Here is a 537,828-nt window from a genome sequence, read left to right as displayed (position 1 = left end):
ATCATCATCAAATTGTCCAAAGACAAAACAAAAAGGGAATCTTGAAAGAGGCAAGTGAAAAGTGAGTCATCACGCACAAAGGATCCTCAAGATTTAACAACTGATTTCTCATCAGAAGCTCTGCAGGCCAGAAGGGCTTGAATGACATACTCAAGTTTTGAAAGAAAAATTCTATACTCACAAAAACTATTCAACAAAAATGAAAGAGAAATCAAGACCAGATAAACAAAAACTGAGAATCCATTGCTAGCAAATCTTCCCTACAAAAAACAGTAATGGGAGTCCTTCAGGCTAAAATAAAGGAAACTAAAATAGTAACTCAAATCCACATAAAGAAATAAAGAGCACTGGTAAAAGTAACTACAAAGGAAAATATAAAAGATAGTATAAATGCATATTTAAAACTGTTCTTCTTCTGATTTAAAAGATGCCTGCATAAAGCAATACTAATAAGTCTGTGTTGATGAATGTATAATTCAACACAATGTATAAAGATTTAATTTGTATGCCTGTGAGAGCACAAAGGACAGAAAAGAAAATGAAACTAAACAGGAGCAACGTTTACAGGAGTAAACCATTAGGAGCAAACCAGATTGTCATAAATTAAGATTTATTAAGATAAAGATAAGATAAAATAAGATAAAGATAAGATTTATTAGGATAAATTAACTAATATAAATTATGATAATTATAATGCCCACGGCAACTACTAAGAAAACAATTCAAGGGGCTCCTCGGTGGCTCAGTGGGTTAAGTGTCTGCCTTCAGCTCAGGTCATGATCCCAGGGTCCTGGAATCAAGTCCCGCATTGGGCTCCCTGCTCAGCAGGGAGTCTGCTTCTCCCTCTGCCCCTCCCCCTGCTTGTGCTCTCTGTCAAATAAATAAAGAAAATCTTTAAAAAAATTTTTTTTAAAGAAAGCAATTCAAAAATGTAGCAAAAGAAACAACAAGGTCATTAAAATGGCATACCAGAAAATATCAACTTAACAAAAAAGGAGACAATAATGGAGCAACTGGGAAACAAAAAAAGACATAAGATCTATAAAATACCGACAGCAAAATTGTAGACATAAATCCTAGTATCAGTAACTACATTAAATATGAGTGAATTAAACTCTCCAATTAAAAGGCAAACACTGGAAAAATAGATTTAAAAATACATGATCCAACTATATGATGTCTACAAGAGACACATTTTTGCATTTAAAGACACAAGCTAAATGTAAAATGATGGAAAAGGATATATCATGCAAGCCATAATAAAAAGAAAGCTATAAAACAGCTATACTAGTATCAGACAAAATAGACTTTAAAAGAAAAATTGTTGGGATGCCTGGTTGGCTCAGTCAGTTGACTGTTGGACACTTGATTTCGGCTCAGGTCATGATCTCAGGGTCATGGTACTAAGCCCCATGTCGGGCTCTGTGCTCAGTGAGGAGTCTGCTTCTCTCACTCTCTCCCTCTGCCCCTCCCCACACACATGTGCACACTCTCTCTCAAATAAATAAATCTTTATTTTTATTTTTTTTTTTAAAGATTTTATTCATTTATTCGACAGAGATAGAGACAGCCAGCGAGAGAGGGAACACAAGCAGGGGGAGTGGGAGAGGAAGAAGCAGGCTCCCAGCGGAGGAGCCTGATGTGGGGCTCGATCCCATAACGCTGGGATCATGCCCTGAGCCAAAGGCAGACGCTCAACCGCTGTGCCACCCAGGCGCCCCTCAAATAAATAAATCTTTAAAAAATACTAAATAAAAGAAAAATTGTTACAAGAGACAAAAAGGGACATTTTATAATGATAAAAATCAATCCATTAAAAAGACATAACAATTATAAACATATATGTATCTAACAAAGAGCCTCACACACATAAAGCAAAAAATGACATAACTGAAGGGAGAAATAGACAATTCATCAAAAAATAATTGGAAATTTCAATACTCCACTCAATAATTATAAAAACAACTATGCCAAAGATTAACAAGAAAATAGAAGACTTGAAAAATGGTATAAATCAACTAGACCTAACAGACATTTACAAAGCATTCCATTCAATTAATAGCAAGATACACATTCTTTTCGAGTACACATGAAACATTCTCCAAGTTAGAGCATAGGTTAAGCCTTAAAACAAGTATCAATAAGCTTAATAGAGATGAAATCATAAATATGTTCTTTGATCACAACAGAATGAAAGAAATCAATATGAAAAGGGAATTTGGGAAAATTGTAAATATGTAGAAATTAAACAACACACACCTAAATAACCAATGTATCAAAGAAAAAAATCACAAGGGAAATTAGAAAATACTTAGAGGCTAATGAAAAAAAATATCAAAAATTATGGGATGCAATGAAAGCAGTGCTCAGAGGGAAATTTATAACTGTAAATACCCACATTAAAAAAAACTTCAAATCAACAACCTGACTTTGTATCTTAGAAGCTAGATAAAGAAGAGGAAAGTAAACCCAAAGCAAGTGGAAGGAAGAAAATAATAAAGAATAGATCAGAAATAAATAAAACAAAGTATAGAAAACAATATAAAAAAATCAAACTAATGGTTGTTTGAAAAGATGAAAAAATACGAATCTATAGTAAGATGGTAAGAAAAACAGAGAGAAGACTCAGATTACTAAAATCAGAAGTGAAAGTGGGGACAGTAGTACCAACCTTACAGCAATAAAAAGTATTAGAATACTATGAACAACTGTACATCAACAAATTAGATAACCTTAGAAGAAAGGGACAAATTCCTTGAAATACACTGTGATAGTTACTTTCACATGTCAGCATGACTAAGCCATGGGGTGCCCCGATATATGATCACACATTATTCTGGGAGTTTTGGATTTTTTATTATTTTTTAAATTTTTTAAAAAAATTTTATTCTGGGAGTATTTTCTTTTTCTTTTTGAGGATTATCTTAAAATACTTTATCTATTTTGGAGAGAGAACATGAGTGGGGAGGGGCAGAAAGGGAGGGAGACGAGAGGGAGAAAGAATCTGAAGCAGACTCCACACTGAGTGCAGAGCCTCACACAGGGCTCAATTCTACCACATGAGATCATGACCTGAGCTGAAATTAAAAGTCGGATACTCAACCAACCGAACCATCCAGGCATCCCATTGAGGATGTTTTTTCGGATGAAATTAATATTTAAGCAGTGGACTGAGTAAAGTAGATTTCCTTACCTAATGGTGGGCAGGCCTCATCCAATCAATTGAAGGTCTGAATAGAATGAAAAGGCTCACCCTGCCCAAGCGAGAGAGGTCTTCCTGCCTAAAAGCCCTTGAGCTGGAACACCAGCTTTTCTCCTGCCTTCAGACTTGAACTGAAACATCAGCTATTCCTGGGTCTCAAATCTGCCAGCCTTGGGACTATAACTACATCATTGACATTCCTGGTTCTCTGGTCTTTTGACTTAAACTGGAACTAAAAAAATCAGCTCTCCTGGGTCTCTAGCTTGCCAACTCACTCTGCAGATCTTGGGATTTGCCAGCCTCCATAATTGTGTGAGCCAATTCCTTATAATAAATAATATATGTATGTGTGTATACATATATACATATATATGTATATGAATATGTATCCTATTGGTTCTGTTTTTCTGGAGAACCCTGACTAATACACACACGTTACCTAAACTGTCTAAAACAAACAAACAAAAAAAACAACCCACAGAAATCTCAAAAGACCTATAACAAGTAAAGAGATTGAATCAGTAATCAAAAACCTTCCAACAAAGAAGACATAGAGATGGCCAGCAGACACATGAAAAGATGCTCAACATCACTAATCATCAGGGAAATGCAAATTAAAACCACAATGACATATCACTTCACAACGGTCAGAATGGCTAAAAGTCAAAAACACAAGAAAAAGCAGTTGTTGGCAAGGATGTGGAGAAAAAGAAACCCTTGTTCAGCCACTGTGGAAAACAATGTGGAGGTTCCTCAAAAAATTGAAACTAGAAATACCATATGATTCAATAATTCCACTACTTGGGGGGGGAGCGATGCCTGGATGGCTCAGTTGGTTAGACGGCTGCCTTTGTCTCTGGTCATGATCCTGCAGTCTCAGGATCGAGTCCTGCATAGGGCTCCCTGCTCAGCGGGGAGTCTGCTTCTTCCTCTGACCCTCCCCCCTCTCATGCACGTGCTCTCTCTCTCTCTCTCTCAAATAAAGAAATAAAATCTTAAAAAAAAATTCCACTACTGAAAATACTAATTCAAAAATATATATGCATCCCTATGTTTACTGAAGCATTATTTACAATAGCCAAGATATGGAAGTGACCCAAGTGTCCATCCACAGATGACTGGATAAAGAAGATGTGGTATGTATATATATAATAGAATATTACTCAGCCAAAGAACATTTGCAACAACATGGATGGACCTAGAGGATATAATGCTAAGTGAAATAAGTTGGTCAGAGAAAAACAAAACTTATATGTGGAATTCTTAAAATAAAATAATTTATTATTTGAGAGAGAGAGAGCGAACACTGGGAGTGAGGGGCAGAGAGAGAGGGAGAGAGAAACTCAAGCAGACTCTGCACTGAGCGCACAGCCCAACGTGGGGCTCAATCCCACAACCCCGAGATCATGACCTGAGCTGAAACTAGGAATTGGAAATTTAACCAACTGTACCACCCAGGTGCCCCTTATATGTGGAATTTAAGAAACAAAACAAATAAACAAACAATGAGAAAGGAGATTTAAAAACACTCTTAAATATAGAGAATGAACTGGTGGTTGCCAGAGGGGAGTGGGGTGGGGAGGATGGGTGAAATAGGTGATGGGAATTAAGGATACACTTATCTTAATGAACACTGAGAAATGTACAGAATTGTTGGATCATTATATTGTACACCTGAAACTAATATAACACTGTATGTTAATTAGATGTCAATAAATAAATAACAAAAAAATAACATTAACAAACAAACAAAAACCTTCCAACAAAGAAAAGTCCTTGACCTGAAGGTTTCACCAGTGAATTCTACCAAACATTTAAAGAAGAACTAATACCAATATCAATCGTTCTTAAACTCTTTCCAAAAACTGAAAAGGGAAAACTTTCCAACTCATCCTATGAAGTCAGAATTACCCTGTTACTAAAGCCAGATAAAGAAAAGTTAGATTAGAAATAATAAAATTAGAAATTCTAAATATAAGTTTAATTCTAAATAAATTTAAATAATAAAATTAGATTAGAAAAGAAAATGAAAGCCCAACATCCCTTATGAATGTAGATGCAAAAATCCTCAACAAAATATTAGCAAATTGAACTCAACAGCACATTAAAAGAATTATTATTCTTCAAAACTAAGTGGAATTTGTTCCTAGAATGTAAGGGTAGTTCAACATAAGAGAAACAATCAAGGTAATACATGATACTAGTAGAATAAAGGGGGGAAACACATGATCATCTCAATTGATACAGAAAAAGCATTTGATAAAATCCAACCTTTTCATGATAAAAACTCAGAAAACAAGGAATATAGGGAAAATTCCTCAACATAATAATGGGTATTTATGAAAACCTACAGCTAGTATCATACTCCACAGTGAAAGACTGAAAGTATTCCCCCTAAGATAGTGAACAAGGCAAGGATGCCCACTTTAACTACTGCTATTCAACATTGTACTGCAAGTTCCAGCCAAAGTTATTAGATAACAAAAAGAAATAGAAGCATCCAAATTGGAAAAAAAAAAAAAAAGGTGATGGGGCGCCTGGGTGGCTCAGTTGTTAAGCGTCTGCCTTTCGCTCAGGGCATGATCCCCGAGTCCTGGGATCAAGCCCCGTGTCGGGCTCCCTGCTCTGCTGGGAGCCTGCTTCATCCTCTTCCACTCCCCCTGCTTGTGTTCCCTTTCTCGCTGGCTGTCTCTCTCTCTCTGTCAATGAATAAATAAAATCTTTAAAAAAAAATGAAACTATCTCTATTCACAGATCATATGATCCTATATATATAGAAAATCCCAAAGAATCCACAAGAGAGCTAGTAGAGCAAATAAATGAATTCAACTTACAGAGTACAAGATCAACACACAGCTACCCAGAGCAATCTACACGTTCAACGCCATCCCGATCAAAATACCAATGACATTTTTCAAAGAGCTAGAACAAATCAACCCTTAAATTTGTGTGGAACCAGAAAAGACCCCGAATCGCCAAGGAAATGTTGAAAAGGAAAAACAAAGCTGGGGGCATCACATTGCCTGATTTCAAGCTATACTACAAAGCTGTGATCACCAAGACAGCATGGTACTGGCACAAAAACAGACACATAGACCAATGGAACAGAAGAGAGACTCCAGAAATGGACCCTCGGCTCTATGGTCAACTAATCTTTGACAAAGCAGGAAAAAACATCCAGTGGAAAAAAGTCTCTTCAATAAATGGTGCTGGGAAAATTGGACAGCTACATGCAAAAGAATGAAACACGACCACTCTCTCACACCATACACAAAGATAAACTCCAAATGGATGAAACACCTCAATGTGAGACAGGAATCCATCAAAATCATAGAGGAGAACATAGGCTGTAACCTCTTTGACATTGGCCACAGCAACTTATTTCATGACATATCTCCAAAGGCAAGAGAAACAAAAGAAAAAATGAACTTGTGGGACTTCATCAAGATAAAAAGTTTCTGCACAGTCAAGGAAACAGTCATCAAAACAAAGAGGCAACCCACAGAATGGGAGAAGATATTTGCAAATGAAGCTACAGATAAAAGGCTGGTATCCAAGATCTACAAAGAACTTCTCAAACTCAGTACATGAGAAACAAATAATCAAATCAAAAAATCGGCAGAAGATATGAACAGACACTTTTCCAATGAAGACATACAAATGGCTAACAGACACATGAAAAAATGTTCAAAATCATTAGCCATCAGGGAAATTCAAATCAAAACCACACTAAGATACCACCTTACACCAGTTAGAATGGCAAAAATGGAAAGGCAAGAAACAACAATTGTTGGAGAGGATGTGGAGAAAGGGGATCCCTCTTACACTGTTGGTGAGAATGCAAGTTGGTACAGCCACTTTGGAAAACAGTGTGGAGGTCCCTCAAAGTTAAAAATAGAGCTACCCTATGACCCAGCAATTGCACTACTGGGTATTTACCCCAAAGATACAGACGTAGTGAAGAGAAGGGCCATATGCACCCCAATGTTCATAGCAGCATTGTCCACAATAGCTAAAGTGTGGAAGGAGCCGAGATGCCCTTCAACAGACGAATGGATTAAGAAGATGTGGTCCATATATACAATGGAATATTACTCAGGCTTCAGAAAGAACGATTACCCAACATTTGCAGCAACATGAACGGGACTGGAGGAGATTATGCTAAGTGAAATAAGTCAAGCAGAGAAATACGATTATCATACGGTTTCTCTCATTTATGGGATATAAGAAATAGCAGGGAGATTGGTAGGAGAAGGAAGGAAGAATGAAGGGGGGGTAAACAGAAGGGGGAATGAACCATGAGAGACTCTGGACTCTGGGAAACAAACTGAGGGCTTCAGAGGGGAAAGGGTTGGGGGATTGGGATAAGCCAGTGATGGGTATTAAGGAGGGCATGAATTGCATGGAGCACTGGGTGTTACACACAAACAATGAATCATGGAACACTACATCAAAAACTAATGATGTACTGTATGGTGACTAACATAACATAATAAAAAAAATCAACACACAAAAATTAGTTATGTTTCTCTATGCACCACAAATGAACAATCCAAAAAGGAAATTAAGAAAGCACTTCCATTTATGATAGTATATAAAAGTACCAAATACTCAGGAATATATCTAACCAGGGAGCTGAAGACATTGCTGAAAGAAATTAAAGAAGAGCTAAGTAAATGGAAAGACATCCCATGTTCATCGACAGGAAGACTTAACATTGTTAAGAAGTCAACATTACCCAAGTGATCTACATATTGAACACAATACCTATCAAAAGTCCAACAGCACTTTTTGCACAAATGTAAAAGCCATTCTCAAACCATATGGAATTGCACAGAAACCTGAATAGCCAAAACAATTTTGTAAAAGAAGAATAAAGTTGGACGACTCACACTTCCTTTACTTCAAAACTTAGCACAAAATTGCAATAATCAAAACAGTATGGTACTAGCAAAAGAACAGACATGTAGAGCAATAGAATAAAGAGCCTAAAAATAAACCTTCACATATATGGTTCATAGATTTTTTTATTCATATATAATTAATATACAGTGTTACATTAGCTTCAGGTGTAAAACATAAGTCAACAATTCTATACATTTCTCAGTGCTCATCAAGATTAAATGTACTCTTGGAGCACCTGGGTGGCTTAGTTGGTTGAGGGTCGGACTCTTGGTTTCAGCTCAGGTCATGATCTCATGGGTTGTTAGATCCAGCCCTTTGTCAGTAGCCAAGCTCAGCAGGGAGTCTGCTTGAGGAGTCTCCCCCTCTGTCCCTCCCATAACTTGTACACACACACATGCATCCACACTCTCTCAAATAAACAAATCTTTTTTTAAAAAGATTAAATATACTTTTAATCTCCCTAACTTATTTCACCCATCTGCCCATCCACCTCCTCTCTGGAAACGACCATTTTGTTCTCTATATTTAAGAGTCTGTTTTTTTGGCTCTTTTTTCTTTGTTCATTTGTTTTGTTTCTTAAATTCCACATATGAGTGAAATCATATAGTATTTGTCTTTCTCTGACTGACTTATTTCACTTAGGATTATACCCTCTAAATCCATCCATGCTGTTGCAATGGTTAATTGATTTTTGAAAAGGGTTCCAAGCCATTCAGTGGGGGTAAGGACAATCTTTTCAACAAAAAGTACTGAGAAAACTGGACCTTTATATTACACCATATACAAAAATTAACTCAAAATGGATCAAAGACCTAAATTTAAGAGCTAAAACTATAAAGATCTGGGGAGAAAACACTGGAGAAAAAATTCATGACATGGGATTTGGGAATAACCTCACAGATATGACACCAAAAGTAGAGGCAACAAAAGAAAAAAAAATAGATAAATTGGACTTCATAAAAATTAAGAACTTCTATGCACTATCAAAAGGAACTATCAAGAAAAGTGAAAAGAGGGACACCAGGGTGGCTTAGTCAGTTAAGCATCTGCCTTTGGTTTGGGTCATGATCCCTGGGTCCTGAGATAGAGCCCCATGTTGGGCTCTCTGCTCAGCTGGGAGCCTGCTTCTCCCTCTCCCTCTGCCTGCTGCTCTGCCTGTGTGCACTCTCTCTCTCTCTCTTTCTCTCTGTCAGATAAATAAATAAAATCTTTTTAAAAAAGTGAAAAGATGACCTATAAAATGGGAGAGAATATTTGCAAACCATGTATCTGATAAGAGATTAATATCCAGAACATATAAACAGCTCAATAACAACAACGAGAAAGCAACCCAAATTTTTAAAAATGAGAAAAGGATTGAATAAACATTTCTTCAAAGAAGATATACAAATAACCAATAAGCACATGAAAAGATGTTCAACTTCATTAGTCATGAGGGAAATGGGAAATGCAAATCAAAACCACAATGTGACTTAAGTTCTGGGTTTCCAGTTCAACATGGTGGATCAAATGTACTTGTTTATTTTCTCTCTCACCCAAAATTCCATTAAAAGCAAAGGAAAAAGAAAATTAACTATCAAGGATGACACGAATGAGGCGGGGGATACATATGAGGCATCAGCAAGCTTCTGGCAGACAGAAATCAAATGGAGGAGTGGTAGCTAACTTAGCAGAGCAGAAGTACTTACCAACTTAAGCACTTACAGAAGAGGACAGGGAAAGTGAGCCAATTCACCCCACCAACTTCAACAGACCCAGAAAGTGAGCGTGGGGCATGGGGCAAGGAATTGCAAATGATATTTGATGATTTTTGACCATGTAGGCAGACTTGACAGACTATGGGTATATACAAAAACAGGTAATGAGAAAATTGAGTTCTGGAAAAAGGAAAAAATTGTATAAAACAGGAAACATAACTAGAGTATGTTTGACACAACAGTAAGCAATATTTATATAGCCTATTTAATACAAACATTGATTTAACCAAAAAATTATAATGTAAGAATATGGAGGAAGGAAAATGGGGATGGTTGTGAGAGTCTAATCTTCATCTTCCATAGTTATAAATCAATATGATGTCTAAAATTAATAAATCAAGAAACAGTGGTAAAAGTATATTATTTAAAAATAAGGAGGTCAACAAAACAACTCAAAGTGGTTGCCTCTGGTAAGTAAGACTTGGGGTAGAAGAAAGTGGGAGAAAAGAGCCTGCTTTCTCTTAAAAGACTTAAACTACTGGGACGTATGGGTGTCTCGGTCGGTTAAGCATCCAACTCTTGATTTTGGCTCAGGTCATGATCTCAGGGTCGTTAAGACTGAGCCCTGAGTCAGGCTCTGCACTAGGCTTGTAGCCTGAGAAGAAACTTAATCTCTCTTTCTCCCTCTGCCTCTACCCGCCTACCACTTCAGCTCTCTCAAAACAAACAAACAAAAACCAAAAAAATTTAAACTACTGACTTTTAAAATAATAGGCATATATGACTCTGATTTTTTTTTTTTAAAAAACTAATTTTTAAAATAATCAAGAAAAAAGCAAACAAGAGTTTGAGAGAGATTCCATTGTAAAAATATCCAAGTAATACCATTTACATCCACGTGGATGGAACTGGAGGGTATTATGCTGAGTGAAATAAGTCAAGCAGAGAAAGACAATTATCCTGTGGTTTCACCCGTATGCGGAATATAAGAAACAGTGCAGAGGATCACAGGGGAAGGGAGGGAAAACTGAATGGGAAGTCATCAGAGAGGGAGACAAACCATGAGAAACTCTAAACTACAGGAAACAAACTGAGGGTTGCTGGAGGGAAGGTGGATGGGAGGATGGGGTAATTGGGGGATGGGGTAATTGGAGGATGGGCATTAAGGACAGCATGTGATGTGATGAGCACCAGGTGCTTTACAAAACTGATGAATTACTGAACTCTACATCAGAAACTAATGATGTACTATATGTTAGATAATTTAATTTTTAAAAATCTCCAAGTAAGCCTGAAATAATCCAATTAAAAAAATGAAGTCTATAAGATTTCCATTTCTGACATTTAGCTAGGCTAGATATTATGAAATGTCCTCCCACACTGCAAAACACCCAAATGCTGGATAAATTAGAGCAAATACACTTTTAAAATGCATTGCTGAGCTCATAAGAAGGTAAGGGAAGCTTTCAATAAACAAAAAAAAAAAAAAAAAAAGGAGGAGGAGGAGGAGGAAGGAGGAGGAGGAAAAGAAGAAAAAGACAGGAAAAGAAAAAGACAAATAAAAGAGAGAGGAGGAGGCACCTGGTTGGCTCAGACCATGGAGCATGCGACTCTTGATCTCGGAGCTGTAAATTCGAGCCCCATGTTGGGTGTAGAGAGTAAAATAATAAAATAAAATCTTAAAAAAGAGAGAGGAAGGAAAGAAAGAAGGAAGGGAGGAAGGGGAGGAGAGGAAAGAAGAAGGGAAGAAAAAATTCTAGAGCCAAAATTAGATGGAAAGCCAACACTGACACCAGGGGTGCCTAAAAATATGCCCAAACAAGAAACCTAAAGCTTTACTGGTTATCAGCCCCACTGAAGAATAGTGTTTAGATTTAACAAAGTAAGGGAGCTGAATCTAACAACAGCACATAAAGCCAAGCACCCAAAAGAGCTATATCTTGAAGATGTGAACAGAAAAATCTACATGCTGGCAACAAGAACCAACAAGAACATCAATCTGTCTCTGGTGACACTAAGAATGGGAAGGAAAGACTGATTTGAGAAATAGACAAAGTTAGCAAAACTGAGTAGAAAGAATAACAACATTAATGTTAATAATTTTCCCTAATAATTTATAATCATAGTCCTAGTCTCATGCAATCCTGGGATTTGAATTTATACCGTACTCACAGACTGAGAAATCCCAATACAAGAAACAGAAGTAGTTCCCGGCTGGTACTGTCCCCTAACACCCGGGAGAAACCAAAACAAATCATCCCAATCCAGGCTCTTGAAGATTCACAAAGCTAAAATTTAACCAAATATGATCTGCTTATAATATGCATATCAAATATACAGGAATCAGACCTCCATAAGCCAAAGTCCAGAAAAACTACAAACAGAAAAATAAGACACGCTCAGACTGCAGATACTGAAATTATAAGTACACAAAGTAAATAGATTTAAAGTGTTTTAAGGATGTTTTAACTGAAAAGACAAATCTCTATGTAGAGCAGAAGGAAGGGACATTTAGCCCAACGTGAACCTTCAGGGTAGGTTACCCAAGGAGATAATGCCTGAATTAGGACAGAAGCACATTTAAAAATTGGCCAGGTAGAAAAAAAGTGGTGAGGGCATTCCAGACAGAGAAATCAGGATCGTGATAGGCAAAGATATGAAAGCAATGAAGAGCACAGGGGGCTCAGGGGAAACTACAAACATTCCTCTATTATTAGAACAACAAATGTAAGCAGTTAATGGCAAGATAAACTAAAGAAGTACAGAGAGATATGTTAAGTGGAGGGTTCTCTATACCGTGTAGGAAATGTGGCCTCACTGAAGAATTTTAAAGAGGGTAGTACCATGCTCATTTTTATTTTAGGTAGATTGCTTTGGGAGTAGTGAGGGGAGAGGATTTAAGTTGGACAAAGCTGGAGGAATGGAGATCAGCTAGGAGGCAACTGCACAGTCTGTGAGAGAAATGATGAGAGCCTGAACTAACAGGGTGACAGTGAGAATGGGGAAGAGAGACAGATTTAAGAAACAGCAGATAAAATCAGCAAAAGTTGGAAAAAATAAAGGGGGAGCAGTATAGAATGGCTCCTGTTTCTTGCCTGGGTGATTAGGTGATACTAATTGCTTTGGGGAACACAACAGGAAGAGCAGATTGGGACAGAAGGAGAAAATTATCTAAGTTATGAAGATCATAGACCTGGGGTACCTGTGGGAAACTGAGCTTGGGGATGTTTAGCAAGCAACTGGAATTTATTAGACTGAAGCCCATAGAAGTCAGTGCTGAAATAACTAACCACATGAGTGACTACTGACTACCTAAAAGAACCTACTTTAGAGAATAACATAGTCACTAAAAATGATGGTTAGGAAGAGTTTACAGTGTGTAGAAAAGGTTTACACTAAAATATTAACTGCTTTCTTACCTTATAATAAAAACCTACATTTATTTAATCAATATAAAAATATGAATAGCAAAGTCTGAAAAGAAGTATGTCAAAACGCTATGGAAATTATTTTGAGATTGGAAGTTTATGGGATTCTTCCTTCTTTTTTTCGTATCTTCTAAATTCAGAATATAATACTATCACAATGAGAAAAATTGTTAAAAAAAACACACAGCAGTATTTCTTCCTACCTCTAGTGGGCCATAGTTAAAGTTCCTATCAAACCCAAGACCTGACACATAGTAGCCCCTCAATAAATGTAGTAAAGTACCAATACCTGGGATTTGAAGCAGATGCCTCAGATTTTCCTTCTTCTTTTTTTTTTTTTTTTTTAATTGATTTAAGTAACGTCTGCGCCCAACATGGGGCTCCAACTCTCAACCCCATCAACAGTCGCATGCTCTAACGACAAGCCAGCCAGGCGCCCCAGATCTTGCTATGTTCGAGAAGCCTTGGCCTGGCCTGTCTGCTAGAGGCCTCCCCACGGTGGGCCTCCACAGATGCGATGCCGGGTCCGCCTCTGCTCCTCAGGAGCCCGCCTCACCTCAGCCCCTGGACACTCTGCCCTCATGGGCCTGTGCTGGGCTCGCTCCCACCATTCCCACCGGCGCCGCGCGCCGCCTCACAGCTCCCTTCGTGTCTGAAACAACTTCCCCCAGGCCGGGCCCAGCCCCCTCCCTCCTGTGGATGAGTGTGAAGGAGCGAGAGTTTGAGAAACTGACCCCTCCTGGAGGAGTGGCTCCGCGAGGTCCCACGGTCCTCTGACCAGTCCAGACATTTTCAGGACACCGGGTCTATCAGGGACACTGGACAAGACCGTGTCCACGCGGCCAGGCTAGCGGGGCTGGGCTGCTGGCGGGGCCCTTACCGCGACATCCACATGCGGGAGGCGGGGAGAAGGTGAGGAAAGAGAAAGGGCGGGGACGCAGGGAAAAGGGGAGAAGGGAAGGGAGAGGAGGTGGAGGGAAAGGAAGAACGACTGGCGAGTTGGGCAGCGAAGGAGAACCTGCTGCCTGGCGATGCGGCGACGCTCAGACCCGCGGCGGGTCCTCAGCGCAGCCCCCCCACCCAGAAGCCTCACCGCTGGAGGTGGGGTAGTCCCGCGGCGGGAAGGGCCCTGCGGCGTCGGAAAAGTTCCGCCTGAATGTCGGCTGTGAGCTTAACTGCCCAGCTCACGTCTCACGCAAGCCAAGGAGGCTGACCAGACTGGAGGCGTCCAGCCTGGAGGTGAGGCCTCAAGAGGTGGCCACTAGGGAGCCTGAGGAAAGAGTTTTGAAGCCCGGGAGGAGGCCCTAGGCGGGGCCTCTCCAAGAAATCCCGCCCATCGCTCATTCTAGATCCTGAACTCGAACCAAATACTACTAAGTAGATGCTGGGGTTAAAGCAGTGGGCTCGGTAGACAAGGTCTCTGCCCTCCGATAATTAAAGCACAAGTTACAATCTGGTGTGGAAAGTGCCGGTGAGGGAGGGGAGGATAAAAGCACCCATCCTAGCCTGGGAAGGTGAAGGAAGGCCTCCCAGAGGGACACCTTTCACTGTAGCGGGAAGGAAGGAAACTGAACACAAGAGTTTTTAATCATGAAAAGTTCCCATATGATGGCTTCTGGTTCCTTTGAAATGTGGAGATCTGCCCCATCTGCTAGGAGCAGGGGCAAGAGAAGTTTAAGAAAGTGAAGAAGAATAGACTTTAAGTAGGATAGAAAAGTTTGGTTTGGGGTTGTTTTTTTTTTTTTTTAAGATTTTATTTATTCATTTGAGAGAAACAGCACAACCAGGGGGAGAGACAGAGGGAGAAGCCGACTCCCTGCTGAGCAGGGAGCCCAATGCGGGACTCATCCCATGACCCTGGAGTCATGACCTGAGCCAAAGACAGATGCTTAACCAACTGAGCCACCCAGGCATCCCTAGGACGGAAAAGTTTTTAAGGAATAAATGAAGTAAGCTCCATGAGCAGAGAGTTTTGCCTGTTTTGAATGCTGATGAATCCCAAGTACTTAGTGCCTAGCACATAGTAGGCACTTAATGGAATGCATGAATAAATGCTTTTCAAGTGATAGTGGAGCTGACCATTAGTTGTAGACTATGAATGTACAGTGACACCAACACGTATGATTTTATCCAATAGGGCTGAGCCACTTCCTAAAGGGCAGGTCTTGGCAGAGGCATAATTGGGATTTTGCCAGGTAGAAGTGATGAAAGGAAGAACTGAGAAACGTTTGGGATGTGATTAAGTGATGGACCTTGAAGTCTATCATAGAGAGGGAGGAAATGAAGGCAAGAGGTTGTTGGTGGACAAGGAGAAAGTGGAATGGATGTTCTGACAAGGTTGAAGAATTGGCATCTTTAGGACAAATCTAGAGGTTGAAGTCAGAGGGTGGGATGCCAAACTATTTCAGAGGGCATAACAGTCCCTATGATGAGGCTTCAGATATGGCCATAGCTAGACTGGAGCCGAGGTAAAGGACTCTAAGATGAAAAAGTCTAGGAATTGAGAGTCATTAAATGGGCTATCCATACAGATGTTTGGGTCTCCCATAGATTTCCCCCTCTTTAAGATGCTGCCCTCGGCTCCATCCAGCCCCTACCCCAATCTTCAGAGGATCTGCATTCACACTTCAACTTAAGCCTTAGATCCTAAAAGGGTAATGGCATGGCTGAGCCAGAAAACAGAATCGAGAAGTTAGAGAAGGCTGTAGTGGACATCTGTTTTGTTTTATTTTGTTTTGATACCGACACGCATACACTTTTCTGAAAACGGTATGTCTGTTTCCTTTGAAGGGACTACCACATCCCTGCTTCTTCAGTCTCAGTCTGTGTGCAGGTAGAGTGCGACTCTGACCTGTTAGAAGAAGCATTCTCTTTCCCTGTGAGCAGTTCAGTGAATAGTTCAGGGATGGATACATGACCAACTGGAATCCAGAGGCACAAAGTTGTCAGAATACCACCACATTTTCAGCTTCACTTGAACCTGCTATGACACAAAACCTGAGAATATAGTTAGCACAGAAGAGAGCCAAGAAATAGAAACTGAATCCTGATGACATTGAAATGAGTTCCTGGATCAACCCTACCACCTGAAGCCAGCCAGTCCTATTCCTAGACTCTTCAGTTAGAGTCAATATATTCCCATTTTGCTTACACCTGTTGGATTTTATTTACTGTTACTTATATCCAAATGATTCTTCGCAATGCAAGGGGGTTCTCAAACTCTGGCTCTGCTGTCTGGAATAGCTGTATATATATACACACACACACACATACACACACTATATATATAGTATTATAGTAATATATTATATATAATATAATACATATTATATTATATATAATATTATATAGTTAATATATATTAATACATATTAACTTCTCTGTGCCTCAGTTTCCATTTATGTGAAAAAAGATAACAATACGTACTTCAAAGAGGTGTAAAGATTAAAAAAAAAAAAGAGTTGTAGGAGCACCTGGGTGGCTCAGATGGTTAAGCATCTGTCTTTGGCTCAGGTCACCATCTCCAGGTCCTGGAATGGAGCACCACATCTGGCTCCCTGCTCAGTAGGGAGCCTGCTTCCCCCCTTCCTCTGCCTCTCCCCCTGTACCCTCTTTCTCTCAAATGAATAAATAAAATCTTTAAAAAAAAGAGATGTAAAGATTAATAGAGTATTAAAGAGTAATAAATGTTAGAGTATAAATTTGTTCCACAACACTGAGAAACAAGAAACATCATATTACTTAATTCTTCTAAGTTAAATTAAATCTGGTTCAAAAATCTCATTTAATAGTATTGGAAGACATCCAATATTAAATCATGATGTGGGGGGGCTTTTTTCCTCTTTAGCATGATATACATTGACCAACAAAACAACCCTCCCCCCCCCCAAGAAAAAACCACTTAGAAAATAACCTCTGATTTTGAGTCTATCATGGTTGCCACTGGGATGTGCATTGTATAAACGCATATGGTCCATTCAAAGGCAGGTGGCTCCATAGCATCTCTGCTAGGTATGCACACACCATTTTTGCTGCAGTTCCCAAGAATATGTGCTGGATAGTTTTGTGCCCTAAGCATTAAATCAGCTGTCCCCATTAGAAGTCCTGTTGCAGGGACGCCTGGGTGGCTCAGTGGTTAAGAGTCTGCCTTCGGCTCAGGTCATGATCCCAGGTTGAGCCCGGCATCCGGCTCCCTGCTCGGTGCGAAGCCTGCTTCTCCCTCTTCCACTCCCCCTGCTTGTGCTCCCTCTCTCACTGTGTCTCTCTGTCAAATAAATAAAATCTTAAAAAAAAAAAAAAAGTCCTGTTGCAAAAAAAAGAAAAAAGGAAAGAAAAACTTCTGCTGCTTCCCAGTGGACTTCTATACAGACCCTGTCACTCATGGAAACCATTATTATGTCTCTTTTCTCAAATTCCCGAACACACTTCTATCCTTGAGGAATTCTTCTTTCAATCATCCTCCATCTTCTCCTTCTCAAGGACACCTAGCTAAATTAAATTCCCCTCCCCACAAGAGCCTGGATAAGGTTGTAGACTGCCTGTCTTGAAACTTTGGTTTGGGACTAGAAAACAAAATCTATTACCAATTCCATGAGACAAGAAACCTAGAATTCCTGGAAGAGAGGAGGGCAAAGTTACCTTTTTATCCTACTGGATGTCTCCTTTGGCAAGGAGTAGGAGACAACAATTAAGAGCTTGGTAAATTGTCCTGACATAAATGTAAGTATGTAAGTATTCAACATTGCTTTCTCTGTTTCGCATTAGGACTCAACTTACCTTCTTCATCCAGAGGTAGCAAACTCAAATATCAGGCAGGTAATACAAATGGGCAAAAATGGACACGTATAAGAAAACAAAACCACAGGCACAATGATAAACTGCAACTAGCCTTAGCCTTGGCATTAACGATGAGAACATGGAGAGAACCATGATGAACTGAAGAGCACATGTACACTGCAAAGGGAGACACTGCTACTTAGCTCTAAATGGTCTTTACTTTATGGAAATGAGAGTCTAGTGCTCCCAGATTTTAAACTTGAAATACTGATTATTATGTACGATCTACTAGTTTTACAGTGTTGGCTACTACAGTTTTTAATGCTGGCCACATTGAGCCAAATGTTATATATCAGTACATCATTTGTAAGCCCTTTTATGGTTTCAGCTGCTACATATATGCTGCTAGCTGTCAATTTTTACATCTCCACCATAGACTGCTCTTCCAAGCTTCAGATCCAATGTATCTAATTGTCTCCTGCCCAGTTTTTCCTTGTCACAGAAACCTCACATTCAGAAGTCTAAATGGAGACCATTACCCTCCCCCAACCCTAAATTGGTTCCCAGGTCTGTGTTCTCTATCTCAGTAAAATGGCACTAATAGGGGCGCCTGGGTGGCTCAGTTGGTTAAGCATCTTCCTTCGGCTCAGGTCATGATCCCAGGGTCCTGGGGGATCGAGACCCACGTTGGGCTCCCTGCTCAGTGGGGAGCCTGCTTCTCCCTCTCCCTCTGCCACTCCCCCTGCTTGTGCTCTCGCTGGCTCTCTCTTTCTGACAAATAAATAAATAAAATATTTTTTTAAAATGTCACTAATATACACACCCATTTTCCTGAGTTAGGAACCTTAGAGTCATTCTCAACTCCCACTCTCCTCCACCTCATGCCATTGGTAATGACATCTAATCAAGTATATCTTTGGAATTCTACTTGAATTCATTATTCTCCATTCTTACCATCACTGCCTTGGTTTAGGCCTCATCTAAACTAAACTAAAGCAAGAGTTCCCTAATTAATCACTCACCTCAGTCTCTTTGCCCTCACTAGAGCCAGTGTTCTTTCCAAAACACAAACTTGATCTTGTCACTTTCCTGCTCAAAACTCTTCAATAATTTCCCATCAGCTTCAGGATAAATTTCAGTTTCTTAGACTGATGTTGAGGGGCCTTGGTGATCTTCTCTTTCTAGGTCCATCTTTTACCGCTTCCCCAATCCCTGTACATTGAAATACCTTCAATTTCCCTGATGGTACATGCTTTCTCTGCCCTCACACCTTTACACAGGCTGTTCCTCCTGCTTGAATTGTCCTTCTCTTGCTCCCTATACTTTCATTTTCTTGGCTCCTCAAACCAAGCATTAATCATCTCATCTGGGAAGCAGCCCCTGGCAAGCAACCCCCTTCCCCAGGCTAGTTAGATATCCTCCTCTGACCCTATAGTACCCCATGCATATTTCTATTTTAATTGTCTATTACTTGACTGTTTTCCCCCACTGAAATGGGACCTACTTTAGTGCAGAGACTGTCTTATTCCTATCATCTCAAGACTGAGCACAATACCTGATCCATAGTAGGCACTCAATAAATATATGTTGAATGAGTGGATGAATAAATAAATCTAGTCCAACTCATGAAACCTAAGGGAGAAACCTTTCTTGCCCGAAGTCACCTAGCTTATCAGTGACAGAGTTGAAGAACTCAAGTCTTAGTTTCAGCTCAGTGCTCTTTCTATCAGATTAAGCTGGCCTTTGATAGGGGTGGGGTGAGAAGAGAGGCATTAAATTGTTCTGGGAAGGTGGAAATTAAAGTTTGGCCCTGAAAGAAAGAGTCAATGAGGAACAGAGTGGTGGTTTTAGGACAGAGGGGCAAATGAAGAAAAATGGTCAAGCACATTTGATTTGTCATCCTTAACATAAATGCTTGCCAAAAAGATCATAAGCAGCCGAAAGTCAAATAAGACAGTTCATAACTGACATGAGATTTTAAAAGGGGGGAGGGTGGGAACAGACTCCATACATTAAAGATGGAACAAGGCTTAAAATAAGGAAGCTTAAAAGAAATAATTTTTTTAAGATTTATTTGAGAGAGAGAGAGAGCGAGCGAGCACGCACGGGCACAGGGAGAGGGGCAGAGGGAGAGGGAGACCAGCAGACTCCCAGATGAGTGCAGAGCTCCATGCGGGGCTCAATTCCTGGCCCCCATATCATTACCTGAGCTGAAACGAAGAGTCAGACACTCAATCAACTGAGCCACTCAGGTGCCCCAAAAGAAATAATTTTTTAATATAGCATATACTATGTACTATCCTAATCATATGAATTTGTTCATTTAATCTTCAAAACAACTCTATGTGGTAATATCATCCCCACTTTACAGGTGAGAAAACTGAGGCACTAGAAGATTAAGTAGTTTGAGATTTCACAGATCGGAAGTGGCAGAACTAGGATTTGAATAAAGCAGTTTGATGCTAGAGTCCATGTCCTTAATGACAATGCCTGAAGCATAATTCTGGCTTTGGCAATTGAGACAAAAGGGATCACTAAGGTTTCACTGTTACAAAGTATTAGTTGCCTGGTAGAGGCAATGTTTTGGCTTTAAATTCAGGGAAAAGGCTGTTAGGCATGTGGGGGATGGGAGTTCTTTGTTCTGTGATGCAGTGATGACCTCCAGGTAAACTGCCACTAGGCTGAGGAAAATGGAATGGCTGATACAAGGCCTGCTTGGGGCTGAAGGGGACATGGAGCTACTCTGGGGCCAGTTGACCCATGCCCTGGCCTGCAGACACTGTGGCAGCAGCTGCCTCCAGAGTCCAGGGAATCTGGTGACACTATTCTTGTTCATGGTTTGGCAGATCCGGAGGTGGTGGCAGTTTGGGAGGTGGCGACAGCTTCAACCCTGGTACTCTGGGGACATGATGCAAGGCAAGGTGGGTGACATGGTTGTGCAGCTGGGTGAATGACTCTTGATACCACATATGAGTTCAGGTAAAAAATCATTGACATGGAATGACTATAAGTCTTAAATGTGAGGCTGGATGAGTGACCACTGATACAGATTTGAAGACAGGTGGGTGATTACTGACCCTAGATGTAGTTATGGTAGGGAATGCTGATCTCCAAATATGGGCTGGGTAATGGCTCAGATGGGTAAGTGACTACTGACCACAGATGTGGGGCCAGGTGAGTAACTTCCCTCTGGATGTGGAACAGAGACTGAGGGCTTCATGACATACTTTGTGTCTCTAAAAGATTTCATGCCTGAAGTATCTTTCTCCACTCCCCAGGGCCTGCCACTTCTGTACCATGTGGCTTTCCTTGATCACCTGTGGAAGCACAAGTCAGAGGAAGAAGAAGAGGAAGAGGAAGAAGAGGAGACATCTCTGGATCCACTGAAGCCATGTTCTCTTCCCAAAGAAGCTCCCATTGGAGAGCAAGCCACCACAGCTCCATCTCAACCATCCTGTGGTTCTGAGGACCTCCACAAAGCCACAGGGACACCAAAGCAAGTACATACACAGACCCCAAGCCCTTCCAGATCCTTCCCCACCTTTCAGATCCTGACCAACCTGCCTGTGAGGCACAAAACAGAATCAGGAAGCTATCTACATCAGAGAAAAAGCCAGCTCTTCTGGGGTCTTCCTTCTCTGCACAGTGAGTCTTTGGAGGCCATCTTCCTGAGCTCAGGTGGCCCGTCTCCCCTGAAGTTGTCTGTTGGTCCTTTTGTCTTCTTCAACAAGCTTGCCTTCCTGCCTAGGTCCAATCTGCTGCTTCCCCAGTATTGCTCCCCAACCCAGCCTCCTACCCATGAAATCCATACTACAGAAGATCTGGAAGGAATGGACCTTGATCCTCAGCAACTTCCTCCTCCATCTTCCCCTTCCATCCCATCCCTACCCTTCCATCTTAAGTCCTTTCCCATGGACCACAAGGGAGTCCTATCTAGTGCTAAAGCACATATACAGTGGCTTATGCAGCAGAAAGAGGTCTCTTGGGTCTCTGAGAATCGAGCTCTGCACCTACAGCCTGAACGGCTCTCCAGACCCTCCAAGCTCTCCCCCTTATCTGAGGTCTGGTGGGATGTGCCACAGGACCCCAGCCTCCAACAACGCATTCTAGATTCTCTCTCTGCCTCTCTGCTGTATCCTTCTAGCCTTCTGGGAGTCCTGACAAGGTCTGAGGCCCCATGGAGGACTATGGGGCAAAATGAGGACCCCAAGACCTCTGAGCCTGTAATGCCAGCTCCCAGCCCAAACCTGGCCTCCCTTTCAGAACTCCAGGAAGTCAGCCCTATAGAAGGCCTGCCTGGATCTAAGGCCCTCTGGAAAACCACAAGGCAAAGAGAGTATCCTCAAATCTCTGAGCCTTCAATCCTGGTCCCTTGCCGATCTGAAGACCCCATGACAGAGATACCAGGAAGTAGCCCCCTGGGAGTTTCACCTGGATATAAAACTCAGTGGAGAACAACAGGACATAAAGAGAGTTCTCAAGCCTTTGAGACTCCAATGCCAGCTCCCTGCCAACACCCAGATGCTCTGTCAGAATGCCAGAAAATCATCCCTGAAGGAGGACTTTCTGCACCGAAGGACTTCTGGGAAACCATGAGTCACAGAGAGAGCCCTCAGACCTCTAGGTCTCCAATGCCACACTCTTGCCCTCCCCTAGGTCCCCTGCAAGAACTCCAGGGAGGAAGATCTCTGGGAGATCCATCTAGGTATAAGCCCCAGTGGGGACACAGAGAAAATTCAGGAAACCTGTGGGCCTTTAAGCCCCCAGCCCTGGACCTCAACCCAGGGCTCTATGGAACCAGCCCTGAATGTGTCCCACCAAGATCTGAGACTCCATGGAAGGGCAGGCAGAGTAGAGGAAATCTTTGGGTCTCTGCAGACCCAATTTCTTCTCCCAGGCTTCCCTCATCTCTGCGGGTGTCCCTAGAAATGAGTTCCCAGAGAATCTTGCCTGAGTCCAAAGCTTTGGAGGGGCAGAGAGAACACCTCTGGACCTCTGAGTCCCCAGCCCCTGCCCACAGCCCATCTCTAGCTTCCGCTCTAGAAATCCACAGAATCAATCCTATGGGAGGCCTCACTAGATCAGAAGCTGCATGGAGGGACGTTAAGCATTCCAGGAATTCCTGGGCTTCTGAGCCCCCATCTCTGGCCCTAAGCCCACCCCCAGCTCTTACACTGGAGCCCCTCAGAGCTAGCCCCATGGGGGTCCTGTTTGATTCTGAGACTAGATGTGGGGACATAAAAATAAGAAAGAACTCCTGGGCTTCTGAGCTCCCAGCTTGCAGCTTACACCAAGACCCACACGGAGCCAGATCCTTGGGAGCCTTGTCTGACACTGAACCTATTGGGGGGAACAACAAGCAGAAAGAAACCTGTTGTGTTTCTGGGTCCCAACTGTGGGGCCCTAGCCCATCTCCAAATTCTAAGTCAAAGTCTCACATAAGTGAGTCTCCTGGAGACCAATGTACCTATAAGCCTAAGGGGGAAGCAGTGGAATGGAGAGACAAGTGCCGGGCCAATGAGCCCCTAGCCCCAACCCCCAGCTCTCTCTCTGCTCCTCTACCAGAGCCACATATTGACCTTGAGTTTGTGTGGAGGAATGTGCAACCAAGAGGGATCCCCCAGGGCTCCAGTCTCCCAGCAGTGGATCCCCTGTGGCCAATACCCTGGCCTGCCACCTTAGCTAAAGCTCTGAAGATTGAGCCCAACCAGCCTGACCTACCCAAGAGAGAACTGTTCCCAGGGGCTAAGGCAGAGATTCCACCCTCCCAGGGAGAGGCTGTCCCAGAGGTGCCCCCCAACTCCGGGATCCAGGCCTGGCACTGGAGTAGAGAGTTGGAACTTAGGCTGAAAAAACTACAGCAGAGCCCTGCTTCCAGATCCCCTGACCCAAGTCAATCATTTGGCAGCTCCCCTACCCTGAGCTCCGCAACTCCAGCCTCCTGGAGACTCTCTTCCTGCCCCCCACAGCAGAATCATCCCTCTAATTTGTGCCCCCACTCTTCAAGCTGTCATCCCCCAAAAGTTCACAGCACAGTAGCTCAGCCTGTACAGATCTCCCACTGTTATCACTCCCACTCTTCTTCCCAGCCTTGGCCACGAGGGTCTGGGAGGGCTGAACAAGGGTCTCAGAGAGAGCAAAGAATGAAGGTGAAGATGGTAGCCCAGGTCTCATCCCAGGGGCTGTGTGCTCACATGGAGACTGGTGAGAACTGCTCAGACTTGAGCGAGCCCTCAAACCCTGAGGTTCTGGCCTCAGGCAAGAGACAGAACAAGGCTTCAGCCCTATCTTCAGCCAAAAAGAGAGAGAGCCCCAGGAAACCCAAAGCAGGAGACCACAGAAGAGGGGATCCAAGATTGGTGTCATCCACAGTTATAGGGAAGAGCCACCCAGCCAAGGTCAGAAGACCGGTGGAAGCCCCTTATTTAAGCAGACTTTCCCGAAGACCTCAGCATGAAGACCAGAGCTCTCGACACACTGCTCTCCCTCAGCAGCTTCACTCTAAGGCTGCAGGGCCCCAAATTCAGCAAGGGGCAGGGCTGGGAGCTGGCGACATCATGACCCCTGAACGCTCTAAGCACTGCCCTTGGGACCACATGGAAAAGCATTTCTCCTCCCCCACACCTCAGGTTCCCCTTACCAGGGGTCTCCAAAGAATGTTAGCCAAGTTTCTGGGTACCCATGGCCCCTGCCAACCAAAACCAGTAAGAGGAAAGGCTGGTAGTACTGGTACCCAATACCCCAAGACTTAAAGCCAAACCAGTTGTGGGGTGGGGAGACAGAGAAATCCTAATAAACTAGGTGAACTAGACAAATCCCTCTCATGTCATCTTTGGAGTCTGGGGTATTGGAAATGTCAGTTCCCTACTAATTCCTGCTATAGCTGTATTCCCTCAGGATCAGAGAAGTAGAGAGCTCAGGACTTTGCAGGTGTAACTTTTTAAACCCTTCACAGATGATCAGCATGGAGTCCACACATCCCTATTCTACAGGGGGAGGCTGTAAGGACAGAACAGAGTCCAATGCTACCCTGGAGAAAAACTTCACAGCAAGTGAACAGAAGAAAAATACATCCATTCACATGAACACAGTATGAGTCTAGGCAGCTGTTTTTGGTCCTCGGTATAGTCCCTTTCTTCACCCACTTGATCCACAAGTTCTCTACACTTCTGACCATTTCTTCTCAGCCCTGTGCTCTTTCTGAGTCAGTTCATCCATCTGCAAGACCACAAAAACAAGTGCCTTTTCATGTTTAGTGGCCATGTGGATTTCTTCTATAATTGCCTGTTCATATCCTTTACCCATTATTCTACTGTTGCCCTAACAAATTTACCACAAAACAACATAGATTTGTCAGAAGTCTGACATGAATCGTGGAGCTGAAATCAAGGTTGGCAGGGCTGCATTTGTTTCTGTAGGCACTGAGAATTCATTCCTTGTCTTTCCCAGCTTCTAGAGGCTTCCCACATTCCTTGGCTACTGACTGTCTTCCTCCATCTTCAAAGCTAGCAAAGGCAAGGCAAGTTCTTACCACATCACTCTGCTCTCTTCTGCCTCCCTCTTCACCTTTTAAGGACACCTGTAATTACATTGGATCCATCTGGATAATCTGAGATACTCTTCCTATCTTTAAGTCTAACTATCTTAAGATCAGCAATCTTAATTTCAACTGCAAAGTCTAATTCCTTTGCCATGTAAAATAATATATTCACAGGTTCCAGGAATTAGGATGTGGACCTCTTGGAAGGGCCTACCTACCACAGATATTATCCTATTATGTAGCCTGCAAATATTTTCTCCCTATCTATAGCTTAATTTCTAATTTTGTTTAAGGTGACTTTTACTGTACCAAACTTGAAAAGTTTTATGTAATTAAATTGACCAACATTTTTCTTTTGGCTTAAAAAATACTTTCTTCTGGCACTTTTACAGTTTCATATATTTGTTTAGATTGTTACGTTTTGAGTATGGTATGATGTGAGAACTACACCTCCACCTTAAAATAAGTCCACTTTTACCAATACCACTAAAAAAAATATCTTGAACTCATCCCATTAAGTGCCATATTTCAAAATATGGGTCATTTTAAAAGCATCACTATCTAGGCTTCAGATCCACATATCCAATAGCCTACTAGGTATCTCATATTCAACTTGTCCAAACCTCATTTTCCCTTTAACTTTCTCCAATTGCCCATTCCTGTTGAAGGGTATCACATCCATCCCAATACTGAAGTCAGAGCCTGTCATCCCTGACTCCTCCATTCCTCTCACTTCCTAATCTAATGTGGTCCTGTCAGTTTTACTTATGAAATGTATTGCAAATCCATCTTTACCTCTCCATCTCCACCATCACTGTCTTAGTTCAGTCATTTCTCACCAGACTGGTTGCCCTATTCTAATCCATCCTCCACATGACTACAATTCTCTGGAGGTTAACTAACCCAATCTCTTCAACAAGTGTCATAAAAGTTTGAATAAAGGAACATAACAGATGTAACCTGTGGTCCTAGACTGGATAATGGTTTGATCAAAACCTGTGAATAACAAAACCCACTGATAAAGGTCCTTAAAAGAAATTAAATTCCTTTCGTACACACACAAGAAATAAAAATAAAAAATTGTGAATGACATATTCTGATCGCTTGGGAAGCTGAATATGGTATGAGCATTAGATTTAATAGAAATTTACTAAAAGGAAAACAGAGATTGACATAAAAAAGATATAAAGCAGTATCATCTCATTTTGATTTAAAAATACCTCATGTAGACCATAAGGGTATAATGGACAAAGGCCACTTGGCCAAGTGGGACCAACTTCTTCCTGTAGCAGAATAGTATGCATGCCTCATCTGTTGTAAATGAATGTCCTATGCCATCCCTAACTTCAAAATTTTTTTTACAAGGATTGCTCTAATTAACAGCAGAGACTGTTAACAGTGAAGACTAAGTATTATAACAAAGTATATTTGTTTCAGGATATATATCTGAGATTCTATTTGTTACATAAATTTGCTTGTTCTGTCAAAGTATAATTACCAAACCCTTTCTTGAAATATGATTCAATGATTCCATGACATGTAAGCATGTGATTCCATGAACATTTTAAAGAAAGTATTAAAAGACTCTTATAAATCATTCTCATACAAAAAACAATACCACATATATAAACACACATGTACATACATGCACAGAAAGATACGAACTAAAATTATGATGATTATGATCTCTGGGAATATTAATTCAAAAAATGTGCTTACATAGGTATTTTTAAAGATTTATTTATTGTAGAGAGAGAGAGAACACAGGGAGAGGGAGAGTCTTAAGCAGACTCTGCACTGAGCGCAGAGCCTGATGCAGGGCTCCATCTCATGACCCTGAGATCACAACCTGAGCTGAAACCCGAGTCAGACGCTCAACCAACTACACCACCCCAGTACCCCATAAAATTTGCTTATATTTTTCTAAAATTCTACAATATACATTAATGCTTCTACAAAAATAAAAGGTTTTTAAAACGTGAATTGTCAGGGCACCGGGCTGGCTCAGTTGGTAGTGGGTGTAACTCTTGACCTCTGGGTGGAGAGTTTGAGGCCCACATTAGGCATGATTACTTTAAAAAAATAAAGTGAATTGTCTATACACAATGCACATATGGCTGACAATATTATGTACACTTGGAAATTGCTCGGTGAATTTTTTTTTTTTTGGTCACAGTTAAAAAAGGGGGGGAGTGAATTGTCTAGCACTGAAATCTATCACTTCCTGCCTAAATTGCCCAGAAAACCCACAGCTTTAAAATAAACTTCGCTTGGGGAGGCACCTGGGTGACTCAGTCGATGGAAGCGTCTGACTCTTAATTTTGGCTCAGGTCATGATCTCAAGGTCATGGGATCGATGCTCTGCAATCAGCAGGGAGTCTGCTTGAGTTATTCTCCCTCTCTCTCTGCCCCTCCCCCATTGCACATGTGCACACGTACACATACTCTAAAACAAATAAATCTTTAAAAAAAAAAAAGTAGCAGGAAAAATAAAATTTAAAAAAATAAATTTCACTTGGGGCACCTGGCTGGCTCAGTAAGTAGAGCATGCGACTCTTGACCTCGGTGTTTTAAGTTCAAGCCCCGTGTTGGGTGTAGAGAGTACTTAAAAGTAAAATTAAAAAAAAAAACAAACTTCACTCCTAGAATTTAAAGTTCTTCATGACATGGTTGACCTCTCCAAATACACTCCCTTGCTAGTCAACCTGATGCTTCTTAAGCATGCTCTGTATTTTCTGACTTTTGTGCCTTCTGCTTAAACTGCTCTCCCCTACTTCTACAGGTCAAGTCTCCCACCTTCCTTTAATGCCCAGCTCAGACTACCTCCAGAGCCTTCTGATTCTCCTGTCTTGGTATGGTTTCCCATTCATTGCAGCAACGTAATGTGTACCTTTTTGACAGTACTGATAGTATGGCTATCAAGCCCCTCAAAAAGAAGTTGAGGTTCCAGGAGATTGAATCCACATTCCCAATCCAGTGCTCTTTTCATTAGATAATATTCCCTCTACTCCATATATACAGTTGAGAAAAACAGAAGGTACATGCTTCTACCTCTACCTCCTCTGTCACTCTTCTGTTCCAAAACTTTATTTTAGCCCATATCTGTTTAGAGGGTCTTAGCCCAAAATTCACCACCTTCTGGCCAGGAGTGGAACTGAAGGTATTTTCCCTCTTCCCAACTACCTCCCCCCGCCCCACTCCCCCCCAAATAATCTCAAAGACAGTGCAATTCTTTTTTTGTTAATTTTAGGTAGGTTCCATGCTCACTATGGGACTTGAACTCACAATCCTGAGGCCAAGAGTTGCATGCTCCACCAAGTAAGCCAGTCAGGTGCCTCAAACACAATTCTAAAATTCTACTTGACACAAGAACATTTCATGAGTCGATGCATATCTTTTTAAGCCCTCAGTGGAAAAGAGTAACAAACCATTTAACATTTGCCTCAGTTCAGTTGAATTATTGACTGGCAGACCTGTGTTCTCACGGGCATTGTGTGACTAGACTCTCAGGGCAACTTGTAGGATCAGTATCTTGGATCCAAATATATCTTGGGGTGCCTGGGTAGTTCAGTCGGTTAAGTCTGACTCTTGATCTCAGCTCAGGTCTTGATCTCAGGGTCATGAGTTCAAGCCCTATGTTGGGCTCCATGCTGGGTGTGGAGCCACTTAAAAAAAAAAAAACACAAATACATCTTAAGATGTTAGGTTTATAGTTCCATCTTTGCTTTTGCATCTGCGGTATACTGCTGATCCCCTATAATCTGTTTCATGCCATATTCTTGGTTAGAAATCCATCTCCAAATTGTAGCGCCTATCCTATGGAAGAAGTGATTAGCTACAGTAAAATTAAAAAATCCAATTTCTTTCTGGGAACACTGGAAGGGAAAAAATGGGATGGCCTATATGACTTGCCTCTTGGTTTAGGTATGCAGGTGTCTGCAGGTGTTGACAGTTTCTCACACTGTTTTCTACAGTTTACAAAGCACTATCAACTACTTCATCTATCAGATGCCCCAAAAGAACTAAGTGCCTTGTTCAAAGCTACACTGCTATAAGCTCAAGTGCCAGAACTAGAACCGGGCCTCTCACTGTTAAGTCTGTTTCTTGGTTTTTTCCTGAAGATCTATAGAGCTCAACTGTCTTCTACAGACACACTTTGTGTGACATATAAAAGCAAAACAATCATTCCAACACAAATTTCTCATGTATCAAACAGTATGTCTACATATTTTGGAGGAAAATACCACTTGTCTTCTAACCTGTTCCTATAGCTTGATGCAGAGGCACCAACCAAATGTCTTTCCCCCAAAAGATCTTGTCTTTGGCCCACAGTGAAGTTAGGTTGCCAGCCCACAGGGATGAGCCATATGGATGACAGAATGGCAATGTTCAAAGTGGAAACAAGACTGAAGGCTAGCCATCAGGACACCTAAATGGTGGGAAAACCAGAAGAGGATGAAAGACAGAATGTGGTAGAGAAAGTATCATGGAAGATGAGGGAGAGTCAACTCCAATCTCCAATGTGCAAAAATCTCTATTTCACAGCACATGAATTCAAAATGCCCCAGTTTCATCAGTCAATATAATTATCTCGTGTCCCTGTAGATTATCTATCTTTTTAATCCATACCAGCGACTGGTACAAGTACTAGGAAGACCAATAAAAATTTGACTGGGGATTATTTTCTCTGCACCTTACTCCTCCCTGGCTAAGGCATCACAGTACTGATCCCCAAAGCACTAAGCGATTATGTTGGCACCTGCTGAACAAAAAGGATATTCTATACCTGAACATGGACAAAACTATGCAAGCAATCATCTGAAAATAGGTGAGCAGGGGAGGATGTTAAGTTTAGAAAAAAACACATCCAATACTAGAATTTTATATTAGAAAAAAACTATTTTTTTATAATACAAATTACATAAAGGGGGACATAATTATAAGTGATCCTCAACCAGAGCATGAATGTTTAGGACTTTTAGATGCATGTAAAGAACATCGACCTCAGACAGAGATTCTCTTTTTACAACCCTTAAGATTTTTGGAGGGCACCCCAATTCAGTCCTTGGTCAGGAAAAGAGAGCTCTGCAGCCTTAACCTTACCATCCACATCAAACACAACTAGAGCTCCATCAGGCAGGCTGCACCCCCTCCCCTGCAGTCCTATTCAGTGATAATACAGACATGGGGCAAAGTGGCAGTTCATACCGCTGTCAATCAGAAGGGGAAGAGGGTGCAATCTTACTTTAATTTTTCACATTTGAAGAGTGCCTTGACAGTAAGGGGTAGAACAAGGCCCTTCCCAGGAAAAGAAGCAGGCACAGGGGCCAGGACTCAGGCTCCATTTTGACCCAACGTTTATTGTCCTTTTACAACATGTCATTTTTGGTTTAGAAACTGCTTGTGATTAGTTTTCCAACATTAACTCAAAAGCATGTAAAATAAAATCAACCTACTTTCTATATAAACACCCAGCAACTGTGGCCCTTCATCCTCCTGCCCAGGTTGGGTAGAGGGAAGAAGGGAGGGCTTGGGTAGCACTGAGTGAAGTGCAGATGCTTTACTGTGGGGAGTGGTGGTGGTGCCTTGGTTCACGCCCACACACGTCTCCTGCACTGCCCCCAAATGCAACAGAAATGGCGTAGGCCCAAGGCCCAATTCCCTGTTGGTAATTCACTCTCTGCCTCCCAAATGAAAATCGCTTTTATTTTATCTCTTTTGTTTTGTATTTTTTTGCAACAGAAACCCCCTGTCCAGAGTCTGACTGTAGCTGAACTGTTCAGACTGAGGAATGGAGCAGGCCATGGGCACACCCCTGGTCCCTCCTGGGCGAGCGCCCCCACCCTCAGGGAACAAGGTCCAGCCAGGCCAGCTCGCTGCATGCTGGCCACCACCACTTAGCCATACAAGTCATCATCATTGTCTTCCGTGTACACACTGCCACCTGTGCCGCCTCCACTGCCCTGACTGGGGCCAGCTCCACCCTGATTTCCTGAAGGGAATCTGTATGCACAAAAGCAGAGACAAAAAAGAGAGTTAGGATAGGGCCTGTGTAGAATTTTCCAACTAACCCGTGAGACTCCTTAGGACTCCCCACAACCTTGGTTGTACAGTTACCCAAAACAACTTAAGTACTGCCCACTGTAACGTGATTACCTGAAGCTGCCAAAGCCCCGACTCTGCTGAAGGGTCTGAGCAAACATCTCATACTTCCGGATGTCATTGTCACTGACAGAACGGCGGGCAAAGCGCATGGCTTCCTCAAAGTGATCTCGGCGGATCTCAGGCACTGGATCATCTTCTTCTACCTCCTATAGGATTAGTAAACACAGACCACCAGGGCTAAAGTCCAGCCTGGATTCCTTCCCTGGCCCTCCTGCCCCCCGCCTTTTACTGTCTCCTCTCTCTAAGCCAACCTGAATAAGTTACAAGGCCAATCTTCCTAAAACTGAGTCACTGCCCTATTTAAAAACCAGTCAGTGCATTCTGGAAAAAGCCAAACTGTACAGACAAAATCACATTAGTGGTTGCCAAGGGCTTAGAGTGGAAAGAAGCTGACTAAAGCGGCATTAGGGAACTTTCTGGGATGACACAAATTTATCTAAACTGTGGTTAATAGCTACAGAACTTAAATACATTTGTCAAGTTGCATGGAGACAGTATACATCAAAAGGGTGAATTCTACATGTGAATTATATCTCAAAAAAGCTAAATTTTAAAAATAGTTTCTAAAAAAAAAATACAAACCAAAAATCCAAACCACCTAAATTTTAAAAAGATTAGGTAAATAACTTTCAGTGCCTACCACATTCAGATTACACCTTACCTAGTGGCCTCACTTCCAGTAACATATGCCCTCTTAAATCTACTCAGGTTTTCCCCCAATTCCCACAATCCTATTTCTTGAGCCAGTTATTTGGGCTGCTTATTTCCTTAGCCTTTATAGTCTCCCTTCATAACCCAACTCAAACTCTCTTTCTTCCACTAAGAAGCCACTCCGATTGCTGTGACTTAAGAAACTGCTCCATAGGATTAAGTATATCAATAGTTACAAAGCTTTCACAGGGGAGAGAAGGAATATCTCAGAACTCCTACAAAAAATAAAGCCTTTCATTCATTTATTTATTCATTCATGAAGTCTCTAACATGGTGCCAAGATACACTAGGAAACATGCAAGATGATACAGACTTCTGTCTTTATGAAGCTTACATACACAGCCCAAATTCTGCATTTATTTATTTTTTTTTTGAAGATTTTATTTATTTATTTGACAGAGAGAGAAAGACAGCGAGAGAGGGAACACAAGCAGGCTTCCCACTGAGCAGGGAGCCCGCTGCGGGGCTCGATCCCAGGATCATGACCTGAGCCGAAGGCAGACGCTTAATGACTGAGCCACCCAGGCGTCCCCAAATTCTGCATTTAATTTCAGGAGGTCCATGTCCCACCAAAGGACAGGCCCATAGATCCTAGGTTCTAAACCCTATTTGTTTATGTTACAATTATACTTTGATTTCCCTAACAGAGCCTCCTTCAGGCTGAGCATATAGACTACCCATCTCTTCTCAGCCTTTAAAATTCCAGACTGAAGAGATTAATACTCCGTATTCTTTTTGATGCCCAACTAACAGGGCATCTATGAGGTACTTCGAAACCCTTATACTACAGCATGGTAGAGATTGCCCCTGGCTCCCGACAACTGACACATATGGGGGAAAAGATGCAGACTCACCATGGCAGATGGGTTGGTCTGCCTCTCCCGTTCCCGCCTAATTTCACTCTCGATGGATTCACGGATGGCCAGCTTGCAAGCGCGTTGGCAAATCTCTGTCAGGTCAGCTCCAGAGAAGCCGTTAGTCATCTTAGCCAGGAACTCCAAATCCACATCCTAAAAGAAGCAATAGAGCTACCTTAGCATTTAGCCTTTCCTTCCCTGTAATACACTGATCTCTGAGCCACCCACACACTCCTAATTTCAGTTTGTGCCATCTTTCGCCACTGTTCTACTCCTGATTCTGGATTATATTAACACCTTCAAATCGTCCATCTTTCCTTTACCACCCTAACCCCAGATATCCCCAGTGGAATCTTTTCCGGGAACCAAATGCCACATTAAGCTGAGCACTCATAGAAGTCCATATCACCAATGCCCTTGCACCTGCCTTGGCAACTGGGGACTTGCGCAGGTTGGCCTTGAGGATGGCAACACGGGACTTCTCATCAGGAAGTGGGATATAGATGAGCTGATCAAGGCGGCCAGGTCGCAGGATAGCAGGATCAATGATGTCAGGCCGATTGGTAGCGCCGATAATAAACACATTCTTTTTTGTAGACATGCCATCCATTTCTGTCAGGATCTGGTTGATGACTCTGTCTGCAGCCCCGCCACCATCTCCAATGTTACCACCACGGGCCTTGGCAATTGAATCCAGCTCATCAAAGAACAGTACACAGGGGGCAGCTTGGCGGGCCTATGGGAGGGACACATGGACTCAAGCATTAACACAACTGGGTCTCTCAGACCTGAGAAGGAAAGGAAATTAAAGTGACCTTCACTGCTCCAGCTGAGCTGCCAGAACAAGATGGTTTCAATTCTCCCAAGAAAACAGCTACCTTGCTGCCAAACAAGTGAATAGGTAGCTCAGCTGCTTGTAGCTCACCTTGTCAAAGATTTCCCTGACATTGGCTTCAGACTCTCCAAACCACATGGTGAGCAGCTCAGGACCCTTGATAGAGATGAAGTTGGCCTGGCACTCATTAGCGATGGCTTTGGCCAGCAAGGTTTTCCCACAGCCAGGAGGTCCATAGAAGAGTACTCCTTTGGAGGGTGTCATGCCAAACTTGAGGAATTTGTCTGGGTGCTCCACAGGGTACTAGGAAGAAAAGAAAAGAGGATTCGACATACCTCCATAGTTTGAAACAAACCTAACCAAACAGCAGCATCCCTCCCAAACATCCCATGGTGTAAAATCAGGTTCTCTAGGGGCAGGGTCCTTCATGCCTCCAAACTGAGAACAGCAGGTTCATGAATTATGCTCTCACAATTCTTGTACTCAACTGTCAACACCCCAAGCCACCTACAACATACTGAAGCAGTGACTTACTCTGGACCAAGTTACCCTACCTGGACGAGCTCCTGAAGCTCACGTTTGACATCCTCCAGGCCCCCGATGTCCTCCCAGGTCACCTGTGGTACCTCCACCACAGTTTCCCGCAGTGCTGATGGATTGCTTTGGCTCAGGGCCCACTAAAAAGAAAAACTGGGGATGAGATTTGCCAAGGGAAAGGTCAAAATGCATGTGTGTGTACCTGAGATGAGGGTGCAGTCCTTACCCGGAAGTCATCCATAGTAACTGCGAGAGAGTTCATGACTTCAGCATCGATAGTCTCATCCTCTAAGTCAATGAGGTCCATCTTCTTGCGGATAGCTTGAAGAGCAGCCTCCGAGCACAGGGCTGCTAAGTCGGCGCCCACGTGCCCATGAGTCTCATTGGCGACCTGCAGAGAAAAGATCTACTTTCTACTCTGTCTCTAAGACCTAGCTGCCTTAGGAGGCTCAGAAACTACAGAATCCTGGCCTCTTCCCATGACTCCTATCTCTGGGTCCTCCCATTTCCCAGTACAGATACTAGCAGTTCTTTCATTGGCTGGGTTTTAAGTAGTTAAGCCTAGACATGGGGCCTGGAAATAAAGCTGACCCCAAAGTTCTGGTTTACTCTAATGTGGTGTCAACAGAGAAACATGCCAACTCCAGTTCCCTGGATTCAAACTCAGATCACTTCCTTTCCCCTGCCCAAGAATCAAAATCAGTCTCTACATCTTAAGCTTGTGTCCCTAGCCAGTTCACTTTAACTGCCTGGAAACAGATATCCTAACTCAGGGCCAGCCTTCAACATCACTCCACCTGTTCCAGGTCCACATCGTCTGCCAGCTTCATGTTCTTGGTATGGATCTGAAGAATTTCCAAGCGTCCTGTAGCATCAGGGATTCCAATATCTACCTCCCTGTCAAAGCGACCTGCAGGACAGTGTGTGAACACAGAAAGGGCTCATTTCTGGTCCAGAGGGAAGAAGGGACAGGTCTCAGGTGACCAACCGCCTCTGTCTGTCCAGGACTGTCCTGGTGTTAGCACTGAAAGTTCCATGCCCCGGGAAACCCCTCAGTCTCAGGCAAACCAGGATGGCTGGTCACCCTAGACAGGACATAGGATAAGGGAAAGGACCCCTGGGCCCTATCACTGCAAGGAGCTTCAAGAAAACCTCAAATTAGGTTACTTAAATGAAGGACAGGCATGGGATCAAAGAAGCTCAGTTAAGCTATAGTCTCCCTATGAGCAAGAACAGGGCTGAAAGAAATTTGGGGTCCTTACCAAATCGCCGAAGGGCTGGGTCAATGCTATTGGGTCTGTTTGTTGCTGCCATGACAATCACATGTGCTCTCTGCTTTAGGCCATCCATGAGGGTCAACAACTGTGATACAATACGCCGTTCCACCTCCCCGTGGGTCTGTCAGGACAGGATGTCTGGTCAGAAGTGAAGTGAGGACCTTTCAACCCCCACTATCCCCTCGGGTAAGCTCCTACTTTCTCTCTTTTGGGAGCGATGGCATCAAGCTCATCAATGAAGATGATAGCAGGAGCATTCTTCTCAGCCTCCTCAAAGGCTTTACGAAGATTACTCTCAGACTCACCAGCCAACTTGCTCATGATCTCAGGACCTGCAAGGATACAGAACAGAAACAATAACAATACAATATCCTTCCTCAATCACAAAAGAAACCAGAACTCTTATCTGCTCAGCCCAGAGACAGGTGCTGTGTGAAAATGTGATAACCTCTGCCTACTTTCTCACAGACTCTATCAGACACTATCCCAGGACAGCCACCAAACTAGGCTGGAGAGAAGCCAAGGAACTCACAACACCTATCTCACAGTCAAGCTCTAAATGGCAAGATGACAGCACATGCTCTGGGACCTCTGGTCAGAGCAGGAGAAGCAACGCACCAATTGTACCTCTATCATTTTCAAGGAGCCAGCTGCTCTCAACCAGTCTTCCCCTAAACCCTCTCAAATAAATTAGCAGACAAAATTTGAGCTCTCATTCTAACTTGCTCCCCCTAAATGTCTTCAGCCTTTCTACAATCTTTCTCAAGGGGGGACAGATCAGGGGGCACCAGAGTACAATACCTTCCCCGTGTTGCTTATCTGTTCGTAATGTACCCCAGCAGAAGATGATGAAATATACACAAGGGCATGTGTGCAAATAAACATGTCCATAAGTTCTCCAGCTCATGACACTGGATCGTGCTCAGCTCAGAGTAAGGTCCAGCCAAACATGAGGTGAACCAAGTCTCCTACCATTGATCAAGAAGAAGAAAGCTCCAGTCTCATTTGCCACAGCTCGGGCAATTAGGGTCTTCCCAGTCCCAGGAGGTCCATAGAGCAGGATTCCCCGAGGAGGCTGAGGACCAATACAGAGGATATGATTAGGTTCAGAGTCCTACCTTCTCCCAACCCCACCCACTCTAAGATGGTCTGACTGTGGCTCTATCTAGAGAGGGTGAGAATCAGAGCTTGACCCTGACATCAGTTAAGAATAAGCTCTCAGCGTTAACTGCTAGGAAAACAGTTTACTTCAGACCATACTCACTCCTCTTATTAGCAGAGAAAATAACGATCAGAAAACTGACATTTATGATTATACACTGCATAGAAGACTAAGAGCACAGAAACCACCCTAAGAAACTCTAATGTGGCTAAGTCTGAAGATCCTGGGACTACAAAAAAGCAAGAGGCCACTAGGCCAAGGGCTTGACTTTGGACAGAAAGGCCAGGACTAGCTTAGCCATCTAAGAAAGAGTATTGCCAGAGGCTCACTCATTCCAGTAATCACAACCCTCTAGGATTTATTATCCTATCGGAATGCTTTTCCTTACCACCAACCACAACTTTTCCTCTTTGAAGCTGTCTTTTCTGTGGCCTCGTCCACAGGCTGCACATGGGAAATGCCCACAAAGAAGATAAAATTATTTGCATGGTACATACTAGTGAAAGGGGTAATTTCATCTTCAGTGTGCCCCATGATATGTAAACAGTTAGGAAGTTACATTGTAGATCTGCAGTTCTCAAATGTTTTGGATTCAGGACCCTTCACATTGCAAATTTCCTGAAACTTCTACTTCTATCAGGCTGTACTATTATAGACAAGTTGGCGAACTACGATGAGATTTGTTTTTATAGGGTCCATGAGATAAAAATGGTTTTTACATTTTTAAAGGACTATTAAAAAAAAAAAAAGATATGCAGTAAAGAATGAACCTGAGTCTTCATTAATCACCAGCCGAGATTATGTCCCACAGGGCCCAGGATGCTCACCTTAACACCAATTGCCTTAAAGAGGGCAGGATGTCTGAGGGGTAGCTCTACCATCTCCTTTATCTGAGCCAGCTGTTTCCTGCAGCCACCAATGTCATCATAGCCTACTTCATTCAAGGATTCTTCCTCATCCTGAATATGGGGAGACAAAGAAAAAATGAAGGCAGGAATATTAATATCAGCAAAAATTGAGTTTCTCCGAACCCTTCTACAATCTGGTGTAGAGAAATCTGTTCTATGATTTCCTCTAAGGGGATCCTGACTCAAAGAACAACTCTAAAAATCCCAAAGCAAAGATTTCTATCACAGCCTTTCCCTTTCACACTGTCCTTAGTATTATTACTGGGAAGGGCTCCCCTAAGACCTAACGTTGGAAACTCTGGGAAACGGGAAGAAGTCTGGAGGCCATCATCGTCATTTCTACAAAAATTATTCCAACCACTTAAGATCTTTTGCCTTCAATCTAGATTTTATTTTATTTTTTTTTTTAAGATTTTATTTATCAGAGAGAGAGAGCGCATGCCTGCATGCACGCACAAGCAGGGGGAGTGGCAGGCAGAGGGAGAAGCAGGCTCCCTGCTGAGCGAGGAGCCCGATGCGGAACTTGATCCCAGAACCCTGAGATCATGACCAGAGCTGAATGCATCCCAACAATCTAGATTTTAAAAATCACTGATATCACATACTTCTAAGAAACACATAGGTCTGAAAATGAATAGTTGAGAGATTTTTCCACCTCTGGAAAGGAGCTTAGTTCCAAAGAACACCCAGCTTTATTTTATTTTTATTTTTTAGAGAGGTGGGGAGGGGCAGAGAGAGAAGGAGAGAGGAAATCTTAAGCAGGCTCCATGCCTAGCACAGAGCCCGAAGTGATGCTCGACCTCACAACCCTGAGATCATGACCTGAGTCAGAATCAAGAGTCAGACGCGTAATCAATTAAGCCACCCAGGGGCCCCATAGAGCACCCACCCAATTTTAGGAGTTATCACATGACTGTCCCACTTTGTAATCTTGAAATTGGGTACTGGTATGAAGGAGAGAACTCACCTCTCGTTTGATAGGCTCCCCTTCACAGTGGATCACTGTGTCTGGAGCAACAATGCAGTAAGGGCTGGGATCTGTCTCTACTACTTTGAACTCTACAGCACGCATTCCACCCCGGACAAGGAAAATGTCTCCTGTGAGAGCAATTAGCACAAGTGCAGTCAGAGAGGTCAAATACCAGAGCAAGTGAGAATTCCTCATCAGTACCTGGAGTCTAAAATGCCAAATTCACTAGATATTGCTCTTTTTCCCTTCCCACCTCCACTTTATTAAGCATCAGGCAAGAGGAGAAAGCTAAGCTGTGAAGAGTCCCTCTGCCATTCAAGAGGGCTTCTGGTACATCAGGTTTTGGCCTCTGGCCTGAAGCCCATAAGGTTTTGCCCATTTTGGATTGTGACACAGTCAAAAGTGCCCAAGTTCTCCTTCTGGGACAAAAGAGAAGATAGCTTACTCTACTGAAGCAGGTAGTGGGAGTAGGGAAACAGAGGGAATGGGAGGCAGGAAGAGGGAGAGAGAGTACACGTGAGCACGTGTGCAGAATATATGTGTAAGCACACATACATGAGAATGAGATAAAGACATTCCAAGGTTTACTCCCAAGTAGCTCTACAAACAACCAACCTTAACCTCAGTCCCTAGAATTATCTCTCACCTTTCCGGATGGGTCGATAAGCTTCCAGGAAGTATGGCTTAAGGTATACCTCGAAGAGATTGCCAGTGATGCCTTCCACCGTGTCATCGATGGGTAGCACATGAATACGTTTGCCGTACTTCACATCAGGGCACGGCTGGATGCTGAGGATGACAAGCAGACTCCACATTACCAACCACACTGCAGCCCCAAGCACTGGGCGTCCGAAAGGGCCTGGCACAGACAGCTGATGGCGAGTGAAAGAGAAAAGGTAGGGATGGCTTTAGGTGAAGAGAGGCAGGAGGGTAGTGTGGGAGTGAGGACAAAGGAGCAGCCAAGCAGAACTAAGACAAGTCATACTCAGGTGGGGTAGTAGCAGGACCCATTAGAAGAAGCTATTGAGGCTGCTCACTCTTTATCAGTGAGCCAAAAGGAAGACCCACTCATGTAAAGCCCCAAAATAAAGAAACAGGAGGAAGGGTCTTCAGTGAGAGATTCCAAAGATGACCCATTCTGTATCAGTAACACAGTATTACAAAGGGAGGCCTTAGTCAGACAAGTGTCAGAATCAAAGAAATAGAACTGAAAAAAAATCATCTCAGCCAGGTGATCAGAGCACCCTGACAAAGTGACTAAGCACCTCCAGGAAGAAGCCTACATGAAACCTAGAATCCACGAAACATAATCAGAAGTCTGAGATGTTCCTGGCCAGGTGACAAGTGGCTGAATAGCAGTGGCTAGTGATGACTCCCAGATGGGGAAGCCTCTTGCCTAAAGTTAAGTCCAAAATCACTCAGAGTGAAGCTATTCAGGGGTCTGACTCAAACTATGCCTCTCCTACATTAACTCAAATCCTTAAAAAAACCTATTTGGAGTCCACCTTCTATGCCCACACTTCCACCTCATTCTGGCCCCAAAACAAGCCATTATTTCAATGTAACAGTGAGATCATTTCGTAGACAAACACCCTCAAATGGCATCCTAAACCAGTGTCTAGCACGCGATAAATTATACCTCTGGCTAAATAAATAAATAAATAAATAAAGGCATCACTAAAGTTATAGAAATCCAACTTGTTCCAAGGGTCATGCAGAAGTAAATTCTGAAGTCCCAGGGAGGCAGAATCAAAACCTAAAGACAGTCCTACTGTATTAAGTCTTCCCATTCCTAGGAGGCTTCTGCTATGTGTAGCTGCCAAGAACTTCACTGGGGTCCTGTCTATAATTCAGGCTGTCTCTGGCCTCCCATCCCTGAGGGGCCAAGAACCCCACACACACCTGATGACATCCCCTAGGTGTACGCGAAGGTTGTTCCGAACAACTCTATTCATTCGAATCTTCTCATCGGAACATGTGTCATCAGAAAGCACAATGCACACAGCTTCCCGCCTCTTCTTTCCTTTCAGCAACACTGTGTCACCTCGGAACAACTGTAGCTCATCCATCTTGGGCTGAGAAAAGAAGGTTAAGGCCTTTAGGTCACTGGGCCAGGGGGTAAGCAGCAGCCCTGGAGGCTAGAATACCCAGTAAACCCCACTCTACCTGTGGTTACTGAAAAAAAAAAAAAAAATGAGGAAAGAAACCTGGGAAAAGCCCTCAGGCTAACAGCATTAAGGAAAGATTGGACCTTAGACCCAATTTACCTGAGACAAAGACACCACACTGTTGTCCTCATTGATGGCTTCATCGACAATTAACCGATTAGGACGGTTCTTCTGTTTAAGAATGGCTGTTGATAAGTCATCACCTTTCGAACTAGAAAGAGAAAATGAAGTTAGTCCCAGTACATACTCCAGTCCCAGGGGCCCCACCAGTCTTTAAAAAACTCACACTTAGGAAAGAAATAGTGGATAAATGAAGCTGTCCCTACACAAGAGAGGTGAGATAAAGGATATTCAGTCAAGGTCATATAGAGTAACATTCAACACATACAGTTCCCATTCCAGCAGCTCTTGGTATTCTGAGCACTGGCATCCTAGCTGTACAGGCCCCAAGTGATCTTGCCCCAGAGTCAGGAAACTATCACCTGAGAAGACTAAACAGAAGTAGAGGCTGAGTAACAATTAGAGAAATGACAACAGTCTTATTATGAGACAGCAATTAGGAGAAGGGGCTCTGCAGTCAGACCTGCTGGGTCTGAATCCCAACCCTGCCACTGCTTAATTGTGATCTTGGACAAGTTACTTAACCTCTCTGGATGTTGATGTCCTCATCCGTAAAGAGGCGAATACAATAATACCTACCTATCTTGGAGGATTATTGTCTTAACTGAGATAATGAATGAAAAATGCTCAACACAATGTCTGGCACATGGTATTAATGGTCACAATGATTAGCACTGCAGAACAAAGCATAAGCTCTTTCTTTGCTTAACGTTCTTGGAGAATGAAGTGAGCAAGACAACTTGCTGTAGGGCTCAGCGAGGCCCCCCAAGTCCCACCAAGCAAGCCTGGGGACAATGAAGCAAAATCATTGGCACTACCATCCTTACTGGCTAAACTAGCTGAATGCCAGAGCATTCTATACACCACAGAAATGCCAAGCATAAAGACCATGATATATGGGGAAAACAAAACAACTACACTAACAGATCTGAAACCATCAAAAAGATGCTCAAGCTCAAAAACAGCTTTACAAATCTCTGCAAAGACATGTAATTCCACCACAGTGTTGGTTCAAAAAGTCAAAACCAAGAAATGCTGAGACATGGAGCAAATCCAAATCGCTCACCCAAACCAAGGCTGCCTGAGTCTACGCTCCATTTAAAACCCCTAAATAGTTTCAATCGTATCCTAGAAAATCATTCACCTTACACCAACTTCTTACCTAGCTCATCTTCAACCTTCAGTAACTAGACTCAGTGGGCTCTCCCTCTGAAAAGCTACCTTCTCTTACTAAGGCTCAGAAAAGCCTAACATTAACCAAAACAGGGAGACCGGACAATGGAGGAAATGAAGAAATAAAAAGGAATCTTTTCCATTAATTATTCCTTCACTTAACAAATTGGCAAGTATACATTACAGGCCAGGCACCATCCTATGATCTGGAAATACATCAGTCAACAAAACAAGACAAAACAATATTCTTGTTGGATATATCTTCACAACTTACAAGAAAAAAAGATTCCTATACTCCAGAATACCAGCTAGGGAGTTGTGGGGTTTCTCCATCTTTTGGTCCTGATATACTCAACAGAAATACAAATCCCATTCATCTAACAAAATTGTAAGCTTTCTGCTGATCCTCTCACGTAGGCTGCATCTTTAATCATCACCTTAAAGCTAATTTCCCAGAGTGGAGTTTCCTCAGCCTAAACTTGTCTCCTCAACCTAAAAGTGTAGCATTCTGGGCACAATGCTGCATAGCAGGCAGACTCTTACAGAGCTTATCAACACCCTGGAGAACAAGCATGGTCAATATAGCAACTGAAGGCCATTTAAACCCATCAACTCTCCCTCTCTCCCACACATCATAATACCCTCCAAGGATGCCCACCTTCCTGTTTAATCTATGGGACTGGGGCTAGAGAAAAATAAAATGCCAGATGCCTCTAGTCATCATAGTTTGTATTTTAATCCCAAAGCTGCATTCTACGAAAACTTCCTAGCTGCCTACCATTCCTGACCCTGGCAATGGAGATGAGTAGTATGCCCTTCTCTTAAGGTAAACACCTTCACTTCCGTATCTATCTACTAAGATCAAAGGAAGTAACCTCTAAAAGAGAGCTTCAGCCTGATCGTGGGCCAACAGCAGTCCTGGAGGCTCTTTGGGGACATTCCCCATTGTCTTCTGCATGAGCCAGGCCCTTTCCAGAACTCCAATGGGCCACAGGGGACTTGAAGGGAGTTCAGGTAAGAGTCATCAAGATGACCTAGAGGTTAGAAACCATCTGTGATGCCAGGTTCCAAGAATTTTGAATTTTTATTTTTAGTCTTGAAAACAAATGACTGACTGAATAACTTAAGAGAGTAAGTATTAATAAGTAATGGTCCTTTTAAACAGACACCCAAGTAATACTTTATTTCGGTTTAGAGACTTAAAAAAAAAAAAAGGGAACACCTCAAAAAATTCTCAAGTCAGGAAAGTGATTTGCATAGAAGAGTTTCCACAGGACGGCTTTTTTTTTTTCCCCAGTATCTAATGCTCTTGATTCTAAATATAAAGGGCAGATGGGCAGAGGTGGTCAGCTTTTATCTGATGCTTTCCTGAGGGATGGAGGGCCCAAGATTTCTCAACATAGCAGTTTGGAGAAAGGAGCGTGTGTGTGTGTGTGTGTGTGTGTGTGTGTGTGTGTGTTCAGAGTTAGAGCAACTACAACCTTCTCACCACAAAGGCTGAAATCGAGGAAGGCCCGCAAATTACCAACTGAGATTCGAACTTTAGCAAAAGCCCAAAACAGAGAGAAAGGCTCCTACTCCCCACCCCCATTTCGTAACATTAAGAAAAACTGACTAAAGCTTTCCCATGCGAACAACCAACCTAAAGTACGAAGAAGGCCAGAAACGAAACGCTGGGCCCGCCCTTTCCCTAACAGCCCCTTACTACTCAGGTCGTAAGGATGTCAACCAAGGGTCAGGCCCATCCAGCTCCAAAAAAGCGGTCGTGAGCTTCCCGGAGCTCGCCAAGTCTTCCCCGCTCCGGCCTCCGCCTGTCTCCCGGCTCCCAAGGCCTTCACGTGGCCCAAAGTCCACGCCCACCGGGCCCAGATAGGGCGTCGGGCCCGCGGGGCCTGCTCCCTCCGGGGACCAAAGGCCTTCGGCAGATAGTACACCTCATCGCAGGTGGGCGCCCAAAGCCCTGGGGCTACACGCCGGCAATGTGGGCCCGCAGACCTCACAAGAACGCGACAGCGGTTCCCTGGAAGCCAATCAGGCCGGCCGGGCCTGCATGACACAGCACGATCTGGCCCAGGCCCCGACCCAGGCCCAACGCAAGCCCGGCCTAGGGGGCGCGCGGCTGCGCAGCCAGGCCCAAACCGGACCGCGGCCCCTCATCCCCCTCCTTCTTCCCCCTTCCCTCTCTCCCTCCTTCCCTGTCTCCACCTCTTAGACGCGCCCACGGCCAGGCCCGGCGGGGCCTACCCAGCGCGGCGAGTCCCCAGGTGCGCGCACCCGCAGCGGGCGGGCGGGCGCGCGCACACACTCACTCAGCTCCAGAGGCCATGGCGCGCGCCTCTCCCGGCCGGCGGCTGTGGCGGCCCGCGGGTAACGGCTACGAGGGGTGGCAGGCGACCGACTGGGCCGGGGCTCTGCTTTCCCGGACAGGGGGCGAGCAGCGGCGACAAACCCGCAGGCGGCCTCCTTCTCGCTTCCTCCTAGCGGCACCGAGGTGGTGGGCGGGCGGTATACACTGGCTGCTGATCCGGGAGGGGGCAGCGGCAGCGCCGACTCAAACGACGGCTGCAGACGCTGCGCTGAGACTGAACCGAGAAGAGCCGAATCATCGGAAGGAGAGGTGCTCTCACCTCAGCCAATCAGCGCCTGCCCTGGGGACTCCCGCCCGCCTCTCCGCGCCTCTCCCCAGCAACCCGCGGACTAGAGCCAATCAGGAAATTTGCTTGCGGCCTGGCTCCCGCCTCAAGGATGCAACACGCCTAGTAACGCCACGTCAATTGGCCGCGGCGCTACGCTTCCTCGACGGATCGGGATTCGCGACCAATCAACGAAAAGGATGGGGCCAGATCGACCGGCGAAAGAAGAGCCTTTAATCCCTGGGAGGCGGACTCTCCCACTTGGCTCCAGTTCATTGGCTCCTGATCTTATCCTGCTGAAGAACCTGGCACAATGGATTGAACCCTTGTATTAGTCTAGTCCTGTTGCAGTGATAACCTACACACCCATTTTCTTCCCAAACCCAAGGATCCACCCTAACCCCTCGCCTGGCTCCTTCCAAAACGCTGGCTCCAGCCATCGCTATTCTGAACCCTTTGACTAGCACCCCAGCTCTTAATCCACTCCACCCTATTGTTGTGGCACCCTCTGGTAACCCTAATCCCATAGGCTTTCCAGTTCCTCAGGGCTTGGAGGTACATGCTTCCTCTTACCACTGGGTATTTATATTAATGGCTAGAGGAGGGAGGGCACTCGAGTCCAAAAAGGGATCTAAAGGCAACCACAGAACACAGTAGATTCAACAAAACCCAAAGCAGCAAGAAAATTGCATGCTGAGACTTGAAGTCCTTGGGCCCCAAATTCCAGCTAGCCCTGATTAAATTTAATAAGCTGCTCTGGTATCATTATAATGATAATGACTAAATTATTTCACCCTTCACCCCCTATCCACACAGACATGGTTGACTGAGACAGTCAAATCCCAAATTTCTAGAATTTGGGATTGGGGTAAGGAGTCACTCAGAGACTCAGAGGTCTGCTTGTCCCTCCCCTTTAAGAATCAAATACCTGCCCTTGTCCTGAGAGGCCCGCCCAGACCACCTTCCAGACCCACCCCCACTCATTCTGTGACCTTGCACAGGATCCTGGGCTTTGAGACTCTGGCTTTTAGGCAACAGAAAGAACCAAAGCCACTGCAAGGATTCCTGTGGCCCTTTCTTCTACCCAGAACTCAATCTCATAAGGTAGATGATGTTGGGAGAGGGCATCTTAGATAACCAGCCCTCAACTGAATCAGACAGCTGTGAGCCTTCCCACTCAAGTATACGTAGTAGGCAAACAAGAGATAAATATGAGATTTTACTCAACACGATTAAAGGGAAAACAGGAAAAAGGTGTCATAAGAAAAGTTAATGCCTTTTTGGTGGCAACAGGGTTTCCTCTGGAACCAGAATGGCAGTAACTAGGCCAAATTTTGCAGGACTACTACCAACTTCTCCAATGCCAGACTTATATAGGAATGATTAGTTTCACCCACATTCCCCAAGAATGGTAAAGCAGAAAGCCCTCCCCACAGAGAAATGGGCCACTGAAGCCCTAGCTCAGGCTCCTTAAAATGTGGCAGCTACAGATCACAAGGCTCCGGCAGAGATGTCTGAAACTCCTCAAGAAGGGTTTCACGGTCAGGGAAACAAATCCAGCCCAAATAGGTTTCTAGGTACAGGGGGAGAGACCTGGAGAGCAAAAAGAGTGACATCTAAGGGTGAAGGACAGGCAGAAGGTTGGGCAGCCATTCCCTTTCATTCATCACCACCCCCAACAGACTCAAGGACTCCAGGATGCCAACTGCCCTCAGCCGCAAGCCCACAGGCCTCAGCCTTACCATGCAGCATTCTCCTGTGGCAACTTAGTTTGGGCCTCTAGCCTCCACCAGAGAGCAGTGGCCTCATCCCTCCGATCCATCCTCCTCAGAGTCTGAAGCAGGTGAAAGGAAGCATCCTGATGACCTGCAGCCCCACCCCAGAGTAGAAAGGCTTAGAACCTGACACAGCCTTAAGCATCATTTTATAAAAGGAGAAACTGAGGACTAGAGCAGGAAAGTATCTTTTCTACAGTCACACATGGAACCAGGAGGTAGATCATTTCCAACCATTCCTATCCCTGGGTACTGCCTGCCTAAGACAAAGGGCTCAGCTAACTCTGCTTCTCCCCAACATACTCCCAGCACAGTTATAGTCTTTTTTTTTTTTTTTTTTTAAAGATTTTATTTATTCGACAGTGATAGAGACAGCCAGCGAGAGAGGGAACACAAGCAGGGGGAGTGGGAGAGGAAGAAGCAGGCTCATAGCGGAAGAGCCTGATGTGGGGCTCGATCCCATAAGGCCGGGATCACGCCCTGAGCCGAAGGCAGACGCTTAACCGCTGTGCCACCCAGGTGCCCCACAGTTATAGTCTTTTTGTCTGAGGACATTGGGAAGACTGAGGAACTCCAGAGAGCCTTCACACACACTTGCAAATGTCTTCAAACCTGGGTATATCCCTAGGTATATATGGTACAACCCCATTCATCCCCTTCTATCTGGAACATCACTCTTCCACTGATCACCAAGTACCTCCCCCATGGGCCTCTCTGTCCTTGTGCATCTGGGCATAGCTGGTATCATGCAAATATACATACCTGGGCACATTTGCACACTGAGGAGGAAGTCCTGTAGGGCTTTGGTATCTTGGCCACTGGCCACCCACTGCAGTCCACGACTAATCAGGGCAGCTGCCCGAAGCTGTTGTAGTGCCACATCTGATACACATCCCTTCTTACCACTGGACGCAGGCCCTGGGGACCACCCCAAAGTCAAAAAGTGTGTCCCTGCTACACACTCACCGAAAACCCAAGTATTCCTCTTTCTCTTCTTATGTCTGAAGTCCCTTTTTTTTTTTTAAGTCTCCTGGTGGGCTAGGACACATGGAAAGGCAACACATTCACCACACCCACTTCCAGGAAGGAAGAGGAAAACTGAGAGTCTAGATCACCTTGTTCTTTGTCCTTAGGTGTGGCCCGGAACAGCAGCTCAAGGCACCTAAAGTGGGACACAGAACAGGGGTGAGGAGGAGTCAATCTCAGAAACTCTGGGGTGAGTCGGTAAGAATGGAGCTTATCAACTCAGGTCCCAATCAGCAAAGTACCCCTCCACACTTCCCCTAGGATCCTGGTTGGCTTCCTGGGCTCACCGGCTAAATTCACTAATTGCTTCTTTTTGGGCCCCCAGCTGCACCCAGGCTTGACCCTGAAGCAGGTAGGTGGCAGAGACCCAGGATGGGCAGTGTGGTGACTCCTTGGTTCCTTTTCTGGCATCTTCCCACAGCTGGGGCATCTTGGGAAGCAGAGATGACGTGCGGCTGAGCAGCTCCTCACAAACAGTCAAGGCATCCTGGGCTCGGCCTGCCTGGATCAGCGCTGCTGCTGCCTCTAAGAACACCTCGGGTATACAAGGGCCTGGGGGGGGCGGGGGTGGGAAGAACTGGGGTGGGAGGAGGATGCAGTGTCTTAAAGAGACATTAGCCACCATCTCCAACCTCTTCACCGCGCTCTGGTACCACACAGAGACCACCCATTGCTTGCTACCCTGGACCCTTTGCTCTGGGAACCTTCCTGGTCTGGTCTTCCAGCTTGGACAGACAGAATAGCAGAATAAAAAAGAGAAAACAGCAGTCCTGCTCTACTCCAGAGGAAACTCCAACCCTCCCACCCCATTATAGAGAATCTTGAAGACATACCCACCTTCGGCTCTGAGCCATCCAGCATCAGAGCCAGCAGGTCCAAGTAATGCTCTGCAGCATCCTCTGCCCTGAGAAGTCATAGCCCATGAGCTTCACTTTAGGCCCTTAGCAGGGTTCTCCATCACTAACAAAGGGATGCTCAAGGGCCCTGGGGAGTGGGGAGAGTGGAGTATTGGGGCTCCAATCCTAGCTCAGTATGGATCTACCCTCCTTACAGAATGGATCTGGGAGGAGATTTCAGAGTTTTAAAGTACAAGAGCTTAGTGTCTGGGTGAAGAGTCTTAAGTTCGGGTCCAGCAAAAAGGCAGGAGGTCGAGGAGTGGAAACCTATGTCCTACCACTGACTCGTCCATACAGCTGACTTGCAAGAACAGAAGCAGAGTCACACCCCAGGGAAGGCATCAGAAATGGGAAGAGGAGCGTAGATAAGCAAGGCAGTAGAACCTCACCTTCCCACCTCTAAGCATCGGCTTGCTAACAAGTACTTGGCCTGGCTCTGTGTGCCACAGTGAAGGGGTGAGGCTGGGTGAGGTCTGGGGAGTAGTAACTCTACTTCAATGAGAAGCTGGGGGGCTTCAGAACTGTGAGTGACATTCAAGGCCTAAAAGGGACAAAAAGAAAAAAACTACATCTATAATCTTTGGGAGCCCTATTTCTTTCTATTTACAATTTGATTAGTCTCCCTAACACAAGCACTTCAGCAATCTCTGTATCTTCAGTTCCTTACCTCAACCAACAGCTCCAGACTCTCCAGCTCTGCTGCTGTGTTCCCAAGTTGCCGATACAGCCTGGAGGCCTCCAGGAGTGGGGGACCCCAGGTTGATCCCCCTTTGAGGGCTGCCACCAAGTACAGCAGAGCTCTTTGTGGATTGCCCTACAGCGTTGAGAGGACACAAGCCTCAGCTACCCTCACAAAGCAGAAAGCTGTCTATAACACCCATGGTTTCCCCAACCCACCCTAGGACTGTCTTTACCATTTTACGGAGACAGGTCCCCAGAGCCGTGTACACCTGGACCAACACAGGCCGTGGGCACAGACCTGAGGCTGCTTCTTGCAGGCTGCTCAGTGCCCTGGGCAGGCTTCCTGTGATCAGCTCCTGGAGGCCTGAGGTCAATCAGGATTTAAACTTAAAGAAGCCCATAGGACAGGGGGATGATAGGGAACAAGAGTACAGAGAAGCTCCACTGAGCTGAATGGAACATGACAGGGAAAGTATGAGCCAAAAGAGCCCCTAAGAAAGGGAGTGGGGAGGACGTGAAAAGTAAGATTGTTAGCTGACCTTGGCGATAGGCAGAAGCTGTAAGAAGGACATCCCTTAAGCCCCGGGCATCCTGCAGGGTCAGTGGAGCATCTGACTCCTCAGCTGGGGGGCTCCAAGTTTTCAGAAGCAGCAGCAGATTCTCGGAGGCCTCACTCTGAGGAAAGAAGGGTGATCAGAGGCTCCAAGCCAATAACCATCTCTTCTTCTCCTATCTCAGTCTGTCCTGGCTGGACCTTGAAATTAAGGGTCCTCCTGATTCCTGTTCCCTCAATTCTAAGATATAGATAGCTGTGGGGCGAGGATAAAGGGAGGAAGAAAAACTTGGGGGCACTGATGACCCATTCTAGTGCGCCTCCTCATTCAGTATAATCCCAGAGGACACAGGGCAAGGACCATGTGCGGGTTACTGATGAGAAGACTGAAGCTGGGAGATGACTTCAGCAAGGTCAATAACAGCCCTAACCCTATGCAAGATCATTAAGCTATTTTAAAAAATACTCAAGGGGTGCTAGGGTGGCTGGGCTGGTTAAGTGACAGATTCTTGATTTGGGCTCAGATTATGATCTCAGGGTCGTGAGGTCGAGCCCCACATCCAGCTCTGTGCGTGAGACTGCTTGAGATTCTCTCCCTCTCCCTACGCCCCTCCCCCCCATGCACGCATTCCCTCTCTCTTTCTCACAAATAAATAAATAAATCTTAAAAAAACAAAAACAAAAACAACCCCCCAATGAGGGACCAACCAGAGCAAGGTCACCAAGAGTCCTGGAGATAACCCAGGTCTTCTGACCACCAACCCATCAGCCTTTTTAGCACAAAATGATGCTACTGCAGCTGGGACAGATGAGAGATAGGAAGAGACCCTTAGGTCCAGGTTACTTCCCACATTACCTGGTTGCCATTCAAGGTCTGCAGCAGGAAGGTCAAGTCCCCAAGACTGTCAGTGCTGAGCCAGAGGGCAGCCTGCAGGCCAGCCAGGAGGTGAAGGGCAGGGAGTAGCTCCAGCAGAAGGGAGGAATAACCGAGAATGGAGTCCCACAGCCCCCTGAGCCCACATTCCAGTCTGGGCCCCAGCTGCTCCTGGGTCTCCAGCACTGTAGAGAACACACACAGAGCTGACGTTGGGACCTCATCTCTGGTTTTCTCTTTCTGCAGGAGCCCAAAGGTCACAAAAGTGCTCCTGATCTGAGAAGCACCTGGAGGATAAGAGAATGGCAACTCTCTCCACAGAGGTGACAAATTTTATTGCTCCCCTTATCCCCTTTGCAAGGACTTAAACCCAGACAGTCTGGCAGGGAAATGGAAAGCAATCTCTGGCCCTCACCTCTCTCCAGACCCTGTTGGATATCCTGTGCCTGGTCCTCAGTGAAACCCTGTGCCAGGCTTGCCCTCAGGGTAATGAAATTGCAGGTAACAGTCAATTCTAACGGGAGAACAGGAACAGCGGCAGGGAGTCCTGGAGCAACACAAGCAGATCTCACAGACCACTCCCCCCAGAAAGATTCCCCAAATAAGATCCAAACTCAAAGATCCCTCACCCCCACCAAAATGGCCTCAATAAAGAATCACCATCTGCACACAGTTTGGAAAGGGCAGAAAGTTCTCCAGATTGGACCATCTCCGAAACCACTTCTTCAAAATGGGGGGGGGGGGGGCACGGCTGCTCGTGGCAGCGGGAGGGCGTGGCGTGGCGTAGCATAAAGATTCACCGGCACCAAAGAGAATTCCACTCCAGTCCTGTCCGTGGCTTAAATAGGATCCCCTGCCCCGTGAGTAATTTTCTCAACCCCAGAAATGCAGAAGAGGAACTGGTCTCTGGCTGTGTGTGGAGGAAGGTAACTGACCATCCTGAGGAGGATCCTGCTTACCCCGCAGACTATGGAGGAGTCCCCTGAACCCTTCCAGTGCATCTTGGGCCAACTGCTGTCGCCTTAGAGACAGACGCGAGTCCTGAGCCACCTAACAAACGTGGGATAAGGTATCACTGAGGATCAATCCTTATTTCTCCACTTGCAACAGTGGCAAGAGATGTCATTCTCCAGTCATTTCTGGCTCCTGATGGGGGAAGTCAAACTCAGTCCCTCCCCATCAGCTGCGGTAAATCCACCGGAAACCCTCTTTCCGATATTTTGGGATTGCAAAGCGAGGGTCCCAGCAACCGTGTTACCTTGGCCTGTCGAACTAGCTGATCATTCTTTTCCCTCCACAGGTCTAGGCAGCTGGCGTGTGGCACTGAGGAGCCCAGAGGAGTCTGGTGAGATATGGTGGCCGAGGCTGGGCCCGGACACCTGGAGGGGGCTGTTGCAGGGTAAGCCCGGCCCCGCCGCGGTCCCCATCCGAGCGGGGAAGGGTCCCTGCGCTTCCGCACCCCCCCGCAGCTCCTTTGCTCCCCTCGGGGCCCCAGTAGGGGCGACTCGCCCTTTACAGGAGAAATGGATTCTCTCCTGGACCCTGTGGCGGCTCCCACCCCCGCCTCTTCCATCTCGCCTCTGGTTGGCCCGGCGGGCAAAACTCTCGGCTGCGGTTGGTCGTCTTCAAGGGTTAGTCCCCGCGGGAAACTCGAGGAAGAAACGAGTCAGGTCCAGTTCCGAGAGGGAGGCTACGGCGGACCGGCGGACGGGGCTGTGTCTGAGTGGGGAGGTGGTATTTCTCACGGTTGGGCTTGCTAGTCCCTCGCGCAGGCCAAAACCTTGAGAAATCGATCTCGGTACCAGAAACCGTGTCCCAGCCCTTCCCGCGCAGCCACACTTCCAGGTCTGTCTAGCTTTGCCCCTCCGCATAGGGCAGGCCCGCGCAGTGCATGCTGGGAATGGTAGTACGGCCCAGATCGCCACAGAAAACCCAGCCCTGGCACAAAGTATCTCCAAAAGGAACTGAGACCAGGCCAAGGCCCTTGGTAATCCGCCCATCCTTTCTTTGCTCCCCATGGAGCACCAGCACGCTACCACATTCTGCTCAACCCCCGTGCAGTCTGACTGCTGGCAGAACGGCCCTGGGCTTGTGCAGCCTGCACTGCTCAAAGGTACCTGCCCCTTTCAACAAACGGACCCAGGAGAATTGGGATAGCCATATGCAAAAACAAAACAAAAGTGACCCTTACCATAGATAAAATAAACTCAATGTGGATAAGTTGAACTTCATTAACATTAAAAACTCTTTTGCTACAAAGGCAAGATCAAGGAAATTTAAAGTAAAAAATGGAGAAATTATTTCAGATTATGATATACCTCACAACAGACCAGTATCCACGATATGTAACTCTCAAAGCTCAATAATGAAAAGAATTTAAGCCATTTAAAGACTAACAGGAAAATATGAATAGGCATTTTACAGAAAAAAGATACATGAATGGCTAAGCAACACATAAAAAAATAATCATTAGCCATCAGGGAAATGCAAATTAAAGCCACGAGATAACCTGGCTGGCTCAGTTAGTAGACTGTGCGACTCTTGATCTTGGGGTTATAAGTTCAAGCCCCATGTTGGGTGTAGAGATTACTTAAAAAAATAAAATATTTTTTAAAAAAATCTTAAAAAAAATAATAAAACCATGAGATATCATTACACATGTACACAGAGAATGGCTACAACTTAAAAAATGCAGATAATGCCAGGGATGCCTGGCTGGCTCAGTCCGTAGGGTGTGCGACTCTTGATCTCAGGGTTGTGAGCTCTAGCTCCACATTAGGTGGATCCTACTTAAAAAAAATAAATAAACAAAAACATAGATGATACCAAATGTTGGTGAGGATGTGAAAAACCTAGAATGCTCATACATAGTGGGAAAGTAAAATGTTATAGTTACCTTGGAAAATAGTTTGGCAATTTCTTAAAAAGTAAATCATAAGCTTACCGTATGACCCAGCAATTCCACGTAGGGAATCCTCTCAAGAAAAACAAGAACATATGTCTACACCAAGATTGGTATGCAAATGCTCATAGCAGCTCCAAAAATATTCATAATAGCTAAAAATAACTAAAAACAATCCAAGTGTCCATTAGCCGATCATAGCCATACAATGGACTACGACTCAGCAATAAAAAGAGGCAAAAACTGATACATGCTTCCACATGAATGAAACTCAAAAAATTCTAAGTCAAAGAAGCCAGACCAAAAGACCACATATTCGATGATCCCATTTGTATGAAATGTCCAGAAAAGACAAATTTAGAAAAACAGAAAACAGATCAGTGGCCTACGGTGAAATTGGGGATCAATTGTAAACAAAATAGAGGGACTTTGCAGGAGTGATGAAAATTTTCTAAAACTAAATTGTGGCATTAGACAAGGTTTCTTACATATGAACACCAAAAGCACAAGCAACAAAAGAAAAATAGGATGAATTGGACTTCATCAAAATTTTAAAATTTTGTACTACAAAGAACACTATCAAGAAAATGAAAAGACTAGGGCAGCTGGCTGAGTCAGTAGAGCATGGGTCCCTTGACCTCAGCATCCAGAGTTCAAGCCCCACCTTGGGTATGGAGCCTACTTTAAAAAAAAAGGGGTGGGGGTGGGGGTGGCTTGTCAGTTAAGCATCCAACTCTTGGTTTCAGCTCAGGTCATGATCTCAGGGTCCTGGGATTGAGTCCTGCCTTGGGTTCCACGCTCAGTGTGTCTGATGGAGATGATGTCTCTCCCTCTACCCCTCCCCCCACTTGCACACACGCTCTCTCAAATAAATAAATAAATTAAAAAAAAAGAAAAGACAACCCGCAGAATGAATAAAATATTTGCAAATCATATACCTGACAAGGTACTTATATCTAGAATGTATAAATAATGCCTGTAACTAAAAAATTAGAAGAAAACCCCAGTAGTAAACAGAGAAAGGCTCTGAATGGACAGTTCTCCAAAACGCACAAGAAAAATGCTCGGAGGGGCGCCTGGGTGGCACAGCGGTTAAGCGTCTGCCTTCGGCTCAGGGCGTGATCCCGGCGTTCTGGGATCGAGCCCCACATCAGGCTCCTCTGCTATGAGCCTGCTTCTTCCTCTCCCATTCCCCCTGCTGTGTTCCCTCTCTCGCTGGCTGTCTCTATCTCCGTCAAATAAATAAATAAAATCTTAAAAAAAAAAAGAAAAATGCTCGTTATCTTTAGTCATCAAGGACATGCAAACCAAACCCATGAGATACCACTTCACACCCACTAGGATGGTTAGAATCAAAAACAAGTAATTTTAAATAAAGGCATGGATATGCAGAAATTTGTACCCGACACTAATTGAGAATATTAAGTGGTGCAGCAGCCTTGGAAAACAAACTGGCAGTTCCTCAAAAAGTTAAACATAGATGTACCATATGACCTAGCAATTCCACAATATATCACTAGGTATAAACCAAAAAGAAATGAAAACGTATGTCCAAACAAAACTTGTACATAGATGTTCATAGCAACATTACTTGTAAAAACCAAAAGGTGTAAAAAACCCAAATGGCCATAAATGGATGAATGGATAAACAAAATGTGATATAACCATGCAATGGAATATTATTTGGCCATAAAAAATAAATGAAATACTGATATGTGAGGCAACATGGATGAACCTTGAAAACACTAGGCTGAGTAAAAGAAGCCAGACAGAAAAGGACACATATTGTAGGATTCCATTTATATAAAATGTCCAGAATAGAAAATACAGTCAGAAAGCAGATTAGTGGTTGCCTAAGGTTAGGGATGGAGGTGGGGAGGTTTGGAGGGTGATAGGAAAATGTACTGAGTTTTTTTTTTGGGGGGGGTGATGAAAATGTTTCTGAAATTGTGGCACAGTCGTACAACTCTGAATTTTACCAAAAATTATGGAATTGTGCACTTTAAATGGCTGAATTTTATGTGAATTGTACCTCAATAAAGTTCTTTTAAAAAAACAATGAGTTAATGTGGAATGGGTGCTTTGATGTCAATTAAGAGGCAGGGACAGAATTTTTAATAATATATCTTTCTCCAAAAGTTTCCTGGATTTAGATCAGAAGAAAAGGAAATAGCCAATGGTTGGCAGATCAGCATTATTTCCCTTAGGCTTCAGGAAAGGAGGCTCCCTACCAAAAAAAAAAAAAAAAAAGAGGGGGTCGTACCTGACTAGGACAGGGTGAGGGACTAGAGTCTTGAAATCCTTCCCATGGGTGCTAGGGATGGAATAGGGTCTTTTCTTCTCACAGAGATACTGTGTGCTTATTAAAAGATGCTTGGGAATGGTGTCCGCCAGACTGAGAGAGGCAAAATGATTTTTTTCTAATTCATCTTTTAGTCTTAGCTGGCGCCTAACTTCTCTCAAATTATTAGCCTATTCCTGCCAGGGTTACCAATGTCCTATCCTCTAATTACCTGAACAGTATACACTTCTTATCATCTTTCTGTTTCACCTATGTAGCACTACAGACTATTAGCCATTAATTCCAACTCTTCCTTTAGCTACAGCAGGGAACACCTTTTCTTCACAATCACTGCTATGCAGCTTGTCTTCTTTCTGACAAGTAAAAGTGCTCTTCCACAATTTTACATCTGTTCTTTCAGTTTTTTCATCTCCTCCTGTCCTGGGCATTTTCAAACATCAAATCCCAGGCCTGACCCTTCTCCTCAGAGCCTCTCCCACCCTCCTTTGATGGACATTTCCATGAGAATTTCATGCCAGCACTTCAATAGGACACAGTAGTTGAGTTGGATGGACAGCACAAGAGACATGCATTAAATTTATAATTTTGGCTTCAAGTCGGGAACAATCAATGGGACAAGATGGAATGCTATGTAAGATGGGCAATTAGGTCTGATAAATAACAGCAAATGTTGGAAAACTAGGATGGCCTCCACAGAAGAGAAGGGCAAAGGGTGTTCTGGAGTGAAAGAACCCAACAGAGGAGAGAATACAGCACTGTTTGGGGTTTTAGACAATGAGTCTGTGTACTCCACAATGCCTGGGCTTGTCTTTCCAGCCGTCTCTGCTATCAGCCAAAGCATAAGAATTTAATAAAATACGTTACGTGGCAAAGAAAAATGGCACGTGGGATATCAGGAGTGATTTGGGAAGACGTAGGGGAAGTGAATTCAGACAACTTCAACCACTTCCCAAAGGTTTTCAGGTGTAGCCAAGTCTGCATAAGATGGCCGATGTTATCTGTGCCTCATGGGAGGTGAGAGTGACCCTCCCCCTAGTCCCTGTAGGACAGTGGGGACTCCCCCACCTCTCAGACACACATATTCACATTATTATTTTATTCTTCTTTGGAGGCTACCCTCCAAAGCAGGAGTGAGAGAGCAGGCCCCACTATGATTTTGAATTCTAGAATAATGAAGTCCCAGATGTCTAGCTCCTGGCTGCATGGTGTTAAGAAGTGTAGATAAGCGTCTCTTGCAGATGATCCGGTACCTATACAGGCCAGGCTAGATTGTTCTCCAGCTCTCCCCGTGGCCACAAGCCAGCATTAGCAGCCTAGGCTACCTCTGCTGGGCCAGAACTAGCTGCCTGAACCAGGAGCTCACAGCACCATCCACTCGCATCACCAAAGCTATGCCCAGGAAAAGTCCCACGCTGCTCACAATAAAGCCCACGGCTTCAAAAATGAACCTGTAAATAAAGGTGAAGAATTCGCAGGGGACACTGAGAGTAGGTCTAGAGCCTTTTCCTTGATGAAACAAAACCTGTCCACCCTGATGTTCATTCTTTCCTCCAAGCTTCACCCTCCCCAACACCAATACTTCTCAAGCAAATCCACTCACTTGGGGGCAAACACCTTCCAGACCATGAGATGCCTGCGGAGGATGGAGGCTGCCAAGGCACAGGCCAGAATCTAGGGAGGACAGGAAAGGCCAAGTTACTTGGGAAGGAGGAAACAGGTCAAAGGGAGAGTTGCCATAGGCCCCTATGAAGAATGGGAGGAGTAGGAAAATAGTGCATGTCAGTGGAAAAAAACCTGGGTGAGGAGTTAGGAGATCTAATTCTTTTCCTGGCCCCACCATGACTCACTGTGTGACCCTGGGCAAGCACTATCCATCTGTGCCGATTACACTCAGGCTCTGCCTCCCAAGTTGGGAGGCAGATGTCAGTCACACCTTCTGCCTCTGAAGGGAAGGAGGATCCTTGACCACAGCCTGGGAAAGAATCCTGGCCATCACCTCAGTTTTTCCAGTCTGTCCACTAATGGAGGAATCCCCAAATGCAACCAGCAGGGTCCAGATCTAGCTTATAGAGAGGAAACGATCCAAGACTAAGATTAAGGAGACCCAGGTTTAATTCTCAATATAGCCACTGGAGGCCATGGCCTTGGGCAACCATTTTGCTTATCTGTACTTTAGTCAAGGCTCTCTCCCAGGGTTTTGGCCAAGTATGAAAGAAAGAACGTGATGTACACACATGAGAAAAGGTCACTAACTCCTGCACCCACCTGAATACCAAGGACAAAGAGGTACTTGAGGCCCAGCTGCAGCAGCGCTGCATTGAAGTGATGAGGTGCCTCCCGGAGCCGCATCTCCATCAGTGGCTCCTCCTCTTCCTCAGGCTTGACTCTGGCTTCAGCTTCATTCCCTAGGGGCTGCCACCTCTTCCGGGGCCCTTGACTCTCACAGAGGAAGGGCCAGAGCAGAAGCAATGGGCAACCTACTGCCTCAGAGGAAGGCAGGGCTAGAATCAGTGGAGGACCTAGGGACCAGGCCACCCTGGCCCCCAACCACCCTAGTTGACTGAGGCTCCACTTAGTATTGGCCAAAGGGTGCCAAAGAGCCAGCAAAACCACATCTCCCCACTCAAATCCAGGAGCTCCCTTTCCTTCCAGAAAGTCAGAGTAAACAATGGAAGCAAGGGAGGAATGAGGTACCTGCAAAGAGGAGATGGGAGGCAAAGGTGTTGGCTCCCACCAGCAGAGCAGGCAGCCAGGTGGAGGAACCATGACCCTCTGGGAATCCCACGAAGGCTGCATGCCAATGAATGGCTGGAAAGACAGGCTGGTGGCCCATGGAGTAGAAGGTCTGCGTGGCCATGAGGGCCCAAGCAGAGACTGCCTGCCATGGCACAGTAAAAGGACCTGGGGGGAAAAAAGGACCTCTTCACAGTCACATCCACTCCCTAATTCATAGCCTACTGCTCATGGTCATATACTCCTACTACTTCAGTGCTACATACACACACACGCCCCTCACCCCAACCTCCTTACATTCAACACTCTGCTATTCTATTTCCTCTTTGGCTCTAAGCCTCCATTTTTCTAATCTGAACTGCGGTCCATCTCTTTCTCTCACATACACACAGCTCACTGTGACATTACATACTCATAGTTCACCACTCCCATTACTGGAAAATCAGGAAATGCACTCCATGAAGATGTAGCATTGCCATTAAGAAATGAGTCTTGGAGTACTCCTGTCTCCCTCCTTCATGAACCTTGCTGGCCTTGAGAGCCAGTGGCAGGGATCAATTAGCTTGGCTACATCAGGAAGACCCTCCCCAACTGTGTGAAGGATCTGAGGAGCAACACCTCCCTGAAAACAAGAGGGACCGAAGTCACATCACTACTGTCCTTGGATGAATCAAGGCTGAGAAATGTATTTACCAGGGGTGGTGATGGGTATCCCAGCAGCAAGCAGATGCAGGAGAAGGAAGCTCTGCAGAAACAAAAGCAGGAACACAAGGCTAATGCGCTCTGCATGCAATAGCAGAAGTGGGAAGGCCAAGAGGGTGAGAGCCGTGACCATAGCAGCTGAGTAGACACTCCCCAACTGGTAGGCCGCCACAGTCAGGGGGCCTTGGGATTTGGTCCTCTCTAGACGGCCCCGGAACTCCTCCTGCATATGTCGGTAGATTTGAGGTACCACATAATCCAGGTCAGCCCGAGAAGTGGGGGGGCCTGCGAAGGGAGTGAGGACAGTCCTGGGCCTTGGGGCACCCGTCGTAGCCTTCACTATCACTGTCACAGGCCTCCAGAGCAGCAGCACGAGCCCTGAAGCGGCCAACCCTGCCACAGCCCTAGGCAGCACAACTGATGCCCCAGCTACCAAGGCCCGGAGACGTGGGGGTGCTTCATCTGCCCCTGACGCCAGTGCCCAGTAGGCAGCAGTGCCCAGTACCATCAGGGGCAGCCCCCAGCGCACAAACAGCACAGAGGGCTCAGGGCTCTTGAGATTGCTATAGCGGCGAAGCCACAGGCGCACGGCAGCTAATAGGGCTACCAAAGCCCCCACACAAGCTCCATACCACAAATTCTTGGCTCGACCACCCACCACGGATGCCAAGGGACTCAGCCAGGGAGAGGAATGGCAAGCAGGTGTCTCTTCAGGGCAGCGATGAAAGAGCCCAGCTAGCCTTATACATAAAAGCAACCCGACTCCAAGTCCCAGGGCATGGGTGCCATTGCGCCGTGGTGGGCCTGTCGAAGCCGAAAAGCAAAGGCGGGGTATTGTGAGCAGCTTAGATGGCAGCAGCTTACCCTCCCAGTGAAGCTGGGCAACCAGGAGCAAGATGAGTGAGCCCAAAAGGAAGGGGGTGGCCCTGGCCTCAGCTACAACAAAGCTATCAGAGAAGAAAGCAGCAAAGCGAATGAGCAGGAATAACAGAACAGGCCCAGGGATAGGAAGCAGGGCTACCAGGGGCCTCTTGGACCCCCAGCCAGCCCAGGCTTTCCACAGAAAAGGCAGGAGTGAGCCCACTGCAGCCATGGCCCCTAGAACCACTGGATCCAGCTTCAGCCCAGTAGTTGTCAAGAGTCCAGCACACACTATGGTACCAGCCAGACCACAGGCCATGGGTGTTAGGAGGAGGGGGCGGAAGCAGAAGCCTGGGGATATTGCCCATTGGGATACCAGCAGGCAAAGAAAGCAGGCAGCAGCCATGAGAGCAGCACCCCCTGCCATGTGACCCAGAGAGAAACGAGCCCAAGACTGAATGCACATGGCCCGAACTCCCCGCAGGAACTGCTGCAGCTCAGTAATCACAGTCTGTAGTGCTGCCTCAGCCCCCTGGGGGCTCTGCAGAAGCCGCTGGTAGTCAGCAGAGGCCTTGGAGAAAAGGTTCTGCAGCCGATGAAGCTCCTTAACTTGAAGGTCCTGAGTCGCAGCTGAGTAGGTGTGAAGAAATCGGGATACCTGGCAAAAGTGGTCAGAGACCAAGGCAAGACATCAGAGATATAAACCAGGACAAAGGCAAGGATAGGTGTTACCAAAAGGGGTTTCTGGAAATCAGGGACCCCCTGTCCAGGACAGGGAGGAAAGGAGGGATAATGGAAGGAGGACATGGCTATGGAAAGTGGGATTAAGACCGAACAAATGACAATGGAGTGATCATTATGCTTCTCTTATGCCCACCCTAGGTCTGTCACCTGAAAGCCCTGCCCATCACCTACCTGCTGGGCATTGAGATGGAGAGCTGAGGCTTGGGCCAGAGCAGAGGAATGAGGCTGGGAATCTTCAATCTCTGAGAACAGCTCAGCCATCACCTCCCCGATGTTCCCAAATGGAATGGGCAGGCCCAGCAACAGGGCCAGCGTAGGCACAAGGCTGATTTGAGGAACTACCTCCGGCTCCTAGAGGAAAAGGAGAGGGGCCAATGGGTTCACCACAGAGCTGAGCTCAGGATTTGGGATGGAAGACATATGGACCTAGGTAGGAAATGAGTGGGGGATGCCCAGGGTCATGAATTTCGGGGCCTAAAATGGAGGGATCCACAAGAATGCTGTGATCATGATTTGGTTGAATACCAAGAGATGAGACAAAGCACACCCCAGGACTCACCTCTGGTGGGGCACCAGGAAAGAGGGCTTTGGGACTGTACAGAAAAAGTGCAGCCGAGATCTCTAGCTCACTGTCTCCTCCATGATCCCCAGTCACGGTCATCCCATGGTCCCCAATCACGACCAGCAGTGTGTCATTCTCCAGGCGCTCCACAAGTCCCCTGAGGGCCAAGAAATATGTCAGGAGGTAGGAATGGATAAAGATTTTCCTGGGAGACCCATTCACCCCCAGCCATAACTTCCATTAGGAGGCTCTAGACATTTGGCAAAGAGATGACCTCTTCAGTCATGACCCTACTGCCCAAAGCCACATGCTGAGTTACTCAAGATGGATGAGGCCCCTAGCTTCAGAAAAATGCCTAGAAAAGACAGAATTCAGCAAGGAAAGAGGCTCCAAGATAAACACTTTTTCTCTTGGGCCAATATATCCTAAGATTCTCAGACACAAACCCACTCCCCCAGCCAATATCCCACACTCACTGGATCACCTGGTCCATTTGGCTAAGTTTCTTGGCCATTTCAGGGTGGTGAGGGCCATACTTGTGGCCACAGTGATCCACACCCAGGAAGTGAGCAATCAGCATATCCCATTCACCACTGTCCACTGTGAAAGGAAGAACATGGAGCACAGGGGACTAAGGCCCACTCCTCAACCCCAGCCAGGCTCTGACACTATCTGAAGAGACACAATCTGAGGCCAATGCACCCATGGGAGGTTCAGAATTTGTGACCTGAAGCAGCCCTCCCCAGCTCCCAGTCTTAGTCAGGCCTGCCTCTGGTCCCATGCTCACTGGTTGGATAGAGATGTTCCAGTATGCCATTGTCCACTGTGTGCAGGTCTCTGACATTGAAGGATGGGAAGAAGAAAGCTTGGGAAAAAGCTCCAGGAAAAAGATCTTTCCAGGTATCATCTCCCATGAAGACCACACGCCTTCCTGCAGGGACATGAGAGTGGGTCACAGCCTGAGAAGGAGTCAAGGCAGAGGGAAAGAGAAGAGGAGGCCCTTTAAAAACTTTTCAGAAACCTCAACCATGCACTCAAAGGCACAGCAATTCCATCCAGCAACTCTTCATCCTTCAAAGCCTAAAATTTTCGGCCAGGAAGCTTTCCCTGATAATCATACGTTCTCTAATAACCAGATTTCTCACTCCTCTTCCTACAAAAGGCTCTGCTAGCTCTCAGTCCCTGGCTATCTCTGCAACTCTGTTTTTCCTGGGTATATGCTGCTTTTTTCAAGTCAGTGAGTGAACAGGGCATGGACCCTCTACACTCTCCTCCACACCTGTGAGGATATCAGACTCACACCTTCTCTTCTTCATTGCTCTACTGCCCCTTGCTGAGAGCTCCCCAGAAGTAAAACCAACACTCCATGCAGATTAGAAATTCCAGAAGGACAAAGCCCACACCTGCACTTATTAAATGCGGGGCCCTGGTCTCTTTCTCTTCCTCTGTCCTCCCACAGCAGCAGTTGAACACCCAAAGTTCTGGCTCTCTAGCATCTAAAGAGAAAATATGCTCAAGTATTCCTGGCTTCCAAAGGGGCCCAAACTAACCTGCGCTGGCGAGCTGTTTAATGAGATTGTCTTCCACTATGGCATGGCTGGCAAAGTTACTACCAGCATCGATAAAGGTAGGCAGTGAGCCTGTGGTGAGGGCCTTGAGGCGCTGCATGGTGGTGGTGGGGGGATCAGCCTTAGATTGGTAGAGCTTGGCATGGTGGGGCTGAATCTCCAGGATCCTTTGCAAGGAGTCCAGTTTGCCCAGGAAGGGCAGAGAGACAGGAGGCTCTCCAGGACCGTGTGAGGGCTGAGGCTGGGCAAAGTCAAATCGCAGAGCATCTATCAGCACCAACACAACCCGAGAAAATCGAGAAGCCATCCAGCAGGCCCCAGGCTTCCCTTGGCTCCCCCACGGCTGGGACCCAGGGCCTGGAAGCTCTTGGCAGCTGCTATGGTTGGTGAGTTCCAAACGGGTGAGCAGGAAGCCACTGGTGAAGAGGGCAATGCCGGCGTAGAAGAGGAAGCAGACCCAGGCCAGGAAGAGCAGCACTGAGATCTTCTGCATCCTGCTGGTAGCGGGGAGGGGAATTCATCACTGTGGGGTAAAAAACCAATGGATATTCTGGTCCCTCAATACAAAGCCCAGCTAGAATCACTTCCTCTTGGAAGCCTTCCGGAAGATAAACAGCCCCATAGCCAACCCAATGCAATGTTCCTCTCCACCAGTTATACCAGTGTTTCTGAAGATGCGGTCCGCAGACTATGGGCATCAACCTGGAGCAGCTGTTTAAAATGCTGATTTCCAGGCCCCACCCCAGATCTACTCAATCAGGATCTTTGGGGGTGGAGCATAGGGATTTGCACATGTACTCCGGGAGATTCTAATGATGAAAAGCACAGTCCACGAGGGAAGCTTATTCCTAGTGGTAGAATGCTCTCTGACAGCTCATTTCTCCACCTCTCTCCTTGCCAATCTCAACACCCCTGGGGTGGCCAGGGCTCGCAGCCGCAGGAGAACCCGGGCCGGAATGACGGCGCCGCCTGGTGGGGACCAAGAGGAGGAGTCACGCTCCGCTTCCGGATGGCCAGGATCGCCAGGAGACCGGAGTCGCGACCTACCCCACTCAGCAAAGCAGAGTCGCAGGGTCTTGAGCCTGTTGGGCCTCGCCGGGACCCACAAGTCCGGACGGCTCTGCTTCCTCTGGTGGGTACCCGGCCTTCTCCTGGGCACCCTGGCTTCGGTACTTGGCACGCTAGGCTGCGAGCTGAGGGGGATAGGTCTCTTCGGGAAAGGGAAGTAAAGAGCAGGGAGTACGAGTAGATTCTCGGAGACCCCGGCTCACCTTGAACGGCGCCCGGAAGCGCAGCGGCGACGCCTGCACACTGACACCACAGACAAGTATATGCCGGACAGAGCGGCCCGCGGGGGCCTCAGCGCCATCTGCCGGCGCCTCCGAAGAAGTTCGGCAAGGAGCGCAGGGCTGGCCACAGACGGAGAGTTTGACGAGAGGTCATATAGTTCAGCCGAATTAGGGGCAAGGAACTAAGAAGAGCTCGGGGAAGCACTGGTCATTCTTGGTTAAGACTAAGAGCTGTCCTTTTGGAATCAAACTTAGCTTGAATCCTAGCTCTGCCCCTCACTGGCATTATTGGGCATTACCTCATCCGTAAAGTGGGGATAAATAATACTTACTTTCTCCTTTTTGCTTAGCTGACACCAACTGATAGATTTTATTATTCTCCCTCTTCATGCCTTTCACTGTATCTTCCAACTTAGTAATTTAAAAAATAATCCAATTTAAAAACGGGCAAAGGTCCAGCAGCAGGCTGGCTCAGTTGCTAGAGCATGGAACTCTTGATCTTGAGGTCATGAGTTCAAGCCCCACATCCGGCATAGAGCCTACTTTAAAAAAAATAAAATAAAATAAACTTTTTAAATGGGCAAAGGAGGGGCGCCTGGTTGGCTCAGTCAGAAGAGCAGGCGACTTTTGATCTTGGGGTTGTGAGTTTGAGCCACCTTGGGGTAGAGATTACTTAAATAAAACTTGAAAACACAAACATGTCTTTTTTTTTTTTAAAGATTGTATTTATTTATTTGACAGAAAGAGAGCACAAGCAGGGGGAGCGGCAGGCAGAGGGAGAGGGAGAAGCAGGCTCCCTGCTGAGCAAGGAGCCGGAAGTGAGGCTCGATCCCAGGATTCTGGGATCATAACCCCAGTGGAAGGCAGCCGCTTAACCGACTGAGCCACCCAGGCACCCCTCACAAATGTGTTTTAAAAAAATAAAAATGGGCAAAGGATCCGAATAGACCTTTCTCCAAAGAAAATATACACATGACTGATTAACACAGGAAAAGATGCTCAACATCATTAGCCATCAGGGGAATACTAGAAATACCACTTCATACTTACTAGGATGGCTATAATAGAAAAGACAAATAACGTATTGGCATGGATGCGGAGAAATTTGAACCCTCATACACTGCTTTTGGGATTGTAAAATGGTGCTTTGGAAAACAGTCTAGCAGTTCTTCAAAAGGTTAAATATAGAGTTACCATATGCCCCAGCAATTTCACTCCTAGACATATATCCAAGAGAAATGAAAAGCATATGTCCACACAGAAACTTGCACATAACAGTTCATAGCAGCGAAACAACCCAAATTGCCTTCACTGATAGATAAACAAAATATAGTATATCATACAATAGAATATTGTTCAGCCATAAAAAGGAATAAAGTACTGCTACATTCTATTACATGGATGAAACTTATTGAGGGAAAGAAGCCAATCACAAAATAGTATTTTATATTATTCCATTTACATGAATACATAAAGCTACAGAGACAGTTAAGTTAGTGATTTCCTAGGACAGGAGAAAGAGAAGAGTGACTGGAATGGGTACAGGGTTTTGGTGGTGGGGTAGGGATGGAGGAGAGATGATGAAAATGTTCTAAAATTGTGATGATTGCACAACTCTGAATATAAGTTACTGAATTTACACTTTATAATGGGTGAATTGTATGTGAATTACATCTCAGGAAAGCTACTATGTTTTTTAAAATATTGTATTTATTTATTTGAGAGACAGAGATAGAGCACGAGCGGGGAGGAGACGGAGAAGCAGGCTCCCCACAGGGCTCAATGCAGGGCTTGATGTAGGGCTCGATGCAGGCCTCAATCCCAGGACCCTAGGATCATGACCTGAGCCAAAGGCAACATCTGACTGACTGAGACGCCCAGGTGCCTCTCAGTAAAGTTACTATTAAAAAAAAACAAAAAAACAAAAAAGCCTCTCCACTGGTTCACATTTCACAGTAAAGCCCAAGTTCTTGCAGTAATCCTACAGGGCCCTACAAGTCTATACACCAGCTCTGGCTTCTGCCTCTGACTTATCTAGCTGCCACTTCTTCGCTTAACTATTCCAGCTATTGCATCGTTCCTTCACTCTTCCAGTTACACTGGCCTCAAGGCCATAGCATTTAGAATCTCCCGTCAGCTTTACTCCCAAGGTACCCAAACGGGTCTTCCTCTCATCTCCATATCTAGCTCAAATGTAACATCCAGAGGCTTCCTGGAACGCTGACTTAATGTTACAGATTACAGCCTCCTCCCCAATTCCCCACCTCTCTTCCTTTCTTCTATAGCACAACTCACCAGCATGTGAAATACTAAACGTCTTATTATATGTCCCTTCCAAATAGAACTTAAAACTCATTGAGGGGTACCTGGCTCAGTGGGTGAGTATGTGACTTGATCTCGCAGTTTTAAGTTTGAGCCCCAAGTTGCGTGTAGACATCACTTAAAAATTGAATCTTAAAAAAATAAAAATAAAATCTTAAAGGAAAAAAAAAACCCTTAAACTCATTGAGAGCAGGGAATTTAGTTCATTATTATATCTTTAGTGCCTGGCATGTATTTGGGGTTCAACAGTTATCAAATGGATACATGAGTAAGTTCTAATTCAGACATATGTTGAAAAATGTCATCCCTCCACCACCATCCCGATGTCTCCTTACTTTCAGGCCTCATCACCTGCTCCAGGATAGTTGAGGCTGCCTTCTTTACTGTCCTTTAGCCTCCTATCTCTCCTTCAAATACCCTGTCCACTTCGTACCAGGACAGCTGTATCTAAAATACTAATAGGACTACCTTCATCTTCCTAAGAATTCATGGCAAGGGGAAAAAAAAACCCTTCATTGATCCCTCCTTACCCTAAGGCTGAAGTCCAAATTCTTCAGTACTCTATCTCCCTGTGCTGTAGGCCTTGCCATACAGTTACACACTCTAACATCCCACCCTTCAGCCTTAGCAAACTCTGAATGTTCCAACTTCTCTGGAACAGTGGGCCTTTGCATATTCTAGTCCCAAACCTTCTAACCTGGTGAAGGCATTAATTTTTCCAACCTGAGCTCAACGGCAGAGTTGGCAGCTTTATTGCCCACACCAGAACTTTCTTCCATCATAGCACTTACCACTTTGTCTGTTTTCCCTGCCCAACCTGAGTCTGTGAAAGCAGAACCACTGGGTCTAAACTGGTTTTGTAACCTACGTCTAGCACTGAGCTTGGCACACGGTAGACATCATGACATTTTTGACGGAGTACTATCCTGCCAGGGTAGTTTTAAGCATTCAACAGTACTATCCTGCCAGGGTAGTTCTGTTTCCCATAAAAAATCCCCCCAGGGGTGCCTGCTAGATGGCTCAGTTGGTGGAGCAGGTGACTTTTTTTTTTTTAACCTTTTATTTGAGAGAGAGAACAGGCGCGCTAACGCAAGCAGGGGGAGGGACAGAAGGAGAAGGAGAAGCAGACACCCTGCTGAGCAGGGAGCCCAATGCAGAGCTCCATCCCAGGACCCTGGGATCATGAACTGAGCTGAAGGCAGACGCTTGAAAGACTGAGCCATCCAGGTGCCTCGAGCAGGTGACTTTTTATCTTGGGGCTGTGAGTTCAAGTCCCACATTGGCCATAGAGGTTACTTAAAACCAATCCCCCCAAATACCTGCTCAAATTCATGTCCCCATACTTAGTAGAAGGGGGAACTACACTCCCCTGCTGGCAGTTCAGCAGACCTGGGGCTTAATCCTTCCACCCTATCCCAAAGCTTCTCCTGAAGACAGAAAGGATGATTTTATTTACACGAGGTTTATTCTTACTCTTGGAGGAATCAGCTTCCCAGACCCGAGAGGACTGGAGGATGGAAGTAGACATCCAAGAAAAACACTGGTGACTTTCCCAACTTCATTCCCCAATCAAAGAGGACAGTTTCTGGTTTGCCACCGGCAAGTTTATTACATGATTAAAGTTCAAATAAAAAAATAATAACAAAATCTTGGCAGGGAAGCTAGAGCCAGAGTCTGGGAGTGCTGTTTCCCTGTCCCCAGTCTCCCTGGCCAAGCCCAGCTCCATTAACTCAGTTTGACTCGATCAAATTCCTCATCAAGACTTGCATCTGAGCCCTGGACATCTCTGCTGCTCCCACTGGAGACGGAGTCCTGGGCCCCTGGCACTGGGGCTTTGGTGAGGGCCCCATACACACCCATGGCCTAAGAAGAGGGACAGAGAAAGAGCCATGAGGACACATGGCAGAAGACACAGCCCAACCTACCAATGACTAAAAAGAAAGTGGGGCTGGGCCCAATAAGGTTGTTTTTCCTCTCTCTCTCTCAAGACTCAAACTTTAGAGTTGATTCTAGGAATCTTATAAACTATTAGAACAGGGTCACCCTCAGAATACCAGTACAGATATCTGCCAAAAAAAGAGACGTCTCAAGAACTCCCCTATCTCCGGGGGGGGGGGGGAGTGTCTCATTCTTAGAGATTTATTCTCTACAGAGACTAACAGGAGGTCTAGGTCTCACTCTGAAGGCCTCTATGGTGTATAAGTTGTGACAGTGGTGGTGGGGTCTCAGTTTCTGGCACTGGTGTTCTGTGCTGGGTCCTCAGGGCACTCTAACCTGAGCCACCATACTGGTGACGTCACCGGGGTTGGAGGGCAGCAGGATAGTGTTGGAGTCCTTGGCCAGCTTGGAGAACGCACTGACATACTGCTCAGCCACCGTCAGTGAGGCTGCCGCATCTCCATTCTGTGGCCACGGAAGGGAAAAAAATCACAGATCACAGACTTGGAGAAGGGGGTGGGGGCAGGGGGTAGATAGAGGGGACGGGAGTAAAAAGAAGTCAGATTCCTGGAAAAAGGATCAGATCACAATGCAGATCACAATACAAGAGATCATGTAATCTGGCTCAACGGAACCCACAAAGGCAGGAACTTCTCCCAAGAATAGATGAGAAAACCTCTTCCACTGTCAACTCCTGTCCCTGACTCCCACCCAGGGGCCTCTCACATGTTGTGTCAGAGCTGCAGCCAAGATCCGAATAGCTTCAGCCTTAGCTTTGGCCTTGGCCAGAACTGCACTGGCCTCTCCTGGAAGAAAAGAGACAAAGCTTTACTCATGAGGTCAGGGTATCTTAAAGCTCCTGTCGCAGCACCGACCCTCAAAGATCCATGCCCTGCTCCTCCCTCAGCCTCTACCCTCTGTGGACCTGCTGCCTGATTGATTTGTTCAGCCTTTTCCGCCTCGGAGGCCAGGATCTGTGCCTGCTTCTTCCCCTCTGCCACGTTGATGGCTGACTCTCGGGTCCCCTCAGACTCTAGAACTGTGGCCCGTTTCCGCCTCTCTGCCTCCACCTAGAAGCCCCCAACAAGCCCCATCAACAAGAAGCCAGAGTAAACTCTTACACAGACCTGCAACTGTACCCGTCATGATAGGGAAGGGAGTCCAGGTCCCCATGAGACTGGAGCATCCTGAAGTCCTCTTCCCTATCCCTCCCTGGCCCCCACCTGCATCTGCATGGACTCTTTCACCCGGGGTGGTACGTGGATATCCTTGATCTCATAACGGAGGCAGCGAATGCCCCAGCAGTCAGCAGCCTGATTGATGGCATCCACAATGCTAGCATTCAGGGACTCCCGCTCCTGGAAAAAGAGAGGTATAAATTCCATGGCTTCAACCCATTCATCAAGGGTCTAAGCTGAGAAGTGCCTCTGATTGATTCGTCTTGACCCCCAGAAAGGACTGAGAGTGCAAGGTGTGTGTCTTCCAAAACTAACCTTGGCCCAGATCTCCTTACCCGGAAGACTTTGTCCAGAGAGAGTTTGCCAAGCTCTGATCTCATGGTTGTCTGAGCTAGCTGTGTGACAGCATACTCAGGGTCCTCCACACCATAGCTTGCCTGAAAAGGGCATGGGTAGTGTAATAAGCTTGAGTGCAGAATTTTAGTGGGAAAAGCAACTCAGAAGCTGAATAAATCAAGTAGCAGATACCTTGTAAGGGTCCATGATTCGTAGATAAAGGACTCCATCGATCTGCAGAGTTACATTGTCTACAAGTACAGCAGTGGGAGAGAAAAGGAAGAAAATTAGGCTTCTAATTTCCAATCAACTCTTTCTTCTGAGCTCTGGATCTCCTGCAACCACATCGTAATGGCCTCAGAGCACCCGTGTCACCCTAGACCCCTCACCGAGAGTCACAGCCGACTGCTCAGGCACGTTGATGACAATTTCCTTGAGACTCTGCACGTATCGGATCCGGTCTAACACAGGGATGAGGATGTTCAAGCCCTGGGAAGAGGAGTCATGGGTCCTCAGAAGAATGAGGATTTTAAGGTTAGGATCCAAGCTAGGCCTGGAGTGGGTATGGAATCAACATGTGGAACATTCCAAGTAAAGCAGAAAGCTGGGGGTGTCAATGGTAGGAAAGCCCAAGAGGATAGGAATACAAGGCTGCACATCTGAATGGAGGGGAGAGTGAAGGGAATAGGAACCAGCAGAGTAGAAGACAGGTGAAGCTGAGAGAGTGCACAGGGGAGATACCCAAGAACGGGGCCTGTGGGATGCTAAAGCGAATAGGAAAAGATGGTAACAGGGGTATAAGTATAAAGTTCAGCAGCCTGGGGCCTGCTAGGTCTGGCTGGGGGAGTTGGAAGCCAAAGGTGGATGCAGGATCGAAGGAGATCCCACCGCATTCGACCATGTCATGAGGGAATTCGGCATCAGGCTGGCCCTGAGTGGGCAGAAGAGGTTCTCACAGGCTCCAGGATCCGATGGAATCGGCCCATTCGCTCCACCACCCAGGCCTCCTGCTGCGGCACAAACAGTACCACGGTGTTTCGGGGCAATCCAGAGGAGGCGCGACGCGGAGCACGGCCAGAAGCCTCTACGGAGCCCTGAAGAGAAGACAAGGATTAGCTGAGACACCAGCCGGCGGCGCACCCCGCCCCTGTCGGCGCCTATCCAGGGGGTATCTCCCCAACCCGCGACCCTAAAGAGTCCTCGGAGAGGAACTCACGTGGGTACCATGACCTCTAACCCCAGTTCTCTCACCAAACTTAGAATCCCACTTCTTCCCAGGTAAGGACCCAGGTGATCTCTGGCCTGACCCTTGGAGAAGGTTCCCCCGCACTCACCCTCAGCAAAAGGGCCCCAGTCCCCCGCGCCGCGCGCGCCAGCATTTCCCACGGCCGAAGGACCTCCGGAACCAACGAGACGAGGAGCAGAGAGGTCGCTCTAGAAACCCGGACCAGAGCCTTTCCTCCTGTATTTCCACTCCCCCAGACGTACTTCCGGCCGCCTGCTCCCCGCCCCCAACCTCAGCCAATCAGCGTTACTTGGCTGAAGTGTGTATCAAAAGGTTTCCTTGGATATGCAGACCTAGAGAAGGCCCGAGGCTGGAACTTGTTCTGGTTCTCGTTGATGGAGCCTGAGATCCCGGACATGGTGACTAAGGAAGCTATTTTCCACGTGCAACTGGCCCAGAAACACCTCCCACCGAGTTCTTTACCTCCATCCGAGACTCAGTTTACCCTTCCGAGCATATAAAACGCCCCTGTCACCGTAACGACCGGGAGATTTCGAGCTCTTTGCCACGGTTGCCATAGTGACATTGTCAGGTAGTCCTGCTGCGTTGTACGCAGCCCTCCCACTACGGACTGACCCCATTCCCGTTGCCATGGTGACTGGGCCTAACAATGCCTAGTGATTGGACTGAGATTTCCCGTTCCCCTCTTTTCCCAAAGCACCATAGCTTTTTCTACCTCTTTCGACCTCTTCCCAGTCAAAGTCTATAAGGCCTAGTCCCATTGCAGAGTCCAGCACACAGCCCCTACATTCAGCCTTCTCTGGATCATGTCACTCTGCACACATCCCTGGCACATCTTTTAAGAGACTTGCATAATCACTCTCATTTTACATTTCAGGGCACTTAAGTTCAAGAGGGGCTAAAATCAGTTAACAATAGAACCAATATAGGAATGCAGGCCTACATTCAGAGAATTCAGCTTTTGTGGCTGAACCTTCCCCACCACCCCAACCCATTTATCTGGAAAGAGCAAGACCAGATCCTAAGAATCATTAAGGGCCTTGCCTAAGATTTCATGGCCTTAGGCCTCAGGCCTCCTCTTTGGGAGAACAGGCAGAGTCTGAGCTCCAGTTAGGCCCTCCATCCCCATTTCCATACACTCCCCAACAGAAAAACTAGGGTTTAGCTCAAGTTTCCAAACAAGAATTTATTCTTTCTTCTGTTTTTTTTTTTTTTCTTGAAAAAAGTACCAGGTACAGTTTTTTCTTTTTTTCCTTTTTTTTCTTTTTGTTCAAGTTTCAAGCAATTGCTTGTTCCCCTCAGCCCAGCCCCAGGAGTTAGAGCTAAGGCTGGGTCAGAGTCTGGTGTGGGGAGTGGGACAGGTGGGAATCACATGACTGAGTGTGAGGGGTGCCCCTCACCCCAGCTGAGGTAGGTGGGTCAGAGTCTGGCCAGGTGAGAGGAGACACCTCGGTCCTTGGCCCTGACTCTGCCCCCTGAACACCTTCCTCAGTCAGGACCCCAAAGCAAGGAGACACAGGAAGGAGGAGAAGGACAAGTGGAATCTGGAGACTTAGAAGTGGGGGGGGGAGTTAACCAGTGTGTGTGTATGCATGCAATCTCTCTTTCTCACACACACCACACAAATATAAGCTTGTATGTGCAAACACGTGTGCACATACATACACACACACACACGCACACACACAAAGTTGGCTTTCAGAGAAGGGTCAGAGGGTAGGGGAAGTGAAAGGTATAGGGAAGGACAGGGGAAGCTGAGTCTTTGGCTAGTGACTCAGTCCTTCTGGGATAACCTCTCTGCCCTCAGCTGAGGAAAAACAGTTCTTCCCCAACCCCCACATCAGCTTCTTCAACTCCTGAGCTTGGAGCAATATCTGAGAGTGGGAATGGAGGAGGGGCAATGCCAATTATCAGGTTTGGGAGGTTACCAAGGCAATCCAATTTGAATAAATTATAAATTAAAAATAAATAAAATAATAAGTGGCCCCTGCCCAGGACAGGGAGGCAACGCTGGCATAACTTGCCTGGGAACTTGGGACAACCTCAGGGTAGCTCCGGTGTCTTCCCACTACCTAAGCTGGCCTGGGAAGTCCAAGGGGGTAGGGAGGCACGTGGAGTACCCAGAGTAGAGCAGAGTGTGGTAAGGATCAGAAGCTTTAAACACCCAAATAATCAATTTGGGCATGAGCATGGTGAGGGCTTTAATTCAAGCCTGAAGGGTCTTTCGCCACCTTTCCACGTATTTGCTCTGTCCAGGATGGAGCAGGATGGGCTGGTACTTGGCCCACATGGGTTCAGGGCACTGACAATCAGGGCAAAGGTGAATAACGTGGATTGTGAGGGGACTCAGTCACTGCCTGCAGTTCGTAGGGGAGCCCTGTGTCCAGTTCCAGGCTCCGGCGGGAAAAAAGCAGGCGGATGTCTCCATGCAGGCTTAAGCGGCCTGAGCGGGAGCTCCGGAACCTGGGGGAGGACAGTGTGATCAAAGAAAGAATCCAGACAGTAGAGAAGCCAGGAGGGATCTTATTCGGGGAAGAGACAACCTGGGGTGGGGAAAATCCTTTCCCTGGGCCTTCCTAACCGCCCTGGGGCCCTGTCCTTACCTGAGGTGCAGCAAGTAGCAGAGGAGGCGGCAGGTGGGGCTAGCATTTCCCTCCTCGCCCACGGGCACCAGAAAGAGGCGATGGCGCAGGAAGGTCATATGGGCAGCAGGCATGTCCGAGAAGTCAAAAGTCACGAGGAACATCTTCACCACAGTCTGGTTGGGGTTAAATAAGGTCTGGGGGTAGGACAGAACAAAGTTGGTAGGGTCTAGGGGCTGTTTTCCTCTCCCTACTCCCACTCCCCCTCAGGGAAAACTTACCACTTGGATGGTGCCCACCTTGGGCACGCTGTAACCCTTCCTCCCCAGGGGGTTCAGGTCCACGACACCCTAGGAAGACCATAGAGCCATCAGCTAAGGTGGGGTCTTTGAATACTCTTCCATCTCCTTAATCTTTCACTCTGGGCCTGGCCCATGCCCCACACAAGAGTTCTCCCCACCTGGCCCTGAACCCTCTCCTTAGGGGAGAATACCTAAAGAATCCCTCCTGCCACCAACCCCTCATCCTCCTCACAAGCTAACTTAGAGCTGAGGTCAGGTCATACCAGGAAGGGGGCCGGGGCATTTTGCTCAGAAACATCAAAGAAGGTGACAGTGACAGGCAGCGTGACATGCTGGGGGCAGTAGGATCCACTAGCTCCAATCTCTGCCGTGAAGCCCTCAATGTGGCCAGATGGTGCAAAGCGTCCTCGCAGCAATGATTCCTGGGGTGGAGATGGGGAAAGCATATTATGAGACAGACGCCGGCTGCTTTCTTTACCCATCCAAGCCACATTCCACCATCTCACTTCCCCCAAGGCCCCCAATCACAGAATCCAAGGGGAACTACCTCAAAGTTGCCCAACAGGGTACGGCTGACGGCAGGGGTAGGAACAGGGGAGGCACTGGGGGGGCTCAGCAGGCCTGGCCCCTTCCGGAGGCTTCGAAGGGAGCTCCTGGTAGGGGAGGGGACACACAGTGTGTTGGCTTAAAGCATTCTGGTATGCTTACTCATGTCCTTGGGCTCACCCTTTGCCACTATCTAGGGCTCCTGCCCTGGGGTCCCCTATCCTGATGTTGGAAAAAGAATTACAGACTTTTGCCCCATCTGAAGGGACAGAGCAATGGGAGAAGCTGATCACTCACAGCTTCAGGCGACGGGCACCTTTCAGCCTCCGCCCCATGGGACTGCAGTCTGTTGGGTCCTATGGAGAGGAAAGATTACAAAAAGAGATTGGGTGAAGGTCAAGTATGTTTGTGAGCAGGAGCTCATTACAAGCTCACATAGGAATATCCACACACACCCCCGCCCCCCAGCCCAGGCCTTCACCTTTTCCCACACACATATCTACTTAAGAATAGACCATCTCCTCTCCTGGCTTACCAGCACAGGCTCCTTGGGCCCAGGCAGCAGATGGCTCCAGAAGGGTGTGGCTTTGGCATCAGAACTGTTGGCAGCAGGAGGGTGGCCCACGGTTCCCCGGCGCCTCCGAGGGGCTGGCCCCTCATCCTCAGAGCTGACATCCAGGGCTTCTCCAGCAGGAAGCAGCCTTCGCTTGGTGGGGCAGGGGCCTGGAGGTCCAGGGCCAGGGGGTGTGTGCTCGGGACTATGCCCATTGGCAGTGCCAGGGGACTCCCTAGGCCAAGGGCTGCCCCCGTTGCCCACCCCAGCCACTGGGCTCTTACCCCCTATTTGTGCAAGACTGTGCAAATCAGTGTCAAATGTGTGCAGCTGACCCAGAGGGGCTGGCCCTGGGGAATCCCCCAGGGACCCCTGTCCCCCTGGATCTGGGGAAGCCCAGTCTCTGGTGTGCAAACTATTGCAGGAAGCATTTGATGGGGGACAGGGGGGACTCTGGGCCCCTGAAGTCCAAGGCGAGGTGGAGCTACCTCCCTGTTCCACAACGCAGAGGCCATGATGGCAGAAATGCTGGCTGGTCACACCCAGTCCCAGCCCCAGTCCCTCTGGGCCTAATAGCCTCACAGTAGATGGTTCTTCAGGGGGTAGTCCCTCTCTGGACCCCAGCCCAGGGCCTCTCTTCAGCTCCCTGGGAACCTCAGTGGGCGGGGCCGGCCGTTTCAGGGCCCTATGAGGCTCGGAGGCACCAGCTGGAGGGGAAAAGATGGATACCTGGTAAACCCCAGGGGATGTCGCCCCCCCTGCTGGGCTGTAGCCCATGAGCAGGCCACCCTGGAGGGCCCCCTGCCTGACTGCAGGCTGCGAAGGGCCAGCCTCTGGTTCTGAGGATGGAGACGGCTCCGCCTGCACGTGGCGCATGAAGCCCCCCCTTGGGTCAGGGGGGCCCCCCCACACAGCCTTTATGCTGGGCCTGGGCTGGGGGGCCTGGGGACATCTGTGCAAGAGAAGAGAAGAAAAGGTGGTCAGAGGAATCAATGAGTCTTCTCCCTTCCACCTGAGTTTCAGATCCTCCCCCAGCCTGAAGAGGTAGCCTTATGGAGCTCCTGGGGGTGAAGGTGTCCAAATCCCCAGAAAGATTAATGGAATATTAATCCCATTAATAACAGAGACCAGTCCAAGAACTTCTAAGAGGGTACCATGATTACTTCGGGTTTCTTACTGGACCTGCTTCCCCTCCCTTTCCCTAGCACTCACCCCGATGAAGAGGCCTTAAGCCTAGCTGTGTGTTCCCTCTTCCTGACTGATGCCTTGCTCTCCTAGCTTGCAGTCTGGTCCATTCCCGCTGCACTGGCAAGGTGACTGCCACCATTCCGTGCAGCTCCTGGGCTCAGCCGGACCCTGAGGAAAGAAGAACAGACATAAGCCAGGATCCCTGGAGCCGGTGGTAAGGCTCCTCTCCAAATGTGGGTTACCAGAGTACCCTCCAGGATATCCTTCTTCCATATGAAAAGCTCTTCAGAAACGGATGGCACGGTCTTGGGATCCAGCGCCCAGAGGGCAGAGCTGGGCTACCTAAGGAGTCAGAGAGAGGCAGGTCTCCGTTCAATGTAATAATGATGTGAGAAGTAAGTTGTGGCAGGATGACCAGTTATCAGGGCCATGAGCAAAGGGGCTTTTTGCCCTGAATGTGAGGGGGGATGCAACACCCCAGGATCCAAGCGATCATGCCTCCCGAGAGTTGGTCAGGATAAGAATTCAGCCCTCCTAGTCAGGGCCACCGAGCTGTATAACTCCTTCCCATAAGTCTATCTCCAAAGGGATAGTGCTACCCCAAATCCCTAAGGGCAGAGGTCTTGCAGAAACTCACACCCCACTAGCATTCCTCAGAGTATACAAACCTCAGGTCAGCTCAAAGGTAGCCCTTTGGACTTAAACTCCCAATTGCCCCCAGCAGTCTATCCCTTTAACAGGCCGCAACAAATCTAATCAAAAACAAGTGGGGGGGATGGAAGAGGCACTGCCAGAAGGCACTTTCCAGGACCTACCCTCCCCCTAGGCCCTGCACACTAGAGATAAGGCAGGGGCAGTCAGACAGCTGGAAGCAACTAGGACTACCTCTCCACTTCGCCACAACATGTTCCACAAACAAAAACCCAAACCACTGTTTTTCTGCCAGGGCACAAGATGGTCTTTACTGACTAGTTCACCCCCAGGAACCCACACTGGGTGAGGGCAATGTCAAATTAAAGGCCATCTTCCTTTTTGTGGAAGGAAATACTGCCTCCAGAATCAAGCTTCTCTTTTGAGCAGTAGCCTGTGCTGCCTGCCATCCACAATGTCTTTTCCCCTTCAAGGAATGTCCCCTGTAGGTCTACCTAAGCCCTGTCCTTCCTCCTTGGCTAGCCCAAATGCCATTCCCTCCAGAAAGCCTATTCTGGCCACCCTAAACCATAAATCTCTCCCTCTCTCCTCTGAGACTCCACCTAAGGCAGTCTCACTATCTACTGTACCCCAGTGACAGTTTTGCTTGCTCTTGTAGGTAAGACATCTCCTAGACAGGAGTGCCTGGGTGGCCCAGTCAGTTAAGCGGCTGACTTGGTTTCCGCTCAGGTCGTGATCTCAGTGTCATGAGATGGAGCCCGTCTGTGGGCTCCACACTCAATGTGTAGTCCGCTCGAGATTCTCTCTCCCTCTCCCTCTGCCCCTCCCACCTGTGCTCTCTCGATCTCTAAAATAAATAAATAAATCTTAAAAATAAAAAATAAAAGAAATCTCCTAGACAGACCACGGGGTTCTTGAGAATAGGTCTGTGCTCTGTCCCTCCACCAAACTCCAAGTATAGGGATTAAGCACATAGCAGCATACTTTAAAAAGCAGAACGGAAGCCCCAGAGATCTCAGCATTGTTCCTGGCAATGCAGAGAAAAACTCCCAGAATGAGAGAAGCAGAGAGATTACTTGTATAGACAGGGTCAGCAACAAAAGAGGTGGAAGTGGGGGGCAGGGAGAAAGGGAGAGAGTTGCACCCCAGAGACTGAAAAGCTTTCCTACACCAAGTTCCCATCATTGCACCCAACCCTACCATATTTCACCACGTTCTCAGTAGAAGTGAGACCACTAAGAAAATTCTGGTTCCCTGTGGTGGCTCGGGTACCTGGAAAGGGCAGAACTCCAATGACAGCACTGTAAGAGGTACAACCTGTATTCATCTCTACCCCTCCTTTCCTCTACCCAAGCCATACAGATTCAGAAAGGGCCTTTCCCTTAGCACTTCACCCCCTGGTCATCCAAGTTGGCCTCTTCAGTCCTTGCCTTGGGGAAGCCAGATGATGACATGATTCCCTACTTGACCCCAGCATGCCTGGCATCTGCTCATTCTCCCAAAGCCCTCTCAGTTCCTGCTTTCTCAATGAGAAGCTCTAAGACTCACTTCCCTGCTACCCAGCCTGTCTGGCTCTAGACCATGGCTTCAAGCTGACTCATGGGGCAGGACTGTGGAGGAGGGGGGCAGGGTAGGGCAAACCTCACTCTGTGCAGGGGGTGGGCAGCAGCTGGCATCAAACAGCTGTGCCAGGCTCTGGCTGGCAAGGACTACAGTTCCCAACATGCCCAGCGAGCAAGGCCAGCAAAAACAACAAGTCCCAGAATACCATGGTTCTGTACCTCAGACACCTGCTAGGCCTGGGAGGTGGGGTAGGTGGGTGTTGGTATAGGTACAAGCTACCAGGCTCACTCTCCCCTTCCCTTCAGTATTAAAGATATCCATTTCTACACTGATCAAGGAGGGTGACAGGAAGGAGAATTCCTCTCCATGTGCTTTCTACCCTCATCCTGTTCAGAGAGAACTGCCAGCTGCTCTGCATTTTGTCCCTATACATGTCCACACAAGCTAGGGCAGCTACTCCCATGGACCACCACTGTGAGTACGAAGGTCAACCTCTGGTCTCTCACCAACCCCTTGACCACTGGCCTAAAACCTCTACCCTCAGTGGAGAAGGAGCAGATGTCAGCACCTCCTCCAAACTGAGCCCGGCAGACTCACCCCTTCTCCTGGACTCTGTTCTGGACGATTCCCCCACCCCCTGCTTAGTCTCCCAGGTCCATTCTCACCCCTTTCCTCCCCAGAGCCTGGGACAGGCCCCATTCCCTACTGGAGCTTCGGAGATTTGCTCTTTCCCCCTAGCACACACTCACCCCGCTCTTAAATTGGCTCCGCCGCGGCGGCCGCTGCTCCGGGCCCTTCCGTCCCGTCCCGGTCCCTCCCCTCGAATCCCGGGTCCTCCCCGCCACGGGCCCCCAACCCAGACAAAGGGTGGCTCAGGCAGAGCCCTGCTTTGCTAGGCTGTTCTCTGTTCAGCTTCGTGCAACACTAGCGGGCTCTGGAGCCCGCAGCCCCCCAACCGCTGCCGCACCCCTCCCCGCGACTGTCCCTCCCCTTGGCCGCCCCGGCTCCGCGCTGCCGACTCCGCTGCCCCTCTGACTCACAGGCCATTTCCTACCAGCTGATGGGGCCGCCCGCCCCGCCCAATGCCCCAACACCCCCGCCGCTGCGAACGCGGCCGCCACGCCCCCTAAGACCACGCCCTCCATGGGCAGCTATCATGCTGATTGGCCCAGAGGAGTCCAGCCTCTCCACGACCTCAAGAGTGAGGCACGCCCCCTCCAAGAGACGCACGCCCATTGGTCCAAAAGGGGGCAGGCCTACCCGGGACCACCCCGCCCATCCCTTAACCCTTCAGCTGCCGGAATCCAAAGGAGCTCCCTGCCCTGCCATTTAACCCTTTCAAAGGCTTAGGCCTCCTACTTCTCACCTCCGCCCTTCCTCTTCCGACGGTGTTTAATAGGACGCCCTAGGGCTTTCATAGACACGGTTCGACAATCTCCAAAGTCAGCCTGCTCTTCCCACACCAAACCCCAAATATCCCCACTCCCATTCATCTCTCCCTTCCTTGCAAACCAGAGCTTCAGAGACCAGAGGACTGTTGAAATCTAGAAAGCTTCCTTCATGTCAGAGCAGATGAAATAGTCCAGTAGTGGGACCTTATCTCCTTCCATCGAGAAATGGTATTCTTTCTTTCCTTACTCTACATTGACGCTCTTTTGCTTTCATTAGAGGGCCCCCAAGGACTCCTGAGATAGGGATATATATATATATATATATATTTTTTTTTAAAGATTTTATTTATTTATGTGACAGACAGCCAGCGAGAGAGGGAACACAGCAGGGGGAGTGGGAGAGGAAGAAGCAGGCTCCTAGCAGAGGAGCCCGATGTGGGACTCGATCCCGGAACGCCGGGATCACGCCCTGAGCCGAAGGCAGACGCTTTAACGACTGCGCCACCCAGGCGCCCCGAGATAGGGATATATTTTAATTCAGGGACCTACACACCCCTTTTGGTTTCTCTGAACTAACTACCATTCTGAGATCAGGCTGTTTCATCCCTTCTACCGGTACTCTCTCTTCATAGGAGACAGAGCACCCAGAGGAAGTGGGATAGGAAGGCTTCTGCCTTTAGTGGGGGAGATGTGCCCAACTCTTGCGATGAAGCTCACTCCCATGACTCACAGCTCCCTCGAAACTCTCCACCCTCCCCCTGAGTCACTGGGCTCCAGGCTCAGGCCAGAATGTGCCAAATTAAGTGGCAGCAGAATCAGCATTCTTAATTCCTGTCCTCCTATTCTTTAAATGACCAGGATGGAAACCTCTGCAAGGATGGGGCATTAAAAGATACTTTTTAGAGGGGCTGCTTTAGGGGCAAGCTAAGAAAATACGTAGCCCTGACTACCTTTCCCTCTGCACTTGTTGACAAGTCAGTTTCCAAACTTAGGAAGCTTTTTCCGTCAGTCTTCCAGAGAAGCAAGCAAATACCAGAGTCAAAAGAGGAAAGACTCAGGACACTAGCCTGGATCAGTCAGCAGAACATGGGACTCTTGATCTTGGGGTTGTGAGTTCAAACCCCACGCTGGGTGTAGGGATTACTTAAAAATAAAATCTTAAATCAACAACAACAAAAAACAAAGAGGGAAGACTCGAACTAACTGGAGAACTGGCTGTGCCTCCAGAAGAGGGGGAGTCCATTCTTCCATAGTTCAGAGCCCACAGAAGGCCCAAGGTCCTTGTTTCTACCTTGCCTGTGCTGCAGGCCCCAAAGGCCCTGAGGTTGTCAGTAGACAGTAAAAAAAGGCTCCCCTCCCCCTACTTCCTCCTTGTGCCCTAGACTTAGAAAGAAAAAGTAAGTAACCTTTCCCCTAAGCTCCCTTCTCCTCACCTCAGACCAGGAGAAAAACCCTGAAAAAAAATCCAGTTGCCATGGACTGACTTGTTCATTGGTTCCCTAATGGCAAGGAACAGGACTCAGGCAATTTTCAAAATCCTGAACAAAATGGCAGAGTACCAAATTAAGAACCTACTTGCCTTAGTAAAAGTTTACTAGGAAGACAAATAGACACAGAACACTATAGGAAATTAACAGTCCCTTGGTGATGCCACAGAACAAGCAGTAAGTTCTGTTTTACTGCCACTAACATAGGCCCAGGCCTTAGTTACTTGCAAAGGTCAGGGGGGCAATAGTTCAGTGGGAAGGATCAAAGATGTTCTAGGCCTCCAGGTGCCCTAGGAAAGCAGCATGGTGCAATCAAGATGCCTTACCTAGCTGCCCCAAACTCTTACCCTCCTTTTTTTTTTTTTTTTTTTTTTTTTTTTACAGCAGTTATCACCACCTGGCCTCCTCTGCCACACACACACACACACACAATTTCTTTCTCCCCGTGTTAGAATGGAAGCTCTGTGAGAGCAGCAATGTTGCTTTGTTCACGCTAGTATTCCCAGAATCAATATCAGTGCCTGGCACATAATAAGCACTCAATAAACATTGGCTGAAAGAAATGATGAGCCCTGGACTGAGTGAACAGCAATCAGAAGACCTGGGTCCTAATTCCTGCTCTTTCACTATGAGACCTAGAGAAAGTCACAGTCTCTGGCTGTAAAGTTTCAACTCTTTAAGGTGAGGGGTTTGTATAGATGTCGGCCACTGAGGGCCTCTGCAACTCTGGCCTTATATTGCTATGATTCTAATAGCTATTGTTCACGCAAATCCATTTTCAGAGAATGGTCCCAAATGTCTGAACGCCCTCCTCCATATAGTGAAGCAGAGAGGCTATATACTCCAGCCTCAGCACAGCAAACTGATGCCCTTTCTCTTCACGCCCCACCCACTCACACAAATGCCTCAGTCCTGAGGAAGCTGGAGTGTTTGCCCTAGGCCTGCCTCTCTGAGAGACAGTCTGGGAAGCTGTGTTGCCATAGCAATCAGCTCCTCCTCAAAAGCCTTCAGCCTGCCCTCCCTTACCCCACCCTACCCCACGGCTTTGTCTAGTCTCAGCACCCCCTCCCTCCCCAGCCAGTCACAGCTAGAAGGAGGTTGGCTAGGGGCCCCTTTCAGTAACACTGTCACACTCATCCAGCCCCTGTGTGGAAGGCAGGCCTTTTTTCACCCTCTCCCAGCTAGCCCAGGGGCAAATAGGACTTTGGTACTATATCAAGGCCCCTCAGGGAACTTGAGGAGCTCCTTGGAGGACTAGGCCCTAGTCCCTTTCTGACCATCCGCTTCCAAGCCAGGAGTGTGGGAGCCATTCTCTCTTCCTCTTCCAGCTGAGGCTGGATCATACCCTTTCTGGAGTTCAGCCTGCCATAGTAGCCTATCTCTCAAAATATACATCAAAGACTCAGTAATTTTCACCCTTCCTACAGAAGCCCATTTTTTAGGATCCTAGGGTTCCCCACTGGGGAGAAGGAAAAGGGTGGGAAAAATAAGTCTGTGGCAAGTGGTAAAAAAACTACCAGTCACTTGTGGGGGCTGTTGGGAGAGATCTTGGTAGGAGTAGGGTGAGGTCTGGGCCTTGCTGTTGGTAACTAGGGTCTGTGGCCATTGAGCACAAAGTTCCGGGCAGGGTACAGCTCCTAAACCGGCAAGTCCCAGGCCAGGCCCCAGGGCGAGGAAGGAAGTGGGAAATGAGCACACCCAGAGCATAGGGCAGGGCAAAGTGGGGGAGGGGGAAGACAGGGACCAAGGCAAGCTTCTGGGAGGAACAGGAACTAGAATGGGGGTTAACAGGAACACCAGCTGGGGTAAGAAACTCCAGTCTCAGCCAGACAGATCCAAAGCCAGACTAAGGAGACAGCCACAGAAGACCTAGTAGCACGTGGGGCCTGATCTTCCCTAAGAGTGGTCAGACCTGAAGGTGTTATTAGGAGCCAAGGAGCCAGGAGCACTACGGACTGGCTTCTTTAACCCACCAATTCCATCATGCCATTCCTAGAACACAGTACACAAGCCTCTTTCTGAGTTTCTATAAAGCCCCAAGTCTTTCTCAAAGGACTAGGGGTTCTTCCCCCCTCAGTTGGGGCCTACAACCCTTTCCCCTCACACAGTGCCCACAACCCCATCCCTTCTTTCTGTACACAGTCCCTCTGTCCCTCCATCTCTCCCACACTCTGGACCACCAGCTCTTCTCCATCATACAGCACCTGCTTCCCCCAAAGCAACTTCAGATCCCCTCCCCCTCAAGTATAGCCAGCCTCCAACCCTCCACATCAGACAGAGACCTAGCCCCCTCACACGGTACCTCTAGCCTGCGCAAAGCACTCCCGTCTCTCCCCCACAAGGGCCCCTGGAGAATGCACCTGCTTACCCACACGTTGAGCCCCCAAGTCCTCCCCCAACTCTGTCTTCCTCCCCCCCACAGCAGTCCTCAGATTCTCTCCTACTCTAACGTGCCCCCCACCTCCTCATGTTTGCCCAAGCGCACCCCCATCCTAGTCCCTTCTTTCACGCGCACCCCACCCCACACCTGTAGTTCCGTGAGTCCCGTTGCACCTGAGGAGGTAGTGGGTTGGGGCAGTTACAGAAAGGCCCTAGCAGCAGCCTCGGCCTGCAAACCTCATCCCTTCTGTCCGAGCCCCGCCCCCGCAACGCCGAGGCCCACCCCCTCCCTTGTCCCACCTCCCACCTTCTCGGGGTTCGTCCCCTTTCCTAGTTTCTTTAATTCCTTTGGCTCCTCCCCTGTAACACAGGCCCCGCCCCTATGACTCCGCCCCTTCTCGTCTTCTCTGCGTTTCCCAGGGAACATCCGCTTGTCCCTAACCTCTTCCCTGATCCCCACCCTTTTCTGGTCTCTCCGCCTTTCGCTGGGACCCGCCCCTCGGATTCCAGCCTGGCAGAACCCAGACCAGCCCCTCTTCCACCGCGAGCCCGGGTCGGTCTCAGAGACTCTCCTACCCCCACCCCTTCTCCCGCTCGCCTCACCCGGGCGCTAGCGCTTCAGCCCGGATCCGCTGGCTCTGATTGGCGGCGGCGGCCCCAATGGATGGCGGAGGAGACAAAGTGATGGCCGCAGGTTGCCTCAGGTCCCACCCGGCCACGTGCGGCTTCTGTGATGACAGGTCTAGAGGGGCGGGGCTTTGGCCCGCAGGGTGCGGGCCTAGGCTGACCGGATTGGGCTGGGGGTGGGGGAGACGAAGCTGGCATCAAAGCGCTAGCCTGAGGGCACGGAGCCTGACTGGGGCTCTCCAGGGCTTTCGAGTTAGTGTGAGCTGCCTGCGGAACTTGAGTCTTTTTCTGGAGATGTGTGGGTTAGCGCGCGCATTTGCCTTAATGGGGAGGTCTGTGGGGTTTGCAAGGTAGTGCAAGGAGTCTCAGGGGTATGTGAAGATGGGAGAATCTGGATGGTGGGGTTTCAAGTCTGTGAGGTTGAGCAAGTGCCTGCAGCCTACGCTGTGCGGGAGAATCTCAGTTCTGGGAGATGGGCAGTAACAATCAGATCTGTACCTGTGGAAGGTGGTTCAGCAAAGAGTTCTGTGAATTTTAGGAGCCTAAGTGTTAATACGAAGTTAGAAGAGTCTGCAGTAGCCGGAGAGAAGTAGGGCCTTTGCTTTGTACAAGTGTCAAGTGACTATGTGACAGTTACATATGTTCTTAGTTTAATTAGCGCTTGAGTCTTCTCTCCAATTTACGCTCGCCCTGCTATCCCGAGATATAGCAGGGGGAAGTCCTGCTGGTAGCTGGTAAGCTACCTGTAGATGGCAAGCTACCTGTAGATGGCAGCACAGGACCCTTGCAGAACTGAAGGGGCTCGGCCTCTCCGTAGAGCTGGTGGTATCGATTGTGGGTCAAACCTGACGAAGTTCTCTGAAAGTCGCAGATTCTTTAAGTTTCTGGGACTTTCTGTGAGTAGTTAACTTAAGTTGGTTTACTGAACACCAATTGCATGCAAAGAAAAAAAAAGTTTTTTCTCTATCCTCAAGGAACTTGTTTAGGTCGTCGTACAAATACCTAGATAATCCTACAGACAGTGAAGTTGGAAGGGTTTTGGGTAGTGGAAAAAGTATAGGGTTTGTAGTCATTTGTGTTGGCCTCTGAATTTTGGGTATTGGGTATTTCCTAGCTGTATGAATTTGGCTAAATTACTTGACTTTAAAAAATGAACTTAATTTTAGAACAATTTTAGATTTTAGAAAATTTATGAAGGTAACTCAGATTTTCCATATACCCCACCCAATTTCCCTTCTTGTTAACATTTAAATTAGTACGGTTCATCTGTTACAATTAATTAACCAATATTGATACATTATCATTAACTAAAGCCCATACCTTATTTAGATTTCCTTGGTTTTTCCTTATGCTCTTTTTCTGTTCCAGGATCCCATCCAGGGTAGCAATTGCATTTAGTTACCATGTCTCCTTAAACTTCTCTTGGCTGTGACATTTTCTCAGACTTCCTTGTTTTTGAAGACCTTGATGGTTTTACCATCAGATATTTTATAGAATGTCTTTCAGTGGTATTTGTCTGATGTGTTTCTCATGATTAGGCTGAGGTTATGGGTTCGGGGAAGAAAGACTCCTGAGTTAAAGTGTCAGGTTCACCTGACAGCTGTCCCATCCAAAGCCCCTGATCAGTAGGAAGTACTTATGATTGGTCCTCACCCTTTTTCCCTAAGAGCAGTTAGGGTTACCTCTTCAGAGGGAGTAATGATGAAGGATAGTTGGAAGGCAGGCAAGCAGGAACAAGGCACACCTCCCCCGCCCCAAGAGGAAAACCATCCTTAAAAGGATTTTACACGACCCTGGAAGGAGCCCTCCACCCTTTGCCATGTGATAGATAGATGACAAAAACCTGATTGGATGACAGGTGCAGGGAGGGTTAATCAGATTAAAACAGCCCGCCAACAAGACCATAAAAACCTCTAGACTTAGAAATTCTGGTGGATACACAAAAATAAACTCCAAATGGATGAAAGACCTCAATGTGAGACAGGAATCTATCAAAATTCTAGAGGAGAACATAGGCAACAACCTCTACGACATCGGCCAAAGCAACCTTTTTCATGACACATCCCCAAAGGCAAGAGAAACAAAAGATAAAATGAATTTATGGGACTTCATCAAGATTAAAAGTTTCTGCACAGCCAAGGAAACAGTCAGAAAAACTAAGAGGCAGCCCACGGAATGGGAGAATATATTTGCAAATGACACTACAGATAAAGGACTGGTATCCAAGATCTACAAAGAACTTCTCAAACTCAATACACGAGAAACAAATAAACAAATCAAAAAATGGGCAGAAGATATGAACAGACACTTTTCCAATGAAGACATACAAATGGCTAACAGACACATGAAAAAATGTTCAAAATCATTAGCCATCAAGGAAATTCAAATCAAAACCACACTGAGATACCACCTTACGCCAGTTAGAATGGCAAAAATAGACAAGGCAAGAAACAACAATTGTTGGAGAGGATGTGGAGAAAGGGGATCCCTCCTACATTGTTGGTGGGAATGCAGGTTGGTACAGCCACTCTGGAAAACAGTGTGGAGGTCCCTTAAAAAGTTAAAAATTGAGCTACCCTATGATCCAGCCATTGCACTACTGGGTATTTACCCCAAAGATACAGACGTAGTGAAGAGAAGGGCCATATGCACCCCAATGTTCATAGCAGCAATGTCCACAATAGCTAAATCGTGGAAGGAGCCGAGATGCCCTTCTACAGATGACTGGATTAAGAAGTTGTGGTCCATATATACAATGGAATATTACTCAGCTATCAGAAAGAACGAGTTCTCAACATTTGCTACAACATGGACAGCACTGGAGGAGATAATGCTAAGTGAAATAAGTCAAGCAGAGAAAGACAACTATCATATGATTTCTCTCATCTATGGAACATAAGAACTAGGATGATCAGTAGGGGAAGAAAGGGATAAAGAAAGGGGGGGTAATCAGAAGGGGGCATGAAACATGAGAGACTATGGACTATGAGAAACAAACTGAGGACTCCAGAGGGGAGGGGGGTGGGGGAATGGGATAGACCGGTGATGGGTAGTAAGGAGGGCACGTATTGCATGGTGCACTGGGTGTTATACACAACTAATGAATCATCGAGCCTTACATCGGAAACCGGGGATGTACTGTATGGTGACTAACATAATATAATAAAAAATCATTAAAAAAAAATAAAATAAAATAAAAATAAAATTAAAAAAAAAAAAAAAAGAAATTCTGGTGGCAACCCTCTCAGGTCCCCTCCTTCCTCGGGAGTTTTGTACTATAACTTTGCTATCACTCAATAAATCTTGCTTTGCTGCCCACCAAAAAAAAAAAAAAAGTGCCAGTTTCATCACATCATATCATATCAATCTATGTGTGTGTGTATGTGGTATATTTATATACACAATACTGGCATTATACTGTTTATTCATATTACAGGTTTTTATTTTAAATCAATGGCTCTTAAACATTCTCTGAATATACTACAAGATTTTAAAAAATTTCTTTATGAGGGGCCCTTGGATGGTTCAGTTGGTAGAGCATGTGACTCTTGATCTCAGGGTCAGGAATTCGAGCCCAATGTTGGGTGTAGAGGTTATATTAAAAAAATAATAATAAAATTAAAGAAAATAAATAAAAAAGATTTCTTTATGAAATATTTTATTTGTTTTTTAAAGATTTTATTTATTTATTCGACAGAGAGAGAGACAGCCAGCGAGAGAGGGAACACAAGCAGGGGGAGTGGGAGAGGAAGAAGCAGACTCATAGCGGAGGAGCCTGATGTGGGGCTTGATCCCATAACGCCGGGATCACGCCCTGAGCCGAAGGCAGACGCTTAACCGCTGTGCCACCCAGGCGCCCCCTTTATGAAATATTTTAGACACAGAGAAAGTTATAAAGAATACTATAACAAACATCCACATTCTTCTCACAGAGCGTTATCAAATCTTGGTATTTTACCACATTTGCTTCGAATTCTCTCTTAAGGAAATTAATATTTCAGGTAAGTTGAGCTTTTATATACTCCTTCCTAATCTCATTCCATTCTCTAGCTTGCTCCTCATCTTCTCTCCCCAGAAGTAACCACTATTCCAAACTGGTATTTATTTTTCCTCTACATTTAAAAAAAATAAATTTATTGACTGATGTACATGTATTTCTATTGGCTATATACTTAGAAGTAGAACTGCTGAGTAATAGGGCGTGTATATGTTCAGCTTCAGTAGATATTGCCAATATTTTTTTTCCAAAGAGATTGTAGCAGTTCACATTCCCACAATACATGAGAAATCTAGTTTCTCCACTTTCTGGCCAACTCTTGATGTTGTCAGTCTTTTTAATTTTAGCTATTCTAGTGTATTTACAGTGGTATCTCACTGTGGCCTTAGTTTGCATTTCTCTGATATCCAGTAAATTTGGGCACCTTTTTGTATGTCTCTTGGTTATCTTTCGTGACTTGCCTGGTCAAGTCCTTAGCCTATTTTTCTATTTGGTTGTCTTTTTTCTATTTGTAGGAGCTCTTTGTATATTCTGGATATGATTCTTTTGTTAGAGAAATCTATTGCAAATATCTTTTCCCAGTCTGCAGCTTGCATTTTTATTTTCTAAGTGGTGTTTTTCAATGAACAGAAGTTCTTAACTTTAATAGAGTCCAATTTATTTCATTGTTTGTGAATAATGCATTTTTTGCCTATTTAGGAAGTTTTTGCCCAGCAGTGCTTCCAGCCCACGGAGCCTGTACCTGTGCTTTAATAAAAAACCACCTTAAAAAGAAAAAGAAGTCTTTGCCTATCCCAAGGTAATGAATATATTCTCTTATGTCATTGTCTAGAAGCTTTATTATTTTACCTTTTATAAGTCATCTGCAATAGATTTTGTGTATGGTGTGAGGTAGGAGACAAGATTCATTTTCCCCCCATATGGTTATAGAATTAATCCAGTACTTTTTGTTGAAAACATTGTCAAAGTACAATTTCCAAAAAGTTAAAAGCAAGATTCTTATAGGAATACAGAATGAAAACCTGACAGAGATTCATTTAACTCATTATTGAGGGGATAAGGAGGATGGTAAAGCATGTTCAATGAGTGTTCAAGGAAATTAGGTATTGTATTAAAGTTGTGGTGGGGTGATATGTTTATATATATGCATACATGTGCACATACATGTGTATGTATATATACATGTGTTTTTATATATATGCATATCTATGCATACACACACGTACACATAGATAGGGATAGAGACAGAGAAATTTTATTATAAGGAATTGGCTCACGGGATTATGGAGGCTAACAAGTCCCAAGATCTTTAGCTGGCAATCTGGAGACCCAGAGAGGTGATGGTATAGTTCCAGTCCCAGTCCAAAGGCCTGATAAAAAAGCTGACAGCGTGGTTCCAGCCTGAAAGCCAGCAGGCTCAAGACCCAGGAAGAGCTGATGTTTCAGCCTGAGTCTAAAGGCAGGATAAAGGACCAATGTCCCAGTTCAGAGAACTGGCCAGTCAGAGAGAAATTTTCTCTCTCTCTCTCTCTTTTAAAGATTTTATTTTTAAATAATCTCTACACTCAACATGGAGCTCAAACTCACAACCCTGAGATCAAGACTCTCTACAGACTAAGCCAGCCAGGCACTTGGAGAAATTTTCTCCTACTCAGCCTTTTTGATCTAGTGAGGGCTTCAGCTGATTGGATGAGGCCCACCCACAGTAGGAAGAGCAATCTGCTTTACTCAGTCTATTCAAATATTAATCTCATCCAGAAACATCCACCCAGAATAATGTTTGACCAAATATTTGGGCACCTTGTGGCCCAGTCAAGTGGACACATAAAATTAACCATCACAGGGGCGCCTGGGTGGCGCAGTCATTAAGCGTCTGCCTTTGGCTCAGGGCGTGATCCCAGTGTTCTGGGATCGAGCCCCACATCAGGCTTCTCTGGTAGGAGCCTGCTTCTTCCTCTTCCAGTCCCCTGCTTGTGTTCCCTCTCTCGCTGGCTGTCTCTCTCTGTCAAATTAATAAATAAAATCTTAAAAAAAAAATTAACCATCACAGGTATTTATAGGCATTTGAAAAAAGAATGTTAGATAAAAGTTAGTTAAAACTGGTTAATGTCTACAGGATAATAACACCATAACATTTTCTTTTCTTTTTCCCTTCCTCCCTTCCTCCCTTCCTTCCTTCCTTCCTTCCTTCCTTCCTTCCTTCCTTCCTTCCTTCCTTTTTTTTTAGATTTATTTATTTATTTTACAGAGAGAGAGAGTGCATGCAAGCATAAGTGGGAGGAGGGGCAGGGAGAGGGAGAGAGAGGGAAAGAAGCGGACTCCCTACTGAGCATGGAGCCCAATGTGGGGCTCAATTTCGTGACCCTGAGATCCAGACCTGAGCCAAAATCAAGACTTGGATGCTTAACTGGCTGAGCCACCCAGGCGCCCCTCCTATTTTTTTTTTTTTTTTAAAGATTTTATTTATTTATTCGACAGAGAGAGAGACAGCCAGCTAGAGAGGGAACACAAGCAGGGGGAGTGGGAGAGGAAGAAGCAGGCTCCCAGCGGAGGAGCCTGATGTGAGGCTCGATCCCAGAATGCCAGGATCACGCCCTGAGCCGAACGCAGAAGCTTAATGGCTTAATGACTGAGCCACCCAGGCGCCCTCTCTTTTTCTTTATTTCAGTAATCTCTCCACCCGACTTAGGGCTCAACCTCACAACCGACCTCGAGATCAAGAGCTGCATGCTCTTCTGACTGAGCCATCCAGGTTCCCCTATAACCTTTTCTACTAATCAGAAATCCTTTACATCATTACCAGTCAAAAATATGTAAGTTAACACATGACTTCACAGAGTTTTAGCCTTTAATCAATAATAAATAGAGAACGAGTTAAGCCCAAGTATATTGCCTTCAGAGTTCATCTTTGGCTAGCCCTACTTCCTTTTCTTTGCAGCATTTCCAAGTTGTGGATGATTTTTGTCAACAAAATAATTTTTACTTCCACTGCTCTACATTGTCTCTTTTTTCATAAAACAAGTGTTCATCACAAGTGTTCTTCATTGCTATAATTTTGTAATAAATTTTGATATCTGGTAGTCCATGTCTTCCAACTTTAAGATTGTAAGGTTATATTAACTATTCTTGGCCATTCCATTTTCATATAATTTTTTTTAAAGTAAACTCTACACCCAGTGTGGGGCCAAACTCATGACCCTGAGATCAAGGGCTATATGCTTTACAGACTGAGCCAGCCAGGCACCCCCCTGTATAAATTTTAAGATCAGCTTATCACTTTGTGTACACTCATACACACACAAACCTACCTACTAGGATTTTCATTAGGATTGTGTTAAATCTATAGACAAAACATTTAGATTGTTTCTAGTTTTTTGCTGCTACAAATAAATTAACTTTCCTTTATTTAATAAAGAGGTTATAGAACTTTATGGGAATCCTTTCACTTTAGGCCCAAAGGAAAAATAATAATTTAGTGACTCTTTTTTTTTTTTAAAGATTTTATTTATTTATTCGACAGAGATAGAGAAAGCCAGCGAGAGAGGGAACACAAGCAGGGGGAGTGGGAGAGGAAGAAGCAGGCTCACAGCAGAGGAGCCCGATGTGGGACTCGATGCCACAACGCCAGGATCACGCCCTGAGCCGAAGGCAGACGCTTAACCGCTGTGCCACCCAGGTGCCCCATAATTTAGTGACTCTAAGCACACTGATCTTTTAAAACAAATATTGAGGGTGATTTTATTTTGCCAAGAGGAATTTGTGGGTCAACAAGTTGAATATATATTTTAACATATTTTAGTGATTTTAACTTTTTACATGTTGAGTTTGAGGTACTAGAATAGTCTTCAGGTAGAAATCTAGCAGGTTATTGGATGTATGGGTCTGTAGCTGATGAGAACAGTCTGAACTAAAGATACAGATTTGGAATCTATTGACATATATAGATAGCAGATATCTGTGAGCAAGGTTAGAGTTTGTGAAGGAAAAAAATGGGCTCTACACGGAGACTTGGGGCTCTACTTCATGTCTATATTAACTAATTTGAGGAGGAAAATGAGCCTCAGTAACAGTAGATTAAGGAGCAAGGGCGCCCCAGATCTTGTGTGTATATGTGTTGGGAGTGTGGGCAGGCCTTGCTCTGTGCCATAGAGCTTTTCATGGTTCCTTGACCGCTGGGCAGGGCTATGTTAGTTCTGAGTTCCTTTTCTCTACCACATCTCCCACTAATCCCCCAACTCCCAAACCTTATTTTTTTTCCTGGCCCTTTGTGTGTTTTGGATCTTGGAAACAGTAACTCTCCTCTTTTTGCCAGTAGGGTTGACTTCCTCTAGTCACCTGGATTCAACCATCTGTCCAGGTTCATAGAGATAGGAATTGATCTCCAGCAGCCCAGGACCAGGCAAGAGAGGCACAGCATAGCAGCAGTGAGAGCTGGGGAGAGCACCCAGTGGGCCATGGGCAAGTTAGCTTCCAAACAGTTTAATAATGAGGTCCTGAACAACAAGTGCTAGCAGCAGCATGGCATCCCCCCACACTGAGGAGGCTTAGCATTATGCAGAAGTCCTGGCCAGCCCAAGGATGCTCAAGCCCAGCCCAGAGTCCAGTCATGGCCAGTTCGGAGAGAACCTGGCATGGGCCTCCTATGATCAGACAGGAAAGGAGATGGCCAATAGATGGTACAGTGAAATCAAGAAGTACAACTTCCAGCAGCCTGACTTCACCTCCAGGACTGGACACTTCATAGCCATGGTATGGAAGATGGGAATGGGGAAGGCACCTGCAAGTGAGGGGTCTTCCTTCATGGTGGCCCGATACTTGCCAGCAGGGAATGTCGTCAACTATGCTACTTTGAAGAAAATGTCTTGCCTCCAAAGAAGACATTCATTAAATGTAATGGGAAGATGGCTGACTTAAGGTGGATACGAAGTGCCTAGAACAATAAAAACTCAACTGTGTGTGTCCCTGTGGGTGTATGTGCTTGTATTTGTGATGCATGTGAGTGTGTCTTGCACACACACTTGGATATACAGTTCTGCATGAACTTTTCTTTTCTTTTTTTTTTTTAGAAAGAGAGAGAGTGCAGGTATGGGGGTGGGGGATAGAGGGGCAGAGGCAGAGGGAGAATCTTCAGCAGGCTCCACACCTAGCACCAAAGCCTGACGCAGGGCTCCATCTTATGACCCTGAGATCATGACCTGAGCCAAAATCAAGAGTCAGATGCTTAACAGACTGAACTACCCAGGCACCCCTGCATAAACTTATTCTTATCAAAGGAAGGAGCAGATAAAGCCTTTACTGGTTACCTAGACCACAATTATTTGGACTTTGGGGGAAAATCAATTTTAAAATTTTTTGTTATTTTTTAAGCAAATTTCTTTTGTACATTTCTTAAAATATCCATCTTTGGATTTTTTGTATTCTAATGTTTGTGATGCTTAGAAGTGAAGTTCATTTTATGTGATCATGCATTGTAGTCTACTTTTGGTAGATTTAAGAATTTAAAATTTAAGAATGTCTTTTTTTCCTTAAAGATTTTATTTTTAGGGGCACCTGGCTGGCTCAGTTGGAAGAGCACATGACTTTTTTTTTTTTAAAGATTTTATTTATTTATTTATTTGAGAAAGAAAGAGAGAGAGAGTGAGCATGAGCAGGGAGAGAGGGACAAGCAGACTCCTGGCTGAGCAGGGAGCCTGGCATGGGACTTGATCCCGGGATCCCAGGATCCCAGGATCATGACCTAAGCCAAAGAAAGATGCTTAACCGGCTGAGTCACCCAGGCGCCCCAGCACATGACCCTTGATCTCAGAGTTGTGAGGTCAAGCCCCACGTTGGGTGTAGAGATTAACAAAATAAAAAACCAAAGCAAATTATTTTAAGTAGTTTTCCTTGGCTCCTGATGAGTCCACAGTTGTCAGGACTGTTCAGTTGTTTTTTGACAAGTCAATGCTGAATTTGAAGTGACTGAAGAATTAGCCTCGATGAATAGTCTGCTTGAAACAATTACAGGTGAAAATGTTTTCAAGGAAGTTGAGAAAACACTAATTCAGCACAACCTGAAGTGGAATCTGCTAAACTGTGTCACAACCAACGGTGGCAAAAATATATGTGGAGGGGCACCTGGTTGGCACAGCGGTTGGGCGTCTGCCTTCGGCTCAGGGCGTGATCCCGGCATTGTGGGATCGAGCCCCACATCAGGCTCCTCCGCTATGAGCCTGCTTCTTCCTCTCCCACTCCCCCTGCTTGTGTTCCCTCTCTCGCTGGCTGTCTCTATCCTGTCGAATAAATAAATAAAATCTTTAAAAAATATATATATATATGTGGAGCAGAAAAAAGGCTTAGTTCAACAAAGTTACAAACCTTGTGAAAATGTAATGTATTTAAAGTGTATGGTTATTCATGGGGCGCCTGGGTGGCTCAGTTGGTTGAGCATCCGACTCTTGGTTTCTGCGCAAGCCATGATCTCATGGGTTGTGAAATCCAGCCACATTGGGCTCCGTGCTCAGTGGGGAGTCTGCTTGAAGATTCTATCCTTCTGCCCCTCCCCCATGCTTTAAAAAAAGATTTTTAAAAGATTTTTTAAAAGAATTTTTAAATTTATTTGACACAGAGAGAGAGAGAGCACAGCAAGGGGAGCGGCAGGCAGAAGGAGAGGGGGAAGCAGGCTCTCTGCTGAGCAGGGACTCAATCCCAGGATCCTGGGCCAAAGGCAGGCGCTCACCAACCAAGTCAACCAGGCACCCCCTCAATTACTTTAAAAATAAATAAAAACTTCACTTAAAAAATTAAGCAACTATCAAGAGGAGACTCTAATAGAATTCTGTAAATGCTTTCTAAGCAATGAATACTCTTAATGGAATCACTTGTTCATGGACTAATAGCAGTATTTAACAGTAGTTATCTGTGAGAAAAGACAGATGAGATTCATAAAATCTCATTACAGATCAACCTTAAAGTTGGACATCTGCAATTGATTCTAATAATACTTGAACCCCAACTAAGCAAAATGCATATTCCCCAAAAGAATTTCATCCTTCTCATTAGTAGACCTATTGTACCAAAAACTTGTATTCAATTATCATTGGTTTATTTTGAATGTTACTAATTTAAAAATTGTGGAAATTTGTTTTCTCTCTTGTTGTACAAGTATCTATACAACAGCCTCAATTTTACTTTTTTTGGCCTAAAACCTAAGTATTTACTGAATAGTCCTTTACAGAAGAAGTTTGCTGGTCTCTGCTCTAGACAGTGCCGAGTGCTAAAACTGCAAGAACACCCACTAATTTCTTTTGCTTGTTTGCAAATCTTAGATAATTTTTTCCAATAGTGAAAAACACACATCCCTTCCCTCATGAAGGTTATATATTTGCTAAGTTAACCATGCCCACCACCGCACTTATTAAGTACTTAAACAATTCTGAAACCTCCAGGTATATATGCAAACAACCCACTTCTTCCTCCTAACCATGATTATAGCACTTTTCACAGTCTGTTTATCCCCAGACTGTGCGTTCTTTGAAGGAATGTCTTATTCCTCTTTGTATCTGTAGCACGATGTGTGGTACTTGGTAGATGCTCAATAAATTTTTCTCAAATGCATTAACACCTACATCTCTCGGATGGCCTCCTTCTCAGATATTTATCCATTTGTATAAGATTACAGTGTTACTCATAAACAGATATTAAGTAAATACTTGATAGGAATGAATAAATTGATTTATTGGAATTCATTATTCATTCTGATTTTCAGATTTCACTACTTAGATAATCCTGCACAAATATCTTATTGCACAGGTTTTCCCCATTTATTTGAATTATTTTCATGGAATATATTCCCACAGGGGAATTTTATTCATTTGGCAGTATTTACTAAGTTCCAAATATGCCAGGCTAGGGGTTCCTGGCTGGCTTAGTCAGTGGAGCATATGACTCTTGATCTTGGGGTCATGAGTTTGAGCCCCATGTTGGGTGTAGAGATTACTTAAAAATAAAATCTCTAAAAAAACAAAACAAAAAGCAAACAAACAAACCCAAGTTGCCAGGCTAAGCCATGGATTTTAAGCACGGGAGTAACATTTCTACTCTAGGTTTGCTGCTTTGGAATTTATGACTTCTTTGACTCTTCTGTGCTCCTTCTCATGAACCTCCACCCCATTCCTTCATTCTCCCTTTATTTATTTATTTTTTAAGATTTTATTTATATATTTGACACAGAGAGAGACAGCCAGCGAGAGAGGGAACACAAGCAGGGGGAGTGGGAGAGGAAGAAGCAGGCTCCCAGCAGAGCAGGGAGCCCGATGTGGGGTTCGATCCCAGGACTCTGGGATCAGGTCCTGAGGGAAACGCAGAGGCTTAACGACTGAGCCACCCAGGTACCCCTTCATTCTCCCTTTAAAACATCTAGTCACCTCTGTACAAATTGAAGATGAGTTCAATTTGTGCTAGACTATTTTCCATATTGCAATAGTATATTGCTGATTGAAATCTGTCCTAATCACTTTGACTGATGTCCAGTTTTTTTGTCTTTGACAATAACCAAGGCTTAAAACATTCACATTCATTCATTCATTCATTCATTCATGTATTCAACGAGTCAACAAATCTTTTTTGGGTACCATTACCTGGTATTGTGTTATGTGTTAGGGATAAAGATATAGAAGACAGGTCCTTTGTTGTTGAGGAGCTCTGAGTCTAAAGAAAGGATAGATATGCAATTACTTTTCAATAAGATAAGATCTATAATGAAACAATATACAGGTGGTTTACTTCTTTTCTTGTTTTCCCTCTTTTACCATTCCTTTTCTGTCTCCTTTTCCTACTCCTTAAAAGTAGGTATGCTCTATAAATGACCTTTGTTCCTTTCTGATTCTATGTTGTCTCCTGGTAACCATAGGGCTCCAACTCTCAAATTCTGCAGCTTACTCTTAAATACCTGTACAGTTTCAATGTTTCCATTTCTTGATTTGTTCATGCAACTTATTCTCTGTATATGAAATACCCTTTCTTCCATATTTGCATGTTCAGTGCTATCCATACTTTGAGATCCATCTCCTCCACAGGCTGCTTCTCTCTCCTGAAGCCTAGCTTGATTCCTTTCATAGCTTCTGCTGAATTCCTCCAGTACTTAAGAGGCAATATAGCCATGTGGCTAACTGAGCTCTGGTGAAAGATACAGTTGGGTTTGCATTCTAGTTTTGCTTTATTTTCTTCATCCAAAAAATGGGGATTAAAATAGTTATATCTTTATTGATTGGAAGCTCTATCTCTAGTTTGGGCTGCTTTCTTAGGGTTCAAGTCCACATCATCTGTCCAATGGGTACATATGCAAGAATATGCCTGACAATCTCAAACTTAATGTATATGTCCAAAAGGAAACATCTTTCTCCCAAACGTGTGCATCCTTGGTTATCTATCTATCTATCTATCTATCTATCTATCAGTAAACTGTAGCATTATCCTTCCAGTCAACCTGACTTTAAAACTCTCTCTCCCTCTAATGCTACCAAAGAATGGATATTCTTATTCTCTACTATATTCATAGTCATTGTGAGCCAAGTTCTATCACATTAGTTCTTTTTTTTTTTTTTTTAAGATTTTATTTATTTGTTTGACAGAGAAGCCAGCGAGAGAGGGAACAGAAGCAGGGGGAGTGGGAGAGGAAGAAGCAGGCTCCCAGCGGAGGAGCCTGATGAGGGGCTCGATCCCAGAATGCTGGGATCACGCCCTGAGCCGGAGGTAGACGCTTAACGACTGAGCCACCCAGGCGCCCCTATCACATTAGTTCTTAACACTGAGAAGTGTTAAAGGGATTGTCCTTTTTCTTCCCCCTCAGTTCCATATTTACTGCCCAGTTTAATTTCTTGTTCTTTCACAGATCTTTTCTATCACCTTGTAAATTTTTATGGATAGTAAATGTGCTTTGTTTACTTTTGCATCCTCTCATTAAGACTGACCTAAAAGATACTTAATACATATTTGTTAATTAGTTATTTATATTAAATTTCTCTTTAGGCATTGGGAGATATTTCCAAAGAGATAGGGCACTTGCAGGAAGAGTAAATTTTTAACGGCCTTGGAGCATGGCTTGAAGATAATCGTATCGTTGGTAGAGGGCTCCCCTGCATCAGGGTTCTAAACTGGACCCCTTTTTCCCTGCCCGAGGGCTCCCAAAAAAGGCAGCATCAGAGCCAAACCCAGGTATTTTGGTCTTAACCACTTGAGATTCTTGGGTTCTCTTCATTACCTACTTTCCTTGATCCCGCCCACCTTCCTTCTCATTTCCTGGATTTCAGAGTCCTAGCTCTCAGCTACCTGCCAACTAAACCTTAAGTATGAATTCCTTTCAAATGCTGAAGAACTTTCAAGTACTGTACTGGAAAAACTAGTGAAGACTGTGGAGCATGGAGGATTGGTTTTCTATCCCTGTTTGAGTTGCTTCTGAAAATACATTTATCTTGCTGATCAGTATAAGTGGTGCTGGTCAAGTGCCTAGAGAACAGAAGACATTATTGCCATTTTCCTCTGAACTTTTTTTTTTTTTTTAAGATTTTGTTTATTTGTGAGAGAGAGAGAGAAAGCAGGAGCAGGGGGAAAGGCAGAGGGAGAGGGGGAAGCAGACTCCCCACCAAGCAGGGAGCCCGACGTGGCGCTCAATCCTAGGACCCTGGGATCATGACCTGAGCCGAAGGCAGATACTGAACAAACTGAGCCACCCAGGCGCCCCTCCTCTGAACTTCTAACTGGGAAACTGGGATGCATTAGAACCTTCAGATAGTGGCTCTTGTTCTGCTGACCTTCCCTTTACTTCCCAGCTACATTCCTCTCTTCATGTCCACAATTTAAGTAACAACAAACACATATTTGTCATTTTTTTATGTACTAGGTAATTTAAACGCAGTTCCTCATTTAAACTTCAAAACCATCTTATGAAGTAGTTACTATTATTATTCTTTGGGAAATTGAGGCCATGTAGCTTGCCCAAGGTCAAAGTATCAGAGGTAGAACTCAAATCCAGGTGTGGTAGGCAGATTTCTAGGATGGTTCCCCAATGATGGTTGCCCCAGTGAGGCAGCTCCTGGTGGTATTCATGTCCTTGTGTATTCCCCTTCCCTTGAATGTGCCTTGCTTCTGATGCATAGAATACAGCAAAAATGAGGGGATATCACTTCCATGATTAGGTTAAAAAAGATTGTGACTTCCACTTTATTGCCTTCTCAGCTTGCATGCTTTGATAAAAGTAAGCAGCCATGCTGGAAAGGCTCAATGACAAGGAACTGAGACCAGCCAATAGCCAATGAGGAACTGAGTTTTCAAGCCAACTTGAGTCCTGCCCACAATTATGTGAGTGAGCTTGGAAGTGGATCCTTTTGCAGTCAAGCTGGCACTTTGATAGCAGTCTGTAAAAAACCCTGAACCAGAGGATCCAATCAAGCCATACTCAGATTCCTGATCCACAGAAACTGTGAGATAATAAATGTTGTTTTAAGTCACTAAGTTTTGGAGTTATTTATTACATGACAATAGGTAATACACCAGGTGGATCTGATTGGCTTCAAAGTTCATGCTCTCCTCATTTTATAAAGGACAACAGCTGGGCTAAGTAGTTAAGTAGCCCCATCCTCCAGCAGTCCAGTGGATGCCCATTATTTTTAGGGTCAGCATCTCTGTTGGCTATGCTGGCTCAGTTTCTCTGGTCAAAATCTTCCTCAGAGTATTGCTCCAAATTTGGATGAACACTGGAAGGATCAAGTCTTCTTCATTGCATTTGCTCTTGCTTGCTATTGCATTTAGAGTGTTACTCTCTTATAGCAACTATTCCAGTGAAAGAAATCATTTGATAGCTAGGTTTACTTTTGGAGGGCAAAGACCCTGTTAGATTGACAGACCCTCCCTGGGTCTGGCAGGCAGATTTCCACAGTGCCAAGAGCTTGCAAAAGCTGAAACCTGAACTGGGCTAATGAAGCCTTCATTAGAGGAGATCCTCTAATGGTGCTCAGCCCTGGCATCACATTAAAATCACCTGGGGAGCTTTTAAAACACAGGATTCCCGAGCTTTACCCCAAACCAATCAAATTAGAATTGCAGTGTGGAAGGGGTGTTGGATCTGTTCATTATACCATGTGTCTTCCTGTGTTCTGGTCTGGTCTTTCTCACTTCCTTACATGTTCCTTTGTCATCTTACCAGAAGTCCTAGCTTGAAATACCTATCTTCCCTCTATCCTTCATTCGGTAAATATTTACGGACTGATTTCTATATAACGGGTATTATTACAGCCATTGGGGATACAATGGCGTGCAAGGGAAAAAAGGTCTAGATAAGAACTGAAGTCTCCAAACATTTTACTTTATTTATGCTCACTCAATTATTTTCCTTTTTTTTTCTTTTGCTGTAGTTGCTAATTAAAACATGCTTGCCTTGTGCTACGATCTTGTTAAATTATTACAGGTAGGGGCTCCTGTCAGTTGTAATGGATAGACTAAGAATTCGGATGGAAATTCTTCAATGAAAAGAATCTTCTTGTGTGGGAGGAGCAGAGGGCTTCAGTTACCTCCTCACATCGGTGAGGCGAAGCCCCGCCCACTCGGCGACAAGACTTTTTAGTGGGCGGAGCTGCCTAAATTCTTGCACTTTAGGAGAGGAAGGAAACCCCGCCTCTTACGTGCTTATGGGAGGCGGGGTCGGTGGACTGGGCGTGAGTTGATTGGCTGGGAGGCGGAGCGCCACGGGTTGGCTCTTTCCAGGCGCTTGTCGGGATCCCCGTGGAGCGAAAGGAGGGGGTAGTCCCGGTAGCTCCTACCTCCCAGAGATGGCGCCGCTGTGCCGCGCCCAGTCTCCTGTCTGCCCGCCCGTACTCACAGCTACTGGAAGCCCAGTCAGACGGTGAGAATTGAGCGAGTCCGAGGGAGCGGCGGGACGCTGCCTGCCACGGGGACCATGAGGAGCGGTCAGACCTGTGGGGCCGATAGCGTGAGCAGCCGCGGCACCTGCTGAGAGGAAAGAGGGTGCGGCGGCGCGGCTGGGGTGCGGCGGAGGCTCGCCGGTGCCTCGGCCATGTCGCTGCTCTGTGTACGCGGTGAGTGTGTGGACCGGGGGGGGGGGGGAAGGGGACGGGGTCGCCGAGGGGTCCCCACACGCTTCTAGTGGGTGGGGGTTACCACCTTTTCCAAACTTCACTTCCCGTCCGTGCCTCGGGGGGCGATTATATTAACTCATTTATAAACATTTAAAGAGGTTCTTTCCACTCTTTCTTTTTCCTCACTCTCCTGTGAGGGACTGTTAACCTCTCCATTTCGGTGGCCATGTGACAGAGTTGTTGGCTGGCAGGCCCAGATCCTATTAAACAGTGACTGGGGCTATTCTCTAGTGAGAGTGGACTAGCTAGGAAACCGCGAATAGTTGGTGTCAACAGTGGGCAGTCTCCCTTTCTTTTCTTCCTTTTCCCTGCACCGTGAAACTGCAGGCGGATTAGTAGAAGGTTCTTTTTATCGCTGTTTGAACGCGATGTGGTACAGCTGTCACATCCCTTCTTCCAGTGTATCTCTTGGCTTGCACCCTCTGTTACTGGTCTCGTTCCCTGCTTCCCTGTAGTGTAGGCTAAGATATTCTAATATTCGACTTGGGAAGGTGTGTTGTCTTCTCTCGTTTTGGAGCAGGTCATAAGTCGTATGACCTATATATATAGATAAGTAGATCTATATATATAGATTTTTTTTTTTTTTTACCTTCTATTACAGTAGCTAAAGGGCCTTTATTGCTTTTTCACTGAGGACACTCGACCCATCTAAGAAGATATTTTAAGGCAAGAGCTTTGGGGTTTAAGATGAGGCAGGGTGCATGGATTAAGCTCTGTGGGGTAGAGACTGTTTCTTACTGGTTTTTGTATTGTTGGTGCCCGACACAGAAGCTAAGTACTGGCTTTGAATAAATGCATGCGAGTACTGTGATTTTTGAGATTATCTGATTAGAAAAAGCAGGGTTTGGATTACCCATTGAATTTGATCTTGGAAAATTTAAGTTACAGCCTATCAATAAGATGTAGGAGAAGGCGACTTGATGGTGAGAGAGAGAATTTATCTTCAAGGGCCTTTTCCTGGTACCCTTCACTGGATAGTTAGAGTTCATGTTTCTTTTGGCTTTGTGGATTAGAAGCATTGTTATTTGTGATCTCTCTGATGGGTGTTTCCCCCAGCTGCTGGCAAAGGGGACTGTTTTGCTCTGTTCTCTTCCGCTGTTTTGTTAAATCTCCATTAACCCAAAATGGATTTGACTATTTCCAGGTTTTACGAGACAATCTTTTTTCTTCATGGTTGATTTTTTCATTAATGAGAATTTTGCTTTGCTTTTAGTAAGGCATTTTCTCTTAGCAGCTGGGAATCTATTTATTCCTTTAGATCCCTGCTGTTGAGTAAAAGGATTTGGGAGGTTGGGTTTTGCAGCGTCCCTTGGACAATTTAAATCTCTACTGCTATACCGTATTACAGCGCTGGTCCTTATGAAAGACTCTGTAGGCAGCAGCACTATTAAACCAGAATTTCCTACTTAATTGCATTTAAATAACTTAAGAGTAGGAGCTGCCGCTGTTCTAATATTGGGCAACTTTCCTTGTCTAGAAATTCTGCTGTTTAGCTAACCTCTTTCCCTTTTCACGTTATGTTAGTGGAATCTCTCTTTTTTTGAACCTGGGGGACGGGAAACCAGCAGACCATTGTCTTTTGAATGGAGATCCTGAAGATTATTAATTACTGAAACAAACAGGTACCTCGTACAGAGGTATTCATATTAAATGGCAGAGTATCCATTCTGGGGAAACTTACAGAAATGGATCAAAATAAATCTTTCTAAAATGATATTACTGCATTATATTTTGGCAGTTAGGAATGTTCATGTTATGAAAGAAACCTGTGTAATGATATTATATACCTCAGTATCAGTTCATCTTGGAGTAGAATTGAATTAGAAATTTTTTCCCTGTAGTCAAAGTTCAAACAGTAGTAGAAACTGATGTAGAAATTGGCATACTGGCATTTAATCATCCCCAGACATCTAAAGAAGTCAGTTTCAGGTGCCCCTCGCTGGGTATAGAGATTACTTAAAAAAAAAAAAAAAAAAAAAAAAAAACTAAAACAAACTTCATTTCAGAGGACAGAACTGGGACAAGTTGACCAGTGATTGAAAATTGTAAGAAACTGTATCTCTCCTGAGAAATACAAAATTACGAAAGGCACAGTGTCACTGAAAATCACTAGAAGACGGGTACCTGGGTGGGTCAGTCAGTTAGGCATCTACCTTAGGCTCAGGTCATGATCCCAGGGTCCTGGGATTGAGTCCTGCACTGGGCTCCCTGCTGAGTGGGGAGTCAGCTTCTCCCTCTGCCCCTCCCCCCAACTTGTGCTTGTGTGAGTGTTCTCTCTCTCAAAAATAAATAAATCTTAAAAAAAAAAAAAGTCAGTTTCTTGATCTAACCCTTTAATCATGCCTTATTGCCTACAAGTTAAGGTCTCTCAATAGTCTGACTCCAGCCCTCCTTTTTGGCCTGATATTCTTGCCTATCCTTATACAGATATTTAGCTGTAGCACTAACTCTGCTCATTTCTGCCTCTGCATCCCTGTTCTGCATTTGTATCCCCTGAAATATTCTTTTTTGAATTTTCTGTTTATCAAAAATTTATTCTTCCTTTCCCAGTTTAGTCTATTTTTTTTGTTGCAAAGTTCCTGAGTTCCTGTCCTCAGTGATCTTTTTCTCCTTTACACTCTTAAACTTCAGACTCCTTTAAATGTAAATTACTTATGGTCTGAACAGTACCACTAATTTGGCAATGAATGGTATACTGCCGGGCAACTTTTCTGCTGCTGTTTATGGTGACCCAGACAAAATGAGAGTGGTTAGATCAGATCTGGAATTTTGTGTTCATTCGGGGTATTTGATTCTAAGAGGGACACTGAAAAAGTAGAATTTCTTCAGAGGAGAATCATGAGAACAATGAAGGGTGTAGAAAACATTTGAAGAATTGAGAGGTTTAGTTTTGAGGCGATTTAAGAGGGAAAGGATCGTAACAGATGAAAAGTGTTTTAAAAAACTTCATTGCAGGGGTGCCTGGCTGGCTCAGTCAATGGAGCATTCGACTCTTGATCTCTGGATTGTGAGTTTGAGCCCCATGTTGGATGTAGAGATTACTTAAAAAACAAAAACAAAATTTCATTCCAGAGGGTGGATCTGGGACAAGTTGACCAGTGATTGAAAATTATAAGAAACTCTACATCTGAAACTAATGATGTACTATATGTTGGCTATTTGAATTTAAATTTAAAAAATTATAAGAAATGATTTTAGTTTAAGGAAGAATGTTAGAATTGTTTTTAACAATTTTAACTCTACATCTGAAACTAATGATGTACTATATGTTGGCTATTTGAATTTAAATTTTAAAAAATGTAAAAAATTTAAAAAATTATAAGAAATGATTTTAGTTTAAGGAAGAATGTTAGAATTGTTTTTAACAAAGGGAATGGACTACTTAGGAGGTTTTTTTTTTTTTAAAGGACATTTTAAGCAGAAACTGAATGAGTGCTAAGGGTGTTCTAAAAGAGATGTCGACATTGAGTGGGAGGTTAGACTTGATGAATTTTAAGAAACCGCCCTTTCATAGAATTCACTTAGTCTTTCTTTAAAAATTTGGCACAACTTTCCTCATACTAATATCTTTTTGCTTCCATAGGGTCTAGTACCACATGAGCAACTTGAGTAAACTAAATCAAGGATTTTCTTTAACTTTTGGGGTTTTGGTATTAGTCACTAGTTTTTCCAAACAAATTATAAGCATTTTGAGAATTGAGTCTTTCCATATTTATTTTTTCTTTTTTTAAAAGATTTTATTTATGTATTTGAGAGAGAGGGGCCACGAGTTGGGGGGGAAGCAGAGGGAGAAGGAGAAGCAGACTCCCTGCTGAGCAGGGAGCCCCTCTGGGGCTCAATCCCAGGACTCTGACTTCATGACTGGAGCTGAGAGCAGATGCTTAACTGACTGAGCCACCTAGGCACCCCTAAATCATTCTTTTTAATAGCTGTAGAGAATTCCATGTGTAATTCCATACACATTTATAAGCATATGTAATTTAACCAGTTTCATATTGATGGACAGTCATAGTTTTTTTCATTTTGCTATTACAACAATGTTACCATGAACATCCTTGTGGATTTGTTATGTTTGGAGATCTCCAATCAGCTTTCCACCCGGACTTTGTGTGTGGTTTGCTCATTGCTGTTTTCTTGGCATAATTACACTCAGCTGGATCCATTAGCAAATCAAATGCCTCCGCATTTTCTCAGATCAGCATCCTCTATAGAGGCAGGTCCTTACCAGTAGGAAATATTTTATGCCTATCAAGAAGCCCAAAGACCTCAACTTTTGTAAGTTTGCCCTATGATTTCCGCGTACTCTTCTTTTTAAAAAATCTTCTTTGTATTACTTAAAAATTATTTTCCATATTGATACATGCACCCAGTGTTCACAGCAGGATTATTTACAATAGCCAAATTATGGAAACAGCCCAAGTGTCCATTGATTGATGAGTAGATAAAAAAGATGTGGTGTGTACACACACACACACACACACACACACACACACACACACACACAGAGTAGGATATTACTCAGCCATAGAAAAGAGTGAAATCTTGGCGTTTGCAACAACGTGGATGGAGCTAAAGAGTATTATGCTAAGCAGAATAAGTCAGAGAAAGACAAATACCATATGATTTCACTCAAATATGGAATTTAAGAAACAAAACAAATGAACAAAGGGGGAAAAAAAAGAGAGGCAAACCAAGAAGTAGACTTTCAACTATAGAGAACAAATGGCTACCAGAATAGAGGTAGGTGGGTGGGTGGGCGAGTAATATAGGTGATGGGATTAAGGAGTTGCATTTAATGGATGAGCACTGGGTGATGTATGGAAATGCTAAATCACTATATTGTCCACCTGAAACTAATATTACACTGTAACTAGAATTTAACTAAAAAAATACATTTCCAAAACTTTTTTTGCAAAATTATTTTCCATATTGAACATTAATTACTTGTGTTTTAAGACAGTGTCACTAGTGATGAGAACTATACCAAGTCATTTATGTTGACTTGCCCTTAGAAAAGCTTATATTTATCATCATTTATTAGTTACCTAATTAACTGAAAGAATACTGGGAAACTCCTAGAAAGTGAATCCTGGGGGTACCTGGGTGGTTCAGTCCGTTAAGCATCTGCCTCTGGCTCAGGTCATGATCTCGGAGTTCTGTGTTAACCTCCAGCATTGGGTTCCCTGTGGGGAGCCTGCTTCTCCCTCTCCCCTCTGCTGGTGCTCACTCGCACGCGCTCTCTCGCTCTATCAAAAAAAAACCCAAAACTTAAAAAGAAAGTGAATTCTCATGGACATTCAGGACACATATTGATTGTAGGTCAATTCTAGGCTGGGGAGACCTCAGATACATTTTGGTTTACTGCCATGGTGGAAAGCAGGAATAGTAATGATTTTCTTCCTTCCTTCCTTCCTTCCTTCCTTCCTTCCTTCCTTCCTTCCTTTTTTTTTTTTTTTTTTTTAAGATTTTATCTATTTTTTAAGTATTCTCTATACCCAACATGGGGCTCAAACTCACAACCCTGAGGATCAAGAGTTGCACTCCACCAACTGAGCCAGCCAGGTGCCCCAGAATAGTAATGATTTTAGAATTTTCAGTCCTAAGAACAGATTAGTGAAGTATTTTCTTCACATCTTATTTTTTCCCTAGTATTTTCATCTGCCTCTGCTAACTCTTGCTGTTGGGTTTCTATCACATCATGGTTTGAATAGTTAGTTCCTGCCCTTAAAAGCAGAGTTGCTGCTGGGTTCCTTTCACTTAGCTATGGCATCAGGAAGTTGATTCTGCCTTGTCTGAGCGTGGCAGCAGTGAAAGGGGAAAGAACCAATTTCCTCTGCTATGGATAGCTGTTGTCATGAATTGTTCTCTTCCTAAAAAGCAGTACCTTCTGTAACTTCTTAGTTTCTAAAAGTGGGGTTTCTGGAAGTTGTACTTTTTAGGCCAATAAGCTGAGTTTTTACCTTATTTTGCCTGTGCTATGTATTTCAGACTTTGGTATGTGAATTTGTTTAAAGTTTGGGCTGTGTATCATTAGTAAATATTTGTTGAGTACCTTCTCTCTGCCTGTTTATGATACATATCTATATAGTAGATAAGAGCCCAAGGAATCTAGATGGGTTTTAAAACATCTCCTTTCTTCTCTCTTCCTGTAAGCAGCTTGAGATGGTCTCTGAAAATGGTTTGCTATTTCCTTGAACAAGAAAATCCTACAAAATCACGCAAATCAGGAGGTTCAAAGCTTCGTGTTCAGTTTAAGTACACATGTGAAACTGCCCAGGCCATCAAGGATATGCATATCTGAAAAGCCACCAAGTACCTGAAGGATCACTTTACTGAAGCATTGTGTGCCATTCCGTTGCTAGAATGGAGTTGGTAGGTATGCCCAGGCCAAACAGTGGGGCCGGACACAGGGTTGGTGGCCCCAAAAAAGTGCTGAATTTTTACTGCTCATGCTTAAAAATGAGGAGAGTAATGCTGAATTTAAGGGTTTAGATGTAGATCCTCTGGTCATTGAGCACATCCAGGTGAACAAAGCCCATGAGATACAGAACTTACAGAGCTCATGGTTGGGTTAACCCATACGTGAACTCTCCCTGCCAAATTGAGGTGATTCTTACTGAAAAGAGAAGATTGTTCCTAAAGCGGAAGAGGAGGTTGCACAAAAGAAAAAGATACCCCTAAAGAAACAAAAATGTATGGTCCAGGAGTAAGTCATAAAATAAATGCAAATAAAAGTTAAACGACAAAACAAAAATCTCCTTTCTTAGATAAATCCCAAATTAGGACTATTAGGTCTGACCTAGGATAAGCCGAATAAGTTAAGTTCTTACTGGAGTGGGATGATGCCGCACTATTTTTTTCTAACGTTCAAAGCAAGATTCTTAAAGTTTGGGGAATGTTTTATACAGTCTAGTGGACTGTCTTTATGAAAAATCAGGGAAGATTGCTATTTGTGTATCAAACATTTTTAAATTGATTTATAGTATATGTACAGAAAAGCACACAGATCTTAAGTTTATGTCTCACTGAATTATCACAAAGTGAACATACTCACATGTCAATTACTTTGGTCAAGAAGTAGAACACTGCTAACACTTCAGAAGCCCATCTTAGTATTCCTGTCAATCATTATTTCCTCCCACTTTCCCAAAGCTAACATTATCTGATTCTAACACCAGAGTAGTTTAGCTTGTTTTTTTTTTTAAATAAGCTTAACTTTTAAAAATAATATTATATTTTTAAGTAATCTCTACACCCAACGTGGGACTCATACTCGCAACCCCGAGATCAAGAGTTGCATGCTCTCTGGACTGAGCCAGCCAGGTGCCCCAATAAACTTCATTTTTTAAGAGCAGTTTTAGTTTCATAGCAAAATTGAGTATACAGTTTTGCTTGTTTTTGAATTTAAAAAAAAAATCAAAATATAGGGGCACCTGGCTGGCTGGCTCAGTTGGTAGGGCATGCCCCCTCTTGATATGGGGTTGTGAGTTCAAGCCCCACATTGGGTGTGTTTACTTAAAAATAAAATCCTTAAAAAAATTAAGATATAATTGACGATGAACTTAATAAAAGGAATTATACAGTATTTCTTTCTGACTGGCTGCTTTTGCCTAACATGCTTGTCAGATGTTTCCACTTGATGCATGGCTGTGGTTCATTGATTTTTTTTTTTTTTTTTTTTTTTAGTTGCTGTATACTATCTCATTATATGAATATACCACAGTTTATTTATCTTTGGATATTTTTTCCCCATCTTACCATTTTATATCTTTTGGTCCTACCTTGTATGTATTTCTGTTGGGTATATATATGGTGTATGTGTATCTGGGATTAAAATTTCTGGGTCGTAAGTTATGGTTATGTTCAACTGTAGTTGATAACATAGAACAGTTTTCCAAAATCTACCAATTTACTCTCCTAGTAACTGTTTTTCTAATATTCATTTTTTAAAAGATTTTATTTATTTATTTGAGAGAGAGCATGAGTGGGGGAGGAGCAGAGGGAGAGGGACAAGCAGACTCTCTGCTGAGCAGGGAGCCCCACTCAGGGCTTGATCCCAGGACCCTGAGATCATGACTGAGCCAGACATTTAACTGACTGAGCCACCCAGGTGCCCCTCTGATATTCATTTTTTAAAAAAGAGAATTGAGGGGCATTTGGGTGGCTCAGTCGGTAGAGTGGCCAACTCTTGATTTTGGCTCAGATCATGATCTCAGAGTGGTGAGATCAGGCCCCACTGCAGGCCCTGCTCTGAGGGGAGTCTACTTAAGATTCTTTCCCTCTCCCTCTGCCCCTTCCCCCCTGCTTGTGTATGAGTGTGCTTGCTCTTTCTCTCAAATAAATCTTAAAAAAAAAAAAAAATTGAATGGCCCTTAATTCTCAGCATTTGGCCAGGTTATCAAACCATTTCACAGGCATTAATACATAATTTTTACATGTTAATCCTGCAGGCTTGATAATGTGTGTGTGTGTGTGTGTGTGTGTGTGTGTGTATATATATATATATTATATATATATTGTATATATATTATATAAAATATATATATTATATATGTTTTAATGACCTGAAGAGATCTATTATATTTGAGATGATGTCTCACATTTAAGACTAAAGTTTGTGGCATTTCATTGAAAGAAATACTGAGTTAATGCTTATAATGTTGAATAAAGATAACAGCCTAGTCCCTGAACTTACTGGCATTATGTACTTTATTTATTTATTTATTTATTTATTTATTTATTTTTTAAAGATTTTATTTATTTATTCGACAGGATAGAGACAGCCAGCGAGAGAGGGAACACAGCAGGGGGAGTGGGAGAGGAAGAAGCAGGCTCATAGTAGAGGAGCCTGATGTGGGGCTCGATCTCATAACGCCGGGATCACGCCCTGAGCCGAAGGCAGACGCTTAACCGCTGTGCCACCCAGGCGCCCCGGCATTATGTACTTTAAAAAAGAAATACCATCATTCAAGTATTTATCAGCTTGGTATATGCCAGGCACCATTGGGCATACCGAGAATATAGAGGTAGGGGAACTAGGTAAATGTGGTCTGTGCCATCACAGAGCTTACAGACATTATTACAGGCTTAATGAAGACCACTTGAAAATATGGGAAAGTGCTAAAGTAAAACAGCACAAAGGACAAAACCCAAAAATGTTAAAATCCCATCCCTCAATATTACTGTTAATATTTTGTTTGTTTTTTAAACTTACTGTGGAGAATTTAAAATACATTAAAGTAGGTAGAACAGTGTAATGAACCTACAGGTTCCTGTCACCCAGCTTCAACATTTATCAGCTCTCATTTTTTTTAATAACCCCATCCAGTCTCCCTTCTTTCTCTATTTGAAGCAAATCCATACACCATCATTTCATCTGTAAACATTTCAGTATGTATCTTCAAAAGATAAGGATTAACCCCCCCCAAAACCAGTATCACATTTTAGAAAATTCCTTAATTCCACCAAATATCCAGTGTTTGAATTTATAGTTTGTTCATAAATATTACAATTTTTTTCTTTTTTACAGTTTGAGTGTTTGAATCAGGACCGCAATAAGGTCTACACATTGCTTTTGGTTGATAGTTCTTTTGGGCCTCTTAATCTTTAGGTTTCATCTCCATCTCTCCTACTCTTTTTTTCTTTGCAACTTCTTTGTTGAAGAAACTGGATCATTTGTCTTGTCTCCCAGTCTGGATTTTGCTGATTGTATCTTTATGGCATAGTTTAACATGTTCTTGAGTCTTAAACTATATATATATATATATATATTTCCAGGCGCCTGTGTGGCTCAGTTGTTAAGTGTCTGCCTTGGGCTTAGGTCATGATCCCAGGGTCCTGGGATTGAGCCCCACGTTGGGTTCCCTGCTCAGCAGGGAGCCTGCCTCACCCTCTCCTTCTGCCACTCCCCCTGCTTGTGCTGGCTCCCCACCCCACCCCGTCAAATAAATAAATAAATACATAAAAAATATTTTTAAAAAACCACCTATATATATATTTCCTATAATGTTGATGTTAGAATTAGAGACTTGAGCATACTGCTTTTTGTTTGTTTTGTTTTGTTAAAGCTACTTCATGAGTAATGTTGGGTTCTTCATTGGAAGGCTCAGAATGGCTGGTTGTCTCTCCCTTTTTTTTTTTTTTTTTTTTTGGTTGGTGTTGTTGGTGCCTGTTGATGCTTAATGTCTAGCAGATTCATTATGGGCTGCAAAATGGTGATAATCTAATCTAATAATTCTTTCATTTGTTAGCTGGAATATTTCAATAAAGAGAAACTTCCCCACATATTTTCAAAGATTTATTTATTTTAGGGTGCGCAGGCAGGGGGAGGGGTAGAGGGAGGGGGGAGAGAGAGAGAAACAGACTCCCTACTGAGCATGGAGCCTGTCTTAGGGCTTGATCCCACAACTTTGAGTTCATGACCTGAGCCTAAATCAAGAGTTGGGCACTCAACTGACTGAGCCACCCAGGTTCCCTGAGAAACTTCCTCAGATTTACTATTTAGCTACACAGTGGGTTTTTACAGGAAAGTCAGGATAAATGCTTGGTTCTTTCCTTTTATTTATTTAATTTTCAAAATAGTGATTTGGTCTCAGCATTCTCTAACAGTGACTAATTAGTTGCTATTGTCTTCAGTACTATTATGAAGTCATAGATTTAAGCGTATTTCAGCCTATGTGGTTATTATTGATATACAAATTGTTCGTCTTTGCCACTAGCAGCTTCTTACTGTTCATGTTTTGATGTGTATCCTTTTAGACACTCTCCCCATACTGTTTGGCCACTCTACCCACCCCTTTTTTCTTGAGATCAATTTTCACATGCATTTTCTCATGTCAGTAATTTTTTATAAAATTTTTTATCTAGTAATAATGTCAGACTGCTAGAAAAGTTGCAAAAGTAAAAATGATACAAAGAACAGTTGCTTGGTGGTAAGTTTCAGACAACATTGCTCTCTATCCCCTAAATACTTCATTGTATATTTCCTAAGAATAAAGATGGTCATTGACATAACCACAGTAATCTTTCAGTAAATTTAGCAATGATACAATAATTTTTATTTTTTATTATTTTTTAATAATATTTTTTATTATGTTAGTCACCATACATGATACAATAATTTTATTTAATCTGCCAGTTATATTCATTTTTGTCAGATGTCCCAGTTGTCAAATGTCCATTATAACATTTTTCTTTTCCAGGATAGGATCCAGTCTCAGAGTTGGCTTTCCATTTAGTGGTCATGTCTTTTTAGCCTCCTTCAATACAGAACATTTCCATAGCCTTAAAACAATTTTTTTTTTTTTTGGTAACATTGGCCCCCTTTTTTTTTTTTAAAGGATACAATCCCCTCTCCTCTCCTTTTTTAGTGGAATGTTCATCATTTTTGGTTTGTCTGATGTTAAGCATCCTGAATTGGAGTACTACTTAGTTGATGTTGTGTCCTTCTCAGGGTATCAACATCAGAAAACACATTGTGTCTCTCTTTGGTGAAATAAATTTTGATTACCTGGTTAAATATTGTTTGACTTTTGGCTCCCTGTAACTTATAAGCATCTTGTAGGACATACTTAATAACATTGAAATATTCTGCATAATAGGAGTGTTATAAGGACTAAATAGAACAGGGGCTGCTGGCTGGATCAGTCAGTAGAGCATGTGACTCTTGATCTCAGGGTCATGGTGTTCAAGCCCTAGCCTACTAAAAAAAAAAAAAAAAAATTAAGAGGGGGTACCTGGGTGGCTCAGTTGGTTAAGCATCTGCCTTCGACTCAGGTCATGATCCCAGCGTCCAGGGATTGAGTCCCTGCTGAGTGGGGAGCCTGCTGCTCCTCTGACCTCCTCTTGTGCTTTCTCTCTCTAATAAATGAATCTTAAAAAAAAATTAAAGACTAAGTAGAACATTATTTGTCCAAGTGGCTGAGACAGTGTCATGCATGTGGGTTTGTTAAATTTGAATCTGCCTGACATAATGAAAATACTGCTTTAGTGTATTTATTAATCTGGTGACAGTGTGTAAACTGGATTAAGTGGGGGAGAAATTAAAGGCACTTAAATCATAGCAGGAGTAATTTAGATTGAATGTAAATTAAAATTTCTTGATGAGATTTGAACTGTTGCAGAAAAGCAGTGAAATTCATTTTTCTAGGTCTCTTAAAAATAAGTCCTGTTTCCTTCTGTGTGGAATATTTAGGTGTAGCTGCTCTGGATGAGGAAAGCTAGATAAACAGCTTTGCATTTCCTGCTTTAAGATTCTTTGTGATTACAGAGAAATGGAATAATTGCGTATGGTAGAATTTTGTGTTCAGTTTAGCAAGGAAATTATTTCATTTTTCTATTTATCTTCAGTAAAAATAGAATGTTCATTCTCATGTTATCTCCAAAAGCAACTATCCACTGATCATGTGATAGAGGCCCATGGCATCAAAAGAAAAGAGTCATGAGGGCTTTTTTGTGTTAGTGAACCCCACAGTGATAAAAAAATGTGGTCAAAATATGACAGGAACAGGTTTGTGTTAGTGTGTATGTATATACTGTTTTCTTCTAAAGAATATTATAAATAGGGAAAAGCAGTTCTGAGTCATTAGGAAATACCGATTTCCAAGAAAAGCCTGTTTTGTTTTCTGGTGCTGTTTTTGCGGCTTCTATTTCTGTGCCGTAAGTACTTATTTGGGACTGGAGAGCAGAGAGGCCTTTGGATTGTGTTGGGCTGTTAATTTTTTATTGGAGGTGTTTGCTTTATTAATTTTTTAAAAAAATATTTTAGAGTGAAAGAGCTCGAGTGGAGGGGAGGGGCAGAGGGAGATTCCACCCTGCCCCACATGGAGTGGGGTGGGGCTGGGTGGGGCCAAGCCCAGGTGGGGCAGGGCGGGGGGAGGGGGCGAGGTGGGCCCTTCTCCCCCGTGGGGGAGGGTGGGGACTGGCCAAGCCCAGGTGGGGCAGGGTGGGGACTGGCGGGGGAGTGGGGGGGGGGGCGGGGGGGGTGGGAAGGAGTGGGGCCCCGAGTCGGGGCTCGATTTCACCGTCCTGAGATCACAACCTGAGCCAAATGCCGGAGATACTGAGCCATCCAGGCATCCCGGCTTTATTAATTTTTATAGTGTTTTATTGTGAGTGATGTTGAAAAGAAAGACGCTAGAGGACAGTGAGTGAGGAAGGTCTGCATAGAAGCTAAGGAGGGACTAGGTTAAGGACTAAGCTAAGGTTGGACAGTGGCAAGATAATTGCTTTTATATGTGATTAAGGGGGGATAAAAATGATTTAATCAAAGGGCTAGTCACTTAGGTGATTTCTATTCAGACTTGTAGGGCTTTCATGTACAAAAGAATAAAGGAAATCTGCTTGCTAAGGAGAGGGGATAAATGATACAGATATAGGCATCTATGTACATACACCTCATTTCAGTCATCCACACCCATGATCACATCATAAAGCATGCCACTCCTTGGAATGGTGCTCTGCTTTTGGATCTTAAATTTCTTCACCTATCTGATCGTATTCTCCAGTCTGTCTTTCTAGCTTTTAGTCTCACTGTGTTTTTATGACTGTAATATAGGGTAGATATTAAAAAGCTTTGGTTTTAGATGGACCTGAGTTGGTGAATGTACATCTCTACCGCTTATGAGTTGTGTGCCCTTACATATGTTACTGTCACTGAGTCTTAATTTCCACATCTTTAATATTCATATATCTATTTCAGAAGTATTAAATTCCTATTCTTTTTTTCTTTGCTTGTTTTTTCACTAAGCTGTAGGCGGGACATGGGGCTTGAACTCATGATCTGGAGATTAAGAGTTACATGCTCTGCGGACTGAGCCAGCCAGGTTCTCCTTAAGTCCCTGTTCTTAATGGAGTTTCATTCTATTAAGGGAAGATACAGAAATAAAATAAATGAATAATTAAGCCTAAATAAGTGAAGAAAGTAAGGTAAGGGACTGAGAGTGATCTGAATGGAAGAATTATTTGAAATAGAATTGTCCAGGAATCCCTCATCAGGGTGGTGGCATCTGAGCTGAGACCTGAATGATGAGACGAAATTATCAGTCAGAGATCTGAGGTAAGTTTTTTAAGCAGAGGGAATTTGAGGGGAAGGAGGAAAAAAGGATTATTGGAAGTTAGGGTGACAGGTAGGCAGAGACTAAATCATACAAGGTTCTGTAGTTTGTACCAAAGAGTTGGATTTTTTATTTTAAGATTTATTTATTTGAGAGAGAGAGAGATAAAGCATGAGAAGGGGGGGAAGAGAGAGAAGCAGGCTCCCCACTGACCGAGTTGTTGGATGTGGGGGCTCAATCCCAGGACCCCAGGATCATGAACTGAGCCAAAGGCAGATGCTTAACCGACTGAACCACCCACGTGCCCCAAGAGTTTGATGTTACTCCAAACAGCATTGGACGTAACTGAATGGCTTTAAGCAAGATCAGTGCTTTGATTTATGTTTTACAAGTGGTAAGTTTGTGGTGAGTAAACTGGGATGGGAAGCCATGGCTAGCAACACTGGAAGCAGGGGCCCTCTTGGAGCATTCAGGTAAGAGATGGATAGTGACTTGGACTAGGGTGGTAGTACTAGAGATGGTGCAAATATCTATAGCAAAGCGTTGCTGAGGTAATTATTGTAACAATGATTAGCACTCTCCCAGGCCTAAAATGAGTGCTTATTTTACTACAAAAATAGTATTAATGGTTCTCATTCAGCTTTATGCCATCTATTCATCTAAGTTACGAAGCTGAAGTCATCCTAGATTTCTCATTCGAGGAAGAAAATACAGAGAGGAAAAAAAATTGGTAGATTCAGTTGAGTTCGTGGTGTCTGTAGAGTAAGTTACGTATAAGATATGTTGAGATGAAAGTATCAATAATCTCCTTGCAAGATGACCTTTGAAAATAATACCTGAAAATGTAGATCTATAGCTTGAGAAGTCTTGTTAGAGATAAATACTTGGGAGTTGTAGGTATTTGGTAGTATAAAGCCATTAGCTTGAATAAAATTGCCTATCTGTATAGAGGATAAAAGAGGAGAAAAATGAGCTAATGCTGTAACTAAAGGAATGGGCAAAAGAAAGGTTGATAGGTGATGAGAACTGCAGGAAAATGGAGAATGCTGTGTCTGTGCCTGAAGTCTGGAGTAGAGGGAATTTCAGGAAGGGACGATTGGATGATAGAGATGAATGATACTGGTTGAGAATAAACAAACCAAGGTCACTGGATTTGAAAACTAGAGCAGTTTCAGCATCATATTACAGTGGTTCCAGGAGTATCTGGGAAGTGAAGTGGTATTAGCTACTGTAGGCTCCTCATTCACAAGAATTACAATAAAGAGAAGGGTTGAGTGCGTCTTGAGAGGATACTTGGATGTTTGGAGCCTGAGGGGGAAAGTCAGGATGAGAAGGGGGTAAAGGAGACATGATGAATGATTTCCCTATAAAGTAGGATGCAAGGTTATCAGCTGAAAATGAGGTGGTGGGGATGGTTTAGCAAGTGTGAGTGGAGTGCTAAAGGTTTCATTTACTCATTCTTTCAGCATCTATTGTGCCAGGTACTTGGGGCACAGTTGTGATTAAAAAATAAAACAGGGGCACCTGGGTGGCTCAGTCAGTTAAGCATCTGTCTTTGGCTCAGGTGGTGATTCCAGAGTCCTGGGATCGAGGTCTGCATCGGCCTCCCTTCTCCGAGGAGAGCCTGTTTCCTCCCTCTCCCTCTGCCTGCTCCTGCTCCCCCTGCTTGTGCTCTCTCTGTGTCAAATAAATCAAATCTTAAAAAAAAAAAAAAAAAAGTGTTCAAAACAAAACCCTTCTTGGAAGTTATACTGATTAGTGAGGCAGCTAGACATTAAGCAAGAAGAATCATATCGATTAAAATAAAATTATAACTAGAGAAAAATACAACTGTTATTTGTACTACAGATGTGAGAATGTGAGTACATAATGTAATGAGAACATATGATAGGAAAAGTTACCTACTCAGTTCAGAGAAGCCTTACCTAATGAAGTGAAGATTGAATTCAGATCTGGAGGAAGAGGAAGCCTTACTCTGGGAAGGGAAGGAAAAGAATATTCTAGGCAGAGGAAATAGTGTGTACAAAGTCCTTGTGGTGAGGATGAGGAGCTGAAAGAAGGCAGTATTGCTGGTGTGCAGAGAGGAAGAGAAAACATGGGTCAAAATGAGGTTAGAGAGGGGTACCTGGTTGACTCAGTCAGTAGAGCATGTGACTCTTGATCTCAGGGACATGAGTTCAAGCCTCATGTTGGGCATGGACCCTACTTAAAAGAAAAAAAAATGAGGCCCCAACTATGGGGCCCTTGTACATCACATTAGAGTGGAAATTGAACGGGAATGAGATTGAGGGAGGGGCAAAAGTTTATAAACGGAAAGCATGGGATTTGTAATTAGATTTGAGTTCGAGTTCTTTTTTCTATCACTGAAAACTTTCGGTACGCCTCTTGACTATTAAGTTACAGTTTATTTGATTTTTTTAAAAGATTTTATTTATTTATTAGAGGGAGTGCACGAGAGAGGATAAGCTGGGGGAGAGGCAGTTGAAGAGGGAGAGGCAGACTCCCCACTAATCAGGGAGCCCAATGCGGGACTTGATCCCAAGATCCTGGGATCATGATCTGAGCCAAAGACAGGTGTTTAACCGACTGAGCCGCTCAGGCACCCCTACAATTTATTTATTTTTATTTTATTACTATTTTTTAAGATTTTATTTGATAGGGAGAGAGCAAGCACAAGCAAGGGGAATGGCAGGCAGGGGAGAAGCAGGCTTCCTGCGGAGCAAGGAGCCCCAAGTGGGGCTTGATCCCAGGATCCTGGGATCATGACCTGAGCCTAAGGCAGCAACCCAACTGAGCCACCCAGGTGCCCCAATTTATTTTATTTTTAAAGAGTTTATTTGAGAGCAAGAGAGCACACATGAGCAGGGTGGAGGGGCAGAGGGAGGAGGAGACTCCCTGCTGAGTAGGGAGCCCTATGTGGGGCTCCATCCCAGTACCCCGGGTCATGACCGAGCTGAAGGCTTAACCAACTGAGCCACCCGGGGCCCCTATTAAGTTACAATTTAAAATGAAGTGTTATTCTCTGTTCAGTGTACTTCACTGAGTTGAGAATTAAACTCTAAATAAGATCATATGTGGGAAAGTCCCTTATAAGTTATAATAACTTTTACTTTTGGATAGTCCTTTTTTTCTCCATAGAGGCTTAAGTATTCTGAAATTTAAAAACAGAGAGGATGTGATCAGTTCCATCAACATTTATTGAACACTTAACTATGGGTGAGGCATTGAACTAGTCACCCTGGGTATGTAAAAGTGAGTAAGAAATGGGCCTGAAGAAACAGCCAAGATGGGGAGATAGCCGTGTATACAACTAAATACATTGCAAGATACAGTTTGGTAATTTCTAAAACAGAAGTGCAAAATAAAATGGGATGTAGAAATGGAGTGATCGATTCCATCTGAGAGACAGGAAAGGCCTCAGCTAGGGGAGGAAGTAGAGGAAGGAGGTAAATAAAAGTGGAGTCAGGTTTTTCATTGTGGTGTCATTAATTGGAATATGAAACAGAAGGAATAATAGCTTCTGGGGAGATGATGATTTTGGTTTTGGACAAGTTAAATTTGAGGGGCTTGCAGTCCATGTTTTACAGTTGGAAACGTGACTAGGGAGATCATGGTTAGAGGTATAGATTTGGTCTGTTCTTTGTGGATCTGTTGGGTGGAGAAATGGTGGCAGGGTAAACATTTACTTATTATATACTATGTTTCATTGACTATAAAAAGCCAGAGATTGTAAGACACACCATTATTTTATGTACCATTAAGAAAGAAATATGATTGATTGAACTACAACACATCTTTGACTTTTTTTGCTTCAGTTTTTTTTTTTTTAAGTTGAAGTGTAGTTGACACACAATGATGTATTAGTTTCAGGTGTACAACATAGTGATTCAACAATTCTATGCTTGTTTATCACAAGTGTAGTTACCATCTGCACCATACAGTGCTATTACAATACCATTGACTATATTACCTATGTTGTTGTGCCTTTCATCCTTGTGACTTATTCATTCTATAACTGAAAGCCTATACCTCCCACTCTCCTTCATCTCCTTCACCCCTTTTCCCCATCCTACCTCCTTCTCTTCCCACCAGTTTGTTCTCTGTAGTTAAAGGTCTGTTTCTGTTTTTTGTTGTTGTTTGTAATTTCTTTTAAAGATTCCACATATACATGAAATCATATGGTTTTTAGTTTTCTCTGACTTATTTCATTTAGCATAATGCCCTCAGGTCCATACATCTTGTCACAAAGAGCAAAGTCTCATTCTTTTTTTATGGCTGAGTAATATTCCATTGTGTATATATACACCACATCTTCTTTATCCATTCATCTATTTGTGGACACTTGGGTTGCTTCCACATCTTGGCTATTGTAAATACTGCTGCAGTAAACATAGGGATGCATATATCTTTTTGAATTAGTGTTTTTGTTTTCTTTGGGTAAATACCCAGTAGCGGAATTACTGGGTCAATATGGTATTTCTATTTTTAATGTTTTATGGAACCTATATATTGTTCTCCACAATGATTGTACCAGTTTACATTTCCATCAGCAGTGCAGGAGGGTTCCTTCTTCACATCCTTTCCAACACTTATTATTTCTTGTCTTCTTCATAGTAGCCATTCCGACTGGTTTGAGGTGATATTGCATCATTTTTGACTTGCATTTCCCTGATGATTAGTTGAGCATCTTTTCATATGTGTGTTGGTATCTGTGTGTCATCTTTGGTGGAAAAAAACCCTACATAATTGATTTTAAGACACATTTCGATTTCAGTTGTTAAATGAGAAAATATCCCACCATCTTAGAATCAATGAAATACTGAAGCTAACATTTAATGAGGCTTTTTCTCTTTGCCAGGCTGTCTTCCAATAAGCAGGTAAGCATTAATAATTTAATTCTAAGGGTGCCTGGGTGGCTTAGTCATTACTCGTCTGCCTTCGGCTCTGGTTGTGATCCCAGGGTTCTGGGATCAAGCTCTGCATCGGGCTCCCTGCTCAGTGGGAGGCCTGCTTCTCCCTCTCCTCCTGCTTGTGTTCCCTCTCTTGCTGTCTCTTTCTCTCTGTCAAATAAATAAATAAAAATCTTAAAAAAATAATTCTAATTATCTTGTTTATTTTCATTTTACATATGAGGGCACTGGGCTCATGGAAGTTACTACTTTAACATACTGTAAAGCTGAATTTAGATATTTTAGCCTTAGTCTAAACTAAAAATTAATAATACAGGATAGTGCTTTGGAACATGGAAAACATCTTTATAAATAATGTTTAGGGGAAGATAACTTGGTGCACTGTTGGCTATGATTCAGAGTGTCACTATAGCTGTGGTTTCTGTTTGCTTAGGATGTATTCAGGGGCAGTATAATAACAGGTGTTTTATAGATTGGAGAGTTCATTATGGCTGCTGTACTGTAATAGTGTTCACAACTTAAATTCCTTTTATTCTTGGGATGACGTGGTATAATGGAAAATCCAGGATTTTGAATTCAGGAGAACACTGTTTTGAGTCTCACTGGGTAGTGACTAAAATTTTATCTATTAGTCTTTTAACTTCATTCAGAATCATCCGTCAAAGGGGAAAGATAATACCTGTATCAGTCTTTCTGGATTGGAGTGAGGGTCAAATTGACAGATAAAGAAGTACTATGTAGTTTTAAAAAAGACTCAGATAGTGCAGAGTGGTAGGTATAATTATTCTGAAAAGTTTAGGAGCTGGAAACTATTCATAAAGCCTGACCTAAGGGGCACATAGGTGGCTCAATCGGTTAAGCCACTGACTCTTGGTTTTGGCTTAGGTCACAATCTCGGGGTTGTGGGATTGAACCTCCATGGGGTTCCCTGCTCAGCGGGGAGTCTGCTTGAGGTTCTTTCTCCCTCTCCCTCTGCTGTTCCCCCGGCTCCCATGTGTGCACTCTTGATTCTCTCTAAAATAAATAAAATGTTAAAAAAAAAAAAAAGGCCTGACCTAAGATATAAGAAATACTTGGGAATGAATTGGGCTTCCACTGAAATACAGCCGCCTTTCATGTGAAATGAGAAAGGTAATCATTATATTGGGACATTCTATACCAAGACAACTCAGGAGATAAAATTGTAGACTTTCCTACTTGTTTAGGTTTGGCAAAGTGCTGGTTTGCTGGCCTTAGGCAAATGATACTGGTCTGGAATATACCTAGTTAAGAGAACTGTCATGTTGGTAGATGCATTATATCTGTCTATCTATCTATGAAAGTTTTTGTTGCTGCCAATCCAATAGTTTATTCAAGAGACTAAGTGCTCTCTGTGAAGTTTTCATATGCCTGTTTTCAGCTGAAGCATAAAGCTGCCTTAGAGAATACACATTAAGGCTTTATTGTGTATACCATATTGTGTTACTTACAAAGATAAACACATGTGGTTCATCCTCCCAACTAGTTTGCACTCTAAAAGAGAAGACAAATATGAGAATATGCCTGACAGAGAACAGAATGTAAGTGACATTATAGAGGAACAACTGAACTAGAACAGATTTCATCTGGGGAGTGATAAGGGAATGCTCTTTGGTGACAGTTATTTTTTCTCATATGGGCAATATATGTGCACTTCAGAAATTTTGGGAAATACATCATCAAGAGAAAAATAAAAATAATAATTCCACTGGTCTTCTGCGTAGGGTGTGTGTATATATAAACTTTTTTACATAAAATTGTATCCTACTTTATGTACAACTTATCCTGATTTCTTTTTCCTGGTGGAATATTATCATATAGATTAGAATTTGATGGGACTTCTCTAGGTTATATCTTTACTTTTTGGAAATTGGAAAGGATTTTTAGAATCTAGTAAGCTAAAACTCTAGTAAGCTAAAATGTACCACTGTGATGATTTATTGAAGTTATGAGAACAGTTTATAAGCTATTTGAGAAAGTATATGAAAAATAAACAAAATTGACAAGGGCATGTATTAATTGCTGTATCAATAAATCTAATTTGCTCACCGTTAAGAGATCACTGTAATGAAATAAACCACAATAAATCACTGAAATGAAATAAGGTACCAGTATTTGATATTTGGGGATTGTGCCAAACAAGTCTTTGTGGTGTCAGTATCTGTTGCTTTGGTTGGAATGATCCAGCCATTTCTAGCAGTACTGTAGTCGAGAGTCACTTAAAACCTCTAGGCTTTCAGGGCAATAACAGGTGTTTCTTCTTGTGATCTGTGAATGCTATTTTACAATGTCCAGAAAACTTGCTTTCTATATTTCTTGAGATCTGGGTCAATATATGCTTTGTTGCAACTAGAGAAGGGAGGTAAGCTATTAAAAATCACTAAACAAAAGATTAGTAAAATAAATAAAATCCTTGTCGAGGGGTACCTGGCTGGCTCAGTTGGTGGAGCATGAAATTCTTGATCTCGGGGTTGTGGATTCAAGCACCACATTGGGTATAGAGATTACTTAAAAATAAAAACTTAAAAAAAATCCTTGTCAATAAATTTCTGGTTATATTTCTAATTATATCTCAAGGACAAAGTCCCAGAAGTTGGGATTATTAGACCTCAATGAATGAGTGGTTTTTAAGGTTCTTTATACAGTTTGTCAGATTACTCCATAGAAAGAAAAGGAATTTGTTTTATGTACTACTTCATATCAATTTATATTTTCATGAGTTGTGTGTAAGGGTGCTCATCTCATCAAACCCTGACCAGCATCCAGTCTTCTGTCTCTATTATTAATACTTTATTTTTGTTTTGCTGTAAATTTCATGAATTTTTCTAAATGTATTTTGTACATGTATGAAGTTAAATAAATTTTCATGTTAGAGTGGAAATTCATTTATCTTCTTTGTGAATCACCTATTGGTGCCTTTTGCCTGTTTTTTAAAATTAGTGTTTTATATTGATTTGTAAGAGCTCTTTGTATATTATCATTATTGGTATTTTGATATGTTAATAATTAGTATGTTAATGATAATTTGTATATAGTACTTGCAAATAACATTTCCATTTTGTAGTTTGCCTTTGGATTTTATTTATAATGTTTACACAGCATCAACATTTCAAGGTATTAACCCAATCTAAAAATTAAAAAAAAAAACAACACACACACACACACGCAGACACACACACACTTTGATTACTTGAGTTCTAGCTTGTAGCTAGTTTGAGGTATCTTAAACAGGACCAGGGAACCTTTTACAGGATAAGTAATGTTCAATAAACATGTGATTTGATTTAGGGGGCGCCTGGGTGGCACAGCGGTTAAGCGTCTGCCTTCGGCTCAGGGCGTGATCCCGGCGTTATGGGATCGAGCCCCACATCAGGCTCCTCCGCTATGAGCCTGCTTCTTCCTCTCCTACTCCCCCTGCTTGTGTTCCCTCTCTCGCTGGCTGTCTCTATCTACGTCGAATAAATAAATAAAATCTTTAAAAAAAAATGTGATTTGATTTAATATATGTATCAACAGTTATCCTGTGGGCTTCTCTGTAGGATAATTACTGGATTTTATTTTATTATTTTATTTTTCAAGATTTTATTTATTTATTTGATAGAGAGCACGATCAGTGGGGAAGAGCAGAGGGAGAGGAAGAAGCAGGCTCCCGGCTGAACAGGGAGCCCAATGTGGGGCTCCATCCCAGGACCCTGGGATCATGACCTGAGCCGAAGGCAAACACTTAACTGACTGAGCCACCCAGGTGCTCCTATTTTATTTTATTTTTAAAGATTTTATTTATCTATTTGACAACAAGCACAGGTAGGGAGAGCAACAGGCAGGAGAGGGAGAAGCAGGCTCCCTGCTGAGCGGGGTGCCAGATGCGGGGCTCCATCCCAGGGCCCTGGGATCATGACCTGAGCCAAAGGCAGACGCCCAATGACTGAGCCACCCAGGCACCCCTAATTACTGGATTTTAATAAAGACCAAGAAATAATTAGGAGTTATGAACAAGATAAGGTATATTACTATAATGGTTTTAGTTATTGAAATTATAACATTAAGCTGAGTGAATTAAATAATGTACTGATTTTTCTTTATATTCCATTATAGCCTGTAAGACAGCTGCCTAATGAAGGAATTAGGTGGATAAATGGCTAGACTGACCTTGTGCAGTCCATATATAACTAAGCTTGAATTATTTCTGATAAATAGTAACCATAGAAATCTGATTGTATGTTAGTGTAAACTCTATTCCATCTAAGGTTTATTTATTTAGAAAACATTTAAAAAGGTATATTTGAGCACTTTTATGTGCTCAGTTATAACCCAGACTGTGTTTACTTTAGAATTAGTCATTGGCTTTGTTAGTTGAAGTTTGACGTAAGTACTTGTTTGTCTTTTGGTTTGAGAAGACGCTTATAGGTAGTAAATCTTGTTGATTCTTGCAGGAATTTTTTTTCAAGGACTGGGTAGCATATTTATGTATTCTTCATTAGTATTCTGTTTAAGTTATGATAAATAGCTATGAAGTAGAGGCTTAGCAGTGATATTTTTAAGACTTTTCCAGAAATGTGTATGAACGAAATCATAGGTATATTACTTGTTTGCAAGTTTGATTTTTTTATTACTCTGTATCACCATATTTTTACGAAATTTATTTTTCTTTGCCTTGGTTTTGTGGGCATAAATTGAAGCTTTAGCTGTTTATTTGGTGTGATTTTGGCTTTAATACGGCAGGGAGAAAGCTGTGGGCTACAAGAAGTATAGGCTTTCGAATCTGGGTTTGAATTTCGGATATCACTGTTTTAAGTGTGAGACCTTGGACAAGTTACTTAACATCACCATTTCAGTTATTTGTAAAGTGGAAATTATGTACTCTATAGCAGTGTTTTTTCAAACTGTAGGCCTGATTCATTAGTTCTGAAATCAGTTTAGCAGGTGAAAGAAGAAAAAGATACCGGAAAAAAAAGAGCTGCATTTAATCAGGGAAAATATTGTTTCGTGAGACTTTTGTTTCATAATATGCGTACATATATAATGGGTATGTGGGTAAGCAGATGGGAACTTTGTTGCATTATAAGATATGTTTCTTACCATAGGCAGGGTTAAAAAAAGTTTAAAAAATATTTTCCTATGAAGTCATTGGGATTAAGTGCCTAACGTAGATAGGCACTGAAATAAAGATGGCCTCGAAGAAATCGTTTTGGATATTTTGGCTTTCTTGTATTTTGTTGTGTTTATACAGATTTGGTCTTTGTTCCAAGAGCTATAAAATAACAAACTGGATTGTTACTTCAAATTTAGAAAATTACTTGACACAGAAAGGTTTTGGGAAAGTATTGTTTTGGGAACTCATACATGGTAGGTGGGAGTGTAATTTTATATGACTACTTGGAGGGCAATTTGGCAATGCCTAGTAAAGCTGAAGATATGTGTGTGCTACAGCCTAGTGATTTCAATTCTTGTGGTTGTGTCAAGGGAGACATGCAGGAGGATTGTTTGTAATGGCAAGAACTTAAAAGTCCCATGGTAGAAGTTTGGATAAATGTGGTATGTTCATCAAATGAAATGCTAAACTTAACTAAGTTAAATGAATACACAAAGCTTTCTTTATCAATAATGATCAATCTCAAATCAAAATGGGTAGAAAAGCAAGTTGCAGACAGATACAGTATGACACCATCTTTTTTTTTTTTTTTTATTTAAAGATTCATCTATTTGAGAGAGTGGGAGAGAGCGTGCATGAGTGGGAGGAGCAGAGGGAGAGGGAGAGAGAATCCGAAGCAGACTTAACACTGAGCATGAAGCCCAATAAGGTGCTTGATCCCACAGCCCTGAAACCATGACCAGAGCTGAAACGAAGAGTTGGATGTCCAACCAACTGTGCCACCCAGGTGCCCCAACACCATATATTTAACACTTAAAATCATTCAAAAACAGTACCATATATTGTTTATGGATACAAATATAAAAATAAAAATTTGGACTGGGATGATACATGTTAGTGTCAGGATAATGGATACTTAAAGGGAGGGAAGTAATGGGATTAAGTCGGGATTTTCATTGTATCTGTAATAAATCTTGGAGAGAAAAAAGATCTGAATCAAATATGGCAAAATAATGGTCTGGCCTGTCTGGCTGTTAGGTACATGGGTGGTCATACTCTTTTTTGTTTTTCCCTGTATGTTTTAAATATTGAAATAAAACATACATTTCCTTAAAAAGTTCAGTGCCCAATTCATGACACTTATAAAACACTCAGTGGTATCTATTAAAAATAGCACATTGTTTTATGGTATAGAGAATAATGAATTTTCTTTTTTTGAAAACCTGATTTTTTTTTTTGATGTGTAATGTTCCATGATTCATTATTTGCGTATAACACCCAGTGCTCCATGCAATATGTGCCCTCCTTAATACCCATCACCGGCCTATTCCAGTCCCCCCCTCCCCGAAGCCCTCAGTTTGTTTCCCAGAGTCCATAGTCTCTCATGGTTCAGTAATGAATTTTCTATGAATGAGGACTTAACCTACTTAGGTGATCTTCCAGGCTTTCCAGTAAGCTTGCTTGCTTGCTTCTTTCTCTCTTTTCTCTCTTTTTTTCTTTTTTTCTCTCTTTCTTTCTTCTTTCAAGATTATTTGAGAAAGAGAGCGTATGTGCGCACACATATGAGAGTGCACAAGTGGGGGGAGGGACAGAGGGAGAGGGAAAGCAGACTCCCTGGGGGCTCTATCCCAGGACCCTGGGATCATGATCTGAGCCGAAGGCAAATGCTTAACCGACTGAGCCACCCAGGTGCCCCTCCACTAAGATTTCAGTTCAATGTAGACATAGGTGAAAATACATCAAGTAGAATTATTGGATGTATTTCCATGATAAGGAACCAAAGCTTCAACCTAGACATTTTTCTTTGTATGAATCTATCTCCTTCTTATGCATGTTATTTGCCCATTGCTCTACAAGCATGAGTCACGGTATTTGTGATTACCCTTAAGAGGCCCCTGTAGTTTTTCAGATAGACTTTTGTTAATGTTATGCTTCATGTCTTAGCTTGGCTCCTGCCCTTACTATGTTACGTATGTCCTTTGCTGAATCATCATAAGCAATTTCTTGAGGATCCTGGTTAACTAGTTGTAGTACTTACTCAAAGATCTGTTGTACCAAGCATTGTAAGGCTATATTATAGATTCCCAGTATGTTCTGGTCCAGTGCTGTCGGATAGAAGTTTCTGCAATGATGAACATGTTCTACGTCGGTGCTCTTTCAGTATGGTGGCTGCTAGTCACATGAAGCTATCCAGCTTTTGCAGTGTGGCTAGACTGACCTAGGGACTGAATCTTTAGTTTTATTTAATTTTGGTTAATTTAAATATCCATTTGGGGTTGCTGGCTACCATACTGGAAAGTGCAGCTCTAGTCTTGAATATTAGGTTTGGGGTGTCTGGCTGGTTCAGTCGGTAGAGCATGCAACTCTTGATCTTGGGGTTATAAATTTGAGTCCCATGTTGGGTGTAGAGATTACTTTAAAAATAAAATCTTAAAAAAAATAAAAGTGCTAGGTTTGATTACTAGCACATTAGTGAATTTCCTGAACCTGTTTTCCTGTGTGTGAAGGGGGACTAATAATTCTCGCTTAACCACCTCTGGGGATCCTAGGGAAAAGTTAAAGGACAGCCTATTGAGAAAAGACCAGTCATATGGGATATTAAACTGTACTTTTTATTTGACTGCAATTTTACTTCTAGGACTTTATCCTAAGAAAGTAAAATTTTTTTATATCCATGATTTTCTGTGAAAATAGTCATCCAAGGTTATTTATAATTGTATTAATTTTCTAGGGTCACTAACAAAGTACCACAAACCATGGGTGGCTTAACCAACAGACATTTGTCTCACAGTTGTGGAGGCTTGAAGTCCAAGATAAGGGTGTCTGCAGGGTACTTCTGAGGGTTGTGAGAGAATCAATTTCATGCCTTTCTCCTAGCTTCTGCTGGCTTTCTGGCAATCAGTGGTGTTCCTTGGCTTGTAGAAGCATCTCTGCCTTATCTTCATGTGGTATTCTCCTTGTATACATGTGTCTGTGTCCAAATTCCCCTTTTTATGAGGATATCAGTCATAATGGATTAGGGTCTACCCTGAAGACTTCATCTTCACTAGTTATAGCTGCAGTGATCCTATTTCCAAATAAGGTCACATTCTGAATTCCTTGGGGTGAGGACTTCAATATTTGAGTTTTAGGGGAACACAATTCACCTCATAATGTTAATATCTGATAATTGAAAGCAAGGTAAAAGTCCTGAAAGAAAGAACAATATAAATACCGTTTATGCAGCTCTCTTAGCTTGGGCTGATACAACAAAATACCATAGACTGGGTGGCTTAAACAACAGACATTTATATTTCTCAATTATGGAGGCTTGGAAGTCCAAGATCAAGTTACTATCATGGTTGAGTTCTTGGTGAAAGCCATCATCTTGGTTTGCAGGTGGCTGCTTTCATACTGTGTCCTCACATAGTAGAGAGGAAGAGAGCTAGCTTTTTGGTCTGCCCTTATAAGGATACTAATCCCGTTATGAGGACCCTACCCTCATGACCTCATACGAATTTTGAGGGGACACATTCAGTCCCTAACAGCTAATAAAAATCAGGTTATAAATGAATATCTAATAACATGGAGAAATGTTTCATAAAACATTTTTAATGGGGAAAAACAGATTGTAAAACCAGTTACGTACAGTAAGTTCCAAACTAGCTAGGTAAAACAAAAATAATATATATTGATAAAAGACTAAAAATATATACGTACTAATGTTAAAATGATTAACGTGGTAGAATTGTGGAAAATGTTGATCTTTTTTGATGTTTTCAATGACTATATACCAGTTTCATAATAGAAAAAACCATAATACATTTCTAGGAGTGGAATTGCTAGGTTAAAAGCAAAACATTTGAACTTTACAGTTTTTTTAGTAATCTCTACACCCAGCTAGGGCTCAAATTCATGACCCCAAGATCGAGTCACATGCTCTTTGGACTGAGCCAGCCAGACACCCTAGAATTTGAACTTTTTATTTTGAGATTTTTATTTTAGAGAGAGAGTTCACAAGAGAGTATGCGAGCAGGGGAAGGAGGGGGGAGAGAGAGAGAACTGAGCACGTGGAACCCAGTGTGGGGCTCGATCCCATGAGATCATGACCAGAGCCGAAATCATGGGTCAGATGCTTAACTGAGCCACCCAGGCACCCCTCCAAGCTGGTTTTTCAGTGTTGAGTGTATGCTAGTTATTCCTCCTTTTGAGGATATTTTCCTAAGTTCTTATCATTTTACTCCTTCTTTTTGTGTTCCTTTGTCTGGAACATTTCTGTGCTCTCCATCTAGATTTTTTTTTTTTTTTTTTTTTTTTACTGTATTGGGGATCTAAGAAAGACACATCCAGTAGATTATTCAGGTTAATAAACACTCTTTATTCTAAACCAGGGCATCTGCCTTGATCCTTTATCTGCTTTCCTTCTCCAGTGAGCCAAGTAGGGATCTGAGGAAATCTCAGTATTCACAGGTCCAAGCCTAAGTACCTACTGGATTCTTTTTTTTCTGGCCCTAACACTGCTTATATCCCTTGGGCCACAGGGGTTTTCTAAAGAGAAGGCATTATTGGTGTCGTGTCAAAAGAGTACAGAAATGAGAAAATTACTACTTTCTGGTCTCGTAATTTTGTAATTCTTTTAGTCTGCTTACTTAGATTCAGAGAAGCAGTATCAGTCATCAGATTGCAGGAATGAGGCCAACAGACACGTGGAAAGATGCTCATCATCACTTATCAGGGAAATGCGAATCAAAACCACAATGAGATATCACCTCACTCCTGTCAGAATGGCTAAACTCAAAAACACAGCAGGTGTTGGCAAGGATGTGGGGAAAAAAAGGAACCTTCTTAAACTGTTGCTGGGAATGCAAACTGGTGCAGCCATTATGGAGGACAGTATGGAAGTTTCTCAAGTAGTTAAAAATAGAACTACTCCATGATTCAGCAGTTGCACTACTGGGTATTTACCCAAAGAATACAGAAACACTAATTCAAAAGGATACATGCACCTCATGTTTATAGCAGTATTATTTACAGTAGCCAAGATATGGAAATAACCCGTGTCCTTTAATAGATGAATGGATAAAGAAGATGTGGTGTATATATATAGATATACATGGAATGGAATATTATTCAGCCATAAAAAATGAAATCTTAACTTTTGCAACAACGCAGATGGAACTAGAGAGTATAATGTGAAGTGAAAGAAGTCAGTCAGAGAAAGACAAATACCATGTAGTTCCACTTATATGTGAAATTTAAGAAACAAAGGACCAAAGGGGGAAAAAACAAGAGATAAACCAAGCAACAGACTCTTAAGTATAGAGGACAAACTAATGGTTACCAGAGGGAGGTGGTGGGAGGATGGGTGAAATAGGTGGTGGGGATTAAGGAGTACACTTGTTGTGATGAGCACTGGGTGATGTATGAAAGTGTTGAATCACTATATTGTACACATGAAACTAATATAACACTGTATATTAAAAACTAAATTAAAAACTAAATTATTAATTAAAATTAATTAATTACTAAAATTAAATTAAATTAAATTAAAAACTAAAAAAAAATTAAAAGGGGCACCTGGGTGGCTCTGTTTGTTAAGCTTCTGCCTTCAGCTCAGGTCATGATCTCAGGGGCCTGCAACTGAGCTCCACATTGGACTCTCTGCTCAGGGGGGAATCTGCTTCTCCCTCTTACTCTCTCTTTGTGCTCCCCTCCAAATAAATAAAATCTTCAAAGAAATAAAAGGAAAAATATAAGAAATTGTACAAATGAATTGAACACCTGAAAATATGAAATGGAAGGAGATAAGGAACTCAGTTCAGGTTGGGAAGTTAAATTTAAGATGGGTCTAGCAAACAGTTCAGGACTGAATTGATATATCAGGTCCTTTGCTGTTTTTTTATATATATATATATATATATATAACAGATTTATTTATTTTAGAGCGTCCGAATGGAGGGGGTGGTGGGGGGCAGAGGGAGAGAGAAAATCTCAAGCAGACTCCCTCCTGGGCACGGAGCCTGAGGCGGGGCTTGATCTCACAACCCTGAGGTCATGACATGAGCCAAAATCAAGAGCCACCCAGGCACCCCCCTTTGCTGTTCTTTTTTAAAGATTTTTTTTGTTGGGTTTCAAAAAAGAAAGTTGACTACTGGAACCCTTTGTGGGCCTGGATGCTAATTAAATTTTTGGTTTGATATTGGAACTGGAGAAAGAATGTCCTTCATTCAGCTCTGATGGTTAGAGTCAAACGGAATCTGGGCATCAATAGCACACTGTCTACTGCAGTCATTGCCTTACTAGATTCTGAGACCCTTGAGGGCAGAGACAATATTGTTATCTTTCTTATTCTGTTATGTGGCACATTGCCTGACAGTAGGCATTCAATATTGAAGCAATGAAAAAATGAAGACTGAAAATGGAAAAACATCTGTGTATCAGAGACTGTTAATGCTCATCTGTTCTGCCTTGGCTCCAGAAGAAGCAAATTCAAAATCCTTCACAGAATTTATTTTCCCAGATCTTTCTTTACCATCTCTGCCTCTACTACATTAATGCAAGTCACTATTGTCTCTTGTTTGGACTACTGAAATAGCTTTCTAATGTATCTTCTTTCTTCCATTTATGCCTTTTTTTTTTTTAAAGATTTTATTTATTTGAGAGAGAGTGTGTGTGAGTGAGAAAGCACAAGCAGGGGGAGTAGCAGAGGGAGAGGGAGAAGCAGACTCCCCACTGAGCAGGGAGCCCAATGTGGGGCTTGATCTCAGGACCCTGGGATCATGACCTGAGCCTAAGGCAGCCACTTAACTGACTGAGCCACCCAGGTGCCCCCCATTTGTGCTTTTTTGAGGTACATTCTCCGAACAGCAGTCAGAGCTATCTTCTAAAAATGTAAATCAGATCTTGTCACCTGGTTACCCTGGTCTTCCAGTGGCTTCACAGTACATATTTCTCATTTAAAAAATCTGTTCTATTTCCTGAATTAGGAGAGCTGACATTCTGATACTGAAGGATTCTTTTATAAAGTGTTTGTATTTCCCATCTCCTTCCTCCCACCACCGAAAATATACCTGGAAAAACAACATTAGCAGGCAGAAAAGCTTCAAAAGAGAGTAACAAGTACATTTTAAGAATCAAGATCCAATTAAAACATGAATGTGAAGGTTCTTCTACCTCTCTAACCACCTCATCCAGTTCCTCGGAAAGGCTCTCTAATGTGTATACACATGGCATGCACTGACTGAGCCTTTCTCTAGGTCTGAAGGAAAAAATAATTACTAAATTCCTTAAGCCTCTTCCACTCAAAATGAAGGAATCTAACAAGGATACCTATCCATACTATCCAGGCCATGAGAGTGGCAGTCTACCATATTGATTCTCTTGAAGTCAGATTGCTTGAATTTGAGTCCCAGCTCTATTACTGTGTAACCTTGGGCAAGTTGTTTAAACCCCTCTAAGACCCAGTTTCCTTATATGTAACATGGAAATAATACTGCTGCTTATCTGAAAGTTTCTGTAGGGATTAAGAGAGCGTTTAAGAGATTAAGTACAGTAGTGTGGTTTCAAAAATGTTAGTTGTAGTTATTGTTTTTACAGGTCTATTACCACTATAATCCTACCTCATCGCAAGGAAGTGTTGTGTTTGTTTCCGTTATAGCTTTTGTGTTGTAACTTTCTATTTCTACATTTATTTTCCCGTAGAGTTCAAGAGGCTCATTTTAAAATTTGTATTCCATGGTGCCTAGTATACTTAACACGCCATCTATATTTGGGTTAATCTGAATGAAGACTAATGTTTGAGTTCCTCTCAATTAGTGGACTTTTGTACAGTGTACACAGACTTAAAAGTATGGATAAAACAAGCTTGAATATTGTCTCCCAAGATCTAGTGGGGAAGAAAGGGATAATTCCTTTGCTAAATATGAAAATTGAGAGTTATATTTTTTTGCTATATACCGACATCAACGAAGGATGGGTAGAATCTTTTGACAGCATTTGGCTCCCCAAAGAACCTGAGCCCTTCAACCACCAGTTCCATTGTCTCTAGCTGTCCCAATAAAATGGCCATTGGTCCTTTTGTTTTATGGAGCCAACTAGATGTGGTCTTGACTCTTTAATATGTCCAGGCATTCAGGGGCTGGGCACAGATAATCCCTTGCTTCTTAAAAACTATGGAAGTAAAAAGCCAATTATATATTTGTATTTTATATGTAGCATTAACACCTAAACTCAAAACTGCTTTATTATAACTAGATTGCTTCAACCAATTTTATATGTAAGGCCCATAGATTTCTAATTATGTTAGGGAATTGTTAGTTGGGTTACTAAAGAAAGTCTTGTGGCAAAAAGATATTTATGTTATTTGGAAGAGTGTTATAAGTTCCAAAAAAGAAATTGTTTCAGGAACTTCTTACCAAGTTTACACTCAACGAATTTTAGAGAAATAATATGATGGAAAAAAAAAAAAGAATCCTGTCCTTAAGGAGATTTTGCTCATTATTGGAGTTAAGATTTTGATATAAATAACAGCTAAGCAGGGGGAGAAATAGAAAGCAAGAGGTACATAAAAACTGCTGTGGGAATTTAGAACAAGGAGACAGTATTTTTGACTAATAGTATTTGGGGGAAAAATTGGGAAGTTTAGTAGGAGAGATAATATTCGTATTTGGTGTTGAAAAAAGGAATATTTTGAACATGTGGAAATGAAATATTGTGAATGTCCTTATTAAGGACAGGAGTCATAATAATATGTAATCTTCTTGGCTATTATTATTATTTTTTTTAAAGATTTTATTTATTTATGTGACAGAGAGACAGCCAGCGAGAGAGGGAACACAGCAGGGGAGTGGGAGAGGAAGAAGCAGGCTCCTAGCGGAGGAGCCTGATGTGGGACTCGATCCCGGAAGGCCAGAGTCACGCCCTGAGCCGAAGGCAGACGCTTTAACGACTGCGCTACCCAGGAGCCCCTTGGCTATTATTTTTTAAAAAGATTTATTTTAGAGTGAGAGAGAACACGCATGCAGGGGGGAGGAGCAGAAGAAGAGGGAGAAGGAGAGAATCCCAAGCAGACTCCCCGCTGAGCACATAGCCCAGTGTGGGGGCTTGATTTCACAACCCTGAGATCTCGACCGGAGCCTCCATCAAGAGTCAGATGCTCAACCAACTGAGCCACTCAGGCGCCCCCTTCTTGGCCATTTTTGATAACAATATGAGTAGTCATCATAATAGCTGCATTTATTGACTGCCTATTCTATGCCAGAATCTGTTCTAAGTGCTTGACATTTATTAACTCAAATTTCACATACCTGTTATCTTTATTTTAAAGGAAATGAGACATGAGGCTCAGACAAGATTAAGTAATTAACTTACTGAAGATCACACAGTAATAAATGGAAGTAGCTTGGGTTCCAACCTCTGTAGTCAGATTCTAGGACCAACTACAACTGACTATTAAGCTAGATGTTCTCTCGTTCTCTCTCTCTCTCTCTTTCTCTCTCTCTCTTTTTAAAGATTTTATTTATTAGAGAGCAGGGCAGGAGCAGAGGGAGAGGGACAGCCGACTCTGCGCTGAGTGCACAGCCCGATGCAGGGCTCGATCTCAGGACCCTGAGGTAATGACCTGAGCTGAAACCAAGAGTCAGACACTCAACCGACTGAGCACCCCAGGTGCCCCTAGATACTTTTTCTTTATAATCTTTTTTCCTGCCTTTTTCTTTCTTGCTAGGTGTTTATTTTTCTTTTACATTTTTATCAAAGTTATATGTGCATATTATTTTTTTAAATAAAGATTTTATTTATTTACTTGACAGAGACGGCCAACAAGAGAGGGAACACAAGCAGGGGGAGTGGGAGAGAAAGAAGCAGGCTCCCAGCAGAGGAGCCTGATGCGGGGCTCGATCCCCGGACTCTGGGATCACGCCCTGAGCCGAAGGCAGACGCTTAACGACTGCGCCACCCAGGCGCCCCTATATGTGCATATAATTTAAACAGCCAATCAGTAAACATTGTAAATATATATCAGTCCCTCCCTCCTGCCCCTTCCCATTAGAAGTTTAAGTTTAGTCCTTGCTACTGCAAGCAAGATATTGGAGGAGAAGCTGTGTATTTGCTCCACTCTCCCCTTGAGATCATTACTGCTTGCTTTCCTTATGCTGTACTTTACCTTGGGGTGTAGGGTGGCTGGCATTCAGTGCATCTCCAGTTCTATAAGGAGATGCCAGCCGTGAGTTGTAGCAGTTGCTCAGTGACCCCAGTCTTTGGCTTTCCTGTCAAGAACTTCATCACCTTTTTCTTCTTAGCTTCATCTCTGTCCAAGTTCTCACTGCCTAGGTACAGGCTGCTGTCCTCTCTAACTTGGGATTCTGCAACAGCCTTCTTACTGGTCAACTTGCCTTCCTCCAGTTTATTCTCTACACTGCAGCCAGAATAAAATTTCCGAAATGTAAATCTGATCAGGACATTACTCTGCTTAAAATCCCTCAGATTCCTAGCCTCATTTACAAGGCCCTTCCTGGCTGTCCCTGGCCTTCTCCTCAACTTTTGCCATTTTCTGCCCTCACTCTTTAAGTTCTGATTATAATCAAACTACTAGTGATTCCTCAAATGTGCTTCCCTCCCCCGCCCGCCTATGATGATACATGTAGAAGTAAAGGTATGAAGATAACTGTCAAATGTGCAGCCTAACTTCATGAAAACCAGCAAAGCCACACAACTAGGTTTCCTAGGAAGAACAGGAATCAGTCCCTCTGAGTAGAGAGAACTTACAGTTTGGGAACTAAAAGGTTGTTCAGGAATGAATGCAATTCTAATAAATAGGCTATCTTGTTACCCCTTTAGCCTCAGGAATTTGTCAATATGGAGCAGAGACATAGTATTTTGTTCTTCTCCTTGATTTCCCCCTCCCCCCTAATTTGGCCTTACTCCCAACTCTGGGACTTGTGTCTGTGAGTTATATTTCTTTCCCCTAAGTAAGTTGCTGATTGATTTGGTCAGTCGCTGTGCCTTATGAATGTTTACTTTTGGCACAGTTTTTTCTTGAGGACATTTATTGAGCTGCTGTGTAGCCTACTGATTGACTGCCTTTGGGCCTGAGAATCACCCTTGATATAATCGAAAGAGGACAGGATGATGGGTTTACGTTGTGGGCACAAGTACTTAAAAATGTGAAGAATTGCACTGGGCTGCTTTCCTTAGCTCAGGGCTAATGATAAGTTATTTATTTCAATGAGGCACCTAGAGCATAATGGACTCCTTTTTCATATGTGAATAGTAACTGTCTGGGTGTAAAGTTCCTGGCTTGTAATATTTTGTCATTAGAAGCTGTAGATAGATGGTGCTTTTTTTCTTTTTTAAGATTTTATTTTTAAGATTGGTCGGTGGAGCATGCGACTCTTGATCTCAGGGTTGTAGGTTTGAGCCTCGGGGTTGGGTGTAGATATTACTTAAAAAAAAATTAAAAAAAAGCTTTTCTCATGTTTACCTCCATATGCTTATCTCGCTGAGCTTCCTTTTTATTTTTATCTGCCCCTTATCAAGCTTCCTTAGTATTTTAGTCTTTTGTTTTACCTTTTCTCTTTTGCCTCTGTGACTCCATTAAAAAAAAAAATTTAAAACCTGTGAAATACCACCTAAAATCTTTTTTTTGCAATCCATAATTTCAAAAGTATTTCTTTACCTTTGAATGTTATGTTCTTACATTGTTTTAGAATCATTTCATGGTCTTTTTTTTTTTTTTTAATGGTCTTCTTAGAAAGAGTTTAAATGGGGGCATCTGGGTGGCTCAGTTGGTTAAGTGTCCGACTCTTGATATCGGCTCAGGTCATGGTCTCACGGGTCATGAGATGGAGCCTCTCAATGCGCTCTGTGCTGGGCTTGGAGCTTGCTTAAAATTCTGTCTCTCCCTTTCTCTCTACCTCTCCCTCTCTAAAAACAAACAAAACCAGTTTAAGTGTTTTTTTTTTCTTTCCAAGAATAATGAGATTTTCATTCATATGTGGCTTTCCCGTCATCCTCCTATCCCCCAAAAAACAGTGTGAGTGACCATTTCTTAGATGACGTCACTTCCATTTCCTCTCAGATTTTAACATCAGATCCTCATTGCCAGTTAAGTGATGCAGCAACCTCAAGGGAATGAGGAGGGTGCCTTGGCTGCAAGGTAATCTTTTAGGGGAAGCTTATCTTTGTGTAGGATTTTGTTTTTGGGAAAGTTGCTATGTCAGGTTCACCTCTGATGTGACCACCCTGCTGCCTTTATGGGTCTGCTTAGCTACACTAGAAAATGGTTTGCCACTTGTGCAACTAACTCTCATGTCCCAGGCTTTCCAGTACAATTACTCTCAAATTCTGCCAGGTTGATCTCCAGGTGCTTACCTCACCGAGAGAGGGTCCCTCCTATTGCTTTAATAAGAATGTTCCTCTAACCCCAAGACCCTCTTTGGGCTCCTGTCCACAACTCTTCTCAAATCCTGCGAGTTTGCTACTTCCATGTTCGTGATATGTGTCAGGAATTCCAAAAGCTTTAGACATTTTGTATCCTTCCCTAATTTCAAGCTTTCCCCTGTTTTGTGTGTCTGCTTATTTCAGTAAGAATTTATCAGGTGATTTATCAGGGCCGAGCAGGAGTCATACTTGCATTCTCAGTCTGTGGTCCCAAGAAGTCCTACAAAGTATCTTCTATAAAGAAACTTCTTCTTCTTTTTTTTTTAAGATTTTATTTATTTATTTGACAGAGAGGAAGAGAGCATGGGTGCACATGCGCACAAGCTGGGGGAGCGGCAGGCAGAGGGAGAAGAGGGCTTCCCGATGAGCAGGGAGCCCAATGCAGGACTTGATCCTAGGACCCTGGGATCATGACCTGAGCCTAAGGCAGATGCTTAACCAGCTGAGCCACCCAGGTGCCCCAGAAATTTCATTTTTTAACGAAGGGAGATCATCTTTTATTTAAGGACCAAATCTTCCTTTTTCTTTCTTTCTTTCTTTCTTTCTTTCTTTCTTTCTTTCTTTCTTTCTTTCTTTCTTTCCTTCCTTCCTTCCTTCCTTCCTTCCTTCCTTCCTTCCTTCCTTCCTTCCTTCTTTCTTTCTTTCTTTCTTTCTTTCTTTCTTTCTTTCTTTCTTTCTTTCTTTCTTTCTTTCTTTTATTCAAAGATTTTATTTATTTGTCAGAGAGAGCAAGCACAAGCAGGAAGGAGCGGCAGGCAGAGGGAGAAGCAGGCTCCCTGCGATGCAGAACTCCATCCCAGGACCCTGGGATCATGACCTGAGCTGAAGGCAGATGCTTAACCAACTGAGCCACCCAGGTGTCCCTTAAGGACCAAATTTCATTTTCCCTCATAAAAATGAATAGCTTAAGACAGTGTAAAAAAAATAATTTGTAAACGTGTGGTATATGGGAGAAAGATTTAATACATATCATGGTACTTAAAACATGATTATTTTAGGCAACCATTAAAAATGATAGTTTTAAAGACTAAATAAGAAAAAATATTTGCTCTCACTTTGAGAGGAAAATGATTTTTCACTGTATGGTTTTCTTTTTAGAGTATTCAACTTTGCTAGTTACTCATAAAGGAGGGGAAAGGAAAAAGGACATCTTGTTAGCCAGTCATAACAGCTGAGTCTGGGGTGCCTGGGTGGCTCAGTCGTTGGGCGTCCTCAGGGCTTGATCCCAGGGACCTGGGATCGAGCCCCGCATCGGGCTACCCGCTTAGCGGGAGGCCTGCTTCTTCCTCTCCCACTCCCCCTGCTTGTGTTCCCGCTCTCGCTGGCTGTCTCTAGAGCTCTCTGTCAAATAAATAAATAAAATCTTAAAAAAAAAAAATAACAGCTGAGTCAGCTCCTGTGATCAGTTGACTGACAGAGGTCACAGTAGTGCAATTTTATGTCCAAATATTTGACAAATGTAAAAGTATAATACAACAAAATATGCAAATTAATAATTGCAGGTATATATATATTATGTACTATGCCAGATTGAAAACAGCAGTGGGATTTATGATTCTTTTAAAATGTTAACTTTTAATAAAAAGGAAATGGTGGTTATTTGAGAGTTGACACACTTCTTTAATGTTAGACTCTAAAGCAGGAGGGTTACAAATAGGGAGCTCTAGTGCTGCAAGGCTTTAGAAATTGTTTCTTGAGTAAGATAGGCTTGAACAAGGCAGGTTAGCCATTCCCTATGTCTGAGGAACCAGGTCACTGGATGCAGAGTCAGTGTGAATAGGATTATTTCCTGTAATCTCAAGGGTGCCAGTTGTAGATTTGATTCTTCAGCAAGGTCAGAGAAACTCAAGAGCTCAAGTTAACGGTTTGAGGGATAGGCACAGTATGTCTTATCTTATTTCTGCTTTTTATTTATAAGGAGCCTGGGGCTAAATGTTTTTCCTGTGGATTCTTTCTTTAGTTCTGACTAACAGGGTTTCTATGTTTGCTGAAGTATTAAAGAACCTAAGTGTTCAGTTGTGACTTTTTCTTAATACATAATAGTGTGGAATTAGATGATAACAGGGGATTGGAGCCCTTCCAGTTTTGTCTGTGAGAATACTACTTTTAAAGTAGTTTCATAATTAGGTAGATAATCAGGTTTGTTTATCAGTCTGGGTTGTTTTTTTTTTAACAATTTGAGTAAATAATTGATAGTGTAAAGCCATATAATGTTTTATTTTAAATACATATTTAATGTTTTTCCAACTTTAAGCCTTTCAGACCTCCAAATTAATACCTGTTTGTTTTAATACGTGAACAATAAGATATGTAAGGATTTAAAAACTTGATCACCTCACATCTATCCCTATCTCATTTCCTGAGGTAACAGCCCACATGTTGTGTATCTTTCTATATCTGTTTTCTTATTTATAACAAATAAACAAGCTTATATACGCATATATTAGTTTTTTTGTTTCCTTTTTTAAATAACAGCTTTTTTTGAGATAATTCACATACCGTACAATTCATCCACTTTAAATTTATAATTCACTGGTTTTTAGTATATTCAGAGTTGTGCAACCATCAGTGCAATCAGTTCTAGAACATGATCACCCCAAAAGAGACCCTTACCCATTAGCAGTTACTCTGCTTTTTCCCCCAACCTCTCTAGCCTTAGGCAACTGCTTATCTGCTTTTTCTCTTCATAGAATTACTTTTCTGGACATTTTATATAATTGGAATTATACAATATAATTGTCTTTTGTGGCTGGTTTCTTTCACTTAGATTAATGTTTTTGAAGTTTATTCAAGTTTTAGCTTTCATCAGTACTTTTATCCCTTTTACGGCTGAATAAGATTCCATTGTTTGGATATACCACATTCTGTTATCCATTCATCTGTTAATAAATATTTGGATTATTTCTGCTTTCGAGTTATTATGAGTAATGCTGCTAAGAACATTCATGTACAGTTTTTATGTATTTCATTCTTTTAATATTCTGTATGGCTATATCACATTTTATTCATTTATTAGTTCATGGACATTTGGGTTGGATACTATGAATATTGCTTGATATGATGAATAATACTGCTATAAACATTTGTATACATGTTTCAGTGTGGGCATATGTTTTCATTTTTCCTGAATATATACCTGAGAGTGGAATCGTTTGTAGGAGCCAAATGGTAGCTTTGTGAACTGTGAAATGTTTTTTAAAGTGTCTGTACCATTGTACATTTCCAACAGTGAATGTGGAATCCAATTTCTCCACATCCAAGCTAACATTTATTAGGGTATTTTTTTATTTTACCCATTCCAGTGGATGTGAAATCGTATCTCATTTGTGAATACTAATTTTGATTTACATTTTTGTTTTGTTTTCTTATACATTTCCCTAATAACTAATGATGTTGAACATCTTTCATATGTTTATTGGTCATTTATATATCTTCTTTGGAAAAGTATTCAAATTCTTTGCACATTTTTAAATCAGGTTATTTTTATTAAGTTGTAGGAGTTCTTCGTATATTCTAGATACAAAACCCTTGTATATGCTTTGCAAGTATTTTCTCCCAGTCTCTGGTTTTATTTTCACTTTCTTAATAGTGTCCTTTGACATGAAAAGTTAAGTGTGCAGTTCAATTTATTTTTCTTTTGTTGCTTGTGTTTTTGGTGTTTTATATAAGAAACCATCACCTAATTTAAAGTCACAAAGATTTATGTCTGTGTTTTCTAAGAGTTTTCATAGTTTGAGCTCTTACATTTAGGTCTTTGATCTATTTTGAGTTAATTTTTATATATGGTGTGAGGTTTTTGGTTTGCTTTTACAAAACAATTACATGAAGTGTATTATATATTTTTACTTGATAATACATCCTGGATATCTCTTCTGGTCATTTATAACTTTATGTATTTTTAACAGTCTATGAATAAAAGAAGGTGTTACTTTTCTAATTTGTAAATTTCCCGTTCTGGAGCGCTGATACCTGTGAGTCTACCTGCAGTCACCTTTGCCTGCTGAGTATTGATCCAGACTCTGTTAAAAACCAAATTGAGCCCACTTGCTTTCAGGCTGTACTTTGATTTCCATTTTAATGTATCCATCTGTTTTGAGATCAACTAAAACATTGGTATTTATATAGTTAAATGCTACTGGGGAGGCACAATCTAAGACATATTTGCCCTTTCGTATAAACCATTCATACTTGTTAGACTATCACTCTGATTATTTCAAGGGAATATTTTTGTTGCTTTGTGTTAGATAATCAACAAGTGCCAACACGGAGATGATACAGGTATTAGAATCATCTGACAAGGATTTTAAAACTGCCATCATAAAAATGCTTCAGTCATCAATTACAAATGCACTTGAAATAAATGAATAGCTGAAAATCTCAGGAAAGAAATGGAAGATCTAAAGAAGAACCAAGTGGAAATTTTAGAACTAAAAAATACAATAACCAAAAAAACCCCCTCAATGGATGAGCCCAATGGCAGAATGAAGAGAGCAAAGATTCAGTGAACTTGAAGATAGGGTAATAGAAATTGTGCTGTTTGAGTAAGAGAGAGAAAATAGACTGAAAAAGAAAATGAAGAGAACCTCAGAGACCTGTGGGATTACTGGAAAAGATCTGATATTCATGTCATCAGAATTTCAGGAGAGGAAAAAGAGGTTGGGGATGAAAAAGTATTCAAAGAAATAATGGCTGATAGCTTTTCAAATTTGGCAAAAAGCATAAATTTACAGATTTAAGAAGCTGAACAAACTTTAAACATGCTAGAAGAAATCCACACCAAGACACATCATAATTAAACTGGTAAATTAAAGACAAAAATATTGAAAGCAGCAGAAGAGAAATTTATAGAGACAGTAAAAACAATTTAAATGACAGTGGATTTCTCATCAGAAACCACGGAGACCGGAAGGAAGTGGCACAACACTTTTCAAATGCAAAAAGAAAAAGCTGAAAATTCCATATCCAGTTAAAATATCTTTGAAGAATGAAGATGTTCTTAGATGAAGAAAGTTATTCCAACAGTTAGGAAATGATAAAAGAAGAAATCTTGGGGTGCCTGGGTGGCTCAGTCGTTAAGTGTCTGCCTTCGGCTCAAGTCATGATTCCAGCGTTCTGGGATCGAGCCCCGCATCGGGCTCCCTGCTCGGCGGGAAGCCCGCTTTGCCCACTCCCACTCCCCCTGCTTGTGTTCCTTCTCTCGCTGCCTCTCTCTCTGTCAAACAAATACATAAAAAAAATCTTTAAAAAAAAAAAAAAAGAACTCTTAGAACATCAGGAAGAAAGAACAATGGAAAGAGAAAAATATGGGTAAATAAAATAGGCTTCTTGAGTTTCTGAATTATGTTCAATAATTGAAATATTGTCCTATATGGTTCTCATTTTTGTAGTGGAATTATTTAAGATGATTATATTACAAGTGGAGGAATGGTAAGGTTACTTAAAGGTAATGTAGCAGCTTCTATACTTGAACTGGTAAAATGTTGACAACCTTAGACTATGATGTTATATATGTAAAATGTAATACTAAGAGATACCACTAAAAAAATCTGTACAAAGTGATACATTAAAATATACTACAAATAAATAAAAATGGAATTCCCCCCAAAATGTTTAAGTAACCCACAGGAAGGCAAGAAAAAGAAAACAGAAAAAAAGCCTGAGAACAAACAGAAAACAAAAAAAAATGACAGACTTAAGCCCTAACAGTTTAAGAATTACATTAATGTAAATGACCTAAGTATGTAAGAGTTTGGCAGAGTGGATATAAAAACATAACTATAGGGCACCTGGGTGGCTCAGTCAGTGAAGTGTCTGCCTTCGGCTCAGGTCATGATCCCAGGTTCCTGGGATCGAGTCCCACATGGGGTTCCCTGCTCAGCGGGGAGCCTGCTTCTCCCTCTTCCTCTGCCTGCTGCTCCCCCTGCTCTGCGTGCTCTCTCTCTTTCTCTCTGTCAGATAAAAACAAACAAACAAACAAACAAAAAAAACCCCCATAACTACATATTAATATAAAGAACAACTTGGATAGACATGAGGGTCATTATCCTGAGTGGAAAAAGGCAATCTCAAAAGACCACTTTCTATATGAATCTATTTATGTAGTGTTCTTGAAATGACAAAATTATGCAGATGGGGAATAGATAAGTGGTTTCCGGGGGTTAGAGATGAAGGGAGGGGGGTAAGCATGACTATAAAGTAGTATCATGAGGGAGATCTTGTGATGATGAATAGAATAATATTTATTTTTTTTTTGTGATAGAATATTTCTATATCTTGATTGCAGTGGTAGTCGTGTAGATCTACATATGTGATAAATACCATAGAACAACATATATACACATTATGTTAATTTCCTGGTTCTGATATTGTACTATCATGATGTAAGATTATATAAGATTTCTGGAACAGTTAACTATTGGGGGAAACTGGGTGAAGGGTACATTGGACCCCTCTATTGTTACAACTCTGTAAATCTACAGTTATTTCAAAATAAAAGTTAATCCTGTAGTAAACATTGTACTCAATATTGAAACATTAAAAAATATTTATGTGTATATAGACACACACACACACACACACACAAACATGTATGAAGGAATATCACTTAGCCATAAAAAGGTTGAGATCTTGCCATTTGCAACAACATGAATAGACCTAAAGAGTATTATGCTAAGTGAAATAAGTAAGAGAAAGACAAATACCATATGATTTTACTTGTACGAGGAATCTAAAAAATAAATTAACAGAATGCAGAAACAGACTCATAAATACAGAGAACAAGTTGAGGGTTGCTAGTTGTGGGGGGTGGGGTGGGGGGTTGGGCTAAATGGGTGAAGAGGAGTGGGTGGGAGATAGAGGCTTCCAGTTATGGAATGAATAAATTATAGGCATGAAAGATAAAGCATAGGGAATATAGTCAATGGTATTGTAATATCATTGTATGATGACAGATGGTAGCTACACTTGTGAACATATGGACTTGTTGAATCACTGTTGTACACCTGAAACTAAAGTAACTGTGCAAATTATACTTCAATAAAACATTTAAGTACAAGGAGTTAATATTTAAAAAATTCGCTCTTGGACGCCTGGGTGGCTCAGGCAGTTAGGTGTCTGCCTTCAGCTCAGGTAGTGATCCCAAGGTCCTGGGATCGAATCCTGCATCAGGCTCCTTGCTCGGCAGGGATCCTGCTTCTCCCTCTGCGTGCTGCTCCCCCTGCTTGTGCTCTCTCTCTCTCTGACAAATAAATAAAATCTTTAAAAAAAATTCCTGCTTAAAATCAATTCAAGGATGCCAGCTTTTATTACTTACATTCAATAGTTTAGAAGTCCTAACCTATGCCATAAGATCAGAAAAAGAATGAAAAGATTTTAGGTTTGAAAAGAAAGAAGAAAAAATAGATGATGTGATTTTCTATAAAGGAAACTAGAGAATCTACGCCTAAAAGAAGAGTAACAGAATTATTGGATTTAAGATAGTTTTCAAAAGTTACCTGCATTTCTATGTAGTACAAATATCATTGTCAATAGTGAAAAAAAGTGCTGTAGTGAAATCTAGCAAAAGATGTATGGGACCAAATTAAATTAATTTCGTAGGAAATTAAAAACCAACACATTAAAGAAGGGTTAAATAAATAGACATGCTGTTTTCAAGTATAAGAAACCCAAAAATTTCTGTGCCACCCTTAAGCAGAAACCTAAATATTTTTAAAATGTAAAGTTTCCTCATTTGATTTATAGATGTTAAATGTAGTTCTGATCAGTCTTAACACTGATTTTGGGAACTTGCCATTTGATTCTAAAATTTATAGATGTTTGGTTATCTGAAAACCTGTTTATGTAATAGCGACATTAAAAAATTAATGGAGAAAAACCTTATGTCAAGAGATGCAAAAAAAAAAAGTAAGCAAAACACTAAAGAACTAGGCAGATTTTAGCAACTATCAAGATTTTAAAAATAACATTATAGTTATATATAGAGAGACTTAAATATACATACATATTGTGACAAGTAAAGAGAAGGAAAAAATAGGACGTAGATCAAATTTAATATAGTATTCTAAGATTTAAAATAATGATAGCTGAAGCAATCTTTGTTACTTTCTAGGTATAAGTATCCAAATTCCAGAATAAATCGTTAAAACTAGGTCACGAAGACTTCTGAGGATTTTATTTTTCAAGTAACACCAGTGCAATTTGAATTTTCAAGTGAATTACTGTGCTGTTGCTTTTCCTAAAATATGCATGTCATGAAAACATTTTAATTTACAAAAATAGGAGTTAATTTAAAAATGGGAACTGAAATGAATGCTTTTTACATTTCAATATCCTTTCACATCAATTCTTTTATCTCCCCCTCCCTCCTTTTACCCAGAAACTGAATATACAAAAACCTTCATTTTCCAGAGCAAACATAATATTCACTTTCTATCTGAAAACCCCGAGGGCTAAGATACTACTTTTTTGTTGTTGTCTAAGGGCCCACAGATGAGCAATGTCAGAGCCAGGACTTGAATCGAGGTTTGCTTCCTTGTCCTGTGTTTTTCCCGAATAACTGCAATGATTTCCTAGCATTAGCAGCTGCTATTTTTGTTCTACTTCTGTAGGATTAATGTAATATTTCAGGAGTTATCATTGAAATGTTGGGAAACGCATTTTAGGTGCTGTACCTTCATGACAAATACTTAGAAAAGCATGTTCCTATGATTATGATTTTCTCAAGGGCTTATGTTTATTATTCCTAGGGCTGGAGTAGACCCTGAATTAGCAATGATTCCATCCAATTCCAAAGAGATACTTGCAAACGCCATGGAGTAAACACCATGTAATTAGCCCATTTTAATAGAGCAAATAAACATAAGACTAATCAATAACAGTAGACTTTTGCAAATATAAAATAGGAAAAATCTAATGAGAGTGGGAACATTGGTAACTTGAGCAAAAAGCAGTTTTATTAGCAGATCATCTTAAGCTGTGTGAATTTCCCCTTGATATGCACACTGTTTTATGGATAGATGTACATTTTTCTGGAGAGCATACCTGTAGCTTTTGTTAAATTATCAAAGGAGTCTAACTTTTAAAAGGTTAAGAATTTACAGTAATACACAACGGGAGAGAGGGGAGTTGGCACAGTTTCAGGGAGGAGTAAGTGATAATAAAAAAGGAAGAGAGGGACTATACCTAGGAAAAATGGAAAAGTGAACAAAATGTATCTACTTCATTTCTGGACTTTCTGGTATCCTTGTGCTGTCTTTTCAAAGGAGAGTTAGAATTTTTTTTTTTTTTTTAGATTTATTCTTAAATAGGAAAAGCTCTGGATTTAAGATACTGTAATTCCTTTGTTTTAGCCCTGTGTCTAACTAGCCCCAAATACCTGTACCCAAACTCTTGGAGATTTTGTGGGGCTAATGGACTTTGCCTATCTTTTGAATGTTGGGAAACACTCAGATTTTAGGTGCTGTTACCTTCATGACAAACATGTAGAAAAACATGCTCCTCTGACTATGATTTTTTTCATGCCTTTTTAATGCTGTTTCTTTTCTTATGTCTCTTTTCTTATCTATATTTTACCCATTTCCTTAGTCCATTTCCTTAGTCCCACTTCTGTTTGATGAAGTCTTTGATATTATCCCACCCTCCTCATCGGTCCTTTCTTTGAGGCCCTTTCATCCAAACACTGCATTTTGGTTTCTAGATTCACAGTGAATTATAGGATTGGATCTTTCCTCTGTGTGCTTGCATTTTTTCCCCCCCAACTTCCTTAGGATAGAGACTATGGGTTTTTTTTGTTCTTTCTCTTCCTTCTGCTGCTGCTGTGGCAGCTGGTGAAATGGAAAGAACTAGATTTATAGTCAGAAGACATAAATCCTTTATCAAACTCTGTTACTTATTATCCATGTGATATTGCCAACAGATTCTTAATCTGACCCAGCCACAGAAACTCTCTGAGCTTGACTTTTGCTAATCTGTAAAGTGGAGATAAAGAGGAAAATTAGCATAAGCTCCCAACGCCTTTTTTTTTTTTTTAAAGATTTTATTTATTTATTTGACAGAGACCGTGAGAGGGAACACAAGCAGGGGGAGTGGGAGTGGCAGAAGCAGGCCTCCTGATGGGCAGGGAGCCCTATTTGATGCGGGGCTTGATCCCAGGACCCCGGGATCATGACCTGAGCTGAAGGCAGACACTTAATGACTGAGTCACTCAGACACCCCCAGCTGCCAACATCTATTAACAGGAATGGTCCATTGTGGTGCTCTAACACCCTGGAAACTTACTGTTGTCCTTTAGAACTCTACTGTTTTAGACATTCACACCCTTCTACTGGAATACCAACTTCTCTGCAACTTTCTCTAACCAACCTTGCATCTTTGTTTCACTCCCTCAAAATTAAAGTTAGGAGCCTGTGATTACTGCATCTAGGTCTGCTACCTTTGGCTTCTGCAGTGTGTTTTAGGTCCTGCCTTCTCTCTCAGGATTCCTTCAGAAGAGGAAGAGTGTCTTGATACTAAGGAGCCCAAAAGACAAATAGCTACCTCATCCATTTAATTCCGTTTTTAGACAGTTTTTTCCTTGCTTAACACCATTGTTTTAATTTGTAATTCCCTAATGACATATGATGTTGAACATCTTTTCGTGAAGTTACTTGCTATCTGTATATCTTCATGGGTAGTCTTTTAATGTCTTTTGCTCATTTTAAAATCAGGTAGTGTGTTTTCCTACTGATGGTTTTTAGGAGTTGTGTATTTTGGATAACAGTCCTATATGAGATGTGTTTTTTGCAAATACCTTTTCCCAGTCTGTGGCTTATCTTCTATCCTTTTGACGTGGCCTTTCATAGAGCAGTTTTTAATTTACTGAAGTCCAGCTTATCAGTACTTCTTTTGTGACTTGTGCCTTTGTGTTGTGTCTAAAAAGTCCTAATCATATCCAAGGTCATCTAAGTTTTCTTCTGTTATCTTCTAGGAATTTCATAATTTTGTGTTTTACATTTAGATCTATGATCTATTTTGAGTTAATTTTTGTGAAGGTCTGTCTCTAGATTTTTTTTTCCGCCATGTACATGTCCATTATAGCACCATTTGTTGAAAAGGCTGTTGTTGCTCCATTGTATTGCCTTTGCTCCTTTGTCGAATATTAGTTGACTAGGTGCCTGGTTGGCTCAGTTGGTGGATGGAGCATGTGTCTCTCAGGGTTCTAAGTTTGAGACCCACATTGGATGTAGAGGTTACTTAAAAATAAAATCTTAAATTAGTTGACTATTATTTATGTGAGTCTATTTCTGGCTCTCTGTTCTGTTCCATTTGATCTATTTGTCTGTTCTTTTCACTAAAACCGTACTGTCTTGATTACTATTAGTTTTATAGTAAGTCTCCAAAGTTGGGTAGTATTGGTCTTGAACTTCAGCATAGAGTTGGCTATTGTGGGTCTTTTGCTTTTCCATATAAACTATCCATGAGATAGCTTGCTGGGATTTTTTTTTTTTTTAAATAAAGTGTCTTCATTTACTTTATTTTGAAAGTAGCAAGCTAATGAATGAAGGCATAAGTGACATTTAAAAAACTTTTTAAGAAAGATTTTATTTATTAGTCTGAAAGAGGGAGAGAGTGAGCACAAGCAGGGGAGGGGCAGAGGCAGAGGGAGAAGTAGACTCCCTGCTGAACAGAGAGCCCGATGTGGGACTCAGTCCTAGGACCCTGGAATCTTTTTTTTTTTTTAAGATTTTATTTATTTATTTGGGAGAAAGAGCAAGAGAGAGAGCATGAGCTGGGGAGAGGCAGAAGGAGAAGGTGAGGCAGACTCCCTGCCGAGCAGGAAGCCTGATGTGGGGCTTGATCCAGGACCCTGGGATCATGACCTGAGCCGAAGGCAGATGCTTAACTGACTGAGCCACCCAGGTGTCCCGATAAGTGATATTTTAAAGGTTAGCAGACTATGATTGTCAAAATCTTGTTTAATTACATAGTTATAGTTCATCACATGATAATACAAATATAAGTGAATCATATAATATTATAGTGCTAACAATATTAAATAACTCATGGGTAAAAACCATCAGTTTAGGTGTTCAGAATCTCAATCATGCAAGGTTGTGGTGAAAAGTAGTATTTTTGAACTGCTTTTTTTTTTAAGTAATGAAGGAAATTTTAATATTAACTTGCTGGGAGTTTCATTAGGATTGTATTGAATCTCTAGGTCAAGTTGGAAAGAACTGACATCTTGACGATATTGAGTCTTCCTATCCATGAGCATGGATTATTCCTCTAATTCTTTCATTTCTTTCATCAGAGTTTTGTAGTTTTCCTCATCTAGGTCCTCATCTAGATCTTGTACTTAATTTTTTAGATTTATACCTAAGTATTTAATTCTTTTGTGCTAATGTAAGTGATAAGTATTAAAAAAAAATTTTTTTTTTTGTTTTTAAGTAAGCTCTGCACCCAATGTGGGGCTTGAACTCATGACCCCTAGATCAACAGTCACATTCTTTACCAACTAAGCCAGCCAGGTGCCCCCCTTTCTATAGTTTTAAATGTGGGTTCTTGATTTCTTAATATTGAGTTTTGAGATTTCTTCTTATAGTCCTTTATCAGTCTTATCATGCATGTTTTGCAAATATTTTCTCCTGAACTTGCCTTTTTTTTTTTTTAATGTTTTATTCATTTACTTACTTAGAGAGAGATAGAGCTTGTGTGCAAGCCAGGGGAGGGGAAGGAGAGAGAGAATCCTAAGCACTTCCAAGCGGACTGCACGCTGAGTGTGGAGCCTGTGGAGCCGGATGCAGGGCTTGATCCCATGACCCCTAGATCATGACCCGAGCTGAAATCAAGAGTCAGAAATTTAACCTATTGAGCCACCCCGGTGCTCCAGACTTGCCTTTTTAGCAGTGTCTTGATGAATGCTTGTTTTAAATTCTAGTCTAGTCTATCCATTTTTTTCTTTTAAAGTAAATGATTTTGTACTCAATTTAAGAAATCTTTGCCTAGCCAAAGATCACTAAGATTTTCTGTTTTCTCCTAGATATTTTATAGTTTTAGCTCATACTTAGTTCTATTCATGATTCATTTCAAGTTTTGCATGTGGTGTGAAGTAAAGATAATATATTTATATTTTTCATATATATTTCAATTTTCAATTGATCTATGTCTATTTTTATGCCAGTGCTACACTATCTTGATTACTGTAGCTTTATAGTAAGTCTTAGATTAAATGAAACTATTAAAGAATAATTGGGAAGAGTGATTGATGTGAGACTACAAGGGACAGTCCAGTGGGAGACATACTTTGATTCAGTAAACTAGATTTTAGCATTAAGTGTTGCCTGAAAACAGAGAGGGTCTTGTAAAAACGTACTGGATGTGTTAGGGCTTGGATGTCAGCTAAGGTGAAGCTTTCAGTTGTAATGTATGACAAGGAGAGTGGCAGATCTGTACCCTCAAGTATTCTTTTCAGTCATTGTTTTGGGATTTCCTTTTATTCTCCCCCTACCCCTGCACACTTAGTCCTAATCTTCATTGATGGGAAAGTATTTGGTGTTTACTGGAATTTAGCAGTTCTCTTGCAACTTTGTTGTCTTCAACCTTTCCTAGAAGCTGGCATTGCTGCAGTCCTAGTGTGGGATTCTTTCTTTTGCAGTTCTTTTTTTTTTTTTTTTAAGATTTTATTTATTTAACAGAGAGAGAGACAGCCAGCGAGAGAGGGAACACAAGCAGGGGAGTGGGAGAGGAAAACGCAGGCTCCCAGCAGAGGAGCCTGATGTGGGGCTCGATCCCATAACGCCGGGATCACGCCCTGAGCCGAAGGCAGACGCTTAACGACTGAGCCACCCAGGCGCCCCTCTTTTGCAGTTCTGCACTGATGTTTTGTAAATAGCTCTTTGTGGTCATTTGGATAGGAGCTTCTCTTGTTACCTTGTTTATTCCCAGCAAGAAATTACTTCTCCTCCTTGTTTAAAATCTGTTGTCTAAATCTGGCCTGTTGAGCTCTTCTTTTGACATGAATGAAATGCAGGGAGTTTCAATGATGCGCTTTAAATGAGAAACATGTATAACTTAAACCTTAGATATGTGACATGAAACTGGTTGCCTGCCATAGGAGTAATTTAGTTTCCTCTACCTCATTGTCAAGAGGCTGTAAGAGATTTCTACATTGAGGATGAGATTAGATTGGATGATTTGTAAGGTTGCTTCTAACTCTCTGCCTTCAAGCTTTGGTCAGAGGTCCCAACATCTTTTCTCTTAGACTTAGAGTTACAAATCTAGTTCTAACTCTAACCTTGGCATATAGTAGATGCTTAAGAAATGTTGGTTTAGCTAATGAATTTGCAAAAATTCTTCATGGTGTCATCTTTTTTTTTTTCTTGCAGTTAAAAGAGCAAAATTCCAGGGTTCACCAGGTAAGGCCAGCCTTTAATTATTATGTCTTTTCCCTTCATACTTGCTGTGATTTAAAATCAATCTTTAAAAAAAATCAATCTTTTAAACAGTCATTAATTTCATTTAATTCATTGACTAAATAAATTCACAAAATTTATTAAATTATTAAAAATCAATATGGGGAAATGTTGGTCAAGGGGTGCAAAATTTCAGTAATGCAAGATGAACAATTTCCGGAGAATTAATGTACAACATGTTCATAATTAGTACTGTATACTTGGAATTTGCTAAGAGGGTAGATCTTAAGCTGTCACTGTGCACATACACACACTTGAAAAGAAAATGGTAATTATGTGAGTTGTGATGAATATATTAATTAGCTTGATTATGGTGGTTATTTCACAATGTGTATCAAATCAAGTTGTAAACCTTAAATGCATACAACTTTAAATTGTCAATTATACCTCAGTAAAGCTGGAAAAAAATCAATGGTGTTGTAAAACATTAAAGAAATCTATCTAGTGAAAACTTAAAGTCCCCTTACCTCTTGGCCAACTCAATTCTACTTCTCCCCAGTAACTATTTAGAGGTTTATATATACCTTCTCAGATTTCTTCTGTGTATATGCATGTATAAACAAATAGATTAACCTTGTTCAACCTGCTTTTATTCCAACAACACATCACTTTGAGTGTGTGTATACATATATCTGGTTCTTCTTTCTCTTTTTATTTATTTATTTAAAGTTAACTTTAGGGGCTCCTGGGTGGCACAGTTGGTTAAGGGTCCGACTCTTGGTTTGGGCTCAGGTTGTGATCTCAGTGTCATGAGATTGAGCCCCATCCACATCAGGCTCCATGCTCAGTGCAGTCTGCTTGGGCTTCTCCCTGCTCTCCCTTTGCTCCTCCCCACTGTGCGTATGTGCGTGCTTTCTCTCTCTAAATAAATAAATACGTAAATCTTAAAAAAAAAAAAAGTTAACTTTGTGCTCAGTGTGAGGTTTGAACTCATGACCCTGAGATCAGGAGTTGCATGCTCTACCAACTGAGCCAGGCAGGCGCCCCTCTGTTTCTTTCTTTTTAAATGTACAGAATTTTGTTTTAAATTTGTACCCTAGGTTCCTGATTGATGAATATTTAAGTTGTTTCCGTTTTCTACTATTATAAGCAATACATGTTTTTATGCATTTATTATTGTCTGCTTTTGCAAATATATCTATACAGTAGAATCCAGAAATAGAGAATTGCTGGAACAAAGGTATGCATTTTAAAAATATTTGATAGCTGCTGCCACATTGCACTTCTGAAAGTTTTGAGGAGATTATACTTAAGCTAAAAGTATATGAGTGTTTATCCAAATCCTTACCAATATTAGGTAGTATGAAACTTTTTAATCTTTGCCCATCAGAAGGTGAAAATAGTATTTACTTGTTTCAATACACATTTTCTTAATTGTGAATTTCAAGTTACAGAGACTTATTCTGGTTACTGCTGGGGAAAAGGGAAGGTACTGGGGATTAATGGGGAAAAAATGAATCTGATTGGGAACCCATGGGATGCTGAAAAAACCAAACCTTGGGTACAACAGGAACTAAAACAGTTACTGAGCCTATTGTTCTCTCCACTAGCTAGGTCTCTCTTCTTTCTGAGAATCGGTTTTGTTTTCCTTTCTCTTCTAGCTGGCTTTCTGTGCTTACCTGGTTTGTACACAGCCCATGATGGCTGCTCCAGTGGCATATATATGCTTCTCTGAGCTTCAGCACCAACCATCAGTTGTGTCACTATTTCTTTGTTTTCCCTATTTAAGATCTTTTGAGAGGGAATTGGATTGGCTTCTGTGTTTTTGGCCATTTCATGGATTGGCTGCTCTTGGGTGGCATCTAAACCTGGTCTGGTCAGCTGTGGTTGGATGTGGGCCTTGGAATACAAAATCATGATAGGAAACATAGCTCAGTGGTGTATTACACTGCTACGGATATGGATGGGGATTCTCTCATGTGGGTAGGCTTGTATTTTCATATATCTTAGGTATAATTCTGGCAAACTTTCCATGTCTAAGTATAAAACTATCTAATTTTTTTTAATGATTTCATAGGACTTAAGAGTAGTCCTAATAGTTAAAATGGCTATGATTTATTGAGTACTTGCTATATAAGGGCATTGCCTAAATACTTTCACAAATGTTTTATTATCACAACAAACTTAGAAGATTGTATTATTCTCACTTTTATTTAAATTTTTTTGGGGGGAGGAGGGACAGAGGGAGAGGGAGAGAGAATCTTAAGCAGGCTCTATGACCAGTGCAGAGCCCAACGCGGGGCTCAATAGTACAACTCTGAGATCATGACCTGAGACGCAATCAGAGTTGAGCCACCCAGGCACCCCTAAAAAATTTTTTTATATGAGTATAGTTGACATACAGTGTTCTAGTTTTAGGTGTACAACATAGTGATTCTACAAGTTTATACATTTTGCTGTGTTACCACAAGTGTAGCTACCATCTTTCACCATACAGTAGTATCACAATATCATTGACCATATTCCTTTTGCCTTTTATTCCTGTGACTTAATCATTCCATAACTGGAAGCCTCTATCTGCCACTCCCCATTTTACCCTTCCCCACCCCTCTGGCAACCAACAGTTTGTTCTCTGTATTTATAGGTCTGATTCTGCCTTTTTTTTTTTTTTAAGATTTTATTTATTTATGGGGGGGGAGGGAGAGAGCAAGTGAGGGGAGGGGCAGAGGGAGAAGCAGACTCCCTGCTGAGCGGGGAGCCCAACAAAGGACTCGATCCCAGGACCCTGAGATCATGACCTGAGCCGAAGGCAGATGCTTAACTGACTGAGCCACCCAGGTGCCGCATGATTCTGCTTTTTGTAAAACTGCATCATTTTTAACAATGCTTAAGAGAAGATTTACCTTCTGCTAGAGGTGCATGTCGGGGCCTATTTTCTCACACCCCTAACATTAGGTAATCATTTTAAGCAATCTTTATCTATTTGATGAATCAAAATGATAGTCTTTTTTTTTTTTTTAAAGATTTTATTTATTTATTTGACAGAGATAGAGACAGCCAGCAAGGGAGGGAACACAAGCAGGGGGAGTGGGAGAGGAAGAAGCAGGCTCATAGTGGAGGAGCCTGATGTGGGGCTCAATCCCAGAACGCCGGGATCACGCCCTGAGCCGAAGGCAGACGCTTAACCGCTGTGCCACCCAGGCGCCCCGATAGTCTTTTTTTCATTTTATAATGTTAAGATTAATTTCTTACATAGAAAAGTGAATTCTCAGTTCAGTGCTTCTAATCATGGTTCATGTGAATGTAGTAGGGGGAATGAAAAACGTGCTGTGTTTAAGCAGTAGTACTCAATTTATATTCTCAGGTTACAGAATCTTCTTTTCCCAACTCTGTGATAATATTCCTTTTTTTTTTTTTTTTTAAGATTTATTTATTTGAGGGGTGCCTGGGTGGCTCAGTCAGTTAAGCCACCAACTCTTGGTTTTGGCTGGGGTCATGATCTTGGGGTCCTGGGATCAAGCCCCGTGTTGGGCTCTGTGCTCAGCATGGAGTGTGTTCGAAATTCTCTCTCTCTCTCTGGCCCTCCTGCTTGTGCTCTCTTTCTCTCTCTCAAATCAATCAATCAATCTTAAAAAAAAAAAGATTTGAGAGAGAGAGTGACCACACAGAGGGGGAGGGGCAGAGAGAGAGAGGGAGAGAGAATCCCAAGCGGACTCCTGCTGAGTGGGGAGCCTGTGGGTGGAGAGGGGGGCTCAATTTGACCTGCTGAAATCAAGAGTAGGATGCTCAACAGACTGAGCCACCCAGGTGCCCCAATATTGCTTTTATGTAAGTTGTGGTTTAGGCCAGCCTGAATAGATCAAGCTCGGAATCCCTTTCCTTTATGAGGATTTTTTCTCAATTTTTGTCCCTGTCAACAGCTAGAGGTAACCCTTTCCTCTCCTGCAATCCTTTACCATTTTTTCTCTTTCTGTTATGGTACTCATTTCTTTATTTTGTTAATTCATGTATCTTATCTTTTCTACTAGATCAATTAGATTTGTTTTCTTCAAAGTGAAGATAGGCTATAAAATCAATTCAGTTGGTTATGATTAATGTTTTAATAGTTTAAATAAATTAGAACAGGAAATATCAATGTATCACATCCTGTATTTCATGAAGCTTTTGTTTTCATTTGTGTGTATGTGTGTCTATAGGGTCAAATATGTATTTCTAAAATTTGAAAAACTATTATAGCTTATGCTTTTGAGAATAGGATGTGTTTTATAATTTTTTTTTACAGCTCTGTATGCGTAGAATGATGCCATATAGTACAATATATAGTTTTGTTTTTTCTTCAACATATGATACTTTACTTTGGGTTTCTCAGTTCAAAAGACTTTGTGAGATTGAGTAACAATCTGAGTACTAAGTATTGCATCTTCATTTTGCATTTTTTTGCATTTTTTTAAAAGATAAATTTAATACATATGTGACCCTGAAAGTGCAGAATGTGAAGAGCACAACTGTAGCAGTTCGTGGTGATCAGCCTTCTTGGGAACAAGATTTTATGTTGTAAGTACTTTGCAGCAGCAGCTGCCTACAATATTCTTTATGAAAACTACAGAGTTACAGAAACAAGTGAGGGGTAGGGAGGGGTGAAGTACATCTGCAGTTTTGTTCTCTCCTGGATTTGTAATTGATTCTACATTATGTGAAATATGAATGCAAGTAAACTCCCAGTTCATTTACGTGGTAAATATACTGCCTAGTCAGATTTTCCCAGTGGTCAGAATTAGTATATAGTACAATGTATTTAGCATGATATTAAATATAATTTAAATCTTCAATTCTCAGAAGGCTCCTTGAAGGAATGTGTTATGTGGGCTCGTGTGTGTGTGTGTGTGTGTGTGTGTGTGTGTGTGTGTGTGTAGAGAGAGAGTGTATGTGTGTGTGTATAAGCAGGTTACCTGCTATAGAAGATGAGGATTTCTGTGCTTAAAATCCTTTTGCTTTATGGAGTGAAATGTCCTACCTTCTTCTAATTCATAAAAATGAGTAACCATTAGAATTTCTTACATATGACATAAAACGTAGTATATTATTGTAAGCTCTGGCTTTAAAAATTTGACACTTTCTTTTTTTCCTCTAAAATTTCAGGCTTTTTTTTTTTCTGCTCTAGAAAAGGGGAGAAAATGTAGAATGTCATTTTGAAGGGCTATACAAATCATTGAGCTTCTCTGAGTGTCATTTACTTTACCTGTAAAGATCTATCTTTCTTACACGGTTATGCTTGTTTTCTGGAAAGTTAGGCAGGAGGGTCAAACAAGAAAATGTATTAAAATTGCTGTGAGTTTTGAAGTGGAAGTGAAATTGCTTTACAAGTTTTGTAGTGCATCTCAGAGGCGATAGGGATGATTATTTTCATGTAGATACATTTCAATCCTTCGGGCTTTTAATATATTGCTGCTTATAGTACCATTTAGGAAACTAGATTACAAATAGTTTAAAGATAAGATTATGAGTGGCTGGGCTAATAAGACAGTAGCAGAAGGGATAGAAAAGGATGGAAAGAAGGTGTTAAGGAGGTAGACTTGTCTTGCATGATTGGGTAGGTATCATGTTACTCATTAGGATAGGGGACAATATAAGATCAGTTATGGACAAGGTTATATTTGAGGTTCTTACAGGACTAGTAGGAAGAGGGGTACAGAAGATAGTTAGGAACTTGAATCTGGCACTCGGGAAAGAAGTCAGGGTTAGAGAACTATTTTGGTCAGTTGGAGCTGTAGGCGTAGATGAGGAGGCTTAGGGAGATGGTGAGTAAATTGAGAACAGGGCCTGGGGTAAAGCCTGGAAGGGCACCAGCATTTAAAGTGGGACAGAGTGGGCTAAAAAGGAATGAACAAACAGAAGGAAAAGCAGGAAGCTGAGAGAAAACTGGGGCTTCAGGGAGAAAGAGGGCCATTGTTGTCACGTTTCTCACTGGTTGCCTCTCTCTCAAGATTGTAAACCTCATTCATTCCCTTTCTCAGTTACAGTGACATGAGAGTGAAACTATGTGTTTCTTTCTCTATACCTGTACTGGGCATAGTTGGCTATGAGTAGTTTATTCAGGTCTCTTCCCATGGTTATTTGGCATATAAAATCCAGCAATCCTACTTCCTCTGACTTCCAATTGGCAGTAATAATCACTTACTGTTATAACTGTTCCCGTTGTGTGAAACCTAGCGATCTTCTGTAGCCTCTTATCAGCATAATTAGCTTTATTCTTATGTGTTTATTTTCCAATTTCCCATAGCACTTCCTCTTTAAACCCTTCTGTGATAGGTGTGAATTTATTTTCATCTCCCACCTTGAGATGCTGTGTGAATTTTGCTCTCTCCTCTGTTATACATGGATTTTATTAGCTACATTTTCCTCTTTTCTGCTCTTACTCCTTATTCCTCCTACCCTGTTCTTTTGTTACTGGCAGCTCCATTGCTGGTCTCTTGTCTCCCTTTCTTCTTTTTCCTTCTTCCTAATGTATTATGTGGTGATATCTAATACTCATTTTTGTATTTTTCATTATTTATCTTTAGTATTTCTGTATCTTATTTCCAGGACTTGATTATTCATTTAAGGGTAAGCAGAGCATCTTTAGTTACTGTGAATTTGCCTAGCCCCAATCTTGTATATGTATATGCACATATACTATTGATTAATTAATAGAGAAAAAAAAAGTCTCCCCAGAGCTTTGGGGATGAGGCCTAACCAGAGCTCTCAGACTTCTATTAAGTTGGGTCTGCTGAACACAGATGAGATAAGAAGCTTCTTGTAGGAGATATCCTCATTGAGTTTTATTCCCCTTTTCTATCCAAGTCAGGCTGTAAAGACCTCTGGCTATTTCTTTCATCTATTGGCTTGAGATATTGCTTAGGACTTGCTTTAGGAACATTATGTATGTATCCCCAAGCAATTTTTCTTTTCCAGATTCAAAAGATTTGGGGTTGTCAGATGTCTTTTCCAAGCCTAATTGATTAATTAGGCTAAAAGACACTGTGTGACAAAAGCTTAGTTTCCCCACACTGTGAACACCTTAACTTACTGGCTGGGTTTAGTTACCTATTTTGTGGCTTTGAACAGCTCTCAATATAGCCTAGAAAGTTTTAGAGATAGGAATTAGGTCCTATATTGTGTGTCTTGCTCAAAGTACCAAACCGTACATATTATATGTGCTGAGGAAACATTAAATGAACAAATGAACTCAGTACATTCTCTGTTCTAGTGTATTTATATAAAAGGGGTGAATTTTCTTTGCTTCACTTGTTTTCAGCACACTTGATGAGAAGTCTATGGCTGTAATACCACATCCTAAACTGTGAATCTGAGAACATGTATTTTTTTTTTAAAGATTATTTATTTATTTGAGAGAGAGCATAAGCAGGCAGAGGGACAGAGAGAGAGGGAGAGGCACTCCCCACTGAGCAAGGAGCCCGATGCAGGGCTTGATCCCAGGACCCTGGGATCATGACCTGGGCCGAAGGTAGACACTCAATTGACTGAGCCACCCAGGTGCCTGAGAACATGTATCTTAATAGAACAGAGAAGCCAAGCTTTCTCTAAAGTGTGAACTTGAAACTTCATGTGATGAATAGTTGTTGTCTCCCTGAGAATACCTTTCTGCTTTTTCTGCTAGAACTGGCCTTTTTTCCATCTTTCTTTCATTTCCTTTCAAATAACTCTGTATTTCAATAAATGCTTTCTAGAGGATGTTTTTAGCATAATATAAGTGTTTGCTTGTTCCACTTTAAGACTATAATTACATTTGAGTTGGCCCTTCCAAGCTGATAGTCTACCATGTGTGATGCTGTTTTTGCTTAGTGGTTATGTGGCTCTTTCTGGAGTGATTTCTTTTCAAAAATATTTTTCCTAATTGTTACTACAGGAAAATCATTGTGTTCATCACTATCCTCTGACAAACTTGTGTTTCTAAGTGACAGTGTCTATTTTAACTGGGTTCTCCAGGGGCTGAGTAGAGTGAACTGGCATACTCTAGTGTCCCTTTCCTGCCTCTGACCACAAGTTCCTATCAGACTTAGATCTTCTCAGGGGCCCTTTTACTTCTGCTTGGACTCCCTTTGATAAATCTTGTAAAGAAGCCTTGCCTTTTTCTAAGTTTCCTATATATAGTTTATAATTCTAAGTTGAGGACAGTGTTACTATTAATAATAAAACATATAAAACTGTTTAGTAAGGGTAGAGATTGTAGACTTGCAAGCCTGGAAGTAATGCCCTCATTACTTACCCCCATTTTTTTGTGAAAATGCATTAATCTAACCATGTTTTTAGTTCCAGAGGAGAGGGGATGGATGGACAAAGGCATTTTTATATGGATACTTACATCATTTTCTAGGAACCTAAAGAATGGTTGTAGCATTCTGGGACATTTTGATTTTCCCTGACAATAGGATCCTGGTGAGAAAATATTCAAGGTTTAGCCAAACAGGAGATGCAGATGTAAGAGATGTATATATCATATTATTTGGCTTTCTTTTTTTTTTTTAATTTATTTTTTTAGTAATGTCTACACCCAGCATGGGGCTCAAACTCAAAACCCTGATATCAAGAGTCACATGTTCTTCCTACTGAGCCCGCCTGGCACCCCTTTCTGGCTTTCTTTAAAGGGTTTTCTTCTTTCCTTCAGTGAGATTAGTCGCCTGGACCTGGGTCTAAGTGTGGAGGTATGGAACAAAGGACTGATCTGGGACACCATGGTGGGGACCGTGTGGATTGCACTGAAGACTGTTCGTCAGTCGGATGAGGTCAGTCAATGCATTGCCCATTTGGAGGTACAGTTCTAGCCTGTGCTTGTCCCCATCCTAGCTCCTTTCAGCTAATATTCACCATGCATCTCAGATTGCTCTGTCCCCCTTTCTAATTAGTGAGCATGCAACCAGCCTATTCCTAACCTCACACAGAGGTTCAATGGATTTTGAGTCTTGTCTTCTCTCTGCATTAGGACTGAACTCAGAGGTGCCAGAACATCTCTTTAGCCATATCAGGTAGATAGCCCCTCTGAGTACTGTGTGTGTGGGAGAGGGAGAGAGGGATCAGAGGGAGAAGGAGAGAAGAGGGGGAGTAGGTGTGTGTATGTGATCTAGGATACCTGTGGTTTCTGCATTCCCCTCTAAGATGCTATCTGGGAGAGGTCCCATTAAACTTCCTCAGCCTAGATCCCGTCTCCGGTTTATTTCTTTGTCACCAATTCCCAAGGAACTGGTTTCAGTCTTCCATCTTCCACATATAATCCTAACAGAATTTAAGGAATTACCATGGGTGGCAGTGTTATTCACCCTGTCTCTATACATTATTTCCAATAGTGGTTTTCTACTACATTTTCCTAGATTAAAACATAACTCAGCATCATTTCCTCATAGACACTCACTTTGAACTTGGAAAAAATGTATTATATTCCTGTTTGGCTTTAACATTGACTGTGTTTTCTCTGGGAGTAGGGATAGTGCAGGTGTGCCTCTCTTCCTAAGTTCTTTTAGTTCTGGCTGCCTCTACTTTCCCAGGCAGATGGGCAGTTCATTTTTATTGTGGCTCCAGTTCAGGTCTACTTTAAGTAGCAATGTTAGCAGCTCTTTACTGATTAGAAGTAGTAACGCATATTAAGTGACACAGTCATTAAAAAATGAGCAGATTAAATATTGATCTATAGAGATGTTTGGTTTTTGAGTTTGGTACTACAGAATTCTATGTTCAGTGGGCTTGCAGATTGCTGAGCACGGTGAAAGCTGCTCTTCCACCAGAGAGGGAGAACAGAAGCCACATAGCAGAGGCAGGTGGTGACAATGGTGTATTTGCCTCATCAGGTTATGAGTGGTCCCCAGGAGCTCTCCAACAATGACATTCAGAATAAAACACCAGCTCTTAAGATAGGGGGAGGGGAGTCATGAAGAAATAAAGTTTAATCTTAGATCTCTGTTTTCTAGGAAGGGCCCGGGGAGTGGTCCACGTTGGAGGCAGAGACATTGATGAAAGATGATGAGATCTGTGGAACTAAAAACCCAACTCCTCATAAGATTTTGCTTGATACAAGATTTGAGTTGCCTTTTGGTGAGTCTATTGAATTAGACTTTAAAGACCTTTTAACACTTTTTACCATATTGTTAATAACTGTTTGCTAGTCTCATCACTTTTTTTTTTTTTTTTTTGTCTTGTCAGCTATCTGCTTTGAGGGCATTCTGTCTTCTACCCTAGTCCCTATAACACCTAGCCCAGGAATGGTGCAGACTGTAGAATGGTACTCATTAAAGAATCCACACTTAAGTGCATTCTCTTCAAGTCAATAGGTTTCTCTGACTGCTTCAGTGACTTAGGAAATGCTTGTTAGAAAACTGTGATTTATTCTTTTGATAATTTAACATTCATTGTCTTGAAGTGAATGTATACCTGTGATTTGTCAATTTAAACATTGTCGTAGCATTAATAAATAGAAAAGTATTTAAAAAATACTTTTTAATTCAGAGAAAGACAAACACCATATGATTTCACTAATGTGGAATTTCAGAAACAAAGTAGATGAACATAGGGGAAGGGAAGGAAAAATAAGATAAAAGCAGAGAGGGAGGCAAACTGTAAGAGACTCTCTTTTTTTTTTTTTTCCTTCTTTTTTTTTTCTTTCCTGTAAGAGACTCTTAACTCTAGAAAACAAACTGAGGATTGCTGGAAGGATGGTGGGTGGGGAGATGGGGTAATTGGGTGATGGGTGTTAAGGAGGGCACTCGATACAATGAGCACTGGGTGTTATATGCAACTGATGAATCACTAAATTCTATCCCTGAAACTAATAATACACTATATGTTAACTAAATTGAATTTAAATTAAAAAACTTTTAAAAAATAATTTTAAAAACAAAAAATACATGTTCATGGCAAAAATAGGTTTTTTGTATATATATAGTTTTGCTAAAGAGTGGATCTGTGGAGCTCCTCACACTGTCAGTCCATCCCTCATTGCATTTTATTTTACTTATTTATTTTTATTTTTAAGTAGGCTTCATGCCCAACATGGGGCTTGAATTCACGACTCTGAGATCAAGAGTCGAATGCTCCACCAACTGAGCTAGCTAGCCCCCCGCAAAGGCATTTTAAAAAGACATTCCTCTCTTTCAACACTGCATCACTTATATCATGTCATTGGTGGCAGTATACATTTCTATCTAGATTTTGAGTTTCATGAGGGCTCCTGTGTACTTCATTTTGGTATCTTTAGAGTTTGCTTGGCACATAATAGGTGTCTGATAAATGATTTTTTGAATAAATGTTAAGGTAAAACCTCAGATAAGTGAAGTCTGTTTTTGATATGAGTTAACGTGAGTGTGCTAAGCTTGTGCCTCTGTGATAACCAAATTTGGGGTACAGTTTTAAAAGGCTTACTAAAGGGAGGCGCCTGGGTGGCTCGGTCAGTTAAGCCTTTGACTCTTGATTTCAGCTCAGGTCATGATCTCAGGGTCATGATATTGAGCCCCAAGTGGGGCTCCCTGCTCAGTGGGGAGTCTACTTCTCTCTCTGTCCCTCTGCCCCTCCTCCCGCTCACATGCATGCGTGTTCTCTCTCTCTCAAATAAATAAATATTTTAAAAAAACTAAAAATAAAAGGCTTAATAAAGGGTCCTTCTGAGGGAAGAATTTCAGCTTACAGTGTGCCATATTTTGGCAATGGAATTTTCTTTTGGATAATTCAGAAACCTGTGAAATATTCTATTCAGTTATATACCATTATCTTTAAAAAATAGTAACTTTTTTTATTATGTTGAAAGTTCAGAAAATATAGGTATGCAAAAAGAACATTAAAATTTCTTATGATCTCATCAACTAGGGATGTTTTTTGCATGTCGATGTTTCTTTTATTTTCAAAAAATTTTTTAAAAATATTTATTTACTTATTTGTTTGTTTATTTATTTATTTATTTGAAAGAGAGAGTGTGGGAAGAGGGGCAGAGGGAGAGGGAGAGGGAGAGGGAGAATGTCAAGCAGACTCGGTGCTGAGTGTGGAGCACAACAAGGGGCTCGATCTCGTGACCCTGAGATCATGACCTGAGCCGAAACCAAGAGTTGGATGCTTAACCGACTGAGCTACCCAGGTGCCCCAAGATTTCATTCCTTTGATGGCTGAGTAATATTCCATTGTATATATATATTGTATATATATACCACATCTTATTTATCCATACAATGAAGTTTTCTGTTTCTGCAAAGAAACGTTGAAATTTTGATAGCAATTGCATTCAATATATAGATCACACTGGGTAGTGTTGACATTTTAACAATATTAAGTCTTCTGATCCAATGGGAATAATAGTATATTATTTTGTTTCTTGTGAAGATTGAAGATCAAGTTCATGGCAAGATCCAAGCCCACCAGTAAAATTAGTCCATCACTTTCTAACTTTGATTATTGGATGGAATAAAGGATTACTGGCCTGTGATTAAAATAATAACCTAGTAATGTAGTTTCTTCTTTCTCATGGTAGATATCCCAGAGGAGGAAGCCAGATATTGGACCTACAAACTGGAACAAGTCAATGTCTTGGGAGCTGACAGTGAGGTAGGAACTGCCTTATTTCCAATACAGAAAGATAGGGAAAATTTCTTTCTAGGACACTATAGTTTGCTACTTTTTCTATTTTTCTCATTGTACCCCATAAATGGCTGAGTTGGTATTTAATCTGGCTCTAGACTCTTGAGTGAGAGCTTATACTAGGGAAACTGTCCTCTTGTTACACAGATGAGCAGAAGGCATTTCTTCTGCTAATTCCCAGATTTTTGGATATACAATTGACCCTTGAACAGCAGGAATTTGAACTGTGTGGGTCTACTTGTATGCAGATTTTTTTTTAAGATTTTTATTTATTTATTTGTCAGAGAGAAAGAGAGGGAAAGAGAGAGGAGCACAAGCATGGGGAGCAGCCGGCAGAGGGAGTAGCAGGCTCCCTGCTGAGCAAGGAGTCCAACGTGGGACTCGATCCCAGGACCCTGAGATCATGACCTGAGCCAAAATCAAGAGTCAGCCACTTAACTGACTGAGCCGCCCAGGCGCCCCACCCTCTTGTTGTTTTTAATAGCTTTATTGAAATAGAGTTCACATACCATATAGTTCACACACTTAAAGTGTACAATCTAGTATATTTAGAGTTGTACATCCTTAGAACATTTTCATTATCCCATAAAGAAATCCTGTGCCCATAGCCATCATATGCTTAATTCCCTCACCTTCCAAGTCCTAGGCAAACACTGATCTACCTTCTGTCTCTATACATTGGCTTATTTCGGACATTTCGTATAATGGAATTATACACTATGTGGTTCTTATGATTGTCTTCTTTCACTTACCATAATATTTTCAAAGTTTCTTCTTTGTTGTGGCATGCATGACTACTTCATTCTTTTTCATTGCCAAATAATATTCCATTGTATGGTTACACTGCATTTCATCCATTTATCAGTTGGTGCATAATCCAGTTGTTCCCACTTTCTGGCTGTTACAGATAATGTTGCTATTAACATTGATGTACAAATTTTTTGTGTGGACATAAGTTTTCTCTTGGGTATACACCCAGAAATGGAATTGTTGGATCAGATGGTAACTATGTTTAACTGTTTTAGAAATGCTAGACTTTTTTTCCATAGTGGCTGTACCATTTTACATACCCACCGGCAGTGTATAAGGGTTCTATTTTCTCCACATCCTTCCTAACACTTGTTGAATATAGCCATCCTATTGAGTGTGAAGTGATAACTCATTGTGATTATCACTTTATTTGAAAATTTTATTATTGAAATTTTCTACCATGAAAAATATATAGAATTACTCTTCCTTCTTTTCTACTGGAGTATTTTAAGACCAATCCCAGACATCATCATGTCCCACCCATAAATATGTAAATACATTAGTATACATCTTTATTAGATAATGCCTTAAAAAAAAATCCCACATGCCTTTAACACATCACATTTAACAATTCCTTCCTTCCTTCCTTCCTTCCTTCCTTCCTTCCTTCCTTCCTACCTTTTTCCTTTTCTTTTCTTTTTTTTTTGAGAGAGAACATGAAGTGGAGGAGGGGGAAGGGCAGAGGGAGAGAGAGAATCTCCAGCAGACTCCACGCCCAGTCCAGAGCCCAACGTGGGGCTCCATCCCAGGACTCTGAGATCATGACCTGGGCCAAAATCAAGAGTCAGATGCTTAACCGACTGAGCCACACGTGCCCCAACAATAATTTCTTAATGTCATTTAATACTTACTTCAGATTTCCTTTATTGTCTCAAAGATGTATTTTCACAGTTGATTTGTTCAATTCAGGATCCAAACAACGTGTTCATATTTGGTTATTATGTCTCTTAAATCATTTTTACTCTGTAACTGTTTCCCCTTCCCCCATTTGTTTTATAGAGCTCTACATACTCTGGATCTGGCTGATTATATCCCCAAGGTTTCATTTACCATTTTCCTCTATCTCTGTTTCTTCCTTTAAACTGAAAATTGTAGGGGCACCTGGGTGACTCAGTCAGATAAGCATCTGCCTTCAGCTCAGGTCATGATCCCAGTGTCCTGGGATCAAGCCTCACATTGGGCTCTCCGCTCAGCTGGGAGCCTGCTTCTCCCTCTCCCTCTGCCTGCCGCTCTGCCTACTTGTGCTCTCTCTCTGTCAAATAAATAAATAAAATCTTAAAAAAAAAAAACTAACTGAAAATTGTATCTGATAGTTTGAGGATTAGACTGAGACTTAGATTGAAGTTTTGTTTTGTTTTTTGTTTTTTTTTGTAGGGAGATAGTGTCTTATCTCACTTTTAGTGATGTTAAAATTCAACAGTGGAATGAAGTGGGGGTAAACAGAAGGGGGAATGAACCATGAGAGACTGTGGACTCTGGGAAACAAACTGAGGGCTTCAGAGGGGGTGGGGGATTGGGATAGGCTGGTGATGGGTATTAAGGAGGGCACATATTGCATGGTGCACTGGGTGTTAATATGCAAATAATGAATCATGGAACATTATCAAAAACTAAGGATATACTGTATGGTGACTAACATAACATAATAAAAAATTATTATTAAAAAAATTCAACAGTGGAGATACATGTATTACTTGCAGGTACTTTCACAATAAACATCATCCATGCGAAAAAAGTTCAACAGTAGATCAGGGAATTCAACTGGTGTCAGCCAGTTTTATCCATAATAAAGCCTTCCCACCAGACTTTCCCACCTGGTTTTAGTAGCAATAATTGTTATTTCGTAGGGCTTGCAAAATGTTGATTTTCTAATTATATTACTCCTCCAACCTTTGTTTACTATGATTTGTCTATGAAGAAGAACTTTCTCTTTTACAAACTCTTTGATTCACTTGTAATAGTCTGTTCAAGAAAAATAGTTTTTTTGTCAATTTTCAAAGTAATAGGCAACTTCTCAAGGCAACAAATGCATTTTCCTTTTTTTAGTGGTGTATCACTATGAATTTATGGATTTTTTTTTTAAAGATTTTATTTTATTATTTATTTGACAGAGATAGAGACAGCCAGCGAGAGAGGGAACACAAGCAGGGGAGTGGGAGAGGAAGAAGCAGGCTCATAGCAGAGGAGCCTGATGTGGGGCTCGATCCCATAACACTGGGATCACGCCCTGAGCTGAAGGCAGACGCTTAACCGCTGTGCCACCCAGGCGCCCCTGAATTTATGGATTTTGATACTGATTTGTTTCAATCCATTGCAGTCATTATTCTTTTTGATACTAAAATCATCTCATCTTGGTTAGTGGGATCTTCTTCAAGCTGGATTGTGTATGCTTTTTCTTTTTTCTTGTTTTTATCATGTAAAAATTTTAAGGAGACATAAAAGTAGAGGGAATAATAAAATGAAACCTATGCACTTATTCCCAAGTGATTCAGTAATTATCAAGATCTTGTCTTATTTGGCTGCAAAATCATTTAAAGAACACAATGTAGAGTCTTATCTTTTTATTATCTGGTATGTTTGTAACAGTTCCCATACACAGGAACCCCTTGGGTCAGAAGCACTGAGTCAGGATTGGGTTAGGGATCTACCATTTGATAGAGTTGGATTGTACCCCCATTTATTTTTCCTAACTCATGGGCAATTAGGTTTCCACTATTACAAATGTATGCTTCAGTGAACATCTTTGAGTCTATTTCTCTATGTTTATGTATGAGGGATTCTCTGGATATGTACCCAGAAAGTAGAATTGCTTGGTAGTGGGATATATTCTGTTCAGTCTTACTAGATATTGATAAATTGTTCTCCAAAATAATTGTATCAATTTATATTCCATTTTCCTGCTTCTCTGTATACTTGCTGATACTTGATATTACCAGATTAAAAATGTTTGCTAAGTAATGGGTTTATTTTTTATTTTTTTTAAAGATTTTATTTATTTATTTGACAGAGAGACAGCCAGTGAGAGAGGGAACACAGGCAGGGGGAGTGGGAGAGGAAGAAGCAGGCTTCCAGCGGAGGAACCTGATGTGGGGCTTGATCCCAGGACTCCGGGATCACGCCCTGAGCCAAAGGCAGACGCCTAACGACTGAGCCACCCAGGCGCCCCTAATTAATGGGTTTAGACCATTGTTTTTTAAATTTGTATTTCTCTGTTTTTGGTGACATCCATTCATTCACAAATAACTTACCAAACACTAAACACTAGGCATTGTTTTAGATGCTTGGTAAACATCAGAGGTTAAACAAAGATCCCTGTTCTCATACAACAAATAGGAGGATAGAGACAATAAGCAGGAAATGAAATAAATATAAGTGTTCAAGTATGAGAAGGGCTATAGGGGGGAAACCTGTTTTCTCCATGTAGGTTTTGCATTTCTTTTGTTAGATATTTATTTCTAATCATGGTTTTTTAAAAAATTACATTTTCTGGGGTGCCTGGGTGGCGCAGTCGTTAAGCATCTGCCTTCAGCTCAGAGCGTGATCCTGGCGTTACGGGATCAAGCCCCACATCAGGCTCCTCCGCTATGAGCCTGCTTCTTCCTCTCCCACTCCTCCTGCTTGTGTTCCCTCTCTCACTGGCTTTCTCTATCTCTGTCAAATAAGTAAATAGAATCTTAAAAAAAAATTACATTTTCTAATAGTTCATTGCTGTTATAAGGCAATGCTTTGGTGCTCATTTTTATTATTAGTATTATTAGTATTATTATTTTTAAAGATTTTATTTATTTATGTGACAGAGAGACAGCCAGTGAGAGAGGAAACACAGCAGGGGGAGTGGGAGAGGAAGAAGCAGGCTCATAGCGGAGGAGCCCGATGTGGGACTCGATCCAGGTATGCCGGGATCACGCCCTGGGCCGAAGGCAGACTCTTTAACGACTGCGCCACCCAGGCGCCCCTCATTTTTATTATTGATCTTATTCAGCAACTTTTAAAATTTTATTTTAATTCCAGGTTAATTAACACAACATTATATTAGTTTCAGGTGTACAATATAGTGCTTGAACAATTCTGTGTATGACTCTGTGCTCATCAGGATACGTGTACTCTTAATCCCCTTCACTTAGTTTATCCCTCCCCCTCCACCTGTCCTCTGGTAACCATCAGTTTGTTCTCTGTATTTAAGAGTCTGCTTTTTTTGTTTCTCTCTTTTTTTGTTGTTGTTCATATGTTTCTTAAATTCCACATTTGAGTGAAATCATATGGTATATGTCTTTTTTTGACTTATCATTATACTTAGCATTATACTCTCTAGATCCATCCATGTAGTTGCAAATGGCAAGATTTCGTTCTTTTTTGTGGCTGATTAATATTCTGTTGTGTATATATACACCACATCTTCTTTCTCCGTTCATCTGTCAGTGGACACTTGGGTTACTTCCATAATTTGGCTATTGTAAATAATGCTGCTATAAACATAAGGGTTCATATATCCTTTTGAATTAGTGTTTTCACACTTTTTGGGTAAATACCCAATAGCGGAATTACTGGATCATATGGTAGTTCTATTTTTAACTTTTTGGGGAACCTCTGTACTCTTTTCCAGAGTGGCTACACAGTTTGCATTCCACCAACAGTGCCCGAGGGTTTCTTTTTCTCCACATCCTTGCCAACACTTGTTTCTTGTGTTTTCGATTTTAGCCATTCTGATAGGTGTGAAGTGACATCTCATTGTGGTTTTGATTTGCATTTCCCTGATGATAAGTGATGTTGAGCATCTTTTCATGTGTCTGTTGACCATCTGAATATCTTCTTTGAAGAAATGTCTGTTCATGTCTTCTCCCTGTTTTTTAATTGGGTTATTTTTTTGGTGTTGAGTTGTAGAGGTTCTTTATATGTTTTGCATACTAACCTCTTATTGGATATGTCATTTGCAAATATCTTCTATTCAGTAGGTTTTCTTTTTGTTGATTCTTTCCTTTGCTGTGCAGAAGCGCTTTATTTTTAATTTTTTTTTAAAGATTTTATTTTTTTGTCAGAGAGAGAGAGTGTGCGCCAACACAAACAGGGGGAATGGTAGGCAGAGGGGGAAGCAGGCTCCCTGCTGAGCAAGGGCCTGATGTGGGACTCGATCCCAGGACCCTGGGATCATGATCTGAGCTGAAGGCAGGTGCTTAACCGACTGAGCCACCCAGGCATCCTGAAGCTTTTTATTTTTAAAAAATATTTAATTTTTTAAGGTAAGTTCTTTGAACTCATGACCCTGAGATCAAGAGCCACATGCTCTACCAACTGAGCCAGCCAGGTGCCCCAGAAGCTTTTTATTTTGATGTAGTCCCAGTAGTTTATTTTTTCTGGAATTCTTAATAGTTTTACTAGTTTAGAGATTCTCTTAGATTTTTTAATGTAACTAGTTTCTGCATATTTGAATAATAACAGTTTTTAGTCTCTTTTCAATCCTTATGCTTTATTTTTTTTAAGCATTTGAATTTTTATACATATATTTTTAGTGACAGACTTCATTTTTTACAGCAATTGTGGATTTATAGAAATACCGAACAGGGGCACCTGGGTGGCTCAGTTGGTTAAGCATCTGCCTTCGGCTCAAGTTGTGATCTCAGGGTCCTGGGATCGAGCACCCATTAGGCTCCCTGCTCGGCGGGGAGCCTGCTTCTCTTTCTCCCACTCCCCCTGCTTGTGCTCTCTCTCTGTCAAATGAATAAACAAAATCTTAAAAAAAAAAGAGAGAGAAAAAAATACTGAACAGATGTTACAGGGTTTCCTTATTACCTCTTCCTTACCCCCTCCCTATAGTTGTCCCTCTTATTAACATCATACATTAGTATGATACATTTGTTACAATTAATGAGGAAATATTGATATGTTATTATGAATTTAAAAGTTAATGTTTTATTATATTTATTTTATTAACTACAAATAAAATGAAAACTACAACTACAAATAAAATGAAAAAGTCATGGTTTTTTCAAGTTTCCTTAGTTTTTACTTCATGCCTTTTTTCTGTCTCAGGATCTCATCCAGGACATTGTGTTACATTCAATTGTCATCTCTTGGCGGGTCACTTTCACTTTTTTTGCTTGTTTTTGATGCTTCCTTATTTTAAATAATTAATTGCATAAAACATTCAGTGTAATTTTTAATACTTGGAGTGAAAGTGGGAACCTTTTTTTTTTTTTCCTGCCCATAAGGGGAATACTTCTTAAGTCCTAAAGTATGATGTTTGCTATAGATTTTGATAGGTACTTTATCAGATTAACGAAATTCTATTTTCTTGTCTAAGAATTTTTGTCATGAAAAAAGGAATTTTATCAAGGCTTTCTGTGTCCATTAGACCACAAAGTTTTTCTTTAATCTGTGTATTGTGGTGAATTACATTAACAGATTTTCTGATATTGAACTATCCTTGCATTTAAAGACCAACTGGTCATGTTATATGGCTGTTTATATACCAATATACATGTATATGCATGCATATACATATCTTTTTACATATTAACATTACAACACTTATATATCACAGATAAATAATATGTGATGGATTTGGCTTAGTAATCTATTTAGGATTTTTCCATTTATATTCATGATGAGATTGGATATAATTATCTAGGACTATTTTTTTCCTCTGGGTTTTGTGTGTGTGTGTGTGTGTGTGTGTCTGTATGGTTTTTTGTTTGTTTGCTTTAATGAAGTAAACTCTACCCCCAATGTGGGGCTCGAACTCACGGCCCTGAGATCAAGAGTATGTTCTACTGACTGAGCCAGCTAGGTGCCCCTCTCTTTTTTTTTTTTTGGTACGTATGTATGATAGATTTTTCCTTAGCTCTCTTGATATTGTTAATTAGGCTTTAGTTGGTTTTCATCTTTCTGCTTTGGGCCTGGAGGATAAACATGAAATGTGTTTTCTGAAAATATCTACTCTAGTCTCTCTTTTCTTTTTGAAAATATTTTATTTATTTATTGTTACAGAGGGAGAGCACAAGTGGGGAGAGGCAGGCAGAGGGAGAAGTAGGCTCCCCTCTGAGCAGGGAGCTCGATCCCAGGACTCCAGGATCATGACCCGAGCTGAAGGCAGATGCTTAACTGAGCCACCCAGGCATCCCTCTACTCTTGTCTCTTAAATCTGAATTCTTCTAGTTTAATATTTAAAGTTATAGAATTTTGGGGGCGCCTGGGTGGCACAGCGGTTAAGCGTCTGCCTTCGGCTCAGGGCGTGATCCCGGCGTTGTGGGATCGAGCCCCACATCAGGCTCCTCCGCTATGAGCCTGCTTCTTCCTCTCCCACTCCCCCTGACTGTGTTCCCTCTCTCTCTGGCTGTCTCTATCTCTGTCGAATAAATAAATAAAATCTTTAAAAAAAAAAAAAAGTTATAGAATTTTGGGGGTTCCTGGCTGGCTCAGTTGGTAGAGGGTGTGACTGAATCTCAGGGTTGTGAGTTCAAGCCCCATGTTGGGTGTGGAGCCTACTTAAAAACAATTAAAAATTAAATTTACAGAATTTTCTCATGGTTAGATCTGTATACTGCCTACAAAAATCATCATTTGTAATGGTTATTATTTATAACCAAGTCTGTTTTTTACTTTGGAGTGGTGGGTTGCTTAACCTTCAAGAACTTTTTGAGCATTTTTATGATTGGCAGATTCACTATTACTATTGTTTAAGTTGTGCTTGACTTATTATTCCCTATTGGAATTAGTGATTAGCAGTATCTCCCTCTGATATTTGTATCATAATTTATTGTTTGTAAAGTCCTTCACATATAAAAGTATATTTACGTACAAAAAGTGTTTTGTATTTTGTATTCAACTACTTGAAATGCCCTTTACCATTAGTACTCCTATGTAACTTGCCATAAACTTTAGTCTGGATTATTGCAGTAATTAGTATTTCCCTCTTGTTCCCTATAGTTCACCTCACACAGCAGCCAGAAAGACTTTTAAAGTGTAATCAAGTCATATCCCTTTTGTGTTTAAAGTTATAAATGCTTCCCAGTACACTAGAATAAAATCCAAACTCCTTACCATGATATACAAACTCTATCAAGGCCTTTGTACATAATGGGTACTCAAGAACTATCTGCTGAGTGACTCACTCATAGGCAGTGTTAGAGAGCTCTGTCTTGCCCAGTACATCAGAGCGTAGTAATAAGTGGGTGAGTCAGGATGAGAACTCCAGACCTCATATTTACAAATTGCTGGACCATATTATGTCTTTTGAATCCTCCAATAGGCTCTGATCAAACTATTCTGTTTTTCAGACTGTGTACCTGTGTTAACATATTTTTGCCTTTCTCTTCTTGTTTTGTCTTTATAAATCTTGGCCATCCTCAAGACTTGCATTTAGTTCTTCCTTTTATAAACTTTTTTTTTTTTTAATGGCTTCAGTAATTGTTTTTGTTTTTTTTGGTTGTGATGGTGGTGTTGGGTTGGGGAGGCTAAAATATAAGTGGGAAGGGGACTCTAGTAGGTGTTAGATGTTGCATTACATGCTTAAGTAAGTAATTTCACTTTTCACATGACCTTGTGAGGGAAGAAGCACTATTATGTTTTAAAGATGAGAAGACTCTATTTCAGAGAGGTTTTTAATTTCATCACCCAAATGGGGAAATCTGTATGTTATCCATAAGAAAACTCAGAGGACTGGGTTTCCTAAGCTCTCCAAGGCTTCTCGAAGCCTTCTACAGCTGCCTGGCAGAGCTGGTACATACCCAGGTGCCCTTGGTCAAAACAGTGTCTGTGCTATCCTGCTTTAGCCTATTATATTGGGCAAGGGCCATATTTCATAGTCTGGCCTATATGTCAGGCTCATACAGGGCAATCAGCAGGATGACTTGTTTCTGTTCAATAAAAATTTAGCTCTAGTCAAACACTAAACCTTTTTGCAAGTAGCTGTGATTCGTTTTTTCCCCTGTATTTGGGCCTCTTATCTGTGTTTTTTTTTTTTTTTTCTTTCTTTCTTTCTCCTTTCTGCTTTCAGTATTCTAGTCAAGAAGAAAGCCGGAGGAAGCCATTACCCACTGCTGCCGCCCAGTGTTGTAAGTGAGAAACTTATCTTTGAATGTCATTAATCACAGCGTTCTGTTAATTCTCCAAACACGGGTTTTTTTTTAGTTGGGGAGGGTGGAGATGTGAACAAAAGATGTTCTGGAAGCACACCTATTCAGGCCCGTATCTCCAGTGGTTATCTAATCATTAGCTTTAGGAAGAGTTCTTTTGGTTTTGTGTGGCTGTAGGCAGGGCAATGGTGGTCATCTTTTATCTCCATTTGCAAGCTTTTACCATGGAGGAATGATTTTTCCTATTTTATCCTGTTTACCTGTTACTATTCTTTAACGCTCAGTTTAAATGTCAGCACCCCTGGGAAATCTTCTTGCTGTTGACTCCTTCCCCCATGTCTAGTTTAGGTGTCTCTCTTCTGCTTCCATAGTACCCTATGCATACATTCATCATATAACCCATTATATATTGTAATCTATGTATATTTCTTTGACAAGAACACAAAGTTTTTATAGGCATAGACATTCTTCTATTTTATATTTCTAGATTCTTTCTCAATACCTGATACATAGTATAGTAAGCCTCAATAAAGTTTGATAAATGACTGAGTGAGAAAATTTGTCATTTCTCTTGAGATTAATTTATCCAGACTACAAAGATTCATTCTTCAAATGAGCCATGTATTGTTGGTATAGTTTTGCCTTTTCAGTTTCTCTCAAAATAGCCTGAGGACACACTGAAGAACTGACTTGGAGTCTATTGTCTTTCACTTTTTCAACCTCTGTGTGTGTGTTTGTGTGCGTGTGTGTTTTGTGCTTTTGTGTTACTATAGTTTTTCTCAACCAAATGCCAAACTCTTAACAAATGCTGGTTGAAAGTGGTTGTTTTAGTAGTTATTATAGCAATAGTGGTAATAATAAGAACCATAGTAACTAACACATTTTGAGGTCTTACAGTATGCCAAATGCTATCAGAACTAAAATGTACTAAATTTTATTTAATCATCACAATAACCCTAAGACATAGTTTTTTACTGTTGTCCCATTTTTCAGATGAGGAAACTGAGGGATAAAGAGATTGAGTAATTTGCCATAAATCACATAGGTAGTAGGTGGTGAAGTAAATATTCTAACACAGACAACATGACTCCATAACCTATGCTTGGAACCATTACAACCTTCGTAGTGTTTCTGAGAAGGAAAACCTCTGTTCGTGGTTGATAAATCTACTGGTTGTCTTCCATTTTATAGGCTACTTTCCTGATAAAGTAAGACCAATGGGAGAGCTCAACATTTTTCTTTTTTCACATGACTTATTGCTAACTTTTTTTTTCCATATAGGACTTCAAATTTATCAAACATTTAGGGTCATAGGAGACCAGAAGAATCTGCATTGAAAACCAGGTTGTGAATTAAAGTTTATAGGTTCTTTCCAGAACTCATTGTAATGAGCTAATTTTGACCTTTTAAATCTTAAAAAAAAAAAAAAAAATGTTTTTTTGGGAGAGTGATGGGGAGGGGCAGAGGGGGAGAGAGAGAGAGAATCTTAAGCAGGCTCCATGGCCAGCACAGAGCCAGCGTGGGGCTTGATCTCACAACTCTGAGATCATGACCTAAGCCGAAATCAAGAGTCAGTTGCTTAACTGACAGAGCTACCTAGGTTCCACTGACCTTTTCCAGTCTTTTAAACCTTTCTCCAGGACTGCTAATGAGATGTGAAATGGAGTGATTGAGATTTCACTTCCCATTCTTCCCTGCGTGCATTTGATGAAGTGCAGTTAAAGTGATGAGAGATCAAATGCCAAGAGAGCGGGTGGAAATAAAAGGCCATAAATAATTAGTAGGTTTGGGATGCCTGGGTGGCTCAGTTGGTTAAGTGTCTGACTTCGGTTCAGGTCCTGATCCCAGGATCCTGGGATCAGGTCCTGCATCAGGCTCCTTGCTCAGTGGGGAGTCTGCTTCTCCTTCTGCCTACTGCTCCCCTGGCTTGTGCTTGCTCCCTCTCTCTGACAAATAAAAAATAAATAAAATCTTTAAAAAAATCAACAAGTTTAATAATTTTCATAAGTTTGTTGGCTAATTTATTTTTGAATAGAAGGTGAATAGATGGTTCTTATCTTTTGATTATTCCCTCATATGTTTTTATTTTGAAAAATTTAAAACAGAAAAGTTGAAAGCACAGTATAATGAGCACCCATTTACCCTTTACTAGATTCAGTGGTAAACATTTTGCCACATTTGCTCTCACTTGTCTCCTCCTCTTTCTTGCATCTTTCTTTTTTCTTTCTTTCTTTTCTTTCTTTTTTAAGATTTTATGTATTTATTTTACAGAGAGAGAGAGTACAAGCAGGGGGAACGGCAGGCGGAGGGAGAGGGAGAAGCAGGCTCCCCGCTGAGCAAGTAGCCTGATGTGGGGCTTGGTCCCAGGACCCTGAGATCATGACCTGAGCCAAATGCAGGCACTTAACCGACTGAGCCACCCAGGCGCCCCCTCTATCTCTTTTTCTGTATATACATACACAAAAATATACATGTTTTCTGAATCATTTGGATATAATCTTCAGACTTCATGACACATCAGCATGTATCTTCTTAGAGTTAGGATAGTCTACATAACCAAACTACCATAATCAGAATTGAGAAATTTAACACTGATACAGTACTATTCTTTAATATTAGTGCATATTAAGAATTCCCCATTTGTCCCCCAAATATTCTTATAGCTCTTTTTTTCCCCACTGTATGATCCCGTTAGGGATCGCACATTTTATTTGGTTGTCCTGATTTTTAAATATACTTTAATAATCATAAAAAAAAATCCTTGCCTTTCTGGTCATTTAGGACAGTGGTATATATTTTTTCCAATTAGAAAATAATTTGATTCAGCAGTTGAATTTTTGGGAGTTTATTATAAATAATCAAAAAGCAGATAAAGATTTGTGTATAAAGATGTTGATTATAGAGTATTTAAATAACAAAGTTTAAAAATGACTATAGTTGGGGCGCCTGGCTGGCACAGCCGTTAAGCGTCTGCCTTCGGCTCAGGGCGTGATCCCGGCGTTGTGGGATCGAGCCCCACGTCAGGCTCCTCCGCTATGAGCCTGCTTCTTCCTCTCCCACTCTCCCTGCTTATGTTCCCTTTCTCGCTGGCTGTCTCTATCTCTGTCAAATAAATAAATAAAATCTTTAAAAAAAATGACTATAGTTAATAGTAAATGATAATAATCAGAAGATTGAGTATTATGCATTAATTTAAAATTATGCTTAAATAATAAAAGGGACATTTTTATGAAACTTTAAAGGGGCCCCTGGGTGGGTCAGTTGGTTAAGCATCAGACTCTGGATTTCAGTTCATGTCATGATCTCAGGGTAGTGAGATCAAGCCTGCTTGGGATTCTCTCCCTCTGTTCCTCCCCCCTCACCCACTCTGTCTTTCTCCCTCTAAAAATAAAATAAAATAAAATCTTAAAAAAAAAAAAAAAGAAACTTAAGTTAAAAAGTATATAGAACTGGGGCGCCTGGCTGGCTTAGTCAGAGAAACGTGTGACTCTCGATCTTGGGGTTGTAAATTCAAGCCCCATGTTGGGTGTAGAGATTATTTAAAAATAAAATCTTTTGAAAAGTATATAAAACTTTCTATATATGTGTGTATATATGCCAGTTTCAACTAAAAGGGCAAAGAAAGAGGGAGGAAATGAAGGCTATTGGACTTCTTGGATTCTACAGGATCAGACCATGGTGTTATTTGGCTGTGAACGTGTGCTTTTCTTGAAGAAAGGGAAGAATGACTTGGAAGGTAATTCAGAGAATATCAGGGCTGCCACCCCCAGCTCAGGCCCAGTGGGCAATGCTGTTTCCTTCTGTTTCAGAGGGAGGCCACTGAAGACAGCCATGGGGGCAGGGCCATCCTGGAGAGCTGTGGGGGAAATGCTGCCATCCCATTGGGTCTGGAAGGTGGGACATCAACCAAAGAGAATTATTCTACAGCCTTAAGATCTAATATAATTTGCCTTGCTGGGTTTTGGACTTGCTTGGGACTCATCAGCTCTTCCTTATTTCCCTTTTTTTTCTTGTAGAATGGGAGTCTACTCTCTTATGCATGTCCCTCCCACCATTGTATTTTGGGAGCACATAACTTGTTTGGTTTCACAGGTTCCCAGCTGGAGAGGAATTCTGCCTCAGGATGAATCATACCTGGAGTCTCACTCATGCCTAATTGCTATTTAAGTGAGACTTTGGGCTTTAGACTTTAGGGTTGATCTGGATTTAAGACTTGTGGGACTGATGGGATGGAAAAAATGTATTTTGCAAGTGATAAAGACAAGAATTTTGAGGGGGCCAGAGGTGAAATGCTGTGGGCTGAATTGTGTTCCCCAAAAATTCATATGTTGAAGCCTTAACCCCTACTGTGATTGATTTGGAGAGAGAACCTGTGAGGAGGTATTAAAGTTTAAATGAGGTCATGGGGGGCCCTAATCTAATAAGACTGTTACCCCTTTAAAAAGAGGAAGAGACACCAGAGCTATCTCTACCATGTGAGGACACAGCAAGAAGGCTGCCATTTGCAAGGTAGGAGAGCTCTCACTAGAAATTGAACCCTGCCAGAACTTGATCTTTGACTTTTCAGCCTCCGGTAACTGTGAGAAAATAAATTTCTGCTGTTTAAGCAGTCACTCTATGGCATTTTATTATGGCAGCCCAAGCAGATTATTACAAGTATATAAATGTATTTATATAATTAGGGAGAAAATATCTGGAAATAGAAGTGCCAAAATATTAATCAAATTTATCTCTGGTATGTGGGATTGACATTTTTTTGGTTCTTCCAATTTTAATCTAAAAGAAATCAATAAGTAGTTCCAAATGAAATTCCAGCAGGTTATTTTGAAGGACTTAAAAACTTGTAACCTTTATATGGTATTACCTATTTTTTCCTCTTGTTTTAATTCAGTATAATTAACATAGAGTATTATATTAGTTTCAGGTATACAGTATAGTGATTCAACAATTCTATACATTACTCATTGCTCATCGTGATAGCTGTACTCTTAATCCTCTTCAGCTCTTTCACCTATTCCCCCACCCACCTCCCCTCTCTGGTAACCACCAGTTTGTTCGCTATATTTAAGAGTCTGTTTTGTTTGTCTTTTTTTCTTTGTTCATTTTGTTTCTTAAGTTCCACATATGAGTGAAATAATACGCTATTTGTCTTTCTCTGACTTATTTCACTTAGAATTATCCTCTAGATCCATCCATGTTATTGCAAATGGCAAGATTTCATTCTTCTTTATGGCTGAGTAATATCCCATTATGTATGCCACATCTTTATCCACTCACCTATGGCATTATGACTTTTTAACCCCCTTTTTGCATTTTACATTTTCTAAATACTTAACGATGTACTACTTTTTTTTTTAAGTAATCTCTACACCCACTGTGGGGCTCGAGCTCATGATCCTGAGATCAAAGGTCACATGCTCTACTGACTGAGCCAGCCAGGCATTCCCAACAATGTACTACTTTAAATAGCTAAAGCTTAAGAAGATTAATGGAATAATTGAGTCCTTGTTCTAGATCTGGGTTTGCTGCTATCTCTCTGAGTGACTTTGGAAGTCTTCTTACTGTCTACTTCAGTTTCTTGATGTATAAAAGGGGAGAGTTAGTCTAAATGGTCTCCAGGTTTCTTTTCCTTTTTTTTTTTTTTGGCTGGGGCGAGGTGGTGAACAGCAGGGGTGACAACATTTTTAATTCCTGTGGGTGAGGTAAACACGGGGACTTGGGCCGGGCTAGTGTTGGTCTCCAACACCTAGCCAGGGGGTACAGCAGGCCCCTTGGGGAGGCCTCAGTAGCTGTCATCAGCTCAGGTGACCTCATAGTTAGGGTACAAGGATTTTTTATTTTTTTTAAGATTTTATTTATTTACTTGACAGAGAGAGACAGCCAGCGAGAGAGGGAACACAAGCAGGGGGAGTGGGAGAGGAAGAAGCAGGCTCCCAGTGGAGCAGGGAGCCTGATGTGGGGCTCGATCCCAGGACCCTGGGATCATGCCCTGAGCCGAAGGCAGGCGCTTAACGACTGAGCCACCCAGGCGTCCCAAGGGTACATGGTTTTGATCTTCTTAGTGGAGATGGAGTGTTGGGCACGACCATAACCCATGGAATAGTCACACACATGGATCTTTTTTGTCCTGTCCATGGTGGGATATGGGCCCACTTCCCAGGCACTCACAACTATAGCCCTTCCTCTGCATCTTGCCCGATACTTTGTCATAGATGGCATCTTTGCCGTGAGAATCCATGTCCACATCAGCAATTTGGGTGAGGTCCAGCATGGCGATGTTGCCCAAATCCCGGCCTGCCCCTACAGACTGTGTTCTCTGGGTTTCTTTAATCTGTCATTATCACATGACCCTATAACTTCCTAGTCCTGAGATACCTTCACAGGGGTGGTCCCTCCATTCCCTTTTTTTTAGAGTTAGTCATCTGCAGTTACTTGTGAGATGCCTTCAAAATGTTTTCACAAATGACTGGACTGCTCCTCTAAAGAAGCCCTTACTCTTAGCTTTGATTTGAAGATTTCTTTGACCCCAATTGTTTGGATATACTCTTTTTTTTTTTTTTTTTTTTTAAAGAGAGGGAATGAGAGGGAGAGTGCACGGGGGGGTGGGGAGGGGCAGAGGGAGAGGAAGAGAGAGAATATTAAGCAGGCTCCACACCTAGGACAGAGCCTGATGTGGGGCTTGATCTCACAACCCTGAGATCATGGCCTGAGCTGAAATCAAGAGTCTGTTGCTTAACTGACTGAACCACCCAGGCATCCCTCATGAATTCTTTTTTTAACTCAGTGCTTTATAATATAGTTCTGTTACTGTCTTTGCTCAAATTGTCCCAAATTTGGCCTATGGGACTCCCTTTAAACCAGATCCTGTGTCCTTTTCACATGGCCCCATCATTCTTTAATACTTCCTTCCTTTCCTGGTGCTAGATGTTCCAGTCTCATCTTGTCCTTTCACTGCCTCAGTCTTAGAATAAGTCACTTCTCCAATGAGCCCTGGTTCATTTTAGTGGGGAATGGTATTTAGAAATCAAGATCTTGGAACTGGTCATACTCATTGCTACTGGAGTACTATTGCTTTTTGGCTTTTTGAATGGACAGAGCTAGGAAAACATACATACGTACCTAACTCATATGTTCATACTGTTATTACCAATTAACACTCTCACCACAGGGTTTTTCCTCACCTTCTGCCATTCCATATTTATATGTTCCTTTTTCTCTCATTGAGAACCCTTGTTCTCAAGAATACCAAATTATGTACTCATTTGTTCTATCCTATAATGTGCACAAGCAAATTTGAGGATTAATGTGCCAATGCTATTACTAACAACAAGCCTACTAATTAAAGTTCAAGGTTTTTGAAAGTTTTTTACCTTAGGATGTAACTCATGTAGGATTACAAAACTGTCACACCTAAAACTTTAACAGAATTTCATAGTGGTTTCTGATATCTACTCTCTATACAAAATTCTCTAATTTTCCCAAAAATATTTTTGCCCTTTTTGTCCTAATTTAGGATCCAACTAAGGTTCACTCATTGCATTTGTATGTGGTGTGAGTTAAGGGCCTAAGATCATCTTTTTGCTTATGGATATCCAATTGTACCAGCATCATTTGTTAAGAAAGCTGTTATTTTTTCCCTCATTGAATTGCCTTTATATCTTTACGTCTTTGTTTGAAATCATTCTCCTTACCAGCACAATAGCCCATTACTTTTGTTCCAGGACTTTTTAGTAGATTTGATTTTATAGAGTCACATAAAAGAGAGGGAATATACTTTTTTTTCCTAAAGATTATTTATTTGACAGAGAACAAGTGAGCATGCACAAACCCTGTGCCACCCAGGCGCCCCCGCACCATATATTTAACACTTAAAATCATTCAAAAACAGTACCATATATTGTTTATGAATACAAATATAAAAGTAACAATTTGGACTGGGATGATACATGTTAGTGTCAGGATAATGGATACTTAAAGGGAGGGAAGTAATGGGATTAAGTCGGGATTTTCATTGTATCTGTGAGAAATCTTGGAGAGAAAAAAGATCTGAATCAAATATGGCAAGATAATGGTCTGGGCTGTCCGGCTGTTAGGTACATGGGTGGTCATAATCTTTTTTGTTTTTCCCTGTATGTTTTAAATATTGAAATAAAACATACATTTCCTTAAAAAGTTTAGTGCCCAATTCATGACACTTATAAAAACACTCAGTGGTATCTATTAAAAATAGCACATTGTTTTATGGTGTAGAGAATAATGAATTTTTTACAAATGAGGGAGAGGTCACTTAACTTACTTAGGTGATCTTCCAGGCTTTCCGGTAAGATTTCTTTCTTTCTTCCTTATTTTAAAGATTATATTTATTTATTTGACAGAGAGAAAGAGCACAAGTAGGCAGAGTGGCAGACAGAGGGAGAGGAAGAAGCAGGCTCCTCGTTGAGCAGGGAGCCTGAAGCGGGGCTTTATCGATGCTTAACCAACTGAGCCACCCAGGTGCCCTGGAAATACAGTTTTAATAGTGGCTCTCAGGTGTAGGGTTGTAGGAAAGTTTTATTTTTTTCTTTATACTCTTTTATACTTTGCAGTTTTTCTCCAAATGCATTTTGTGTATGACAATTTTTAAAAAAGCATGAATATTAGAAAATGGTCCCAGGCCTGACAGTGTCGAGGCAGGTCATGTAGATTTACTTTTTCAGTTTGGATTTGAGACTTAATTGAACAATAGTTGGTTGTTGAGGTTGACACAGTTTAGTTTAATAATAACTAGTGATTCCTTGATTGAGAGTTCTAAGTAGTTCTTAAAGTTTCAGTGTCTCTTTTATTGGTGATGTCCCTAAGGTCTCTCCTAATCAATTACTATGTCTGAAATAAAAAGGTTTTGGGGTTTATGTTATTTCTATTTGTAATATGGCCTTGGAGATAGCTTGAACTTTTGAGATACAGCCCATCATTTGTGTTTCAGAGATTTCTCTTATTGTCTGTGAAGGGTGTGTTTCACTGGTTTTGTTGTAATATTGCTTATAAATAGTGACATCAGATCATAAACCAAAATTCCCTAAGTATGAATCAGTCTTTTAAATTAGTAAAATAGGGCATAACTCAACATATTGTTTAACATTTTTCTTAAAGTATGAATCAGTTCAGAAGAGTTGGTTGTGAGTCACATACATGAATAATATTAGTGACCAAACACTGAGAAGTATTGTCAGTAATACACAGGTTGGCTACCAAGTTGTGACATCTTATTTGGTCACCACTAACTTCAAAAGGATCTTTTTTGCCAACATACCCAAAAGAGATATGTTCGTGTAAAATGACTTACCCCACCTTTTCAACTCTTCTTGTTTTATTTCCCGGTGATCCATAATGCTGATATTGTTGGTTCTTTGATAGGAAGCTGGAGATGTTCAGTGCTTCCCACCGATGGGACTAAGCCATCAGGCCTGACACGCAGTATCCCTCGTCTGTACTACATTCAAACAGTCCTCTAATATTCTGCTATTATTCTTGGTTTCCATCTAAAAATGTCCACTGTCATGCTATGACTTATTTCTAATATTATTTCTTTTTTTTTTTTTAAAGATTTTTTAATTTATTTATTCGACAGAGAGAGACAGCCAGTGAGAGAGGGAACACAAGCAGGGGGTGTGGGAGAGGAAGAAGCAGGCCCATAGAGGAAGAGCCCGATGTGGGGCTCGATCCCACAACGCCGGGATCACGCCCCGAGCCGAAGGCAGACGCCTAACCGCTGTGCCACCCAGGCGCCCCTCTAATATTATTTCTAATATACCTTCTTGGGGAGGCAGAGAAATGGTCCATTCTATACATATAACCAGTTATTCCCCATCTGGAAGATTAGATTCCAGTGTACTATACAGATGATAGTATAATTCCTTGACCAAAATCAACCAAACACAAAATCTGGGCTAATACTGCCAATGCTGCTCTTAATCCCATTTCTCCCCCTACCATAAAAAAATTAACTTTAAGCTAGTGGGGTATTCTGGTTGCCTCCCAGTTGGGGCCAGGACTTGTTTTTCCAGTCACGTGATGGTGCATTCTAGTAGGCAGGAAATTTTATCTGTTTCTGATTCAGGATTTCTTTCTTCCATTCTGGACCCACCCCATACCAGAAGGAGTGGACCCCCTTAGCAAGTATGTACTGCATCAGGGTATGATCATATGGAGTAGACCATGAGACTGTTGTCACTCCTACATTCTATACCAGAGGACACCAACTTGAGAGGACCTTGCACTTCATTACTGTCAGACCAAACCACCTTGCACAGCTCCAGATAAAAAGGAAGCTTGGCTGGCATCAGATCCTGTGTCCTGTTCTCCAGTAATTTTTTCTTTTCTGTATTACTATTTCCAGATGACAGTAGCCACCTACCTATCAGGAGATCTAACTCCTTTTTTTTTTTTTTTTTAAATGATTTTTTATTATATTATGTTAGTCACCATACAGTACATCCCCGGTTGCCGATGTAAGGCTCGATGATTCATTAGTTGTGTATAACACCCAGTGCACCATGCAATACGTGCCCTCCTTATTACCCATCACCGGTCTATCCCATTCCCCCACCCCCCTCCCCTCTGAAGTCCTCAGTTTATTTCTCATAGTCCATAGTCTCTCATGTTTCATTCCCCCTTCTGATTACCCCCCCTTTCTTTATCCCTTTCTTCCCCTACCGATCATCCTAGTTCTTATGTTCCATAGATGAGAGAAATCATATGATAGTTGTCTTTCTCTGCTTGACTTATTTCACTTAGCATTATCTCCTCCAGTGCTGTCCATGTTGTAGCAAATGTTGAGAACTCGTTCTTTCTGATAGCTGAGTAATATTCCATTGTATATATGGACCACAACTTCTTAATCCAGTCATCTGTTGAAGGGCATCTCGGTTCCTTCCACAATTTAGCTATTGTGGACATTGCTGCTATGAACATTGGGGTGCATATGGCCCTTCTCTTCACTACGTCTGTATCTTTGGGGTAAATACCCAGTAGTGCAATGGCTGGGTCATAGGGTAGCTCAATTTTTAACTTTTTAAGGGACCTCCACACTGTTTTCCAGAGTGGCTGTACCAACTTGCATTCCCACCAACAATGTAGGAGGGATCCCCTTTCTCCACATCCTCTCCAACAATTGTTGTTTCTTGCCTTGTCTATTTTTGCCATTCTAACTGGCGTAAGGTGGTATCTCAGTGTGGTTTTGATTTGAATTTCCTTGATGGCTAATGATTTTGAACATTTTTTCATGTGTCTGTTAGCCATTTGTATGTCTTCATTGGAAAAGTGTCTGTTCATATCTTCTGCCCATTTTTTGATTTGTTTATTTGTTTCTCGTGTATTGAGTTTGAGAAGTTCTTTGTAGATCTTGGATACCAGTCCTTTATCTGTAGTGTCATTTGCAAATATATTCTCCCATTCCGTGGGCTGCCTCTTAGTTTTTCTGACTGTTTCCTTGGCTGTGCAGAAACTTTTAATCTTGATGAAGTCCCATAAATTCATTTTATCTTTTGTTTCTCTTGCCTTTGGGGATGTGTCATGAAAAAGTTTGCTTTGGCCGATGTCGTAGAGGTTGTTGCCTATGTTCTCCTCTAGAATTTTGATGGATTCCTGTCTCACATCGAGGTCTTTCATCCATTTGGAGTTTATTTTTGTGTATAGTGTGAGATAGTGGTCAAGTTTCATTCTCTTGCATGTAGCTGTCCAATTTTCCCAGCACCATTTATTGAAGAGACTGTCTTTTTCCCACTGGATGTTTTTTCCTGCTTTATCAAATATTAGTTGCCCAAAGAGCCGAGGGTCCATTTCTGGGCTCTCTATTCTGTTCCATTGGTCTATGTGTCTGTTTTTGTGCCAGTACCATGCTGTCTTTGTGATCACAGCTTTGTAGTACAGCTCGAAATCCGGCATTGTGATGCCCCCAGCTTTGTTTTTCCTTTTCAACAGTTCCTTGGAGATTCGGGGCCTTTTCTGTTTCCATACAAATTTAAGGACTGTTTGTTCCAGTTCTTTGAAAAATGTCCTTGGTATTTTGATCGGGATAGCATTGAAAGTGTAGATTGCTCTGGGTAGCATGGACATTTTAACTATGTTAATTCTTCCGATCCATGAGCATGGAATATCTTTCCATCTTTTTATGTCTTCCTCAATGTCTTTTAAGAGTGATTTATAGTTTCTAGAATATAGGTCCTTTACGTCTCTGGTTAAGTTAATTCCAAGGTAACGTATGGTTTTTGGTGCTATTGTAAATGGGATGGATTCCCTAATTTCTCTTTCTTTGGTCTCGTTATTCGTGTATAGAAATGCAACTGATTTCTGAGCATTTATTTTGTATCCCGCCACGTTACTGAATTGCTCTATAACTTCTAATAGTTTGGGAGTGACTTCTTTTGGGTTTTCCATATAGAGTATCATGTCATCTGCAAAGAGAGACATTTTGACTTCTTCTTTGCCAATTTGAATACCTTTGATCCCTTTTTGTCGTCTGATTGCTGTTGCAAGGACTTCTAATACTATGTTGAATAATAGTGGCGAGAGTGGGCATCCTTGTCGAGTTCCTGATCTTAAGGGAAAGGCTTCCAGCTTTTCCCCATTGAGAATAATATTTGCAGTAGGCTTTTCATAGATGGCTTTTATGAGATTGAGAAATGTACCTTCTATTCCTACACTCTGAAGGGTTTTAATCAGGAAAGGATGCTGTATTTTGTCAAATGCTTTTTCGGCATCGATTGAGAGGATCATATGGTTCCTGAGTCTTTTCTTGTTGATATGATGTATCACGCTGATTGATTTGCGAATATTGAACCACGCTTGCATCCCAGGTATGAATCCCACTTGATCGTGATGGATAATCCTTTTAATGTACTGTTGGATTCTATTAGCAAGTATCTTGTTGAGGATTTTGGCGTCCATATTCATTAGGGAAATCGGTCTGTAATTCTCCTTTTTGAGGGGGTCTTTGCCTGGTTTGGGGATCAAGGTAATATTGGCCTCATAGAATGAGTTTGGTAGCTTTCCTTCTGTTTCTATTTTTTCAAATAGCTTTAGGACAATAGGTATTATTTCTTCTTTGAATGTTTGGTAGAATTCCCCAGGAAAACCGTCCGGGCCTGGAGTTTTGTTATTTGGAAGGTTGTTTATCACTGACTCAATTTCTTCATAATTAATTGGCCTGTTTAAGGAATCAATTTCTTCCTGTTTCAATCTTGGTAGTTTATAGGTTTCCAGGAAGGATTCCATCTCTTCCAGATTGCTTAGTTTATTGGCATATAGCTGTTGATAAAAATTTCTAATAATCCTTCCAATTTCAATGGTGCTCGTCGTGACCTCTCCTTTTTCATTCATAATTTTAATAATCTGGGCCCTTTCTCTTTTCTTTTGGATAAGTCTTGCCAGTGGTCTGTCAATTTTATTGATTCTCTCAAAGAACCAGCTTCTAGTCCTGTTGATCTGCTCTACTGTACTTCTGGTTTCTGCTTGATTGATTTCAGCTCTAATTTTGGTCAACTGCTTCCTCGTGCGTGGATTAGGCCTGTCCCTCTGTTGCTGTTCCAGCTTCTTGAGGTGAGAATATAAAAACTGCATTTTAGATTTTTCTATTCTTTTGAGTGAGGCTTGGATGGCTATGTATTTCCCCCTTAGGACTGCCTTTGCAGTATCCCATAGGTTTTGGACTGTTGTATTTTCATTCTCATTGGTCTCCATAAATTGTTTAATTTGATTTTTGATTTCCTGGTTTATCGAGTCATTCCTGAGCAGGATGGTTCTTAGTCTCCAAGTGTTTGAGTTTCTTCCAAATTTTTCCTTGTGGTTGAGTTCCAATTTCAGAGCGTTGTGGTCTGAGAATATGCAGGGGATAATTTCAATCTTTTGGTATCGGCTGAGACCTGTTTTGTGTCCCAGAACATGGTCTATTCTTGAAAATGTTCCATGGGCATTAGAATAGAATGAGTATTCTTTGGTTCTGGGGTGTAGTGTTCTATATATATCTATGAGGTCCAACTCGTCAAGTATGGCATTCAAAGCCTTTGATTCTTTGCTTAGTTTTTGCCAGGGTGTTCTGTCTATTTCTGATAGTGGAGTGTTGAGGTCCCCTACTATTAATGTATTTTTATTTATATGTCTCTTTATTCTGGTTAAGAGTTGGCTTGTGTATCTTGCTGCTCCCCTGTTGGGGGCATATATATTTATAATTGTCATATCCACTTGTTGAATACTTCCCTTAAGAATAATATAGTGCCCTTCTGCATCTCTAACTATAGTCTGTAGTTTAAAATCCAATTTATCTGATATGAGAATTGCTACCCCAGCTTTCTTTTGAGGTCCATTTGCGTGAAAGATGGTACTCCATCCCCTTACTCTCAGTCTGAATGCATCTTTGGGTTTGAAATGAGTCTCTTGTAGACAGCAAATGGATGGGTCATTTCTTTTTATCCAATCTGCAACCCTGTGGCGTTTTATGGGATGGTTCAAACCATTTACATTAAGACTGATTACTGAGAGATATGATTTTAATGTTGCCATGTTGCCAGTAAAGTCTTTGTTTGTATTGGCTGTGACTTTCTGTTCTGTATCACTCTTGGGGCCTTTTTACTTTTATAGAACCCCCCGTAATATCTCCTGTAGGGCTGGTTTCGTGGTTACAAAATTGGTTAGTGACTGGCGATTCTGAAATGTCTTTATTTCTCCATCAATTCTGAATGACAGCCTTGCTGGGTAAAGGATCCTTGGCTGCATGTTTTTCTCTGAAAGAGCTTTAAATATGCTCCCCCAACCCTTTCTCTCATTCCAGGTCTGTGTAGACAGGTCTGACGTAATTCTGATGCTTTTGCCTTGGTACGTGAGAAATTTCTTTGCCCTGGCCGCTTTCAATACTGTATCCTTGCATCTAATATTTGCGAATTGCACTATGACGTGACGTGGCGTAGGTTTGTCATGGTTGAGCTTGGGAGGGGTCCTCTCTGCCTCTTGGACACGAATGTTTGTTTCCCTTGCTAGATTAGGGAAGTTTTCAGCTACAATTTGTTCAAATATCTCTTCTAGACCTCTGTTTTACTCCACCCCCTCGGGGATGCCGATGATTCTAACATTGGATCGTTTCATTGAGTCAGTAATCTCCCGTAACCTACATTCGTGGGCGTGGATTTTTTTAAGACCATCTTCTATTTTCATTTTTTCCTCTATTAACCCATCCTCCAATTCACTAACCCGTTCCTCTGCTTCTGCGACCCTGGCCGTCAGAGCCTCTAGTTTTGCCTGCATTTGGCTCATAGAATTTTTAATTTCTGTCAGATTCGCTCTCATTTCTGTTCTTAGGGATTCTATATTCTCAGTAACCTTTTCGTTAATAGTTTTTTCAATTCTACTCATCATTTTGACCATCGTTACTCTGAATTCCATTTCTGATAATTTGGTTACATCCATATCCATTATTTCTGTGGCAGAGGCCACAGAATCACTGTCTTTTCTTTGCTGGGGGGGGCTTCTCCTTCTTGTCATTCTGATGAAGAGAGGTTGCGGGGTTTCCAGAGCCCAAATTATTGACTGGGTCCCAGGCCGTGCCCCTTGTTTTATAGGGATCTTAGGGATGTGGGCTTCTTCTTTAAAGATTTTATTTATTTATTTATGTGGCAGCCAACCAGCGAGAGAGGGAACACAAGCAGGGGAGTGGGAGAGGAAGAAGCAGGCTCCCAGCGGAGGAGCCTGATGCAGGGCTCAATCCCAGAACGCCAGGATCACGCCCTGAGCCGAAGGCAGACGCTTAGCGACTGAGCCACCCAGGCGCCACTTTCCCCTTCTCATTTCTAAAATCTCAGAACTCATATTCTTTCTTTGCCATCTTTCTTCCACCATTTACCACTTTTATTTGTACTCTGGCTTTTGCATTAAAGTATCCTAATCATGTTGGCGTTCCCTAGATAGCTGATTCTTGGTTACCTTGAACCTAGGACCCCCTCGTTGCCCTTTTATTATTATTTTTTAAAGGAACCTCATGTATTAATTTCATTTTTATATCAAAAGATACAGTGTATGCTATGAAAAACAATATTTTTTCTCTACCCTATCCTTTAGCCATTCAGTTTCTGCCTTGAGGCAGCCACTATTGCCATTTATTGTGGATTTCTCTAGAAAGAGTTTATGCATTCACAAACATAAATAATATACTTAAAGCCCCCCTCACAAGTGGTAGTATGCTTTGCACAATGTTAACATGCCTTGCTTTTTTTTTTCACTTAATATATTTAATATACACTACATGTAGGGAACCAGTCCCTATTAATGGGCATTTTAAAAATTGAGATGGAATTAATTTACATAAAACTAACCATTTTATTTTTTAAGATTTTATTTATTTAGAGAGATTGAGAGCACAAGCAGGGAGAGGGGCAGAGGGAGAGGGAGAAGCAGATTCCCCGCTGAGCAGGGAGCCCAATGCAGGGCTTGATCCCAGGATCCTGGGATCATGACCTGAGACAAAGGCAGACTCTTAACTGACGGAGCCACCCAGGAGCCAGGGAAGTACATTTATTTTAGAGTTAATTTGGGCACCTGTCTTCCTGAGGTGGCTGAGGAAGAAGCAGATGGTTAAGAATGTTATGTAGTTTCTTCAGGAAGGCTTTCCAGAAGACATGAGTTTAGAGATGGCTTTTGAAGAAGCTAATTGGAATGTATTGATTTAAGAGAAAGACATTCATAGTAGGATAAAAGAAAAGTATGAAGGGAGAATTCAAAAGACAGACCACTCCACTCCCTTAGTCCTGGCCAATAACTGGCTGGAACATCTTCCCTGGGTAGTGGGAGTAAAGGATCAGTCAGCTCATGGTTTTGCAACATTTATTCCAGGGCTAGGACTCTCAGAGTCAGGAAAATATACTGGTTGTAGACTCCACAGAGTGTACAGGGAGTCTTATTTTAGTAATAGGGCAGTGCAGTGAGTCTGGGACTTCTGTCAGTAAGAGTGGGTGATGAGTTTTACCCTGTACATGTGGTATCTGTATAAGCAGTTGATAGTGATGATGATTATGGGTGTTGGCAAACTAACAAAGAAAAGAGAGAAATTGTAACAATATGGTTTGCCTGATAAAAATAATGTTAATTGTAGTCTTCTGACTCATTTATTTCTATCCTGTCTTTTTCAAAAAGAATTTGAGGTGGCTAATTGTAGTTATTACATCAACTTATTATCATTTCTGTTCAATTACTATGGCACACAATTATGTATGTTAAAAATGTCAGATTAATGTAATAAAGTTTGAGGGGTGCCTGCCTGGATCAGTTGGTGGAACAAGTGACTATTGGTCTTGGGGTTGTGAGTTTGAGCCCCACGTTGGGTGTAGAGATTACTTAAAAAATAGAATCTTAAAAAAAAAATAAAGTTTCATTTGATGACGGCACTTAACTGCCTAACTTGGGCACAGGATTTGTTGTATATATAGAACAGTCTGTTATTCCCATAAAAACATGGTCATCTTTGGTTTGTTATTATTTGTTTAATTGGTTTGGGGTGGTAAGAAATGAATTTGATTAGTAAAACATGATTAACAAATACTGTAGAGATCAACAATTATTAGAATTATTCATTGCACAAGTAATTATTAGACACCTCTTCCTCATAACAAGAACCATGCTAGGCACTGGGGGTATAAAGATGAAAGTCCTTGACCTTAGTGAGCTCAGGTCCAGAGAGGAAAAGAAGTTTACTACCATGTGATTAAGTGAATAGTAGAGGAAGAAAACTTAATCCAATTTTTAGATGGTTAGGAAAGTCTTCCAAGAGAAAATGATATTTAAATTAAAAAGAATTTAAAAGTCAACAAAAATCCATAGGTTACATTATAGTTCACTCTTTGCATTGTATGTTCTCTGGGTTCTGGCAAATGTATTCACCCTAGTAATATGACACAGAATAGTTTCTCTTCCCTAAAATTTCCCTGTGCCCTACCTATTCATCCTTCCTTTCTCCAAAACCTCTGGCATAAATTGAGTTTTGAAAGATGAGTAGGAGTCAGTCAAGTAAAGGAGAAAAGAGTTTATGGTACTAGGACACTAACATGAAAAAGCATGATTTATAAGCATGTTGAAAATTCTGGATGACTTGAGGGCAGGGGATAAATGTGGGGCAGGGTCAGGGATGAGGTGTAGAGTCTTCATATGATGCTGGGTTTGAAAGCCAAAGCAAGCTATTTATATTTTATCTTGAAGATAGTGAGGAACTTTGGAAGGCTTCAGGGGAATGAAATAATCAGATCGTGGTAATTGTAATGATATACCCAGTTTGTTTGATGCATCAAAAAAATCTATTGTAGAATGTAACACAGATACACAACTTCATAAAACAAATGTTTAATGAATTCATATAAGATAGGGAAAAAATAACCTTTGTCAGGCACCCTAGAAAGCTCTCCACATGCCCCTTCCCAATCCTGATCTCCTTCTCTCTAAAAGTAACTACCAACCTTTATGACAATGACTTCCTTGCTTTATGTTTTATCACTCTAGTGTGCATCACTAAACATTAGAATATATTTTTGCCTATTTTATCTTTTTTTTTTTTTTAAGATTTTATTTATTTATTCGACAGAGATAGAGACAGCCAGTGAGAGAGGGAACACAAGCAGGGGGAGTGGGAGAGGAGGAAGTAGGCCCATAGCAGAAGAGCCTGATGTGGGGCTCGATCCCGGAACGCCGGGATCACGCCCTGAGCCGAAGGCAGACGCTTAACCGCTGTGCCACCCAGGCGCCCCTTATTTTATCTTTTTGATATAATTCTTTTTTAATCTGTAGGTTCCTCCTCCATCTCTTAATTTTCCTTGCAATTTTTTATTGAGGCAATGAAGCCATTTAACTACATGTCTTTGTTTGATTCACAGTTTCCCATATTGTGAATTTTGCTCTCTATATTCCCATAGCATAATTTACGTTTTCTGTCCTTTCTATTTTTTTATAAATTGGTGTTGCACCAGAAGATTGATGAAATTCAAACTCTATGTATTCCAGTTGAAATGTATAACTTAACACTCCTCCCCTATTGGTAGATATTTGGATTTTTCCCAAATTTTTGCTACTAAAATGGTGCTATAGTGAGCAACTTTGTATAAATATGTTTTTTATAAATATGCAAATGAATCTCCCCTTCCTTATTATATATTCTTTTACGTATTTTTATGTACCTTTCCTTCATAGTACTTAGTATGTATGATTATTTGATTAATATTTTTCTTCTCTAGGCTATAAATTTCGTAAGTAAGGAAAATGCTTATTTGTGTATTCCTAGTGCCTTTGTTCAATAATATTAGTTGAATTAATGGATTTATATTAAGCAGAATTACTGAGTTAAGGAATATACACATTTTAAGTTTTGTTAGATATTGTCAAATTACGCTCTAGAAAGATTGTATCTGTATTTGTACTGCTGATACTGATTTTCTCACATCCAGCCACACTGCCCCGTTTGCCCTCTCCTCCCCTTTTCCCTCTAGCTCTTGATCCTTTCCTTCTACAAACATTTTTTTTGAAGTTTATTTATTTTTAGTCATCTCTGTACCCACTGTTATGTTCAAACTCGTGACCCCAAGATCCAGAGTTGGGTGCTCTTCTGACTGAGCCAGCCAAGTGCCTTACAAACATTTTTTGATACGTTCTTGGTTCTGTTCTAGGTGCTTGGAATATACCAGGAAGCAAAACACACCAAGATCCTGGGTGGGAGGAAGCAGACAGTAAATATAATGAATAAGGAAATTATATAGGAATTTAGAGAGTAGATCAATAAAAGAGTAGATGGTGAAGGGCAGTTGAGAATGCTGGAATTGAAATTGGGTTGTAATTATAAATAAGGTAGTTAGTGTTTAAGCCACAGTGAGAAGATGACTTTGAGTAAAACTTGGAGGTGAGGAAATTAGTGATGTGGCTCTCCGGGGAAAGTGGAAATAGCTGGTTCAAAAGCTAGTTGAGGGGCACGTGGGTGGCTCAGTAGGTTAAGCGTCCAACTCTTGATCTCAGCTCAGGTCTTGATGTATGGTTGTGAGTTCAAGCCCTGCATTGGGCTTCACGCTGGTTGTGGAACCTACTTTAAAAAAAAAAAAAAAAGGCTAGTTGAATGACTGAAAAGGGGTAGGAAGAGGTCTGCTGGATGTAGGTCTATTCTGTTTCTTCGTTTGTGTGCTGGTTACATGAGTGTGTTCACAGTATTCATTAAACAATACACTTATGATTTGTGTACTTCTCTGATCTTATACTTCAATAGAGCTTCTATATTAAAAATAAGGAGTGGATTTTGAACATTTCGAAATTGTTCAGTAGTACTTACCCAGTTGTTCATGGGTATTTTCCTTTGACTTATTAATGTGATGAATTCATTAATCAGTTTCTATTAATAAATCATCTTTGTTTTCCTGTAGGATACCCTATTTGATTATGGTAAATTATTATTTTACTATAATGTTATGTTAAATTTGCTTGTATTTTAATACATATTCACAAAGAAGGTTGGTTAATGGTTTTTTTTTTCTTATGTTAAGTTTGAAGTACATTTTATTACAGATTTTTTTGAAAACTATTTTCAATGGAAGGAAAAGTTCCATGGTACTTATTTAATCTGTCTTGAAAGGGAGAAGGGAATAATTTCTAATGGTTGACTTTATTGTCCTTAGTGAGGTACCCAGTAAGTACTATAATTTAGTAATAATAGCTGAGTCCTGACATTGCTGAGACAGATGGCTGTTCACTTGAAGTCAAATATCCTGTCATTTCATTATCTTGGAAAAATTGACCAACACTGGACTATTAATTGGTGATGTAACAGTTGCCTGGGGGTGTTTTGCTTGGTAATTATAGACCTTATTTTTTAATGTGACTATTTCTGATTTCTTACATTTTCCACTAGAAACAAGAACAAGACGCCTGTGAGTATGTTGCTGTAGCCTAGTCAACAGGGATAAGTGAAGAAGCTTTGCCTTCTATGAAAGAGGATTCATTTTTTTTTTAAAGATTTTATTTTTATTTATTTGACAGAGAGAGAGAGACAGCCAGCGAGAGAGGGAACACAAGCAGGGGGAGTGGGAGAGGAAGAAGCAGGCCCATAGCGGAGGAGCCTGATATGGGGCTCGATCCCATAACGCCGGGATCACGCCCTGAGCCGAAGGCAGACGCTTAACCGCTGTGCCACCCAGGCGCCCCGAAAGAGGATTCATTTTTAATTGGGTCCTGGACCTGCTAGAATTTATTCACTTACCTGTATGCTCGCATTGAACTGGTCTTTGAGCTTAATAGGATAGTGCGTCTGGCTGCCTCTTCTTCCATCAGTGCAGGAGGACTATGCTTTTGACTGAGAGACTGGCTTTTTTCATATAGGAAATTCTACAGTTGCATTTTTCAAATTGCAATTTAAAATAGTTGGCATGAGAGTCCCCAGCTTCTTACTGAAAAGGCAGATTCCAACAACAACAACAAATATAGATTCTTAAGCCATTTCAGGGGTTTTGAATTAGAATCTCTGGGAGTAGGGTCTAGGTATCTGCATTTTATAACATGAGTATCAATTATTTTTTAAATGTGTTGTTTGTATTTATTTATTTATTTATTTGAGAGAGAGAGAGAGTGAGCGCATGAATGGGGTGGAGGAGAGGGAGAGAGAGAATCCCAAGCAGACTCCACGCCCAGCATGGACCCTGAGGCAGGGCTCAATTCGCAACCCCAAGATCCATGACCTGGGCCAAAATCGAGAGTTGAACACTCAACTGACTGAGCCCCCCAGGCACCCCATTTTGTTATGTTTTGTTTTTAAAGATTTTATTTTCAAGGTGGATCTTCAGGCTACAACCCCCAAGATCAAGAGTTACATGTTCCACAGACTGAGCCATCCACGTGTACTGTCGAATAATTTTTATTAAAATTTAAAGACCCTTATGAAATTGAGGAATGTTCCCTCTGTCCCTACACTCTGGAGGGTTTTAATCTGGAAAAGAAGCTGTATTTTGTCAGATGCTTTTTCTGCATCAATTGAGAGGATCATATGGTTCTTGTCTTTTCTTTTATTAATGTGTCTGTGCTGCCCAGAGCAATCTATACTTTCAATGCCATCCCGATCAAAATACCATTGGCATTTTTCAAAGAGCTGGAACAAACAATCCTAAAATTTGTATGGAACCAGAAAAGACCCTGAATCACCAAGGAAATGTTGAAAAAGAAAAACAAAGCTGGGGGGCATCACATTGTCTGATTTCATGCTGTAAGCTGTGATCACCAAGACAGCATGGTACTGGCACAAAAACAGGCACATGGATGAATGGAACAGAATAGAGAGCCCAGATATGGACCCTCAACTCTATGGTCAACTAATCTTCGACAAAGCAGGAAAAAATATCCAATGGAAAAAAGACAGTTTCTTCAATAAATGGTGTTGCGAAAATTGGACAGCTATATACAGAGGAATGAAACTCGACCATTCTCTTACACCATACACAAAGATTAAATGGATGAAAGACCTCGATGTGAGACAGGAATCCATCAAAATCATAGAGGAGAACATAGGCAGTAACCTCTTTGACATCGGCCATAGCAACTTCTTTCATGACACATCTCCAAAGGCAAGGGAAACAAAAGCAAAAATGAACTTTTGGGACTTCATCAAGATAAAAAGCTTCTGCACAGCAAAGGAAACAGTCAACAAAACAAAGAGGCAACACACGGAATGGGAGAAGATATTTGCAAATGACATTACAGATAAAGGGCTGCTATCCAAGATCTACAAAGAACTTCTCAAACTCAACACCCAAAAAACAAATAATCAAGTCAAAAAATGGGCAGAAGACATAAACAGACACTTCTCCAAAGAAGACGTATGAATGGCTAACAGACACATGAGAAAACGTTCAATATCATTAGCCATCAGGGAAATTCAAATCAAAACCACATTGAGATACCACCTTACACCAGTTAGAATGGCAACAACAAATGTTGGAGAGGATGTGGAGAAAGGGGAACCCTCTTACACTGTTGATGGGAATGCAAGTTGGTACAGCCACTTTGGAAAACAGTGTGGAGGCCCCTCAAGAAGTTAAAAATAGAGCTACCCTATGACCCAGCAATTGCACTACTGGGTGTTTACCCCAGAGATACAGATGTAGTGAAAAGAAGGAACATATGCACCCCAATGTTCCTAGCAGCAATGTCGACAGTAGCCAAACTGTGGAGGGAGCCGAGATGCCCTTCAACAGACGAATGGATAAAGAAGATGTGGTCCATATATATAATGGAATATTACTCAGCCATCAGAAAGGATGAATACCCACCATTTACATCAACGTGGATGGAACTGGAGGGGATTATGCTAAGTGAAATAAGTCAAGCAGAGAAAGACAATTATCATATGCTTTCACTTATTTGTGGAACATAAGTAATAGCACGGAGAACATTAGGGGAAAGAAGGGAAAACTGAAGAGAAGGGAATCAGAGAGGGGGACAAACCATGAGAGATTATGGACACCAGGAAACAATCTGAGGGTTTCAGAGGGGAGGGGGGTGATGGGTATTAAGGAGGACACGTATTGCAGGGAGCACTGGGTGTTATACGCAAACAATGAATCATGGAACACTACATCAAAAACTAATCATGTGCTTCATGGTGACTAACATAACACAATAAAAAGACTCATAAAAACTATTAAAGTTTAAAGACCCTGCTTTGATTAAGAGGAACCTACTTTTTTTTTTATGATTTTATTTATTTATTAGAGAGCGCATGTGCACACACGAGATGGGGGAGGGAGAAGCAGGCTCTGCTGAGTGGGGGAGCCTGATGTGGGTTCAATCCTGGGACTCTGGGATTATGACCTGAGCTGAAGGCGGACACTTAACTGACTGAGCCACCCAGGTACCAAGAGGAACCTGCTTTTATGCAGTTGTTTCTCCTTCAGTATAGGATTTCTGTGCCAACCATTAGGAGGAATATAAAGGAAGTATAAAACTTAAATCTTACACTCTAGGAATTTACAACCTAGGCTAGGGATGGATGGATTGGACAAAGGCAAGCGATAAGAGAAGTTCTAAAGTAGGGTTTTTTTATTTTAATTTTTTTATTTTAATTTTTTTTAAACTTCTGAATTTTTTTTTTAAGAAGAAAAAAGTTTGTTTGTTTGTTTGTTTGTTTTAAAATCAACTTTATTGAGGGGTGCCTGGGTGGCTCAGTCAGTTAAGCATCTGCCTTCAACTCAGGTCATGATCCCAGGGTCCTGGGATTAAGCCCCACATCGGGCTCCTGGCTCAGCAGGGAGTCTGCTTCTCCCTCTCTTTCTACCCCTCTCCCCCTACTTGTGTACGCACTCTCTCATTCACTCTCTCTCAAATAAATAAAATCTTTAAAAAATTTAAAAATCAACGTTATTGAGATATATTTATAAAAAACACCCGTTTGAAGTGTCCAGTTCGGTTAGTTTTGATAGATGTATATACCAGTGAAACTACCACCACCATCAAGATGCAGAACATTTCTGTTACCTCTAAATGTTTTCTCATGCCCTTTGTAGTTCATCCTCCTCCCCACTCCTGGCTCGAGACAACCACTGATAGGTTTTCTGTCACTGTGGATTAAATTTGGTTTCCTAGAGTTTTGTATAAATGGGACCATATCCTATATACTCTTTTGTATCTAGCTTCCTTTACTCAGCTTAAGGATTTTGAAATTCATCCATTTCGTTGTGTTTATCAGTAAATCATTTCTTTTTATTACTGAGTAGTATTCTATTATGGATATACCACATTTTGTTTATCAACTCACCTGTTGATAGGCACTTGGGTTGTTTCTCGTTATTATGAATAATAAGAACATTGGCATGATTGTATGCTTTCATTTCTCTTAGTTAAATACCTGGAAGTGGAATGGCTGGATCACATGGGTAGATGTGTGTTTAACACTTTAAGAAATGGGGAGATGGTTTTTGTTTTGATAAGATTGTACTAGAGCCATTGAGCATTGTTTAAGGAAAAATGTTTAAAAGGCACTTAAGAATGAGTACCAACCAAATAAGGGAGAATAGGGAACATTTACTGAGTAATTATCATTTGTCTAGCACATGGAGTTAAATGCTACATACATGATTTTCAATATGCAAATTTGAGAAGTAAGTGGTATTACTCTTCATTTTTTATAGATGGTGAATGCAAGGGCAGAAAAGTTAACCCACCTAAGGTCATACAGCTACTAAGTGATGGCTTTGAACCTAGGTTTATCTGGTTCCAAAACTCAAAACCACTTCCATTACACCAACAAGCTGTGGAAATGAAGGACATTCCAGCTTCAGAAGTTGAAGGACAAATAGGGGAAATCAGGCTCATTCCTCTATCTCTCAAGTGTGGCAAGCATTGGAACTGTGACAATGCCTGTATAGGTATTGTTTGCCAATAATGACTTTGTTTTGGGTGAGTGGTTGACAGTATGATTTGATATTTATTTGGTATCAGATTATAGAGGACTTGAAAGCCAGGAAGATAGATATACTCTTTTATACATAGTGAGAGGTTATAAATTATTAAAAGGTCAATGATGTGATTAGAAGCTGGATTTAGGAAAATTAGTTGCCGTCTGCTCAGTAGATTGAATGGGACAGAGATTAGAAGGCCATAAGTTCAGCCAAAATCTGTAATAATTCAGGCATGAGGTAATGAGTTCCTCGATAAGGACTGTGAAACCTAGGAAGAGGGACAGTAGGAAGGAGACTTGAGTGGAATTAACTATTAAGCTTGTTGACAAATTGGATATGGGAGATAAAGTAGAGAGGAATTTTGAAATGGTCTTATGGTTTCTGGTTTTGAAGTGTTGGGAGTTCAGTGGTTTTGGGCTTAAGGTACACTTGGTAAAGCTAATCTGCATGGAGCTCATAACATTGTAAATACAATGTCCTTGCCAGTGGAGGCTCTAGTTTTCTAGACTGCCTGACTCTCAGCATCAGGTGCCACTGAGCTACAGGGTAATTGGTTATTCACTTGTTAAATATGTGAACTGAAGAGATTTGAGGCTCTAGGGAAGTGGGAAACATTAGCATGCTCATTATAATTGTCAGTTTGACACACATTTTGTATGTGTGAATGCCCAATTTGTTGCTGGTTCTGTAAGAAGCTCTTGTGTACTCAGTTTTTTCTGTAACACATTTGGCCATTGTTCCTTGCTTGCTTTTTTTGGGGCATCTGTGATAAGCAATGTCTACCACCTTGCTCACATTCAGTGTTTTACTGTATGAATTGTGGAATCTTTTGATGTCTCCTTATTGCATTGTATGTGCTTCCATTTGCTGCTTTTTTGGGGGGGGGTGCATATTTGTTATTTTTAAAAATTTTATTTTTTCTTGTTATGATATGTTAGTCACCATACAGTATATCATTAGCTTTTGATGTAGTGTTCCATGATTCATTGTTTGCATATAATACCCAGTGCTCCCTGCAATATGTGCCCTCCTTAATACCCTTCACTGGGCTAGCCCCCCCCCCAAAACCCTCAGTTTGTTTCTCGGAGTCCATAGTCTCTCATGGTTCATCTCCCCCTCTGTTTTCCCTCCCTTCATTTTTCCCTTCCTTCTCCTAATGATCTCCCTGCTAGTCCTATGTTCCACAAATAAGTGAAACTATATGATAATTGTCTTTCTCTGCTTGACTTATTTCACTTAGCATAATCCCCTCCAGTTCCATCCACATTGATGCAAATGGTGGGTATTCATCCTTTCTGATGGCTGAGTAATATTCCATTGTATATATGGACCACATCTTCTTTATCCATTCGTCTGTTGAAGGGCATCTCGGCTCCCTCCACAGTTTGGCTACTGTCGACATTGCTGCTAGGAACATTGGGGTGCATATGTTCCTTCTTTTCACTACGTCTGTTATCTCTGGGGTAAACACCCAGTAGTGCAATTGCTGGGTCATAGGGTAGCTCTATTTTTAACTTTTTAAGGGACCTCCACACTGTTTTCCAAAGTGGCTGTACCAACTTGCATTCCCACCAACAGTGTAAGAGGGTTCCCCTTTCTCCACATCCTCTCCAACATTTGTTGTTTCCTGCCTTGTTAATTTTTGCCATTCTAACTGGTGTAAGGTTGTATCTCAATGTGGTTTTGATTTGAATTTCCCCGATGGCTAATGATATTGAACATTTTCTCATGTGTCTGTTAGCCATTCATACGTCTTCTTTGGAGAAGTGTCTGTTTATGTCTTCTGCCCATTTTTTGACTTGATTATTTGTTTTTTGGGTGTTGAGTTTGAGAAGTTCTTTGTAGATCTTGGATAGCGGCCCTTTATCTGTAATGTCATTTGCAAATATCTTCTCCCATTCCGTGTGTTGCCTCTTTGTTTTGTTGACTGTTTCCTTTGCTGTGCAGAAGCTTTTTATCTTGATGAAGTCCCAAAAGTTCATTTTTGCTTTTGTTTCCCTTGCCTTTGAAAGAAGTTGCTGTGGCCGATGTCAAAGAGGTTACTGCCTATGTTCTCCTCTATGATTTTGATGGATTCCTGTCTCACATCGAGGTCTTTCATCCATTTAGAATTTATCTTTGTGTATGGTGTAAGAGAATGGTCAAGTTTCATTCCTCTGTATATAGCTGTCCAATTTTCGCAACACCATTTATTGAAGAAACTGTCTTTTTTCCATTGGATATTTTTTCCTGCTTTGTCGAAGATTAGTTGACCATAGAGTTGAGGGTCCATATCTGGGCTCTCTATTCTGTTCTATGTGCCTGTTTTTGTGCGAGTACCATGCTGTCTTGGTGATCACAGCTTTGTAGTATAGTTTGAAACCCTTCAGAGTGTAGGGATAGAGGGTACATTCCTCAATTTCATAAAAACCATCTATGAAAAGCCCACAGCGAATATCATTCTCAATGGGGAAAAGCTGAGAGCCTTTCCCTTAAGATCAGGAACACGACAAGATGCCCACTCTGGTCATTATTGTTCAACATAGCACTAGAAGTCCTAGCAACAGTAAAAAAGAATAAAGGTATTCAGATTGACAAAGAAGAAGTCAAACTGTCTCTCTTCACAGATGACATGATATGTAGAAAACCTGAAAGACTCCACCCCCAAAATACTAGAACTCATACAGCAATTCAGTAATGTGGCAGGATATAAAATCAATGCACAGCAGTCAGTTGCATTTCTATACACTAACAATGAGACTGAAAAAAGAGAAATTAGGGAATCAATTCCATTTACAATAACACCAAAAACCACAAGATACCTTGGAATAAACCTAACCAAAGGGTTAAATGATCTATACTCTAGAAACTACAGAACTCTGATGAAAGACATTGAAGAAGACACAAAAAGATGGGAAAACATTCCATGCTCATGGATCGGAAGAAAAAACATAGTTAAAATGTCTATGCTACCCAGAGCAATCTATACTTTCAGTGCCATCCCGATCAAACTACCCATGCCATTTTTCAAAGTGCTGGAACAAACAATCCTAAAATTTGTGTGGAACCAGAAAAGACCCTGAATCACCAAGGAAATGTTGAAAAAGAAAAATAAAGCTGGGAGCATCATGTTGCCTGATTCCATTTGCTTCTTAACAGTCTATACTCCAACTTTGATTCATTAAAATTTCTATTGAAGTTTTTAGTAACCTTTTTATTTCTAAATCCAGTAGGCCTTTTTCAGTTTTATTTTGTTTGACTACGCTGCAGCACTTAACACTTACTAACCGCTGCCTCCTTGAAACGTTGGTTTTTTTTCTGATTCAGAGACCACACTACCATGGTTTTCTTGGTTTCTTCCCAGGCTTCTTCATGGACTCTTCCTTTTTTTTTTTTTTTTAAGTCAGATTTATTAAGGTACAACTTATATACAGTAAAATTCTCCCTTTTAGTGTACAGTCCTATGAGTTTTGACAAACACATGAGTTTTTTAACCACGACCATAGTTAAGATATAGAGCAGTTCCATCAACCCTAAAAGTTTTCTAGACCCTTTTGTAGTCAACCTCTCCCACTCCCGGCCCATGAAAACCCTAATTTGTTTTCTGTCCCTATGGTGTTGTCTTTTCCAGAAAGTCATGGAAGTAGAATCATATTGTATGTAGCTTTTTGAATCTGGCTTGTTTCACTAATCATATTGCATTCGAGATTCATCTCTGTGTGTCTGTTCATTCCTTTTTATTCCTGAATGGCAGTCTACTATATGGATATATGGTTTGTTTATTCAGCAGATGGACGTTTATGTTTACAGTTATTAGTATGAATTAAGCAACTGTGAGCATTCATGTTTAGGATTTTATGTGAACATGTTTTTATTTTTCTTGGGTAAATACATATGAGAGGGATTGCTGAGTTTTATGGTTTTATATATAACTTAATAAGAAATGCCCAGTTTATTTTCCAAAGTGCCCTACCACTTTGCATTCTCACAAAAAGGAGAGAGAGACAGAGTGGGGGCGGAGGGGCAGAGGTAGAAGGAGAGAGAGAATCCGAAACAGACTCCCTGCTGATGGTGGAGGCTGATGCAGGGCGCGAGCTCAGGACCCTTAGAACATGACCTGAGCTGAAATCAAGCGTTGGCCGCTTAACCGACTGAGCCACCCAGGCACACCTGCCTCATTGTTTTTTCTTACTTGCATTGTAATTTTTATCCATTAATTTACAAATATTTGTCGAGTTGCTATTTTGTGCCAAGTACTGTTTAGGCACTAAGGATACAGCAAGGAACAAAGCAGAAAAATCTCTGTCTTCATGGCAGCTTTTATTCTGAAAACTTACAACTCCACTTATCTTTCCTCAGCTCCACAAACATATATCCAGCTGTCTTCTCAGACATATCATTTGAAATACCTCATAGATACCGCAAAGCCAGTAATCTAACACTGAATTCATCATTTCCTGCAATCTGCCCCTCTCGTATTTCTCTTCTTAATGAATGATGTCATATCCACTTAGGAGCTCAAGCTAAAAACCTAGGCAATATTATTTAGGCTTTATTCTCCTCACCTCCCGCATTTAATTACTTATTAAACCCTATTGATTTTACCTCACGAATGTATCTCTCAACTCCCTCTGCCACTTTCCTAGTTCAGACCATCATTAGGTGAGTGCAGTAACTTCCTTACCAGCCTCCCTGACACCAGTCTGCAGTCCATCTACCCTACAAACTTTTGGCCACACTGTACCACCATTCTCTTTCTAAAATGACAAATCTGATTCTTCTCTCCCATGCTTAATACCATATGATTTCACTCATATGTGGAATTTAAGAAACAAAACAAATGAACAAAGGAAAAATAAAGAGATAGCCTAAAAAACAAACTTAAAAGATTTTATTTGAGAGCAAGTAAGAGAGCACAAGTGGAGGGGGGGCAGAGGGAGAAGCAGACTCCCCACTGAGCAGGGAGCCCTATGTGGGCCTCGATCCCAGGACCCCGGGATCATGACCTGAGCCAAAGTCAGACTCGTAACTGACTGAGCCACCTAGGCACTACTAAAAAACAGACTCTTAACTATAGAGAACAAAGAGGTGATTACCAGAGGGAAGATGGGGGGGGATGGGTGAAATAAGTGAAGGGTATTAAAAGTACACTTACTGTGATGAGCACTGAGTAATGTATAGAATTATTGAATCACTATATTCTATACCTGAAGCCAATACAACATTGTATGTTTACTGTACTGGAATTAAAAAACAAAAAGAAAAACCGGATGGCTCTGCATTAACCTCCAGATAATTCCAAATTCCTAACATTACTAAATTTCTAAACGTTGCTTGGCACCTCCTTTGATTAGTTTCTTTAATAATCCTGCAGTGTCCTATACAGATGTGGTAGAACTATTTTAAGTTCGCTGAATGTGCTTCTGCATGTATAATTTACATTTCCTGGAACATCTCTCAACCCCTTTATTGGTACTTATGCCTAGCAAAACCTAACTATCCTCAGTAATTGTCCTACTGGCTAGTGAGATGTTTTCGTGTGTTTTTGAAGTGGGGAAGGAAACTTGCTTAATTAAACTGGTGTTGTTTCTCTTATAATGGTACCACATTGAAGTGAAAATAGGGAACTGGTTGGTCAGAGAACATAACTATTATTTTCATGGCTTAGGATTGGACCTAGTAGATGGCATCAAATCATTTGATTTAATCATATAATAGATATGTATTGAGCACCTACTATGTACAAGAAACTGCTGTGCAGTGCTGTGGTGCATTCAAGGGGAGGCAGTGTCCAGCAATGAGAGGCTCCTTTGGGTCGAGAGTTTCAGTGAGAATTGTCACTTGCTAGGTTAATAGGCATGTTCTGAAGTTCTCGGGGATTCTCTCTCTCTCTCTCTCTCTTTTTTAAAGAAGCAAGGTAATTACCGTCTCAGAGTTGTTATGGCAACCATGATGTAATCTAGGAGAATTTTCTTTTAAACACTTTCTCTCCCTATGGTTAGAAAGTTAGATAAATTATTAAAATTTAAAAAATGGCACAGTAAGCTAACATATTCTTTCTGAGGGATGAGGAGAAGAGATGGAGGTAGTAGGAAAAAGGTAAGTATAGGAAGAAAACTGACTCTCAGTATATAGTTACATTAAGTGGACTGTGACTGATTAGTAGTCCTATATCTCCAGGATTGGGAGTTAGCTCAGGTAATGAAACCAGCTTCTGTTGGCATCATTTAGTGCTTCCAGAATTTTGAGTCTTAACCGCAAATTTTCAAGGGAACTGCACCCTCAGAACTCTGAGGACTTTCTAACCCAAACATAGACAATCCCTCAGCAGATACTAGGGCTGTCAATGTGTGGATCTTCCTGTTACCTATTTATTAGGAACCGATAAGGCAAGCAAAACCTTGGCAACATGACAAAACAACAAGAAATACCAATTGTTTGCCCTGTTCCAGGGACCTGTACTAGGTACTTTACATGCATTTTCTCTTACAATCCTTCGGTAACCAATGAGATTCATAATATTCTTATATTACAGTTGAAGAAATATCTATAATAACTTTTTTAAGACCATATGGCTAGTAGTGGCAGAGCTAGAAGAACTTAGCTTTGGCTTGAGTATTCATATTCTTAATTACGAACCTAAATTATTCCTTGTTTCTTGGGATAAAGACCTATTTTTAGTGATTGTGTGTGTGTGTGTGTGTGTGTGTGTGTGTGTGTGTGTGTGTGTGACATTGCTTCAAATTCAGTTTTGGGTATGGAATAGAATTTAAATATAATTAACATTGAATTTTTTATTTTGAAAAATGAGTAGAAATTTTTTGTTCAGTTTTCTCTCATCTTTCAAAGCTTCTGTATTTTAATGGATTTTATTAAATTTTGTAGGCAGTTGAAAAAATGATTCTCTCTGAGCAGAAGGCTACAGTGTTTTATTACCTATTGGAAGATTAGATGTTAATGCCATTCTTTGGCCTTTTAATTTTCAGTAGAGAGCATCAAAGTTAGACATCATCACTCCCAGACAAGGGAATCACTCTCTTTTCCACTGTATGGTCTGAGATTCTCATGGAAATACTATGGTAGGCTCAGGTTTGGTGAACAAAGAGACAGGAAGGATTTCTTAGAGAGAGGTTGAATTTTTGTCATTTTGAATAAGGAAGAGTATATTAGCTCTTAAATGATGATGTTCTGGGACCTAGGCCAGAAGGAGTTTTAAAAGAGTATAAAAGCAGGGGCACCTGGCTGGCTATCAGAGGAGTGTGTGACTCTTGATCTCAGGGTCATGAGTTCGGGCCCCACGTTGGGTGTAGAAATTACTTAAATAAATAAAACTTTTTGTTTATTTTTATTTTTGTTTTATTTTTTTAAAGATTTTATTTATCCGAGAGTGAGCGAAAGAGAGCACAAGCTGGAGGAGGGGCAGAGGGAGAGGGAGAAGCAGACTCCCCGCTGAGCAGGGAGTCTGACAGGGGGCTCAATTCCAGGACCCTGGGATCATGACCTGAGCTGAAGGCAGTTGCTCAACCGACTGAGCCACCCAGGTGCCCCTAAATAAAACTTAAAAAAAGAGTGTAGAAGCGGTTTTTTGTTATTCTCTATACAGTGAATTAGAGCAAGGGTATTTTGTAGATTTGTCTCATGCTTGACAGAAGGCAGAAGGCTCTTTACGTGTTATGTAAAATTAATGTGATACAAGTAGGGCAGGTTCAAGCAAGGTAAGGTGTATAATCATTGGTGGGATGGGGAAATGGTCTTTGAATTATTCCTAAAATTGTCTCTGTCACTCTTCTTTTTTGCTACCATTTGCGGTTTTCTTAGGTCACTGGACCTATTTGGGCTGGGGAGAGCAGCAGAGTACGTAAGAAATTGAATTCCTTATACTTTTCTTGATTTTACCCTTTAACACACTCCCTCTGAACTATGAAGCTGGATGTTCATGCATACAAGTGTATATAATTCCACTCCCGTCTCCTCCCCTACTTAAATCTCAAAGACCATTACATGCAGTGGAATGTTATCCCCTTTCTTGCTGGGTTTTTTGAAGACTCTGTGTGTGTGTGTGTGTGTGTGTGTGTGTGTGTGTGTGTGTGAGAGAGAGAGAGAGAGAGAGAGAGAGATTGAGAGAGGGAAATTTCAAACCAAAGTCCCAGTTATAATCTTGACACTATCTCTAGATTTTTTCCTTCCCAGAGATAAGTAATATCATCAACACCTAGTGTAGGAAACCCTCTCCCTTGTTCTCTTGGCTAAGGAGTGCAGTGACTAGAAGAAGTTTCCTTCTGGAAATTTACTTTTGTGAACGAGAGACTGAGGACATGGTTTGACTTTGCTTGAAGCAGCCCAGGTAGGCTAGAGGGCATCTTCATTCTAGAACTTTGAGAGTGGGCAGTTAGTTCTTTCCAGCAAGATCCACAGCCTTAGGCTGATATTATTGGCTGTGTTACACATCTTACAGGGTGTTTGGTTGAGTCCCAGTGCTTAGGTATCCACCAGGTGCTAAGAAGGACCAAATTTTTTTGTTCCGTCACTGGAATTTCTTATAAATATGTACTTTCTGTGATTTGAATCCTTAGTGTTTCCACTAGGGAATTGCTCAAAGGCAGCCTAAGAGAAGTGAGATAATTTAAGGTTTTCAAAGAAAAAAGTAACTAAGCTATGAAAAAAATATGGTTTGAATTCTCTTTCCTTTTTTCTCAGGCTGATAAATTTCTACCTGTATTCTGGATTTAAAGACAGGGATTCAATCCAGGAGCACCACATAACCAGAAAGCCTCATTGTTCAGTATTTCATTCAGTATTGTTTGAGTGCCTGCTCTGTACCTGGGCCCATTTCTGCCCTGGATTAGATTACTCTCCCCAGGTTTATTTTCTATCATTCCCTTCCATGTCCTTTTATGTACCTGCCAAATGAGCTACAAAGTGTTTCTCAAAAATATATATAGGCTTTCTCACTTTTGGGCTTTTTTCATGCCATTGTTTTTATCCAGATTTTAGGAGGTATTTCCCCTCCCCCTCTGAACTTCACCTGTTGAAAACCTACCAGTCTTTCAAAGTTGTCTCCTTCATAAAGCTTTCCCTGCTCACCCTAACAGGAAGTGACCTTACCTTCAACTCGTATAGCATTTGGGTTGTACTGTTCTCATGATATTTACTTCCTTGTATTTGTATCCATATTTTCTCTCTCCTATTAGACTGATTATATACTCTGAATCTTCTGTGTTGTTTAGCCTTGTACTTAAAGGCACTCAGTAAATACTTGAATGAGTTAATTTTCCCAGCCTTTTAGTTTTCCAGGGGCTTTTCAATTTTTGCCCTCAACCTAGCCCACAAGTCCTCCTTAGGCTAAGTAACCAAACCTACACTTAGGTTCTTTTTCTCAGTGAAGCCAGGAGTTTTCTGTTTCAGCTGCAGTGGTGTGGAGTACAGTAGCGCCAGCAAGGAATTGTCGCTGCCACACTGAAAGCACAATTCTTTCATTCAAGGCTTTTCTTAATTTCCCTTGTTAGTTTCTAATCAGCCTTGGTGGTGCCAGGAGGTTCTTTCTCGGGAGATCAGGGATGATGTCAGGGTTGAAACTCTGGTCTTTGCCCTCATCTGCCTTTTTTCTGTTCTTTGTCTCACCTCACTTTTTTGTATTTCCTTTTTCCTGTCCCCTCCTACTTATCATATTCTCTTCTACTTCTAACCTCTTCTTTCCATAAGCACTCTGTTTCTTAATATTTGCCTTTTATTACTTTATTATAGAATTGTCAGCTTTTAGGAAAGTTTTGGAGTATTCGTCCCCTTAGCCTAGCAAAATAAAAAAGGAGAGCATTATTTAGGAGTAATAGGTCAGATGCAGTGGAAAAGTAAGGGTCTGTCCAACATAGTTTCTGGCTCTGCATTGGGGTCGCCTAACTCTGGCTGAGCTACTCTCTCCTGGGCTCATAATCAGTGGAATTGTCTATTGCTGCTCCCTCTTTAGTTCTCTGTGTTATATGTTAATACTTCTGCTGGAGTTTAAGTAGACTTTTGGCTTTGTCTCCTTTGTTGCCCCTGCCCTCTCATCTGTATGCATGAAAAATCCATCTGACTTCTTCACACTGTCTCCTTTTGTGGGTTCAGAAAGAATTAAGTCTGAAAGACATACTGGTTTTTGTCCCTTGATCCTTTCTTTCTAGTGTTCAGAATAACAAATGCATCAAGATCTGAAACCAATGCCCCTGAAGTCTTTTTTTCCCCCTAATATGTGAGCAGAATGCTTTCTGAGCAGAATGCTTTGCATCCCCTATTGTTTGACTAGTACCCTTCCTGACCACTTGAAGGTTAGTCTCTCTCTCTTTTTAATACTCTTATGTATTTTTTTTTTAAGATTTTGTTTATTTCAGAGAGAGAGAGAGAGAAAGAGAGCACGAGCAGGAGGTGGGAGAAGCAGACTCCTGAGCAGGGAGCCCGATGATGTGGGGTTTGATCCCAGGACCCTGGGATCATGATCTGAGCCAAAGGGCAGACTCTTAACCTACTGAGACACCCAGGTGCCCCTAGCCTCTTATTCTTCCTCTCCTGAGGCTCTGATCACTCTCCTTGTCTTATGTTCACATATTGCCTTAAACTCAAAAGGGAAAAACTCATGAGATCGTCTACCCACACTCCCCGCTATACCCACAGTGTTGTCTAGAACCTAGTGTTCAAATATTCTTCGTTGCTTGTAAAAGCCACATGTTTGTGCCCCCTTGTCTTTTAGTGGAATTATTATCTACCAGGTAGTCTGATGTGCAAGCCAAGGTGTCATTTTCCCTTTACCTTCCATTTGTCCCCATGTTTTATCATTTATCTGGATTTCTTTTTCTAGTTCATCCATTCTTTTCCATTTTCACTGTGTGGATGCAGGTTCTTAATCTCCTGCTTGAGTGATTGCGAAAGCCTAATCTTATGGTCTTCAGAAGGCTCTCACTGCCTACATAACTACCAAGATTTTTTTTTTTTTAAGATTTTACTTATTTATTTGACAGAGAGAGACAGCCAGTGAGAGAGGGAACACAAGCAGGGGGAGTGGGAGAGGAAGAAGCAGGCTCCTAGCGGAGAAGCCTAATGTGGGGCTCAATCCCGGAACGCTGGGATCACGCCCTGAGCCGAAGGCAGACCCTTAACGACTGCACTACCCAGGCGCCCCATAACTACCAAGATTTTTTTAAAAAAAATTACTAATATGAGGAGTTCATCATCTGCTAAAAGTATCTCAATTTTGGGATAATGGATGTTCCTTTTCCTCACTAAGCCAAATAGGAAATTGGCAAGATAGGACATCGGGACCTTGTTAATTATACACATATGGGGTTGGTATCAGAAATGGCTTCTCTATAAAATAAACCACAAAGTGCTATTAGGTTGAGCTCCCTTTCGAAGTACAATGTTAAATATTTTTATTTTTGTTTGGAGCAGGATTTATAACCATGGCCATTTTAGTTAACATCAAGAATAAAACTAGCCAGTCAGGTGCTGGCCTGAAAAGCAGAAATAATTCTATGAAATTATAGTCACTCTTGTTAGATAAACTTGGCGGCATTGTCAGCAAGATCCTATTGGTAGTGCTTATGTTTTCCTCTTCTCCTTCAGCGCAGACTTTGGATGGAAATTCTGAGCCCCAGGGTGGAGGTGCTTGATAGGATTGTTAGGAAAACCTGTTGTTGCAGTGAGACAATGAGACTGCTACTGTTCTGGGACACCTTCCTGGCTCAGTCAGTGGAGCATGTGACTCTTGATCTTGAGGTCATGAGTTCCAGCCCCACAATGGGTGTAGAGCTTACTTAAAAAATATTCCAAATAAAATTTGACATAGTACTTTAAAAAAGACTGCTACTATTCTTAGTAGTATCTAGAACTTTTGGTTCTTCAGAGCCTTGGCTTTTCCCTTCCTGATTATTTGACCACTTTCTGATGTTGGACCTGCTTAATTGGTTCAGCCATGTATTTTTAAAGTCTAAAAACAGCAAGAAATGAAAAGTTCTCTTCTGCCCATCTGAAAACAGTAGAGGAATAGAATCTATGACATTTAAAAGCAGATTTTCACCAGAGTTATGATAGCTAGAGAATCAGAATTCCAGAGAATTCTGCACTGGGAAAATACAATTTGGAACTCCTCTAAGAATCAACACTAAAATGAAAGCAAGGGTCTTGTTTCATTTAATAAGGAAAGAAACTTGTGAGTATTAACTGATACAGTTTTGCTCAAGGGTTTGAGGTCACTTGGCTCACATGCAGCTCAGCTTCCTCCTGTTCTCAAGGTCTAGGTTTGTGGCTACTTAAGTTAGAAGCAGAAAAAACTCTAAAGAACTAAATAAAGCTGGGATGCTTTGATTGACTGTGTTTATTCCACAGCTTTTGAAGATCCTGATAGTGCCGTTGATGACCGAGATAGTGACTATCGCAGTGAGACCAGCAATAGCATCCCACCTCCTTACCATACGACTTCCCAGCCCAACGCTTCTGTGCACCAGTTCCCTGTGCCAGTGCGACTGCCACAGCAGCTGCTACTTCAGGGCAATTCCCGAGATTCCTGCAATGACTCTATGCAAAGTTATGATCTTGATTATCCAGAGCGGCGGGCCCTCAGGTGGGTATTAGAAACAAAGCACTTTCTCTTCCTGGTATGTAGTTTCCAAGATGCAACTGACAGTATTTGGATGCTTTAAGTTGAGGTGGTACTGGAATTTTAACAGTATGATAGACCAGGCTACAGCCATTTTGTATAGATTCCCAGTCTTCTTTTTTCTCTTCTGTACATTTCTGTCATTAATATTTCTCTTTATGATCAGTGATTCTCAACTGGTGAGAGCAGGCAAACTTGGGGTGGTTGACTGAAAAAAACCAGCTCATGCCTCTGCCCAGACCAGTGATGCTGATACACTGTTCACCACAATTAAAAAAAAGAAAATCACAGATGTTAAATGTTTGGGTCATCCTTCCTACCTAAATATTTCCCTGGGAACTTCAGATGATCTCTTCATAGCAGATTCAGTACTTTTGCTGTAATTTTAGAAAAATTTTAAATATATAAAACATTGACATGGTTAAAAAAGTGTTAAGGTACAATATAGCATTACAGCGAAGAATGTCCCACCCGCACCTGTCCTCCTCCACTCTCTCCCCTTCCTATCTCCTAGTTCTCACACCACCCTTGTTTGTTTCTTATGTGCCCTTCCATAGACTACTGTCATATAATTTATGAGAATAAAAACAAATATATACATATATGCTCCTCTTTCTTGCCCCACTTTAAAAAATAATTCAAACAAAACTTGGAAAAATATTACATTAACACCCATATTCATGTTGCCTAGATTCATCAGTTGTGTTAACATTCTGGCACATTTACTTTTTATTTCATTCTCTCTTAGATTGTGTCATTATTCTGTTTCCCCAACATTTTATCCATTGATTTTAGCAACCATTGATGATCCTTGCTTGAATCAATTATTGGTTGGAGGTTAATACTTGAAAAACCATTCCAGTTTAGCTCATACTTTTGGTTGCTAAAATTCACCATACCATAACATGATATCATTTCTTTTTGCTCATTTTACCAAACTGGTGAATATCTATCCTGACCCTCAGATGGTTGCCTACCTGTTAGACAACATCCTGTCTCAGTTTACTATCATCTCTGAAAATATTTTCAATGAATTTTTCCACATATCAACCATCACATAGAATTTTTACTGTTCATAATCTGATTCTAAAGAAGAAACATGCCAGGAATCCTACTGTAGTTGGTCTCTACTCCTTGCTGGTTTATTAGCTGAATATTTGTATTTTTTATTTATTTGATTTTAGTTGTTTATATTGTCCTGCTTTAAGGGAAAAAAAAATAGCAAAAAACCCACTACTTTTGGCTCTCTTTTCCCTCTGTATTTATAAGCATTAGATGTATAGGCCAGCAGTAAGAGTGGCACATCAACCTAAATGACTACATACTCTTCTAGAGCACTGCATTTTACCCAATTATTACCCTATTACTATTTTGGTGATTTTCTGGGCTACTGCTATAATAATACTTAGAAGGGCATTAGTGATACACTTTTTTTTTTTTTTAAGATTTTTATTTATTTATTTGACAGAGAGAGACAGCCAGCGAGAGAGGGAACACAAGTAGGGGGAGTGGGAGAGGAAGAAGCAGGCTCATAGCGGAGGAGCCTGATGTGGGGCTCAATCCCAGAACGCTGGGATCACGCCCTGAGCCGAAGGCAGATGCTTAACGACTGCACCACCCAGGTGCCCCAGTGATACACTTTAAAGTGTAAATTTTTTGCTAAAAAATTTTTAATTGATCCCATATAAATTTGATTTTACTGTATCAGTATATGAAATGAGGTTAAAGAGTGAGTATTTTTTCATCTCCAGCAGAGGAAAAAATTACAATTATTTATTTATTTGAAAGAGAGCGTGTGAACAAGAGAGAGCACGAGGTGGGGAGGGGTAGATGGAGAGGAAGAAGTAGACTCCCCACTGAGCAGGGAGCCTGAAGCGGGGCTCCATCCCAAGATCCTGGGATCATGACTTGAGCCAAAGGCAGACACTTAACCTACAGACCCACACAGGCACCCCAAAAATTACATGATTTTTAAGTAACCTTTTATCATTGACATTCTTAACTTAAATTTTGAAATGATTTATCCTTCAAAAAGTTTTGAAGATATTTTATCACTAGCATTGATTTTTAAACTTCTCTCTTTACTGTAGGTACCAAGTTGTTGGAGATGGTCTAAGTCCTTAAGTTACACAGTGTTTTAGGAAGAACATTTAAAATCCTAAGGGAACAAACATGTTCTTAGTATCTGCTGGTAAATTAGAAGTGTGAATATAAATAGCTTCATTCACTACAACAATGGCTATCTATTCATTTAAGTTGAAGTATAAAGAGTTCTAGGCTAGAGTTAGTTTAGTTTGAGTTTTTGAAGATACTGGACAATAATGAAATTGCATGTAAAAAAATAGATTGGATTTCTTTGCCCAACCAAATGGGCTTTTGCCTAATGAATCCAGAATAACTGGAAACTTACATAAATTATGTAAAAATACATAATTTGAGGTTTGACAGTAGAGTTGGACTTTGTTAGATATATTGTCAAAGTGTCTGTAGTGTTGAGAGGGGTCAAAAGAATATCTCTTGAAGTTTATTATCAATATCTCTTCAAGTCTCTCTGGAAGACTTTTAGTGACTAAGTGACCAGTATGATCTTGTTTCTGTTTCCTAAATAAATACAATTGGCTGTTAAATCTGTACAAGAACATACTGAGCTGATAAGCTCCTAGTCTGCAGGTCCTCTGTATACCCCTACTTGAGTACATAGGAAGCAAACAGTTTCTAATCTTACTGAAAGAAAGGTCAGGTATCTTATGGTATTTATTGACTTAAGTTGGAATGTAGCTTCTAGTGTTAAAATCAGTATAGGGAAAGATATTCATTTCACTGTGATCCTCAATGCATATATAGCTTTTAGGTTTGACAAATTATAATGCTTTAAATAATTGTTCTTGTCGGTACTGTAACAAGGTTTGACTTCTGATAGTCAAAGATTATTTTTATTATGTATATATATTTTTCTTTTTAAAGATTTATCTATTGATGAGAGAGAGAGAGGGGAAGAGAATCTCAAGCAGATCTGTGCTGAGCTCAGAGCCCAACTTGGGGCTCAATCTCATGACTCTGAGATCATGACCTGAGCCAAAATCAAGAGTTGGATGCTTAACCAACTAAGCCACCCATCTACCCCTGTATTTTTTTCTTTTTTTTGAAGAAATATGTTTGACCATATTCTTGGCTATACTGCGTCAAATAATAACTTTCAGCAAGTTAACAGCTTGACTTTTCGGACCCAATTAAACCTAGTTAATCAACAAATTTAGGTTTCTTGAAATCCCTTGAATATTTAATAGTTCTAAGCTTGGGCATTGCAAATACATTCTAAATATTGAGGAAACATGTTCATTTTGATTGTTTCTTTCTTAGAAAATAAAAGGATCCTAAAAAGCTCCTGGTAGCAAGTACCTACGGTTATTACTATAGCTATTCTTTTTCTGATGTGGAAAAACTATTTGACTAAGTTGCTTTAATACTGATTTAAGAACATACAGATTTCTTTATCATATTTTTTCAGTCTGAATGGTTTTTATCATATTGACAATTTTATTTTAATTTTCTCATTTAATTGACAAATTTATTTTAATTTAGAACGTGCACTAAATTTTATGTTTCTTCCTTTTCCCTGTTTCTTCTCTTTTCTTTGCCTTACTATTCCTCCAATTTTATCCCTTTACATCAGACAAGGTTTGCAGGCCAAAAATGACAAAATTAGGATTATTTCAGCTTTCTCTGATGTTGACTATGAAGAGCAAGAAAGTATGTATGAGGAGATAGAGGGGAAAGTATCACAAGAGTTTCTAGAAAGCAGTAACATAAACTTAAAGGAAGCAGAAGTAAAAGAAATTAGAACTCTTTCAAAAACTGATAAATATTACAGCCAACAAGAACAACCGAAGTATAAGAATTGGAAAAAGATACCATCTCAGGGTCAAGAATCTGAATATTCTACTGCCTTTAATCTTGACCTTAAGTTTGAAACATCTGTGTTCTCCAGATATCCTCAAAAATACGATACAATAGATAGGAGAAGGAAAAACAAACCCTTACACCATCATTTTGGAGACAGTGAAACAAGACAGTATGGTGATAGATCAGGAACTAAGACTAACTTCAAAAGTACATATCCTAACACTGAAAATTGTAATATTTGCGACATTGAAAAGGAGAAACAAAATTATCCAATTTTGCGCCCTTACAGAAATGGTTTTGTGGTTAAGAGTGGCATGTGGACCACTAAGTTGCAAAATCATGATTATGATCTTTCTGGTTGTTTTAAGAACTGTGAAAAGTCATCTGGCTTAAACCAGCATGTCACTAATTCCACTCCATTAGATATTCTTGAAGATTCTACTAGCAGTACTTCTGATGAACTTCTGAGTTCTCCTCTTACTGATAAACAGGAAGGTTTACTGTCACCAACAAGTCATCCATCCAATGTCCATCATATTGAAGGCTTACCTGAAGAATATCATGTAACAAGTCCAGCATTCTCATTACCAAGGGTGAATTGTGATGCAAACACACTTGGAGATCTATCTAGGTGCCCCATGGAAGAGATGTCCCTTTCCTCTTTTGAGGAACCCAAGAAGGACTATGTTGATACAATGGATGAGCTTCAGTGTTTGGTAGAAACAGTGTCAGAATATTTGGCAGAGAAGGAAGAAGAGATTAATAGATTTGGTTCCCTTTCAAAAACTAAAACATCACTTAAACACAACAGTACTGTTGATAATGCAGAACAGAGAATGCTTGGGGATCAATTACCACCTTCAGCCATTATCAAGAATGACAAGGACAAGGCCGTCTCTTTCCCTGAGCTGAATGGAGTGAAATGTGCTGTTGGTTCTTTGTTCAGTTCACTCACAGAAAAAGTGGGTTCAGGCACAAAGCATCTAACAACCTCTGTGGAAAAGCTGGTTTCTTTAGTTCCAGAGAAAACAGAAACTCTTAATCAAATAGAGACAATTAATTCAGGATCTAAACCCAGCGCCAAGTCAGTACTGGGGAAGGATCTTTCCATGCAGTCTCCATTATCCTCTCAAGTAGTTGATAATAAGGATTTTGGCAGAAATGACAAAACCTCTGAAAATGAGCACACAGGTAGTAAAACTGGAAATTTAAGCTCACAGGATGTAACAGAGACTATTGGAAGGGACTCCACTCCACAGAGTCAGAGTTCAGTTATAAAGTCTGTTTTTAGCATGCTAAATCCATTAAAGATCTTTTCAGAAAAGGATGAAACCAAAAAGGATGATGTCCGGAACAAGCCAACAAGAAAGGAAAACTTTATTGCGTGTAGATCAGAGTCAAATCAAAGGGAAGACACTCTTGGCAATAACAGTAGTATCATCACTTTAGATAGGAATGATGGAGAAACTACAAGCTCAGCCCAAATGCCCACAAATGAGGATTTGTTGTTGTCTTCCCAAGTGGCCAATGAATCTTCAAACTTAGGCGATTCTGCAAATAAAAAAGATGATATTGAGAGTCTCTTGGAAAGAAAACCCTGTACAGATCTGTCTCTGTTACCAGATCAATCAAAAATATGTGCTAAAGACACTCCAGGACAACCTTGTATAACTGGCAGGAGAACTGCAAATGAAGAGTCTTCTTCAAAGCCATTAGAGGGGGACAAAGTTACTAGTGATGATGATTTTCTTGAGCCACTCAGAAAATCATTTAGCCAGTTTTTGCTCACTTCACCTGAGACCTGTTCAAAGGAAACTTTATCAGAATCTATGAAAATTCACCAGTTGGAGGAGGATGGGTGGGAGGGGGACCCTAAGAAAGATGGACATTCCTTTTCCTTTAGAGGAAAACTACATATTCCATTTTTCAGAGTTCTTAGTCATTCTGAAAAGCAGCAGGATTTAAGAGAGAAAGGAAGCATTTTTCCTTTGTTTAAACTTCCTTTCAGTGACAGCTGTGTCACTGTCAGTGACCAGAGTTTTCCTGACTCAGCAGTAACCATTGATGAAGAGATCCAAAGAAACTGCCATGAAAATGCCAAACTTAGTTTAGTAAAATCTAGTTCAGTTCCAAATATTCATAATAATTTAGGGAAATTTGATGATACAGAAACATTTAATAAAAATGACCAAATAAATTGTCCTGAAGATGACACACTTAAAATAAAGTCTAATTCAGCTCCAGTTATTAATAATGATCTTGGGGAATTTGGGAATATAGAGAAATTAAATTCAAGTGACAATAAAGCAGTAGATAACTGTCAGAGAGATACCTCAGCCATCCTTGGAGTTGTGTCCAAAGAATATATTCCTTCAGATACTTCAGAAGAAAGTAAGACTCTTACACAAATGGCATCTTTAACAGTATCAGACTGTTCATTAGCATTTACTTCTACCATTTCAAAATCCACCTTGGTTAATGAAATTAATGAAGACAGACTTGTAGATAAATATTCCAAGAAAAGAACCCAAGGAGGCATCCTTTCTGGTCTGTTTAACAGGTTTTCTTCTCTTGAAAATTTGTCTAGTCAACAAGAATTAAATTTGAAGAGTGATAATTCTCATAAGAATAATACCCCAGGCTTACTCTCTGGAATATTTAACCTGATATCCAATAACAGTGTGACTGATTGTAAACCAGATGAAGCAAAGTCCATGTCTTTAGGCAACATAAAAAGTTTGAATGGAAATAAACATTTATCCTTGGATGAGATCCCTGTTACTTCATGTATGACTTCTGAAAACCAGAAGAACCATGTTGAAAAGGAAGAAACATCTGGCTTCATAAAAAGCTTTTTATCTTTACCTAAAGAAGATATACCATTATCTGATGCTTGGGTTGATAATCGTCATTGCCCTCCTACATGGAAAAACCAGCAAAAAGAAAAGAATTGCCCCTCTTCTGAGAACAGGGTATTTCATTGTGCTCCAGGTGCTCAGCAGGGCCTCTTAGAGAAATCCTTGACTGAGAGGCTGACACCACACCATGTTCTTAAGGCGAAAATACATGAAAATTCAAACAAGTTAAATCCGCCTATGTTAAATACTAACATTCTTAATATATCAAACCACTATCAGGCTTTAGAAGAGATGAATAATCCTTTCTGTTATGAATGGAACTCTGATATAAAAGATTTCTCCAAAAATTCCAGAAAACTTCAGCCAGTTTATTTTATGTTGAATCAAAGTACATTCCCATCAGGTGATATTTTCTTGTGGCCTGACTCAGAAAATTCAGCAATAAATTTTTGCCAAAAGGATCAAAATGCAAATGTCTTGGAGCGGAAAACAAATCCGAACAGTGTCATTTGGCATGATTTACCATATGAATCATTGGACCAATTAGCATTTAATGTAGATAACTTATTAAGAAGTGATACGTGGGCAGCTCACTCATTATACGGAAATTCTTATTTTCCAATTAATGAGACTAAGAGTTCACTAGAAGAATTGCCCATTGACTTAAGTTGTTCATCAGGTTATGAGAAGACTACATATTCCATACTTGATCAAGAATTATTAAGAATGGATGAAAACTTTGTTTTTTCAAGTGTTGGTTATGAATACCAGGAATGGTTGTCATGTCTTGAAAGCGGAGTGTGGTGGCCATCAGAAGATGGAGATTATGGATATTATGTGTTCCATGATGGTCAGTATATGTATTATCTCCTCACTGATTCAACTGGGCAGTATGCATATTTATTCATACCTGATTGTTCTTATCAAGAGGATTTGAATTGTTTACAGACAAATGATCTGTCAAGTATTATGTTGGATGACAGCATTATTTCTGCCTATAGTTTTAAGGAAGATGAATTATTCTGGTGTGTTGAAGAGGAACCAATTGATGACCCTCTTGATTTATCTGTAGTTTTGCCAAGAAGTGAGGGACCAGTGTATCTAAATTTAGAAACTTTTTCACAAGTACTTGAAGAGTCAAGTTGTGACCAAAAGGATCAACCTTTAGATTTTTCAGGCTATAATCTTCAGAAATTTAAAGGAAATTTTGGATCTTATGAAGAAAGGGTGTGTGGTTCTGAAGACTTTGAGTATATATTGGATCTCAGAAATAAGTCCCAAACTATTGGAAATCGCAACTTAAATAAAAATCATTTTATAGAAGGAGATAAGAACCTGTCTCTAGCAAAGGATTCATCAGTTTACTCTTCTGGTTTACATTGGGTTCAGTCTTCTGAAGAAGCTACCTCTTTGGTTCATCCTGAAAATATGACTAACAGTCCACAGCAAACAGGAGAAATGTCATTGAACAACGTGACTTCATTATTTTCTGCTTTAGTTGGAAATACTTTGTATTTTGTTGAGAATGAATCCTTAGAGTCTTTGGTCATGAAGAAAATGGATCAGCATTCAGACTTAGCAGAGCTCACAAATGATGGTCTTCAGTCATTAATCTTGAATAAACAATTAGAGAGCAACTCCCAAGATAAAGAAGAAAGTCTTCTCAAGAAGGGTTTAGAAAGACAAATAGTATCCAATGTTCAGCAACCAGAATTTACTGAAAGAATGAAGCAGGAATTCCCTTTAAATAAAAGTTTTCGTGCGAAAAAACAAAGTTTGTTAAAATCTGTTATCCAGGTAAGCCAAACAACTGCTCAGGCTAAATCAGGTGTAGAAGATAATGAAATCATTACGGTTGACTCTGTTTCAGTTCCTCTTGCATCACAGTTTAGTAGGGATGAACCTAAGAACTGTGAGCTTCCTCCGGACCAGTCTTCCAAAGAGTCTGAGAGAACATTATTTAAAAGTGCATTGAAACTCTTTGGTCGGGGAGAAGACTCTTCAGTAAGTACCGTATCAAATGGAAAACAGGCATCTGGATTTTTGAACCTCTTTAAAACCCAGGTGAATAAAGAAGGACCACCAAATTTAGAAAAGAATGGTGATAAAAATAGAAAGATACCTTCTCAGCAAAAGAATGAATCTCCTGGTGTCTCAAGTTTTTTTGGTACCATTGGGGATTTATTTAAAACCAATGCATCTTCTATACAGACAACTGAAAATATGTCTGTTTCTTCATTGGTTGATAAGGATGAAGTCAAACCAAGTCCTGATCCTGCACAGCTAATTAGCCAGGATGTTGGGAACTTTTCTGCTACACCAGTTGCCTCTAAAAGGAAGGTTCGAATTAGGAGTCTGAACAAGCAGATTACTATTGATGACAGTGGGCTAAAAGAACCATTGACTAGGGATATACAGAGTAATAATTTGACTGAAAAAGAGGTACCTTTCAGAGACCACCTAATCCAGCAATCACCAAATCAGTCTTTCTCAGCAAATTGTCTTGAAGAGTATTCCAGAGATTCTTCAATAGAAACTAGTGGTGTGTCTACAGTGACAGAAGTTTCAAGAAGTAATAAATTATCTTTTGATATTCCAAGCCTGAGAAATTCAAAGGAACAAGATCATTTTTCCAACCCACACTGGAGTTTTTCAACTCCCACAACCTCTCCATCTCAACCAGAGTTGCCCACCAAAAAGAGTATATTTTCTTTCCTGACTGGATCTGAAAAATCTGAGAACAGAGCCTCTGCTACTCTACCAAGAACCAAATCTCAAGCAGAAGGGCTATTTACACTTCCTTCCTTTTTTTCTACTACTAACTCAAGCAGCAAGAAGAATGTCTCTCATAATAGCTCTTTTAGTTTCTTCAACTTATCCTTTTTGGATGGAAAGCAGCAGACTCCTGAGGAAAAACACAGCCTTTCAACTGTTGCTCCAGTGACTTCCCAGCCCTGTAAGAAACCAAGTGTTTTTGTAGACATAGGTGGCACAATGACTGGAGAAGGTTCCAGTGGCAATAGAGATAGCATGGTCCAGCAGGTAGTTCATGAAGAGCAAATGGCTCCTGGTGTTTCCATTAGCAACACCATTGAGGTTACTTCCCTTACAGGTGAGCTCAATGTAGAGAAGGACTATCAGGGAAAACTAGATTCTAGTAATGGACTAGGGACATCTTTAGCAGATTTCCAGATGAATCAGTTGCAAAATGACGTAGTTCCTCATTCACCAGAATTTCAGGCACAGACTGAAACACTGCTCATTGGTCCAGAGACCCTTGGGGTAGCTCCTTATGAAGAAGAGCCTTTCGTACAGGAAGCCTTCCCTAGTGGCTCATTGGCCAAGTCTTTTTCACATGATAGTCATTTGACTGAAAGGCTCAACAATTCAGACACTTGTACTAACCACCACCAAAATGAAAGATTTACTAGTGACCCCTTAAACTTGCCATTAGAAAAGGCCCCTGATGATGTCTTAACACAGATCCTGGAGCCAACCTCTCCCTCTGTGGAGCCAGGGTGTACAAGGCACCGCCAGAGCCAAGAGGCAGATAAAGAGGAAGACAAATCAATGTTGGGCTCTTCAGTAGAGGTGCTTTCAGGATTTACTGGTGACCCCTTAAACTTGCCATTAGAAAAGGCCCCTGATGATGTCTTAACACAGATCCCGGAGCCAACCTCTCCCTCTGTGGAGCCAGGGTGTACAAGGCACCTCCAGAGCCAAGAGGCAGATAAAGAGGAAGACAAATCAATGTTGGGCTCTTCAGTAGAGGTGCTTTCAGGATTTGTGACAAAAGTGAAATCTTTCTCTGGGTGCTTAATTGAACCTCCCAAAACTTTCTCTGGACTTTTCTCCCCTCCTAAACCACCAAAGAAAAACTCCTTTTTCTCTCTTTCTTCTGGTACATCATCTCAGTCCCTCAAAGGTGAGTTACTTGGAATTTTTAAAAGTCCCAAACCAGAGACATACAAACAAGAATCACCTATCCCAGCTACTGCATGGCCTCAAAATGGTAGTTGTAGAGATACTGTGGAATCAGTACCTCCAGAAAATTTGTGGAGAGAAGCTTCCTCTCCAGCACTCAATTCAGAATCTACTCTCAGTGACTGTACAGTGACTGTAGTTAGTGCAAAGTCAGACTCAGAGACCCTGACAGATGATACTAAACTAACAACTGAAATGGAAAACAATAATATTCCTGACCATATTCTAGAACCCCAAGATTCTGAAACAATTGGGGCTGTACCTTCTGTTTCAGGGGACGATACTGGGCAAGGAGTATTGTCTCTGAGTGATGAAGGAGACATGGGATTGTTGCAGGGCACAGACACAGAGGCATCATTGGAAGCAGAGCATATTCCATTGCCATCACATTTGGATTCAGATCCTACCTGTATTGCCAAAGAGTTTCCTCCTCCGGTTCAGCCACCTATTCCTCTTGAAGCAAAGCCAGCTATGCAGTCTGCCTCTGCAAACCAAGACTTGGAACTACAGGCAACCAGTTCACTGGAAACCAGTACTCCACTGTTCAGTGAGGCAAGTGTTGGCCAGAGTGCCACACCAGAAACCCAAGGATACCTTTCTCACCCTGTGCTGGAGGAACCTGCGCTTTGTGCCAAAGAAAGTTATGGGAAACTTGATACCCAGAAAGATCTATCTGCAGTCGCCCAGGAAACAGAGCAGCCAAGATCTCATTTTGAGATCCCAAACATGACCAATTGGCCAAAACTCCATTTCCCATCCTCTGTCACTGACTCTGGGAAACCACTGAGCTCTTTCTTTTCCCCATCTCCTTCCTCTGGCGATAGAGCAGCAGAGCCTGTTTTAATGGTCAGTTTTAAAAAGTTGTCAACTCTATTTGAGGGAGGTAGTGAGGGGAAAGGGAGTATAATGGCAAGTGATCTAAAACTAAGGTTTGGAAAGAAGCTGGATCTTTCATTCACATGGCCAAAAGAGAACAAAGGGGGCCCTGAACAAACACCTGCAGAATCCTCTTCTCCAGCTTTGGTTATCAACAGTGCTCAGGACTTTAATGCTAGGGAGGCTGACAAAGCTTTAGAGTCTTCTCAAATGTCTGAGGCTAGTGCTGAGCCAGCTGCTCAACCCTCTGGGACCTCTGAGCAGCAGGAGACCAGGCCAAGTACATGTGCTCATGAGCTTTCGGGGCCTGGAGAAATGGAAGACCAGCAGGAAGTTTCAGCATCAGGAGAACAGTGGGGTTCCAAAGGCAAGCTTTCTAGCTCCACCTATCCTTCAGGAAGTCATAAGGAAGAACACAGCACTGTCACCGAGGTACTTCACCAGCCGGAAACACAAAAGGAGGAGGTGATGCCTGCTAGCACTGACTCTCTTTCAAATGTACAGCAGCCAGTTACTCTCCATGGCATCAAGGAACCAAAGACCAACAAAAGGTTGTTCTCAACCTAAGCATCATAAATGATTTTAAGGAATTGACCATTTATGATGCAGTGACTTAGTTGTAGTTTAATGGTAGCCTGCTTTTAATTTTTCCTATGTCTTTCCTAACATCTGAGCTTCATGTTAACTAGGGGTTAAGTTACAAGAAATAATGTGTGGGTCTTTTCATCCTCTCCCCTCTCTCTAGTGCCAAATGTAATTCATTTATTGGGGTAAGAACTTACTGCTAAAAGAAAGGCTGAGCCCTGGGATTTACTCACTCTGGTTTGCTGTGCCTTGTGTAAAGCAGAATGGAGAATGGAGGGCAGGAAGAGGCAGAAAGTAGTAGTGTGGCATGTATTAATTACAACCACATGCTAGGCTAGGATGCTTCCTTGGGCCTTCAGCACTTATATCTGTACTAGCTGGGAAGAGATCTACTGTGCTTTGCTTGTCCAAGTCTTCTAAGATGCTTTCTCCAGTGGCAATGAGGTTATTAAGTAAAATGCAAGATGCAAAGGTTGAGATAATTTATATTCTATATCCTATTCCACATGGATTTGCATAGCTTCTTCCAGTCTTTGCCTTTTCATACCCTTAAGACTGGTGTCTGGTAAGTGCTTTGAGTAAAGTGTCATAGGAGCTTAAGGCTGTCATTTGCTGTAGTTCTTTATTCTGGAGCGTTGTACAGGGTCCATGTGGAAAAAAGATCCTGTTATTTTCCCTAAGAAGAAGCACCATATATAGTACAGCTTAAGAATGCTCCCCAAACCTGTCCAAAGGGGCTGGTTTTAGAGATGGTGTGTGTGTGTGTACATGTGTGTTAGGAACTGTCCACCACAGTGACCTGGTACCTGTCCTGCTGCCATGGGACAAAGGATCAGAAATTAGCCTGAAAAGACCAGGTAATCAGGAGGAACTGTAGGGAATATATCCCTGGGAAACAAAATAACGATTTATCTTCATTTAGCCAAGGGTAAACATAAGCCCTTTAGTTAAAGGCTTGACTCTGTGGCAAGGAAATTCTTTGTCCTTTTGCATGGAGGCTTTCTAGCAGGTTACTGGAAGTGAAAGGGGGGCCCCTGACTTAGGATGGAACTATCCATATGAGCTGGGATAGATCTTATAGATCATCACCTGAAACCTCTATCTGAAGTAGAACTTACTGCCTTAAATTCAGTATACGGCTCAAGGGAGTAACTTGTGGCTGCTGCTCTTCTTTCTAATCATGATTCACTGCCACTTTCTCTGCTATAGGTGCTGTCTATCGTAGCAGGGGAACAAATTTCCTTTCTGGGTATGGAAATTCAGGTATTGAGAAAGGGTTGGGCTGGCCGCTCTTCAATTATAGAAATGCATTAGTATGGCCCTGACCCAGATCCTGCAGTTGGATTTTGTCCACTTTATCCCAAACAAGCCATGTCCTGAGAGCAGCTCAGTTACAGGTACGCAAGTTCATCTTTGGGACATTCCCTATGCTGCCAGGGGTATCACTGTAACGTTCATGTTGATGAGACCATTCCCCAGAGGAATTTTTTTGGTCATAGATTTCATATCCTAATGGTTTCCATTACCTCATCATGCAGATAGCTGAGAGGTAATTGAAGGAACATCTCTAACCTCCTTTGCTCATCCTAAGGAACAGACATTCAAGTTTAAAATTGTAGAGGAAGAAAAGGGGACATCAATTTAGTAAATAATAGAAAAGGGGAGTAGAGTTCCTCCATTTTACTTTATGAAAATTAGAAAACTTTAATCACAGCCACTGGACAAGTTTCTTTAGAAGTCTGAGTAAAGAATATTAGGTGTAAACAGAGGCTACTTTTATATTTAATAATTCTTAATAATTAAGGTTAAGCCCCTACTTATAAAAATCACTTTAAGGTAAAGTATGCTTCAAAGTCTGTCACAGGTTGAGGTTAAATGCTATTAGAGAACCCAGCATATTGTATGGTTTTTCCTTTGTGCTTCTGCTGATTAGAAACTAGTTCTTCTAGATTGTGAAGTTTGGTCCTATCTTCCCAGGAGCCTCCTATTTGTGATTCTTGCCACTGAAAAAATCATTATTTCTGAATTTATCCATTACTTTTGTCCTGGTCCCTAGTTTGCATGTATGTACTCATCTGTCTTCCTCTCATTCTCACAGCCCCACCAGCAGTAGTAGGTATGGCTCCTCCTGTAATGTGAGTCAAGGAAGCTCTCAGTTGAGTGAACTAGACCAGTGTCACGAACAAGATGATGACCATCGGGAGAGGGACTCGATTCATTCATGCCACAGCTCTGGCAGCTTCTCCAGAGACGGCCAAGTGGGTTTTGGAGAACAAGAGAAAGCCATGGAGGTGACAAGTGAAGAAGAGAAGGGGAGAGCATGTGAACCCAGGGAGAGGAAAGAAGATGACACAATCCATCCTCCCCCAGATCTGGTGCTACACAAAGACCACATCCTAGGCCCCCAGGAGAGGTAGGTGATGGATGCCTTGAGGAGTTCATGTGGTTTCCTCAGTACCTGCCTGTGGTATTTCTGGGTGCAAGTGCTTTTCATTTGTTTCCCTGCAGGTTGGTATGGTAATGATCCAGGATACTGAGGTTTAGCTCTTTGCTGCTTCCTTTGATTTTTGGTATAATTCCCTAAATATTTTGAGGATCTCTGAAGAACACTTGGGTTCTTTGTAGTTAGCTGCATTGTACCAGGCCTTCTTGAATCTGTAGTTATTGGCCTACTAATTGACATATATATGGTAGCCTCTAAGTCTGGAACTGATCCAAGTCCTACAGCTTACTTCATTAAAAGGAGCTGCTTTGGATGAAATAGGCTTCCCAGCCTATTAAAGTTTAAACTTCTTATGTGAACGTTGTTTTGTTTTGTTTTGTTTTTTTTCCTGGTTGAGAAAACCAGGACAGAGTTAAGAAAGAATTAGTCTGAAAGCCAGATCTCACTCACCCTTCTGCTTTCCCAGGGTCTAGCTGTGTGTCTGGAATTAATTGGTACCCATAAGAAGAAAAATTTTAAACTTGTCTTTTTAACAGTCTCATTATAAAGCTTAGTACAATATTTGAGTGTTATTGTTATTGAGCTGAATTGGTCAGTAGATTTGCTGATAGGTTGGGTCAGAGTGTGATTTTTCAGTCTTGGCACTACTGACATTTGGGACCAGATAACTGTTATGAGGAGCTGTTGTGGGCATTGGGGAATGTATGGTGGCATCCCTGGCCTCTGTACTACATGCCAATAGCAACCATCAGTTGTGACAGCCAGAAATGTCTCCAGATGTTGTCAGATTTCCCATGGGGGGCAAAACTGCCCCCAGTTGAAAACCACTGGGTTAGAGTGATAAGGGCTAGGTATGACTTGGATTCTCGAATTTCAAGGTCTAAAGATAAAGCCGCTCACCACAAGGTCAGAGCCGTGAGTGCAGTTATAAGTGGTAAAAGTTTGAAGAATTGTTGGTGTATCTACTCCAACACTGAAGATATAAACTTATTTTCTTTTCTCCTTACTTTTTCCTGATTTTTAGTCATCTCTGGTAGCTCATCTAAAAGATAAGACATCCAAGAGGTGTGGTTGATGACTGACTGAAAAATGGCTCTTTGTAGACCTTAGAATGGCAGTTGCTATTGTCTGGGTAAAGTTCTTGGTAGAGCAGCAGAAGTGCCCAGCACGAGTATTTGTCCTTCTGTACTGGCTGTGTCCTTTCAGATCCTAGTTCTGCAAGTGAAGTCCGGTTCTGCCTTGGTCAGCGGTGCCCACAATGTCTTAAAACAGTTGATCCACTTAGATGGCATCAGAGCTTGGCCTATATTTCAGATATCTAGATGGTGGATGGTTGTTTGCTGCCTTGGCATTAGACCTCAGTGGGAGAGAGGAGAAGCATTGTCACCAAGTATTCCATAGTTAAGAATCTAGATGATGAATTTGTTCTAATACAGCATGGTGTTTCTGTCCCGAAACTCCTTTGTTAGTTACATTTATTGTTGTTTCATTGAGGGGTGTCCCTCAGGCTGCTCAAGGAACAAGACCATGGTAGGAAAAGGACTGTGCTTTTTTCCTTAGCATTTGTGTTGTAGTCTAGGAATTGGTAAGCCTTCCAAAATTCTTAGTGGAGCAGGAAGAGTTTGCAGGAACAAAATTCTGCCGTAAGGTTGGATGATATGTAGAACACCCAGGGAAGACTGGTGGTCTTGAGAGGTAGGGTGCAAGGATTAGTCCACATGTCTGTGTAGTTTTTGTGCTAACATTGACTCAGGGCCCTTGCCATTGCTTTTACTGGAATACTGAAACCTAACTGTCCCAGTGAGTTGGCTCATTGGGTGAGTGAAAAATGGGGAAAGAAGAGAGGGAATGGATAAAAAGCTAAAAGGAGCTGTCATTTTAGAGAGGATTTTTTTCCCACTTGGCTATTTAAGACTATGCTGTTTAGTGGCCTGACTCATGAAATAAGTCTAGGCATGACTACAAACCATTTTACTTTAGATATTTGGCAGTTTGCCTTGAGTGGTCACCCTGTGGCCTGGGCTATTTTTAAGAAACATTCTTTTCTTTGTTACAAGTTTTCCTGAGGAGAATGCTTCTTCGCCATTTACCCAAGCCAGAGCACACTGGATCCGAGCAGTTACCAAGGTTCGACTCCGGCTGCAGGAGGTAGGAAATCTGTTTTTCTAGTACTAGTTGGGACAGTTTTTCCTTTGAAATTTGGAGACATATGGTGCTGAAGAAGCAGTCAGTGATTAGTCATCTTCTTATAGTGTGCTTCTGGGAATGCATGACAAGTAAGCTAGAGCTTTAAGGGATGGGAGGTGGCTGTTGGCTTCCTTCTATGCTGATTAATGGAAATCAAATAGATCTAGTGGGCTGAGAGCCCCAAGGTTAAGTTAAATGCTATTTTCAGTACCATTGTCACTTTGAGGCCATTTTATTTTGAGCTTAGGACAGGGAACCACACAAGGCCTCATACAGTCAGTTGTTGTCTCCCTTGGCTACCCAGTTTTCAAGGCCACTAGCTGGCCTATTAGAGAGGGCCTTTGTGATGTATACAGAAAGGATGTCTTTAAATGACGAGTGGCTGTCAGTAGTATAATACCTGGCAGATATTAAAAATGCAAGCATGCTCACATGTGTAAACACACTTGAAAAATAATCTGTTTTGGGGGTGCCTGGGTGGCTCAGTCGGTTAGGCGACTGCCTTCGGCTCAGGTCATGATCCGGGGGTCCTGGGATCAAGCCCCGCATCTGGCTCCCTGCTGAGCCTGCTTCTCCCTCTCCCTCTGCCTGCTGCGCCCCCTACTTGTGCTCTCTCTCTGGGTCAAATAAGTAAAATCTTAAAAAAAAAATTATTTTGAAACAAGTTCAGATGTAGGGAAAAGTTGCCAAAATAGCAATATAAAGAACTCTTAAATCTTTCTTGCCAAGATACCCCGATTGTTGACATTACCATAGTTGCTCCTTCACCCTCCATCCATTATGATTAATCTTTTTCTGAACCATTTCAACTTTCTGAAAAAGTTGAAGAGATGATTTGTGTCACTACTAAATAGTCCTATTTATATTTCCCAAAAAACCAAGGCTACCCTCCTATATAACTACAGTGTACCTATCCATAGGAGGAAATCAACAATGGCAGCACCATCATCAAAATGCCATATAAATTTTGCCAGCTGTCCCAACAATGTCTCTTTTCTTTCCTGGTCCAGGATACAATCCAGGCTGACATGTAGCATTTAGTAGTCATCTCTCTTTAGTCTCCTTTTATCAGGAACAGTTCTTCAGTTTTATCTTGGACAGATGGTACAGACCTTTTATTTCATAGCATGTTCTTCATTTGGGGTCCATCCAATGTTTCCTCATGTTCAGACTCAGGCCATGCTTTCTTGGCAAGAATTACACAAAAATGATGCTGGGCTCTTCTTAGTGAAATTGTATCAGAAAGTACATGTGTCAACGGGTGCTAACCCTTCTTAATATTAATCTCAATCACCTAGTTAAATGTTTATTGGCCAGGTTTCCAACCTGTCAAGGCACCTTTTTTTTCCTTTTGTAATTGATGTAACTGCTAAGTGTTTTGTGTACTCTTGAGACTATGCCAATATCTTATTCCTCATTGCATCTCTGCCTATGAGCTAAACATTCATTGATGACTCCTGTTTAAATCTACCATCACTAAGGCCATATGCACCCCAATGTTCATAGCAGCTCTGTCCACAATAGCTAAATCGTGGAAGGAGCCGAGATGCCCTTCAACAGATGACTGGATTAAGAAGTTGTGGTCCATATATACAATGAAATATTATTCAGCTATCAAAAAAGAATGATTTCTCAACATTTGCTGCAACATGGATGGCACTGGAGGAGATAATGCTAAGTGAAATAAGTCAAGCAGAGAAAGACAATTATCATATGGTTTCTCTCATCTATGGAACATAAGAACTAGGAAGATCGATAGGAGAAGAAAGAAATAAAGAAAGGGGGGGTAATAAGAAGGGGGAATGAAGCATGAGAGACTATGGACTCTGAGAAACAAACTGAGGGCTTCAGAGGGGAGGGCGGTGGGGGAATGGGATAGGCTGGTGATGGGTAGTAAGGAGGGCACGTATTGCATGGTGCACTGGGTGTTATATGCAACTAATGAATCATCGAACTTTACATCAAAAACCGGGGATGTACTGTATGGTGACTAACATAATATAATAAAATAATTAAATAAACAAATAAATCTACCATCACGAATGGTGGCTGCCAAATGGTAACTTTCTATTTCCATTATACTTTCTACATTCATTAGTTGGCATTCTACTATAAGGAAGAGATTTCCCTTTTCTCCCATCAATTTATTTATATCACTGTGGACTCATGGATACTTAATTTATAATATAATGTATTACATTTTACAGTTATAATCATTATTATCATTTATTTTGTTGCTCATATTGTTCTAGCTTCTTACAAGCACTGCTAATTTGACCCTTCAGAGAGAAGATAATGCTTTAATAATGATTGAAAGGTAGCTGCTTTGAATACAGATGTTTGAAAATGCTTTCTTTCGTGTGTGTGTGTTCTTTTTTTTTTTATCAGAAACAATGACTGTTACCTATAAAAACCCATAACTGCATGTTCTGAAATCTTGGAAAGAAGCTATTAACATATTTAAAAATATTTCTAATGAAAATTTTCAGTGAGGTTTGAACTTATTTGTTAAAAATATTTCTATCTGGTAAGATATCAGAGAAAATGAGAACTTAATTAGCCAAATTTCAATAAAATCTGTGAATAATTGCTATATAGGAACCAATTGCACATCTTTCATTTGACTGATATATCTGTATCTTTTTGACAGCTTTGAAAACCAAATATTGAAATAATTGATAGTGGAACCAGACCTTCAAATAATTCTATATCAAAATGTTAAACCAAGATTTAAAAAATAATGAGGCATATTGTATCACATTGCTTTCACTAAAAATATTATTACTGCTTGTACTTTTAGTGACAGCAAAAAATATTTTTATCATTATCTTAAATGATTGTTTCTTTATGCTTTTTACATTTTTATAATGTAATGAATGTATTAATACAGTTATACATGTATATAGGTTTTAGATTTGGAGTCTGTTGATCTAGATTGACATGAGGTAAACATTTAAAGTGAACATTTATGGAGTCAGTGTTATAATACTAACTTTTTATTTCTAATTTTCCATAAGTAAGGGTCTTATAATTCTTATAAAGGAAAGTAAAACAAATAACATCCACATAAAAGTTCTGAATGAGAAAAACAAGAATGTATTGGAGCAGGCACAGTTTGTTATGATTTTTTTCTTTTTAAGAGGCAATTCAGAATCTCTCAAAAAGAATAGCTAAAAACAGTTGCTGAAGCTTGGAATCATTTAGGGAAAAGCGTGGTTTATTTAAGAGTAACTAAGAACCATTGCTACTTAATTGAATAAGAGAACAATAGTAAATAGATTCTTAACACAGGTAATGTAACTGGAAGCTGAGTAGATGTGGCCAAGAGGATAAAGATAAGCCAGAGTTTAATGAAGAGTGTCAGAACAGTTTCAGATAGAGGTAGAAGTATACTATTTATACTTAACATGAGATTTGCTTGACTTATTGAGGTTGTGACAGTAGGAAGTTAAGTACAGCACCCCAATTTTTTTTTCCTGAGTAATTGGAGATTCCACCTAGTCACCCTTTAATGCTCTGTCCAAGGTAATAATTGTTAGTTTTATTTATTTATTTATTTATTTATCTAGTTATTTATTTATTTATTTAAATAATTTTTTTATTATGTTAGTCACCATACAGTACATCCTCGGTTTTTGATGTAAAGTTCGATGATTCATTAGTTGCGTATAACACCCAGTGCACCATGCGATATGTGCCCTCCCTACCACCCATCACCAGCCTATCCCATTCCCCCACCGCCCTCCCCTCTGAAGCCCTCAGTTTGTTTCTCAGAGTCCATAGTCTCTCATGCTTCATTCCCCCTTCTTGTTACCCCCCCTTTCTTTATCCCTTTCTTCTCCTATCGATCTTCCTAGTTCTTATGTTCCATAGATGAGAGAAACCATATGATAATTGTCTTTCTCTGCTTGACTTATTTCACTTAGCATTATCTCCTCCAGTGCCATCCATGTTGCAGCAAATGTTGAGAAATCATTCTTTTTTGATAGCTGAATAATATTTCATTGTATATATGGACCACAACTTCTTAATCCAGTCATCTGTTGAAGGGCATCTCGGCTCCTTCCACGATTTAGCTATTGTGGACAGAGCTGCTATGAACATTGGGGTGCATATGGCCCTTCTCTTCACTACATCTGTATCTTTGGGGTAAATACCCAGTAGTGCAATTGCTGGATCATAGGGTAGCTCAATTTTTAACTTTTTAAGGGACATCCACACTGTTTTCCAAAGTGGCTGTACCAACTTGCATTCCCACCAACAATGTAGGAGGGATCCCCTTTCTCCACATCCTCTCCAACAATGTTTCTTGCCTTGTCAGTTTTTGCCATTCTAACTGGCGTAAGGTGGTATCTTAGTGTGGTTTTGATTTGAATTTCCCTGATGGCTAATGATTTTGAACATTTTTTCATGTGTCTGTTAGCCATTTGTATGTCTTCATTGAAAAAGTGTCTGTTCGTATCTTCTGCCCATTTTATGATTTGTTTATTTGTTTCTCGTGTATTGAGTTTGAGAAGTTCTTTGTAGATCTTGGATACCAGTCTTTTATCTGTAGTATCATTTGTTAGTTTCTTATTATTCTAGAATTGCTTTGTGCAAGTGCAAGAAAATATGAATATATATTGTAACCCCCTCACTTTTTAAAAAAAATGAAATTGGTATACATACTGAGAACATCTTGTTTTTTCATTTGGAGATCCTTCCATATTAGCTCTAAGAGAATTTTTTCTCAATAACTACAGATATTTTGCTGTATGAAGGTCCTGTAAGTATTTAACTAGTGTTCTGTTGATATTAATTTGATTCATTTGGTTATTTCCAGTCATTTACTATAACAAACCATGTTGTAATTGAGCACCTTTTACATATGTCATTTTGCAAGTATATTTGAGGGGATATGTATTTGTAAATTCGATAAATATTGCTACATTGCCCTCCATTTGTCAGGAGCTTAAAACAGTAAAGGTTTATTTTGCTCATGCTGCTTGTCATCCTGCATGTCAAGGAGTTCTGCTTTAAGTTGTCTTGTCTCTGCAGTCCAGGCTGGTGGAACAGCCTGCATCTAGGACATTGTCAGTATGAGTGGTAGAGGGAAAGAAAAGATAAATGAAAGAGAACATAGCAAATTGCACTCTGGTTCTTAAAACTCCCACCCAGAAGATACGATATGTCCCTTTTGCTCACATTTCCCTGTCTAAAGCAAATCATATAACCGTATTTAACCTCAAGTGAACAGTACAGTATACCTTGAAAGGGAAAGAGAAGGATATTTGGGAGCAGCTTTGATGACTACCCCAAAGGGTATCTGCCTTCCACAGATACTGTACCAATTTATACTCCTACTAGTAATGTCATGAAGGTATTTTTTTTCTTCCCAAATCCACCAATAGAGTGATTTGTTCAAATTTTTGGATTTTTGATAGTCTGCTAGGCAATGTTGTCTCAGTAGAATTTAAGTTTGTGTGTCTTAGTACAGTTAAGGATGTTTTCATACAAGTAAAGGCTATTAGTATTTACTATTTTGTGAACAGTCTATTCATATTCTTTGCCTGTTTTTTTTTTTTCTATTGAATTTTTTGTTCCCAGGAGCTTTTATTGTTTTAGGGAAATTAACCCTTGCCTGTGATATGAGTTCCCATATTTTTTTCTCAGTGTATCATTGTGAGAAAGTTTTTTAACCTTAATGAGCCACATTTTCCTAATCCACAAGATGGGGAGAATAATAGTACCTTTTTTTCTTTTTTAGTATTTTAAATTATCTAGTAAAATTATGATTTAAAAAAGAGGAAATCAGAAAAAAAATACTTCAGTGACTCTACATTGCCTTCATGATAAAATAAAACCTTCATAAGCTGTCTAGCTCAGTGTGACTCCCAGTGTGGTCCATGGACCAGCCCAGCCCAGGAAGTGTTTGTTTCTACTCTTTGATGAAATAAGTACTAAAATTGAAATAAGTACTCCAATGAGCATTTAGAGGCATTTTGGATTGCTGTAATACCATGCACACGATAATATCCTTGTCTTGCTGAACAGGGTTTAGACAAAAAAAATATCAGTCCATGACATGTTGGAATAAAAAAACCAGATCCTCTACAAAAAGAATTGGAAAAGCACTGATACAGATCTTATATGCCTTTCTGGTCTTACCTCTTTGTGCTATTCTGTTTAGTCAGCACTTCCAGCATACAAAACTATGTGTTTTTCAAAATCTCAGAGACTTTGCTCTTGCTGTTTGCCATGAATGGAATACTCTTTCTCTTTCTCCACTTAGCTAAACTTTTATTCACATTTAAAATCCAATCAGGTGTCAGTTTTGGGGGTTAAGTTTCCAGACTTTGTGGAATACTTTTTCTAGACTGACATTTACTGTGATGTAATGGAGTTACTTGTTTACTCTTTGATCTAACTTTCCTGTGTACTTGTAAGATCCTTAATTGCTGGGGCTATGCTTTTTATTGCTGGTGTTCTAAAGCCCGGTATAGAACCTGGCAGAGTGTTTAGCTAAGCTTTTATGGATGCTTACCTAGCCAAAAAAATCTGTCAGCATTTTAACAGAAGTCTCCATATGCCTCTTTATCTCTTAATTAATTCTATTTTAAATTTTTTCCAGGGTCTAGTAACTATAAAATGTTAGCTATTAGCATTAGCTATGTTTTCTTATATAATTTTTATGTATATTAAATGTAAAGTTACTCAATTTAGACCATACTATGTGTGCATTTAAAATTTTTCTCACTTAGATTATTTTCGTGAGCTTTATTCTGGGTTATTAAGTATTTTTTGAAAACATGATTTCATGATTACTATTAGATTAATAATATTCCATTATGTTGATGTTCCATAAGAACTTATATTTCTTTATAATTTATAAATAATGCTATGATGAGCATCATTGTGCATGAATCTGTTTTTGATTTTGATTATTTAACTTAGCTTTCTCAAAGTAGAGTCAAATAAATTACTGAGTTAAAGAGTATATACCTTTTAAAGGCTTCTGATAAACTTCTTCATGTGTTTTCAGAAAGGTTATTCCAATTTGTACTTTCAGTATTTGAATGTGCCACACCAGCACTGAGTATTATCATCTTAGAAAATGTTTGCCAATTTGGCAGAAGAACGGTATCTCCTTGTTTTAATTTGCATTTCTTTGATTGTGATTTGAATATTTCCCATAAATTTATGGGATATTCATACTTCTTCAGCTGATAACTGCATTCTATAAACTTTGAGGAGCTAACATAGGAACCTAGCCATCCTTATGCCGTTCCTATAAGCAGCTTGAGGGGAGAGATCATATAGGTCATCTCTGTATCTGGGCTGGCTAAGAGTACCTGGCCATATGTACTTAATAAGTGTTTGATGACATTGCAGTAATGTTAGTAGTGTGGGTGGAATGGATATGATTCTGTACCTTATTTGGCTTAGCTGCAGAAAAATCTGGGGGAGGAGGTGAGACTTTTAGCTCTAGAAACAGAGACTGCGGTGGCAGCAGGTGGGTGGGTGTTCCAGGTGGAAGGGACAGTGAAGGAGAAGACATGGAGGTAGGCCGTGAGGAAGTCTTGACAGAAGCTCTTGGGTTGCTAAAGAAAGCTGAAGAAAGACTTATTTAGTAAGCAGAGATGGAACTGAGCAAATAGACTAGAAGGCCTGTGTTTAAATGGAGCAATCCCATGAGATCCAAGGTTGTAGCTGGTCAGCCTGTGAGATGGATCAGCATTTTCTCCAGGAAGATCATAAAGACAGAATGATTAGACTCTCCCACAAAGTACTGTTCTGTTCTTGTGACTTTTTCCCTAGCAGAGACTTCCTTCTCATGCTATTATTGAAGCCCTGAAAAAGGTAATCTCCTTGGGGAAAGATGATGTTCAAGTAGAGCACCTTTAAGGACCCCATCTCTTAGACTTAGTTGCACCAGGAAAGCGTTCTTTGTATAATCTTAAACTCCAGGATTTTGCTGTGATCACGGCTGCCTGTCTTAACTTTCACTGCTTCAACACTCTTTGCCCTCACTGAGGCCCCCAGTTATCCCTCCTTTTCCTCACAATCTGTCAGCACTCTCCCTAACCATCACTACTCTAACAATTAAAAAAATAATGTTTTAAATAGGTAATAAGTGTAAAAATAGAAAATTACACAAAAACGTAAACTTATACATGTATAATGCAATATTTTCCTCCTACTTCAAACTTCCAGCCCTCTAGTCCCTGTCTCCCCTATCTCTTAGTTACCTGTGTTTTGTGAATCAGTCCACAGGTAATCTGTGCATTTACAAGCATGTGTGTGCACATGCATGCGTGTGTATATTACATACCTTGTCCTTCACCTTTTTAAATTGAATGTTATATCTTGGAGATTTTTCCTTATTAGTCTAAATAGAGCTACTGCATTTCTTTTAATAGCTACCTAATATTTCTCTTGGTGGATGTATTATAATCTATATACTCTGTCCTCTCTTGATGGATTTTTAAGTTGTTTCTAACTCGTGCTACTACTTAACACTGTTGAAATGCAAGTCCTGTAGTAAGCCTGAATACGTGCAGACCTCTTTCAACCACAGCTTTTAGCATCTTTATTCAAACTTCGTGGTAATCCCTACCCAAGACCAGGCCCTACTACTGCTTCATAAACTAGAGAAAGCTCTCTTAGATGAGGGCTCTAGCTGTTGCTCCAACAGGCCCCTTCTGCCCTTTGCAAACTGGAGTTCTTACTGATATCTGAGACCGGAATCAATACAGTCTCTACTGACTAAAACCTGGCTGTTTGCTAAAGCCCTTTTTTAAAAGTAAATTCTACCCTCAACGTGGGGCTTGAACTCAGGTCCCTGAGATCAAGAGTCGCATGCTCTACGGACTGAGTCAGCCAGGCGCCCGCTAAAGCCCTTTCTAAAGGGGGGTTATGCTTTTTTATGTCCCATTACTGGGTCAGGAGTGAGGCTTAGTTTTCTCAGTCTCTCTCTACCACTTCCAGGCCATTACTAGATATTTGCATAACCTATTCTCATACTCACTTTTTTTATTGCAGTTAGGTCCCAACTGTTCTATAACTCCTCATTCAATGAAAACTTTATTACCTACATCGCAGTTTTCCTTTTGATCTCACCTACTGCCGCCATCATCATCATAACCATATTTATTAGATATTCCTATTTTTTAAAAAGATTTTATTTATTTATTTATTTATCAGAGAGAGAGAATGAGAGAGCACAGTAAGAGGGAGCAGCAGGCAGAGGAAGAAGCAGGCTCCCCATGGAGCAAGGAGCCCAATGCGGGACTCAATCCCAGGACCCTGAGATCATGACCTGAGCTGAAGGCAGACGCTTAACTGATTGAGTCACCCAGGCATCCCTGGATATTACTATTACTATAAGTACTTTACATGCATTATCCAAATGAATCCCTCACAGTAATTTTACAAATCAGGCTTTGTTATTTGGCCCATTTTATACATTAAGAAACTGAGGTTTAGATAGAAACTTGATCAGGGTCATTTAGCTGGTAAGAGAACTGCATTCAAGTCTAGATCTATTTAACTCTAGAGCCTATATTTTTAACACTGTTTTCCACCATATTACCACAGTCTTAGAACTCTGTTTTTCAGCGTGTGGAAAACTCTGTTCCACAAGACTCCAGTTTCTACAACTGTCAGTAGGTTCTCTATTATGTGATAGAGAGTTCCATGGTCAACGAAATTTGGGAAACAATGGGTTCCAGTAGAGTGTAACACCAACAGATTACTCTATTGTAGGCTTGTTATGATTCTTTAAGAGGAGGACATAATGTACACAGTGTTATGGCAAACTTATTTGACCATGAAACTCTGTTTTGGAGAAGCATTCTGTAGGACTCGTTTTCCAAGGAATACATTTGAAGAAAGTCTGTCTCAGTTGATTTCATTATCATTTATTAAAACTGCATTTGTGGGCATCATCAGTGAGCTCACAGCTACCTAGTTTAGTGGTTGCTTTCAAATCTTAATGGACCTCTCTGCAGTATTTGACACTCTGAACACTCCTGTTTTGACATTTAAGAAACCATCCCCACTGTCACTCTTCTCTGATCTCTCTTTAGGCTCCTTTTTCTGTTTCTCTTTTCTTACTTCTTAAATGTTGGTCTTTTGGGGGTTCTTTGCTCAATCTTCTTTTTATACAACTCCCCTACATTATTTCTGTGAAATCTCATTCATTACATCAGTTACTACTTGTATGTGGATTGCTTTTCTATCTCTGTATCTAGCCCAGATCTGTCCCCTGAACTCTGGGCTCATATTTCTAACTACTTCTTGTATATTCACTAGTCCCATCAGCATCTAAAATCCAACACATTTAACCGAAGACATCATCTCTCAAAACCTGTTTTGTGTCCTGTATTTTGTTTCCACAATCCCCAAACCAACCCTGAACCCACTAAATGTGATTGGGCTCTTAAAAAGTAGAAAAAGGTAAGCCATGCCTTTTGTAATGTGGGAGAATTAGGAGCAGGAGTTTCACTTACCTTTAAAGGGAAGGAAGGGTAGGTAGCTGTCTTGTCGTACACAGTAGATACTCCATAAATATCTGTTGACAGGATGAATGCAAAGGATGTAGAGTAGGGAAGCTAGTCCTTTTTCATTCTGGGGAATTGTTTTGTGGAGAGGAATGAGGAAGGTTCTCCTGTCTAAAAAGTGCTTAAAAATTCACTTTGGGTTGAGGAATTTTATAATTGTCGAATTTCATCTTTCCAGTCACCTATGACTATGGCTTCTTCCTATCTTACTACAAAGCTGGCTTCCATCTCCTTTCACTGTTTCTAAGGTGAAACAGAGACAAATATACTGTGCTCTGTGTACTCTTCCAGTCCTCTCATCTAGCCCTTCGTCCATACCATTTCCCCTTAGTGGACTGAAAAAGGAAAAGGAATCCTGTTTCTATTTTTTTTTAAGTAACATAATTTTTTATTGAGATATATTTCATAAAACCTAAAATTTACCATTTTAAAGTATATTATTCAGTGTGTTTTAGTAACATATCTTTTTATTGAGATATATTTCATATAACCTAAAATTCACCATTTTAAAGTATATTATTCAGTGTGTTTTAGTATATTCACTTAGGTTGTACAGCCATCACCATCATCTAATTCCAGAACATTTCCATCACTCCAGAGGAAACGCCATTCCCATTAATAAGTCACTCCTCATTCCCTGCTTTGCTCTAGCCTCTGGCAGCCATTAATTTACTTTCTGTCTCTATGGATTTGTCTGTTCTGGACATGTCATATAAATGAAATCATACAATATGTGGCCTGTTGTATCTGGCTTCTTTCACTTAACATAATGTTTTTAAGGTTAATCTGTGTTGCAGCGTCTATCAGTACTTCATTCCTTTATGTGGCTGAGTAATATTCCATTCCCTGGATATACCACATTTTGTTTATCCATTCATCTGTGGTTGGACGTTTGGATTGCTTTCATCTTTTGGCTATTATGATTAACGCTGCTGTGAACATTCATGTACATTTTTTTGTGTGGATGTAGGTTTTCAGTTCTCTTGAGTATATACATAGGGATGGAATTGCTAGGTCATGTGGTAACTGCATTTAACCTTTTGAGAAACTGTCAGGCTGTTTTCCAAATAGGTTGTACCATTTTACATTCCCGTAAACAATGTATGAGAGTTCCGGTTTCTTCACATCCTTACCAATACTTGTTAATCTTTTTGTTATAGCCATCCTAGTGCATGTGAAGTGGTATCTCATGGTGATTCTGATTCGCATCTCCCTAGTGACTAATAATCTTAAGCATCTTTTCACATGCTTATTGTCCATTTGTGTATCTTCTTTGAAGAAATGTCTATTCCAATCCTCTGCCCATTTTTACATTGGGTTATTTGTCTTTTTATTGTTGAGTTGTGAGATTTCTCAGCTTTCTGAATTGAAGTCCCTTATCAAATATTATGATTTGCAAATATTATCTCCCAGCCCTGTTCCTTTTAAACTTCTATGGACCTTTCTTGAATTTGTCACATTCTGCCTTAATTGTTCCCTAACCTGCAACTTTTCTTTCTCCTCTTTGTCTTGCCTGTCTATGGAGAAATTGGCAACATCAACTGAGCCCCTGAAATAATAAGAAGCTGGTTTTTTTTTTACAGAGTTTTGAAGTAGCTTGCCCAGTTGGTCAGTAACAAAAGCATGCTCTTGAGCTGCCAATTTTCCCTACAGCCTGACTATGACAATCCTCCTTTTCTATTCTTCTAATACACAAATCTCATTCAGTCCTTAGAATTCATCTGCTTTGGTAAAAACTAAAATCTTAGGTAGAATGAAATTCCAAAGATGAAGCTGAGTGGGTGATAATAATGGTATCCTTAAGAAGTTAAAATTTATTCTTTTACACATGAACACAGGCCCTCTACCTTTCCCACCCCCATCTACACTGAACAGAACAGGAGTACCCAGAAAGGACACACATGGTTCTCCTGCCCATGTTCTGTTAGGAAGCAGGCCAGAACAGAGAAGGAAGCTGAGACTAGCCTAGTTCTCTTCCTCTAAAGCGACCAGCCAGTATGTTTCTTCTATTCCATTCCAAAGTCTCCCCAGAGGAAAGGAAAACACCAGGGTACCTGGCTTCTGACTCTGTCTTGTCTCCTTTTTTCTTCTGCCTTTTAAATCCATAATACCCCTAAAACCCTGATTTCACCTTTTCTTACTGTTATGGGCTGAGCTGTGCACTGCCCCCCCATATGCTGAAATCTTAGTACCCAGTATCTCAGGATGTGATTGTATGTGGACAGAGGGCCTTTAAAGAGGTAATTATGGTAAATTGAAGTCATGTGGATGGTCTCATGTCCAATCTGAACGGTGTTCTTGTAAAAAGAGATGATGGTGCACTGGGTGTTATATGCAAGTAATGAATCATGGAACTTTACATTAAAAACTAGGGATGTACCATATGGTGACTAACATAATATAATAAAAAAATATTATTAAATAAAAAATAACTAACCAAACACATTCAATCTCTAGGTGAGAAAAAAAGAAAGTAGGAATCCAAATCTAGGAGCATTTGGAAAATAGGAGACTAAAACAAATGAGAGACGTTAGTGACAAGGAATAGATTCAGTTGTTGAAACAATATAATAAAGGACAAAAGGATGCAAATCCTATGTAATTACTGAAAATGGGGAAGGATGTGGAAGGCTCTTAATATTTTTTTTGAGGTGGGGACAGTAGACATTTATTTTTAAACCTTATTTCCTACCCCCTCTATATAGAAAAGAATTATGGTCTACTTATAATACCCCTTTTTTTTTTTTAAGATTTTATTTATTTATTTGACAGCCTGCGAGAGAGGGAACACAAGCAGGGGGAGTGGGAGAGGAAGAAGCAGGCTCCCAACGGAGCAGGGAGCCCAATGCAGGGCTTGATCCCAGGACCCTGGGATCATGCCCTGAGCCGAAGGCAGATGCTTAACGACTGAGCCACCCAGGTGCCCCAAAGGTCCCAAATTTTTTAAAAATGTAAGTGCTCAGTAATAGGGGTCTGGTTAAATTGGTTATAGTAAATTCATGTAAGGAAATATTCTACAGTCATTTCAAATTGTAACGTACATAGAATGTTAAAAGTGATATTAAATTTTTTAAGGTTAAAATACAGTAAATATAGTAGGCTCCTATTATTTGCATTTTTATGAGTATGTGGAAAATGGGATGAAATCTTACAAAATATTAGAGGTAGTTTTCTTATGCTTGTGTGATTAAAATAGGCCGGTGATGGGTATTAAGGAGGGCACATATTGCATGGTGCACTGGGTGTTATATGCAAATAATGAATCATGGAACATTGCATCAAAAACCGGGGATGTACTGTATGGTGACTAATATAACAAAATAAAAATTATTTTAAAAAATAGTTTTCTTTATTTTTATTTAGATAAAAATATTCTGTGTTTTTTCTAAGTTAACATGTATTCATTGTAAGATTGGAATTGAAAATAAAAAGTGCTGGGGGGAAAAAAGAGATTAGGACACAGATGGAAGAGCCTGTGAAGACAGAAAGTACATGGCCTTCTGAGGCAAAAGAGAGAGGCCTCAGAAGAAACCAACCTTGTTGACACCTTGATCTTGGGACTTCGAGCCTTCAGTATTGTAAGGAAATAAATTTCTGTTGCTTAAACCACTGAGTCTATAATATTATGTTATGGCAACCCTAGCAAACTAATACACCTTCAAGGCAGAAGGGGAAAGAAGATGATAGAAGAGGCTTCTATGTGTGTCACCTGTGAGTCTCTGTTTCCTGAGGTCTAGTTGGTGGGAAATGTGGTCGCCAGGCTGGTATATGGAGACCCCATTCAAGATATACAATGCCTTTTGTATCTGTTTACTATTATCCCTCTTAATACTAAAATGTGGGGCTAAACTGGAAATAGAATTGGGTCCTTGCAGTAGCTCAATCTTAAAATCTGAGAGAACTGTTTTCTATTTCTCAGTCTATTTCTCAGTCCCCTCAACTGTAAAGTTAAGGATAGCTGTCCTCTCTTACAGAGTTCTGGCATTGTTTAAGTGTAGAGCTCTAGAAATAATTGCTTTAGAGTTACCAACAGGCCTCCTATTACCAAAATTGTTGGTTTTCAGGGCTCACACATGACCTTCCTAGCCTAGGACTAAGTGACCTGCCAGAGGTGTTGCTGCCCACAGCTGGAGCCTTTGCTACCAAGTGGGAACACAGAGAAACTGCTTCTGATGGCTAAAGCAGCAAAGAGCCAGTGCCATAGGATTTCAGGTTTTTATAGGGATCTAGACTCCTTGGTAGCACGGGGTTCCTGGGGTAACTATAAGGATCACTCAAAGGAGACTATCTATCTAGTATACTAGATAGTATACTGGGACCCGGGAGGAAGAAGTCAGTGGAATGCCTTACCCTGAGGAATCTAGGGGACGTAGACAAAGGCTGCCGTGGGCACTGGTGGTAACATTTTCCAAGAGCTGTTTTTGTGTGCTTGCCAGGAGAAATGCTTAACATTTCTCAGGGCTTTTTTCCCCCTGAAATGTTCTGGATGTGTTTATGGCCTGGATCTGGATGTTTATCAGTGGTTGGTCTTCTGTAAACCTTAGATCTGGGTCTAGGCTATGTCTGAACCTTGTGAATTGTAAGATGTCACATCTGTGCCTGGAATTTGGGGCAGCTTTTTTGAAGGGGTGAAGTTTGGCTCTGGTTTCTGAGGTGCATATCAAAACATCTCTGAGGAATGCCATGATACCATTAACTTGCCTAGAGTCAGAGGAGGGTATCAGGTACTGGTAGCAGGCTTAGCTTCAGCTGACAGTATTTTCTGGGCATAAAATCAGTAAAGAGGGGTACGTAGTAAACTCTTATGTAACTAGTCTGATCAATACCTCTGTATAAAATTATAAATTACTTGTTTCCAGATAACAAAGCAGCTCATCTTGCTTTCTGTTACTTTCTCTGACTCTTGATGCTTGTTTGATCATCCAACCAATGGGAACATTTGATGATACTCTCTGGGAAGGAACTCTTCCTCTGAGAGAGAAAATCCTGTTGCCAAAGTTATGCGAATGGAAGCAGCTGATAAAATAAAAGGAAGCAACTGATTATTCCATTTTAAATCTAGACAGCCAATAAGTGGGTACCACTGGGTGTGTTGGGGCTATTTTAAGACATTGTCTTATCATTTAGGAGTTTATAGGCCAGAGGGGAGATAGATAATTAAGTTAAATATTTTCATTTTTCCCCAGATACTTTCCTCAGTCTTTATTGTCATTTTTCTCTGCAGCATTCCAGTGTGTGTTTTGGAACTGCCTGTTTGTAACTTCCTATTTTTGTGACTTCCATTATTCTAGATTTTCCCATTCTCTTTCTTCCTTTCTTACCTTTCCTATCTCCTTTCCTGCCTGTCTCTTTCTACAGTTTTCCCCTTGGGCATTTTTTTTTTTTTTCGCCTCAGATCTGCCTCTACTCAGCCTCTAATCCAGAATCCTTAATTGAGCAACTACTATATGTCTAGTACTGTGCTTGATCCTGGCTTTTGTGCTAGGCAGCCAGTTGACTTCCAGCTAGCCTTTCTAAGCAAATAATTCCCAAATCTATACTTCTAACCCTCCTTTTTCCCTTAGGTTCTATCCTTACAGTCTAGTTATCTAGTAGTTATTTTCACCACACTTTCTCAATGTTTGACATTTCTCTCCTGGGCCTATTCCTATTCTTTGTTCTCTGTTTGTATTAAAATCACCATCATTCTGCTACTCACCCACTCAAAATCATGGTGTCATTCTTCCTTCTCTCTTGCCTCCCACATTGGATCATTTGCCAGACCTTGCTCTTTTTCTCTCCATGATTTCTTTTATGAGTCTCTTCTCTGTTCCCTTTTGTGATCAGGTCCTCTCTGCTGCTTTGTCTATAGTGTTAGCCTTCCAAAGGTTTCCTTGCTTTTATTTATTTGTCTTGGACTACATTGTTTATACCACTGCCAGCATTGTCTTCCTGAAACAGAGCACTAGTCATGACTACCACTTATGCTCAGGGCTCAAATTAGATGTCACGTCCTTTGAAGCCTTCCTCAGAGTCCCCGGGTAATTAGATACTAATTTTTCTATTTTCCTATAGTATTTCATATACAGTCAATTTTGATGTTTATCATATTATCCTGGAAATGTGTGAGCATTTGACCCCAATATTATGTATTTCTTGAAAGAATATATGCTGTATGATTCTTTTTATGTTAAATTCAGAAACAGATTGAAGTAATCTGTGGTGTCAGATTGTAGAGTAGTGATTACCTTTGCGGGGGGGGGGGCGTTGGTAGTGACTAGATATGAGCACAAGGGGGCTTCTGGAATTCAGATGATGTTTTGTTCTTGATTGGGATTCTGTTTATATTGACATACTTTTGATGTGCACTTTTCTATGTGTTATAATTCAGTAAGAAGTTTATATAAAAGCTAAATAAAAATAGCATGGAGATACAGAATAGGGACTGTTTAACTTTATATCTCTAAAGCGTGGCACCCAGCAAGCTCTTAACATATATCTGAGAGTGAATGAATGAATGAGTGAAGGTTTCTCCTTGAAAGAAAGAGTGAGAGCGAGAGAGAGAGGAAGGAAGGAAGGAAAGTTAATTTTTCTTTCCATTAGTAGTTAAATTATAATCTCAGCTTTTTAGCTTGACATTCATAACCACTCATGACTTAGCCCAACCTATTTTTCCAACTTTTGTGAACCCAGAGGGCCATATTGTATAGTTGGAAGATGTTGGGCCTTGGAATGAGCCAGAGCCAGAGTTTGAAATATGGCTCATCTACTTATTACCTGTGTACCCTTAGGCTTAGACAAGTTACCTTGCCTCTTAGAAACTTAGTTATTTCATCTCTTAATTGGATATGGTTTGCCTCAGCAGATGGATATGGAGAAAATAAGGTAATACATGTAGAGCAGGGCCTTGCATGTTGTTGGTATTCACTAAACACTCATTTCCTTTCTTTTTCAACAACATATCTTCCTTTTTGTCCTTTTCATATCTTTGCTTATCTTGTTTCCTCTGCCCTAATGCCTTTTCTTCTGTTCAGTTTCCACGTATCCAAATATTATTCATCCTTTAGGATTGAGCTCAGATATCACCTCTTTCACAGAGCCTTCCTGATTCTCATCCAAACCAGAACCTTGAAAGCTGAAAATATTTTCCTCTCTCAAATTCTCCTACATTTTATCTGTGTCTCTTAAGATAAATATTAGTGACTCACTCTAACCTTTAAAGAGTTGCTGAAGGCTGCCCTCTCAGTCCAGGCCCAAAGAATAGGTGCTTTAATTTGGGCTGTAATGCTGGAGGCAGGAACTCTACCAGTTGGAATAAACTCAGGGGCCTGAAAAGGCAGGTTGAGAAAACCGCTTTGGGCCTTTAATATTATATGTCTAATCCCCTCTTGCACTGGGAGAAAATCAGATGTCTAGTCAAGAATGTGACCCAGGGGGGCGCCTGGGTGGCACAGCGGTTAAGCGTCTGCCTTCGGCTCAGGGCGTGATCCTGGCGATCTGGGATCGAGCCCCACATCAGACTCTTCTGCTATGAGCCTGCTTCTTCCTCTCCCACTCCCCCTGCTTGTGTTCCCTCTCCGCTGGCTGTCTCTATCTCTGTCGAATAAATAAATAAAATCTTTAAAAAAAAAAAAAAAAAAGAATGTGACCCAGGAGCAAGGGGTCAAGTTGCAAACTGCTCGACCTGTATTTTGAATTGTTCTTTAAAGATGTCTTTATAGCCCAGCCTGGCTTATCAAGGTAAGCGGTATGTGGGAGTTTAGTCTGAAGTCTTAGGAATTAAGAGTGGATATTCACCTGTAATATCTTCTCTGCTTAATATGCCTTGGGAGCCTAGTACACATAGGCAGAAAACAGAGTTCAAAGATTTAGAGATCCTATTCCTGGCCACTTATTTTGTTGTTACTTCTGCTTTCTACTTGCATTTTCCATATCCATATCCATATATATGCTTAAACTCCTTTCCTAGATTGCACTTGAGGTCAGGAACTCATTACAGTTCCTAGTATAGCTCTAATACTTAATAGACAGTAAAGTTTTGCTTAAAACTATGAAATGTTACAAGGCAATGTAAGTAATTGGTTGCAAAAGAAGTGATTAACACTTGTAACAGAAAATTGGGGGAGCAAAGCCTTTGAGTTAAGGTGGTCAGAAAAGTCAGAGGAGGGGCGCCTGGGTGGCTCAGTTGGTTAAGTGTCTGCCTTCGGCTCAGATCATGATCCCAGGGTCCTGGGATCAAGCCCGGAGTCGAGCTTCCTGTCCAGCTGGGAACCTTTTCCTTCCTCTCCCTCTGCCCCCTCCATTCGTGCTCCCTCTCTTGCTCTCTCTCTCTCTCAAATAAATAAATAAATAAATAAAATCTAAAAAAAAAAAAAAAAAAAAAAGCCAGAGGAATTCCCAGAGGGTACTAAGTCAGCAGTTGTTATTAGGTATCAGGAAATGTCCAAGAAATAAAATAATGTGAGCTTAGAAAGATAAAAATCAAGGGGTAACTTGTTTTCTGTGTTTATAAACATATGGGTTATAAGGAGATCCATGGCTCCTTATAAGTAACATTCTTTCTGTAAACAATGCAGTGAGGTTTACCAGCATTCCAAAAGAGGCACATCCTGAAGTACAGTCATAATGTATAAAATAAGACTTCTTGAAGCACTAAAGGGAAGAGGTAAACTGTAACAAATAATTTTCCCTTATTCCTTATGCTTCTGCTTCCCTTTGCTGGTTGGCATCTTCAAGCATGCTAGGGAAATGTGTTTATTTGGTCCATACCTGAGGACTTTCGAACATAAATAGACAATGATGACAAATTAGGGAGGACGTTCTAGATGCCCTTGGAGCATCCTGGAGCATTTCTTGTGACAGGTGAGATCAAAACTGTTGACTGGTTTCTTCTCCTTAAAACACTTCTTGGCTTTTGTGATGTCTTTCCCTCCAAGTCCTTTTCTTATATCTGACAGCTCCATCTTTGTTTCCTATACAGCATTTTTCCTTATCTGCTTGCCCTTTAAAACTTGGTGGTTCCTAGGGCTCTGTTTTCCACCTCTTTTTCTATACCCTAGGTAATCTCACCTATGGCTTTACTCATAAACTGATGAGTCCCAAATTGCTATCTCTACCACAGTCTTCTTTCATGAGTTCCATACTTATATATCCAGCTGCCTGTGGATCTTGTTTCCAGAATTTTCATCAGCACCACATGCAGCATGTTCAAACTGTACTCATTGTCTTTTCTTTCTCCTCCACCTCATCTCCTGTACATCCTTTCAGTAAATGGCACTACCAGTCACCCAAGCACAAAATCTAATACTCCTCTCCCTCGAAATATATAGTATGGATATAATAATGCCCATGCCATAATATTTCCCTGTTAGGTTATGACCTACCTAATGACAAGGATCATATCTTTTCATCATGCCTGGTACAACACCTAGGTACTTAATAAGTATTCATTTATTACTTACTTAAAAATTTTTTTGGAAGAATTGTACTAGTAATTCTCAAAGGTACTGTATTCGTCTGCCATAACAAAGTACAACAGACTGGGTGGCTTAAACAGCAGAAGTATATTGTCTTGTAATTCTAGATGCTAGAAGTCCAAGATCAAGGTGTCAGCAGGGTTAATTCCTTCTAAGGGCTATAAAATTCCTCTAACAAATTGTCAAAAATGAATTGGGAGGAGGATACACTAGGGAGGATGAATATTTGCTGTAACTCAAGTGGGAAATAATGAAGCCTAGAGTAAGGGTTGTAGAGAAGGGGACAGATTTTATAGATAGGAAAGTACAATATATTAGACTTGGTGACATGTGATAGGTGGACAAAGGGTTTTGCAGGGGATTCTGTCACTGGATGGAGAATTAGAATATAGAGATTTTAAAGGTCTTGTGTCTGAACAGAGGTCATCTCCCTGGTGTGATTGGTATGGGTGAGCCGGCAATGTAGGACTCCAGTGCCACTGCCACCAACAGGCTTTCCCTTGGTATTCCTTGCTTTGCAGGGTAAGTCTAGCTCTGTCTCTTGACTCATTTAGTTGAGTTCTTCCCTTCCTCCCCACAATGCTTCCCTGTTATTTGTCAGAGATCGTTAAGAGATTTGTCTCAAGTCTTCTCTTCCCTTTGAACGTTAACTAGCTTTTTATAATTCAGTGCTTCATACCAGATATTTTTTAATATATGGAGAATCCTATAGGAAAACCCCTCGTCTTTGAGGTCCCTTCATTGATTCCCAAGACACTTGGGATTCGTATGCTAGCTAAGGATGTATTTTTTTTATATCAGATATTTTTTATTATATTAGTCACCATACAGTACTTCATTAGTTTTTGATATAGTGTTCCATGATTCATTATTTGCATATAACACCCAGTGCTCATTGCAGTACGTGCCCTCCTAAGAACATATTTTGAAAAGCTTATGGAAGCAGGGTCCTATACACAGAGAATTCTCCAGATTTGGTTTTACCCTAAGGTATATCTCAGAACAAGCACAAAGAACTGAAGGAGATATTTGATCAATATTTAGCCAGTTAGAATATAGTCTCCTTATAGTACAAAGGGTTCATTTCCCCATGAAATTTCAAATTTTGGATTCCTGTTAGAGAATCGTCCGCATATGGCCCTTTGGCTTCCTTGGGGTATAGAGATTGAGGCAGGGCCAATGTACTTTGTAGGTTAGACTGGGATGTATATAAGTAGATACTAGTTCAGGACCAGCCTTAATTCTAAATCTGGGAGCTGTAACTTTTGAACAGGTGTATGTGAGAGGACAGTAGACATGCAGACTACTTTGATTATGAATTTTTAATCATTTGGTCCTGGAATGGAAATGGGGCCATAGCCTTTGGAGGTACAGGCTGAAAACCTAACTGTTTAGCCTGGTAGTCCTGAGGAGTTTTTCCCTCTTTACGTTTTTGCTAATCAAGGATGGTGCTTGACCTGATTGTAGGACTGAAATTTGTCAGCAACTCGTGACTCCTTAAGCCTGCCTTGCACTTTGTCAGGTCTGATTTAGTCTGTGTAGCAGCTATGTCTCTGTATATCAGTAAAATCAGCACATCTCTGGCAGGCTCATCACGTCCCTAGGGTGGCATGTTCCTGAGGGAAGAAGGAGAATCACCTCCCATTGCCCATCATTCTCTGCTGCATGCAATTTCTGAGCAGTTTATGGAGGGCATAATTCTAGGAGAAAAAAAGAATTTTCTCAGCCATCAGAACAAACTATTTTCCTCACGGAACAGATCCTACTTGTGTGACCCATGTCAGCCTCTCATGTTGCTTCTGGCTTCATTTACTGGTAGAGAAGAAAAAGAGTCACAGACTTATTCTGATGTATGTCAGACTTAGGCTCCACCTATCCTTTGTGTCCTTGTATGTGATTGTCAACACTGGGAGATGAGGTAGGCACCTGCTGGTCCTGACCCCGCCATTTTCTGGCAATGACACCTGAAAAGGCAGGCCAGGTTTGGATCACGCCTATTCTTTGCTTTTCGACCAGTCATATATGGCCCGAGGGAGACTTAGATGGTTTGTATAAAAGGGGAGAATTGTGGTTGGTGAGCCCCTCCTCCAGTATCCCTGTGACTCCACTCAGATGCTTTAACCGAGGATGAATTTTTTTGTGCCAGGTGGTCTTCTGACTAACCCACCCATTCGGTTCCTCTTTAGAGCTCCTGCAGTTCTGAACCTTCCCACAACTCTGCGTGAGTGTCAGTGTCTCATGTTGAATTTCCATCTTGACTCATCTATCTCTAGGCGAAGATCCTTGCAAAGATTTAAATTGGGAACCAGACCTTGAGAATGTCTGTTCAGAGCATTTCACAGCTTCTGGATAAATGCCTTTCCTTCTTAACCCAATCTGTTTTTCCAATTCTGCCCAGCTAGCTCTTGAAAAGCCCTGCTTTGAGGAAGCTTCCCAACTGAGGTGGGTGCTTATGCTATTTCCTACCTCTAAAAAGCACCCCCATCCTTTTAGCCTGCCTAGGATTCCCAAGAGCTGAATCCACTGTGACAAGAAGGCTGCATTGTTACTCATACGGCTCAGGAAACAGAAATTGTGTGTCTATCCCAAAAGGCTGGTCCACAGAAGGGGTCTAACTGTCCTTTGGTCATATGATATCTGGCAGACCATGGGCCCTGTTGAATAGTAGAAGGAGCCTGCTTTTTTTTTTTTTTTTTTTTTTTCTTTAACGAGAGCTTGTACTGACAGCTGTTTACCACTTTCCCACTTATTCTCCGTGCTTTTGCTGAAACATGGGAAAGGTGGAAAGATACAAAGGTAATTTATGGTCAGAGCCATCTGAACTCACTTGTGAAGTTTAAAGACCATAACTAGAGATTGCAGATTTGTTGTGCCTCATGTTGTAAACATATCTTCTCCTGTCTGAGCCTTGATTTTTCTGGAAAACCCAAGTTGATTAGAAGATGGGCTGAATGTGTTTGAGTAGGCAAATGAATAAGACAGGGTCACATTAACCTCAGGTATAACCTCTAAAGCCTCAGCCAGGTCCTGGAGCCACTGGTGGATGAGGCAGGAAGAAGTAGGTTTTTTAGTCAGTGTCCTAGCTCTGAAGATCATTCCTACTCTTGAGAGTTTGAGCTTCTCAGAATAGGAAGCCCAGCCCCAAACCTGATAATGACAGCCACTTCTCTGGGCTCTTTATGAGTGGGAGGGAATTCTGATTTAATCAGTCTTCCCTGTATTTCTTGTTTTAAACCCTTTACCTCTTTCTTCTGGCTGAAATTCGGGAAGCTCCTCAGTAAATTGGCTCTGACTTCCACTGAAATTTGACACTTTTCAAGTGATTTTTTTTTTCTGTATTTAGATGTGGTTATAGTTGCGCTGTCAGTCCTTATCTCTTCTGTCATCCAGCCAGCTCCCAACTGGGTGAGGAGGTATTTGCTCTGCTGTTAGTGTTGGCTGCATAATAAGGTGGATGGTTAAGAAATGGGTTGTTTAATGTCTCTTGGAATCTAAATTTTCTTCCTGGGTTGAGGGGGAAGCAATGTTATTGGAAAAAGGCAGTAGGGAGGCAAATGTTGGCTCTGGAATCAACACTTTCTCCTCAGGATCTTGGAGAAGCCAAGGAAATCATTCTTTATTTAAAAGCTTATTTTATCTTCCATAGAGGGCTGCCTATTCTTCAGTGACAGTTTCTAGGGTGGCCCCCATAGATTAACTTCCTGATTTCTGGCTAACAAGGCCATGTTTTATTGTGGATTGTCATGATGAATGTTGCAGGGCAGCAGAAGTAGCAAGGTTTGAGAGCCTGGCTTGGACATGCTGGCTGAACCAAACTTGTCCAGCTTCCTTTGGCCTAAAGAAGAGAAGGACCTTTTCTCATTTAATCAGGCTCAGAGGAGGTAGAATAGGAATGGCTTCACTGGATTGTTACTGGTTAATTGGAGCCCTATACCGAGAAGAGTTCTGAGGTTCTTTGGACTCAAACAGTGTTTTTCCTGTCCTGTGAGTGCAGAGTGGAAAGGGGTATTGTATAGTTGATGTATTTGGCATTTTATGCTCCATGGCTTCAAGGGTTCCTGGCTTATGTTTGGCATTATGTTGCAGTGAACAACTTGCGTGCCCTTTGAAGAGAAGGACATTCAATTTCCTGATGAGTCCTAAGTAGAATTGTTGAGTTATTAGGATTTAGGGCCATGTGAGAGCCACCTGACTAGCAACTCTCCATAGAGATGGGGCTGCCATTGGCAAAGAGGGACTGCAACATTTGGGATCATGAAACCAGGGCCTTGAATCTTAAACCAGATCTCTTGGTCAATGTGATTTCACTTTAGTCTATTTAGTTTCTAATTCTGGATCCCAAAACAATCTGTGGTCCAGACTTCTGCAGTAAAAGGTCTACCTTAGCCCACCAAGCTTCCTCTACTTCTTCCTAATCATTGCCTTGGCATAGCCTAAGGGAGTTCTTGTTTTCTGTTTGGTTCTTTTGCTGTGGCTGTTCAGGAAGAACTGGACTAGGTATCTACTGTGAGAACATAGCGCTATTTGATGTTAACTGAACTTGGGTGCTTCACCTGTTTTCCAGCTTTGCCAAATGCAGAAAACAGATTATATATAACAAAAACAAAAACCCCAAAACAACCAACTAAGCAAAAAAATGTACAGTTTGTTTCAGTAGAAGGCAAGACTCCCTTTGTATTGTGCTCTGGCAGTTTCTTGCTCTGCTCTGTCTTCTCTCTGAAACTGGGAGCTCCTCAAAGTATGGGTCTTTGGTCTTATGTCTCTTTATATCCTATAGCCCAGACATGAGAGAGATAGATAGGCAGGGGAAAAGAAAGGAGGGGGGAGAAGAATGAGAGGAAGAAATGGGGGAGGGGAGAGAGTAAGATCTATATTTAGTGAGAAGGAGAGACACTCACCAAGGGTGTGTGAGTGAGCTTGCTGGCGAGGTTTGTGTGTGCGTGAGTGTTCTGGGAAAGGGGGTGTGTGCGCCAGGAACGTGTGAGGAGGGCTGGTGCCCTATGGGAGGTTGCAGGCAGGAAGCAGCTGGAGAGGAGGAGGAGCAGCAGCAGGAGCAGTAGCTGCCCTGCTTTCTGTCTCAGTCTCAAATCCTGGAATCGATTGGGTTAGAATTCCACATCCAGTTGAAGTTTGGCTGCTATTGCCTTCAGCAGGCCGGTCATCAGAGTCCCCCTCAGCAGACGTGTGGACCAGATTGGATTCCTAGATTTGTAGCGAGCGAGACTCCTGCCCAGCCTTTCACTGAGGGGATTTCTCTGCTGGGCATTGTTCCTATCATCAACTTTGCACCGTGGAGCCAGCCAGCTGGTGCAACTGAGAATAATAGCTCCTTGGCTCTGTTTGTCCGTTGGGCAAGCGGCCATGCTGTGGCTTAGAAAGTTCATCCTGTGGCTTTTCTGTCAAACCAAGGAGTGCTCCTGAACGGATTTCCTCTTAAAGACAGCACTTGCATTCTAAAACTTGAGAATGTGTGGTTTTAATGTCTTTTTTTTCCTTTTCATTTCCTTAACTCTTATTTTGCTTGCAGCAGCAAGGTAAGTGGCATCGAGTGTATGACTGACTCTGAACGACAAGCAGGGACAAAAGCAAAGCATTTGTGGGTGGAATACAGAGTAGCTACATTAATTACATAACTGCTTGAGCCAACTTGCTGGTGGGGGTCATTAGAATGAGTGAAAAATAGCATACTCAGCACTGAGGGTACAATCTTCACGTGCATGTGTTTATATGCTGATAATTTGACCATCGGTTCTTCCTTGGTACTCTCCTGTATGTATATAAATAACTTAGCCACCCCTCTGAATGTGTGGATACTTATATATAAATAATCTGTTTCTCCCTCTTGATATGTCCATATGTTTATAAACTGACCATTCCTTTCCTGTGTGTACATACATAATAGAAACTCATTCAACTCATTCATTCATTTTAAATGAATATACACAAGCCATATCTTTCTCCATGTGCATACATATGTAGATATAATCTCTATCTCATGCATGTGTGTATATACTTGGGTAACTTTCCTCTTCTGGTATATGCCTGTGTATATTAACAAACTCTTCTATTTTTCTAGTGTGTGAGTGTGTGTGTATACTGTCGTTCTGTCTGATGCATTAATTCTTCCCTCTCGTGTGCATATGCCATATAGGCAGAAAAGTCATCTTGAATTTTCTCAGTCTTGAGTGTGTACACACAGGCATAATAATCTGTCCATTTGCACCATGCATGTATGATAAAAATAGCACTAACTTTATAGATCAAATACCCCCTTTTAAAAACTGGCTCTACTCAGTGACCTTGGTCAAGTCGTTTAACCTCTCTGAGCTTATTTTTCTCATTTATGAAATAAGAATAATCTTCCTTCCTGCCTCATAGGGTTATGATGATAAAATATGTCATGATATAATAGAAGTCATGTAAACTGTAAAATTCTAAACAAATATAATTTTACTATCGTTACATGTTCCTGTAGTGTAAGTTGTGTAGGATACTCTTTGACTCAGCTGCATTGAGATTGTGCTCTTGTCTGAGAGGTCTCTAAGTCTTCCCTGCAAAGGGGTAGCTTCTATTGAAGTAATTAGGTTTAACCTGTAGTTTTGGTCAGAGTATTGGAAAGAAGCTACCTATTGCTACAGAGTATCTAGAAAGGGTTAGATTGAGAGAGAGGAAAGGTCTCACCCTCTGTAGTTTTGGGCCTTAATACTTTGTTCTTTGTAGACTGGAGGATTGAACCTTTCACAAAATGGAAATATGCTACCTTCAGCTAGGATCAAAGTGAGCAGGTGAAAGGATGAGTAAAAGAACAGAACATTCTGCTGTCCCTGAGATGGCAGCCTGCAATGAGCATCTGTGCCAGGTTTTGAAGGCTCTCTAGAGTATCCCCTGTCTCAGCCTTCTAGACCTGTGTGTCCAATATGGTAGCCACTGGCCACGTGTGGTAGTTGAGTATTTGGCAGGCAGGCTAGTCTCAATTGAGATGTGCTGTAGATGTAAGATATATACCAGAATTCAAGGATTCCATATGAAAAAAGAATGCAAATACATGATGAATATTTTTTATATTGATTGCATGTTGAAATGATAATATTTTAGATAAGGAATTATATAAAATATATTAAAATAAGTTTTACTATTTTTTTTACATTATGTTTCTAATTGACAGTGCTGCTCTAGACCTGTCATCTAGCACCAGGATTAGGGTAGCTCTTCTAGCTGGAAGGGCAAATGGAAGCCCCACAACAGGAGCTCTGGGGATGACAGGAACCATGGCACAGCCACTGCCACTCCCTTCTTTATTTGTCCTGCGTGAGTCCCCAGGAAAATTTAAGTGTATTTGGAGAGAAGTTTCCAACTTAGTTTTTACAATAAAAAGGGGTTGTAAGCCATTAATCTAGAAATAAACCTAGAATTCGAAGGCGTGTATTGTTATGGAAACAAAAGTGAATTCGATATTAGGAGACTTGGATTCTAATGCAGCTCTGCCATCTCTCATTTATTCTTTCCATGGCACTGAGTTCTCCCTGTGTGCCAGGTCATATGCTTGGCGTAGTAGAGCCTTGTGCTAGGCATTGGGAATTAAAAAACAAAGCACAGCTTCCAGTGTAATGGAATTCCTATCCACTGTGGGTCCTCAAGCAAGAACCTCCCATTTAGGGGTCTGCCAAAGTAAAACAGATTAACAACAAGGGCGTCATTTTAGGTCAAGGGTTTAAATTTTGGTAATAGGGCTTCTGAGAATCTAGAGTAGCTGCCCTGCCTAAAGACTTACACATTTAAAATTTAGAAAAACACTGTGATATCTAAATAAAACTCCACCATAAGCTAGATCACGATGTAGTATGAGATTCCAGGTCTAGTATTCTATAAAAGACTCTTTCAACTCCAACCTTTCTGATTTGGTGTTCTGATTCCTTTTATTCAGCAGCAAGATTTTGTTTGTTTGTTTGTTTGTTTGTTTGTTTGTTTGTTTGTTTGTTTGTTTTGAGCACCATATGTGCCAGGCACTGTTCTAGGGGCAGGGAGTATAGTAATGAGTAAAACAGAGTCCCTGCTTACATTCCAGAATAGAGACATGGTTAGAGAGATAGACCATATATTTGCTCGTTTATTACCTATCAGGTAGGTGGTAATAAGTTCTCTGAAGAAACTATAGCAGAGTAAGGAGGTAGAGAATGTGGGGGTTTTTTTGTTGGGAAGGGCTGGTATTCAGGGGCTAGCTAGATTCCTACTCACATGCCTTCTTCAGTCTACTCAGGAGAACCATTAAGTAGTAAGGAAAAAAGGTTATGATGAGTGCTTAAGAAAAAATACTGTGACATTTGTTAAAGACAGTAAGGCAGACTTTATTCAAGGTGATTATTACATTGGGCTATTGTAGTGGGGAGAGAGATTGAACCCAACTCTGAATATAAGGAAAAGTGTGAATTTATGGCCAAGGAGCAGGTCGAGGGTCAGTGGATGGCAAATTACTAAGAGGAAATATCAAGGGTAGGGCAAAGTCTGGCTAAACTGACTTGACATGAGTTTTGCTGGAGGCAGGCCAGGTTGGTGGATAAGGAATTTGAGAGTTTTCATAAACTGATCCAGCAGGATTCTTGGTAAAAGTGAACTAAACAGAGCTCAAGGTCAGGGGCGTAGTCAGAAAGAGGACTTAGAGCAACCGGAGTCTGTATGCATATGTATTTATTTTATGGTTGGTTATATTCCTTGGTATAGTAAAGCTTGGTACTGCTGAAAGGGAGCCCTGGACAGTGTAAGAATACCCAGCCCTCATGACTGGCATCGTTTCTTCATTTCGAGGTCTTGATATGCTAACCCTCTGAAGGCTGCATCCTCCCTCATGCTACTGTATGTTACCAGAAGTTCTGTCTCCCCTTTTGGATATAATGTTTGAGGTTTTCTTTCCTTTACCCTGTCTAGCTTCTGGCCTATAAATGGGGTTCCTCCTAATGCTGATGAGGAGAGATGGCAAGTCCTAGGGCATTCTTTATCCTGTTGGTTAATCTCACTTTTCATACCATGTGACTCTGACCACTTTCTCTGACAATCTTTGTAAACATTGATTCTTTCCCAAAGATTACCATCCTAAAAGTACTCCTACCTATTGTAGCCCTAAAAATCTATTCCTCCCACCATATTAGCCATACAGCATAATTGGTAAATTGACCAGAAATTATCTGACGTCTGTAGAAGGGCTGTGGGGATGGGTGCTCAGAGTTTGTGGCTTTCTGCCATCTGGGCTTGTTTCACACAAAGTGAGAGGCTGCTTGTTATATGTACAAAGAGACCTGCCCTGTTCCCAGAGGTCCCCAGTTGTTTCCCCCCAGCCAAGATTTGGGTCAGAAGCAATTTTACAAGGAGTACTCCCATTCCTAATCACATTTACTTGATGTCAGAGAGACAAAAAGAATCAGCCATTTCAGAAAACTGAGGGTTTTTTTCCTCTTGACTTTTTTTGGTAGTCTAGTGCTGATGTAATTTAAGGGCTTACTCCCTGCTATAGTTCTCAGCTTTCCATCCTTGAAGTTTACTCCTTTGGATTGATACATGTTTTAAAATTTATTTTTATTTGTTTTTTATTTTTTTAATAATATTTTTTATTATATTATGTTAGTCACCATACAGTACATCCCTAGTTTTTGATGTAAAGTTCCATGATTCATTACTTGCATGTAACACCCAGTGCACCATGCAATACATGCCCTCCTTAATACCCATCACCAGCCTATCCCATTCCCCCACCCCCCTCCCTTCTGAAGCCCTCAGTTTGTTTCCCAGAGCCCATAGTCTCTCATGGTTCATTCCCCCTTCTGTTTGCCCCCTTCTTCTTCCCTTTCTTCTCCTACCGATCCTCCTAGTTCTTATGTTCCATAAATGAGTGAAACCATATGATAAATGTCTTTCTCTGCTTGACTTATTTTGCTTAGCATTATCTCCTCCAGTCCCATCCATGTTGTAGCAAATGTTGAGAAATCGTTCTTTTCGATGGCTGAGTAATAGTCCATTGTATATATGGACCACATCTTCTTAATCCAGTCATCTGTTGAAGGGCATCTCGGCTCCTTCCACAATTTAGCTATTGTGGACAATGCTGCTATGAACATTGGGGTGCATATGGCCCTTCTCTTCACTACATCTGTATCTTTGGGGTAAATACCCAGTAGTGCAATGGCTGGATCATAGGGTAGCTCTGTTTTTGACTTTTTAAGGGACCTCCACACTGTTTTCCAAAGTGGCTATACCAACTTGCATTCCCACCAATAATGTAAGAGGGTTCCCCTTTCTCCACATCCTCTCCAACATTTGTTGTTTCCTGCCTTGTCTATTTTTGCCATTCTGACTGGCATAAGGTGGTATCTCAATGTGGTTTTGATTTGAATTTCCCTGATGGCTAATGATTTTGAACATTTTTTCATGTGTCTGTTAGGCATTTGTATGTCTTCATTGGAAAAGTGTCTGTTCATATCTTCTGCCCATTTTTTGATTTGATTATTTGTTTCTTGTGTATTGAGTTTGAGAAGTTCTTTGTAGATCTTGGATACTAATCTTTTATCTGTAGCGTCATTTGCAAATATCTTCTCCCATTCCATGGGCTGCCTGTTAGTTTTTTTGACTGTTTCCTTGGCTGTGCAGAAGCTTTTTATCTTTTTTTTTTTTTTAATTTTATTTATTCATTCGACAGAGAGAGAGACAGCCAGTGAGAGAGGGAACACAATCAGGGGGAGTGGGAGAGGAAGAAGCAGGCTCCCAGCAGAAGAGCCTGATGTGGGGCTCGATCCCAGAACGCCGGGATCACGCCCTGAGCCGAAGGCAGACGCTTAACAACTGAGCCACCCAGGCGCCCCAGAAGCTTTTTATCTTGATGAGGTCCCACAAGTTCATTTTTTCTTTTGTTTCTCTTGCCTTTGGAGATGTGTCATGAAAAAAAGTTGCTGTGGCCGATGTCGAAGAGGTTGCTGCCTATGTTCTCCTCTAGGATTTTGATGGATTCCTGTCTCACATCGAGGTCTTTCATCCATTTGGAGTTTATCTTTGTGTATGGTGTGAGAGAGTGGTCAAGTTTCATTCTTTTGCATGTAGCTGTCCAATTTTCCCAGCACCGTTTATTGAAGAGACTGTCTTTTTTCCACTGGATGTTTTTTTCTGCTTTGTCAGAGATTAGTTGCCCAAAGAGCCGAGGGTCCATTTCTGGGTTCTCTATTCTGTTCCATTAGTCAATGTGTCTGTTTTTGTGCCAGTACCATGCTGTCTTTGTGATCACAGCTTTGTAGTATAGCTTGAAATCAGGCAACGTGATGCCCCCAGCTTTGTTTTTCCTTTTCAACACTTCCTTGGCGATTCGGGGACTTTTCTGGTTCCACACAAATTTAAGGGCTGTTTGTTCCAGTTCTTTGAAAAATGTCATTGGTATTTTGATCGGGATGGCATTGAAAGTGTAGATTGCTCTGGGTATGATCCTCTCAACTGATGCAGAAAAAGCATTTGACAAAATACAGCATTCTTTCCTGATTAAAACACTTCAGAGTATAGGGATAGAGGGTACATTCCTCAATTTCATAAAAACCATCTATGAAAAGCCTACAGCAAATATCATTCTCAATGGGGAAAAGCTGGAAGCCTTTCCCTTAGGATCAGGAACACGACAAGGATGCCCACTCTCGCCATTATTATTCAACATAGTACTAGAAGTCCTTGCAACAGCAATCAGACAACAAAAAGGGATAAAAGGTATCCAAATTGGCAAAGAAGAAGTCAAACTGTGTCTCTTGGCAGATGACATGATACTCTATGTGGAAAAGCCAAAAGACTCCACCCCCAAACTATTAGAAGTTATAGAGCAATTCAGTAATGTGGCGGGACACAAAATCAATGCTCAGAAATCAGTTGCATTTCTATACACGAACAATGAGACTGAAGAAAGAGAAATTAGGGAATCCATTCCATTTACAATAGCACCAAAAATCATACGATATGTTGGAATTAACCAGAGACGTAAAGGACCTATATTCTAGAAACTACAAATCACTCTTGAAAGACATTGAAGAAGACACAAAAAGATGGAAAAATATTCCATGCTCATGGATTGGAAGAATTAACATAGTTAAATTTTTTTGTAATTTGGTTTTTAAACCTTTATTATTATGGTGAATTTCATAAATCACTTTCCTTTTTTTAAATTTTATTTTTTATGTTTTATTTATTTTTTATTATGTTGTGTTAGTCACTACAGTACATCATTAGTTTTTGATGTAGTGTTCCATGATTCGTTATTTGCATATAACACCTAGTGCTCCATGCAATACGTGCCCTCCTCAATACCCATCACCGGGCTAACCCATCCCCCCACCCCCTTCCTATCTGAAATCCTCAGATTGTTTCCCAGAGTCCATAGTCTCCCATGGTTCGTCTCCCTCTCTGATTTCCCCCCCTTCATTTTTCCCTTCCTTTTCCTAATGTCCTCCATGCTATTCCTTATGTTCCACATGTAAGTGAAACCATATAATTATCTTTCTCTGCTTGACTTATTTCACTTAGCATAATCCCCTCCAGTTCCATCCATGTTGATGCAAATGATGGGTATTCATCCTCTCTGATGGCTGAGTAATATTCCATTGTATATATGGACCACATCTTCTTTATCCATTCATCTATTGAAGGGCATCTCAGCTCCTTCCACAGTTTGGCTACTGTGGACATTGCTGCTAGGAACATTGGGGTGCATGTGCCCCTTCTTTTCACTACATCTGTATCTTTGGGGTAAACACCCAGTAGTACAATTGCTGGGTCATAGGGTAGCTCTATTTTTAACTTTTTGAGGGGCCTCCACACTGTTTTCCAAAGTGGCTGTACCAACTTGCATTCCCACCAACAGTGTAAGAGGATTCCCCTTTCTCCACATCCTCTCCAACATTTGTTGTTTCCTGCCTTGTTAATTTTTGCCATTCTAACTGGTGTAAGGTGGTATCTCAATGTGGTTTTGATTTGAATTTCCCTGATGGCTAATGATATTGAACGTTTTCTCATGTGTCTGTTAGCCATTCATACGTCTTCTTTGGAGAAGTGTCTGTTTATGTCTTCTGCCCATTTTTTGACTTGATTATTTGTTTTTTGGGTGTTGAGTTTGAGAAGTTCTTTGTAGATCTTGGATAGCGGCCCTTTATCTGTAATGTCATTTGCAAATATCTTCTCCCATTCTGTGGGTTGCCTCTTTGTTTTGTTGACTCTTTCCTTTGTTGTGCAGAACCTTTTATAAAAGCTCATTTTTGCTTTTGTTTCCCTTGCCTTTGAAAGAAGTTGCTATGGCTGATGTCGAAGAGGTTACTGCCTATGTTCTCCTCTATGATTTTGATGGATTCCTGTCTCACATGAGGTCTTTCATCCATTTAGAGTTTATCTTTGTGTATGGTGTAAGAGAATGGTCGAGTTTCATTCCTCTGTCCAATTTTTGCAACACCATTTATTGAAGAGACTGTCTTTTTTCCACTGCATATTTTTTCCTGCTTTGTCGAAGATTAATTGACCATAGAGTTGAGGGTCCATATCTGGGCTCTCTATTCTGTTCCATTCATCTGTGTGTCTGTTTTTGTGCCAGTACCATGCTGTCTTGGTGATCACAGCTTTGTAATATAGCTTGAAATCAGACAATGTAATGCTCCCAGCTTTGTTTCTCTTTTTCAGCATTTCCTTGGTGATTTGGGGTCTTTTCTGGTTCCATATAAATTTTAGGATTGTTTGTTCCAGCACTTTGAAAAATGGCATGAGTAGTTTGATCGGGATGGCACTGAAAATATAGATTGTTCTGGGCAGCATAGACATGTTAACAATGTTTATTCTCCATGAGCATGGAATGTTTTTCCATCTTTTTGTGTCTTCTTCAATTTCTATCATAAGTGTTCTGTAGTTTCTAGAGTATAGATCCTTTACCTCTTTGGTTAGGTTTATTCCAAGGTATCTTATGGTTTTTGATGCTATTGTAAATGGAATCAATTCCCTAATTTCTCTTTGTACAGTTACATTGTCAGTGTATAGGAAAGCAACTGATTTCTGTGCGTTGATTTTGTATCCTGCCACATTACTGAATTGCTGTATGAGTTCTAGTAATTTGGGGGTGGAGTATTTTGGGTTTTCCACAATAAAGTATCATGTCATCTGTGAAGAGAGAGAGATTGACTTCTTCTTCGACACTTTGAATACCTTTTATTTCTTTTTGTTGTCTGATTGCTGATGCTAGGACTTCTAGTACTTTATTGAACAGTAGTGGCAAGAGTGGACATCTTTGTCATGTTCCTGATCTTAAGGGAAAAGCTCTCAGCTTTTCCCCATTTAGAATGATACTCACTGTGGGATTGATACATTTTATTTTGATATGTTCTCTTTTCAAACAGAGATGTCCCTTGAATGGACTGCCTTATTTTTCCCGGCTTTAGGCATTCCTTAGGAACAGATAGCAGAAAGGTGTGGTCATTTTTGAGAGTGTATGTATGAAATTTGGAGAGTTGACTAGAGGCTAATAGAGCAGGGCAGAATGAGAGCACTGGATACCTTGAAGGAATCCAGAGGGTCAGCATTGAGCTGGGTGGACTCCAGTGCCTCGTTATCCCATTCCAGCTCAAATATTACTTCTCTATGGCTTTCCCTGTCCTGGTTTTGCTGGGCCTCTCACTGTCTTTTCATTCCTCATCACTGTAATTAAATGCTTATTATTTATGACTTATTACAGCTTTTATTATGACATGTTTCACTTAATTTTGTGATTGTCTACATGCCTATTTCCCTCTCCAAACTTTAATATATTAGAGAGCAGGGACAGGGTTTTATATCCCTGGCACATAGCTTAGTGCCTGACAGATTAGTTGAGTTGATTTAGAGATCAAACTGTCCTCACTTTTTAGCCCTTGTTATTTCATTCCTGTGTTCAGTAGTAGCAAAGAGAGGCTAGGGAAGGAGGTGAACTTGACTTGGGCTTCCTGGCTTCTGGTATCCTATTGGGTTCTGAGCCAAGTGACTGGTTGATTCTCTGGGCATTACATTGAACTCTGTCCCTTGCTTTAAAACCTAAATATCTGGATGACTGAATGGGTTTGGTGCCTTTACGGAGCCCATATCCCCTGGAGGTGATTTTGAAGTTCACCTAGGGGTAGTGGTTACTAACTCATACGTTTTGGGGGGAGTTTTTTGTTTGTTTGATATGGAAGCAAGCTCTTTCTTTGGGGCTGGGAGAAGTTGCTATGGCAGCTCTAGTTGGAAATTTCCTATTTGTTAGTAACATGGGAAACCAGGCAGCTTTGCCTTCAGTCCTTCAGGAGGCTGTAGGAAAGGATTCTGAACACAGTGGCTGTGCCATTTGCCCCTGTATGGCTGGCCAGCCGGTGTTGAAGGCATTGTACCCTCAGAGGAGACACTTGGCAAGACTGTCCAGGCAGTTAAGCCAAGCCTATCTGGAGTATTGATCTGAAAAGCAGAGATAGGCCTGAAGTTAACCTTGCCTGCACTGAAGCAGCAGGAGAATCAGCTTCATTTTTGCTCCTGAAAAGCTGCCTTCTCTGGACCAAAGTGGGGGTGGTCTTGGAGGACCTGACAATAAGTTCTGGGCCTCACCAGCATTAGAAAGGAAAAGTTTGCCTCCTGTAGCTATTTGCCCCTTCTTCATGCTTTTAGACTGCCTGAGGGAGCATGGCAAGCCTCTTGTCACCTGAATGAAATGTTGGGAACTGAATGTTTTGCTTCTTTCTTTTTTTAATCTTAAGAAAAAACTTCTAGAAGAAGAGAGACTATGGACTCTGAGAAACAAACTGAGGGCTTCAGAGGGGAGGGGGGTGGGGGAATGGGATAGGCTGGTGATGGGTGGTGGGGAGGGCACGTATTGCATGGTGCACTGGGTGTTATACGCAACTAATGAATCATCGAACTTTACATCAAAAACCAGGGATGTACTGTATGGTGACTAACATAATAAAAAATATTATTAAAAAAAAAAAAGAATGGCACACTCCAGTGGTATGGTTCCAGGCAGTGCTGCAGACCATTAAAAGAGACTGGGAAAGATAGGGGTTTGGGGGTTGGATAGAAGTCATGGTTTACTCAAATCATACCCTTTTATAGGTGTTTACATGCTTGGCAACATTCCTGTGACTATCTTCCCCACTTTATAGATGAGGAAACTAAGGAACAGAGAGGGCAAGTATTTAATCCAAGGTCACTGATGAAGCAAGAACCAAACTTAAGTCTTTTGATTCTCAGTCTAGTAGCACTTGCTCATGGCTTTGTGTGGTTATGTGCAGACCTTCCATCTTGGTTTAGTAAGCATTCTTTCTCTTTGAGACAAATCTGAAAGGCTGATTACCAGTTCCAGCCCTTATCAGGCCAGGGACCTTGTTCAAAGCTAATACCAGGTACCAAGACCAAATTAGGTGAACCTAGACCTTTGCACAGTTGGGGCGGGGGTGGGGGAGGAAGGGAGGGGTGGCTTTGGAAATACAGGTGTGCACTTGTGGAAGGAGAGAAGGAATAATTTGACCAGTCAGTCCTAGGATTGGGGGCTTTGTTGTCTAGGCAGCTATGCACTAAGCCCAAAACCCAGCAGTTCTGGTTGTGCACATAGAGTGTCTTCTCTCTCTCTCTCCTTCTCTGACACAGATTATACTGAGTTGGCCAGATTAGAGATATGGCTGATCCTGGCCCCTTGAGACATAGGAGTAAAGCAACAATGCTTAAAAAGCAATAATTGGGCCTTGGCAGTGCCTCACAGAATGGGTAGCTTTTTTAGGTGAGGAGTTCCTAAATGAAGTGGAGTTTCTCGATGAACTACAGAGAAGAAGGGAAGACACGAACTGGGAATTAATCTCATTTCTTGGTCTCTAGTCTCTTGGTTCTTGTCCTGGTTATTTCCAGTAAAAGGGGTCAGCTTAATCTTTATCCCAAGTCTTGTGACTCACGCTTTTGATTCTTCCTAGTCAGGGAAAGCACAGTGCTTTTAACGTTTAAGGTCACAAACTATAGATGGTGGCCCTTCCTGAAAATGAATTGCTGTGGGAGCTGTCAGCTTGTGCTCTTCACAGGCAGTTTTCCCCTTTTAGGGTTAACTTGAGTTACTAGGAAAAGAAAAGGAGGCAGGAGTTTAGAAGATTTAGAAATCTAGATCAAATCTAGAAAATGGGGAAATCATCTCTGCCTGAAGAATGTGAAAGACTGCATGTCTCCCACCAACCAATTTTACCCTTCCCAGGGTAACCCAGCAAAGCCAGAAAGTATTGGCAGTCCCATGCATTCCTTGGCTCTTAGCTTTTCTGTTTGTACTTTCTACTATGCTCCTTCCCTACATTGTGCATGTTCCCAGTAAAAAGGGAATAGATACCCACCCCATATAAAGTAATAGTCATCTTTACCTCTGTAGTAGTCACTGGTAGTTTAGGATATAGGGGCAAGACTGGTGGCAGGCTAGCTTCACCTTTTTAGAGAACAGTACCCTGGAGCCCTCTGTGATATAACCAGCTCCCCACCTGTCCCATGCATTGTTCTCTCCAAGTGAGTCAGAAGGCTAGAGCAATCCTCTGTTACTCCAGGAGTGCTGAAAGATCACTTACCCTGGTGCTCTGAAAGCAGTATTAGACCAGCAGATGCACCGTGGAGGAGGAAAGCCAAACCTTTAGGCTGCACCAAGCACTTGGGGACTATTAAATGGAGTTCAGGACTCCAGGCTGTTCCTGAGTTTCCTTCATCCCCAGCTGTGAGTGCACCATATGTGTGTCTTTGGCCACATGCCCCACTAGATCCAAACATGCTTAATGCACCTGAGGCTGGACAATGATTTTTACAGGTGCCATGCTACCTTATTCTAGAACTTTAAGAAAACATTTAGAAAACATTTTTTCCCCTCCAAATTTGAAATACTTGACCTGGAGAAAAGGTGAAGGGTTGCTGTCAATATAAGGACAGGCAGGACCCAACCTTGGAGTTGCTGAGTTTTCAGCAGAACACCCAACTGGGAAAACAACCATTCCATGTTTTGTCTCTGTCTTTCACTGTGTATGTAATTTGAGCTTTGGTAGTTAAGCATCTATCTGTTCATTCCTGAATCAGACCCCAGTGTTGAATTTTGTAAAGGTTCAGTCACTCATTGACCTTACCCACCTACTTCCCAGGAGTTTGTCGTAATCTTGATGCCTTTGGGTACTTGCCCAGAACACAAGGACTTGATACGTCAATGCTCTGATGGGAAGCCAAGGAAAAAGAAGTGACTGCCTACAGCCTTGAAGGCCAGCAGTGGGAGACAGGTCAGGGTTGACTTCTACTTCTTAGAAGGTAACGTTCTTATTCCTGCCTGACAGCTTGGATTCAGATTAAAGTTATCCTGCTGCTTTCTGACCTGAGTGCACTATTTTCCTTTTTCACTAGCTGCAGGATAAGAGTCAAGCCAGGATCCAGGGGCATGTACCAGGTTTGGAGACTACACATGGGATCATTCCAGGCAGTACTGTGGGCTAAGCCCAAGGCATCAGCCAGCCATAATTGCTAGAAAAAGACTGAAAAGAGCAGGGCAGTATATTGTCTTCCAAGACAATTTCTGTTAAGCACCCTGACCAGAAAGAAGAGGAAGAAGCAGAGAATCTGTGAGACCCTGAGGGAGAAAATGAAACGATTGTTGCAAGAGTCAGAGGAAGAAATCATGGTCACCTTGGGACCCTCCTCCAGGCTTTCCCCAGATAAGTCTAAGTCAGAGACTACGTGTGGCATCAAAAGCAAGTCCTCTGGCCCTATTGAATCCTTACCAGAGGATAGCTCCCTGCTCCCTCACTGTGGGTCAACAGCCTCAGCCATTGGTGGGGATAGAGATGGGGGCCTGGCCCAGCATTGTAGCTTTGAGCAGCAGGCCGGCAGCCAGTTTCCTCTGGGCTCTACTGCCTGTGCTCTGGGATCTGGCTCTCAGGACCTCTCGTCTGTCAGCATTAGCACAAGCTGTCAAGAGCCCTCAGAAAGGAATCAAGCCAAGTCCCTTTTGTCCAGAGGCCTTCACCAGGGCTGCAGCTGTGAACAGCGAGAGCCTTTGGAGGATGTAGTAGACTATATAATCAGAGAGCTACAAGGCATCAGCCGTCTCCAAACTGAAATTGCTGAGCTGCAGCAGCACTTGAGCCAAGTCCGGGGTTCAGTGGATGAAGTGTCTAGCTGTGTAGACTCAGTTCTGAGTGAAATAGAAGGCTTGCAGGTGGGCAGCAGCTCCCTGGCCAAGGTGTGTGTGGGGGAAATGGCCCAGGAACCCCATGTGGACAGCCCCAATGAGGAAGCCATTCTGTATCTGTATGGACTTCCTGAGCAAGATGGGGAAAATACCGTGGAGCTAGTACACAGCTTCCTGGCCATGCACCTTTGTGTTAATGGCATGCAGTGCAACAGGTACATCAAAGAGGCTTACAGAGCAGGCAAAGCCCCAGCCCCCAGGCCTACTGTTGTGAAACTTGCCCATCTAGAGCATAGAGACTTCATCTTGCAGAAATCCATCCTTTTGCAGAGTGTAGGGGTCCGGATTGCCACCAAAGAAGAACCCAGCTGGCCACAGTGCTATAAGAATCCCCAAAAGGAGTCTCTGTCATTTTTGCAGCAACTCCAGGATCACAATGCAAATTCTTTAAACCGGCATGAACCACTTCTTCAGATGGAAACAGGGGACCCGGGACCCATAACAGGAGCATGTCAAATGAGGGCTCAAAATCAACACAGAGAACCTCAAACCCCTGAGCAGCAAGGCCTTTGCTTTCCACCCAAGAATAATTTCACAAAGCCAAGTGCTGTATCTAAACCAAGAGATGAAGTAAAAGGAACATCAGGAGCCTCCCAAGTTATCAGTGGCAGTTGTGGTGAGCTGACAGGGAGAGAAGCCTCTCTGTCCACCTTCCATCAATTTGAGGAGCCTTCCCCAGTGTTAATTTCAAAAGAGGAGGGTTCTGGGAAATCCCAGGTTTTCAAACAGTCCAGCCAAGGATTTGAAGCATGTAGCGTAGCAAAAAGAGAAAACAACTGCAGCAGTAAAAGTGAGGCTGGCAGCTGCCTGTCGCTGTCTGGTTTGCTGAAGACAGAGGACAAGCTTCTGGCCTGTGAAGCTGGGCTTGATATTCTGAGCTCAAAGCAACTAGAGGACCTTTTGACAGACAAGTCCAAAAGGTTTGCAACTTTGAGCTGTGACCACATGATGGAGGAAATTATCATAGGGCCTGAGACTTTCAGTGACATGGTTCATATTGACTTGAATGAAGAGGAGGAACATGCTACTCGGGTCCTTAAAGATGTCTTTGAAAAGTCATCTTGTGGTCTGGTTGGCTTGCAGGAGGATGAAGATGTAGAAATTAAGTTTTACAAAAGCAAACTGGGCCGAGCAATTCACCACTTTCGTTCAGCTCTGCAGGGCGTGTTTCAGAAGCTGGAGAATACTGGGCCCATCAGTCCCGAGGACCTGGAAAGCAATGAGAGCGGTTCTCAGTCAGAGAACAGTGATAGACTTCTTGGGACAGTGAGTTCAGAGGGTGCCCAAGATTTCTCTGTGGAGAGCCCTGGGAGTCAGGAGAGTGAGAGCTTGCTCAGCGTGGTCTCTGGTGGAGTGGGCATCTCTACACAGAGAGACCAAACCTTTCAGGATCCCAGCAACTTCTCTCTTGCTTCTAACTCCTCGCCTGTTGCATATTCATTGCCAGGTTTTGCTCTGGCTCCGTGTCTGGGAGGTGAAACATGTTCCGGGCCCGAATCTCCCAAGCAGGGAGGACTAAGCCTAGAGCAAGTGTGTGCAGAGACCATCTACCTCAACAAGTGCATCAACAATTTTAAACATGTTCTGAGAGAGAAAAGACTGAGGCAGAAAAAACTTTTGCATGAGCTAGTACAGAAGGCAAACCATGTCTCGGTAGAAGACATACACTCAGGTATTCTAAATCTGTATTTAATGGGGTCACAGCTGGCTGGATATGGCCCCCATCAGGCTAGTGGGAGGCCCAGCCTGGTGGTGAGTTTCACAAGGTGATGGGGGAGGTCCACAGCTTAAATCAGTCTAAATTACTTGAATACAGATTTTAAGCTAATTCTGTGGGAATTGGAGTGCTACAAGAGGGTTCTAAAGCAACAGGAAAAGGAGTTCCTGCCTTTAGGAAGCTTCCAGTCTATTGGGGGGTTAAAGATGACTTTAGAAACTACCTTTCCAAAGAAGGGGGAACATGTGGACAGAAGTAGTTTACAGCTGCAGGACTTTTAGGATATGCCACTGTAAAGTAGGTGGTGGTGTAGGAGGCAGGAATGGGCATATTGTTCACAGGCACTAGAGGGGCTTGCCATTTCCCCAGCAGTTAATGGGCCATAATGGGAATTTCCCTTATCCTGACCTTTCTTCTTCCCAATACTGGACTTAACACAGAACCTTATTTTCAACTCGAAGCTGTCTAGTCAAGAACCCGACTCTGCCTTTCACAGGTCATATTACTTTTCTTCCATCTCCAGCTAAAGGCTCCTCACCTAAACAGGAGAATGGAATGGTTTTGACTCTAGAAATGAGAGTACTTTTTTTCTAGGTAGCATGAAGATATGTAGTTTTAAAATTACTTCTCCTAATCAAAATTAAATTTATCCAAAGAGCATATGCTGTATTCATCCAGTTTTTAAATGTAAATGGGGTTGTCCTCCTATGCATATAACCTGATTAATGTTTCTAAGGGAGAATTAAAATTATGAAACATATTGTGTTGACAAAGGTGTGGGGGAACAGGCACTTCTGCATTGCTGGTGGGATGGGAGTGTAAATTGATATAACCTCTAAGGAAGACAATTGGCAAAATGTATCAGAATTCTATGTACCCTTTGAGCCCTAAAATCACTTCCAGGAATGTATCCTGCAGGTTTATTTTCACATGTGGAAAGGACGTATGTTCTATTTTTGAAGCATTGTTTTTAGTAGCAAAGAGTGAAAACAACCTAAATGTTAAGAAAGACTGGTTAGGGGTGCCTGGGTAGCTCAATCGATTAAGCTTCACTCTTGGTTTTGGCTCAGGTCATAATCTAATGGGTTGTGGGATGGAGCCCTGTGTCTCTGACTCCGGCCTCAGTGGGGAGTCTGCTTAAAGATTCTCTCCCCCTGCCCCTCCCCCAACTCAGGCACCGTGAGCGCGCGCGCGCTCTCTCTCTCTCTCTCTCTCTCTCTCAAATAAGTAACTCTTAAAAAAAAAAGACTGGTTAAATAATCTACTGGCACATCCTAAGAATATAATATAGTACCATATAGCTATAAAAAGAATGAGGTAGCGCTTTACTGAAATGGAGAGATATCCAAGATATATTGCCATATGAAAAAGCAAGGTGCAGAACAGTATGTATAAGATGTCTACATTTGTATAAAAAAGATAGGGGAAGAATACACAAACCGATAATGTCTGTGTCTGTTTGTATAGAATATCAAACAAACATACATAAGAGACTGATTGTTACCTGATTGCCCATGGGGAAAGGAATTGGGTGAAAAACTAAGGAGATGAAAAGTAGATTTTTTTACTGTAAACCTTTTTTATACTTTTTAGAATTTGAATAATAAATGTAATACCAAGTTATAAAATTAAGTTTAAAAATAAAAAATTAAAATCACATCATGTTCCTTTCAAATATTCCTAGAGCTACTCCTTATAGCTTATGAGAAAAGTCTAAATTCCTTCACTTGTCGTTCAGGACCACTACAGTTGGTCTCTAGTTTACAATTGCAGGCTTCTCTCCAGTTATCCCACTATACTCCACCCAAAAGAAAACTTCGCTGTCACAAATTCGCCTTGTACTGTTTGTTCTCAGCATATTCACATATACTGCTTTCTTAGCCTGAGGTGCTGTGTTCATCAAATCAGCCTAGCAGAATTCACTCAGTTCTTCAATATACAGCCAAAACATCCCCTCTTCCAGGAAGCTTTCTGTAATTCCTCAGCTGTAAGGGATTTCTTTCTCCTCTTAACTTTGCATCGCTTTTTCCTTCTCCCTGGGCATTTAGAAATATTACATTACAGCAACAATGGAAACAACAAATATCAAAGCAGTACTTCCTTACTAACTCCTTAAGCCTTGGTGGCAGTTGATGTTGGGATGAGTACCCAGCACACTTGGACTGGCTCTTCAGCTAGCAAAATTCCCCTTCTGAGCTGATATCCCAGTGGGCAATGCAGGAACTTGTGGTACCTGTGATAAGCAGGTGGTGGCAGCAGCAGTGATAATGAGACAAAGGAGGTTTTCTGAAGCATCAATAAGAAAGCAAGCCAAAGTTCTGGGTCCTAGCCAAGATCAAGTCTGGTCTGTGGGCTGTAGAGGGAGTGGTGGAATCCAGGCCTGACTCCTGCAGCATTCCACAGAGTAGGAAGAATAGAGCAAGGTAAGCACATAGGGATAGCCTTTCACCCACAACAGCCACCACCCTCAGCTGATAAACTTATTGAGTATTAGTAACAGTGGCTGCTACCACAATGAAACATTTAAGAAATCAGCTTTCTTCACTGCTTTGCTTGGGTAAGCTTACTAGTAGCTTACCATTAATTTGAGTTATTTTTTCATCCTTTTCCTTCTCTTTTGGGGGTACATAGCACTGTTTTAAGTACTGTCACATGCATTATATAAAAATTCGATTCTTTTATGTCTGTTTCTCTACCAAAGTAGCTCTTGTCAAGGCCATCGGATTACCACCATATTGCCAAACTTCTGTTCCATTTTTAGTCCTCCTCTTAGCAACTCGACATAATTGATTACGTCCTTCTTTTTATTATGACAGCTTTATTGAGTTATAATTTACATACCACAAAGTTCACCTTTAAAATCCCTTAAAAAGTGTACAATTGAGTGTTTTTTGGTAGATTCATGGAATTATGCAACCATCAACTCCAGAACATTTCTATCACCCCAAAAAGAAACCCCTTACCTGTTAGTGGTCACTCTCTAATCCCCTTTACTTCCAGCCTCTAGCAACCACTAATCTACTTTCTGTTTCTGTGGATTTGCCTGTTCTGGACATTGCATATAAATGGATTCATATGATATGTGGCCTTTTGTGACTGGCTTCGTCCATTTAGCATGTTTTTAAGGTTCAACCATGTTGTAACATGTTTCAATACTTCATTTCTTTTTGTGGTGGGATAATATTCCATTTTATGGCTATGCCATATTTTGTTTATCTGTTCATTATTTGATGGGCATTTGGTTTGTTGTTTACTACTTTTTGGCTATAATGAATAATGTTGCTATGAACATTTGTGTACAAGTTTTTGTGCAGACATATGGTTACAGTTCTCTTGGGCATGTATTAGAAGCGGAATTGCTGGGTCATATGGTAACTCTAAGTTTAACACTTTTGAGGAATTGCCAGACTGTTTTACAGTGTGGTTGTATCATTTTACATTCCAACCAGCAAGGCATAAAAGTTCTAATTTCTCCACATTCTTGCTAACACTTATTAATGTCTGTGTTTTTTTATTATACCCATCCCACTGGGTGTGAGTGGTATCTTATTGTGGTTTGATTTGCATTTCCCTAGTGGCTAATGATGTTAAGCATCTTTTCATGTGCGTATTGGCCATTTTTATATTTTCTTCGGAGAAATGTCTGTTCAAGTTGGGTTGTCTTTTTTTTGTTGACTTGTGAGAGTTCTTTGTATATTCTGGACATGTGCCTCTTATCACATATATGATTTGTAAATATTTCCCCCCAAGTTTTGTGTTGTCATTTTACTTTCTTGATGGTGTTTCTTTTTTTGAAGCATACATGTTTTATTAAAAATTTTTTTATTGTGGTAAAATATACATAATATAAAATTTATCATTTTAACCATTTTAAGTTTGTTCACACTGTTGTACAATCATCACCATCATCCAATATCCAGAACTTTTTTGTCTTCCACAACTGAAACTCTACCCATTAAACTAACTTCCCATTCTCCCCTCCCCCCAGCCATTGGCAACCACATTCTACTTTCTGCCTCTATCTGTTTGCTCTAGATACCTCATATAAGTGGAATCACACAATATTTGTCATTTTGTGACTGGCCTATTTTACTTGGTTTAATGTTTGTAATATTCTCAAGGTTCATCCATGTTGTAGCATGTGTCAGGGTTTCCTTTTTAAGCCTGAATGGGATTCCATTGTAGGTATATACACCCCATTTTGTTTATCCATTCATTTGTAGGAGGATACTTGGGTTTCTTCCACCTTTTGGCTATTGTGAATAATGCTGGTATGAACATGGGTATTTAAATACCTCTTTTGAATCCTTGCTTTCATTTCCTTTGAATATATAACCAGAAGTATAATTGCCATATTGTTTTCTACAGTGGCTGCATCATTTTGCATACCTACCAACAGTGCACAAAGGTTCTGATTTCTCTACATCCTTGCCAACAGTTGTTAGTTCTCTCTCTCTCCCTTTTACTGTAATAGCCATCATAATGGGTATGAAATAGAGTGTAAAAGTTTTAGATTTTGATGAAATTCAATTTATCCATTTTTCTTGTGTGGATTGTGGTTTTGGTTTCATAGTTAAGAAACTATTGTTGAACCCAAAGTCATAAAAATTTACTCCTGTGTTTTTTTCCTAAATGTTTTTTAGTTTTAGCTCTTTTAGGTCTATGATCCATATTGAGTTAATTTTTATATATGGAGTGAGATAGGGCTCTGACTTCATTCATATGCATATGGATATTCCACCATTTGTTGAAAAAGAATCTTTTAGTCTGTCCTTATGCCTCAGTTCCTGCTTTTTGGAACACTTTCTTCAGTTGCCTTCTAGACCACCTCTCTGTATTGGTTCTACCCCAGTACTATTGACCATTCCTTCTTAGTCATCCTTTTTTTTTTTTCTTAAGATTTTATTTATTTGTGAGAGAGAAAGAGAGCGCACACAAGCAGGGGAAGAGGCAGGCAGAGGGAGAAGCCGACTCCCTGCTGAGCAAGTAGCCTGATGTGGGACTGAATCCCAGAACCCTGGGATCATGACCTGAGCCAAAGGCAGACACTTAACCAACTGAACCACCCTGGTGTCCCTTTCTTAGCCATCTTTGCTAGTCCCTCCTCATCTTCCCAACCTTGTAGCATCCCAGAATTCAATCCTGATTTCTTCTTTTTATTCATACTCACAGGCTAAGTAACCTATTTCAATATCATGAGTTTCATAAGGAATCCCAGATTTATATCTCTGGCCGAGACATCTTCCACGGATGCCAGACTCTATCTTAACATTCTCATTTGGATGTAAATAGGCATCTCAGATTTGACATATCTGAAACCAAACTCCTGGTCCTTTTCCCCAAGACCCTACCAAACCTGCTTTTCCTATAGTCTTCCTTACCAGTATATGACACCTCCATTCTTGCAGCAGCTCAGGCCCAAATCCATAGAGTTCTTCTTGTCTTTTCCCTTTCTGTCATGGTTCACATCCAATCAGTTAGTAAATCTGCTTGCTCTACCTTTAAAAAGTAACCTAAACTCCAGTGTTTATAGCAGCAATGTCTACAATAGCCAAAATATGGAAAGAGCCCAGATGTCTATCAACAGATGGTAATGAAGATGTGATACAAATACACACACACACACTGACACACACACTAATATACTGAATATTACTCAGCCATCAAAAAGAACGAAATCTTGCCATTTGCAACGACGTGGATGAATTAGAGGGTATTATGCTAAGCAAAATAAGTCAGAGAAAGATAAATACCATATGATTTCACTCATATGTGGAATTTAAGAAACAAAACAGATGAACATACGGGAGGGCAAGGGAGGGAAAAATAAAATAAGAGGGAAACAGAGAGGGAGGCAAACCATAAGAGACTCTTAACTCTAGAATACAAATTGAGGGTTGCTGGAGGGATGGTGGGTGGGGAGATGGGGTAACTGGGTGATGGACATTAAAGAGGGCACTTGATGTAATGAGCGCTGGGTGTTAAAAGCAACTGATTAATCACTAAATTCTACCCTTGAAACTAATAATACAGTATATGTTAACTAAATTGAATTTTAATAAAGAATTTTTTAAAAAGTGACATAAACCTTACCAGTATCTCTACCTCCACCACCGTCATTCTTGTCTAAATCACATTTTTCTCTTATCCAGATGATTTCAGTAGTCTAACTGGTCTCTCTGCTTCTACCCTTGTTCTCCACAGTCCATTTTCCCCACAGCAATCAGAGTAATGCTTACAAAACATGAGTCAGGGGGCGCCTGGGTGGCACAGCGGTTGGGCGTCTGCCTTCGGCTCAGGGCGTGATCCCAGCGTTCTGGGATCGAGCCCCGCATCAGGCTCCTCCGCTATGAGCCTGCCTCTTCCTCTCCCACTCCCCCTGCTTGTGTTCCCTCTCTCGCTAGCTGTCTCTATCTCTGTCAAATAAATAAATAAAATCTTTAAAAAAAAAAAAAAAAAAACATGAGTCAGGTCATATCACTTCTCTGCTCAACAGCTTCCATTGATTTTCCATCTCAGAACGAAAGTCAAAGTGCTTATGAGCCTGTAGAGCCCGATTTGAACTGGTACTCTATTGCAAACTTGTGATAGAGAGTACCACACCATTTATGCGCTCACCTCAGGCTTTGCACCTGCTCTGTGTTCTGACTAGAATACTTTTTTCCTAGAATCTGAATAACTTCTTTACTCAGTTCCTTCAGGTCTCTGCTTAGATGTCACATTATCAATGAGGACTCCCTGATAACCTTTTATAAAACTTTAATAGTGGGGTACCTGGGTGGCTCGGTTAAGCATCTGCCTTTGGCTCAGGTCATGATCTCAGGATCCTGGGATCAAGCCCCGTGTCAGGCCCCTGCTCACCTGGGAGTCTGCTTCTCCCTCTCCCTTTGCCCCTCCTCCCACTCATGCATGTGCGCTCTCTCTTTCTCTCTCTCTCTCTCAAATAAATAAAATCTTTAAAGAAATATAATAGTGACTGTAACGTCACCACAGGGGGCATTTTCTTCCCCCCTTACCTGAATTTTGAAGCAGGGTCTCTATCACAAGTGATATGGTGTGTATATAGTTCCAGATCCTGGAACCAAATGCCTGTTTTGAATTTTGGCTTTGCCCCTTGCTGTGACTTCAGGCAACTTTCTTAACCTCTCTGATGATCTTTAGTTTAATCAACAAAAAAATGGGGATAATAATAGTATTTACCCAGTAGAGTTGTTGGGAGAAATAAATGAGCTTATTCAGGTAAAATGTCAGATACATGATATGTTCACCTAGTGTTAGCTACTATCATCGTCTTTGTTATTGTTAATCGTCAGCTCCTCCTCTAGAATAGAAGCTTCTCAAGATCAGGGAATTTGTTTCATTCTCTTTGCTTCATCACCAGCACTGAGAACAGTGCCTGGTATGCAGTAGGTTCTCTGTAGGTACTTGTCGAAGAAATGAATCCTCACTATAACTCTGGGAGGTAGCGTTCTTACCTGCTTTTTACACATAAGGAAATGCAGGCTCAAATAAGTTGAGGGCCTCAAGTCTTTTGACTCCCAAGTACAATGAGGTTAAGATTGTTTTAATAATGGGGAAGTATGTCACTTCCTTATAAAATGTATTGTCTGGAAGAGTGCAATCATTTTTAGGGATCAGGGATTTTTTTTTTTCTTGGCAGAGTGGGTGTTCTATAGATACACTGCACTTAAACTAAAAACTAAATCTGAGTGGAAAAATGTTAAGGCATTTTAGGAAGTCAGGAAGCACAAAAAGTTTGACTCTTAACAAGAAAAATGTTTTGTTGTGTTTGTCCAGTGAGTAGGACAAACTGAAGAGCTACTACAGCAGTTCCTTGGGGTCTGAAAAATGGTACGGACTCTTGGCTAGGAGACTTATGTTTTCTCTGGTGATATGCAAAACACATGTACTTAGAAGCTGTTGTTTTCTAAGTCCTGAAAGTTCAGGTTCATTTCACTATATACAAATGCTAGGACATGTGCTAAGCCGTCAGGCTACAAGGGTAAAATTATATATATATATATATATATGGAAAGCCTTGTCAGCAGATTCTTAGGCATTATGGGGAACTCTGGGAAGAATAGAAAGACACAAATTAACTTTGACATGATGTATAGAGTGTATTTTTAAAATAGTGAAGTTGGAGAGAAACCTTTCCAATGTGAATCACAGGTCAGTTAAAGTGTTCCTTGCCTAATTTTCTTTTTCAAAGAGAACAGAGTACAGTAGGGGAGTAGTGGTAGCAGAGATGTGGCCCCTTTCCAGCAAGTATCTTTTGCGTCTCATCCACATTCTTATAGCTGCACTGTTTTGGAGGATTCCTATTCCTGAGTTCACTCTTCTGTCAAGTCAGGTGACCCATTAGGCCATTAGAAATAACTGAAAAATTGGAAACTTATGGATTAGTTTCTCGATTCCCCCTTTTACTTGTTATGTAATATCAGTGAGTCTTTCAAAGGGAGGGAAAAGAAAGTGGAGGGGAGCTGATCAGCCCAGCTGAATGGACTTGCCTTAGAGAAGGAAACCTGTGGAGCTATCCATATGTGTCCTAGTAGGCACTGTAGTCTGATGAACAGGAGAAGGAATAATCTCTGGACTTTATCTTCCTCTACTGTGGCTTGCTAAGGTCCTTCTGGAAGCATCCATTTCCTTTGGAGTATTTTTCTGGATTTAATAGATAATCAGGCCTGGGGTTGCTACCATGGTTTTATCATCTAGATCATGGTGACTTCTGTTAGGCCAGTGGCCGCTTGATGCCCCCAACTGTAGCCTTTGAGCATCCTGGTCCTATCCTTAACTTCAGGCCTTAACCTGTCCTAACTTAGACTTTGGGAAAACAGGCCAGGGTTTGCTGGGCAAATGCATGGCCAAGCCTGCATTGTAAAATGGAAAGCGTTCGGTTACCAGGCCTTCGGGGGTTGAGGACTTATCCCAGATCCAGAGTGAGCACATATAGCTTCTGAGGAAGGAACTCACTTTGTGCTTAGCCAGTTCAGATAGCCTGTTGGAGTGGCCCTTGGTAACAAGTCTTGTGGCTGCTTGCAGGCCAGTTTGGAAAAGGGAAAAGGGTGACTGAAATCCCCAAGTAGACTTTGTCCTTTAGTTTGAGTAGCCAAACTGGGAATGGTCTGAACTAAAAGAAGGGGCCAGCCAATGCAGCAGGTAAGGATTCTGGAAGCTAGGCTCTGTGAACTGCCCAGCTGTTCAGAGGACCTCTTCCTTTCCTCCATGTCCCTTGAGATTTAGCTGGCATTTTCTTTGGGTTCCATGCTATGGGACTGAATCTACTAACCTTTCTGCCCTTTTTTTCTGCTCTTTCTCTCCTTGCAGAAGGAAAGCGAGGAGCCGTTCAGGTTGTGCCTCTAGCCCTTTGGGCCCTTTTTGTTGTCTGTTTTCAACCCTTCTCTCCTGAGCACGGTGTGCATGTGTGTGCACGTGTGTGTATGCGTGTGCGCATGCACACACATGTATGATCTGTGCCTCTGGGCTTTGGCTCATGCAGATAGTCTGTTTTTCCTGAAAGCAGTTTGTGGGCATGCTCCGTTCTTGTGTGCAGACATCCCTGGAGCACAGGGTGAGAATGTGTGTGCCAGCATGGTGCACATTCAATGTAGCATGTGTGTGCTTTTACTTGTACTCAGTTTGACTACCCCGAACACTAATTGCCCTCCTCTTCTACTTTGCACAGTGTTTGTCCATTTTTTGCTTGTTGCTGCAGGTTGCCATATGCTGTAAACCCTTGCTGAGCCAGCATGCATACACTTTGTATTTGGGAGCAGGAGTTTCTGTGGGCATTTTGTGCCTCTTGCCTGGGGTCCTAAGTGTGAATGTGCGTTGTGCTTCTGAGCAGGTTTCTTGGTCTCTCTGTGAGCATAAGCTTCTGTAGACGTGTGATGTGGTTCCCCCATGTCATGTGAATGCACATTATAACTAATGCTTTGTGCCTGTAAGCACTGGTTCTTGAAGACAGTGAGGGCTTGCTGTTGCCTGTGATTCCAGCCCTGGTGAATTTGAATCCTTCTTCAAATGGGTGTGCGCACATGTTTTATCACCCTGTGTGCAGGATCTATGATCACCTTGTGTTTCCCCCAGGCATAAGTTGTGTCTATGAATGTACCTGCTGTAGGTACTTTATCTAGACCTCCTCTCATCCTCAGTCCTCCTTCAGTACCCCTGTGTGCATGCTCTATGCTTTGTCTGCAGGCTTTAGCAGACCATTTGTCTCCTCTAAGCACAAGAAATGTGTATGATCTGAGCTTGTTGAACCCTGGTTCCCAGAGACCTTTTCTGACTTGTTTCCTTAAGGTTTGTGGTTTCTGGCAAACATCTAATTCTAGATAGAAAATAAAAATCTGCTCAGTACAGTGACTATTTTCAAAGGGAAGATAAGTTCTGGGTGGTAGGATTTGGGGATTTAGGGATAGGGCCACCCCTCAGAAGCAACCTCAGGTGATGTGTATCAACCACTTCTGGTTTCCTTTTGGGCTTGGCTCTCCTTTAGCCAGTATTATCCCACCCACAGAACCAGGGCAAGAGCCAGGTAAGGTGATTAAAGGTTCATGAAGGGCTGTGGGCAATGGGCAGATAGGCTTGCTTAGAATACAGATAATCTGAGAAAGGTCTTAAATCCAAAGCTCATCTTGAGCCTACTGCTGACCCTGGGTAATTCTTACCCACTTTCACATCACCCTGGCCTAAGTTTATCTATAACTTCTCCCATCTGTGGCTCTCCCAAAATTTCACCCCCTGTGCAAAGTTAAACACCTTACTTCTGCCTTCCCTCTTTGGAGCTCGTTTGTTCCAGGATAGTTAGCTGGAGCCCAGGTCTCAGGAGGCAGGAAAGTTTTAGGGGGTGGAAGGGAACAAGGAAGGGGCAGGAAGCTCCAGACCTGCTAGCACTAGGTTTATTGAGCCTAAACAGCTTTTACCATTGGTTCTCTGGAGAGCCCTGGAAGCTTTGGAACTTTGCTCTGTACACTGCTTAAAGGGTTTTTTTCTGTGGGTTTGTTTGTTTGTTTATGGAGAGACCTTTAAAAACTGTTGTCAAACTGTTTCTTCTTGAATTATTTGGTAGCTTAGTTTTCAATTTCTCATTATAGAGTTCATAACGTTCACCAGAAGATAATCTAAGTATCTAATCTACCCTGGATTCTCTTGCTATATATAGAGAGAGCTTATCAAATGTAGAGTGTCTGTGAGTTAGGGCTTCAAGGAACCTAAGCCAAGTCAAATCGCAAGATGAGATGGGAATCCAGAAAGACCAAGTCCCCGCTCTGTGACAGCAAAGCCAACTTAGGAATATAAGTAGAAGAAAACTCTATATGAAGTTGTCCTTTTGCTTAAGTGAGTGAGGCCTGGAAGCCCCAAATGGACTTTTTTTTTTTTTTTTTTTAAGCCTTGGCTTACTGTTACATATACCAGTGGATTGTGTAAGGAGGGTGTAAGTTCTGGCACCTCTCACACTCGCAGTGGACCTTAGCCTTGAGATCTCAGTGAGCTTGACTTTATATCCTTCCTGTTCACTGGGGAGAAAGGAGACAAAGTAGTGCTCATTTCAGCAACTGCTCGTTGCTCTGACTGATTGGGGCATTGGCTTAGACATCAGTCTACCACATTTTGTATGTAACCTACACTTCTCTGAGCTTCCTACTTTACTGCTTGCTCACTGCCTGACCAAAGAAAGATGGCTGTCTCCCATCTTTTCTAGTATCTAACTTTTTTCTATCTCTTTTTAAAGATTCCAGATGATGGTCACCCCTCCTTGCCCCAGTGGCTCCCGGAAGGGTAAGTGATTCCCTACAAGGTTTCCATGGATTTTATAGTCTTTCATGTGACTTCCAGATTTTCCCCGGGAAGCAGTAGAGAAAGCTCCATAAGTTGGATCCTGGGAAAGAAGAGCCTCTGCTATACAGATTGATTGGTTCTCTGGGGAGAGGAGAGAACTCTGCATTCTGGTTCCTCAGAGACAGAAGAGAGAGCTTTATAGAGTGGTTCCCCTGGAGCAGGGAAGGGAGCTTTGGGGCTTCCCTATCCTTGCCTCTAGAATTTCTGATTCATTGCATCTTAGTAATGATATACCCTTTAGGTAGAAGAAAGAAGAAGCTAGAAAAATATCTGCATTTGACACAGTTCTTTTTTATTCCATTGTTGATAGTATAGTTGATTAGATTACTCTCTGGGTTCTGTCCTGACTTCAGCTGTTGTGAGTCACCTACTTATTCCATTCCACTCTAGTCAAGACATAAGTAGCATCCCTTATGAGCTCAGTGTGTTCTGTCTGTGCTTCTTGTTTGGGAGTCTCAGACACATGTGACTGCAGCAGAGAGTCATTTTAAGTTGCTCAACTGCTGCCTGTAACTGACTGTTCTTAAGAGAGGAAAGAGTTTAAGTGCCTCCCTCACCTCCCCCTGGCACATAAACTGCCCATTATTTCTCAGGATCTTCCTTCTCTCCTTGTCCCATAAAGGCCTTCTGACATGAGAGTTCCCAGTGGATGCCTCCTCTCCCTTATGACAAGGGAAGAAATAAGTTCAGATCATAAAGTTATCTACTGTATGTTTACATGCTCCTTTCCCTTGTAATTTGTCTTTTTTAAATCAAAGGTTGGTCATTTGAATGAACTGTCCTTTTTTCTGATGTCTGAAGCTCATTTATGTTGCAAAAACCTTAAGTGGTACATACTGTAGTTTTTAGAATTAACCACAAACTTGTGGTACCAGTTGCTTTTTCTACAGCCCTTCTTCAGGACTTTAGCTTTTTTCTTCTAATGGTTGTAAAATACATACATGAAAATGGAACATATCTAAGCTATTTTTATTTTTAAATTTTACGCTATTTTTAAATGGGTCCATGCAGTGATTTTCTAAATGCCTCCCTGTTGTTGTCGTTCCTTTTCTTTAGCTTGTTCCTTCAAGCCGTCACAGGTTTAGAACTTCTCTTGGTCTGGTATTCTCATTGAAGGCAAAGTTCATTTCCTGTGTTTAGGAAGCTAGTTTATTAGAAATCAACATATCATGTTGCCTGTTGCAACTCTTGGCCTTGATCTAATTTGTGGCTCCATTTTTTGCCTATATAGCTAACTGGCAGTACTTACTCTTCTGCAACATCTCTTTTCAGACCAGTTATGGTGTACCACCCAACTACCTAACCACCTTCCCCTTCTCCTTGTTTTCATTAAGGCCAAGTACAGGAGTTCTTTTCATTGAGGCTCAGAATGACAGCTTCCAAAAGGTCAGAGAAATTTTGTAGTTATTCCTTTTATAGAATCGGCATCAAGACCCAAAGAGAGGAAGTAATTTTGGCAGAGGACATGTAATGAATTAGTAGAAGAGTTGGCGATAAAATCCAGGTTATCTCATTGTGAGAATGGTGTTCTAGGACATTCTCTTTATTGTTATTGCATATAGTTATGGAAGAAATGGCAAAGAACAACAAAATTAATAAGCATAGAAAAGGTATAAAAGTTTTAGAAATCTCCAGTTGCTCCAGCTGTAATCTTTTTTTCCTGGTCCCTGCGATGTATCCATAGGGCTAGGTCAGACTTTCAGAGTTCTTCTGTTGTTTCCTTCCCAAATGGCCTTTTTTCCCCTCTAAGTGGCCTTTTGAAAGTCTTCTATCCCACCTTCCCTGCCTCCACTCGGTTATGCAGGCTCCTCTTTCCTTTGAGACCCTTTTTCTTCAGGAGGATCGGATGGACAGAACTGGTGACTCTTTTACTCAGGATGGAGAAGGCTATCTCCTGCATGTCATTAGCAGTCTTGCTTACTTAGGCAGCAGCTCTTCTGTAGAGCCATTCCTATGGGCTTCTAGCATAGACTAGGAGACACTTATCTTTGGGGAGCAGTGTCTCTGGCCTGAGCGTAGGGAGGGGCCCTCTTAACTACCAATTTCCTCCTTGCATTATGGAGTTACAAGGGCCTTCACATAAACACAGGTGCCTTGAAGTGTTGTTATGGGATAAAAGAGCTCTTGGTTTTTGGTTAAAACTATAGAAGGAGACTTAGAAGGGCACTCTGAGAGCAGATTCCAGTGCTCATCATTCCATGGCTTTATTCCTCTTACTTTGTGTCTTCCTTACCCCTCTCAGAAACACATGGTGGAAATCAGTTCATCTTCCTCTGGGGTGAGGGTGAGCAAGGAGACTAGAACACTGAACCTGCCAGTAATAAGGCAGGACTGGAGGTCCTGACATATTTTCTTCTCTCCTCAGGCCAGCTGGAGGGCTCTATGGCATTGACAGCATGCCAGATCTACGCAGAAAGAAGCCACTGCCGCTTGTCAGTGATTTGGTGAGTGATTTTTTGCAGTCTTGGCGTATTATTAGCACTGGTAGTGGTCCATTTAGTGACAGATACTGGTCTGAAGATGTATCATCTAAAGTTTACTGAGACTTAGTGATGAGACCTTAGTTGGACCTGTTCTGCCTTACTCTTAGAGCCCCAGGTTCTTCATTAGCTAAAGCTCCTACCTGGAACTATAGCTTGGGCCCTTAAAGCTGGGCTCCAGAGTAGTTTTCTAGGTATCTTGTTCCTCTAGGTGTCTCTACAACTTTCTTTGATGATCTGGAATGGAAACTGCCTCTAGCCCTGACCTAGATCATTGAATTTAGTGTATAATGAGCATGACTGATGCTATTCCGTAGAGGTCAAGTGACAGTCTCCTCCTAAGATAGATTTTCTGGAGTATTTCTGTGTCTCTGGTACTTAACTTAATTCAGTGTCTGGCACTGAGAGGTAATGATTTTTTTTAAAAAAAGTTGTAGAATTGAATTGAAACAAGTTTAGGAGTTAAAGCTGATTTCAGGACCTCCAGAATGACTGGAAGGTCCCAACTTGGGTCATGTCTCCTGTGGCAGGATCAACTCAAGGAATTTTCCATAGCCTAGTGGATAGTGAGGGTGGAGTGGGGCCCAGACTTTCCCAAAGTCCTAGAGCTCTAAAGCTAGAAGTTCAGTAAGACTTAAACACTTTTTCTTATTACTATTTTCTGCTCCTGTTTTCTTCCCCCGACCATTCAGTGTATTTTGTTTTTTCTGTCCATACCGTTTCCCATTTCTCCTCCATTCCCTGCTCTTTTTTCCCCCACCAGTTTCTCTGTCTTTAGTTGGCTGAAAGGAATTATCCTCTGCCGTTTTCTCTTGTTTTTTTTTTTTCTTTCCTTCCTTTCTTTCCTACTGCGTGTAAGTCTCCTTTCTCTTTTTCCTCTTTCTAATGTACATCTCCTCTTACCATCAAGATGAGATTGGATAAGGATAAGTTCTGAGGTCATCTCTTCTTTATTACTTTCTCTCATTATCTTCCATCTCCTTTTTCTTCTCCTACTTTTTCTCCACCTCTACCCACCCCCTCTCTCTTGTACACCAGCTCCTCTTTGCTTAACTAGTTGGATAGCAGTGTCTTAATCATTTCCTGCTCCCGTCCTCCATCTTTTAACCTTGTCTATATTTCACTTTCTGGCATAACTCTTCCTTAGAGCAGAAGCTCTAGGCCCTGGACAGGTGGCTGGGTTGAACATAATTTTTAGTGGTTGGAGGCAGAGGGGGTTGGGATGCTGTTCCCTACATTGATTAGACTACAGGGAAGAGCCTCTCAGTTGCATCTGCAAGTGTTTTCATGCTCTTGGGGGTGGCTTTAACATCATGTTGTTCCTTTCTCTGCTGTCCTCTGCACAGGCTATGGTGAGTGTCTCCAGAGCCCTTTTCCATCCTCCGTAAGAATCCACATCTCAAACCACCTGGGCCCCTTCCAACTCTTTCTCCTGCTTAGGCTGATACTGTACCTCCTGTCTGCCCAATGTCCACTGCCTTAGGGAAATCATGTGCCTCTGCAGGGGCTGTCCCTAAAGCCTGGGCTTGGCAGATACATTAGGTTCCTCTACATGACAGCTTGGCTAGCAGAGCAGTCCCAGCTCTCAGACTTAATTCCCTGCCTTGAATGACTGAGGTTACATTGCCCGTTTCACTTGCCAAGTGTCCTGCTCATTTGGGCTGCTGGTCTCTATAACCACCTGGGATTGTGTGGGTGGGGGATGGTACCCAGGGATAAAGGATAGCATGGCATCATTCTCAGTGATGGTTCTTAAATATGACTCTGACAGTGTTTATTCTGTTCTTAATCACCTATTTCCTATTGTAATTCTAAACTTGTCATTTTCCTTTGCCTTCCTATAAAGGAGGGGTAGGAAACCTACCAATAAGGAAGGAAAGAGAAACTCTTTGGATGATAGGCACCCTGAGAGAAGTGCCATTCTGACATTGTTATAACAGTCTCGAGGGTCTTTTGTTTTAGATCTTAACTTGGGACTCTTGTTACCTGGAATCCGTGGGCAGTCCCTGTGAATGATAGTAAAATTAGAGAGAAGGTAGTAAGTCAAGTAGTCAAGTCACTATGGTCACTGAAACTCCCTTCCTAGGACTTTGCCAGCCCTTGGCAGTAGCCAAGGCTGACAGTAGGTCTTCTCTCACAGTCATTGGTCCAGTCCCGGAAGGCAGGGATTTCTTCTGCAATGGCTACACGCACCTCTCTCAAGGATGAAGAGCTGGTAAGTCACCCATGGGCTTTCATGAGTCCACTAGCCTAAAAAATTGGTTATCATCTTTATAGCCATACTAACTGAGAATTCAAGAGTGCTGGGTACACATTGTTAATGGAACGGATAAAAAGCTCTGTGTCTAAGTTTTCCACACTGGAAGAGGCAAGGGGCCAGAACAGAGGTAAGACCAAGTCTCACATTGGAGTATGTGACTAATGAACTCAGGGTTTTATGGTGGGGCTAGTACCCTCTGTTTCCTTAGAAAGCTTGAATGCTGGGAAAAGGTTCAGATGTAGCATTCAAGTCAGATCTCTCTTTGATGACCAGGAGCACATGACATTGGGGGTCTTCTTTCTTCCAGTCTTGGCTGTGGGCTGGGCCAGGCTAGAGTATCTCCTTTATTGCCAGAGGAGAGACCAGGGTCTTGATTACCCTGCAAGGATCTCAGTTCTGTTATCTCTCAGCAGAGACCTAAAGTTGTTGGTGGGTTGACGGGGTATGTGTCTTTCAGAAATCCCATGTGTATAAGAAAACCCTGCAGGCCTTAATCTACCCCATCTCGTGCACCACACCCCACAACTTTGAGGTCTGGACGGCCACTACCCCGACGTACTGCTATGAGTGTGAAGGTCTGCTCTGGGGCATTGCCCGCCAGGGCATGCGCTGCAGCGAGTGTGGAGTCAAGTGCCACGAGAAGTGCCAGGACCTGCTCAACGCCGACTGCCTGCAGCGTGAGTGCCCCTGTGGTGAGGGGTGTAGAGCAGGGGCAGCAGGGCCTCTCCAAAATAGTCTTTCAACAAAGAGCTAGGATGGCTAGACTGTCATTCCTCTGGTTTACCTCATTGTGAAGCTCTTTCTTTTTCAGAGAAAGTAAGGTCCTGAGTCAAGGAGCATTGCCTTTCCAAATAACAGGTCTTATAGCACTCTCTTAAGCACCTTTAGGAAAAAAATTTTTAAGCTTTCTGTGGCCCTCTGGGAGAACTAGATCTCTTCTAGGATTCAGATGATCCCAGAATCTGCTTGAGTAGGGTACACGCTGCAGTGACCATATTGCCCAAATGACTAGAGCATGTTTAATTGGGGGCCAAAACTAATGAGAAAGAGAGTTCTGTGAGGTTCCACGCTTCGCAGAAGAACGTCTTGAAGTATAGACCCTAGGACCCAGGAAAGGCAGCATTTTTTCCTTGCTTATAGATGCAGCTTTTAAACAATGGTGCCAGGAACAGAAGCATCAAATGGATTAGGCAGAGGCCTCAGGGAAGAGTGTGCCTGACTCCCAAGGCCCTGATTAAATATGTGATTTGTGCTGCCATCACGGAGTAGGGCAAATAGGAGCAGGAAAAGCAACAAGTTTCTGTCAAAGGAGTTGGTAGCCCTCCAAGTTCTTGCTCCTTGCTCTGCTCCTGCAGGGCTTGTACCGCTGTGGCTAGACCTCAGGAGGAGCAAGGGTTAGGGATGTAGGCAAGTATTTTCTTGCCCCTTCAGGTCTTCCAGGTGTTATTCAGAGACAAGCCATAGCAATGAAAGCTTCAAGGATTGTGGGAGGAGAGAGGAAGTTTACCTTTATACTCATAAGCACTTCATTATCCCAAGGAAAGATATGTGATGTAAATGGGGCCCAAAGAGAGGCCTCAAAGAATTGTTCCCTTAAAATGTCTTTCTGTGAAGAGCCCTAGATTGGTGCCAGTGGCATGGCTACAGCAGACATGTAGAGACAGGTAGAACAAAGTGGTGGAAGAGATGGGGGTCTGAAAAGACTGAATATGAACGCTGGTGATGACTTTGCCCAAACCCTTCATAAGGGGGTGACAAGCACAGGTGCCAGCAGACTCTTGCTTTAATTGCTGAGTCCTAGCAGCCAGGCAGACTGCATTGGCAGCTTGCTGGACACCTGAAACGCTACTCTGTAGCAAGGGTGTCTACCTTTTTCTCAAGGGCCTTCTAGAGGTCCCAGTCCAAGGAAGCAGCAGTGCATGGGATATGCTAGCTCAATGGCAAGACTGGGATGTAGCCCAGGTCATTTGTCATTTATCGGAAAATATCTTTGCCCAAGTCTTCTGTGAAGTGCAGAGTGGAAGGAAATGCCCTACTGTGGGCTCCCACCACAGAAGATCCACTTGCCATCTTTCCAGCGTTAGGACGCAGATGTTGGCCTTAATTTTTGGTCCAGGTTTTATAGAAAAGGCCTAAGCCTTTGGAGAATAGAGAGAAGTAAGAGAAGTAAGAGCCAGTCTGCAGGGCCAGTAAAAGAAGGAAGGGCCCCTTTCTGACAAGCCCATTTGGTGGAATACATCAGAGGAGTCTGTTCTGCCATAATCCTTAGGGCAGCAGGGAAAACCTGCTAGCCTCTCAGATGAGCTGTCTGGGGTCACAGCTGGGAAAGATGGCCCTCGCCATCTCTGCCAGGATAATAATGGTGCTGGTAACAATAAAAGTGACCATTTATTTGAGTTCCTACTAGGTAAGGCTTTATATATGCTAAAATAATGCTTCTTACAATCCTGGGAGTTCAGTGCAATTTTCTTAGAGGAAACTGGTTTACCCAGCTAGGAGTGGTGGAGTGAGGATTTGAACCCAACTCTGTCTCATACCAAAGGCCATACTTTTCTTACCATACTACATTATTTTCTGAGATTAAAGACATTAGAGTCCTGAGGCAGAATGTGGTGTGTGCTGTGGTGAACTCTGGGATCTGTATCATGGCTTGGAAGTTGGATGAGATTGGTGGAGTTGTCATGTGCATCCACCCACCTCCCTGATAACTGAGATAGCCATTGGTGGTATTTTGGCCTTAAACTTGAACAGTACCTCTCAACCACCACGTGGGGTAGAAGAAAGACAAGGCCAACTTCAAGTTAAGCTATACTTTTTCGTTTCTTTCTTTTTTTGATGAAAATTTCAACATATATCTAAATGAAATAGTATAATAGACCCCAATAATAATTATCAAGTTTTTGCTGCTTCAGTTCCACTAGCCAGGTATTAAACTTCAGCAAGTCCCATATTGATTAACTTTTCCCAGAGCCATCACGGTCTTAAGTTTCTTCCACTTCTCAGTGACCTCTCCCAGGCCCCATTCCTCAGCTTGACCCTTGGTCTGGTGGTTGCACTATTGGTTACTTTGCTTTCTGTCTCTGGCCATCCTTTAGGGGCTGCAGAAAAGAGTTCTAAACATGGAGCTGAGGACCGGACCCAGAACATAATCATGGCCATGAAGGACCGCATGAAGATCCGAGAGCGGAATAAGCCAGAGATCTTTGAGGTTATCCGAGATGTCTTTACTGTGAGCAAAGTTGCCCATGTGCAACAGATGAAAACAGTGAAGCAGAGTGTACTGGATGGCACCTCCAAATGGTCGGCCAAAATTACCATCACTGGTGAGTAGGCCAAAGTTTAAGAGGATGGCCTAGGCTGTGGGGAGGAACCTGGGGAAGAAGCATCCTGAGTTTGAGGGAGCAGGGGGCTAGAGAGAAAGAAGATAGAATTGAGGGAAGTGGGAGGGCCTTCCTTCTCTCCTAGACCCTGGTGCCGTCAGGTATTGGGAGAGCAAGGCCAGCACCTACAAGTGATATGAATGATAATGAAGGATTTGGTAATAATCTGATGTTATATACTTGGTTAACAGTCTCATATTACAAGAGCTAGGGGTGGGGGAAACAAGATAGGTAGGAGATCAGGGAATAGTTAAACTAGCTGGGTGGATGTGGCTGAAGCATGTATATACCAATATAGGGGTAAGTGGTCAGTTAGGCCTCTGGTGAGGAGGTGGGATTCATGGGCCAACGTTTGAGAGAAAGAGGGACTGGTGGCCCAGGACTAAGCATGGATGTGGAGGACTGAGATTAGCGTTCCCTTGCAAGGAGCAGATAGAGACTTCTCTAAGATGGAAAACATATGAGTGGTGCTGTGGAGGGCTTCTGGCTTTTGGAGCATACTTTAAAGCCTCCTCCTCTGTAACTGGGTTGCAGTGGTGTGTGCCCAGGGCCTACAAGCCAAGGACAAGACCGGATCCAGTGACCCTTATGTGACTGTGCAAGTGGGCAAAACCAAGAAGCGTACCAAGACTATTTTTGGGAACCTGAATCCTGTTTGGGAAGAGAAGTTCCATTTGTAAGTCACAGAGGGCTTTGTCTTACCTGGAACTGCATGTACATTAAATCCTATTATTCTTGGCTTAGACCCTAAGAGGGATGGGGCAGAGACACTGGAGAAAACCGATTTCTCACAGGCTTCAATTGGGCAGCAGCCATTTATTTCCTGGGTTTCTTTAATAGACTATTGTATCAGGGTTACTTTACCCAGGGCCTGTCTGGGTAGGGCTATTAAAGGAGCCCCTGGGCACTCCATACTGCTATTTCTAGTGTTAGAAGGATTTTCCTACTGCTTAGTGACAAAACCAGGAACTGACCACCCTACTGTGTACCTCTCAGCCTTGCCATCCTGCCTAGGAAGGATTAGATTCTTCTGGAGAGTTGGGAAGAAATGTCCGTGCCCTACAACTGGGTAATTCTGGCTTGAAGATAGGTATCTGGGGTTTGGAGAAGTTTCCATTTCCCTTACAAGGCTCTGCCTTTTCTCCTGCCTCAGCTTCTACCCCTACTCCTTTTCCCATGGTCTCACTTTCTTACAGACTATTTCATAAGACAGTAAGGGATGGTTGTTGAAAAACGGCAAGCTCTAGTCTAGGACATGGAGTAATGTTTGGAGAATCTAGATGCTTTGTCACACCCCTAAGGCCTAGTACCAGGACTTAGAGTCTGAATTAGCTAAGCAGGCTGGTTATGTAGAGACCTTCTTCTATTGGCTCCCTGGACAACTCATGTGGAAAGGGATTGGGGCCTAGTACAATTGGCCTCCAGTCCAGAGGCAGTAGTTACTGGGGGGAGCACCTGTATCTTTGAGAATCTGAGTGGTTCCTGCTTGAATTCTTTTTATGATTGATTCTAAATGAATTGGCTCTGTAGTCAATTTTGCCTGCTTTTATCCATTTAGCAAATATATTCTTAAACCACTATTCTGTACAAGACACTGTAGATAATATTGTGTGTCTAAAATGTATAAGACATGGGGCACCTGGCTGGGTCAGTTCGTTAAGCATCTGCCTTCAGCTCAGGTCACGATTCCAGGGTCCTGGGATTGAGCCCCATGTCTGGCTCCCTGCTTAGCAGGGAATCTGCTTCTCCCTCTCCCCCTACCCCTCCTTCTGCTTGTTCTCTCTCTATATATAATAAATAAATAAAATCCTAAAAAAATAAAATGTGTAAGACAATCCCTGCCTTCAAGAAGCTGCTTGTTGATTTGTCTATTTTTCAGTAGACCAGCAGTTATACTATAGTATTTTAATGGAATGTGCAAAGATATTATAAGAACACAGAGGGAAAAAGCAGCAAATTCTATCAAGTACAACTCTTGTATGAAGCACTAGGACCCAGTAAGCACCTTTGAGGGAAGGAGAGCATGGAGTACCTAGCCAAATTCCCTTTTCCAAAGCAAACATCGTAGAGAAAAATGACAATTCAACTGGGTTTTAAAGAATGATTGAACTTCACCAAGCACATGCTTAGATAAATGGGGAAGCTGGATGGAAAGCTAAGCAGATATGACCAGATGGACATATCATGAACATTAACACCTTTACTGACTCTGGGAAGGGAACTAGCAGTTGCTTCCTAGGGCTCTGTAGCATTTGTCCACCTGTTGGTATTGTCAGTACAGCTAGTTGCACAGGAAATCAGAATTGTTCCTAATTACTCTTCCCTCCCTCTACCCGCCTTCTTTGTGTCAAGGAAATAAGGATGAATAATGGTATGTAGAGCCACCCAGGCTTGACTAGGATAGTTTGACTCACTTGGAACTTTAGTACCACTGTTCCCTGACTCCTCTTCCTCAGCAGGGCCTCAAGTACAGTTGATGGAGCTTTGGGAGGGAATTGGAAGTATTAGGAATGGGTGCTGCTTGATTGGTCCCTAACAGAGCTTGCCTATTTCTCTCACAGTGAGTGCCACAACTCTTCTGACCGCATTAAGGTACGTGTATGGGATGAGGATGATGACATCAAGTCGAGAGTAAAGCAGCGGCTAAAGCGAGAGTCCGATGATTTCCTTGGCCAAACCATTATTGAGGTTCGGACACTGAGTGGCGAAATGGATGTCTGGTACAACTTGGGTAAGGAAACAGAACCAGAGAAACTTCCTGAGAAGGGACAGCATGATTGGAAAATCTGGGGGAAATCCTATCTACTAAAACCATCACTCAGTCCCTAAAACATTCCTCTATACAGAATGTGCCTTACCTGCAGAGAACCGATCATGAGTAGAGATGGGGGACAGAGGTATGGAAGTGGCTGGAACTCACTCTGGCTGGACATTCTTCAGATTTCAGAAGTCCCTTTAATCTTCATGTTCACCTCTTATGGCTTTAGCTCCCTATTCTCTTAATGGCATAAGAGAATTTCTACAGGGAATATTTGGGGTATTTGTAGATGATGTGGTTGCTGGAGTAAGTTCACCCTATTAGGTGAACCCTTGGGTCAGTGCCTCTTTTTCCTTGGGTTAAGCCAGGATAGGGGCTGTCTGTGTTATTTGTAGTTGCATTAGTATCAATCTCTGGTCTTCTTTTCTTCCTAGAGAAGAGGACAGATAAATCAGCTGTCTCAGGGGCTATCCGACTACAAATCAGTGTGGAGATCAAGGGGGAGGAGAAGGTAGCACCGTATCATGTGCAGTATACGTGTCTCCATGAGGTGAGCCAGCCCTTGGTAGATGGGGTGTCAGAAAGCTATGCTGGGAAGAACCCTTGACAGTGAATGGGATTACTGGATGGCTGAAGATCTGGGGCCTTTTTTTATTCCCTGTGCTACCCTGGAAAGCCCAAGTAATAGTCTCAGCCTTAGTTCTCTTTCACTAAAGTAAGAGCAGCCTACTGGGGCCACACAAGGAACTAGCAATGACTTGAAAGACAGAATTTCTTTGGAACCCTATTCACATTCTTCTGGACTTTGCCACCAGTTTTTGATTTTGTTTTTAACATGTATTTAACTCTTTCCTTTGCTCTGTCTCCTGCAGAACCTTTTCCATTACCTCACAGACATTCAGGGTAGTGGAGGAGTCCTGATCCCTGAGGCTCGAGGGGACGATGCATGGAAGGTGTACTTTGATGAGACTGCCCAAGAAATTGTGGATGAATTTGCCATGCGCTATGGCATCGAGTCCATATATCAGGCCATGACGTGAGGCTCCCCTGGGGCTTTGGGAAGTGGCTGCTAACTCTTGGGGAGGCTAATGAAGGCACACTGAGTGGGTGAACAGGTCCTTAGTGGGGTAGTATGCGGTGATTTGTTGCTTTCCTCCCTGAGCTGAGGTGAAGTGGGTCTGTGCCCCAAGGCAAAGAAAATATATGTATAAAGGGAGTATGTTTATCAGGAATTTAGGGAGAATGTATATATCTTTCTCCCCCAGAGTTCAGAGATAGGAAGAGCAAAGGGTGTAAAAGGGTATGCCAGGACAAACTTGCCCAAACATCCCAGGCCTGAGGAGATAGCGCATGTGTGCTTATGTATATGTGTGTGTGAAAGACAAGCTTTCATAGATTGGGTTGGATGTCAGAGAGGTCACTAAACTATAGGGAAAGCGTCTGTGTATGGAGTTGACCAGGACTCCTGTGCCGGAAATTTTTGCCTACTACGAGAGGAGGTATTTGTATATGGATGAGACTGCCACTAGAGCTGTGCTCGGGAAGCAGCCCCAGGTAAACAGAGGGTAACTTTTGCCCTGGATGTGCTTCATTTATTCTACAAACGTTTATCGAGTTCCTTTTATGTGCCACACATTGTGCTAGGTGCTGAGAACACAAAGATGAATAAGATGGGGCCTCCGTGCTCGGGGAACTAAGTCTAGTAGGAAAGAGAGACCCGTAAACAAACAATTGCAATATAATATGATAAGTGCTATGGTAGAAGTAATAACATGGTATTATGAGAGCATCAAAATTTTAGGGGAGGCATGTGAGGGAAACCATTAAAGAGTTGACACTTGAACTGAGTCTTGAAATACAGGAAAGGTGGAAGAGCATTTCTGGTAGGGCATGTGCTGGGGTGCTGAGATGCAGCCGACCATAGAATATTCAAGAAATTAAGAGAAGTTCATTATAGATGGAGAGAAGAAATATGATGAGGAATGAGCTTTGAGAATGGCCTTGCTATCGTTCTTACTCTGTTCATTCTCCCTGTTTGATCTCATCCAAATCTGTGACCTTAACCACTACTTCTGGGCCAGGGACTCCAGTTTCTTTTTCCAGATCATACCTTTTCCTGAATTTCAGATCCATTGTCGGCTGCTTCCTCAGTATGGCTAAATTCCACATCAATATCATCTCCACCAAATATGTGATATCTTCCTATATTTCGTATTTTAGTAAATGGAACAATTTTCTAGGCAGGTGTCCACACAAATTTAGGAGTCGACCTTAACTTTTCTTTCTTAATTATTACTGCCCCTTTAACTCCCAACATCCAAACTCTAAAACCTGGATTCTATCTCCTAAAAATGTTTTTAACCTATCACTATTGCTATAGCACAATAATAATGATAATAACAACAACTCCCTTGTGCATTTCCTTATGTCCCAGGCACTTGTCTAAGCACTTTATGAATTTTAATTCATTTAATTCTCATATTAACCCTGTGAGGGGGTATCATTATCTTTCCCATTTTACAGGTAAGAAAACAAGCATAGAGAAGCTTAAGTAATTTATCCAAAGTCATTGAGTAAATGGTGCAGCTGAGATTCAAACCCAATCTTGCTCTAGAATCATCTTCTTAACTATTTCTCTGTTCCAAAGAATGATTGCAGTAACTCTTCAGCTGCTCTTTCCATCCTCATCTCATCTCTCTCCAAGCCTTCTTTTCCAATTTATCATCAAAGGGAGCTTTGTGAAAGACTGATCTGATCACACTGAACCTTTGTGTTTAAATTTACCGTGGAATTGAGGATAAACTTTTCTGTTAACTATTCCGTGGTTACTTCTCTTCTCTTGTTTCTTGATATTCCTCTAACAAATACCTGAACAGTGGCCATAACTGAGGTTTCCCAAATGAATCAGTCTCTCATGAATACATTTGTCTTTTGCAATGCAATTTCCCTTTGCCTGCACACTTCTCCATTTGATTAATTCCTACCAATCCTTTAAGACTTGGTTCAATCAACTTTTCTTTGAGAAACTTTATTCTAATCCCTTCCAGCCCCCAACCATTCTGATTGAGGTGATCTTCTTGTATATTTCTACAGTCATTTTGCCTAGCATGCCTTGGCTTATTGACTTTCTAACACTTGCTTTCTCTAGCAGGCTATCACATCTTTGGATTCTAGCACCTAGCACAGGGCCTGGCACATGATAGGCATTCATTGAATGTATATTTGAATGAACAATTTATGAAGATCCTTGTATGCCAAGGTGACTGGAAGCTTCATACACACCAGTGAGCTCTTTTAATTACTTGGGTTTTGCTACAAGCCCTGAAGAGTCTTTGAGGCTGAGGATGCTATTTTTCAGGCACTTTGCGTGTTTGTCATCCAAGTACATGTGTCCTGGTGTGCCAGCAGTGATGAGCACCTTACTGGCCAACATCAATGCCTACTATGCCCACACAACTGCCTCCACCAATGTCTCTGCATCTGATCGCTTTGCAGCTTCCAACTTTGGGGTGAGTGTGATGTAAAAACATACCTACTCATTTGTTAGCAGTTAATAAAGTTTGATTTTTCCCAATAGGTACTATAGAGTTGTTTGATATGCCTAAAATTCAGAGAGCTGCCACTTAGATAAATGAACTTGTTTCCTTATGGGTGTGTAGACTATGCTAATAGACTCTTCCTTATTTCATTATGGATAGGTGGACTTACTAATGGACTTTCCTCAGACACGGATAAATTAAGAAAGTGGAATAGCACCACTGTGATTTCAGGGGTGCCACTGGGCTCAGGCAGAGCCTCTCTAGGCCAGGGACTTGGTTGAGTCACCATGTTCCTTAGTCCTGCAAGTCCACAAGTAGACCTTTCTTAACATTATTTTGTTTCTCTCTGACTCATACCACTCAAGTTCATATGAGACTGATGTCTAAGTGAAGATACCAGTATTTCCTGAGCCTATCCCTTTTCTAGTGTTTGGACTGTTTACCCTATCCAGGATATGCCCTTTCCTGGTTTTAAGCTACTTGAGAAGTTGAATCGTTATTCAGAATGTCATCTGACATAAGCTCAGTGTAAACCGAATGAAATATCTTTGACCAACCACAAAGATTACCTCTTTAGGAATAACGTTACTGATACTCCCTAATCTACTGGGTCTCTGAGCCCTGTTTTTTAGAAGTAACCACCTTTTCTTATTTTGATCGTCTTTCTATAGATGAATTAACATCATTGATTAAGCCACTCAAATATATGTTCCTTTATCTCATCCCATTATATATATTTACGTAAGACCTAATGATCTATCATGTAATCAGTATATGAATTCTAGGAATGCATATTATACCAACAGCCTATACGCATGTGATCCCACATTTAATTATACCTTTTCTATAAAAATCAACTATTAAAATAGTTTGGTGAGCACTGGGTGTTGTGTAAGACTGATGAATCACAGACCTATACCCCTGAAACAAATTATACATTATATGTTAATTAAAAATAATTTAAAAAATAAAAATAGTGTATGTTATTTATATTAACATTTAAAAAGTATAAACTAAGGAAAAAATTGTGGGACGTGATTTAAAGAGAAACCCTCTCAGGTCTGCTTGATCACCTTCCAAATAAATCACTGTTTTTCCCTCTTGTTACTACTGGTAGGCTGTGGCTGTTTAACTGTTAAGAGCTGCCTGAAGGTAAGTCAGGAGACCACAGACTCAGGAGCAAGTTGGAGAATGTGTTTTGAATTTCCTTTAATTTGACTAAGAGGATTTAGAGTCCCAAAGGGATGGAGATCCATGGGTCATCTCCTGTTGATTCTTATATAGAAAGAGCCGTTTCTCTTCTGGGGATGCTCTGTCCCCTTGCCAGCGTGAGGAAGATTCCCCAGTTTGAGACAGAGCTGCTAAGAAATGGGACAGGGGCCACCTATCCCAGTGCTCTGTTACATTGTTTGTTCTTCTCATGGGTGGGGATGAGATAGGATGTGTCCCTAAACCGATGTTTCCTCCTCACCCAGAGATGGTTCTCTTTCTGCTACAGTCTAGGGAACTCAGATTATTTCTCTCTTCCTATTATTTGTTTCCTACCCTCAGAAAGAGAGATTTGTGAAACTACTGGACCAGCTGCATAACTCACTGAGGATTGACCTCTCTACCTACAGGGTGAGTAAAGACATGACTGTGAGATGGAATAACAGATAATATCAAGCTCTGTCTAGAGACACCATAGTCCAATCTTGTTATAAAGATTAAAGGCAAGGAAAATTGATCCCTGTCATTGCACCTATGTACATGGCCAGTGCCACTGACGTCTGTGGTTCTCCAAACTCCAAAGAGCATTCAGTGTGTAAATAGCAGATGTGGCTGTTTTTTATAGGCAGTTGGCTTTCCAACCATACTGATGTCACTGTAACAGACTCTCTGATGACATTCTCATTAGGGGTCTCCTGAGGATAATCTCTTCCAGAAATGCCCCTTTAAAAATTAGATACTTATTTCTTTTTTGTATTTTTTCATGCTCGTTATTTTTAAGGGAAGTATGAGAATCTGGCTAAGGGGCAAGTGATTTGTAGCAGGGGTCATGTCCATCCCTAGAATGGAGGGAAGAAATAGATATACTAAGAGGGTGGGTACCAGGGACAGGGCAGGACAGGAAAATGGGCAGTTTCCCAATTCTTCCTAAGTTAGATCTTCTTAGAATGGCTTTGTTACTTGCTTTAAAGTGTTGTGAATTTCCAGAACAGGCAGTATAACCACATTAAAAAGTAAGTTTAAAAATAACCTCAAAGTCAAAAAGAAGTGGAGTTTTAATTATCTGCAATTTCAGTGTCCTCCATTTGCATGAGTAATGGAGAGTTGACTGTATATCTTATATTTGGTATGTAAGTAGCCATTTGAAGGTTTAAAAAAGCAACCCTTAAAATGGAGAGTGGCTCAACATCTCCCTTCAGCTCTCCTTGGCAGCTTCCTCCTAAAACTCATGCCAAGGGGAATGAAGTGAGGCATGGTGGGAAGGTCCTAAGGAACTCACTCCAAAGCAGTTCTGCTCAGAGCTCTGCCATCTTCTGGCTCTGGAGGGAGGGTGGAATAGCTGGCGTCCCTTGCTTTGATTACTATATATCCTTGATCTCAGTCTGGTCTGTAGTGTGGCTCCACTTATATTCCAGAATATATAGTTACATTGTAACTGTTGAAGAACTCACTGTTTAGGTGTAAGAATCTTACCCAAGAAAAATGTGTATATATAAATGTGTGTGTGTGTCTCTGTTTTCATTTGTGCAGATGCTAACACATTGCATGGGAAGTAGGGTTGCTGTAGGAAGCGTTGCTTACTGGGCGGGGGATTATTAACCCCTGCTTTTGGCAAGGGCCTGTCTGTGTCAGTAGAAAAGAGAGGGAGACCTGTAGTTTTACAGCTTTTTTGTTCAGTTCAACTGGGGAAAATCCCAGCGGGTAGCAGTAAAGGAAGCTTTTTATTTCATTGCTTTTGGCAGGGAAGGCTTTCATATTTCTTTTCCTTTCCTAAATTTGCTCAATTTGCAACAGAATAATTTCCCTGCTGGAAGCCCTGAGCGGCTTCAGGACTTAAAGTCAACAGTGGATTTGCTGACCAGCATTACTTTCTTCAGGATGAAGGTAAGACATAAACTGGGCCAGATGGTGATGGACTGGGCACCTGGCCACAGGAACATGGAGAATAAGAATCATTGGGCACAATCTGACGCTATAGTAGTCATCACCTCTAAGCCCACATTGCCGTACACCTGTTCCCTGGGTTACATCTGAGAAGACCGTGGATCAAAAGGGATGGGATGGGCGGTTCTCCCAATCAGATATTCTAGCAATTTCATCCTAATGCAAGGCCCAGGGACCCATCAAGAGATGATGGGATCTGGAGTAGTTCGAGGGGAATTCTAGGAGGAGATCCCACTCAGGTGAGCAGCACCAGAGGCCCATATTTCTTTTATTAATTGACAGGTGCAAGAACTGCAGAGCCCTCCAAGAGCCAGCCAGGTGGTAAAGGATTGTGTCAAGGCCTGTTTGAACTCCACATACGAGTATATCTTCAACAACTGCCATGACCTATACAGTCGCCAGTACCAGCTGGTAAGAGGTTCAGGATCAGGTGGGACCAACTGTCAGTGGCTCTTGGATCCCCGGTTTTCGTTTACTGTGGTTATGGTGGAAGGGAGCTCAGGACAAAGTCCTTGATGTTCTTGAGGGTGAGTAAAGTAGAGTGAGGACCTTCTAGACCATGTGAGACATTTGTGAATTGATAGGGACCATTGGACAAGATGTGACGTAACTGAATTGAGCACAAGTGGCAATAGTAAGTTTTAGTTTGGTGCTAAAGTAAGTAACCAAAATTTGGGCAGTTTTAGGGGGTGAGTAAGTGAATTCTCAGTCCATCTCAGAGTCTTTTTTCTCTCCCGAGCTTAATTTGTTCCAGGCTGGCTTCCTCTGAGATCCATAGTTGTCTGTCTGAACTACCAGCTTGTGGAAATTTAACTTTTCCCTCTGACACTTCACTCTGCACTGCATGGTCTTCTGAGATTTATTCAACCTTAGGTTGTTTCCATGTCTTGGCTCTTATGAATAATGCTACAATAAACATGGAGGTACTGATAAATCTTTGAGATAGTTATTTCATTTTCTTTGAATATATACCTAGAAGTGGGATGGCTGGATCATAGGGTAGTTTTCTTTTTAATTTTTTGAGGAACCTCCATACAGTTTTCCGTAGTGGCTCTACCAGTTTACATTTCCTGCCAGCAGTGCACCAGGATTCCCTTTTCTCCATATCCCAGACAGCATTTGTTATCTCTTACCTTTTGGAAAATACTCATTCTGACAGTTGTAAGGTGACATCTCTTTGTGGTTTTTATCTGCATTTTCCTGATGTTTAGTGATATTAAATACTTCTTCGTGTACTTGCTGGGCATTTGTTGTTGTTTGTTTGTTTGTTTGTGAGAGAAAGAGCTAAGCAGGGAACCCGATTCAGGGTTTGATCCCAGGACCCTGAGATCATGACCTGAGCCGAACTCAGACAACCGACTGAGCCATCCAGCACCCCTTGCTGCTAGACATTTGTATGTCTTCTTTGGAGAAATGTCTATTCAAGTCTTCTCCCTATTTTTTAATCAGATTTTTTTTGTTTGCTATTGAGTTATATGAGTTCCTTATATTTTGAATATTAATCCCTTACCAGATATAAAGTTGGCAAATGTTTTCTCCCATTCTGTAGGTTGCCTTTTCATTTTGTGGGTTTTTTTGTTTTTTGGGGGTTTTTTTGTGCTACAGAAACTTTTTAGTTTGATGTAGTTCCACTTATTGATTTTTGCTTTTGTTGTTCGTACTTTGGTGTCCTATCCAAAAAATCATTGCCAAGACCGTTGTCAAGGAGCTTTTTCCCTATGTTTTCTTCTGGGAGTTTTATGTTTTCAAGTCTTGTATTTAAGTCCTTAATCGATTTTGAGTTAGTTTTTGTTAGTGGTATAAGATAGGGGCCAGGTTCATTCTTTTGCATGTGAATATCCAGTTATCCCAACACCATTTATTGAAGAGACTATCCTATCCCCATTGAGTATTCTTGGCTCATAAAGACCGTTTCTTATACAGCTAGGCAAATAGCTTCCTAGATACAGTCTTCCTCCTAATAGCATTCATGAGATTAAGGGAAGTCCTTAACCCACTGAAGGTTGGACCCACTTGCATGCTAGGTCTGTGCAGTAGCTCCTGCAGAACTTGAAGGAGCTTCTCAGAGCTGAGATGTGTATCTCTGTGTGTGATGATGTAGGGGAAGTGTCAGAGGAGACTGCCAGTGGGGGGTCACATGGAACTAGACCTATTTAGTGAGGCTGGAGGGGGAAACTTACTTAGGCTGAGGAGTCACTGTACTCATAGCTACTGAGAGTATGAGGAAGCGGGGGCAGGCATCCTTATGTCTCCTAGACTGACCAAGCTTATCATATTAGTGCCCTGGAGCTGGGGAGAGAAGTTCTCTGGGATGAACTCTTTGTGTATAAGGACCTCCCAACAGTCACCCCTCTGACAGAACATGGGCAGTCTTGTGGAAGATAGTCTCTAGAAGAAGAAGAATACCTGATTCTAGAGGAAAGGGTATGGGGAGGGGAAGAGCAAGAGGAAGAATGGAAACATTGTCCATATTCTACTCTGACTCCCACTGTCTCCTCTGGAACAAGAAACAGGAACTACCTCCAGAGGAACAAGGACCCAGCATTCGGAACCTGGATTTTTGGCCCAAACTCATCACGCTCATTGTGTCCATTATAGAGGAAGATAAGAATTCCTACACGCTCGTTCTGAACCAGTGCGTATCAACCCACTTGGCCCTGTGTGGTTGGTGGTTGGTTTGTCCATCTGTCTAACAGCCTCTTTCTTTCCTATCTCTGTGTGTTTGCAGTGCCACCTCTTCCTCCTGTACGTCCGTCTGTCCCTCTGTTCTTTGTATCTTTCTGAGTAACTGTTTCTGGAGACAGGTGTGGAAACATAATGGGGGGCCCTACCCAGACTGAGCCAGCCTCCCTGGAATGAGAGGCCCCTGGGAATGGCTGCCATAGGAGTCCCAGGGGATCCAGAGACCATGTGTGTATGTGTCTGTTCACTGTGAATAAAGTGGGCTGATGCCCACCTCCTTGCACTTTCTCATCCACCTTCTTTAGCCTGGGCCTGCCTTCTAGCCTCATCCCTTCTCCTCTGGGCCTCACATCCCTGCCTTCTGGGCATCCTCTTCCCTGGGCCCACCTTGCCTGAGGGGATCCTCTGCCCCCACTTGTCCTCCCACTCGCTCCTGGGTCCCTTTCTCCAGATTGAGCCTAGTCCTGTTTCCTAGGCTTCTCCTCTCTTCAATCCGACCTCCAAGAGATTAGGCACATTATCTTTGGAATCAAATCAAATAGCTCTTGCTTTGTTCTCTGACTGTGGCTTCTTCCGTCATCCAGGTTTCCTCAGGAGTTGAATGTGGGAAAAGTCAGCGCAGAAGTGATGTGGCAGCTCTTTGCCCAAGACATGAAATATGCACTGGAGGGTAAGGGTGTGCCCAAGGCAGTGGGCTGTAGGCCCCTAGCCCAAGCACCTTGTTTGCTGTCCTTTTCCTCTCCCAACAATGACAAGTTCTGGGTGAATGATATTTTGGGAAACTAGAGGGATTCTAGGCCGACATGTCAGGAGTCCTTAGGTAGGCAGAGGTTCAGCCAAAGTAATAATGGAAATGGCTGTGTAGATGTGGAGTTCCCCTTCCAGCTTTAGAGCAAGTGCCTGTTTAAGACTTTCCCTAGCCCAAAGATCAACTCATCCCATGCTGGGTCTTCTCAAGTGGCCCCCTTCCTGGAGTATGGTCTTGTGAAGTTTAGCTTTACAGTTTTAAAGAATCATAGAACCTTAAATACACAGATAAGATTATTTTCTCTTATTAGAGACTGCCTAGCCTGGCTTTCCTTAAAAGCTGTTCTGAAAAATCCAGAAAGATACTTCTTCCCTCCCTTCTCCTATAAAGCAGTGTCACGGACAAATTATTATTCATCTTGTTCATTCAGCTTTTTCTTTTATTCATTTCCTGCTTTGGTTCACAAAGATATCGCTGTCTGCCTGTATCCAACCTTCCCACTTGTACCCTTCTGTGTTTACTTATTTAGCTGCCATTCCTGTTGTTTCTATACGTTAGTTTGTCTCCTCAGTCCGTGCAAGTGGACCTACAAGGAAAGGGAGCAGTCTGGGGCAAGGACAAATCAGAGTCTGGATCTGTTATTTTGGTGGAGTGGCAGGGAAAGTGGGTAGCCCTCACTTAAACTCTTGAGGTTTAGGAGCAGTAAGTTTTGAGGTTGAAGGAAATCTTGAAGATCTGTGTAAAGTCTGAGACAGCCAGAGACTGTACATGCACATTCTGGAATTCTCTCCCAGAGCAGTGGCTGCCTCTCGCCCACACTGGCTCAAGCTTGGGGCTGTAGTCTAGGCCTTAGCCTTTCAGGCCAGTGAGGAAGTCACCTGTTCCCTCTCCAGGTAGCACTCAGCAAGCCTAATGAGGGGGGAGTATGGTCCAAGTTCTTGAAGAATCCTAGCTCTGATGGGTTTCAGGGGGTGGGGGAAGATAAATACTTGTGAAAAGTGAATCAGTTTCACAAGAGGGATAGTATGAGGTGGGGCAGAGGTTTTCAAACAGAGGTATCTTAGGAGCTGAGTGAAAAGGAAATATCCAGGTAGGAGGAGAGGGTTGCTGGGCTCCAGGCCTTTCACCTGGTGCCAGTTAAGTCAGTTCTGCTTTTATCAATCTTATATGGGGTTCTAGGTGAGATTTCTTTTGAAAGGGGAGTTCTGCTGATGTTTACAACAAACACAAAAGGATTGAAAACTGCTTTAAGAGAAAGAAATAATGCTGACCTGGTTTCAAATCTCACTTTCACCACCTAATCAGCAGTGTGTTCTTAGCCCAATTTTTGTGAGCTCGCATTTTCATATCCGTAAAATGGGAGTGATAATAGCATCTGTGTCATTGAGCTAATGAAGTAATGTGCAACATACTTGGCATACTGCTTGGCATTTACTCGGCACTGAATAAATCTTATTAAGGACAATAAGAAACCCCACAGGCTCATGAGCAGAGATGCAGTGTGAGCAAAGTAGCTTTTTTTTTTTTTTTTTTTTTTTTTTGAGAGCAAGAGAGCGAGAGGGAGAGCTTGTGAGTGGGTGGGGAGGGGGAGGGGGGGAGAAAGAGAATCTTAAGCAGGTTCCACACCCAGTGCAGAGTCCGATGCAGGGCTCGATTTCATGACCCTGAGATCATGACCTGAGCTAAAACCAAGAGTCAGACACTTAACCAGCTGAGTCACGCAGGAGCCCTGGGAAGTAGCATTTTATTAAAATTTAAATTCAGTTAGCCAAAGTATAGTACATCATTAGTTTTTGATATAATGTTCATTGATTCGTAAGTTGAGTATATCACCCAGCATTTTTTTTTTTAATGACCCAGCATTTTTAAAAGATTTCACATCAGGGGAAAATGGGGCAGCTAGAACAAGAAGAGACTAGAAGCGGGGACTGCAGATGATGATATAGTAATTAGGGCTGAGGGGATGGGGTTAGAGCAGAGAATTGGAGAGGGAAGAATGGGTTTTGATAGGCACTGGAAGGAAGTTGTAACAGGACTTCATGACTGTCAGAATGTGGAGGGCAAGACAAGGGGAGGAGTTTGGAGACCTGGATGATAAAAGGATAGTGTTGATTCCAACTGTGAAAATGGTATCATTCACCCATTTTTTTTAAGTCAGTTTTATTGAGGTATAATTTACATACATAAAATAAAAACATTCTGAGAGTATAATCTGATGAGTTTGACAAATACACACACTTGGGTAACCACTATCCTAATTAAAATATAGAACAGAAAGCTTCTTCATGCCCATTTGCAGTAGATCCTCAGCCCATTCACTAAGTGCTTTTTAAGTATTTTCTTTATGTGAGGCACTGTGCTAGTTGTTGGAAGCCCAATGAGATGAATGAGGCATAGACCCAGCCCTTTGAGAAGCTCACACACCAGTCTAGACAACAGACATATAAATTGGCCGTTCCAGTTCAAAGTTATAAGTGCCACAAAAGGGATAAGGATAGGGTGCTAAGAGGAGAACAGTGTAATCTACACCTGGGAGGGCTTCTAGGACCTGAGAAAAGGACCTGGGAACACTTCCTGGAGGAGGTGATATACAACTGAAACCTGAAGGATGGTAGGACTTAGCTAGTGGGAAAGGAAGGTAGTAGTGATGGGAAAGGGAGACAGAACATTTTAGGTAGAGGATACAGTATGTTCAGAGATATGGGGTCTAGAAAGACATGTCATGCTTGGGGAACTGGAAGCAGTAGTTCAGTGTGACTAGCAGGTTAGAGTGTAGGGGGAAGAGATAAATAGGAGATGAAGATAGAAAAGTAGGGCAACCAGATCATAAAGGAGGTGGTAAGCCATGTTTAAGCTTTTGGACTCCAACCTAAGGCAGTTTAGAGCCACTGAACAGCAATCCCGTGTTAAGCAAGAGATTGACATGATCAGGTGTATAACGTGGAGAGGCCACTCACTGTGGCTATGGTGTGGAAAATGGTTTACAGTAGGAAAGACCAGGTTGGAGACTATTGTAGTAATCCAGGTTAAAAATGGTGGGAACAAGACCTAGGCAGATGACTGTGTAAAAGAAATGGATAGATTCCAGACAAATTTTGGAGGTGAAATTAATAGGGATTGGTGATTTTACTGGATGTAAATAAAGAGGAAGAAGGAAGACTTGAAAATGATGCTCAGCATTGAACAAGATTAGTGTGTGTACTCAGTTCAGCTTCAGCTGGAGATGTTAAATGGCAAAAGATGGGGACTAGAGTTAAATTCTGGCTAAGCAAGATGTTCCATCAAAGCCTTAGACAGACAATACCAGAACCAAAGAGAGATTTGGGGGGAGATAGCAGCAAGCTGGATAATTGAGATCATGAGGTTGAGAGAACTCTTCAAAGATGAAAGATGCATGGAAGGAGGAATGTGAAACCAGGGGCAGGAGATTTAGAGACTTGATTGCCCCTTTTGAGAGATTAACCATCCCTGTACTTCTGCCCCCAACAACAGCCTCAAGCAACTTTACTGGAGCATGACTCCATGGGACTTGTTAGAATAAAGTTTGACCAGTGTTTCAGCAGTCATCCTGTTCGTTCTGTACCACAGAAGTTAATATAGAAATTGAGGTTTGGGACCAGAGTACAGATAATGGATTGACAGAGAAAGGGAGAACTACAGAAATACAGTAACTTGAAGGTCCCTAGAAGAAAGCAGTTAGGGAGTTTTGGAGTGCTGGAGCAGTACAGCCTCCACTTCTAGTGGGTTACTAAACGGGAAGGAAGGAGAGCCCTCCTCATGGTACCTTTTTATGTCTCTAGGTTCATGGACTGGTTTAAGGATAGCAGAGTGTGGGGTGGAAGAGAACAGGCAAGCCCTGAGAAGTCTCTTTGAAGTCCCCTGAGGTGGTGCTGCCCGCCGTGCCAGGAGATGAAATTTCCTGGGACTGGGGGCCTTTTGAGGCTGAATCCCAGGCTCCCACTTCCTCCTCAAGTGTCTGTGGTACTACCTCACAAGGGCCAGCTGCCCAGATTGCATTTCTGCCTTGATGTGGAGAAGCATCACCCCCAGAAACTCTGAGTTGAGCCATAGAGGTCACAAGGACCCTGACCTTCCTTTCTCTATTGCTCAGTACTCTTCCCCATTTGCTTGCTTTTTCCATTATATTATATGTAAGCACACAGTTGGCTTTTATCATTTCAAATTAATGCTTTATCTATACAGGGGATGGATGAAGAGAACCTATGGTTGTAGCCAGTGCTCCAGGCATTCTGGGCAGGGGTGATGTTTGTCTTGGATTCTCCAGAAGGCTCTGGAGATCCAGCTAGATGACCTTTGGAGTCCATAATTAGCATCCCATTTTTTACAGCGTGATAGCCCTTTCATCTGGCTGTGTTTCCATGGTTTCCAAACTGACTATTCTTATTTGCATACTTCTTGGAGAGTTCATTTTCTCAGTGTCTCAGCTGTGTTCTGGGGCACGTCAGTTTACCTCAAGATGCTGTTACACTCTGGTTGCTTAACTGCTCTTTCTATCAGCTTGGGCCCACTTTGGTTTTCCCTGTCTCTGTGTAGTTGTCATTGACTCATTCATGCTGTGTATAGCTGTTCATCGCTGCATCTAAGCCCATCTGAGGGAATGGCCCAGCTACTAGGATGAGAGAAGTCCTAGGAAACCACCCTCCCTCTCTAGTCCTGGGCAGTCTCCCCACTAATCAACATTAGCACCCACATCCCTTTCTCCTCTTCTTGACCAGAGGCCAGTATCTCAGTTGACACTTCCAGAAGCTAGAGCAAGAAGACTATTGACCCTATCTAGGAGTTTGGCTTAGTTTCTAAAAGAAGATTTGGGCCAGGCTCTTGGAAAGCAGAGTACTGGTAGGGGAGATGGTTGTGAGAAAGTGGTTGGGAGTCACCCTTGTTCTAAGACATCTGACAGAGCTGCCTGACCAGATCTGCTGCTTTGGGAAAGCTCAGGAACCATGGCCTCTACTGCTGGGACCTGACTCAGCCTCCTTCCCCACCACTAGAGCATGAGAAAGACCGGCTGTGTAAGAGTGCTGACTACATGAACCTACACTTCAAGGTGAAGTGGCTCCACAATGAATATGTGCGAGATCTGCCTGCCCTCCAGGGACAGGTGCCTGAGTACCCAGTGTGAGTCATCATGTGGGCACTACACAGGGAAGGGAAGGGAGGGTCCCCCCTTAGGGGGTGGGCAGGACCTGTGTCTTCAGTTCAGTTTAGCAAGCCAGTCTTGAGACTGCCAGTTCTGGGCTCTGTTGTAGAAAGAGAAAAGCATCAAACCGTGCCCTATCTTTCTGAAGACCCTAGTCTGGGGGAGCTGTTAGGCACATGGCATATGCCAGCCACTGGCTCCAATCCCCAATTCTCCTGCCTGGCTGTAGGTGGTTTGAGCAGTTTGTCCTGCAATGGCTGGATGAAAATGAGGATGTGTCCCTGGAATTCCTGCGTGGGGCCCTGGAACGAGATAAGAAGGATGGGGTAAGTTGGAGGCTTGGACTGCACAGGGGTCAGGCCAGGTCTCCCAGCAATTAGCTGCTAGCAAAAGTTCCAGGGCTTTAGTTTCTTCCCTGTGGAGTTCATAAAGAGGACTTTTGAGGGCCAAAGAGCCACCCCTGCTGGGCAGAGCCCTTTTGAACCCTATACACTTGGGAAACGGTAGTGGCTGAAGATGACGATCCTGTTGTTGGCCTTCCTTAGTTCCAGCAGACATCAGAGCATGCACTCTTTTCCTGCTCTGTGGTGGACGTCTTCACACAGCTCAACCAGAGCTTCGAGATCATCCGGAAGCTGGAATGCCCAGACCCCAACATCCTTGCCCACTACATGAGGAGATTTGCTAAGGTGACCATGACCCTCCCTTCTCCCTTCCATTCGCCTTTACCATGCTCACAGCCTCATGGTAGGTCCGAGCTCAGTTCCTCTCTGTGGTGGCCTTCAGGTAAAGTCTGGCATCACCCCATTCTCATGTGCTTGTGTCTGGGGGATACTGGTGGGTTTATCTTGGTGCTGTTCTAGTTTGAGAGGGAACTTTGTCCCTTACTGTGAGATTCCCCTGTACCTCCCTGTTGTTGTTGTTCTGGGATGGGAGAGCTAAGGGTTCCCTCTCCTTTCCTTTTCTCTCTCTTTCCCCGCCCCCCCCCAGACCATCGGGAAGGTGCTGATGCAGTATGCAAACATCTTGTCAAAGAGCTTCCCAGATTACTGCACAAAGGAGAAAATGGTGAGGGTCAGGCCCTGGGACCCTAGAGAAGAGAGTGGAAGACATTTGAATCCTTGCTTTTGAGGCTATCCTCAGAGCTGAGGGTGGGGGTAATGCTCCTGACTTGATTCCCAGTAGGGCTTCTCTTGAGATTATGATACAAAATAATAAGAACTTGACTAGGAGTTCCTCTGAGCCTTCATTTGGTATTTTGTTTTCTACTAAGCTACAGCTTTACTTAATCTTTCTTTTTTAATAAAAAAAAATTTTATAAAACATTCAAAGAGTTAAAGGGGTAATACCATGAACACCTGAGGCCCACCACCCAGCTTTAAAACAGAAACATTTGCTCCTAGTCTTCATTCAAGGAGAACTGTCTGAATTGGTTCCAGATCTCAGTGCTTAGGAAGAGATGCATATAATATGTGTTGTAAATTCCCTGTGGTTTTTGGAGTAGTGTGAGAGAGGTACCTAGGCTGATAGGTCCTATCCTGAAAGGAGTCCAGACTCAACAGCTCCATCTGTCCCCAAAGCCCTGCATCCTGATGAACAACATGCAGCAACTGAGGGTCCAGCTGGAGAAAATGTTTGAGGCCATGGGAGGCAAGGAGGTAAGTCTCAGGGTGTGGGGTTGCTGCACTTTCCCTTTGTTCCTGAGCTCCCTGGCCACAGAACTCTACCCTCTCCTGACTAGGTATACACCAGCAATTTAGCTTAGGGTCTGGGCTGGTTTAAGCTGAGGGATTTAAGTAGGCACTGGGGTAAAGGCCCTTTGAGGGAGGAGTTAGGGGCACAGGAGGGGAGAAAAGTATACAAAAACCAGCTCAGCCAAGCACACTTTCCGTGGATACAGTTGGACCCTGAAGCTGCAGACAGTTTGAAGGAGCTGCAGGTGAAACTCAATACAGTTCTGGATGAGCTCAGCATGGTATTTGGAAACAGGTCAGTGGCCCCAAACACACAGCCGTAAGAGCCAGGTATGGCCCCTGGCCAATCCCAAAGCTCCTGCCCACACCCTCCATCCAGCTGCCGGTGTGTGGATCTTCCCTCTCCTGTTGGCTGTCCCTGTTGGAGCTGCACCAGGAGTATGCTGGAGTGGGACTGAATAGCTGGTGCTGCTCCAGGGACAGTGTGTGTTGGGGCAGGGGAGGGCTGCACTGCGGGCACATGTGTAGTTTTCAGGTGCGGATTGATGAGTGTGTTCGACAAATGGCTGACATCCTGGGCCAGGTGCGGGGCCCAGGGAATGCATCCCCCAACGCCAGGGCCTCAGTGGCTCAGGATGCAGACAGTGTGCTCCGGCCTCTCATGGACTTCCTGGATGGCAAGTGAGTACGGCACTCGACTGTCCTATGGGACAGGCAGGGCAGAGGCAATGAGATGGAGAAGCCCCTCAGGGAAGGGGACTCTCAAACTCTCACTCCAGTCTTACCTGTTACGTGGGCCTACAGCCTCACACTCTTTGCCACTGTGTGTGAGAAGACAGTCCTGAAGCGTGTACTGAAGGAGCTCTGGCGGGTGGTAATGAACACAATGGAAAGAATGATTGTTCTGCCCCCACTCACTGACCAAACGGTAAGGACACTCCCCTTCCACTTTCTCCTGCTGTCTCCCCTATCTTGCTTCACACTTCTTGATCGAGTTTGGAGTTCTCTGCTTTTGACCAATCCCCTCTCTGCCCAGGGCACCCAGCTGATCTTCAGTGCTGCCAAGGAGCTGAGCCATCTTTCCAAACTCAAGGTACTGTGGATGTATTGGGTCCTTCTGAGGCTGGGGGTGACAGGGTGCCAGGAGGAAGGAAATTTGAGCTTTGGAGACAGAAGAGGAAAGAGAATGAAAGGACCGTGTAGGGTGAGCTGGCAGGTGGGGGAAAGACTGTCATGACAAGCCCCAAGCTGTCCTGATGCTGTTGCTTTCTCTGGGTTTCCAGGACCACATGGTACGAGAGGAAACCCGGAGTCTCACTCCAAAGCAATGTGCCGTCCTTGACCTCGCTCTGGACACCATCAAGGTGGAGACCTCCCCCTTCTCCAGACAGTCATACTACCCTACCTCATTCACACTGCCTTATGGCCCTGGCATTCCACGCTGCCAGACTAATGTCCACTGGTCTCTTGCCACCCCACATCCAGAAGGGAGTGATTTTTTTATGTCTGTTTCTTTCTCTGCTATGTCCATATTTCTGCTTGGGAGCAACCAAAAGTTACCTCCTTTATGGTCTCAGATGACTTACCACAGACCCAGAGCACTTATTCCTGGGTTTTGAGTACAGTTCAGTTTACTTAGTTCCTTATTGCCATTCCTGATTATTTCCCAGTGGGAATTAATCTTCCAGATCCTCATACCCCAGATCTGGCAGAAATTTCCTTATTCCACTTATGTATAAATTCGTTTTGGTTTTCTACTACCCATTCCTTCATTCAACCAGGCAACATATGCACACGGCACTGTGCACTGTGAATGATACAGAGAGGATCTGATATAGTTCCTAGCTTTAAGATGCTTATAATTTGGTAAGGCTGTAATAAGGCAGGTACACATGAGCCGTGATGCAGGGCACTTGGGAGAGGTATGTCATAAGTATAATGTTCTCTGAGAGTTCAGAGGGGTAAAAGAGCACTCTGGCTACTCTCTTTGCCTGAAATGCTTCTATTCCATATTTTTGCTTGTCTGGATAGATCCATACTTCAAAGACCACATCCAGGAATGTGGCCATTCCTTACTGCTCCTATCCAAATACTCTTCACCTGAGAGATTCTGACTCTCTGTGGTATTCCTGATCTTATTGTTTATTGAAAGGCTTATTGCCCTCATCATCCTCTTTTGGCATCTTCATTGAGCTTCTGCTCAGATGTGATTTCTCTGAGGACAGTGTGGAAAGCTGCCACTCTGTAAGAGGAGGAGGCTATAGCAGGTATTCTTTTGTCTTTCAGCAATACTTCCATGCAGGAGGTAATGGGCTGAAGAAAACCTTCCTGGAGAAGAGCCCAGATCTGCAGTCCCTACGCTATGCCCTGTCTCTCTACACACAGACCACAGACACACTCATCAAAACATTTGTGCGCTCACAGACTGCCCAGGGTAAGGCCTAAGAGCTTTGGGTCCCTATCTCCGCTCCTTGATACATTTCTGCCTCTAGGGAGTCAATATCTTCCAGCCCTTAGGGAGGATCCAGGTACTTATTCAGAGAGTCTATCAAACTCAGATCTCAGGATTTCTTAAGGGACCCCAATACTCACCCCCCACACCATACCCATACCAGACAGGAAAATCACAGGGACCTGGGAAATGTGCCTGAGATTCTTTTCCCAGACATTGCCTGGCTAGTGCATGTTTATCAAGGAGTATACCCTATTAGGAAGTATCTGTCAGGAAGCCTTGAAAATGAGTGGTTGAGACACCATGAAAACTCATAGCTTTGGGAATCTTGTTGGAAGTTGTCCTGGGGAGAGAAAGCAAAAGACTACAGACTGTCTAGTGTGGATGAGGAAAAAGACTAGGAGAGGCAAACTACGGGAGCAGTTGAAGAGAAGATGTGGATCATGGGGCTCTGTGCGTAGCTGAGGTTCCAGCCTCATGGGTGATGCTAATGTATAGGGACCCAGGCGGTGGTTTTCTCCCAGTGACTTCCAGTCCTCAGAATCCCACCCTGTCTTTAGGCAGGCCTCTCTATAACAAAACACACCTACCTAGATATGGTTCAGACTCAAATTCTGCCCCTAGCCCTGGAGCAGGGCCCTCCCAGGAAAGACTTTCGGGCACATTTGTTATTTCTTCTTCCGGGGAAACCGGGTGTGATGCCTGGAGGAGTGAATCTGATGGCGGGAGCGGGAGGTTTTAGGCCTTCCTGAGCTGTGGATTCAGAGCACAGAGCTGACCTGACGGGGAAGAGGGATCTAAGCAGTTAGACTAGAGTTGATAGAAGGTGAAAAGATGCAAGGGACTTGCGGTACTGCTCCGTTTTCCACATCTGTTCTTATTTCAAGTCCAGGATGGGAAGAAGAGAGAGCCAAGAAGTTATGAGCCTTGCTCAAAGGGACAGGGAGATCTTTTATGAAGCTGTACATGGAAAGACCTGTAACATCAGGGAAGGATCTGAGTTGATCCAGAAAGGCTTTTTAGAAATTCTGAGCTTTAGGCTAGATGTAAAGATGAGGAAAGGCTGAAATGGGCACATATGTGGTAAGAGCAAGGGTGGTTACTGCAGGGAGGATCAAGTGTGTGTGTGTGTGCCTTTTGTACCCATTGCTTTATCATTTAAGGCCTAGGAAATTAGAGCTTATAACATCTCTCTTTCCTGGGCTGATGGTCTCGAATCCTTCTGTCTGTATGTTCTTTTGCTTTTCCCCATGATCTGGTTGATCTTTGACCCATGAAGTCTAATTTGGAGCATTGGGGGCGTTGACCCCAGCTCTTTGACTTCTCTCTCCACCTCATCTCTGTGCTCCTTCAAGATATGTGTAGAGTTGCTCCAAATGGCTATTATCTCCTTAGACCTCTAACTGATTCTTCTTTCTCTGTCCTGCTGCTGCTACTACTTCTTGACTTGCCTGTTCTCACTCAGTGCATGATGGGAAAGGTATTAGATTTACGGCTAATGAGGACATTCGGCCGGAAAAGGGTATGTTGTATACCTTGCATGCGTGAATCTAACATAGGCTAACACTGTTCCCTATGAACTAGAATGAGCTGCTTAGGCTGGCGATAGGGGAGCCATATGTCAAAGTTCAGAAGCTCTATCCCAAGTCTTAGAGTTGAGCAATGTATTCATACAGTCTGAGATGGAGTTGACAATAGTTCTGTCCTCAGGATTCCCCCACCCCTCCACTTGAGGACAAAGAAGTTTTATCTGGGGTGCAGGGTACCGGTATTTTCTCAAAATAGTGAGACCTCTGCTGAGGGGAGCCTACAAACTGGCCAGAGATTGGGACGGGGAAGTCGCTTGTGGAGGGATCCAGGTGTGAAAAGGACAAAGTCTGAGCAGGGCAGCCTCCCAACCAGGGGCCTCCTGGAATCTGAGGATAGGTGGGAGAGTGGAGAGTGTTGCTTTGGTGAGAAGGGACCCACATTGTTCCATTAAGACACCATGGGGTGGACATAATTCCCAAAGATACAAGGTGGCAGTACTGTCCTTCTCTCTAATATCTTTCAATGAAAAATTCTTCAGCCTAGGAGGTAAGAGAGGTTTGGGGTACCTGAGAGATTCCTGGTGCAGTTTTGGAACATTTCACCTAAGATGTTGTCAGCCTAATGTATTTTAATACACAGCTTCGTTCCTTATCCCCTTGCTTTCCCTTCTCCCATTGCTTACTTCCCCGTGTCTACTTTGAGTGATTGCTTCAGGCTTTAGGGTGTAAGGTGGTGGCCTCCTAACTCCTCAGTTTTACCTGGGGTAATTATGCCTGAAGTCTTAGAGTTCTTCAGTGAGGGATCAACTGTCCATCTGTCCTTCAGGGTCTGGTGTGGATGATCCTGTGGGAGAAGTCTCTATTCAGGTGGACTTGTTTACACATCCTGGAACTGGAGAGCACAAGGTCACAGTGAAAGGTGAGTGGCACAGACTTACAGGTCTTAGACCTTTTCTTATGCAGTGGCCTCAGTTGAAGGTAGGGGCTGCTTTATCTCAGTACTCCAACTTAGCCCTCCTCCAAAGGGAATGCCACCTGGGGGCTCAAGAACTGGGAGCACTTGGTGGGATCCCTCACAGGCTTCCCTTGTTTGGGCAGTGGTAGCTGCCAATGACCTCAAGTGGCAAACAGCGGGTATGTTCCGGCCCTTTGTGGAAGTGACCATGGTTGGCCCACACCAAAGTGACAAGAAGAGGAAGTTCACAACCAAGTCAAAGAGCAACAACTGGGCTCCCAAGTACAACGAGACATTTCACTTGTGAGTTATGGGGTAGGGAACCTGCAGGACTCTGGGATGGGGGTGAGCTGCGGGGTAAGACTTGAGAGGGGAGAGGAGGGATGGGTTGGATGATGGCTGGGGTAAATTCAGTCGAAGACTCTTTCAGCTCTGGCCTCCTCCCTTCCACCCCCGTCCCCCTGTGCTCACAGCCTCCTGGGAAATGAAGAGGGACCAGAAGCCTATGAGTTGCAAATATGTGTGAAGGATTACTGCTTTGCCCGTGAGGATCGTGTTCTGGGGCTGGCTGTGATGCCTCTGAGGGATGTGGCAGCTAAGGGCAGCTGTGCTTGCTGGTGCCCCTTGGGCCGGAAGATCCACATGGATGAGACAGGCATGACTATTCTCCGGATTCTATCTCAGAGGAGCAATGACGAAGTGGCTCGAGAGTTTGTGAAGCTCAAATCAGAGTCTCGTTCCATAGAAGAGGGGAGCTGAGCACCTAGGTTCCTGTGCCAACCAGATGGCATCAGTTCCACAAGTCAGGGCCAGTGAGAGTTACTATGTAGGGTCCTCATAGTTGAGAGGCTGACTCCTTCAGTTTAAGGAAATTAAAGGAAAAATTTGGGGTGATGAGAGTATGGCTTTTCACAGAAAGGGTCACGAATCCCTGACCAGCAGGTCTGTGGTGCTAGGAGCTTGGCTATGGGGGTTACAGCATAGGTTTTCCATAAAGGGAGAGACAGACATTTCTGAGAGTGTCAGCCATTCTTGGTAGACACTCCTTCACCCCACACCCCATCTCCATCCCTCTCTATGCCACACTTTATCCAGCTAGACCCATACATATCAACCATTAGAAGAACAAGTTTAGAGAGCCTGGAGCATGTACCTGGTTAGCTAAATGGTCAGTTGAGCCTCCAGGTGTTGCTGAGCCCTATAGTCTGGATTGGAGTATGGCCAGGGTAGGAACATACAGAATAGTATTTAGACTCTCCCTTGAGCAGGATCCACTGGTTTTGTGTGGCCCCATGAAAACAAGGCTATGAGACTGAACAAGATACCTTCTAGAAATGAGCTGTGCTAATCCTTTCCTCCATATTGTATGTCATGAGTAGAATGAGGTTCACATGATACTTCAGAGCCCTGAGCAGAATATTCTTTGGAACCCAAGCACCAGAGGCCACTTGCCCAGAAATCTCCCTCCCTTACTTCTGGAGGAAGGGGAGCAATGATGTTTCAGGGCATGAGAGGCTATTCCTTTGTGTATGTACCTGAGGCTAGTTGAAGGATCCAGGAGAGAGGGGTGTATTTTCTTCTTGATTAGGCTCTGAACAACGCCAAAAATTGTAGAAACCAGTCTAGAAGGAGTGCTCCTCACCTATGGCTACTACTGCCTTCTGGTTGTCCTCTCCTTTGCAGAAAGAATCTAGTCTTTGGCCTCACTCCCCTCCATCTAGGTCAGCTGCTGTTCCCCTCACAGATGTTCAACCCTACAGAAGGAGGTTGGACTATGATCCCTCTGTACAGGCTGGATGGAGGGGGCATCAACATTCCCTGGGAAGTCAGAGACAGACTCAGGAGGTCATATGGACTTCTCAGGCCCTTGATCAGAGATGTGACATGGTTCTTGGATATCCTTGGTAGCAGCCTCCTGGACCTCCTGAGAACTCTGTATTATCCACAACTGTACTGGCCATTACATGTAACAAGAAACTAAGCATCTTTGCTGTTGTTAATTATTGTATGTGCCATTGTTACGGGACATTTTTGCCTAGTCTATAATAAATTAACTTATAGCAGCCTTTGGGGTCTGGTAATTCTGTTAAGGTGTGGAAAGCTGTAGAAATGACTATCCTGTATAATCCTGTATAATGGTAAATTTTGTACCTGACCCTTCACTGCTCCTCCCCCCCCCCCGCCCCCTGCTGACTAGAGGTGGAACCTAAAGCAGCTCTGGATAAGGACCAAGCAGGAAAGCAGGAAATGGGCTAGCATCTTGGCCTTGGCCTTGACCTGAGACCACCAATCTAGTTAACAGAGTCATGGGACCCAAGGTATCAGCTTCCTGCAGAAGGTCCAGAAGAGTAGGAGATGTCATGTGCTAGTAAAAACTAATCCATGTTGTGAGGACAAGGTAAGCGTCTGCTGGGGAAAGGTGTGCCTCTGGGAGGGCTGAGGCTGCCCTGTACAGAACAGAGTAGGCCTAGGAGTAGAAATTGGCCTTTCATTGGGGAAAATTCAAGGAAGGAAAGCTGGAATAGAAAGTCTCCTCCTATATTGGAAGAAACAAGGTAGAAGTGAGGCCTCCTGCCACGGGAATCAGAGAAGCTGACACAGAAAGTGCTTACCTAGTTTCTTAGCCCTTGTAGGGTGGGAGCTGAGTGGGAGCACAGGACAGGGGATTAACTCCAGCCTTCCATTTCCTCATTTCCATTTGCTTGCTAAATAAATCCTTACAATTCAGTTACCCAGTCATTTTTAAACTTCCTCCTTCTTCCCCAAGCCATTTGCCTTCTATCATTTCTGCCTTAAACTTACCTGTTGAATCCATTGTCTTACCTCAGTTCCCAGTACCACAAATGGAATAGTGGCTTTTAGTTCCTCTGGTCTGGATTACAGTGATAATCACCTGCCTCGTTCTGCCCCTGCCCTCTTCACATAACTCTGGTAAGTCTCTCTCCTGTTAAAACTGTTCAGTGGCTATCTATCATAGAGACTTTGGGCTGAAATTCGAAGACCCTCCAGGACAGTGCAGACATCCCCCCACCATCCTGTAGCTATTTTAAAGCATTTACCTGTAGTTCTGACCCCCCCACACACACTGTGCATTCCTATCCCTCTGTGCCTTTGCACATTCTGTTCCCCCTTGCTGGCATGGCCTATGGGCTTTCGCATGGCCTTCTAGGTTCTGATACTTCGTGGCAACCTTTAGGACCCAACCAGCCCTGAACCCTTTCAAACTGCACTTTACATAGTTATAATTTACTTGTTTGTCTTCCCTCAAAACCGTGTGATCCACCCAAGGCAAGGTCTCAGTATTTCATCTGTGTTCCCTAGCGGCCAGCACAGAGGGCGTTCAGGTACTTAGAGCCAGGCCAACAGCTGCAGGACACCTTCGGGAAACCAAGGCGGGCAGGGGCGGTTGGCGGGCTCCTCAGAAGAGGGGCGTGGTTGGAGGTGGGCTTGTGGCTTCTAGGGAGGGGTGTGGTCAGAGGCGGGGCTCCGCGCTAGGCCCAACCCTGGGGCTCTAGGGCGCCTGCGCAAAAAGCGTTAAGATGGAGATCGCTGGAGTTGACGGCTGCAAGGCAATGGTGAGCAAGAAGCGCCCGAAGGTGGCGCCGGAGGAAAGGTTATTGCCTTCTCCCTCCCAACACCGAAGAGACTAACCGCGTACTACCTGAGATTCTTACGGTTCTGTGTACTTCCTACTAATACCTGTCTGTCCTTATACTTTCTTGTAAACTGTTCTCTCGATAGTCCCCGAGGTTATTGCCCTCTCCCCATACTTGAGTATACATAAGGATTCCCAGGCACTCCAGAGAAGATATATTTGCCCAAATACCTAGCAAAGAGGATTTTTATTCCCCACCAAACACTTCCCAAAAGCGGGGTACATTTATACAGTTACCTCCTGAAGCAGATACCCCCAAACCCCTAGCTAAGGCACATTCTATTAACTCATGGAGTTTGTCCACTTCTCCAGCAATATCCAGATTTGCTGAAAAAAAGCATAAATCTTATACCACATTTGACTTGAAAGTGGCACATTTGCTATCATTCTCTCATATGGCACAGGAGACCTACTCCATAAAAAAAAGTTAAACTCTGGCTGGTTACCCATGGCTTGCAACAGCCTTGCAAGTTTGAATTAGTAGCTATTTAAAACCAGATTTCACATTTTAAAAATGCAGACTCCCAGCTTAAAAAAAAAAAAGAAGAAGAAAAAGAAGATCTGTTAATTTTAACTCACATTCCCACAAAGCAACTGAGGTGGTTGGAACTGAGAAGCAACTGTTAATTTACTATATAGTTCATTAGACTCTGTTACTCCTTGTTTACTACAGTGGGCTTTGCTTTATTTGCCTGGCATCTGATAGGCATTTGAGTTTGTGCCCCTGATGTAGGACTTCAGTTTGGGTCATTTTTTGAGCCAACACTTTGAGCTCTTAATGGAAATTGAAATCCAAAGAAGATGACTAATATGTTTAGATTCTTTTTGGTTTCTGCAGTGTTCTGATTAGGATCAGAAATCGTTCTAGTGGCTAAAACCCAGGGTGAAATCTGTACCAAAGTCTTTGTGGTAAGAGAATTCAATCAAAACATTTATAGGTAGCTCTCTGGTGCATTTGATCTTGAAGAAAGCCAGTGTGCCCAACCCCTCTCTGGTGAGGTCAGGCCAAGGACAAGAGGTTGTTTCTCTTGAAGACGTAGTTTTATAAGGGTCTGGCTCTGGTCTGTACAGGAAGTGAGGTCTCAAAAGTGCGGTCTCCCTTGTTCCAAAACACACAGATGGTAACCTTCCTTCCTCCCTCAAGGAAATAACAGGCCTCATAATAATCAAGAATGGTGATAATCTGGGGCACCTGGGTGACTCAGTCAGTTAAACATCTGCGTTTGGCTCAGGTCATGATCTCAGGGTCCTAGGATTGATCCCCACATTGGGCTCCCTGCTCAGCAGGGAGCCTGCTTCTCCCTCTCCTTCTGCCGGACGCTCCCCCTGCTTGTCCTCTCTCTGATTCTCTCTCTCTCTGTGTCAAATAAATAAATAAAATCTTTTTTTAAAAATGGTGATAATCTGCAGGCTATATCTAATCAGAAGTGGAAGAACCTTTAATAATGGATTTTTAAAAAAGATTTATTTATTTTAGAGAACACGAGTGGGAGAGGCAGAGAGAGAGAATCTCAAGCAGACTCCACACTGAAAGCAGAGCCCTATGTGGGGCTTAATCTCATGACTCTGAGATCACGAATCTGAGCAGAAACCAGGAATCCTTTGCTTAACCAACCACCCAGGTGCCCCAATAGTGGATTTTTAAAGGGACAAAATCAGTTCTTTGAGCACAAATGTATGATCTACCTATTTATTGTGAACATTCAGACTCACTCCCTGAATGAAACTGCTATACCTAGAAGCAGAATAGCAAAGCTGAAGAAGCAACATGGAATAATGGAAATAGTATTGAAGTCAAAAAACATGAATACTGGTATCAGCTCTATAACATACTAACAAAGGGACCTTGTTTTTTAACTTCTCAGAGGCTCAGTTTCCTGCATCTGTTAAAATAGACTAATAATTCCTGCCATGTCTACTTCAGAGGGAGCAAATGGTCTCATTTAAATGTGAAAGCACTTTGAAAACTATACACTTTCTCTAGGTATATAAGGGATTATTATTATAAATGATCCTCTGAGTTCTGATTAACTACTCAGGAATTAGTCTTGCATCACAGGTTCAAAATGAGCAAATACTTGATGGGCACATCCTATGTGCCAGATAGTTATCTAGCCTAGCATTGACCAAAATAAAAATGAAATCAATTTAAGAGTGAGTCACTAGCCTATTGAGTGCTCACTAAGTACCCAGTGCAGTATCACAGCATGGTGAAGCAATAGCAGGAATCTAGATGATGGGTTTAGGTTCGCACTATTCTATAGCTGTGTAAAACTAAACCACCACATCTATAAAATAAGGAGGTTAGACAAGGTAACCTCTAAGGTTCCTTCTAAAATATATTTGCCATTAAAGATTCTAATTGCTGAAGTTCTCTACTGCTAAGAGCTTATTGCCCTGCAGGGGTGATTAGTCTGACAAAACTGAATGATAATAGAACTATAGGACAATAGAGTACTAATGTCACACTAGATACAACGTAATTGTGGTAAGAACAGTGTTTTTCTGTAGGTAGCAGAGTATTTAGAGAGGCTTCTTGGAAGACCAGGGAGTCCCAGAAGGATGGAAAACTTTGGATCAGTGGAAAGGAATTAGACTCTATTATAGATATTTGAAATTCAGTCCGAATCCTTGCAGAAAAACAGCTGGTGCATTCAAAAGGGTTTAACCGAAGAAGAGTTTAACCAAAGGGTTGTTTATAGAAGTATGATCGGTATTCACAGGAATGTTGAAACACATCAACAGTGGCAAGTTAGTAGGACTTCCAAGCCTGAGGGGAAAGGGGAAGGAGTGTTGTTACCAGAACCCACCTACAGCAACAATCTGGAAGAAGGACTGCCTGACAAGACGTATGGCCATAAAGGCTAAGCAGCTGCTATAAGCAGAAATGAAGTAAAGAAATAAATGCTCTAACCTTTCTCTCTTTTCCTGCTCTCAGGTCTCCAGCTAGTACTTTCCATTGGCAAAATCCAAACAGAAGCCTAGGGGTAAGATAGTCTGGGTGATGTAGTTCATAGAGATCAGCTTCCAATAGGGCAGAGGGAGTTGGGTGGGAGGAGACACAGCACACAGAATAACCAGCGTACAAGGGATCTAGGGAAGGAAAAGTCACCACTCTGGACTCTCGCCAAGAAAGTTTTACCTAAGTTCAAATTCAAAATCCACTTTAAGACTTAGTCTCCTTTGCTGTGAAATGGGGATAGTAATGCCTTTGTCCCAGGGTGATTGTGAGGATTCTCAGGAGAGTGGGGAGGTTCAAAACTGGAGACTCTGAGGTTAATGACAGTGGCCTGAATTTAGGTAGAAGCTTTGGGTGTAGAGGAAGTAGATGACTATTCCAAGTTAACTGTATTAATGAGGGAGAATGTACAGAACTTCATAATTAATTACAAATGGGAGAATGGAAGAGAGCATTGTCAAAGATGACTCTTAGGTTTCTGGCTTGGGCCACTAGGTGAATGGTAAGACTAGTAACATGTTCAAAGACAGGAAATACAAGAGAAAGCACAGATTTTGGGTGTGTGAGAGATGGGGAATAGAGATTATTTCAGTTTTGTAAATGTAGATTTTTTTAAATTGTGGTAAAATACACATTATGTGAAACTACTTTAACCGTATAAAAATATAACGACAATTCAGTTTAGGTTTTGTTGTAAAACCGTTGTAATACTGTTGTATTACACTGTTGTAAAACCGTCACTAATACTTATTCACACCTTTTTCATCACCCTAAATGGAAACCCCATCCATATTAAGCAGTCAGTCATTCCTTGGTATCTGTAGGTTTTGAGACATTTGTGTGACATCCAAAAACAGATGTTTAGTAGCTATTTGGATATGTAATACTGAAGCTCAAAATAAAAATTCAGACTGAAGGACATAGATTTTTGAATCATTAGCATATATATAGGGAGTTCTTAATCTGGGGCCTGTGGACTTGAGTGAAAATCTCTGTCTTGAATTGGATGTAAAATGTATATAGGTGTGTATGTTTATTTTTTTTAAAGATTTTATTTATTTATTTAAGAGAGCACACAAGGTGGGGGGGCATAGAGAGAGAAGCAGACTCACCACTGAACAGGACTCAATTCCCAGGACCTTGAGATCATGACCTGAGCTGAAGGCGGACACTTAACCAACTGAGCCACCTAGCCACCCTAGTGTGTATGTTTATTTTTAAGAGCATTAATCATATTCTCAAAGGAATTTCTTAACCTGAACAAAGGAATTTCTTAACCTGAACAAAGTTACTAATCAATGATGTATATAGGAAATGAAGCCGGTTGAGGGGGCAGGGGAAGTGGTTAAGAAAACTCAGGAGGGGCGCCTGGGTGGCTTAGTCGTTAAGCATCTGCCTTCGGCTCAGGGTGTAATCCCAGCGGTCTGGGATCAAGCCCCACATCGGGCTCCTCTGCTGGGAGCCTGCTTCTTCCTCTCCCACTCCCACTGCTTGTGTTCCCTCTCTCGCTGGCTGTCTCTCTCTCTGTTAAATAAATAAAATCTTCAAAAAAAAAAAAAAGAAAGAAAAAGAAAACTCGGGGAAAGTGAAGAGTGAGAAAAGAATGAGGATGGTGGGAACTTGGGTAACATTTAAGGTATAGAGAGGTCCAAAGGGCGTTCTCTTAAATACAAGAAATAAAATTCATGTATGCTTCAAGATAAGTAAAGGCTTTTAAAGGGCAATGTCATTTCCTAGTTGTTAGATATACCTCACTGATTGCCTTTGTCAAATACCCAAACATTCATTTCATAAACGCATTCATTTGTGCTCTTAAATAGATGGTCTAATTAAGTGATTAACCATAACTTCTTCCCGATTTAGTCTTATTTTTGGCCATTAGGTTGGTAGGTAGGGAGAGTACCATTTACAAAGTCAGTAATAGAGAATTGACTAAGTTGTCATAATTTGCAACAAGCATGTGTGCACGCCTGTGTGTATCTAGTATATTGTGGACTTTGTGATAAACCAGTAATTCTCAAAGTATGGGATCTGAACCAACAGTATCAGCATCACCTGAATTTGTAAGAAATGTAGATTGTTGGGCCCTACCACAGACTTGCTGAATCGGAAACTCATGGGACCCAGCCTTCCAGGTGATTCTGATGCAAGTTAAAGTTTGAGAACAACTGTGATAGATCATTCCTGGCCAGCTTGTTTCATTTCATAAATAAAACATGGTTTCCTGGTTCTTTCATTATCTTTTATTTGGTAAAATATGGATGGCAACATTTTGCAATGTCTGACGAGTTTCTTATGAAAAAAAGTTGACTGAACATTCTTATCTATCTGTGACCTTCTCCACCACTCTGAATTATACAAATACTATTCCCTACATGTTATTTTCCTCTTTGGTGTGTAGTACTTATCTTCAACATAAATTGCAAAGTGTCAAGTTATTAAAATGTCATGGAAAAGGAAATAATTATTTATGTGAATAGTCTTTCTTATCCATCCAGTCCTTTGTTTTGAAATCTCCTAGTCTTCTGCCTGAGTCATAGCCTTGGCTTCAGAGATTATGAAATGAACCTCACTGAACTTGCACCCTTTTTCGCTCTTCTCTACCCTTATCAAGACATTTTTCAGCTACGTGGCCTTGCCTAGAGATGCAATAGCTATATACAGATCCCTTGAGTTCCCTAACATTAGTTGCCGTAGTCAGAAAGAAAGTAGAAGCCACAGACTGAATTTGAAGAGAATTGGACTTTGTTAGCAAGGCCAATCAGGGAGTGTTTTCAGCTTCTGCTAGTCCAAGGGATAAGCCAGACAGCACAGTATTTTAGTTATTTCTGTTTTTTTAAGAAGATTATACACTAATTGAGGGCATAGATGATGTTTTATCTTTGACCATGTTTTAACTAACACATATTAGGCATAAAAACACTTGCCAAATTAGATTCACTTAATCCAGAAGTTAGAAGATAAAGAGTATAATTCTGGCTCTACTTCTAAGCCACTTTGAGTTAACTTAATTGACCTCTGTTTTCCTCATTCTGAGACAGATATAGTTTTCCCCTGCCTACTTCCCAGAATCTTTATAAGAATCTAAAAAGAGAATATATATAAAGAACTCTTTAAAAGTCCAGAGAACTCTGTAAATGTGAGGTTACATAATAATCTTGATTTATATGCCCTCTATTTTAGAGGAATAATTAGTTCCTTCTGGATTGTGGAGAGAACACAGTATAATGAGCTAGAAGTTGAGATGCTGGTTTTAATCCTGATCTCCTTTAAATTCTTTGGGTCTTAATTTTCTTTTCTCTCAAAGAACAGAGCAAATTGGTATGGTGGTTCCCACACTTGGTTATACATTGAAATCACCTGGTACTGAAAAATGCTGATGTCTGTAACCAACTAGCGTTAAGTTTGATTTAATTGGTTTGGAATGCATGCTGGGCCTTGAGAATTTTTTCTTCTCTTTTGCAGCCAAGGTTTGTTTTGTTTATTGTTTAAATCAGCAAAACCATTATTCAGATACAATCTTACACAAAATTCCAGGTTACCAGTGAAGCTTTTGCAGTCATTTTTTTAGGACTTTAAACTCTGACTGCCAATCCTTTTTTCTCATGCCCCATTTTAGAACTCCTGAGGCTTCAGAGAACACTGTTGGAAAAACACTGGAATAGACCATTTTCAAGATCCCTTCCAGCTCCAAAACAATGTTATATCCCTATGCCTTCTCACAAGATCTCTGTCCTATCTTTTTCTTAACACCAATCTGATCCAGACTGATTGTTTTACGGAGGCTAGCTTTCAATTTACCTCCTGCTGATTACACTAGCTCTTTTGCTGCAAGGTAATGAATAGTCTAAAATTTAATAGGCAAAAGGACCTCCTGGGTTTCTTGTTGCTACCCCTCCCAGAGATTCTGAGTCAGTACGTCCAGAGTGGGGACCAGGTGTCTGTATTTTCCACAAAGACTTTTCATGTTTTTGAAACAATTGGTTCATGGACCATGCTTTTGGAAATGATTGCTCTAAGAGGTTCTCAGTCACATGTAAAGAAATAAGGGATGCTGAAATGTGGGGACATAGTGGAATAGTGGAACTCTCCCGAGTTCAGTGACAGATCTACCAAAGAGGAGCATGTGGGCATTTAAGACTTTAAATTCTACTCCATGGTATTTGACCACAGTTCTCAGTTACTGCCCTGGAAATGCACTTGACAGTCATCTCTTCATCTGTGGCCAAGTTTACAAGAGAGATGACAAGAATTGTAGTCAAGAGCAGTCAGGCCAGCAGGGATTCAAATCTCTACCACTGTGACTCTGCTGCTCTCTGATTGTAGGACCCTGAGCAACCCACTTTATCTTGGGCCCAGGTTTTTCATCTGTAGGAAAGAATAATACCCTCTTTCTAGGCCCAGGTCTTAGTGAAAATTGAACAAGATGATCTTTGTAAAGTACTTAGTAAAGTGTCCAGCGCACAGTTAATTTTGATAAATAGTATTATGTCAGCGGGGCCTGAACTGATAAGAAGTTTTTGTTTTATCCTTAGGTGGTGTTTCTCTGAAATGAAATACATAAAACGTTTTATTTCAGGTAAGTGCTCAGCTTGTATCTGCTGAGCTTCTCAAGTTCAACATCTTACTTACTACTATACTGTACCATGTTCTACCCACAAGGCCAGGAAATTGGTTGCTGTGCTCTCAGAGCACTCATTAAAGGATTGTACTAAAGCCCACCAAGAAGCTTCTTATAATTTTGGATCTCCTAGAAACTTCTTAGGGGAGGACACAGACTTGACTTCCCTCTGACCTGGCTTTGAGACTATTTTTGCTGCAAAGGTGGGAGGAAAAAAATTACAAAATTGAACTTGAGGTTATCATAAAAAGTCTTTGGTTATAACCGCTGATGATACTGGTTCACATTAACTCACATAGAGAGTAATGTTTGAGTGGTTTTTTTTAAATTTAATTTAATTATTAGATTTAATTTTTTTTAAAGATTTAATTTATTTATTTGACACAGGGAGAGAGACAGCCTAGAGAAAGAACACAAGCAGGGGGAGTAGGAGAGGGAGAAGCGGGGAGCAGGGAGCTGGACTCAGGGCTCCATCCCACAACTCTGGGATCATGACCTGAGCCGAAGGCAGATGCTTAACGACTGAGCCACCTAGGCGCCCTGAGTGTTTTTTTGCAGGGCAGTGAGAGGAATGTTCTACTTAAAGACTTGAGGCAGACAGATAAGTGATTTAATTTGGAAGGTGTTAAACAGAAAGCCAAATCTGCTGTGATAACCATGGTGTAAGTATCTTTAGCAAAAGGTAAAGTGAGTGAATGTTTCTCATCTGTGTACTTTCAAAAGGAAATGGGACTAGTCCAACAGAAACTTTCACTGGGCTCATTGATTTCATTGTAATTATTGATATTATAGTAAGATGAATCACGATTTGAACATTCGACATCCTTTTTCCATGTGAGCTTAAGACAATCAAAAGGATCTTATTGAATTTGTTTCCCTTCGTATAGAGATCTAAATTAATAACTCATTTCTCCAATCCCAGACCATATACTTTGCATCCTTAGTATCACAGTTTGCCTCATTAATATCAGTCAGTTTCTGTTGTGGCTATTTTGGAGAAAGCTTAGACTTGCTACCAGTATCTGGAGCTAAACTCTCCACATAATTCCAACCAAATGACTGTTGACTATTTGAGAGGGTTCCCTCCAACAAAAGGAAAACTTTTTGTCATAGTTCTTTGTGGATATGCTTTTGAAAAATTTTAAAATGAGTAAAAGAGCTATGAGTGTGTGTGTTTGAGGAGGAGAGAAGGTGGTTTTCGGTTTAGCGAAACAAAAGCCATTCTACTTGAACTACATTTGTTGCCATAATTTTAAAAGGTGATGGGGCACCTAGCTGGCTCGATCAGTAAAGCATGAGACTCTTAATCATTGGGTCATGAGTTCAAGCCCCTGTTGGGTGTGGAGCCTTTAAAAAACAAAACAAAACAAAATATACATATATTTTGTTTGTTTTTTGTTTTTTTAGCTGAGATTTGAAGAATGGGTGGATGGATTTTAGCTAAATCAAGGAATGTGAGAGTTACATGAAAGAGAATTATCCTGAAATTGGGAAGGGAGAATTGTTAAAAGTTTCACATGATATCTTTTGTAGCTTGAACCTTTCTTTACCTTAGGTATACTCAATGTATATGTAAAATGTTATATACATTTATCTGAAAATTGACATTATTATCTGCATTGGTAGCTCTCCAAATCCCATGCTTGTGCTTATGAAGGAAGAACCTTTAGTGCTGCCATTACATTTGACTCAGTTCTGAACTGAATGTATGTATGACTCAGTTCATACTTTTCATTCTCCTTGGCCTTGTTCATGATCTCTTCTTGTCTCATGTTAGCATCAGCATATTTCTGCCTTTACAGACATATTATCTGGTTAAGATCTTGAGATATCCAGGCAGATCTGTACCCATCTTTGTCTTGCTCTCTTTGTTTTTATGGTAGTTCCCTGAACAGATTTTTAGTGCTGAGACTGTTTCCTTTTAATGTCCTTCAATATAGGTTGTTGGCATAGTGCCAAAGCATTGTTCAGTGAAACCCATTCTGAGCTTGGGGCAGAACATTTCGGTTGAGGTAAGGCTTTGATGATCTGTTTCAATCCAAGGAATAACAAGTTTTAGAATATATATAGAAAGTCTTAACTCTTTTGGGGGGATAAATAATAGAGCATTTTGAGAACTTTTTAAATTGCACAGGTTTTTACAGACAATTTAGGGGGTTCACAGAGTTTCTAAAGCTCCTCTATTGAGCCTTGGCTTAGAAAACAAAAACAAACAGGTGCCTGGCTGGCTCATTCAGTAGAGCATATGACTCTTGATCTTGGGATTGTGAATTTGAGTCCCATGCTGGGTGTAGAGATTACTAAAAAAATAAACTTAGGAAAAAAAGAAAACAAAAACAAGCAAACAAACTGATTTCAGGCAGTGGCTAAACAGTATATCCTTCAAGCAATTCTCCATAAATATGATTTCTTAATTTATATTAAACAGCGTTAAGTTCATTGTTATACCTTGAATACAGATAGTCTGTATTCTAGAATTGTGTGCTTTATTTCTCAGATCTTTCTTTAGAAGTGAGATTGGCCCAAACTGGTGGTCTTAGGAGTGAGATTGGATTCGAAAGAAAGAAAGAAAGAAAGAAAGAAAGAAAGGGAAAGACAAGAGCTCTAAGAAAAGGGGAACAAATTCAAAAGAAAGAAAGAAAGAAAGAAAGAAAGAAAGAAAGAAAGAAAGAAAGAAAGACTGACAAGAGTTCCAAGAAAAGGGGAACAAACCATAATCTGGGCAAAGGTGAATGTTGAGGGACTCAAGGAGTTCCAGGCCCAGACAAAGGTAACACTGGAGACAAAGGTCAGTGAGGAAGCTTGAGTTCAAAGCTCTAGGGAGAAGACAAAACTGGGCCTCACAGAATAAAAGAGGCAACAAGAAACACAAAAATATTGATGGAACAGTTTTAAATTTGTTTTTAAATTTTAAAAAAAGTTGAATTGGTAAAACATGTATAAGTTACCATCCTTTTTTAAAAGATTTTATTTATTTATCTGGGAGAAAGAGAGAGAGAGAGCACAAGTAGGGGGAGTGGCAGGCAGAGGGAGAGGGAGAAGCAGGCTCTCCCTGCTGAGCAGAGAGCGCGGGATCATGACCGAGCCGAAGGCAGATGCTCAACCAATTGAGCCACCCAGGCGCCCCTATAATATTACCATCTTAACCATTGTTAAGTGTACAGTTCAGTGGCATTAAGTCCATTCACACTGTTGGGCAACCATTACCACCATTCATCTTAGAACTCTTTTCATCTTATTAAACTGAAATTCTGTATCCATTAAGCACTAACTCCCCATTCCTCCAACCCCTGGTTCTTGGCATTTACCATTTTTCTTTTTGTCTCTATGAATTTGACTACTATAGGTGCCTCATATAAGTGGAATCATGTAGTATGTCTTTTTTGTGACTGGCTTATTTCACTCAAGATAATGTTCTCAATGTTCATCTGTGTTGTAGCATGTGTCGTAATATCCTTTTTAAGACTGAATATTACAGTGTATGTATATATACAACATTTTGTGTATCCATTCAGTATGTCGTTGGACATTTGGATTGCTTCTGTTCCTTGACTATTATGAATAGTACTGCCACGAACATGAGTTTACAAATACCTCTTCAAGTCCCTGCTTTCGATTCTTTTGGGTGTGTGCCTAGAAGTGAAATTGCTGGATTGTATGGTAATTCTATTTTTAATTTTTTGAGGACTCACCATACTGTTTTTCATAACAGCCGCACCATTTTACATTCCCATCAATAGTGCACAAGAGTTCTAATTTCTCCACATCTTTGACAATACTTATTATTTTTTTAATAGCAGTCATCTTAATGGATGCAGTGGAGGAGCTTTGGGATAAAAAACTTGGAAAGACACCCTGAGACTGTAGTACATTTTAAGAACTTTTTAAGACACCAGTGTATGCGGAGGGAGGTGTTAAGAGAACAGAGCAAGGGAACCTGGGTGGCTCAGTCAGTTGAGCGTCTTACTCTTAGTTTTGGCTCAAGTCATGATCCTCAGGGTTGTGGGTTCGAGCAGTCAGAGTCTGCTTGAGATTTTTTCCCTCTTCCTCCCTCCTTTGCCCCCCCAACACACACATGCGTATGCATGCTCTCTCTAAATAAATATAATCTTTTTAAAAATTTTTAAAAAATAAAAAATAAATTAAAAACCTATTGAGCTGTGCCTGGGTGGCTCAGTCAGTTGAACGACTAACTCTTGATTTCCACTCAGGTCGTGGTCTCAAAGTTGGGGGTTTGAGCCCTGCTCTCTGCAGGGAGTTTGCTTGAGATTTTCTCCCTCTGCCCTTCCCCCTGCTTGCTTGCACTCGCTTGTTCTTTGTCTCTCTCTCTCTCTCTCTCTCTCTCTCTGGAATAAATAAATCTTTAAAAAAAACTATTGATTTTTACATAGATTATATTAAGAGACTGGCGGTCTCTTAATTTTCATGAGGAGGTTATCAACTTCACGCCCAGCTTAGATGGTTATTAGTATCTGAATCTGCTCTGTGTCGGGCTGGATCTCATGACCCTGAGATCATGACCTGAGCCGAAATCAAGAGTAAGATGCTTAACTGAGTGAGCCAACCAGGCACCCCTTAACAATTTGCTTAATAGCAATTACCAATTAGAGAATATAACACAAGAAAGAGTTCATATTAGCAACAAAACCTTAAAATGTCTAAGACTAAGCATAAAAAGAAATGCACAGAACCTATATGAAGAAAACTTTATGACTATTGACGGACAAAAAGATGGCCTGAATAAATGGCAAAACAGGGCAGGTTCCTCAATGATATACAGTGGCTCCCATTTTCACTCAGAGTAAAAGCCAAGGTCCTTACCAAACAACAACAACAAAAAACCCAGGACTCTTAAATACAGAGAACAAACTGTTGGCTGCCAGAGGCGGGTGGGAGGGTGAGGGGCAAAACAGATAAAGGGGATCAAGAGTACACTTATTGTAATGAACACTGAGTGATGCATAGAATTGTTGAATCATTATATTGTACACCTGAAACTAATATAACACTGTATGTTAATTATACTTAAGTTAAAAAAAAAATGTTGAGGTCCTCACAATGGCCTTTTAGATCTTGCATATTCTGTCCCTACCTTGCCTGATCTCTCCTACCACTCTGCCCCTCACCTTGCTGCTGCAGCTATTCTGGCTTTCCTGCTTTTCCTTAAACAGTCTCTGTTCTCATTATTTCTTCTGATTGCAACACTCTTCCTCCAGGTAGGCCTTTGGCTAACTCCCTTGTCCACTTCGATTTTTTCTCAGTCTCATCTTTTCTGTAAGGCCTACATGAATTTTCAGCTCCACACCACTGCCCCATCCTCCAGAGAGTGGAGAGGGGCTGGAAATGGAGTTAATAATTGATCATGCCTACGTGAGGAAGCCTCCATAAAATTCCATGTGGGGTTCGGAGAGCTTCCACAAGGAGTTGGGTTTGCACCCCAACTCCACAACAGCAATGCTCCTGCACTCGCACCCTCTCAGACCTCACCCTATGTATCTCTTCATCTGGCTATTCATCTGTATCCTCTATCATAGCCTTTAATAAACTGAGAAATGTTTCCCTGAGTGAGTTGCTCTAGAAAATTAATTGAGCCTGAGAAGGGGGTCATTGGAACCTCTGATCCACAGCTGATTGGTCAGAAACACAAGTGATAATTTGAGCTTACGATTAATGTCTGAAATTGGGGAGTGGGGGAGTCTTGTAAGACTGTACCTTTACCTTGAGATCTGATGCTACCTTTGGGTAGATAGTGTCAGAATTGACTTAAATTATGGGATACCTGGCTGGTGTTGTCAGAGACTTGCTTATTGTAAGGACACCTCCCACCCCGCCTCATATATTTGTTGACCAAAAGTGTCAGAAGTGAAGTGTTCTGTGTGAGTAGTAAAGAAGACTCAAAGGAGAGACAGTAGGAAAGACTGGGTTTTCCCCACATAGGAAGGAAAAAAGCTGAAGTTTTTCCTTTACACACCTATCTTTGTTTAAAAAGGTTATTTGATTATCAGGGGAAAAAATATTTGGATCTATTCTTCACCAAGACTTTCACTGCTGTTGTAAAACACGTATCAAATATCACTTTCCCCATTAAACCTTTCTTGACTTCTCTGACTAGAATAACTATCTTCCCTCCGAAACATTTTGGCACTTTGTTTTCTGTCCCCTCCTCCAACTTCCCTTAAAGCAATTACCATTTGCATTATATCTATTTATACCATTAGATCTAATTCCTTTCCCTATTCACAGTCTTCATTTTCATATCTCACTGTAACATGTACATGGTAGGGTTTTGGTTTTTTGGGGGGTTTTTTGTCCCCAGCTTTGTTAAGATATAATTGACATATAACATTGTGTAAGTTTAAGATGTACAACGTGATGATTTGATGTATTTTGCAAAATGCACATAGGTACTAAGTGAATATTTAATAGACTAAAGATTAAATTAGAAAATGAAGAAAATAAGTTGTCAAGGATTCACATCATTTTTGCAACTGTGATATCCTATAACTATGATTTTGATATTAAAGTACCCCTTATCGAACTCCTTAAAATGACTATATGACTCCTATTATTGTTTCTATTGTTTTTTTTATTTTATTATTATTTTTTAAAGATTTTATTTATTTATTTGACAGATATAGAGACAGCCAGCGAGAGAGGGAACACAAGCAGGGGGAGTGGGAGAGGAAGAAGCAGGCTCATAGCGGAGGAGCCTGATGTGGGGCTCCATCCCACAACGCCGGGATCACGCCCTGAGCCGAAGGCAGACGCTTAACCGCTGTGCCACCTAGGCGCCCCTGTTTCTATTGTTTTTAATAAACTAAAAAGTGAGCTTTAATATATTTAATTTTTAGGATCTCTTCATTATTTTAGAAAAAGCTAGAAAAATTTGAGGTGTTTTATGACCAGGGTTAGAAGTTGTGGTTTAAATCCTTCTGCTAAGTTGGAGGTATCCATTCAGTTAGATCTTTCCAATAAGCCAGTTGCCAAGTTTAACTTTGGTGATAATGAGTCAGCACACTGGCATTATGTCCTTTGTGACTTAACTCTTTGCAGTCCCCATCCTGCCTTTCCCCAGACAGAAGTGATTACTGTTTCCTCTGTGCTCCAACTGAAGCTACTTCTATTATCCCACTCTTGGGTAATTACTTTTCAGTGTGTCTGTCGTCCTTTCTAAACAGTGAGCTCTTTAAGGATAGGAATTGTGTGTTGGTAATTTACACTTTCCCCACAGTTCCCGAGACTGGGATATTGTGGGTATTCAGAAAATGATAGATGTGTTAATATAAGTAAAGTATATTCTGACAAGGATTCTAGCTAAATGACTATACCAAGGACAATCTCTTCAGATGGCTCAGTGGTAAAATGTCAGTATTTGATTAATTTAACTGAGAAATGTTAACTTTGAATTTTAGGTATTCAGTGTATGGTATGGTTAATTGCCCTTAAGAACCTTTTCTTTATTTGTTGTTGTTGTCATTCTGGGTTTTTGTTTTGTTTTCTTTCAAGTAATCTCTACAGCCTGCATGGGGCTTAACTCACAGCTAGATCAAGATTTGCATGCTGTATCCATTGAGCCAGCCTGGCACCTTTAAGAGCCTTCTCTTTTTAAACCACGTTTTGTTTGGATCCCACCCATTTCCCTCTCTATCTCATTGTCTTTCATCTTTCACCTGGAGTTGTAGGAAGTAAATAGTGACTGAGAGGTCAGTTGTTACTCCACCACCATCTCTAAGAACTTGGAAATAAGGGAAATTAGACTTATGACTGAGAATTAAATTGTAACATTAACCTATATTAAGGCAAAGTTATCAAAAATCACCTTAAAAAGAAAAACTGGACAAATTAAGACTTGACTAAGTATATTTATCTAAAGAATATTCACTGAAGCCCTTTGGTTAGCAGTGGCAACATAGAAACAGGACAGTGAGAGGCATACTTTGGTTGTGCCTAACTGTCCAAGAGAGAGAATGTAGCCAACGAACTTGAGCAGTTCTATTTCCCATCTGTGGCCTGATGCTATTAAACCTTTGAAACATGCAATTTAATTTCTCTACCTCAAATTCCAAGTTCATCAAGCAACTTTCTTTCTTATTATGACTCGTTTCTTATGTGTATCTTTTTACAAGGAGAAAATGTCTGAACTTCATGCCAAAGCCAATATTATCATCATTATGATAGTTAATCTATTTCATTGCAAATAATCATCTACCATTCTGGTTTTACGTCAGCCTCTGACCCCTTTCTTTAATGTTAGCTTCAGTTGTAGGTTCTAGTTCGGTAAGGAGCCAAAACCAAGTTTCTGAGCCTAAAAACTGAAGTCCAGGATCTGGACTTCACATTGTGGAATTTTACCTCATATAATTGTCAAATGTAACCCTTTCACACCCTCCCCATTGTCAATGCCTTAATTTACCTATTTATTATATTTCCCCTGGATTACAATAATAGCATCTCAACTCATTTTCTGGCCATCAGTCAAACTACACTCAACACTGATGTATCTTTAAATCATAAGTTTCATTATGTTAACCTTTACAGTATTGAATGGCATTCTGCAATGTACTCCATTCCATGACCTTTTGTATGTTGTTCCTCAGCCCTGCCTGGAAAATTCTGACTCCCATATTCATTAAACTAACTTATATTTATGCTTTCATACTCAGCACAGGATCTGCTCCAAGAAACTTTACCTGACCCCCACAGTCAGGTTTAGATACTCCTCTTTCGCACTTCCATGACACCCCATCTTTATCTCTATCATACTATCCACTACACTATAGAGCAATTGTTTACTCATATGTCTCCCCTACTGGACAGTGAATTTCTTCATGGCAGTGATGGGGATATTGTCTGATACTTTTCTATATTCCCTAGCTCTTAGTATAATACTTGATTTTGTTAAGTGAATTTAAGAACCTCTCATAACTTTATTCATTTCATTTAAACTTCAACAAGTTTCTGCAGTCTCCTTTCATCTCTTCCAATCTGCACTTTCTTCTTGATCCTTGAACATAATTTATCCCTACCTACTTTTTTCCCCACTTTGATCTTGTCACACTCTTGCTGTTTCTTCAGAGCCATATGACCAACAAACTACCGTGTGTGTGTGTGTGCATTTCTGTCCATTAATGAATGAGATTGTCAGGTATCACTAAGTTTGTGAAATATCATTTTAATATATAATTCCTCCTATAGACTACAATATGATTGAATAAAAATAGTTTAAATAAAATGTAATTGAAAATGTAGGTAACCTCTGGCTCTTAAATGAAAATTACTCATAAATGATGCAAGTAGACAAAAAAAAAATCTTTGAGATGAAAATCCTAAGCAGTTGGCTAGGCTCACCCACTACGTATCTTTTCATATAGAATCATACATTTATTGTTAGGCTTATTCATAGATATTTAAAATTTTGTTGCTATTTAAGTGGTACTTTCTCCATTATGTTTTCTGATTATTGTAAGTATTTAGAAAGGCTATTTTGTTATAAATTTATTTAGTGACGGGGCATCTTACCCAAATCTTGTTATTTCTAGCAATTTCTAGAGTCATGGAATAGTCCTAAGATTGGAAGGGAGGGGCAGTGGAAATTTTCTTGTCCAGCCTTCTCATGTACAGATAAGACTCAGAGTAGTCCCAACAGGTTTGATTTAAATCTTAGATCTCATGAATCTCTAGTCATTGAGTTTGACAAAATATAGTAAAGAGGCAAGGGGCCAAGACTGAGACGTCTCAGGTTGGACATCTCAAATCTGCATCTTGATGTTCTCATCACCAATTCAAGCTTTACAAATTCAGAAATTCAATGTACAGCTTGTCTTAGGAGTGACCAGGTCTCATGAGATCAATTCACTCCTTTCTTTCTGGAAAGAATAATTTATCAACAAGACAGCTAAGTTGGAAGTTTAACATGGAAAATCTAATAACATCCAGGGCATTGTCTTCTCATGGCCAGCTCTACCCAGGAGAACAAATTAGAGATCCCAGAATCACAGCAAAGAGAACTGGATGTTTTTATGTGGTAGTTAAGATATAGTACTCTGAGAGTCTTTTCTGCTCTAATCATGATATTAGATAAATATTTCTTTCCAAATAACTCTGATAGGCATTATAATGAAAGAAACCTTTCCTTAGGCAATGGCTGAAACAGTGATAAATGTTTCAGTATTTTCTCTTCTAAAAACTGTCATTCCTTCAGTCTTTCCTGACCAACAAGTTAGTTTTAAAGAGTAGAGCTTCTCTTAGATTAGCTCTGTTTTAACTTCATGGCTTCCTTTCTAGAAAGGAACCCTAAGCCCCATGCTGAAATGTATTTAGGCTGAACTTTAATCTTACCAGCTTTATTTATTTATTTATTTATTTATTTATTTATACATACGTACGTACGTACGTACATACTGGGGGGGGGGGTAGTGCAGAGGAAGAGAGAGAGAGAGAATCCAAGCAGGCTCAACATTCTACACTCAGTGTGGAACATGACCCTGACATCATGACCTGAACCAAAATCAAGAGTCAGACACCCAACGGACTGAGCCACCCAGGTGCCTATCATCTCTTAAGCAGATTACTTCAGGAATATTTCCATAGATGGGTTAAACATTTATTAATGTTGCTTCTTGTTAACTGCCTTTCAAGGGCATGGTGGGCATGGTGGGTTTAAAACCTGGTTCCCAAATTTTATATATACTTTTTTTGGGTCCTATAGCTTCCCTATCAAACATAACACAGCTTCTTGAGATCAACTATAAAACGGACCACTAAGCATGACCCATCAATAGTTATTGAAATTCAGGGATTGTCTGGATTCTCTGTTAGGTTGAATTTGCTGAGGCGGCCTATAGGAATTGATAATCATGCCCACCTGCTCAATCTTTTGTCAGAACTGTTACTCTTGCTTTAGACAGCATTTGTCTGGGTGGGCCCAACTGACCAGGCTATCATGTAATTTGGAATTGTTGGACTAGAATCAAAATACGTAGAGCGAATGTCAGTAATGATATTGGAAATCTCTGAAAGATAAATTGGAGAATTGAAATCCCTAAAAGGGTTTGAGGCTGGGTAAGCTTGGAGTGGAATGCATTTAAGCAGCAAAGCTAAGATGTCCTAGATCTATGCCGAGAAACTAGCAAAGTGCTCCTAATTCATTTTATTGGCTGCTGCTCGTGCAGTAAGTAAGTGGATCAGCCAGATTTTAGGACTCAGGACCCTGAACGCCCAGTGCAGTTACCACAATTACCATATGCTGGAAGGTGAGGATCGTACTATATTAAGTAGCATACTCAAGGACTGGGTGTTTACCTCAGTGCTCACCAGCTGGGAAGAGATAAAGATAGAACCTACGCAGGCTTTTCTTCTGGCTCTTGCTTGCCTCCAGGGCTTTTAGGACTCAGGAGAAATTTAATGAATAAAGGAATTTATAAATAGAGCTGTCTGAAAATGTAGAGACCATCTTGAGAGAGTGATTTCTTCTGTACTGGAAGAATTTAAGTGAGGCAGCCAGGGTTCTAAACACAGGGAATGACTTGGATGGGAGGATGGATTAGGTATCTCCCGGTCCCTTTCTAGTTTTGAAATTCTGTAATTTCCAGGATCAGAGTAACTCTAGAGGCTATCCAAGATCCAGGGTGGCTCCCAGCACAGACATTCCTGGTGGGAGTGGAGGGTAATTCTGAAAGTATTTTTACTTGGGCTTAGTTTAATTTGGTTCACTCTGGTCATTCAGTGACTCTCCTTAGACTCAATAAAACCCCTTATGATATGAGAAAACCGCTTGACAACTCCAGTTGGCACTGTGATCCAGGGATGTTCCCAGTTTCGTCTTAAAGCCAGCATTTCCTGGGAACATAGAGAGCAGCAAGGAGCCTAATTAATACTGGAGTGACTTAAACTCCCACAGCATGTTGACCTGGTAGCATTAGGAATATTCTGCCATCTGCTATGAAGTAGAGTAATAGAGCACAGATCACTAGCAGAGACCTGACACATGGGGCACAGAAAATTCCTCACAACTTATGGTTTTGGATTTTGTAAGTCACAAACCCTCCCCACTTCATGGGTGCCACATTTGTATCTAATAAAGTAGGGCAGCTAAGGTAATTAAGCTAAGCGAATGTGTCTTTGGACTGATTTTAACTAAGAGATGTACAGATCCCAGAGCTGATTTTAAACATCACCTGGCAAAGTGTTTGTATTCTTTATAGCACTTGTCTCGATGAAGTTATCACACTAGACATCTTATAACTTGTATTTTTCAGAAAGGCTAATATTCTTGATAATTTTACCTACTGCTTGTCTTCATTCTTTTTTTTTCCAGTTCATCCAATCCCCTACATAGAAGCCAGGCTCTGTGCAAGGGCTTTAGAAGACAGAGAAATTAATTAGACATGCTCACACTAGCCAATCTGATAGAGGAGATGAAATTCAAAAAATAATTATAACAAACATTGCATCAAAAACTGGGGATGTACTGTATGGTGACTAATATAACAAAATAAAAATTATAAAAAAATAATTATAACATAAGGAAGAACAAATGATTAGGAGAATAATACCAATGAAGGAATATAGCAGTTGGGAGAGGTGGGAGGATTACTTCTGGATCAGAGAAAGGGAGAAACTACACTGGATTCATGGAATTTGAGCTTGCCCTTGTTGAAATAGCCTTTGAAGGATTTTTACTGATATAGATCAAGGGCATTACCCTTGGAAGGGACAGCGTGAATAGTGGCATAGATGCAGGAAAGTCTGGGTCGTATTTAAGGAATTGTACATAGGCCAGTTTGAATAAAGGTAAATAATGGAAAAGAAAGATGAAAGAATAGTTAGGGTTCAAATGGGAGCATCTTGAATGTGTGGCTGATAGCTGGACTTCATTCAGTAATCCATGGGGAGCCACTGTGTGTTGTGACCTGGTCAGCAAGAAGATATGATCAGTGTTCTGCTTTAGGGCAGCAGTGGATAGTTTATAAAAGTCAGAAGCAGATAACAGGATATTGAATGCAGAAGGAAAGTAAAAGGAATCTGAGATGATAGTAGTGGGATTAGAAAGGAAGTAGTAGCTTCAAGAGATCCTCAGATAGAACATATAGGACCTGGCAGTTAATCAGAGGGGGAACTGAAGGAGATTCTTAGATTTCATGAACAAGTCAGAATACTAAGACAGGAACAGATATATTAAAATGAGAGAAGGTGAGAAATATCATTTTGGAACATGATTATCTTGAGATGCTAACTAGCAGCTAAGAGGAAATGTCCAACAGTATGGGTTTGGGACTAAAGATGGTTTTAGGAGCCAGGGGTAGAGATGCAAGAGAGGATTTGATATCGTAATTCAAGGAAAGCACACACAGACAACAGGGAGGGGAACAATGCTTTGGGAAATAGTCCATGTGCAAGGCACTGTAGAAAATGCTTGATATACTTTATATAATCTTTGCAATCAAGGTGAAGCAATTATCTTCATGTGAGAGGTGAAAGACTGAAGTTCAGAGTGAATTATCTCATTACCCCAAGTTCACACATTTAATAAGTGTTGACTTCAGGGTTTAAATTTAGGTCAGCCTAACTGCTACATCACATTGCAAAGTAATCAAAGAAGTAGGGGAAGAAAAATGAGGGAAATGAATTGTCATGAGAACGGGGAAAGAAAAGGCCATATATCTTAATGAACTATATGGTGGCCATGGGATAGAGAAGACTGAAGTAAGGAGGCAAAATGTCTTCAAATGGTTCCTAGTAGCTCCAGCTTTTGTTGGGAATTTGTGCCAACGCCACATAGATGCCAGGCTTAGGTACATCAAGAAAGGCTATGTAGGGACCTTGAACTGTGCTTGGCCTAGCTGGAGGTTGAGTTCAATCTACAATTGGACATTTTAATTTACCTAAACACTTATCCCAGAAGCATCCAGATGATTTTCCAACCTTTTTAGCAGGAGAAACTACTTTTTAAAACTTAAAATATAGAAAAATATCAAATAAAAGTAGAGTTATTCAAATTGAGAGAAAGGAAGTGCCCTCTACTTCCTCCTTGCTCCTCTCTACCCTTAACCATATTTCAGCTCCTGAGAAACCAGCCAGCCTGCTTTACATAACACCATTTGAAAACCCCTGCTGTACTTTTTCTTTTTTTGAGTGAGAAGGGGTAGTAATTATTATTATAGATAAGAAAAGCTAGAAACCTGAAGATAAAAGTCATTTGCTTTAGGTACAAATAATTTAGGAATCCAGCTGAGAACAGAACAGAGGTTTCCAAACTCCCCATCAGTCAGTGTTCTTTCTGGCCCTTGACTCCAATTATAAAACAAATTTTATCTGTTTAAAAAGGAACGTAATATTTGCTTTCTAAGATTCCATTCAACTGACCTTTGTTAACCACCTATATGTGCAAAACAGTTAAGACTAAGTAAACGTTGGCTTATTTTTATAGACTAAAAGAAGAGGAAAATAAACTATCCCAAAACACACTGTACTACTTAATATGGAGCTTACTTTGTGAGACTGCAAAATTACAAGCACCAGAAGGAGATTATTTGGTCAGACCCAATTTAAATCTCTAGGCAGACAAGAAGGGTTTTTGTAGCACACAACTGCTTTATAAAACCTGCCTTATAGACGAAGCAGATAACTCCTGAGGAAGACCCCGAGTTTGAAAATAGAAGCAGTAGCTAAGAAACTATAGTATTTTGCAGATTCCTTTCCACCCATTTTGTATTTGAAGTTTATATTAATCTTTAGCTTTTTTGTTTTAAACCACCTGAAACCAAATCCAAGTTAACTGAAAAGTTATTCGAGGCCTATGAATCACCTTCGGAAGAAGCAGGTTGAAAATCCGGGTACTGAGACTCACTTCACTTTCCCTATCTAGAGGAAACAGAAGAAAAAAAAATCCACAACAAAGGAATGTGGCAAGTTCCCAAAAGCCAAGAAGCTGTTAGAAGTAGAAAACCGAAGGAAATTTAGTCCTCTAAATGGCCTCATAGACAAGTAGATGTTTCAACATCTTCCCGCCCCTCCCAGAATTTTAAAGATCCTTGTTTTGCTAAAGTGTTTTCCTGTCAAAAGTAGTTGTGATTGAAATAAGGAGATGTATCGGGGACTGTAACTGAGAAGAAAGGGAGGATGTGGAGTGCTGGTGGGTTTTGGACTGTGCTTCTTGAAAGCATTTTGGGGTAAACTTGCTTTTTAACTGTGTATGTAAACAGCTTTTGTTAGCTTTGCTGAGATTCATGTGATATGAATTGGGATGGGGGAACCTGATTTCTGGAGTAACTAGGGATTTTTGCATTGGATATAATAGCTAACTCTGGGAAACCTTAATGGAATAGTCTGAAAGCTTTCATGATCTTATATGACGGTCTGGGGGAATACGGCTCTTAGTTTTAGTCAAGGATGATGGGCACATCTGCTTCTGTGTAAGAGTCCTATCCTCAGATTCTGACCTACAGAAGTTTGTTCCTTTGTTGATGAAAAATTCGATTCTCTGAAAGACAGATTTGTTCATTAAGAGCCAATTATGACTTGTATGTATGCAGTCTATGACATTCTAGTACTGAGAGTCATCAGCTATGCTGGTGTCACAAATATGCCACTGCCAGACTTCATTGTGTTTATTACAGTTTATGTAGTTTCCAGACAGAGCTAAATATAAACTTAAAGACTTTCTCCAAACCTTCATACTTAGTAAATTTGCTAGTTTTTTTGTGTATAGTAACTGGGCGGGGTGATGCAGGATGCTGGCAGCACAGAATCACAGCTAGGGCTTGGAGGAACTTGAAGTTGGTTTGCACTATTTTGCCAATAGGAAGACTGTGAATTGGTAGATCAGTACTCCACCCCCAACCTCAAGTTTCAGTAAGTTGTCTTTATGTTATGTGATTCAGTTCAAGGTCTAGATAGTTTAGAGATTATCAGCTTAAGATGGGACCTATTATTTCTACCTTTGATTCTCATGTCTAAGTGAAAGAGTTTTAGATCCTATAACCATGTCTTTTTTTTTTTTTTTTTTTTAGAGAGAGACAGAACATGTGTGCACATGTGAAGGTGGTGGTGGGGGAGGAGCTGAGGGAGAGGGAGAAAGAGAATGTTAAGCAGGCTCCATGCTCAGCTTGGACCCCAACATAGACTTGATCCCACAACCCTGAGATCATGACCTGAGCTGAAATCAAGAGTTGGACACTTAACGGACTGAGCCACCCAGATGCCCCAAATCCTATAACCATGTCTTATAGTTAGTGCTATTCCTTGACTTCTCTTTGATGCCTCTTCTTATGACTCTAGTGTTTTTTAATCTTCTTTTTAAAATGTAATGAGCGTCCTCCCCAAATATTTAGTAATTACAAAGGGAAAAAGAGTAAGTTTGCAGTGAAGAGTTCTGGCAGACACCATCTTAACCAAGCAATCTTGGTTCATATCACCAGGAATATACATGACAGCATGTTCCCCTGATAGGATGCACTAGGAAGGGCACATCAGACAAACCTAAGTTGAAGCACACTCTACAAAACAATTGGTCAGTACCTTTCAAAAGTGTCAAGATCATGAAAGACAAAGAATCAGGAACATTCACAAGTTAAAGAAGACATACAGCTAAATGCAATGTAGGATCCTGGATTGGGTCCTGGAGCCCAAAAAAAAGGACATTAGTGGAAAGAATTAGTAAAAAATAATTTCTGTACTTCAGTTTATATTATTATATGAAGATTAATGTCTTAGTGTGTAATTGTTATGGTATATAAGATATTAACATAAGAATACAGTGTGTGAAGGGTATATGGAAATTCTCTATACTATTTTTGCAACTCTTCTGTAAGTTTAAAACTATCTCAAAATAAAATGTTTTTCTTTTAAATGTGGTGACCCAAATTGGCCTATTCTTTCAATACGGGTTATTAAAAAATTACTCTCCTGAATAAGATAGGAAGAGTATTTCATATGATTGGTATATTTTATTTTTTAGTTCTTTTGTTATTTTTTTAATTTAACTTTAATTTTTAGTTCTTTTTTTATTATGTGTTGAATAGATGTAAAGTTTATAACAAATGTGTAAGTTGTAAAGAGTAACAATAACGTGAACACAAGTGTAGCTTGAAGCTTTCAGTATGCCTTTACCATCCTCCCACCCTCTCCCTAACCTTTATCCTGAATTTTGTACTTTTCATTCTCTTGTTTCTCTTTATAGGTTTACCTTGAAAGTATGTGTCCCTAATGATAGAGTTTTGCATGGGTTTTAACTTTATGTAAGTGGAATATCATAGGTATTCTTTTGCAATTCTCCCCCTAAATATTATATTCCTGAGATTTAATCATGTTGATCTGCTTAACTGTAGTTTGTTCATTTTCACTGCTATGTAGCTTTCCATTGTATGAACATACCACAGGTTACTTCTCTATTCTAGCATTAGTAGCTCTTTTGTTGGTTCCAATTTTGCTGTTATGAAGAATGCTACCGTACACATCCTTGTATATGACATACTATGAGAGTCTCCCTAGGGTGGATACATAAAATAGACTGGCTGGATTATAGGGTAAATGCCCCATCAACTCTATAAGATAAAGCCAAATCGTTTCCAAAGTGGTTGTTCAATTTTTAATACCATCAACAGTATGTAAGTGTTCCACTGGTTCCACTTTTTCTCTAGCACGGTATTATTAGACTTAAAACTTTTTTACCAATTTAGTGGGCATGTATATTAAAATTTTAAAATGTTGCCATTTATTGATTGTCTACTTTGAATCAAGCACTATGGCAGACGTTTTCATACCTTATTTAACTTAATCCTCTCATAATTCTTCTTCTCAGTCACATAATAGAAACCAATGTTGTATTTAGTTTGTAATATGTAATTACCCCCAACTCTCTGTCTCTCTGACAAATTTATTCTTTAGTGGGTCTTTCTCCATCTCTTATCTCCCTAATTTATTTCCTGTTTCTTTTTTTAAAATCTCAGTTTAGAAGAAATTTGAGGGAAGGCTCTCTGGTTTCTGAGTAGTTAATAACTTGCCCCAGCTCACATTGTCATTAGTAGCAGACTGAAATTAAACCTGGTTCTCTAGCTCCCAATCTTTTTCTTCTCTCTTTTCATCTTTTTTTCTCTCTCTCTCTTCCCTGTTTCCTCCCACATTCCATTTCTTCCTCCCTTCCCTCACATTCTTCTCCTCTGAGATTTTTTTGTTTTTCTTTTCCTCCTCTGAGTTTAACAGCTTAAATATACTTTCCAGTTGGCTGCTATGTAATGTGATGTGTGTGCAGAGAATGTCACCAGATTGGCTGAGTTCCTGATTCTAGCTAAATAGTCATTACTCAGGTCCCTGGCTGGCCATTAAGTGCCTTATAACCATTTCACATTCCTAGCTATGCTCCTTGTGTGGATTTGGCCAGACTACCCTCTCAGAGCCACTGATGGCCCTGCAGGGGATGGAGAGAAGCCAGAACTTCAGGACATCCCATCCTTGGCTCTTCTTTCTTGGCAGCTGTAGAAACCCCAAGCCTACTGTGAAGATGTAGGCAACTAATAGTAGGACTAGGCGCCTAGAGAATGGTGATATTAGAGCTGCTAATATTGGTTAGAAAAACGTAGATTTTGTTGACAGAAGAAACAGACATTAGGTTGGGATACAAACCTTGTAGCCAACAAGCACAAATAATTTCGTTTAGCCTGCAAAATATTTTTCTTTCTTTTTCATTTGGATACTTCTATAGGAAGCATTTGATTTCCTGTTGTTTTACATCTAACTGCTGTTAACTTCCTGGCTCCTATTTGAGTTATTTGATGTAACTCTGCCTAGATTACTGAAATATGAATTTTATCCTTGATGAGGTCACTTGGGCCTCGCAGCAGAACTGGAAGATACATTGTTATTCCAAATCACAATTTTCCAGCTAGTTGTGTTGTTTTTGTTGTGTTGTTTCTGATAGCTGAACATCTCTTGGCTGGAAATATCCTTTTACTTAGACTTTACATTTCCCTAAAGATACGAATTTTTTCCCCATCTAATCCTGTTTGGGATGATTAAGATGAAAACAACTATAAAAGTTTCTAGTCTTGGCTTATCCACACTTAGTGACTTGGGAGACCTGAAAGAAATTGATTAAAATCAATATACTTTATTGGCCTTTTCTGGGTTGGGTAAAGACAAAAGAAGACAAAGAAGAGTTTTTCTGTATAGCAAACTCATGGGGTTTCATACAGTATAATTTTTAAAAGGTTAAAAAAACATGACTCATATAAATACAATGAGCAGGTATCAAATATTTAATTCATTAATTAATGAGGTAATCAGTAGTAAGTTAAGACCAGTTCAAATGAAAATGTAGGAGCTAAGTATTTACAGGAAATGTAATAAAGAAAGGTTAAGATAAGATTTCTGAATTATTCATAAAATGAATAGACTTAAAGTGCACAAGTCATAACCTTTGGAGTCATCTTTTTCACCAAACATAAATATTTGTATCTCTATGGGATAAAAATCTACAAGTTAACCCCTACCTACAGAGATATAAAATAGTCCCATCATTAGAAAATTAAAGATGTCAATCCAGAACTGCCCTAAGAGATCACCCAAAAATTCTTTTGCCTATTTCCAATGATCTGTTACAGATAATTTTTCTGACGAAGTGTAGTCATCAGCCTAGACTTGATTGCCAGAAAGTGGAATCTGTTTGCCAAGCTTTGACAATATAATTTTATGATGAGGACATATGAAATGAATTCTAAAATTTAGCATATGTATCTCAGAGGTAGATTATTTTGGATTTCAGAGAACAAGTTCCAAGTTTCTTAAGCACATGTTTCTTAAGCACATGTTTAAGTGAAATGGTATTGGCATGAGAAATTCTTATACTGAATCTTTTTATTTCCTTTACAGAAATTCCATGGAATTAGAGTCGGTACTATTCTGCAATGTCTCTAGTTGAAAGCCAAAGTGAGGACAGACAAAGTGAAGGTAGGTGAACTCAGTAAATACGTAAGTCTCTATGTCATTATTATTGCCTCTAAAAGTAAGTGTGTGTGCATGAGTACACACGCTAATGTACGTATGACAGACAAACAGACTGGCCAATCTATCAGTCAAACCACCAATCTACCAAACAGCTGACCAGGAAAGGAAATATACTTTGCGGAAGTAAATGCTTTGTCCTTACAAGTACAAGCTCCACTGTTTGGTTATCTGAGAGTTCTGATGTGAGTAGTTCCAGTCTCTTATCTTTTATACTTTTATTTCTATTTTTGTTTTATTTTGTACTTTTATTTGGAAGTTCACCAGAAAGGCCTGTTACTTTTCCTCTCCCCACCCTTCACAACTGTCTCCTGCTAAAAAGAAGTGGTCAGTGTGAAAAGAGGTTGCCAAAACAGTAAGGTCATCGTTTGCAGACTCTTTGTGGATAGAGCAAATAGATCTGGCTATGGTATTAGGGAGGATTTCCATACCATTTCCATGCTCTCCTGTGGTGAATCCAAGTACTTAAAGGGAGCTGGGGTAATCACACCCAAGCCTGACATGAGAAAAAGTTGTTTTCTGACATAAAATTTTCAAAAAGGAAGCTAGAATGTAGTTCTGTATTTAGAACTGCCTGACATGAAAAAAAATTTTTTTTTCTGACATAAAATTTTGAAAAAGTAAGCCAGAATGTGGTTCTATATTTAGGCTTCCTTTTGAGGAATGAAGAAGGTGCAGGGAATGAAATTAGGTCACTGATTTCAGGTCACACTAAACCTTCTTTACTTTCTGTCATTGTGCAGTTGTCTGATTCCTGGAGGGAGCTCATTTCAAGGGCACGTAGTTCCATAACGAAGAATTCCATCCCAAGGGCACAGGCTTTAGTTCCAGGAAGAGGAAGTCAGGGACCTCCCAACCGAGGGAAAAACCAGGGAGTCCTTTCCTACTCTCAGAACTGCTAAAGGAAAGAACGCTGGGGAAAACAAATTAACTTACCAATTTCTCCTGCATGTTATGACCAGAAAATATGGAAGAGGAGAATACTTTAGGGAGCAGTAAATTCAAGGCAAAAGAACAATGTGGCAATCATCAATAAAGACTGATTTACTTATTCAACAAATATTTATTGATCACCAAACGAATGCCAGCCACTGTGCTACAAGCTGGCAATACAGTGGCAGCAAAACTGTACAGAATCTCTGCTCTTATAGAACTTATGGTTTAGTGAAGCACAGACTTTAATTAAGTAATAACACATCAAATAATAGCACAGAGAAAGATCAAATTATATCTACAATAAGTGCTGTGAAGTAAAGATCATATGGGGGCATAGTGGTTAAGAGCATGGATTCTGGAACCATACTGTTTAGGTTTGAAACCTAGCTCTGCCACTTACTATGTTATCTTGGGAAAATCTCTTAATTTCTCTATGCTACAGTTTCTCATCTATGAAATCAGGCTAATAATAGTGCTACTTCATAAGTATGTTGTGAGGATTGAATGAAGTAATATTTGTAAAGTACTTACGACAATATCTGGTAATGGTAAACACTAGGTAAATATGTTAAAAAAATAATCTAATCTATAGGAGTTTTGATGGTTTTGTTATTGTTGTTCAGGAAGTTAATTAAGAACTTGAACATTTATAAATGGGGGTTATTTCAAAAGTCCAAAGTTTTACCAGTGAAAAATAATTGAAACCACTTTTCCTGGCCTAAACCCCTTTTAGTAGGCGAGGCCTACCTCCTACAGTAGTTATTGCTTGTGCTGTTTTGAGCACTGAGCAGTTAATACTGGTCCATCCAAGATGTTCTTTTAGCTTGAGTCAATAAAATAACAGTGGCAAACCCAGTAATCTGGCTTCTTCCCTTTTCTAGGCTATCAACCTATTCTGGTTGGAAAATTTACAGTACATAGAGTGAATATTGACTGGTTCTAGTGTCTTGCTTATCTTCCCTCTCCTTTCTGTTTTTTACCACTTTCTTAGTTCAGCCATCATTTGAAGTGTGGACTATTACAGTAATCTTTTAAGTCATCATTATATCTGCACTATGTTCCTCTGTAAATCCATCATCTTAATCTTCTGAAATTGCAGGGTTTAATAATAATTTTTTATTGTTATGTTAGTCACCATACTAAGTCACCATCCTTAGTTTTTGATGTAGCATCCATGATTCATTATTTGCGTATAACACCCAGTGCTCCATGCAATATGTGCCCTCCTTACTACCCATCATCGGCCTATCCCAATCCCCCACCCCCCTCCCCTCTGAAGCCCTCAATTTGTTTCTCAGAGTCCATAGTCTCTCGTGGTTCATTCCCCCTTCTGTTTACCCCCCCTTCATTCTTCCCTTCCTTCTCCTACCGATCTTCCTACTTCTTATGTTCCATAAGTGAGTGAAACTATACGATAATTGTCTTTCTCTGCTTGACTTATTTCGCTTAGCAGTATCTCCTCCAGTCCCGTCTATGTTGCAGCAAATGTTGAGAACTTGTTCTTTTTGATGACTGAGTAATATTCCATTGTATATATGGACCACACCTTCTTAATCCAGTCATCTGTTGAAGGGCATCTCGGCTCCTTCCACGGTTTAGCTATTGTGGACAATGCTGCTATGAACGTTGGGGTGCATATGGCCCTTCTCTTCACTACGTCTGTATCTTTGGGGTAAATACCCAGTAGTGCAATTGCTGGATCATAGGGTAGCTCCGTTTTTAACTTTTTAAGGGACCTCCACACTGTTTTTCAAAGTGGCTGTACCAACTTGCGTTCCCACAAACAATGAATGATCCATGAGAGACTATGGACTCTGGGAAGAAAACTGAGGGCTTCAAGGGGGGTGGGGGGGAATGGGATAGGCTGGTGATGGGTATTAAGGAGGGCACGCATTGCATGGTGCACTGGGTGTTATACGCAAGTAATGAATCATGGAACTTTACATCAAAAACTAGGGATGTACTGTATGGCGACTACATAATATAATTTAAAAAATATTATTATTAAAAAAATAAAATAAAAATAATAGCCTTAATGAGATATAACTTACATGCCATTAAATTACCCTTTTAAGCATACAGTTTAGTGATTTTTAAAATATATTAATGGAATTGTACCACTGTTACCTTAATTTAATTTTAGAACATTTTCATCACCCCAAAAAGAAACCCCATACCTATTAGCAGTCACTCCCAATTCCTGCCTTCTCCAGCCTCTAGCAACCACTAATTTACTTTCTATCTCTTATTGATTTGCCTATACTGGACATGACATAAATAAAATCACAAAATATCTGGCCTTTTGTGACTGGCTTCTTTCACTTAATATTTTCAAGGTTCATGTTGTGGTATGTGTCAGTATTCCATTCCTTTGTAAGGCTGAATACCATTCCAGTGTATGTATATACCACAATTTATCCATTCACCAGTTGATAGACATTTGGGTTGTTTCCACTTTGGGGCTATTATGAACAATACTGCTATAACCATTCATGTATAAGCTTTTGTGTGAACGTATTTCAATTCTTTTGAATCTACAATTCATTTTAAGTCTTACTTCTATCCTATATTGAATTGTTGCTTTACTGTTTTGAATATATCTTGTATGATTCTGCTAAATTGCCTAGCACAGTGCCTACAGAGTTTCCTCTGTTCTGGAAAGTATATATGCATACATTTATATGTAACTACCCTCAAAAAGAAGGGACACAAAGGATATACACCAATCTGTTAATGGTGCTTTCCTTGGGAAAGGGAGAAAGAGGGGAAAGGAAACTATTTTTTCTCTTTATATTTCTGATTTTAGATCTTTCACAGTTAAAATATATTTATGTGTTACTTTGGGTTATTTGAAAAATCATTAAAGGAACAATTGTAATCACAAAGGGAAAGAAGTTGGAGAAACTAAAAAGGAAAGGACAAAGAAGAAAAAGGAAAAAATAGGAAGGAGGAGGGGCATAGATACTGTGGCATTTAGAGCAGAAAATTAATCAGAGCTTTAGTAATAGAATCCTACACAATACCACATTTAAACACAAAAAATAGACAAGTATATTGCATAACTCTGTGTGAACATACTACAAACTATTGAATTATACATTTTATTTTAAATAGGTGAATTATATGGTATGTATAGGTAAATAAAGTTATTTAGAATAAAAAAGACATCTATGGGTTTTAGAGTTAGCTTCTAGAATTACGTTTCTTTAGAAAATTTAAAGCAACAATTGAACTAGTTTGTAGGAACTTTTCCTGACCTCAGTAACAGGAGCAGGGTAGCAAGATAAAATACACGATTCCCAATTAAATTTGAATCTCAATAAATGATGAATAATTTTTTAGTATAAATATGTCCCATATAAATATTTGGGACATACTTTGTTTTTGTATTTTTATTTGCTAAATCTGGCAACCCTAAACAAAGGGAATTAAGTTTTGAATCTCTTAGAGTGACATTGCTCTTTAGTATCACCAGGATTTACTGTTAGATCCAGCTTTGTGTGAATGGCATTTTGTATCTAAATGATGGCCTTTACTATAAGTTTCCCAGCCTCTCGTCTCCTATCTCAAGGAAGGTGTTATGACTGGGAAACCCTTAAAGTGATATCTAGCAGTTCAATCAAGCATGATTAATTTTACCTTTATCACATTGATAAAAAATCATTGGCTCTACTTTTCAAATGATGTCAGAAGGGCAAAGCACCACTCCCAACCTCCATCTATGTGGAGTGATTCAAATGATACTCCTGTCAGCTTCTCTCTTGAGAGGAGAGGGAAGAAACCAAAGGTCTCCAACAAGAATAGTGGGTAGGACCTTTAGTTTTGTTTTGGGGTTTTGTTTTGTTAAGATTTATTTATTTATTTTAGAGATTGAGAGAGCGCGAGTGGGGAAAGGGGCAGAGGGACAGGGACAGGGAGAGAGAGATAATTGCAAGCAAACTCCCTCCTGACCACTGAAACCAGCACAGGGCTTTGCCTCATGGCCCTGAGATCCTGACCTGAGTCAAAATCAAGAGTCAGCCTCTAACCAACGGCAGGGCCTACAGGGCCGCGCAATTGCGTAGGCAAGGCAGGCAGAGCCGGAGAAGCGCCACCAGGTCCACGGTCGGTCCATGCCGCCCACATTCCCTGGCCCCGCCCCTGCACAGTGTCCCCCACCACTGCCGCCATGGGAGTGCAGGTGGAGATCATCTCCCCCAGAGACTGGCGCACCTTCCCGAAGGGTGGCCGGACCTGCGTGGTGCGCTACACGGGGATGCTTGGAGACGGAAAGAAATTTGACTCTTCCAGGGACAGGAGCAAGCCCTTTAGGTTTATGCTAGGCAAGCAGGAGATGATCCGAGGCTGGGAAGAAAGGGTTGCCCAGATGAGTGTGGGTCAGAAAGCCAAACTGACCAGCTCCCCAGACTACATGCCTACGGTGCTACCAGGCACCCAGGCATCATCCCGCCAAATGCCACTCTCATCTTTGATGTGGAGATTCTGAAACTGGAATGACAGGAATGGCCTCCTCCCTGAGCTCTCCATTCTTGGATGTGCCATGGAGGGATGTGGCGCCTCCACATGCGCGCACGTGAATCCGTATGGAGCTTTTCCTGATGTTCCACCAACGCTCTTCGTATAAACATCGACATCGACCCTGACTGAATGTGTTCTGTCACCCGGCTTTGCTCTTTCCCTTTCTCCCGGATGTGTGTTGACATAAACTGTATGCCATAAACTCCAAATTACTCATGTTAATTTATTTTTGTTTTGGGTTGAAGGTTCAGTTTCAGTCTTTTGAATCTAGGTTTCCACTTAAGTATTAGTCAGGTATTAACAGCACAAGTAATGGGTTAACTTTAGAATAGGAATTGGTATGGGGGGTGCAAGAATCTTTATTTTTTGGATGAAATTTTAACGTATTATATATTAAACATTCTTGCTGCTGTGCTGCAAATCCATAGCAGATTTGAGGCGCTGTCGAGGCTGAGGGCTGAATTACTCTCCCAGGTGAGAGAGGTCCTTGGGTTGAATTAAAAGCCCTACCTAACCTGAAGTGGGGAGGGGGAGAGCCTTTGCCTCCACTGCCCTGCCCCAGACTCCCCTTAAACCCTATGCCTTTTGAAGGCAGATGGTTCTCACAGCGATGTTGGACACTACAGGTTATCTGTCCCCAAGCCAGCCTGGACCTCCAAAACCTTCGTGGCCTGGCTCTTTTTTTTTTTTTTTTTTTTTGTCCCCATTCTGTGGTATTTCCAACAGATATTCAGGACTTTTGTAATCTCATAGCTGTCTAAGCTCCACTTCCCAAATTTTAAGAACTTTAATCAAAAGTTTAAATTTAAGGTGCTGTTTGTAGATACTTAACACCCGACGAAAGCCCCGCCATCATGACAAACCCTTGAGTGTTGTCTTGAGAAAACGGTGCTGATCATCACAGCTGTCCTGTGTAGTGATTAGGTGAAAGAAATTATTGCTGCCTACCCCCCACCCCACCTCCCTGCACTATATATGAGTTTCAAGTTTTATTATTGCAATAAAAGTGCTTTATGCTGGCTTTTCTCAAAAAAAAAAAAAAAAAAGTCAGACACCTAACTGACTGAGCCACCCAGGAGCCCCCCCTTTAGTTTTGATCATGTCCTGAATGGTGCCAACTAACCGATCTTCTGTGGCACCCTATTAGGATTTGGTGGGTGTTTTATTTTGTTTTGTTTGCTTTTATTAATATTTTGGTTTTCAATTTGTTTTATTACCATTTTATTTTCTTTTATTACTATTTTGATTGTCCTTTGAGCGATTCTAGTCTTGTTTCTTCTCAACTTGGACAGGAGAGTTAGTGAAGTTATGGAGGTGATGAGCAGAGGTAACAGAAGAGCTATAGTAGCTCAAAAACTGGACTTTTCATGACATTCAAGACTTTAGTGAGTTTTCTCTCCAGATTCTTTTTTTTTAATTGAAAATAAATTTGATTTTATTTTTAAACTTTCAAAAAATTACAAGTACAGCACAAAGAATATCCATAATCTCCTCATCCAGATTCCTAATTGCTAGTATCTTGTCATATTTGCTTCATCTGTATATATGTGTGTGTACATACTATATATATTATATTTATATATATTTATTATATATATAATAATTAGTTGTTTTCTGAGCCTTGGAGCCTTTTTTCAGATTTTACTTATTTATTTGAGAGAGAGAGCATGAGCAGTGGTGGGGGGGGAGAAGAAGAGGGAGAAGCAGACTCCCCGCTGAGCCGAAGCCCAACTTGGGGCTTGATCCCAGGACCCTGGGATCATGACTTCAGCCAAAGGCAGATGCTTAACTGACTGAGCCAGCCAGGTGTCCCATTTTCTGAGCCTTTTGAGAACAGATTGCATCCATGATATCTCATCACCCCTAAATTACTTGAGTGTATATTTCTCCGCATCGAGGACATTTTGCTGCTTTAACTACCATATAACCCTCCAAGTTAGGAAGTCAGCATTAATATAAAACCATCATTCAATTAATAGATTCTTGTACCCCCCATGTCACCTCCATTTAAATTTCACCAACTTCTTGGGGCGCCTGGGTGGCTCAGTCAGTTGAGCTTCTGCCTTTGGCTTGGGTCGTGATCCCGGGGTCCTGGGTCAAGTCCCATATCGGGATCCCTGCTTCTCCCTCTACCCCTACCCCTGCTTGTGCTCTCAATCTCACTCTCTCTCAAATAAATGAAATATTAAAAAAAAATGTTGAGGACATGAAAGTCAGGGAAAAATAGAGAACAGCCTCCTGGAGGAGGTTGAAGAGATAACAGGAGCATGTGTTACTGGAAGGGATAGCATGCCAGAAAGGAAGAAGAGACATTGTTAAAGAAGGTGAAATTTATTTTATTTTATTTTTTTTTAAAGCTTTTATATATTTATTTGACAGAGAGACAGGCAGCAAGAGAGGAAACACAAGCAGGGAGAATGGGAAAGAAAGAAGCAGGCTCCCAGTGGAGGAGCCTGATGTGGGGCTCGGTCCCAGAACGCTGGGATCACGCCCTGAGCCGAAGGCAGACACATAACGACTGAGCCACCCAGGCGCCCCGAGAAGTTGGTGAAATTTAAATGGAGGTGACATGGGGGGTACAAGAATCTATTAATTGAATGATGGTTTTATATTAATGCTGACTTCCTAACTTGGAGGGTTATATGGTAGTTAAAGCAGCAAAATGTCCTCGATGCGGAGAAATATACACTCAAGTATTTAGGGGTGATGAGATATCATGGATGCAACCTGTTCTCAAAAGGCTCAGAAAATGGAACACCTGGGTGGCTCAGTTGGTTAAGTGTCTGCCTTTGGCTCAGGTCATGATCCCAGGGTCCTGGGATCAAGCCCCGAGTTGGCCTCCCTGCTCAGCGGGGACCCTGCTTCTCCTTTGCTTTCTTTCGCTATCTCTGTCTCTCTCTCTCTCAAATAAATAAATAAAATCTTAAAAAAGAAAGAAGGAAGGAAGGAAGGAAAGAAGAAAGGAAAGAAAGATCAATCAACAAAGAATTAGCTGAGATTTCTCTTTCAGCCCAGCTGTTCTGTGAATATGTAGATAATCCCACAAGGAGGAGGGGATTATCCTCCATTGGAGGGGTTTAGACAGAAATCTAACCACAGCTTAACAAAACATATTTTTAAACATTCACTTGTGTGCTTTTTCATTCGATGAATCTTTATTAAATCCAAGGCCTAATGCTGAACTAAGTAGTAGGATACAGAGATTTAAAGAAAAAAAAAAAGGAAAGATGGGGTCTCTACCATTACGTAGCTCTTTGTTTAGTGGGAGAAGGTGGTATTATGAATAAATATGATAAGTGAGCTAAATGTAAACCATGAAACATAGTGGTGGATAGACTAAACCTAAAACATAATGAAGTGGTGATGAGAAAACAACTGAGTTACTGTTTATTCTGCAGGACTGCAGGCCCTGGCCTTGTGGTGACTCTCTTCTATATCATTTAGGTATTCTACTTACCATTCCTTAGATGGAAATACCATTTGTTGGCCTAAATTCCAGGTATCTTAGAGATGCAGTCTGGGAAGAGGAAATAGAAATTTGTGTGTGTGTACCCAAGACTGAAAGTCATATGGTTAGCTGAATCTACTAGTAGCTATCATGTTTCAGATTATACTATTTGGCTACAAAGGGATAAATTGTGATCATTTGGAATCTAAGAAATTCCAGTATTCCTGAAGTAAACTGATGCTAACTAATCTGACCAGAAATTACAGAAATTGGCTGATTATCCTTTCTCTGGCAGCTATCCTCACTTTTTAGAAATGGGAAAATTTTAGCCACATGCATTAGGTGACTTGGGTGAAATGACCTAGGCCTGTTGATCTAGAATGACAACAAGGGGTCATTGCTGAGTTTCTCCCACTAGCACGTGGGCTTAATTGAGTTGGGAGTCTGCTGGTGTAAGGAGAGAGGGCCTGACTAATCTACTAGAGACTTGTACTCCTAAAAATCATCTCACTGCTTTTCTTGCTTAGCTGGAAAATTCCATTTGTGATTGAGTTCCCAGTATGAGCAAGGAGATATTTGCTGAGATCCTCCTAAGCTTGCTTGCCACCTGATCAACAACCTTCTTCCCTTTTTCTCCCTTCCTCTTCCTTCCTCCTCGTTACTTATTTTTCAGTGTGCCTCTTTCTCTAGTTCCCTCTTACAGAGCTCATTTTCCTTTTTAGTTTCTGCAATTTCCTTGTCTAGGCTAACCTCCAATCTTCCCTACCTTTAACCCTTAAAATCTGAGATTGGATTACATCAAGATTGCGTAAGAGCTAAGTTTTTCACCCTGGCATTCGAATCAAAATACTAAGAACACTGTTAGACAGAGGCTTCTCCTATTTTGACACTTCTACTACCATCCCACCAATGGCTTGAGTAGAGTTCCCCTCACTAGACTGTGGCTTTTGTACCCCGCCTTCTCTACTGACTAGATTAGCTTTATACATCCACAGAAGTTAGCTGGAAGTTCAAAAGGGAGCATGGGGCTCCCTGCTCAATGGGGAGTCTGCTTCTTTCTCTCCCTCTACTTGCCGTATCCCCCTCCGTCAAATAAATAAATAAATAAAACCTTAAAAAAAAAAGAATTGTTCTAAAATGATGCTTTGTATGCCTTAATTTGTTAATCCTCACAATAATCTTATGAGTAGGTATTATTATCGTTTCAATTTACAGATGAACCTCTCAGAGAGGTTAAGTAACTTCCTCAAGGCTACATAGCTGTTAAGTGGAGAACTGAGATTTGAAACCTGTCAGCCTGACTCAGTTGCTCATGTTATTAACCACTGTTGGAGGCTACCATAGCTTTAACTCTAAGTCCACTGCACATTTTATAATACCAAGTTGCCTTGCTTCACCAAGATGTCTGACCCTTTCAGTTCAATTATTCTACCACCCACAGTCCAGCTCTCATCTCAACACAGGTCCCTTTGAAACCAGGCCTTCACTCAATAGGCTGTAGATTCAACCCTTAGTTAACAAAGATGGATGCATTTTCCAGTCACTGGAGGCTGAGCTAGGTGTTTGTGCCCTTGAATTCCATAGTCAGAACCTCTTCAACTAGATTGTCTTCTAGGCTCTCCTCATCTAAGCTCGTTTCTAATGTTCTATGGTTCTAACCTCTCATCCATAATTCACATTTTGTCACTCTTGTTTCAGCCAAACAGAAATAAACTTAGAATTAACAAGTAATGGGGTAAACAGTTAGTCATCCCAATCTTTTCTCAACAGTAGTCACAAGCCCTAGCAAATTGGTGGTGTTTTTGTTGTTGTCATTGTTTTGGTGAATCTTGAATTAATCTTTTATTATCCAGTCTGAAAACTGCCTGCCTGCCTTTATTGTCTCAAACGTGACTGGCTACTTTCTTTCCTTAGGCTTGTCTTCTATCTGTCTCAGACTGAGTTTCTTCTCCTAGATGGTTGTGCCAACTGATAATTTAACCACTTTTTTCATCATTCCTGCTTTTCCTTTTTTAGAGGCATCTTCTGAAATCTGACTTTCTAGCCCTCAACTCCTCTTCCCTTCCTGTTGGATATCCTACTTTCTTTTCTCCTTTCTCTCCTTTCATGGAAGATTTGATACCAATGAGCCAGAACTAGATGAAGGTTACTCCTGTCCCCACTGTGGAGTCTCATTTTGTCTCTACCAACTCAGGATTTGAACTTTGGGATCTACCTGCTTTCTCCTTAAACTCAAAGAGGGAGGTGTGAATTAAGTTGTGCAGAGCCTGGGCTCCATGTATATCTTGGGATTGGTGGGCTTAGAGAGAATAGCCTGCTGCAACCAAATGAGTTGCTGGAAAAACCTGTTAGACCTTTAGTAAATTAAAAAATAATCAGTAATATCTAGAATTAAATTTAATAAGCATTGTAAGATTCAATAAGAAAATATTAGAACTTTATGAAGAGTTACAAAATAATATTTTTTTAATAAATGGAGAGGCTGTGCTGGTTGATTGGGTATGATTAGAGGGGCAAATGGCATGGGAGAGACTGATTTTACTTATCATTGCCTAAACTGATGAACGTAGTAGATTAGCCTACTCAGAGATTGGATCATCTCAACACTGGTAGAAATACCAACACCGCCCTAATCAGGCAGCTATCTAGGCCCCTGAAAAAGTCCCTGCACAAAAAGCATAAACCAAATACCAGCTCTAAATCCTAGATGCAGCTAAATTATCTGAGCCATGCATATTCCACTTCTTTGGATAACCTAAGCTATAATGGTTAGCTGAAGCTCTTGTATCACAAGGTTGTAAATAAGCCACTAACTATTCAAAACAAGGCACAGCAAAAGATCCTATCAGTTCCTTTTCAACTTTCCCCATCTTTATTCATGTAATCCTAGTAATCACTAGAATGAAACAATGTGAAAGAAATGCACTAGTTTGGTAGAACATACTAGAAGGTGCATAGCTGGATCATAAACCTAGCCCAAGGAAGACTCATATGTATTGCTAGCAAAGTTAACTATACAGACATGATCATAATAATGCATAAAAGAGTGGTTTCCCAGGGATACACCAACAACTCTCTATCTTCCTCACAGGGATATATAGTATGTCACTAAGTGGGAGACTAATAGTGCAAAAACGTCAACTCCATCCCACTTAATCTGTATAATCTCTCAAATCGTGGGGTAAAAGTAATTAAACATCCCAGTTTCACCTTTCCTATAATGTGTGCAGATCCCTGAACTTCCTCATAATTCTCTATTTTTGTACTGCCCAATATGTAGACTTTGGCTCCTTAGGTATTTTCTATAAGAAATTTACTCATTTATGACTTTATGATGTTTAGCAATTTTTGGCCAGAGGAAGAACAGAGATTACTGGAAGAACCATTAAAGTCCCTGCCTTATCATTGCCTTATCATCTCTTTAGCTATTTTTTAAAAGTCTATGATCTAAACAACAGGTGTTGGCAAGGATATGGAGAAAAAGGAATCCTTGTTCACTGTTGGTAGGAATGCAAACTGGTCTAGTCACTCTAGAAAACAGTATGGAGGTTCCTCAAAGTTAAAAACAGAACTACCCTGGGGCATCTAGGTGGCTCAGTCAGTTAAGTGTCCAACTCTTTTTTTTTTTAATTTTATTTAATTTTATTTTTTTAATAATTTTTATTTTGTTATATTAGTCACCATACAGTACATCCCCAGTTTTTGATGCAATGTTCCATGATTCATTATTTGCATATAACACACAGTGCACCATGCAATATGTGCCCTCCTTACTACCCATCACTGGCCTATCCTAATCCCCCATCCCCTCCCCTCTGAAGCCCTCAGTTTGTTTCCCAGAGTCCACAGTCTCTCATGGTTCATTCCCCCTCCTGCTTACCCCCCCTTCATTCTTCCCTCCCTTCTCCTACCGATCTTCCTATTTAAGTGTCCAACACTTGATCTCGGCTCAGGTTTTGATCTCAGGGTCATGAGGTCAAGCCCCACATTAGGCTCTCCGCTGGATATGGAACCTACTTTGAAAAGGGGGGAGGGGAACGCCTGGGTGGCTCAGTTGGTTGAGCAACTGCCTTCGGTTCAGGTCATGATCCTGGAGTCCCAGGATCAAGTCCTGTATTGGTCTCCCTGCTCAGCAGGGAGTCTGCTTCTCACTCTCACCCTCCCCTCTCTCATGCTCGCTCTCTCAAATAAATAAATAAAATCTTTAATAAATAAATAAGTGGGGGGGGGAATAGAACTATCCTACAATCCAGCAATTGCAGTGCTAGCTATTAACCCAAAGAATACAAAAACACCAGTCCAAAGGAATACATGCACCCCTGTGTTTATAGCAGCATTTTTTACAATAGCCAAGATATGGAAGTAGCCCAAGTGTCCATCAATTGATGAACAAATAAAGAAGATGTGGTATACATATACAATGGAATATTACTCAGCCATAAAAAATAATGAAATCTTGGCCATTTGTAATGACATGGATGGAACCAGACATACTAAACAAAATAAGTCAGAGATAGACAAATACCATATGATTTCACTCATATGTGGAATTTAAGAAACAAAACAAATGAGCAAAGGGGAAAAGAGAGAGAAACCAAGCAACAGACTCTTAAATACAGAGAACAAACTGATGGTTACCAGAGGGGAGGTGGGTGGGGGGATGGGTAAAATTGGTGAGGGGGATTAAGGAGGGCACTTGGTGTGATGAGCATTGGGTGATTTATGGAATTGTTTAATCACTGTATTGTATACCTGAAATGAATATAACACTGCATATTAACTAACTGGAATTAAAATAAAAACTATTTAAAAAGTCTGTCATCTTATTCTCCTGAGAAATGCAATGTAGTTTCCCAGACCTGACTGTTTCTCTCATGGGAGGTAGCTCTGCCTTTCAATCTTGAGGAAACTGGACAAAACAGAGTATTCTGAAGTTTACCTAGAAGAGAAAATAAACAAGAAGAGCCAAGAAAACTTTTAAAAAGAAAACTTGCTATCCTGTATTAAAAATTACATGATCTAGGGGTACCGGGGGGGCCCAGTTGGTTAAGCATCTGACTCTTGATATCGGCTCAGGTCATGATCTCAGGGTTGTGAGATCAAGCCCTGCATCGGGCTCCATGCTAGGTGTAGGCCCTGCTTAAGATCCTCCCCTCTACCCCCGTCTCTTTAAAAAAAAAAAAAAGTGGAGAGGGGGAGGTAAGATAGCCAAGGAGTAGGGGACCCTAAGTCTTGTCCTTCAAATACAGCTAGATAGTTATCAAATCATTCTGAACACCTGATAAATCAATCAGAGATCTGAGAAAAGAAATGCTGCAAGTCTACTAGTAGAAAAGAGACCACCTTTTGGAAGGTAGGAATTCCAGAGATGAATCAGGGGTGATATAGCTGAAGATATGGCAGAGAGGAGGAAGTCTGCTTACAGAGGCTACTGCAAAGTATTATAAACAATGGAGTCAAAATTGGAACTCTTAGAAGTCTGCTACAGTGAGGGATGTCCTGGCTTAAAGGTGCTTAGATGGCAAAGCAGGGCAATATCCCAGGTGTGCCAGCATGGTCTCAGGATCCCCAGGGTCAGAAGAAGAATGGGGGATGCCTGAGTGGGGCAGAGTTCCCAACATAGGAGTGGGAAGCCAGCTGAACAGCAAGCCTAGGTGCTGGCTTTCTGCTCTATGTTGCCATAAACTCTGAACTGCTGCATGGTCATGCAAACACTTCCCTGGGAGGGGTCCAGCAAAAGGCAGAAGGTAGTGAGACCCTCCTTCCTTCCCTGGGAGGAACATCCCAGGTCTGTGGCATAGGAATCCATAAAATTTGGAGTTTTGAAATTCAGTCGCATCAAATCAAACTAGATTTTAAACCAAAGATTGCAATAAGAGATGAAGAAGGACACTATATCATAATAAAAGGATCTATCCAACAAGAAGCTCAATTGTAAATATTTATGCCCCTAACTTGAGAGCAACCAAATATATAAACCAATTAATAACAAAATTAAAGAAACTCATTGATGGGGCACCTGGGTGGCTCAGTCGTTAGGCGTCTGCCTTTGGCTCAGGACCTGATCCTGGTGTTCTGGGATCAAGCCACATCAGGCTCCTCTGCTGGGAGCCTGCCTCTTCCTCTCCCACTCCCCCTGCTTGTGTTCCCTCTCTCGCTGGCTGTCTATCTCTGTCAAATAAATAAATAAATAAAATCTTTGAAAAAAAAGAAAAAAAAGAAACTCATTGATAATAATACAATAATAGTAGGGGACTTTCATAGCACTCACAGTAATGGACAGATCATCTAAGTGGAAGATCAACAAAGAAACAAGGGCTTTGAATGACACACTGAACCAGATGGACTTAACAGATATATTCAAAGCATTTCATCCTAAAGCAGCAGAATACACATTCTTCTCAAGTGACGTGGAACATTTTCCAGAATAGATCACATACTAGGTCACAAATCAGGTCTCAACCAGTACAAAAAGATTGAGGTCATACCATGCATATTTTCAGACCAAAATGCTATAAAACTTGAAGTCAACCACAAGAAAAAATTTGGAAGGATCACAAATACGTGGAGGTTAAAGAACATCCTACTAAAGAATGAATGGGTCAACCAGGAAATTAAGAATTTTAAAAATACATGGAGGGGCGCCTGGGTGGCACAGCAGTTGGGCATCTGCCTTCGGCTCAGGGCGTGATCCCGGCGTTATGGGATCGAGCCCCACATCAGGCTCCTCTGCTATGAGCCTGCTTCTTCCTCTCCCACTCCCCCTGCTTGTGTTCCCTCTCTCACTGGCTGTCTCTATCTCTGTCAAATAAATAAATAAAATCTTAAAAAAAAAATACATGGAAGCTTGGGGTGCCTGGTGGCTCAGTTAGTTAAGTATCTGCCTTCAGCTCAGGTCATGATCTCAGGGTCCTAGTATCAAGCCCCACATCAGGCTCCTTGCTCAGTGGGGAGTCTGCTTCTCCCTTTCCCTTGCCTGCTGCTCCCCCCGCTTGTGTTCTCTCTCTCTTTGTCAAATAAATAAATAAAATCTTTTTTAAAAGTTAAAAAAATTAAAATGCATGGAAGCAAATGAAAATGAAAATACAGCTATTCAAAACCTTTGGGATGCAGCAAAGGCCCTCCTAAAAGGGAAGTATATATCAATACAGGCCTTCCTCAAGAAATAAAGTCTCAAATACACAACCTAACCTTACCCCTAAAGGAGCTGGAGAAAGAACAGCAAATAAAGCCTAAATCCAGCAGGAGAGTAGAAATAATAAAGATTAGGGCAGAAATCAATGATATAGAAATAAAGAGAACAGAAGAGATCAATGAAACTAGGAGTTGGTTCTTTGAAAGAATTAATAAAATTGATAAACCCCTTGCCAGACTTATCAAACAGAAAAGAGAAGGGACCCAAATAAATAAAACCTTGAATGAAAGAGGAGAGATCACAACCAACACTGAAGAAATACAAACAATTATAAGAACATATTATGAGCAACTGTATGCCAACAAAATTAGGCAATCTGGAAGAAATGGACGCATTCCTAGAGACATATAAACTACCAAAACTGAAACAGGAGGAAGTAAAAAACCTGGACACACCCATAACCAGCAAAGAAATTGAATCAGTAATCAAAAAATCTCCCAACAAACAGAGTCCAGGGCCATATTCCCAGGGCTTCACAGAGGAATTCTACCAAACAGTTGAAGAAGAAATAATACCTATTTTTCTGAAAATATTCCGGGTGGGGGGGTAATCAGAAGGGGGAATGAAGCATGAGAGACTATGGACTCTGAAAAACAAACTGAGGGCTTCAGAGGGGAGGAGGGTGGGGGAATGGGATAGGCTGGTGGTGGGTAGTAAGGAGGGCACATATTGCATGGTGCACTGGGTGTTATACGCAACTAATGAATCATCGAACTTTACATCAAAGACCAGGGATGTACTGTATGGTGAATAACATAATATAATAAAAATATTATTATAAAAAAAAAGAATTTAAAAGCTTTAACAAAATAAAAAAAAGAAAGAAAGAAAATAGAAATGGAAAGAAAACTTCCAAACTCATTCTATGAAGCCAGCATTACCTTGATCCCAAAACCAGACAAAGGCCCCCACAAAAAGGAGAATTACAGACCAATATCCCTGATAAACATGGATGCAAAAATTCTTACCAAGATACTAACTAATAGGATCCAACAGTATATTAAAAGGATTATTCACCATGACCAAGCAGGATTTGTTCCTGGGCTACCAGGATGGTTCAACATTTGCAAATTAATCAATGTGATATACATATTAATAAAAGAAAGGACAAGAACCATATGATCTTGTCAATAGATGCAGAAAAGGCATTTGACAAAATACAGCATCCTTTCTTGATAAAAACTCTCCATTGTGCAAGAATAGAGGGAACATACCTCAACATCATAAAAGCCATATACAAAAGACCCACAGCAAATATCATTCTCAATGGAGAAAAACTGAGAGCTTTCCCCCCAATATCAGGAACATGACAGGGATGTCCACCTTCCCCACTGTTTTTCAACAAGTACGGGAAGTCATAGCCTCAGAAATCAGACAATAAAAAGAAAAGGCATCCAGCTGGGCAAAGAAGAGGTCAAATTTTCATGCTTCGCAGATGACATGATATTCTATGTAGAAAACCCAAAAGACACCACCAAAAAATTGCTAGAACTGATAAGAAATTCGGCAAAGTCACAGGATATCAAATCAATGCACAGAAGTCAGTTGCATTTCTATACACTTAACAATGAGACAGAAGAAAGTGAAATCAAGGAATCGATCCCACTTACAATTGCACCAAAAACCATAAGATACCTAGGAATACACCTAACCAAAGAGGTAAAGGATCTGTACTCTGAAAACTATAGAACACTTATGAAAGAAATTGAGGAAGATACAAAGAAATGGAAAAACTCATGGATGGGAAGAACAAATACCGTTAAAATGTCTATGCTACCCAAAGCAATCTCTACATTCAGTGCAATGCCTATCAAAATACTATCAGCATTTTTCACAGAGCTGGAACAAACAATCCTAAAATTTGTTTGGAACAAGAAAAGACCCCAAATAGCCAAAGGAATGTTGAAGGGAAAACCAAAGCTGGGGGCATCACAATTCCAGACTTCAAGGTCTATTACAAAGCTGTAATCATCAAGACAGTATGGTACTGGCACAAAAACATACACATAGATCAATGGAATAGAATGGAGAACGCAGAAATGGACCCTCAACACTATGGTCAACTAATCTTCAACAAAGCAAGAAAGAATATCCAATGGAAAAGAGATTGTCTCTTCAACAAATGGTGTTGGGAAAATTGGACAGCCACACGCAGAAGAATGAATTTCCTTACACCATACACAAAAACAGACTCAAACTGGATGAAAGACCTAAATGTGAGACAGGAATCCATCTAAATCCTAGAGGAGAACACAGGCAGCAAGCTCTCTGACCTCAGCCACAGCAACTTCTTGATAGACATATCTCCAAAGGCAAGGGGAAAAAAGCAAAAACGAACCCTTGGATCATCAGGATAAAAAACTTTTGCACAACAAAGGAAAGAGTCAACAAAACTAAAGGGCAGCCTGTGGGATGGGAGAAGATATTTGCAAATGACTTGTCAGATAAAGGGCTAATGCAAAATCTATAAAGAATTTACCAAACTCAACACCCCAAAAATTAAAAAAATCTAGTTAAGAAATGGGCAGAATGGGGGAATGGGATAGACCGGTGATGGGTAGTAAGGAGGGCACATATTGCATGGTGCACTGGGTGTTATACACAACTAATGAATCATCGAGCCTTACATCGAAAACCGGGGATGTACTGTATGGTGACTAACATAATATAATAAAAAATCATTATTAATAAAAAAAAAAAAAAAAAAAAAAAAAAAAAAAAAAGAAATGGGCAGAAGACATGAACAGACATTTCTCCAAAGAAGACATACAGATGGCCAATAGACATATGAAAAAATGCTCAACGTCAGTTGGCATCAGGGAAATACAGATCAAAACCACAATGAGATACCACCTCACACTGGTCAGAATGGCTAAAATTAACAACTCAGGAAACAAAGGATATTGGCGAGGATGTGGAGAAAGAGGAACCCTCTTACACTGTTGGTGGGAATGCAAGCTGGTGCAGCCACTCTGGAAAACAGTATGAAGTTTCCTCAAAAAGTTAAAAATAAACTAACCTCCAACCCTCCAACCCAGCAATTGCACTACTAGATATTTATCCAAAGAATTTAAATATTGTGACCCGAAAGGGCACCTGCACCCCAATGTTTATAGCAACAGTGTCCACAATAGCCAAAATATGTAAAGAGCCCAGGTGTCCATTGACAGATGAATGGATAAAGAAGATGTGGCATATACATACAATGGAATATTATGCAGCCATCAAAAAATGAAATCTTGCCATTTGCAATGACGTGGATGGAATTAGAGGGTATTATGCCAAGTGAAATTAGTCAATCAGAGAAAGACAATTATCATGTGATCTCACTGATATGTGAATTTAAGAAACAAAACAGAGGATCATAGGGGAAGAGAGGAAAAAATACAGTAAGACGAAACCAGAGAGGGAGACAAACCGTAAGAGACTCTTAATCAGGAAACAAACTGAGGGTTGCTGGAGGGGAGGAGGTGAAGGGATGGGGTCATTGGGTGATGGACATTAAGGAGGGCATATGATGTAATGAGCACTGGGTATTATATAAAACTGATGAATCATAGGCCTATACCTCTGAAACCAATAATACATTATATGTTCATTAAATGAATTTAAATTTTAAAAGTTTTAAAAAATAGAAATACATAAAAAAAGATTTTTCATAACACAATAATGGGCTCACTATTTGTAATAGTTCATAACACCTATGTGCTTTGATGTGATGGTTTTGTCATGTTTATAGTTATCAGGCTCACTCCTACTAAACTGCAGGTCCTTTGAAGTCAGGGACTGTGTCTTACTCATCTTTTTATCCCCCCACAGGATCAAATACATTGGCCTCTGTACAATAGATGACTAATAATGATTTATTGATTTAAATTTCATTAAGCCAGTTTAGGAAAAGCTGCTTTGGAAAGAACCTCAGGTACTTTAAAATAAGGTGCTGGGATTGACTAATTGGAGAGGGCTGGATTTCTGTGTTTAGCAGTAATGTTGGTACAGCTATCCTGTTGTCTGTGGAGACATAATCTAGAATTACTAGAGACATTCATGGCACAAAACTCCTCAAAAGTTTCTTGTCCTGTTGCCTCCAGAAAGCTTTAACACTTGCGGATTTCCATTTTTATTGTATTTCTTGATTCTTGGAATAGAGACAAAAATCCCATTTGTAGACATAATCCTCCTCAGTGAGAAAGCTGAAGATCTAGTGAAGTCTTTACTAGCAGCCGGCATCCCAGGCTGATCTATAGAGGGTTATCCTTCTCAACATTTCTCTCCTCTTTGCAGAACAAGTGAGATATCTGCAAGCCAACAGCAGAGAACTCAACTCTAAATTTGGATATCCTGTGAGTATCAGGCCTCTAGTTACTTCAGAAGGGGGCTGGTGTTCTCCTCTAATATTCCCCTTTGTGAGTGGGGCAGGAATTCATTGTAGATGTAGATCCTACAACGTAGGTTCTGCTTTCTTTCAAGCTCCTATACAATGACGGCTGGTATAGTGGGGGCTCAGAAACCAAAATTAATTCTAGTGACCTAGCTCAGGAGAGAATATATCTCAGATTTTGAGTTTCATATATAACTTCCAGAAAAGAGATACTGTAGCTTTTTCTTGCACAAATGAAGTCATAGTTGAACAGTTTTTTTTTCCACTTCGACGTCTGTGACAATACATACAGATCTAACAGTGGCATGGTTTTCCACTGTTTTCAATATACCTTAATTTATTTTATCAGTCTCCTATTGATGAACATTTAAAATGTGTCCATTCAGGGGTGCCTGGGTGGCTCAGTCAGTTAAACGTCCGACTTTTGGTTTTGGCTGAGGTCATGATCTTGGGGTCGTGAGATCATCTCCACATCAGGGCCGAGTCTGCTTGAGATTTTCTCTCTCCCTCTCTTTCTGCCCCTCCCCTGGCTCACACACACACATTCTCTCTCTTTCTAAAATAAATAAATAAACCTTAATAAAATAAAACAAAATGAAATAAAATGTTTCCATTCATATCCAGATGCCCCCTCCAAAAAATAGTCTCCAGTGTTTTGCTGTGATAAATGGTTCTGAATGAACACCATTAATCATGAATTTTGTCACATTTGTGTGAATATATCTTTTCTAAAAGATAATTTTGTTTTAGAGAGAGAGAAAAAGTGCAAGAGTGGGAGGAGGGGGCGGGGGGAAGGGAGAAGACTCCCTGCTGAGTGGAGAGCCCAATGCAGGGTTCTATCTCAGGCCCCCAAAGTCATGACCTGAGCAGAAACCAAGATTTGGACACTTAACAGACTGAGCTACCCAGGTGCCACTTGTGTGAATATATGAGAATTTCCTAGAAGTGAATTGGCTGGATCAAAGGGAAAACACATTAAAAATTGTGATGCATATTGCCAGACTTCCCTCTAAAAAGATTATATCTGTTTATATTTCTACCTACAGTAGAGACTGCTCATTTTTCCATACTGCTGCCAGACTAGGTATTATCAATCTTTTTCATCTTTGCCAGGCTCTAGAATGAAAAACGATATTTTGTTATTTATCTTTCCTTAATTTCAAGTGAGTTCAATAATCTTTTCATGTTAATTAACCTTCTGTATTTCTTTGTATGGAAACTACTTTTTTGCCCATTTTCTATTAGATTGTTCATTTTCACTTATTTATTAATAACTCATAAAAAGATGTATATTTAAAATTCATACTCCAGGGGCGCCTGGGTGGCTCAGTCATTGAGCATCTGCCTTCGGCTCAGGGCATGATCCTGGGGTTCTGGGATCAAGCCCCACGTCAGGCTCTTCCACTGGGAGCCTTCTTCTTCCTCTCCCACTCCCCCTGCTTGTGTTCCCTCTCTCGCTGGCTGTCTCTCTCTCTGTCAAATGAGTGAATAAAATCTTTAAAAAAAAAAAAATTCATACTCCAGCACCCATCCTTCCCCACCTCTGCTCCCTATAGGGAATTACTCTTGTTACTTTCTTGTGTATTCATCAGTGCTTCTTTGTGTAATTAGAGCAAAGCCACTTTCTTAAACTGTTCTGAACCTTAACAATATGTCCTGGAGATGTTTTCATAATAGCTTTTTCCTTTTCTTTTTTCACCTGCATAGTATTTTCTATGTAGATTTAGCATCGTTTATGTGACCAGTTTTTTTTTTCAATTTTATAGTATTTTTTATTATATTATGTTAGTCACCATACAGTACATCCCTAGTTTTTGATGTAAAGTTCCATGATTCATTACTTGCATACAACACCCAGTGCACCATGCAATACGTGCCCTCCTCAACACCCATCACTAGCCCATCCCATTCCCCCATCCCCCTCCCCTCTGAAGCCCTCAGTTTGTTCCCAGAGTCCATAGTCTCTTATGGTTCCTTCCCCCCTTCTGTTTACCCCCCCTTTCTTCTTCCCTTTCTTCTCCTACAGATCTTCCTACTTCTTATGTTCCATAAATGAGTGAAACCATATGATACTTGTCTTTCTCTGCTTGACTTATTTCACTCAGCAGTATCTCCTCCAGTCCCGCCCATGTTGCAGCAAATGTTAAGAAATCATTCTTTTTGATGGATGAGTGATAATCCATTGTATATATGGACCACATCTTCTTAATCCAGTCATCTGTTGAAGGGCGTCTCGGCTCCTTCCACGATTTAGCTGTTGTGGACAATGCTGCTATGAACATTGGGGTGCATATGGCCCTTCTCTTCACTACGTCTGTATCTTTGGGGTAAATACCCAGTAGTGCAATTGCTGGATCATAGGGTAGCTCAATTTTTAACTTTTTAAGGGACCTCCACACTGTTTTCCAAAGTGGCTGTACCAACTTACATTCCCACCAACAATGTAGGAGGGATCCCCTTTCTCCACATCCTCTCCAACATTTGTTGTTTCCTGCCTTGTCAATTTTTGCCATTCTAACTGGTGTAAGGTGGTATCTAAGTGTGGTTTTGATTTGAATTTCCCTGATGGCTAATGATTTTGAACATTTTTTCATATGTCTGTTAGCCATTTGTATGTCTTCATTGGAGAAGTGTCTGTTCATATCTTCTGCCCATTTTTTTGATTTATTTGTTTCTCATGTATTGAGTTTCAGAAGTTCTTTGTAAATCTTGGATACCAGTCTTTTATCTGTAGTGTCATTTGCAAATATCTTCTCCCATTCCGTGGGCTGCCTCTTAGTTTTTTTGGCTGTTTTCTTGGCTGTGCAGAAGCTTTTTATCTTGATGAAGTCCCACAAGTTCATTTTATCTTTTGTTTCTCTTGCCTTTGGAGATGTGTCATGAAAAAAGTTGCTGTGGCCGACGTCAAAGAGGTTGCTGCCTGTGTTCTCCTCTAGGATTTTGATGGACTCCTGTCTCACATCGAGGTCTTTCATCCATTTGGAGTTTATCTTTGTGTATGGTGTGAGAGAGTGGTCAAGTTTCATTCTTTTGCATGTAGCTGTCCAATTTTCCCAGCACCATTTCTTGAAGAGACTGTCTTTTTTCCACTGGATGTTTCCTGCTTTGTCAAAGATTAGTTGCCCAAAGAGCCGAGGGTCCATTTCTGGGTTCTCGATTCTGTTCCCTTGGTCTATGTGTCTGTTTTTGTGCCAGTACCATGCTGTCTTTGTGATCACAGCTTTGTAGTATAGCTTGAAATCTGGCAACGTGATACCCCCAGCTTTGTTTTTCCTTTTCAACAGTTCCTTGGAGATTCGGGAACTTTTCTGGTTCCACACAAATTTAAGGGCTGTTTTTTCCAGTTCTTTGAAAAATGTCACTGGTATTTTGATCGGGATGGCATTGAAAGTGTAGATTGCTCTGGGTAGCATAGACATTTTAACTATGTTTATTCTTCCGATCCATGAGCATGGAATATTTTTCCATCTTTTTGTGTCTTCTTCAATGTCTTTCAAGAGTGATTTGTAGTTTCTAGAATAAGTCTCTGGTTAAGTTAATTCCAACATAACGTATGATTTTTGGTGCTATTGTAAATGGAATGGATTCCCTAATTTCTCTCCTCAGTTTCATTGTTTGTGTATAGAAATGCAACTGGTTTCTGAGCACTGATTTTGTATCCCGCCACATTACTGAATTGCTCTATAACTTCTAGTAGTTTGGGGGTGGGTTCTTTTGGGTTTTCCATATAATGTATCATGTCATCTGCAAAGAGAGACAGTTTGACTTCTTCTTTGCTGATTTGGATACCTTTTATCCTTTTTTTGTTGTCTGATTGCTGTTGCAAGGACTTCTAGTACTATGTTGAATAATAATGGCGAGAGTGGGCATCCTTGTCGTGTTCCTGATCTTAAGGGAAAGGCTTCCAGCTTTTTCCCATTGAGAATGATATTTGCTGTAGGCTTTTCATAGATGGTTTTAATGAAATTGAGGAATGTACCCTCCAGCCCTACACTCTGAAGTGTTTTAATCAGGAAAGGATGCTGTATTTTGTCAAATGCTTTTTCTGCATCAATTGAGAGGATCATATGGTTCTTGACTCTTTTCTTGTTGATATGCTCTATCACACTGATTGATTTGCAAATATCGAACCACCCTTGCATTCCGGGGATGAATCCCACTTGGTCATGATGGATAATCCTTCTAATGTACATTGGATCCTATTAGCTAGGATCTTGTTGAGAATTTTGGCATCCATATTCATCAGGGATATCGGTCTGTAATTCTCCTTTTTGTTGGGGTCTTTGCCTGGTTTGGGAATCAAGGTAATACTGGCCTCATAGAAGGAGTGTGGTAGTTTTCCTTCTGTTTCTATTTTTTGAAACAGCTTCAGGAGAATAGGTATTATTTCTTCTTTGAATGTTTGGTAGAATTCCCAAGGGAATCCGTCAGGCCCTGGACTCTTGTTTCTCGGGAGGTTTTTGATCACTGCTTCAATCTCTTCATAATTAATCGGTCTGTTTAAAAAATCAATTTCTTCCTGTTTCAGTCTTGGTAGTTTATAGGTTTCCAGGAAGGCATCCATTTCTTCCAGGTTGTTTAATTTATTGGCATAAAGCTGTTGATAAAAGTTTCTAATGATCCTTCCTATTTCATTGGTGTTGGTTGTGACCTCTCCCCTTTCATTCATAATTTTATTAATTTGGGTCCTTTCTCTATTCTTTTGAATAAGTCTGGCCAGTGGCTTATCAATCTTATTTATTCTTTCAAAGAACCAGCTTCTAGTTCTGTTGATCTGTTCAACTATGCTCCTGGTTTCTAATTCATTGATCTCTGCTCTGATCTTGATCAACTGCTTTCTCGTGCATGGGTTAGGCCTGTTCTTCTGTTCCAGCTCCAGCTTCTTGAGGTGAGAATATAAAAACTGCATTTTAGATTTTTCTATTCTTTTGAGTGAGGCTTGGATGGCTATGTATTTTCCCCTCAAGACTGCCTTTGCAGTGTCCCATAGGTTTTGGACCATTGTGTTTTCATTCTTGTTGGTCTCCATAAATTGTTTAAATTGATTTTTAATTTCCCGGTTTACCCAATTATTCTTGAGCAGGATGGTTCTTAGTTTCCAAGTGTTTGAGTTTCTTCCAAATTTTTCCTTGTGATTGAGTTCCAATTTCAAAGCACTGTGGTCTGAGAATATGCAGGGAATAATTTCAGTCTTTTGGTATCGGTTGAGACCTGTTTTGTGACCCAGTATATGGTCTCTTCTGGAGAACGTTCCATGTGCATTCGAAAAGAATGAGTATTCTGTTGTTCTGGGGTGTAGTGTTCTGTGTATATCTATGAGGTCCATCTGGTCTAGTATGGCATTCAAAGCACTTGTTTCTGTTGATTTTCTGCTTAGGTGATCTATTGCTGATAGTGGAGTGTTGAGGTCCCCTACTATTAATGTATTTTTAACATTAATCCAGCCTTGCTGGATAAAGAATCCTTGGCTGCATGTTTTTCTCGGATAGAGCTTTAAAAATATCCTGCCAACCCTTCCTCTCATTCCAGGTCTGTGTAGACAAGTCTGATGTAATTCTGATATTTTTGCCTCTGTACATGAGAAATTTCTTCGCCCTGGCCACTTTCAATACTGTATCCTTGGATCTAATATTTGCAAATTGCACTATGAAATGATGTGGCATAGGTTTGTTGTGGTTGAACTTGGGAGGGGTCCTCTCTGCCTCTTGGGCATGAATGCTTGTTTCCTTTGCTAGATTAGGGAAGTTTTCAGCTACAATTTGTTCAAATATCTCTTCTAGACCTCTCTCTTTCACCACCCCCTCGGGGATGCCGATGATTCTGACATTGGAACGTTTCATTGAGTCAGTAATCTCCCGTAACCTACATTCTTGAGATTGGATTTTTTTGAGCCAAGTTTCTGTTAACTTTCTCTTCTACCATCCCATCCTCCAATTCACTAATTCGTTCTTCTGCCTCATTACCCTGGCCATCAGAGCATCTAGTTTTGACTGCATTTGATTCATAGCATTTTTAATTTCTGCCAGATTCACTCTCATTTCCACCCTTAGAGATTCTATATTCTCATTAATATTTTCGTTAATATTTTTTTCAAGTCTACACATGATCTTGACCATTGTTACTCTGAGCTCCATTTCTGATAATTTGGTTATATCCATGTCCATCAGTTCTGTGGCAGAGGCCACAGACTCATTATCTTTTCTTTGCTGGGAATTTTTCCTTCTCGTCATTCTGATGAGGAGAGGTTGCGGGGTTGCCCAGAGCCCAAATTATTGACCAGGACCCAGGCAGCGTGCACTTGTTTTATAGGGACCTTAGGGATGATGTGGGCTTCTTGATTTTTCAGCCTGCCTTCTGGGGGAGGGGCCTGCTGCGCTGATATTCAGGCAACCCTGTTTGGGTAGAGTCTCCCTGTCCTCTGCAAGGGGGAATGGGGATTGGTACAATGTGAGCTAGTATTTCCGGGCTTTTGTTCTCTGGCAGCTTTCCCTGGTGGTTTTCTGTGGCTCTTTTCAGAGTCCGAGCAGCAGTGGCCAAACCCTAGCCTCTGTCTCAGAACAGAGAGATCGTAGTCCACTCTCCACTGAGCTCTCTTGGCCTCTTTGACTCTGTTTCAGTTGGTGCTGCTAAAAACCCTGCAGCGTCCCGGGTTGTGCACCCCACAGCCGGTATCCCAGCCCTCACTTCCAGGGCTGGTTCGTCTCTGTCCTTTGTGTTTTTGACACCGCCAGCTGCCCCCGGTTCCCGCGTGCACTCCCAAGCTCTCTGTTTCAGTGTGGTTTGCGCGCACTCTGGAGCGCCGGTTTTCAGTCTGGTTGCAGGCACGTTCCCAGGCTCACGGTCTCATTCTGCTCTCTCGTGGGTGCAGGTCTGCGAGTCCGGCCTGCTCCCCAGTGCAGATGGCAACTTTTTCCCAGCGCCAGAGCCTGGGGGCTTCCTCCCCCTTCCGTTTATCTTCCGATATCTGTGCACGGATTCAGGGCTCCCCGCTTCGTACCTCAATACTCAGCGCTGGAGATGTTCATTTGTAGAGATCCAGATGTATCTTCCTGCATCTCAGGCTGATTCCGTTGGTTTTCAGGATGTCTGGTACATATCCAGCTCGACTCAGGGGACCAGCTGAAAAAGGGGACCCCTACTCCTCCACCATCTTAACTCCTCTCTATGTAACCAGTTTCTTAATTGACATTTGGGTTGTTTCCAGTCATTTACAGTTACGAACAATGTTTTTATACATGTTATTTTGTGCATGTGCAGCTGTATCTATCTATCTATCTATCTATCTATCTATCCTTATAGGTATATAAATTCATATATAGCCATACATATCTGTAGTCTCTTAGTTTATGATTTCTGAGTTAGAGAGGTTCTGGATAATAACAGTGTTCAGGGTGTAGATTTTCTTTCCCCCTTTCTATCTTCTAGACATGTATGAGAGGCAGTATAGTGCAATAAAACTAGGTTTTGACATCAGACCTGAGTTTGAGCACAGCTCTACTCCTTTCTAACCTTGCATCTTTAGGCATGTTTTTTTAACCTCTCTGATCTTGAGTTTCCTCATCTATGAAAAGGGCCTAACTCACCTTACATGGTGGTTGTGGGAGTTAGATATAGTTGTAAATAATGTTGGCTCTCTTTCTGCAAGAAACCATTGCCTCTTGAAGAAAAGAGTACAAGTCTCATTAATCTCTGTCTCCACAGTTTGCATCACGATATTTGGCGCATAAATGGCATTTGATAAATATATGCTGAATAAATAAGCAGATCTGACCTTTTCTTATGTATTTAACAACCATTTCATTTACATGGCCCGTTGCTGATTTTTCTCCTATTCTCTACTCTTTTCCATTCCTACTCCTTTTCTTCTTCCCAGCCTCTAACTTCTGATTCCCATTATGGCCTTGGCCTTGTGCTCTCCTCTATTCCCTCCTTTAGCCAACAGTCAGGTTTCACTACCTAAATAAATAAACAGCCCAAACCAAAATCCACCACCTCTATCATGCTTAAATTTTATCACCTCTGCAGAAAAAGAACTAAACACTGAAGAAGTTCATAGTTAAGCAGATGTTCTACATTCTTTAGATATTGCTTCTAGTTTCACGTTTAAGAGTAGAACAGAACACTCTGGTTGCCAAGTTAGTAAAGAAGCACTGATATTTCTATCTTGAGATAGAATCAGCAAGGCTATTGTCTTTGTTTGCTAAACAAATGCTACCAAGTGGGTAGAAACCTAAAATATGAAAATTAGTTATCAAATCAAATGGAAAATCGGTAGTGAATGCCTGCTGCTTCTAAGGCAAAAGATCAGAAAAGGTCTTTGGTTCCAAGGTTCAAAATCACCTGGACTTAGACACTGAGAAATTCAGAGTATCTCGTGATCAAAGAAAGCTATTTCTTTGTTAGAATAACATTTTCTCAGGATTAGAAGGACTAATAGAGACCATTTAGTTAGAACTTCATTCAAGACAGACCTATGAGCTTCTCTGGGATAGATCTTGTTTAATTTTTTTCAGCCTTTACTAGTATAGACCAGAATAGGGCTATGAACAGAGCAAGCCTTGAGAAATCTATAGTGTTTGATTGATTATTAACTAGAAAATCATAGAGAAAACACCAAGGAAATCTTAGTTGTAACTTGGATCTCTAAACTCCTAAGCTCTATGACCAACTTCTCTTCCTTAGGGAAATAGACAGGCACGTCTTTTTTTTTTTTTTAATGATTTTTTTATTATATTATGTTAGTCACCATACAGTACATACCCGGTTTCTGATGTAAGGCTCGATGATTCATTAGTTGTGTGTAACACCCAGTGCACCATGCAATACGTGCCCTCCTTACTACCCATCACCGGTCTATCCCATTCCCCCACCCCCCTCCCCTCTGAAGTCCTCAGTTTGTTTCTCATAGTCCATAGTCTCTCATGTTTCATTCCCCCTTCTGATTACCCCCCCTTTCTTTATCCCTCTCTTCCCCTACCGATCATCCTAGTTCTTATGTTCCATAGATGAGAGAAATCATATGATAGTTGTCTTTCTCTGCTTGACTTATTTCACTTAGCATTATCTCCTCCAGTGCTAGACAGGCACATCTTAACTAAAGAGCCTATTAGCCCTCCCAGGCAAGTTTTAGCCTTAAGACTGAATGGTTTTGTTTTCAGGAGAAGGTCTCTGATGTTTTCCCAAGGCAGAATCCAGCAAGATTCTTCATACTTGAGCAATATCTATACTCCAGGACTGCATGTGGGTTTTTTCTCTTGTTTTGGCCTTCTAGATGGAGGAGGTAGGGGAGAAACCCTGTCCTTAGGAAACTGTTTTGTTTAAAATGTTATTCTTTTGCTTTTCTTGAGCCCATATCTTCAAGCTCTGACATCTTAAATCAAATGATTAAAGACCCAAAGGTCAAAAGTAAGATGATCCTGTCAACATCTTGAGATTAGGACTGAAGAGGTAGCAAGTTCCCATTTTCACTCAGCAAAATCATAGCTCAGGTGTAAACCAAAACTCTTCAGACTCTCTCAGGACTAGTAAAAGGCAAGTGACTTCCCAATGCTGACAAGGACCAGTGTAGGAATCTTCAGTGGGATAAGGTTGAAAGAATAATTTGCTTTTGGCATCTGACATCCTTCAGCGTTGAAAGCAGTATATAAAGGCACACCGAACTGAATTTGCCAGGCTTAGAAAAACTTCATCTGAGAGCTCTGGAGTAGAGCTAATAACAAATAGCTGACTTGCCTACTATTTAGGGCTGAGAAGGACTAATGGGTGAGAGGTAAGATGACACTGAAGGATCTCTGAGTCTATGAAAAGAAGGCATTTGGATAGCTATTCAAGTGAACTGGGACTCAGGGGACAGCACAGTCCCAACTCTGCAACTGACTGTGTGGTCTTTGGCAAATAACCTCAGTGCCTCAATTTCCTCATCTTCAAAAAGTGATCCTCTCCTCATAGGGATATTGTGAGGAATAAATAAGCTGCTACACATAAAATGCTTAGAACAGTGCCTTGCATGTAGTAAATATTCAAGAAATGTAAGCTTCTATTGTTGGTTTTATTATTATTATTATTATTATTATTATTATTATTATTAATAGCATCAATAAACAAAGAATTCTGTGCCTCAAAAAAATCTCATATTGATCTTTGCATTCTCTAGGTCTCCAAGAAAAGTGGGAGACAAACACTTTTTCTCTCCCTCCCCCTCACCCCATGGTGGAGGAACTATGGCTTTTTCCTGTTTCAAGGAGTGGTCTTGGTGCTTTTTGTTAAGACTGGGAGGCGGGTCTTTTGTTCCTCTAATTATGCTTGTTTGCTTTTACTCACAGAACAATACCATCAAGACCTCAAGATACAGTGTCCTTAACTTCTTGCCCCTGAACCTGTTTGAACAATTCCAGAGACTTGCAAATGCATATTTCCTCATTTTGCTATTCCTACAGGTATTGACTTTTGGGATCTTTTCCACAGAGCATTTTATCAGTATCTCTGGGGTCTGGTTGTGTAATCAGTCCTTCTCCTCCCTAAACCGAGAAATGTCTCTTTAGATGACAGGCAAATGGATGGCCTGGAGTGTCAGGCCAGTCCTATCGAGTAGCTGTGGTCAGGATTAGGTGGGATGAAACAAGTCTTTACAAAAGGAAGGACACGAGGTCACTGAATCCCAAGGAAGGGGAGCTCCCTCATCATGTCTGCAATGGCCACAGTTCAGCTTGACCACAGGAGGTCACAGACTCTTCACCCCAACCACACCCACAACTTCATTTCTCGTTCATTGTCCCAGCCTCCCTGACAGAAAGTTAACATGCAGGAATTCTGAGAAAGAGAACCATTTAGAACATAAGAGTACCAGCACAGGGCAAGGAAGCAGGGCAGGTCGGCCCAAATTGGGAGAGAGGGACGGATTGTCTCATTTCCCCTTATGCTGAGGGATAAGGGAAGAAATGTGGTTTTCCAATGTCCACTCTTATCTCCCAGTTTCCCCTACCTCTCACCAGAACCTTCATCATCAGAGGAGAAATAGCCCATCAAGACTATCGTGGAGTTCAGGACAGATAGGTGGCAACGCACCATCTCCTATTCTTTTGTCCTTTTGTGGCGATGTTTACTTATATTTACATTTATATTATATATTTACTTATATTACTTACGTTTCTAAAACTGTGGAAAGCAACTAGGATAGTTGAATTTATTATGAACCTGTGGAAGTGAAAGAGGTTGGGGGCGGGGGCAGTGCTGGTAGGAAATAAATTGTCCTTTAAGCTTTCTGAGCCACGTTTCTCCCTTTTCCCTCTCACAGTTGATTCCCCAGATCTCCTCCTTGGCATGGTACACAACTGTGATACCCCTGATGGTGGTGCTGTCCATAACAGCAGTGAAGGATGCCATTGATGACATGGTGAAGTGGCTTCCTGGGCCCCTAGTTCTTCACTGTACCTAGTCTGGTTGGGGGGCAAAGAAGACTTCCCAGAATTACCTAGTGCAAGGAAGAAGCACTGAATGGAAAGAGATGTTTCCTTTCCTTGCCTCCTTATCCATCCCAGAAGAAAATGTAATTCCTTTAGCCTCAAGATTGGTGGTCTATGCATGGCCAGAAAGGGGCAGTGGAAGGCCTTTCCCTGTCTTCCACTGCCACCATTTAGCCACCCCCCCCTTTCAGGCTTTCTTCCAGCTCCTTTTTAATAACCCACCTCTTCCTTTACTTGACTTTCTCTGATTTTATATTCATCCTCCTTCCTCCATTCCCCTTCTCCCATTTTTATATTCCTCTTCCCTTCCTCCCTCTGTCCCCTCCTCCCTCTTTGTCCTGTTCTTAGTTTTCTTCTCCCCTTTCCACATTCTCCTTCTCTTCTCTAGCTCTCCCTATTTCCCTTTCCAACTTTCACTTCTATAAGGTATGTACAGATTGGAACCCCCTGGGTTTAGAACACCTTAGGACATAAACAGAGGCCGACTCCTTTCCTGGTCTTGGAGTGAGTGCTGCTTGGCATTCTCTTTGCTGCTTACAGCAGGCCTGGCATAGAACAGTGAGAATGAGGCCCCAGTATCAAGCCTGCTAGTGGGATTTGAGAAGTCGGACCTGTTGACCTGCCTGCAGCTTCCCTAAGAGAGTCCTTCTGATTTTGCCAGGATAGATTTCTAGACCAAAGTTCGTGAGCTTGATGTTACTCTAGCTTTTTAACTCTGCAACTGTTTTAAATCCAGAATTAGCCATGTAGTGGTTGAAATTTTAGTCAAAACTCGAATGCAAAAATGTGACTTTATTTCTCTATAACTAAACTCAGTATATCTCACAACTACCACCCCAGCATCCCAAAACTTTTTAATGAGAGCTGAAAGCTAAATTTGCCAATTCAGGATAACTCAGTTACTTCTGGGTTAGAACTTAGTTTCTTTAAGATAAGCATGCTTACAAATTCAAGATTCTCTCTGCCCTCTTCATAGTTTTGCCTTTCTCCCAAGGAGTAATCTCGACTGGAAGTGGGAGGTTCATGTGAGCATGAGGACATACCCTGTATTTGTCCCCCACTCTATTTGGTCTTTGAATAGAAGACCTCTATTGCTCTTTCCTTAGCGCATCTACTGTAGAAGCTTCTGTGTGTTGACTGTGGTGGGGGTATGCTTGAGAATTCTTAACTTTCCCTGCTCCTACCAAGGTGTTCACAGGTGACTCTAGTACTATCCATCATTTTTCACTCTCTATTTTGTGGTTCTAAGTTGTTTGTTCTCATTCCCCCAGGCTTTGCTTTTGATATTTAAAGCCAAGATTTTATCTCTTTTTTTCTCTTGGTCCTTTTCTGACCTCTTTTCCCGGCTTCTCTAAGACAATCAGCCTCTTACCCTGGTTTTAATGATAGAAAGGCATGGGAGGTAAAGGAAAATTATAAATAAGGAGAACTACATGGGTAGTATTTCAGAATACTAACCTTCTACATGCAATTTGCTCTCTGCATATTTCCTGAACGTTTTCTTGTGTAATTTTAGAAAAGGCACCAAAATGACAATCAAGTCAACAACCGTTCCGTTCTGGTGGTGATGAATGGCAGGTAAGTCATGGGGAAACCAATTTGGTAGGACCAACTCTGGGAGAGGGTTGTCTTTGCTAAAGCTTGATGCTGTTGGGTACTTTGGAAAGGTGATTCAGGACAGTGAAGAGAACCTAAGGTTGAACATAAGAATTTGTTTCTAGATCTAGCATACCCTGAATTTGCTGTGTGACCTCAAACCTCTCTGGGCCTCATGTTTCTTATCTATAAAGGAAGATAATATTCTCTACCTTGGAGGATGTTGCAAAGATGAAAATGAAATAATATATATTAAGGTAATTAACAATTTATGACATACAAGTGATTATTATTAATGCAGTGTTCAGCTTGGAGATCTGTGTCTTTAGAACATCAGTGGATTCTGGCATGGCTTATTGGCCATTGTACTATATAAACTTTGATCAGGTCATCTTTTTTAACAATCTAAAGAAAGTATTGGCTAAAAAAATAATAATAAAAATAAAATAAAAAAAGTATTGATGTTGACCCCATTGCTGTAGTGTTTGGTCATAGCTGTCTAAAGTGTTATCAATGGGTCAGTGTTTATATTTGATGATGTCCTACAAAATTTGAGCATTTTACCTTTGTCAGGAATATAGGGAGGCAGACGTAATTCCTACATAAATCAAAATATGGAGACTATCATAAGAGATACAAAAAAATTTTATAGGAATTAATAAAAATGAAGAATCATAGCTGGTTAAAGGAATCAAGGAAGACTTTCTGAAAGCTAATATCTGTGCTGGGCCTTAAGGGATGGGGAAGAATTCAACAAATAGAGATTGTAAAACAGAAAAAATGACCAGTGTGTGCAGTAGCATGATTGTAAATAAGTACAAACCTGAAGGAGTTCAAAATTGAAGTCCAGTCTTTGTTCACAGTGGTCTTACAGAACCCCCAGGAGCTGTAGTTTTAATCATATAACTCTTTTATGTGAAGTTCTTGGGTATCTAATTCCGTTATTTATTGTGACTGCTGATTCTTACTCATGGTGGATTACTTCGTCAAGTGTTTTGGTCTGTTGAAACCTCTCATAAAATACTACCAAAAAAGTTAGTTGTGATTAAAAAGAAAATTTAAAAGAAAGGAAGAAAGAAAAGAAAAAGAAAAGAAAAGACAAAACTCAGTGTATTGGAAATTTACCAGGCTAAGGCATTACTGACCAAATGGATTTAGTCAAATGAACTCCTCAAGTAGTTTGAGCACTTGGGTTTTGAAAGGCTATTAGAAAAGAATTTGTCAAAGAGTGGTTTTAGGGTGGTAGGTCACAAATAGGGCCCTGGTTAGACTTTATAAGCCAGTGTTTAACACTCAGTGAAGCTGGTTATTGAAACAGTCTGTAGTCCAGAAAGTGGCTTTCTTTTTCTAGAACACATGGTTTTGAGTAGAGCTGCTATTAAAAAAGTTTGTCTGTTTTGCAAGTTGTGATTTCTGTCATTTTCATTTCTCAATAATTTTGGTTATAAGCAGCACATCATTAGTGGAATTTTCTTTATGAGAATTCTAAATGCCCTGAGTTAAGGTTGTATCCCTTTTGAGGGGTTTGCCTGGTAACTCAAGGATATCACCTACTGAGACCTATTTTGGAGAGTTATAAATTTGAATCCCATACCTCACAAGGTCATAAATTCTTAAGGGAGAGTTCTTTACTGTCTAACACCCAACCCCCTACAGTAAGATAGACAAACTTTCTTGCCAATGGGTTGATTTTTTTTTTAGACCACCGTTTCCCTAATGGTGTTGCCCTTTCAGAGTCCTGGCTTTATGAGGGGTTCTTAGTTCCAACTCATTGCCTCTCAAGATCCTAAGGCTTTATGTCCTGTCCCTCAGTGGGCTAAATTAAAACTCAAGTCACTAATTATTAAGATTGGCAATTCCTTCTTTCACTCAGAGCAAGAACAGCTTCAGAACATGCTGACTGTTCTGGATTTCAGAACTTTTTTTTTTCCTCCTGGCTCCTTACTTTGTGGTAAGCATAGCCTTACTTTTGAAAGAATGTTTGCCTTAGCACATCTAATGCATTTCTAAATGTTTGTAGTAGAAAAATTACCAGTATGTTACAGAACTCCAGGAGGTACCATTCACATAAAACAGAATATAATGTGAATGGTCTCCTCTGAAGTCAAAGCACTGCCTTCTCTAGCTCTTGGATGATATTTTCTAAAACAAAAGTTAGAATGCAATGCCTGCAAATTGAAAGTGTGCTTATGGCATAATGGGATTGAATATTTTAAGCCAGAAGGAAATATCTTCCCCTCTCCTAAATCTGGGACGCATGATTGTTAAAATGAACAGGAAAATATTGGTAATAGTTCAACAGGTCCTATGTAATAAAATATAAGCTTTTAAATCTTCAGGAGAACCCAGAATGGTGTAGCCCTTCTTGCCACATTTTACTGGTGAAAATCATGGCAGACAGAATGCCAGAAAACTAACAAAAGTGAACGTAGAATCAAAACAAAGCAAAACAGATATTCAGATGTTTTTCTCCAAGTCTTGTAGCTACTCCCTTTCAATGCTATAAAGCAGCTTTGAAAATTAGTAACAAAATAAGTAAATATATTGGATTTTATCTGCATAGAGATGACACTTGAAACCAAGGGAAGGAGATATAAGGATATATAAATAGTGGTTTTACAACAAAGTCTTATATTTGTATTATAACATGCAGAGAGGGGTGGCAAAGTTGGTTGGGCCTCCAGCTCTTGGTTTTGGCTCTGGTTGTGGTCTCAGGGTTGTGAGAGTGCTTAAGACTCTCTCTCCCTCTCTCTCTGCCCTCCTTCCCCCCCCCCCCCGAAAGATAAATAAATAATCTTTTTTAAAAAATAATAAGATGGAGAGAAAATTGAATTTGTAATAAGATTTAAAGAAATATAACCCAGGGGGCGCCTGGGTGGCACAGCGGTTAAGCGTCTGCCTTCGGCTCAGGGCGTGATCTCGGCGTTATGGGATCAAGCCCCACATCAGGCTCCTCGGCTATGAGCCTGCTTCTTCCTCTCCCACTCCCCCTGCTTGTGTTCCCTCTCTCGCTGGCTGTCTCTATCTCTGTCAAATAAGTAAATAAAATCTTTTAAAAAAAAAAAAAAGAAAAAGAAAGAAATATAACCCAGGAATTAGAAGAAAATTATCTAAAAGAGTGAATTTATATAAAAGAATTTTTTTTTGGATAAAAGAAATTTGGCCCTTCTTAAAGAAGCTATCTTCCCAGAAAAGGCGTTCTGAGAAAACTCATGCCTTTGTGTGTCTGGCAAAGTGGTGATGTATGTCATGCCTACAGATAACAATGCTTCATTCAAAGGTGAAACAAGCAATGGCATCCAGGTATGCCTTCTTTTTGCCTGCTCTTTGGGTGCTTAGCATAATAGAATTGTTGCAAATAGGTAGCTCATTTTTCCAAAATGCTCGTGGCACTGTGTATATCATGCTTAGTCCTTTATCAGAAAGGAAGGATTTATGGCCTGTATGTAGTTAGGGAAATTGAGATACAAAAAAGAGAAAGGATCATGGTAGAATCTGCCCCTACTGCCAACTGCCTTTTGTGGGAAGTGAGCATTTGAGGGGTCAAAAGTAATCCAATTTTGAGGGCACTTAATGTAATGAGCCCTGGGCATTATATGCAACTGATGAATCACTAAACTCTACCCTGAAACTAATAACACATTATATGTTAACTAACTTGAATTAAAAAAAAAAGTAATCCAATTTTAACATAAGTAAATAAAATTGGCCCAGCCATATGATAGAATACATTTTTGTCTATCAAAAAGAATGAGCCACATCTTCTGTAAGTGCTCTGCAAGACATGTTATTACATGAAAAATGAAAGTGTAGCAAATTATGTATCTAGTGTGTAACTTTTAAATGTATGTGTTGTATTATTCTGATTGATATTTTCTAGAAAGAAATACAAAAAAGTTACTCATAGTTGCTACCTTGAGAAGCAAAACTAAAATCTGGGAAGAGAGGAGAATTTTTCCTTTTATGTACTTCTTTATTATTTGGACTGCTTTTTTACCATATGCAGATACTACTTTTAGTGAAAGAATAATTATGTGCATGTATGACTACACATGCCTTTATGGAGTTTTAGAAAACCCTTATAACCTGAAGTCAAGAGAAATGGGCCCCCTTCTTGATTATAGAAAGGATGCACTACAAACCAGTTTGATTCTTCTATAAGTCTTGACTTCATCTCAGCTTTTCTCTTTCTTTTTTTATTTCTTTTCTTGCTTGTCAGAGCAGGGCTATGGGGAAATTCTCAGAGCAGGCATTCAAGTCTCATTTTCTTACAGGATAAAGGAGGACAAATGGATGAATATTCAAGTGGGAGATATAATAAAACTAAAAAATAATCAGCCTGTCACAGTGAGTACCTCTTTGGGCTGTGGCTTTTTCTTTTTTGGCTTAAATGAGTACAGAGGAACCCTTTTATTACTTCTGCTGTCACTGCTTTTGGTGACCTCTGTCTGCCTCACTTTGCATCCAGAGATTAACAGCTTCTGTGGTGAGAAGCTTGTTTTTGTCTGCCTCTCACCATAGCTACAGATAAAGTATGACTAGTTTCAGGAGGGACTGTGTGTGGTAGTAGCGGTGGGTCCTAGACAAAGAGAGTAAACCAAGTATCTGTAAAATTCTTAGGCTGAACAGCTGTTCCTGAGGTAATTGCTTTTGTCACACTGTAATATTAAAAGTCTGCCTTCCTGCTCTCCTTATCTTCTCTGACTTTTCTGACCATAGGCAGATATGCTATTACTCTCTAGCAGTGAGCCCTGCGGTCTGACATATATAGAAACAGCAGAACTGGATGGGTAAGTGTTCCTTCCTGATAGTCATTGAAGACAATTGAGCCACCTTAATTTCTCACTGAGGGAGAGCATGAGGTAGAGAATGAATATTATCCTCAAATAGAAGTGCCAAAGATGCTAGAAATATGCAGATAAGCGAAAAGAGGAGGCCAGGCCCTTGGGACCTCAAGTCTAAGACTGAGTTCTTAATAAGAATAATCAAGCATCCACTGGGGGCAGAATCTGGACAAATAAACTCCAGATTCTCCATCTCTAAACTGGAGACACTCTGGCTGTGTTCAGTAGTGCTGAGTGATAGGGAAAAGGTTAATAGAACTGTAAAATTTCAGAATAGAGTTTCAAAGTTTCCAGTGGGTTTAAGGGGGTGGGGAGGATGAGTATGAAGGTAACTATTTACTGATAAAATACCATGTTCTATAAAGGATTTAAGGTAGAGATTCATTAACATCCAAAAACTAAGGTCTTAGGACGATAGAGGCTGTCTTCAGAGAGCTTGTCCTGTGGGGTTTTCTATCAATTGCATTCTTACAACTATTCCTCTTGGTGCCCACAAGTTTTTTGAAATGTGGCTTCCATTTTTGTTTCTGTCTCTATGCATTCCTGTATCAGCAAATGGTTAACTGGGGTTCCTTCATGGGTCCTATAACTATTTATGAGGTGAAAAGTATGTTTACTTGAAAGTGTGTGCAACATTCTTACCAGGCCCTGCTCCTTATTCTTGAAGGCAGGTGCCTCCTTCAGGTTGTTTTGTGATGTCTCTTCAGCTTCATCTGGAGCACCTGACCAGCAAGATTTCATGGATTGGTTAAAGTAGAGGTGGCACGTTGCAAGGAATGAGAGCAGGGAGAAAGGGGAGTGAGTGGGCTAACACTTGGCTTCCTTGTGGAGCCATCTACCTCAGTACTGTCTTTGAGACAGAACAGCGGAGGTGACTCTTACATCTCAAGCCTGTAGCCCAAGCTATTGCTGTTGGCAATATCTGTATTCTAAGATCCCATGACAGAGTGGGAGAAATTGGACCTGTGCTGCTGTTGTGCATGTGTCCTGTGCTCTGGTGACACTGTACCCTTTGCTTTAGTGAAACCAACCTGAAAGTGAAGCAGGCCATCTCGGTGACCAGTGACTTGGAAGATAACCTGGGGCTGCTGTCCGCCTTTGATGGTGAGTTAGGAAGTAGGTTTGCCCACCCACATGTTTATCGGTAGAAGACTGGTTAAATAAGGTATGGTAAATCCATACAGTGAATTCTTCACAACGTCCTAAGAACAATGTGCAAGTTGGTATTTATTTCCATGGAAAAAATATTCACAACATATTAATAAGTGAGGAAAAAACTATTACATTCGACTATGCATAGCATATATAATGTAAGCTTGTTTTTGGAAGCATATATGTTTACAAGTACATGTATAGAAAACTTGGAAGGATGTACTTCAAAAGATTAATAGCACTTACCTCTAGGCAATTTTACTTTCTCCTTTCTCCTCTTAGTATTGTATGTATTTACAAAGGATATATTTTACTTTAGTGATCAGGAAAAGCCAAATGATTTCCATTTTGAAAAAAATACTAGGTTTGCTTTAAGTTAAGTAGGTTTTTAATCTCTTCGGATTCAGGGCTCATATGATCTGGCAGTATTGATGGTGATAAGTTATCCCATGGGTTTTCTCTCTCTGGGTGACCCATGTCACATACAGAATTACTCTTCTCTGATGCCCAGAAACCTTTGTCTGCCTTTCTAAAGGGAGCTGGTGAGAAATGGGTAGCAGCTGAGAGAGGATAGGAAAAAGATGTGTGTGTACTTTGAAAGAGGGATGTTCTTTCCTCTTTTCTGTTAAGCCTCCTGTTAGGAAAGGCCTAAGATTACAGAGCCAGGACTCTTACCTCTTCATTTTTCTTCAGGAAAAGTGAGGTGTGAGTCTCCCAATAACAAGTTGGACAAATTCACAGGAATACTGACTTATAAGGGAAAAAACTACATCCTGGACCATGACAAGCTGCTACTCCGAGGCTGCATCATCAGGAATACAGATTGGTGCTATGGCTTGGTGATTTATACCGGTACGTCTCCTGAAAGTCACAGTCAGACCCCCAACCTGCTAGATTCCATTCATGATCAATTTATGGGCCCTCCAGGATGTTTCCAGGATGTAGAGATGGGACTCAGATGCACATACACCATGGCTTTGAGACCGATTGAAAGGGAGGTAGATAGATGGATAGATGGATGGATGGAAAATTTAAGAAAAACCTGTCTTCTTAGAAAAAAAAAGACATTTTTCCCCAAGCAATGAGCGGCCAACATTATCAGCTCTGCCTTTGTTAAAGGAAGTCTTTGTGTTCCAAGACCACAGGACACTGTGAGTCTTTCCAATCATATCTGGACACAGGAGAAGGTATACAAATAGCAAGAGTACACATGGAATTAACATATGAGAGGGGAACATATGAAAGGACAGTGTATATATGTGGATTACTACCAGGAGAGAATACACACAGTGCTCACTATGGAGAAGAATATAAAATAAAATATGAGAGATTCATGGCACAGAAAAGGCACATGTGAATCATTAGCAGTGGACCCTCTTGAGACATCATTTACAGCCCAAATACCTTATATTAGTGAAGGTTTTTTGGGGGGTTATGATGTGTTCGGGAAGATGGAGGAAGCTTCTGTGCCACCCTGTGCCCATGGTGACAATGGGCATTGATGACAACCACCATACTAAGAGGATGGGGAACGCTGAAGAATGCATCAAGGAAGATTTACCACAGTGAATACTATTCAACTCAGAGCTCCCCTAGACATAGGGATCTTTGATGCCTCACTTCTATGGAAAATCATGAGATCCAAGCCCTAGAGAGAAGCTGAAGAGTCCAGGGAGGCCTTGGTGGAACTTTTTTCATTAGTTCTTGAGCTATAGTAACAGCTTCTAGGCTGACTAATCCCAAACTCAAAAGATTGGAAGTACAACGTACTTCAGCAGCTATCCCTACACACTGGCATTCAGAAAAAGCTCATTTTTCAGCAAAGGGTTTCTCTCTAAAGCAATGGCAGTGGGGTTGCCAACCAGCACAAATTTAGCTAAGGTTTCTCTCTGACTCTTGGTTTACATAGTAGTGAAAAATCTTTTGGGGCTTTGGGGAACTTAGAACAGAAGAGAACTAATACCACTGAAGAGCATCTTGAAGTATTCAGTGTAGAACTTAGCCACTGTTCCTGCTATATGATGCCCACGTTCTACCATGATCTCCACATCCTTCTTGAAATGAAAGGTTTAGGGTCATTCTTTCTAAGGACGCTTGGAAGACTCTGTCCCTTGTAGTTTCCAGGCTCTGAGACAAACTTCTCGTGACTTCAGGTCCTTCACGAAATGCCTTAGAAGTAAAGACTAGTATAGCTTATGCCCTGTATTCTCAGTGTCTGCGCCCATTATCAGGGAAGTTCCAGCTCCCTCACATGTAAATATTAATGAAATTCCTTCGTTAGAGTACATGTAAGAATAACAATCAAGTGGTAAAAACCAGAGAAATTGCTACTTACACTTTCTCCTAAACCTCTTACATTTTCTCTGCGGCCATATTTCTGGTTAGTAATACACAACTCTAGTTCTGTTGGCCACTAAAAACTCTTTACTTCTACTTACCATCTGCCCTGTCATGAAGAAATATAGTCTCTATCTCTCAGCCCCAGAAAAGCCCCAGCTTCCACCTCAGAAGAAAACACTGCCATTGCCTTTTCTGTTCTTCCTTTCCCAATTAGAAACTTGAAATAGAGCCTGGCCCAGCAGAGGGTTTCCTCAAAAGAAGGTGGAGATCTCTTTATCAAAAAAATCTCTTTTCTAAGCTAAATAAACCAGATGATGATGATGAGAAAAAAGCTTGTGGCTCCTAGTGTTGAATTACTATATTGTACACCTGAAATTAATATAACACTGCTTGTTAACTTATTGTAATTAAAATTAAAACTTAAAAAAAAAAAAAGCTTGTGGCTCCTATTCTGACTTAACTCATCTTTGGAAGATTAGACTAAGGTGCTGCAAAAAGAGGGGTTAGCATCAACGTACTTTGCAGAAATAGTTGGGATTATCCTTAGAAACAAAATGTGTTTTTTGGGTTTTTTTTTTTTTTTTTAGTTATTGGTGCCAACCACGAGCCTTTCTCCAGGGCTTTATCCCCTGGCACTGGAGAGAGGTTTGATTAGGTGATCATAAAGGTATATTTCAATCCATTCTCAAGCCTCCAAGTATATTCAATGATTCTAAGAGCTGGTCTCCCTGTTTCACTTAGGACCAGACACCAAATTAATGCAGAACTGTGGAAAGTCTACCTTTAAGCGGACGCACATGGACCATCTCTTAAATATTCTTGTGCTCTGGGTAAGTTAAAGACATTTTTCTGCTTTTTTACAAATAGACATGCTTTTCTTCCTTCCATGGCAGTAGCTGGCATTTCTGACTTGGAATTTAGTTGTTTGAAAAACTCAGGCAGTTTTGGTACGCTATTTATTAATGCCAGAAGCAGAAAAGAACAGAGCCGGTTGACAAGGGAGTCTCTCTCCAGTTTAACAAACCTCTGTTGTAGACGACAGGCGCAGTTTGTTTAAGATTTCATGCTCTGATTAGTGGTACTGGGATGGATCAAGGACCGTGCTTTAGAAACTGACACATTTTTATTTCCTCATAGCCTGTTTTACTCATGAGCACTGTAATAAAACTTTACTTAGATTAATAGAACACCTTACTTAAACTGGATGATTTTCAAACTGTTTCCTTAGAGGAGTCTAAGGTCTGCTACAGGGGGAATAGAAAAGATCAAGTGAATTTTGTTCTGGCCCCCTCATTCTGATGTTCTTCCTTCAAGAAGAGCAGCTTGATATTTGTCTGTTCTGTAAGATTTCATTTGGAAAATAGAGATTCTGCTGCTAAGAAATGAAATTTGAAAAGCACTCAATACAATAATAGCTTTGATAACAGAAGTTTAAACTGAAGATTTATTTCCATGCTATCCTATACAGGTTACCTTTATATAAACAAGATACAGACTTGTTTGCATAACTGAGCAATTTCAGTGGTGCCTATACTTAATTCAGTGACTTTTCATTTTTATTTTTACTCTATTGCTTAGACTTTGAAAATTCAAAAATGCCTTTTCTTTCTGTGTATCTCTCATTAATATCTGAATTATAAAATGTCTCTTCTCCCTTATTTATTATGGGAAATATCACTGTTCTTTTCCTAAATCCTCTGGATTTAGTAAATGGGGTTTTAGAAAATTAGGAAAATTCATTCAACTTTGAGACCAGAAGCTAGTATCCACTCTTTCTCTTTCTGCTACTGTCTGCGTAGCTTTCAGCAATTGAAACAAAGTGACATTTCCTGATTTCTAAATGAGAAAGACAATCACATTTGAGAATTCAGGAAGGTGACGTAGGTAAATATGCCTAACCGTATTAGGAACATGTATCATTAGGCACTAAGTTAGGTCCTTTAGCCTAGGCTTATTTTCAAAACAGGATGTGTCCCATATGCCTAGGAAAGTTCACCTACTTATTTACCTATCTGAAGGTCAGTGATAATACTTGACCTCTATTAGAGTGATCTTAACTTTTTAGAATATTCATCATTCACTTACTGGAGCCTCACTGCGACAATAAACAAATCAAGAAGTATTTCCTCATTTGACAAATATGCAAATTGAGACACAGTTAAAATAAATATCATAAATAAAATCCTACAAAAAATAATGGCAAAGACATTATAATAGTAATGTCCTACAAAAAATTTTAGGACAACATATAATAAATAATAAACAATAAATCCTACAAAAAATAATGGCAATGACTCATCAATTCATATTTATTGAGAATCTATTATGTGCCCAGATGTGCCAGATGTTGTGAGAATCAAAAAGATGTGTAAGATCTGGGTGCAGCCCCCAGGTATATAAAGGGGGCCAGGCATCAATATGTGCCACATGCTTTACATATATCATTTTATTTAATTATCACATCCATGCATCTAGGCATAACTTTTCAGAATCAATGCTCTTTCTGCTATACTTGCTGCCTCCCTGGGGGGACAAAATTAAAACACATGACAAATCCTATTTAAAAGGCAGATTGGCACATATGAAGAAATTAAAAAACTAAAAAGAAAATCCACAAGCTTCCAGAGAAAAATAAAAGGTCACATACCAGGATCAAAAATCAAAATGTCATTAGCCTTCTCAATAGCAACAGCAGAAGGTAAATCTCAATGCCTTCAAAGTGTGCGAGAAAATTATTTGTAACCTATAATTCTTAATCTAGTGAAACTACCAATAAAATTCAAGTATAAAGAAAAATCCATATGTGTAAAGACTCAAAAAAATTTATTCATCATGTCTCCCCTCTTAGGAAGCTCCTAGTGTGTATACTTAGGCAAAACAAGAACGTAAACTAAGAAAGAAGATTACAGAAGCCAGGAAACATGGGGACAAGTGAAAGGAAGTCCTAGGAAGATAGCTGCATAGCAGGCCTAAGAACTCCAGTGCAGATTAGAGCAGGAGCATAGGGGTACCTGCAGTGGGTCTCCAGAGAGAGAATGTAGCTCTCTGCTCAGGTTCTCACAAGATAAAGTCAACAGAGAGTAGTGCAAATGCTGGGGGCAGCTAAGCTGGCAGAGTAGTTGCTATAAATTCCTATATTTCTGCGGTCATTCATGCAATCTTCCCTTCAGAAAGTACGAAATATTATCTGGGGTACTGTGTTCACTTTGGGGCATCCAGTTTAAGAAGAACATTGAGAAGCTTAATGAAAGACTATAAAGAAGTACAAACAGGAAATAAATACCTAACAGCCCTGACAGAGGATGAACCATCAGCAGACCCAAGATGTTGATGAGTTTTTGGAAGGCAGAAAGTAGATTATGTTGATAGATAAACCAGAATAGTGAAAGCTTCAGTGTAAATGCATTCTTCTTGACAGAGCTCAGGAATAGCTCCAAGCTAGCATCAGCAGGTATGGAGAGCAGAAGCGGTAGGTGGGATAATGATTGGGATAATTAATTTTAAAACTGCCCATAAAACAACATGGGCAACAATTGGCCCATGTACCACCGTGCCACCCCTATAGCACGCACATAGCAATAACAAATGTATTTGCCTTCCAGTCTCAAACGAGAGAACTGCTTTCTAAAGAAATTTAACAACCTTTCTCAGAGGGCTAGGTCTTCTAATGTGGGTGTCATCATTTCAGGGTAAAACCCATTTTATTTTAAATTTAAGGGGCAGGGCACCTGGGTGGCTCAGTTGGCTGAGTGTCGGACTGGTGATTTTGGCTCAGGTCATGATCCTGTGGGTCCTGGGATCAAGCCCTGCATCAGGCTCCTCCACCCCTGCATTGTGCTCCTCACTTAGCGGGGAGTCTGCTTGGGATTCTCTCTCTCTCCCTTTGCTCCCCCCCAATGTATGTGCACACACTCTCTCTTTCTCTCTCAAATAAGTAAATAAATAACATAACATAATTCATTTATTTATTTATTTATTGAGTGAGTGAGTGAGTGAGTGAGTGAGTTAGGGGCTCAATGTGCTTGCTTGCTCCTTGTGCACCTGAAGATGAGATCTGTCAAATAATACATACTGTCTACTTACACAGCGCACATGCTTCCATGTTCCCATTCAGGAGAGTGGCCTATTGGGGAAATAAAATTAACCAAAGGAAACCAAACCAACCTATAATGATTAAACTACTCTTTTACTCAAATTTTTAAGTGGACTAAAGGGAAACCAGGAACACAGAAGAGGAGGATGAGGATGAACAAATAGAATAATTGACCTTGGAAAAGACATAATTCAGGGAAGAGAAAAGAAAAGAACTTCCAAAAATTCTTATTACTATTCTTAGAAGACACAATTGCATAAATAAAATAAGAATAGGGTTGCTAACTGGGTGTTATACACAACTAATGAATCATCGAGCCTTACATCGGAAACCGGGGATGTACTGTATGGTGACTAACATAATACAATAAAAAATCATTAAAAAAAAAAAAACGCATAAAAAAAAAGAAAAAAAAAATAGGGTTGCTAAAAATGGAAAAAGAAAAAAGCAATCTAAGAGCAACAAAAAAGAATTTCGGGAAGTAAAAATAGCTGAAATTTTAAAAGCCAATAAGAGGGCTGAAATAAAAAGTCAAAGAACTCTCTAATAAAAAGATAAAGAGATAAAATATATGAGATAAATACTTCTTTTTAATAAAGAACCAAACCAGGATCCCCCAAATTCATCTACCAGGAGTATCAGGAAGAGAAAATAGAGGGGACAACATTGTCAAAGAAATAATAGAAGAATATTTCCTAGAATTCAAGAAAGATATGAGTTTCAAACCTAAAGTGTCCAATAAGCATCATGAATTTTAGAGCTTCAAAGGTGTAGAGAAGTCCCTCAAAATTTTCACAGGGATAAGAATAAGATATCAACAAAAAAAAAATTGAGAATTAGGTTGGCACCAGATTTCTTACCTACACAGCTGGGTCCTAGAAATTAGTAGGGTCATCCCTTCAAAGTTCTTAGTGAAAGTTATTTTGACCTCAAGTCTGTACCCAGGAAAACTACAAATCAAGTGAAAAAGCAAACTTCTTCCTATCTTTTTTTAAATAATAATATTTTTTATTATGTTTGTCACCATATAGTACATCCCTAGTTTTTGATGTAAAGTTCCATGATTCATTACTTGCGTATAACACTCAATGCACCATGCGATACGTGCCCTCCTTACTACCCATCACCAGCCTCTCCCATTCCCCCACCCCCCTGCCCTCTGAAGCCCTCAGTTTGTTTCCCAGAGTCCATAGTCTCTCATGGTTCATTCCCCCTTCTGTTTACCCCTCCCTTTCTTCTTCCCTTTCTTCTCCTACCAATCTTCCTACTTCTTATGTTCCATAAATGAGTGAAACCATATGAAAAATGTCTTTCTCTGCTTGACTTATTTTGCTTAGCATTATCTCCTCCAGTCCAGTCCATGTTGCAGCAAATGTTGAGAAATCGTTCTTTTTGATGGCTGAGTAATATTCCATTGTATATATGGACCACATCTTCTTAACCCAGTCATCTGTTGAAGGGCATCTTGGCTCCTTCCACGATTTAGCTATTGTGGACAATGCTGCAAACTTCTTCCTATCTTAAGATCTTTACCCTTGCTGTCAAGGCCTGCCCCAGGTCTTTACATGGCTTGCTTCTTGTTCATTCAATGCCAGCCTTTTCAAGAAGCCTCTTTTCTATCTAAAGTAGCCACCCCCACCAAGACCTTCTTTATTCTGTTAACCTGTTTTGTTTTCATCAAAGCACTTAGCACTAGTTAAATTTTTTTTAACCACCTTATCTTCAGTCCCTAGAACTATGCCTGACACATAACAGAGCTTTACTATTATTTGTTGAGTTAGTGAGAAAAATGAATGAATATCTGAGCTACCAAATTATGAACTTCTAAGGTAGAAATTAGGTCATATTCATCTCTATATTCTTGGAAGTGCCTTGCACAAAATAATGCTCAAGAAATATCTTTTGAATTGTTATTAAATGAGGTAATGTTCTTGAATTAGCTAGGTTCTTATCAGTGCTGTAGTTATGTTTATATGGTATTTTTTACCAGGACATTGTTAATGTAGTTAGGTGTAATGCACTCTCATTTCTTTTTTTTTATATAATTTTTATTTTGTTATATTAGTCACCATACAGTACATCCCCAGTTTTTGATGCAATGTTCCATGAATCATTATTTGCGTATAACACCCAGTGCACCATGCAATATGTGCCCTCCTTAATACCCATCACAGCCCTATCCCAATGCACTCTCATTTCTTGAAGCTGCAGCACAAATCTTTCCTGGTTTAAACACTTCATTTTTCTGCGTTTTTGGAAATGTTTCTTAGGGGGAAATCTGGCAGATACAAGAAGTGTGGTTAGCAAAGCTTCTTCCTGATGAGCCCACAACTGAGCTAGAGTTTAATCCTCTCTTTCTCCCCAGTGACCAGAGCTCTCAGTGACAATGCTTTCTGAACCCTATTCTATTAAGTAAGAGTGTATCTGTTGGACAAAGAAGCAGAGTGTTTGAAATTTGAGTGGTGCTTGAAATCCAGGATATACTTTTGGGGTAAGGAACAATGAAAAGCACAGATGTGAAGTTCAGAGGACCAAGGAGTACTTTCTTTTTACAGTCTGCTTATGAAGCCTGGGAGCTCCCTTGTGACAGTGATGGCCTTAATAGTTCTCTGTTAGTTTTGTCAACAGTGACAAAATTGAGTATCTCTTTGAGTGTTTACTGGTACCACTTTTTGCGAAATGGAAGGCTGTCTGCTCTTCTTGAGTCTGACTGGCTCTGATAATAAACAAGCAATCTGGGAGTTTATAGTCACAACCAATTTCTTATTTGTTTCTTACTTAGAAAAGAAGCAAGATGAAGCTTTAAAGACTATGTACCAATAAACTCCATAACAATAAGAGACATAGAACATCTGCAAGGGCTTAGAAAGCCTTGGGATGGCAGGAAACGTTCTGGGAATGGGGAAAGAACAGACTGTGTCCTGCCCCTGCAGGCCTCACACTGAGGGGGAAGCCCTGCCCTATGGGATTTGGTCTGATAGAGGTAATTTTCCTTTCTGATGGCTTAATCTGAGCAGAAAGATCTGGTCCTGAGGGACTTAGAGTCTAACAGTAGAAGCAGGACACGTCACTGGAAATCATGGGTAATTCTCAGTTATCCAGGCAACAGAGATGGAGCAGATTGAAGGTCCCCCTGTAATATTTTCCCACAGCTTTGAAATAAAGATTTATAACAAATAAATAAATTATAAATAAATTTCTATTCATAAATAATAATTTATTCTATCATTTTACCGTCTCCATTTTTTCCCACTGGAGCTGATAAAATAGGGCCTGGAGAAGTGGCGGGTAGAAGAATACAAACCCAAATTTAGTGCTGGTCACATAGACTATCCAAAAAGGAAGGTGGGACCAATAGAATTCATCATTAAGGTTTGATCTGAATGATGAGGATAGCCTTGCTTTCACATAACTCATTGAAGAGAAGGATAAAGAAATAGAAATAAGATTGAGAAGAAAGGGTTTTATGGCCCGAGAGAGACCATCACAAAGAGCTGAACTACTCAGTATGAATCCGCATTTGGCTAGAAATAAAAGCAGTTTTTACTGTTTTCTCTCAATCCTCCTCCGTTTTGTTCTCTCCCATCCCGTTACTCACTCAACACTCAAATCTCAAATATGGAATGATACTAAGGATTTATTTTTAATTTTTAAGTGATAAAGGTATTGTGGTTATATGTTTAATATCCTTTAAAGGTATATATTGAACAGTTTACAGATAAAATTATATAATGTGAGAAATTTGCTTTAAAGGGGAAGAGGGGCATAGATGAAATAAAACTGGCCATGAATTGAAAGTTGTTGAAACTGGGTGATGGGTACACAGGGATTCATTATACTACTTACATAATTTAATATGTGTTTGAAATTTTTCATAATAAAAAGTTTTTTAAAATCTCATTTTTTGAGAATGGTCTCAGTTAGACCTACTCCTCCTGCCTTTTATACTCTTGTCTTCAAAGACTTTCCCATCAAAAACAAACAAACACTTTTCAAAGATGAGAACTCCAATCATCTAGCAATGGGGATGTGTTGCTTTGAGTCACACCTTGTGACAAAGGGCACAGGTGTGAAGACCGTTGAGTAGACTTAGAAGTGGTTCAACAGTAACATCATATCTGTCTGCTCTAGAGGTATGTGGGCATGTAGTGTAAGTGGAACATAAAATTGTACAACCACTTTGGAAAGCATTTGGCATTTTCCTAAAAAGCTAAATATAAATTTACTGTAGGATACAGCAATTCCACTTCTAGAGATTTACTAATAAAATGAAAGCATATATCCATGCAAAATCTTGTACACATGTGTTTAGTACAGCTGTTTGCAATAGCCGTAAACTGGAAAAACTTAAATGTCCAACAAATTAGTAAACAAATTGTGCAGTAACCATACAATAGAAGTATACTACTCAGCAATAAAAATAAATGAACCATCAGTAGATGTAAAAATATAAATGAATCCCAAAATAATTATGCTGAGCAAAAGAAGCCCGTCCAAAAAAGAGCATATACCAAGTGATTCCATTCATATAAAAATGTTCAATATTTTTTCATTTTTAAGATATAATTGGCATACAACATTGTATAGGTTTAAAGTATACCACACAGTGATTTGATATCTGTATATATCAAATATATAGTGAAATCATTACCACAGTAAGGGTAGTTAACACATCCATCACCTCACAGAGTTCCAACTCTTTTGTTAGTTCGGTGGTACAAACTTTTAAGATCTACTCTCTCAGCCACTTTCAAGTATTCAATACAAGATTGTTAGGCATAGTCACCATGCTGTTCATTACATCTCCAGAATTTAATTATCTTATAACTGGAGCTTTGTACTCTTTGACCACCTTCACCCCACTCCTCCTCACCTACGCTTGGCCCCTGGCAACCACCAATCTGCTGTCTGTTTTTATGAGGCTTTGTTTTTGTTTTAGATTCCACATATAGAATATCAGAGTATTTGTCTTTCTCTGACTTATTTCACTTAGCACAATGCCATCAAGGTTCATCCATGTTGTCACAAATAGCAGAATTTTCTTCTTTTTTATGGCTAATATTCCGGGGTGTGTGTGTGTGTGTGTGTGTGTGTGTGTGTGCGCGCGTGCATAACACATTTTCTTTATCCATTCATCTGTCAGTAGACAGTTGATTTCCATGTCTTGGCTGTTGTAAATAATGGTGCAGTGAACATGGGGGTGCAGATTATTCCTCAAGGTAGTGATTTAATTTCCTTCAGATATATACTCAGAAGTGGAATTACTAGATCATATGGTAGTTCTAGTTTTTATTTTTTCAGGAGCATCCGTACTCTTTTCATAGTGGCTCTACCAATTTACATTCCCACCAACAGTGTACATCCTCCCTAGTACTTGTTATCTCTCTCTCTCTTTTTTTTTTTTTTTATTACAGCCATTCTAACATTCTTTGACTATAGCCTTTCTAAGGTGACATCTCCCTGTGGTTTTGATTTGCATTTCCCTGATAATTAGTGATGTTGAGTAGCTTTTCACATACCTTTTGGGCATTTGAAATCTAAATATGAAGTAAATATTTAAAACCTATTACCAGGGTGCCTGGATGGCTCTGTTGGTTAAGGGGCTACCTTCAGCTCAGGTCATGATCTCAGGGTCCAGGGATGGCGCCCATGTCCGGCTCTCTGCTCAGTAGGAAGTCTGCTTCTCTCTCTCTCTCTCTGCTCCGCCCCCCACTCGTGTGCGCACTCTCTCTCTCTCACACACACACACACACACACACACACACACACACAAATAAATAAATACATACATAAATAAATACATAAAATCTTTTTTTAAAAAAAAGAAATTTTAATTAAAAAAAAAGAAACCTATTATCTATTTAGGTCCTTTGCCCATTTTTAAATTATTTGCTTTTTTGCTATTTGCTATTGAGTTGCATATATGTATTTTGGATATTAACCTCTTATCAGATATATGATTTGGAAATATCTTCTCCCACTTCATAGATTGCCTTTTTATTTTTCAATCATTTCTTTTGTTGTGCAGAAGCCTTTATTTTTTTTTATTTTAATGTTTTTTTATTATATTATGTTAGTCACCATACAGTACATCCCTGGTTTCTGATGTAAAGTTCGATGATTCGTTAGTTGCGTATAACACCCAGTGCACCATGCAATACGTGCCCTCCTTACTACCCATCACCAGTCTTTAATTTGATGTAATCCCACTTGTTTATTTTTGCTTTTGTTGCTTGTGCTTTTTGGTTGTCACATCCATAAGATCATTGCCAGATGTCAAAGAGCTTTTTCTCTGTTTTTTTCCTAGGAGTTTTATGGTTTCAGGTCTTACATTTAAGTCTTTAATCCATTTTGAGTAAATTTTTGTGAGAGGTATAAGATAGGGATCCAGTTTCATTCTTTTGCATATGATTATCTAGTTTTTCTAGCACCATTTACTGAAGAGTGTGTCTTTTCTCCATTGAGTGTTCTTGCCTCCTTTGTCCAGTATCAGTTGACTATATATATGTGCATGGGTTTATTTCTGGAATCTTGATTCTGTTCCATTGGTGTATATGTCTGTGTTTATGCCAGTATCGTACTGTTGTCTTTTGTTTTAAGATTTTATTTGACACAGAGAGAGAGAGAAAGGGAGAGGGCAAGTGCAAGCAGGGGGAGTGACAGGCAGGGGAGAAGCAGGCTCCCCACTGAGCAAGGAGCCCGATGTGGGGCTTGATCACAGGACACAAAGGCAGCTGCTTAATCAACTGAGCCACCCAGGCACCCCAATACTGGTTTGATTAGTATAGCTTCATAATATAGCTTGAAATGAGGACATGTGATGCATCTGGCTTTGTTTTCTTTCTCAAGATTACTTTGGCTATTCAGGGTTTTTCAGGGTTTCATAGAAATTTTAGGATTATTTTTTCTATTTCTGCAAAAAAAATGCCATTGTAATCTTGACAGGAATTACATTCGATCTATAGATAGCTTTGGGTAGTATAGACATTTAACAATGTTTACTATTCCAGTCCATGAACATAGAATATCTTTCCATTTATTTGTGTCTTCACTTTCTTTCATTAATGTCTAAATCCCAGTTGATCATGGTGTATGATCCTTTTAATGTGTTGTTGAATTTGATTTGCTAGTATTTCGTTGAGAAGTTTTGCATCTATATTCATCAAGGATATTGGCTTATTGCTTTCTTTTCTTGTAATGTCCTTGTCTGGCTTTGGTACCAGGGTAATGCTGGCCTTGTAAAATGAGTTCAGAAAGATTATCTCCTCTTCCCAAACTTATTTTCTAAACATCATTCTCAAATTTGTCTTTTTTGCTTCCTTGTCCCTCTATGCCCTTTCCTCTCAACCTGATGGCAGGTTGAGATTATCTGGAACCATAATCTTAGGTAAGAAGGATCATCTTTAGGGGCACTTGGGTGGTACAGTCAGTGAAGCGGCGGACTCTTGCTTTTGGCTCAGGTCATGATCTCAGGGTCGTGAGATCAAGCCCCACATCGGGCTCTGTGCTAGTTAGTACCTAAGTGACTTGAAGCAAAATACTCTTCTACTCTTAATATCAAGTTCCTCATCTATTACTAAAAGAAGTTTTATAAATATTAAGTTAAATAATATAGGTAAAGTACTTAGCACAGTTCCCAATACTTAATTAGTACTTAATATAGTTTAGTTACTTTTATTTCCCTTCAAAATCCCAAGGATGGCTCCTGCTGGGCTTTTTTTTTTCCCCTGTCCTATGTAGTACTGGTTAGAGCCTATGAACTATAGGCCCCCCCCTGCCCTCCAAAAACAGAGAGAAGTTTGTTGAGGGATAAGTCCCAAAAGGTAGATCTGAAGCAGCACATGCCTTGGATGAAATGTTAATTTAATTCTTTTTTGATTTTCAGATTTTTCTGTTTTTAGGCAGCATGTGTTTTATCCTAGCAATTGGGCATGGCATTTGGGAGAACAAGAAAGGCTACTACTTCCAGGATTTTCTGCCATGGAAAGAATATGTGTCTTCATCAGTTGTCTCTGCCGTCCTCATATTCTGGTCCTACTTCATTATTCTCAACACTATGGTGCCCATTTCCCTTTATGTCAGGTAGGCTTTTTTGACCACTTTGTGTTATAGGGGGAGGAAATGACTTTATACTTTCTACTTAACTCCCCAAATAGAGTGTGAATGTTTAGAAAGCATAGATTGTGTGCTCTTTAACTCTTTACTTCCCACAGTGTCCAGTGTACAAAACACTCTGAGAGATGTCTACAGATAGGGTGCCTGGGTGGCATAGTCAGTTAAGCGTCGGACTCTTTGTTTCAGCTCAGGTCATGATCTCAGGGTCGTGAGATGGAGCCCCGCATCCGGCTCCGTACACAGCACAGAGTACACTTGGGATTCTCTCTCTCCCTCTCCCTCTGTCCCTCCTGCTTGTGCTTGCTCTTGCACTCTCTCTCTCTCTCAAGTAAAGAAATAAATCGTAAAAAAAAAAAAAGATAAGAAACTGTCAAATTTCTTGTCCAAGTGTTAAAAAAAAAATGTCTAGAGATTGTGAAAGTGCTTTGCATATCCAGAATACTGTGCTAGATACTATGTGAGTTATACAAAAAGAAAATAACCCTACCCTCAAATAGCTTATAATGTGAATGACTAAATAAGACATATAAACATATCCAATAATTAGAAAAAATGCACACAAATTTGGTGATGCTGAAGTACCAGCCAGGCAGCCCCTAGTTAATCAATGAGATAGGTTCCAAACATTCATTTGTAAATCAGTTAATCAGAACTCACAACTTGTTTTCCCATAGAAACAATGAGGCAAATAAATGGTAGATAGGTATAATTATGACATAAGTTCTGGTTTCTAAAAGTTGGTGAAGAAAAGGATGTTTCTTCCTCCTTTGCTCAGACAAAAACTTGAAATAGATAAAATTAATCTTTTCTCTGATCTCCTTTTTCTGTTTTCAACATTCCCTTTCACACATGCACACCCAGACACATTTTTGCATCCTTCTTTCCAAGTTTCCTAAACCCTGCACTGTGACATTCCAACCTGAAAAGCACCCTAAGTGACTAAATTATCTTATTAATTTAATATTTATTGAGCACCTACTATGTGCCAAGCACTATATTAGGTGCTAGAAATAAGAACATGAATAACAAGACAACTGTTTCTCTAGATAAGCTTATAACATGGAAACAGATACTAAAATAATTATGGTACAATATGGAAAATGATGTAATAGGACTATATATGGGAATGCTATGGGAGACTAGAAAAGGAATGAGCTGATTCTACCTGGAGAGCCTTGGGGATTTACAGAAAAAGTAATACTCAAACTGGTATTTGAGAAAAGAGTAGAATTCACCAAGTACAAGATAGCAAAACAATATTGCAAACAGAAAGATCAGAGTGTATGAAGGTTTGGTCTTTTTTAAAAGCTTGATCTCGTCAGAGAACAGTGAGTATCCTAGGGTAAAGTGTTGGTTGGTAATTTGGTATCAGATCCAGGAGGGCCTTAAATGACAAGCCAAGCAGTTTGGATTTTATCCTAAAAGCAGGAAAGACCTCTCTAAGGATAGAAATAATATGACTAAATGTTTGGGTTTAGAGAAATTGCTATGTTGGTTAGTATGACAAAGGAAGGGAGGGATCAAGATTCAGCACATGAGGTCTAGTAGTCAATAATGTGGGCTAGAGCCCTCCGACCTCACCTGAATTTAAAAAATCCACGTTACTCAGTGCAGCTGTCTCTTAGAAGCAACCTAAACTAACACACATTAAGCATGAATGATGATAGGAAGGAGGCCCCTTAAAAATCTTAACTGTTTTAAAATAAAGGTGCTTGCTAACCGTAAAGAATCTATAATGTACCTTATTTGGAACAGAAGAGGAATGTGACAAAAGCAATAGGGAAAATTCACACAAAGTGAAGAGGACACTATTGGGGGTGGGGGTGAGGGAGAAACTACCCCACAGGCAGATTGGGTCGGCCAGGAAATTTATCAGAAGGTCAGCTTCTGTAAGCTGTTTCTGATTTTCATACATCCTTCCCTTCTTCTGAAACAAAGAAGCTTCTGAGTGTTTCAAGTTTCTCTCTCTTCCTCACCAGTGGATTTACATGACAGCCACAGTAATCCTCTGATTAAACCTAGGCAGCCTTTTATTAGTTAGTTCTTCATTCTATCAGGCCTTGCATTACTGCAGAAATTCAAAATATTCTACTTTTCCTGGGTATGTTTTGGAAGAAGAAAGAATGAAAGGGGGTTATGCCCCAGTAAAATTAATCAAGTATGTCTCAGGTGGTAAAGCCCTGAATGATAATGGTCAAAATCAGAATTACATTGGGTTGGCTGGTGGGAAGGGTCCTTCAAAATCCCTGGTAGGTTCCCAAGGAAGATATTCTGATTTCAGGTGCTCACCCTGACCTATCGCAGAACTGTTAAGAAGGAAACTGGGATAATGTATTTGATCTATTCTGACCCAGGACCCTTCTTTTCTTGCTTTCTTCATAGTGTTGAGATAATAAGATTGGGCAACAGTTACTATATCAATTGGGATCGGAAGATGTTTTATGCGCCAAAGAACACACCAGCGCAGGCTCGCACCACCACCCTTAATGAGGAGCTTGGCCAAGTCAAATACGTGTTCTCTGACAAAACGGGAACCCTGACTCAGAACATCATGGTTTTCAATAAGTGTTCTATTAATGGGATATTCTATGGTATGCATGCCTTCCTGCTTTCCCTGAGTCCTAGGTAAATTCTACTTTGCAGATTGTTTTCAAGAGTAATCTCCCTCTAAATCTGTATGCCTCTGAAATTCACATTTACCCTTTATTCTCCAGCCTTCTCTATTCACTAGACAAAGATCCCCTACTCCATTTAGTTGCTTACCAAAAAGCATTTATTTTATACCTTATAGAGGTAATCCATTGTGTTGGACATTGGAAATACCAAGATGTACAAGATTTAATCTCCGTCCTCAAGGAATTCCCGACGTCTTGAGAGTTCACTCTCATAATAAATCAGACGGAGAAACCAGCATGTTGTTGAAGCTGGCAGTCTCCTGGTTTCCCTTCAGACCAATAAGCAGTCTTGAGAGAAGCCATCAAAGGAATGTAATTAATGTAATTGTACACTAAATAATGGTTAACATTTTATGTTATATGTATCTTACCACAACAACAAAAAAAATTAAACCTTTCTTTAAAACCCTTGCCAAGTCTCTGCTCTGTTTCTTTACCAACAGGTGGTGTCTATGACAAGAAAGGACAGAGGGTAGAAGTCTCTGAGGTGAGTGATTGCAACTCCCTGTGAAATGCATGTGGGAGCTGAGGCTGTGCTTGTAGCAGCATCTTGACACAAATTGGGAGTCCCTTAGCTCCTGAAATAGTAAAGCTTTTATTGGCCCCATAATATCAGAAAGCATTATATAAATGGCCTGTGTTTATTTTAGGGGATTTGGGTTTGTGTTTTATTTTTTTTTTTAAGAAAATATTTTATTTATTTGTCAGAGAGAGAGAACACAAACAGGGGGCAGAGGGAGAAGTAGGCTCCCCACTGAGCAAGGAGCCTAATGCAGGAATCGATCCCAGGACCCTGGGATCATGACCTGAACCGAAGGCAGACGCTTACCTGACTGAGCCACCCAGGTGTCCTGAGAATTCCTTGCATTTTAAATATTCATATTTTATAGCTCAAACTCCCATTTGTTGATTAATTCTTTTTTAAAAATCTGTGTTTTAAAATGAAAAAACTTTCTTGTTTCTTTCTGTTTAAAAAATAATCTGTGCTCACTATAAAAAAAAGTCCAAATAATACAGAAATGTATGAAGAAGAAAGTTAAAATCACTCAATCTCTTGTAGAAAACCAGTGTAAAATTTGGGGATATACTCTTCCAGATGTTTTTCATGTGTATATATGCATACACATATACATTGAGATCTGATGATAGACATATGAATGGATGGATGGAGGGAAGGGGGAGGGGAGAAGAAAGAAAATAAGAAAAGAAAGAAAAGGAAGGAAAGAGGAAGCATTATAACATGTATGCTATTTTCAGCCTCCTTTTTATTCACTTGACATATATTGTAGTCTTCTTTCCATGTCAATAAATTTAGGTCTACATCATCATTTTGAATGAGTGGCATATCCAGTTATATTGGTGTACCTTAATTTATTTAACCAATCCCCTATTTTTATTCCATTTTCTTTTGTTATTATAAATAGCATTGTGGTAAGCACCCTGGTACATACATTTTTGTCTCTTCTTCTGATAATTATTTCCTTAGAATAAAGTCCTAGAAGTGGAATTGGCTGGTCAAAGGGTAGCCACATTTTTAATACATTTAATATTGCCATATTGCTCTCTAGATAGATTGCATCAATTTATAATCCCACCAAAGTATAAGAATTATTTTTTTCCCATATCCTTCCTACTTCTTCAGGAATTTCAGTCAATCCTGTGTTCTCTCTTTCTTAATATCTGAAACTTATCTTCTTATGTGATTCTTTCCCCTCAGCTCAAGTTTGGAAACCGGGGATGTACTGTAAGGTGACTAACATAATATAATAAAAAATCATTAAAAAAAAAAAAAGTTTTCCCTTTCTTTTAAAAAAATACTTAGTACATCCATACAATGGGATATTATGCAGCAGTAAAAACAAATGAGCTATCAGGTCACACATGCACACACACACAAAAGGAAGAACTTTTTTTTAAAAGATGTTATTTATTTATTTGAGATAGAGAGCACAAGTGGGTGGAGGGAGAGGGAGAAACAGACTCCCCGCTGAGCAGGGAGCCTGACGCAGGGCTGATTCCAGGACCCTGAGATCATGACCTGAGCCGAAGGCAGATGCTTAACCAACTGAGCCACCCAGACACTCCAGGGAAGAACTTTTTTTTATAATAATATTTTTTTATTATATCATGTTAGTCACCATACAGTACATCCCTGGTTTTTGATGTAATGTTCCATGATTCATTACTTGCGTATAACACCCAGTGCACCATGCAATACGTGCCCTCCTTACTACCCATCACCAGCCTCTCCCATTCCCCCACCCCCCTCCCCTCTGAAGCCCTCAGTTTGTTTTTCAGAGTCCATAGTCTCTCATGCTTCATTCCCCCTTCTGATTACCCCCCTTTCTTTGTCCCTTTCTTCCTAGTTCTTATGTTCCATAGATGAGAGAAACCATATGATAATTGCCTTTCTCTGCTTGACTTATTTCACTTAGCAATATCTCCTCCAATCCAGTCCATGTTGCTGCAGATGTTGAGAAATCGTTCTTTTTGATAGCTGAGTAATATTCCATTGTATATACGGACCACATCTTCTTGTCCGTTGGCTTCTGTTAAATAACTGTTTTCTTGTTTTTTCTTCCTGTCTAATTGCTTTTTCTCATCAACTTGGCCACAGGGGCTGATGTTTTCCAAGTATTTACATGGCTTTAACTACCACCTACCTACTGATGACCTCCAAATCCATCTATCCAAGGAATCCTTTGTAGCTCCTTCCCACCCACGGCCAACACTAAAGATATTTTATAAAAACTATCTATAGCTATGTCACAGCATCTCAAGGATTTCCTCAGTTACCACCTCTATCCTCCATTCTGAATCCCCTTCCTCTCACCTGGTATCCCCAGTTTCCATCCTTTCGTCTAGTACCTGTATTTGCCTTTCAACCTTATTTAACTGATTGTTTGGCTTTCAGTTTCAGAATTTTCCATGAATGCTGCCTCTCAGATCATGCTATACTGCAGCTCCAAGCCCACCCTGCCTCACTCCTGTACCCAGCCAGGTCCAATGTTCTCAAACATTACTTGCCTGGAAGGGGAGATTAGAAACTAGCTCAGATCTCTTACCTAAGCTTTAAAACTATATATGTCTGCTTTCATTACTACCTGTAAGTCCTTCAAGTATCTCTAGTTCAGCCTGTTAAAAACTTCCTCCTGACAGGTATCCTATCTCAGTGAATGGTCTTATCATCTATCCAGGGCCCCAGTTAGGAAATATAAAATTATTCTTAACTCTTTCCCTCAGTCACCCCTCATATCATGTATCTATTCTAGCTCCCTATATTTTCAAACCATTCCCTTAATTTAATATTTATTGTTACTACATCATTTCTCTTGTGAATTACTGAATGGTCTCCTAACTGGTTTCCCTACTTCTCATCTTGCTAGTTCCAGTATATTCTCCATGCTGCTACCAGAGGACTTTCTCTGACACAGATATAATTACATCACTTCCAGCAAAAAAATTGCTATGACTCCCTATTGCATATAAGATGGTAATGCAGGATCTACCTCATGCCTACCTCTCCAGCTTTTCTCTCATCACTCACCAGATTCCAGTTTCAAAGAGTGTGCCAGTATAAGAGCCCAGTTCTAGAAAGCCTCAGGAGATGCTATGTAATGAATTATCTTAAATTACTGAACCCACAAACTTCCCAGAGCTCACAATTCTGTGGTTGTCCAGGTCTGGGGCTTGGTTATGGACCTGACCATACTTCCTCACTGCTATGACAAAACTCCTTCTAGATGGGATATGTAAAAGAGCCAATATAGGGACACCTGGGTAGCTCAGTCGGTTAAGCATCTGCCTTTGGCTCAGGTCATGATCCCAGAGTCCCAGGATCAAGCCCCGCTTTGGGCTCCCCACTCAGTGGGGAGTCTGCTTCTCCCTCTCCCCCTGCTCCTTCTCTCTCTCACTCACTCTCTCTCTCAGGTAAATAAATAAAATCTTTAAAAAAAAAAAAGAGCCAATATAGGTCACTACAAACTTCCCTTTTCTGGACATAGCACCAACCAGGACAGTTACGTCTATACTTGACATACTGGGACCCAGCACAGGTAGCACCACAACTACAAAGAGCTGGAGTAATGTCCTTGAGAGCTCTGGTATGAATTGGAGAAGTCTGTTATTAACATGACACTCCAGGATGGAGACAATAGAGTCTCAGGTCCAAACTGAGTCATGTTTACCCAAGATGGTCACTAGAAGCCTAGCTGAAATGGAGAGTGAGAGTCAATATCTAAAGGAGCCAGGAAAATGTTAGTGAATATTAGGTTCATGAGTGTTAGAGGCAGGAAGGAACCAGGTATGCTGACAGGTCAAGTAAAATGGCTCAAAATTAAGTCTGTGATCAACAGGTATGTATGAAGCATCCTGTTATATAGCCTTGCCTCTATCTTGCAGTATTCCTCTCTAGCCACCTGTGGGGTTAAATAGAAGTAGTGCCACACAGTGATATCTCTGTACTCAGTTCCCTTCCCAGCCCCCAAAATCAGACAGAGGGCAACCAGAGACAAAACTTTTTCCAGACACCATTTACTATTATGGAGCAGTTATTCCCTCATATCCTCAAGTTTGATTACCATAGATTTGGGACTTGGAAGAATAGAGCCTGAAGATGGCCACTGATCATTCAGGGTAGCTGAGGAAGAAGGGGGGCAGGAAGGGTCTGTCAACCAGTGCTCAGCTTGTCTCCTGTGGGATGGATCTTTTCTGGCCCAAGTGAATGGATAGTCCAGGTCAGAGCTACAAAGGCTTTAGAAACCAGCACAGAGTCTCCTCCATTTATCTTGATTTTCTCTTCCCATCCTCCTAAGAGTTCCCATCACATTCCAGAAGTTGTCCCCAAATAGACCATCTGTAAAGTGTCAGCCTGCCACTAAGACTTCTGTTCTGGCTTGTATGTTCCAGGAAACAGAAAAGGTCGACTTCTCCTACAACAAACTGGCTGATCCTAAGTTTTCATTTTATGACAAGACTTTGGTGGAAGCAGTGAAAAAGGGAGATCGCTGGGTGCACTTGTTTTTCCTCTCACTGTCATTGTGTCATACTGTAATGTCAGAAGAGAAAGTGGAAGGTGAGGAGGGGCCTGAGGACTCATTGACTGAGAATATGTAATAGAATCTAGGATGGCTACAGGTGGGCTTGGTTTGATATCATTTGAAATGGCTTAATCTAAGAGCTTTCTAATAGTGAGTGTTGCCCTGCAATGGTATGGATAGGCAAGTAGTGAGCTTCAAGTAGAAGACAACCTCTTAGTCTTAAAGAAGATTCAGTCATTGGATAGGGGTCAAACTTGATGCTATCTAGGGAACTTCTGATCTTGAGATTCAGCAATGTTCTGTCGCAGAGTCTATCTGAATTGTCCCCAAGATCAGACCCATTATCTCTGATAAGACTTCCTGAAGGATGAGTTGAGTTGTCCTCTTGTTGCTTCACAATTTCACGGTATCCCCCACATATCCTAGTTTCTTTAGTAATCAAATATGACTATGACATCCATGAATTTCCTTAAACCTCTTTTAGAAACAAACTGAGGGCTTCAGAGGGGAGGGGGATGGGGGACTGGGATAGGCCGGTGATGGGTATTAAGGAGGGCACATATTGCATGGTGCACTGGGTGTTATACGCAAGTAATGAATCATGGAACATTACATCAAAAACTAAGGATAGGGACGCCTGGGTAGCGCAGTCGTTAAGCGTCTGCCTTTGGCTCAGGGCGTGATCCTGGTGTACCGGGATCGAGTCCCACATCGGGCTCCTCGGCTGGGAGCCTGCTTCTTCCTCTCCCTCTCCCCCTGCTTGTGTTCCCTCTCTCACTGGCTGTCTCTCTGTCACATAAATAAATAAAATCTTTAAAAAAAAAAAAAAACTAAGGATATACTGTATGGTGACTAACATAACATAATAAAAAATTATTATTAAAACCCTCTTTTAGAAACAATGAATGAGAAATGACTGATTAAAAATTAATAAGGCTTTTGGGGCATTTGGGTGGCTCAGTCCGTTGAGCATCTGACTTTTGATCTCAGCTCTTGTATTGATCTCAGGGTTGTGGGTTCAGGCCCCACCCACATTGGGCTCTGCACTGGGCATGTAGCAACTTATATTTGTATATCACTTTACAGTTTTACAAATTGCTTGCATTTACTTTTTAAGATTTTTAAAAATTAATTCATTTGAGAGAGAGAGTGAAAGCATGAGCGGGGGGAAGGTCAGACGGAGAGGGAGAAACAGACTCCCCAGTGAACAGGGAGCCAGATGCAGGGCTCCATCTCAGGACCCCAAGATCACAACCTGAGTCGAAGGCAGCTGCTTAACTAACTGAGACACCCAGGTGCCCCAAATTGCTTGCATTTATATTATCGCCCACAGTCTTCATAACAGCCCTCTTAAGTAAGCAGAACAAGAAAAATGACGCCAGTTTTACAGAGAGGGAAACTGAAGCTAAAAGAGATTAAATGACTTGCCTAAAATCCTATAGTTAAGGCAGAGATAAGAACCCAAATCTCGGGCAACCCTCTTGGGTCCCTTCCCTCTTTGGGAGCTTTGTACTGATGCCACTAGATCCTACCCCACCACTAGACCTGACATTCTAACAAGTTGCTATTATTTGAAGCATATTTGGAATTGTCCTTGTTTATTGCCTTAAATAACAAGGTAGGAAACAAGAAAATAGTCTTACTGTCCCATAAATACATCTTAAATCTGACCTAAAATTATATGTCCCGTGTGCCTTATTCACAAGTATAAGCCTCTGATGATGCATAACTGTTTCTAAAAATCAAATTGACCTTCAGAAGAGAAATAATCCAAAATATGCCTCAGGCTGTGGTGATATTTTAAAAGAGGAGTTATGCATTTTTCAGTGCTACAGTGTTTGCGTTCATCATTGTAGTTCTTTGTTCCTTTCTTTTTTGAACAAAATAATTTGAAGCAGTTATTAGAATACAGTAGTTTGTGATGAGAAAAAAATAGTACATGTCACAACTGAGGATTGAATTCAAGGGTTTTGTTTTGTTTTGTTTAAGATTTTATTTATTTGAGAGAGAGGGCAGGGGCACATAGGCAGTGGAGGGGCAGAGGGAGAGGAAGAAGCAGGCTCCCCGCTGAGCAGGGAGCCTGATGCAGGGCTTGATCCCAGGATCCTGAGATCATGACCTGAGCCAAAGGGAGACGTTTAATGGACTGAGCCACCCAGGTGCCCCTCAAGGGTTTTTGTTGTTAATTTTCTGAAGTGTTTCTTCACAATCTAGGAAAGTATTTTTTTCAACAATGAACACTGAAAACTATGGATTAAAATTACCTTATAATGGCAAAATGGGAAAGAATAAATTTTATTTTACTTTGCTGTAAAAAAATTCAAGAGGAATTATAGAAATGTCTTAAGTAATATAAGATTGACAGACTGATTCAACACAGTGATCATTTAGCTTCCCAGAGTGAGAGTTTCAAAGGTGACAATACTCATTTATATATATTTTTAATTGTTTATTAAGTCATTGATGATTTATTATCATCAATCCTACTATCCTGTTCTATAGATCCTATCCTTATTGTCCAGTCTTATAGGAGTGTTTATCAAAGTATAGCCAGTCTTATATAGGAACAGTTTACGCAAACAACCTGTAAGAAACTCACTCAGGAGATTTGTTAAAAATTCAATTTCCTGAGTCCTCTTCCCATATTTTGTGATTCTGGACTCAGTAAGTTTGAGTAGGGCTCAGGAACCTGTATTTTTAACAAGCCCCCTGACCCATCTTTACCCACCATAATCAGAGAGTGAACTATATTTTGTTCGTTTGTGTATATTGCATGTACTGTTTACCTCTATAATACTAACCCAGGTCGGTGATAAATTGAAAATATTGGGAAGGAAAAAAAACCTGACCTGTATGCAACCTAGCTTTTTAGAGCCAGACTTGTGAGGAAGTTTGAAGAAAAATGTTCCCTTCTGGGCTCTATCTTTATGTAAGCCCCTTGGTGTCTCTTCTGGGTTGACTTCAGTTGCACATCTCTGTGGGCTCTGGTTGCCCTCTTCTCTCCTGCCAGGTAAGCTGATATACCAGGCTCAGTCCCCAGATGAAGGTGCCCTCGTCACTGCTGCCAGGAACTTTGGCTTTGTGTTTCGTTCCCGCACATCTGAGACGATCACGGTAATTGAAAGGGGTGAGACCAAAGTCTACCAACTGCTGGCTATTTTGGATTTCAACAATGTGCGCAAGAGGATGTCTGTTATTGGTAGGTGCCCCTCCTAGTCAGTCCTCTCCCCTTATTTGTCTTTCATACACATTCACATGTTGACTTTCTCTTTTATATACACACAAATGTTTTCTCCCACTCACATGCCTTCTAAAAGGTATGGTGCCTCAAATACAAACCCATAGCCATTCTTACTTTCTCCCTCACATACCCTATATATTTCTCTTTGGGAGCTTGCTACCATATACTTCTTTAGTGTTCCTGGATAGTGGCTTGTCTGAACCCCCAAAGCCAAGATAAGAACAGAGAATAAACCCATAAAGCCTGAACTTGGAGTAAGAGATAGGGGCTGACAATATAAGGGAAATTCATACTATCTTACTCTCAATTAGTTTGAGCCTCAGACTGAAGAGGAAGAAGGTCATTCTTCATTCTTGGTCCTTACTAGGTATGGGCCTTGGTCTGGAACTTGGACTTGGGAAACTAAATGTGATTCTGCATCAGAGTCTTCCAAGATGATACTGAACCAATGGAAGAACTGGTTGTATAAGGTCTCCTCCCACTCCCACCAGTCTTTACTGACTGCATCATTTATCCTCTGTGACCATTCAATGAGTACTTAGCTCCCAAAAGAATCAGAAACAAATGTCATGGGAACAGCTTCATGCCATCCCTCAGTGGCCCAGACAAGTTCTTGTACCAATGGGCCTATATGGTTACTCTGCTTAGTTTGTTTATCCTTAGTGAGGACACCTGAAGATCGAGTAATGTTATTCTGCAAGGGTGCAGACACCATCCTCAGTCAGCTGCTCCATCCATCCTGCAGATCCCTCAGAGACGTGACCATGGAACATTTAGATGTAAGTGTTTAGGTTGCAGGGGAGGGAAGCTGTGGGTTGTTCTTCGTACATGGAGTATGCATCCACATATACGTCTTTGTGTCCGTGTGTTTCTGTATGGGTGTATATTAGTATCTGTGTCTCTTTAATTGATGGAAGAATAAAAACTACTTCACTGTGTGGCATACTGACTACATTGCCAGCTTCTGTGTCAGGAAGTTAGATGGCAGGGTGCCTGGGTGGCTCAGTCGTTAAGTGTCTGCCTTCGGCCCAGGGTGTGATCCCAGGGATCTGGGATCGAGCCCCGCATCGGGCTCCCTGCTCCACTGGGAGCCTGCTTCTTCCTCTCTCACTCCCCCTGCTTGTGTTCCCTGTCTTGCTGGCTGTCTCTCTCTCTGTCAAATAAATAAGTAAAATCTTAAATAAAAAAAAAAAAGGTGGCACAGGATCCCAAAGGCATAATGAGGATTGTGTCTGTGATACACACTTACCACAATCAAAATGGTTCTCTCTGTGATTCCTGGCTCAGGAGGTCCCATGGTCAGACCTAGAATTTGCTTCAGAATTGGGCCTGCTGCTATGGGAGACGCTACCTCCCCAGCCATGATGAGACCATGCACCTTGAAGGTCTGGAGGAGAAAGCGCCAGGCTTGGGCTATTTAAGGGACTGTTGTTTGTTACTGTCCTCTGTTATCACAAGATTAGAATCCCCAGGGGTACCTTCCCCCCTGCCTACCCCCCCACCACCACTTCCACCCTCTAGGATTTGAGACGGATCTGAAAGAGAATGGCTCCAGCCTTCTGACACTGGAAAGGAAAACCAAATCCATACTCTCCAGGATTTCTACTCATAAACCTAGATATATAAAGCGTTGAGGGAATAGGACAGGAAATGGGATGGGAGAGGGACAGATCAGAAAAAAATATTTTAAAGAAGAAATAGATTGGAGAAAATGCTATTTTATTAAGCCATTTTGGTTTGACTCACATTAACACACAATCAGAAGTCAGAGAACAGATAGTCAATAAGCACATGAAAAGATACTCAGTTTCATTAGCTTTTAGGAAAATGCAAATCAAAACCGCAAGATACTGCTTCATACCACCAGAATAGCTAGATGATCAGGTAATAATAAGTAATGGCAAAGGTGTGAGAAATTGTAACCTTCATACATTGCTGATGGAAATGTAAAATGATGCAGTCATTCCAATGGACTGAGCCACCCAGGCATCCTAGATGCAGTCATTTTAGAAAACAGTCTGGCAGTTCCTGAAAAAGTTAAGTGTAGAGTTATCATATTACCCAACAATTCCACTTCTAGGTATATTCCCAAGAGAAATGAAATTATACATCCACACAAAAACTTGTACACAAATGTTTATAGCAGCATTATCTATAATAGTGAAAAAATAGCAACAACCCAAATGCCCATCATGAATGGCATGGATGACTAGATAAACAAAATGTGGCGTATCTCAACAACGAATATTATTCAGTCCCAAAAAGGAATTTCATACTGATACATGCAGATGAGCCTTGAAAATATTATGTTAAGTGAAAGAAGCCAGTCACAAAAGGCCACATATTGTATAATTTCATTTATATGAAATATCCAGAATAAGCAAATCTATAGAAACAAGTAGATTAGTGGTTGCCAAGGGCTAGGGGAAAAGAGAATGGGAATGACTGCTAATGGGTACAGGGTTTCCTTTGGGAATGATGAAAATGTTCTGGAATTAGATAGTACTGATGGATGCACAACTTTATGAGTATAATTTTTTTAACCACTGATTTATATACTTTAAAAGTGTGAATCTTATGATCTATACATTCTATTTCAGGTTTTCAAAAAAAGTCCATGACGTATCCCACACAGGACAGTTCTTACATCCTATACTGTTTCCCAGAGGCCACAGTACTTTTTATGAGCCAGTCTGAAAAACTTGTCTTTTAACCTTCCAGAACACATGAATTAAGGTATCTTCTCAGAGAGCATTTCCACAGGCTGGCTCCAAAGGGGGTCTTTTGACCTGTGTCCTGCTACCCACCTTAACAGACATCCATAATGGAGCCTGACTGCACTACAATCTGTTAACCACAGGTGATAAACTTGTAAGAGTGAAGCTTATACTCAGGAGCCAAGATTCAAAAACTCTTACAAAAGCACAGCTCCAGGCCCTCTAAGACAGGAATTAGCAGCAGTCAGGATTTGCCCACCACAATAGAAAAGAAAAAAAAACACAAGTAAGGAGTAAGAAATAGCTTCAACACAGACTGCTGAATTATTTGCTGAATGAATTAAGAATCTGTCAGTGTGTTAAACCTCGTTTGATATATGCAAGATCAGTTTCTGCCATATTTCTTCCTTCTAAGAAGTCTCTGAGATCATCTCTCAGGCTTCTTTTCATAGCTTCATCTGCTAACAGTACAGAGGTTTAAGAGATGGCATTCCGTACATACATTGTTTTATGTTCATTTCACCTGACAGCTAATGTCAAACACTCAGAAGTTTCATAGGGAACTAAGAGCAGAATATCAGGATGATGAAATTCTTTTTCTCTTTGCTCTTATAATGCCAAAGTGGATTATTTTGAAGCTCACTGTCACAGTGATCATGTAGAAGTTTTATTCATGTGCAATTCTCAGGACATAAAATCTTCTAACTCACCCTCAGCTGGATATGAGTTCTGCCCTCAACTACCCACACTCTTACCCAGCTGTCCTTATGACCAAGGGTACACTTTACAAGGTAGTTAACTGTGGGTAGTTAGGGTATACTGGTGGCCACAGAGCAAAAAGATACTACCTCACCCCGAGAGTATTTCCGCAGTGCCTCATTCACATTGGGGGCTGTGGCTAATCAACTGAGCTGGTCAGCTCTAGACAGATATACAAGCGTGTATGCTTCTGAGGGGCCTGTTGGATGCTTGAAGGAAGGCAAGGAAAGAGGAAAATAAAATGAATGTATGAGGCACCTGGGCGGCTCAGTCAGTTAAGCATCTGCCTTCAGCTCTGGTCATGATCCTAGGGTCCTGGTCAGGCTCCCTGTTCATCGGAGAACCTGCTTCTCCCTCTCCCGCTCCCCCTGCTTGTGCACTCTCTCTCTATATATATATCAAATAAATAAATAAAATATGCTTTAAAAAATGAATGTATGGTTGTAAAAAATAGTAAGTCCTTTGATTATGTTTTATAACAACTCCTTTTTACTTTAGTATTTCATTCTCATATCACAGACATCATTATCTTCTCTGTAGGCAGTGAATTATTATCCCAATTTTACAACAAAGAAATCTGGAAGGCTTAATTTTTCCCAGGTTCACACAGCAAATTATCTAACTACAGGTAAAAGCTAGAACTTTCTATATTTCAGAAGTACTTTCAAACTTTGCCCCAGCTATGCTGGCCCCACCTTTAGGACATTTTGCTGAGACAGCTCAACAGTTGTTTTCTGGTTAGGCTAGGTACTAGTCCCATGGTACTAATCATTAAATCCTATTTTGCAGGCGAATGGGCCGGTGGGGTCAGTCTGCCTCTTCCTAAACTCAGCCCTCACCCAGCCCAGGCCTACTCAGTGCACACACATGTCTTTCAGGATTTTGCCATTGAAGGCCTCCGCACCCTCATGGTGGCCTACCGAGAATTGGATAATGCATTCTTCCAGGCCTGGAGAAAGAAGCACAGTGAAGCCTGCTTGTCTTTGGAAAACCGGGAAGATAAAATGTCAGATGTCTATGAAGAGATGGAAAAAGACTTGATGGTTAGTATGAGGAAGCCAGGACAGATTGGGGGCAGGACTGGGGGTGGCAGTCAGTAGACTGAGCAAGGTCTCTGAGAGTGGCTTCCAGCAAATCAATAGGTTCAGGCTCTCTGGATACAGGATACTGGAATCCAAGCTGATTCAGGATGTCCTGGATCTTTGAAATCCACAAATAATGAGGGGGGTGAATGCACTAGTTATAAATTTTATCCCAAAGCTGCTCACAGAAGCTAAGTAATCTGGGAGAAATGAGGATCTGAAAAACGCACAGATTAGGTAATCCAGAACTAATTGATGGAATAATCAAGACAAAAATATTCATTCATCATATTTATTAAGTGCCTCCTTTGTGCCAGGCATGTTTCAATCCCTGAGCACATACCAGCAGATAAAACAGACAAAAAAGTAACATATATAGTATGTTAGATAATGAAAGTGCTATGGGAAAAAATAAAGCCAGGGAGAAAGCTAGGGAGTATCAGCTTATGCATGTCGGTTTTAGAGAGGGCAGAGTATAGTTACTATTTTATATAGGATGCTTAGTCTTCACTTAGTCTGAGCAGAAACCTGAAGAAGGTGGCAGGCCAAGCAGATCTCTGGGGAACTAGCTTTCCAGACATGAGTGAAAGCCCTGAAACAGGAGTAGGCCTAACTTGTTAATTGAACAGCAGATCAGCTAGTGTGGCTGACACAGTATAAGTAAAGAGGAGAGGATAAAAGGACAGGAGACAAAGAAGGAGTAGAGTGCGCTCATAAGCCAGTATAAGTACTTACAATGAGATATGGAAAGCCACTTAAGAATTCAACCAAACCAAAATTTTTTAAAAAGCTTTTTAAAAGAAGATTTATTTATTATTTATTTATTTGAGAGAGAGAGAAAGAGAGTGAGTGCGAGCAGGGAGGAGGAGCAGAGGGAGAAGGACAAGCAGACTCTGTGCTGAGTGCAGAGCCAAACGTGGGGCTCAATCCCAGGACCCCGAGATCACGACCTGAGCCAAAATCAAGAGTCAGACGCTCAACCGACTGAGCCACCCAGGCACCCCAATGTGATGGCTTTTAAAACAATCACTCTGGCTGCTATGCTAAGATTATACTATAGGGGAGCAAGCACAGACCCAGGGAGACAAATTAGAAGGTAACTGCAATAGTACAGGTGAGAGATGATGATAGCTTGGACCAGATAGGAGTAGTGGATGTGGTGAGGAGTAATCAAATTCTTTACATTTTTTAAAGGTAAAGCCAACAGAATTTGCTAATGGATTAGATTATAGAATATGAGAGAAAGAGAAGTTAAGAATGACCCCAAAGTTTTTGATCAGACTGACACAGGCTGGCTCTGCCATAAAAAGAGAAATTGCTGATACCAAATGGGAAAACAGAGATCCCAAAGGTCACACATCTCCTTCCATCATTAGTTCTGTGGTTAGTATTTCTAGTCAATCCTTCTGGAGGCCTAGCAGAAATCAGCCAATTGTCCATCTGTCAGTTCCTCAAACTGAGTCCTGGTGCCCATTCCTATGGTCAACACTGGAAAGCCAGGAAGTGTGCTGTGAAGCAAAAGAGCAGTGAAAGTGTGTTGAGAAACAGATGGTTTAGAAGTGGCACATGGGTTCATGTATGACTTGGGCAAGTCTTTTCCCTCTTTGATCCCTAACATTCTGTGTCTACATTGGATGTATGTGGTTGAAAAGCTGCATCTGTTGAGAGGCAGAGGGTGCTGAATTTTATACCATTTGGATCCTCATGTCAGGACAGAGCCAGCTTGCTAAAGAGGATGATGAGTTGCCAGATGAGTTGTGGGGTAGCACGAAATGCTGTGACATTCTTCCTTTTCCTCACTCACTGCTCTCTCTGTTTGAAGCTGTTAGGGGCCACAGCCATAGAAGACAAGCTGCAGGATGGTGTACCTGAGACAATAACCACCTTGAACAAAGCCAAAATTAAGATGTGGGTCTTAACTGGAGATAAGCAAGGTAAAGGGGAGCTCCTTACTTGACCAGTCCTCTTCCCTGTCCACCTTAGCCATTTCTTTCTTTTATTTTGCATTTTCTTTTTTTCTTAGCCATTTAGTTAACAAATACCTTATAATCCAAGTCAAGTCCTTACAGGACACCTTCACTCCTAGTCTTTTTTTTTTTTAATGATTTTTTATTATATTATGTTAGTCACCATACAGTACATCCCCGGTTTCCAATGTAAGGCTCGATGATTCATTAGTTGTGTATAACACCCAGTGCACCATGCCATACGTGCCCTCCTTACTACCCATCACTGGTCTATCCCATTCCCCCACCCCCCTCCCCTCTGAGGCCCTCAGTTTGTTTCTCATAGTCCATAGTCTCTCATGTTTCATTCCCCCTTCTGATTACCCCCCCTTTCTTTATCCCTTTCTTCCCCTACAGATCATCCTAGTTCTTATGTTCCATAGATGAGAGAAATCATATGATAGTTGTCTTTCTCTGCTTGACTTATTTCACTTAGCATTATCTCCTCCAGTGCCGTCCATGTTGTAGCAAATGTTGAGAACTCGTTCTTTCTGATAGCTGAGTAATATTCCATTGTATATATGGACCACAACTTCTTAATCCAGTCATCTGTTGAAGGGCATCTCGGCTCCTTCCACGATTTAGCTATTGTGGACATTGCTGCTATGAACATTGGGGTGCATATGGCCCTTCTCTTTACTACGTCTGTATCTTTGGGGTAAACACCCAGTATCCTTCACTCCTAGTCTTATACACAGTTTCCTAAGACTATACTTTATGCTGGATGCTGTATTAGGCAGTGAGAACACAGAGATGATTCAATCAGACATGAGCCCTGTCATCCAGGAACCCACAAGCTAAAAACTTTGTAATTACCTTTGACTATACCCTCTCTATTGTCCCAGAGAGTCATTGTCTCGCCATGTCCCATAAAGTCTTCTGAAGATCCCCTTGACTGTGGCACCACCCTAGATCTGCCTTTGTCCCCTATTGATTGTACTTCTGCAAAAAACTTCTGATCTCTGTTTCTTGTCCTTATTGATTCCAGTATAGCCTACATACAGCCATCAGCTTAATCTTACTAAAATATACTACTTTTATATGTTATTCGTCTGTTCAGATACCTTCAGAAACTCAATGTGGTAAAGTCAGACTCCACTGTTTGGCCTTCAAGATCTTGATAATCTGTTGCTACCTACATATACTTATCTCCATCCTGATGTGACTGTTATCTTCAGTATGTCCCAAACAATCCAGTTCCTACTCTAGGGGCTCTGTTTGTGCTGTTTCCCCATTTGAAATGTTTTCCCCTTCCCTTAAACAATTTTACTCATCCTTCAAAGTCTTTTCCCAAGAAAGTTTCTATGGCAATTGCAGTCTCTTCTCTGAATTTTGATACCACTTGCAGTGAGGGTTCAGGATTTAATTTTTGTAAAATTTTTTCCTTAGTATGAATTTATTCCAAATTCCAGAGTGCTTGATGTAAAGAAAAGACCATAACCAAAACATATCCCAGTCCCCCATAAAATCTGGCATAAAAGCAGGCACAGGGAAATACATCCTGTTTGGAGAAGTGGATACAGACCAGAATTGTTTTAGGAAATAGGGGAAGGCCCTGTTGGAAGGCTAAGCCAGAATGGTGCTGGCTTCAGTGGCACATATACTAAAATTGGAGTTATACAGAGAAAGTTAGCATGGCCTCTACACAAGGATGACATGCAAATTCATGAAGTGTTTCATGTTAAAAAATGAAAGAAAAAGAAAGATAAGACAGAATGATCCTACTTATTGATAAGTAACTCACAAGTCTGTACTAGGCTGACAGTCTCCTGTGTGTTTGAATATGGTTTCTACTGACTCATGAAAAATATACTTTGACTACAACCATGGCAAATGTGGACAAACGGGCTCTGCTGCCCATCGGTAGTGCCTATGTATGTATACACTTTTGTAAAGACCCTGTCCCAGCCAAAATGTGGCCTGTGATCCCCCTTCCCTGCAGAGACTGCTGTGAACATTGCCTATGCCTGTAACATATTTGGAGATGAAATGGATGGGATGTTCATCGTGGAGGGCAAGAATGATGAGACTGTTCGGCAAGAACTCAGGTACAGATGGGAGAACTTCCACAGCTCTTAATTTAGTATGACCCCCACACTGTCAGAAGAAACAAAGAAGAAATGGAGAAGGGAAAACAAAAAAAAAAAAAACTAAACTAAAATATTTGAGATCATTTTGTGAAGAAGCTTTAGGGCTCAAGGAGTTGGAGAAGTGTGGTGTGTAGACGGTCAGGGACCTGAGACAATGGCCGTTCTCAGGAGGCAGTCGAGTTTTAGATCCTGGCTGGTGCTTTGTAGAGGCTCTGTATCTACCTTGCCCACTTTCATTCTGGGACACTTTTACTTTCCTAAGCTCTAGGGCTTCCAGTCAGACATTAACCACTACTCTTGGCTTTCAGGTCAGCAAGGAACAAGATGAAACCTGAGTCTCTACTGGAATCGGACCCAATAAACACTTACCTCACCACGAAGCCCCAAATGCCCTTCAGAGTACCTGAGGAGGTGCCCAATGGCAACTATGGCTTGATCATCAATGGCTACAGTCTGGTGGGCAACACAGAGCTACAACTCTATTCTCTTCTCCCAAGGAATTTTCTCCTAGGTCCAGCCCACTTCAGGGAAATTTTAAGACCCCTTCTCTATTTCATGAGTCACCCTTTTCCCCTTGCTTCTGGTGCCCTTTCCTGACAGACACCTTTCCCTATCTTTTTCTAGGCAGGAATAATGAGGAAAGAAAACCCAAGGGCATGTTCCTTCCTTATCCAAATTCTTCACTACTGATGTGGCCTATCACTTAGGGGAAGGCAGGAAGCAAACAGAACCAGGTCCTCTAAAAAGTCACTTGGCCTTATAGCCCAGTCAGCTGATTTGACCCAGTGAGAGAGGCTGACCAATTTCCCATTGGAGGCTGGGTCAGATGTGAGGATGCCTAGAACTGACTTGGGGACTTAGCCTCCCTCAGGAGTGGAGCACCTGGGAGCCACTATGCCTGACCTATGTAGTACAGGAGAGTATGGATATGGGGAAAGGCCTAGGAAGATCCTGTCCTGAGAGCCTTTTGGGGCAACCTGAAATGTGGGTATGTCCTGGTGCTGCAGGCCTATGCTCTAGAAGGAAACCTGGAGTTGGAACTGCTTCGAACAGCGTGCATGTGCAAGGGGGTGATCTGCTGCCGGATGACACCCCTTCAGAAGGCCCAAGTGGTAGAGCTGGTGAAGAGATACAAGAAGGTGGTGACACTGGCCATCGGGGATGGGGCCAATGACGTCAGCATGATCAAAGGCATGTGAGGGGTGGGGGACAGTAAACTCCAACCAAGGGCTTGCCCTTTCCTTCCTCCATGGGCAAAAACCAACCTGGGTGGCACTGTGTTGTTGGTTCACACTCCTGTATATCCTATGTATTGTACATTTATAATGTTTTGCAACTTCATTCATGTTCCTCTATACCTGCATTCCCACTTATTTACACATGTATACATCAGTCCATATGCAGACACACATACATATTCAACTTCATGCACTTAACACACCTACACACAAATACGCCTGGCTCCGCATAAGAACATATGCATATATTCACAGAAAAGGCCATGCAACTACCGTACCGTCTTTCCAAGATGGCATCAAAGCCTACATAAAGAACCCCTGGGCAAGAGTCATAGTTTGTTCCTTTTTTGAAGGCTGTATGCCTGAGCAGCGTTAGGCAGAAGACAGGACTGCTCAACCAGGGAGTTAGATGTGAGGCACAATGTAGGGATCTCTTCTTCCCTGAGGCAGTGTTCATGAGAACTTGCCCTGACTCCCCTGACTGGAGGAAAAGAGCAGATTTACTGATGCTTTGTACCAATACAAGCAAATGCCTGAAACTGGTTTTAATTTCAGCTGAATGTTGTTAGCTTCCAGCAACTTGTGGTTCTGTGAATAGGGACATCTAGAGGTCCTCTAGTCCAACCTCTATGCCCACCCAGGAAACACTAACAAACATTCTAGCCTCAGCTTTAATACTAGAAAGTGTTCTTGTGCTCTTCCTCACTTTCTAGAATTCTCTGGTTTTTAGGGCCTTAGAGGTTTCAACTATTCCATTAAGCAATACAATAGGTATATACCAGAAGATCGATAAATTTACCCTACACTACAACAGACTAATTAAAACTTTTAGGAACTTCGGTCTTATTTTCCATCAAGTATAATCCTTGTTTTATCCAGAAAGTCATATTAGGCCTCTTGAAGAACTTGCTTCTCACTAACAAATTATGTACATCACTTATTTCCTCCTAAGAGTTGGATTTTAGCTCTTTAGATAAACGGGGGTAATTAAATATTATGTTAGAATGACGTCCATCCTGCATCTTTAATTGATGTAAGTGGCTTCGAGAGATAACAAGAAATTTTTACCTCAGCATCTGGACAGCAGGAAAGAGCCTAGATGGCTATAGTAGGTACAAAGACCATCCAGGAGAGCTTTCTAGTACTAGCCATGCCAGACATTACTGGGTGGCAGCATCCAAAACAAAGTGCAGACGAAGGAACTGTTTTCTGACAATCCACTAAGGAAAAGGGCAATCCACTAAAGAGAAAAGGCTCCACTAAGTGTGTGCCATTTTGAGCTGGGCAGTGTTTTCCAGTGTAAAATAAGGGGTTTATACAACGGGATCTCAGCCTTTCTTTTATACTTCCCAGGCTGGGAGCCCAGCAGACAAGCTCTGTGGTTGAGAAGTTTCTGGGATTTCTTTGCAGCTGCCCACATTGGGGTTGGCATCAGCGGCCAGGAGGGAATGCAGGCCATGCTCAACAGTGACTACACCTTCTCCCAGTTCCACTGTCTTCGGCGTCTACTCTTGGTCCATGGCCGCTGGTCCTATAATCGCATGTGCAAGTTTCTCAGCTACTTCTTTTACAAAAACTTTGCCTTCACCCTAGTGCACTTCTGGTATGCCTTCTTCAGCGGGTTCTCGGCACAGGTAGGAGGTCAGGTGGCATTCCTCACTCGGTCAGCTGGATCTTCTCTACTCACCCCCACTTCAGCCATCTCTGACCCTTTTTCTTTTCTAGAGACCAATATATGACATATTGCCGTTCATCCATAAAGCTCCTCACATGGGGGCACCTGGGATGCTCAGTCGGTTAAGCATAAAGTTCTGCATCCATGCTGATCCCATCTCCTAACCTTACATTGAACCTTAGATTTCCAAACCCTAACTTTTCTGGCTTGATTCTGACTTGGACTTGACTCCTACCTCCAAAACTCTCCCGTAAGATGTTTTCACCTTTTACCTGACATGGAGACCTAGTTTCCAAACATAGGTAATATGGGGAAATGCTTGGATCTGGGAGGTTTTTTTAGCATCCAAAGCAATCTTTATGGAATAGACTAAGCTTCAAGGAGCCTCTGAGTCTTGCCGTACAGGCTAGCTATGATGTTCACCTATAGCCATACTTCAGAACATAGCTTCCTTTACTTCTACTTCCCCACCCCAATGCCCCTTCTCCCTGCCCCAGACATACACTGTTGTTGCTCTAATGAATTAATTCCACATTTGAGTATGAAATCTCCCCAACAGTAGTGGGGAAAAGTGGCACCTGGATTTTGATGTTCTACGAGGAATCCCTTTCCCTATGAGAAGTTTTTCAGGGTTCTCAGATTCCCAAGAAAAACCTCAGGAATGATTATCTTGGGAAATCCCTAATACCTTTGTCCCCTTGGGCTCTGGGGGAAACAAACTGTTTAGGGGAAAGTAGTAGACTTTTATACCCTCAGTGTGTAACAAAGCCATTCTAGTTCGTGAGAGATGTATGCATATGTGTGTGTTTTGCTGACCTCTTGTGGCTAGTAAAGGAGCCCTCTCTGGGCCCCAGGACAGAGCACCCAGCTAGGAAAGGGTCATTGAGTCTATTCCACTTACCAATGTTAGAAAGTGTCCGGTGTTATAGAAGCTACTGAATGCCATAAATCAGATAAAAAAGCCCAGAGGCTTACGTGCCTGAGAGTGCAGGGGTACGGCTAGCATTACGTAGCAGGCACTCTGGATCTTTTCTGTGCAAGGATGGGCAGCGCAGGTTATGGTAGGGTTGGTCCAAATCAACCTTGTGGGGTTGGCCACAAACAAGCTTGATGTGGCCTTGCCCCAGCCTGGAACCCAGGGTTCTAACAAGAGTAGGACCAAAGAGAGATGGGGTCAGCCTTCTCCGTCAGATTTATGAAATCCAAATCCTGCCCTAGGTTAGTGTAGTGGTGGGTAGGTGGGGGCTAGTAGGGGCTCTCTTGAACCTGGGAGGTGGAGCTGGGACTTTGGAAAAGAGAAGAATCTAAGAAATCTCCTTGGTATTCTCCTAGACAGTTTATGATACCTGGTTTATCACTTTCTACAACCTGGTCTACACCTCCCTCCCTGTCCTGGGCTTGAGTCTGTTTGACCAGGTAAGACCAGCGGCAAGCCTCTTAGTCAGGGCTAAAGCCCCTGGGCCCTTGAGGAGTATTCCCAAGAGTGGGGAGGACAACAAGAGCTGAGTTCTACAGAGTCAGTTGTAAATGGAATAATTTCTAGAGCAAGAAAGGGAACTCATCACCTATAGAGGTATCATGAGATAAAGTAAAGAATCTTCCTCCACAGAGAATCATCAGTCTTAGAAATTCAAGTTTTCCTGCATCAATTTTACTTTTGAGAGAAACATAGAAATTGTGTTCTATAGTAAATTGAGCGTGTATAAAAGGTAGTGAAAGGAAATAGAGTTATTGGGGCAAAACTAGCTAAAGCAAGGGACTTCAAGAAAGGAGAGACCCATACAGAGATGATAAGATAAGCCAATGCAGGGTGGCCTAGTTGAGAGTCCTGAAGGCCAAGCATGGGAATGTGGGTATGATATTTTGAGTCATAGGGAGTTAGCCTAGGGGATATCATCTGTCCCTGTCAGAAATTTCCTGGGCCTTGGGGATCCTAGTACCATACCTTTCCCTCCTCTTCTATCCCAATCTCTAGTCTTGGGCACAATGAATAGAAAAGAAGCTTCCAAAGAGGAATAAAATAGCTGAAAGAGGACATCATGGGATCATGGTTCCTGGTCTCCATCAGGGTAGGAAGGAAAATTCTCTGCAAGGTAGCTGCTAGCCGCAGAGCAACAAGAGGGATGAGTTGTGTCCTGTGAAGCTTCAACTGGCTAATTCTAGGGATCTACAACCTCTCACAAACAAGCCCCAACCCTTGTTATCCAAAGTTTCAGATTTAGGAGATGAAGATGATCCAATGGCATTCACATAGAGAATCCTGTCACCCGAGTTCACCAGTAGCCATGGGAATGGGAAGAGCATCACAGAATCTGGATACCTCCATGTGACTAGCTGGTCCCCATTGGTTTCCCCCTCTCCTTTTGTTGGCTTTTGACACAAAAAAAATATTCAACTAAAGGAACACTTAAAACTGGGGACTCATGTCCCAACTGCCCCTGATCCCAAGCTCCTATCCTCCCTTCCAGCTACCCCCAACACTAATTACCCCCCATCTTGCCTATCCTAACTGCTTCCAGGTCCTTACCACTACCTTGACCTTCTCCTAGCTTTCTTCCACTACCTAGATCCTTGGCTATAATGTAGGACTTCAGGAAGGGTCTGTGGTCACTGCTCTCTTCTCTGGGTCCATTTCTCAAGTAATCCATGAGGAAGATCCTAGGCAGCCTGTCAGCAGACTCAGTGAGGGGAGAAACTTCTACTCTGATGGAGATGGGACCTTCTATAGAGAGACCCTGAGCCTTCCTCACCCTCTGGTACTTCCAGGATGTGAATGAAACATGGAGTCTGTGCTTCCCAGAGCTGTATGATCCAGGCCAGCACAACCTCTATTTCAACAAGAAGGAATTTGTGAAGTGTTTAGTGCATGGGATCTATAGTTCCTTAGTGCTGTTCTTTATCCCTATGGGGACCATTCACAACTCAGTGCGCAGTGATGGGAAAGAGATCTCCGACTACCAGTCCTTCTCGCTGATAGTGCAGACCGCCTTGCTGTGCGTGGTCACAATGCAGGTGTGGCTGGGGGACTGGGGGGGAGCAGGTGGTGGGGAAGAATTGGGTGGGGAGCCTGTCTGGAAGAAAGGGAAAGGAGGAGGGAGGGAAAGTGGGAAGGGATCATCCTCCACTATGGACTGGAGAAGGGAGGTGGCTGATATATCCCAGGTTGTAGAATATTGCACATAAGAGAGTGCTTTTCAGATTGCCCTGGATACAACCTACTGGACGATGATAAGCCACATCTTCACCTGGGGTAGCCTGGGTTTCTACTTTTGCATCTTATTCTTCCTGTACAGTGATGGCTTGTGCCTCATGTTCCCCGATGTCTTCCAATTCCTAGGTAAGGCCATGCCCACCCACCCAGTGTGTGGCAAGGAGGTGGGGGGTAGGGTGGGGAAGTGTGAACCAAGTATATTTGTTTAATAAATGTTCACTGAGCAATTATTACTATGTGCTAGGCTCTGTGGATATAGATAGGAATAAGACATATTCTCTGCCCCAAAAGGACTCAAAATCTAGCTAGGGAAATATTTTACCCTATTAGATTTTCTAGGATATTTTCAAATTTCCTTATCTAACTTAATCTTTGTAAGCATCCTATGAGGTAGAAAGGGCAAGAATTATTAGCACCATTTTAGAGACTGAAGGTTTTTAAAAATTAAATTACTCAAATGTAGCTCTCCTGTTTCCCAGTCTAGTATCCTTTCTACTGTGACATACTGCCTTATTGTCTCCCATATTAATTTCCCTACCTTTCATTCCACTTTGGTGGGAACAAAAAACAGAGAGGGTAGATAATAGATGTAGCTGCCTCTCACCTCTCAACAAGCCACTCATCAAGCCACTCATTTTTCACCTTCAAAACCCTGTATCCCATTTTTGTGTCCAGGCCAATGTTCTAGGATTCCTATAACCTACCCCCACTGTCCTGCCCTGCCCAGCCTTTAGAGGGAGATGAAGGCATGTGAATTCACAGTGACTTTGGCTGTGCAAAGGACGTCACTGTAATTTTTTTGCATTTATATTATTAGGAAACTTAATGGTCTCCAAACCAGTAGTTTCCTTCTTTGGAATGGAGAGATATCTAAGTTCTGGCTGACAGTCCCCTTCCTCTAGGTTCTGGTTCAGCCTTCTTCCCCCACCTCATTGTTTACAGGTGTGGCCAGGAACACTCTGAACCTGCCACAGATGTGGCTGATTATTGTCCTCATCGTGGTCCTCTGTACTTTGCCTATGATTGGGTACCAATTTCTCAAACCACTATTCTGGCCTGTCGACGTGGACAAGGTGAGTGGAACAAGGAATCTACCCAGATATAATTTATGGCCCTCTTTGCCTTTGCCTCTGTGGATAAAAACCCTGTCCTCCATGCTCTGGCTATAGATTATGGACAGAATTCATCTTTGCACGAGACGTTCACTGCCACCCCCTACCCGGACCAAACTGAAACATGCAAGCTCTCGACGTTCTGCCTATGCGTTCTCCCACAAACAGGGCTTTGGGGCCCTCATCACTTCTGGCAAAACAATGAAGGACAAGCTATTCATGAGAAACAGCTTTCCTTTTAAAAAGTAGAGGCCCTTACAGAAATCCCAAAGGAATCAGTCATTGCTCTTCCTCCCTTGTATTCACACAACTTAATAAGGATGGATTAGAGCCCAGGGGAAACTAGCATAAACCTGCCTTTCCGCTCTCACTCCAGGGGCTCAGCCTCTTCATTCCCCAGAAGGCTGTGCCCAGGTAAGGCAAGGAAAGGTAAAGAAAGAGCCTCGAGATATCTGTCAGAGTTGCAGCGTTTCAAGAAAAAGTGACGTCAGGCCTCCCTTCCACCAACCCTTCCAAGTTTTAATCCAGACAAGCAAATATGGAAGTGGTGAGTGAAGAGGGGCAATGTGGGAAAGAGAAAAAAAAAAATACAACCTAAGAATCTTACTTTGGGCCCTGTTTCCCATACCCAGAGCAACTATAAACCTTGCCAGGGCCCCACACAAACATATCCCACCCAGATACCCTTCTCAGGTTTATCTGGGGGATTCAGAGTAAGTCTTTTGCTGGCCCTGGGTCTCAAACGGAGGAGGCAGCTATGAAAAGTTGGTCATAAAAAGCTGAAGGAGAGCTTCTGAACAAAAAACAAAAAAACAAAAAACAAACCAAAAAAACAAAAAAACTTGTTCCTGCCTTGATAAGACAGCTCAAGATTTTGCCTTCTTCCCCTCTCTTTGACCCCTTTGACCCAAGAACTGACACCTTTTCAGGCTTTAGAACTGGGAGAGGGAGACTGTGGAGGATGTTTAAAAATCCTTTCTTGAGGGGTATAAGCCACAATTGATGAATATTTGTCTTCATTCCATAAAATTACCTTGAGAAGAAATTGTATGTACTTGGGAAATTGTTCCTGAGAAGTTTATGGAGTAATAAATTGCTTATTTGGAGTGGAGAGATGTGTATGATCTGTTGGATCCCAGTGACAATAACATCCAAGCAATATCATTGGCCCACAGATCCCTAACCCCTTTCTCTCCTTCTTCAGCTTCATTTCACTTTTCTGCCCTTTATTGCTAAACTCTGTCTTGGCCTCAATGTGACCACATCCCTTAACCATATAGCTTTATCCCCTTTACACACCTTAAATATTGGTTGCCAAAGCTTAGTACTAGGTTCTCTACTTACCTTTCTCAGTATGCTTTTCCTGAGTGACTTCATCCAAATGCATGACTTCGTTTACCAATAGAAAGAAGATTCTAAACTCTCTTAGATCTTTCTTAGAACCAGATCCATTTATTAAACTGATTCTGAAACCCTTCATTTAGTTGAATCCTAGGAAATTCACACTCAATCCACCAACGTGTATTAATCATTTTTCCCCAAAACTTCACCCAGGATGCTCTCACCATCATCCCAGTCACCCAAGGCAGTGATGGAAATCATCCTATACTCTTCCTCTAGTCTGATGTCTAGTAAGTCATCAAGTAATGTAGACTCTGCCTCTTTATTATGTCTTGTTTTCAGTTCCCTCCACTATTACTACTCTTGTTCAGACTTTAATCATCTCTCATCTGAATTACTGCGTAAAATCTCCCAACTCACGTTCCTCGTTTTCCCCTATCTAAAGCATCACCAATACTACTTCCAGAGTAGTCTTTATAAATAGCAAACTTGATTATGTTAAACCCCAGCTTTGTACCCTTTAGTGGCTTTCCATGCCTTCTAGATAAAGTTAAAATTTGGACATTTTATTGGGCACTCTCTAGCCTTGTCTTCCACTACCACCCCCCCCCATCTGTATTCACTCCAGCCATGTCACTTCTGGTCTTTATGTCATCACACATGCTATTCTCATATCCTAAAATGCTTTCCCTCACCCCCCTCTTCATCTAGCAAACTCCTAGGCACCCTTCAAAACTCAGAATAGTTGGAACTAGATAAAGGTGATGGTGCCTGGTTTTCTTCTTTCCTGAACAGCATCACCACCCACTATCTCAAACCAGAAACCTGGAAGTCTTTCTGGACTCCTCCCTTTCCTTCTTTTAATCCAGTCCATTCTTTACCAAGTTACATATACTCTATCATAGAAATGTCTTCAAATATGTCCCTTACTTATTCATCCCCAGTCCTCCTGCTTTCATCATTTCTTGTCTAGATTATGGCAACATCTGCCTCTTTGGTCTCCCTGCCTCTGACTCTTGCTTCTTTCCAATCCTTTATCCATACCACAGAGAATGACCTTTCAAAATACAAATCAAATCATGTCATTTTCCAGTTCAAAATCCTCTTATGACTCATCACAGTTTTCCTCCCTGGGTGCTGCCTACCTCTCTGGCTTTATCACCACTTTCTGCTGTATATGTTCTCATTTCTGCCATAGCAAACTATCTGTAATTCCTCAAAGGTTCCATTGTCTTCAGAAGCCTCTATGCTTTGGCTCTTTGTATTCTCTCAGAATAAACTTCCGTCCTTTGTCTAGTGAATGTCTAACTGCTCTTCACTCTCAGCTTTCATCACTTCCTTTGGGAGCCTTCACTGACACCCAACCTCCTATTCTGAGTTGGGCGCCTCCTCCTGGCACCAGACTACCTTGTATATTTCTCTTATTTTCAGTTTCCAAGATTTGAATGTATTATCACTCACATGCCTATTTTAGCTGTGATTTACTTCTCTGTCTTCTCTACTACACCATGGTGATCTCCTTGAGGACGAGAATTTTGTTTCATTATTGTATTCAGTACTAGCATTTAGATTGTTAATGTATTTCAGTGAATGAGTAAATTAATAAAATCTACTACCTTTCATTTGTCCTAAACTTGCCTCTTACCCTGTCCTTTCAAAACAAATCTTATCCTTTGGTACCTAGTGTTCAGTTATACTTTAGGGGTCTCTTTTATGAAACATGGTCACTCATGGTCTCCCTTATAAGGCATTTGTAAGAAAATAATTTGGACCTATAGTATCCCCCAAAGCTCCTGAACAATCAGCATCCTCTCCTGGTAGTTTATGTGCATCTTGGGGGATATGAGCCTCCATCTCTCCTGAAGATCCAAGACAGCATATGCCACATCCCAAACTGAGGGGCGAGATGACCATGCAAGACTTGGAAAAGGGGAGTGTAAAAAACAAGTATGCAATTTTTAATCACCTCACCGACCTTGAGAAAAGGGCTTCAGACATTGATAAGGGATCTTTGGAGAGAACTGCTAGTGGGCTTTGAGTCCCTCCCGCAGTTCAGTTCAAGCTGAGAGGGTTTTAAGGAAATTATTTGGAGAGACTGATGATAAATGTGTTTGGGGATACAGAGAACACATACCTAACTCATATCTGGAAAATCTAAAAAGCAGGAGAACAATTAGCTATCAGTTTTATGACAGAGCTAGAAGAGGTGGGTGTGGTGAGATTGGCCTACACTCCCTTTGTTTTTCAGGACAAAGGGATGCATGAAAACTCCCCATAGACCACGTATGGGCTGTGTAACAGACCTGGTTAGGGTTTCTTTATCCTGTCAGAGAGACCATCTGAAAAGTTGAGATCTCAGCAAAAGGAAGCAATAGATCTGCTGTCAAATGCTTAGAAATTTCTGATTAGATAAAAGGTTGCCTGAGAGTGGGATTGACTGCCTGTAAAGGGGCATGAGGTAAATTTTCTAGATCTTTATTTTAGAAGTGTTTACATGGGTGTATATATTTGTCAAAACTCATCAAACTGTACACTTAATATCTGTGAATTTTATTGTATGTAAATTATACTTCAATAAAGTTGGGTTTTTTTAATTCTTAGAGATTTTTTTTTTAAGATTCATGTATTTATTTTAGAGAGGGAGAGAGTATGCATGCAAGCACGGGGATGGGCAGAGGGAGAGAAGCAGACTACCCTCCCTGAGCGTGGAGCCCAGTGATCCCGTGATCCTGAGATCATGATCTGAGCAGAAACCAACACTCTGACGCTCAACCAACTGAGCCACCCAGGCACCCCTAATTCTTAGAGATTTCTAAAGGATTCATAAGTGACCAACTAGACTGAGTACACCCACATTAAAGTAACTAGGTATAGGAGAAATATCTCTACCAATAGAGAGGGAATCTCTGAAGAACCTACAAAAGGGCTCCTTGAGAAAGAGTCAGTTTTAGATACCTGCCAAGCACTAAAACTAGTTTGTGGTAGCATTAGTCAAGGCAAAAACCTTCCTCATCTCCTCCCCCTCCACCCTGTTCAAACTCTGAAGAAAGAAGATTAGCAAGTGGGGAAAGGGAGAAACGATAGACATCTACTAAGCCTCACCCCCTTTTCCCACTAAACATGGGCACCTATAGTAGGGCCAAGCAGAGATAGGAAAAACCATAATTTTAAAATTTGAAGTTTAAAAAACTATTTCATTGTGTGGACATTTTAATTATTAAAGTAAAACAAATTGGTAAGTACAGGTTGTTGCCTAAAAATGACTGGAAAATTCATGAAATATGCAGTCTCATGGAGTGGGTTTCAAGAGTGGAAGACAAAGTAAAATGGTTTTATAGTCATCCCATCCCGCAAATCCCATCTTACAAGGTTCCAGTTTCTCTCTCTCCCTCTCTCCCACTCTCCACCACATTCATCCATCCATACAATAAATACTTACTGAGCATCACCATGATCTGGGCATTGTTGTAGATGTGGAGATAGTGAAAGCCAAAAATCCAAAAGGTTTCTACTATCATGCATCTTACATTCTAGTAGGAGAGACAGTAACAAGATCATTCAGATAATAAGTGCTATGAAGATACTTTAACAGTGAGGGACTGTGAAGAGGGAGGGGGAGCTACTTTATAGTTAATAGTCAGAAAAGCCCTTTCTGTGAGGAAAGTAGCATGTGAAATGAGACCTAAATGACTAGAAGGCTCTAGCCTTGCAAAAACCTGATGGAAAGGCCTTGTAGGCAGAGTAAATAGCTAGTTAAAAGTCCCTAAGGTAGGAGCAAGCTTTGTGTGTATGAAAATGAAGCCAGTGTAGACAAAGCATGGTGAGCAAAGAGAAGGGCATTTAGATAGATATGATGGGAAACAGCAGAGGGCTTTAAAGCCAGTTTGAAAATTGCTCAGGCTGCTCTATGGACAATAGGGGTGCAAAAGTGACATCAGGAAGACTAGGAGGCAATTACAGTTGTCTAGGCATGGCATGGTGGTGTCTTGGACTAGGATAGAAGCAGAGGAGAAATAAGTGGATGAATAGAGAATATGTCTTGAAGGTAGAATCAAAGGACTTCATGGCTTGGCTACCAAAGATGCAAACACTGGTTTTTCAAATGATCCTATGGATTACTCAGTGGCTTCTTCTCTGATATTAAGGGTACTAAATTCATAGATTACTGAATTCCCACACAGCTCCTGACGAAGGGGTGAATTTAGGTGGTCATGTTTGGTGCCAGTTGACTCCACTACCCTTAGACACAATTGGCCAAGAGTGAATATATAACTCACTATAGCTTCTGTCTCTCTAGAAATTAGAGTTAGAACTCTAAGAAACTAAGTCAGTGATGAGCACAGTAGCTGAAAGGTCACATAGTTTCAGGAAGTGGGGCCTCTGTTTTAAGTCCTATCGATTCTATATCCTAAATCTTTCTCCTCTTTTCTAACCCCTCAGCCACTGCTCTAATTTAGAGCTTCTCGCTTCTAACCATAATTACCACAGAGTCTCCTAACTGGTCTCTTTACCTTCCTCTATTTCAATATCCATGATCCTACTAGAGTGAGATTTCTAAAGTGCAAATCTGAGTACTGGTAATAATGCAAAATGTTTCTGCCCATGACAATGCAAATGATTCCTGTTCCTGATTATGCAAATTAATTTTGTCTGGTAGGAAATATACATTTATGAAAGTCAAATCCTCATCTGAACCAGTTTTAGTATCTTACTGGCTCCCTCACTAATTAGTGAGTTTTAATATGAGTTTATTTTATGTTTGTATAAGACTCATGATTTTATCTTTTTAAAAATTCCTTACCACATATAACAGGAAGTAACCTATGTTTGCTGAAGATAAAAATGAGACTATATGAAAGGATAGAAAGATGTGCCGTGAACCCAAGGCAGGAATCAAGCTAAACCTCAGAAGAGGAACCCACCCAAGAACCTCAGGAGTAGTCTCTTTGTGTCTAGACTTGGCTCCTCTCTTTGCAACAGATTGGTCCTTCTCAGCAAACTGGTTTTCTTTGCTACTTAGGCCATTTGGCAAGTAAAAGATGGTCACAGCTCTCAAATTTCCATTGTAAGTCCAGCCATGAGTAAGGGTGTAGTTCTCCCCCATTTCCAAATTTTTAGGGAAGGGATTCTAATTGGCCTAGTTTGAGTTAAGTCCCTACTCTGGACCACTTAACTGTACAAACATACAGCTTTTCATTAGTCTCCCTACTGGTAGTCCTAGCCCTCTCCACTTCACCCCCAGAATTTATTTTTTTTTTAAGATTTTACTTATTTATCTGACAGAGAGAGAGACAGCCAGCGAGAGAGGGAACACAGCAGGGGGAGTGGGAGAGGAAGAAGCAGGCTCCCAGTGGAGGAGCCTGATGCAGGGCTCCATCCCAGAATGCCAGGATCACACCCTGAGCCAAAGGCAGACGACACTTAACGACTGAGCCACCCAGGCGCCCCCCAGAATTTATTTCTAAAATTCAAATGTGATTTGTCATTCCTCCCACCGCATAAAGCTCTTCAATGTCTCTCCACTGCTTACAGGATGAGCTCCAACTCTTCAGTATATCATAGGAGGCTCTTCATCACATGCCTGACCATCTCTGCTGTGCTCGCTCCATTATACCCTACACTTCAATAATATCAGTTATTTTACCCGTCTGCTCTTTTGCATGTGCTGATTCCCCCAAACCCTTTATCTCCCACTCATTCTTCAAAACTCAGCTCACACCACTTCTGTGAAGCCCGAAGATGCATTACACAGTATGACATTTATCTGCTCCCTTGACTTTTGATGAGGGAATGGAAGGCAAGCTGAAGACAAAGCAGAAGCTAACACCCTGCAACCCACCCCCCCCTCTTTGGGATGTATGTGACATTCCTCAGGCACTCCTGGCTGCCCTATAGGACAAAGAAACAGTTAACCTATAGATACCACATTCTTGCAAGACTTGAGTCTCCCTCAGTTTACAAATGTCTTAGCAGTTTACAAGAACAAAGCAATCAGTAACCTAGCTTCCATAAGGGAATGTATGCAGTTAAATTTCCTTACTACCTACAGCCCATTGACAAGTCCTTGAAACAGGCATGGTGACATTCCTCTAGGAATTCAGCAGCCTCGATGTTAATACTTTGCTAAGGGCAAAAGGCAGTCCTAGCCTGACCCCCTCCCCTCCACCAAGATCCTGTAAGTCTAGTTTAACGTATAAAAATTCCTTTGGAAACTTCTTTATCTCTAACCACCCCCCCTCCAAGATACATATTTGCAATCATCCCCCAAGCATATGGCCCACCGATATACATCTGAAGGGTCTCATGACTAAGGTTTTATTAGATGGTAATAAATAACCTTTTCCCAACAGTAGCTAGCCCCCTCAAGGTCCTGGAAACCTTGCTTCTAAAATTCCTTAGAGACTTACGCTATCCCTAACCCCCTCCCAACTTGAGGGTATATAATAAGCCATTCCTCACAACTCCGGGGCAGCAGCTCTTTCTGCCCATGGGTCCTGTCCCTGTGCTTTAATAAACCACCATTTTGCACCAAAGATATCTCAAGAATTCTTTCTCAGTCATCAGTTCCAAACTCAACCCCACTGAACCTCACCTGTATTCTACAACCTCATCACTTTGACCTAACAACTCTGTGAATGGTAGGGTCTCAGTCTCTAACTCTTTCAGGGGGTATGGAAACCAGTGAACTTCTAAAAACTATTTGCTGAATGACTGCCTGCCCTCTCCCCACTTTGCGTGGAAGATGGAGACAGGATTCCCAATGTCCCATATACATCCCGCCTGCCATGAGAAGAAGAGCATGAGTTCTCTTAAAGAAAAAAATTTTCGTGATACTTGTTAAAGATGGTAGAGTAAACCTTAAGGGGCATTACAATAGGTATGGGACCCATTGCAATGGGGTCTTGTAGTGGGGGAGAGATTGAGTTCAACTCAAACACCAAAAAGGACAGTGGGGACTGATGGGGTTTTGGAACATAGGTGAGGTTCGGTGGTGTGAGGTCCAGAGCCAACAACCAAAAAAGAATTCTTGAGACCTCTTCAGTGCAAAATGGTGGGTAGGAAAGCATGGGGACAGGACCCGTGGGCAGCAAGAGCTGTTGCCCTGAGGTCTTGAGAAGTGGCTGATTATATACTCGGGAGTTGGGGGGTGTAAGGAAAAGGGAGGTTTCAAAAGAACCTTCATCTGCTAAAGAGGACTGACCTACAAGATGCCTACAAGATATCAGGGGTCTGGCCATTGTCAAGTTAGGGTTGTTTTCCCCTCTAGCAAGGTATTAACATTCAGTTGGGAGATCACTGGAAGAATGTCACACATGTAAGGGACAGGCGAGGCTAGGTAGGGAGAGATAGATAGGGGGCTTTGCGATCAGGCTCATAGAAATCCCAAAAATGTGGAGGTGTAGGGAAACCAGAGATAAGGGGACAAACCGGACCACCCTGACCTAGGGGTGTGGGGTGGGTGTCTTTTTTTATGATAATCATCTGTGACCAACAAAGAATAACCAGACCCTAAAAAGGAAGTAAGCCATTGAAGGTGTTATCACTAGTCCTGCTCAAAGGTGTTATCAGTAGAAATGTCAAAAGGATTTAAGAGCCCTGGTTAGCATTCTATAAAAGACCAACCCTAAAGGCCCTCATTGGCAACCCTGTTAGGAACCTTCTCGGGTCTTGAGAGCTTTTTCTGTATCTTCACTTAAACTTCTATCGATTTACTCACTCTCCCTCATCCTCGAGATTCATTCTTCGACTCCAAGAGACAAGAACCTAGCTCTCCCGCTTCACCAGCATGGTTGGGTGAGGGCTCTCTTCTAGCAGCAGACTTCCCCTTGTAACCTCACCTGGAGGATTTGACTAGGGACCTCTGAGAGATCTTTTCTGTAGCACTAATCCAATTCATGTGGGCTCCAGCCTCAAGAGGCAATCACTTCTCAAAGTCCTCACCCACCTCCCAATACCATAGTCTTTGGGGGTATTTCAGTGTGTGAATTTGAGAGACGCAAACATTCAGACCACAGATAGCAATTGCTTTAAGGGCCTCAGCCGAATTGCTAAAGGCAGGCCAGGGTGGATGATATGGAGCGTGGTCAGATACCAAAGATGGGGGATTCTCACAAAAGGGCCTTAGGATTCTTGCTCAAACTGGATTCTACAGGGAAGCCCAAGGTCAGGCCTAGTTATCAGAGAACTCAGAGGAGCCTGATTAAAGTTTTGGTCAAAAAAGAGACTCTTCGTCAGCTCCAGGTTTTACCAGAGCTTCTTAACCCTGGCGATGCATGGAGTACTTCTAAAAATATCAAAGCCTGGGCACCACCCAACGACCACTACACTCCCATTCCGGAGATCCTGATTCAGGCCGTCTCTGCTGAGGTCAAGCCTTGGTTTTGTTGCTCTGGTAGAGTTTCTGTTTTCCCTAAGAGGTTCTGCTGGGGTGTCAGGTTGAGAATTGCTGCTTTAGGAGAAGGTGGGCGCGCAAATACACGTATCTCTGAAGCTATTAGCTCCGCACCCGCAGTCCCCTGGGTTCCCGGGCACCCGAGCCGCGCTTGCGGCGCACCACCCCGAAGGGGCGGGGCAGGGGCCGCAGAAGGCGGGGCCGCGGCCGAAGCCTCGCCGCTCCCCTCGCGGGAAAGCACTGCGCGTGACTCGCTGCACCCATCGCAGCGAGAAGCGGGGGAGGTGGGCAAGCACCGCCGGCCCAGAGGACCGAACCAACGCGCCGTCCGGAGGGGCGGTAGGAGGGCAACCCAGATTGGACCATCGGCGCCGCGGCTGCAGGGGGAACCGGACATTACCAACCCGGCCGGAGAGGAGGGGGGGCGCCGGCCTGTCCCAGCTGCAACGCGACCCCAGGAGGGCGCGAGACACCGCCAGCCCCGCCGCCGCTGCCAGCACCCTCGCCGCCGGCACCGTAGGATCACGCTGAGGCGAGAAACGAGGTAGGGACGCCTCTCGGGTTGGCGAGGTCCGGAAGACCCATTGCCCTCACGTTCCAAATGATCCCTTAGGAGAAAGCCCTCCGTGCCCCCGCCATTCCCCTCAGCCCTGTCCGTGGCCGGTCATCCCCACCCTCGCCGCCCGCTCCCACCCTCTGTACCGACCTCATCCTGTCCTCCTCCTGACCCTTCGGCTCTACCATCCGCTGAACCCTCAAGCACCAAGGACCAAACATCCCTTTGGGCGTCACCTCAGATCCACCCCAACCGTCTCCTCAAACTGTCCCTTCGGTGACACCCCTCAGCTGACTCGCTCCCAGCTGTCATCGTTGTACCCACATCTCGTGTGCCGGCCCTGGGGAGGCAGTCGCTGAGCACGCAGCCCCGGGACTGTGGCGGGGGCCTCCGCACAGCCAGTCCCTCGGAGCCCTCCGCCCCTTTGGCCCCTGGTTCCTAAGTCAGTGTCTACCTGAGCCAGGACAGGATCTTTCTGTCACTCTCACCTGAGGAGAACGTTTGGCCTGACATTTTGCCAGTCCCCCCGCCGCTGCACTTACCTGCTGGGAAGGGCATGGTGATCTGTGCCCAGGTCTGGCTTGGGACTGCCAAGCTAGCCCAGCAGACACCAGGGGACTGACTGTTCTGGAGGCAAAGACCATACACTATTCATTTGTATCCTCAGCGCCCAAGCACAGTCAGTGCCTGACACATGTTTGATATTTCATGGGTGGGTAAATGAATGAATGAGCCCCATGTAGAAGGTGTGAGGCAGAGGGCTTTGGTGGGAAAGGTGTCTCTAGTTACATGAAGGGGGGAAAAAAGGAAGAGTATGGGGGGGGTTACTTGTGATGCTCATGCAGGGAGCTTAAAACTTAATATATTCAGTCTTTCAATTCATGCATCTAATTTCATTCAGGTAGGACCCTCCATGTATCAGCTGTTTTGCGCTAATCTTCTGTTTACAAAAAAAAAAAAAAAAAAAGTCAGGGCTGGCTGCTGCAGAAATTCTTATTGGTAAGTGCTTTAGAGGCTGCCCAGATAATCTTGAAAGAGCTTTGCCCAAGTGACCTGCTCCTCTTGCCCTAGAGACTAACTACCCCCTCTGGGGAAGAATTCTGGAGGTCAGCCACAGCCTTCAAAGCTGACTCAGTGTAGCCAGTCAGCTGGTGTCTCAGGGCAGGTTGAGGAATGAAAGTCCTCACTGATTTTACCCTTTAGCTCCTGGATACCCCCACCAATGGCCCTCAGAGACTGGAGTGGTAGACGTCCCAGGGAGGCCTAGTGTGATAGATATCAAAGATTCCTAAGTACTACTGTAGTATGATCAGGCCATATTGGGCCATTTATATCTCAGTACACCAGAGTCAGACAGGGATTACCACTATGTGAACAGTGTCAGTAATAAATGAGAATGTGAGCCTTTTAAAGATGGCATTCTCAAAGAACAGCCTGAAACCTGTTTGTGTTGATTCTTAGGAGGATAACCTGAACAGATTCAGATTCCTGAAGGTGACACAGGGTTCAGAGACCTCAGTTTGGGCCCAGGTTCTGTGGGGAAGTAGATGATTCTGTAGAGTGATGAAACAATGGCTGGGAAGCTGTAGGAGTTGATAAGCTGAGTAGTAGTTGCTTGACCAGTCGTGACATTATTGTAACTGGGGCTCAAAGTATTAGTAAGTACAAATAGTGATTGGAGTTCCTTAGGAGGCAGTGGTATGGCTTTGGGGAAGGAGAAGATCCCACTACTATTCCCTGTATTCTGTTACCTGTGCCCCTCCTGCTATAAGTACCATACTTAACACCTTTGTTTCTCTTCCACTTTGAGCTAGGTCAAAATTTTATTTCCTCTGACTTTTAAGCGTTGAAAGTCCCTTTTCCAAGCCAGGAAGTTGAGTATGTTCTCACCCATTTCTAGCTTTGATTTGTCCTTCTTCAATTTTTCTTCCCGCCCCCCCCCCCCCGCCCTCTGATCTGTCTTTATAGAGTAAATCTTGGATAATAGAAACCCAAAGCACGGAGGGGCTCCTGAGTGGAGTCCACACGGGCACTGCATGTGGAGACCAATACTTTTTTTTTGGTGGGGGAAGTGGAACCAGTTTTTAAGGAGCTTTTTTACTTTTTCCTGTCTAGACTCCCTGTCAAGTAAGACCTCAGTAAGCCCAGAACACTCTGGATTATTTGATTTATTTTCTCTTCAACTTCCAGAACTTCAGAGTGTTGCCAGATAAAATACAAAATGCCAAGTTAAATTTGAATTTCAGATAAACAGCAAGGTGTCTGTATTTTTGTTTGCTAAATCTGGCAACCCTAGTTCATGGGAAGGCTTATGCGTTCTAATTTTCTCTCTGCAAACTTAGGACAATAACTCACCCTTCTCTTCTGTTACTCATACACAATGACTGAGCACCCTATTAAAAGTCAGTTGACTGGGATGGCTCATGACACATTAGGGTAACGGCAAGCTCTGTAGAGATTGTCTGATTGATCAGTGTTTGGGTTACCCAGAAAACACCCACTCAGACACTGGCATATAATAGTATAGTACCTGTCAAATGAGTCTGTCATGCAAAAGAGCATATTATTTTGAGTGGCCAGAGATCAGCATGGCTCTGAGAGAGATGGTCAGGAGTGGAGATGAGAGTGGGATGGGGTACACTTCTAACAAAAAAGTCTAATTCATAGCAGAGCTTCCCATACCACATTAACTTTTTTTTTTAATTGTGGTAACATGTATATAACATAAAATCTACCATTTTAACCATTCCTTTTTTTTTTTTTTTTTTTGTCAGCACAAGCAGGGGGAGTGGTAGGCAGAGGGAGAAGCAGGCTCCCCACTGAACAAAGAGCCAATGTGGGACTGGATCCCAGGACCGGATCCCAGGACCATGGAATCATTACCTGAGCCGAAGGCAGACGCCCAACCAACTGAGCCACCTAGGCGCCCCTTAACCATTCTTTCTTTAATCATTTTTCCATCATAATAACTATACTTTTGAATTCCCATCCCCTATTCCCCCCATCTCCTCACCCACCTCCCCTGTGGTAACCATCAGTTTGTTCTCTGTAGTTAAGAGTCTGGGGGCTCCTGGGTGGCTCAGTCATTAAGCGTCCAACTCATGATTTGAGCTCAGGTCATGATCTCAGGGTTATGAGATTGAGCCCCATGTCAGGCCCCATGCTGGGCGTGGAGTCTGCTTAAGATTCTCTCTCTCTCCCCCTCCCCCTCTCCCCTTCTAAAAAAAAAGTCTCTTTCTTGGTTTTTCTTTCTTTTTTCCCTTTGCTCATTTGTTTCATTTCTTAACTTCCACATATGATTGAGATCATATTGTATTTGTCTTTCTCTGACTGACTTTGCTTAGCATTATACTCTCTAGCACTATCCATGTTGTTTCAACTGACAAGGTTTCATTCTTTTTTATGACTGAATAATATCCTGTTATATATATTCTGTAATGTGTGTATAAATATATACACATACCACGTCTTCTTTGTCCATTCATCTATGTATGGACGCTTAGGCTGCTTGCATAGTTTGGCTCCTGTAAATAATGCCACGATAAACATAAGAATGCATGTATCCCACCAAATTAGTGTTTTTGTATTTTTTGGGTAAATATCCAGTTGTACAATTACTGGATCATAGAGTAGTTCTATTTTTAATTTTTTGAGGAAATTCCATACTGTTTTCCATAGTGGCTGCACCAGTTTGCATTCCCACCAGCAGTGCAAGAGTGTTCCTTTTTCTCCTCGTCAACACTTGTTGTTTCTTGTGTTTTGATTTTAGCCATCCTGACAGGTGCAAGGCGATATGTCATTGTGGTTTTGGTTTGCATTTCCCTGATGATGAGTGATATTCAGCATCTTTTCACGTGTCTTTTGGGCATCTGTATATCTTCTTCGGAGAGATTGTAACCATTCTGAAGTGTACAGTTCAGTGACATTAAGTATATTCACATTATTATCCAACTATCACCACCATCCATCTACAAAACTTTTTCATCTTCTCAGAGTGAAACTCCATACCCACTAAGCAATAACTCTCATTCCCTCTTCCCCAGAGCCCCTGGGAACTACCATTCTGCTTGCTTTTTCTATGAACTTGACTACTCTGGATTACTCTATGAATTTGACTACTCTTAAGTTAAATCATATTATCTGTGACTGGTTTATTTCATCTAACATAATGTCTTCAGGGTTCATCCACTTTGCAACTTGTATCTGAATTTCCTTTTTAAGTCTGAATAGTAGTCATTAATAGATGTACCACATTCTGTTTTATTCATTCATTTGTTAATCGACACTTGGGTTGCTTCCACTTTTTGCTATTGTGAATAATTCTGCTGTGAACATGAGTGTACAAATATCTGTTTGAGTTCCTGCTTGTAATTCTTTCTGGTATATACCCAGAAATGGAATTGCTGGATTATATGGTAACTTTATGTTTACTTTTTTAAGGAACCAGCAGACTGTTTTCCACAGGCTGTACCATTTTACCTTCCCACCAGCAATATAGTGTTTCAGTTCTTCCACATCCTTGCCAACACTTGTTATTTTCTGTTTTTTTGTTTTGCTTTTAATAACAGTCAGATGAACGGATGTGAAGTGGTATCTCGTTGTGGTTTTGATTTGCATTTCTTTAATGGCTAGTGATGCTGAGCATCTTTTCATGGGCTTATTGGCTATTTTTATATTTAGAGAAATGTCTAAATCTTTTGCCCATATTTTTTTTAAACTCACTCTTCAAAAAAAATTTTTTTTAGGATTTTATTTATTCATTTGAGAGAGAGAGAGAGCACAAGCAGGGGGAGAGGCAGAGAGAGAGGGAGAAGCAGACTCCCTGCTGAGCTGGGAGCCTGGCTTGGGGTTTGATCCCAGGACCTGGAGGATCATGACATGAGCTGAGGGCAGACACTTAACCGTCTGAGCCACCCAAGTGCCCCCATCTTTGCCCATTTTTTGATTGGGTTATATGTCTTTTTATTACTGAGTTATATGAGTTCTTTATATATTCTGGATAGAAGTCCCTGATCAGATATATGATATACAAATATATTCTCCCATTCTGTGGGTTGCCTTTTCACTCTGTTGATTGTCCTTTGATGCACAAAAGTTTTAAATTTTGGTGAAATCCTGTTTGTCTGTTTTTTCTTTTGTTGCCTGTGGTTTGGGTGCAATATACAAGAAATCATTGCCAAATTCAGTGGCACAAAGTTTTCCCCCTATGTTTTTTTCTAGTTTTATGTCTATGGTTAAGTCTTTGATCCATTTTGAGTTAACTTTTGTATATAGTATAAGACAAAAGCCCGACTTTATTCTTTTGTATGTGGATATCAATTTTCCCAACACTGTTTATTGAAAAGACTATCCTTTCCCCCATTGAATACGTTTAGCACTCTTGTCAAGTATCATTTGACCAGATATGCCAGAGTTTATTTCTGGGCTCTCTGTTCTATTCCATTGGTCTGTATGACTGTATTTATGCCAATACCACACTCTTTTGATTACTGTAGCTTTGTAGTAAGTTTTGAAATTAGGAAATGGGAGCCTTCCAACTTTATTCTTCTGTTTCAAGATTTTTTTGCTATTCAGGATTCCTTGAGATTACATATGAATTTTAGGATGGATTTTTCTATTTCTGCAAAAAAATATTGTTAGGATTTTTTAAATGATTGCATTGAATCTTCAAATTGCTTTGGGTAGTATTGACATTTTTTTAATTAATGTGGAAAAAACACTTAACAATATATTGTTGACTATAGGTACATTGTTGTACAACAGATCTCTAGAGCTTATTCATCTTGCTTGACTGAAACTTTATACCCGTTGAACAACAACTCCCCATTTCCCTCTCCTCCAACCCCTGGCAACCACCAATTCACTCTTCGACTCATTAATTTGACTATGTAGATACCTCATATAAGTGACATCAGATAATGTTTTTCTTTCTATGCTTAGCTTATTTCACTTAGCATAATGTATATTTATGTTGTCACATATTGCAGGTTTTGACATCTTAACTGTATTAAGTCTTACAATCCATGAACACAGGGTATCTTTCCATTTATTTGTGTTTTCTTCCATTTCTTTCATTTCTTCCTGCAGTGTCCAAGTCTTTCACCTCTTTGGTTAAGCTTATTCCTAAGTATTTTATTCTATTTGATGTTACTGTAAATGAAATTGTTTTCTTAATTTCCTTTTCATATTTTTCTTTGCTGGTGTATAGAAACAACAGATTTTTATGTGTTGATTTTGTGTCTGCAGCTCTGCCAGATTAATTTATTAGTTCTAACAGTTTTGTGGGGAATCTTCAGGGTTTTTTACTAGTAAGAACAGGTCATCTGCAAACAGAGACTCAGATGTCTTTTATTTCTTTTTCTTGCCTATTGACTAGAAAAGGGTTTGATAATTTGGTATGCAAGTCCTTAACAAACACTGAGAACAAAACTGTATTTTAGCCTAGTATATTAATTAGTGTTTGTAGTGAATCATTAAGAAAAAGTTTAAAAAAAGAAAAAGTTAAATTATAACCTATATACTATATGTAAAACAAAGTATATAAGTAAAAGTGTACTTTTTTTTTAAGGATTTTATTTATTTATTTATTTATTTGAGAGAACAAGAGAGCAGGAGCTGGGGAAGGAGCAGAGGGAGAGGGATAAGCAGACTCTGCTGAGCACAGAGCCCGACATAGGGCTCCATCCATGACCCTGTGATGATGACTTGAACCAAAATCAAGAGTCAGGCACTTAACCAACTGACCTACTCAGATGCCCCAGTAAAAGTGTACTTTTAAAGGAATTTTACCAAAATACCTAAAATTTTTTAAAAATTAATTTGATACTTCAAGAAGAAATCCTCTGTCCTCTAGAATTTCTTGATTTAATAGGACAGTCTTTTATCTCCTCCAGGAAGATAAGACTTTGAGCCTTGAAATATCTGCTGTGTTTTTGGTTTGTGTGAGGTCCAATAGTCAAAGACAGTGGATTGATAACTGGGTAGAGAGAAAAACAGGGCCAGCCAACTTCTGGCTAGACTTTAGTTATCTTAGGATCCAAAGTCTATACTTAACTTGCTTATCTTAGTATTCTAAAATCTATATTTAACTTGTTTATCTGTTTTTATACTTTTGTACTTTCTTTTCTTGTACAACTCTTTTTAAAAAAGAAAATGTAGCCTTATATTTAGTGTACTCAGGGAGAAATGGAAAGTTATTTTTATCCATGCTCAGGTAAAGAAAAAAGGAGAGCAGAGTATTCCTGAAGTCAAAATAGATAGGGTTCAGGTGACCCTAAGGAAAAAAGCAAAAACTCAAGAGAAGAAAGTCAGGGACCTACTGCTGATCCCATTCATCATGGAGTTCTCTTAAAAAATATTATTTCCTGGGGCGCCTGGGTGGCTCAGCCGTTAAGCGTCTGCCTTCGGCTCAGGGCGTGATCCCGGAGTTCTAGGATCGAGCCCCACATCAGGCTCCTCGGCTGGGAGTCTGCTTCTTCCTCTCCCACTCCCCCTGCTTGTGTTCCCTCTTCACTGGCTGTCTCTCTCTCTGCCAAAATAAATAAATAAAATCTTTTAAAAAATATATTATTTCCTTGTTTTTTAAAGTGTTGTATTTATTTACGAATACAGTCAAGTTTTAGGGGCGCCTGGGTGGCTCGGTTGGTTAAGCGTCTGCCTTTGGCTCAGGTCATGATTTCAGGGTCCTGGGATCAAGCCCCGCTTCAGGCTCCCTGCTCCATAGGGAGCCTGCTTCTCCCTCTCCCTCTGCCTCTCCCCACTTCTTGTGTGCACTCTCTCTCTCTCAAATAAGTAAATAATCTTAAAAAAAAGAAAAAAAGGATACAGCTGAGCTTTTTTAATCCAGACCAACCTATTCTCTCAGAGTTCAGCATAGCTAGTTTTTCTGTAACGCTAATAATTTCCTTTCAATATCCCCCAAAGCATAATGATTTAAACTTTTCTGTATCACTTATATATTACTATATAACAAACCACCCCAAAACTTAGTGGCTTAAAACAATGATTGATTATGTCTCACAATTTTGTGAGTTGGCTAATGGGTTTTTTGCAGTTCCAAAAGAGGAGTTCTAGAAATACTTTGATATATATATATATTTTTTTTAATTTTTATTTTAAATGGGCTTCACACCCAACATGGGGCATGAACTCAAGACCCTGAGATCAAGAGTCACATGCTCCACTGACTGAGCCAGCCAGGTGCCCTCAACTTTTTTTTAAAACATACATACCTTTTTAAATTTTTTATAGAAGTTCTAGAATTGTTTTTTTTTTTTAATGTAGGCTCCACTTCCAGCATGGAGCCCAACACAGGGCTTGAACTCATGACCCTGAGATCAAGACCCCAGCCGAGATCAAGAGTTGGATGCTTAACCAACTGAGCCACCCAGGCGTCCCAGGAGTTCTAGAAGTATTTTGAATAGGAACACTACTGTACTGAATTAAGTCTTTCAAGGTGATTACTTTGAGGCATATCTCTTCCTTGGTTGTACAAGAGCTAGTCTACTTCTTCTAAAATATTATTCTCTTTTCTTTATACTTAAAGCTGTAGTTAACTTCTTAGGTAATGTAGTGTTTGAGTTTATAGGCTGATTTATGTAATGTGCTTTGCTTGACATCAACACAGCAACCTACAACATCATTAGTTTTTTCATCCCTAATGATAATGATTGGAGAAGGGAGGCCTGGAAGCAGAATCACCTGCCTCATTATGCATTTGTGAGTCCTTTCTAACAACCAAATGGTAGTAATAGTTAACAAGAGTCATTGGTCTCATGAGAACAAAAGACAACTGTGGCTTTGTGTTGGGAAGATCTGTAGTAGAGAATCTCAAACTTTTTTTAGAGAGGAGTTTTTTGTTCAAGTATATTCCACAAGAAAGTGGACACAAAAAGATAAAATCTGAGCTGTTGTGGTTGAAAGCAGGGAGTTGGGGAAATAGAGTCTAACCTAGTCATCTCTCCCTCCTTTTCTCTCCATCCCCTTCATCCCCCTTTCTCACAGTTCCCTGAGGGAGCTCTGTAAAGCACAGTTTGAAAGCCTCTGATAAAGATGTTTCTCCTGCTGAGTCATGATTCCTAAGTAGAAACAGGTTCAAGTAAATGGTTGAATTTGCGATCCCATCATCTTCAATTGACCACCCACCAGAAGCCAATCGTGGTTTGAAAGAAATATAACCAATATGTGTTCTGCGTACATATGGTTCCCAAATTCCTATATAAAACTGATAGCCTTGGGACACGTGGGTGGCTCAGTCAGTTAAGTGTCTGCCTTGGGCTCAGGGGGATTGAGTCCCACATCAGGCTCCCTGCTCAGCAGAGAGTTTGCTTCTCCCTCTGCCTGCCTCTCCCCCTGCTTGTGTGTGCTGGCTCTCTCGCTCTCACTCTCCTTCTCTCTCTGGCAAATAAATAAATAAAATAAAATAAAAACAACAACTGATAGCCTTAATTTAACAAACTTCTTGGAACTAGGAATGAATTATAGGTACCTTTTTCCCTTTCATCTGAGACCTGTGCTAATTTGTTGACCTTTTTTCTAGCCATACTTTCTTGTTTATAGTATTTAAAAAATTTTGTCTTTACACTATTTTATAATAATGTATATGCTTTAAAAATGTATACCTTGAACATTGGGGAGCTCTGCACCTCCTTCCTTTTGAGTACCCTTAGCCGCTTTGCCCAGTTTCCTCTAGACATGTGCTTTTCAAACTTGAGGGTGCATAAAAATCCCCTAGATTATCCCTGAAATTCTGATTCAGTAAGTCTAGATTGGAGTGCAAGTATTTATTTTTTTCCTTCTTTCTTCCTTCCTCCCTTCCTTTCTTTCTTTCTTTCTTCCTTCCTTCCTTCCTTCCTTCCTTCCTTCCTTCCTTTCTTTCTTTCTTTCTTTCTTTCTTTCTTTCTTTCTTTCTTTCTTTCTTTCTTTCTTTCTTTCTTTCTTTCTTTCTTTCTTTCTTTCTTTCTTTCATTTATTTATTTATTTGTCAGAGAGCACAAGCAGGGGGAGTGGCATGCAGAGGAAGATAGGCTCCTAGCAGGGAGCCTGATGAGGGACTCAATCCGAGGATCCTGGGATCATTACCTGAGCCGAAGGCAGATGCTTAACCAACTGAGCCACCCAGGTGTACCTTTCTAATAAATTTTCAGATGAGCCTGATTCTGCTGGTCCATCGACCACACTTTGAGCAGAACTACTATTAGATACACACTCTAATCTCAGCCTTTTAATCAGTGGTTCTCAAGAGTTGACCTAACTTTTGTTAGAGGGTAAGGGGTGCAGGGGAGAGCCCCACGTACAGGCCCCAAAAATTGAAGGCAAATAGTGCCACTGTCCAGGAGTGTTATTTGGGGCATATCATTTCCACACTGGATTTTCTTCCTTAGAGATTAGGATTATAAATCTCTCACTCATTCAAGATGAAGGGATTGTGGAGAATCGTTCTAAGGAAATGCTATTAGCTGCCCACACTTTAACCTAGAAAATATTTAAACTTAAATTTTTTTTATGGAGAAAGATGAAATGAAAGGTATTATGACATTTTCCCTTTGAAACTTAAAGCAAAATCTTGTCTATTTTTGTTTAAAAATATTATCTGAAAAATATTTTGTATTTTTTTCTTAAGATAGATGAATATGCTCACTACAGAGAATCTAAAAAATAAAGACAAGTGTAAAATGAAAGTATACCACTGAACAGTTCTTGAAAGCCACATTTTTTAAATTGAGATATAATTGACATACATTTATATTAGTTTCAGGTGTACAACATAATGATGCAATATTTGCATAAATTGCAAATGACCACCACAATAAGTCTAGGTAACAACCATCACCATACATAATTTTTTTTCTTGTGATGAGAACTTTTAAGATTTACTCTCTAAGCAACTTTTAAATATGCAGTATAGTTTAACTATAGTCGCCATGCTATACATCACATCCCCCTGACTTATTTCTTTTAGAACTGGAAATTTGTACCTTTTGACTCCTTTCACCCATTTCTCCCACCCCCCAACCCTACCCTCCCTTTGACAACCACCAATCTGTTCTCTGTATCTAAGAGCTTGGTTTTTTTGTTTTGTTTAGATTTTGCATGTAAATGAGATCATATGGTGTTTGTCTTTCTTTGTCTGACTTATTTCACTAAGCATAAGTCCATCCATGTTGTCACAAATGGCAAGATTTCCTTCTTTCTCATGGCTGAATAATAAAAGGAACTCTCTACATTTGTTCTGACTGAAGTCCTTCCCCTGACCCGCACAAATATTTCTATTCCTCCTTTAAGTATCTACTCATATGACATCATTTCTGAAACCTTTCCTAACCACCCCTTACAAATGTAGGTATGATTTCCACTGTACTTCCTTTGGCCTTGTCTGGACTCCATTATAACAGTTAACACCTAACTGTAAACTCTGTGAGTGCGGGAATAGTCTTTGAATCCAGGATCTCTCAGAAATCTTAAGAGATCCTGGTCTCATCCAGTTTTGGGTTTTTTTTTTAAATTTTTTTTAAGTAGTGTGTACACGCAGCATGGGGCTTAAACTCTGAGATCAAGAGTCACATGCTCTACCAAGTGAGCCAACCAGGTGCCCCAGTTTTTGAAGTTCCTTATATATTAAAAACGACTGGGGTACCTGGGTGGCTCAGTCAGTTAAGTGTCCAAGTCTTGGTCTCAGCTCAGATCTTGATCTCAGGGTCATGATTTCAAGCCCCATGTTGGGCTACAAGCATGGAGCCCACTTAAAAATTTTTTTTAAAAAATGACTGAAAACCAAAGGAGGATTATAATAATTTTGGCATATTTTAAATATTTACATAAATAAACTCTGTGTAGTATAAGAATCACATGATCATTTCAATAGATGCAGAAAAATCATTTGACGAGGCCATGATAAAAACACTCAACAAGTAGAACTTCCTCAAGCTGATAAAGGGCATCTACAAAAAACCCCCACAGCTAACATTGTACTTAGTGGAAAAAGACAACTAAAAGCTTTCCTTATGAGATCAGGAACAGAAGGATATCTGTTCTTGCCATTTCAACATTGTACTGGAAATTTTACCCAGAGCAATTAGGCAAGAAAAATAAATAAAAGGTATCCAGATTGAAAAGGAAAAAGTAGAACTATTTCTGTTGGCAAGTGACATGATCTTGTATATAGAAAGTCCTAAAGAATCCACAAGAAACTATTATAACTAATAAATGAATTTAGTAAGATTGTAGGATGTAAGATCAGTGGGTATAGGGTTTCTTTTAGAGGTGGTGAAAATATTCCAAAATTAAATTGTGGTGATGGTTGCACAACCCTATGAATACACTAAAAACCACTGAATTGTACATTTTAAAAAGGTGAGTTTATGGTATGTTAATTATATGTCAGTAAAGCTATTATACATATCTAATTTACATATAAAAATTCATTTGTGCATAAGGATAAAAGGCTAAGTTTGAGGCCCTGTGTGAATGTCTGGCTTGAGCCAAAGGTCTTTCTCTTCCCTAGGCTGATTTCTGGCATATATTCATGTGCCTAACATAATGTCTGACAAATAGTATAAGCTCAATAAACATTGTATAATGAATGAATTATGGTAACTGAACTGACTTAAAGCCTAGGTCAGCAAATCTACATTCCTAAGGTTTTTTTGCTTTCACCAAAGATCCATGAATTTATTAACATGGACAGAAATTCTAGCCTGGCCCCAGGATGAGTTTGGTTTTAGCCCTATAAAACAAGTTTTAAAGAAAATAGAACGGTCAGTTAATACTGGTAGACTAGATAAAGACCTTACAAAAAGAAGATCTATAAATCAAGCTGACATAAAGTGAAGCATAAGTAGAAATTTTTTGAAAATAAGGTAAATATATAAAAACAATTTAAAAATAAAACAATAATAAAATAAATTTAAATCACCTGTTATCCCATCTTACCTATCCTTTCTGTTTACATGCATATATAAAGTTTGTAGGAATGTAATTACACCATTAAAATTATTTTGTATTCTGCTTTAACTAACATTATTTCCTAAGCCTTTTTCCATGTTGCTATGAGGCTTTACAGTTTATGGCTTAGTGTATTCCATTCACTTGTTGGAGTACCCTCAATGGTAGGCCTTTAACTTCATTCACATTATAATCATTCTCTTAAAAATATATTCATCTAGTAAAACCCTAACCCTGAAAGAACATAACCCCTCACCTTCCCTCTGTCTGTACTGAAACACCTTGCATTGCTGGAGAAAATTGTACAGCCCAGCAGATTTAGTATCACTTTAAATTCATCATCACCAAACTTACGTTGGCCAGCAGTCTTGCTATATTTTTCTTACAGAGTTTTTCTTCTACTCTTTATAACAAATATTTTATACTTTCACTACCTTCTGCAGCTCCTGACCCTCCTTTTTTTCCCTCCATGCACTCTGTTGATGACTTTGACTCAGGCACTTCAGAAAGCAAAAAGAAGCCTTAAAACATGAACTTTCTCACTTTCTACTACCAGTCTGCAAATGTGTCTACGGCCATCCTCTCTTCACTAGTTGGAATGGAGGAAATATTCCAGCCGTCAACAAAGGCCAATTCCTCCCTGGTGCACTGGATAGCGTATCCTCCTACATTATTTTTTCAGCCATTGTAGTATCCTGAAATATTTGCAACTGGTTGGCTGCCCAACAACTGTTTTCCCACTGAAACCGAACACAATTTATTTAGGAGAGTTTATCCACCTTCCTCCCCACTGGCCTCTGAATGTTAACATAGCTGGGTGTAATGGTTGAGATGGTGATAACCATCCCGTCACCTAATAGAATATCTGAATGACATGCTGAGGCTCTGAATTAACTATCCCCACAGTAACTCTACCTCTGGTCTTCTTGATAGGTCTGACTAATAAATTTCCTCTATTGCTTAAGCTGTTTTGAGATTGTTTTTTATGTCCATTCAGCACAGAGTATCATACCTAAATGATACACTTTTTAAGCTACCCCAAATGAATCTGTATCCTGAGTAAAAACAGTGTGATTCCTATACAAATGGAACTTCAAGACAATTCCCTAATGCCACCCCCTCCTACCCATCCCTTCTGATCTGTTTGCTGATCCCAAGTTCAACCTGTATAGAATTTCTGGAGCTACTACTACTTCTCAGGATGTTATCATTTAACCCATCTCTTTTCTAAATCTTCAGTATGAGTGGGGAGGAAATTAGGGGGAAGAAAGGAAAGGAGGGAAGGAAGGCAGGCAAGCGAGTTATTTCTCTGAACGAAGAACATTGAGTCTCCAAATTAAAAGGGTACTGTGCCCTCCTTAATACCTATCACCAGCTATCCTGCATAGTGCACTGGGTGTTATACACAAGTAATGAGTCATGGAACTTTACATCAAAAACTAGGGATGTACTGTATGGTGACTAACATAATATAATAAAAAAAATATTATTAAAAAAAATAAAAGGGTACTGTGTGCCCAGTACAAAAATAGAAATAACCTACCCAAAGGTACCTCATCATCAAAATTTGGAACACTGGAGATATGGAGAAATTCCAAAACTCTTCTTTAAAAAAAAAAATTTTATACAGATATCAGGAATCAGAATGGCATTGGGCTGAACAATAATGAAATCTAATTAGCAAGCAATGGAGCAATGCTTTCAAATTTCCGAGAAGAATTGATTTTTTTTTTTTTTTAAGTAGACTCCATGCCCAGCATAGAGCCCAACATGGAGTTTGAACTCACAACCCTGAGATCAAGTCCTGAACTGAAATCAAGAGTCGGACACTTAACCAACTGAGACATCCAGGTGCCCCAGAAGAATTGATTTCTAGCCTAGGATTTTATACACAATCAAATTATCATCTGTGGAAGTTTTTTTGTGTGCGTGAAAGTTTAAACTATATATTTTCAGACATTCATTTCAAAAATGTTCCTTCTGTGTATCATTTTTTAGGATGCTATAAAGGATATGCTCCAGCAAAATGAAAGCGTAAACAAGAAAGAAAAAAAATGGGATCTAGAACCTAGGGCAACTAACATAAAAGAAAGGCAAAGAAAGTTCCTAGAATGATGATAAAGGGAGGCCCAGCATGATAGTGGTGTCATAAGCACAGAAAGGAGTCTGTTCAGAAAGCATCAGGAGAACAGAAAGTTCAGGAGGATCTTCCGGGGGAAATAAACTGTATTTGTTGGAAAGTTATATTGAGAGGGATTTTTACTGTTCTGCTAGACAATTTGGGAAGAATTAGGGGCAAATGTATAGCGAACTAAACCAAAAGAGATGCAAGTATTATAAATTATATAGTAATAGTGAGGGTCCACAGACTACCAAGTCACAGTAAACACTGGATATTAATTTAACCAGAAATTGTGAGGAAGGTGGATGTGAAATTGCTGAGTTTTTGTCTTTTATACGAAGAAATAAAAAGAGAATGTTTAAAACCAAGAAACTAAATAAGCATATTATTTATAAACGTAGCCAGCTGAGATAGCTAAAAGATTTGAAAGTAGCGGTCTCTAGAATGACACAGAGGTGGGAAAGGTGGAGCTGAGGATTGCTATTTTTCATTATAAATCTGCTAATACTATTTAACTTCGTAACCATGTGCATTTATCAATTTGATAAAATAAATATTAATTTTTTAAAAGTCCTTTGACCACATATCACCCCCTTGGTACTGTCCCATTTCTTTACTCTCTATTTCTCTACCCTCTTTAACAGCCAACCTTCATTGGCCATCTGTGCTATCTCCACTACTCAATTTTTCTTTTTCTTTTTTTTTTTAAGAGAGAGCATGCACGCAGGTTGGGGTGCAGAGGGAAAGGGAGAGAGAGAATCTCAGGCAGGCTCCATGCCCAATGCAGAGCCCAATGCGGGGCTATATCTCACAACCCTGAGATTATGAGTCAAAATCAAGAGTCAGACGCTTAACCAACTGAGCCACCCAAGTACCCCTCCATTCACTTTTGAACCCTCTTCTAACCTCATTTCCTGCCACTCCCCTGAGATTTATGTCAAGATCACCAGTGAACTCCAGATTGTCAAATAAAATTGACACTTTCAACCACATGACTTCCTTTCAGTTTTTCTAAGATACCATCCATTTTCTTCCTTGGGGCCTTTCACACATGTCATTCCCTTTGCCTGGAACGTTTGTCCCCCACTCTTTACCTGTTTAATTTCCTTTCAACTCACCTTTCAAGGATCAACTTAAACATCATTTTGCCAGAGAGACCTTCCCTGACCTCTTAACCAGTGCCTTAATTAGTCTTAATCAAGTCCTCTTAATACCCTGTATTTCTTTTCATGACATTTATCACACTTCGTAATTATATTTTTATTTGTGTAATTGTCTGTCTTCCTTCAGTAGCTTGTAAGCTCAGTGAGGGCAGGGATAATATCTCTTGTTCACTATTTTATTCCTAGTAATAGTCTCAATTCCTGGCCCATAGAAATCTTTGCCCAAAGATTGAATATAGCCCTTGAAAATGGTGTTGAAGGAGGGCCTAGAATTCGAGTAATAATTGTAGGAATTAGAAGAGAAGATAGACAAGAAAGACTTTTGTAACACAGAAGCTATAGGATTGAGAGTCACATGGTGTATGTGTCTAGAAATAATTAGATCTTTTAAGGAGACTCTTGCCAGCCCATGAGTTTATGCAAAGGACTCACTTTCACCGTGTGCTGCTGACACTGAGCAATTCAGGTAGTCAAGGGCCTGAATTCACTGTGTTCACTGGTTGGGGAATTCTTGACTCACAGATAAGTTGTAAACTCACTGTAACCTTCTTTCTTTGTATTCCTTTGGGATGTTTCTTGGGACAGAGCCACTTTACGACTTAGGGGATAAAGAACAGAGCCATGAAGAAAGGTTAAAGAATTTGGGATGCTGTGCCTATTGAAAAGAAAAACATGGGTAGGATGGTGGCAAGTCTCCCTATTGTAAATTAGCAGATTGAACAGTAGAACAGTCTCGAAAAGGCAATAGGAGGTACTGGGTTCAAGAAAAGAGAAGAGATTCATAATTAACATTTATTATAGTTGCCATTTACCAAGCCCTCACTAAATACCATCCACTGTACTAAATGTTTTCTGTATCTTCTTTCTAACTCCCACAACCCCCCTCTAAGAGGGGTATTATTATCCCCATTTTACAGGTAAAGAAACTCAGGCTGAGGAGGATCAAATAACTTGCCCCATGCTACAGAATTAGTCCTTAAGAACAGAATTACATACTGACCTTTTAATAACTCTCTCTGTTGACCAGAAAGAAATAAAAGTGAATGGCCTATAGCTGAAAGTCAGGGTTCTATTTCTTCACTGTAATGGACAGTAATTTGTTAGCTGAAGTGAGTTCCTATGCTTAAGTAAAAGTGTGTGAAGTAAACTGGGACTGAACTCCAGCAAAATGAATGTCAATATAAGTAGAGCTCAACTGGGAGCAGGTTATTGATAGATTCTAATGACTCCTTCAAGGACCAGAATTTTCAGTTCAAATACAGATCATTTCAGTTGCCAATTCAGTGTAAACTGATCCCTGATTAACAAATACGTTAAATGGCCTCCTGGACAGAGCTGGCTTTTGTGGATTAGCTATCTTTCCTTTGAACGTATCATATTCCAAAGGCATACTTCATGGTTTATATGGTCAGAGTTATTCAATTACTTGTTTAGTCTGCACAGGTGAACTATAAGCTCCATGAAGGAAAGCACCAGGTCTGTTCTGTTCACGTAATACAGTATCTTGCACTTCATAGGTATTCAGTCAGTGTTTATTGACTGATTGATCCAGTTCTTGTGCAAGACTTTGGCATCTGAGGTTCTTCAGGCCAGTAACAAATTCTTCCATACATCTGCCTAAAGTAGCGAAGGAAGCCCTTCCAAAGCCCTATTGGTATGCTTCTAGGTCAGGCTATTAGATTTCCCAGACCCGGCCTCTCTTGCGTGAGCCCCAAAGACTTGATTCTGTTTGGGTTCTGGTTTTGGCAGTGGGGCTTGTCCTCATTCTGAGATTTTAACTATAAATGAATCAGGCTATTTCCAGGAGAACTCAGTGGGTCCACAATTGCGGGGCAGTGGGAGTTCAGTTACTGCTTTCCTTGCTGGAACCTCCCCATCTCTGTCCAGAGATGTCTCCAGTATAGGTTGGCCAGTCAGGAAATTCCAAACCCTTTTCCTGAAACTCTAAATAGCTTAAGGAATCTCTCCAGCTGGAGTTGGAAAAGCTCCCAGCAAAGAGAGCTGGGTCTTACGTAACTTTACAGACTGCCCCTTTTTAGGAAAAAACAAACTGTTCTCAGCTAGTGTTGGACTCTTAGAGACACATCCTGCATTCTTTCCTAGATGCTCAGCAGCCCCACTGGAGGCAGCTCATAGGACAGAGTTGAAGACCGGTGAGGTTAAGTGGGGAGAGATGAAGAAAGGGGGGGAGGGTGTGATGTCATTCTGGCTGGAACATGCTGTTCTGGTTTTCTTGCTTCAGCTCCCACTAGCAGTAGAGGGAGTGCAGAGCTGGGTGTGAGGGGACCTGCCGGAGAGGAATTATACCTGGGCATACTCACCCTGCACGTTCCAGAAGCCAGCCACTGTACTCACTTGATCCTCTCAGCACCCCCCATCCCAACAGGAACTAGAACTAGTGTGTGAATATGTCTACCGCTGTAGAACCAAATTCTGCTCTAGGAAAAAAAGAAATTTCCAGTTTAGTTTGGTGAAGATTCAGGTCCTCCTTAGTTCAATTCAGTGAACATTTTAAGTCACATGCCAGGCTCTCTACTAAGTTAAGTGACTACTGAGATGAGCAAGACGGTCTCTATCCTTAACATGCAACCAGGGAGGAAAGAGGAAATGTATATACTAATTATATACACTTTTTTGCTTTATAGTTCTTGTACTTCATGTAGTTCTTGTATTCTTAACTCTATTATAAAGGTAACTGCCAAGTTTATGTCTACCTGTGAACTAATGTCCTAGGTAATTCAAGATAAAAATACAAGAAAATTTCCCCTCTTCACATGTGACCAGTTATTTTGCCAAATTATTCATCAAAGGGGCAGGCACAAGTCTTAAGAATAGTCTCACCCTAATTAGTTGTTTTTATTTCCATAATTTTCTCAAGCTAATGTTAGGCATTTTAGAACTTTGAATATAACTTAGATCTTTCAAAATAACAAATAGCTTTCTCAGTGAATTATAATTTGCCCTAGAACATGCCTGCAGTTTTTGCTTCTTCCCTGAAATAGGCGTTAGGCACTTCGTAAGTACCTGTTGATAGAGGTGTCGATCCTCTTTTGGGCTGTAAATGGGTGGTCCCTCATGTCTTCTATGATGATATGGTCCACAAGGCCCACACTTTCCAGCCTTTTAGCCTAAGGATCCTAATTGGCCTAAAAAGAATCATCAGCCCATTTACTGCTTGAAAACTCAAAATACAAGTAAAGAAAAAGAACTAAATGTGTGTTTGTTTTTTTAATAAAATGGGATCACACCATGAATCGTACCTTATAAATTATTTTATTAAAAAACTATGTCATGATATAATTAATAAAAAGCTATATTATGGAACATAGCGGAAGGGAAGGAAAAATAAAATAAGACGAAATCAGAGAGGGAGACAAGCCATAAGAAACTCTTAACTATAGGAAACAAACTGAGGATTGCAGGAGGGGACGTGGGTGGGGTGATGGGGTAACCAGGTGATGGGCATTAAGGAGGTCACGTGATGTGATGAGCGCTGAGTGTTATATATAAGACTGATGAATCACTGAACTCTACCTCTGAAACGAATAATACACTCTGTGTTAATTGACTTTAAATTTTAAATCCTGAGAAAAAACTATATCATGGACATAGTTTCATCTCAACAACTATTCTAAACCAATATTTTTTAATGTTTTATAGACTGTTTCATTATGGGCTACCTCATAATTTAATTGATATACTAATGAAAGAGCATTTAGAATATTTTTTTTAAATTTTTGCTTCTATAAATGGTGCTTCAACAAACATCCTTAGGTATATATCTTCTTATACTTTTATCATGTTATTTCTTTTAAATTTATTTCCTAGAAGTAGACTAAAAAGAATACTTAATTTCAAATTCTGATACATGTTGCTTAGCTGCCCTCTTGAAAATTTCATTCATTTCATTCAAAAAGATTTATGTATACCAGATTCTGTCCTAGTTTCTGGGGATATAATAATAATGTCAGACAAGGTTCCTGTCCCATGGAGCTTGCCTGTCTGGTGTTACAAACTAAATAAACAATTATAAAACACAGTACAGAGAAGTTCAGGGAGCTTCAGGAGCATATAACCAGGGCATGTAATGTGGTCTAGGAAGAGCCGTTGAACTTGTGATATTTCAGCTGAAAACGTGAAGGATGATTAAGAGTTGGCCAGACATGGGGCGCCTGGGTGGCACAGCGGTTAGAGCGTCTGCCTTCGGCTCAGGGCGTGATCCCGGCGTTATGGGATCGAGCCCCACATCAGGCTCTTCTGCTGTGAGCCAGCTTCTTTCTCTCCCACTCCCCCTGCTTGTGTTCCCTCTCTTGCTGGCTGTCTCTATCTCTGTCAAATAAATAAATAAAATCTTAAAAAAGAAAAAAAAAGAGTTGGCCAGACAAATGGAGGGGCCATATTCCAATCAGCAAAGAGGTAAAGGTATAAATACAGAGCAGGGTAGAAATGGCAAAAGATGACACCAGAGAGGTAAGTTATAAAGGGCAGAGTATAGACTTTGGATTTTATGGAAAATCTTTGAAGGTTTTTAAGGAAAAGGGTGATATAAAAAGTCCTCATTTTCAAAGGATGGTGCTGGGAAGGAAAATGAAGTTAGAGGTTGATGTAGGAGTTCAGATAAGTGATAATTATGGGTTGGTCTTGTGTAGTAGCATTGGGGGTGGAGATGGGCGGATAGAATTAAGACTTGGTGGTTATTGGGATGTGAGGGATGTATAAAGTGGAAATAGATAGGAGTAATAGAAACCCAAAACTAAGTACTTAAATAATATCCAAGTTTATTTTTCGACAACAACAATAAAATGCAGAGGTAGACAGTCCTGGGCTGGTGTGGCAGCTAAATAGTCTAAATGAGAGACTTAGGCTCCTTCTGGTTTTTTGCTCTGATATACCTGGGCCATCTTTGTGGGGTTCAAGATGGCTACTGTAGTTCTAGCCATCACCTCGCATCAGGATGCAGGAAGGGAGGAAGAAGGAGGCACTCTGTTCATCATAAAGAGATTACCCAGAATTCTCACAGCACTTTTACCGTAACTTAGTTAAATGGTCACTCCTACCTCCAAGGAACATAGAATTTTAGTTGGAAAACATTATCAGCTGAATTATCAGGCTTCTGTTAATTTGAAAGAGAAAGAGGGAGTAGATGTTTGATTGGCAACTGACAGTCTGGGGCCTGGGAAGGTGGGAACTATTCAGTTCAGCCAAATTAATTACAAGGTAACATTGATTATTACACAAAGATGTACATATACCACTATTGAAAAGAGATTTATTTGGTAACTAGGCAAAGATTTAACACAGTAAAATCCTGTAATAAACAAGTGTTAGCTCAGATAAGGCCCCAGTTTAAATGTGAATATAGCTGTATTGATTTGACCTGAATCACTATCACGCAAAATTGTCATGCTTGTGATTTTAAACACCTTGTCATTCATTAATATTCAGACTATAGAAAAGAACTGGCTAGGACCCCTGGCTGCCTCATGCGGAAAAGCATGACACTCTTGGTCTCGGGATTGTAGATTTAAGCCCTGCATTGGGTATAGAGATTACTTAAATAAGTAATTATTTTAAGAAAAAGAAAAGAACAGACCAACAGATTACTGCTCTTTAGAACAAAATAGGACCCAAATGGAGACATTTGCTTATTCTTCTCCACCAAGGATATTAGTAGTGTATTACGGTGGAAAAAGCAAGGGCTTTGGAGTGAGTCTGACAAGAATTCCAAGCCCAACTCCCCTTCTTTTTAGCTCTGTGATCTTGGATTAAGTTATCTCTGCAAGAACCTTGGTTTCCTCAACTGCAGAATAGGGATAATATAGCCACTTTGTTGGGGCGCCTGTGTGGCTCAGTCAGTTAAGCATCTGCCTCTTTCTCCCTCTCCTCCCTGCTCGTGTTCTCTCTCTTGCTCGCTATCTCTGTCTCTCAAATAAGTAAAACAGATCTTTAGAAAAAAAATAAAAAATAATAGCTACTTTGCAGGCTCATTGTGAAGATTAGATATACGTGAAAGTATTAGTCTTTAGTTGTAAGTCATTTACTTCTTTCTTTTTTTTTTTTAAGATTTTATTTATTTATTTGACAGAGATAGAGACAGCCAGCGAGAGAGGGAACACAAGCAGGGGGAGTGGGAGAGGAAGAAGCAGGCTCATAGCAGAGGAGCCTGACGTGGGGCTCCATCCCATAACACCAGGATCACGCCCTGAGCCGAAGGCAGACGCTTAACCGCTGTGCCACCCAGGCGCCCCCATTTACTTCTTTCTAATCCGTGGTGTGTGGGGAGGTATAGCTCCAAAATTCCTGACCCTGCGCACACTATTCTTAGGTTGCTTATATAGCAGTTTGATCCAGTTTTATAAAGCCTCTGTTTGTGATAGAGCCTAGATTCACAGTCAGCCTTAAGTCTTTGCTCAAAATGAGCTCATCCTTGCCCCTGCTCCATGCCTCTCATCCATATTTACCATGTCCAAATCCTTCAGACTGTTGATAGTTTCCTTGCTATCCACAACCATACCACATATAGAAGTGGAAGGGTTGGGGAGGAGAGAGGGACTTGGGACCTGAGCCAATTCAAGTGTGGGTTTGGAACCTGGGAGCAAGGGGGAAAAACCCAAACAAACAAAAAACAGGACTTGCAGAGGCATGGTATAGTATTATTAAGCAGAAATAGAAATATAAGACTGTTTATGGCTCAGTCTGCACTCCAGAATGATACTGCAATATGCTAAATTCCACAGATGTTTTTTAAGTGCTTTATATGAGGGGAATTAGCCTGTCTGTTAGCTTCAATACAAATAACCTTAGAATTCTTCCTTCACATTCCTCAGTGGCTCAGAGGGGAGCTGGTTCCAAAATACACACACGAGGCCCGCAGGAAGAGGAAAGAAGATCTCTAGGCAGGCCCAGCAGAGTCAGAATTCTGAGATCCAGACCCACGCCAGGGTGATTTTATAATGGCCCACAAACTGAAAATGGTTTTTACGTTTTTAAAGAGTTGTTAAAACACACACACATGCACACACACACGCGCGCGCGCGCACACACACACACACACACACACACGCGCGTGGCACATGAAGCCTAAATATTTCCTATTTGGCCCTTTATTTACAAAGAGCGTTTGCTACAAGGAGGGTGGGTCTCACCAGAGCCTGCAAGGCATTAGAACAGCTGTTTTGAATCCCCAGTGTAGACACTTGCAGAAAAAGAGGTGTCAGCATCAATGAAGAATAGATTTCTGTTTCTCCTCTCCATGAACTCTGGAGACCTGGCAAACTAACCGCATAGTGAGGGATTGCTGGGCTGGAAAGAGTGAAGTTTTGTGTTGGGTGTAGAACACAGTGTTGCCTTTGTTCTAACTGAGCAGTGGAATACATCCTTTCATTAATGTTGCTTTCTCAGGCCTTTAGGCTAAGTCCGGTTGGTAAGTCCTGCTGCTAAATGCTGTATCAATAGGACACAAGCCTCAGATCAGTGGCCTGAGCTCAGGCGTTGGAGAGAATTAGATTTGTAGGTAGAGCAAGTGGGTGAGTGGAGGTGTTTCTTTCTGAGTGCATGTTTTTACTTTCTCTGTTATACATTAGTGGAAGTTAATACCTTATGTCTAGGCAAGCAGATTTCCTAACTATTTCAACTGTTCCTCAAACCAGAAGGCCTGAGGAAAGGAACTGTACTTTGCAACATGGCTGCCATGTCCTAGAAGAAGGAAAACCTGAAAGGCCAGGGCTCCACACCTATATGATGCATGAATGACAATTATATTTCTAAAATACTTTGGTTCTTGAGGCACCTGGGTGGCTCAGTCAGTTAGGCATGTGGCTTCAGCTCAGGTCATGATCCCAGGGTCCTGGGATCGAGCCCCGAGTCGAGCTCCCTGCTTAGCGGTGAGCCTGCTTCTCCCTCTCCCTCTGCTGCTCCCCCTGCTTGTGCTCTCTCACTCTCTCTGTCAAATAAGTAAATAAAATCTTTTAAAAAAATACTTTGTCCAAAAAATTTACAGCATTTACATTTGTTGCTGCTTATTATTTTAATTTTTCAAATATTTTTCCTTGCTACAACACAAGAAGATGGATACAGTTAACTCCTTTACCTATGAGAGGACGGGTATCCTGCCCCCAGATGACCCAGCAAGTCAGAAAAAGCCAAGAATGAAAGCAGTGTTCCTGTCCATGGGCATCCTGCCACTATCCTAGGCATGGGTAGCTTCCAGATGGAACTGAGATCAAACCTCATATCTCTTGTGATCTAATCTGGTTGTTTCTGAGGCTGCATTGTTGTTCTGATGACCAGGTAGATAAGCCTTGAATAACAGGGAGAAAAAATGTATTGAATGAGTGGCTAAGCAGCCTACCTTCTTGCCAGCACCCTGGCTCCTGAAGATAATGATATATTGTGTCACTGATGATGAGTATGAGTCAGCCACAGGCAAGAAGATGATGGAGTCGCTGTTACTGTGCACTTGGCTGCTTGGCTGCTTTCTTTGCACTTCAGCATTGCTACCTGATGTGTGGTACATTTTTATCATTCCACAGCAGTCGGCTGTGCACATGGCCTCTTAGTAGGTTATTTACATCAGCTGTCCAGCTGTCAACCTTCTTGCATCCCTGTCTGCGTAATAGGACAAGATGAAATCTGTTTTAGAAGCTGCCTTTCAGGGAGACGAGTGGGACAGCCAGAGTTCCAGAGACTGTAGTCAAAGTGCAAGGTCCCTGGGACCCCAATCTATAGGCCTTGAGGGATAAAGAAACCTTCAGGAAAGATGTTCCGGGTACTGCTCCAGGCCAGAAGGATGAGGGCTGGACTCTTGGTGTTTCTGTCCTGTTGTGTCGTGTCTAGGAAGAGTTCTGGCCAAATAAATTTTCAAGGAATTTGATCTACCTGCTAAAAACTCTGTGCAAATCAGTTAAGGAACAACCTAACCATTGTTTGTTTCAGGTATCTTTTTCATATAATGTCAGGACTAATCCGGGACTTGTGACGGATAAGGCTGAGCTTCTGGTTAGTTGAGTCACAGTCTTTTCTTGATTTTATTCAGATCGTTTCAGTGCAGCTAGTTTGTATCATGTGTATATGTGTACACCCTTCCAAAACAGTGTCTTAAGTCTCTTGTGTGGGGCCTGCCTGGCTCCGGAGAATGCTACAAAGAACAGTTCTCAGCTGAAGTCCTCCTGGTCCCAGAGATTTAGGACCAGACAGCTGGACATGGGACAGCTCTGTTTGTTTCCTTTTCCCTTCCCTGTCTCTGTGAATTTTGAACTGTTTTCAACAAGGCTCGCTTCCCTCAGAATCCAGCTTAGCATCCCAGAGAAGCCTGAGGCCACTCTTACAGCAGGAAGCTGTCCTAGATTTGGGCAGTAACCAGTAGAACTTGATACTGACGCCGGAGTGTAAAAATAAACACCTCCTACAGTGCGGTCTTAATCCATTGGCATCAGAGTTGCTATTATTAACCCATAGGCCTCATAGCAGCTGTGATGGGCAGACAACAGCCTGGACGGACCTATCCTGCCAGCTTGGGCTCAGACTGTTTCTTTCCTCATCTACTGGGATCTGCTCTGGGGCCCCCGGAGAAGCACCGTCAGTCTGGGAGCATGCCCCACAACAGGTAATCCTAGAGATGGATTAGTATCGTTGGTTTAGGAGAGTCTTAGGCTCCCAGGGCCAGCCTGCCAGTCCAGAGTATAATCGGCACAGGCTGATTGATTCACTGCTAGTGCAGGGGAGGGAAACACGAAACATGACTCTTTCCATTTCTTTTGGATCTTTTTAAGAGGTTTTGCCTACCAGTTCCCTGGACCTGGAGCCTTTAGGTTTTCTGGGAAATTGGGAAAGAATTCCAATGATCACCTGCCAAAAATATAATAATGGTAGTGACCATGACTGAGCACTTAATCTTGTGTGAGGTAGTTTACGTGCAATATCTTATTTAATTCTACCTCAAGCCTTTGAACAAAGATGTGACAGTTTTACAAATGAGGAAGCTGATGTTTGGTGAAGTTGAGTAACTTCCGGAAGTCCATAGCTAGCAAGTAATGTGTCACACTTGAACCCAGACCTGTCAACACCAAAATCCATGCTCTGAATCATTACAGAACCTAAGTTCCTGAATACTCAGGACTCAGGCCAGACCCTAGCCACCTGCTTTTAAATTTTAAGTATACATCAGTTACTCTCCTTTTGGTCTTAAAACTAAAGCAAATAGAGTATCTGATCCACAGAAGTGGTCTTTGCGGCCACTTGCTAGTGAGGCAGTCCCAGTGCTCGCACCAAGCATGGTGACCTAGACTCAGAGACTATTTTCTAAAGTCTGTCAGAAGACAAGTCACCTCTGGGAAAAGGCTTTGACTCTGGCAGAGAATTCTCAGGGACTAGGACCCCTCTGCTAAGAAGAAGGCCAGACTAGAACCTGGTTCCCTGAGGGAGCAAGGCTTTGATGGCTTCTAGCAGTCATAGTGAGGGAGGAGTGTGCTTGGATGGTAATATTTCCTTGAAGGGCAGCTAGACTTCTTTTTCTTCTTTCTCTTATCTCCCCACCCTGTCTCCACAACTGGCTTGTGTAATTCAATCTAGATTCTTCTCATAGTCCACCGTGCACTTGTGGCCTTTTATTTACAGCTTTTGAAAGACTGATAGAACAGCAGCTTACCAGCCTGCGTGCCTCAGTCCGCTGCCTTGGGGGAGGGGAAGCAGACAACACTCTGACCTTTCTTCCCAGAGCCTAGGAGCCAAACGGAACAGCCAAAGAAAAAACAAGGGGTTGACCACATTAGGCCTTTTTGTCCCAGCTAACTTGCTCCTGCAAATACACACTTGAGAGCTGTCCTCCTACCCGAGCACCCTGAGCTGGGCCTTTGACTATCCATCTCTGACACGCTGTGCCTGGTTTTGGTGGTTTGCTCTTCCCTTGTGGCTCACCTACACCTAGCATTGGAGGGCTTAATCTCTCCATCCTCATCCTCATCCCCTCAGTTGAAGAACGCCGTCTGTCAAGGTAGGAACTAAATCTTTCCTAATTCTCCGTAGTCTTCTTCTCTCTCCCTAACCTTCATCTTTAAAAGGGAAAGATAGGATTTGCAGCAAATTCTCTACCTCTAAAGACTTCTAACTGTAGCAGTGAGAAACCAGGCACCTGGAGGTATAGGTGTGTGTGTGTCTGTGTATTTTTATTGAAAGGCAAGAGGGTGAGCAAAAGGACATTAATTAGTACCCTGCATAGGAGGACCCTTTCCTTGGGCCTGAGGTTTTAATTTGGCTTAATTTGTAATTAGATCTGAAAGGTACTTTAAGAGGTCATGTGATTCAGCCTTCTGCCTCTAGACAGGTGCTATGAGTTGAACTAAGGAAAGAATCAAATAGTTGACCTACTGGAGAAAGTTAGACACTTGCTGGCTGGATGAGTAGAAGAGAATAATTTTTTTTTTTCTAGGTATAACCTCTTGAGCAAAGAGACCCTGGGACAAAGCTAGGTTTATTATTACCAGATTTTGGTGAAATAAAGGAAAGCAACCCTTTGGGGGTCAGTGGCTTCTAGTTTATTCTTTTCCTGCCTATAATTTTCCAGTGCTGCAGTCTCCATTCATTGAACTCGGGCCTTGGGAGCTTCAGACATAGCTGAACCTGAGACGTAAAAGGCTTGGGGCCTACTAGAGGTTCCACCCCTAGATGTTCTGCCAGTGATTTTGATTATATTAAAGATGCCTGCATATTTCCAGTCCATAAGGGAAGAGATAGACTTGGGGAAATGAAGATATACGCATACCAGGTGGTCCTAGGAAAGAGCCCATTCTACTTCAGAGCCAGGCCTTTTCTATAGTGTTTGTATTCAACTTTAGGGAGTGGACTTGAAGCTGAACCTTTCTGTAACATAATTTGAGAAGCTGAAAGTAAAACTAGCCCTGTGCTTGGAAAGAGGATTCTATATTAGGGAGTCCTGATAAGGAAGCAGCTGGGTGTGTCTGGGACAACCCTGCAGGCCTCTTCCAGCACACTCCCAGCCTGCTGCCTGGCCTCATTTGGAGTCCAAAATAACATAGTATCAGTTCAGAACAGTGGCCTCCTCAGCTAGGAGCAGCTACATGTAACCAGGAAGAAAGATAGATGAGCTCTGAGCATTGGCTGCTGTTTCATTTGTGGAATCAGACTGGTGATGCCATCGCCAGGTGCTCTCAGGCCACAACAGCCTGTTTATTCTTTCCTTGTAACTCAGTGCAGACACCCACAGGAATCACTATCACCACCAATTCCTGAATCTCTGAATTCTTTTAGCGTCTCTCACACATTTCAAAGAGAAGTACTTAAATCTTGCAGGAAATTCAGAATCTGCATCAAATCTCATGGCCTATAAAGACCTAGAACCTTAGCAGGCATGGAGGCTAGTTATACAAAACTGATTTTCCTGAATTAACGTAGAAGTTCATTTCTGTACTCAGAAGTAAGTCTGCTATTAATGCAGCTAATCGACATTATTTTCCAGGCCTATTTGATTTGGGAGCCATGAAGAAAGTGAGGAGATGATTTCTATCAGTTAATCATTTGTTTCACATTCCATTTCCCCAACTCAGCAAAGCATGTTGGTCAGTCTTGTATTTGCCTTTGCCTAGAGGTTTTTAGAAGTTCTCCCTCTAAGCTCTAGGGTCCCCTGGAAGGGCCTTTGGGGACCCCCACAGTGGAGAGAGAGATTTGGAGTGTGTAGGGCTTTAGGCCTCCCCTGCTTCAACCAGAGTAGCTCTGTTTTATGTATGATGGCTGAAGAAGTTTGAAACCACTGCGCCAACTCTTGTCACACATCCTGAATTGTCTTTCTTGCTGCCTTAGCCCTCTGCAGAGCCATGTTGGCGATGATTTTAACAAAATTATGAGCCCCTCAAGTTGGGCTCTTAACCCCTGAACATCCAGCACAGTGCTTTATACACAGTAGGATGCTTGTGGTTTGCTTGCTTGCTTGACTAATTCCTGAGATGAGATTAATTAATGGTCTCGGGATGCTTCTAGATCAGGGAGAAGTATACAGTAGTCATCCACAGTTTTACTGTCCGCAGTTTCAGTTAACCCATGCACGTTCAACCATGGTCCTTCTGGAAGCACGTGATCCTCCTCCTGACAGTTATCAAAGGGTCAGTAGCCCAATGCTCCATCACAGGGCCTATGTCTTTCATCTCCCTCCATCTTATCACAGAGGCATTTTACCATCTTACATCAATACAAGAAGGGTAAGTGCAGTGCAGTAAGAAATGAGAGAGACCATATTCACATAACTTTTATTATAGTATATTATTAAAATTTTATTATCAGTTATTGTTAATCTCTTACTATGCCTGATTTATAAATTAAACTACCATAGGTATGTATGTACAGAAAAAAAGCATGGTATATATAGGGTTCGGTGCTCTCTGTGGTTTCAGGCATTCACTAGGGGTCTTAGAACATATCCCCTGCAGGTAAAGGGGGACTACTGTATAGTATGTCATTAGTTTATTTGATTTGTTATGATTTCACCACTTCTGACCTTTCCTACTGGAATCAGTCATGCAGTTTGTGGTGAAAACATGGCCAAAGGTGTTACCTAACATAGGGTTGTTGTTGGTGTAGAGGATATCTGACTAGGTCACAAGCAAAAGTACTTCCTGTTGATTTCCAAAGACGAGTGTCCTGAGGTCGGCAGAGTAATTATTGGGAAAGACTGGGGGCAGAGGTCTACTATGATCACATAGTCCTACCTATTTTTAAATACTGCTTGCTTTCACTAAAAATTACCTGCCTAGATAGTTTGCAAAACTATTCAGTGTCTTGACTGTGGAAAATGCAGATCTTTTTCTTCACAGACCTACACTTATAACAACATCCAAGCTGTTTATCTGCAGCCTCTGGTATATATATATATGAATATCTTATTGGTTTGTGTTTTTGTTTTGGGTTTGTTTGGTTGGTTGGTTGGTTTTTTTTTTTTCTTTATTTTGTTTTTAATTAACATGTTTTATGAGTTACATATACATTTAATTTTTTTGAAAAAAACAAATAATAGAAAAAGGACATTAGTGGGAAGACTGGCAAAATCCAAATAGTTTGCAAGTTTAGTTAACAGTAATGTGTTCAATGTTAATTTCTTTGTTTTAATAAATGTATGAGGATTATGTAAAATAGTAACAGGAAACTGGTTGAAGGACATACAGGAACTCTGAACAATTTTGATAGTTCAAAAATTATTTCAAAGTAAATAGTTAATTTTGGGGGCACCTGGGTGGCTCAGTCAGTTAAGCGTCCACCTCTTGATTTCGGCTCAGGTCTTGAACTCAGGGTTGTGAGTTCAAGCCCCGCATTGGGCTCCATGCCAGGCCTGGAGCCTACTTAAAAAACTAAAAATAAACAAATAGTTAATTTTCTAAAATTAAAAATTATTCCAAAATAAATAATTCTAAAAAGTTTATACACTACAATAGTCTTCACAATGAAAAAAAGCCAAATAATGCCAGGTATGAGACAATCTGAGCATCAAAATCAATACCAACAATAGGTTCCGACCCATTCAATTAAAAAAAAAAGAAGCCCAAGATTCTATACTGATACCAAAAGAAGGGAGAGAGGGAGTGAAGAAGGAAAGAAGGAAAGAAATTTTTCTTGTATTAGATGCCAGCTAATAAATATAGAAAGAATAATAGCTGATTCAGACAAAAATCATCAATGGATGTTAGCCTTTTTTTTTAATTTTTAATTTTTTTTAAGATTTTACTTATTGAGAGAGAGAAAGAGAGAGAAGAAGTGGGAGCGGAGAGGGCGGGGAGACAGAGGGAGAGGGAGAAGCAGGCTCCCTACTTAGCCAGACATGGGGTTCCATCCCAGGACCCTGAGATCATGACCTGAGCTGAAGGCAGACACTTAACTGAGCCACCCAGGTACCCCAGATGTTATCCTTTTTAAAGAGCAATAGCAATGCTTTACATTTCTATAAAATATTTAGAGTTTATAGAGCACTTTCACATACTGTTTTGAGTAGGCCACTGTTCACATCTGTAGCTGGGGGTATAATGTATCTCCCTTTAGCCTTCACATTCTTTTTTTTCACCTCCCGACCCCTATAAAACAGCTTGGTCCAAGAATAGGAATGCTTAGTAGCCAGTGGTTATATTCATTTACGTTTTATTTTTACCACCCCTAGATCTCTCTAATAATCTCTTGCTATTTGATTATCTTTGAGATTTTATCCTTTATTGAAAACATTTCACACATACACACATAGTGTATTCTGTATCTGACATTTTTCATACCTGAAGTGCTTGCAGTTTAAATCTGTTATTTGTTGTTTTCTCTGTTACTCATTCATGGTGTCTTGCTTCTATGTGTATTTGTGATCTTTGATAGAAATTAATTTTTGTTTGCTCTTTAATTTTGAGAATCCTATCTACTTAAGCTGGGGTAGTTTCCTCCAGTGAAAATTTGTATCTGCTTCTCCCCAAAAGTCGGGAGAGGGAACCACCAGCTCTGGATCACTTGAACATACTTCAAGGTCTCAGCCTAATGTGGGAGTCTCAGGTTTAACCCCTCACCTTTTAGTGGTCCAACGCTTGTCATTCTGACCACAATTAGAATGTTTTGGGAATTGGCCCACAAAGAATCCTGGCCCTCCTCCTTGCTTACTCCACAGCTCATGATGTTTCCCCCTTTTGAGGATGGGGGAGTAGCTTTGGAGATTTCTCCTGTTTATTGTGAGCCCTGAAATGCTTTAAAAGGTATGTTCTACAGGATCTAGTTTTTTTGCAGTAGAAAGGACTCCCTTAATATCTAGTTCACTACATTCAGGAAAAAGAAGTCTCTGTGTATTTTGATATCCTAGTTTTTTAAATTAGCGTTTAAGCCTTTTGCTATACCCACCCTCATAAATATCCAATCCTATTGGATATTTAGGATATTTTTAATTTTTTGCTGTTGCAAGTAATACTGCAGTGAACATCACTGTAGAAATGTAAAGTAAATCGGGAGTTGAGGATATTGACAAAAAGTATAACTATATTCTGGGCAAGGGTTACAACTGTATATTCTGGGCAAGGGTTACAAACTCAAATGCTTTATAGGATCCTGGAAAATAATACAAATGAATAAAGTGAACCAGTGACACTGCAAAAGACCTTAAGGAGTGGTGGGAACATGTTAACCTGAAGGGCACATGCCTATCTGATGAAGGCAGCCACTTCTCAGCTCCAGCCGGTTGTTACCACCTAGAAATGAGAGCCTGGTATGGTCAGTTCTGATTCTTCAAGCAAGACAAACTGGAAATCCAGATTATTATTTTTTTAGAAATCTCCAAGATGTTTATGGTGGCATTTTTACAGTGTGAGCCACATAAAACCTGTTGACACACAAGATGTGACTATCTGGCTGTCACTTTGCAATGTCTGTTCTAGGATCATGACTGGGAATAAACAGTAGGAAAGTGCTGACTGAAGACACAGCTGCTAAGTCATCTTTCCATCCTCAGTATGAAAATGGAGAGAAATGAGGGGTTAAGAGTTTAAGACCTTGGCATTGAGGATTTTTTCCCCCCAAGGCTCAGCCTTTTGATTTTCAGTCTTCCTTCCTCCCTCCCTCCCTCCCTCCCTCCCTCCCTCCCTCCCTCCCTCCCTTCCTTCCTTCCTTCCTTCCTTCCTTCCTTCCTTCCTTCCTTCCTTCCTCTCCTCCTTCTCATCAGATGTGCTGTTCTCAGGTGAAGCTAAGAGCTTGGGTCCAGCTAGCCTGCTGGGCTTGCCATCCAGTAGCTTTATCAAATAAACATGAGTGGTGCCCTACTAAGGTATAAGGAAGGCCTTGTGCTAACAATTATTTATCAACATATAAGACATGGCCCCACACTGCAAAAGTGTGCTGTCATCAAGAGATAAATAACAAATTGGCCAGCATTTGGTACCAAATGAGTGTGCAGACAATTAGTATTGAAGAAGTTCAGAAGAAAATTTCCATGATTAAGAAAAGCTTCCAGACATGGTAGAATTTGAGCTAGGTCCTTAAAAAAAAAAAAAAAAAAAAAAAGTCAGGGGAAATAGGACGAGAGCATTCCAGATATTTTCCCAGTGGAGTGAGCCAAAACTCAGAATTCTGAATAAATTTGGCACATGATAGAACATGGTTGGATTAAGTAGGAAGGAACTTTGAATGTCACATTAGTGAATTTGGATTATCCTATATGCAGTAGGGAGCCATTGAAGACTTTTTAGTAATAAGGTGACATATTGAAGCCAGTGCTTTGAGGAGATTAGTCTTGTGTCATCCTACAGGATAGCTGGGAGAAAAGAGCCAGACTGAAAGCTGTAAAACTAGTAGAAAGACTATATAATAATTCAGAGAAGAGGTTAGTGTAGATCTGAATTAGAATAGGAGTAGGGGTGGGAACTTGAGAGGCAATTTAATGAGTGGTTAAGAACACTGAATTTGGAATCAGACAGATCTGTATCTGCATCCCAGATCAGGTATTTACTGACTGTGTTACCTTAGGAAGATGATTTAACATCCCTGAACCTCATTTCTCATCCATAAAATAGAGATAATAATACTTAGTGTAGAGGTGGTTATATAGATTAAATGAGATGATGTAAGTAAGTGCTTAACATAATAATTGGAATATGGTAAAAGTATAATAAATTATTAGATCCTCATGCCTAAAACACTGGATCAGCATGACGTGGTGATTGTCTGAATGTAAAGTGAGTCCAGATGACTCTTGGCGTTTTCAAGCTTGTGTTACTGATAGTCCAAATTGAAAGCAGATTTAAAATAGAACAATCAGTTTGACTTTAGATATGTTGAATTTGAGGTAATGGGAAGAAGTGTATACTAGACTATTAGAGATTTGATTCTGGAAGTTCTAGAAGAATGTGAGATTTAGAAATCAGCAGCATAATGGGAAGGGCCAAAAACTTCTCAAGTTGGAAAGACTTCATCCCTGAGCCTTGCTGTAAATCTACATTTTTTTTCATTGTTATTTTTAAAATCTTAAAACGTGAGTATATTTGACTATAAATCTACATTTAAATGTGTGACACGTATTGTTCTTTTTATTTTTTTAATTTAAATTCAATTAATTAAAATATAATGTATTATTGGTTTCAGAGGTAGAGGTCATTGATTCATCAGTCTTACATAATACCCAGTGTTCATTACATCATGTGCCCTCCTTAATGTCCATCATCCAGTTACCCTATCCCCCTACCCCCTCTCTTCCAGCAACCCTCAGTTTGTTTCCTATGATTAAGAGTCTCTTACAGTTTGTCTCCCTCTCTGATTTCATCTTGTTTTATTTTTTCCTCTCTTCCCCTATGATCCTCTTGTGTTTTTTTTTTCTTAAAATCCACATATGAGTGAGATCTTCTAATAGTTGTCTTTCTCTGATTGACTTATTTTGTTTAGCATTATACCCTCTGGTTCCATCCAGATCATTGCAAATGGCAAGATTTCTTTCTTTCCTTCTTTTTTTTTTTTTTTTTTTGGATGGCTGGGTTGTAGTCCATTGTGTAGATATGTATATACCACATCTTCTTTATCTGTTCATCTGTCGATAGACATCTGGGCTCTTTCCATGTTTTGGCTATTATGGACAGTGCTGCTATAAACATTGGAGTGCAGGCACCCCTTTGGATCACTGCATTTGTATCTTTGGGGTAAATACCCAGTAGTACAATTGCTGGATCATGGGGCAGCTCTATTTTCAACTTTTTGAGGAACCTCCATACTTTTTCCCAGAGTGGCTACACCAGCTTGCATTCCCACCAATAGTGTAAGAAGGTGGTTCCCCTTCCTCTGCATCCTTGCCAACATCTGTCATTTCCCGACTCGTTAATTTTAGCCATTCTGACTGCTGTGAGGTGGTATCTCATTGTGGTTTCGATTTGTGTTTCCCTCATGCCAAATGATGTTGAGCATTTTTTCATGTGTCTGTTGGCCATTTGTATGTCTTCTTTGGAGAAATGTCTGGTCATGTCTTCTGCCCATTTCTTGATTGGATTATTTGTTCTTTGGATGTTGAGTTTGATAAGTTCTTTATAGATCTTGGATACTAGCCCTTTATCTGATATGTTATTTGCCAGTATCTTCTCCCATTCTGTCGCATGTTTTTTGGTTTTGTCGACTGTTTCCTTTGCTGTGCAAAAGCTTTTTATCTTGATGAAATCCCAGTAGTTCATTTTTGCCTTTGTTTCCTTTGCCTTTGGAGACATGTCTAGCAAGAAGTTGGCACAGTCGAGGTCACAGAGGTTGCTGCCTGTGTTCTCCTCTAAGATTTTGATGGATTCCTATCTCACATTTAGGTCTTTCATCCAGTTTGAGTCTGTTTTTGTGTATGGTGTAAGGAAATTCATTCTTCTGCGTGTGGCTGTCCAATTTTCCCCACACCATTTGTTGAAGAGACTATCTTTTTAAGATTTTTTATTTATTTGACAGAGATAGAGACAGCCAGTGAGAGAGGGAACACAAGCAGGGGGAGTGGGAGAGGAAGAAGCAGGCTTCCAGCAGAGGAGCCTAATGTGGGGCTTGATCCCAGAACACCCAGATCACGCCCTGAGCCAAAGGCAGACGCTTAACTACTGAGCCACCCAGGCGCCCCGAGACTATCTTTTTTCCATTGGATGTTCTTTTTTGCTTTGTCGAAGATTAGTTGACCATAGAGTTGAGGGTCCATTTCTGAGTTCTCTATTCTGTTCCATTGATCTATGTGCATGTTTTTGTGCCAGTACCATACTGTCTTGATGATTACAGCTTTGTAATAGACCTTGAAATCTGGAATTGTGATGCCTCCAGCTTTGGTTTTCTTTTTTCAACATTTCCTTTGGCTATTCGGGTCTTTTCTGGTTCCAAACAAATTTTAGGATTGTTTGTTCCAGCTCTGTGAAAAATGCTGATGGTATTTTGATAGGCATCACACTAATGTGTAGATTGCTTTGGGTAGCATAGACATTTTAATGATATTTGTTCTTCCTGTTCATGAGTTTTTCCATTTCTTTGTGTCTTCCTCAATTTCTTTCATAAGTGTTCTATAGTTTTCAGAGTACAGATCCTTTACCTCTTTGGTTAGGTGTATTCCTAGGTTATCTTATGTTTTTTGGTGCAATTGTAAATGGGATCGATTCCTTGATTTCGCTTTCTTCTGTCTCATTGTTAGCGTATAGAAATGCAACCGACCTCTGTGCATTGATTTTATATCCTGTGACTTTGCCAAATTCCTGTATCAGTTCTAGCAATTTTTTGGTGGTGTCTTTTGGGTTTTCTACATAGAGAAATGTCATCTGTGAAGCGTGAAAATTTGACCTCTTCTTTGCTGATTCGGGTGCCTTTTATTTATTTTTCTTGTCTGATTTCTGAGGCTATGACTTCCAGTACTTGTTGAACAACAGTGGGGAGAGTGGACATCCCTGTCACGTTCCTGACCTTAGGGGGAAAGCTCTGAGTTTTTCCCCATTGAGGATGGTATTTGGTGTGGGTCTTTTGTATATGGCTTTTATGATATTGAGGTATGTTCCCGCTATTCCTGCACAGTGGAGAGTTTTTATCAAGAAAGGACGCTGTAATTTGTCAAGTGCCTTTTCTGCATCTATTGAGATTATATATATGGTTCTTGTCCTTTCTTTTATTTATGCATATATCACATTGATTGATTTGCAAGTGTTGAACCATCCTGGTAGCCCAGGAATAAATCCTGCTTGGTCATGGTGAATAATCCTTTTAATGTACTGTTGGATCCTGTTAGCTAGTATCTTGGTAAGAATTTTTGCATCCATGTTTATCAGGGATATTGGTCTGTAATTCTCCTTTCTAGTGGGGTCTTTGTCTGGTTTTGAGATCAAGATAATGCTGGCCTCATAGAGTGAGTTTGGAAATTCCAGAAGAATAGGTATTAATTCTTCTCCAGATGTTTGGTAGAATTCCTCTGGGAAGCCATCTGGCCCTGGACTCTTGTTTGTTGGGAGATTTTTGATTACTGATTCAATTTCCTTGCTGGTTATGGGTCTGTTCAGGTTTTCTATTTCTTCCTGTTTCAGTTTTGGTAGTTTATATATCTCTAGGAATGCATCCATTTCTTCCAGATTGTCTAATTTGTTAGCATATAGTTGCTCATAATCTATTTTTATAATTGTTTGTATTTCTTCAGTGTTGGTTGTGATCTCTCCTCTTTCATTCATGATTTTTTATTTATTTGGATGCTTTCTCTTTTCTTTTTCATAAGTCTGGCCAAGGGTTTATCAATCTTATTTATTCTTTCAAAGAACCAGCTCTTAGGGGCGCCTGGGTGGCGCAGTCATTAAGCATCTGCCTCGGCTCAGGGCGTGATCCCAGCGTTCTGGAATTGAGCCCCACAACAGGCTTCTCCGCTAGGAGCCTGCTTCTTCCTCTCCCACTCCCCCTGCTTGTGTTCCCTCTCTCGCTGGCTGTCTCTCTCTGTCAAATAAATAAATAAAATCTTAAAAAAAAAAAAAAAAAAAAAGAACCAGCTCTTAGTTTCATTGATCTATTCTGCTGTTCTTTTGGTTTCTGTTTCATTGATTTCTGCTCTAATCTTTATTATTTCTCTTCTCCTGCTGGTTTTAGGCTTTATTTGCTGTTCTTTCTCCAGCTTCTTTAGGTATAAGATTAGGTTGTGTACTTGAGACCTTTCTTGTTTCTTGAGAAAGACTTATATTGCTATACATATGTGATTTATTCTGGAGACTATTCCATGTGCACTCAAGAAGAATGTGTATTCTTACTCTGAATGTATCTGTTAAGTCCATCTGGTCCAGTGTGTCATTCAAAGCCCTTGTTTCCTTGTTGATCTTCTGCTTAGATTATCTGTCCATTGCAGTGAGGGGGGTATTAAAGTCCCCTACTATTATTGTATTATTATCGATGTGTTTTTTTATTAAACAATGAAGAAAGAATGATGTAAGAAGAGGTACTAGAAGATTGGTGTTACAGAAGCCAATCGGAGAAGGAGGGTATCAATAGGAGAAGATAGCTAAGTATCAGAAACTTTAAGTAACGTAAGTTCAAAATTAAACTAGTTCAGACAGTTCAAGTATTATATAAGAAGACAGACTTTAGGTGGTTAGGAGAAAGTAAAGTTAACATAGTCTATTCTTTTAAGAACTTCTTTTTTAAAAGATTTTTTAAATTTATTTGACAGAGAGAGAGAGAGCACAAGCAGGGGGAGCAGCAGGCAGAGGGAGAGGGAGAAGCAGGCTTGTCTGATGGGGGGCTTAATCCCAGCTCACCGGGCTGCTGCTTTTTCTATTTAACAGTTTTATCAAGATATAATGGGTGTACCATGTTTAATCAGTTAAAGTATACAATTCAGTTGTTTTTAGCATATTCACAAAGTTGAGCAACCATCACAACAGTCTAATTTTAGAACATTTTCATCATCCCACAAAGAAACCCCATACCTATTAACAGTCACTCTCTATTTTCCCTTTACCCCAGTCCCTGGCAACCACTAACCTACTCTTTGTCTCCATAGATTTACCTAATCTGGACATTTCATATAAATGCAGTCAAACCATATGTAACCTTTTGTATTTGGCTTCTTTCACTTAGCATAATGTTTTCAAGGTTCATCTGTGTTGTAATGTGTTTTGGTACTTCATTCCTTTTTGTCGTTGTTGTTGAATAATATTGCATTTTATGAACATACCACATTTTATTTGTCCATTAATCTATTGAAAGACACTTGGGTTGTTCCCACTTTTTGGCTATCATGAGTAATGCTGTGAACATTCATATACAAGCTTTTGTATGAACATATGTTTTCATTTCTTTTGGGTATATATCTAGGAGTAGAATTTCTGGGTCATATGGTAACTCTATATTTAACATTTTAGGGAATGTCCAGACTGTTTTCCAAAGTGATTACACCATTTTACAATCCTCCCAGCGATGTATGAGGGTTCTGATTTCTCTATATCATCAACACTTATTACTGTCTGTCTTTTAGATTTTAACCATTCTAGTAGGGTGAGTAGGGTAGGTCTCATTTTAGTTTTGGCTTGCACTTCCCTAATAACAAATGATGTTGGGATTCTTTATTGACCATTTTTATGTTTTCTATGGAGAAATATCTATTTAAATCCTTTGTCCATTTTTTAATTGAGTTATATGTCTTTTTATTGTTGAGTTGTAAGAGTTCTTTATATATTCTGGATAGAAATCCTTTATCAGGGGCGCCTGGGTGGCTCAGTTGTTAAGCATCTGCCTTCAGATCAGGGCGTGAGCCCAGGATCCTGGGATCGAGCCCCACATTGGGCTCCCAGCTCTTCTGGGAACCTGCTTCTTCCTCTCCCACTCCCCCTGCTTGTGTTCCCTCTCTCACTGGCTATCTCTTTCTCTGTCAAATAAATAAATAAAATCTTTTTAAAAAAATAAAAGAAAGAAAGAAATCCTTTATTAGAAATAATGATTTGCAAGTATTTTCTCTCGTCCTGTGGGTTGTCTTTTCACTATCTTGATTGTGTCCTTTGAAGCACAAAATCTCTAAATTCTTACAAAGTCCACTTTATCTGTGTTTTCTTTTGTCATTTGTACTCTTGGTATTGTGTCTAAGAATATATTGCCTGACTCAAGGTTATGAAGAGTTGGGTTTTTTTAACGATTTGTTTTAATAGACCTCCCCCCCCCCCGCATGAACAGCAGGGTTCTTCCTTCTAAGCCTTTTGAGTCAGATCTGTCTTACCACTCGCTCTAATTTACACTCAAGGCACATTTGTTTTTATACTACTCTTGTTCAACAAGACTTTGACTAACCACCTTGTATCTGCCAACCACTATGCTAGGTTTTGTGGGAAACAAAATAAAAATTATTTTGTCTTCCACACTGGGTATTGGGCAAAGATCAATTTAACTTGAACTTTGCAGTTAAAAGAGACATTAAGGTAGACATGAAAAAAAGAACATTAAACATATCAAAGGACAGATGATTTACTTAATCAAAATTGTTCATGGACTGATGCTACTTGTTGATGAAGTTTGCATCAGTAAACAATGAAACGAGAAAAATAATGATGATATGCTTTCTCTTATGCAATGATTATAGTTGATGTAAAGTTTTATTATTTTTTTTTAATGATGCTGTTTGGCAGTATAAGAAGTTGGCAATCACTTATTGATCTACTAGTTTTTGTAGGATTCTTTTCTTGTCTGTAAAACCAACAACCTGCAGCCACAGGTTCAGAAGACAGATCATTTCTGGCTCAGGAGTGATCAGTGAAGACTTGATGGAGGAGTTGATCTGAGCCTTGTAGATTTTGGCTAATTCTGAGTAAAGCCAAGTGTAACAGGTAGGAGAATGTGAACAAGGGCAACAGGGTGGAAATGAGATTATGGAGCAGTTTTGAAGGACTACATGATGGGGTGTGGGAAGTAAGGTTGTGTAGAGAGAGAGTAGATAGATAGCCAAGATGGAGGACGTTGAAAGCCAAAATGAGTTTGAACTTGATTCTCTGGGTAATGGAAAACCGTTAAAAGGGGCAAGAGGAGTGACATATTGAAGAAAGATGGTACTTTAAAGAGATGAATCTGGCAGTAGTGGAAGGTAAATTGCAGGTGAGAATATTAATTAGGAGCCAGTTGAGGTTTATAATGTGACAATATTTGTATTTTGTTGCTGGCCAGAAAATAATTTGTTCTTTCATCAAAAGCACTATAGATCTTTGGCAGTGGTGGGTAGAAAGTAGGTGATGATGTGGTGAAGTAAGCCAAGCACTGAAAATTTGAAAACTGCCTCCTTCTACAGGCAGCTAGAAACATTTTCTAAGTAGTGGCTCTCCAGTGTGATGCATGGCTTAGCCTCACAGAAATTTCAGGGAATAAGACCCTGGGCCTAGAAATCTTACAGTAAGAAGCTACAACTCCAAGCACTTGGTCATGGAGAATGACTTTGCCCTAACCTAGAGCTGCTTATCCAACCCACTTTGAGGTCTCTATCAGAGGAGAGGGAAGTACAGCTGTACCTCAGAGATATTGCAGGGTCTGTTCCAGATCACCACAATAAAATGAATAATGCAAAAAAGCAAGTCAGATGAATATTTTGGTTTCCCAGCGCATATAAAATTGTTTATATTATACTATAGTCTGTTAAGTGTGCAATAGCATTATGTCTTTCAAAATGTACATACCTTAATTAAAAAATACTTTATTGCTAAAAATGGTAGCCATCATCTGAGCTTTCAATGAGTTGTAATCTTCTGCTGGTGGAGGGTCTTGCCCTCGATGTTGATGGCTGCTGACTGATCAGGGTGGTGGTTGCTGAAGGTTGGGGTGGCTGTGGCAAGTTCTTAAAATAAGACAACAAAAGGGGCATCTGGGTGGCTCAGTCGCTTAAGCATCTGACTTCAGCTCAGGTCGTGATCCCAGGGTCCTGGGATTAAACCTGGCATCAGGTTCCCCAATTCACAGGCATGGAATCTGTCTGTCCCTCCACCCCCCCAACTTGTGCTCATGCGTGTGCTCCTCTCTCTCTCTTTCAAATAAATAAGTAGAATCTTTAAAAAAAAATAAAAATAAGACAACAGTGAAGTTTACTGCTCTGATTGACTCTTCCTTTCACAAGCAATTTCTCGGTAGCATTTGATGCTGTCTGATAGCATTTTACCCACAGTAAAAATTCTTTAGAAATTGGAGTCAATTCAAACTTTGCCACTGCCTTATTAACTAAGGTTATGTAATTTCTAAATTCTTTGTTGTCATTTCAGCAGTCTTTATGGCATCTTTACCAGGAGCAGTTTCCATCTCAAGAAACCACTTTTTTTGCTCATCCATAAGGAACAATTCCTCATCCATTAAAGTTTTATCCTGAGATCATAGCAATTCAGACCTCTTTAGGCTCCACTTCTAATTCTGGTTCCCCTGCTATTTCCATCACATCTGCACTTACTTCCTTCACTGAAGTCTTGAGCCCCTCAGAGTCATCCATTAGGGTTGGAATCAGCTCCTTCCAAACTCCTGTTAATGTTGATATTTTGACCTCTTCCCATAAATTACAAATGTTCTTAATGGCGTCAGGAATGGTGAATCCTTCCAGAAGGTTTTCAATTAACTTTGCCCAGATCCATCAAAGGAATAACCAACCATGGCCGTTACAGCCTGGCCAAATGTATTTCTTTTTTTTTTTGTTTGTTTAAGATTTTATTTATTCGACAGAGATAGAGACAGACAGCCAGCGAGAGAGGGAACACAAGCAGGGGGAGTGGGAGAGGAAGAAGCAGGCTCATAGCAAAGGAGCCTGATGTGGGGCTCGATCCCATAACGCCAGGATCACGCCCTGAGCCGAAGGCAGACGCCCAACCGCTGTGCCACCCAGGCGCCCCTGGCCAAATGTATTTCTTAAATAAGACTTGAAAGTTGAAATAACTCCTCGATCCATGGGCTGCAGGGTGGATGTTTTGTTAGCAGGCTTGAAAACAATATTCATGTCATTGTACATCTCCATCAGAGCTCTTGGGTGACCAGGTGCCTTGTCAGTGAGCGGTAATACTTCAAAAGGAATCTTCTTTTCTGAGCAGGAGGTCTCAACAGAGGGCTTAAAATGTTCAGCAAACCATGTCGTAAACAGATGTGCTGTCATCCAGGCTTTGTTCCATTTACAGAGCACAGGCAGGGTAGACTTAGCATCGTTCTTAAGGGCCTAGGATTTTCAGAATAGTCTATGAACACTGTTTCAGCTTAAAGCCAGCAGCTGCATTAGCCCCGAGCAAGAGAGTCACCCTGTCCTCTGAAGTTTGAGGCCAGGCATTGACTTCTCCTCTCTAGCTCTGCAAGTCCTAGAAGGCATCTTCTTCCCATAGAAGGCTGTTTCGTCTCCTCTGAAAATCTGTTGTTTAGTGCGGCCACCTTCATGCATCATCTTAGCTGGATCTTCTGGAGAACCTGCTGCTTCACCTGGCACTGCTAGCTTCCGACTTTCTTCTGTAGCTTCCTCAGCTCTCCCGGCCCTCACGGAACTGCAGAGGGTTAGGGCCTTGCTCTGGATGAGGCTTTGGCTTAAGGGAATCTTGTGGCTGGTTTGATCTTCCATCCACCACTAAAACGTTCTCATTTCAGCAATAAGGCTGTTTTGCTTTCTTATGATTCATGTGTTTAGCAGAGTAGCACTTTTAATTCCCTTCAAGAACTTTCTTTTGCATTTACAACTTAGATAAGCGTTTTGGCACAGAGGCTTAGCTTTTGGCCTATCTCAGCTTTCAAAAATGCCTTCCTCATTAGCTTAATCATTTCTAGTTTTTAATTTAAAGTGAGAGATGTACAACTCTTCTTTCATTTGAACACTGTGAGGCCATTTTAGGGTTATTAATTGGCCTAATTTCAATAATGTGTCTCAAGGAAGAGGAAGGCCCACAGGGAAGGAGAGAGGCAGGTGAGCGGCCGGTGAGTAGAGCAGTCAGAACACATACAACATTTATGAAGTTTGCTATCTTATATGGGTATGATTCATGGCACCCCAAAACAATTAACAATAGTTACATCAAGGATCACTGATCACAAGTCACCATAACAAATATAATAATAATGAAAAAGTTTGAAATATTGTGAGAATTGCTAAAATATGACACAGAGACACAAAATGAGTAAATGCTGTTTGAAAAATGGCACCGAGAGACTTGCTCCACACAGTGTTGCCACAAACCTTCAATTTGTTTAAAAAAAAAAAAAAAGTAGTATCAAAAACATAGTAGAAAGTTCAATAGAAGGAGGTATGCTTGTACAATGACACCATATCTGCTGCTTTCAGCCTCCCCACGAGGATCACTAATGGTCAGTTTTAGGAGGCAGACTCCCTCTCCTTCTCTTCCTCACTGTTTCCTGCTTTATAGGATCAAGGTGCCATGGCCCCTCAAACAGATCAAGGTTGGAGGTAGGTTTTGGGGTCTTTACCCGCTTCTTTTCTCTCTACAGCTCTGTACATCCCAGTGTATCATCAATGACCTCATGGGTCTCATAGGGAATAGAAGAAGCAATAAAGGAACGAAACTACATCTTTTCTGGATCCTGAGTGGTGGCTGCTGTGGTCCTGGCCAGTGGACCCCAGGCTTCTTTCTAGGGACCTGAAATCCAAGGGCTTGGCTATGGAATGCAGATACTGGTCCACACTGGGAGGAAACCTGGACAGGGCTAGTACTTGGGGGCCAGCCCCAACTTGCGGCTGTCATTGTGTTAAAGGGTGGCAGCAGGGAGCAGTGGCATGACGTGGACACACAGTGTTGCTGCTCGCTGTGCAACTGGGTCTGGCTGTGGCTTCTCCACTATTTACTGATCCCCATGGAACTGGCCCAGAACCTGAGGAAGGTGGAGCTTGGAAGAGGTGAAGGGCTCTGTAGGTCTACAGGTAGCTGAGAATTTTTTCTCTGGCTGAGGGGAAACCACTCTCTTTCCTTAGCCTTCCTGTCCCTAGAAAAATAAGCTTCCTGGCCCCTCAGCCTGGCCAAATGGATTCTGCCTCATCACAGGCCCAGCTGGACCCCGCTCAGCACTTGTCTAAAAGCTAATGTAGGTGAAAGGAGAAGGTTCTATTCCAGCCACACTAACAAGTCCTCTGAAAATCCAGGGAACTGAATTGGACCCTGTGTTAGGAAGGGGCCTGTAGCCAGCTTGGTCCTAAGGCTCACTACCACCTTGTATATAGAAGCCCGCCTATGGCCCAGTCTCCCTTTTGAGACAGACCTCATTTCTCTGAAGAGGCACACCCTAAAAGCCTAGTGCTAAGTCTAGCTGGGATGCACAAGGACTCTGCTTGCTGGTAGAAAGGTCATTGGTCCTTGCAACCTCCCTTCATGGTTTCAGGAACCCCCTCCCGGACTGGCTGCCCCACCCTGAGGCTAGTCTGGAATCTTAGTGAAAGGAAAAAGCTGGAAAACAAGGAGTCATTCAGAGTGGGTTGCAGAGAGGAGGGAGAGGTTTCTGGCTAAGATCTAAAAGGAGGGGCCTAAAGGAAGGAAGGAAGCTCTAAGCTTCTGCCCAGACTTTTTCCCTGAGACTCCTAAGGACAAGAGAGAAGCTAGGCCCAGGTTTCTCCCTAATATTCTTTGCCACCTTAAGAGTTCTCAGTCTTCCAGCACTGACTGCCCTCTGTGGCTGACTCCTTTCTCTCCCCTCCCCCTTCCCTAGGCTAAAGGGCCCACAGGGACTGACAGGGAGGGAGGCTGAGTGGCTGTACTGTGGGCATGCCTGCTCCTCTCCCTTCCCCCTTCCCTTAGCAGCAACGTCACCGCAGCACCAGTGGCAGCGGCGGCGGCAGCGAGGATACTGGGGCTGGGATTGCGCAGCCTCCCTGCATTAGCAACGATGCCATTGTATTAGCAGAAATCAGATCTTAGGAAATCGGTTCAGTTCCCCCTGTGTGGTCCCGTGGAACAATGCCTCAGCTGGAACTGTCAAGGTAGAGCTTGGTTGGAGTGCAAAAGGAACAGAAGCCTCCGGGTGCAGCTCAAGGCTCCTTACAGAGGTATGGCTCAGCGGAGCTGGGGGAGGGGCAGGGCAGAGACGCTAGGATAACCGATCAGCACTTTAGGCCCTGGCTTCTGAGGGTTGGCTTTGTCTTTCCGAAGGGGAGACAGAGAGAGAGCAAGCATGAGAGCAAACAGTAGTGGAGCTCGTCCTTGCATATATTTGGGCTGTGGTGCAGAGGCTTGGGCTAATGCTGTTTTGTCAAGAAGCAGAAGATCCCCTTCTTCCTTTCTGGGCGTTTCTAATGAAGCTGCTATAGTGTGGGCTAGGGTGGAGGGGGTCAAATCTAGGAACAAAGGCTTAATGGGAGGAGACACCCCTAAAGCTATTATAAGTTTATGATGGAGAAAATGCAGGGATTCAAGCAGCTTTCAAGAGGAGGGGCTGGAAAGCTTCCAGCCCGTTCTTTTTCCCCCATGCACAAACATACATACCCATAGACACACATACCATATCTTCTGGTGCCATGGGAGCCACCAGGCTCTCAGTAAGGATGGAATAAGAAAGAATGTTGACCAAGAGGCTCCACAGTCTATTGGGGGAGCATGGGGAGGTGGTCACTGTAATGCTGAGGGCACCTGACTTGTTATAATCAGTCTCCTTATATACAGACCTAGATTCCTAACAGGGAGGGACCTGAGCATAAGCTGATACTCCCAAATGCACCCTCTTCCTCTCCTCCCTTCAGTCCTGCCCCAGAGAGGACTCAGACAGGAAAAAGCTTATCCATTGGACCTCAGGTCAAGGTCAGATTGTTAGAGATTAGCAACTGAGTACCACTGTCTTCCCAGTCCTCCTTCAGAAGGCCAAAAAAAGAGGGGAGGCATTCAATGACTGGCAGAGAGATGCTGATGACCAAAAACAGGGGAAACCTTTCTTCTGGAGTGTAGAACATTTTCCTACCCAGAGTTACCCTTTTTCTGAGCATATAGAGTTCCTTAAATTCCCGTTTCCATTGACCACCTTTGTGGATGATTCAAAAACATGCTAATAGGAGTCAGTAGTTCCACACTGTGCGAATATGTGGTTGGGGAATACACTGGGAAGTTGTGGGAGGTTGTTAGTTCCCAGGAAGCATCTAAGAATGTGAACTACAGAACAGGGAAAAGGGGCCTTGGGGACTATGAATGGGGCAGGGAGATGAGGGCCAGGAGCTACCACAGGAGGTGGATTGACATTACTGGGACGGTAATATGAAAGGGATGCTAGGTACAGAGAATAGAGAAGTGGGTAAATACAAATTATGTAAGTGGAGGCTAGAGTGTGGGCCTATACAGGAAAGGTAGGAAGCAGCTGCCGTAGTAGCAGGGTAAATGCCGGGACTTTAGGAAGAGGGTGTGGCCCTAATTATTTTCTTTGGGAGGCAGTTGTCGTGGAAAGAATTAAGAACTGGGCAGAATTGGGCAGACCTGAGTTTGTGTCCCATCTCAGCTGTGTAATTGTGGGGAAACTACTTACTCTTGCTATGCTTCAGTTTTCTCATGTGTAAAGTGGAAATGCTTATGCCTACTTTAAAAGATTATAGTGGTGGGGTGCCTGGGTGGCTCAGTCAGCTAAGCATCTGACTCTTGATTTCGGCTCAGGTTATGATCTCAGGGTCATTGAGCCCCACATCGGGTTCTGCGCTCAGCAGGGAGTCTGCTTTAGATTCTCTCTCTCCCTCTCCCTCTGCCCCTCCCCCATCGCGCGCACGCGCGCGCTCTCTCTCTCTCTCAAATAGATAAATAAATCTTTAAAAAGTTATAGTGGGGTGGCGCCTGGGTGGCTCAGTCGTTAAGCGTCTGCCTTTGGCTCAGGGCGTGATCCCGGAGTTCTGGGATCGAGCCCCACATCGGGCTCTTCTGCTGGGAGCCTGCTTCTTCCTCTCCCACTCCCCCTGCTTGTGTTCCCTCTCTCACTGGCTGTCTCTCTCTCTCTCTCTGTCAAATAAATAAATAAAATCTTTAAAAAAAATAAAAATAAAAAAATAAAAATAAGAAGTTATAGTGGAACTAGAGATGATATATGTAAATCACCCGGCATGTAAGAGCTCAATGAATGATCACTAATAAATAGTATTATTATGATAGGCCAGGAGACACCCATTTGGGATGGGGACCAGGAAAAGGGCTCTCATGGAAAGCTTACTCCTGGTTCTAGAGAGCTAGACTTCCTAACTTTATGCTGGCTGAACCCACCACTGTCTACCTGGTAGTCATAGCTAGAGGGCCCATCTTCTGAGAGTTTTCTTCCACTTTCTTCCTATTCTGGATTTTCTGTTCCTTCCCCATCTTCATCTCCCATGTCTCTCCATTTAATCAGGGTACAGAGTGAGTCTGGAATGAGCTCTTCTACCCTATCGTTTTCTCTTCTACTTTATTAGAGCTCATGGGCCACAGTATTAAACTCGTATTGTTATGGAACAAGTCACTCCCAAGAAAGAAGTCTAAGAGGTATGCGGTGTTTGAAATAAAGCCACATGTACTGTATACTCTCATTACATTCTTAACTGATCAAATTTAGGATTCCTGAGTCGTGTCTTAATCTGTCGTTTATTCACTGAGTGATCTTGGGCAAGTCATTTTGTTTTTATGGTTGTTGATTTCCTTGTTTTTTAAAATGAAAGTGGTTCTGCCTACTTTGGTGAGTTGTTGTGAGGATCAGTGAGATGACATATATTTAAAAAGTGCTTTGCAAAAAATGTGCAAGTTTGTGGGGGGGCGGGGCGGAGGCATGAGTACAAAATCTCATAGGATGTCTGCAGAACTTCACCTTAGTTCGCTGAGCTAGAGTTGTCTGCGAAGGAACTGTGGGCAGGCATTTCCCTTGGTTGTGTGGAGATTGGGGAGGAATAAGACCTTCTCTAAGATGATAAAGTATAAAATGAATCCACCAGTGAAAGAATGTTACAGTTAAAATTGGATTCAACACAACCTAAATGTAAAAGTTAAAATTATACAGCTTTCAGGGAGAAAAAAAGGGAAATTTTCTTTATGATCTTGGGATAGGCAAAGATATTTTAGATACGACATAGAAAGCTTTAACCATAAAAGAAAAAAAAACAGGTAAATGTGATTTTATATAATTAAAAACTAAGCACCATTAAGAAAACAAATGGGCAAGCCACAGGCTGAGAGCAAATATTCTCAAGACATGTCTTACAAAGGAAATTTAAAAACTCCCACAACTCAATAATAAAAAGACAAGTCAAGTTTTTAAATGGGTAAAGTAGGAGTCCACAAATAACCGAGCACGTACCATGTTCCAAGCACTGTGTCTAGGTTCTAGGGACACTGAGTTGACTGTATGCAAGTTTCTGAGCTCAGGGAATGAACTCTAGTTTGAGGGATAGATACATAAACAACATTACAATATAACTGTCTGTACCCTCCAGCCAAACGTTCTTCATCATCTTCTGTATCCATTTATTCTCTATCCCTGGTTTAGAGGATCAGCCTTCTGGACTCTGTGTCACTTTGTTTTTCCATTTCAGAGCATATATGACTCAATAATAGTTTTGTGGATCGAATCATAAGTTCTTATGTGTGTATATTTTATTTGTGAATGCTATGTGAAAACAAGGTGCTTTAAGGGGTGGGGTGGTATTCACTGAAGATCAAGTGATGGCTGTAACCCATAGGTACTCCTATAATTACTGCTATATGTACAAGACAGTTTTCTGTGCTTTTAGTCCAGGCCTCAGATGATAGCCTAGACTTTGGGGAAACCTAATACTATATGTAAGGGGAAGCCACCGTCTCCAAGCCCTGAACCCACAGTATCTTGTTGTTTAAAGAAAACAAAATGGGGCACCTGGGTGGCTTGGTCGGTTAAGCATCTGACAATTGATTTCAGCTCAGGGCATGATCTCAGGGTTGTGAGATCAAGCCCCATGTCAGGTTCCACACTTAAGATTCTCTCTCCCTCTCCCTCTGCCTTTCCCCCCATCTCTAAAAGAAAGACAGAGAGAAAACAAAACTGTTTAAATTATGCACATAACAGATATTTATTATATACACATTAGAAAATACAGATGAGAAGGGTAGCGGGGGGGGTGATGGGGTAATTGGATGGTGGGCATTAAGGAGGGCATGTGATGTAATGAGCACTACGTGTTATATGCAACTGATCAATCACTGAACTCTACCTCTGAAACTAATAATACAGTATATGTTAATTAATTGAATTTAAATATAATTTAAAAAAGAAAAAAGAGATGAAACAGAAAGGGTAAAATTAAAAATAATCCAAAATCACTCAACAAAGGTAAGCACTATTAATATTTTGTTGTATATGACTTCAAATTTTCTTTCATGCATATTGCTATGGTCTGAATATTTGTATCCCCCAGAATTCATCTGTTGAATCCTAACCCCCAAAGGTAGTGGTAGTAAGAGGTAGGGCTTTGGGAGGTGATTAGCTCATGAGGACAAAGCCCTCATGAATGGGCTTAGTGCTCTTACCAAATAGGCTCCAGACTGATCCCTTGTCCCTTACACACTGTGAGGACACAGCCAGAAGGTGCCGGCTATGAACAAGGAAGACAGCAGAATTCAGCCATTCTGGCCCCTTGATCTTGGACTTCCCAGCCTCTAGAGCTATGAGAAATAAATTTCTGCTGTTTACAAGCCACGTAGTTTGAGATGTTTTGTCATAGCAACCTGAATAGACTAAGACACATATAGACATGTATTTATTTACAAAAATGGTGTCATACTCTATATGCTGTTTGTAGTCTGCAATTTTACTTAATATTTTGTGAATATTTTCCCAAGTCAATAATCATATTAACACACTATTTTAATGATGCTCTCCTCTATACTTTTTTATTGATTGTTATTATTGGAATTTTAGGTTGTTTCCAACTTGCCGTTATCCTTGTAGCCTATATATTTGAACCCAAGTTTTCTTGGTGAAGGAAGAGAAGAGATGGGGAGGAGTGAAGGGGAAATTATCTTATGTACTTCATAGCTAAACTTCCTAAAAATCCTCTTTATTTCTCTCAACAAAATCCCATACTTCAAGGCAGCTTTCTCTCTTTTCTCTTTCTCAGCTTGACTCTGCAAATGCCCATTCTCCTCCACTGCTTAACACCCATTCCATTCCTCAACACTCCTTTCCTCTTCTCATAAATCCTAATCTTTTTTTTTCTGTTTTAAAAAAGGTTTTAAATAACAGCTTTGTTAAGATATAATTCACATACCATTAAAATCTGTAGAGTTTTAATTTTACTCACAGACTTTCATAATTATCACCACTGTCTGATTTCAAAACATTTTCATCATCCCAGAAAGAACCTCCATACCCGTTAGAAGTCACTCCATTACCCAGTCCCCCAGTCCCTGGCAACCACTAATCTATTTTCTGTTTCTGTGGATTTGCCTATTCTGGACATTTCATATAAATGGCATCATATGACATCATACAAAGAATCCTTTTATGACTGGCTTCTTTCACTTACCTTTTTGAGGTTCATTCATATTGTAGCATGGGTTACTACTTGATTAATTTTATTGCTAAATAATATTCCATTGCATGTATATATAACATTTTTTAACATCAGTTTTTTTAGTTGTTGCAGATTTATCCATCTACCTACCTACCTACACTGGGGCGCCTGGCTGGCTTAGTTGGTGGAACATGCAACTCTTGATCTCAGGGTTGTTGGTTCAAGCCCCACATTGGGCGAAGAGATTACTTAAAAACAGAATCTTAAAGAAAAGAAAAGAAAAAAGAGAAACCAAATTTAAAAAATAAAGTAAGTAAGCTATACACCCAGTGTGGGGCTTGAACTCAAGACCCTGAGATCATGCTCTACCAACTAAGCCAGCCAGGTGCCCCTGTATCACATAATGTTTATCCATTCATCTGTTAACGGACAATATCTTGTTCCAACTTTTTTGGCTACTGTGAACAATTCTGCTATGAATATTAATATACAAGTTTTTGTGTGAACATGTGTTTTCATTTCTCTTGGGTATATACCCAGGGGAATTGCTGGGTCATATGGTAACTCTATGTTTAACATTTTAAGGAACTGTCAGACTGGTTTTTCTAAACTGGCTGCACCATTTTACAATGCCTCCAGCAAGGTTTGAGGGTTTCAGTATCTCCACATCCTCACCAACATTTGTTTCTCTCTTAGGCATTGTGGTGGGGATGAAGTGGTATCTCAAAGTGGTTTTCCTTTCTATAATGACTAATGATGTAGAGCATCTTTTCATGTGTTATTGGCCATTTGTAAGTTTTCTCTGGAGAAATGTCTATTCAGGTTCTTTGCCCAGTTTTTAATTGGGTTATATATCTTTTTTATCGTTGAGTTGTAAGAGTTCTTCATGTATTTTGATCAGAAATCTCTTTACAAATATTTTCTCCCATTTTGTGGGTTGTCTTTTCTTGATGGTATCCTTTGAGGTGCAAAGGTTTTTAATTTTTATGAAGTCCACCTTACCTAATTTTCTCACTTGTCATTTGTGCTTTTGGTGTCGTATCTAAGAAATCATCACCCAATCCAAGATGACAAATATTTATTCCCGTGTTTTCTTCTAGAACTCAAACCTCATAGCTCAGTTAACCTCTCTGTTCTCCACCTTTCCCCATATCGACTCATTACCCCCAATCAACTCCCAAAGGGTTGGAAGTCCAACAAAGAAGTCTTCCTCTCAGAAATGAAAGGGTCGGGGCAGGGAGGATAAACATTTGCTTTTTAATTTTGATGTAATTTAATTTATAAAAATTTTTTAAAACTGTATTCCTCACACACGTATTTATCAGCCACTTGAATTTTTTCATTTATGTATTGCCTGTTCATATCCTTGAGCATGTGTGACTTGCCTAGATCTTTTCTGTACTCCACACGAAGAGCTGTGATCCTGTAATCTAAATGAGTTAAATTTTTAAAAATTGGTGGTATTAAGCATTCAGCTAAATGACGGAGAACTTAGGCATTGAGGAATTTAGATTCACAGTGGGTGGCAGGAAAATGACAGGAATAAAAGGGGAAGGAAGAGAAATGAATGAATTAGCAGAAATTAAATAGGAGGAGTCTGAGCAAGCGAGGACTGTTGGGGCTTGAACTTGGTAGCACAGGAGGCTAGAATTTGAGGAAGCCATTCTGCCACAGTCCAGCCAGCAGACCAGAGAAGCTCAGAATAGGTTCTGCATGCTTTGGGCCAAGGCACCTTGAACGGGAGAGGACTTTACCTTAGCCTATTAGAGGAAAAACTGGGAAGAGAAGACTTTGTAGGGGTCCCCCATTGTGAAAGCTCTGGACTGAAACTGGACAGAATTTAGGCGCTTCAGAAGATTATATTCTGGGGGCGCCTGGGTGGCACAGCGGTTAAGCGTCTGCCTTCAGCTCAGGGCGTGATCCCGGTGTAATGGGATGGAGCCCTACATCAGGCTCCTCTGCTGGGAGCCTGCTTCTTCCTCTCCCACTCCCCCTGCTTGTGTTCCCTCTCTCGCTGGCTGTCTCTATCTCTGTCAAATAAATAAATAAAATCTTAAAAAAAATAGATTATATTCTGAGCCAGACAAGAATGTATTATGCCTGTCATGTTTGCGAGCCCTTCTGTGTGCCTGAGTGATACAAAAGAGATAGATGGAAATAGACACCCACTCTCTCATTGAGAAGGAAGAGGTTGGCTTCACCCATACTTGTAGTCACTCTAATGCCCAACTTGGTCTCTGTATTCAAGAAGCTCCAGGACAGGGGTACCTGGCTGGCTCAGTCAGTGGAGCATGTGACTCTTGATCTTGGGGTTGTGAGGTCCAGCCCCACATTGGGTGCAGAGATTAAAAATAAAATCTTGGGGAAAAAAAATAGAAGTCGTAGGGAGAGTGAGGATCGTTAGGCCCCCAACCAGCAGAGAGGGACAAGCATTCTGGGGCTCAGAGGAGGAGAAAATGAGGTGACACAGGGGCAAACAATACAGAATATTTAAAAAGTTTTCTTGCAAAATTAATAGCTTATTGCTATGAGTATATGATATAGTTCGTATTCATGATTTTTCCCTTATCTGAGAGCTTGCAAGCTGTGGCTGGGTCTGAGGCACCTCTCTGTCCCCCTCAGTGCCAAGCACCCTTTCAGTCAACCTAGACGATTTTTCTAAGTTAGGTACTATTCATACTTTTTTTGTACTTGGGACTAGTCATCATTTATTGCTAAGAACTTGTCCTTGAAAGAAGAGGAGAAAGTGCTATCCTTGAAGATCCCCAGACCTTTGTAGGCATGAAAGGGGGTTTGCCTTTTGTCACAAGTGGATGCATGGCCCACATAAAATGAAGCGGGCACTCGAGCTGGACCTGTGCAGTACAGAAAGTATGGTGGGGTAGCCCTGCCCTGTTGGGCTGTGTTATCAAGATCCATCTTGAATCTGAGTCTTTTCTCCTCTTGGGCTCTTCTCCATCTGAAAATGCTATGGGGAAGAACATGTCCCTGACTTCCAGGGAGGTGACATTAGGTTCCCTTTCTTTCCCTCTCTCTCCAGGTGCCAAGCTCTCCTGATGAAATGTGTTCTGCCCCACTGGGCTCCGGGGGCAGTGTCTGGTGCTGTTGATGCCCTTGTTCGAAATTTCCAGAATGGATAGTCCCCCAAAGCTGACTGGAGAGACCCTCATCGTCCACCACATCCCCCTGGTGCACTGTCAAGTCCCAGACAGGCAGTGCTGTGGAGGGACAAGTGGAGGTAGTGGGAGCACAAGATCCAATCCTTTCTGCCCCCCTGACCTGGGCATCAGCCAGCCTGATCAAGACCTAGGACAAGCTGACTCGCTCCTATACAACAGTCTGCACTCTGCCGCAGGGGGATCCACACGGCCTGCAGACAGCACGAAGAGTAGGGTTCGGGATGGAAGAGGCCCCGGGGCCCCTAAACGACACAATCCATTTCTGCTGCAGGAGGGTGTGGCTGAGCCAGGACTTGGTGACCTGTATGATGACAGCATTGGTGATAGTACCCAGCAGTCCTTCCACCTGCATGGGGCTGGTCAGCCCACCTTCCATCTATCCCCTTTCCAGCTGCCACCACCTGGCCCTAGAGCGGGCAGGCCATGGGGGGCAACACGTAGTCGGGCTGGAGTAGTAGAGGGGCAGGAACAGGAGCCAGTGGCCACCTTGGATACCCAGCACTGCAGCACTAGCCACTGCTGCCGGCCAGACCTGGATGCAGAGACCATGGAGCTGGACGAGTGTGGGGGACCTGGTGGGAGTGGCAGTGGGGGTGGAGCCAGCGATACCTCTGGCTTTTCCTTTGATCACGAATGGAAGCTCAGTTCGGATGAATCCCCGAGGAACCCAGGATGCGCAGGCTCGGGACCTCAGCACTGCCGCTGCAGTAGCACATCCAGTCAGTCCGAGGCGGCCGACCAGTCCATGGGCTATGTGAGTGACTCCTCCTGCAACAGCTCGGATGGTGTGCTGGTCACCTTCAGCACCCTCTACAACAAGATGCATGGCAACTCCCGTGCCAATCTCAACTCCGCCCCACAGTCTTGCAGCAACTCTTCGTTCTGCAGCCACTCGGACCCTGGCGCCTTCTACCTGGACCTGCAGCCCTCCCCAGCCGAGTCTAAGATGTCTTGTGAGTCCCACCACCCTGACAGTGGAGGAAGGGAAGGGAGCTATGGCTGTCCTCATGCCTCATCTCCTGAGCTCGATGCCAACTGCAACTCCTACCGCCCACACTGTGAGCCCTGCCCAGGTGTGGCTGACCTCACAGCCTGCTTCCAGAGCCAGGCCCGTCTTGTTGTGGCCACACAAAATTACTATAAACTTGTCACCTGTGACCTGTCCTCCCAGTCATCCCCAAGCCCAGCTGGCTCTTCCATCACCAGCTGCTCTGAGGAACACACCAAGATAAGCCCTGCACCAGGCCCCGGCCCAGACCCTGGCCCCAGCCAGCCTTCTGAGTATTACCTATTCCGGAGGCCGGAAGTCCAGCCAGAGGAACAAGAAGCAGTGGGTTCCTCAGTGGAAGCAGCAGCTCCTGTGGGCCCCGCTGTGATCGAGGGGCAAGTGTACACTAACACTTCACCCCCCAACCTTAACACTGGACGCCAGCGCTCTCGAAGCTGTGATCGCAGTCTCGCGCGCAGCCCTCCTGTCCGCCTGGGCTCGCTGGAACGCATGTTGAGTTGCCCAGTGCGCCTGAGTGAGGGTCCTGCAGCCCTTGCTGGGCCTGGCTCCCCACCTCGGCGGGTCACCTCCTTTGCTGAGCTCGCCAAGGGCCGGAAGAAAGCTGCAGGCTCTGGCTCCCCACCACTTCGTCTGAGCATTGGGGACTCCTCCCAGGAGTTCTCACCCATCCAAGAAGCCCAACAAGATAGGGTGGGCCCACTGGACGAGGGCACTCGCTGTAGCCACAGCCTACCACCCATGCCCTCGGGGCCAGGCATGGACCTAGTTGGCCCAGAGTCCTGGTCCACCCAGGTCTGTCAGGGCCTGCAGTCCAGTGAGATGCCACCTGCTAGCCTCAGAGCTGCTGGGCAAGGCCCCCTGGCCCAGCTGATGGATCCAGGGCCTGCTCTCCCAGGAAGCCCAGCCAACAGCCATACCCAGAAGGATGCAAGAGCTAGAGCTGACGGTAAGGAGCCTAGAGGCTGGAAAATACCAGGATATGCATGGCCTCCTCAGTGATAGGGCCGTGGCAACCACCCCATCCATAACCACTCAAGGTTCCTCAGCCTAGATCCTGTCATCTTTCCAATCCAGGTCATGTCCTACAGTTGTAATGGGGGGAAGGATAAAAAATACACTGAAATTATCAGGACTTAGAGATTGATATATCGGGAAAGAAAGTATGTGAAAGATTGTGATTATAAGCCTGGATGACTGGAAAGATGATGGTATGTGGATAGGGACCACAGACACTGATGTAAAGTAGATTTCCTGGAAAAGGGATAAAGCCTAAGTTCAGTTTGGGACAGTTAGGAATTTGCAGCGCTTAAGGGGTATGTCCCATAGGCAAAGCACACTGGGTGTCAGTGAAGTTCATTCTTTGATCAGAGATTGGTGCTGCTCTTCAAAGAGCCTGAACCAGACACTTGACTTTAAGCTTCCTGGGCCTGGTCTTTCCCTATTTATTTTATTACATTTAAATAATTATTTTACAAATGCTCTATGTTAAATGCTAGTGATAGAGAGATGTGAGGGACAGTCTACCCTCAAGGAATTCTGACTAAGGATGAAAACAGAAAAGGAAACATAATTAAAACAGATGGGGAGTGGGGCGCTTGGGTGGCTCCAGTTGGTTAAGTGGCTGACTCTCCATCTCAGCTCAGGTCTCAGTCTCAGGATCCTGGCCCCCCGCGTTGGAGCCTACTTAACAAAAACAAACACCAGAGATGTCGGTGGACAGTACTGGTCTATGAGAGGGATCTCTAAACAGACTGCAATGTCAGAGAAGGACTGCTAACAGAATTTATATTTAAAACCAGTCTAGAAAGATGATGAGGAAGGCTTTGTGGAGACTTGTGAGAACATTCTAGGTTCATACAGTAGTCTGTGTAAAACTGCAAGGTGCAGAATAACTTGATGCTTTCCAGAAACTGCAAATAATTTGGCATAGCCATGATGGGGTGTGGATGGAACTGTTGAAGGATTTTTATCAGGGAAGTAGCATTTTGTTTGTTTTTAACAGCTTAACATCATGTTCTCATCTGCATTTTAGAAAATCACTGGTTGTTTGGGTGAAAGGTGAATTGGAAAGGATGCCCCGGGGTCAGGAGACAACCAAGATCAGAGTCTTCAGAATAACAGAGGTAGTTGAAGCTCTCAGTGGATGAGAGCACCCAGGGAGAATGGGTGAAGTTGTAAATGGAACAGGACAGAGAGCACTGAGGATACAGTTATTTAAGGGTGAGCAGAGCAACACTCAAAGCTTCTGAGAAGAATTAGGAAAATAGAAGGAAAACCAGGGGGGAGTAAAGGCACAGTCACTAAAGGAGGAAAAGTTTTCAAAGAAGAGTTAGGTTCAACAAAGTCTGGAAGAGAAATCACTAACATGAAGGCTGAAGAATCCCAAAAGCAACATTTGGGAGTAGTGAGGGGGGAAGCCAGATCTCAGAGGGTTTGGAAGGAGAGAGAAAGCAAGGGAAAGGGAGATAAAGGCGAATGTGCTATGCTGTAGCCTCATGGAGAAGTCCATTGGCTTCTCAAAGGAAGTGGGTTAAAAAACCATAAATGGTATAATCTCCGATGTTGGGGAGATCATAGCCTCAGAAGACTTCACACTCCTAAACAGACACAGAGGAGCTGCCCTTGGGGTGGAGGATGAAAGGGGAGGTCTCCAGCAGGGAGGAGGGGGTCAGAAACAGCAGATTGGCCAGAGCCCTTTGGAACCCCCTCCCTTTACTACTTCACTGTCTGGTGGGTGTCTCTAGACACAGGGGACGCTGTGGCTGGCATTCTGAGGGTAAGAACAATTCTGGTCAGAGGTGGGAGAGGCATTAAAAGTGTTGTGGTGTGGTTTTTTTTGTTGTTGTTCTTGTTGTTGTTGATTGGATAAGACTTCATATAGAGATGCTATTCTTTCTGTCCATAAGTCTCCAGTGATCTCTCACAGGGCTCTTCTGTTGATTCTATACGTTTTTTTAAATTAAAGAATGAATGACAATTCAATGAATTCATGAATGACAAAAGCAGCTGAGATCTCTTTGAGATCCTGAGCATCAGAGTCAAGATTCAAAAAGATCTTACCAAATCTGGAAAGAATAAAACAAAAAAGCAGGGACCAATGTGAAGTTTGATAGGTAAGCTGTACTTGAGTTGATTTGGAATATTTAATTGATAGAACACTCAGAATGAGTCAGCACTTTGGAAGGTCTTCCAAATACTTAAAATGACTGTCTTCATTGATAGACTTCAGAAGGGAGAAGCTGATAGTCCTCTACTCCTCTAAACGAGGTAGTGCTCACCTCAAGTTCTGGGTACTTCATTTTAAAGGAACTAAGGGACTGGGGCTGTGTCACCTACCGAACAGCAGACTCAGGTGAATGTGGTCTCTGATTTTCTCAAGGGCTGTCACACAGAAAAGTGAGAAACCTTAGTCTTTGTATTCCCTGGGGACAAAACTGAGACCCACTCCCCAGGTCAGGCCCCTCCTTCTTCCCTGATCTCATTCCTCTGCCTCAAACCCTATCCTGGGGACTTAGGGAGGATTTTTTAAAGAGTAGAAATAAACAGTCTAATTCAAACATACTTTATATTGCAGGTATAATAAAGCTATGGTTGGGAAGGCCTAATCTGAAAGCCAGAGTCAGTTCAGCCTTGATATTTGATATTTAAATAAATAAAAAAGAAGGAGGGTTAGCGGGAAAGGCTGTGTACTTAAAGATGGGAATGGGGTGGGAAGAGTGGTGTCAATGAGAATGGCAGGTGTGGGAGTTTGAGGGGAGAGCAGCATAATTGGTGGCAGGTGTGGATACCTATTTGAGAAGATTAGACTTTATTCTGTGGGCAGTAGGGCCACAGGGGATAAAACTGGTATTTTAGGAAGCAATCTGATTTATGTAAGAAGATCTGGATGCAGCTAGACTAGCCTGAACCAAGGGTGACAGTGGGGATTCATTCATTTAACAAATACTTATTCAGTACCTTTTATATGCCCAGATCTATTCTAGGCACTGGGGATACATCAATGAACAACTAAAAAACCCTGCTTCTTTGGAGCTCTTATGAGGAGTAATAGACAATAAATAAGATAATTTCTAATAGTGATAAAATGCTAAAAAGAAAAGAAAACAGGATAATAAGACAGAGTATGACTTGCCAGGGGGACTGGGGTGGTCGCCACTGAGGTGGTGATGCTTGAGCTGATGCCCGAATGATGAGATGATTTCCGGCAGAACAGCACATGCAAAAGACCCTGAGATGTTAATGAACTTGGCATGTTCAGGGACAGAAGGAAGTGTGGCTGGAGCATAGTAAGCAAGGGAGAATGACAGAGGTTGCTCTCTAAGCACAAATTGGGGGTGACAGGAGGGTATATTTTGAACATGTCCCCTGGGAGTGATTCTGACACCCCTCCCCGATGGGGTTGTGATCACTATCCCCTTAAGACTCAATGAAGTAAATAAATGGGAAAAGATGAGGGATACCATTTCCTGTGTAGTGCAATGTGACAAAGAGAACATTAGCCCCTAAGTCAGACTCTGGCTTAGGGAGAATTCTAGCTCTGCCACTTCCTAGTTGTGTGACCTTGGGCAAATGATTTAATCTCTCTAAATTTCCAACACCCTGAGCTGTCAGGTAAGGATATTAATTCCTGTCTCAAGGATTTGTTGAGCCGGAATTGTGCTAGTGAGCCACACCCTGGGTTTCTGGCTTCGTAGAAGCTTATAGCGCCACCTTGTGTCATTCAGATGTCTACAGCGTGCACAGTGTTAGAAGTACAACTCACACAGAGACAATCTGGCTGTGCAGTGTCCTGGAGTTTTGTATTTAGTTCTGATCCCCGTGTCTTCAGAGACACCAGCCTGAAGATTGGCTGAAAGAACAGGAAAGGACCAGTCTTGGGGCCCACAACTCTGTGGAGAGGGAGCAAATGTGGGCCCTGAGGCTCCAATGCCAGGATCATGAAAGAATGGGAATGGGGTTGATAGGGGAGACAGGAGGCTGATTCCAGCTGCAAATGAAGAAATATTATGGTTAGATTTGCTTAAGAATGAAATGAGTCAGCTTGAGTGGAGGTAGGCAACGATGAGCAAAAGCTTGAAGTAAGTAACATCTTACCCTGAAAATATGTGACCCTTACTCCAACTCTTTAGGCCTTAGAAACAAAGGAAATGGTGGTTCTGCCATTGACAGAAGTGGAAGTCATCGGGAAATTCGATAGATGAACTGCTTTAAAATAACAAATTTTTTGATGGGAGGGGCAGACGGGGAGGGAGAATCTTCTTTTTTTTTTAAGATTTTATTTATTTTATAGAGAGTGACGAAGTGGGGGAGGGGCAGGGGGAGAAGGAGAAAGAGAGAGAATCTCCAGCAGACTCCCCACGAGCGCAGAGCCCAACATGGGGCTTGATCTCACTACCCATAAGATCATGACTCATGAGATCGTGACCTGAGTCAAAACCAAGAGTCAGAGGCTTAACTGACTGAGCCACCCAGGCACCCCAGAGGGAGAGAGAGAGAGACTCTTAAGTAGGCTCCGTGCCCAACACAGAGCCTGAGATTATGACCTGAGCCGAAGTCAAGAGTTGGATGCTTAACCAACTGAGCTACCCAGGCGCCCTTAAAATAGCAAATTTTAAGTGAAAGTAGAATCCTCAAGCAGAATGATCCAGAGATTAAGGGGAAGAAGGGGGCTAAAGCTATGGGTTCAGGAGTCATCTGTATGAATGTCTGAACTTGAACAATGCTGGGGAGAAAACATAAAGGGAGATCTAAGAATGGAACCTTAAGATACACCCACCCTTGAAGTCAAGAAAATGAAGAAGGGGTGAAAAGTCAAGAGCACAAGAGAGTTCAGCATCATAAAAACAGTGGAAAAGGGGCACCTTGGGTGGCTCAGTCGGTTGAGTGTCTCCCTTCAGCTCAGGTCATGATCCCAGCATCCTGGGATCAAGCCCCATATTGGGCTCCTCGTTCAGCAGGGAGTTTGCTTCTCCCTCTCCCTCTACCTGCTGTTCCCCTACTTGTGCTCTCTTGCTATCTCTCGCTCTCTGTCAAATAAATAAATAAAATCTTTTTAAAAAAATGAGGAAGTTTTACAAAAGATGGGAGGAGCACTGTCACATTCCCAAACTTGGATTGCCCTTACCCCATTCAATGCCTACGACCCAGGTCCTGCCTGTCTCTTCCCCTCTCCCCAGTGAGCATCATCCGTCTGCTTCTTTGCTTCCTCTCCTGGAGGTCCCAGGGTCTGTCTGTCTGACTCCTCCTCCCTCACTGTTGCCACAGGGGGTGGTGCGGAGAGCCGACCAGTCCTTCGCTACAGCAAGGAACAGAGGCCGACCACGCTGCCCATCCAGCCCTTCGTGTTCCAGCACCACTTCCCAAAGCAGTTGGCCAAGGCCCGGGCCCTCCACAGCCTTTCCCAGCTCTACAGCCTCTCTGGTTGCAGCCGTGCGCAGCAGCCTGCCCCGCTGGCTGCCCCCACTACTCAAGTCCCAGCCTTAGCTCCCTCGGGGGAGTCACAGGCACCCACCAACAGAGGTGCCAGGAAATCTGGGCCTGAGCCAGAAAGCTCACGGCCGTCACCCCTGGGGAGCTACTCCCCCATCCGCAGTGCTGGCCCCTTTGGGCCCAGCACCGACTCTTCTGCTTCCACCTCGTGCTCCCCTCCTCCAGAGCAGGCCGCGGCCACAGAAAATCCACCCCCATGGAGTCACTCCTGTCCTCCTGTTGCCCGGCCTGCCACCTCCCAGCAGCCACAGAAGGAGGATCAGAGGATACTGACCTTGGCTGAGTACCGTCTCCATGGAACAGGAAGCTTGCCTCCTCTGGGCTCCTGGAGATCTAGCCTCAGTCGAGCAGAAAGTCTAGCCCGGGGAGGTGGTGAGGGCAGCATGGCCTCCAGGCCCAATAACGGTATGAGCTTTACCCTCCACCGCAAGCATTTCTACCCACCACCCTGCCCCCCCCACTGCCTTTGAATGCTTTCTTATACTCCAACCTGGAGTCGGGTTAAAATGTTTTCATCTCCTTCCCCAGCATCTGTGGATAGTACCCAAGCAATCCCAGCCCTCATAACTTATATGGGCGCACTGGGTGGATGTGAAATGCTGTCTCCTGCTAACTCTTGCCCGTCTCTTCTGCTCATCTGTTCTGCTTTCAGCCAACCACCTATCCCCTCAAGCACTCAAGTGGCGGGAATACAGGAGGAAGAACCCACTAGGGCCACCCGGATTGTCAGGGAGCCTAGACCGAAGGCCACAGGAAGCTCGGCTGGCCCGAAGGAACCCCATCTTTGAGTTCCCTGGCTCCTTCAGTGCTGCTGGCCATCTGAGCTGCCGGCTGAATGGTGTGTGGGCCAGGTCCCCTGCATGCCCAGGGCAGGCTCTCCTGCAGCCGGGCAGGGCTAGAGAAGAGCGCAGTCCCAAAGGAACGGGTCTCCGAGGGTAGGAGGCACAGAACTGAGCAGCAACTCTTAGAAGGAGAGTTGCTTGAGATTGATTTTTCTCTTCTTTTTCTTTCCAGGTCAAATAGTGAAGCCATTACCACTGACCTGCCCTGACTTCCAAGACCCCTTTTCCTTGACTGAGAAGCCTCCAGCTGAGTTTTGTCTGTCCCCAGATGGCAACTCAGAGGCCATTTCCATTGACCTGCTTCAGAAAAAAGGTGAATATTACCCCCAGCTCAGGCCAGGAATTCTGTTGTCAGTACCTATTTGTGCCTATTGCCCTACTGTCTAGCCCTCCAGAATATTTCCCTATCTTAGAACTCCCAAGTGCTAGGAAGGAATCAGCACAGGAATGGGGGCGAGGTAGATGTCCGTGCATTGTGTATGATGGGTATGCATTGAGTGCACAAGGATCATTTATCAGATGCTTAAGAATCAGGCTTCAGTCTCTTACCTCAGGGAGCTAAGTAGAGTGAGGGAGACTGCCATGTCATAAAAAAATGGCCTCATGCTCTAATGGGAGAGTCCAGGTACTATAGGGCCTGACAGCTTGGGTAAGCATGCTGGTAACATCTACTAAGATATTTAGCAAATAAGGACCACTGGACCAAGAGAGAGCTGTTTCAGTGAGATGATGGGGAAAGAATTGAGCATAATTGTGGCCTGAAGGGATGGAGCCTGTGGGAAGGGAGGAAGATGACGCTAAAGTCCCTTATAGAAGCAGAGTGGGGGGTTCAAAGATGGGAAAAGGGAAGAACCTTGAGCAGGATGGAAAGAGAGTGAGGGGTCAGGAAGGAGGGTAGACAGAATGTAGTTATGTCCTTTGGATGGACTGGGAAGTTGAATTGATGACCAGCGGCCTCTGTTCTCTGGGTGAAGTAGAACCAAGGGCTTGAGAAGAGGGGTAAAGATTTGGCAACGTGAGAACATAGCAGAGGGTACCGCAAGGCACACGTCAAAGAGGTGCCCCTGTCAGTCACTGTTGTGAGTGCCCCTGGACTTTCTCCAGCAGCCACTAGCTGGGTTTCTCAGAGCGGACAAGATGGAGAGTTAGCTTGATCCAGGACTGGAGTAAGAGGGTCTTGAAGATGCAGTCGCTGAGATGGGTCCACTGGCAGTGGCAACAGTACAGGGCTTGAGAACTGGGCAAAAACAGGAAAGGGCCAGGGCCTGGTCCTCAGGAAGACTGAGACCCATGTGCAGGGACAGAGAGAGAGAGTGGACGCCTCTCCCTCTGTCCACTGAGGGCTGTTTTAGCTGAGTTGCCCAGGGACTTGCTTAGGAACCTGTCACATGGAATTCTTACTTGCAGGGCTGGTGAAAGCAGTTAACACTGCTGTGGACCTCATTGTGGCCCATTTTGGCACAAGCCGGGATCCTGGGGTGAAGGTAGGCAAAAAACTGTGACAAGCTGAGCTCTACCCTGCTGACCCTCACCCATTCCATTCAGTGCTGCCACCTTCTCCTACTCTCTTGCACCTAGAACCCAGAATTGGGTACTTCGGGATGGGGATCACAAGAGAAGCACAAGAATTGAGGCCTACGAGAGTCAGAGAAGACCACGTTGGGCTTCAAATGATTCCCTGTTCTTCTCTACTCCATCCACAGGCAAAGCTGGGGAATAGTTCTGTGAGCCCCAATGTGGGCCACCTGGTTCTGAAGTACTTGTGCCCTGCAGTCCAGGCTGTGCTGGAGGATGGGCTCAAAGCCTTTGTGCTAGATGTCATCATTGGGCAACGTAAGAACATGCCGTGGAGTGTGGTTGAGGCTTCCACACAGCTAGGTAAGTGCTAAGTGGCAAGATGAGGACCCCAGGCGGAGATTCAGATTCAGGAGACTGGGCATGTGACTGCTAACTCTGGCTTCCTCTCAGGCCCGTCCACCAAGGTCCTGCACGGCCTCTACAACAAGGTCAGCCAATTCCCGGAACTCACCAGTCACACCATGCGATTCAACGCCTTCATTCTCGGCCTGCTCAAGTGAGTATGTGGGGCAGCAAGAGGGGCAAACCACAGCCCTCTCCCCTGGGCTCCGCTACTTTGTGAAGCTGACTCCCTAGACTGAGACAGGCAAGGGGGGATCTGTGGGGTCTGCAGGATCTGTGGCCAGGGCCCAGGCTCACTTTCTCCCCATCTAGCTACAGCCTCTCTCAGTAGGTCCCTGTGTTCCCACCACACCCATAACCGTCTGGCACTGATCACCAACACGGTCTTTTGCTTTTATAAATCCATAATCTGCCTTCTTTGGAAACTGATCTGGCTCTCTGGATATTGTAAACCTTGATCCACTCAATTCCAGCACTACTTCCAAATCCTACCTGACCACAAGGCCGCCTTGAGATCCACATCCTTCTTTCCAAGTATGGGCCCAGGTCATCCCCTTTGGGATATGTACCCTGTACTCTCACTCAGTAGCTGCCCTGACTTCTTGGGTCCCATGTAAGCCAACTCCATTCTAGAGGGAAGTAATTGGCTTGTGAAACACATGTTCACCCCCTCCCAACATCCCCCACTGACCTTCCAGAACTATTTTATAAGAAATGAACGAGGTAGCATCCCTGCCATAGAAGGGAGATATTCACCTATACCTCTGCCCTATGTCTGACCCCTGTCTGTCTCCTTTGTACCTTATCATCTGACTATCTCCACACAAGATTCAACTCTCTCTACCTGTTCCTTACAGCGTCCGGTCCCTGGAGTTCTGGTTTAATCACCTCTATAACCATGAAGGTAATGCCCAGAACACTGCTCTCTCTTGCAAACTCAATATAGGCCACACCTCAGAGGCTCAGACGAGGGAAGCATGGCTCTTTACAGATGGTAGAGGTGGGGAGGGGGACCACCCAAGCTTTCGTCTTCAGAGCCTGGGCTTCCAGCCCAGTGTCTCCCCAGCTTCTACTTGTATTAGAGCCTTGGAGTCAGCAGGATACTCAGGCAATCTGGAAGTCAGGGTGGCCAGGAACCCCCACTCTCCTCTGAACTTGGGGCCACAACTTAGGGTTGTGGAGGTCACGACCTGCGCAAACTCCAGGCAGCCTCTTTTGCCCTGGAGTGCACCCAGGGACACAGCGTCCAGCCTGTACGGCAGTACCCAGTGGCTCTGCCAGCGCTGCTTCTCGGAGCCCCTCCCCGGGCCAGGCTCTGCTTCTCTGTGGGGCTCAGCCCTCTCTCTTGCTCCCCTAGATATCATCCAGACCCACTACCAGCCATGGGGCTTCCTGAGTGCAGCGCATACCGTGTGCCCCGGCCTCTTCGAGGAGCTGCTGCTGCTGCTGCAACCCCTGGCCCTGCTGCCCTTCAGCCTCGACTTGCTGTTTCAGCACCGGCTCCTGCAAAGTGGGCAGCAGCAGCGGCAGCACAAGGAGCTGCTGCGGGTGTCCCAGGACCTGCTGCTGTCCGCCCATTCAACGCTGCAGCTGGCCCGAGCCAGGGGCCAGGAGGGGCCCGGAGACATGGACAGGGTGGTCCATGGGGAGCGGGTGAAGGGTGTGGGCGCCCCTGAAGGTGGAGAAGACGAGGAGGAAGAGGAGACAGAAGAGGTGGCAGAGGCAGCTGGGGGCTCAGGGCGTGGCAGGTGGGCCCGAGGTGGGCAGGCTGGCTGGTGGTACCAGCTCATGCAGAGCTCCCAGGTCTACATTGATGGCTCAACTGAAGGCTCTAGGTTCCCCCGTGGTGGCAACAATAGCAGCAGTGAGAAAAAGAAAGGGGCAGGAGGTGGGGGACCACCCCCCCGAGAGGGAGTAGTCGAGGGGGCAGAGGCCTGCCCTGCCCCTGAGGAGACCCTTGGCCGGGACAGGGGCTGGCCCTTCTGGATGGGGAGCCCCCCTGATTCTGTGCTGGCCGAGCTGAGGCACAGCCGGGAGAGGGAGGGGTCCACTGCCCCCCCAGCAGAAAATGAGGAAGGAGCCTCAGAGCCTTCACCCGGGGGCATTAAGTGGGGACACCTCTTTGGCTCCCGAAAGGCTCAGCGGGAGACCCGGCCCACAAACAGGTGAGAGGCAGCTCATGGTGTAGACAGAGGGATTTGGGGAGCCTATCTAAGCCAGAGTGCAGACAGAGCCAGAGCCCCGGCTGCTCTCCCGTAGGCTACCCTCCGACTGGCTGAGCCTGGACAAGTCCATGTTCCAGCTAGTGGCACAGACAGTGGGTGCCCGCCGAGAGCCAGAGCCCAAGGAGAGCCTGCAGGAGCCACACTCTCCAGTCTTGCCCTCCAAGCCTCCATGGTAAGCCCTGGAAAATGGGATTGGGGGGCTAGGTTTGGCTTTGGGTGGGGTTTCTCTGACCTCCATTTGTTGTTTCCCCAGCGAGGTGAAGGCATTGTGCCATCATCTGGCCACAGGCCCTGGACAGCTGAGCTTCCACAAGGGAGACATCCTACGGGTGCTGGGGCCAGCCGGAGGAGACTGGCTGCGCTGCAGCCGTGGCCCGGACACCGGCCTGGTGCCTCTGGCCTATGTGACCTTGACCCCAACTCCAAGTCCAACCCCTGGAAGCAGCCAAAACTGAGGCCCTGTGCATGCTGGTGGCCTCAGGGACCCTCATAACCCCTGACTCAGAGCCTGAGAGCCCTTCCCAAGCCCTCTGGCTTGGCCACAGAGAGTAGACTGAGAGCTGGGGGCCATACATCCCTGTGCTCAGTATTAATTACTCCCCATTAACTGTCCCAGTGACCTCATCCAGACCTCCACCCAGGAGAGGAGGGAAGGGATGCAGCACTGGGCTGCCAGGATTTCCCCGGCCCATCTGGTACGGATAAGCACGTCCCTATGGAGGGGGGTGACCAGAGGCCCATTTGCAGGGTTCCCTAGGCCAGGTGGTGAGGAGGAGAGGTGACAGTATTGGGGCCAGCTCCTTAAGCCCCCAAATGTAAATAGGCTGTGGCCAGTGCCTGGTGGTCAGAAGAGGGAGGAGAAGCCCAGGCTTCTGTTTATGTATTTATTTATTTATTTATTACACCTATTAATAAAAAAGGTGCTCGGCCTCCAAACCATTTCTTTTTGTGCCTCCCTCCCACCCTTGGGCCCATCTCTCTTTCTTCCAAAAGGATGGCTGGGATAGGAAGACAGAGAAGAAAGAACTTGAAGTCCAGGTACCTACACCAGGAGCTGCTTCTGGAGGGTGGTGAGGCCCAGTGCATCATGGGTGAGATGCCCATACGTGTGCCCGAACTGGAACTTATACCCTGTATGGACAACAGAGGTCTGTCACTTGTAGCCAGTGGCATGGAGAGCCATTTATTTCTCAGTCATTGCCTAAGCCTTCCAAAATCTGGTCCCAGCTTCCCACTGTGAGCTACCTCATTTCCTTTTCTGCCCAGTGAGAAAGGTGAACCATATGATCCAACCCCCCCCCCCGTATCTATTAGTTCCAACCCCCCCAAACCACTTCCACCCATTCCACACACAGACAAAAATACTCCAGTCCCCTCTGGAGCTATTCTCACCTGGCACATAGCCCCCATAATTAGGTAAAAGGCCTAGGTTCTGAGGGTAGGTCCTAGAAAGTGGAGGGAGATGTTTGGGATCCTTCTGGGGTCTGCCCCCTGAGTACATCTGTCCAAATTCCTGCAGTGCCCGGTTGGTGAGCACAGGAAAGCTGGAGCCGAAGAGGAAGCGGGCACGGGGCACGTAACCAGTGAAGCCTGGGGGGATGGGGATACTGAGTCAGGACCTCCTGGGGGCCTCCCCATGCCTTTGGTCCTGACCCACTTCCTCTCACCTGGCATGAAGAACTTGCGAGGATCTTTGTCATCCATGGAATAGGGGGAAGCCTTGGGAGAAGTTGGCAGAGAAAAAATAAGGCTATCAAATTCAGCCCCTGTGCTCCAACGGGAGATAGAGCTGGCCGTCAAGCCCACATCCCCTGTACCCATAGCCATGCTACTCATGGCCACCCCTAGGCCCGGCCACACAGAGGTAAGGCTCCCCACTCCCAACCCCCCTGCACTCCCTCCAGCCTTCTTGGTCTCACTTGGCCCGCCTCTTGCCCCAGCTCTGGCTCCTTCTCTGCCTCTGGCTCTGGCTCTGGCTTTGGCTCTTGGTCTTTCTCCACATCTTTTTTACCCTTGTCCTCCTTCGGCAGCTCTTGACTCCCTTGTCCCACAGACCCCTGAGTGAAATCATTTAGAGCCTCAGCCCAGACCCGGCTGCAGTTCTTAGCAAAGATGAACTGGGCCTGGGGTACAAAACCTGGGTGGGAGGGGGCAAGGAAGATTTCAGTTAGTGTTTGGGGCACACGTTCTGGGTTGGGGACACCTGTTCAGACTCTCCGTACGTACCTGTGTACCCAGGAATCATGCTGGAGCTGAGCCTTTCATGCCCACGCCTGACAGGCAGGCTTCCCCTGGGAACCTCAGGAGATGCTGGAGGCCGGATGGGAGGCAGAAGTGTGCGATGGGCAGGGGGCCAGGCTAGGCCAGGAAATCCTCGAAGTAGCTGACCAGTCATCTGCCCGTAGGTCTGGCCCATGCTGAACCGAAGTAGTGGGCAGTGTCCGGTGTACCTGTAGCAGAGCACTCACCCACTCACCTCTCCTTGCACCTCCACCACCCCCAGATAGAAACACAGACCTCTGAAGCCCTGATCTTTTTCTTCTGGATTCGGCTGGGTGTATATTTGGAGCAGGCATTTCTTAGTTCTCTCTGGGTTTTCAACCCTTCCCCTCTGCTGTTACCCCCGTTACCATGGAGAAGACAACACAAAGTGTCGTGGCAAGCCCAGCTACCACTATCCCCTTGCTCTTCCTTTTCCACACAACACTGTGAATATCTCAACCTTAGGCCTACATACCAGTTTGTCTATTGACCCCCAAGCCCTAGGTGGCACAACTCCCATGTCCTTATACCCCATCCCCAGAAGCAAGCAGAGGTGTGCTCTGGGTAGAAGTCTTACCCTGGGATATAATGAGGGTTCTGAGGGTTCAGCCCTGGTAGGAAGGTGCTGGCCATGAGAATCCAGGCAGTTCCTTTTGTTTCCCTTGGAGCCGAAGCTCTAGGCTGTGTGTACTGTGTCCAGGGCTGTGGGGCGGAGCCAGAGGCAGGAGGCGGTGCCAAGGGAGGGGAGAGGGGAGGAGGCATGAGTGAGGTAACTGCCAGGGCCAAGTCCCTCAGAACAGAACAGGGGCTCACTGGTTGGCCTACTCCAGAACAAATGCAGTCGACCGCATGGGGGTAGGGAGAAGTCTGAGTGTGGCCTCCCCGTTCCAGGGAGCGAAGGAAGCCCTAAGGTGGGAGGGGAGAGATCAAAAACTGTTAGGTCCATTCAGCTCTATCTTAAAAGAGGACCCTTCCTTCTTTGTGAGTGTTGATTGAAAGTGATGGAATTCCTGGGAAAAAAGGGTCTTTAAGGGGATCCCAGAGGGGAGGTGACACGGAGAAAAAGGAACCTAGAGACCTCTAAGCAGTGGCATTAAGTTTCTTTTTAATCATTTTAATTTGACAAGAATTATTTACTGAATACCCACCATAATCTGGATTATCATTCAACAAATAATGCCATGCTCTGCTAGGAATATTCTGTAGTCAGAGAAGCTAAGCTCCGCTCCTCATGACTTCGGGCAAGTCATTTAGTGTCTCTGAGCCTTTTACAAAATGAAGATACCAGGACTCACCCTGCTACTGTTGTGAGGCTCGAATGAATATATACAAATGTGTTTTGTACCAGCAAAGACCATGAATTCAGAAGCGGGGGGGGGGAGGGGGGTAGAGGGGAAAGATCATGGGCCTGAGGCCACACTGTCATGGTCCCCTACTAGCTTGTGGCCTCGAGCCAACTGTACCTTGTCTGAGCAGGCGACTTAACATCTGAACGTGAATTCCCTAAACCCAAACATGAAGGTTAAAGTAACCTAACCTACCAGGGTGCTGGTAAGAATAGTCAGTGTGGAAAAGAATTTACCCCAGCACCTGGCATTCAGCTACTAAAACTTAATTCTCTTCCCTATTGTCTAATATTTTCTCTAAGCTTCTAACACACATGGGAAACCTGTGACTATAACCAAATTCAGTGGGTATGGGTTTTCTACTGTGGGAGTTCAAGCAAAAGAGATAATGATGGTAATGTTCCAGGGGACAGGGGTGCCTTAACAGACGTTAAGCATCTGCCTTTGGCTCAGTCATGACCCCAGAGTCCTGGGATCGAGCCCTGCATCAGGCTCCCTGCTTGGCGGGGAGCCTGCTTCTCCCTCTCCCTCTCCCTCTCCCTATGCCTGTTACTCCCCCTACTTGTGCTTATTCTCTCTGTCAAATAAATAAATTAAAATTTAAAAAAAGACTAGGGGACAAATAAGAATTCGTTAAGAAAACAATTCAGGAAGTTCCTGGCTGACTCAATTGGTAGAGCATGCAACTCTTGATCTCAGGGTTGTGAGTTCAAGCCCCACACTAGCTACTTTAAAAAGAAAGGGAAGAAGAAGGAAGGGAGGGAGGAAGGAAAAAAGGGAGGGAGGAAAGGAAGGAAGGAAAAAAGGGAGGGAGGAAAGGAAGGAAAGAAAAAGAAGAAAAAGAAAGGAGAAAGAAGAGAAAGAAAAAGAAAAGGAAAAAGGAAAGAAAAGAAAGAAAAGGAAAAAAACTCAGAGCAGAGAAGTAGGCCAGAAAGAAGAGCTCTCAGAGAAGGGGGAGCATGAATGGAACTCAGCTCTGGGGCTGAGTCGGGGTCAAGCCAGTCCCCCTTTCAGGAGGCAGAGCCTCTGCTCTTCTCCCCACCTGAGTCTGACATGCCCAGGCTGACAAAGCACGCGTCCCTAACCTGTGGATTGCACAGGAGCACTGGGCCCCAAGGAATACATTTCATGGTCCTCACTGTTCTGCCAAGGACGGCCTTGGTATGTGTCATGTAGAGCTAGGGTTGTAGACTTGGCTCACTGTTAAGGAAATACGCTAGATGGGGATGGGAAGTGAGGGGAGAACCCAGAAAAGCAGCAGTGTGGAAAGGTTAACAAACTGGACTTTTGGATTCTGTAACAGATACTACTGGTTGCACACTGAATACCCATTCCCCTACCCTCATCTCCCATTTTAACAGAACCTTGATTTTGTTCTGTGGAGCAGCCAGGAGCTTCGGGGAAGCTTGGAGCCAGCCCTGGGAACGAGTCCTGATGAATCATAGTGTCCTACTCCTCTTGCCGATGATTAGTGAGGCACAGGCTTACGGCATTCTGGACAATAAAGGGAAGTCTGCCAGGATAAGAGAGGGCCCTAAGAAAAGTAAGCAACTTAGAATGCTCTTTAAAAAGATGCATGACAGGGACACCTGTGTGGCTCAGTCGGTTAAATGTCTGACTCTTCATTTCGGCTCAGGTCATGATCTCAGGGTCGTGAGATGGGGCCCTGCATCAGGCTCCAGGCTCAGCACAGAGTTTGCTTAAGATTCTCTGTCCCTCTCCTCCTGCCCCTCCGATAAAAAAAAGATAAATCTTTTTTTTTTTTAATGCATGACAAATTAGAGACAGAGAGGTGGACAAGAAGGAATGGTGCCCTTTCCTGCCTCTAGAAGTTCTATGGACATGACGACAGAACTTCGGTAGGCATCATGAAACCTTGTGGAAAGCTAGGCTAACCTGGGGACAAAGCCTGAATACAGCAAGGATGGACAGTAGAGTAGAAAGGCATGGGTCCTTGATGAGCTACTGAACTAACCAACCTTTTTATATGAAATAATTTCATTATTGTTAAAGCCAATTTAAGTTTTCTTTTATTTGGAGCTCAAGGTAGCATAACATAAAAATAAAAACAACAAAAACTAGTTCAAATCCTAGCTTCCCTGGAGATACAGACCTTGGCCAAATTCATCTCCTCAAGCCTCAGTCTCATCCATAAAATGAAGACGCTAACGATACTACTTCATTGAGTAGGACAAAACAGCAGGACAAAACAGTAGCACAAGATGATACATAAAGAGCAATTGGCCCCAGTGTCTAGCTGATGTTAAGTGCTAAATAAATAGCAATTCACAGTGTTTGGTTGGAATTTGGTGGGAATGGGAGAAAGGAAAAGAGCTGAGGACAGTAACAGAGGTTGGGGGTTTAGGGGAAAGCGTGTGAAGCTGAGAAGTTGAAAGGTTAAAATGTGAAGGTGAGATACAGATTAGAACGTAGAGGCTGGAACAAATTCTGCAGAACCAACCGTGGCAGTTAGAATCAGTGTGTGGATTAATACAAGTTAGGAAACAGGTTACAGTGAGTCTTAGATTTGTGTTTGTGAAGAAACAGTCCACTCCTCTTGGTGAAATGGGCTGTTACTATTGTTGTTTCCATCTGTGTAAACAGTATTTCTAAGTTCCTGAAGATCAGAAAAGTGTTCTAACCTGGGAAGGAAGTGAAAGAACTAGCTGAGGGGTCCACAGGATGGTTCACTGCCTCTGTGCCCCCGATTCCAGGGGACGGTCATCATGGCAACGCAACCCCAGCTCGCTCCTCATGGGAGCTGCACAGCCAGTGCTGGTGGAGAGGTTTCACTGGGATTACACCTGCTCACAAAATGAGGGTCCAGTTTGGAAAGCCACATCAGTGCCTTGACCGTTCCACACAGTGTGTTAGGTCTCCAAAACAGCAGTCTATAACTGTCATTCTGCTTTTGATCCTGACCAGGAATTGCTGTAAAATTTCATATAAGTACAAATATCAAATCATTATGTTGTACACCTGAAATTAATGTTATATGTCAACTATACCTCAAGTTTTAAAAATCCATCAGAATATTTACCCAAAAAAGGTTTCAGATGGATCCCAGATCAGTCATTTGATTGTAAGACATTACTGGGCAAGCATAAATCTCCTTAATGAAGATGAATTAAAAAATCATGAGGCCCTTGAAAAAAATTTCTCAGATAAGAGACCACCAAAAGTGAAACAAGATGTGAAAAGAATAAACTCCAAATGATTACATACAACACAAAACCTTTTTAAATTAAAATAGATACAATGATTCAACAATTCCACTTCTGGGTATTTACCTGAAGAAAATGAAAATATTAATTCAGAAGATACCTGCACCCCATCTATGTTCATTGCAGCATTATTTACAATAGCCAAGATATGGAAGCAACCTAAGTGTCCCTCAACAGATGACTGGATAAAGAAGATGTGGTACATACACAATGGAATATTACTCAGCCATAAAAGAAGAATGAAATCTTGTCATTTGCAAAAATCTGGATGGACCCAGAGGGATTATGCTAAGTGAAGTAAGTCAGACCGAGAATGACAAATGCCACATGATTTCCCTTATATGTAGAATCTAAAAAACAAAACGAATGAACAAACAGAAACAGGCTCATAAATATAGAGAACAAAGTGGTGGTTGCCAGGGGGGAGGGGTGAAATGGGCAAAAAGAAGCACGCAGGGAGAGCTGCAATAAAACGACATGAAAAGGAAAGCGAGGTAACGATGAGCATGAGTTTCAGATGCCTGCCTACAGGGAGTGAGACAAATGGGAGGAGAGACCACACAGTTAGATGTACGTTATTGTCAAGGTCTCAGTTTTTGGGATAGTGGCTTCATAAATGCTTGTTATTATACATTAGTAAATAAAGCTGGACCAATGATGAGACTATATCATAAACCAAGGATTATGATAATCCAAATCTGGGCATTTGACATCCAAGTGGTAGGGTGGGGATGGGAGGAATCCAAGTAGAAATGACCAGAAACAGTGGTATTGACAGGTAGATTTTAATACTCTTTTGTTTTAAGTAACTCAAGAAGTCAAAATACTAAGAAGGAATACCAGAATCTGAATAAGGATGATTTATTAGCTATACACCCAGGGGACTTTAAAAACTGGTCATATAGTCTAGTCCTGACTAGAGCATGGCACTAATAGTACAGGCTTGGGTGAATCACTTCAAGTCTTTGAGCCACATGTGTAAAATGAAAGAGACGCACTGGATGGGTATTAAGACTCCTAGTCCTGGGGCACCTGGTTGGCTCATTTGGTGGAACATGGAATTCTGGATCTGAGGGTTGTGAGTTTGAGCCCCATGTTAAGTGTGGAGATTACTTAAAATCTTAAAAAAGAAAAGGAAGGAAGGAAAAAAGACCCTTTCCAGTTCTAACTCCCTTCTCTATTTGTCGGTGCAAATGTTTAATAGGCTTTAAAAAAATTTTTTTTCAAAAAAATAACAGAAACTTCGACATGCTTTCAGAGTCATTTCTAAAATGCAACTACATCTGTAAAAGTTCCATACAGTTTCAGTGATCTTTAAAATGTGCATTTTCCTCCTAGGATGCAGCTCCAATTGAATCTTACTCAACTGTAAGTTTTCCTGAAAATAGGCCACTATCTGGATATCACTGCTCTGAGCACAGAGGATGGATCAAAGCAAAGGAAATGTCACAGTCTCCTGGCCTTTTTACATGTATAATATTCTTCAAATCCACAAGGATCAACATTAATTTATTCAGTTCACTAACTTTAATTGAACTTCTCTGCCAGGCAGTTACCTTCTGGTCAATACAGAGATGAATAGATGAATTAGATATAACTCCTGATCTCAGTGATGTTACATCTTTAAAGAAGAGACACAGGTACAGAGAAAGTCAAAACACAATAAATGCCACAATGGAGATTTAAACAAAAACAAATTACCTTATGGGGCACCTGGGTGGCTCAGTCAGTTAAAGCATCTGACCTTTGATTTCATCTCAGGTCTTGATCTCAGGGTCGTGAGTTCAAGCCCCACATTGGGCTCCATGCTGGGCATGGAGCCTACATTAAAAACAACAACAAAACCTACCTTATAACTGGCCACAAAGAAAAACCTCAAAAATTCCAACAAGCACAAAATAATCAAGCCACATTTACTCACACAAACACAATAAATCTGTAAATGAAAAATAAAAATTAAGTTAAACAAAGAAAAGAAACACTAAGACATTTTTTAAAATTTATTTTAAGTAGGTTCCACCCTGGTGTGGGGCTTGAACTCACGACCCTGAGATCAAGAGTCATGCTCCACCAACTGAGCCAGCCAGGCACCCCTAACACATTTTTAAAATGCCTTCTTGGGGTGCCTGGGTGGCTCAGTTAAGCATCTGCCTTGGGCTCAGGTCATGATCCCAGGCTCCTGGGATCAAGTCCTGCCATCAGGCTCCCTGCTTCTCCCTCTCCTCCCAGCTCAGTGCTCTCTCCTGCAATCTCTCTCTCTCTCTCTCTCAGATAAATAAATAAAATCTTTTTTGAAAAGTCTTAAATAATTCTTGGAGCAAAGAAAAAAAGTATGATTATGCACCATCATTCAGAGATAAATAACATGAGAATTCATCAAAGCTGAATTCAGAGGCAAATTTTTTTTTTAAAGATTACTTGAGAGAGAGTGAGCAAGCAGGGTGAGGGGCGGAGAGAGAGGGAGAGAATCTTAAGCAGACTCCCTGCTGAGAGAGGAGTCAAATTCAGGGCTCCATCCCAGGACCCTGAGATCATGACCTGAGCGGAAACCCAGAATCCGACACTTAACCAACAGAGCCACCCAGATGCCCCTTCAGAGGCAATTTTTAGCCTTGAGTGCATACTGACATCATGACTAAGGACATAGGCTTGATTCTGGATCTCTCACTAGCTGTACGACCTTGGGTAAACTGGTAAACCTCTCTGGATCTCTTTTTCCCCTCTTCTATAAAATGGGAATAGTAATACTGTAAGCATTAACTTAAATGCTAATATAAAGCAGAGTAGTTGCTGGCACCTAATACACTGTCAGTAACATCACAACAAACATTCCAGTGGGAGCGGGGTTTGTGACCAGAAACAACTGCCAACTTTCCTGGCCCAAGTACAGGAACAGGGTCAAGAATGAGAGGAAGAGGGATTATCTTAGAGATGAATTCGATTGCATGGGTACCCAAGGCAAGAATTATACAGCCTGCTTTGTAGCCTGGCCTCGTGGAAACTGGAATTGAGGACCTTGAAAGCTGAGAGGAGCGAAGGCCTTTTTTTCACTCTTCTCCCTGGGACCACATGCTTCTCTCTGTGAATCTGCTCACTTCTCTCTCTCTCCTCCCCTCATTCTCTCTCTTGCTCCACAAGCTCTCTGTCTCTCCCCTTCCCAGATGAATTTACCTGCCACTATTAGTTTCTATTCCCTCATAACTTCAGTGTGCATGTGGCTCATTGGGAAATGAGCTCCTCTTCCCCCACCATCTCCGTAACAGTGATTTCTTAAGCAGGGACGTGCTTCAGAATTACGTAGTGTTTTTTTAAAAATATTCGTGGCTGGCCCCATCCAGGTTATTCTGAGAATTAGGTTCCTGGTATATAATTTTTTTAACTTTTTAATTTGGAAAAAAAAAACCTACAGAAAAATCGCAATAAAAATATAACCTTTACCAAGATTTACCAGTTGTTAACATTTTACAGCTCAGAAGTATAAGATTCCATGTGCCCAGGAAGAAAGGAGAGGCAGATACAGATGAACACTGATACCTGTCTCTCCAAAGCCTGGCCTCACAGCAGATGAGGTGGCTGCCCTGACCGGTCAGCCATGCCGAGGGAGGCCAGGAGGTCACGTGCTGCAGGCTGTGAGGACCTCTGCAGAACAGACTGCAGACAGCCTGGCCAGGTAAACAAGTCTAAAAAAAACTAACTAAATTAGCTAATAAATAAGCAGCCAACTCAAGAAGCTAGAAAAAGAGGCACATCATAAGCTAAGGAAAAGAGGAGGAAAATTTTGTGAAGCTAACAATAGACACCAATAAACCAGAAACCAGAAAAACAATAGAAATTATTTTTTAAGAACTGTTTAAAAAAAAAAAAAAGACAACATAGTCAGCAAACTACTGGCACAGCTAGCCTAGAGCAAAGACTATACAATGCCCCTCCCCACCAGTGGCATGAGGAAGTGGCTAAAAACACAGGTACACAGGAATTTTTTTTTTAATTATAAAAGAATAATATGTGAAATTCCATGTAACTAAACCAAAAAGTTTCAGTGCAATTAAAATTGTCTGAGAAAATATAAATCAAAATCAACCCAAAATGATACAGAACATCCGAATAAAATAATAGCCACAGAAGAACATGAAAAAGTGGCCAAATAGATGCCCCCTACCCAAAGACCCACAACACACTTAATTTACCAAATCAGTATTAACTTAATTCAAGACCTGACATACTCAAGACCTAACAACCTCACACAAGTTATACAGATGAAAAATTCTAAATAAAACATCAAACCAGGGATAGCAAATAGCATGATGCTTGTCTGCTCTCCTCCAGTCTGGTGGAAGATACCACTAAATGATCACAGCCCTCTTTCTGGGGCTTCTCAAGGCTCCGCAAGACAGCGTATCTTGAGTGGTTTCTGCCAAAGGCTCAGCATGAGGGAGAGCTGGCACGTGTTCTCTCTTTGTTACCCCTGAATTGAGAGCCCAATACGGGCAGATATGTATCTGTCTATCTTGTTCACAGTGTCTCTCTAGCATGCAGCACAGCTATCTGGCACATAATAGGAACTAAACAAAATCTAGCAATATTGTAAAGGAATACTACACGTTAAGATTAGTAGGTTTCTGGGACTACAGCAGTGACTGAACTAGAAAATCTATCAATGTAGTTAAAACGAATAAACCAAAGGAATAGCCATTTCATCACTCACAGACCCTGGGGAACTCTTTTAGGAAATTAAATATCCATTTGTGATTTTTAAAAGGCTTTTTAGTAAACCAGGAATAGAAACATGAAAAAGAATATTTGCAATGAACAGCCAATATCAAACTACATCAAAGAGAAAAGCCAGGGCCAGAATCGGCAAACAGATCTCATTCATTGTACCAAATCCAGTTAACTAGTCACTTAGGGGAATGTTACTGTGAGGTTTCTGAAAAAGGGTTGTGGCTTAGCAGAAAAAAGTCCTAAGGATTAGCTATGTTGGCCGTGGGCATAAGATGGATGCCAGCATATGGAGTTGATAGTCCTTCACTTCAGGCAATCTTACAAAAGTTAGAACCAAGACAAGGCCAATCTCTATTACCTTTACTACTCAACATCACTCTAGATAGTCTAGACAGTACGTGAAAGAAAAATAAGTAATAAGAACCATCAGTGTTGGAAAAGAAGAAAATATTTATCTGCTTAGCTACAAAACCCTAAGAAGCCACTGAAAAACAATGAGAATAAGAGTAGTGTAAGATGGCTTATTACACGGAAAATAAATTCAAATACGAATAGCTTTAGCCAGCACGACCAGTTAGATGTCATGCTGGGGGACTCCAGAATATCCAAGTGTTCTTCCGAGGATTACCCAAAGCAAATCAACTACATAAGGCTGAGGCAACTGTGTGTTTGCCTTCCAACAATTTGACTAGATTGTAATCCCTAGAGCAACCCCTAAGAAAGTAACTAAAATATGTTTTAAAAAATATGAAAACTAGAATTACATGCTAAAAAATACTGGTTTAAACCAACAAAGGTAGTAAAGGAGTAACAGAGGAACAAAACACATCAAAAGGAGGGGCACCTGGGTGGCTCAGTCGTTAAGCGTCTGCCTTCGGCTCAGGGCGTGATCCCGGCGTTATGGGATCGAGCCCCACATCAGGTTCCTCTGCTGGGAGCCTGCTTCTTCCTCTCCCACTCCCCGTGCTTGTGTTCCCTCTCTCGATGGCTGTCTCTCTCTGTTAAATAAAGTCTTTAAAAAAAAAAAATCATGGGGCGCCTGGGTGGCACAGCGGTTAAGCGTCTGCCTTCGGCTCAGGGCGTGATCCCGGCGTTGTGGGATCGAGCCCCACATCAGGCTCCTCTGCTATGAGCCTGCTTCTTCCTCTCCCACTCCCCCTGCTTGTGTTCCCTCTCTCGCTGGCTGTCTCTATCTCTGTCAAATAAATAAATAAAATCTTTAAAAATAAAAAATAAAAAATAAAAATAAATAAATAAATAAATAAATCAAAAGGAACATGAGGCAATGAAAATGTGTGTCCACACAAAAACCCGCACGTGAGTGTTCATAGGAGCATCATTCATAAGAGCCAAACAGTGGAAACAACCCAAATGACAATCAGCGGATGAACAGATAAACAGTACATTCACACAATGGAATATTATTTGCCAAGAAAAGAGAAGAATGAAGTACTGATACATGCTATCACATGGACGAACCTTGAAAACACTATGCTGAGTGAAAGCAAGATACAAGAGCCCATCTGTTGCATGATTCCATATATGAAATGTCCAGAAGAGGCAAATTTATACAATGAGAAAGTTAACTAATGGTTGCCTAGGACTATGGGTAAAGGAGTTGGGGTGGGCGGGGGGGGGGGATATAGGGAGTGACTGCCAGTGGACATGAGGTTCCTTCTTGGGATGATGAAAATATTCTAGAATGGATTGTGATGATAGTTGCAAAATTCAGTGAATACGACAAAAACCACTGAATTTTATACTTTTTTTTTAAGACTTTATTTATTTATTTATTTATTTGGCAGAGAGATAGCCAGCGAGAGAGGGAACACAAGCAGGGGGAGTGGGAGAGGAAGAAGCAGGCTCCCAGCGGAGGAGCCTGATGTGGGGCTTGATCCCAGAACTCTGGGATCACGCCCTGGGCCAAAGGTAGATGCTTAACAACTGAGCCATCCAGGCACCCCCAAATTTTATACTTTAAATGGGTGAGTTATATGGTATTTCAATTATATTTCAATATAAAACTGATAAAAGATAAAATTGTAAAATACCCAAAAAAGCAACCCAAATCTAATAATGCAAGAGGAGAAGAAGGAGAGAGAGGAGGAGGGGGAAAAGGGAAGGAAAAGAAGAAAAAAAAAAATCAAGATCAAGTTAGGTTTATTCTATAAATACAAAGTTAGTTTAATTTTAGAAAATTAATTAATATACTATATCATTGTTTAGAAATCTTTTCTCCCTGCCTACCACCCCACTATAGAGAGAGTATACTTTGGGCTTTGCCATATGACTTGCTTTGGCCACGGGAATTTTGACAGACATGTTATGACCTACAGACATGAAAGCAGTTGCAAAACCGTACTTGTCGTCTTACATTTCTTCCATCGCCATGAGAAGAAAATGCCCAGGCTATCCAGCTGGTCCCAGGAAGAGAGACAAATGGCACACAGCAAAACATGCTAGCCAATCCTAGTTTAGAATGCTGACCCCAGTCAACCCATGGATTTAGGAGAATTAGTAATTGTTTTGTGCCACTGGGTTTTTGGTTGTTTTTTTTTTTTTTTACGATTTATTTACTGGGGCCCCTGGGTGGCTCAGTTGGTTGAGCATCCAACTCTTGATTTTGGCTCAGGACATGATCTCAGGGTCCTGAGATCGAGCCCCTCATTGGGCTCTGCACTAAGCGTGGAGCCTGCTTGAGATTCTCTCTCTCTCCCCCTCTGCCCTTCCCCCTGCTTGTACTTTCTCTCTCTCAAAAAATTTTTTTAAAGATTTATTTACTTATTTTAGAGAGAGAGAGAGTGCAAGCAGGGGGAAGAGTAGAGGGAGAGGGAGACAAGGAGACTCCCTGCTGAGTGGGAAGCCCGTCACAGGACTCAATCCCAGGACCCGGAGATCATGACCGGAGCCAAAATCAAGATTTGGATGCTTAATTGACTGTGCCACCCAGGTATCCCTATGCCACTGGGTTTTGATATGATTAGTTACATGCCGCTTTTGTGGTAAGAGCTAACTGGTATACATAGCTACAAAAAACCCCACGGTAAACATGAAACTTAATAGTGAAAAATCAAAAACATTCTTTTAAAGATCAGGAACAAGATACAAGCGTCTACTGCCATTACTTCACTCAATACTATACTGAAGGTCTCAAGCAAAATAACAGAAATCAAAGATATAAGTATTAGAAAAAAACCATAGTAAAGATTTTGTATTTTTTGTTTTATGGGTTTTTTTTAATTTATTTATTTGTCAGAGAGTGAGGGAGGGAGAGGGAGAGAGAGCACAAACGGGGAGCAGCACACAGAGGGAGAAGCAGGTTCCCCACTGAGCAAGGAGCCTGATGCAGGACTCAATCCCAGGACCCTGGGATCATGACCTGAGCCAAAGGCAGACGCTTAACGAACTGAGTCACCCAAGCATCCTGATAGTAAAGATTTTGAATTTGATTCTGAATGAGATAATGGAGGTTTTGAGCAGAGAGAGAAAATGAACTGACTTACACCTTAAGCAGGAGTATTCTAGATGCTGGGTAGAGAAGAGGCTGTAGGGAGACAGAGGCGTAAACAGAGACCAAAAAGAAGACTACTGCAAAAATCCAGGCAAGAGGCAGAGGTGGCTTAGATGGGGTCAGAGGCAGTGGAAATGTCAGAAGTGATCAAGATATGGATAGATTTCAAACATTTAGCATACGCAATTTGTTGATATGCTGAATATAGGGTAGAGAAAAAGAGAAAAGTCAAGGATAACTCTGAATTGTCCTGCCTGAGCACCTAATGGATTAGATTTACTGAGATGGGAAAGCCTTAGAGAAAAGCTGGGAAAGAGGTACAAGATTCAAGAGTTCTGCTTTGTACCCACTGATTTTGAAAAGCCAGTTAGATATCCAACTAGAGGGGGCGCCTGGGTGGCTCAGTCTGTTAAGTGTCCGACTCTTGGTTTCAGCCCAGGCCATCATCTCATGGGTCATAGGATTGAGCCCCATGTCCCGCTCCCATGCTCGGCGAAGAGTCTGCTGGAGATTTTCTCTCTCTGCCCCTTCCCTCCCAAACACAAGCACATGAGCACTCTCTCTCTAAAATAAATAATCTTAAAAAAAAAAAAAAAAAGATGATATGGGGCACCTGGGTGGCTCAGTTGGTTGAGCGTCTAACTTTGGCTCAGGTCATGATCTCAGGGTCCTGGGACTGAGCCCCACATCAGGCTCCCCACTCCATGGGAAGTCTGCTTATCCCTCTTCCTCTGCCCCTCCCCCAGCTTGTGCACACTCTCTCTCTGTCTCAAATAAATAAAATCTTAAAAAAAAAAAAAGATATCCAACTGGAGCTGATGAGTAAGCAACTGAAAATAGGAGCCGAGTTCAGAGGAAAGGTGGAAGAGAAAATGGGAGTTATTAGCTATGAACAGTATTTAAAGCCTTGGAGTTAATGAAATGACCTGCCGCATAAGTGTGTAGAAAGAAGAGCAGAGGTCCAATGATGGAGCCCTGGGTATGTCAGTGTTTAGAGATCGGGAAGATGTAGAAGATCAGCAAAAGAGACCTAGAAGAAAGAGCCCATAAAATGTGAGGAGAATCAAGAAATTAAATGAAGAAAGGAATTTGAGATGGTATTTTGGTTACACAGAAAATGGCCTTAGGAGACAATGCTAATGAAGTGCCATGATGCCTACAAGTTACTTTCAAATGGTACAATAAAAATGTATTATATTCTATCAGCTCATATATCGTATACCACATTAGAGAGAGAGACACAGAACAAAGAGCAAAACGTTAACAATTGTTGAGACTAGATGAAGGTATACAGGTATTCACCATGCATTCCTTCAACTTTTCTGCACGTTTGAAATTTTTCATAATAAAGAGATGGTAGAGAGGACTGTTTTGAGAAGAATAGGTAATCAACTATATTCATGAAACTGCCCTTCCTAAGGCCAAGTAATCTTATATCCCTAGTAGCCACGCTGTGGTCTCTAAATACCATTTCTAACTAAAAGGAACTATGAATCATTGGAAAAAATAGCTGATACGAGCTCTAGTCTAGGAGTGCACAAAATGAGCCTGGAACATTTTACCAAATCAAATAGCAAAAAACCTTAAGGGTTGTGTCAAAAGGACTCATTCCCACTGGCCAAAACAGGACAATTTAAAAATGATAAAAACAGCTAACAATTGAGACACATCATACATGTGTTAAATTATGAGTTCATAATGGTACTATTTTAAAAAATCCTCAGAGTGCCTGGGTGGTTCAGTCAGTTAAGCATCCAACTCTTGATTTCAGCTCAGGTCATGATCTCAGGGTTGTGAGATTGAACCCTGTGTGAGGCCCCGCACTGAGCATGGAGCCTGCTTAAGATTCTCTCTCTCTGGGGCGCCTGGGTGGCACAGCGGTTGAGCGTCTGCCTTCGGCTCAGGGCGTGATCCCGGCATTATGGGATCGAGTCCCACATCAGGCTCCTCCGCTGTGGGCCTGCTTCTTCCTCTCCCACTCCCCCTGCTTGTGTTCCCTCTCCTGCTGGCTGTCTCTCTCTCTGTCGAATAAATAAATAAAATCTTTTAAAAAAAAAAAAAAGAAGAATGAGTATCATTTTCTAACTCCTACATTGATGAAACCAGAGCAGTGATTCTCAGGGACAATTTTGTCCCCCAGGGGACAACTGGCAATATCTAGAGACATTTTTGGTATCACAACTAGGAGAGCTGCTACTGGCATGCAGTGGGTAGAGGCGAGGGACAGCCCCCTAACAATAAAGAATTTTCTGGCTGCGGGGAGCTGGGGTGGCTCAGCCTGTTAAGCGTCTGCCTTTGGCTCAGGTCATGATCCCAGGGTCCTGGGATCCCAGGTCCTGGGAGCCCCACATCAGGCTCCCTGCTCGGCGAGGACCTGCTTCTTCCTCTCCACCTCCCCTCTGCTTGTGTTCCATTTCTGTCAAATAAATAAAATCTTTAAAAAAAGAAGAAGAAGAAGAAGACTCCTGGGGTGCCTGGATGGCTCAGTCAGTTAAGCGTCTGCCTTTGGCTCAGATCATGATCTCAGGGTTCTAGGATCAAGTCCAGCATCGGGCTCCTTGCTCAGCAGGGAGTCTGCTTCTCCCTCTGCCGGCTGTTCCCCCTGCTATACTCTTCCACTCTCTGTCTCTCTCTCTCTGGCAAATAAATAAAATCTTTTTTTTTTTTTAGATTTTATTTATTTGACAGAAAGAGACAGCGAGAGAGGGAACACAAGCAAGGCGAGTGTGAGAGAGAGAAGCAGGCTTCCCGCTGAGCAGGGAGCTCGATGCAGGGCTCGATCTCAGGGTCCTGGTATCATGATCTGAGCCAAAGGCAGACGCTTAACAGCTGAGCCACGCAGGCGCCCCTTTTAAAAAAATAAAGAAGAATACTTATCTTTTAGAGGTTGACATACTGAAATATTTGTTGATGAAATGATATAGTATTAGCAATATACACCAAATAATTAGGTGGGGGGAGACAGCAGGGGCATAGAGTATATATGAAACAAGACTGACCATGAATTGATCATTGGAGAATCACTGGCATAGAAGGTGCATGAAAGCAGGTACCTTCACCTCAGCCAGCTCATTTACGGCAACAATACAACTGAGGCACAGGTAAGTGATTTTGCACAAGGGTCTCCACAAATGGTCTTACCCGACATAAATAAGGGTTCATTGTTCTATTCTCTACTTGTTCTTCTTTTCATGTTTGACATTTTTCCATCATAAAAGTCTGAAAAACAACAAAAAGATCTTCTAATAGCCTAACTTAAGGAATACTGAAAACTTATCTTAGCAGACCCACTCTACTATTTAATGCTGTTCATTATTCCACTTTCCCTAAATTCCCCATTCCTTGGATTCCATGGCACCAGTCTCTCTAGATTCTCTTCCTATCTTTTCACCTTGTTTCTTCTCAGTCTTCTTCATGGAATTCTCTTCATCCACCCACCCATATATTTATTTATTTACTTTTATATTTTATTTATTTGAGAAAGAGTGAACACACAAGTAGGCAGAGGGGCAGAGGGAGAAACAAACTCCCCGCTGAGCAGGGAGCCTGACACGGGGTTCCATCCCAGGACCCCGGGATCATGACCTGAGATGAAGACAGACACTTAACCGACTGAGCCCCCCAGATGCCCCCCCACCCTTTTAATGTTGATGTTCCGATTCTTGTCAGCCCATTTCTCCCTCTATACACCCTACTTGAATGGCGACATCTACCTTCATAGTTTCCTTTATCGTCACCCCTTTTCTTATGGCAATCATCTGTCTTCCCCCAAACTTTCCTCCTCCTGGCTTCTTTATCTCAGCTGATACCATCCAGTCATCTAAGCTCAAATTTAAAAATGATCCTGGCCTGGGCACCTGAGTGGCTCAGTCGGTTAAGCATCTGCCTTAGGCTCAGGTCATGATCTCCCGGTCCTGGGATCGAGCCCCCACATCAGGCTCCCTGCTCAGCAGAGAGTCTGCTTCTCCTTCTCCCTCTGCACAACCACCAACTCGTGCTCTCTTGCTCTCTCAAACAAATAATTCAAATCCTTAAAAAAAAAAAAAAAAAAATCCTGGGGAGCCTGGGTGGCTCAGTCAGTTAAGCATCTGCCTTCAACTCAGGTCATAATCCCCAAGCCTCAGGATGGAGCCCCACCACAGGCTCCCTGCTCAGTGGAGGTCTGCCTCTCCCTCTCTTGGCTCCTCCCCCTGCTTAAGTCGGCTTCTCCCTCTGCTCCTTACCCCACTTGTGCTCTCTCTCAAATAAAGAAAATCTTTAAAAAATAATAATAATTAAAATAATAATTTAAAAAAATTAAAAAATTATCCTGGCTGATGCTCCTTCCCTCCATTGAACTGACTCTAGATACTAAATCAATCAGCAAGTTTTCCAATATTAGTCGAATGTTTCCTCCTCTCCTTCCCTACTATCCCTATCCTAGTTCAGTCTCTCACCCTCTCCTGACTGACGGATTGGCAATCTCCTTGCCTCCATACGACAACCACAGTGATCTTTCTACAACAGGATCCTGGTTCCTATGCTTGGAATTACTACCACCAACAATAGTAACTCTCAAAGGGTCAGATATATTTGATTAAATTATCTATTGTACTATTATTTTAACAAAATGAAGCATAAATTCCTAGTGCTTATCTCATACAACTATGGAAAGCAAACTTACAAATTAATTAGTGGATGCTAACATTAAGGTGATGAATGAGTTTGTTTTGCTGAGACCAAACTGACTCTGGAAGAATGAATATGATGCATAAGGCCCAGGCATATGTTGTTCTCAAGACTTGCCTGCCTCCCCTGGCTCTAGGACGACTGCGAATTTCTCCCATTCTCTCTCCAAACCTGTGCGAAACCTTCTGTTGCACGGTGCCCGTGCCTTCTCTCCGGCCTTCTCTCCACCCTAAGGCACCGTTTGTAAATCTAAGACCGCTTTTTCTCCACTCATTAGCCCTGGACAACTAAATAGAACTCAGCTCCAACTCTCATAAACACAGGCCAGGACTTGTCAGAAGGCGAGCACCCATATGGATGCAGACTGTGCTTGTATAAATTTCCTTTCCATCTTACCACAAAAATAGAAATGCAGTACTCGAGAATTTTTGAAAAGAATTCAGCCTTCCTCCCTGAACCACTGTCGCAACGCGTTTCCCTCCGGAGACCTGCAGCTTCCACTCCCGCCGCCCTCCATTCCGCCGCTAGGTGGCGAGATGCTCACTGCCGCCCGCAAACGCTTGCCCCGGAGGTGTCCGTCGAATCGAGCGACGTCACTCATCCCTGGCGATAATTGGCTATTTCACCGACGCCCGGGGGGAGGAGCCAGCGGAGAACCGGAAGCGTTGGGTAAGGCGGGTGCGCAGTGCCTGCGCATTCAGGGCCCAGCGCCGACTTAAAAGAGGCCAGCTGCAGCTCCTCCTCCAGCCTGAGGGGGCACTCTGGATTCCTACGAGGGGGAGGGCGGAACCTTCTGAGAGGGGTCACACTGATAAGGGCTGGGCCACACTGAGGGGAGGAGTCACGTTGAGAGGAGGGGTCACAGTGACCGGCGGAGTCACTCTGGGGGGGGGGTCTCATTGTGTGGGAGGAACAGACAGAGGGGTGTTGCACTGAGGGGTTCTGGTACACACCGACGGCGGCAGTACCGTACTGAGGAACGGTTCCTCTGAAGGGGTGGGGGGGGGGGGTCTCCGAAGGGAAGGGCTCCTGGAGGGGCGGGGTTTTGCCGAGGGGTGGGATCCCACGGAAGGAGGGGCTTCCGGGCAGGTGGAGGCTTTTCTGCAGAGAGATAGGGCAGTTTGGAGGAAAGAGTAAGAGGAAGGTTCAGGCTGGGTGGTCACCGGGCGGATACTCCTCTTTTCCTTTGAACTTTATTCGAGGGAGGCGGGATGGAGTAAGGAGGTGTGTGGCCACACCTGGGACGGGCTGGCCACGGGCTCACTATACAGGCCTGAGGCATCACAACCTCCCGAGAGGGGAGAAGGTGTCAGGGAATCCAGAGGTGTAGGGGTCGAGACCTGGGAAATGGGTAGGCTGAGCCAGAGCGGAGGCCGGGAAGGTAGGCAGGTTGCTGGGCTACCTCCGATTGTGTCTGACCCTGAACGGTCTACTTTTCTGCCCTGCTGGCCCACGGAGCCCAGGAATCCGGCGGCTTCCTGAGCCCGGCTCTCCTCAGACAGTGGCCTGAGCGTGGGAGGAGAGAAAGGACTCACAGGGCAGCTAAAAGACATTTGAGCTGCGCGTACGCACAGTCAGCCCATAAGTCCCTTCAGTTACTCAGCTCGGGCCCGAACTTATTTGGCCCCGACGTCCCAGACCCACTCGCCTTGAGTGTCGCGGCCGCCGGTTGGGGGTTGCGTACCTGAGGGGGCGTGGCCGCTGCCCGTGGGCCGGGCTGGAAGGAGTTAAGCGGAGGCCCGGCTCAGCCCCGCCCCCGGCAGGCCGCGGAGCCCGAGCCCCAGCGGCTAAGCGGAGCAGCGGCCGCCCGCCCGCCAGCCAGCCCGCCTCCGCCTGCGGGGAGCCCGCCCGCCTGCCCGCCGGCGCCCAGGAGAGCCACCGCCACCGCCCGGCCCAGGCCCAGGCCCAGGCCTTGCGCAGAGCAAAGCGGAGCGGCGTCTACCCAGGCCCTGCAAGCCGGCGCGGCGGGGGCGGGCCCAAGATCTTCCGCGGATCTTCCATTCTCCAGGGCGGGAGCGGGAGCCCCGGCGTCCCGGATCTGGCTGGGCGCACGCCCATGGCAAGCGCGGCCTGCCCGGGCCCTGGCGACCCTGCCATGTGAGGCAGGCCCGGGCTGGGGGCCCGGCCATGGCCGGGGAACGGCCCCCACTGCGGGGCCCTGGGCCAGGGCCGGGAGAGGCGCCGGGGGAGGGGCCCCCGGGACCGGGGGGCACGGGTGGAGGCCCGGGCCGGGGCCGCCCCTCCTCCTACCGGGCTCTCCGCAGCGCCGTGTCCAGCCTGGCGCGCGTGGACGATTTCCACTGCGCCGAGAAGATCGGGGCCGGCTTCTTCTCTGAGGTCTACAAGGTAGGATCATCAGAGAGGGCAGAGGGGCGGGTCCGAGCCTTAGACGCGAGGCTGGAACTAGGGGGACCCGTGCGACCTGGCGGATCTGACCGGGACTCGCGAACCTATGCCGCCCCCAGGTTAGGCACCGACAGTCAGGGCAAGTCATGGTGCTGAAAATGAACAGACTCCCCAGTAACCGGGGAAACACGCTACGGGAAGTGCAGCTGATGAACCGGCTCCGACACCCCAACATCCTAAGGTGAGCGGCCCCAGCCGCTTGCTGAGAAGCTTGCTGGGAGAAGAGGAAAGATCCCGCGGGAAAAGTGGGAACTATAGAGGGGCCTGGACTCTTACAGCCTACCCTCCTATCTTCCCCATCCTCTTCCAGGTTCATGGGGGTGTGTGTGCACCAGGGGCAGCTGCACGCTCTTACAGAGGTGAGGATGGGCCAGGAAGGAGGGGACCCCCACCACCACCAAGGGGAGAGGGAGTCAGCGCCCAGTGCATCTACAGAGGAATAATGAGAGGCAGCAGGACCTCCTCCCATGAGACGCTTCCCTGAACTTCCCTTTGGGCTAACCACAAATAAAATGCCTCAGTTGGCCACATTCTCTCTTTGCACAATGCTGTCCAATAGAACTTTCTGCAGTGATGAAAATGTTCTATAGCTACATGTGGCTAGGGAGCAGTAGAAATATGACCAGTGTGACTGCGGAACTAAATGTTTAATTTTGTTTAAACTTAGTAATTTAAATAGTTGCAATGCCTTGAACAGGACAGCCCTAGAATATGAGTGGGGGAACCAGGAGCACAGACTGACCCTTCTGAACTTTGTGATCCTCCTGAGTGTCTCCTGGCTTATAAGTGGGAGACCTAGAGTACAGGCGGAAACCTTGACATTCATTCCCCTTCTCCCCCCTATGCCCCAGTATATGAATGGGGGGACCCTGGAACAGCTGCTCAGCTCCCCGGAACCCCTGTCCTGGCCTGTCAGGCTCCACCTGGCTCTGGACATTGCCCGTGGCCTGCGGTACCTGCATGCCAAAGGTGTATTCCACCGAGACCTGACATCCAAGGTAGGCTGGCCAGGTGGGTGGAGGCATGAAAGGGGATTTGAGGCTATTACATTGTAACCGGCCCACAGATGTTGGAATGTGGATAGTAGACATGTTAGGATGTTGGAGTAGCAAGGCCCTGGAGAATGGGGACTGGGGGGAGGGGAAGCTCTGAGGGGCCGAGTACCACGATATGTTTGGAGTGATAGATGATGTTGAAAGATTGGGGTGCATTGGAGAACTGGGAGATCAGAGAGGGTTGGGGTTACTCTGAAGTGACAGGGCATTGGGGTATATATTGGGAGATAGAGAATAGAAGGTGATGGGTGTGTGGGGATGCTATATGTATGTCAGAACTGTCTCATCCGACGGGAAGACCGAGGATTCACGGCTGTTGTGGGTGACTTCGGGCTGGCTGAAAAGATTCCTGTGTATAGGTGAGGTGAATGCCCCTGTGCCCCCCCCCAAACTTTCTAGGAGGTCCTATCTAAGTGAAGCCCCCAGAGACATTTCATTTGGAGTGGGGAGGGGGCTGACCTCATCCCCTTTTGTTTAGGGGGGTTATCTGAGTGGGATGTCTCTGATCACTCTGCCCCTACCCCTGCAGGGAAGGGGCAAGAAAGGAGCCATTGGCCGTGGTAGGTTCCCCATACTGGATGGCTCCAGAAGTGTTGCGGGGTGAGCTGTATGATGAGAAGGTAAGACATCGATCCTTTAGATTCCAAGGCCTTCCAGAGACCCTTGAGATACTTTATAAGGCCCCATTCCAAGTTCTTTAACAGCCATACTGAATATTTAGGAGACCCCCAAATTCCCCGTTGACCTCTCATAGGCACCCCTCCAATGCATGAAACTATCAAGACTTCCCCCAAATTCTGACAAAATTCTGACGTGAAAACCGTGGGTTCCTCCCGCTGACATTCTCTCCTTCCCACCAGGCCGATGTCTTTGCCTTTGGGATTGTCCTCTGTGAGCTCATTGCGCGAGTACCTGCGGACCCAGATTACCTACCCCGAACTGAGGTGAATGATGCCTCCAGGTTTGAAAAGGGGGAGCTCCAGACTGGAGCTCCTAACCAAGGAGGGTTCCCTGGAGGTTGAGGTCTGATTGGGGGTCAGAAGGAGAACCCAAGGAAGACTGACTTGAAGGCCTCCTCCTCTCTGTCCCCACAGGACTTTGGCCTGGATGTGCCTGCTTTCCGGACCCTGGTAGGGGATGACTGCCCACTGCCCTTCCTGCTCCTGGCCATCCACTGCTGCAATGTAAGAGCCTCTCTCTCCCTGCCCACCACCCCCATCCATCAGCTGGCAAGGCCCTTCTGCTCCAAGTGGTGGGAGGAAAATATAGGGACCCTCTTTTGGAGCACTGAGTGAAGCTGTCCCTGTCTCTACCCATCAGATGGAACCTAGCACTCGTGCTCCCTTCACTGAAATCACCCAGCACCTGGAATGGATCCTGGAGCAGCTGCCTGAGCCAGCCCCCCTCACCAGAGCTCCACTGACACACAATCAGAGTAAGTGAGCATGACCTTGACCCAACTGAATTCCTTTTGCCTCTTCCTCAGAACTCAGGGGATTAAGACTAAGTGTATTTATTAATTGTAAGGTGGGGGGGGGGGGTTGTGAAAGGACATCTCAAATAAGATATTTTCAAATTCTAGAGCCAAGGGAGGGGAAGAAGGAAAGAAGAGGTAAAGGAGGGCTAGAGGTGACATCTCCCCCTGTCCAAACTACCCAGTGGACTCCCTTTTGTGGGCTCTAGTCCCACCAGCCTCCTGGTGAATAATGAGGCCTCAAGGAGCCATGATCAATGCTGAGAACAGTAACCACAGACTTCTCTGTCTACAGGGTCTGTTTCAAGAGGGGGTCCCTCTGCCACACTTCCTAGGCCAGACCCCCGGCTTTCCCGAAGCCGGTCAGACCTCTTCCTGCCCCCATCACCAGAATCCCCCCCGACTTGGGGGGACAATCTGACTCGAGTCAACCCCTTCTCACTCCGGGAAGACCTCCGGGGAGGCAAGATCAAGCTGTTGGACACACCCAGCAAGCCGGTCGCCCCCCTGCCCCTTGTTCCACCATCACCACTGCCCTCCATGCAGTTGCCCTTGGTGACCACTCCAGAGACCCTGGTCCAGCCTGGGACACCTGCCCGTCGCTGCCGCTCGCTCCCATCATCCCCTGAGCTCCCCCGACGTATGGAGACAGCACTGCCAGGTCCTGGCCCTCCCAGTGTGGGCCCCTCGGCTGAAGAAAGAATGGAGTGTGAGGGCAGTAGCCCTGAGCCAGAACCCCCAGGACCGGCTCCCCAGCTGCCCCTGGCTGTGGCCACAGACAACTTCATCAGCACTTGTTCCTCGGCCTCCCAGCCCTGGTCCCCTAGATCAGGACCTGCTCTTAACAACAACCCCCCAGCTGTGGTGGTGAACTCCCCACAAGGCTGGGCTGGGGAGCCGTGGAACCGGGCCCAGCATAGCCTGCCCCGGGCAGCAGCCCTGGAGCGGACAGAACCCTCGCCACCCCCTTCAGCTCCCCGGGAGTCTGATGAGGGGCTGCCCTGCCCTGGCTGCTGTCTTGGCCCTTTTAGCTTTGGCTTCCTATCGATGTGCCCCCGCCCCACACCAGCTGTTGCCCGCTACCGCAACCTGAACTGTGAGGCGGGCAGTCTGCTCTGCCACCGAGGGCACCATGCCAAGCCTCCCACACCCGGCCTGCAGCTGCCCGGGGCGCGCTCTTAGCAGTGGGGCCTGTGGTCTCTGGCCTCCAACTTTGGCCTTCAGGATGCCCCGTGAGGACAGAGCACACATGTTGGACAGTGCCAGCCCCAGATGGGCTGACCGGCTCTTCTCCCCATGTAGGGGAACCTCAGCATGGACTCAAGGGACAGAACATTTCCTATCTAGCCCCTGGGCTTGCTCTCCCGTGGGCGATCACTGAACCAGACAAAGCATTGCTGACACATGAGACTAACACGTGCAAATTATTTAAAAAAATTTCAATAAAACTGCCTGGCTGGCTCCGGGCTGCCCCTATCCACTCAGCCCATGCGCCCTCCTCCACCCCCCTGCAATTCCACTGTGGGAAGTTCTTGGGGAGGCCAAAATCTCTTCTAGCGACTTCTTCACCCGTTTCCCTGGAACAGTCCAGTTTCTGGGGCAGGATTTCAAGCAGGCAGCAGGCTGGCTAGAAGTGTTGGGCATGGATCAGCCGTTGGCTGGGCACTGCCCAGGCAGAGTAAGGGGACGCCGGAGGGAGATGATCTTAGGACCTGCAGACTGCAGTTAGGGGGGAAGGGTACAGGCTCTTGTTGGCATGAGTACCTATAAGAGTAAAGCACCAGTGAGCTCTGCAGCTGACTGTTACTAAGAACCCTCATCCAGCTTATCCCACCTCCCTGGACGGCCACATCACCAGCCTCCCTTCAGTTCCAGACCTTTCCTGCCTGATCCCCCCTTACATAAGCAGACTGAGACCCTGAAGGCTGTAGAGGTGACCGTCACACTCAGGAATAAGTTTTACCCCTGGCTTCTGAGCCCCTGCTCTGAGTTCCTCTCCCTCCCTGTTCCCCAACTCCCACGCCTCAGTTGATCTGTGTCATGCTTACCCAACTCAGGGCAAAAAGTGGTCCCTATCTGGATTCTTGAAAGCTGCCATCTCACAGATGCAGGGAAGGCGATTAGTACAGTCCTCCTGCTGTATTTTTGGCCAGTTGCTTTGTACCTTGTAACATCTTGAGCTTTGACCATAATACCTAAAGATTGGTGAGGTAGAACTGGGATAAGCTCTGCCCCTCCTCTCCCACCCTTCATTCTCTCCCCTTGCCCTGCATTAAACACAATGAAGTCCTAACCTGCCCTGCTTGCCTAAGGCCATGTTTAGGTATGGTTCAGGGACAGATGTCTACTCTAACTCAAAGAGGATTTAGGACCAGGGGAGGGAAAAATCACCCAAGATATTAAAGATGGAAATTCCATAGGGAACATAGGAGATGACTCCCCTGTTTCAGGGTCCCTGGAGTTGATCTTCAAAGTTATCCCACTGCTCCCTTACTTCCCTGAGGCAACTAGTGCCCCAAGAGGCCCTGAGTGAGAAAGTGCCACCTCAGTTTGGGTAGCCTTGTCAAGAGATGGGAAGTTAGAATGCCAGGGTTCATGAGCTGGTAAAGTCCTAGCTAAAGCCTCAGCTTCTCCCTCTGAGAGAAAGATGACATAGGTCCCAACCTAGTAACTTAAAAAAGTGCCTGGGACTGCCAGGTACTGGGAAGGCGCCAGAGAAGAAGACTATCCTACAGAGTCAAGGAAAGGAAATGGACAGGTAGGCAGTTACAATACTGACTTGTAAAAGGATTTTGGGAGCAGGACCTCCCAAAACTTTGGGGGCTGGAGGGGAATCTCATTACTATGTCTTTATGAAGGAATTACGAAGTTGAGTATGCCCAGAAGTCCTCACAGACTTACCCAAGGACTCTTTTACCATCAGCCTGCTGCCACCTCTTAGCAAAGCCGTAAACAGCCCAAAATGAACCAGGTGGATTAATTTGTGTCAACATCTTCCTCGCGCTGTTGGGGTTTGTAACCTGAGGGGAGATTCAGAGAGACGAGAGGTATGTGGAGAATGATAAGAAATATTCCAATGGAGGGGGGGCAGTGTAGGGAGGAGGGGATGTGGGCCGATGGAAGAAAATGAGCACTACAGGGAGGTCTTGGAGCTTTGACAAGAGGACTGTCTGGCACAAGACATCAGCCCATCGGTGACCTGTCCCTGCGGCCTCCTAGTGCCACCTTGCAGATGCGGCTCACCCTTCAGTTCATCTCCCAGCTGGCTAAGAATTTCTGCCAGCCTTTGAAGGGGAATTGTTTCCATGGGCTGCTCTGTTCATATGGACCCAGTCCCAACAACCCAGCCCACCAGATATGGGACCTCTCTGCCTGAGAGGGCATAAGAGTCAAAGAAGCTATTAAGCAGCCCTGGAGAGTTGACCAGAAAGCTGAGATGAGAAACGTAAAAATAAAGATGGTTCATGAGCTTCAACTCTCGTGCCAACTCTGGCCGGTTGGTAGGGGCCACCTGGAGTGCTGTGCTGAGAAGCCGCACGGAAAAGGAGCGCATGCCCTGTACGCACTGCCGTTCCTGACTCGATGACATATATCCCTCTACCTTACAGTACCCACTACAATCTGCAAGCAAGGTATGCTTACTGAAAAAGAATAAGAAATGTCATTGAATGTGGCCAGGTCAGAGGACAGAGATTTACAGTGGTTCTGGCTCTCCTCCCAAGTTCTCTCCGCATATGAGATGTAAAAGCAGCTCCTCTCGTTCAGTATCCAGCCCACAGGACAGCAGTTATCTATAAACCAGAAAGAACGTGACAGGACAGCCCAGACCCAGGAGGGAGATCTCCCCATTTGGGACAAAAGTGACGATTCCTGGGTCCGGTCGTTAACAGTTCCCCTCGGTCTAGTCCCAGCACCTTCACTGATTTCTAGCCCTTCATCTTTGTGATCCGTCTCCGGCCTCCCCTGGTAATGCCATTCCAATGTATATTTAGTAAAAGTCTTAGTACTCACAACATCACTCCTTAACAGTCTGGGAGGCTTATTTTAATAGGGTGGTGGTACTATTCCCAATTTCTGAATGATTGCAGTCTCCCCCCCTACACTTTGGCTGACCTCCCTGGGCCCCCCATAAGTGTTCAATTGGCCTCTTAATCGTCTCAGTTGCTCCCTAAAGCATTCCTCGATGCATATTCAAAACTTGCCCACACCCTCCAAGCTGCTAGCCACCTTCTTCCCTCTCTCCACTCTTCCACAAGTAATACCCTTGGCTCCTGTTCTGCTGAAATTGTCAGACACTTGATGTGAACTCTCTCCATTTCCCTCCCACCCCAAAATCTGTCTCTTCTCTGTTCCTCTGTCCCTGACTACCTCTAAGCAACAAATATCTCTCTTTCTTTCACAGCGTGTACCCCAGTCTGTGCTCCTGATCCCAAGCCACCTCTCTCATTGCTTTGTTCCAGGAGTCCTACCTGCGGCACTCAAAGATCCTTCCTCCTTCCCCAGCTCCCTCTCTTCTGTCTACATTGTCTCATGTCCTCACCCAGCTACCCTCTGTCCTGTGGCAATTAAAAGGAATACAAAGTCAGTGTGGCCAAATGGAAGAGGGTGAGAGGGTAAGTGGTATGCTGAAAAAGGTAGGCAGGGACCTCGGAAGCCAGGCTAAGGATTTTTTTATTTTCATATTACAGGGAAGAGTAAGCAATGTAGGGTTTTACATAGAGGATTGTTGTTCACTGTCCATCCGAAGTGCTTGGACGTATAGTATGTAGTCCATAACTTTTGATGTAATTAATTAACTGGAATGATCAGATTTTTTTTTAAAAGGATTACCCTGGCTGCCACATGGCAAGTGGATGGGGAGGCGGGAGGGGAGAGGGATGTTTAGGACCAACAATGCAGCAAGCTGTTGCAGTGATCCATGCAAAAGATGGGGGTGGGCAAAAATGTGAATGGATATATAGACTCAGTGGTGGAAAATGGAAGGAATTCTTCTGAGGGAGTACGGCACCTGCTAAAAGCAAGAGAGAGGGTGGTGGGGTACGGAGCTATCACGGAGAACAAGCCAAATGCACAGCTGCCAGGCAGCACCGACGAACGGGCTGAGGTTCAGACTAGAGTTTTGGTGGCACCAAGCAGAATGATGGCACAATATGGCACACCTGGGTGCAGGCAGGGGCAAAGGGGGCAGTTCATCCAGAGTCGAGACAGTGCCACTCTGGTGCACCAGAAGGACAACAGAACAAAGGAACGAGCAGCTGAAGTGATGGGCCCCAGAAGCCAAGATGGGCAGAGAGAAGTGACAGCCGAGGCAAAGGGAGGAAACGGGAGACAGTGGGTTGGAGGCCTCAATGAGGTTGAAGAAGAAGCGTGGGGAAAGCCTGGAGGAGGCAGCTGTGGTCAGAGTGGAGGTCTGAAACTGGCCTTCCGGCAGAAGAGCAGTTCAGGATGCTGAGGTCTGGGGTGCAGCTGAGGAAATGGGTGGCAGCACTGCCTGGGACTGAGGGTCACAGAGAATGAGAAGGCTAAAGACAGGAGGGTTGGGGGTGTCTGCATATCAACTCTCCACTTAAGCCTTGGGGGAGTATCCCAATGCCCCCTGAGCTAGACGGAGCCTAACCTGGACCATAGGTAACCAGTCCATGAACATTCCAGTCGCCTTGGGCTTGGCTCCCTGCCTCAAACCTCAGCCTACTTCTTGCACAGCCTCTCCCCTTTTATGTGGCCCCCTCCCTCATGCCCACATACTGCCTGAGCTCCTGCCTTCAAAATAGATGAACTCTCCACTCCAGCTCCCTACCCCACATCACCCCCACCCACCTCATTGTGAGTGCCACCCACGCTTGAGAGCTTCAGCTACCTTGCCCCACCCCCAGACTGTGCCTCATCAATCAGTAACTCTTAACCCTTGGGGAATCTCAGATGTAGGGAGAAATAAAGCTACAGACCCTCTCTTTAGAAAAATGTGCAAACAACCAATTCCACATCCCAATTCCGGGGTTCCCAGATCTTTGACACTGATACCAAGGGCAGAGCCCTGAGCTTGGTGCTTTGGACAGTGTGGTCTGCATTGCCGGCTGCCATTCTCCTTCCACCTACAGGGTCTGCCTTAGAGCTGGGTGAGTCGCCCTAAATCCAGAAAACAGCCTGATCCTCCTCTCTGTTGGCCGCCACTCTCATTTGCTATCCCTTTCCTCAACTACTCAATGGCCCCCTGACAGACCGCTGCCACGACTCTGTCTCCTCACTTCGATCCATCCCTCACAGCAGACCCTCCCATCTCTCCTCTCCCAGACCAGGTACCTGCCAAGGGGCATGTGAATATGGGCTTCAGTGCGTCCCGCATGCTGCTCAGCCTCTGCTCCAAGGTCGTCCTCTGCACCTCCTCACTTTGCAAAGCTTCCTTTGTCTTCTCCCTCTCAGACTGGCAGGCCTGTAACTGCTCTTGGGTAGCCTGGCAAACCCTCTGTTCCTCCTGTAGTGCTTCCTGACTCAGGGCTAGTTCCCTCCTGGACCCCTGCAGATCCTCTTCCCTCTTCCCCAGCTGGGTTATCTTTAGGTGGAGCTGCTGTCTCAGGCTGCTGTTAGTGGCTTCCAGAACCTTGTTCGTCTGCTGGAGCTGCTGAGACACTTGCAGATCTGTTCGGCCATAATGAGAGATTTGGAGGACATCTTCAGCCATGCCCTGGTGCCCTGAGACTTCAGCGTCAGTCCTTTTTCTGTTCTTGCAAATTTTTGCAAAACAGGCTGAAATATAAGCTCTGACTGCCTAAAGCTTAAGGAGGTACTGGATTGGGTAAGGACAATTTAGGAAGACACGGTACTCTAAAACAGACCTGGCTGGAAACTGGACGAAAAGCTAAGGATGTGGCGGTAGTGACTTTGGCCCTGCCCAGAGGAAGGGCAGCTGTTTGGGGAGAGTAGGGGAGAAACTTGCTTGGGATAAATGGGAAATGGGGGACAGCCATACTCACAGCGCACTCCCAGGCAGATGGCGGCCACCCCTAACAGCAGGCAGGTGAGGAGCAGGCCGAGAAACAGGTACTGCGTACAGGCTGCACGGCCTTAGGAAGACAGTGGGATGAAGGCAGAGAGCCCCAGGAAAGTTTACAGACTGAGGGGCTGGTGGGTGGGGGATATTCATGGGAAAGAGCACCCCTCAGAGGATGTGGTGCGGGCATGGTGGGCTTTGTCGCGTAGTGAATTCCGTGGGTAGTGGAAGGAAGGTGTTTCAGAACAAGGGCTGGGATCATTACTGGTAAGGATTGAGGGGCGCTACCTTGTAGGGTGGGAACTAAATCTCAGCCGGAGACAGAGGACGGGGGTACGTGAATGGGGACCACCGTAAGCGGGGAGGAGGGAGGATCTGGGTCAACCTGTGGGAATGATACATATGGGTATGGGGGTCAAAGAGGCAGGGAAGGGTCTCGGGCGGCCCGCTCAGGCCGGGCTCACTCTGGGTACGGGACCCGCACACAGCCGGGCCCAGCACCAGCCCCGCTGGGACCCCGACAGCACGTGCTTGGGGGCCACCCCGCGCAGCCTGGCGGGGTCCGCGAGGTGGGAGAAGCCGCCCGGCCCGAGGCCCCGCCCCGCGTGCCCGAGCGCCTGCCGGGCCGCTGGGGGCGCGCGCCGGCGGGGAGGGCTCGTACTCACCCGCGAGGAGCCTCCCGGCAGCGGGTGACGTCACGGAGCTCCAGGACGCGGCTGGCTGCCCTGACTGGAGCCCTGAGGACCCGCGGCGACTCCAGTCAGGGGATAGGAAGCCCCGGGAAATTCCCCTTCTTTCCGCCCTCTCCCCCTCTCCCTCTCCCTCTCCAGCCTGGCCCGAGATGCCTTCTGCGACACCCTGAGATGCTCTGGGACACCGTTAGCACTCTCCGGAGTCCCGCATCTCCCCCAGGACCCTGCGTCTCTCCTGAGTCTTACTACATCCTCTCCCCCGGGACCCCTTCCTCTCCCTCCTGGGTCTCCCCTTAGGTTTTACTCAGCGCGCCCCCCCCCCCCACATCTGCCTGCCCCAAACCTTCTCCCCGGGAGTGCTCTCATCCTCTCCCCTGCCCTTTTCTCTGTCCCGTGACTCCCCATTTCCCATTTGAATTCATCTCCCCACAGGGGCTGCCCTGATCTCTCCTCGGAGCCCATTGGGACCTCCACCTTGCCCCTGAGAGCTTTATTCTTGCC

At 42.0% G+C, this 537,828-nt stretch overlaps 12 protein-coding genes, 1 long non-coding RNA gene, 1 other non-coding gene and 2 pseudogenes across 43 annotated transcripts in view; 8 read left to right on the top strand and 8 right to left on the bottom strand.

The window, feature by feature from the left end:
• The first annotated feature begins 20,698 nt into the window (after positions 1 to 20,698).
• SPATA31G1 (SPATA31 subfamily G member 1) lies at positions 20,699 to 22,118 on the top strand. Its single transcript, XM_087869132.1, has 3 exons — positions 20,699 to 20,929; positions 21,287 to 21,653; positions 21,757 to 22,118. Exons 1-3 carry the CDS (start codon positions 20,699 to 20,701, stop codon positions 22,116 to 22,118), a joined length of 960 nt encoding a protein of 319 aa, XP_087725258.1.
• Positions 22,119 to 30,888: 8,770 nt separating this feature from the next.
• On the bottom strand, positions 30,889 to 45,044 carry VCP (valosin containing protein). Its single transcript, XM_045780255.2, has 17 exons — positions 44,741 to 45,044; positions 41,238 to 41,349; positions 40,873 to 41,045; positions 39,617 to 39,759; positions 38,968 to 39,098; positions 37,920 to 38,051; positions 36,903 to 37,005; positions 36,129 to 36,262; positions 35,916 to 36,051; positions 35,451 to 35,563; positions 34,880 to 35,044; positions 34,671 to 34,793; positions 34,207 to 34,419; positions 33,709 to 34,017; positions 33,279 to 33,434; positions 31,705 to 31,859; positions 30,889 to 31,551 (listed from the first exon to the last, which is right to left on the bottom strand). The coding sequence occupies exons 1-17, from the start codon at positions 44,755 to 44,757 to the stop codon at positions 31,446 to 31,448; spliced, it is 2,421 nt and encodes an 806-aa protein (XP_045636211.1). The 5' UTR covers positions 44,758 to 45,044; the 3' UTR covers positions 30,889 to 31,445.
• A 1,220-nt stretch (positions 45,045 to 46,264) lies between these two features.
• Positions 46,265 to 52,442, bottom strand: FANCG (FA complementation group G). 3 transcript variants are annotated; one of them, XM_087869578.1, is made up of 14 exons: positions 52,128 to 52,442; positions 51,829 to 51,919; positions 51,285 to 51,416; positions 50,852 to 51,156; positions 49,982 to 50,117; positions 49,676 to 49,806; positions 49,429 to 49,575; positions 49,151 to 49,302; positions 48,703 to 48,769; positions 48,153 to 48,442; positions 47,955 to 48,001; positions 47,602 to 47,757; positions 46,807 to 46,930; positions 46,265 to 46,657 (listed from the first exon to the last, which is right to left on the bottom strand). In XM_087869578.1, the coding sequence occupies exons 1-14, from the start codon at positions 52,440 to 52,442 to the stop codon at positions 46,549 to 46,551; spliced, it is 2,202 nt and encodes a 733-aa protein (XP_087725704.1). In that variant the 3' UTR covers positions 46,265 to 46,548. The 3 variants fall into 3 exon arrangements, with proteins under 3 accessions (XP_087725704.1, XP_045636212.2, XP_087725705.1); XM_045780256.2 differs by having other exon boundaries at positions 50,852 to 51,054; XM_087869579.1 differs by lacking the exon at positions 49,151 to 49,302 and having other exon boundaries at positions 48,153 to 48,417.
• Positions 52,443 to 52,452: 10 nt separating this feature from the next.
• Positions 52,453 to 64,571, bottom strand: PIGO (phosphatidylinositol glycan anchor biosynthesis class O). 6 transcript variants are annotated; one of them, XM_045780253.2, is made up of 11 exons: positions 64,515 to 64,571; positions 63,226 to 63,737; positions 62,463 to 62,606; positions 62,152 to 62,275; positions 61,673 to 61,832; positions 61,285 to 61,464; positions 59,500 to 61,027; positions 58,768 to 58,974; positions 58,339 to 58,553; positions 57,674 to 57,744; positions 55,555 to 57,521 (listed from the first exon to the last, which is right to left on the bottom strand). In XM_045780253.2, the coding sequence occupies exons 2-11, from the start codon at positions 63,734 to 63,736 to the stop codon at positions 57,392 to 57,394; spliced, it is 3,270 nt and encodes a 1,089-aa protein (XP_045636209.2). In that variant the 5' UTR covers position 63,737; positions 64,515 to 64,571; the 3' UTR covers positions 55,555 to 57,391. The 6 variants fall into 6 exon arrangements, with proteins under 6 accessions (XP_045636210.2, XP_045636209.2, XP_045636207.2 ...); XM_045780251.2 differs by having other exon boundaries at positions 63,226 to 63,740; positions 64,291 to 64,564; XM_045780250.2 differs by having other exon boundaries at positions 64,291 to 64,563.
• Positions 64,572 to 68,436: 3,865 nt separating this feature from the next.
• On the bottom strand, positions 68,437 to 71,799 carry STOML2 (stomatin like 2). Its single transcript, XM_045780458.2, has 10 exons — positions 71,641 to 71,799; positions 71,263 to 71,400; positions 70,696 to 70,795; positions 70,499 to 70,557; positions 70,306 to 70,407; positions 70,016 to 70,150; positions 69,718 to 69,862; positions 69,519 to 69,598; positions 69,129 to 69,257; positions 68,437 to 68,717 (listed from the first exon to the last, which is right to left on the bottom strand). The coding sequence occupies exons 1-10, from the start codon at positions 71,683 to 71,685 to the stop codon at positions 68,580 to 68,582; spliced, it is 1,071 nt and encodes a 356-aa protein (XP_045636414.1). The 5' UTR covers positions 71,686 to 71,799; the 3' UTR covers positions 68,437 to 68,579.
• Positions 71,800 to 72,712: 913 nt separating this feature from the next.
• On the bottom strand, positions 72,713 to 84,422 carry ATOSB (atos homolog B). 15 transcript variants are annotated; one of them, XM_045780452.2, is made up of 10 exons: positions 84,343 to 84,411; positions 76,974 to 77,065; positions 76,748 to 76,891; positions 75,518 to 76,487; positions 75,280 to 75,338; positions 74,984 to 75,089; positions 74,700 to 74,858; positions 74,416 to 74,484; positions 74,156 to 74,331; positions 72,713 to 74,015 (listed from the first exon to the last, which is right to left on the bottom strand). In XM_045780452.2, exons 4-10 carry the CDS (start codon positions 76,409 to 76,411, stop codon positions 73,862 to 73,864), a joined length of 1,617 nt encoding a protein of 538 aa, XP_045636408.1. In that variant the 5' UTR covers positions 76,412 to 76,487; positions 76,748 to 76,891; positions 76,974 to 77,065; positions 84,343 to 84,411; the 3' UTR covers positions 72,713 to 73,861. The 15 variants fall into 15 exon arrangements, with proteins under 15 accessions (XP_045636408.1, XP_045636402.1, XP_087725702.1 ...); XM_045780446.2 differs by lacking the exon at positions 84,343 to 84,411 and adding exons at positions 78,575 to 78,646; positions 79,687 to 79,913 and having other exon boundaries at positions 76,748 to 77,065; XM_087869576.1 differs by lacking the exons at positions 76,974 to 77,065; positions 84,343 to 84,411 and adding exons at positions 78,575 to 78,646; positions 79,687 to 79,913.
• A 7,718-nt stretch (positions 84,423 to 92,140) lies between these two features.
• LOC123781275 (Golgi-associated plant pathogenesis-related protein 1 pseudogene) lies at positions 92,141 to 93,780 on the top strand (annotated as a pseudogene).
• Positions 93,781 to 101,510: 7,730 nt separating this feature from the next.
• On the top strand, positions 101,511 to 329,595 carry UNC13B (unc-13 homolog B). Of its 4 annotated transcripts, none has more exons than XM_087869574.1 (42): positions 101,524 to 101,888; positions 152,800 to 152,829; positions 157,281 to 157,380; positions 161,492 to 161,609; positions 162,786 to 162,909; positions 165,329 to 165,402; positions 175,238 to 175,295; positions 213,080 to 213,314; positions 217,024 to 225,522; positions 227,655 to 227,969; positions 230,057 to 230,147; positions 282,877 to 282,923; positions 285,349 to 285,427; positions 287,604 to 287,678; positions 288,181 to 288,400; positions 290,819 to 291,046; positions 291,638 to 291,779; positions 293,665 to 293,834; positions 294,296 to 294,411; positions 294,734 to 294,897; positions 297,220 to 297,370; positions 298,952 to 299,020; positions 300,404 to 300,493; positions 300,836 to 300,964; positions 303,061 to 303,188; positions 303,820 to 303,905; positions 308,993 to 309,119; positions 309,371 to 309,467; positions 309,687 to 309,830; positions 310,132 to 310,209; positions 310,722 to 310,799; positions 311,042 to 311,130; positions 311,364 to 311,516; positions 311,640 to 311,763; positions 311,872 to 311,928; positions 312,119 to 312,199; positions 313,122 to 313,269; positions 315,643 to 315,735; positions 315,915 to 316,074; positions 316,245 to 319,346; positions 326,921 to 326,964; positions 328,947 to 329,595. In XM_087869574.1, exons 1-40 carry the CDS (start codon positions 101,867 to 101,869, stop codon positions 316,528 to 316,530), a joined length of 13,275 nt encoding a protein of 4,424 aa, XP_087725700.1. In that variant the 5' UTR covers positions 101,524 to 101,866; the 3' UTR covers positions 316,531 to 319,346; positions 326,921 to 326,964; positions 328,947 to 329,595. The 4 variants fall into 4 exon arrangements, with proteins under 4 accessions (XP_087725701.1, XP_087725700.1, XP_045636748.2 ...); XM_045780792.2 differs by lacking the exon at positions 217,024 to 225,522 and adding an exon at positions 208,541 to 208,576 and having other exon boundaries at positions 101,543 to 101,888; XM_045780793.2 differs by lacking the exon at positions 217,024 to 225,522 and having other exon boundaries at positions 101,544 to 101,888.
• Positions 328,955 to 431,838, top strand: LOC123781345 (phospholipid-transporting ATPase FetA-like). Its single transcript, XM_045780807.2, has 28 exons — positions 328,955 to 329,018; positions 346,873 to 346,950; positions 367,386 to 367,444; positions 377,805 to 377,918; positions 378,776 to 378,874; positions 380,461 to 380,522; positions 384,815 to 384,887; positions 385,260 to 385,330; positions 386,406 to 386,488; positions 387,230 to 387,388; positions 389,618 to 389,706; positions 400,855 to 401,051; positions 403,467 to 403,675; positions 404,203 to 404,246; positions 408,668 to 408,833; positions 411,809 to 411,997; positions 412,703 to 412,818; positions 416,394 to 416,558; positions 418,420 to 418,531; positions 420,546 to 420,651; positions 421,002 to 421,149; positions 421,701 to 421,884; positions 423,342 to 423,565; positions 424,939 to 425,022; positions 426,373 to 426,618; positions 426,805 to 426,943; positions 427,760 to 427,890; positions 427,987 to 431,838. Exons 2-28 carry the CDS (start codon positions 346,908 to 346,910, stop codon positions 428,176 to 428,178), a joined length of 3,504 nt encoding a protein of 1,167 aa, XP_045636763.1. The 5' UTR covers positions 328,955 to 329,018; positions 346,873 to 346,907; the 3' UTR covers positions 428,179 to 431,838.
• On the top strand, positions 351,600 to 352,528 carry LOC123781344 (peptidyl-prolyl cis-trans isomerase FKBP1A-like; annotated as a pseudogene).
• LOC123781371 (U6 spliceosomal RNA) lies at positions 420,183 to 420,289 on the top strand. The gene has a single exon (XR_006776705.1). It is a non-coding gene; the product is annotated as a U6 spliceosomal RNA (small nuclear RNA).
• A 6,056-nt stretch (positions 431,839 to 437,894) lies between the features above and the next one.
• RUSC2 (RUN and SH3 domain containing 2) lies at positions 437,895 to 505,915 on the top strand. 5 transcript variants are annotated; one of them, XM_045780798.2, is made up of 12 exons: positions 437,896 to 438,206; positions 492,356 to 494,449; positions 499,768 to 500,397; positions 500,645 to 500,830; positions 501,007 to 501,147; positions 502,242 to 502,318; positions 502,538 to 502,712; positions 502,803 to 502,908; positions 503,612 to 503,658; positions 504,112 to 504,919; positions 505,014 to 505,151; positions 505,233 to 505,915. In XM_045780798.2, exons 2-12 carry the CDS (start codon positions 492,424 to 492,426, stop codon positions 505,432 to 505,434), a joined length of 4,536 nt encoding a protein of 1,511 aa, XP_045636754.2. In that variant the 5' UTR covers positions 437,896 to 438,206; positions 492,356 to 492,423; the 3' UTR covers positions 505,435 to 505,915. The 5 variants fall into 5 exon arrangements, with proteins under 5 accessions (XP_045636758.2, XP_045636754.2, XP_045636757.2 ...); XM_045780801.2 differs by lacking the exon at positions 437,896 to 438,206 and adding an exon at positions 460,678 to 464,049; XM_045780800.2 differs by lacking the exon at positions 437,896 to 438,206 and adding an exon at positions 464,075 to 465,435.
• Positions 505,916 to 505,972: 57 nt separating this feature from the next.
• On the bottom strand, positions 505,973 to 508,586 carry CIMIP2B (ciliary microtubule inner protein 2B). Its single transcript, XM_045780806.2, has 6 exons — positions 507,819 to 508,586; positions 507,206 to 507,429; positions 506,899 to 507,116; positions 506,647 to 506,698; positions 506,372 to 506,569; positions 505,973 to 506,110 (listed from the first exon to the last, which is right to left on the bottom strand). The coding sequence occupies exons 1-6, from the start codon at positions 508,001 to 508,003 to the stop codon at positions 506,022 to 506,024; spliced, it is 966 nt and encodes a 321-aa protein (XP_045636762.1). The 5' UTR covers positions 508,004 to 508,586; the 3' UTR covers positions 505,973 to 506,021.
• Positions 508,587 to 518,340: 9,754 nt separating this feature from the next.
• On the bottom strand, positions 518,341 to 525,255 carry LOC148108587 (uncharacterized). The gene is made up of 3 exons (XR_015727419.1): positions 525,109 to 525,255; positions 523,186 to 523,263; positions 518,341 to 518,603 (listed from the first exon to the last, which is right to left on the bottom strand). It is a non-coding gene; the product is annotated as an uncharacterized LOC148108587 (long non-coding RNA).
• Positions 525,256 to 525,801: 546 nt separating this feature from the next.
• TESK1 (testis associated actin remodelling kinase 1) lies at positions 525,802 to 531,150 on the top strand. Its single transcript, XM_045780626.2, has 10 exons — positions 525,802 to 527,058; positions 527,178 to 527,299; positions 527,429 to 527,477; positions 527,970 to 528,116; positions 528,450 to 528,532; positions 528,703 to 528,793; positions 529,034 to 529,117; positions 529,268 to 529,357; positions 529,494 to 529,608; positions 529,943 to 531,150. Exons 1-10 carry the CDS (start codon positions 526,840 to 526,842, stop codon positions 530,827 to 530,829), a joined length of 1,887 nt encoding a protein of 628 aa, XP_045636582.1. The 5' UTR covers positions 525,802 to 526,839; the 3' UTR covers positions 530,830 to 531,150.
• A 126-nt stretch (positions 531,151 to 531,276) lies between these two features.
• CD72 (CD72 molecule) overlaps positions 531,277 to 537,828 on the bottom strand; it is a 7,148-nt gene continuing 596 nt past the window's right edge. The window contains exons 3-9 of one of the 2 annotated variants that reach the window (XM_045780627.2): positions 537,301 to 537,372; positions 536,619 to 536,708; positions 535,948 to 536,283; positions 533,290 to 533,438; positions 532,549 to 532,667; positions 531,696 to 531,842; positions 531,277 to 531,411 (exon numbers count right to left, since the gene is read on the bottom strand). In XM_045780627.2, the coding sequence (XP_045636583.1) occupies positions 531,701 to 531,842; positions 532,549 to 532,667; positions 533,290 to 533,438; positions 535,948 to 536,283; positions 536,619 to 536,708; positions 537,301 to 537,372 (908 nt within the window). In that variant the 3' untranslated portion in view covers positions 531,277 to 531,411; positions 531,696 to 531,700. Of the gene's footprint in view, positions 531,412 to 531,695; positions 531,843 to 532,548; positions 532,668 to 533,289; positions 533,439 to 535,947; positions 536,284 to 536,618; positions 536,709 to 537,300; positions 537,373 to 537,828 lie in introns of those variants that run through there. The other variant, XR_015727417.1, reaches the window with a different exon arrangement.

The sequence above is a fragment of the Ursus americanus genome, chromosome 18 (genome assembly GCF_024610735.1).
Source record: "Ursus americanus isolate L20-20 chromosome 18, mUrsAme1.1.p, whole genome shotgun sequence".
Lineage (NCBI taxonomy): Eukaryota > Metazoa > Chordata > Mammalia > Carnivora > Ursidae > Ursus > Ursus americanus.
This window is presented reverse-complemented; position numbering and strand designations above follow the sequence as displayed.

Bases quoted from the DNA above. Each gene is read 5' to 3' on its own strand.
- LOC123781345 (XM_045780807.2), top strand. From the start codon at position 346,908: ATGTCTCTAGTTGAAAGCCAAAGTGAGGACAGACAAAGTGAAG. The intron at 421,885-423,341 runs GCATGTGAGGGG...ATTTCTTTGCAG, and splicing joins TGACGTCAGCATGATCAAAG to CTGCCCACATTGGGGTTGGC. The intron at 425,023-426,372 runs GTAAGACCAGCG...TGGTACTTCCAG, and splicing joins GCTTGAGTCTGTTTGACCAG to GATGTGAATGAAACATGGAG.
- PIGO (XM_045780253.2), bottom strand. From the start codon at position 63,736: ATGCAGAAGATCTCAGTGCTGCTCTTCCTGGCCTGGGTCTGCTTCCTC. The intron at 58,554-58,767 runs GTACCTCATTCC...CCTCTGAGGCAG, and splicing joins CTCCCATCTCCTCTTTGCAG to TAGGTTGCCCATTGCTTCTG. The intron at 57,745-58,338 runs GTGGGTGCAGGA...TGTCCTCCCTAG, and splicing joins TCTTTGTCCTTGGTATTCAG to ATTCTGGCCTGTGCCTTGGC.
- UNC13B (XM_087869574.1), top strand. From the start codon at position 101,867: ATGTCGCTGCTCTGTGTACGCG. The intron at 230,148-282,876 runs GTAGGAAATCTG...CTCTTTTTAAAG, and splicing joins TTCGACTCCGGCTGCAGGAG to ATTCCAGATGATGGTCACCC. The intron at 313,270-315,642 runs GTAAGGCCTAAG...TCTGTCCTTCAG, and splicing joins GCGCTCACAGACTGCCCAGG to GGTCTGGTGTGGATGATCCT.
- FANCG (XM_087869578.1), bottom strand. From the start codon at position 52,442: ATGGAAGAGGCGGGGGTGGGAGCCGCCACAGGGTCCAGGAGAGAATCC. The intron at 51,920-52,127 runs GTAACACGGTTG...CACGTTTGTTAG, and splicing joins AGCTAGTTCGACAGGCCAAG to GTGGCTCAGGACTCGCGTCT. The intron at 49,303-49,428 runs GTAAGGAACTGA...TGTCCCTTTTAG, and splicing joins GTCTGGAGCTGTTGGTTGAG to GCCTTGAATGTCACTCACAG.
- CIMIP2B (XM_045780806.2), bottom strand. From the start codon at position 508,003: ATGCCTCCTCCCCTCTCCCCTCCCTTGGCACCGCCTCCTGCCTCTGGC. The intron at 507,430-507,818 runs GTAAGACTTCTA...GCTCTGCTACAG, and splicing joins AACCCTCATTATATCCCAGG to GTACACCGGACACTGCCCAC. The intron at 507,117-507,205 runs GTACGTACGGAG...CCTCCCACCCAG, and splicing joins CATGATTCCTGGGTACACAG to GTTTTGTACCCCAGGCCCAG.
- VCP (XM_045780255.2), bottom strand. The intron at 35,564-35,915 runs GTAAGGACCCCA...ACTGTCCTGCAG, and splicing joins CCCAGCCCTTCGGCGATTTG to GTCGCTTTGACAGGGAGGTA. The intron at 34,018-34,206 runs GTGAGCTACAAG...TCCCTCCCATAG, and splicing joins TCAGGGAAATCTTTGACAAG to GCCCGCCAAGCTGCCCCCTG.
- SPATA31G1 (XM_087869132.1), top strand. From the start codon at position 20,699: ATGGAATGGCTGATACAAGGCCTGCTTGGGGCTGAAGGGGACATGGAG. The intron at 20,930-21,286 runs GTGGGTGACATG...TCCACTCCCCAG, and splicing joins GGGACATGATGCAAGGCAAG to GGCCTGCCACTTCTGTACCA. The intron at 21,654-21,756 runs GTGAGTCTTTGG...CTTCCTGCCTAG, and splicing joins GGGTCTTCCTTCTCTGCACA to GTCCAATCTGCTGCTTCCCC.
- TESK1 (XM_045780626.2), top strand. From the start codon at position 526,840: ATGGCCGGGGAACGGCCCCCACTGCGGGGCCCTGGGCCAGGGCCGGGA. The intron at 528,533-528,702 runs GTGAGGTGAATG...CTACCCCTGCAG, and splicing joins GAAAAGATTCCTGTGTATAG to GGAAGGGGCAAGAAAGGAGC. The intron at 529,358-529,493 runs GTAAGAGCCTCT...TCTACCCATCAG, and splicing joins TGGCCATCCACTGCTGCAAT to ATGGAACCTAGCACTCGTGC.
- RUSC2 (XM_045780798.2), top strand. From the start codon at position 492,424: ATGCCCTTGTTCGAAATTTCCAGAATGGATAGTCCCCCAAAGCTGACT. The intron at 502,319-502,537 runs GTAGGCAAAAAA...CTCCATCCACAG, and splicing joins GCCGGGATCCTGGGGTGAAG to GCAAAGCTGGGGAATAGTTC. The intron at 503,659-504,111 runs GTAATGCCCAGA...TTGCTCCCCTAG, and splicing joins TCACCTCTATAACCATGAAG to ATATCATCCAGACCCACTAC.
- STOML2 (XM_045780458.2), bottom strand. From the start codon at position 71,685: ATGCTGGCGCGCGCGGCGCGGGGGACTGGGGCCCTTTTGCTGAGG. The intron at 70,408-70,498 runs GTATCTGCTACT...TGCCCTTTTCAG, and splicing joins GAATCATGGACCCTTACAAG to GCAAGCTATGGTGTGGAGGA. The intron at 69,863-70,015 runs GTGGGGGCCAGG...GGGGGCTTCTAG, and splicing joins AAGAGTCCATGCAGATGCAG to GTGGAGGCAGAGAGGCGGAA.
- ATOSB (XM_045780456.2), bottom strand. From the start codon at position 76,411: ATGCGCCACGTGCAGGCGGAGCCGTCTCCATCCTCAGAACCAGAGGCT. The intron at 74,859-74,983 runs GTAGTTCCCCTT...TCTCCACCCCAG, and splicing joins CCCTGTTGGGCAACTTTGAG to GAATCATTGCTGCGAGGACG. The intron at 74,016-74,155 runs GTAAGGACAGGG...GTCCTCCCCCAG, and splicing joins TGCTACTTGCTGCACCTCAG to GTTCCGGAGCTCCCGCTCAG.